At 44.9% G+C, this 553898-nt stretch overlaps 2 protein-coding genes and 1 pseudogene across 4 annotated transcripts; all 3 read right to left on the reverse strand.

Moving 5' to 3' along the window:
• Positions 1-12742: 12742 nt before the first annotated feature.
• Positions 12743-264247, reverse strand: LOC142296642 (putative cation-transporting ATPase 13A5). 3 transcript variants are annotated; one of them, XM_075340493.1, is made up of 30 exons: positions 264107-264247; positions 233665-233838; positions 230995-231123; positions 205173-205243; positions 204496-204576; positions 200470-200539; positions 191909-192043; positions 190132-190204; positions 180833-180964; positions 178620-178790; positions 178092-178249; positions 171308-171496; positions 164151-164212; positions 149198-149348; positions 146406-146495; positions 138196-138352; positions 114394-114511; positions 107042-107166; positions 106657-106814; positions 84042-84155; positions 82551-82630; positions 80910-80952; positions 78510-78619; positions 73310-73406; positions 70759-70831; positions 63107-63278; positions 45235-45416; positions 28596-28684; positions 25316-25396; positions 12743-13483 (listed from the first exon to the last, which is right to left on the reverse strand). In XM_075340493.1, the coding sequence occupies exons 1-30, from the start codon at positions 264167-264169 to the stop codon at positions 13262-13264; spliced, it is 3570 nt and encodes a 1189-aa protein (XP_075196608.1). In that variant the 5' UTR covers positions 264170-264247; the 3' UTR covers positions 12743-13261. The 3 variants fall into 3 exon arrangements, with proteins under 3 accessions (XP_075196608.1, XP_075196609.1, XP_075196610.1); XM_075340494.1 differs by lacking the exon at positions 84042-84155; XM_075340495.1 differs by lacking the exons at positions 12743-13483; positions 25316-25396; positions 28596-28684; positions 45235-45416 and adding an exon at positions 47146-47478.
• A 94546-nt stretch (positions 264248-358793) lies between these two features.
• LOC142297275 (putative cation-transporting ATPase 13A4) lies at positions 358794-459194 on the reverse strand (annotated as a pseudogene).
• A 9071-nt stretch (positions 459195-468265) lies between these two features.
• Positions 468266-469691, reverse strand: LOC142295417 (testin-like). The gene has a single exon (XM_075338519.1). It carries the CDS (start codon positions 469630-469632, stop codon positions 468355-468357), a length of 1278 nt encoding a protein of 425 aa, XP_075194634.1. The 5' UTR covers positions 469633-469691; the 3' UTR covers positions 468266-468354.
• Positions 469692-553898: the final 84207 nt, after the last annotated feature.

Below are 553898 nucleotides of genomic sequence, written 5' to 3' on the forward strand. Positions count from 1 at the left end.
GTCTGTCTCTTTGCCTGTCTGTGTCTTTCCAGGTCTGTCTCTAGGCCCAGTCTGTCTCTAGGCCCGGTCTGTCTCTTTGCCTGGTCTGTCTCTTTACCCGGCTGTCTCTTTGCCCGGCTGCCTTTTTGCCCTGCTGCCTCTTTGCCCGGTTGTCTCCTTGCCCGGTTGTCTCTTTCCAGGGCTGTCTCTTTGCCCGTCTGTCTCTTTGCCCGGCTGCCTTTTTGCCCAGCTGCCTCTTTGCCCGGTTGTCTCCTTGCCCGGTTGTCTCTTTCCAGGGCTGTCTCTTTGCCCGTCTGTCTCTTTGCCCATCTGTCTCTTTGCCCGGTCTGTCTCTTTCCAGATCTGTCTGTTTCCAGGTCTGCCTGTTTCCAGGTCTGTCTCTTTGCCCATCTGTCTCTTTCCAGGGCTGTCTCTTTCCAGGGCTGTCTGTGTCTCTGTCTCTGTCTCTCTCTATCCGTCTCACCACTGACATCATATTACTTCACACATAAGCTTCTTATACTAACAGTTTATTTTGTTCCTATAGCAACCACTGACAGTTGCTATTAATGACCTTTAGCTCCCACCTCCATTCAGTTAAATGGAGACATGTTTTTTTGAGTGTAACTGTAAAGCACGGGGTTAAATTTTCCTGTCAAAACATAGTCTATGACGTTCCCTGGGTCACATGGAGTGTCTGTGCAAAATTTCGTGATTTTAAATGCGACGGTGCGAATTCCTTTAGGGGACATACACATACACACATACACACATACACTTAGCTTTATATATTAGATATATATATATATATATATATATATATATATATATATAAACAGTTATATGAAAAAGTTTGGGCACCCCTATTAATGTTAACCTTTTTTCTTTATAACAATTTGGGTTTTTGCAACAGCTATTTCAGTTTCATATATCTAATAAATGATGGACTGAGTAATATTTCTGGATTGAAATGAGGTTTATTGTACTAACAGAAAATGTGCAATCCGCATTTAAACAAAATTTGACCGGTGCAAAAGTGTGGGCACCCATATCAATTTCTTCATTTGAACACTCCTAACTACTTTTTACTGACTTACTAAAGCACTAAATTGGTTTTGTAACCTCATTGAGCTTTGAACTTCATATTCAGGTGTATCCAATCATGAGAAAAGGTATTTAATGTGGCCACTTGCAAGGTGTTCTCCTATTTGAATCTCCTATGAAGAGTGGCATCATGGGTTCCTCAAAACAACTCTCAAATGATCTGAAAACAAAGATTATTCAACATAGTTGTTCAGGGGAAGGATACAAAAAGTTGTCTCAGAGATTTAAACTGTCAGTTTCCACTGTGAGGAACATAGTAAGGAAATGGAAGAACACAGGTACAGTTCTTGTTAAGCCCAGAAGTGGCAGGCCAAGAAAAATATCAGAAAGGCAGAGAAGAAGAATGGTGAGCACAGTCAAGGACAATCCACAGACCACCTCCAAAGACCTGCAGCCTCATCTTGCTGCAGATGGTGTCAATGTGCATCGGTCAACAATACAGCGCACGTTGCACAAGGAGAAGCTGTATGGAAGAGTGATGCGAAAGAAGCCATTTCTGCAAGCACGCCACAAACAGAGTTGCCTGAGGTATGCAAAAGCACATTTGGACAAGCCAGTTACATTTTGGAAGACGATCCTGTGGACTGATGAAACAAAGATTGAGTTGTTTGGTCATACAAAAAGGCGTTATGCATGGAGGCAAAAAAAACACGGCATTCCAAAAAAAGCACTTGCTACCCACAGTAAAATTTGGTGGAGGTTCCATCATGCTTTGGGGCTGTGTGGCCAATGCCGTCACCGGGAATCTTGTTGAAGTTGAGGGTCGCATGGATTCAACGCAGTATCAGCAGATTCTTGACAATAATGTGCAAGAATCAGTGACATAAGTTGAAGTTACGCAGGGGATGGATATTTCAGCAAGACAATGATCCAAAACACCGCTCCAAATCTACTCAGGCATTCATGCAGAGGAACAATTACAATGTTCTGGAATGGCCATCCCAGTCCCCAGACCTGAATATCATTGAACATCTGTGGGATGATTTGAAGCGTGCTGTCCATGCTGGGCGACCATCAAACTTAACTGAACTGGAATTGTTTTGTAAACAGAAATGGTCAAATATACCTTCATCCAGGATCCAGGAACTCATTATAAGCTACAGGAAGCGACTAGAGGCTGTTATTTTTGCAAAAGAAGGATCCACAAAATATTAATGTCACTTTTATGTTGAGGTGCCCATACTTTTGCACCGATCAAATTTTGTTTAAATGCGGATTGCACAATTTCTGTTAGTACAATAAACCTCATTTCAATCCAGAAAAATTACTCAGTGCATCAGTTATAAGATATATGAAACTGAAATAGCTGTTGCAAAAACCCAAATTGTTATAAAGAAAAAAGGTTAACATTAACAGGGGTGCCGAAACGTTTATTTTTTTTTCATATAACTGTATATATACTAGCTGTACTACCCGGCTTCGCCCGGGTTAATAACTGTTGTTAACAAAATAGAATGTATTAACAAAAATTTATTCTGCACACATAAACCATAAAACAAATAGATAGAAATGTAATTATTAAAAGGTAAAAACTAAGCTAATAGAAACATTTCACAACATATATTTCAACACCATAGATATTCCACACAGATATAACTAAATTGGCCAAGTAATGTGCTCCATCTGTCTCTTTCAGGTCTGTCTCTTTCCAGGTCTGTCTCTTTCCCTGTCTGCCTCTTTCCCCATCTGCCTGTCTCTGTCTGTCTATTCTTTTGTCTGTCTCTATCTCTTTGTTTCTTTCCCTATCTGTCTCTTTCTAGGTTTGTCTCTTTCCCAGGTCTGTCCCTTTCACCGTCTGTCTCCCCGTCTTTGTCTGTGTCTCTTTCCAGGTCTGTCTCTTTCCCTGTCTGTCTCTTTCCCTGTATGCCTGTCTCTGTCTGTCTCTTTCCTTGTCTGTCTCTATTTCTCTGTCTCTTTCCCAGTCTGTCTCTATCAAGGTCTGTGTTTTTCCTCATCTATCTTTGTCTGTCTCTCTGGCTGTCTCCTCCTTTCCTGTCTGCCTGTCTCTGTCCCTGTCTGCATGTCTGTCTGTCTCTTTCCCCATCTGTCTCTTTCCCCATCTGTCTCTTTCTCCATCTGTCTCTTTCTCCATCTGTCTCTTTCCAGGTCTGTTTCTTACCAGGTCTGTCTCTGTCTGTTTCTTTCAAGGTCTGTCTCTGTCTGTCTCTTTACCTGTCTGTCTCTGTCTGTCTCTTTCACCGTCTGTCTCTGTCTGTCTCTTTCCCCGTCTGTCTCTACCTCTCTGTGTCATTCCCTGTCTGTCTCTCTGTCTGTCTCTGTCTGTCTCTCTATCCATCTCCCCACCGACATCTTATTACCTCACATATAAGCTTCTTATACTATGAATGTCTTTTGCTCCTATAGCAACCAATCACAGCTCCTACTAATACACTATACTACTACAGCTCCTTTAATAACCTGTAGTTCCAGGCTCCATTTACTTTAATGGAGGCATGTTTTTTGGAGAGTAACTGTAATGTGCAGGGTTAAATTTTCCTGTCAAAACATAGTCTACGACGTTCCCTGGGCCACATGAGGTGTCTATGCAAAATTTCGTGATTGTAAATGCGACGGTGCGGATACACTTTTCATTTCACTTTTCCCCATTATGTGGATAGGGGCAAAATTGATTGTTAATTTGGAACGCGCGGGGTTAAAATTTTGCCTCACAACATAGTCTATGACGGTCTCGGGGTCCAGACGTGTGAGTGTGCAAAATTTTGTGGCTGTAGTTGCGAAGGTGCAGATGCCAATCCCGGACATACATACATACTGTGAGGTAGCAGCGTTGCTTGGGCAAAAACGTGAGGCAGCAGCGTGTTCACACCAACAGTCTATTTATTGTTGCAGCATAAATAGATCCAATTTCCCACTGTCAAAGTCTCTTCCGGATCACAGCCGGTGCATATAGACAAATTCTTTGCATCAAAAAGTCTTGTTACCTTAGGACCCCGTTAACCGCAGGGATCTGTGTAAGGTTCTCCTAGGCTCACACTCTTGGCCTGTGTTCACTCCACACAGAGCCAGCCCAGCTCACACGGCATGTGTTAGCTTCACCAAGCCTGGCTCTCAACTGAGACACACCCTGCTGTGCTCTGCATGATTTTAAACAAAAATGCCGGACATGAGGATTGCTACAAAACCTGGACTGGGAGGAGGGATCTGTCTCCCTGTTACCCTTTGTGCTATACTCCCAGTAATAGCTATAGCAAACTCAGAGGGTTTCCAGACACATTCTGGGGGACACATAGCGGTCTTCAAATATTACCCCTGTCACTGCCTCACAATACATACACACCTTCAGCTTTATATATTTTATATATATATTGTGATAACACGCTCCGGGATCGCTTTTGCTGGGTTCAAAGGGCACGTATTCACCTCAGGCAGACAGCCGAATTCAAGGTGTAACTGACGCTTGGTCAGGTTTATTGCAGTGAAGCATAAACAAAAAGAAAAAAAAACACCAACAAAATAAATCCTTGCCTGTCCGGCACTAACTATACACAGTGTTATCCTAACTACCAACTGGAGGGCTTCTCCCTTCCAGCTAAACCATACAAACATCAGGCACTGCTCCTCACAAGTGTCTCCTACACAGCCAGGCTTACTGTGTTCCCAGATGGAGACCCTCCCCCAACTTCCCAGATTCCTTTTACCTCCGTCCTTCACCTCCCATTAATCCATTAGTAGCCAGGTGATCCTGGCCAGGCTAAGTCACATAGGACCGATACCGGGGTGAGATATACCTGCCCTCATCCACTAATCCCACATGAGTCTCACATATCCCCCCCCTCTGCTCAGACCACCTCGGCTGAGCAACGGCACCCACAAAACAGTGCACACGAGACAGGGCATCAGCATTCCCCATCCGCACCCCCGGGCGGTGCTCCACTGTAAAACGGTAGGCCTGAAGTGCAAGGAACCACCGGGTCACTCGGCCATTCCGTTCCCTATTCAAGTGCATCCACTTGAGAGGGGCATGGTCAGTGATCAGCCGGAACTTCCTTCCAATCAAGTAATATTTAAGGGACTCTAGAGCCCACTTAATGGCTAAGCATTCTTTTTCCACTATGGCATAGTTGCGTTCATGCTTATTAAGTTTCCGACTAAGATAAAGGACCGGATGTTCCTCTCCGTCCTTCAGTTGTGACAATACAGCCCCGATACCGGCATCAGAAGCGTCCGTTTGGACCACGAACTCGCTGCGGAAGTCCGGAGTCATTAGCACAGGTTGAGAGCAAAGAGCTAGTTTTAAGTTATGGAAGGCTTCTTCGGCTGCCGTGGTCCATTTGATCATGACAGAGTCTTTCCCTTTGGTAAGGTCCGTCAGGGGAACAGCGGTAGCCGCAAAATTGGGAATGAACCGTCGGTAGTAGCCGGCTATTCCCAAAAACGCTCTCACCTGCTTCTTGTTGACTGGTTGCGGCCATTTCTGAATGGCTTGTATCTTGTCAATCTGGGGTTTAACAATTCCCCTCCCAATTACGTATCCCAAATACCGGGCTTCTTCCAGCCCGATATGACATTTCTTGGGGTTTGCTGTTAGACCCGCCTCCCGCAGGTCCTCAATCACAGCCTCTAGTTTCTGGAGGTGCGTCTCCCAGTCCAGGCTGTATATGACTATGTCATCCAAATACGCAGAAGCATAGTGCCTATGGGGCCTCAGGACTCGGTCCATCAACCTTTGAAAGGTTGCCGGTGCCCCGTGTAGTCCAAACGGCATATACACATACTGGTATAAACCTTCCGGTGTAGAAAACGCGGTTTTCTCTTTAGCGGCCTCTGTTAGCGGGATCTGCCAATAGCCCTTCGTTAAGTCTAGGGTCGTGATATACCGGGCTTTTCCAAGCCGATCTATTAATTCGTCGACCCGTGGCATAGGGTATGCATCAAATTTGGAGACCGCATTTAATCTCCTGAAGTCATTGCAGAATCTAATGGAGCCGTCTGGTTTCGGTATTAACACAATCGGACTCGACCAGGCGCTATGCGATTCCTCGATTACACCTAACTCTAACATGGTCTTCACTTCTCGGGAGACAGCTTCCCGCCGAGCCTCCGGTATTCGGTAGGGCTTTACCTGAACTGTTACCCCAGGCTCTGTTATGATGTCATGTTTAATGAGAGTGGTCTGCCCGGGCTTTTCCGAGAAAAACTCGTGATTGTTGATTACAAACTGCTTGACGTCGGTCTTTTGCCGCTCCGACAGAGTCTCCGCCGTCCCGACATCCGGTATGGTCTGCTTGCAGACCGGAAGGGCCAGACCTGCTGACAGAGCTGGACGGTCCTTCCAGGGTTTTATCAGATTCACGTGATAAATCTGTTCAGGCTTCCTTTTACCAGCCTGGTACACTTTGTAGTTTACCTCACCCACCCGTTCCTTAATTTCAAAGGGGCCTTGCCACTTTGCCAGAAATTTGCTTTCTGCCGTGGGGACCAGGATCAACACCCTATCTCCGGGTGCAAAAGTACGGATCTTGGCCCCCCTATCATAAATCCTTTTCTGTGCTCCTTGAGCCTGTATCATATGCTCTTTAACGATGGGCATCACCGCCGCAATACGGTCCTGCATTTGGGTTACATGGTCTATTACGCTTTTGAACGGGGTGACCTGTCCCTCCCAGGTTTCTTTAGCGACATCTAACAGTCCACGGGGACGTCGGGCGTACAGAAGCTCGAAAGGAGAGAACTCGGTGGAAGACTGGGGCACCTCCCGGATGGCAAAAAGCAAATACGGGAGTAAGTAGTCCAAGTTCTTCCCGTCCTTGTCTATCGCCTTACGGAGCATCTGTTTCAAAGTTTTGTTAAACCGTTCGACCAGTCCGTCCGTTTGAGGGTGATACACGGAGGTGCGTAACTGTGCTATTTGTAACAGCCTGCAGAGTTCTTTCATTACTTTAGACATAAAGGGGGTTCCTTGGTCTGTGAGTATTTGTTTTGGGACACCAACCCGACTAAACACATGGACCAGCTCCTTGGCAATGGTCTTGGTGGCCGTGTTACGCAAAGGGATGGCCTCGGGGTAACGAGTGGCATAATCCAAGATGACAAGGATGTGCTGGTGTCCTCGTGCAGACTTGGGGAGGGGTCCAACTAAATCCATCCCAATTCTCTCAAATGGGATCTCGATGATAGGCAGAGGTACTAAGGGGCTACAGAAACGGGGCCTAGGCGCAGACATTTGGCAGTCGGGACAAGACTCGCAATAGGTGCGAATATCGTGATGCATGCCGGGCCAAACAAAACAGTGTAATATCCTTTCGGTAGTTTTCTGGACCCCCAGGTGTCCCCCCATCATGTGTCCGTGTGCCAGGTCCAGCACTCTCCGCCTGTAGGCTCTCGGCACAACCAATCGTTGTACTGTGTCATCCCCCTTCTTCTCTATCTGATAGAGAAAGTCATTCTCCAGGGCCATGTAGGGGTAAGCCAGCCTAGTACCTGCATCCACCTGCACCCCGTTTATCATTTTAACATTTTTTATAGCCTGAGTAAGGGTAGGATCTCTCATTTGCTCACTTTGGAAGTCATCTTTCTGGACTTCCAAATTCAGCCAAGAGGAAGGGGGACAGCCACCCGTGTCCGCCTCTGCCCCGGGTTCATCGGAATCACCCGCCAGAACTGAAAAGGGGAACTGGGGGTTGTTTTCAGCGGATTCCTCCTCTGAACCCTCTTGTGGGGCATCCTCTAGTGGCTCCGGGCCCACACAAGGTGTGGGAGAAGGATCATCCGTGCGGCTACCCTGGGGTACTAATTGGTTCTCCCACAACTGCCAGAAGTGGGGAAAATCCCTGCCCAAAATGATATCATGCAATAGTGCTGGTACTAGTCCCACCTTATGATGCACAGACCCATAGGGCGTAGTAATGCAGGAGACCGTTGTGAGGTACGAGCAGGTGTCTCCATGCACACATGTCACAGAAAATTTATCTGACGGTCCCATCGGGACTGTTACCAGACTGGCCTTTACCAGAGTCACCACACTCCCGAAGTCCAACAGCGCAACAACAGTATTGCCATCAATGGACACTTCACACAGGTGTTTTTTCATATCGCCTTGACATGCAGCAACACACACTACCCGTGCAACCATAGCCCTGCGTTTTTCAAAGTCCGTGACATCACACTGCATCGGTTCTGCAGTTACTGGACAGTTTGCAGCAATGTGGCCCAACTCCTGGCAGCGGAAACACCTCACGGGCCCCTTGCTGAGACCATAGTTTGGCACCTTAGCCCTCACAGGGCCAGCAGTCCTGTTTTCCTCCTCCACTGCCTTAGAATATTTTCCTCCTCCCCATGACCCTGGAACAGTCTTACCAGATCCTCGTCGAGAAGGGGAAGAGCGAGGATGTGTAGCATCGTCCATAAGTCCTTCTGCCAAGGAATAACGCTCCACTAGATCCACTAGCTGATCCGCTGTCGTGGGGTTTCCATGGCTTACCCACCTCTTCAGAGATGGCGGTAGAGCTCTTAGGTATTTATCAAGAACGATTCTTTGTACCATCTCTGGCGCCGTCAGAACCTCGGGCTGTAGCCATTTCTTGGTCAAGTGAATGAGGTCAAACATCTGTGACCGCGGTGGTTTATCGGGCTGATAAGTCCATTGATGAACTCTCTGTGCTCGCACGGCCGTCGTCACTCCCAGCCGGGCAAGGATCTCGGCTTTTAGTTTATCAAAGTCATGCGCTGCTTCAGGCTCAAGATCAAAGTAGGCTTTTTGGGCCTCACCTGCCAGAAACGGTGCAAGCAAGTCGGCCCATCGCTCCTTTGGCCACTTTTCCCGCTCCGCCGTCCGTTCAAACGTGGTCAGGTAAGCTTCCACATCGTCCTCTGTGGTTAATTTCTGCCAGCACCGACTCACATGAATCACCCTCTGGTCAGCCTCCGCATTATTCTCCGGTACGGTCGCCAGACGCTGCGCCACCTGCTGCAAAAGTTGGCGGTCTTTAACCGTCGATTCCACCAGTTCCTTCAACTGTGCCGACATCAAGCGATTAGCCTCCTGCTGCACAGCTGCGGATTGTACCAGCGCTTTCACCACGTCATCCATTATGATGCGCTGTAACGTGCTGCCCGCGTTCTCCACCACAATGTGATAACACGCTCCGGGATCGCCTTTGCTGGGTTCAAAGGGCACGTATTCACCTCAGGCAGACAGCCGAATTCAAGGTGTAACTGACGCTTGGTCAGGTTTATTGCAGTGAAGCATAAACAAAAAGAAAAAAAAACACCAACAAAATAAATCCTTGCCTGTCCGGCACTAACTATACACAGTGTTATCCTAACTACCAACTGGAGGGCTTCTCCCTTCCAGCTAAACCATACAAACATCAGGCACTGCTCCTCACAAGTGTCTCCTACACAGCCAGGCTTACTGTGTTCCCAGATGGAGACCCTCCCCCAACTTCCCAGATTCCTTTTACCTCCGTCCTTCACCTCCCATTAATCCATTAGTAGCCAGGTGATCCTGGCCAGGCTAAGTCACATAGGACCGATACCGGGGTGAGATATACCTGCCCTCATCCACTAATCCCACATGAGTCTCACAATATATATATATATATAATATACATACAAATATACACATAGATATAGCACTCACAGTACAGTGCACTACACTTGTACAGTACAGTGTACTCACATATTCAGGAGTTTTTCCAAGAGTGGGCGTTCGGATTGTGGAATGTTTGAGTGGTGGAGGTGGAGCTATGGTGTAGCCTGGCGGTGTCTCAATTGGGTCCGAAAACTTTGCCAGTTGGGGGCCCTGAAATTCCTAGTGGCAGCTGGGAAATCAATATTGCACATAAAGATTCCCATACATACAAGAGAAAGCTTTTCTGGTGCACTAGAATATAAGCTATGATATTGCTCTTCTCTCCCTCTTTATTTCCTTAGAAAGATAAGTCACATACAACATTTCAGCACATTTCAAACCAATGCTTTTCTACGCTTTGTAGCACTGCTATTGCTCTAGATAACTAAACCATGGGTACAGAAATGTTTTTGATTCTAATGCGGGCGTCATACGAGACTATCTATCGTGCAATGTGTCGTTGGGGTCACGGTTTTCGTGACGCACATCCAGCATCGTTTACGTCGTCGTCCCGTGTGACACCTACAAGCGACGCAGAACGTTCGCAAATCGTGTATCGTTGACACATTGCTCATTTTTAAAAAATTGTTTATTTTTCTTTGCACCGGTTGTTCATCGTACCCGGGGCAGCACACATCGCTCTGTGTGACACCCCGGGAACGATGAACACAGCTTACCTGCGTCCCGCGGCTCCCTCTGGCTATTCTTTTAAACTACATGGCTAAATGGGGGAAAACTTTAAACAAGGATTTTACAGAAGAAAACTGGCAATTTAGCCTAAAAGCGACTTTTTCCTTTAACATTTCAGCTATTCTACACGAGTCCTTCTATAAGGTCATAACAAATTGGTATTTCACTCCATCTAAGCTACATAACATAGACCCCAAAAATACTCCACTTTGTTGGAGAAATTGTAACGAAAAAGGAACGTTGGTCCACATCTTATGGAATTGCCCAAAGATAAGACATCTCTGGAGGGAAGTGTCAAATCTAATTAATCGAGTTACCAATTCCAACATCAAATTATCGCCCCAAATGGCGCTTCTTTCTATGGATATGGAAAAACTAGACCAAATGCAGATCCCGATTGTGATTCACATTTTTTTGATCACCAAACAACTTTTATTGGCCAAATGGAAAAGTGATACTGTTCCAAATATTTCTGAAGTAATCAAGATGTTATCCATGCACCACGAATTTGAAAATAAACACGCGATATACAATAACCTGTTCCAACCCTATCAAAAGAGATGGGGTACCTGGCTATCCTACATCGAGCAATCCAAACCATAAGCTTATATAGTAGTAATTTTGAAGCTAAAAACACAAATAGTCCTCTGACAAATCCCAATCAATTTTCTCCTTTCTTTCTCCCTTCCTCTTTCTCTTCTTTCCTTTTCCTCTTTTTTTCTTTCTTGTACATATTTCTTAAAAGTAATGATTCTCAATATTTGCAAAGAAGATATAACTAAACTAATATATGTTGTACAGAAGTCTTTGCAAATGATTATTATGCATGATAGTTCTCCTTCTAACCATTTTCCGAATGCCATTTCACCTTTCTTTTCCCGGTTTCCCCAATAAAGATCTCTCCTTCAACCTTCCCTCCCCGGCTTACCTCCCCTCAAACAAAAAACGCAAATGTTTGAACTGTTTACAAAGAAATTGTCCAATGTTTCTACTTTGTTCCACTAAACTAATGTAATATATAAATGTTCTAATATGTAATAATAAAAATATTGTAACCAGGAAGGAGGTGGGCAGGATATTTACATCCCACTCATCTCCGCCCCTCCGCTTCTATTGGCCGGCCGCTGTGTGACGTCACTTTGACGCCGAATGTCTCACCCCCTTCAGGAAGTGGATGTTCGCCGCCCACAGCAACGTCGCTCAGCAGGTAAGTACGTGTGACGGCGGTTTAACGACTTTGTGCACCACGGGCAACTAATTGCCCGTGACGCACCAACGACGGGGTCGAGTACGATCGCTCGTGCGATCGCACGATATATCGTATCGTGTGACGCCCGCATTTTTCATAAGTTCTAATAAAAAATGGATACTTATAGAGGACCTGTCACAATTGCTGACATGTAACTCCCATGTAAGAACAATACAAAAATATCTATTCCTAGAAGTTCCAGTATTCTCTCATTGTAGATCTTCCCTTAAATGAAAGAACAAATGTATATTTGTCATTATTATTCCCGTTGTCAATAGGGTATGTGTTCATACATATTCTGAGTGTGTTCATACATATTCTGTCTGACACTGTTAGGCTGGCGTCCCACAGTACGATTTATCGTGCGATCGCACGAGCGATCGTACCCGCCCCCGTTGTTTGTGCGTCACGGGCAATTAGTTGCCCATGGCGCACAAAGTCGTTAACCCCCCGTCACACGTACTTACCTTCCAGATGAAGTCATTGTGGGTGGCAAACATCCTCTTCCTGAAGGGGGAGGAACGTTCGGCGTCACAGCGACATCACACAGAGGCCGGCCAATAGAAGCAGAGGGGCGGAGATGAGCGGGACGTAACATTCCGCCCACCTCCTTCCTTCTGCATTGCCGGCGAGACGCAGGTAAGCTGTGTTTGTCGTTCCTGGGGTGTCACACGGAGCGATGTGTGCTGCCTCGGGAACGATGAACAACCGGAGCACAGAAGGAGGACCGACATTTTGAAAATGAACGACGTGTCAACGAGCAACGATAAGGTGAGTATTTTTGCTCGTTCACAGTCGTTCGGAGGTGTCACACGTAACGATATGTCAAACAACGCCGGATGTGTGTTACTAACGACGTGACCCCGACGACATATTGATCGATATATTGTACCGTGTGACGCCGGCCTAAGAATTTGCTCTACTGACAAAGAAAATGGTAATAGTCAGTGGCTGCAACTGTAATGTGTTGCAGCAACAGGGGATCAACATTCTTTTTTCCCTTTAAACCACAGTGGACATGTTTGTTTCTTTGTTCTCAAAAAAACTTTCACAAGATACTTATATATTTGGTTGGTCAACTTTAATGAAAATATATATTAGTTTGTATTTTCATACAGAAGACATCATATTCTGGTAGATCATGAGCTAGTATCTTATATAAATATATAAGTTATTGTCTTTGTTAACAATGAACGTAGCAAAAAAATTCAACCAAAAGACTTGTGCGTGAAGTGACAGTCGAGGCTTTTAATCTGTGCTTTTTGCTATTCTCTAAACCTGCGTAGCCAACTTGGTTTTTTTTTCTGGGCAGCTTATCCAAAAATCAAGGACAGACAATATTTCTTACGGACACATTGGAAAAACAATAAGAAATCATATTTATAAGTGATCCGTGTCTACAGTCCAGAATAGTCATATGTAGACATCAGCTGTATTCACTGTAAAATATAAAATAATTAATCAAAATAATCTGTATAGGTTTCTTCAGCTTAAAAAAGTCGCAGATGTCTTAAAAAATTTTTTTACGAACAGGTCAAAAAAGAGCCTTATTTTATGGACTGTTCTGGAATTTATGGACAGTTGGCAACCCGGCTCTAAATACATACAAATGTCTAATTATTTTACAATTATTTATGCTTTGTTCATTATCCACATGTTCCGTTTTCATCAGATTTGTAACATGGGTTACTATAGGAAGCTCCCCTACGTTCTTCATCCTGTACATTAGCATATAGTGTCGTAGTGACTGGAGGCCAGCTGGGGTCATTCTGTAGCGCTCTGTATAACTCTCTATACTTGCTGGACGACTTATATTTGAAGAGTCTTTTTAGAAACAGCCAAAGTCGTCTATTTTCAATAACAGATTCCTTAAAGAAAAAAAGCAATGTTAAATATAGCAGTTGTTATACGACAAGATTATACAGTATATTACAAAAGTAAGTATACCCCTCACATTTTCATAAATATTTTACTACTAGCTGTACTACCCGGCTGTCAGAGTTCCGGGATTTCCAGTTTTCTTTTGAAGGATCTTGCCCTTTGTTAACATGGCGTTTTCTGTTCTGTTGCCCTACTTCCTGTCCATCTGTTTAAAAGCCGCCCCTAAGCTTAGTCTAGTTGCCTGAGTATACTGCTTCCTGTGTACTCCTGCCCTGCTGCTCTCATCTCCTGATTGCTGTTTGGATCCAGTTGAAATACCTGACACCAGCTCTGGACTTCACCTCTCATCCAACTGTGCTCGGACTCTGTCTGCCGTCTCTGGTCGGCACTTCTGCCCGGTCCCTTCCGTTCATATCCACCCTAGGACTCACATCACGTACGGACATTTTTTGGACTATATCTGTTGCCCTTTTTGTGTCCCGGCTGCTGCGCATTTAGGCCTTCTGGGGTGATTGCCGGACAGCCCCTGTGTAGGGGTTCGCTCCTGGTGGTCTCCCTGGGAGAGTCCGGTGTGCGGCCCCGGGAATTCCTCTTTGCTCTGAACCCAGCAGGTATTTACTGTGTTTATGTTCCACTGTGTATATACTGTTCTGTGTGCATATTGCGGTTACATATTACTGTGTATATTTTGTTCTGTTTACATATTGCGGTTACTTATTATTGTGTATATTCTGTTCTGTGCACATATTGCGGTTACATATTATAAAACGTCTTTTGCACCAAGAACTCGTCTCTGGTTGTCATTGCCCTAACGCAATCGAAATCCTCAGTACATACAATAGTATTACACCGGCTTCGCCCGGGTTAATAACTGTTCTTAACAAAATAGAATGTATTAACAAAAATGTATTCTGCACACAAAAACCACAAAACAAATAGCTAGAAATCTAATTATTAAAAGGCAAAAACTAAGCTAATAGAAGCATTTCACAACATATATTTCAACACCACAGATATTCCACACAGATTTAACTAAATTGGCCAAGTAATGTGCTCCGTCTGTCTCTTTCCAGGTCTGTCTCTTTCCCTATCTGCCTCTTTCCCCGTCTGCATGTCTCTGTCTGTCTCTTCTTTTGTCTGTCTCTATCTCTTTGTTTCTTTCCCCATCTGTCTCTTTTCCAGGTCTGTCCCTTTCCTCGTCTGTTTCCCCGTCTCTTTGTCTGTCTTTTCCTGTCTGTCTCTTTCCCTGTCTGCCTGTCTCTGTCTGTCTCTTTCCTTGTCTGTCTCTATTTCTCTGTCTCTTTCCTCATCTGTCTCTATCAAGGTCTGTGTCTTTCCCCATCTATCTTTGTCTGTCTCTCTGGCTGTCTCCTCCTTCCCTGTATGCCTGTCTCTGTCCCTGTCTGCATGTCTGTCTGTTTCTTTCCCCATCTGTCTCTTTTCCAGGTCTGTCCCTTTCCTCGTCTGTTTCCCCGTCTCTTTGTCTGTCTTTTCCTGTCTGTCTCTTTCCCTGTCTGCCTGTCTCTGTCTGTCTCTTTCTTTGTCTGTCTCTATTTCTCTGTCTCTTTCCTCATCTGTCTCTATCAAGGTCTGTGTCTTTCCCCATCTATCTTTGTCTGTCTCTCTGGCTGTCTCCTCCTTCCCTGTATGCCTGTCTCTGTCCCTGTCTGCATGTCTGTCTGTCTCTTTCCCCATCTGTCTCTTTCCAGGTCTTTTTCTTCACAGGTCTGTCTCTGTCTGTCTCTTTCAAGGTCTGTCTCTTTCCAGGTCTGTCTCTGTCTGTCTCTTTCCCCATCTGTCTCAGTCTGTCTCTTTCACCGTTTGTCTCTGTCTGTCTCTTTCCCTGTCTGTCTCTCTGTCTGTCTCTGTCTGTCTCTCTCTATCCGTCTCCCCACCGACATCTTACTACCTCACATATAAGCTTCTTATACTATGAATGTCTTTTGTTCCTATAGCAACCAATCACAGCTTCTATTAATAACCTGTAGTTCCAGGCTCCATTTACTTTAATGGAGGCATGTTTTTTGGAGAGTAACTGTAAAGTGCGGGGTTACATTTTCCTGTCAAAGCATAGTCTACGACGTTCCCCGGGTCACATGAGGTGTCTGTGCAAAATTTCGTGATTGTAAATGCGACGGTGTGGATACACTTTTCGTTTTTTCTTTTTCCCCATTATATAGATAGGGGCAAAATTGAATGGTAAATTGGAACGCGCGGGGTTAAAATTTCGCCTCACAACATAGCCTATGATGCTCTCGGGTCCAGACATGTGAGTGTGCAAAATTTTGTGGCTGTAGCTGCGACGGTGCAGATGCCAATCCCGGACATACATAGAAACACACATTCAGCTTTATATATTAGATATCTTTTCATGGGACAACACTGAAGATATGACACTTTGATACAATGTAAAGTATTCAGTGTACAGCTTGTATAGCAGAGTAAATTTGGTGCCCTCTAAGTAAACACACAGAAATTAATGTCTAAACCACTGGCAACAAAAGTGAGTACATCTCTAAGTTAAAATGGCCAAATTGTGCCTCATTAGTCATTTTCCCTTCAGGTGTCATGTAATTCATTAGTGTTACAAGTAGAGATGAGTGGTGTTCAAATCGAACCGTTCGCCAATTTCAATTTCGAGTTGTTTTGGGCGATGTTCGAGTCGCTCAACTAACTTGAACGATTTGCTTCATGTTCGACAGTTCGAGATAACGTTCGATAACGATTCGATCACCAAAAGCGTGGATTTTCACAGTAAGGCTATGTGCGCACGTTGCGTATTTACATGCGTCCTGCGTCACCAGCACAATCCCTCTCTCTTTCCTACTCACCGATCAGCTGTATGGCTGTCACAAAGCTCTGGCGGCTTTTCCTCTTTTGAAAATGGCTGCCGCTCATTATTCAATCTTGTATTCCCTGCTTTCCTCGCCCACGGGCGCCCATGATTGGTTGCAGTCAGACATGCCCCCACGCTGAGTGAAAAACGGTCGCACTGCAACCAATCACAGCCATTGGTGGGCGGATCTATATCGTGCAGTAAAATAAATAAATAATTAAAAAAAAAACTGCGGTCCCCCCAATTTTGATACCAGCCAAGATAAAGCCACATGGCTGGAGGCTGGTATTGTCAGGATGGGGAGAGCCATGTTATGGGGACCCCACCACCCTAACAATATCAGCCAGCAGCCGCCTGGAATTGCCGCATCCATTAGATGCGACAGTCCCGGGACTCTACCCGACTCATCCCTAATTGCCCTGGTGCGGTGGCAATCAAGGTTATAAGGAGTTAAATGGCATCTTATAGCTGCCACTAAGTCCTAGGTTAATCATGGCAGGCGTCTCCCCGAGATATCTTCCATGATTAATCTGTAAGTGAAAGTAAATAAACACACACAACGAAAAATCCTTTATTTGGAATAAAACACAAAAAAAACCCTCATTTACCACTTTATTAATCCCCAAACACCCATCCAGGTCCGAAGTAATCCACACAACGCTTTCACCTCTGCTACATGAAGCTGACAGGGAGCGCCGCAGAACACGACCACTCTGTGTCAGCTCCACGCAGCAACTGAAGTGAGCCGCACTGTCACCGGAGACTTCACTCAGGTAGTGTCGGTGTGTGCGGGGATGATGGAGGCCGCTGTGTGCGGGGATGATAGAGGCCGGTATGTGGGGGGATGATGGAGGCTGGTGTTTGCAGGGATGATGGAGGCCGGTGTGTGGGGGGATGATGGGGGCCAGTGTGTGCGGAGATGATGGGGGCTGGTGTGTGCTAGGAAGATGGAGGCCGGTGTGTGCGGGGATGACATGGGCCAGTGTGTGCGGAGATGACAGGGGCCGGTGTGTGCAGGGATGACGGGGCATTGTGTGCGGGTTTTTTCGGGCCGGTGTGTGCGGGGATGATGGGGCGTTGTGTGCGGGGATAATGGAGGCCGGTGTGTGCGGGGATGATGGAGGCCGGTCTGTCCGGTGATGATGGGTGCGGTAGTGCCAAGGTGTGTGCAGTGATGATAATGGGGCGGTAGTGCTTGCCTGTGTGCGGTGATGATGGGTGCAGTAGTGCCGGGGTGTGTGCGGGGATGATGATGGGGGTGGTACTGCCGGGGTGTGTGCGGTGATGATGATGGGTGCGGTAGTGCCTGCGTGTGTGCTGTAATGATGATGGGGGCGGTAGTGCCTGTGTGTGTGCGGTGATGATGATGGGAGCGGTAGTGCTTGCGTGTGTGTGTGGTGATGATGAGTGCAGTAGTGCCGGGGTGTGTGCGGTGATGATGAGTGCGGTAGTGCCGGGGTGTGTGCAGTGATGATGATGGGGGCGGTAGTGCTTGTGTGTGTGTGGTGATTATGAGTGCGGTAGTGCCGAGCTGTGTGCGGTGATGATGAGTGCGGTAGTGCCGGGGTATGTGCAGTGATGATGATGGGTGCAGTAGTGCCGATGTGTGCGGTGATGATGGGGGCGGTAGTGTCGGTGTGTGCGGTGATGACGATGGGGGCGGTAGTGTCTGGGTGTGTGCGGTGATGATGTGTGCGATAGTGCCGGTTGTGCGGTGATGATGGGGGCTCACTCTCTCTCTCAGCTTAACGCAATGCGTTATTTCACAGGAATCCGTTGCCTTTATATCACACTATTTACAACGCATCCGTCACATGCGTCACACAACGCATTGTGACGGATGTCGTTCAACGCAAGTAAGAAGTACCTTTTGCTGTCAGTGGGCATGGAGCCGAGCTGAATGGCAGAGCAAGCATCCAGCGCGCATACATTCTGCATCAATTCTTCAGTCACAATACATTCACATGTGCTGCAGAATTATATGCATGGACACTACGCAATGTGCGCAATGTTAGTAATATCAAAATTCAGTGTATAGTTTGCGGGGGGAGGCTGGAGTTCCTGAAATAATTGCAATCTCCATTTTTTTTTTCCTAACCGCGCGTACAGTGGGGCGGGCCAGGCTGTCAGCCAATCACACACACACAGCAAAGTGCATTTTTTGCACACAAGCAAGGGCATGTGTCATTGGCTGTGTATGTCACATATCCTTGCCCTATAAGGCCGTCTGAGTAGTTTCACTTTTGGACACCGTAGAAGGAGTTTACTCTGTGTATATCTACCGCCCCGTGCTCGGCAGCCGAGCCGCTCGGATCCGGAACTTCAGTGGGTGGCTCGAGGGTCTCCGGACTCGGGGGCCCTGCGGTCGCGTCAATCAAAAAGGGGTTGGTGGTTAAGGGACGTAGGTGTACGGCCAGAGCCGTGTTAAGTTTGTGACACCACCCACGGGATGTGGTGAAGGTGGACACCACCGCTGCAGTTACGGGACACCCGGGGGAGATGTTGCACAGCAAGTTGTTAACCCCTCCGTGGGCAGGGATGGTGGCCCCGGGACCCGTTGGGGATGTTTTGCGGTGTAGGGAGATGGGCGGCCGGAGGTCACTGATGTACTCACTATTAGTAAACACACAAGTCTCTGGTAAACCAAGGTGATGGTGGTCGGTGCCCCCAGCCGGCTGCAGTCCGGTCCCCCACCTGGTTGGTGGTCTCCGTCTTTCTCCTGCACCTGTTTGTGATGGTGGACTACCTGGGCCTGTAACGTCATGAGTCCGCTCCCGGCTTGTGGTTGCCTGAGAAGCCCTTTGCCCGCAGACGCTGGCCCGTGGGATCTCTGAGCTGTGGCGGTGGCATTTTATCCCCCTCGTTGGGCTTTTGTCTTTAGTCGGGACTTTGGGTTGGACAGGACCTCTAGTCCTGGCCACAATCAGTTAATTAGCTAGCCCCCAGAAGCTTCTGGACCTAGCTTCAGGGTCTGAGTACCCCCCTTTGTGCTCCAGTTTCCGAGTCGGTTCCCCGGGTCGGTACCGGCGGGCCACTACCCTGTCCTGGTCCACCACGGTTCCACCGAGCCATCTTCCCAACTCCTGCAGACATGGACTGCCGTCTGCCTCCTAGCCAGCAGTACCAGGGCTCCTACCCTGGCACCGGTTCAGTTTGGGTCTTTCCTCTGCTGGAGCTGCACACAGCTCCAGCCCACACCTCTCCACTCGACCTCTAGACTTGAACTCCAGGACCGAACAACTAAACTTTCCTGCCCCAGGCTGTCTGAGACTCCTTGGTGGGCGTCTTCCAACCACCTGGTTCCGCCCCCTGTGTGTCCATCAAGCATTGAGGGGGGTGACTAGGGTTTTATATGTTTGGCTGTTGTCACCCTTTAGGGAACGGTGTAATGCAGGGTCCTATCTGTGACTACCTGTCCCTGCCAGGGCGTCACATATACGTACTTCATACCAGAACTGGCTCATCTGGATCGATCTGTTCACCTCCAGATTTGTCCTGTGGCTTCTACGCTGGTAAGCTGAACCTTTTTTTTAGTGTTTTCAATGTGTTTGTGTTTGCCTACCATTGTTTTCAATGGGGTTCGAAGGTGTTCGTCTAACATTCGTCGAACGTTCGACGAACACACCCGCCGTTCGACAAACCGAACTGAACTCGAACACTAGGGGGGTGGCTCTTCTCTAGTTACAAAGTCTCAAGTCTGAATGGGGAGCAGGTGGTGATACATTTGGTGTTATCGCTCACACACGCTCTCAAACTGGTCACTGGAAGTTCAACATGACACCTCATGGCAAAGAATTCTCTACCTGTTGTTCTACAGAAAAATGGTCTAGACTATAAGAAGGTGGCCAGCACCCTGAAATTGTGCTGCAGCATAGTGGCCAAAACCATACAGTGGTTTAATAAGACAGGTTCCACTCAAAACAGGCACGCCATGGTCAACCAAAGAACTGAGTGCACATGCTCAGTGTCATATCCAGATGTTGTCTTTTGAAAATAGACGTATGAGTGTTGCCAGCATTGCTGCAGAGGTTAAAGGGGTGAGAGGTCAGCCTGTCATTGCTCAGACCACATGTAGCACACTGCATCAAATTAGTTTCCATGGTTGTTGTCCCAGAATGAAGCCTCCTCTAAAGATGATGCACAAGAAAACAAATAGTTTGCTGAAGCAGCGCCGGAGACACGTAATTGTAAAAATTATTTTTTTTTAAGTGACATGTGTTTTTTCTGGTACGTGTCACACTGATGTCACATGGATCACATCATTGCATGGTCCGTGTGACAACTGAGTGGCCAGAAGAAAACCGATTTGTCGCCGTGTGGAGCTCATGGACACGCAAGTGCTCCACATGGATACATGGTCCATGGGAAAACACGGATATGTATCAATGAATTCAATGGGTCTACATGTGTCTGTGTCTCTGGTATGTGCAGAAATGGACATCACATGTACCGGAAACACGGACGTGTGAAGGGGGCCTTAGGGTTTGTTTTTAATTTTTAACAACACTAATTATTAAACCATATAATGTACTGAAATATTTAATAAACATATTGTATTTCGGGAGGAATGGTTAAAAAAAACAACATCATCTTGTAAAGAGCATACTTCCCCATGGATGCATAATTTGATGTACAAGAAGAGTGATGGTGCAGGTCTGCTATGACCCTGGTCTGGTGTGATCTCATAAGTGGGATCTATTAAGTGGAGTGTCAGAAATATACCAGAAATGTCCCAGAAGTGACCAGAAGGTAAAATTTTACTCTTTCTAACTGAGTTTTCCACTTTTACAATTTATTTGTTAAATCCCATACTTGACACCTTACTCCCACCATGTTCACCTATGCCCTCACAGTCTTTGCCCCTCTCATCCTTATGCCTGCTTTACATGAGTCGATCTATCGTGCGATAGCACGAGCGATCGTACCCGCCCCCGTCATTTTTGCGTCACAGGCAAATCGCTGCCCGTGGCGCAAAAACTCGTTTAACCCCCGTCACATGTACTTACCTTCCGGATGACCTCGCTGTGGGTGACGAACGTCCACTTCCTGAAGTGGGAGGGACGTTCAGCGTCACAGCAACGTCAATAGAAGCGGAGGGGCGGAGATGAGCGGGACGTAGACATCCCGCCCACCTCATTCCTTCCGCATAGCCGACGGGTGCCGCGGGATGCAGGTACGCTGAGTTCATCATTCCCAGGGGGTCACACGGAGCGATGTATGCTGCCCCGGGTACGATGAACAGCCGGCGCCATTTTAAATAAACAATATTTTGAAACTGAGCGACGAGCACACAACTCACGATTTGTGAGCGATACTGCGTCGCTCAGAGGTGTTACACGAGACGACGTCGTGAACGATGCCGGATGTGCGTCACGAAAACCGTGACCCCGACGATGTATCATACAATAGTTCGTCTCGTGTAAAGCACCCTTTACTGTCCTTTGCTATCCCCACACCCCAGCACTCTCCATACAAATATTCATCTCCCCTTCCCTCCTGCCTTCTCATCTGTCCTCATCTGCTGACCTGCTCCTAAACCTCAGATCGCTCCTTATATCACGCAGACCATGCTTTCTACTCTCCTTTTACCACCTGCTCTCCCTTTCTCTACTTCTTCTCACTGCTGGTGACATATCCCCCCAACCCTGGCCCCCCCACAGATGGTACACCCCTCTTTATCACCCATTAATCACTCCCCACATACTAGTAACTACCGCAATCTCTCCAATATAAAATCCATTCCCCTCTCACCTACTCCTACGCTCCCTCTCTCTGGAGCACTCATAAATGCCCATTCTGTCTGTAATAAACTGCACATCATTCACAATCTCTTTTCCTCCAGCAATCTATCCTTTTTGGGCCTCACCGAAACATGGCTGACACCCTCCAACACTGCCTCCCCTGCTGCACTGTGCTACGGTGGTCTTCACTTCTCCCACACTCCTCGCCCTGGCAATGGATAGGGTGGAGGAGTAGGTCTCCTTCTTTCTAACAACTGCAGCTTTAACCCAATCCCACCCCTACCCTCTCTTGTCCTGCCTTCCTTTGAAGTGCACTCTGTCCGAATCTATTCTCCCTCTAACCTCCAAGTGGCTGTCATATACAGACCCCTGGGCGCTACCACTGCCTTCCTCGACCACTTCTCTACCTGGATTCTACACTTTATCTCTGCTGACATTCCCACCATCATCATGGGTGACTTCAACATCTCCACTGACAACTGCCAGTCGGCAGCCTCCAAACTCCTGTCCCTCGCTTTGTCTTTTGGTCTAACTCAGTGGTCCCCCTCTGCCACCCATAAAGATGGACACACAGTAGACCTTATCTTCACCCGCCTCTGTTCCCTTTCTGACCTCACAACTTCCCCCCTCCCCCTATTTGACCACCATCTACTGACCTTTTCAGCCCTGTCCTCCTCACCTGACCCCCCTGTCCAGCGCCTAGCACATCCGCGCAGAAACCTTGCACACCTCAACATGCACACCCTCTCTGACTCTATCCTTCTGCTGTCCTCCATATTGTCACTCCACAACACAAACCGTGCCACCAGTTTCTACAACACCACTCTCACATCAGCTATTGATTCAGTCGCTCCCCTTGTGCATGGCAGAGTGAGACGAATCAATACACAGCCCTGTCACAACAGCCTCACTAAAATCTACGGCAAGTGTCTAGGGCTGCAGAGTGGCGCTGGAAGAAAACGCACTCCCAGGAAGACTTCACCACATTCAAAAATGCAATTCACACATTTCGTTCAGCCCTCACCTACGCTAAACAGGATTACTTCAGAAACCTCATATCCTCTTTAACACACAACCCCAAACAGTTATTCAATACTTTCAACTCCCTCCTTCGCCCACCACTGCCCCCTCCAACCTCCCTCATTTCTGCAGAACACTTTGCCACTTATTTCAAAGAAAAACATCGACCAAATAAGGCAAGTCTTCTCTGCTCAGTCACCACAACCCCTTTACATAACAGACCACTGCCCCTCCCCCATAAACTTCCTCCCTACCATCACCGAAGAGGAGCTTGCTTGTCTTCTCTCAAAAGCGCACCTCACCACCTGTGCACTTGACCCCATCCCATTCCACCTCCTCCCCAACCTCGCCACTATCCTTATTCCAGCCTTAACCCATCTTTTCAACCTATCTTTAACGACTGGTACTTTCCCTTCTGCCTTTAAACATGTAACAGTCACACCTATCCTAATGAAACCTTCCCTCGACCCAACCTCTACTAACAGCTACCGCCCCATATCCCTACTCCCGTTCACTCCTGGAACAGCACGTCCACGCTGAACTTTCCTCCCACCTCTCATCTAACTCTCTCTTTGACAACCTACAGTCCGGCTTCCGTCCTCATCATTCTACCGAAACTGCCCTGACTAAAATCCCGAATGACTTACTTACTGCCAAAGCTAACAAGCACTTCTCCATACTCCTACTTCTAGACCTGCCCTTAGCCTTCAATAATGTCGACTACTCCCTCCTATTACAGATCCTCTCTTCCCTTGGTGTCAGAGATCTCGCCCTCTCTTGGATCTCTTCATACCTTTCCAACCGCACTTTTAGTGTCTCCCACTCCCACACAACCTCTTCATCCCGCCATCTCTCTGTTGGCATCCCTCAAGGCTCTGTCCTTGGACCCTTACTTTTTTCTATCTACACATTTGGCCTGGGACAACTCATAAAGTCCCATGGCTTCCAGTACCACCTATTTGCCGATGATACTCAGATCTACCTCTCTGGCCCAGATGTCACATCTCTGCTGTCCCGAATTCCAAAGTGTCTATCTGCTATATCCTCCTTTTTCTCTTCTCGCTTCCTAAAGCTCAATGTGGCCAAAACTGAACTAATCATCTTTCCTCCATCTCACCTACACTCTCCACCTGATCTATCTATTACAATAAATAACACCAGGCTCTCGCCAGTACCCAAAGTTCGCTGCCTCGGAGTGACCTTTGACTCTGCCTTGTCCTTCATAAGACACATCCAATCCCTCACCACCTCCTGCTGTCTTCAACTCAAAACTATTTCCAGAATCCGTCCTTTCCTCAACTCGCAATCTACAAAAATGCTAATGCATGCCCTCATAATCTCCCGCCTCGATTACTGTAACATCCTCCTCTGTGGCCTCCCTGCTAACACGCTCGCCCCTCTCCAGTCCATCCTTAATTCTGCTGCCCGACTGATCCACCTCACTTCTCCTCTCTGCAAGTCCCTCCACTGGCTCCCAATTTTCCACCGTATCCAATTCAAACTACTAACACTGACGTACAAAGCTGTGCATAATCTGTCTCCTCCGTATATCTCTAAACTAATCTCCCACTACACTCCAACACGTCACCTCCGGTCCTCCCAAGATCTCCTTCTCTCCTCCTCTCTCATTCGCTTCTCACGCAATCGACTCCAAGACTTCTCCCGAGCATCCCCAGTCTTCTGGAACTCGCTGCCTCAACACGTCAGACTATCTGCTACCCTTGCAAGCTTCAAACGGAACCTGAAAATCCATCTGTTCAGAAATGCCTATAATCTACAATGACCTCACTGCTTCACTACCGTGCGGAGCTGCCGCCCGACCACGGTGCGGAGCTGCCACCCGACCACCATGCGGAGCTGCCGCCCAACCACCGTGCGGAGCTGCCGCCCAATCTACACCCCACCTACTGTCTCCTCCCCAAAATCCTATTGAATGTAAGCCCGCAAGGGTAGGGCCCTCTTCCCTCTGTTTTAGTCTGTCTAATGTAACTTGTGTATGTATTCTGTATGTAACCCCTTCTCATGTACAGCACCATGGAATCAATGGTGCTCTATAAATAAAAAATAATAATAATAATAATAATAATAATAGTGTACAGTTTTCTTTTTTTATCAGCTTTTCTCGCCATTATTCGTAGTTTTTCATTTGGAGCCTATAAACATTGTATAGAAATTAAGCGTTGTTTGAAATAATATGCTTTTATAATAATAGGTCATCTTACCTCAACAGTGAAAGTTACAAGAAAGAAAATGATCAACAATATTAGAATTGCTACCCTCCAGAGAGTAGGAGTACAGACAAGCTGTAAGATAAAAAGACACAAAATATTATAAAGAGTTTCATTCATTAAAGTGTACTCTACTAATGTGAATATCTATTAAACCATGTAATCTTCTTCAACTAATTGCTCTGAACTGCCTTTTACCTTGGCAAATGCTAAGTACAACTACCAGAAAATAGTCCCATTGAAGTTGGAACACCAAGAAAGAAAAGTCATGGCATTATGGAACTCTTAGGGGTACTTTACACGTTGCGACATCGCTAGCGTTGGCTAGCGATGTCAAGGGCGATAGTACCCGCCCCCGTCGCACATGCGATATCTGGTGATCGCTGCCGTAGCGAACATTATCGCTACGGCAGCTTCGCACGCACATACCTTGTTGGTGACGTTGCGGTAACCGCCAAACAATCCCTCCTTTAAGGGGGAGGTGCATTCTGCGTCACCACGACGTCACTAAGCGGCCGGCCAATAGAAGCGGAGGGGCAGAGATGAGGGGGACATAATATCCCACCCACCTTCTTCCTTCCGCATTGCCGATGGACGCAGGTAAGGAGATGTTTGTCATTCCTGCGGGTTTACACACAGCGATGTGTGGTGCTGCAGGAACGACAAACAACATCGTACCTGTGGCTCAACCGACATTATGGAAATGAACTACGTTACGCAGATCAGCGATATTGTACGCTTCTGCGCTCGTTCATTGTCGCACCTAGGATTTACACGTTGCAATGTCGCTACCGACGCCGGATGTGCATCACTAACGACGTGACCCCGACGATATATCGGTAGCAATGTCGCAACGTGTAAAGCCCGCCTTAGGCTTTATAGACATAAATGATATTCAAATCATGAAAAAATGGAAACAAAAATGTCAAAACTTCTCAATTTGTTCAACATCGGGTATGAGGGCCACACACAGAAATACACACACATGCCTTGGCATGTTATCAATATATTTATTAATGGCTATGCGAAGAATGAATGTTATGTCATGTGAAATGCACTTTGGCACACAAATCATTAAGATCCACTGCTGGCATCTCATTTTGCAATTGCCGACCTAAAGTCCGAGATGTGTTTCAAGGGACAAATGAGGAGACAATGCAGATCATGTAGCACATTTATTCCATGCAAGCTGCTCACAGTAGAACAAACAACATAAAATCTAGCATTGTTGTGTTGAAAAACAGCTCTAGGGATACTGAAGAAACGGACGTACCACTGATTCCACAAGTAATTGATTCTGTACTGCAAGTGAAATTGGTCATCATATACCAAGCTTAATGTGTCAACAGTGTCCTGATAATCCATCAGAAGGTGTTTGCATGACATTGGGCTACATACAGATGTCCAGCTACAGGTGTTCCATTGCCCTCCTGCCACCACTCCCAAAGGCAATCATGGTGCAGAGCAAGATGGCAAAGGAGACTGGAATAGAGCATTTGTCTTAGACACAAGATTAATTTGGAGACCACGTGGGCAACGCCATGAAAAGAGACCTTGAGAAGAGAACATCATATTGGTCTTTCTCTTGGGCTTAAGCTGTGGAAAGGCATAATACATGTCAGCTGAAGCCTTCTAGCTTTAATTCCAGGTATACTAAAGGCCCAGTCACACTAAACAACTTACCAGCGAACCTAACAACGATACAACCTGATAGGGATCGCTGGTAAGTTGCTAGGAGGTCGCTGGTGAGATGTTACACTAAGCAACGCTCCAGCGATCCCACCAGCAACCTGACCTGGCAGGGATCGCTGGAGCGTCGCTACACGGGTTTCTGGTGAGCTTTCACACAGGCAGATCTCACCAGCAACCAGTGACCAGCCCCCAGCCAGCAGTGCCGCATGGAAGCGATGCTGCGCTTAGTAACTAAGGTAAATATCGGGTAACCAACCCGATATTTACCTTGGTTACCAGCGCATACCGCTTAGCGCTGGCTCCCTGCACACCTAGCAACAGTACACATCGGGTTAATTACCCGATGTGTACTCTGCTACGTGTGCAGGCAGCAGGGAGCCGGCTTCTGTGGACGCTGGTAACCACAGTAAACATCGGGTAACCAAGAAGCTCTTCGCTTGGTTACCCGATATTTACCTTCGTTACCAGAGTCCGCCCCTCTCAGCTGTCAGTGCCGGCTCCTGTTCTCTGCACTCCTAGCCACAGTACACATCAGGTTAATTACCCGATGTGTACTGTGGCTACGTGTGCAGAGAACAGGAGCCGGCACTGACTGCTGAGAGCGGCGGACGCTGGTAACGAAGGTAAATATCGGGTAACCAAGGTAAGGGCTTCTTGGTTACCCGATGTTTACCGTGGTTACCAGCCTCCGCAGAAGCCGGCTCCCTGCTCACTGCACATTCAGTTGTTGCTCTGTCGCTGTCACACACAGCGATGTGTGCTTCACAGCGGGAGAGCAACAACTAAAAAATGGCCCAGGACATTCAGCAACAACCAACGACCTCACAGCAGGGGCCAGGTTGTTGCTGGATGTCACACACAGCAACATCGCTAGCAATGTCACAAAAGTTGTTCCTTAGCAGCGATGTTGCTAGCGATGTTGCTTAGTGTGACGTGGCCTTAAAACAGTTCAGTGACATTGATATGGTCATGTAATCACATTTCCACAGAGTCCCAGGGGCCATTGTTCAAAGCGACAATGCTAGGCCATAGCTTGCTCCTGCTACTGTGAGTCGCCTGAGCGGCCTAAACATGATACCATGGCCTGTAGTGTCTCCAGATTTGCTTCAAATTGCACACATTTTGGGATGTCATAGATGGTGACCACAAAGGGAGCTATTAGCTGCAGATTTTGATAATTTGCATGCTCAAATGAATTTAGTATGGTAGAACATTCCTGAGACAACTATGAATATCCTCACTGACAACAGCCAAGGAGTGTATATATGTGATGCTAATCCTGGATGTATTTAAATGTTTTTTAAAATTTCCATTTATTGATCATTGCATATTGATAACATGTCTAACGATTCTATAATTTCAATAACTTCACAACTTTTCATTATTATAATGCCATTTCAGTTTTGTATAACCTGCTTGCATACTGAATTGTTCTTATACTGCCCTTCAACAATAATGACAATAAATGCAACATATAAATACAGTACATTCCATTAGTTTCAGTTTAGTGACCATTCCTTGTCTACAGTAAATAAATATAAAAGATATTATTTGCATTATTTTTAATAATTACAATACTCACTTGTAAGCCTCTATATATGCGTTCAATGTCAGCAAATAGAATAAAAATACAAACTCCTAATTGTATTGGTTGAAGAATGAAAAAAATATCTGTCAATTAAAAAGACAAGAGGTGTTCTGTTAATACGTATGATTTTATTTGTGTTCTTAATCTCAATAAGAATGCACTCTAAAGTTGCATATTTAGCAAATGATCTACCATTAAAAGGGTACTCCAGGGAGATAAGACAGTTTTGACCTGTCTGTGCCTTCATACACTATACGGCCCCCTTCACACGTACGTGAAAAAAACGAACCGTTTTTTCACGGACGTATTAAGGTGGTGGTTTGCTCCCCGTGTGGCGTGTTTTTGGCACATGCTTGTTCTCCGTGTGTTATATGTAATAACACATGGAGAATGGAAAGTCCCGACTTACCTGATTCTTCCAGAGCTGTCTATGATGCTGAATGACAGTGTCCGGCACAGGCCACGCCCCGCTGACGCTGCTTCCGGCCCCCAGTGAAGAAGATGCGTTGTTCAAATTCACTGGGGGACGGATGCAGGTGACAGCCGCGGCAGAGACTGCAGGGCTGGTGGAGGTGAGTATGTGTTTTTTTTATTTTTTACAATGACACGTTTGTTTCTCCGGCGCATGTCACGTGGGACCGCATCCACATTACATCCATGTGGTACTGGTGTGAGCCGCGTGACACCCGTGCTGCCGGAGAAAAACAGACATGCCTCCGTATAGAGCACACGGGCACACATCTGCGCCACACGGAGGCACGGGCCAATGGCTGAACACGTGCGTGCATATATACCCATTGATTTTAATGGGTATACCTGTGCCCGTGTCTCCGGTACATGCGGGAACGGACTTAGCACGTACCGGAGGCACGTGCGTGTGAAGGGGGCCTGAGGTTGAGCGAGTCACTGCAGTTCTAGATCACTTGCAAGTCAATAAATAGTAGCTGTTCCTCACTCCTTACTCTTCCCTTATGGGACGTTACGGCACAGACCAGCGGAAGCTCCGTTTTGCAGCAGGAAATGTGTAAGAAAAAAAATGTTGCTTGTTTCACCATTTTTCAAGACCTTAAATAGGACTTTTTTTTTACGAGCAGACATTTTTACAGGTACCATTGTGGGATAGGTACGATGTTTTGATCGCCTTTTATGGCTTTTTTGTTGCAATGTAGCGGCAACCAAAAACACATAACTCTGGCATTGTTTTATTCTCCTTATGCTGTTTACCGATCAGAATAATTTATTTTAGATTTTGATAGATAAGACTTTTATGAATGTAGCAATACCAAATATGCTCCTGGCTGGCTGTCACAGGAGTATCATAATGACAGGCAGGGGAGTCTTCAGCAGACCCCCGGTATTCATGGCAACCCATCAGCGATTTTTGATCACGTACTGGGTGTGCCTATTAGAGCGGTCAGTGGCGTGCCACCCTGCCAGCGTGTGTTAAATGCCCCTGTCAGAGATTGAAAGTGGCATTTAACAGGTTAACAGCCCCGGACAAAGCTCTGACCCACCTGTCGCTGATTGAGGCACATGAAGGCTGAATAAATTAGCTGTGATGTGTGGGGAAAGATTTGTGGTGTTTGAGCACCCATCAAAGGAAAGGACAAGTACAACCTTTGACATACATGTATGTAAAAGGTCATGAAGTGGATATTCATGATTATCCCTTACGTATGGAATTATATTTATTAGTGATGGGACCCTTTTATGGGATGTACAACTAAATTATAGATCCTCCAGATTCTCTGTTATTATGTTTGTCTATTTTAATCTGATCTGAGGGCTTGTATGTTATGCATATGATTAAAAAAGTCCGTGGAGCCTCTGTTAGGAGTCTCAACACAGAAACTAGCCAGATATCCCTCCGGGAAGGACCTAGCCAAGGAGTGGCTCTTTTTAGTGTTACGCCCTGACAAAACCAGGTAGTCACAAATAGGCCCCTGCATAACACCTTCCCTCATTAGGCAACACACAGCCGACCTAGAAACCCTTGTCACCCCCCTTAGGGACAGATAGACACACCAGTGGGCATGACCAGGCGGTTGGACACACCCACCCAGGGGTCTAGGCGGCCCGGGGCGGGAAAACAAGAAGATGAGTTTATAGTTCAGTTTGGAGAGGAGTGTGGGCTTGAGCTAAGTGTAGCTCCAGCAGAGGAGTTCAAGTTGAACGTTACCAGGGTAGGAGCACTGGTGCCTTGGCTAGGAGGCAGACTGTGGTCTCCGTCAGCAGGAGATGGGAAGATGGCTCGGCAGAACTGAGGTGAACCAGGACAGGGTTGTAGCCTGCCAGTACTGACACGGGGAACCGACCCGGAAACCGTAGCACAAAGGGGGGTACTCGGACCCTGAAGCCAGAACCGGAAACAAGAGGACTGGTTAATTCACCGATTGAGGCCAGGGCTAGAGGTCCTGTCCCACCCAAAGTCCCTAATAGAAGACAACAGCCCATCGATAGGGATATGAGGTCATCGCCAGGGCCCATAGATCCCACGGGCCAGCATCTGCGGGCACGGCTCCTTAGGCCACATCCAGCCAGGAGCGGACTCCTAAGTTCTAGACTAGGAAGTCCACCTTACACAAAACAGTGCAGAGGAAAAGGATAGAGACCACCAGCCGGGTGGGGGACCTGAATGCAGCCGGCCATGGCACCGACCACCATCACCTTGGTTTACCAGAGACTTGTGGGAATTATTGACTGTGAGTAAACATGCATTCCCCTGCCGTCGCTATACCCTGCACTAGAGCCACTAGGTCTCGGGGCCACCATCCCTACCCACGGAAGGGTTAACATCTTGCTGCCGCTACATCTCCCCCGGGTGCCCCATAACAGCAGCGGTGGTGTTCCAACTCACCACACACCGTGGGTGGCGTCACGAACTTAATACGGCCTAGCCCGTACATCTACGTCCCCCCATTTATTCGGCATGTCCGCGAGACCCCCAGGACCGGAGACCCTCGAGCGACCACTCCTGAAGCCCCGGATCCGTGCAGCGCCGGCTGCTGGCACGGGGGCGGCACATTAGGAAACCACCATAATTAATATGATGCATATGATTAAGATATATGTGTGTGTCTATTTTACAAAATCATATGGAACAATTACACTTTTCTACAGCCAAAATGGTTCAGAGATGAAAACAGTTGATCTTTACAAATTTTGTGCTGCTGAAAACTAATTTAATGCTTACATTTGCTGATTGGCTCTATTGTTCAAGATCCAAGGGAGGTTGTAATTAGTTATGACAACTTTCATACAGGCTTATAGAAAAATTGTGGTTTTATTATTTCATCATCACTATTGCATTGTTAGTCAATTATATCATCTACTTAGTGTATTGTACTTAGTGTACTTTAGTATTCCATCATTTTAGGGTGACCAATCAAAAAACATCAACTCAGCTACGATGACATAATCCTAATTACAGCTTCATCACCTACTTTTAGAAATGATCTATGTGTAAGGTATACAGTCTTGGTTTCTTAGCATGTTTGCATTATTTTGTATGTTTTTTTTTCAGATATGCCTTGTTTGTGTCACAAAGATGATACTTGACTACCATGATAAATGTAAAGCGATGGACACACTACCCACATTCTCCCATGAAGAGAAAAGAATTGTTATTATGTGTAATGTGACAAGTGTTATTAGTGATAGATTGTCTTTTTTTGAGACTAGGCCAGAATGGAAGGGGCTAAAGTGAAAAGACAGAGACAGTTACCTATAAGGAGGTTAGATGGGGCCCAGCATGCAGTAAAAGAGAACCTAAGGTCTATCTAATGAGCAGAGCTGCACAACATGGGTGTCCCTGATTTGGGTTGAGACTGAGACAGAGGATAGCATGATCCTGAGAAAAAGAGAAAGGAAAATAAATGGAATGACAGAGTGACCAAACTAAAGAGTGTTCTGAAACAGGAAACCTAGCACTATGACCCCAAGTTTATACTGTAATACTTAACTGGGTTGTGTGGTGAAGGCAGATGAAATGTTTAAACAGGATGCAAGCAAATTCAGGGAAGGAAATGAGACTGTGTGTGGAAATGATTCGTATTGTGAAGGAACATTCTTTAAGTTATGTACCCGCTATCCCATATACGTAATCCTTACCAAGTTATTGTTTAGCAAAATGTTTCTTTTTAAGAGGTGGTCTTTCTAATTAAACTGTTTAATATATGGTCTTGCCGCTGGCTCGATACTCGGGCTGCCCACTCTGCTACTTCCCTCTGGGACATGATCATGCTTGAGCAACTTATGGAGAAAATGGCTTCAGAAATATGAGAGCGGATAGCCATCCAGAAGCCCGACACTCCAGAGCAAGCAGTCCGATTGACCAATGAGTTTACAGCCAATCAACCCCGCTGGAGACCCGGTATGCCCACCAATCACAACAGACCCCTCAACCAGTGACTCGAGCGGCTACCAGCCAAGCAAGCAGGACTATCCCTCTATGCAAAACAAACCTCACTGGAACAGAGGTTTACAAACAGAGCCTGTGATTTGACCAACCCACGGTGCTGTTAAACTTGAGGGTGCCTTAGACACATGCAAAGATTGTCTCCAGGGCCAGGGCCCCATGCCTGGAGCCTGTCTGCCATCCTAGCTGGTTGATGTCTACTGAAATGGGCTAATGAGGACTGAGTGACACTACCTGTAGGATACACCAGCAGCAGAAAAAGTATACACCCTGTCGACACCCTGCGGCAGGTTGGCCAATTGACACCAGCCAACCTTCACGCTACATCCAGCCCATCAACATCGGTGACATCCAGGCTGAGGGACTTTAGGACACTGAGTATTCCATCATGCTGATCAACCCAGATATTGTTCATCCAGAACACCATTTACCAAGTGATCATCTGCTTGGCTGGGGGGTCAACACTTGAACATCTCTCTGGCATGTGTGCAATTAGACTGGAGGACCGATCAGGGATTGGTCAAAATGGGGCTCATGGACAGTCTCCTTATACCTGTTATTTTTGGAAACGACCTAAGACAAGCGCTATCCAGCTGGTTTGTCACAGTCATCACCCGCAATCAAGCCGAGCACACTCTGATGCAGATCCCTCTGCCACCCCTTCCAAAGATAACCCACATTCCAAGCCTCATTCAGTGTCCTCTGAGCTGACAACAGTGAGTACACATGACCAGACTGAAGCCATTGACTAGAGGGAGATAAATCGTAAGTAGCTTAGGGAAGCCCAACTGGCGGACGCACCCTAGAGCTTGTCCTCAATACGGCTGCCAACCGGGGGAAAGATAGGAGAATGTGCTCTTATATCACAGAGTCTGCATCCTACACAGAGAAACCCTGGACCTGTATCCATCATCTCGTGGTACCCCAACAGTATCGACCACTTCTCCTGTGCCTGGCCTATGTCGTCCTTGTAGCTGGGCATATCGGGGTCAAAAATACTTAGGCCTGCCTACTTGCATAGATTTTTTTTGGCTGAGGGTCACTCAAAGTGCAGAAATACAGAGCCTCTTGTCTGCAGTGTCAACAGATGGGGAAATGACTCCATCACCCAACACTGAGCAGACAAATTAGTTTGCAGAACCAAGGTTGGAACAATTTGGTCACCTGGTACATTCCTCACTGGCCTCAGTTGGTTTCCTAAGCTTGCCACTTGGTGTCCACAAAAAGCAGAGTGCTGCTGACTAGGGTAGTAGCCCTGGATGCCGTACAAGGTTTTAATCCCTGGTGAGCTAGTAGAAGGGTGAGACTTAGTCACTTGCATCCTCTTTTGTCCTTGCTGGGAATGTACTATTTGTTGTTTTTTGTTGGTAACCCAATAAAGTCATGACGGAGTGTGGTACCTGAACTCTGTGTTGCCTGAATAGTGTTCTGCTCACAGAAAAAGGAGTACAGGACTTCAGTTTGATAATCACCAACCTGTGTGCTCTTTTTAAAGACAGCCAGGTCAGTGAATGAGAGCACCCCTTTACCCTGGTGTCTCCCCACTCCTCATTAGGAAAGCAGTTTCAAGAAAGAAGTGGATTTTACAGTCGACGACATTCCATCTGCAATTTGCCTTGTAACAAAAGCACCAGAAACATTTTCAGTCAAGTTAAGTGAGAAAGAAGTGAGCTCTTGGTGTCATGAAGCATCTACCTCTCTTGACCATGAGTTTTTTTCAGCAACCTCAACTGAACCTTACTTTATAACACAAAGTGAACTGAATGATCTTGTTAGAGATTTAGATCTGTCAAAAAGTAAGGCTGAGTTCCTAAGTAGAGATGAGCGAACCGGTCGCGGTTCGGCTCGAGGTCGGTTCGCCGAACGGAGCTCCCGTTCAAGTTCGGTTCGTCGAACGTTCGACGAACCGAACTCGAACCAATAGGCTATAATGGGAGGCAATCACAAACACATAAAAATGCATTATAAAAATACACATACAGTTAATAAACATTGCCATAACACTTACCGGTCCCCGCGATCCCTCCTGCACTCTGTCTCCTGCCGCTATTCCATCCGATGATCGCTGAATCCTCCCAGTGACCGGCACTGCCAGCAGAGATGCAGGACCTATCGTGACGTCAAAATAGCCATGTGACCAGTCACGTGGCTATTATCTCATTGGCTACAGACTGGTCACATGACTATGACGCGTCATGTAGGACCTGCGAGTGCATCTCTCCGGTACATGGTGCACATTTGTGTATCGCCGTGTACCGGCGACATGCTCTAGCACACGGTCGACTCCTCGTTCCGTTAGGAACCGGCTGACACAGCCGGTCATTAACGGAGATCACCGTTGCCATAGCAACGCAGTTAGCGGTGACGTCACCACTAACCACGGCTCCGGGAGCACCGTTGCTATGGTAACGCGTCTGTCAGCGTTACCGCTGTTACCGCTAGCAGCACTGATCACTCACGGAGTGAAGGCTGCACGCTGCTTCTCGTGCTACACGGGAAGCAGCGTCTTCCCCCATGCAGCAGTGATGGAGCAGAGCTGCATTTGTTGAACGAGAAAGACAGAAGACCATGGATCGTGGAGGGCTGACAGGGGGTAATAAAGATGGAGTCTCTAATGTGTCTGTGTATTTATTTCTATTAAAGTATTTTTTCTCTGTGTGGTGTCTTTTTTTTAACCCTTTATTGGAGATTCTTAATGGCCGGGTCAAACGTGCCTGAATCTCTGGCTTAATACTGGCTAGTAAAACAAAGCCAGTATTAACTCATTATTACCCAACAAGCCACCCGGCTCCAGGGCTGTTGGAAGAGTTGGATACAGCGCCAGATGATGGCGCTTCTATGAGAGCGCCATTTTCTGGGACTGAAATTCGCAGCAGAGGCGCCCAGAAACCTCGGGCTAACCTGTGCTGCGGATTCCAATCCCCAGCTGCCTAGTTGTACCTGGCTGGACACAAAAATGGGGCGAAGCCCACGTCATTTGTTTTTTAATTATTTCATGAAATAAGTGAAATAATTAAAATAAACGGGCTTCCCTATATTTTTGGTTCCCAGCCGGGTACAAATAGGCAACTGGGGGTTGGAGGCAGCCCGTGGCTGCCTGCTGTACCTGGCTAGCATATAAAAATATGGCGAAGCCCACGTCATTTTTTTGGTGGGCAAAAAACTTCTGCATACAGTCCTGGATGGAGTATGCTGAGCCTTGTAGTTCTGCAGCTGCTGTCTGCTCTTCTCCATACAGACAGACAGCAGCTGCAGAACTACAAGGCTCAGCATACTCCATCCACAACTGTATGCAGAAGTTTTTTGCCCCCTGAAAAAATTATGTGGGCTTCGCCATATTTTTGTATGCTAGCCAGGTACAGCAGGCAGGTACGGCTGCCCTCAACCCCCAGTTGCCTATTTGTACCCGGCTGGGAAGCAAAAATAAAGGGAAGCCCTTTTTTTATTATTTCATGAATTTCATGAAATAATTAGAAAACAAATGACGTAGGCTTCGCCCCATTTTTGTGTCCAGCCAGGTACAACTAGGCAGCTGGGGATTGGAATCCGCAGCACAGGTTGGCCTGAGCTTTCTGGGCCCCACTGCTGCGAATTACAGACGGCTGCCGCCTCAGTAAAATGGCATTTTCATAGAAGCGCCATCTTCTGGCGCTGTATCCAACTCTTCCAGCACCTGCCTGCTATACCTGGCTAGCATGCAAAAATATGGCGAAGCTCACGTCCTTTTTTTGTAGTTTTTTGGCAAAAAAAATAAAAAATGCTTCCCTGGATTTTCCATTGCCAGTGAAGGTAACACCAAGCAGTGGGGGTTAGCAGCCAGTAGCTGCTTGGATTACCCTTAGCTAGCAATACAAAAAATGCAGCGGGAGCCCATATATATTTTTTTTAACTATTTATTTAAATAACTAAAAACAAAATGGGCTCCCCTGTATTTTTGATTCTCAGCGCAGATAAAGCAGACAGCTATGGGTTGCCACCCCCATCTGCCTGCCGTTACCTTGGTTGGCAATCAAAATACAGGGAAGCCCATTAATTTTTTCTATTTAAAAAATAGTTAAAAAAAAAATGACGTTGGGTCCCCCCATTTTTGATAGCCAGCTAGGGTAAAGCAGACAGCTGTAGCCTGAAAACCACAGCTGGCAGCTTTACCGTGGTTGGGGATCCAATGTGGAGGTCCCCTTAGGCTCTTTTTTATAATTCTTTTATAAATATTAATAATTACACAATAAAAGTAGGGTCCCCCCCAAATTGGATCACCAGCCAAGGTAAAGCGGACAGCTGTGGTCTGGTATTCTCAGGGTGGGAAGGTCCATAGTTATTGGGCCTTCACAGCCTAAAAATAGCAGGCCGCAGGCACCCCAGACGTGGCGCATCCACTAGATGCGCCAATCCTGGCGCTTCACCCCAGCTCATCCCGTGCCCTGGTGCAGTGCCAAACGGGGTAATAAATCGGATTGATACTAGCTGTAAAGTCACCTGAGATCAAGCCCAGCAGTTTGTGATGTCATGGCGTCTATTAGATACCCAACATCATAAACTGTCAGTACTAACAAAAAAAAAATCGACAAAAGAAATTTATTTGAAAAAACAGTCCCCAAAACATTTCCTCTTTCACCAATTTATTGTAAGAAAAAAAAATAAAGGGGTCCCACGACGACTCTGGACTGTCTAGAATATGGGGGGGAGACACTCAGGGAACGTATCCCCCATTTTCTAGGAGTGCGGACCCTTCATGTGAGGAGTGTGGGTGCAATGAATCTGCACTCACTCTCCCCGGGTCCACAGCAGCAGAGTCCATGTCGTAATGGTTGCTACCAAAGCTGCAATGCCCTGCTCATGAGGTAAGGGCATGCCTAATCAGGAGAACTACTGTAGAGGAAGCTCTGCTCACTGGTATATAGGTGCTCAGAGGTAATAATAGATAAAATTAGTGAGTAACCTCGGCACTCTAAATCTCCCAGACTAAGTCAGTAAGTCACAACGGATAGTAATGCAAAATCACTCTTTATTGGTCCGTATTAAAAATAAAAAATTTTTCATAAGCATATATGTTTTTGTCCAAAACAAGTTACAAATGACGTTTCGGCCTGAGCCTTCGTCAGATTGGACTTATCTGCATGTAATTATGAAAAATGACAATAATCAGTATCACATAAGAGTGAGAGAACAATAACATAAACTCGAACAATGTAGAGGTACAATTGGGATGCAGCAAAAAAATTGCAACACAGCAAGAAATGAAACACATGATACAAATGTCATAATACAGTACAAGGACAAAATAGTAATGGCAAATATGGGGTCAGAGTAGGCTTAGACAGCTCTGGTACGAAAGAGATGTCAATCATAAAGTAACGTGCAGTAGGTGTAGAGCTACACTATGCATGGCAGAGCTAATGGGTAGACCGACCATAGAAAAAGAACGGAGAAAAAGTGGAGAAAAAGTGGAGAAAAAGTGGAGAAAAGGTGGAGAAAAAGTGGAGAAGAAGTGGAGAAAAAGTGGAGAAAAAGTGGAGAAAAAGTGGAGAAAAAGTGGAGAAAAAGTGGAGAAAAAGTGGAGAAAAAGTGGAGAAAAATTGGAGAAAAAGTGGAGAAAAAATGTAGAAAAAGTGGAGAAAAAGTGGAGAAAAAGTGGAGAAAAAATGGAGAAAAAGTGGAGAAAAAGTGGAGAAAAAGTGGAGAAAGAGTGGAGAAAAAATGGAGAAAAAGAGGAGAAAAAGTGGAGAAAAAATGGAGAAAAAGTGGAGAAAAAGTGGAGGAAAAGTGGAGAAAAAATGTAGAAAAAGTGGAGAAAAAGTGGAGAAAAAGTAGAGAAAAAATGTAGAAAAAGTGGAGAAAAAGTGGAGAAAAAGTGGAGAAAAAATGGAGAAAAAGTGGAGAAAAAGTGGAGAAAAAATGGAGAAAAAGTGGAGAAAAAGTGAAGAAAAAGTGGAGAAAAAATGGAGAAAAAAATGGAGAATAAGTGGAGAAGAAGTGAACTGGAGAAGAAGTGTTTGTTCATGCCAGATGGGAGATAAATAATTTTTTACCGGCGCTGTCATTTACTGTAACGTGATCATCGGTGTACAGTGTATACCTGTGATCACGTGAGCGGGGACCGGAAAAATCGTCCTGAATCATGATCTCCAGGGTCTCAGCCATGGATTACTCCTACATTCACATCTGATAACTGCAATTCTCCAGCCTCCTGAAGATCCTTATATCATGGAAAGGGGAAACGCGTAGAGGCGATACAGAGCATGCTGCTAAAAGGGAAGTAACCATTCTTTTCTTCCCTGTGGGGTTATCTATACCCCTTTTTTCTGCTCTATTAGAATCATCTGCATGATTGCCCTCAGGCATTGCATTACATGTATCAGCATCGGTTTATGCAGTGCAGATCTGTGCAATTATGATTGTGTAAAAGTTTATCCATGTGTGATTGCCATACCATACTATATCACACTGGGACATGGGAGGAAAAACTGACAGATGGAACTGAATTTTCCATTATGTTAATGTGCTCCTCCATTATGTTAATGTAGATTGTGTATTATGTACTATGTACTAATTTGTACTGGATCATGTACTATGGACTAATTTTTCTGCAGAAGCCTGCCTATACTGGGGCTTAATATTTGTGTTTTTTTTTTTTTTGTTTTTTTTTTTGTCCTGGTTTTCCTGATAGGAAGCTGTTATCTATCACAGTGTGATTATATGAGCACTTTGTTGTACCATGTACTAATTTGTACTGGATCATGTACTATGGACTAATTTTTCTGCAGAAGCCTACCTATATTGGGGCTTAATTTTTGATTTTTTGTCCTGGTTTTCCTGATAGGAAGCTGTTATCTATCAGACAGTGTGATTACATGAGCACTTTGTACTTAATACATTCTAGTACTATTGTATGGCCATCCGTAGTGTAATTATTATTTTAATTCACTAACTATCTAGGGCAACTAGAGGGTGAGCCGACGTGGAACGGGGGCGCCCAAAACAGTTACGGCGTCATACCCTCCGTTGGTAGGTAGGAGCAAGGTCCCATAGGGTGCTATAGGGACCCCATATATTTAGCTCCTCCCCTTCATCATCTACGCCCTTTGTGTGTTCACTATTAATGGGTGTCTAAATTTTAAAATATATCAATAAAAGTTTAATATTAATTGAAATTGAGGTTTTTTGTTTTTCGTCCAGGGTCTCAGCTAGCCCTGAAACCCCGGAGATTTTCTGACGCCGGGGGGCGCTATTCACTTATCTCTGCCTGCTGTTTATAAACGGCAGATCAGAATAAGGCTACATTAACACGACCGATCCATTTTTGCGGTCTGCAAAAAACAGTCCGTTTTTTTTCACGGGTGCATCCGTGTGGCATCCGTTTCCGTTCCGTAGATGGTCCGTATGTCATCTGTTTGTCATCCATGTGCCTTCCGTTTTTTTTGTGTACTGCAAAAAAACTGAAGGAGGGTAAATGCATAAATTTACCCAGGATCCATAGCTTCATCCTACATGAGGCGGTCACATGTTCACTCCAGTGCCATTTTCTACTGCTTTTCACAGCGTAGAGCGCTCTGGTGATTTTCTTGTGCTTGTGCCCTTCATATCAGTCTTTTCTGTCATTATAATGGCAGAAAGACACATAATGTCCCACTTTCCTGCATTTTGTAATTTTGCACCCTTTGGTGCCTTTCATGTGGCACTAAGGGGTGCTTAGCTTTGTATTTAGCCAAAAAAAATGAAAAAAAAAATGACGTAGGGTTCCCCCTAGTTTTGTATCCAGCTAGGGTAAAGCAGACGGCTGCAGCCTGCAGACCACAGCTGGCAACCTCACCTTGGCTGGTAATCCAAAACTGAGGGCACCCCACGCTGTTATTTTAAATTAAATAAATAATTAAAAAAAAAAAACACGTAGGGGTCCCCCCAAAATTGGATCACCAGCCAAGGTAAAGCAGACAGCCGCGGTCTGATATTCTCAGACTAGGGAGGTCCATGGTTATTGGACTCTCCCCAGCCTAAAAAATAGCAAAATAGCATCCATTAGATGCGCCAATCCTGGTGCTTCGCCTTAGCTCATCCCGCGCCCTGGTGCGGTGGCAAACGGGGTAATATATGGGGTTAATATCAGATGTGTAATGTCACCTGGCATCAAGCCCTGGGGTTGGTGAGGTCAGGCGTCTATCAGATACCCGACATCACCAACCCAGTCAGTAATAAAAAAAAATAGACGACAAACACATTTTTATTTGAAAAAACACTCCCCAAAACATTCCCTCTTGAACCAATTTATTAGAAAGAAAAACAAATCCAGGTCTGGTGTAATCCAAGGGGTTGCCATGACGATCCACACTGTCCCAGTCAATGAAGAGCAGGATGTTCCCCATTGGCTGGGAGAGCAATGCAGTGACCTGAGCTAACATCAATAGGTCAGCCCAGGTCACTGCAGGGGGATGACAAGTGCTGCTGTCAGCGAGGTACATTACCTGCGCGCACTGCTGACAGCCCCTGTCACTGAGTTCAATGACCGCCGCCTTCACAGCCAAGTATCATGAGAGGCCCGTGACGTCACCGCTAGTCAGTCTCGGGTCGGAAGCGAGAGAAGGTGATGTGACAAGCGGCGGCCATGGAGGACAGGGACAGCGCTGAGGTCGGGATGGCGGGACTTTATCACCGCAGGTAAGCCGAGCGGGACCATGTGTGCAGAGTGTGTGTGCAGAGTGTGTGTGTGTGTGTGTGTGTGTGTGTGTACGTGTGTACATGCCGCGGGCAGGAGGGGGCGGAGCGAGCTGAGCGGGGAAGTGTGGGATTCCTGCACGTAACTAGGATAAACATCGGGTTACTAACCAAAGCGCTTTGGTTGGATACCCGATGTTTATCTTGGTTACCAGCTTCTGGCAGGCTGCCAGCGATGGCTCCTGCACACTGTAGCTGTAAAAAGCCCTGCTTTTTGCTGCTAGAACCGTTCTCGAACGTATCTAGAACTATCGAGCTTTTAGCAAAAAGCTCGAGTTCTAGTTCGATCTAGAACAGCCCCCAAAATCACTCAAACCGCGAACTGGAGAACCGCGAACCGCGAACCGCGCTCAACTCTATTCCTAAGTTCCAGGCCTTAACAGTGAAATCAGCTAGCAGGCAATCTTCGGATTTTTTTTTTTCTGCAACCGTGATACAGATCTTGTCCAATACTTCTTCATGGATAGCGATCTTTTGGCATGCAACAACATCAACAGCTGAATGGAAGTGCTGAAGATAAGTCATAATTCATAGGAATGGAGGATTTTCATCGATTTGTCCAAAACAAGCCTAAAAACCGTCTTGCTGCATAATGGTAAAGTGCTATATTCAATTCCAGTTGGTTATGCAGTCCACTTGAAAGATACTTACGGCAACATGAAACAGCTGTTAAGGTGCCTGAACTATGACCAATGTTTGTGGCCCCTCTGTGGTGACTTCAAGGTGGTTGCCATTTAATTGGTCTCCAAGGTGGATACACAAAGTACTGCTGCTTTCTGTGTGAGTGGGAAAGTCAAGAGAATATCACTAAAATAAAAGAAACTGGCCTTTCCAACATTCACTTCAGCCGGGGAGCAAAAAATGTCCTGCGTCCAGCACTTGTTGACCCACATAAGATTTGTAACCTCCATTGCATATCAAGTTGGGCCTAATGAAAAACTTAGTAAAGGCAATGGATAAAAATGAAAATGCATTCAAGTGTCTCATTGATAAATTTTCAAACTTCAGTGAAGCAAAGATAAAAGAAGGAGTCTATATTAGACCTCAAATTTGTAAGCTTCTTCAAGATGAGGAGTGTTTCCCTTTGTTGCAGGGCAAGGAAAAGGCTATATGGATAGAATTTGCACTAGTGTAACTAATTTTCTAGGAAATTCAAGAGCAGATAACCATTAAGACTTGGTGTAATATCTCCCCAAAACCTATAAGGATCTTGACTGTAACAAGTTCTTAACCCCTTCACACTGGGGCCATTTTCCATTTTTGCACTTTCGCTTTTTCCGCCCCTTCTACCAAGACCCATAACATTTTTGTGTTGCTGACAATATAGTCATGTGCAAGCTTGTTTTTGGAGGGACAAGTTGTACTTTTGATTGACACTCTTCATTCTGCCACATATTGTACTGGAAAGCAGGAAAACAATTCCAAGTGTAGTGAAACTGCAAAAAAAAATTGAATTCTGTGTGTAATTTCTCTTTACAGCACAAATGATGACTTCTTATGAATGCTGAATGATTATAAGGTTGTATGGCACTCCCTTGCTAAAGAGTCTAGGGTGCTGAAGGAAGGATAAACTGGAAATAATAATAGTAAGAACTTGGCACTCCAATAGAGGAAAATTTAATGTATTTTGATGAAATATATTAAATTTTCTTCTATTGGAGTGCCAAGTTCTTATTATTATTCCTATGAACGCCAGCATGCAGCTAACATCCTCATAAAAGTGACATGGGTCATCAGCTGACCCCTGGCTGTCATGATAAGCCATCAACACCACGCGATCAAGTCATGGGGCTGCCAATAGGAGCCGGGAATGACATGCTGCCTGTCAGAGCACGTTAAATCATGCTGTCTGAGATTAGCAGCGGGATTTAACTGGTTAACAGATCTCCGATCCACCTGCAGCTGTTAGAGGCACATGTCGTCTGATCAGGGAGCAGACATAGGACATACCAGTATTTCCATTCTCAGTAAGGGATTAAAGATTCCTTTTTTACCCTCACATCTAGACTTTTTGCCTCCAAACTGCAGAGCAATGAACGACGAGCATGGGAAGAGATTTCACTAAAGGGGGCTTTACACGCTACGACATCGCTAATGCGAACTCATTGGGGTCACGGAATTGGTGACACCGATGAGCGATTTTGCATCGTTGCAAAAACGTGCAAAATCGCTCATCGGTGACATGGGGGTCCATTCTCAAAAATCGTTACTGCAGCAGTAACGAGGTTGTTCCTCGTTCCTGCGGCAGCACACATCGCTCCGTGTGACACCGCATTAACGAGGAACCTCACCTTACCTGCCTCCCTGCCGCTATGCGGAAGGAAGGAGGTGGGCGGGATGTTACGTCCCGCTCAGCTCCGCCCCTCCACTGCTATTGGGCGGCCGCTCAGTGACGTCGCTGTGACGCCGCACGGACCGCCCCCTTAGAAAGGAGGCGGTTTGCCGGTCACAGCGACGTCGCCGGGCAGGTAAGTATGTGTGACGGGTCTGGGCGATGTTGTGCGGCACGGGCAGCGATTTGCCCGTGTCGTGCAACAGATGGGGGCGGGTACCCACACTAGCGATATCGGGACCGATATCGCAGTGTGTAAAGCCCACTTAAGATATTGCAACTATTGAGAAAAGATATCAAGGAAAATGGAAACCATCAATACTTATATGAGATGGTCCTGTGCAGGAAACAAGCAAAAAAGAATGAGGACTGAATTTTATAGTGCAATTTCTGTAACTATTTATAATTCGCAATAGTGTTTAGACATGTTTTAGTTATTTATTTTGTTGCTAAGTTTCCTCTATATAAATATCAAAACATTGGCATGACGAAATATTGTGCAACTTTATATTTCCCAAAATAATAATGTTTCAAAGTACTGAAACTTTAGTGGAATAATATATGTAGCATTAAAAGGCAATTGCTCCAACAATGTGCTGGAGTCTGATGCTGCTGATTCATTAAGAGGCGCAGAAGTATCTGAAGAATGGCATGTGCTTTGTCACAAATCTTAAGGCCCTGTCACACATAGAGATAAATCTTTGGCAGATCTGTGGTTGCAGTGAAATCATGGACATATTGTTCCATTTGTACACAGCCACAAACGTGGCACTGATTGTCCACAATTTCACTGCAACCACAGATCTGCCGCAGATTTATCTCTGTGTGTGACAGGGCCTTTACTTTAGTCAATGACTGGAAAAAGATTTCTGGAAAAAGGAATGCCACAAGCTTGTAATGAATTCAACAAGCTGTGGCGTCACATCCCATCACACCCTTGCTTTGCCCATTTTGGCGGAGCTGGCAAAACTGGCATGAAAACATTCAAAGTTGCAAACTTTTTGCACAGCTCTGCATTGTACAAATATTTGGAGATTTTTCAAAGCAATTCCCAGCAGAATTTTGTTGAAATCTCCTTGATGAGTAGTGATCATTATAAATCATATTTGTTGTTTTATTTGTTCCAAATTTGTCATAACATATTAAATTCTTTGGGTTTATAATGGTATACTTACAATTAGTATATATAGGTTTTCGGAATGGTTTGCCCTTGGAGAACACAAAGGCAACAATCACACAGCTAATAGTTGTTACCGACCACAATGTTGTGGCTTCATAATTTTCATACTCAGAATATTCTGGAAAATCTGTAGTGTTCCCATTTGTAAAGTTGAAATTACTAGTTGCTGCACAGGCACTAGAATAGAATAAGTAAATAATTCCATAAATATAATAATAATACAGATCAGACAATTATTCTACTTTATTTATGACAATAGAGTCTCAAAACAAAAGTTCTCAATAATACAAATATGTGATAAAATCACTTTGCTCCCAAAACATTAGACTCGTGTACACCGGTTTCATGAGATACACTTAAAATTTTGTAATCATGTGTATTGATTTGCATACTATGCAAAGCCACATTTTCAATTTTGCTGATTACTAATGGACACAGCCAACAAGAATGTCCACAGCCACATCCCTAGTGACTAAGCTGATCATCACTACGGTGGGACATTTAGTTTTTCTTACATCAGCTTATAGTGGAAATGATACACTTCTCAAAATGGAAATCTCTAGAAAACTATGGACGTATTAAAGGGGTTGTCCACTACTTGGACAACCCCTTCATATTCCCCAATTTTGGCTCCATTAAAATATAAAAGCTTAAACTCACATCCCGTATCTGCACTGTTTAAGCAGTGCTGGCGCTCGCATTCCCAGGCCTCACATGAGGTTGTGACATCAAGCGGGCTCCATATCCAATTACCGTCAGCATCTATCTCCCCACCTTCAGACATATAATCAAAAGAAAGTGAGAGCTAACACTGGTCATTCACTTCCTATTAAATTCAAGGAGAGAGACGCCGGTGGTTATTGGGCTTGGGGCTCGCGTGACATTAGATATTAGACAATGGTGGGAGATTTCAGGTCTAAATTCTGCAGAATTCTGAATGTAGCTGATGAATATAACAAAATCTTCAATTTAGGATCAGTACAAGAACATCAAATGATGATTTTTATGCACATTTTATCTAGATGTAAATTATACATGTGAACATTTGCTTTACCTAGTTTCCACCAAAATTACTATGTAAGGCTTTGATTTGTGAGTTATTGCCGAATATAATGTTGCTATTGGATTTGTTTACAATATAATAAGAATAGATTCTAAAGCTCTACCCCTCTATTTACAGTAAGCTAATGTTGGCCTCATCCATCGATATCGACAGGCATGGCTGACACTTTATTGTGTCTGGAGGCACCAGCCAGCTGATTTTCAGGGGATATGTTGATCATACATGTCTGATTTCGGGCTGCCAATCACCTTGTCCTACTGAAGATAAGTCAGTGTGAGAGATGCCTATTAGACAACTTTCTCATGGAGGAGACAGGAACACTCGGTTGAACAAGAGCTTCCGTGTAGCATATGTAGCTTTCAGGCAAACGATCAGCCGAAGCATCATTAGCCAACAGTTATCTAATGTGTATTGGGAGAATTAACAGTAGACTACAATAGGTAAATCAAATGTCCAGCTGTTTCAGAGTATTACAAATATAAGTTACAGTAGGCAGTGTTTTGTTAATAACATTCTCACCATAGCATACCTCCCAACATTTGAAGATTAAAAATAGGGACAAATCATGCGGTGCGCGCAACATTCAGCGGCAAATTTTGACCTCACCCCTAACCATGCCCCAAATCACACCCATTCGGAAGTGAGGGATGTTCAGCAGATGCCCCGGACTGTTCATTCATTCACAGTTGTATCAACCAGAACTTTCTCATATATACAGTATTCAGACTTCTTTAAATTTTTCACTTTTTGTTTAATTGCAGCCATATTGGTAAGTACAAAAAAGTTCATTTTTTTCTCATTAATGTACACTCTGCACCCCATCTTGACAAAACAAAAACAGAAATGTAGAAATTTTTGCAAATTTATTAAACAAGAAAAACTGAAATATCACATGGTTATAAGTATTCAGACCCTTTGCTCAGTTTTAAGTACAAGCACCCTTTTGAGCTAGTACAGCCATGAGTCTTCTTGGGAATGATGCAACACGTTTTTCACAACTGGATTTGGGGATTCTCTGTTATTCTTCCTCGCAAATCCTCTCCAGTTCCGTCAGGTTGGATGGTGAACGTTGGTGGACAGCCATTTTCAGGTCTCCCCAGAGATGCTTAATTGGGTTTAGGTCAGGGCTCTGGCTGGGTGTTTTGCTATATTTTCAGCACTAAGGTTCAGACACGGCTTTAAAGAAGGCAATTAAGTAATTTTATTATAAAGGTTAATATGAAATACAAACTTAAAGGAAAAATATGATATTGCGTACACTTTTGTATATTCAACATACAAAGGTTAAAGAAGTTGTCCAGTTACCAAAACTGATTTTTTTTTTTCTGATAAATCTTGCTAATATGTGCCCCTCAACACATCTATTATGTTTTTTCAGCAAAATTACCTTTTATTGTGCACCAGTGTGGCGCCCCTGACCTGGTCAGGCACCACTGAGTACTACACCCATGCTGGGGACAGTACAATACAGGTAATCCAGAAGGCTGACCGAGGTGTGACTACACAGGCGCATAGTGATCAGGTCTGACACATGTACCTTTGAGAGGACCCCTGGGGATCCCAGGAGGGGGAAAAGCCTTCACCTCCACTGGAATAGTGGAGGGGGCCAAAAGCCTCCATCTCCTCTCAAGGGGTGTGGTAAGAGAGTCTGGTTGCTAGGTGGCGTAGGCAGGCACAAAAGGGAAAAGAGAAGGAGGAGTAAACAGTCTGCAGCAGAGTGTGGAGGAGTGAGGAGCAGGAAAGTGAAGCTCTGACAGGAGCAGCAGTGAAGGTCCCAGATGTGAGCCGGTTCAGAGCAGAGTCCAGGGAGCTCCGAGGAGAGCTGACCCCTTCCCCTGGGCTGCTGTAGTCTGACAGCGTCCGCGCAGTGGCTACCGACGGGGGAGAACGGTCACCTAGGAGTGCTACCCGAAACCCATCTTCAGCTAGAGAGAGAGCACAGAGTGGGAAGTAAGGAGACTGCTAGGGAGAACCAGGCCCAAACGGGCGGCAGATCCCGGAGTGGGGATAGATCCACCTTTCCCTGCTAAACCTGCCGGTGTGGGGCCCTCAAAGCCCACACCACAACACCTATAAGCCGCAGCCACGTAGCCACAGTTAGGGCCCACAGTTCACAGGAGGCAAGCAGCTGGAGTGATCTGGCCCAGGCAACAAGCAAACGGCGAACGAAGGGGAGAGAGGCTTCAGCAACTTCCCTGGGTGACCCCCATAGGGACTAAAAGTCGGGGTTACCCCAAACCACCAAGGGCTAAGGAAGGCGAGTTGGTAGTCACCATCAGAAGTCAGCCTGAAGGATACCTGGTTCCAGCCTGGTTCATCCCAGCTACGCCCGGGTTACTCACCCTGCCATCTGAAGTGAGTAAAACCCCTGAAAGACATCTGGCTTGTGTGGAGTTATTCTGCGCCTTGTGGTACTACGCACCTACACAGGGCCCTGGGGCTTGCCTCACTCTCAGGAGGCTATTCCAACTAACTGCACTCACCATCAGCCCCAGGCGTCCCTCAACCTGCAGTGGCGGTCCCCACTGACCGCAATACTGAGAGTGGCGTCACGACAAGAAGAAGATCTCCTACCTGTGACAAGATCCAGCCGAGTGGAGTCCCTGAAGGTAATACACCGGCACAACACCTGTGGGGCTTCACACCAGCAGCACATGCTCATTGCTGGCTCCAGCTCTGATGGGGTTAATCTCTCCTCTGACTTCCTGTGTTCAGTTCCTACAAGTCCCAGAATTCTTTGTGGCTCTAGGGCGGTGTCTAGCTTATCTAACACACCCATTGTGTCTAATACACCCACTCTGCTCTCCGACCAAACCCTCCTCCCTGCCTCTTCCCAGTGGATGTGCACTCAGAGCAATCACACAGAGACAGCAGCAGCTCTACACAGCCAGGGGAAGAAAGTGTGTGTGCGCGTATATACAGAGTGCGTGCGTATATACAGAGTGCGTGCGTATATACAGTGTGTGTGTGTATATACAGTGTATGTGTATATACAGTGTGTGTGTGTATACAGTGTGTGTGTATATACAGTGTATGTGTATGTGTGCGCGTATATACAGTGTGTGCGCGTATATACAGTGTGTGCGCGTATATACAGTGTGTGAGTGTGTGTGTATGTCATACTCACCTGTCTGCAGGGTCCCGGTGCCATGCCTGCTTCCAGCCCCTGTCTCGGTCCCGCCGCTTCGGCTGTGTGCAGTCTCCCGGGGCACGTACGAAGCTTGCAGGACCTGGCGGTGGATCACCTGATGCAGTCACCTGACGCATCAGCTGATCGATTCTCGCGGTGCCGGAGGCCGGCTATCAGCTGATCCTGCCGTCAGGGGACTTCATCAGCTGATTACCGGCAGCTCCTGCAGTGATGGGCCAGGATCAGACTCCGCTGCAGGAGCTGCCGGTAATCAGCACATAAGTGAGTATTATTTATTTATTTATTTTTCTACTGATGCTTCAGCTGATTGTATAATCGGCTTTTATACAATCAGCTGATGTGTGATGGGATTCAGGCACTTGATTCTGACACATCATCTGATCGCTCTGCCTTCCAGCAAACCGATCAGATGATATTGGATCCGGATTGGATGGCGCGGGACCCTAACCCAGGATTACTGCGGAGGGGGGTTTATTTCAATAAAGATGGAGTCACTAATTGTGTTGTGTTTTATTTCTAATAAAAATATTTTTCTGTGTGTTGTGTTTTTTTTATCATTACTAGAAATTCATGGTGGCCATGTCTAATATTGGCGTGACACCATGAATTTCGGGCTTAGGGCTAGCTGATAATATACAGCTAGCCCTAACTCCATTATTACCCAGCTGTCACCCGTCACCAGGGCAGCTGGAAGAGTTGGATACAGCGCCAGAAGATGGCGCTTCTATGAAAGCGCCATTTTCTGGGGTGGCTGCGAATTGCAATTCGCAGTGGGGGTGCCCAGAAAGCTTGGGCACCCTTCACTGTGGATTCCAATCCCCAGCTGCCTAGTTGTACCCGGCTGGACACCAAAATTAGGCGAAGCTTACGTCATTTTTTTTTTAAAATTATTTCATGAAATTCATGAAATAATTAAAAAAAAAAAGGGCTTCTCTATATTTTTGGTTCCCAGCCGGGTACAAATAGGCAGCTGGGGGTTGGGGGCAGCCCGTACCTGCCTGCTGTACCCGGCTAGCATACAAAAATATGGCGAAGCCCATGTCATTTTTTTTTTCTTTTTGGGTAAAAAACTGCATACAGTCCTGGATGGAGGATGCTGAGCCTTTTAGTTCTGCAGCTGCTGTCTGCTCTCCTGCATACACTAGTGAATGGAGGATGCTGAGCTTTGTAGTTCTGCAGCTGCTGTCTGCTCTCCTGCATACACTAGTGAATGGAGGATGCTGAGCCTTGTAGTTCTGAAGCTGCTGTCTGCTCTCCTGCATACAATAAACATTTTGAATAAGGAAATGACATCACCTTTTTTTTTTCATCAACAATCTTTAATGGCATTGTGCACTGATTAAAAATGCAGTGAGCAAAAACGCAGCAAAAAACGCACCAAATCACGGCAAAAACGTGACATGCAGCACCGCAGATGACAGAGCAGAGCAAGTTGGTGACATGCTCTGCTCTGACACATAGTGTGCTGCATATCACTGTATCCACTCTGGGACTTGTTGTGCAGGTGACCGGATGATACATGTCACTAACTTGCTCCACTGTGACTTCTGCTGCATTGTTCCAACTGTATACACTCTCACATGAACAAGTCTCAGAGTGGGGCAGTTAGTGACATGTATCATCCGGTCACCTGCACAACAAGTCCCAGAGTGGAGACAGTTAGTGAAATGCAGCATCCGGTCACCTGCACAACAAGTCCCAGAGTGGAGACTGTTAGTGAAATGCAGCATCCGGTCACCTGCACAACAAGTCCCAGAGTGGATACAGATAGTGACATGCAGCATCCGGTCACCTGCACAAGTCCCAGAGTGGAGACAGTTAGTGAAATGCAGCATCCGGTCACCTGCACAACAAGTACCAGAGTGGTGAAAGATAGTGACATGCAGCACACTATGTGTCAGAGCAGAGCATGTCACTGTCTCCACTCTGGGACTTGTTGTGCAGGTGACCGGATGATACATGTCACTAACTGCCCCACTCTGTGATTTCTGCTGCATAGTACCAACTGTATACACTCTCACCTGCACAACAAGTCCCATAGTGGAGACAGTTACATGTAGCATCCGGTCACCTGCACAACAAGTACCAGAGTGGAGAAAGATAGTGACATGCAGCACACTATGTGTCAGAGCAGAGCATGTCACTGTCTCCACTCCGCTGACCTCACAGCCCGTACACGCTGCGATGGATGCAGGGGGACACAGAACAAGTAATCGGCCGACACTGGAGTCATCTGATTACTTGGGATGAATGAGAAGTAAAATGCTCTGGTGCTCGATGGGCGAAGCCCATGCCGATTTTTTTTAAAAAAAAATTCATTAAAAATAAAAAAACAAAAAAATCTCATTGTTTGTGGGCTCCCGCTGCATTTTCTATTGCTAAGGGTAACCAAAGCAGCTACTGGCTGCTAGCCCCCGCTGCTTGGTGTTACTTTCACTGGCAATAGAAATGCAGGGAAGCATTTTTTTTTTATAAAGGTTTTTCCCTGAAAACTTTTTTAAGAAAATAACGTGGGCTTCGCCATATTTTTGTATGCTAGCCAGGTACAGCAGGCAGCTACGGGCTGCCCCCAACCCCCAGCTGCCTAGTTGTACCCGGCTGGGTACCAAAAATATAGAGAAGCCCTTTTTTTTCATGAATTTCATGAAATAATTAAAAAAAAAAAAATGATGTGGGCTTCGCCAAATTTTTGAGTCCAGCCAGGTACAACTAGGCAGCTGGGGATTGGAATCCACAGTGCAGGGTGCCCAAACTTTCTGGGCCCCCCACTGCGAATTGCAGTCCACAGCTGCCCCAGAAAATGGCGCTTTCATAGAAGCGCCATCTTCAGGCGCTGTATCCAACTCTTCCAGTGGCCCTGGTGGCAGGTGGCACGCTGGGTAATAAGGGGTTAATACCAGCTATGTTTTACCAGCTGGTATAAAGCCCGAGATTCTTAATGTCAGGCCAAGTTTAACCTGGCCATTAAGAATCTCCAACAAAGGGTTTAAAAAAAAAAAAAAAGACATCACACAGAGAAAAATACTTTATTAGAAATAAATACACAGACACAGTAGGGACTCCATGTTTATTACTCCCTCTCACCCCTCCACGATGGAGAGATTTCTGTACTGACCATGCCAGGAGAGAGCGAGGAAAAAGAGCGAGCGGGGGGGAGGAAAAGAAAGCGAGCTGGGGGAGGAAAAGAGAGCGAGCGGGGGGGAGGAAAAGAGAGCGAGCGGGGGGAGGAAAAGAGAGCGAGCAGGGGGGAGAAGAGAGCGTGGGGGGGAGAAGAGAGAGGGGGCGAAGAGAGAGAGGGGGGAGAAGAGAGAGGGGGAGAAGAGAGAGAGGGGGGGAGAAGAGAGAGGGGGGGAGAAGAGAGAGAGGGGGGGAGAAGAGAGGGGGGGAGAAGAGAGAGGGGGGGAGAAGAGAGAGGGGGGAAGAGAGGGGGGGGAAGAGAGAGGGGGGGAGAAGAGAGAGAGGGTGGGAGAAGAGAGAGGGGGGGGAGAAGAGAGAGGGGGGGGAGAAGAGAGAGAGGGAGGGAGGAGAGAGAGGGGGGGAGAGAGGGGGGGAGAAAGAGGGGGGAGAGAGGGGGGGAGAAGAGAGGGGGGGTAAGAGAGAGGGGGATAAGAGAGAGGGGGGGGAGAAGAGAGAGAGGGGGGGAGAAGAGAGAGAGGGGGGGAGAAGAGTGGGGGGAGAGAAGAGAGTGGGGAAAGAATGGGGGGGGAAGAGGTGCTCTGTCACCAACTGTCTCCACTCTGTGACTTGTGGTGCAGGTGACAGAGTGCAGACAGTTGGTCCCATGCAGCAGGACAGATGGCAGAGCACAGCGGTGACATGCCTGTCAGTGTCTTGCTGCTGGGAGGAGCAGATTATCACACTGCCCGACACCGGCCGCTCTCCTGACATCGCAGCAGAGCGGGCGGGTGGACAGTGTGATCACATACTTACGTGCAGGGGGGATTCAGCTGAAGAACCCCCCCTGTACTGCACACTGGCGCCCCGTGCCTCACCATCTGCAGGACGCTAGCCGGCTCCACACTGACGTCCTCCGGATTCTCCCCTCGATGCTGGGCTGTGATGTGCGGTAGTCACCGCCCACAGCCCTGTCACTCAATCTGAGTGGTGCCAGCCTCCTCTGACGTACCCGTCTTGTTTGAGAGCCCAGAAATGCCGGGACGTCAGAGGATGCTGGCGGCCACAGCTCCAGGGGGTCATGTGACAGGCACTGAGCGTGCAGCATAGCGCCGCTCAGTGCCAGAACTGGAAACACAAGCCAATGGAGAAAATACCTAGAATTGTAAGTAGAACTTCTACAGAAAATAAAAAAAATGGGTGAACCACCCCTTTAAGTACAGTAAAATACTTACATCACCAAGGAGCTTTGAACATCATCTGTCTGAACTACAGTCAGAGAAGCATGACATAGACAGAGCACTACTGGACATCACTGCCCGGACCTCTCATGAATCTTAAATAGAGGTTTGCACAAAAATTACAAACCTTAGAGTTAATGTGTTGTAGTCTTAGGGTACCTTCACACTTAGCGATGCAGCAGCGATCCGACCAGCGATCTGACCTGGTCAGGATCGCTGCTGCATCGCTACATGGTCGCTGGTGAGCTGTCAAACAGGCAGATCTCACCAGCGACCAGTGAACAGCCCCCAGCCAGCAGCGACGTGCAAGCGACGCTGCGCTTGCACGGAGCCGCTGTCTGGAAGCTGCGGAGACTGGTAACTAAGGTAAACATCGGGTATGGTTACCCGATGTTTACATTAGTTACCAGTGTGAGCAGGGAGCAGGGAGCCGCCCACACTGAGCGCTGGCTCCTTGCTCTCCTAGCTACAGTACACATCGGGTTAATTAACCCGATGTGTAATGCAGCTACATGTGCAGAGAGCAGGGAGCCGCGCACACTGCTTAGCGCTGGCTCCTTGCTCTCCTAGCTGCTGTACACATCGGGTTAATTAACCCGATGTGTACAGCAGCTACATGTGCATAGAGCCGGAGCTGGCAGCACAGGCAGCGTGAGAGCTGCAGAGGCTGGTAACTAAGGTAAATATCGGGTAACCACCTTGGTTACCCGATGTTTATCTTGGATACAGCTTACCTCAGCTGTCAGACGCCGGCTCCTGCTCCCTGCTCGCTTCATTTGTCGCTCTCTTGCTGTCACACACAGCGATCTGTGTGTCACAGCAGGAGAGCGGCTTTGAAGAAAACGAACCAGGGCTGTGTGTAACGAGCAGCGATCTCGCAGCAGGGGCCAGATCGCTGCTCAGTGTCACACACAGCGAGATCGCTAATGAGGTCACTGCTGCGTCACAAAAAGCGTGACTCAGCAGCGATCTCGGCAGTGAGCTTGCTATGTGTGAAGCACCCCTTATTGATCCATGCCCTTTGATTGCCAAGCTTTCGGCATAGATGAATCAGAGATACACCACACATCAGACAATGGGGTAATAAACCCAAAGATATTCAAATCTCCCAAGGATATACAGTGCCTACAAGTAGTATTCAACCCCCTGCAGATTTAGCAGGTTTGATAAGATGCAAATATGTTAGAGCCTGCAAACTTCAAACAAGAGCAGGATTTATTAACAGATGCATAAATCTTACAATCCAACAAGTTATGTTGCTCAGTTAAATTTTAATAAATTTTCAACATAAAAGTGTGGTCAATTATTATTCAACCCCTAGGTTTAATATTTTGTGGAATAACCCTTGTTTGCAATTACAGCTAATAATCGTCTTTTATAAGACCTGATCAGGCCGGCACAGGTCTCTGGAGTTATCTTGGCCCACTCCTCCATGCAGATCTTCTCCAAGTTATCTAGGTTCTTTGGGTGTCTCATGTGGACTTTAATCTGGAGCTCCTTCCACAAGTTTTCAATTGGGTTAAGGTCTGGAGACTGACTAGGCCACTGCAACACCTTGATTTTTTCCCTCTTGAACCAGGCCTTGGTTTTCTTGGCTGTGTGCTTTGGGTCGTTGTCTTGTTGGAAGATGAAATGACGACCCATCTTAAGATCCTTGATGGAGGAGTGGAGGTTCTTGGCCAAAATCTCCAGGTAGGCCGTGCTATCCATCTTCCCATGGATGCGGACCAGATGGCCAGGCCCCTTGGCTGAGAAACAGCCCCACAGCATGATGCTGCCACCACCATGCTTGACTGTAGGGATGGTATTCTTGTGGTCGTATGCAGTGCCATCCAGTCTCCAAACGTCACGTGTGTGATTGGCACCAAAGATCTCGATCTTGGTCTCATCAGACCAGAGAACCTTCAACCAGTCTGTCTCAGAGTCCTCCAAGTGATCATGAGCAAACTGTAGACGAGCCTTGACATGATGCTTTGAAAGTAAAGGTACCTTACGGGCTCGTCTGTAACGGAGACCATTGCGGTGCAGTACGTTACTTATGGTATTGACTGAAACCAATGTCCCCACTGCCATGAGATCTTCCCGGAGCTCCTTCCTTGTTGTCCTTGGGTTAGCCTTGACTCTTCGGAAAAGCCTGGCCTCGGCACGGGTGGAAACTTTCAAAGGCTATCCAGGCCGTGGAAGGCTAACAGTAGTTCCATAAGCCTTCCACTTCCGGATGATGCTCCCAACAGTGGAGACAGGTAGGCCCAACTCCTTGTAAAGGGTTTTGTACCCCTTGCCAGCCTTGTGACCCTCCACGATCTTGTCTCTGATGGCCTTGGAATGCTCCTTTGTCTTTCCCATGTTGACCAAGTATGAGTGCTGTTCACAAGTTTGTGGAGGGTCTTAATTAGTCAGAAAAGCCTGGAAAAAGAGATAATTAATCCAAACATGTGAAGCTCATTGTTCTTTGTGCCTGAAATACTTCTTAATACTTTAGGGGAACCAAACAGAATTCTTGTGGTTTGAGGGGTTGAATAATAAATGACCCTCTGAATAAACTTTTCACAATTTAAAAAAAAAAAAAAAAAAAAAGAAATAACATTCTTTTTTGCTGCAGTGCAATTCACACTTCCAGGCTGATCTACAGTCCAAATGTCAGAATGCCAAGTTAATTCCGAATGTGTAAACCTGCTAAATCTGCAGGGGGTTGAATACTACTTGTAGGCACTGTACATCAGGTATTTGAGCTAGGTAAATGGATTTATTGTCTGTCTGTGTATATAGCAAACACATAAAACGTCAGATTGTTGAACTAAATAAATCAGAGTTTCTGTTTCAATGGATAGGAAACACACAAAACATCAGATATTTGAGGTAAGTAAATCATAAGGATTCTGATACAATGGTATATTATCTGTCTGTATATTCAAGACAAACACACAGAAACCCTTAAGGGTACCGTCACACTTTAGCGACGCTCCAGTGATCCCACCAGCGATCTCACCTGGTCAGGATCGCTGGTGCGTCGCTACATAGTCGCTGGTGAGCTGTCAATCAGGCAGATCTCACCAGTAACCAGTGACCAGCCTCCAGCCACCAGCGACGCGTGGAAGCGATGCTGCGCTTGGTAACTATGGTAAATATCGGGTAACCAAGCGCTTGGTTACCCAATATTTACCTTGGTTACCAGTGCACACCGCTTAGCGCTGGCTCCCTGCACTCCTAGCCAGAGTACACATCAGGTTAATAAGCAAACCGCTTTGCTTATTTACCGGATGTGTACTCTGGCTACGTGTGCAGGGAGCAGGGAGCCGGCACTGGCAGCCTGAGAGCGGCGGATGCTGGTAACCAAGGTAAATATCGCGTAACCAAGCAAACCCCTTTGCTTGGTTACCCGATATTTACCTTGGTTACACCTTACCGCAGGCTGCCAGAAGCCGGCTCCCTGCACATTCAGATCGTTGCCCTCTCGCTGTCAAACACAGCGATGTGTGCTTCACAGCGGGAGAAGAGCGTCCAAAAAATGAACCAGGACTGTGTGTAATGATCAGCGATTTCACAGCAGGGGCCAGGTCGCTGCTCAGTGTCACACACAGCGAGATCGCTAATGAGGTCACTGGTGCGTCACAAAATCCGTGACTCAGCAGCGATCTCGCTATCGATCTCGCTATGTGAGAAGTACCCCTAAGTATACTCAGGATTTTGTAACCATGTACACTTTGTCTTTTTAAATCAACAGTATGTATGTTATAGTATAACATAATGTACAGTACAGACCAAAAATTTGGACACACCTTCTCATTTAAAGAGTTTTCTTTATTTTCAGGACTCTGAAAATTGTAGATTCACATTGAAGGCATCAAAACTATGAATTAAAACATGTGGAATGAAATACTTAAAAAAGTGTGAAACAACTGAAAATATGTCTTATATTCTAGGTTCTTCAAAATAGCCACCTTTTGCTTTCATTACTACTTTGCACACTCTTGGCATTCTTTTGATGAGCTTCAAGAGGTAGTCACCGGAATAGGTTTTCCAACAGTCTTGAAGGAGTTCCCAGAGATGCTTAGCACTTGTTGGCCCTTTTGCCTTCTCTCTGCGGTCCAGCTCAGCCCAAATCATCTTGATTGGGTTCAGGTCTGGTGACTGTGGAGAACAGGTCATCTGGCGTAGCACCCCATCAGTCTCCTTCTTAGTCAAATAGCCCTTACACAGCCTAGAGGTGTGTTTGGGGTCATTGTCCTGTTGAAAAATAAATGATGGTCCAACTAAACGCAAACCTGATGGAATAGCACGCCGCTGCAAGATGCTGTGGTAGTCATGCTTGTTCTCTATGCCTTCAATTTTGAATAAATCCCCAACAGTGTCACCAGCAAAGCACCCCCACACCATCACACCTCCTCCACCATGTTTCACGGTGTGAACCAGCCATGTAGAGTCCATCCGTTCACCTTTTCTACAAAGACACGGTGGTTGGATCCAAAGATCTCAAATTTGGACTCATCAGACCAAAGCACAGATTTCCACTGGTCTAATGTCCATTCCTTGTGTTTTTTAGCCCAATCAAGTCTCTTCTGCTTGTTGCCTGTCCTTAGCAGTGGTTTCCTGGCAGCTATTTAACCATGAAGGCCTGCTGCACAAAGTCTCCTCTTAACAGTTGTTCTAGAGATGAGAAGGTGTGTCCAAACGTTTGGTCTGTACTGTATATGCTCAAAAATAGCTGTTTTTATATTTGCAATACACTGGGCCAGTCAAGAATGGTCACAAAGTTGTTCTGAAGCCACTCCTTTGTTATTTTAGCTGTGTGCTTAGGGTCATTGTCTTGTTGGAAGGTGAACCTTCGGCCAAGTCTGAGGTCAAGAGCACTCTGGAAGAGGTTTTCTTCTTCTTCTAGGATATCTCTGTACTTGGCCACATTCATCTTTACTTCAATTGCAACGAGTTGTCCTGTCCCTGCAGCTGAAAAATACCCCCATAACATGATGCTGCCACAACCATGTTTCACTGTTGGGATTGTATTGGGCAGGTGATGAGCAGTGCCTGGTTTTCTCCACACATATTGCTTAGAATTATCATCAAAAAGTTCTATCTTCATCTCATCAGAGCAGAGAATCTTATTTCTCATAGTCTGAGAGTACTTAATGTGCTTTTTGCAAACTCTATGCTGGCTGTCATATGTCTTGCACTGATTAGAGGCTTCCGTTGGGCCACTCTGACATAAAGACCCAACTGGTGGAGGGCTGCAGTGATAGTTTACTTTGTGAAACTTTCTCCCATCTCCATACTGCATCTCTGGAGCTCAGCCACAGTGATTTTGAGGTTTTTCTTTACATCTCTCACCAAAGCTCATCTCCCACGATTGCTCAGTTTGGCTGGATGACCAGGTCTAGAAAAAGTTCTAATAGTCCCAAACTTTTTCCATTTAAGGATTATGGAGGCCACTGTGCTCTTAGGAACCTTGAGTACTGCAGAAATTATTTTGTAACCTTGGCCAGATCTGTGCCTTGCCACAATTCTGTCTCTGAGCTGTTTGGGCAGTTCCTTTGACCTCATAATTCTCATTAGGCCTGACATGCACTGTGAGCTGTGAAGTCTTATATAGACAGGTGTGTGCCTTTCCAAATCTAGCCCTATCAGTTTATTTAAACACAGCTACACTCCAATGAAGGAGTAGAACCATCTTAAGGAGAATCACAGGAAATGGACAGCATGTAAGCGTGACTATATGACATGTTGCTTTTTTGTGTCTGTGAGGCCGTGTTCACATGTTTCAGAAATCCGGTGTTTTTTTGTTTTTTCCAGGTGTTTGCACCTAATTATAGAATAATAATCTTCTCTGATTATTCATTTTTTCCTGCATTTTTTTCTGCCTGTTCTCCATTATTTCTTGTGTTCTTGGTGCAGATGTGAAGCCGCGTTTTTAAGTGTTTTTATAGTACAGAAAAACTTTTATTCTGCACTTAAAAAAGTAACTGCAATTTATTACATGCATTTTTAAGTTCCACATAGAAGCTTCTAGAGAAAAAAAAATCCATAGTTCAGCGGCGCCTTTCCATGAAATCACATCCACTTTGCTTGTAAATTTAAACACAGCAGAATTTATGTGCAAAAAAAGTAGCAAAAAAACAGGCATTTTTCCTACATGTGAACATGGACTAAATGTCCAAGCAAAGTGGTTGTGACATCATGAAATCATCGCCCTCAGGACATCTAAAGACACCGCTGAACTGTGCAGTTTTGGTGTTTTTTTTTCTCTATAGGATTCTTTATGGAGCCTGAAAAAAATGCAAGAGAATAAAAATGCTGTTTCATTTTTAAATGTAGAATCAAAATTTTTCTGTAGTATTAAAATGCATTAACACCTGGATTCACATCTGCACCAAACATGTAGCAAATGTCAAGAAAAATGCATAAAAAAATGCAGCAAACATGCAGTAGTCAGGGAAGATTGTTATTGCATTATGTGGTGCCGACATCTGCAGAAAAGATGCAGCATTTCCGTTACGTGTGAACACGGCCTCAGTGTTACATTTTTATTCCTTTTTTTATGGGTTTTAAATAGAGAAAAATAATTATTTGCTCCATTTTTTCCGTCATTTACCAATCCCTATAAATAATCTGATTTCTGTGTTGTTCAGGTCATTACGATTACAGGGAAACCAAATATAGCCATGTTATTTGCAGATTTGTAATAGTTATTATTTAAAAAAAAAAAAATTGCAATAAAAATTACATTATACTATTTTTTTAAATTATTTTTAGTAATTGTATTAGAAGAAATTGTATTTTACTCTCCCTCTAGAACACAGGACACATAGATGCTGCTCTGTACAATGCACAATGGAGCTCTGTGTGTAATCAGAGACTGCATTGCAGATTCATCTATGTAAAATCCTCTCTCTGACATCATCAAAGCTGGTGGCACAACAGCTGGGGCTCTCCGAATGTGTTTGAAAGTTACTGGTTTGATTTCAAGTGAGTGGCGAAAAAACAAATTTGTATGTTTGTCATTTTTTGTTATCATTTCTTATAATAGCATTATAGTAATAAAAGTATCTGACTTTTTTCTTCACCTACATAGAAACGCAGTATATATCTATCAACGGTACATCTCTACTGTATATGGCTGAATATTCTGCTTCTGGTTTCACTGCCTGTAAGGCCCGTTTCACACGTCAGTGAAAAACACAGACGTACTTCACTGATGTGTAAAACACACCTATGTTCCTCTGTGTGCCGTGATTCACAGCACACGTGGGTTGTCTAAGTGCAATCCGTGCTCCGTTCTCCATGATCCGTGATTGCACATAGAGATTAACTCACTTGTGCCCGCTCCCGCTCTCCATGGTGCTGAACGCTCCCGCGGTGCAGCATCCGGCCGGCGCTGATCCCCCGCAGCAGCTGCTTCTGGGTCGGCTGTGTCGTGCATTCATGAATATGCACAACAGTAATGAGCCGGCTCAGAAGCAGCAGACAGAACAGGCTGCAGAGAGCGTCGCTGAAGCCGGGTGAGTAAAAATGATTTTTATTTTATATGCACATTTTTTTCTGGCACGTGATTCACGGATCACACCACTGCATGGTCCGTGGGACATCAGTGATGCCAGAAAAAAATGGACATGTTTCCGTGCGGCAATCACGGACACACGGGTACGCCGCACGGAGACTAGGTCAGTGAAAAATCACAGATGTGTGAGCAGACCCATTGATTATAATGGGTCTGCGTATGTCAGTGATTCTGGTACGTAGAAAAAAAGCACAAATGTACCAGAATCACTGACGTGTGAAACAGGCCTAATACAGGTCAAGATTACCAAATACTCCTAAGCCTTCCAATACAGACAGTGGCTCAATGGCTGGACAAAGATCTCATCACAAGTTTATGAGTTCTAGCCCTGTCCTGGGAAACCAGAAGAGATGAGAATTTAATTTATGCTCTGCTCTTCTTCAGTTCATTTATTCACTGCCCTGAGGAGAGGAGCCAGGACAAGAGCCCTCAAATCGGGACAGCCCCACTGAATCTGGGACGGTTGGGAGGTGTGCCATAGACATTCACAGAATACAATCAACCATCTTTGCTCTGTAGACTAGGTGTACTAAACAGCCAGGTATGAATATATAATTTTCATAACACGCACAGTGGCACAGGACCCTTAGCTGGATCAAAATTCAGTTCTTTCTTACTGACTTTATAAAATAGGTCTATATCACACTGTATATCAGATAAAAAAATTGTTTAAAAGAACAGAGAGTCCTCAGTGGTTGATACCTTTTAATGGCTAACTGAAAAGCTGGTAATAGTTGCAAGCTTTCGAGACTACTGAGGTCTCTTCATCAGGCATGGTATAACACAAAATCTGAAGAGTCACATATTTATACACAACAAGACTTAGAATAGTGCAGTAAAAAAAAAAAAAAATAAGTTATATGAAACAGAACTATCTCTATGGCAGGGGGGCAAACTGTTGTGGCCATAAATGAACTGCAGCAGTATTTATGGCCACAACAGTTTGCCCCCTGCCATAGTGATAGTTCTGTTTCATATAACTTGTTTGTTTTTTTTGTTTTTTTTTTACTGCACTATTCTAAGTCCTGTTGTGTATAAATATGTGACTCTTCAGATTTTGTGTTATACCATGCCTGATGAAAAGACCTGAGTAGTCTCGAAAGCTTGCAATTATTACCATCTTTTCAGTTAGCCATTAAAAGGTATCAACCACTGAGGACTCTCTGTTCTTTTAAACAATTTTTTTTATCTCTACTGGCTAACACGGTACAAAGATATATTTTACCTGTATATCAGATCTCACATTTGTCTAACAAATAAAAGATAGGCCCCATGTGCATGCTGCATTTTTTGCCCAGTTTTTGCCGCGTTTTTTGGGTGCAGTTTGTGGCACAACACTGCATGCATTTCCTTCCCCAGCAAAGTCTATGATATTTCAGTTTTGCTGCTTGCAAGTTGCTTTTTTTCTGGCTGCAGTTTTGTGGTGACCACAAAACTGCAGCATGTCAATTCTTTTTCATTTTTACCTGCATCTTTCACCCATTGAATTAAAACAAAACGCATTATCAAAAGTGCATGGAAAACGGATCAATTTTTGGGCCACAGGTTGCGTTTTTGTGGTTCACACAAAACTTCAGTGTGCGGACATACCCATAAAGTGGCTCCAAAATTGCATTTAGGCTATGCAATCAGCTAGGCTTTCTATCACTTAGGAAAAAAGATACCAAAGTACTGCCTTCACCTTGTATCTAAATACCGCCCCCCAGGCCAAGCCTCCATCTATGCCCCTGTTCAATGGGAATATACCTGTAGTTAGATGTGCTGTACCATGGCTGCTTCTGTACCAGTACGAAGGCACAAATCTGAATGGCCATGTTGAAGAGAATATTAAACATCACAGATAACAGGAGAGGAGGTGATATCAGCTGTGCTGGAGGTCTGTATGGAGCCAGCTTTGGATAAGCTTGTGTTAAACTCACTGTTATGAGATGGATAGAGAAAAAAGTGAAAATGTAATTAATGTGCAATATTTAACATACAAGCATGTTATTTACCTGTTGTAAACCCTCCAAAGTAAGATTATGTCACATCATAAATTCATACAAGGCTATAAAGTATTCATTTGTTTTTGTTTTTTAATAAATTCCTGGTATAATGCTCTGACGGAACATCATCCTGACTTTATATTATATGACTGTACTATTATAATGTGCGATACCTTGTAAATGACCCATTGTATTATCATCACTGATGGCCTTATAGACCATTCCATAAGATTTTATCAAATCAAACCCATGACATAACCGTTATTGCCAAATTCTACTTCTGAATATAGTTAGAATGTAACAATCAAATCTTGGCCACTGTTACAATTCTCTGCAATATGTTTGTCCAGTATGATCTAATGGGTGCAGCCTGACTCGCCTGCTGGGGGTATTCTTTACTAAAGAACTACAGTACTAAAATAAATACTAAAACCTAAGCTTATTTGTTCTGCTAAGGTTTTAGCATTCTAATATTACCACTCAGTCTTCTAATTTGTGAACATTAGGGGTATGTGTGCATTGGTTGAATTGGAATGTAACTTTGTAAACACTTAAACAAAGACACTGATGCCAACCAGACAATGGCAGATTTCCACCTCCTCGTCTTGTCACTGTTACCATTCTACAGTATATGATTGTGTGGATGGGGATGACATGGGGAGGTTGGTGTGGCAATAACACTGATTAAACAGAAACCTTTTGTTATTTCATCGAAACAGCCGAGCCTATTAAAGTTTCCAGGCAATCTTCTGATAATGCTGGAAGGCGTATCCAGTGTTATCACACCTACTCACCGGCTCACATTTTTTTTATCTAAGAAGTGCTCCCATTACATTTTTTATTATCAAAACCTTTGTAATTGTGTGTGTGTGTACTGTAATCAAGTGTCAGTGTATTATTATACAGTAAAACCTTGACTAGTTTATTTTGTTCTGTGACCGAGCTCTTAACTCAATTTGCTCTTATGTCAAATTATTTTTTTCTATTCAAATTAATTGAAATGCTAATAATCTGTTCCAGCCATTATTTATAGCCCCCAACCTGGCACAAGGCCTCTATTCTGGTATATATGATCCCCATCCTGGTACATGTCCCCCATCCTGGTACATGTCCCCCATCCTGGTATATAAGATCCCTCATCCTGGTACATGACCCCCCCATCCTGATACATGGCCTACCATCCTGGTAAATATGATCTACCATCCTGGTACAGATGATCCCCCATCCTGGTATTTGGCCCCTCATCCTGGTACATAGGATCCCCCATGCCGGTACATGGCCACCCATCCTGGTACATGGCCCCAATCATGCCACACATTATACTTACCCTCCGTCCAGTCCCCTGAAGCACGGAATCCTCATCTTATGCATTCAGCTGATCAGCATGTGAGGGCATCGCGCTGTGGGGGACTGGAGGAAGGATGAGTATAAGCTCCTCGCACCTTACATTTCTGCTCGTATCATGAAGCAAAAAGATACAGAGCAACAGCTCATATCTTGAAAAATGTGTACGTTGGTGCACTCTTAAGTCAAGGTATTACTTTACTCAAAGATTCCCATCTTGTCCAGTGTCCAGCGCCACTTGGACCTCATCTGGGTCAAGTGATGGTTTTTCTAACTTACTACATCCCCCTGGGGTCTATGTGTGATTACAATGTAATCTAATGGAGCCTCATTCTGATGTCAAATAGACTTATATTGTAATAGCGACTTCCGACTCAGTGTAAGCCCGCAAATTGAAATGGTTATCAGGCGATGCAGGCTCTGGGAACCATGGAAGACAGCAATGGATGAGTATAACAATGCACTTACACTACAATAAGCAAACATTTAAACAGATTAAGCTAATAAAAATAATAATGGAAATGCTTCTTAAAGTGGGGAATGGCCCAACTAATTAATAAGGCCACAGGTTGACTTCACACAGCAAGTTCTTTTCTGGAATCATCACTTGATATGTCGAGTTCACCAATGTAGTGAACCTTTTTTCTCCCTTAATTAAGTAATATTTCTGCCCTCATACATTTGTGTGTACTACTTGCAATGCACTTTTTCTCCTTTCATAAACTGTACCTTTAATCTTTAATCTTAAAGGGAATCTGTCACCACATTTTAGCTATATAAACTATTAATATGGGCATATAGGTTATAGAATGCTGAAAATTGTCATATCTGTGTGACTCATATCAGAAGCCTTGTTGTGGATAAATCATATTTTTATCACTTTATATAAATGAGGTCTTCCAGGCTATGGGGTGGATGATGCTTGAAAGACAACTCCACTTTCAGAGATTATTTTAAATAAAAGTTACCAGTGTGATGTGTGATGGCCGCTTTCTAATCTCATGGCAGAGCTGTATTTGATTATAAACTGACAGATTTGCAGATTCCGCTCAGCTTCAGCCTCCATCCCACAGGCAGACAGGGTCGCAATATTGTTGCAATGAAGCTGAGCTCAGAGAGCTGCAAAAAAAAGACAAATTTAATTTCTCCTTTTCTGTGTCAGTTACTTGTTTCACACTAGTAACAAGCCTTCTATTTAAGGCTACTTTCACACTTGCATTGAACGGTATCCGTTGCATTGCGTTGTGTGACAGATGCAACGGATGTGTTGCATATAGTGGCACAATGGATGCTACGGATCGTACAAAACAACAGAATCAGCCTTTTTTTTTTTTTTTTACACAATTTCATTAGCGGCAGACTATTGTGAACGATCAGCTGATCGCTCCCAGCAGCCGGTCGCCGGGTGATCAGCTGATCGCTCCCAGCAGCCGGTCGCCAGGTGATCAGCTGATCGCTCCCAGCAGCCGGTCGCCGGGTGATCAGCTGATCGCTCCCAGCACGAGGGGGGGTGGGGTAAACTGATCACTGACAGTGCCGGGTGATCAGCTGATTGCTCCCAGCTCCAGGTGATCAGCTGATCGCTCCCAGCGCCGAGTGATCAGCTGATCGCTCCCAGTGCCGGGTGATAAGCTGATCGCTTGGCCGCCAAGAATGTGTGCGGGGGGAGGAGTGCGGAGTGGGTGGAGCCGAGCGGGGCCATGGCGCTGAGGACAAGTGAGTGTGAGTGTGTGTGTGTGTGTGTATGTGTATGTGTGTGTGTATATATATATACACATGCGGAGTGAAGTGCGGGAGGGGGCGGAGCCAAGCGGGGAAGTGTCGGGCTCCCTGCACACGTGGCCAGGGTAAATATCGGGTAAAGCACTTTGCTTGGTTACCCAATATTTACCTTAGTTGCTGGTGCAGGGAGCCAGAGAGAGCATGCGCAGTGAAATCCTAAGGATTCCGCTGCTCAAAAAAACGTTACATGCTGCATTCCTCCCGCTGGGCGGAAGCAATGCAGCGTCGCCCAGCGGAAGCAACGCAGGTCCTTTTGGCACAATCCGTCATCCATACAAGTCTATGGGAAACAGCGGAATCCGTTAACGGATTCCGCTGTTTTCCAAAAGGGTGGATTGAGACGGAAGGAAAACAACGCAAGTGTGAAAGTACCCTAAAATAATTTCCGGAGGCAGAGTTATCTTCCAGGCAGTATCCGCCCCATAGCCTGGAAGAGCTCATTTATATAAGTGATAAAAGATGATTTACACACAACAAGTCATCTGACATGAGACTGACAGGTATGGCATTTTTCAGCATTCTATAGAATTTATGCCTACATTAAAAGGTTAGATAAGTCAAATGTGGTAACAGATTCCCTTTAAGGAGAATAACTAAAGGATCAATGTACAATAAGACAAGACACATGAGGGTTGTTTTAAGGGTTATTTGTATTTTGATAAATGTTTATCATGAAATAGTGCATGTAAATACAAGCAGTTTTGTTATTTACAAAATATTCAGCCGTTCTTGAGGTATTAGAATTTTTCTTTGGTTTGCAGTCCAGTGCCTTGGAAACTGACCATCACTGCTAAACAGCAGAACATGCACAGTGCTTGCAAGATATTTTGTTTTGAACTCTTAAGGTCGGTTTTAAAGCTGTCCAGAACCACTGGAATATGCTGTTACCCTATAATTGTGGGCCAGTTTCAGTGCAGTGGTGACATGCTAAACAGAAGGTCGTCTGGTCTCCTAGTTATCGAGCTGTAAGCAAAACAAGCGGCTACAAATTTTAATAAGCAAAACTGATTGATTTTACAAGCAATATCTGAAAATATCCATAAAAGAGAATCTGTCACCAGGTTTTTGCAACTTCATCTGAAAGCAGCGTAATGTAGGGGCAGAGATCCTGAAACTGACCATGTTTACTTTAGATCATTGTATGCAGCCATTCTGACTTTATCTCAGAATTGAGTATAGCAGAGCTGAGTGAGCTTTCCCCCAACACCAGGCTCTCTATAGAGATTGTGCATTGATAGTGAAGTGTCAGTCACAGCAGGGGGCATGGGGGACTGGTCTGTAAGAGGCACTGAGTCCCAGCAATGTTAATAACCCTTTTGTCTGAGTAAAAGCTACTTTACACGCTGTGATATCGGTCCCGATATCGCTAGCGTGGGTACCCGCCCCCATCTGTTGTGCGACACGGGCAAATCGCTGCCCGTGCCGCACAACATCGCGCAGACCCGTCACACATACTTACCTGCCCGGCGACGTCGCTGTGACCGGCGAACCGCCTCCTTTCTAAGGGGGCGGTCCGTGCGGCATCACAGTGACGTCACTGAGCGGCCGCCCAATAGAAGCGGAGGGGCGGAGATGAGTGGCCGGAACATCCCGCCCACCTCCTTCCTTCCTCATAGCGGCCGGGAGGCAGGTAAGGAGAGCTTCCTCGTTCCTGCGGCGTCACACATAGCGATGTGTGCTACCGCAGGAGCGACGAACTACATCGTTACTGCTGCAGTAACAATAATCGAGAATGGACCCTCATGTCACCGATGAGCGATTTTGCACGTTTTTGCAACGATGCAAAATCGCTCATCGGTGTCACACGCAGCAACATCGCTAATGCGGCCGGATGTGCGTCACAAATTCCGTGACCCCAACGACTCCGCATTAGCGATGTCGTAGCGTGTAAAGCCCCCTTAAGGCTATATGCGCACGTGTGCGCTCTGCACCGCACCTATAAGGTGCGCTTCAGAGCACAGCTGAAAAGCTCCGTTCTGAAGCGAATGGTGCCGGCAGAGAACGTGTGCTCTGCATGCTGCCTCTCCCTATAGACAGCATGCAAACCACACGGAAGAAGTGACATGTCACTTCTTAGAACGCAGCGATTCGGGCAGCAGCCGAATCACTGCGTTGCAATATGCCATGTGCGCACGGCTCCTGCACAATCTTCATAGATTGTACAGGGGACACAGGACGCATGCAGTTACGCTGCGCTGCAGATCGCAGTGTAACTGCATGTAATACGCACACGTGCGCACATAGCCTAAGGCCCCTTTCAGACGTCCTTGTTTAACTAGGTGCAAGCCACACGTACTGGTATGGTCATCTGTGTGACATTCGTGTGTCATCCGTGTAACGTCCGTGTCATGAGCCTGCTGCATACATGTGACATCAGTGTGACTGGTACCGGTAAAAAATGCATGATACTGAAATCAATGGTTTTTAATGTGAAAAAAAGTTGGCCAAGCCTGAAAAATTATAGATAAAAAAATAGATAAAATAGATAGATAATAGATAGAAGAGATTAGCTAGATATAAAGATAGATAGATAGATACAGTAGATAGATAGATAGATGGAACAGATAAGATAGATAGATAGATAGATAGATAGAACATATAAGATAGAGAGATATATAGAAAGAAAACAAGAAAGAACATCATAAGGTGAGCCCAGGTGCACCCTCAGCAGTATGTGTGCGGGCCCGGAAGTGGGAAGTGATGTCACAGGTTAATCGTAGTTTACAATGAACTCAGATGACATCCTGATGACAGCCCTGTGACATCCACGCTACAACGAGTGTCGCAGCAGTAATGTCACGGGTTCATCGGATTTCACAATGAACTCAGATGACATCCTGATGACACCCCCGTGACATCCGAGCTACAGCTGGTGTCACGGCAGTAATGCAGGGGTTCATCAGAGTTCACAATGAACTCTGATGAACCCAGAAAGTCACTGTCGCTACACCCGCAGAAGCGTGGATGTCACAGGGCTGTCGTCAGGATGTCATCTGAGTTCCTTGAATACTCTGCCGACCTCCTGACCTCACTGCACAGACACACTGCTGGATACTCACCTATACCCAGCAATGCTCTCCCCGGCACTGATGTCTCCGGTGCTGCTGCTTCCAGCTCATCAGTGCAGTGTATATTCAATGAGTATGGGTTGGAAGCAAGGGACAGCAGTGCCAAAGACCAAAGCACTTGAGACAGGTGAGTATAGAAATTTATTTTACTTCAGAGACACGTGTTTTCTCCGGTACATGTCCCACTGATGTCCCACAGACCGTATTAGTGTGTGGTACATGTGATACCCATACTGCCAGAGAAAAACTGACATGTGTGTGTGTGCATGCAGGGAAATGCGGGGCCACACGGTCACAGTCCATGTGAAATCACAGATGTGTGAGGACCACCATAGACTGACATGAGTATATGTGGCATCCATGTTAAAAATGGAAGTCACACATACCTAAAACGCGGACATCTGAAACTGGCCTAAACAATTGTTCGAACACAGATAAGAGCAACACAGATATTTTTAACTCTTGCAGCATCCTGTCCTCAGCTTACACTGTAAAATCCTGGTGACAGAGTCCCTTTAATGAAGTTGATACAATCCTGTAAGGTCCTCATCAAAAGAATCACAAATGACAGACAGAACGGATGGTTCACTAGGTAAATCTGATTCAGGCCAGAGTCACATGAGCACAAATTTTCATGTCAGAAAATTGGCTTTGATTATGGCAGTAATAACACTCGGATCAAACTCTGATCAGTGTCAGCTTAGTGTGATCAGATTCTCTCGTATGAGAGAATTGGACCACAATATCAGGAGAAGATGAAGAACAAAATTTCTCCATCTTCTCCATTTTATGATTTCCTCTCAGTAATAGACTTGAAAGGGTGAGCGCCATCTGATTTGTCCTGCAAATCGCAGCATGCAGCTTTTTTCTTTACATTTTTGCACTGGTCCAAGTTCATTCAATTAAAACATTTGACAGAACTCGTCTGATTTATACAGTGATGTGAGCGAGCCCTCAAAGTAACACTGTGCTGATTTCTTGATTGTTTTGGACCATTTTGCATGTAGTATTATTGGCATTTATGTGGTGTCCAAAATTGATTGGGACACATGAAGCCAGATAGTTTTTAATGAACAAATAGAAGTGACATTATATTATTCAGTTTCATTATGTCAAAGGAGCTTATTCTTGCAGGAAGGGAATAGGAATAATTGGTTATTACTATTAGAATAACAAATTCTGACAGGTAAATTATTACATTTGCAAGTGACTAACATACTTGTCAAACAGACCAACACGGTCACTCCAACATCCTGAATAAGGTATTGGTACAGACCCACTGATTTTAGTTGCTGAAAGAGAAGAAAAGTCTTATTTACTACATTATATTTTCCTAATTGATAAGGTCATATGAATGAGATTTCATAAGATCTAATAAGAGATCTACAGTTATGCGCGTTTCAAACAACATATTGCACATCATGGCAATTAAAATTTACATAGCAAACACACAGCTCAACTTCGTCGCAATGGTTACCCGATACATGTAGTTCACCGCTACAGGATGTGTATTGGGTAACCATCGCGAAGAGGGAGGAACTTCCTATGTCAGACGCTACTCAAAGGCAGCACGCTGGCCAATCAGAGGCAAGCGTCTCCTGCCTTTGACGTCAGTGCTCTGTCAGCAGAAGTTGCGGCATTGGTCGCGATGGTTACCCGATACACATCTTGTACCGGCGAACTGCAGTCACATCTGGAGTCCTTCACTTGTGACTGCAAATCAGGCTGCAACACAGAGACAGAGCCACGTGATGAGAACGAACTCGGGTGAATCTCTGATGTCACACCTGCAGGCCCCGCACTGCTGTCTGTGGCACGGCTCTGACGTCAGAGGTTCACTTGAGTTGATTCTCATTGCACGGCTCTGTCTCTGTCTGCTGTCAGCGGCCAGTTATGCACTATGGTGCTGCTGTGAGAGACCGGGGATGTATCAGAGCTGAATCACCGTGGGACCTCATGTGAATTACTTTGGACCTTTCGGGGTTTTTAGGGGTTAATTAAGTGGTGAAAGAGGGTGTTTTTTGTGTTTTATTGAAAAATAAAGGATTTTGGGGCTGAATGTGTTTATTTACTTTCACTTACAGATTAATGATGGGGCGATGTCTCATAGCTGACTGCCATCACTAATCTAGGACTTAGTGACTGCTGTGGGCTGCCATGAACTCTTTATTACCCCAATTGCTACCACACCAGGGCAACAGGAAGAGTCGGGTCCAGCACCAGAATTGGCACATTTTATGGATGCGCCACTTCTGGGGCAGCTGTGGCCTGCTATTGTTAGGCTGGAAAAGGCCAAATACTGATGGCCCTTCCCACCCTAATAATATCAGCCCTCAGTTATCTGCTGTATCTTGGCTGGTTTTAGAAAAAAGGGGGGGACTCCATGTCTTTTAAAAAAAAAATCAAATAATTAAAAAAAAAGTGTGGGATCCCATCTATTTTTCATAACCAGCCAAGGCACAGCAGAAAGATGAGGGTTGCAGCCTGTAGCTGCTGCTGTTCCTGTACTGGATATGAAAAATGGGGGGTACCCTATGTCATTTTTTTACTCTAAAAAATTAAGGAAACAGCTGTCCAAGCTAGTTGTCGCTTTATCGAGCTATTCTGTTATTTCTTTCTCTCTATTCTATATATTCTTTCTTATTATCTATTCAATATGTTGTTTCTATCTATTCTATACTGTATGTTCTTTCTATCTATCTATTCTAGCTATCTATCAATTATCCTATCATACTTTATTTCTCCTTTAAAAAACAGGCAAAAACGTATTCAAAATGCATCCAAAATGCATCCAAAACGCATGCATTTTGGATGTGTGTTTTGTCAAATGCAGGGTTTACAGATGTCTAGTCTGCCAGAGGGTGCATATTTTTTTATCAAATCAAGAACGCAGCATGCGCACATACCCTAAAGGCTGCTTTACACCAGACAATCTATCGTGCGATAGATCGTCGGGGTCACGGTTTTTGTGATGCACATCCGGCATCGCTGGCGATGCCGGCCTGTGTGACACCTCCTAGCGACGCAGTATTGCTCACAAATCGTGAGTAGTGTACTGCTCACTAGGTTCCATAATATCGTTTAATTTAGTTGTTCATCGTTTCAGGGGTAGCACACGCCGCTCCGTGTGACACCCCGGGAATGATGAAAAGCAGCTCACCTGCGTCACGCGGCCGCCGCCGGCTATGTGAAGGAAGGAGGTGGGCGGGATGTTTACGTCCCGCTCATCTCCGCCCCTCCGCTTCCATTGGCCGGCGGCCGTGTGACGTCGCTGTGACGGCAAACGTCCCTCCCACTCCAGGAAGTGGATGTTCGCCGCCCACAGCGTGGTCGCACGAGAGGTAAGTACGTGTGACGGGGGTTACCGACTTTGTGCGCCACGGGCAGCGATTTGCCCGTGACGCAAAAAGGACGGGGGCGGGTACGATCGATTGTGAAATTGCACAATCGGTCGTACCGTGTAAAGCAGCCTTTATACTCACGTATTCGTTCTGAATAGCATGTGCAATGCATGTCAATGGGGAAAAACTCACAATGTAATGAGTAACCTGAATTCCGCACTATTCGCTACTTGCACGAAAAGTACGGTTGCTTATTACATTGCAAGTTTTTCCCCATTGACTTGCATTGTACATGCTATTTGGAATGAATACGTGAGAATTAGACAGTACTCGTTATGAGTGTAGTGAGTATAAGTATGATTTATCGACACAGTATAACAATAGCATAAATTACTAAATGAACATGAAAACAAATATGGAGTGGCTTACCCAATAGAGCAGCAGAAGACAAATAAATTGTATCATTGCGTACAGAGTTACATATTTGAAGACAGCGAAAGAACTGACCAATGCAGCCCGACCTTCCCTATACAATTACAGAAGAAGAGAAGTTCATTATGTTATCACAGCCCCAACCATGAAAGTGATTTATTATATCATCCAGCACTGAAGTTAAAGGGGTTGTCCACTTTGCACATTCCCAACTTTTTCAAAAGTACCCCAGCGACCACCTCTATCTGACAGCAAATTCTCATAAGGAAGATACAGCATCATCAGCAAATAACCTGTTGTTTAAAGTGTATCAGTCGTTTTCATTTTTATTTCACAAATGAATAGTGCACATGAACATAAGCAACTTTCTAATAATATTATCAAATAAATCTGCTTCTTTCTCTCCCAGAATGGATCAGCCATTATCAAAATTCTCAATTCTGAAGTAAAATCTGTATTCAGTGAAGACTTTGCCATTACTGAGATAAGAGATGAGAGCTATTACTGATGAGATTCTATATAGATAGAAGAGGGCAGAGCTAGACACCGAGGGAGGAGCTACAGACAGACCTTTACTGCGATCTTTCAGAGGAAGAACAAATCAACAGCAGGTCAAGAATTGTTTTTATTTTTTAACACGTTCACTGTGCGGTATAAGTGATTAAACAGCTTTATTCCCTGGTGCAATTTTGGCAATACCATATTTATATTGGTTTTTTTTATCTTTGGCTACTATCTTACACTAAAAAGACTTTTTATTTTTGCAAAAATAAAGTCTTTCCATTGCCATATTTTGAGAGCTACAGTATTTCTCTGCATTTCTGCCAACAGAATCAAATGAGGGCTTGTTATTTGCGTGATCAGTTGATGTGTTTATTGGTACCATTTTCAGGCACATAATGTTTTTTGATCGCTTTCTATCCAGACGTTTGGGAGGCAGAATGAACATAAAACAGAAATTCAGGTTTACTCTTCAGGTCAGTACAATTACAGCGATACCACATTTATGCAGTTTTTTATGTTTTGCCGCTTTTACACAATAAAAACAATTTTACAGCAAAATAATTGATTTTTGCATCACTATTTTCTGAGCGCTATAGCTTTTTTATTTTTCCACAGATGGAGCTGATTGGGGGTTGATTTTCTGGGGGACAAGATGATGTATTTAGCTATACCATTTTTATTTACATGCAATGTTTTGATCGCATATTATTCCACTTTTTTTTTCAGGCGGTCTGATGTAAAAGCTTAGTTTTTGGCCCATTTTTCAGGGGTTAACTTGTATGACAATTTTGTAGAGCAGTTTGTTCTGAATACAGTAATACCAAATGTGTACTTTTTTGTTTATTTTTCTTTATATATGAATATAAGTATTTATTTTGTTCATTTTTTCCTCTTTATTTTGTGATCTATTTTTTATATTTATTCATTTTTTTTCTTTACTTATTCCTTAAATGAGACATCAACCTTCCCTGCCCTGATTGCTGATCTAATGATTTGCAATCCTTCTTAGTTGCAGAGCATTACATCAGTGACTGGCACACAGTCAGGAGGTGGGTCAGGTCCTGCTCAAGGCAACCATTATTTAGCCCAGGGTAATCATGGAGACAGTTGACAATACGTGATTGTAATTGGTGACAATCGGTGCAGGGAGGGAACCCCATCCCTTGTAACAAGGCTTTCATTATGAATCACAGAAGTGGTGTAAACCTGGATGTCTGTTTTGGTACTTGCAGTGCAACGAGTCTTGCTAAGGTGTATTAGGGCCAGGTTGTATGGATAGCCGGAGAGATGGGTTGGTCTGGCTATTCACACACCCTCCGGCAATGGGTGTGTCTCATGTGTTAAGATGGAGCCTGTTTGTTTGGCACATTGTTCAGTCTGTCAGAAGAATCCTCTGAGTGAGGTGCTGTGCACTGACAAGAGTCTGTTAGAAAAATTAACTCTCAGTGATTTGAAGTCATCGGAATCGGCTTTATTCAAGCTTCGAAGGAGACAATATGAAATTATCAGACATATAATGCACACCAGAGAATTTATAGGCAGTTGTTATCTGATGACATTTACATATGCGTTACTTTGGAAATACGCTCTAAGTCACACAGATGTGAAATGACCTTGGCATTTTCCAAGACAAAGTACACTTGTAGTTATCAACCTAAATTGCATAGTCAGTAAAAAAATACTTTATGCAGATTATAAAACTCATGACTATATAAATTGAATCACTCTCAGATTAAAAGAATTGAATGATTAAATACATGATTATTAAGCCTTTAAAGAAAATTATTCTGACAGAGTCAGCACTAGAGGGGTTAAATGCCCACAATTGGTGCACCGATTGTGGACGTTACTGCAGCTATGACACATAGATGACACCTGCTGATGATTTTGCCGATGCTGCTTGTGAACCGGCACCATTATAAGTGCCGTACACATGCGGTGGTTTGGGTGAACACACTTCCCGTAGTGCCGTATATGTACAGAGGATGTTCTGAAGGGGTTAAAAAATAAATTGACTTTTTTTCAAAAATACATGTATCACAAAAATCTGATTTAAAAAATAGGTCATTTTATGATGATAGCTTCCCTTTAATTTCCCTTCAGTAACAATACAAGGACACTTAGGAGTCAAACAGTGCCTATTCAAATAATTAGGATGTTTGTGTAATTTAGGACAAATCATCTAGGGCAAAGAACTCTCCATCAGGGACAGACAATGAGGATTCTGAACAGTGGGTACGATTCCAAATTTTTTTCAGCATAAGGCCACCATACACATAAGATGGCCATTGGTCAAGTGATAGTTTGATCAATCACTCATAGAGCAGCTATATCGACTGTCTGTCCCAAACACAGGAGCTCTCTTTTAGCGGAGCACTCCTATGTTCTCTATGAGAGAGCCAGATTTGTCTCAGACCAAAATCGCATGCTGGATCTGTTTCTCCCACAATAAATTGCCTTTGGCCCTAATACACATTAGAGTATCTGCGAACTCATCGAAATTAGCTGGTTTGGCCGACATTAGTCGATTGTGTATTGGGGGTTTTAGAGTTCACCTACAGAGTTTAAAAACCTTATTATCTAGGCTAGGTTATCTAAACTAGAAATTCACTTAAATACCTACAGTAACTGACAGAAGTTCTGTCGCTTATCCATGTTATGTAAATAAAAGCTTATAACCTGACTTTAAATTCATCCATTGTTTTTTTAAATTACTCTTTTGAAAGCTGAAACCCTCCCAAATTTGGTTTAGGTTATGAAAATAAAGTTGCTGCAAAGCTGAAATATTGATCACTCAATGAACACAGAAAGGTCAGATTTTGGCAAGACAAAATTTTTGTTGTTGCCTCGTCATATAATGCACCCCATCCTAGTTTACATCCTCACCTGTGTTCACTAAATGATTGGTTAATTAGTGTCTGTGCATAAAAAGAAACCCAGCACCGCAGACCTTCAGTTGAACTGAAACTTGACCTCTGAGATCATGTCAAAAATTCACCCTGTGACCAAAGCCTTGATTATCAAGAGGCTGAAGAACAGATCTACTGCAGAGCTGGCTGGCACCTTTATTGTGTCTCAGCGTCAAGCACAAAGAATTAAAAAAAGAAGATTTAAAGAGACTGGAGATGTTTTTGACAAGCCCAGGTCTGTCAGACCTCACAATACAACTGCTCAGGAGGAACGTTTGTTTGTTAGAAAATCCAAAGCCAGCCCCTCTTCCACTGCAGCAGAGCTCCAAAAGGCCTGGTCACCTCAAGTCCCTGTGTCAACTAGAACAGTTTGTAGGATTCTGTCTCGAAATGGCCTCCATGGTCAAATCAGTGCCCAGATGCCAGCACTAAACAAAAGGCAATTAAAAAACCTTGTGGCATTTTCCAAGTCTCACAGCCTGCTAAACGGACGCTGGAAAAGTGGCAGAAGGTGTATTTCTCTGATGAATCTTCAGTTGAATTACACCACAGCCGCCGCAAATACTGCAGGAGACCTACTGGATCCAGAAAACAGTTAAGTATGATTGGTGGAAAGATCATGGTCTGGGGTTACATTCAGTATGGGGGTGTGCACAACATTTACAAGGTGGAAGGCAATATCAATAGCCTAAAATATCAAGAAGTATTAGCTACCACCTACATTCCCAATCATAAAAGGGGTCATATTCTTCAGCAGGATGGTGCACCATCTCATACATCCATCTCTACAACAAAGTTCCTCCTGGCAAAGAAGATCAAGGTGCTTATGGACTGACCAACCCAGTCACCAGACATGAACATCATTGAGTATGTTTGGGGTATGATAAAGAGGAAGCTTGGAATACAAAACCAAAGAATCTAGATGAACTCTGGGAAGCATGTAAGACTGCATTCTTTGCTATTCTTGATGACTTCATCAATAAATTGTATGAATCATTGTTGAACTGCATGGATGCAGTCCTTCAAGCTCATGGAAGTCACACAAAATATTAAATATGGCTCTAATAGCATCACAACTTCATCCACTAAGGTTGTGCAACATATCTTTGTATTAGAAGTTAATTATTTGTTTGAAATTCACATTACTTTCTGTGGGCGATAAAACTTTTGTCTTGCCAAAATCTGACTGTTCATTAAAAGATCAATATTTCAGCTTTGCAGCAACTTTATTTTCATAACTTAAACCAAATTTGGGAGGGTTTCTACTTTCAAAAGAGTAATTTATGAAACCAATGGATGAATTTAAAGTCAGGTTATAAGCTTTTATTTACATAACATTGATAAGCGACAGAACTTCTGTCAGGGACTGTACAATGGTAAAGTTGCCAGATGTTCCTAGGTTCTATCATTAAATTATTCAACGTTTCAAGCTATCTGTGAAGTTTAAAAAAATATTCTTTGGAGCTGGGTGAGAGAAACTAATGAACCATTTCCTTCACAGATCATTTTCCTAATCAACTCTTGAAGTTGTTGTTTCATCACTCATGATTTGTTTTATTTCAAACCTTTAGATAACATTTTAAAACTATTTAGTGATCTCATTATAATGGGTTGGGCAAGGTTGTAGCATCTCATCTTTTTGCCAGAAGCTTCATGGTTGATAATATTAATGCATGTAAACTGTAGTTGTGGATTTCATACACATTTGCAGAATATAAAGCAGAGGAAATCAAGAGTAATTAAAGAAAACAATATGAATGATACGTGACCAATGAAAAACTTACTTAATCAGCTCAGGAACACATTGAATATTTGTTGTTTGAGATGTGAATGGTGATGCCACAGATGCCTCTTGCTCAGACAGAGATATCCCAGCATGTGCCACTTTTAAAGCCTACAACAGACAATGCATTTATAAAATATACATTGTAGACGTTTGGCAAATTCTGGATTATATATTGTATATATACTGTAAAACTAGTTACTTTCTTAAAAAAAAGTGTAGCCAAGCTTGGAATCACAGTTTTGCCTCCGAGAGTTAGTGGCTCTGTCAGGGCTTATGCCTGATCCCCCACAAGATGGGATTTGGGCACCTATGCCAAATAAGCACACATTGGAATTCAAAATTGACAAATGCTCAGTAGAGCAGGGACTAGCCCGGTTCATTTCTGGGTGGGCTCAAAGCCTGAGGCAGTAACCACAGCCTATTCACCTTGTTGACATCTTTTTGAGTATCCCTGCATGCATTGGGGGTTCTCAAGCAAAATGTCACCAAGCAGGAGGTAGTTAAAAAAAATACAGCAGTTAGATAGTAAAGTGATGGAATGATAGGGCTTTTTTAATTCAAGTATATTAGAAAATTAAATTATTTAATTGAACAGACAGACATTTAGAATTAAAATAAATGTGAGTTTCGGACTACTCCTTTAAACCAAATGATCAGTAATCAATAGGGAAACACCTTTAGATACCTCATTAATTATAATAAAAAATGGCCAATATTTTTTATTCCATGTCATGTCATGGTAACTGCCAGCTGTGAACGCAGGTGAACTCACTGCTGTCATTGCTCTTGCAGCTGCAGCTCGGAAAGTGTGTAACTGATGCCACAGTGCTGGGTCGTATTTTCTAATGTCACCACGCACTGCGACCTCAGGATGTAGAAGAGCCAGGATCATTGTGAGACATTGTGGTATGGATTATGTAGGGCCTGCAGGAGTGTTTTGGGGTTAATAAATTGGTAAAAAAAAGGGTGTTTTTTAAATATAGGATTTTTCTCTGTGTTTTGTGTTTATTGCTTTTTACTTACACAATTAGTAATGGGGGGTCTCAAAGACGCCTACCTATTCCTAAGCTTTGTTTGACAAATCACATCTTTCAATAACCTCATATATTACCCCACTGATTTGCCAATTCTGGGGCAGCTGTGGGCTGTTATTTATAGGCTCGGGAGGGCCCAATAACCATAACTGGGTATCAAAACTGGGGTGACAGAACGCTGTTTTTTTTAAATTATGTATTTAAATTTAAAAAAGCCGCATTGGGGTCCCTTGTATTTTGATACGCAGCCAAGATAACACACACAGCTGGAGCCTGCAGACTTCAGCTGTCTGCTTTATTTGTGTTGGCTGTAAAATACAGGGGACCCTACACAATTTTCATAAATTATTTATTTTTATACTCTACTATGGGGACCAAGACAGCAAATGTGAGGGCAACCAATCACAGACGTTAGCAGTCTGACTGTAACCAATCATAGATGCTGTCATAGAGGGTGGGTGGAGTAAACAGTAAATATTCATGAGATTTAATGTTAATGAGCGGACCAGGAAACAGTGTGACAGCTGCGCAGAAACTCGTTAAGTATAACTGTTCTGCTTTATACCCTTTTTGATTCATTTTGCATCACCCAAGCCTTTACTACCACCAATTTATAGCACTTAAGTTCAAGTCCAATTCTGAACCTGACTTTTTTTTTTTAAATCCAATTGGACCCCTCCAAACGCAAACATCTGAGGGTTCACGCATCTCTATTTGTGAAGTGTACAGGAAATGTTGCATGGTTTTCTAAGTATTTTAAAAGAATAAATCTGAAAATAGGGGCATGTATTTGTATTCGACCCCTGTAGTCTGACACACCTAAATTAAATCCTGAGTGACAAATTGCCTCCAGAAGTCACTTAATGCCCGAATGGGCAGGTTCACCCTCCAGCAAGGTAACAATCCTAAGCATAATGCCAATGTTACAATGGAATGGTTTAGATCAAAGCATATTCATGTGTTTGAATAGCCTAGTTAAAGTCCAGACCTAATTCTCATTAAGAATCTGGGGCAAGACTTTAAAATTGCTGTCCACAGACATTCTCCATGCAATCTCACAGGGCTAGAGATGTTTTGCAAAGAAGAATGGATGGGCAAAAATTTCCTCAACTTTCAAATAGAGACATACCCCAAAAGACTTGCAGCAGTAATTGCAGTTAAAGGTCATCCTACTAAGTATTGAATTGGAGGCTGAGTACAAACGTCACAGTTTTCAGATTTACGTTTTTAAAATACTTTAAAAAACATGTATCATTTCCTTTAAACATATCTGTAGGTCTTTTCTATAATAACTGTTTTCTAATAAATACAATATATTGTAGCATAGAATAAAATTAGAAAATATTAGTCTTATGTTTACTCACCCCACAGTCATTGGCTCCATCTCCACACATTGCCACATAGTAACTGTAAAATGACATAAAGTCGAAAATTATAACGTATGCTGTTTTTTATGTATACTGATGAGCAAAAGGTTTTTGAACTTTTGACTTTTAGGCTCCATATCTCACCATCCAATACAGTTTCAAATGTGAGACTTCCTTTATTTTATAGATAATCATTTAGGCTATCTCCTACATAAATTTGGCTTGCAACTATTTAGCATATGATTAGTTATGCAGATTATTGACATATCACTGCATTATCATTGTTTTGCTCCTAATAATGTAAATTTTAATTTTTATTATTTTGTAAATCCACCTTTGGCTTTCAACACTGCTTGAACTCTTCTGGACATGCTCTCTATCAGATTTAAGCTTGTCTTGTCTTCTTCCAGACACATTTTCATCCATTAGAGCCTAGTCTATTGACATTCATCTCATTCCTTCAAATCACCTGTTTCCCATCTTTTACTATTAACTCTTCGTACTTTTTTGAAAACTCAAGCCAATGCCTTATATTGGAAATATAGGCTTCTTCATCTTTTTTCAGGCCACCATTCCAGTCTTGTGTACCGTGCATTGCACAGTGCTTGCATGAAAATCTATGATCTCACTATTACGAAGCATGCAAGCCACCTCCATTGCCATGTTTGTCATGCCAGAACTGATTGATCTTGTAATGAGTTGACTTGTTGACTTTGATATTTTGCCTGGACATCCACCTCTTGGCTTTTGACTAGACTGACAGACATCATTTCATATTCTTTCAAGTGTTGTTAGCCAGTTGTTTGGTAATTCCAATGACAACTCTGATATGGTCCTTGACGGAGAGCACTGTATAAGTGTGTACCTAGACTAAGCTGTATATCAGATCTAGTATACAATATACACCTATTTTTCTTGATGAACCAAAAGACCTGCATTAAGAACTTAAAAGGGTTGTCCACTTCTCAGACAAAAACCCCTTTGCAATCTGTATGGTTCCACCATTTAAAATAATAAAATTACGTTCACATCTGGTACCGACGTTGTTTCATCAGTGTCTGCACTGTCTCTTCCAAGACCACATACCAATGTGACAGTCATGTGATCCTAGTGGCTAATCAGCCTCCCCTTTCATCTGTGTCTTTGGACAAATCACATACATTCAGAGAAAGACAGAGCAGTAACGTTCACTTCCTCTAGATGTAAGCAATTTATCCCAAGACGGAGAGAGTAAAGTGGCCACTGATTGACAGTCAAAATCGTATAACATCACATCACACAGTAAAGTAATTCTGAGAGAGTTCATTATTGAGGACGTGAAACAAGTCTCTTTGTTTTCTCCCAGCTTCATTCTTGAGTTTTTGTACAATATTTTTATATAATCTGGCAAATATTGGCATTAAACATCAGTATTTGGTCAGTGTTTCATGAATCTTTGAAGAGACTGAATACTTTTGTCTTCCTACTGTACTTGTGTAACTGACTCCAGCTGACAATTCAGTCAGGCAACTGATTCATGCATCCCATGGCTAGTTTACGGCTATTTTTTTGTTTTATCGATTTTTTTAGGGATATGTATGTAGTTAAACAAACTAAACAATATGAAACTCCTAAAATCCATTAATGTTAGAAACATACTCCATTTTTTGAAACTCTTCTATAAGATCAGATTTCTGGTTTGGAGACATTCTTGCAAAAATGGCACCATTCAGCAATACCTGTTGGAAAACAAGAAGGAAATAGATCATGATTTTAATGGGAAATATATGTTGAAAAAAATGAAAACAGCTTTGTAACTGAGAAAAGTCAGTACAAAATAAAACCCCTGAAGCTTCAAAATGCTTTCTGACATAAAGGAAGGCTCCCCGTCCATGAATACCTAAGACACAGAGCACAGCACAGTACAGTGTTTATGTGGTGCCCCTGGGCTTCAGGTGCCACAGGGTATTACACCACTTTTATGGGGTAATATCCATCCTGGGTTAGGAGGGGGTTAACTGCTGGTGCCTTCATAAAACACACACATATAACAGTAAGGTGCCTTCCCACAGGGGGTTGGACTAGGGCAGACCTGGTAGCTGGCCATCACGAAGCATGGGACTTTACCAGTCGCTAGGACAACCACTGGGGAGGCGGGCACCACATGGGGTAGAAGTAGGCGCAACCATCACACTACAGCAGAATTTTATGCGCACAGCTTGGGATAACATCTAGCACTGACAACAGGAGTTAGTGTTTCTCTCTCTTCGTGAGCCCGTTGCTTGAAGCAGGAGGCTTGACCCGGGTTCTGGTAGCAACCGAGGGACACTTCACTAAAAGACTTTCATGGGCATTGGCGACTATCCGGGATCGGCTGGAGCCCATCGTGGTAGAGATCGGTACTCTGGGGCAGCGCCTGAACTACTTGTGAGTAAAAGACCTGGAACCGCAGCTCCTGCCTCTGGCTAGCCATTTACCGGCACCTTTGCCCAGCACTTTGGTGCCAACGGGGCTACCACCACCCCGTCCTTACTCCCTTACTCCGTAATCCTCCCCGAGTAATCCCGCCCCTCCTGTGGGGAGCGACACCATTCCGGCTGCGATCACCATCAGCACCATCACCACCACCATCACCACCATCAGCCCCAGAGAGCAGCACCCGCAGCGGCGGTCCCCATCCCTCGCAACGTATCACAGGTGGTATCACGATCTTAAAAAGACTTTCCTCACCGTCACCCCCGTCCTCCACTTCCAACTATCACCTCCATCCTTCCTACCACTCTCCACCCTCCTTTCCATATGCCTTCGGGCAATGGAACCGGGCCAGGCCACCTCATGACGACACAGAGGATCTGCGTCCCCAGCCCGGCAACAAAGTAGGTTAAAACACCTGCCCCATGAGGCGCTACATTTACATGTCAGCGATAAAGCATGTACAATACATAAGTATTATGTAGAGATCACTGCCTCAAGTCTTACTTAACTATAATCTAACTCTGCCCCTGAGGAGCAAGTACGTTAGCAAACAGGAACATTAGGCATAATATAGGCATGGGACTATTATGTCTATCAAAATACCCCGTCCCGAAAATAATGTACATTGGATCAACCATTCCAAGTATTTGATTATCAGAAAATATTGAACAGTACCTTCGGCAATAAGCTATAGAAGTGTTCCACTATAACCTGGTAGGCGTTTCCAGTCATGGCAAAACAGTATTTGGTATTTTCTTGGGATTTATCACATTTATCAATTTCAATAACCTGATGGTAAATTAAAGTGTGGTGAGGCAACAAGAAAACATTTTTGCTAACACATCACAATTATTCCGAAATCATATTCAGTGTACATACGGTATATGTATATATACACAGACAGTATATGTATATATACACAGACACACACACACACACACAAACACACACACACACACACACACACACGTGCATCTCAATAAATTAGAATATCATCAAAAAGTTAATTTATATCAGCAATTCAGTAAAAAAAGGGAAAGGCATATATTATATAGAGTCGTTACAAACAGGGTGATCTATTTCAAGTGTTTATTTGTTTTAATGTGGATGATTATGACTTACAGCCGATGAAACCTCAAAAGTCTTTATCTCAGATAATTAGAATATTATATAAGACCAACTGAAAGAAAATGATTTTAAACTCAGAAATGTTGGCCTACTGTACAGTATGTACAGTAAATGCCCTCAATACTTGGTCGGGGCTCACTCCTTTTGCATGAATTTCTGCACCAATGCGGCATAGCATGGAGGCGATCTGCCTGTGGCACTACTGAGGTGTTCTGGAAGCCCAGGTTGCTTTGATAGCAGCCATCAGCTCGTCTGCTTTGTTGGGTTTGGTGTCTCTCATCTTCCTCTTGACAATACCCCATAAATTCTCTATGGGGTTTAGGTCAGGCGAGTTTGCTGGCTAATCAAGCACAGTGATACTGTGGTTATTAAACTAGGTATTGGTACTTTTGGCAGTGTGAACAGGTGCCAAGTCCTGCTGGAAAATGAAATTTCCATCTCGGCAGAGGGAAGCATGAGGTGCTCTAAAATTTCCTGCTGCGCTGACTTTGGTCTTGATAAAACACAGTAGACCTACACCAGCAGATGACATGGCTCCTCAAACCATCACTGATTGTGGAAACTTCACACTAGACCTCAAGAAGCTTGGCTTGTGTGCCTCTCTACTCTTCCTCCAGACTCTAGTACCTTGATTTCCAAATGGAATGCAAAATTTACTTTCATCTGAAAACAACACCTTGGACCACTGAGCAACAGTCCAGTTCTTTTTATGCTTGGCCCAGGTAAGACACTTGTGGTGTTGTCTATTGGTCATGAGTAGCTTAACACAAGCAATTAAACAGTTGTAGCCCATGTCCTGGATACATACAGTATGTTTGTGGTGGCTCTTGAAGAACTAACTTCAGCAGCAGTTCACTCCTTGTGAATCTCCTCCAAATTTTTTAATGGCCTTTACTCAACAATCCTATCAAGGCTGCAGTTTCCCGGTTGCTTATGCAGCTTTTTCTACCACACTTTTTCCTTCCACTCTACGTTCCATTTATATGCTTGGATATGGCACTCTGTGAACAGCCAGCTTCTTTAGCAATGACATTTTGTGGCTTAACTTCCTTGTGGAGTGTGTCAACGACTGCCTCCTGGACATCTGTTAAGTCAATAGTCTTCCCAATGATTGTGTAGCCTACTGAAATAGACTAAGGGACCATTTTAAATGCTTAGGAAGTAGAGCTGCTCGAACTCCCCAAAAACCAGGATCACTGCCAGATTTTAAAAAGAGTCCGATCCGCTCAGGAATCTGGTGCCCATATAAGTCAATTTGGACTGGAATCCAGAGATTAAAAATGTTTGTGGAGGGGATAGGGGATAGGGGAGTAGGAGCGAGCGCGGCATACTCACGGAGGAGGTGTCATGGTGGCACACTCCTTCCGGGTCACGCTTGTCCCTTCTGGAGCCGACAATTCAATATTCACTACTTTGTCCACCCACCGACACATGTAATTGGTTGCAGTTAGACGCGCCCCCCACCCTGAGTGGCAGCATGTCAGTTGAATGCAACCAATCAAAGGTGGCAGGACGGCCGGTGGGCGGAGAAAGCAGTGTATCCCTCGCAAGCGTGACTCCGGCTTTTTTTTTTATTTAAATAAATAACTTAAAAAAAATGTTCGGTTCACCCCGATTTTCATCCCCAGCCATGATAACGAAGCTGGGGGTTGGTATTCTCAGCCGGCAGCCACCCGGTATTGCCGCATCTATTAGATGAGAAAATCCCGGTGCGATACAGGCACTTCCCATTGGCCTGGAGCGGTGCCAATCAGGGTAATAAGGGGTAAATAGCAGTGCACAGCTGCTATTAAGCCCTAGGTTTGTGATGGCAGAATCGTCTATGAGATACCTACATCACAAACCTGTAAGTGAATGTAAAAACACACAGAGAAAAATCCTTTATTTGGAATAAAGTACAACATGCACCATCCTTCACCTTTTTATTAACCCCCAACACAGCCCTCCAGCTCCGGCGTAATCCACATGAGGTCCCACGATGACACATCAAGCTCTGCTACATCTCACAGCTAGCAGCCATAGAGAAGACTGCCAGCTCTGAGTGTAGCGTATGACTGAGCCGCGATGAGTGATGACTACAGCAGAGACTGTCACAGGCTGGGGGCGCGTCAGCCTAAAACCAATCACAGATGAGAGGACGGCCGGTGGATGGCGAAAGCAGTGCAAGTGTCTGTGCTCCTGTCAGTAGAGTGCTGCTGTACCAGTGATGTCAGACTCATGCGGGTTTCACATGACATCACCAGGCATGGCCTGCTGCAGTCTGAACATGAGCGTGCATGTACCTAGAAACACATGCACGCACCTGTCAGAAGTGTGCGGCTGTGCTGCGATGTCAGACTCGCGGGAGTCCCTCGCAAGTGTGACTGTGGCTTAAGAAAAAATGCATGTGGCTTTTTTTTTTTATTTAAATAAATAATGAAAAAATAACCAACGTGCGGTTCTCCCCTATTTTCATCCCCAGCCATGATAACGCCAGTTGGGGGCTGGTATTCTCAGCCCGCAGTTGCATGGTATGCTGCATATATTAGATGTGACAAGCCCGGTACATTACCGGCCCTTCCCATTGCCCTGGAACAGTGGCAATTGGGGTAATAAGGGGTTAATAGCAGTGCACAGCTGCTACTAAGCCCTAGGTTTGTGATGGTACAGGCGTCTATCAGATACCTGCATCACACAAACCTGTAAGTGAATGTAAATAAGCACACACACACAGAAAAATCCTTTATTTGGAATAAAGTACAAAACACACTCTCCTTCACCTCTTTATTAAGCCCCAACACCCTACAGCTCCAGCATAATCCACACGAGGTCCAACACAACAACAACACATCCAGCTCTGCTACATCTCAGAGTGAGCAGCCATAGAGAAGACTGCCAGATCTGAGTGCAGCCTATGATTGAGCCGCGATGAGCAATGACTGCACGGCAGATATTGTCACAGGCTGAGGGGCCCATCAGCCTGGAACCAATCACAGATGAGAGGACGGTCGGTGGGCAGGGAAAACACGGAAAGCTGTGTGTATGCGATGCACAGTACAGGAGGTGAATGCGCGACCCTGAAGCAGTGTCCCGCATGACACCGAGTCTCGGTAAGTATGAAACTCTCACTTATTTCTTCTTTTCTTTATTTTTACTTTAATTGCCAAATCCGGATCATGCACCCGGAATTCTATGCCTGGGTCCGACACCTAAATATCGTTGAAACTGCGCGGATCCGGACTTTTACAGACTTTTTCCACTCAGCCCTATTAGGAAGCCTTTGCAAGTGTTTTTGGTAATTATTCTAATTTTGTGAGATAATGACTTTTGGGTTTTCATTGGCTATAAGCCATAATCATCAACATTAACAGAAATAAACACTTGAAATAGATCACTCTGTTTGTAATGACTCTATATAATATGTTTCCCTTTTTGTATTGAATTATTGAAATAAATTAATTTTTTGATGATATTCTAATTTATTGAGATGCACTTGTATGTTTTCTGCAATGAGCCATCAGCTGTAACTTCTACAGTATATTATATCCAGTGCTGGTGAGATTAGGCATCATTGCTGTGCCTCCTCTTGAGACCCATAGAATTGGCGGCACATCACCACTGCCTAATATCGCTAGGGTACACACACTGCACATGCATTCCAGCCTGCCTATTCTTCAGCTCTAAACTGTACATTCAAAACACTGCACTCACTGCAGTGTTTTGAATGTACAGTTTAGAGTCCGGACCTTGGTCCTCTCACTAGCACCTCAATACCACCTCTAATAGTGCAGTGTTCACACCATACATATTTTGACTATTCTTCAGCTCTAGACTCCTTCAGTTAAGATACCTTTGGTGACATAATAGTCACATGGCAGTGATGTCACCAAAGGTCCTTAATCAGTCTTATCCCTTAGAAACCCTTGGGGCCCCTAGGAGAATGGGGCCCTGTGAAATTACCCAGTTTACTCTCCCTTCCCCCTAATGCCAGTACATATGCTGCACAAACATACACACGTGTGTGTGTGTGTGTGTGTGTGTGTGTGTGTATATATAAATGTACATACATACACATACACTTCACATACATACCAGGATATTTCTTAGATTCCTATATTTAAGAGACCCTTTCTAACATCATGGTCACATGAATATGAAGTTACCAAAGGTCGTTAGGCAGTCTTAACCTCAGAAGAGAAACTTAGTGGTCCCTAAGAGAGTGGGAGCCCTGAGAAACTTCCATGTTTGACTTCCCTTAATACTGGCCCTCACTGTTACAAGGGTTTATTTTTGGAGAAAGACTTATATTTCAAGTATGCTTAAAAAATCCTGTAAAATAATGCTAGGACTAGAGTTGAGCGCGGTTCGTGGTTCGTGGTTCTCCAGTTCGCGGCTCGAGTGATTTTGGGGCATGTTCTAGATCGAACTAGAACTCGAGCTTTTTGCAAAAGCTCGATAGTTCTAGAAACGTTCGAGAACGGTTCTAGCAGCCAAAAAACAGCTAAATCCTAGCTTGGTTTCTGCTGTAATAGTGTAAGTCACTCTGTGAATCAAACTATTATCACATTTCAGTGTATAATGTGCGTGAACAGCGCCTTCAGATCACTGCTGTTTCTATAATGGCGATCGCCATTTTTTTTTTTTTTTTTCTTGTCTTCCTTCCCTAAGCGCGCGCGTCTTGTGGGGCGGGCCAGCATGTCAGCCAATCACAGACACACACACACCTAAGTGGACTTTGAGCCAGAGAAGCAACGGCATGTGTGATAGGATCTGCATGTCACATGTCCCTGCATTATAAAACCGGACATTTTCTTCACGAACGCCATTATCTGCCTTCTGCGTCTTTGGTGTCAGACATCAGTGTCGCAGCTCCGTCCTCCTGAGTCCTATAGCCGATACAGCTGTATGCGCTGCATACACAGCGTTAGACAGCTTAGGGAGAGCACATTCTAGCAGTCCTTTTAAGGGCTCAAAGCGGCAGGGTCAGAGCCATAGGTGACAGGTCCTGAAAACAGAGACAGCGTCTGTGTAGCCCAGGTCAGGGATTTCCTACCTGCATTTCACCATTAGGAGGGAATAGAAAGGCAGGCTTCCATTCCTCTACCCAGAGCACCACAATCCTGCCACTGTACCCTCTTGTCCTCTGCACACTCCAACTCATTATAACTAAGCCATTATACTAGCAAACACTCAGTGTACCTAGTGGCATCCTAAACGTGGCTATTGGACTTTGCTATAGTCCCACTAGTGCAAAGACATTAGCAGAGCACGTCTGCCTGCATTGCACACTACAACTTTTTTAAACTAAGCAATTTTACTAGCAAACACTCAGTGTACCTAGTGGCATCCTATACGTGGCTATTGGACTTTGCTATAGTCCCACTAGTGCAAAGACATTTGCAGAGCACGTCTGCCTGCATTGCACACTACAACTTTTTTAAACTAAGCAATTTTACTAGCAAACACTCAGTGTACCTAGTGGCATCCTATACGTGGCTATTGCACTTTGCTATAGTCCCACTAGTGCCAAGACATTTGCAGAGCGCATCTGCCTGCGTTGCACACTCCAACTAATTATAACGAAGCCATTATACTAGCAAACACTCAGTGTACCTAGTGGCATCCTATACGTGGCTATTGGACTTTGCTATAGTCCCACTAGTGCAAAGACATTTGCAGAGCACGTCTGCCTGCATTGCACACTACAACTTTTTTAAACTCAGCCATTATACTAGCAAACACTCACTGTACCTAGTTGTATCCTAAACGTGGCTATTGTACTTTTGTCAATTCACAGTATTGGAACGTTATTTGCAGGACATCTGCCTGCCTTGCACACTCAAACTTTTTTAAACTCAGCCATTATACTAGCAAACACTCACTGTACCTAGTTGTATCCTAAACGTGGCTATTGTACTTTTGTCAATTCACAGTATTGGAACGTTATTTGCAGGACATCTGCCTGCCTTGCACACTCAAACTTTTTTAAACTCAGCCATTATACTAGCAAACACTCACTGTACCTAGTTGTATCCTAAACGTGGCTATTGTACTTTTGTCAATTCACAGTATTGGAACGTTATTTGCAGGACATCTGCCTGCCTTGCACACTCAAACTTTTTTAAACTCAGCCATTATACTAGCAAACACTCACTGTACCTAGTTGTATCCTAAACGTGGCTATTGTACTTTTGTCAATTCACAGTATTGGAACGTTATTTGCAGGACGTCTGCCTGCATTGCACACTCAAACTTTTTTAAACTCAGCCATTATACTAGCAAACACTCACTGTACCTAGTTGTATCCTAAACGTGGCTATTGTACTTTTGTCAATTCACAGTATTGGAACGTTATTTGCAGGACATCTGCCTGCCTTGCACACTCAAACTTTTTTAAACTCAGCCATTATACTAGCAAACACTCACTGTACCTAGTTGTATCCTAAACGTGGCTATTGTACTTTTGTCAATTCACAGTATTGGAACGTTATTTGCAGGACGTCTGCCTGCATTGCACACTCAAACTTTTTTAAACTCAGCCATTATACTAGCAAACACTCACTGTACCTAGTTGTATCCTAAACGTGGCTATTGTACTTTTGTCAATTCACAGTATTGGAACGTTATTTGCAGCACGTCTGCCTGCATTGCACACTCAAACTTTTTTAAACTCAGCCATTATACTAGCAAACACTCACTGTACCTAGTTGTATCCTAAACGTGGCTATTGTACTTTTGTCAATTCACAGTATTGGAACGTTATTTGCAGGACGTCTGCCTGCATTGCACACTCAAACTTTTTTAAACTCAGCCATTATACTAGCAAACACTCACTGTACCTAGTTGTATCCTAAACGTGGCTATTGTACTTTTGTCAATTCACAGTATTGGAACGTTATTTGCAGCACGTCTGCCTGCATTGCACACTCAAACTTTTTTAAACTCAGCCATTATACTAGCAAACACTCACTGTACCTAGTTGTATCCTAAACGTGGCTATTGTACTTTTGTCAATTCACAGTATTGGAACGTTATTTGCAGGACGTCTGCCTGCATTGCACACTCAAACTTTTTTAAACTCAGCCATTATACTAGCAAACACTCACTGTACCTAGTTGTATCCTAAACGTGGCTATTGTACTTTTGTCAATTCACAGTATTGGAACGTTATTTGCAGGACGTCTGCCTGCATTGCACACTCAAACTTTTTTAAACTCAGCCATTATACTAGCAAACACTCACTGTACCTAGTTGTATCCTAAACGTGGCTATTGTACTTTTGTCAATTCACAGTATTGGAACGTTATTTGCAGCACGTCTGCCTGCATTGCACACTCAAACGTTTTTAAACTCAGCCATTATACTAGCAAACACTCACTGTACCTAGTTGTATCCTAAACGTGGCTATTGTACTTTTGTCAATTCACAGTATTGGAACGTTATTTGCAGGACGTCTGCCTGCATTGCACACTCAAACTTTTTTAAACTCAGCCATTATACTAGCAAACACTCACTGTACCTAGTTGTATCCTAAACGTGGCTATTGTACTTTTGTCAATTCACAGTATTGGAACGTTATTTGCAGCACGTCTGCCTGCATTGCACACTCAAACTTTTTTAAACTCAGCCATTATACTAGCAAACACTCACTGTACCTAGTTGTATCCTAAACGTGTCTATTGTACTTTTGTCAATTCACAGTATTGGAACGTTATTTGCAGGACATCTGCCTGCATTGCACACTCAAACTTTTTTAAACTCAGCCATTATACTAGCAAACACTCACTGTACCTAGTTGTATCCTAAACGTGGCTATTGTATTTTTGTCAATTCACAGTATTGGAACGTTATTTGCAGCACGTCTGCCTGCATTGCACACTCAAACTTTTTTAAACTCAGCCATTATACTAGCAAACACTCACTGTACCTAGTTGTATCCTAAACGTGGCTATTGTACTTTTGTCAATTCACAGTATTGGAACGTTATTTGCAGCACGTCTGCCTGCATTGCACACTCAAACTTTTTTAAACTCAGCCATTATACTAGCAAACACTCACTGTACCTAGTTGTATCCTAAACGTGGCTATTGTACTTTTGTCAATTCACAGTATTGGAACGTTATTTGCAGGACATCTGCCTGCATTGCACACTCAAACTTTTTTAAACTCAGCCATTATACTAGCAAACACTCACTGTACCTAGTTGTATCCTAAACGTGGCTATTGTACTTTTGTCAATTCACAGTATTGGAACGTTATTTGCAGGACGTCTGCCTGCATTGCACACTCAAACTTTTTTAAACTCAGCCATTATACTAGCAAACACTCACTGTACCTAGTTGTATCCTAAACGTGGCTATTGTACTTTTGTCAATTCACAGTATTGGAACGTTATTTGCAGCACGTCTGCCTGCATTGCACACTCAAACTTTTTTAAACTCAGCCATTATACTAGCAAACACTCACTGTACCTAGTTGTATCCTAAACGTGGCTATTGTACTTTTGTCAATTCACAGTATTGGAACGTTATTTGCAGGACGTCTGCCTGCATTGCACACTCAAACTTTTTTAAACTCAGCCATTATACTAGCAAACACTCACTGTACCTAGTTGTATCCTAAACGTGGCTATTGTACTTTTGTCAATTCACAGTATTGGAACGTTCTTTGCAGCACGTCTGCCTGCATTGCACACTCAAACTTTTTTAAACTCAGCCATTATACTAGCAAACACTCACTGTACCTAGTTGTATCCTAAACGTGGCTATTGTACTTTTGTCAATTCACAGTATTGGAACGTTATTTGCAGCACGTCTGCCTGCATTGCACACTCAAACTTTTTTAAACTCAGCCATTATACTAGCAAACACTCACTGTACCTAGTTGTATCCTAAACGTGGCTATTGTACTTTTGTCAATTCACAGTATTGGAAAGTTATTTGCAGAGCGCATCTGCCTGCCTTGCACACTCAAACTTTTTTAAACTCAGCCATTATACTAGCAAACACTCACTGTACCTAGTTGTATCCTAAACGTGGCTATTGTACTTTTGTCAATTCACAGTATTGGAACGTTATTTGCAGGACGTCTGCCTGCATTGCACACTCAAACTTTTTTAAACTCAGCCATTATACTAGCAAACACTCACTGTACCTAGTTGTATCCTAAACGTGGCTATTGTACTTTTGTCAATTCACAGTATTGGAACGTTATTTGCAGCACGTCTGCCTGCATTGCACACTCAAACTTTTTTAAACTCAGCCATTATACTAGCAAACACTCACTGTACCTAGTTGTATCCTAAACGTGGCTATTGTACTTTTGTCAATTCACAGTATTGGAACGTTATTTGCAGGACATCTGCCTGCCTTGCACACTCAAACTTTTTTAAACTCAGCCATTATACTAGCAAACACTCACTGTACCTAGTTGTATCCTAAACGTGGCTATTGTACTTTTGTCAATTCACACTACTGCAAATCTATGTGCAGCACCTCTGCATGACAACCTCGTGCTCTGTTTTTAATAAGTTATAATGATAGCACAAAATACTGCCATTTTGTGGCATCATAGAACTGGCTGTTGTATTCCATTAGTGCCCCACTGGTGACAAGCTATTTCTAGCACCTCTACATCACACCCTCATGCACATTTTGCTACGCTAATGTTATAGCAAACTCATGGAATTCATTGCTGCATTTCATAATTCGGAGGGATAGAAAGTCAGGCTTCCTTTAGCTTTTCCTTCTGTTCATAGACAGCATCTCCAAGACAAATTTCCCCTCCACGTCTAAGTGTGGAGAGGCAGCTAGTGCGCATGCGTGTGCCGATGTACCCCAGCTGCAGCATAATTACAGTGTTTCGCCTAGTGAGTATGCTCAGCCTGACTGTGCCATTCCTGACGCTAAGTTTTCATTTCGGGATACAGCGCATGCTCCCACACTAAGTGTGAAAAGCCTCTTTGCACAGGTGCTTGCATTCCGTGCCGGGTATAAGTCCTGTTTTGGGCATAGACACCATGCTAAAGCTGATAGTCTTTTTTCAGAGACTGTATTTCATGCTACTGAGCATGCTCAGGCACTTCCTGCATCAGAGACTAGGTCCGGTAATGAACTCTTTGGCCCTGGCCCTGATGTGGGGGTCCCATATAGACCACAGGGCATCAGGTGTCCTCCCAAATGGCTTGCAGAGGCCCACACCTATGACTTGTCACCGCATTATTGATGCTCAGACGATGACTGGTGAGGTGTTTGGGTCATGGCAGCCATGAGGTCATCATTGAAGTTGCGTTTCCAAATAGGACGCTAGTTATGCCACTCATGACGTGTCACTCTACTTTTGTCTCCAGGAGGTGCATTGTGGTTCACCCTGGTTTGGGGCGGACCCAGGTTATAAAAGGGGCTGGAGCCAACAAGGAGGTGCGCAGTCTTCTATTATGCTCCGAAAGAGCACACCTCCATGTGTTGAACCCATTGCGGCTTTAGGCCAGAGGTAGGCAGGGATCGGGTGGTGGATGCAGGCCACCACCACAGTTGGTAACGCAGAACGGTTAAGACCAGCTCCTGTCCTAACAGTCCTGCTTGTGCAGCCCAGTGGCATTAACAGGCCTGCTGCTGCTGATGCGCCTGCTGTCCACAGGTGTGGCCCCTACGCACACGGTCAGCGTACTCAATGGCCCCTGTGTTGTTAACAGGGAGTTCCTGGGCTGGGTGGGCATGTGGACCCTGTGACGCTAACAGGGCTCACAGTCTCCAGATCCGAATGGCGTCTAACTCGGTTCAGGCTACTATTAGTTTCATAGCCACACAGCTCTGTATCCTGCACCAAACCTTCAAGTTGCCAACCTCTCCTTTTCCAACTGGGAGCACGGTGGACACTGACTGCTGATGGGGATATATACCTTTCTCTTTCTTTTCTTATTAATTTTCGTTATATAGCGGTCACAGATTATATACCACTTTATCCAAATCTGCCAGTCCCACTGTAACAGATGTTGTTTCTTCAGCAAATGTTACAGTTGCTTAACCACCAAATCCACGGACCAAAACTTTTTTCCCCTTTCCAACACACCTGTTCCCCTTTCCAACAGCATCTGTCCTTTTTCAACTCATTTTGGGATATGACCAAAAGTGCAACTGTGCAGGGACACCGTACTCAACGCCATCTCAGCACAGCAGCCATCCCTCGGTCCCTCCGATGTGGACAAGTAAAAGACCATTTCCTCCTATCCATGACAAAGCGTTGAGATTCACTCTGTGCAGCACTGGTGTTTAGTGGACAAGTAGATCTAAGATTGCGTACCACATTCTGCAGATACTCCTGTATACGTGCGTCTATTTCTATGGCAGGAATTAGTTCGCCAAATTTTGTCTTGTACCGGGGATCTAACAGTGTGGCAACCCAGTATTCAGGATTAGTTCAAATTCATACAATCCGAGGGTCATGTAGGTAGTGCAGCAAGAAGGCGCTCATGTGTCTTGTGCATCCAGGAGGACCAAGTCCTTGGTGTGTTGGTGGCAGAGAGGTGAGAATCGTGCATCCTTCCTCTGCCCTCTCCCCCCAACCTCGCACAACCGAAATGTGAGCAAGCTCTCACTCATCTGCTGAGTCTTCCATGCCCATCGCCAGTTCGTCCTCCATTTCTTCATGGGCTCCTGCACTTTCATCAACACTTTTTGCTGATACTATGCGCCCTTGTTAATCCCTCTCCCTCACCATGACTGCCGCATAGGTGCCGCTGACCATCTGGACCTCGTAGATCTTGTTATCCCTTCAGCATATGACTCCTCCTGTACTTCCTCCCCTTCCTCTTGTCCCAACACCTGACTCCGAATAATAATTACAGTGTGCTCCATCATGTAGATGACCAGAATTGTCACGCTGAGAATGACATTGCCAGTGCTAAACATCTTCGTCGACATTTCAAAACTGTGTAGCAGGGTGCATAGGTCCTTGATCTGACACCACTCCAGCAGCGTGATCTGCACCACCTCTGGATCAAGTTATCCCAGGCTATATGTCTTACCGTATTTCAGCAGGGCTCTGCGGTGCTGCCACACACGCTGCAACATGTGCAGATTCCAATTCCTGCGTGTCGAAACATCGCATTTACGGCGTTTAACTGCCAGACCCTAAGACTTCCGGAGTGATGAAAGTTGTTGAGCTGCTGTGTGCGCACGATGGAAGTGAGCACATAGCGAGCGTGCCCACTGCACAAGGCCATGTAGGCCGTGATGGTGTTTTAAAAATTGCTGGCGAATTCGGTTCAACACGTGAGCCCTAAAAGGCACGTGTGTCACATTGCCCTGAGGATGGCCCGCAGCCAGGTTTGCATCATTGCCGCACACGGCTGTTAAGTCACCAACGGAGTCCGCTCCGTCAATTTGTACTCCGGTCGCCAGGTGACAACGTGTTCCTTTCATGAATAGTGCTGATGATGGGAGAGTAGTCGATGCCAGCGACGCAGGTGGACGCAGGTTATGCTCACCCACTGGGCTGCATTACCTTGACAGATGCAGAATCTCTGGCTGAATGTAGCTGGTGGGTATCTCACAGATGAAATACCATCATTCAGCTACAACCAATGGGAAGACACCACACCCTTTTTTATGCCCATCCTGTCTGCAGACCACTGCCAGACATAGCTATGAACCTCTGGTTAATTTTACCCCCAGTTCAGTTTTATGATTTTGTGTGCTTGTTACCTGACTACTTTTCCTGCTTGCTGTTTATGTACCTTGTTGGCCGATACGCATTTCACCTCTGCTTGTTTTCTGATTCTTTCCTGGCCGTCCCATTCTGTTCCTGTTCCTCAATTAATGTTTTGACCCTGCCTGACTACTATTCTCTGTAATAGCGGTGTGACTCACATTTCCCATACATTTCAAAGTAAAACTTTGACCGCCTGATGGCATTGAGCTCTGCTGCCAGCATAGTAAGGAGGTGTGTGGTAGTCCTTGTGCGCAGTTGCAAGGAAGGGTGGCCTGACCACACAGGGTTTGCGCCAAGGTAGAGGACCCACACGAGGTTGAAGAGGCAGAAGCAGTGTATTAACTTCTACATACAGAACAAGGATTGAAACAACTCGTGGGGACGGCAAGACTTGTACAGCAGACCCTTCTCCATCTCTCACCATAGTTTGCCAGTGCCCAGTCAGTGACATGTAATGACCCTGTCTATGCTTACTGGTCCAAGTATCTGTGTTGAAATGCACCCTGTCGCACACACGGATTTTCTCAAGGAAGTGGTGATGTTGTGTGCGACATGCTGGTGTAGCGCGGGCATGCTTTTCTTGGAGAAGCAGTGGTGATTGGGCATCTGGTACTGGGGCACAGCGACAGACATAAGGTCTGTAAAATCCTGTGTGTCCACTACGCGTAAAGGCAGCATTTCGGTAGCCAACAGCTTACAGAGGGATAGAGTCAACCACTTAGCTTTGTCATGGGTCGCAGTAAGTGGCCTTTTATTTGACCACATCTGAGGGACAGAGATCTGGCTGCTGTCTGTAGACGGTGTTGAGTAGGGTGTCCCTGGAAAAATGCAGGTTTGTGAGAAAAGTGCAGGCGGAGACATGATGTTGCCTTCATCTTGCCTTCAGATCTGTTCATCTTGTATCATTTTTAAAAAACACAGCAAGCAAGGGTTACTCCAAGCGGAGTCTACCTTTTTTCCCCAAATTGGGCACACAGACACCCCATCAGTGGCAGGACTTGTGCCCTAGTTGCAAACAGGATGTTTTGATTTGCATCAAGCACATTCCAAATCCACAAGCATTTACTCTCCCCAGGATGACACAGGGGTAGTAAATTCCTTCTGGATCCATGACTTGTTCATTTTGATGAACGTCAGTCTGTCCACATTGTCACTGGACAGACGCGTGCGCTTATCTGTCAGCACACACCCAGCAGCACTGAAGACACGTTCAGAGACAACGCTGGCAGCTGGACACGACAAAATCTTCAAGGCGTAACTGGAGAGCTCTTGACATTTTTCTAGATTTGAAGCACAAAAGGAGCAAGGCTCCATTTGCAAAGTCATTGCATCGATGTTCATTTGGAGATACTCCTGTATCATCCTCTCCATCCGTTGACTATGTGACACACTTGATGTCTCTGGTGGCCTTGCAAAGGAGGGTCTAAAAAAATTATGAAAAGATTCCATAAAATTGCTGTTACCAGCACCAGATACGGTCCTACTGGTACGGGTAGACTGTTGAAGATGACGAGGCCGTCCCATGTTTGTCAAGTTACAACTGGGAGAATCACTCCCTTCACCTGCACGGTTGTTTGGTGGAAAAGCCGAGCTAAGATCGAGTAACAGCTTCTGCTGATACTCCTGCATACGTGCGTCCCTTTCTATGGGTGGAATTATGTCACAAAATTTGGACTTGTCCCGGGGATCTAATAGTGTGGCAAGCCAGTAGTCATCATCACTTCTAATTTTGACAATACGAGGGTCATGTTGGAGGTAGTGCAACAAGAAGGCACTCATGTGTCTTGCGCAGCCATGCGGACCAAGTCCACGCTGTGTTTGTGGCATAGAGGTGCTAACCGTTCTTTCTTCCTCTGTCATCTCCCCCCAACCTCTTTCAACTTAAATTTGACCAAGGTCCCCCTCATCAGCTGAGTCTTCCATGTCCATGGACAGTTCGTCCTCCATACCTTCATGTCCTCCTGCACCTTCCTCAACATCTCGCCTGCTACCATGCGCCCTTGTTGATCCCTGTCCCCCATGGTCCCATGCCTGCCGCGTTGGTGATGATGAACGTCTGGACCTTGGTGATGTTGTTGTGTCTTGCGCATATGAATCCTCCTGTAGTTCCTCCCCTTCCTGTTGTCCCACCCCCTGACTCCGAATAGTGTTTAGCGTGTGCTCCAGCATGTAAATGACTGTAATCGTCATGCTGATAATGGCATTGTCAGCGCTAAACATATTCGTCGCCATGTCGAAACTGTGCAGAAGGGTGCATAGGTCCGTGATCTGAGATCACTCCATCAGGGTGATCTGCCCCACCTCTGCATCTCGTTGGCCCAGGCTATACGTCATGACGTATTGCACCAGGGCTCTGCGGTGCTGCCACAGTCGCTGTAACATGTGGAGAGTTGAATTCCAGCGTGTCGCCACATCGCATTTCAGGCGATGAACCGGCAGGCCGAAAGACTTCTGGAGCGATGCAAGTCGCTCAGCTGCGGCGCTTGAACGGCGGAAGTGAGCACTGCAGACAGTTTCCGTGCCCTGGTCAGAAGGCCATCTAGGCCGGGATAGTGTGTTAAAAATTGCTGGACAACAAGGTTCAACACGTGAGCCATACAAGGCACGTGTGTCACCTTGCCCAGGCGAAGGGCCGCACCCAGGTTTGCAGCATTGTCGCACACGGCCTTACCAGGCTGCAGGTTGAGTGGAGACAACCATTTATTAAACTCGGACCGCAGAGCTGACCACAACTCCTCAGCTGTGTGACTCTTATTCCCAAGACATGTCAAGCTAAAGACCGCCTGATGCCGTTGCGCTCTGCTGCCAGCATAGTAATGAGGGGTGCGTGATTCCTTCTGCGCAGTGAGAACGCTGGTGGCCTGACCAGGCAGGCTTGGGGCGGAGGTGGAGGACCCAGATGAGGTGGAGGATGCAGAAGCAGTGGCGGAACTTGGACAGACAGAGGATTGACACACAAGTCGTGGGGACGGCAAGACTTGTGCAGCAGACCCTTCACCATCTATCACCATAGTTACCCAGTGCCCAGTCAGCGACATGTAACGTCCCTGTCCATGCTTACTGGTCCAAGTATCGGTGCTGAAATTCACCCGTTCACACACAGAGTTTCTCAAGGAAGCGGTGATATTGTGTGCGACATGCTGGTGTAGCGCGGGCACACCTTTCTTAGAGAAGTAGTGGCGACTAGGCATCTGGTACTGGGGCACAGCGACAGATATAAGGTCTCTAAAATCCTGTGTGTCCACTAGGCGGAAAGGCAGCATTTCTGTAGCCAACAGCTTACAGAGGGATAGAGTCAACCTCTTCGCTTTGTCATGGGTCGAAGGAAGTGGCCTTTTATTTGACCACATCTGAGGGACAGAGATCTGGCTGCTGTGTGTAGACGGTGTTGAGTAGGGTGTCCCTGGAAAAATGCAGCTTTGGGAGGAAAGTGCAGGCGGAGACATGATGTTGCCTTCATCCAAAGTTGGTGCTATCGATGTCTGAGAGAGCTGTACACACTCACTTGTTTCCCCTTCCAAACCAACTGACGACCTACCAAGCAAACTGCCTGTTGCGGTTACAGTGGTGGAAGTTGTGGGTGGAAAAACAGGTGTGACAGCTGTCCCCACAGTCCTAGAAGATGACGAGCGCGCGGATGCCCTGGAAGGGGCAGGCGGTGGATGGTTGGCTCCACTAGGCCGCATTGCAGCACGGTGAGCTTCCCACCAGGCCATATGATATTTATTCATGTGACGATTCATGGAAGAAGTTGTCAAACTGCTGAGGTTTTGACCTCTACTAAGATAACCATGGCAAATGTTACAGATCACATAATTTGGCCGATCTTTTTTTATGTCAAAAAAGGACCAGGCTAGGCAAGGCTTAGAGGCCATGCGACCTGTTGATCCACCCCGAATAATGCTCAGAGGCAGAGTGGTGGCTGAGGATGAAGTTGTAGACGTGCTACCAGTGCTCCGACTGTGTCCAGGAAGGCGCCAGGTTACTTCGACGTCGGTTGCATCCTCCTCCACCGCCTCTATTGACCTCCTCGAGTGTCTGACTGTGGGTTGACAGTAGGTGGGATCTAGAACTTCATCATCAATTGTTGTGTTTGCACTCCCCTCCCCCTCAGACCGAGTTTCTTCTTGCCCTGACCGAATATTTAAGTTGTCATCCCAATCGGGTATCTGCGTCTCATCTTCATCAGTATGTTCCTCATTGCCTATAACCACAGTTGTTGGAAAGGCAGCATTTTGGTTGCCAACAGTTTGCATTTTATGAAAGTCAACCTCCAAGCCATGTCATGCCCTTCTAAAAGCATGTATAACACAGCGAGGGGACTCCAACCACAGTCTCCCTCGTTGCCACTCACTGGGCCACACACACCCCACTTGACTGGCATCGGTTGAGCCCCCTTTTGAAAAAGAAAAAGATGCTTTGCATGAAGCACTCTCAAAAATACGCGTGCCTTTCCCGTCCCCTGGCTGACCCCGGGGAAGAAAAGTCCTCTGAGAGCCATGACTTGTTCATCTTGGTTCTTTTAGAAACACAGCGAGGGGACTCCAACCACAGTCTCCCTCGTTGCCACTCACTGGGCCACACACACCCCACTTGACTGGCATCGGTTGAGCCCCCTTTTGAAAAAGAAAAAGATGCTTTGCATGAAGCACTCTCAAAAATACGCGTGCCTTTCCCGTCCCCTGGCTGACCCCGGGGAAGAAAAGTCCTCTGAGAGCCATGACTTGTTCATCTTGGTTCTTTTAGAAACACAGCGAGGGGACTCCAACCACAGTCTCCCTCGTTGCCACTCACTGGGCCACACACACCCCACTTGACTGGCATCGGTTGAGCCCCCTTTTGAAAAAGAAAAAGATGCTTTGCATGAAGCACTCTCAAAAATACGCGTGCCTTTCCCGTCCCCTGGCTGACCCCGGGGAAGAAAAGTCCTCTGAGAGCCATGACTTGTTCATCTTGGTTCTTTTAGAAACACAGCGAGGGGACTCCAACCACAGTCTCCCTCGTTGCCACTCACTGGGCCACACACACCCCACTTGACTGGCATCGGTTGAGCCCCCTTTTGAAAAAGAAAAAGATGCTTTGCATGAAGCACTCTCAAAAATACGCGTGCCTTTCCCGTCCCCTGGCTGACCCCGGGGAAGAAAAGTCCTCTGAGAGCCATGACTTGTTCATCTTGGTTCTTTTAGAAACACAGCGAGGGGACTCCAACCACAGTCTCCCTCGTTGCCACTCACTGGGCCACACACACCCCACTTGACTGGCATCGGTTGAGCCCCCTTTTGAAAAAGAAAAAGATGCTTTGCATGAAGCACTCTCAAAAATACGCGTGCCTTTCCCGTCCCCTGGCTGACCCCGGGGAAGAAAAGTCCTCTGAGAGCCATGACTTGTTCATCTTGGTTCTTTTAGAAACACAGCGAGGGGACTCCAACCACAGTCTCCCTCGTTGCCACTCACTGGGCCACACACACCCCACTTGACTGGCATCGGTTGAGCCCCCTTTTGAAAAAGAAAAAGATGCTTTGCATGAAGCACTCTCAAAAATACGCGTGCCTTTCCCGTCCCCTGGCTGACCCCGGGGAAGAAAAGTCCTCTGAGAGCCATGACTTGTTCATCTTGGTTCTTTTAGAAACACAGCGAGGGGACTCCAACCACAGTCTCCCTCGTTGCCACTCACTGGGCCACACACACCCCACTTGACTGGCATCGGTTGAGCCCCCTTTTGAAAAAGAAAAAGATGCTTTGCATGAAGCACTCTCAAAAATACGCGTGCCTTTCCCGTCCCCTGGCTGACCCCGGGGAAGAAAAGTCCTCTGAGAGCCATGACTTGTTCATCTTGGTTCTTTTAGAAACACAGCGAGGGGACTCCAACCACAGTCTCCCTCGTTGCCACTCACTGGGCCACACACACCCCACTTGACTTGCATCGGTTGAGCCCCCTTTTGAAAAAGAAAAAGATGCTTTGCATGAAGCACTCTCAAAAATACGCGTGCCTTTCCCGTCCCCTGGCTGACCCCGGGGAAGAAAAGTCCTCTGAGAGCCATGACTTGTTCATCTTGGTTCTTTTAGAAACACAGCGAGGGGACTCCAACCACAGTCTCCCTCGTTGCCACTCACTGGGCCACACACACCCCACTTGACTGGCATCGGTTGAGCCCCCTTTTGAAAAAGAAAAAGATGCTTTGCATGAAGCACTCTCAAAAATACGCGTGCCTTTCCCGTCCCCTGGCTGACCCCGGGGAAGAAAAGTCCTCTGAGAGCCATGACTTGTTCATCTTGGTTCTTTTAGAAACACAGCGAGGGGACTCCAACCACAGTCTCCCTCGTTGCCACTCACTGGGCCACACACACCCCACTTGACTGGCATCGGTTGAGCCCCCTTTTGAAAAAGAAAAAGATGCTTTGCATGAAGCACTCTCAAAAATACGCGTGCCTTTCCCGTCCCCTGGCTGACCCCGGGGAAGAAAAGTCCTCTGAGAGCCATGTCCACATTGTCAGTGGACAGACACGTGTGCTTATCTGCCAGCAGACCCACAGCAGCACTGAAGACAGGTTCCGAGAGAACGCTGGCTGCAGGACACGACAAGATCCCCAAGACGTACGTGGCGAGCTCAGGCAATTTATCAAGATTGGAAGCCAAGAATGAGCAGGGCTCAAGTTGCACAATAATGGCATGTTTCCTTGCATATACTCATATATCTGTGTGTCCTCCTCTTTTTCCTTGTCCAGCTCTTTTGTTTTCGCATGAGTATATGTCCTTGTCACTTTCCCATGTGTTGTGAGTTGTTTGTGACCTTTTGGACACCTTTGAGGGTGTTTTCTAGGTGTTTTTCTGTGTTTGTGATTGCCTGCCATTGTTTCCTATGCAGTTCGAGTTCGGTTCGTCGAACGTTCGACGAACCGAACTCGAACGGGAGGTCCGTTCGGCGAACCAACCTCGAGCCGAACCGCGACCGGTTCGCTCATCTCTAGCTAGGACTTATTTTCAGGGAAACACAGTAATCACAGAAATTATAATAACTTCTGCGTGTCACTTCAAATTATTTTCACACTTATATTGATAGACTTGTCTCAAAACAATTTAAACTTAAGAGAATCTGTAAACAGGATTTTACACCCAAACTACTTCTAGGTAAATGTAGTTCTTTCAAAGATAAGTTTTCAGAAATACCTTTCCAATGCCAGTTTGTTCCTCAGTTAATGAAGAGGTGACACTGGGCAGGGAAAAGAGCTGGAGTGACAGAGGCTTTAGATATACAAATAGTTCTTCAGCCTAATTTACATATCAATTCAAAGGCTTATTTCTCAGTAATGAGGGATCTGACTGGTCATGTAAAGCTATTGCTGGCGTTATATTTGAAAGATCTACATTTAAATATAGTTTGGGGGCAAAACTTTGTTAACAGATTCCCTTTAAAGGGAATATTTTAGAAAGTTAATTACTGTTTAAATACATTTTCAGTATTTTGGTAATTTTATTTAACCCCTTCATGATGAGGCTAATTTTCATTTTTCCTCCCCTTCTTCCTGAAGTCGTAGCTTTTTTATTGTTCCGTCTGCATAGACATATGTGGGCTTTTTTGTTGTTGTTGGACAAGTTGTACTTTAGAATAGCGCCATTCAATTACCACATGGTGTACTAGAAATCAGGAAAAAAATTCCAAGTGCAGTAAAATTGTGAAACCCCCCCACAATTCTGACATTGTTTTTAAATTACTTTTACAGCATACATTATGTGGTAAAAATGACCTGGCATTATCATCAGTATGATTATGGTGATAAAAAAAAGTCAATTTTTTAAATTATTTTAATTGTGAAAAAGAATCAAATGTTTGCAAAAACATTTTGGGGAGTTTGTCATTTTGTCCTCATTTTCCAGGACCTGTAATGTTTTCATGTTTTGGTCAATGGAGCTGTTTGATGGCTTATTTTTTGAAAAGTGAGATTTATTTTTATTGATACCATTTGGGGATAGATATAGTGTTTTGATCGCATGTTACAGAATTTTTTGTGGTCTTGCAGCAACCAAAAAAAACCTTGGCATTCTTTAATTTTTCTTGTTTATGGTGTTTACTGATTGGATTAATTATTTTTATACGGTGAAACTGTAAATGTCTTTAAAAAAAAAGCCAAAAAAATCTTTATCTTTAATGGGGAAGAGGGAGGTGATTTGAACTTTAATATTTTTTTATTTTATTTTTTCATATTTTTAAAAACTTTTTTTATTTTTCACTATACTCGTTAGCCCCTTAAGGGAACTATAATCTGCGTTCGTCTGATTGCTTGTGTAATACAAAGCAATATAGCGACATTGCTATATATACTTAAAATCACATTTCCATGGAAGCACGGACACAGGAAGGGTTTCAAGGGAGCTCCCTAATAACAAGAACGGAGATTTACAACAGACTCCCAGATATCATAGAAACCTCTCGGTGCCCGCGATCTTTGTCATGGACGCACAGAATGGTGCAGTCCCATAACATCAAGCATTAAATGCAGCTGTCAGAGTTGATGGTGGCATTTAACAGGTTAACAATTGCAGACGGCGTTTTGCACCACCCGAAACTGTTAGAAGCAGGTCCATGCGGTAACACACAGCCATGACCTGCCAAATAAAGAGAGAGCTCACCCTGTGAACCTGCTCCATACATCTGTTTCTTATTTGTGCCGTACATGTGTGTCACATGTCATCAAGGGATTAATGTCACAAAGGCTGGAGTCCCACTAGTGTCTGAATCAGATGCAATAACCTAATCACCCTCGGCTCAGGCTCTGCTGCAAGCATGAGCCGAGTGTCATGCAACTGGGATCCGATCTTGCAATCGGATCAATGGTGCGGAGAAAAGGAGACATTAATCTCTCTATCTTCTCCTTTCTTTGCCTCTGTGTATATCGCACTGCACTTGGATGTCATGCAATTGCAGTCCGATGTTTCACAAGCACCCATAGACTTGTATAGGTGTGTGTGTGTCGAGACTCATGCTGTGATTTTTTTTCCTCAGTCAGAGTAAGGCTGAGGAAAAAAATTACATATCTGGGCTGCATTATTTACTACCATTGGGCCAAGTGCAATGCCAGATTTTCTCGCATTGCAGTCATGCAAGTAATATGCTAGTTTGACTCTACCCTAAAACTATTAGTTGGCTAATATTTTCTGTTGTCTTCAGATCACATTCCAGCAGTCAAATTACTATCATCAAAGACAGGACTACAATGGAAGGTAACACCTATATAAGGTTTCATAAGGTTTTTGTGTCGATAACTTGACACAAAAAGTTATATTACTTAATAAGATTAAGATAACTTAACGTTGCACAAGTTATTGACCAATGTCAAGTTAGGTATTAAATTACACTTTTTTGTGTCACTATGTTCCAGTTTGTGTTATCTTGATCATGGTAAACTTTTCCACATCGAAAGTACAGTATATACAGTATAATACTAAAACGTAGAAACCTCCACAATGTCTTACGTTAATTTCTTTATTGTCTGCATTTTCCACATGTCGCCATGTAATGGATGCCGGACAGCTCACAGTTGGTTCACATGCTTCAATTAAAATCACTTTGGTAAATTTTTGGACAATGCCTGAATTTCTTGCAACAGTTATGGCTGTCTGAAGATTGTCACCTTTAGTGGAAAAATAGAGCAAGGTTGGTAAAAATGTGGTTTTCCTATTGTGATTCTTTTCTATGGTCCAGAGTCCTCCCGATGTAATCATATTAATAAGCTACTGTACTTTAGCTCTATATTTTGGCCACAATAACTGAGTACCTACAAACCTCTTTCTGATCTGAACTTATGTCACCATTGTTTTCTTCTGATTACCTTTAATAATATATTTTGTGGGAATATACCTGTAATCATAGCAGTCCGAATTAATGCATTGGTTATGTCCTTTAAAACTGGAATAGTTTCAGGTTTCAATCGATTTTCTAGTATCAGAAGACCAAGAAATAAAAGGTCTGATTCCACCTCCTCCCTTAGAATAAATAAAACAGAGAACACTGATGTGACAAGTGAATAGCATGTATTAATTTGATGTACAGTTTATGCTACATGAAAGACAAGAAATGTATAAATTGAAGAAAAATATAAATGCAACACTTTTGGTTTTATTTCCATTTTTCATGAGCTAAACTCAATGATCTAAGATTTTCTATGTAAAAAAAACCCCTTTTTCTCTCAAATATTGTTCACAAATTTGTCTAAGGCGGGCTTTGCACGTTGCGACATCGGTAACAATGTGTTACCGATGCTGCAGCGATAGTCCCGCCCCCGTCGCACGTGCGATATCTAGTGAAAGCTGCCGTAGCGATTATTATCGCTACGGCAGCTTTACACGCACATACCTGCCGTGCGACATCCCTCTGGCCGACGACCCGCCTCCTTCCTTAGGGGGCGGGTCGTGCGGCGTCACAGTGACGTCACACGGCAGGCGGCCAATTGAAGCGGAGGGGCGGAGATGAGCAGGATGTAAACATTCCGCCCACCTCCGTCCTTCTCATTGCAGCCGGCGGCAGGTAAGGAGATGTTCCTCGCTCCTGCGGCTTCACACACAGCGATGTGTGCTGCCGCAGGAACGAGGAACAACATCGTACGTGTCGCACCATCGGCATTATGGAAATGTCGGAGGCTGCAGCGATGATACGATAACGACGCTTTTGCGCTCGTTCATCGTATCAAAAAGGTTTTACACGTTGCGATATCGACTGCAACGCCGGATGTGCGTCACTTTCGATTTGACCCCATCGACATCGCACGTGCAATGTCGCAACGTGCAAAGCCGCCCTCAGACTATGTGCGCACTAGAAAAGTGATTTTTCTCAAGAAAATTTCTTGAGAAACGTCTGGGAGTTGAAGATTACCGCACCTGCGGTAAAAAACCGCACCAAATCCGCGGGAAAAACGCATGCGTTTTTGCCGCGGTTTTGCCGCTGTTTTTCCGAAGGTTGGTCCCTGCGTTTTTTTTATGCTGAACAGAAATAAATAATATAGATAATAGATAGATAATCAATAGATAGACAGATAATGGATAGAGGGAAAGATGGATAGATGAATAGATAGATAGATAGATAGATAGATGAGAAAGACCTATATAATGTCCCACCCCCCTGCATATTCTAAGCTGGCACCCTTTAGTGACTTTCATGTGGCACTAAATGGTGCCTAGTCTTGTATTTAGCCAAAAAATAAATAAATAATTAAAAAAAATATGATGTGGGGTTCCCCCTATTTTTGTAGCCAGCTAGGGTAAAGCAGACGGCTGCAGCCTGCAAACCACAGCTGGCAGCTTCACCTTGGCTGGTAATCCAAAACAGAGGGCACCCCACGCTGTTATTTTACATTAAATAAATAATTTAAAACAAAAAACGTGGGGTCCCCCCCAAATTGGATCACCAGCCAAGGTAAAGCGGACAGCTGGGGTCTGATATTCTCAGACTAGGGAGGTCCACTGTTATTGGACATTCCCCAGCCTTAAAATAGCAGGCTGCAGCCGCCCCAGAAGTGGCGCATCCATTAGACGTGCCAATACTGGCGCTTTGCCCCAACTCATCCCGTTGCCCTGGTGCGGTGGCAAACGAGGTAATATATGGGGTTGATGCCAGATGTGTAATGTCACCTGGCATCAAGCCCTGGGGTTAATGATGTCACGCGTCTATCAGATACCTGACATCACCAACCCAGTCAGTAAGAAATATAAAATAGACAACAAAAAAAGTTTTATTTGAAAAAAAAACACTCCCCACATTCCCTCTTTCACCAATTTATTGATAAGAACAATCAATTCCACGTCCAGCGTAATCCAATTAAGGGGGGGCGTCCCACGGCGATCCATACCATAGTCACTGTCCCAGTCCATGAAGAACAGAATGTTCCCCATTGGCTGGGAGAGCAATGCAGTGACCTGAGCTAACATCAATAGTCCAGGTCACTGCAGGGGATGACGAGCGCTGCTGTCAGGAGGATAGATGAGATCATTACCTGCTGTGATGATCTCCTGCACTCCTGCCATCAGCGCTGTCACTGACTTCTATGCCCGCCGCGTTGTCAGCAGTATCGCGAGAGCCCATGACGTCACCGCTAGTGACAGTCTCGGGCCGCTCGCGAGACGGGCATAGACAGCAGTGACCGCGGTGATGTCAGGAGGCAGGAGATCATCACAGCAGGTAATGATCTCATCTCACCTGACAGCAGCGCTCGGCATCCCCGCGGCTGCACGTGCTGCTGTGTGTTAGTGTCTGCCTGCACCGCAGCGTGACAAGCTGCTGACACTGCGGGCAGACAGTGACACTGCTGTGTTGGCAGCGGCGGGGCTGCAGCAGGACACAGATTGCACGGGCACCCGCCGGACGTCACACGGAAGCGCTTCTTTGCGGCGTCCAGGGAGTGTGACGTGTGTGTTTACTCTGCTCCGCCTCCTCTTCCTGGTATAATGACATCACTCCCTGCAAAACCGCAGGCAGTGATGAGCATTACCGCGGCTATACCGGGGGTATACCGCACATCATTTGCTACCTGCGGTATACCCCCGGAATTTCGCGATTACATTACAGTGAATGGAGTGAAATTCCGGGGGTATACCGCAGGTACCTGCAGAAAATAATAGACATGCTCATTTTCTCAAGAAATTTTCTTGAGAAAAATCCACAGCGTGCGCTCAGCTATTTTTTGCTCCCATAGGTTTTGCTGGGAAATGTCTGCAGAAAGATTTCAAACCTTTCTCAAGAAATTTCTGCAGCAAATCCGCGGGTAAATCCACGGGTAAAATGGCCTAGTGTGCACATAGCCTAAATCTGTGTTAGTGAGCACTTCTCCTTTGCTGAGATATTCCATCCAACTCACATATCAAGATGCTGATTTGACAGGAGGATTATTGCACAGGTGTGCCTTAGGCTGGCCACAATAAAAGGCCACTCTAAAATGTGCAGTATTATCACACTGCACAATGCCACAGATGGTGCAAGTTTTGAGGGAGCGTGCAATTGGCATGCTGACTGCAGGAATATCTACCAGAACTGTTGTCCATTAATTGAATGTTCATTTCTCTACCATAAGCCATCTCCAATGGCGTTTCAGAGAATTAGGCAGTACATCCAACCTGCCTCACAACCGCACACCACGTGTAACCACATCAGCCCAGTACCCCAAAATCCAGCATCTTCCCCTCCAAGATTATCTGAGACCAGCCATCCAGACGGCTGCTTTAACAATTAGTTTGCATAACCAAAGCATTTATGCACAAAGTTTCAGAAAATATCACAGGGAAGCTGATCTGCTGCTCGTCAACCTCATTAGTGTCTCCACCTGATTGCAGTTCGTCGTTGTAACCAACTTGAGTGACAAATGCTCCCATTCAATGGCATCTGACACATTGGAGAGATGTTCTCTTCACGGGTGAATCTCAGTTTTCACTGTAGAGAGCAGATGGCAGACTGCAAGTATGGCATCGTGTGTGTGAGCGGTTTGCTGACTAGTGATGGGTGAGGATGCTTGACATGCTCAGTACTCGATCAAGCATCAGGGTTCTCAGAATGCTGGGTGCTAGATCAAGTACCAAAGGTGCTTGAGCTGAATGCTTGACTTTCTATTCTGTTACCTGCCCTGGCACTGCCCAGTGTTTGTGGGTGCTGGATTTGTGTACCCTACCCCTAAAGACCTAAGTAGATGTAGAGAATAATATACATATTATTGATATGTTTATTCTAATGTTGCACATGTGGCCGGTTTCAGATACTGCTCCTTGCAAGATATTAAAGGTTGCCTAGCAATAGGAGTAGCCAGATAGAGAATAGTTAAGAACATTGGGAGGGGTTAGGGAGAATAAATATAGCTACAGAGACAAGGTTTGGTTAGGTACGGAATAGTATAAAGAAAAGTTTGGAGAGAATTCATAGAGTGCAAGCCAGCAATTGCTTAGGTTTGAGAACAGGTGTATGCGACAAGGCCCAAAATCAGAAAACAGAAACTGTAATGTAGGATGGAACATTACAGGGCTCCATCCCACTGAACTGAGTACCACACCATCATCTCGAGCATCCTGGGTCGCAACAGTGTCCAGCGGTACTAGTCCTAGAGCGGAGAACTAATATAGACTTGGATGAACACATCGTCACTGAAAAGCTAAGTGAAGAAACTTGGTCCTTTGCCAGTACAGGTCAGCAAGAACCGTCAACAGGAATGTGGCCTTCAAGGCTGGGCTTGATCATGGATGAACAAGAATTTATGACTTTACTGGATAAAACTGTTGTGTCAGCAAGTGAAGGAAAGGACAGTGTAAAAGCAGCAGTAGTACCAAAAGCCAAGGAGCAGACTATGGGAGAAGTGTATTTTGAAGTAAAGTGTTTCATGCATACAATGTTCAAGTGTTGTGCCCACAGTAATGATGTGACTAAAGAACTGCGCATGACTTTTAGTAAAACACTATTGAATAAGGAAACTGAATCTGTATCAATCAATCCTTTGCTGGGGTCTCCTGGATTGTTTGAGCTCTTGCATGAAGGTATGGCTTGCACAAATAAAGTCCATCCACTCAACCAGGAAGCCCCCAAACCATCCCTATCCCCTTGCTCTGTGGAGAGGACCAGGGAATAGGCCAAAGTGAGAGACAAGCCACATCACAGCAACAGGACCAAGTCCTGTCCGTGGCTCCAGCTACCCCTCACCACCCTGACCATCAAAGTCCCCTTCATCTACAGGCAGCAGACACTGCAACCTCTATTTCATCTTCCTGGTCACTGCAGTCCCTATCATTTGGGTGCAGCTAGCATTGCTCAGCAACTTCCATTCCACGTGCACGGTTCAAATGTCCCCACTGGCCAAACTAACTGTGTGGTTAGTTCCACTCAAGTCTCCATTCAAAAATAAATCTCTCTCTTCTCCAGAATGGGAACTTAAGAGTAACTAACCACACAGTCACTTTGGCAGGGGGTAATATCTAGACAGCACACACAGAACGGAAGTTGACAGGCGATGCCAATTGGAGCTGATTGATAGGGACTGTGGTGGCTGGGGTGGCTGGGAAGATGGATTGGAGGTTTCAAGGCGAGGTCTGCTGCCTGTGGATGAGGGGACTGTGGTGGTAGGCAGCTGTGTCAGGGCAGGTAACAGAACGATGACCCAGGAAAAATATGCTTGAGTCACCTATTGACTTCTTTTGTGCTCAGTACTTGAGTCAAGCATTTCTGAGTGTCCTATATGCTCGATTTGAGTACCCGAGCATTTTTGTGCTCGCTCATCACTATGGCAGATGTCAATGTTGTGAATCAAGTGGCCAATGGTGGCGGTGGGACTATGATATGGGCAATGAACATTTATTGATGCCATTTTGAATGCATAGAGATATCATCATGAAATCCTGAGGCCCATTTTTGTGCCATTCATCCATGTCCATCAACTCATGCAGCATCTTAATGCACAGTTCCATGCTGCAAGGATCTGTACACAATTTCTAGAAGCTGAAAACATCCCAGTTCTTGCATGGCCAGCATATTCACCGGACATGCCACCCAGTGTCGGACTGGCTACCGGTGGAACTGCAGTAATACCAGTCCTGGCCGCGGTTAGCTGCACTGAATTCCAGAGCTCTAACCTAAGCTCCAGAGTGCAGCCTGGACTGAGCCAGGTTTCCAGGACTGGACTGATTCCCCAGCTATCACAGTTCAGTTAATGACAGCTGCGGACAGTTCGAGCTGAACTCCGCTCACCTCAGGTGACAGCTGCGGAGTTCAATACAGGTAACCGCGGCCAGGACTGGTATTACCGGTGGTTTCCGGTAATACCAGTCCTGGCTACTGTTACCTGCATTCAACTGCGGACAGTCCAGGCTGCACTCCGGAGCTGAGCTGAGCGCTCCGGAGTTCAGTGCAGGTAAACGCAGCCAGGACTGGTATTACTGCAATTCCTCCGGTAGCCAGTCCAACGCTGATGCCACCTATTGAGCATGTTTGGGATGCTCTTTATTGGCCCATATGTGACAGTATGTTCAGGTTCCTGCCAAAATCCAGCAACTTAGCACAGTCATTAAAGAGGAGAGGACGAACATTCCACAGGCCACCATCAACAACTCTATTTGAAGGAGATGTGTTACACTGCATGAAGCAAATGATGGTCACACCAGATACTGACTGGTTTTCTGATCCCCCATCGGATCCTCCCAATACTATAAAATTGCATATTTTAGAGGGACCTTTTGTTGTGTCCAGCATAAGGCACACCTGTGCCATAATTATGTTGTATAATCAGCATCTTGATATGCCATACCAGTGAGGTGGAAGGATTCTCTCAACAAAGGAGAAGTGCTCAATAACACAGATTTAGACAAATTATGAACAATATTTGAGAGAAAAAGACCTTTTGTCTACATAGAAATAGTCTTCGATCTTAAGGGTACTTTACACGCTGCGATATCGGTACCGATATCGCTAGCGAGCGAACCCGCCCCCGTTGGTTGTTCGTCACGGGCAAATCGCTGCCCGTGGCGCACAACATCGCTAACACCCGTCACACGGACTTACCTTCCCTGCGACGTAGCTCTGGCCGGCGATCCGTCTCCTTTCTAAGGGGGCGGTTCGTGCGGCATCACAGCAACGTTACACGGCAGTCATCCAACAGCAGTGGAGGGGCGGAGATGAGCGGCCGGAACATGCCGCCCACCTCCTTCCTTCCTCATTTCCGGTGGATGCAGGTAAGGAGATGTTCGTCGTTCCTGCGGTGTCACACATAGCAATATGTGCTGCCACAGGAACGACGAACAACATCATACCTGCAGCAGCAACAATATTTGGAAAAGGAGTGACGTGTCAACGAGCAACGTTTTTTCACGTTTTTGCGCTCGTTGATCTTCGCTCTTTGGTGTCACACGCTGCGATGTCACTAACGGCGATGGATGTGCGTCACTAACGACGTGATCTCGACGATATATCATTAGCGATGTCGCAGCATGTAAAGCACCCTTTAGAGTTCAACTCATGAAAAATTGGAGCAAAAACAAAAGTGTTAGGTTTACATTTTTTTCTCAGTGTACTTTTGTTACATCAGGATGCGTAAACTAAATTATGCAGTTATCGATATTTGGCTTTTGTAATTGATAGACTTCCATTTGTCAGTATAAAACAAACAGCTGATACCTGGCACATAGTTTAAAATTTATTTAAAATTTATAGTTTAAAATTTAAAATTTATAAGAAATTCAACTATTAATATTTACCTTGTGTAACTTTCTGTATCCATATCCTTTGTACATTGCATTATTTTATATGCCATTCCTATGACTCTGAAGCCCTTGGTTGTATGTGACTGGAGCTCACTACAAAAATTTTCAGGGACTGAGAAAAGAAACTAATGTTACAAACAATCCATTTTTTTGCTCAGCTACTTATTACTGTTAGCTTTAAACTTTGAACTGATTTTTAGCAGAAATTATTTTTAGATACATTCATATATTACCATAGAACCTTTTAAATACTATTTTGACTTGTCAATTGCTAAGGGGCTTTACCGTTTTCCAGGTTGGAGTACATTAACTGATCCAGTTGTCATGCCTGGCTGTCTTTATTAAGCTGCATAGTTTACTCTAATCAGGTCTTCAGATTTATAAGTTTACTGTAAGTGTCTTATTTTTTGCCCTGTCCAGTTGAGTACACAATGAACTTGACAACACAGAAGATGGTAGATGCTTAAAAAAACAACTCTATACCAGCAGTCCAACAGTCCGGCAGTCAGGTCATCTGAGGTCCCACTGTGGGCTCCCAGACTGCTACTGAAAGTTGAAGTCATTGCCGGACTGTCAGATTGCAGGTCATGGTCGTGTTTCATAGTCCAACAATCCAGCAGCAATTTCACTGAGGGCAATCGGGGAGCCCCCAGTGAGACCTCTGGGAGTGCCCACAGCCTGAAAGCTTGCTGATTGGCTGCTCTGCACCTTTCAATAAGCTTTATTTGGGTGACAAACCCGAACAAAAATTGAAGTACAGTAAAAAGTCTTGTCTTACAGGTTGGCTCATCCCTAATCGCAGGTTATATTGGATTTTTTTTCTCACAAAATGATGTACAGTAAAATGCAAAAGTTTGGGCACCCCTGGTCAAAATTACTGTTATTCTGAACACTGTTAGACTTGACATATTTCCTTTGTATTTTAGGCAAACAGAATATATCTACAGTGAAGGATAATAATTATTTGATCATTTGCTGATTTTGTAAGTTTGGCCACTGACAAAGACATGAACAGTCTTACAATTTTAAGGGTAGGTTATTTTTAACAGGTAGAGATAGAATATCAAAAATAAAATCCCAAAAATCACATTTTATATATTCTATAAATGTATTTGCATTTTGCAGAGAGAAATAATTATTAGATCCCTCTGGCAAACAAGACTTAATACTTGGTGGGAAAAGACCTTGTTGGCAAGGAAAGCAGCCAGAGCTGTTTTGTAGTTAATGATGAGGTTTGCGCATATGTCAGGAGGAATTGTTCACGCCTCTTTGCACATCATCTCTAAATCATTAAGATTTTGAGGCTGATGCTTGGCAACTCGGAGCTTCAGCTCCCTCCAAAAGTTTTCTATGGGATTCAAGTCTGGATACTAGCTAGGCAACTCCATGACCGTAATGTGCCTCTTTTTGAGCCCCTCCTTGTTGACTTTGCTGTATGTTCTGGGTCATTGTCCTGCAGCAAAACCCAGCCATGACCTATTTTTGATGTTCTGGTGGAGGGAAGCGGGTTGTCACTCAGAATTTTACTGTAAAAGGCTCCATTCAATGTCCCATTAATGCAGTGAAGTAGTTCTGCACCCTTAGCAGAGAAACACCCCTAAAACATAATGTTTCCACCTCCATGATTGACAGTGGGGATGGTGTTCTTTCGGTCATAGGCAGCATTTTTCTTCCTCCAAACACGTCGAGTTTAGTTAATGCCAAAAAGCTCAATTTGTGTCTCATCTGACCACAGCACTCCCTCTCCCAATCACTCTTAGAATCATCCAGGTGTTCATTGGCAAACTTCAGATGGCCCTGCACATGTGCCTTATTGAGCAGTGGGACTTTGCTAGCACTGCAGGAATTTAATCCATTATGGCGTAATGTGTTGCCAATAGTTTTCTTGGTTATAGGGCTCCCAGTTGCCTTGAGATCATTAACAAGTCCCCCCATGTAGTTTTAGGCTGATCTCTGACCTTCCTCATGATCCTGGATACCCCATGAGGTGAGATTTTCCATGGAGCTCCAGATCAGTGTTGATTGCCACTCATTTTGTATTTCTTCCATTTTCTTAGTATTGCACCAACAGTTGTCTCCTTCTCACCCGGCATCTTACTTATGGTTTTGTAACCAATTCCAGCCTTGTGCAGGTCTATGATCTTGTCCCTCACATCATTAGAAAGCTCTTTGCCTTGCCCATGTTATAGAGGTTAGAGTCTGACTGTTTAATTGAGTGTGTGCACAGGAATCTTTTAGAGAGGTGACAATTTAAGACATCTATCTTTAATGCAGGTAACGTGTTGATTAGGAGCATCTAACTGGTCTGTAGGAGCAAGAACCCTTAATGGCTGGTATGAGATCAAATACTTATTTCTCTCTGCAAAATGCAAATAAATGTATATAATTTATACAATGTGATTTTCTGGCTTTCATTTTTGATATTCTATTTCTCACTATTATAATTAACCTACCCTTAAAATTATATAGACTGTTCATGTCTTTGTCAGTGGGCAAACTTACAAAATCAGCAAGGGATCAAATAATTATTTCCTTCACTGTACATTTTCATCTTTTACATTATAAAAATTATAATAAATATAAATGGTCCAATGCAAAGGTTTGGGCACCCTTGGAGATTTCTGTGCCCAAATAACTTTGACCAAGGTTTCAGACCTTAATTAGCCTGTTATGGTTATAGCTTGTCCACTATTATCGTCAGGAAAGCCCAGGTGATGCAAATTTCACAGAATTTATAAAAACCCAGTGTCCTCTAATTTTGTGCCAAAAACAGCAGCCATGGGTTCCTCTAAGCAGCTATCTAGCACTGTGAAAATTAAAATAGTGGAGGCCCACAAAGCACAAGAAAATAGCAAAGTATTTTAAAGTTGCTCTTTCCTTAGTTTGAAATGTAATTTAAAAAATGGCAGCTAACAGGAACAGTGGAGGTCAAGATAAGGTCTGGAAGACGAAGCAAAATTTCTTTTAGAGCTGTACGTAGGATTGCCAGAGAGGCAAATCCAAACCCCCACATGACTGCAAAAAGACCTTCAGGAAGATTTAGCAGACTCTGGAGTTGTGGTACATTGGTCTACTCTACACAGACATCTGCAAAATATGGCCCTAGAAGAGTCATCAGAAAAAAACCTCTCCTGCGTCCTCACTATAAAATTAAGCATCAGAAGTATGCAAAAGAACATCTAAACAAGCTGATGCACTTTGGAAACAAGTCCTGTGGACTGTTGAGGTTAAAATGGAACCCTTTGGTCACAATGATGAAAGGTATTTGTGGACAAAAAATGGCACAGAATTTCAGGAAAAGAACATATCACCAAGCATGGTGGTGGATCAATAATGCTTTGGAGTTGTGTTGCAGCCAATGGCACAGGGAACATTTAACGGGTAGAGGGAAGAATGGATTCAACAAATGTTTTATGGAAACATAACACCATCTGTAAAAATTCTAAAGTTAAAAAGAGCATGGCTACTACAAATGGATAATGAATGATCCTAAACACACGTCAAAATGAACAATAAACTACCTCAAAGGCTCAAGCTGAAGGTTTTACAATGGCCCTCACAGTCCCCTGATCTGATCTTCATTGAAAATCTGTGGCTAGACCTCAAAAGAGCAGTGCATGCAAGAGGACCCAGGAATCTTAAGGTGGCTTTACACACTGCAACATCGCAAATGACATTGCTGTAACGTCACCGGTTTTGTGACGTAATAGCGACCTCCCCAGTGACATTGCAGTGTGTGAAACACATCAGCAACCTGGCCCCTGCTCTGAAGTTGCTGATCGCTACAAATCGTTCAGGACCATTCTTTGGTCCTTTGTTTCCCGCTGTGAAGCATGATCGCTAGAAAGTCTCAGTGTGTAAAGGGGACTTAAATGTGTGCAGGTGTGGCGCCCTGGACAAGCCAGGGGCCACAGAGAACAACACCCACACACCCCACACTCCCGGTCAGGCACACCGAAGTCAGACAAAAACCCTTGTTGCCTTCCTCCAGGGGCTGATGTTCACACCAGGGGGGTGGGCCAGGCGATTGGCCCCGCCCACTGAGGAGTTCACAGACCTGGAGGCGAGAAAAGCAGGCAGTTGAGTGAGGGAAGTGAAAGTGAGAGGAAGGAAAGTGGTAGTGGAGCAGACTGAAGTTGGTCTGGGTGTGTGGCCCGGACGGATCAGCAAGGTTGGCAGACGGTGGTGACCGTCTGCAGGAGTGGCCTATCGGAGTCTACCGTAAAGACCGTGGATGGGTGGCGGCCCGGCAGTACCGGACCGGTACACAAAGAGAAGCCAGCACCATCTGGCAGGGGCTTGTGGACCCCGGCAAGGCTAGGAGTCGCCGTGAATTTGCCAAATTCGTTAGCGAAGGGAACCTCCTGGGTTTCCCAGCAGCCAAGTCCCGACAGAAGGCAACCGTCCAACCGAGAGAGGGAAACACAGTCACCGCCAAGGCTAAAGTTCCCAGGATCAGAGCCTGCGGGCAAAAGGGGCTCCTCCAGCCCATATCCAAGCTGGGGAGCGGGTTACCGGTGGGAACCCATTGGAACCGTTTACAGTACACAGATGCAGGGAAAGGCAGTCACCATCAACCTGCCGGGAGCAACAACACCGCAGCCATCTGTGGGACCCGTCCATCCGTGTGTTTTACCGAGAACTGTGTCCTCATCACTGGCTGAGTGAGTACCACCGTGCCGTGCGGCACAGCGCTGCCCCCGCAACCCTGCACCTCACCAGGCCCCGTAACCCGCCTGCCATCCACCCCTACCCCATCACCGGGTCCCGGGACAACCAACCCCCTACCCATGGAGGGGAGGACTAACATTAAAGCTGCTCCCTGTCACCGCTCCCGGGATCCCCGTCCAGAGCAGCGGTGGTGTCACCAATATCACCACAACCGTGGGTGGCGTCACGGACAATCACCAAATCCCCACAATCAAATCCCCCCTTTTCACTCACGGGCGAGGAATGCCGCTCGAGTCCCCGGGATCCGGCCCACCGCTCGAGCCACCACCGAGCAGCAGCAGCCACAGCAGCAGCGGCCGGACCCGAGCAGTGGGAGAGCGCAGCATCCCCTCCTCCGCCCGCGACACAGGCAGCAGGAGCCGGCTTCTGCGGACACTGGTAACCACGGTAAACATCGGGTAACCAAAAAGCCCTGTTCTTGGTTACCCGATATTTACCTTCGTTAGCAGCCTCCGCCGCTCTCACTGTCAGTGCCGGCTCCTGCTCCTTGCACGTGTAGCAGAGTACACATCGGGTAATTAACCCCATGTGTGCTGTAACTAGGAGAGCAGGGAGCCAGCGCTAAGCAGTGTGCGCTGCTCCCTGCTCTCTGCACGTGTAGCTACAGCACACATCGGGTAATTAACCCGATGTGTGCTGTAACTAGGAGAGCAGGAAGCCAGCGCTAAGCAGTGTGCGCTGCTCCCTGCTCTCTGCACGTGTAGCTACAGCACACATCGGGTAATTAACCCGATGTGTACTGTAGCTAGGAGAGCAGGGAGCCAGTGCTAAGCAGTGTGCGCTGCTCCCTGCTCTCTGCACGTGTAGCTGCATGCGCTGGTAACCAAGGTAAATATGGGGTTGGTTACCCGATATTTACCTTAGTTACCAAGCGCAGCATCGCTTCAGTGCGTCGATGCTGGCTGGGGGCTGGTCACTGGTTGCTGGTGACAGCTCACCAGCAACCCGTGTAGCGATGCTCCAGGGATCCCTGCCAGGTCAGGTTGCTGGTGGGATCGCTGGAGCGTCTGACTGTGTGACCTCTCACCAGCAACCTCCTAGAAACTTACCAGCGACCCCTATCAGGTTGTATCGTTGTTGGGATCGCTGGTAAGTTGTTTAGTGTGATGGTACCTTTACAGAACTGGAAGACTTTTCTAGGGAACAATGGATAAAAATTCCTCAAACAAGAAGCAATTACAAGCTGTGCTACTTTCTAAAGGGGTGCTACTAGGTAGAAAATGTCACCTTTCATATTCAACTTGCTTAATTGTTCAGAAAAACAGTAATTTTGACCAGGGGTGCAAAAACGTTTGCAAGCTACTGTATTAATGTACTCTTTTCCATTTTAAAGATAGTTGTTTGAAGATTTCTTTCATAGGAATATTTTGGTCTTATTATGCCTATGGTTTCTTATATTTATATTTAGACATGAGTGAACCCGAGCTGTAAAGACTGGGATTCTCACCAAATACAAACTTTACAAAAAACAGTGCTCAAGTTCGGAGTTTAGGTACTTTATGTATGCTAATCACTCAATCGAGCGTCAGTGTGCTCAACCAAGTGCGAGCCACTTGCACTGTCTAAATGGTCCATACTGGGGGGGGAAATTATGTGTGTGAAAAAAAAAAAACCCTTCCTCCCCCGGAAATGTTCTGTTTATGGCTGGCTGTATATGGGTGGAGAGCCGAACTGCTAAATCAGTGATTTCAGTGTCCCTAACTGAACTTTATCTAAAGTCTGGATAAACCTGACAAACCCGAACTTCAACGGGTTTGCTCATCTCCATTTATGGTTTTGAAATACTGGTATAGGTTCAGTATCTCTCTCTCTCATGCTCTATATCTCTCTCTCTCTGTCTCTGTCTCTGTCTCATATATATATATATATATATATATATATATTTATTTATATATATATGTGCCACACGCACGCCAGCAGCCAGTGCTGCTCGGATCCGGATCTATGGTACGGCTCGAGGGGTTTTCCGGACTGGACACTCCGAATAAAGGGGGACGTATTAATATGGGATTGGTTGTAAAAAGTCTGTGACACCACCCACCGTATGTGGTGAGATGCAGCACCACTGCTGCCGTTGCGGGGCTCCCGGGGACATTGGGCTGGCAGCTGGATGTTAACCCCTCCGTGGGTAGGGATGGATGTCCCGGGGCCCAGTGTCTCTATGCTGAGGATGGTGATTGCAGGGGCTTGCGCACCCGGCCAGGCCGGAGATGTTACTCACGGTCGAATAAAGCACACAAATCTTGTGGTAAACCAAGGTGATGGTGGCCGGCTGCCGCAGACGGGTGTATCTGATCCCACACCCGGGTTGGTAGTCAAAGTCTCTCTCCTCTACACTCAGTGTGTTGTAGGTAGGACTTCCCGGTTTGAAACACGGGAGTCCGCGCCCGTTCCTTTGGTTGGGAACCGTGCCCGTCTGACACTGACCCTTGGGATCTATGGGCCCTATCCATCTCGGTGGGTGGTTGTCTACTTTTCGGGACTTAGGTTGGGACAGGACCTAAAATCCTGCCCTCAATTGGTTAATTAGATAGGCCGTTGGTGCCGGTCCTTCAGGGTCCAAGTACCCCCTCTGTGCACACGGTTTCCGGGTCGGTTCTTCGGTGTCGGTATCACGGGCTCCAACCCTGTCCCGGTCCACCTCGGATTCCCGGCAGCCGTCTTCCTGTCTCCTGCTCCAACCCTGGCACCTGTCAGCTTGGCACCTTTACTCCCAACTTCAACTTGCACTTGATCTCAATCTGACTGTTTTCCTGCCCTGTGAACTCCAGACCCCTAGGTGGGCGTTTCCTAACTGCCTGGTCCCGCCACCGGTGTGTCTGTCCTTCCCTGGGGGGGTGTGACTAGGGTTTCAGGTTGGCTGATTTATCCCTTTGTGGGATAGGTGTTATGCGGGTCCTATGTGTACATCTACCTGGTTTTCCAGAGCGTTACACATATACAGTGCCTACAAGTAGTATTCAACCCCCTGCAGATTTAGCAGGTTTACACATTCGGAATTAACTTGGCATTGTGACATTTGGACTGTAGATCAGCCTGGAAGTGTGAAATGCACTGCAGCAAAAAAGAATGTTATTTCTTTTTATTTTTATTTTTAAATTGTGAAAAGTTTATTCAGAGGGTCATTTATTATTCAACCCCTCAAACCACCAGAATTCTGTTTGGTTCCCCTAAAGTATTAAGAAGTACTTCAGGCACAAAGAACAATGAGCTTCACATGTTTGGATTAATTATCTCTTTTTCCAGCCTTTTCTGACTAATTAAGACCCTCCCCAAACTTGTGAACAGCACTCATACTTGGTCAACATGGGAAAGACAAAGGAGCATTCCAAGGCCATCAGAGACAAGATCGTGGAGGGTCACAAGGCTGGCAAGGGGTACAAAACCCTTTCCAAGGAGTTGGGCCTACCTGTCTCCACTGTTGGGAGCATCATCCGGAAGTGGAAGGCTTATGGAACTACTGTTAGCCTTCCACGGCCTGGAGAGCCTTTGAAAGTTTCCACCCGTGCCGAGGCCAGGCTTGTCCGAAGAGTCAAGGCTAACCCAAGGACAACAAGGAAGGAGCTCCGGGAAGATCTCATGGCAGTGGAGACATTGGTTTCAGTCAATACCATAAGTAACGTACTCCACCGCAATGGTCTCCGTTCCAGACGAGCCCGTAAGGTACCTTTACTTTCAAAGCGTCATGTCAAGGATCGTCTACAGACAGACTGGTTCAAGGTTCTCTGGTCTGATGAGACCAAGATCGAGATCTTTGGTGCCAACCACACACGTGACGTTTGGAGACTGGATGGCACTGCATACGACCCCAAGAATACCATACCTACAGTCAAGCATGGTGGTGGCAGCATTATGCTGTGGGGCTGTTTCTCAGCCAAGCGGCCTGGCCATCTGGTCCGCATCCATGGGAAGATGGATAGCACGGCCTACCTGGAGATTTTGGCCAAGAACCTCCGCTCCTCCATCAAGGATCTTAAGATGGGTCGTCATTTCATCTTCCAACAAGACAACGACCCAAAGCACACAGCCAAGAAAACCAAGGCCTGGTTCAAGAGGGAAAAAATCAAGGTGTTGCAGTGGCCTAGTCAGTCTCCTGACCTTAACCCAATTGAAAACTTGTGGAAGGAGCTCAAGATTAAAGTCCACATGAGACACCCAAATAACCTAGATAACTTGGAGAAGATCTGCATGGAGGAGTGGGCCAAGATAACTCCAGAGACCTGTGCCAGCCTGATCAGGTCTTATAAAAGACGATTATTAGCTGTAATTGCAAACAAGGGTTATTCCACAAAATATTAAACCTAGGGGTTGAATAATAATTGACCCACACTTTTATGTTGAAAATTTATTAAAATTTAACTGAGCAACATAACTTGTTGGTTTGTAAGATTTATGCATCTGTTAATAAATCCTGCTCTTGTTTGAAGTTTGCAGGCTCTAACTTATTTGCATCTTATCAAACCTGCTAAATCTGCAGGGGGTTGAATACTACTTGTAGGCACTGTATATATATATATATATATATATATATATATATATATATAAAAGAAAACAAGAGCAGCACATAAAATTAAATGTGGGCGAAAAGCCTACCAAGCAACCATTTAATGGCTTCATACATAGTAAAAATAATAAGGGAGGCAGCACTCCAGTTATGGCAGGAAACAATGACCTTTATTGGCCCATAGTGTAGCTGGCAACATTTCAGTTTCCTAGAATCTTGAGAAAGGTTCTAGGGAACTGAAACATTTTATATATATATATATATATATATATATATATATATACACACACATATATATATATATACACACAGTATATACACAGTATACACACACACACACACACACACACATAATGTGTTGGAGTTATTCACTTTGCTTTCCTTTTTAGAGGTAACGACAGCACAACTTTCTCTTAAAAAAAAGTCCTGCAGACTTATTTAACATCACATAAACTGCTTTCCATCAATACAAGAAACAACACAAAGTCTCTTCCAGCTTAAAGGAACAAACACAATGTTTTCAAGTCCATTTTACTTGCGGTACACCCGCTCAGATTCACATACCCTTCTCAAGTATCCCCATGGAACTATGTCCACCTTCACTCACTGACCCAAACAAGTATACACACCCCTCTATAGAGGTACCTTCAAGAAGGTTTCACAAACCTCCATAAACTGACTCCAGTCAGATGAAGCCAACCTTCTCTTCTCTGATAGGATCACTTCAAGAGGCTTCACAACGTCTATTCACGGTCCCGGGACCCTAGACATTGGGTTGCGAGCTTGTATATTTTGGCTAAAGTATGACCCAATACGTCATGTATTTTTTTACATCCTTAATAGTGATGAGCGAGCACTACCATGCTCGGGTGCGCAATACTCCTAACAAGCAATTGAATGCTTAGATTGGAGTGACTCAAGTAAATTGAGTATAATTGAAGTCAATAGGGAACCTAAACATTTTTCCATTAAATCTTCTTTAAAAATGCTCAAGCTCCCAGGTGACATCCATTATACTTGGGTACTCGAGGCGTGTCCATCCAAACATCCAACTGCTTGTTACCAAGTACCGAGCACCTGAGCATGGTAGTGCTTGCTGATCACTAATGATTAAAGGGAATCTGTCAGCGGGTTTTTCATATCTCGTCTGAGAGCAGCATGATGGAGGCAAAGTGATCCTGAATCCAACAATGTATCACTGAGATTACTGGTTGGAGCCGTTCTGATACAATTGAAGATTTTAGTTTTCGCAAAGAAGCAGAGATTAAAAGCCTCTACAACACACACCAGGCTTTCAATGCATATATCTGTAGACAGAAGCTGCTAATCACAGAGGGAACAGCGTCAGACTTGAGCCCATGCGCTCCTCAGCCCAAATAATGACAAAGCTACTGAAGCTTAAACTAATATAACAGGTAAACAAAAACACACTTTGTGATAAGAGACATATGGCTGAAATATCTGTGTTAACCCTTACAGCATGTTGTCTTTAGTTTAAATAGCAAAAACCTGCTGACAGATTCGCTTTATCTTTTAATTGCACATTTTTCCATTTTTTAGCAGGATGCAGCCAGGCTCTTTAGTGTTGGTTGGGTGAAGTTGGGTGTCTGTCCTGTGTGGCGAACTTTTATATAGTGCTGCGCATCCTGTCTGTTCTAATAGTATGGGTGTCAACAATCGGCTGCAAGCTGGACACCATAGAGCACCTTACGCGTTTCGGATGTGGGTGTTTCTCTGTTTTCTTCAGAGGCCTTTCTTAAGATATTTAACATGTCATTTTCATGCATACTCACCTATGATTAAGGACTGACTTATTTTACGTCCGAAACGTGTAAGGTGCTCTTATGCATGTCCTCTTACTTTATGGATCCTTTGAAGATTTTAAAATGTCCAATAAAGCTTTTTGAATCATTTTCAGCCTAGTACCAGTTTAGCCTGTTTGGAAGACCACCAGCACTTTTTCAAGTCCTGGAGCACAGTTGCCTCAGGTAAGCTGAAGCCTTTTCATTTTTATAAGCTGGACACTATGCATCACACGTACCTGTGTGACTGCCGCCCTAAGCAAGCCTTATCTTTGTGAATGTATAAGGCTATGTGCACACAGTGCGTTTTTTGAGGCGTTTTTGCGCGTTTTTCAGGTGCGTTTTTGGCCTCAAAACTTCATGACTTTGCTTCCCCAGCAAAGTCTATGAGTTTTCATTTTTGCTGTCCGCACACAACTTTTTTTTTAAGCTGCGTTTTTTAGCTTAAAAAAGAAAATGGACATGTCAATTCTTTCCTGCGTTTTTCTGCGTTTTCCCCCATGCAATGCATTGGAAAAACGCAGAAAAACGCAGAGATCAAAAAGGCAGCAAAACATGGCCAAAAACGCACCAAATCGTGGTAAAAACGCATGCTTTTTTTACTGCGCATGCGTTTTTTGTGCGTTTTTGGCTGCTAAAAACGCATAAAAACTCAGCGTGTGCACATAGCCTAATACTAGCAGCCAGCTCCTCCAAGAACTGATAGTTTGTGGTTATTTTATCAGTATCTTGCAATTGCACTGCCTGCACCTTTGTCACGGGGGCTGCTGCATCCTGCTCGTGCATTGGTAATCTGACCATATACTAGTAAAGGCTGTTTCTTTTTCTGTGCTTTTTTTTTTAAATTTGTGTCCTTTTTTGTGAGCCTTTTTTAAAATTTAGTGTAGTCAGTAACAATTATGGTGACCCTTGACTTTGGTTTTCGAGCTTCTGTATTTTTACCAAAATATGGACGAATACCTCATGTATTTTTTACATCATTACATATCTTTTTATTGCACATTTCCTCCATTTTTATGCAGGATGCAGCCTGGTTCTTTAGTATTGGTTGCGTGAATTGGGGGTGTCTTTCTGGTGGGGTACACTACTGGGCAGCCTGCCTGATCTAGTATTATGGGCATCATCAATAGGCTGTAAGCCAAACACTGTGTAACACATATCTGTGTGACTGGTGCCCTATGCAAGCCAATCTGTGTGCATGTCTAATACTAGCAACCACCTCCTAAATGAAATGATAGGTTGTGAGTAGTGATGAGAGACGCTCGGGTGCTCTGTACTTGTAACGAGCAGGATGGAATCTTTGATGGGCTTGATTTGAATACTGGGTAAAATGGAAGTCAGATGGGAAACTGAAGAATTTTTCTAGAAGATCTTCTGGACAAATGCTCTAGTTTCCCATTGACTTCCATGATACTCAGTACTCGAGTCGAGCCCATTGCAGGTTCCGACGTGCTCATTTCAAGTACTGAGCACCTGTTCATGGTAGAGCTTGCTCATTACTACATTACTAGTTGTGAGTAGTGATGACTGAACACTAAGATGATCGAGTCCTCGGTACTTGAATCGAGCAGGTCAGACTCTTGGATGGGATCAATTCAAATAACAAGTATAGAGCAAGTGAATGGGAAACGCAAGAATTTTTTTCAGAAGACCCCCAGGAGGGCTGGGATAACATTCTTTCCTGTATAATGACTTGCATATAAACAAAATAAAAAAAAAAAAAATTAGAGTTATGAAATCACCTAGCTTTTACTGGTATTGTAAAAATCAGTTTTTAATTTGCATAAAACTTCTGCAAAAAACTTCTGCAAAAAAAGCTGCAAAAAATGTAATGTTTGAACATAGACTTTATAGCCATCTCTCAACCATATTTCACCATTGTCTATGGCTACAGTAGATGACATAGAAGAGGGAGAAATAAAACTACACCTGTTCGAACTCACCAGTGAATGCAATGTTTATATTTTACTACTGCTAATGAGTGAGCACTACCATGCTTGCTTGCTCAGTATTTGAAATGAGCAGGTTGAACATTGTGACAGGCTTGACTCAGGTACAGAATATAATGGAAGTAAATGGGAAACTAAAGCATTTTTCTGGAAGATCTTCCTGAAAAATACTAGAGTTTCCCATTGACTTCTATTATACTCAGTTCTCAAATCGAGCTTGTTGCAGCATCTGACCTGCTCATTTCGAGTACCAAGCACCTGAGCATGGTAGTGCTTGTTCATCACTATTTATTACCTTATCTGGGCATGTGGTGTGTGTGACGCCCTGGCCTATCAGGTCGTCACAGGGTATTGTGCAATCTGCCCTTCTGCACGGTATCCACCTCCTCCTTGGTTACGGGTCCCTACCTTTGGTGTTGCTAAGAACAAGCTAATCAAAATCCTAGAAACACTCTGCACCACACACACCAGACACACCAGTGGCTAATCTGAAGGGAATAGGGTCGCCCACTTGGGGGGTTGGTTAAGGGGAGGTCAGGAGTGTTAGGAGCAGAACAGTGTAGTGTTGGAGGTGAAAGTGAGAGGAGGTCAGGAGCTGGGCTCCTTGGTTACTAGGTGGCAGACGTTGGTCTTGGCCAGGTAGGAGCTGGACCCCGGTTGCAGGGGATCGTGACAAGGGGCACGGACTGTCAAGAAGGACAGCCAACGGCCTTGTGCTATCACGGGGCAGGGGCCAGGGCACGACGGGGTACGTGGACCTTAGGTCGAGATGGAGCTTCAAGCGTCTTGACAATTTACCCGACGAGGACTGAGTCTTCAAGATCCGTTCTCCAACCGCTCCAAAATCGGGGTACTAGCGCAATGAGGAGGATAGGACTTTCCCACTACATAGTCCAGAAAATCCCAAGCGTGAACCCCGAGAGGGAATGAGTTGCCCACCACAGCGCTGCAGCGGGACACTGCGGGGACTTCTCTGTAGGGACCCTTTTGGCAACAGGTATGTCAGGTTAACTTTAATAGGAATCGTGACGCCACTCTTGGTTGTTGCGGTCAGGATAAGGGGTGACCGCCACTGCAGTTTAACGAGCATCTGGGGCTGATGGTAATTGCAGTCTGGTGTTATGGCCTCCCGAGAGTGAGGCTGGCCCCAGGGGCTCAGGTGCAAGTGCGTAGTACCACAGGTTGCAGAAGAACTCACACACAGTCCAGAAATGTCTTTCAGGGTTTTTACTCACTTTCTGGTGATAGAGTGAGGCAACCTGGGCGATGCTATGATGAACCAGGTGGAACCAGGTATCCTTCAGGCTGATGTCGAGGTGTCTGCTGACTCGCCTTCTTAGCACTTCTTGTTTCAGACAACCCCTGTCTTAAAGTACTGTGGGATTCATCCAGGGAAGTCGCGGCTGCCTTCCTCCCCTTTCTGACCCATTTGCTGGCAGCGTGGACCAAGGTTAAGATGGCTCCAGGCTCGATTCTCCTTATGGGCCCCCTCATTGCTGCTGATGCTCGGGCTCTGTGATGGTTGGTGTGGGACTTATTGTCCACCTCACCGGCAGGTTTAGTAGGTAGTTAAATTTGAGCCTACTTCGAGAACCTGTTTCCCCTGCGTGCCTAGTCCTCCAGAAGTCTCCGTACACGACCAGCTGGTTCCCTCAGTGTCCTCCAGACTAGCTGATTTCTCCAGCGTTTTTCTGTCCAACTTCTGGTGATTGAACTTCCCCGCCAGCAGCCACTACACAGGTGCAGGGTCTGACTAGTGTCCGCTCACTTTGCATCTGCACCTCAGACTCGGCTGCTCCACTCCTACTCTTTGACTGCCACTGCACACTCCCTAGCTTCCAGTCCCACTACCCACCACTAGCAGAGACGCGAGGGCTACGCCCCCCTCCTGGGTCTGCCCAGGGGTCCCCTCTAAGCTGTGTGTGTGTCTAAGTTGCTATGTGTCTGTTTGTCCACACCCTAATCAGCCTTTGGGATTACCTGTTTGTACTGACCCAACATGGGTGCAGTAATCAGTGGTGCCTGACCAGGTTAGGGGCACCACACAAGCTCACCCAGTTAGCAATACTAGTGAGCGGGACCCGATAGTTCCATGCTAGAGGGACCAATTAGAAGTGAGGTGCCACGGAAAAGGCCACAGGCTAACAAGCAACACCAATGGTCACAGGATCTAGGCGTGCTCCCTCCCTGTTGGAGCGGTGCCAAGAACTTTGGTTTACCACGGTTGTCATTGTCAGCGTTATTGGTCTGAGTGAGTACTAAAGTGATCCGTGACTGTCTCAAAGGCACCTCGATGTCACTTACACCGAGTCCTGGGGCATTCCCCCTACCCATGGAGGAGTTAAACATCTGGCTGCCCACACCATCGCCACCGGGTACTCCCCATTGCAGTGATGGTAAGTACACCTTACCACGCACCACGGGTGGCATTACGAACTGTCCTTACAATCCCCTGTAAATAACCCCCCTTTTATTCCAAGTGGCCGTGCGACCCCGACCCCCAGGTCCAGAGACCCCTCGAGCTACCGTGGATCCGGATCTGAGCAGCGGCAGCAGGCTGCTGACGCGGGGGCTGTACATGTGCGTTACATGGTAATACACATCCTGTTTAGTGTTCAGTGAGCACAAACATGCTCAGTTGCTCCATACTCCAAGCAATTGAACACTTGGATGGGCTTGTCTCGGTACTACCGAGTATAAAGGAAGTAAAAAGGCAACTCAAGCATTTTTCTGAAACATCTTCCAGAAAATTCTCGAGCTCCCTATCGACTTCCATTATACTTGGTACATGAGTTGAGCATGACCAAGAGTCCAACTGCTCATTACAAGTACCCAGCACCAGAGCATGGTAGTGCTCGCTCATCACTAATCCTGTTTCATATGTAACGCCCCAGCAGCGGTCGAACCGCTTGGATCTGGACATCGCTACTCGTGGCTTGAGGGTCTCCGGACCCGGGGACTAAAGGTTCACACTCGAATGAAGAAGGGGGTATTTACAGGGGAGATATAGTGTTTGTGAAGCCACCCGTGGTGTGCGGTAATGGGGAGTACCGTCGCTGCTGTTGGGAGTACCCGGGGTGATGGAGTGGGGCAGCTAGATGAAGTTACCCTCCACGGGTAGGGATAGGCCCCGGAACTCTGGATGGTTGGGGACAGTGCTGGGGAAGCGCAGGGCTGGTAGGGAGCAGGGGGTTAATCAGATACTCACTCAGCAAGAAAGCAGACGCTGACAACGTAGTAAACCAAGTCTCTAGGTGCCGCTGCCCTCTTGGGGGAGCTCGTCCAGGTCCCGTCCCCTGCTGTACTGCCTGGTGGTCCATGGCCTGCCTCCTGGCACTGTATTTTAGAGTGTTCAGTTGGCCCGTCAGCTTGGAGCTTTTCGGGCCCCGCTCCCTGCTAGGAGTAGCAGAGGAGCTTGCTCTCAGGAGCTCACGCTTGGGATTTCAGTGGGCTGCTTTGCTTAGAAAGCCCTATCCCCCTCATTGCACTAGTGCCCCCTATCTCTGAGCTTCGTGGGAACAGTCCATATAGGCCCTGTCCTCCGCAGGTTAATTGCCGGGTTGCTTGAAACTCCTCCCCGACCTAGGGTCCATGTACCCAGATGTGCCTTCAGTCCCAGCCCGGCTATTGAACTGTGGCTGCTGGCTATCCTCCAAGACTAGCCAAGCACCCAGTTCCACTCTCCTGCGACCGGGTCACCGACTCCTCCTGGTCCAGACCACCATCTGCGACCTAGTCTGCTTTTCCCCTGGGAGCTCCAATTCCCAGCTTCCTCGAGCTCCTCACTGCTTGAGGGCTACCAAAGAACTTCCTCTCACTTTGCTCCCCTGGAGCCGGCTGCTCTCTTTGCTCCCCTGGAGCTAACGGACTTGTCACCTCCCACTCCCCTGCCTGACCCCTAGGTGGGCCGCCATATTCCAGCTTAAGCAGCCCATTGGTGTGCCTGACAGGTGTGGTGCGAGGTGTAACTATGACTTGTGGATGCTAGTGGAGGCAGTACTGCAAGATAGGGACCCAGAACCATGGGGAGTTAAGCCCTGCACGGGGAGAGAAAGATTGTGCAGAACCCTGTGAGGACCTGACTAATTCAGGGCGTCACACATATATGAAGTGGGGATTCAAAACCTCACAAAGTCTATGCTGCCAATGCAAGAACTGCCAAAAATTAGAAGAAAGAGGCACTCGTCATACCCTGTATTAGACATGAAGGAGAGCCTCATACACATTATGTTAAAATTATTAGGATTTTATGATATCGCACCATTTTACTATCCATCTCTGTCACAGGAAGGAGTTATGAAAACGTCTCCTTGTTGCATGGGTCAAGAAGCATGAACAACGAGTAATCAGTGTTGGCCTAAATGCATATACTGCCAGGGTCATGAGAAAGGCAGCCGAACGTTAAGTTAGCCATGTGTGCCAGACTCCCAAGAGGGAAAACTTCCCTCTTACCACCAGGAGGATGACTCTCCATTTCTTCCTCCCCAGTCTCCTCTACTTGCTCTTCCTCTTCAGGCCATCCATGCTGAACAGATGGGAAGATAGTTTGGGTAGTACTCTCTGTTGCACAGGCAACACCTCCTGTTCTTCCTCCTCCACTTCCTTCTCCTCATTATCATCCAATCGGTGCTGTAAAGATGAGATTAGGCTCGGCTAGGTAGTATTACCCAGTGTACTTTCTTCCTCCATCTCCAACTGGTCCACATGTAAAGCTTACTCTTTAATTGTGAGCAGCGAGCATTTGACTAGACACAAAAGTGGGATGGTTATGTTAATTATTTAATCATCATCACCACTCACCATCTTGGTTAATTCCTCAAAGTTTTGTAGAACCTCACAGATGTCAGACATTAATTCTAACTCATTGGTTCTTATGTGTGGAGCCTGACTGATATTCAACTACTGCCCTCTGCTGCTCACAAAGCCTTGCCAACATGTGTAATATGGAGTTCAAGTATGTGAAAATGTTACACACAAGTCGGGGAGCTGGTACTTGAAAGCGCTGCTGTAGCACTGCCAGACCGGTGGCAACTATAGCTGACTTTCAGAAATGGGTCTACACAGGGCCTACATTCACAAGTAGCTCAGGCAAATCTGGTTAGGTTTTCAAAAACCGCTGAACCACTAAGTTGAGCACATAGGCCAGGCATGGTATGTGTGCGAGCTTGCCAAGCTTTAGATCTGCAACAAGGTTACGGCCATTATCATACATGACCATGTCTGATTGTGGGCTCAGCGGCGAGAGTCACAGATCTATCTGGTCTGTAAGATCTTTCAACAACTCTATGGTGGTGTGCTGTTTGTCACCTAAAGAAATTAGTTTCAGCAGAGCCTGTTGCTGCTTAACTGAGGCAGTGCTGCAGTCCATCCACCTTGCCACTAATATGGGCGGCAATTTGGAGATGGAGGACAATGAGGAGGAGGGGTGCAAGAACTAATGTAAGAGGTGGAGGAAACCATGGAACTAGGATCGGCAGTCCTAAGCATCTATAGCATGTGAGCCATTCCTGTATTTGACTTGGTACTGGTCTCCACAGGGTTCACCCTGTGTGCCATCAGGGAAATGTAGCATCCCTGGACACAAGCACTTGTCCATGTTTTGGTGGTTAACTGGACTTTCCCAGTAACTGAGTTGGTCAGGGAATGGGTGATGTTATGATACTCATGTTTGTGTAAAGTGGGGACAGCACACCAGGAGAAATAGTAGTGGCTAAGAAACAAGTACTGAAAAATGTCCGCTACTATGATTTTGTCTGTGTCTGTGTGCGTGCCTCTGGATAAGTGCCTCATAAGTGTCAGAAATATACCAGAAATGACCCAGAAGTGACCAGAAGGTGAATTCTTCTTCTTTAACTGTGTGTCTTTCACTTGCATTTTGTTCCTTCCCCTTATTCCCACTTGAAAACCTAATTCCCACCATGTTCACTTATGCCCTCACACTCTTTGCTCCACTCCTCCTCACTCTCCTTCGCTATCCCCAAACCCCAGCACTCTCCAAACAAATATTCATCTCCCCTTCCCTCTTACCTCCCTACCTGTCCTCATCTGCTGACCTGCTCCTAAACCTCAGATCGCTTCTAGTATCCCGCAGACCAGGCCGTCCACTCTCCTCCTCCCGCCTGCTCTCCCTTTCTCTACTTCTCCTCACTGCTGGCGACATATCTCCCAATCCTGGACCCCCACAGATGGGACACTCCTCTTTATCACCCCCCTATCGCTCCCCATCTAGTAGTAACTACCGCAACCTCTCCAACATAAAATCCATTCCCCTCTCTGCCACTCCGCAGCCCCCTCTCTCTGGAGCGCTCTGGAATGCCCGTTCCGTCTGTAATAAACTGCACTTCATTCACGACCTCTTTACCTCTAGCAATCTATCCTTTCTGGCCCTCACCGAAACATGGCTGACACCCACCAACACTGCCTCCCCTGCTGCGCTGTGCTACGGCGGCCTCCACTTCACCCACACTCCTCGCCCTGGCAATAGACAGGGTGGAGGAGTGGGCCTCCTCCTTTCTAACAACTGCAGTTTCACCCCAATGCCACCTCTACCCTCCCTTGTCCTGCCTTCCTTTGAAGTGCACTCTGTCCGCATCTATTCTCCCTCCAACCTCCAAGTGGCCGTCGTATACAGACCCCCGGGCCCAACCACTGCCTTTATCGATCAGTTCTCTGCCTGGCTTCTACACTTTCTCTCTGCTGACATCCCCACTATCATCATGGGTGACTTCAACATCCCCACTGACACCCGCCAGTCAGCGGCCTCCAAACTCCTCTCCCTCGCCTCATCTTTTGGTCTAACTCAGTTGTCCGCCTCTGCCACCCACAAAGATGGCCACACACTAGACCTTATCTTCACCCGTCTCTGCTCTCTATCTAACCTCACTACCTCCCCTCTCCCCTTATCTGACCACCATCTGCTGACCTTTTCAGCCCTGTCCTCCTCACCTGCCCCCCCTGTCCAGCACCTAACACACCCCCGCAGAAACCTTGCACACATCAACTTACACACCCTTTCTGACTCTATCCTACCGCTGTCCTCCATATCTTCACTCCACGACACAGACAGTGCCACCATTTTCTACAACGCCACTCTCACATCAGCTATTGATTCAGTCGCTCCTCTTGTGAACGGCAGAGCAAGACGAATCAATAGACAACCCTGGCACAACAGCCTCACTAAAAAACTACGGCAAGTGTCTAGAGCTGCAGAGCGGCGCTGGAAGAAAACGCACTCCCAGGAAGACTTCACCACATTCAAAAATACAATTCACACATTTCGCTTGGCCCTTACCTCTGCTAAACAGAATTACTTCAGAAACCTCATATCCTCTTTAACACACAACCCCAAACAGCTATTTAATACTTTTACCTCCCTCCTTCGCCCACCACTGCCCCCTCCAACCTCCCACATTTCCGCAGAAGAATTTGCCACATATTTCAAAGAAAAGATCGACCAAACCAGACGAGTCTTTTCTGCTGAACCACCACAACCCCTTCATATAACAGACCACTGCTCCTCCCCCATAAACTTCCTCCCCACCATCACCGAAGGAGAGCTTGCACATCTTCTCTCAAAAGCACACCTCACCACATGCGCACTTGACCCCATCCCATCCCACCTCCTCCCCAACCTCACCACCATCCTTATTCCAGCCTTAACCCATCTCTTCAACCTATCTTTAACAACTGGTACCTTCCCTTCTGCCTTTAAGCATGCAACAGTCACACCTATCCTAAAGAAACCTTCCCTCGACCCAACCTCTACTACCAGCTATCGACCCATATCACTACTCCCACTTGCCTCAAAACTCCTGGAACAGCACGTCCATGCTGAACTTTCCTCCCACCTCTCCTCTAACTCTCACTTTGACAACCTACAGTCCGGCTTCCGTCCACATCATTCCACTGAAACTGCCCTGACTAAAATCACAAATGACTTACTTACTGCCAAAGCTAACAACCACTTCTCTGTACTCCTACTTCTAGACCTATCCTCAGCCTTTGACACTGTTGACCACTCCCTGCTACTACAGATCCTCTCTTCTCTTGGTGTCAGAGACCTCGCCCTCTCTTGGATCTCTTCATACCTCTCCAACCGCACTTTTAGTGTCTCCCATTCCCACACAACCTCTTCATCCCGTCCTCTCTCTGTTGGTGTCCCTCAAGGCTCTGTCCTGGGACCCTTACTTTTTTCTATCTATACATTTGGCCTGGGACAACTCATAAAGTCCCATGGCTTTCAGTACCACCTATATGCCGATGACACTCAGATCTACCTCTCTGGTCCAGATGTCACATCTCTGCTGTCCAGAATCCCAGAGTGCCTATCGGCTATATCTTCCTTCTTCTCCTCTCGCTTCCTAAAGCTCAATGTGGCCAAAACTGAACTAATCATCTTTCCTCCATCTCCCCTGCACTCTCCATCTGATCTATCCATTACAATTAATAACATCACGCTCTCCCCAGCACCCAAAGTTCGGTGCCTCGGAGTGACCTTTGACTCTGCCCTGTCCTTCATACCACACATCCAATCCCTCACCACCTCCTGCCGTTTTCAACTCAAAAATATTTCCAGAATCCGCCCTTTCCTCAATCCCCAATCTACAAAAATGCTAGTGCATGCCCTCATAATCTCCCGCATCGACTACTGCAACATCCTCCTCTGTGGTCTCCCTGCTAACACACTCGCCCCTCTCCAGTCCATCCTTAATTCTGCTGCCCGAATGATCCACCTCTCTCCTCAATACCACCCCGCTTCTCCTCTCTGCAAGTCCCTCCATTGGCTCCCAATCTTCTATCGTATCCAATTCAAACTACTAACCCTGACCTACAAAGCTATCCATAATCTGTCTCCTCCGTATATCTCTGAACTAATCTCTCGCTACACTCCAAAACGTAACCTCCGGTCCTCCCAAGATCTCCTTCTCTCCTCCTCTCTCATTCGCTCCTCTTGCAACCGACTCCAAGACTTCTCCCGGTCATCCCCAGTCTCCTGGAACTCACTGCCTCAACACGTCAGACTATCTACTACACTTGCAAACTTCAAACGGACCCTGAAAACTCATCTGTTCAGAAATGCCTATAATATACAATGACCTCACTGCCCCACCACCGTGCGGAGCTGCCGCCCCACCACCGTGCGGAGCTGCCGCCCCACCACCGTGCAGAGCTGCCGCCCCACCACCGTGCGGAGCTGCCGCCCCACCACCGTGCGGAGCTGCCGCCCCACCACCGTGCGGAGCTGCCGCCCCACCACCGTGCGGAGCTGCCGCCCCACCACCGTGCGGAGCTGCCGCCCCACCACCGTGCGGAGCTGCCGCCCAACCTACACCCCACCTACTGTCTCCTCCCCAAAATCCTTTAGGATGTAAGCCCGCAAGGGCAGGGCCCTCTTCCCTCTGTGATAGTCTGTCTATTGTAACGTGTATATGTATTCTGTATGTAACCCCCTCATGTACAGCACCATGGAATCAATGGTGCTCTATAAATAAACAATAATAATAATAATAATAATAATTTTGCAAAAAGTGTCAGTATACGCAAGCCTAACTGGTAACATTTCCAGTAATTTGTCCATTTAGTGTTTGGGCCTGCGGGTGGGTGGCTGTGTTTTTCCGCTTGTATTCCAAGGCCTGGGCTAGGCACAGCTGATCACGGTACTTGGTCAAGGAAGTGGACATGGTTTGTGATAAAGGTTGTGAATGTGCAATGACAGGTGTAGGGTGGGACGCATCTGTGCCTACATTCTGGACAGGGGGTTTGCAAGGACGTTGCGCAGAAGAAGAAGCAGTGGTGTCACTCACAGACTTTGATTGTGGACCCAGGTGCTTGGACCACCTAGTTGGGTGCCTTGATGACATGTGCCTTAGCCTGCTGGTGGTGGTCAGACTGGTAATGGTCCATTTTTTTATTGTCCGCACCATTTTAAAAAAGCACCAGACTGTAGAACACCTAACTCTTAACATGAGAATTTGCCATGTGTGTGTGTTATGGGGAACAGTGTAATGCCTTCTTCCTCTTGCTACCCACTTCCTCTTCTTGCCTGTTGTGGTGCTTTGAATCCCTCCCTCTCTGCACTGCTGTCCTCGCTCTGCATGCCACCTTCCCACATTAGGTTAGTGATTCCATTGCCCACCACCTTGTCTTCCACTTGACTTAACAACACAATTTGTTGGCAACTGTGTCTCATCATCATTTTCCATCTCTCGAGTCAGTAATTGCCATTCCCCACCATCATCTTCTTCTGACACTGACTGCTCATAAACTTAGGGATCATTACATTTGATTTCCTCATGTCCCTCTTCAAACGTGCAGGAAGAGAGGCCAAAAAAACAATACATGTAAATGTAAAGAGTTCCTCAAAGTGTCCAAGTGTGGGATCAATTGTCTTTGTGGACTCGCCATGGCGGCAAGGAGGATCAGGGTGAGGATTAATTAGTCCAGACTCTTGGCTAGCCCTGAAAAGGACATTTAGTTTTACGTTGCAGCAGCAATTACTGCAAGGCAATAGTCCCTGCCTAGATGCCTCTAACACACTATCTCTTCTCCAGAAGCTAGCCGTACACTATATGCAGCTAACAGAAATAAGAGAAGAGAAATAAATAAGATTTAACCCTGAAAAGGACTTTTGGTTTTGCGTTGCAGCATCAAGGATTGTTTTTAGGCACAACGTAAAAAACAAAAATTTTGAACAACCCATTTAAGTAACAGCATGTGCAGAACAATGGTGTGTTCATGAATAGGTTTATTGCAACCTCTATCTATCTATCTATCTATCTATCTATCTATCATATCAAGTATATGCCATTACCTGATTCAGGAGTGCAAAAGTTTTTTACCATTTCTGGTGCTCCCTTCATGAAAACAAAATGTTCTTCACTTCCTATAACTTGAGATATAACAGCCATACGCTGGAGGCTTGAGGAAAATGGAAATTGTTGTAGTATGATAATTCCATCCACTGTACTCTAGCAACAGATATTATAAACCATTAATAGGTAATAGAAAAGAGATTCAATGTAAGTACTTAGACATTATATCAAAGGCAAAAATAGCATGTCTACAGCAGTAGTATCTATCTATCTATCTATCTATCTATCTGTCTGTCTGTCTGTCTGTCTGTCTATCTATCTATCTATCTATCTATCTATCTATCTATTATCTATAATGTATGTATCATGTATTTATCTATCTATCTATCTATCTATCTATCTACCCTTCTGTCTACCCATCTATCTCCCCACTCCCATTCTATGGGGGCAATTGTACAAATTGCAGTACTTTAAAAGAAACAACAATGTGAAATAACTGCAAAAAAGCAACATTCAGAGCAGTACGTTTTATTTTCTTCTTTATTGTTATTAACCATTTAGGCTCTTTATTAAATATGCTATACAGCTCCAATATATGTGAAATCTCTGACTTTGATGCTTACTCGGATCTTTCCCAATAGATAAAAGCTGAATTATTCAGCTATCTTCTGCCTCTTATGCCTGCTTTACACAAGTTTACCGATCGTGCGATTTCACAATCGATCATACCCGCCCCCGTCGTTTGTGCGTCACGGGCAAATCGCTGCCCGTGTCGCACAAAGTCGTGAAACCCCCGTCACACGTACTTACCTGCTGAGCGACCTCGCTGTGGGTGGTGAACATCATCTTCCTAAAGGGGGAGGGGCGTTCGGCGTCACAGCAACGTCAAACAGCCGCCGGCCAATAGAAGCAGAGGGGCGGAGATGAGCGGGACGTAAACATCCCGCCCACCTCCTTCCTTCCGCATAGCCGCAGGAAGCCGCGGGATGCAGGTAAGCTGTGTTCATCGTTCCCGGGGTGTCACACGGAGCGATGTGTGCTACCCCGGGTACGATGAACAACCGGCGCCATTTTAATTAAACAATTTTTTGAAACTGAGCGATGAGTACCCGACTCACGATTTGTGAGCGATACTGCGTCGCTCGGAGGTGTCACACGAGACAACGTCGTGAACGATGCCGGATTTGCATCACAAAAACCGTGACCTCGACGATGCATCGCACGATAGCTCATCTCATGTAAAGCACCCTTAACAGCTGCTGGTGGAGTGGAGCTCCACCCGCAGCTATTAACTTGTTATATGCGGCTGTCAATCCCTGACAACGGCTTTTAATTCGTGCTGTGGGTACACCTCATTCCACGGACCATCAAAACACTAGTGACGTGATCGCAGTGTGCCGATGGGCTACAATAACACCCAGGGGTATGCTGAAAATACTTGTGATTTTTACTATGATACTCCTGTGAAAGCTATCCCATGGCTGGCGGTCAAAGCAGACTGGGATTTTCACTACACATAGCAGTGCATCATGTATATTACAAGCGATCGTATGATAGCTGGTTCAGGTTCCATAAGGGGACTAAAAAATAAAGTAAAAAGTAAAAAAAAAATTAAAAATATGAAAAATATATAAAAATGTAATTTCCTCATTAAAAAGAAAGCAATAAAAACACATATTTGGTACAGCTGCCTTTGTAAAAGCCTAATTTATCAAAATATTAAAATAATCCAATCAAAGGCTAGAATTGCGTTGCAATAAAATACAGTAAAAAGTGATCAAAACATAATATCTACCCCAATAATGGCATGAGTAAAAATGTCAGTTCAGGGTGAAAAAACCCAGCCTGCACACAGCCCCAAGCCCAAAAAGTGAAAACTTATGGGTGTAAGAGTGGGACCGGTTGTGTACCCACTGATGACATCAATTACTTTAAGGCTATATACGCACGTTGCGTAGTGTCCATGCTGTAAATTATGCAGCGATTTGGCAGTGCATGTGCACTTCAAATCGCTGCAGAAACACTGCTTAATGGATTCAGTGTGTCTGCAGGATGGATGCTGATTTCATGCTCTCTGGATGCTGCCTCTCCCATAGGGCTCCGCCACACATCTGTGAAAACCACGTCCGTGTAAAACGGGCTGTTTTTCGGGTCCGTTTTCCGTTTTTTATGTCCGTTTTTATGGTATGTGTGGCCTGCGTGTGTATCCCGTATGCTAGCCGTATGTGCGTGTGGAATGTCCGTGTGTGCGTGAGTGAAATAACTGACATGTGTATGTGTTGTCCGTGTGAAATGTACGTGTGTGATGCAAAATGTCGTTACTACATGTCGGAAGACAGAGTAGCGGGATGAGAATGAACTCGGGTGAACTTCACCCGACTTCATTGTCATGCTGCGGCTCTGTCTTTGTGCCGTGTACTGATTAGCGGTCACCTGTGAAGGATTCACCGGTGACCACTAATCCCCCGAGTGACTGAAGTGTCCCCCCCTCTCTCATACTCACCGTTCCCCGATCCCCGGCGCTGCACGGCGTTCACACTGCTCCGGCGGCTTTTTCTAATTTGAAAAAGCCGGCCGCCCATTAATCAATCTCGTATTCCCTGCTTTACCCGCCCACCGGTGGCTGTGATTGGTTGCAGTGAGACACGCCCACCACGCTGAGTGACAGGTGTCACACTGCACCCAATCACAGCAGCCGGTGGGCGTGTCTATACTGTGCAGTAAAATAAATAAATAAATAATTAAAAAAAACGGCGTGCGGTCCCCCCCCATTTTAATACCAGCCAGATAAAGCCATACGGCTGAAGGCTGGTATTCTCAGGATGGGGAGCTCCACGTTATGGGGGGCCCCCCACCCTAACAATATCAGTCAGCAGCCGCCCAGAATTGCCGCATACATTATATGTGATAGTTCTGGGACTGTACCCGGCTCTTCCCGATTTGCCCTGGTGCGTTGGCAAATCGGGGTAATAAGGAGTTATTGGCAGCCCATAGCTGCCAATAACTCCTAGATTAATCATGTCAGGCGTCTATGAGACACCCTCCATGATTAATCTGTAAGTTACAGTAAAAAAACACACACACCCGAAAAATCCTTTATTAGAAATAAAAAACACAAACAAATTCCCTCATTACCAATTTATTAACCCCGACAAACCCTCCATGTCCGGCGTACTCCACGGACCTCCAGCGTCGCGTCCAGCTCTGCTGCATGCAGGTGACAGGAGCTGCAGCAGACACCGCCGCTCCGGTCACCTCCACGCAGCTAATGAGATGAGTAGCGCGATCAGCTGCTGTCAGTCAGGTAACTCGCGGCCACCGCTGGATCCAGCGGTGGCTGCGGGTAACCTCAGTGACAGCAGCTGATCGCGCTACTCACCTCATTAGCTGCGTGGAGGTGACCGGAGCGGCGGTGTCTGCTGCAGCTCTCACGCAGAATGGGAGTCTGTGTTTGGCTGTTGGAGTAACCTGGACTCTGTCCATATATTTTAGATGCTAGAATATATAGGCAGGTTTCAGGTTACTCCAGCATCCAATCACAGTTGATGGTATGATTCCACTTGCGACTCTCGCATTGGTATCACCCGATATGGTGCACACTCTCCTGACAGGAGAGCCTCAGCTGCATGGAAATACATGCAGCTGTCCCGCGCCTGTCAGGAGAGTGTGTGCCGTGTCGGGTGATACTGATGCAAGACTCACACAGTGACAGTCAAAGTTCAATTGAGTCCATAGCGAATGGACTCGGGTGAACCCTGACGTCACCGTGAACATGGCCGAAAAAAGATGAAAACCGCTGAGTGACGAGCAGTGCAGTGAATACCGTTGAAAGTTAATGATCGGATCCGGAAACAGAAGCGGCCGTGAGGCAGCAGCTTAGTGGGTCTGCATTACACGTTGTGGGACTGGTAAGTATAATCATAATGTTTTTCACTAATGTGCTTTTTTTTACAGCCCCTGAACCCGAACTGGATCCGAACTGTAACACGAGTTTCCCAGGAAAACTCGTGTTCGGGACCGTGTGCATGAACACTGTGTTCGGTACGGACCCTGAACTTTACAGTTCGGGTTCGCCCATCACTAGTGATAAGGCCACAAGCTGAAGTACACTAGGAAGAGGGCATCAGCTTCATGAAGAGTCCTGAGAAGTAGCAATCCAGTGCTATAGGTGAGCAGTGATAGCGTTACACCTGGATCCGAATGACTAATAATTAGCATGCAGTACCCCCAAATATCCCTTGATTCTGTGGTGGCTTCTGTGATTGAGAATAAGAAAATGCGCAATACCCATTGTCTGCAGTGTGCTGGGGCGAGAAGAGTGAAGCCCTCATCCATGAGTACTGCCCTGGGCACATTACATGGGTCTCGAAAAATGGAGACGCAAGACACATTTTTTTTTTCCCAGAAATGTCCTAATGTTTTTTCACCACAATATAATGAAAAAAAACTTGACATGTTTGGTATAGCCATATACGTACTGATGAGAAGAATCATATTATCCAGGGGTTTTTTTTTACCAAAAAAATGTACGCTGTAAAAACAAATCAATTAAAGCATGTCAGAATTGTGCTTTTTTCACAATTTTGCCACATCAGGAATTTCTTTCCCATTTTCCAGAACACTGGGTGATAAAATTAGTGGCATCATTCACAAGTACCACTCGTTCCAATAAAAACCATTCTATATGGACAGAAAAATAAAAAAGCTAAGGATCTGGGAAGAAGGGGAGGGAAAAATAAAAATGCAAAAATTGCAATTGGCCCTGTCGTGAAGAGGTTAGTGAGAACATCAGAATGTATAGGCTCCTGGTAGGTATATATGTGTCTGTATGTGCTTTTTGCATGTGTCTGTATGAAGGTGCTCTGTGTGTACATATATATGTGTCTGTGTGTGTGTGTATGTGCTCAGTTTATACAAATGTGGGTGTGTTATGGGTGTGTACATACAGTATATGTGTATGTAATATGCATTTTGTGTCACATACTGTGTGCATGTAGTATCCATTTTTATCCTAGATGCACAGAGTTCATAGGTAGAGTTGATCGAACCTGCGGATCACTGCCGGATTGAAAAAAAAAATCCGGATCTGCTCCGGATTCCGGTGCCCATATAAGTCTATGGGGACCAGAATCCGGAGATTAAAAACATTTGTGGAGGGGATACTGGGGTAGGAGCATGCACGGTGTACTCACCCGAGGCTGTGTCATGGCAGCAAAATCCTTTTGGGTCCCGCTTTTATTCATTGTTTTGGCCACCCACTGGCGCGTGTAATTGGTTGCAGTTAGACGTGCCCCCACCCTGACTGGCAGCATGTCAGCTGACTGCAACCAATCACAGGCGGCAGGACGGTCAATGGGGGGGGGAAGCAGTGCAAATGTCTGCGGGTCAGTATGGTGAACATGCTTGTGTTTCAGAAACACATGCACGTTCATGTTAGACGTGTGTGCGGTTGTGCCGGTGATGCAGATTTATTTTATTAAAGTACAACACACACACCCTCCTTCACCTCTTTATTAACCCCCAACACCCTGCGGGTCCGACATAATCCACACGAGGTTCCACGCTGCTTCAGCTCTGCTACATAACACATCCAGCGGCCACAGCTCACAAGCGCAGGCTGTGCAGACAATGACTGAGCCGCGATGACTGCACAGCAGGCCGATACTGTCACAGGCTGGGGGCGCGTCTGCTTGCAACCAATCACAGACGAGAGAATGGCCGGTGGGCGGGGAAAGCACGGAAAGCTGTGTGTATACGATGCACAGTACAGGAAGGGAATGCGCGACCCGGAAGCAGTGTGCCACCATGACACGAAGTCTCAGTAAGTATGAAACGCTGTTTTATTTCTGTTTTTCTTTATTTTTCAATTATTTTCCCCAGTGCCGGATCCGAATCGTGCATTCGAGATTCCGGATCTGGGTCCGGCACCCGGGCATCTTTGAAACCGCACGGATCCGGACTTTTGCAGTACGGATCCGCTCAGCCCTATTCATAGGTGTAAACATGTCGGTAATGCCCCAACAAAATAATACTCATTCATCAGGCGATTGAATTATTTTTGGTGGATGACAAATCATTGTTCTATTGTCTCCCGGACAAACTTACTTCACTCATGGACAGATATTGTCTCATGCAAACTGCTGAAGTGATGCTGATAACATGTTAAGTATGAGGACAGATTGATCTACTAGTGATCATTCTGTACCCATCATTCTTCCTCATCCTGTGTAAAGAGGACAGGAAACAAGCGATGAATGGCTTGAATATTGTTGATCACACTTGTTTAACACTAGAACTACTGGACTCGTGACACCTACCGTATTTTTCGGACTATAAGACGCACCTGACCATAAGACGCACCCTGGTTTTAGAGGAGGAAAATAGGAAAATAAAATTTTAACCAAAAAATATGGTCATGACACACTGTTATGGGGTGAGGATCTGCTGCTGACACTGTTATGGGGGTAATGTCCCCAAATTCTCTACTAAGGTACCCCATTCTGATAAGGATCCTCCTGCCTTGTATATGATCCTGCTCATATACCCCCCATCCTGCTAATAATATACCCCCCATCCATCCTGCTCATGATATACCCCCATCCATCCTGCTCATGATATGCCCCCATCCATCCTGCTCATGATATGCCCCCATCCATCCTGCTCATGATATGCCCCCATCCATCCTGCTCATGATATGCCCCCATCCATCCTGCTCATGATATGCCCCCATCCATCCTGCTCATGATATGCCCCCATCCATCCTGCTCATGAAATGCCCCCATCCATCCTGCTCATGATATGCCCCCATCCATCCTGCTCATGAAATGCCCCCATCCATCCTGCTCATGAAATGCCCCCATCCATCCTGCTCATGAAATGCCCCCATCCATCCTGCTCATGAAATGCCCCCATCCATCCTGCTCATGAAATGCCCCCATCCATCCTGCTCAAGATATGCCCCCATCCATCCTGCTCATGAAATGCCCCCATCCATCCTGCTCATGAAATGCCCCCATCCATCCTGCTCATGAAATGCCCCCATCCATCCTGCTCATGAAATGCCCCCATCCATCCTGCTCATGAAATGCCCCCATCCATCCTGCTCATGAAATGCCCCCATCCTGGTAAATGGCGTGTATCCTGTGGCACAGGAAAAAAAAAAATAAACGTTTATACTTACCCTTCCTCACTCCCTGAAGCACCGATCTCTGTCTCAGCTGCAGCGCCGCTGTGTGGAGCCATCACCGGTGTCTGCAGCATCACGTCTTCCTGTCTGTGCCGGCGGTAAGCTGATCGATTCTGGTGGATACTAGCGGCACGCACCGCGATGACGTCATCGCGGTGCGCGCCGCTAGTGTCCAGATCAGCTGACCGCCGGCACAGACAGGAAGACGCGATGCTGCAGGGGGGCGGCTCCACACACGGTGACGGGTGAGTACACTGATTCACTGCACCCCGCGCTGATAATGATGCACGGGGGGCAGTGAATACAGCCGCACATGATCACTCCAGGCTGTAGTTGCCAGGGGTGATCACGGCCGGCTGCTAATTATGCACGCACCCCCCCCCCTGCCCATCACCCCGCCCATCACCCCGCCCACCTGTCAGCGCCGGTTTCGCTGAGAGATGATGGGCGGGAGGATGGGCGTGCATATGTAATGAGCGGGCTCACGTGGTCACGGCAGGCTGTTACAGCCTGCTCGTGCCGCCGATGACCCGCTGCACCGCAGCACCCTCATTCCCCGCAGCCTTATAGTCAGACCATAAGACGCACCCCCCACTTTCCCCCAACATTTGGGGGGAAAAAAGTGCGTCTTATGGTCCGAAAAATACGGTATATAGAAATACATGGTGCAAAGTAGTCAAAATGACTACCTCAGTAGTTCTAGTGTTAATGGCCTGAACTCAGCGCATGTACATGCAACCTAATGCTGGTTTAATATGTTAGCACATAGGGCCCCATTTCAATATTTTGCCCCTTGTCTAAAGCCAGTCCTGTTTGGGGGCCACTGTATTACAGGTTTTTCTCCTTTGTACTAAGTACTGCCTACTTGCTATCACAGCTTTCCTCACTGACTGCAAACTTTCTTGTTCTTGAAATGTACTAAACCAACGAATAAGTGTCCAACCCTTTTAACCTCCTGCCTGGGCACAATGTAATATTTGTAACTTTATCCACCCCTCCTCATTTTGGGATAGTTTTACTTACTGTGTCAGAGTACATTCCCGGCTTTACAATGAGATGATGTTTTCTTGACAAATTTTCATTACCATCTATTTGACAGGATTGGTCAATGTCCTATAAAAAAATTCAAGAAAATTTTAGTTATTTAATGGATGGAAATGTTTGCAACAAGAAGAGAAATATAAAAAAAAGCAAATTTACAAGAATATACAACATTAGTGATAGACAGTTGAGAACCTCTATATAATGTAAGGATTAGCTTTGCCAAATGTTCGTCCTTTAAGTGGTGCAACCACCACTTGTTACAAAAGAAGAGGAGAAGCAGGGGTTATGTGGACTTGGCAGTCATGAATGTATGGGGGGTGGTAATGTGGGAGGACAGGGGGCTACATGGAGAGACCTGGGGAGGACTTTTCTCTCTCATCTGACATGTCAGATGGGAGTAGATCAGAGGAGGAAGATGATTGTGGCTTGTACACAACTCATGCACCTCGTATTTTAGAAGATCAAAAGGAGGAGGGGGATTGAGGGGGACTTTGGCACACCGGTGGACCGTTGGAGGATATTTATCTCCTTTCTGACATGTTTGATTGTGACGCCCCTTGGACTATCAGGTCGTCACAGGGTATTGCACAATCTGCCCTCCCGTGCAGTATCCACCTCCTTCTTGGTTATGGGTCCCCAACTATATGGTGTTACTACATCAGTTAATCAAAGCCTAGGTACACGCTGCACCACACCCACCAAACACACCAGAGGGGAGGTCAGGAGAGTCAGGAGAAGGGAGTTGTGAGTTGGAAGTGAAGGAAAAAGGAGGTCAGGTTCAGGGCTCCTAGGAAACTATCTAGGTAGCAGACGGTGGTCTGGGCCTAGAGGGGCTGGACCCCCGGACGCAGGGGATCGTGGCAAGGGGCACGGATCTGTCGAGGAGGACAGCCGGCGGCCTTGCACCATCACCGGGCTGGGACCAATGCACGACGGGGTATGTGGATGGGAGTAGCGTCAGGCAACCTGACAATTTACCCGACGAGAACGGCGCATTCAAGATCCGCTCTCCACCCACTCCAAAATCGGGGTACTAGCGCAACAAGGGGGATAGGACTTTCCACTCAAACGGTGCAGGAAATCCCAAGTGTGAACCCTGCTCCCACACTTAGCCATAGTGGGCAGCGGGACCCAGCAAGTTCCATACTACCGGGACCAACAGAGAAGTAAACTTAGTGCCAGGAGGCAGGTCACGGATCACCAGGTAGCATCATTGGGGACGGGACCCGAACTAAGCTCCCCTCAGCGGCAGCGGTATAAAGAACTTTGGTTTACCTGGTTGTCAGTGTCAGCTTAATGGACAGAGTGAGTGAACAAGTGACCCCTTGGCATCCAACGGCACTCCCACCTCACCATCACCGAGCCCCGGGATATTCCCCCCTACCCGTGGAGGGTCACAACACCAGGCTGCCCCATTCTATCATCCCCAGGTACTCCCAACTGCAGCGGTGGTACTCCTAATTGCCACATACTACGGGTGGCGTCACAAACTCTAATACAATCCCCTGTAAATAACCCCCTTCATTTGAGCGGCCGCATGAACGCTGGGTCCGGAGACTCCTCGAGCCACCACTAATCCGGATCCGAGCAGCTCGGCTGCTGGCACGGGAGTGGCACATGATCATGTCAGATGGGGAAGAAATCATTTTTTTTTTACCAGCGATGCATTCCCGTTTACATGATCGCCGTTATATGGTGTATAACGGCAATCATGTGATTGAGAACTGGAAAAAACGGCCTGGATTGTGATTTCTAGAGTCTTAGCTAACCCCGAAAGCTGAAACCCGGGTGATCTTCTGACACTATACTTATTCCTGTGTGCGGTTGAAAGTTCCAAAGGGAGATTGGCAGTCTGCACTGACTAGAGCCATGCCATATAACACCATTAGTGCCATGTATATCTAGTGAAATATTCAAAACCACTATGCTAGGATGTACAATAACTGTGTTGATTTGGAGTTAATCTTACCCAGGTGGAACATTAATGTGTTTTTTTATTCAAGATGGGCACATGATCTGATTGTTTGTTTTACCTTATCCAATTCAATCACACGGTTTTTATCTACCATGCACATGTTTAATCAATAATAAATATTATAATTGACTCACAAAGGACATATTGAGACAGGTTTGTCTAATTGCAAAGAAAACTTGGGGGCACTTTAAGCACATGCAAAATGCTATACGAATAAAATGCATGTTTTTTTTCTGGAAGCAAAACAATAATTTTTATCCATCTGTCTTTTCTCACCTCACTACTTAAATTGTGATTCAAAGTTAAAAATTACCAAATGTTATTATTTATTTGGTCCATGTAAAAAAAAATGTTTTTTTTTAATTACATTCTTCACAAAAGTGCACGTGTTTTAAGAATTTGGCATACAATCAAAAAATGCTCTCTCTTTTCATCTTTAACCACTTTTTTGCATCCAAAGGCGCAAATCCTTTTTTAAATAGTTACAAAAAAATGCACCAGATTGAAAATTCCTCCTGAAATCTCACTCCGGGGGGGGGGGGGGGGGGGAGTAACGGCGTGAGATGCACAAATAACTTATTACATTTGGTAAGGAAAAATAAAAACAAATTTAAAAAGAAAGACAACTTACAAAGTGGAATAAAATGTGTATAGAGAATAAGGAGCAAAGAGCAAATTAGTCAAGAAAACTGGAAAAACAGTAATGATGAATTGGGCCATAATTTTTTCCAATGCATTCATGATAACACTATATAACATTGTATATTGTATTTTTTCCATTAGATGGCAGCATTACCCAGTTTGTGCCTTCAAACATTTTAAGGTCCATTGGATCTCCTTGAATCTTCCCATCTAAAATCATCAATGAGTGGCAGCATGTCATTGCCGCTAGAAGTGGACACCAGGGTAAGTTATTTCCCTTTGTAAACATATGAACTTGCTGAAATCTAAAGCAAAGGAAATTTGTATTAGTAGATATTATTGGCAATAATTAGGGAATTTAAAAGTATGAGCCCACTTAGTTTTTTGAGGATTCTTTTAAGGATTCTTTTAGAAGCGAGTTAACTCTGAAAACCACCAGAAAAATTGTTCTGAATCACTTAAAAAAAATCATATATCGAGGGGGCGTGGCCGGCTGCAGAGTGATGAGGAAGTGAAAATCCTCTGCTCTGTGTTTCACTCAGCAAAGCTACAAAATACAGCAACTTGGATGGACCTTAGCCTTTATCGAATGAAGGAGAGCACAAGAGGACTCCCTCTGGATCATTTCAGTACCAAAATTACCTAAATCGGGCTCTCCTAGCCTGAGATATCACAGATTATAGCAGGCACTATCACAGGACAGAGGGACCGAGGAACAGTGGACACAACAAGCACTGGTGAGTGCATATAAACCTGGGCCAGGGGTGCACAGTTTATCACACAAGGCCTGATTCAGGGGATATAACTGAAATAATAATGACAAAGGGACGTGTTACATAACCAAAAATATAACCCTTTAAAAGTCAGCCTTTATTTAATTTAAGTTAAAAAATCACCCAATGTAAATCACATCAATATATACAAAAATAGAAGAAAAAGGGAGGAGGGTATAGTGTTCACCCTAAAAATTTCCCCTCCTTCCTGTCCTCTACCTACCGCGGAGGTCGGCACCCTAGGCCTGATGCGAGTATGGCGCCCCCACTCAGCGGCGGCTGTCCCTAAGGAAGCCTTATAAGGCCCTTACGACAGTTATGAAGTTAAAGGACAGATAGGTAGGGTATGCTTAATGTAGTGGACAGAATGAAAAAAGACACTCAAATACCCCTCTACTTATGCAGATATTAATTGTTGGATAGGAACGAGTCCACAGTAAACCACAATTGGGACCTTATAACATTCTCCAAACCAACAAGGGGTCAGACCATATAGATAAAGTGTCTGATACCCCAACAAGACTACCTCTGGTTGCTACCCCCTATCCTTAATATTGATAAATATAGACAAGAGAGCTACCACAATATTGGCAATAAATGGAAAAAAGTGCAAAGTGCATATGATTCAGGAACCAAAGTGCTACTATAGTTTAATGCACATAATCCCATTCACATTGCACACGATTAGGTACAGCTGTCCTCTAAGGTGTAAATGCCCAACACATAAAGTGCTAATGCATAAAGTGCAGCGAAGTTAATAGCAGCCTAGTTGTTAACCTCTATCCTCTGTGTTGATAAGCACAAGCAAAAATTAGCAATCAATGGATAGAAGTGCAAAGTGCATATGATTAAAGAGCCAACGTGCTACTACAATCTAATGCACATAGTCCCATTCACAATTCATATACTGAGGTACAGCTGTCCTCTAAAGTGCAAATGCTTATTAAATAATGTGCCAATACATAAGATACAGTGGAGTTTATAGCAGCCAAAAAACCTTTATAGATATATTTATCTATAACTTTATCTATATGGTCTGACCCCTTGTTGGTTTGGAGAACGTTATAAGGTCCCAATTGTGGTTTACTGTGGACTCGTTCCTATCCAACAATTAATATCTGCATAAGTAGAGGGGTATTTGAGTGTCTTTTTTCATTCTGTCCACTACATTAAGCATACCCTACCTATCTGTCCTTTAACTTCATAACTGTCGTAAGGGCCTTATAGGGCTTCCTTAGGGACAGCCGCCGCTGAGTGAGGGCGCCATACTCGCATCAGGCCTAGGGTGCCGACCTCCGCGGTAGGTAGAGGACAGGAGGGAGGTGAATTCATTAGGGTGAACCCTATACCCTCCTCCCTTTTTCTTCTATTTTTGTATATATTGATGTGATTTACATTGGGTGATTTTTTAACTTAAATTAAATAAAGGCTGACTTTTAAAGGGTTATATTTTTGGTTAGGGGATATAACTGTTAACACAGTGGGAGACATAACTGGGCTGAGCAGGAGCCTTTTCCCCACAGCTCCATCCCTCCCCTCCACTTCTCTCAGACTGCAAGGGACAGTCTCTGCAGCATTGCATATGCTAATTAACCCCTGTGGTGAAGTTGCTAATTCTTGCTGGAGCTGAACTTTAACAACAAATAAATCAACAAGCCACTAAGTGGTGAAGGCAGGGCTGCCCTGACTTTATATCACCCTGTAAATAGGAGATTCTCCTATATAATAAACTATACAGCTGCTTTTAAAACTTATTCTACTGCAAAGCAACCCTGTGCAGCATTCAGCCTGCAACTCACTGTATAATACCTTACTGTGACAAAGGTCTTGCTGACAACTATTTGTGAGATCAGCAAACCACCATAAACAAGGATTAATAACAGATTCAAGTTAAAAATAACTACCCAAGGAGAGCTGCAAGACCCCTAAACAGCTTGTCTATAGCCTATTCAACAACAAAGCCCTGACAAGTGCATATTCCTTATAAGATTAACAAATAACAGACATTTCTGCATATTCCCATAAGGTTGTAGTTAATCAGAGGTCTCGGCTACTGAACCATCAAGACTAAAATAAACATTGCTAACAATAGTCAAATACTATAACTGTAATTATTTACACCAGCACAAAATGTCAAAACCTACTCCAACTACAAATACCAAAATGGAAAGAAGTACTCAAGAAACCAGACAGAACACTACTAAATACTCACAGAACCCATCTTCACAATCAAGCAGCAAATCTGCACCACAAAAGGAGAAAAATATGGTATCACTAGTCACTCAACTCCATGACACTGCAAGAAGCATTAGCTCTCCCAATGTGTCTCAACATATCAAGACAGACTCAGTTTCTGGCTATACAGACAGTGATTTTCCTGCTCTAAAAAGAGATTTAGAAGATAGCACAATGGACATCACATACCAAACTCAAAAAAGAAAGGAACCCGATTCGGACAGATCAAGGATAGCTAACCCCCATTCGGATGGCGAATATAAATCAGATTCAGAGTCATCCCCAATACAGAGCCCAGCAAAAAACAAGAGCAGAATGGAACATTCAGACGACAATAACGGCAATTCAATAAATCATGTCATCAACTTTGAAGATATTGCTTCGTCTGATAAAAACGCCTCTGAAAATTTTGTGAAAAGCGCAATGGCAACAATGTTCGAAAAATTTAATATTCTGTTTCAGAATCAAACCAAGATTTTGCAAGCCAGTATTGACTCTAACAACAACAGGTTCTCAGAGCATGAAGATAGAATAAAAAAATTAGAGGATAACAGCCATTCAGCAGACTTGGAGCAAGCAACAATCAAGAATGAAATCCGCCAATTAAGAGCCAAGGTTGCGGATATGGAAGATCGAAATCGTAGAAACAATGTCAAGATAAGAGGCATCCCAGAATCCGTCCCCCCGAAAGGACTTTCCGAATTCTTGAAAAACATCATACGTGCTGTATTACCTTCTGTTGCAGAATCAGAACTTATTATCGACAGAATACACAGACTCCCGAGACCCAGACATATTTCCGAGGAAACTCCAAGGGATACCATAGCAAGAATCCCTTTTTTCCATATAAAGGAGGAGTTTATGCAAAAATTAAGAAAAATAAAAAATCTCCCTAAGCCCTTTGAGCTAATAAAAGTATTCACTGACCTCTCCAAAGAGACCATGGCAATGCGCAAATCTTTCAATTTAACCACAAGCTTCTGCCGGGATAATGGAATCCAGTACAGATGGGGCTTTCCCACTAAATTATTGATCTCATTCAGAGGAAAAATAGTACCCATTACAACTCCTGAAGATGGCCACCGCTTTGTCAGGTCCCTTGAGGAACGAAAAGCCCCTCACCCAGATCCACGACGTAGACCAACATAGACTTGGAGAAAAAACAAAAAGCCAGCACCAAATGTGCACTTCAGCACTAAACATTCCAAACTGTACTTATTATAAAAATTTTGAGATTTTTGGCAAAAAATTGCAATTTCTTGAGCTGCCTCGCCACGTCACGGCAAATCTCATTAGAGGCAGTCCTACACTAAAATATTTTTATAAAATGTGCCATACGGCCTCACATATGAATAGTAGAACTGCTCTCAGCAGCACTCACCTGGTCTATTTCAATCCCGTACCCATGACTGAGTCATGGCTGTGGGCGGGACAGGTCCAAGCAAATGCTGCATGAAGTAAATAGCCTGTGGACAAAGCCTGATGACTCAATGTGAACAGTCACCAACCGCCAAAATCTAGACAGATGGAATACATCCCAAATTGGGGTGCATAGCAAGGTGGAGGTCAACCACCGACCAATTCAATGAAGAAAAAACAAAAAGCCAGCACCAAATGTGCACTTCAGCACTAAACATTCCAAACTGTACTTATTATAAAAATTTTGAGATTTTTGGCAAAAAATTGCAATTTCTTGAGCTGCCTCGCCACGTCACGGCAAATCTCATTAGAGGCAGACCAGGTGAGTGCTGCTGAGAGCAGTTCTACTATTCATATGTGAGGCCGTATGGCACATTTTATAAAAATATTTTAGTGTAGGACTGCCTCTAATGAGATTTGCCGTGACGTGGCGAGGCAGCTCAAGAAATTGCAATTTTTTGCCAAAAATCTCAAAAATTTTTTATAATAAGTACAGTTTGGAATGTTTAGTGCTGAAGTGCACATTTCGTGCTGGCTTTTTGTTTTTTCTTCATTGAATTGGTCGGTGGTTGACCTCCACCTTGCTATGCACCCCAATTTGGGATGTATTCCATCTGTCTAGATTTTGGCGGTTGGTGACTGTTCACATTGAGTCATCAGGCTTTGTCCACAGGCTTTTTACTTCATGCAGCATTTGCTTGGACCTGTCCCGCTCACAGCCATGACTCAGTCATGGGTACGGGATTGAAATAGACCAGGTGAGTGCTGCTGAGAGCAGTTCTACTATTCATATGTGAGGCCGTATGGCACATTTTATAAAAATATTTTAGTGTAGGACTGCCTCTAATGAGATTTGCCGTGACGTGGCGAGGCAGCTCAAGAAATTGCAATTTTTTGCCAAAAATCTCAAAATTTTTTTATAATAAGTACAGTTTGGAATGTTTAGTGCTGAAGTGCACATTTGGTGCTGGGTTTTTGTTTTTTCTTCATTGAATTGGTCGGTGGTTGACCTCCACCTTGCTATGCACCCCAATTTGGGATGTATTCCATCTGTCTAGATTTTGGCGGTTGGTGACTGTTCACATTGAGTCATCAGGCTTTGTCCACAGGCTTTTTACTTCATGCAGCATTTGCTTGGACCTGTCCCGCCCACAGCCATGACTCAGTCATGGGTACGGGATTGAAATAGACCAGGTGAGTGCTGCTGAGAGCAGTTCTACTATTCATATGTGAGGCCGTATGGCACATTTTATAAAAATATTTTAGTGTAGGACTGCCTCTAATGAGATTTGCCGTGACGTGGCGAGGCAGCTCAAGAAATTGCAATTTTTTGCCAAAAATCTCAAAAATTTTTTATAATAAGTACAGTTTGGAATGTTTAGTGCTGAAGTGCACATTTGGTGCTGGCTTTTTGTTTTTTCTTCATTGAATTGGTCGGTGGTTGACCTCCACCTTGCTATGCACCCCAATTTGGGATGTATTCCATCTGTCTAGATTTTGGCGGTTGGTGACTGTTCACATTGAGTCATCAGGCTTTGTCCACAGGCTTTTTACTTCATGCAGCATTTGCTTTGGACCTGTCCCGCCCACAGCCATGACTCAGTCATGGGTACGGGATTGAAATAGACCAGGTGAGTGCTGCTGAGAGCAGTTCTACTATTCATATGTGAGGCCGTATGGCACATTTTATAAAAATATTTTAGTGTAGGACTGCCTCTAATGAGATTTGCCGTGACGTGGCGAGGCAGCTCAAGAAATTGCAATTTTTTGCCAAAAATCTCAAAAATTTTTTATAATAAGTACAGTTTGGAATGTTTAGTGCTGAAGTGCACATTTGGTGCTGGCTTTTTGTTTTTTCTTCATTGAATTGGTCGGTGGTTGACCTCCACCTTGCTATGCACCCCAATTTGGGATGTATTTTATCTGTCTAGATTTTGGCGGTTGGTGACTGTTCACATTGAGTCATCAGGCTTTGTCCACAGGCTTTTTACTTCATGCAGCATTTGCTTGGACCTATCCCGCCCACAGCCATGACTCAGTCATGGGTACGGGATTGAAATAGACCAGGTGAGTGCTGCTGAGAGCAGTTCTACTATTCATATGTGAGGCCGTATGGCACATTTTATAAAAATATTTTAGTGTAGGACTGCCTCTAATGAGATTTGCCGTGACGTGGCGAGGCAGCTCAAGAAATTGCAATTTTTTGCCAAAAATCTCAAATTTTTTTTATAATAAGTACAGTTTGGAATGTTTAGTGCTGAAGTGCACATTTGGTGCTGGCTTTTTGTTTTTTCAACATAGACTTGGCCCTGAAAAATCCTTTGATTTATTTTGATGGGCCTGTTATTTTCTTCTCAAGAGATCTTGTGCTTTAAAAAGATAATACAAGATTATCTATTCATGTTATGGTTATAATGGAAAAGTTATACATGTCTTTCCCAATTTTCACATGTTGAGTGACTCACGGTAACATAATTTGTTGTTTCATTTTATATATAACCTTTTATTTTTCACAAAACTACAATTAGTACTTGGAGATAAAGTACTATATTAACCCCTTAACGACCGCGGGCCGTAAAATTACGTCCTAAATGACATAATCTTACTGCCCGCGGTCCTCCGGCGGCAGCATGCCGCGATCGGCACACATCTCAGCTGATTTTCACAGCTGAGATGTGTGCCTGCTAGGCACGAGCAGAATCGTTATCTGCTCGTGCCGATTAACCCCTTATATGGCGCTGTCAATACATGACAGCGCCATTATAAGCGCGATCGCGGTAAAGTTTTTGCTTACCGCCGAAACCGGAAGTCACGTGACGCGATCACGTGACTCCCGATAGTTGTCATGGTAGCACAGGGTCATGTGATGACTCCTGTACTACACCTGACTTAGTTTCACTTTCGCTGTGCCCGGGGCACAGCAAAAGAGAAAGAGAGCGTATCTGCTGTTTACAGCCTTGCAGCTGTGATCAGCAGATACTGCAGAGCGATCGGAATGCTGATCGCAATAGCCCCCTAGGGGGACTAGTAAAATAAAAAAAAAAGTTAAAAAATAAGTTTTAAAAAATTAAAAAAAAACAAAAAAACCTAAAAGTTCAAATCACCCCCCATTCGCCCCATTGAAAATTAAAGGGTTAAAAAAATAAAAAATATACACACATTTGGTATCGCCGCGTTCAGAAACGCCCAATCTATCAAAATATAAAATCAATTAATCTGATCAGTAAACGGCGTAGCGGCAAAAAAATTCCAAACGCCAAAACGACGTTTTTTTGTCGCGACAACTTTTGCGCAAAATGCAATAAGAGGCGATCAAAACGTAGCATCTGCGCAAAAATGGTACCGTTAAAAACGTCAGCTCGAGACGCAAAAAATAAGCCATCATTGAGCCTAAGATCCCGAAAAATGAGAACGCTACGGGTCACGGAATATGGCGTAAAACGTGCGCCACTTTTTTCGGACAAACTTCCGATTTTTTTTTTAACCCCTTATATAAAAGTAAACCTATACATGTTTGGTGTCTACGAACTCGCACTGACCTGAGGCATCACACCCACACATCAGTTTTACCATATAGTGAACACAGTGAATAAAATATCTCAAAGACCATAGTGCTATCGCACTTTTTTTGCAATTTTTCAGCATTTGGAATTTTTTTGCCATTTTCTAGTACACTATATGGGAAAACTGATGGTTTCATTTAAAAGTACAGCTCGTTCCGCAAAAAATGAGCCCTCACATGACCATATTGACTGAAAAATAAAAAAGTTACGTCTCTCAGAAAAAGAATGGCGAAAAAAAAAAACGGAAAGCGAAAAATCGGCCGGTCGTGAAGGGGTTAAAGTCTTTACAGCAATAGACTAGTGCCTCAAGAGGGAAGTGTCTGACAAAAAGGCATTCCCCGGAGATTTATTTGTTGGAACAATATTTTTTTTTTTGTTTTTCTGTTATTTGAGTATCTTATAGGTAAAGACACTGAACGACAAGAACCAGAATTAAGAACCCTTAAATTTTGAATAAAGTATCTGAAGTAAGATACTTTAGAAAATTACTGTTTGTTTACAGATATTTACAAATTGTAGCAGTTTTTGATAAGCGTTCGCATTGTACTAGTACTGGTATACAATACAGAAATGTATCTTTTATATTAGGTCAGGTAAAAACCTTGGTAACCCATTTCAACACTTAATGGATAACAGGTAAATATAATTAAACCCCAAAACAACTGTAACCCAAAATGGACATAAACATTCTATCCCTAAATGTTAAAGGTATGAACAGCCCTAATAGAAGATTCATGATTTGGAAGGAAATCAAAAATTTTAAAGCAAATATAATCTGTCTTCAAGAAACAAGATTGGCCAGAAACAATCACCCTAAATTTGAAAATAAGAATTATACTAATATTTTCAAAGCCCTTAATGAAAAAAAGAAAGCAGGAGTTATTACGATAATCAGTAACTCAACTAGGTTCCCCTTGATATCTGAAATACGAGACCCTGAAGGACGGTACCTTATCCTTATTGGTAAAATTAATGACCACCTATGCACTATCGTAAATGTATATGCCCCAAACAGTGGCCATATTACTTTCCTTAATAATCTAATGGAAAAAATTCAGAAGCACAAACAAGGAGATCTCTTTTTAATAGGAGATTTTAACTTGATACCTGATATTAAGATGGACTCGACAGCAAATCCCAGACAACATCACCCATCATTATACAAATGGCTTCAAACTCATGAACTGTTGGACACCTTCAGATGTCTTAACACCACATCTAAGGAATATACCTTTTACTCATCAGCCCACAAAACCTTTTCTAGAATAGATTTACTTTTAACTGAATCCCTCTCAATCTCCAGAGTAACTAAAATAGAAATTAAGGACAAAACTTTCTCAGACCACTCTCCCTTATTCTGCACAATTAAAGTAGGCCCTCCAGACAGATTAAATTTCACCTGGAAAAATAACCCGGCAATTTTCCAACACCCAAACTTTCAACAAGAAATTGAAAAATCTTTAAAAAATTATTTCTCCGAAAATGCCTCTGAAACTATGAATCCTTTTTCAGTTTGGAATGCCAACAAGGCGGTGCAAAGAGGCATATTGATTCAAATTTCTTCAAGACTGAAAAAACAAAGGAATTCAGATCTGTCTAAAATACAAGAAAAAATAAAAGAAAAAGAAAGAGAACAGCAAAGACTACCCCAGCCCAGCCAACAAATACATGTCGATATTATAAAATTGCGTATACAGCTGAGAGGCTTACTTCTGGCTGACTATGATAAATATGTGAGAATATTAAATACAAACCATTATACATCAGTTAACAAACCAACTAAATATATGGCACGTAGAATTAAACAAAAAAGAATTAGGAATAGGATACACAAGATAAAACACCCAGATGGCCATTATTATACCCATCCAAAAGATATCGTAGAAGCATTTGCGAGTAAGTTCAAAAAACTATATAACCTCAATTCCACTCCTTCTGACCAGAATGATAACCTCAACAAAATGAATAACTTCTTGGACAAAATCCATCTTCCTAAACTAAATGAGCATCAGCTAAATATTTTAAATCGTCCATTTACTGACTCTGAAATTTTACAAACAATTAAAAACCTAAAAATAAACAAGTCCCCAGGCCCACATGGGTTTTCCAATGAATTTTACAAGACTTTTTCCCAATTACTTGTACCTCACCTCTGTAAAATTTTAATCACGCAGCTTCCACCAGAGAATTCCCTGCAGAAATGCTCCAGGCAAATATAACCCTCATCCCTAAACCAAATAGTGACCCTGAATTAGTGACTAGTTATAGACCCATCTCTCTAATTAATACAGATGTAAAAATTTATTCAAAAATATTATCCGAAAGATTAAAAGAAATTCTCCCATCATTGATCCATCAAGACCAACTAGGATTTGTTAAAAATAGACAAGCATCAGACGGTACTAGAAGATTACTAAACATTCTTGAATGCGCTAAAAAATCTAGAACACCCACCCTACTTTTATCGCTTGACGCTGAGAAAGCATTTGATAGAGTGGGGTGGGAATTCTTGGAAAACACCCTGAAAAAATGTGGCTTTGACAACACATCCATTAACGCCATCATGGCGCTATATTCCTGCCCCTCAGTCACAATTAAATCAAACAACCACTTTTCAAAAACTTTTATGATAACCAATGGAACTCGTCAGGGATGTCCTTTATCACCGCTACTTTTTGCCCTGATTATGGAACCTTTGGCAGAATGTGTCAGGTCAAATGAAAAAATTAAAGGTATTTCCATAGGGAAAGAAAACTTTAAAATAAGTCTTTTTGCGGACGATGTAATTATGACTCTTAGCGACCCATTAAACTCCATCAATGAAATAAACAACAATTTGAAAGAATTCCCCATTGTTTCAAACTTTAAAATTAATGAGAAAAAGTCAAAAATGCTAGCTCTTAACCTCATCCCAACAGCACAAGAAAATCTTAGAAATAATGTTAATTATGAATGGGTTACAGACGCTATTGAATACTTAGGTATTACTTTCACAAAAGATATTAAAAGCACCTTAATCCTCAACATGAATAAACTCTTATCTCAGATTGAAAAAGACTTTGCAACATACAACAAAACCGAAACGACTTGGCTTGGTAGAATATTGGTAGCTAAGATGTTTATTCTACCCAAAATTTTATATACAATTAGATGTCTACCTATCATCATCCCAGACGAATTCCTAGTCAAATTGCAAAAATTGATCAACAAATATGTCTGGAAGAATAGTAAAGCAAGGGTGGCCAAAAATACATTATTCAAAAATAAAATTAATGGAGGATACGGCCTTCCTAATATACAAGCATATTATTACTCAAATTTATTAAAACAAACCAACAATTGGTTATTAAAAAATGAAAATACTCCAACTTGGGTTAACTTGGAACTAATATTATCAGGAAATAATTCTTTCCGCTCTCCTTTACTGGAACAGTTACTAAGCTTTGGAGGACGAAAATCAAATACCTATGATAGCAGCACTATTAATGCTGCATTTATTTCCTGGGAAAATATTTCAAGAATCTCCAAAGACAAAATGACTTTTGAAGTCTTTAAAAATACTGAGATAAAAAATATAGATTTGTCAAACAATACCGAGACAGTAGATAGATGGATCCAGTCAGGGATAAAATACATAAAAAATATATACGATGGTACAAACTTCACCTCATTCTTACAACTTAAACTACAAAACAATATACCAGATAAAGATCTTTACTTCTTCCTAGAAATAAGGAAAACCATCCGGAAACTTGTAGAACCCAAATGTAAAATAAACAAATTCATACTTAAATTGATAAACAACCCAAATAACAAACTAATATGGAGTCATAAGAACATCTATCATGCCTACAATTCTGAACCCCCCACAAGAAAAATGATACACATATCCAGTTGGGAAAAGGACTTGAAAGTAGAATTCACCCAAGACCAATGGGATAAAGCTCTTAAAAACACATACCTTTCCAATATCTGCGCTACATTACATGAAGCTTATTATAAGATTTATACCAGATGGTATTTCACTCCGGACAAAGTAGCTAAAATATTCCCAAGCCAAAAACCAACATGCTGGAGAGGTTGTGATACAAAAGGTGACATTGTTCATATTTTTTGGAGCTGTTCTCAAATCAGAAGCTTATGGCAGAAAGTGTCTAAAATAATAAATCTGATAATGCACTCAAAAATAAGTCTAACCCCACAATTATCTCTCTTATCGATAGATTCGGATACAATAAACATAAAATACAGGGCCATCGTAATTCATATCCTTCTAGTTACCAAAATCGAATTGGCGGCACGTTGGAAATCCAATAAAATTCCAAATATTTACGATCTAATAGAAAAAATATCCCTCCATAAGTTCTATGAAGAGAAGCATGCTCTAATTAATAACTCTTATAACAGATTTCATAAAAAATGGGACCCATGGACTGACTTTATTAACAACAATACATAAAATTTTAAATCTAATCTAGTTATAATTCTTGTATAAACGTAATACACTATACTTATTTAATTAGTTTAATAAGAAAATTGTTTGTTTACATCTATCTCCTGACATATTATTTGAATATCATACTTTGTAAATACTTAATCCGACTGTATGTCATAGTTTTTACCAATGTTATTTGTTTGTTTCTCCTTTTGTATATGTCTACTGTATATTATTTGTTTGATATAGCATGAAGTAATGCTATACAGCACTTTGTTTTATTGTTTTTGTTAGAACTGTTTTATGTATAAACTTTGAAAACCTAATAAAAAAATTATTGAATCAAAAAAATCATATATCATTTTATGTTTTTAGTGTTTTGAGTGCCCTTTTCCACTTTTTTTTTCGCCAAGTGGAAAAATAAAGTGCATATAATGTCTACGAATCAGCTCCTGATGGAGTCTGCTACAAAATAAGCACTTTCATATCAGAAGGCTGCAGAAATACTTCAAGAAATAAATCTTTCCAAAACACTTCAAAAACTCTTTAAAACCAAGTAAAGAAACAAAAATCTCTTCCAATATCTCTCCAAAGAAGGAACTTTTCCTCCAGTGGTTTACACTTGAAAATTCATCGTTTTTTACGGTTTCCAAAAAAATGTGTATGTGCACATACCCTTAAATCAGAAGAATAAAAAATTTACTGTCAGCAAAATAATATAGTCTTTACTTATATGAAGGTTCAAGGCAAGTTTTAAAATCAGTTACTAACAATGATTGAATTGATTTGATATAAATCAACTTGAAGTCTCATTTTATGAAATTTGAAGGGCATGGTGAATTCTAACAATTTGCAGTTGAATTCATACGAATTGACAAAATATTGTCTGCCACAATAAGATGTCAGTCTTCAGACACTAATGCAATGACCTCAGATACAATGCATAGGCTTCTCCATAATGCCTTGCTGCTATCACATCACATGGTATAGTGTAAGCAGTAAAAAAGTCCAAAAGCCACAGCTTATATAGAACAAGGGGTACACAAATAAATATATACCAGAGGAAAAAAAACATATTAAATATAACCTTTAATAATATATTTAAAAGGTAAAAATAACACCAAAAACCTCTTATAGTGAAGCAGGGGGATTCTATGTAAAATTTGGAATAGGGCTCTTCTCCACTTGTGTTTAAAAAATCACAGCGATATTCAGCTACAAATGTGAGTCAAGTGCCCTGCGTGTTGCCTGCGTACGTTTTCTTTTTTCTCACATAGCATCCGTATCACATGCAAGCGTCATGCGAGTGCTATGTGAGTGTTTATTGAAGCAGCGTAGGACTGGCTACCGGAGGAATCTCCAGTAATACCAGGCCTGGACGCAGTTACCTGCACTGAACTCCGGAGGAGTCACCTGAGATCAAGAGTTCAGCCCAGTCTGTTTGCAGCTGTCATGAACTGAACAGCTATCGCCGGGGAATCAATCACTCGGCGCTCGCTGTTCAGTCCAGGCTGCACTCCGGATCTCAGGTGACAGATCTGGAGTTCAGTGCATGTAACCATGGCCAGGCCTGGTATTACTGGAGATTCCTCCAGTAGCCAGTCTGACGTGGTATGCAAGTGTCAAGGATCTGTGTGACATGCATATGCCATCTGTATGACATGTGTATGCCACCCGTATTCTGATTTTTATCTCGCTTCCATAGGCTTGCATGGGGGTGCAAGAGCTTAGACTCGGTGCAAATCGCAGCATGCTGCGATTTCACCGAGAGCACGAGTCGTATCATATAAAATTAAGCTAGTGGACAATGCTTCATAGCTTAATATTGGTGCGAGTGCGATCCGATTTTTTATCGGTTCGCACTCGCACATGGAAATCGCAAGTGGAGAAAAGCCCATAAAGGAAAACTAGAAAAAAGTAGGGATACAACTGACCATGAGGGGCCCTAGGTCTGTCCCTACCTAGCAATGGAGGGTATGATGTCCTAGGGTTGTGGTGCTCGCATTCACCAACGGGAAACCCTAACAATCCCTAACTCACCATACACTAAACAAAGAGGTGCACCACCAAAACTAAAGTGAGAAACAAAATAAGTTGTTAAAACACCAAACTGAGATAACTCAGCAGTCAGCACTAATATGCCATAAATGACAAAGTTATCACTCATCTGGTTAGGAGGTCCAACAGTCAAGATCCTCAGAAAAAACGTTGTCCCAACTAGCCAAGAGAAACTATCATACCCAGTATAAAACCCTAAGCAGTGAATGCATCAGCTGTTTTAGGGCAATTTTAAAATAGAGAGTACATCAGAGCTCACAACTCAGCGATGGACATAGGAAGAGAAGGCCCTAAAACAGTGGATAAATACTCCAGACAGTAATGTGGGGATGAACTGCAGCAGTGAAGGAGATGAAAGTAGTAATCTGTGAATAATACAGAGTTTCAATTATTAGGGGTAGAAAGAAATAGGACAGGTGCCAGTAACAGTGACAGTGTGATGAATCAATGATAGAGTGTAGCTGGCATCTGTCCGTTAAATAGGTTTGGCCTTAAACCATCCTTAAGCTATTCTTTATTAGAGTGGCATCAGAAAAAAACCCTGAATAAATGTTGTCATAGCTTCCTTAACTGTTAGGCTTTATTTATAAGTACTTCATAAAGAGCTGAAAATACAATAATCACCTGCCATTGTTTGATGGTACTACCCCCCACAAATCAAGACCATCTTCAGTTAAAGTACCTGTCTGGATAAAACAGAAGCACAAGATTAATGTATCAACATGCATGTATGTACGATGAAGAAGAAATGCGGTATATGTTGTTGCAGAAAACTGTGACTGGACATTGCACACATCAAAGTATGTCAAAGTACTGTACTGCAGTGTAAATGCAACTGTCATAGATTGACAGCAATATTTAACAGGTTACCAGCTGTGGGCAGTGGGCCACTCCACCATAGGCTGTATGACACAAGACATAGTGCCTTGTGAAAGTATTCGGCCCTTTTTAATTTTTCAACCTTATCCCACATTTCAGGCTTCAAACATAAAGCTAAAAATGTTAATGTTATGGTGAAGAATCAACAAGTGGGACACAATTGAGAAGTTGAATGAAATGTATTGCTTATTTTAAACTTTTGTAAAAACGAATAAACTGAAAAGTGAAGCGTGCAATATTATTCGTCCCCTTTACTTTCAGTGCAGCAAACTCACTCCAGAAGTTCATTGAGGATCTCTGAATGATCCAATGTTGTCCTAAATGACTGCTGATGATAGATATAAGCCACCTGTGTGTAATCAGGTCTCCATATAAATGCACCTGCTCTGTGATAGTGTCAGTGTTCTGTTTCAAGCACAGAGAACATCATGAATACCAAGGAACACAAGAGGAAGGTCCGTGATACTGTTGTGGAGAAGTTTAAAGCTGAATTTGGTTACAAAAAGATTTCCACAGCTTTAAATATCCCAAGAAGCACTGTGCAAGTGATCATATTGAAATGGAAAGAGTATCATTCCACTGCAAATCTAAGAAGACTCGGCCGTCCATCCAAACTTTCATCTCAAACAAGGAGTAGACTGATCAGAGATGCAGCCAAGAGGCCCATGATCATTCTGGATGAACTGCAGAGATCTACAGCTGAGGTGGGAGAGTCTGTCCATAGCACAACAATCAGTCATACACTGCACAAATCTGGCCTTTATGGATGGAAGAGTGGCAAGAAAAAGCCATTTCTCAAAGATAGCCATAAAAAGTGTTGCTTACAGTTTGCCACAAGCCACCTGGGAGACACACCAAACATGTGGAAGAAGCTACTCTGGTCAGATGAAACCAAAATTGAACTATTTGGGCACAAATGCCAAACGATATATTTGGTATAAAAGCAACACAGCTCATAACCCTGAACATACCATCCCCACTGTCAAACATGGCAAACATGATGGTGGCAGTATCATGGTATGGGCCTGCTTTTCTTCAGCAGGGACAAAGAAGATGGTTAAAATTGATGGAAAGATGGATGGAGCCAAATACAGGACCATTCTTGAAGAAAACCTGTTGGAGTCTGCAAAAGACCTGAGACTGGGACGGAGATTTTTCTTTCAACAAGACAATGATCCAAAACATAAAGCAAAATCTACAATGGAACGGTTCACAAATAAACATATCCAGGTGTTAGAATGTCCAAGTCAAAGTCCAGACCTTAATCCAATTGAGAATCTGTGGAAAGAAGCTGAAAACTGCTGTTCACAAACGCTTTCCATCAAACCTCACTCAGCTCCAGCTATTTGCAAAGGAAGAATGGGCAAGAAATTCAGTCTCTTGATGTGCAAAACTGATAGAGACATACCCCAAGCGGCTTGCAGCTGTAATTGTATCAAAAAGTGATGCTACAAAGTATTAACTTAAAGGGGCCGAATAATATTGCTCGCCCAGTTTTTTTGTTTATTTTTTAAAAAAAGTTTAAAATAAGCAAAAAATTTCATTCAACTTCACAATTGTGTCCCACGTGTTGTTGATTCTTCACCACAACATTAATTTTTTTATCTTTATGTTTGAAGCCTGAAATGTGGGAAAAGGTTGAAAAATTACTGAATTTTTGAATAAATACTTTCGCAAGGCACTGTATATGGATGGAACAGGGGCTCCTAGGCTGACCCTAAGACTGGGGCCCCTGTACTGTGCCTTTTCTCAAAAGGTAGACTTAATAGTAGCTAGGTTCGAGCCTCCAACGTGGCCCTGTCTCCTGTCCAAATCCTAATACTACTCCCCCCCACTGAGGGTGCAGGCTGGAAACCCAGTTACCAAAGCCCCACAAGTAATCACAGACAAGGGTAAATGAAAACTCATGCACACTGCACTCAAACACAGAGGGACAATATGTGTACTGGGGAGTAACGCAAAGGTGTTGGAAGCAAATACACCACTGGAGGACTCACACCATGCTGAACCGCAAACCCATATGACTGGATAACAACAGGAACCAGGAAGCAAAAGAGCTGTATCCAGTACTCAGCCCCTGATCCAGAACTTTAGAAAGGCTGGAAATGGTGATCAGCAGCCTGAGATAGCCTGAGACAGCAGCCTGAGCAGCTGATAACAGGCCAGAAGAAATTAACTCCCGTTGTACTGGAAAGCAGTAAAGCCAGAACCAGCTGACGCCCATGACAGGTTGTGCAACTAAAGAATACCAGGCAGTTTATCGGACTCTGAAGTGTGAACCGAGTCTGACACTGCCATGACACCCAGCGAGTGCAACGCAGAACACCGCATGACACTGTTAAACGTGCCAGCGCCATTTAACGTGCGCTGGCAGGGGGGACGTACTTTTTTGAACCTTCTTCAGCATGCTCACGATGCTTAAGTGGGATGCCGATGAGTTGTATGACATCCAGGAGTCATCTGATGACACCTGTGTCAGTCATCACAGTAGTCCTGTGCAAAGCAGCCTGTGGTGAGCATTCATCGGAGTCTGTGAGTTCTTGAATATACAGAAGTGCTGTGGCATTGAATATAGAACAACTGATCAGACTATTGCAGGTTCACAAAGGGGAACACAGTACAAAGTAGAAAACATTGTTTTAAAAAATGGGAAAAAAGTTCAAATCACCACCTTGTAAGCACATGAAAAATTAATAAATAAAAAATAAATGAAAAATACACATATTTGGTATTGCTGCATTCGTAAAAGAGCAATCTATCAAAATATAAAATAATTTAATCTGATCAGTAAACAGCGTAAGGAGAAAAAAAAATCTAAATTGTCAGAATCGCAGTTTTTTGACCACTGTAACAAGAGAAAAATATGGAATAACAGGTGATCGAAACATAATATCAATAAAAACATCAGCTCAGGGCACAAAAAACAAGCCCTCACACAACCCCAGATGGCTCTCAGAAAGTCAGGACACAAGTAAAATTTTGTTTTTCAAAATTTCCGAATTTGTTTCATCACTTAGATAAAACATAAACTACACGTTTGGTATCTATGTAATTGTACTGACTAGGAGAATCATATTGCCAGGTCAGTTTTATTGTAAAATGAACTCTGTAAATAAAAAAACAAAGAAAAAATATCAGAATTTCACTTTTTTTGCTATTTTGCCACACTTGGAATTTTTTTCCTGCTTTCCATTACATCATATGACAAACTGAATGGTGTCGGTCAAAAGTACATCTGGCAAAGAACAAGCCCTCACACGGCAATATCGACAGAAGAAGAATAAAGTTATGCCTCTTGGAATAGGGGAAGGAAAAATCTAAAATCAAACAGTTGCCCATCTCTAAGGGGTTAATCTAAAATAGAGAGTGTCTTGCTTATGTCTTGTGATTTTGATAAATATAATGGGAACAATAGCATGTTGCAATTGACTCTTGATAATATTGAATTTGGTAATACTGTATATAACATTTGAGGCCTCAATTCATCAAAACACTTGAAAATTGTAATTTTGATAAAACCTCACTTTTTGTCAGTAGCAAATTATTAGAGGATTAGTCAACCTGCAGCTAGGTATTCATGAGCTATGTATAACCCACCCCCACAACTGATTGACAGATTTATGTGTACACTTTACATAGGTGTGACGCCCCTGAACTAGTCATGGTGTCACAGAGTACTGCACTTCCTTTTCTTGTCTGGTGCAGGACTCAACCCCTCATGGTTCTGGGATCCTAATTTTTAGTATTGGTCCATCAGCATGCAAATCCTAGTCACACCTCACACCACACCCTGTCAGACACACCAGTGGGTGGTCCAGCTGGAACAGGGCCACCTGCCTAGGGATTAGACAGACTGGTAGGAGGCAACGGCAGAAAAAGAGGGATGGGACTAAGCACCAATTCTGTATAATAAAACTTGGAATCTTTATTTTCAAAAGTTAAAACGATCACAGGTCATCCAGAGAAAACGCCATGCTTATGATTAAGGACTGGTTTTAACTCCCCCTCTCCAACCGAAATGCGTCAAGCCGCATGGCGTTTTCTCTGGATGACCTGTGATCAATTTAGCTTTTGAAAATAAAGATTCTAAGTTGTATTATACAGAATTGGTGCTGAGTCCCATCCCTCTTTTTCTGCCATTGCCTTGGATTATGGACCTGCCTGTCCGGAGGACTAGGGGCATCCACCCCAGCCTGAAGGACATCACACGGGTGAGCTGAAACCTATATTTTCCTCTTATCTTTAAGACTGGTGGAAGGGGCAGAGTCAGAGCAGTGGTAGCTCTCAAAGAGTGAGGAGCTGGGACTTGGAGCTTCCTGGGAGACGTTGGTTAGGTCGCAGACAGTGATCTGAGACCAAAGGAGTCAGAGACCCGGTCGCAGGGTATTGGAGAAAGGCGCCAGGCTAAAGCTGGGGTCACACTAAACGAAAGCGACAACGACGTCGCTGTTACGTCACCATTTTCTGTGACGTAGCAGCGACCTTGTAAGTCGCTGTTATGATCGCTGCTTAGCTGTCAAACAGCAGCCGAAGCAGCGATCATAACGACAGTGCTGCAACATGTGCAGAGAGCAGGGAGCCGCGCACACTGTAGCAGCACACGCCGCGCACACAGACGTAGCAGCGATGTCATTGTCGTTGTCGCTGTGTGTGACACCACCTTTAGTTTTGGGGGAACGGTCGGCACCGAAGTACCTAATAACTGAATCAGTACAGAACATGGCGGGGTACTGGACATTAGATAAGGGAGTAACTTAACGCAACCTGATAATTAATCTGTGGAGGATAGTATCTTTATGAACTTTCAACAAGAGCTCAGAGATTGAAGGCATCAACACAACGAGGGGGATAGGACTTTCCAGCTTATGCGGCCCACTGAAATCCCAAGTGTCAGCCATCGAGCACACAGCTTCCCTACTTAACAGTGGGGAGCGGGACCCAGACAGCTTCAAGCATAGAGGTCATTCAGAAGTTACAGTGCATGTAGGCAAGGTACAGACCATCAGCAATACCAAAGGGAGCGGACTCCCGGACGAGCTCCCCTGAAGTGGCAGCAGCACCCAGGGACTTGGTTTATGTGCCGCCATCCGCAGTGTGGCTCAAGGGATTCTACCAGACCCGGGGGTCGCGCAGACACTTCAAATAAAAAAGGGACGGATTTGTACGGGTTTTGCCGTAAACTGTCTGTGACGCCACCCTCGGTGTGTGGTGAAATGTGCCACCACCGCTGCTGTTGTGGGGCACCTGGGGTAAGATGGGATGGCAGCTGGATATTAACCCCTCCGTGGGTAGGGATTTATGCCCCAGGGCCCAGTGTCTCTTATGCTGAGGATGGTGACTGCAGGGGCCGGTGCGCCCCGTCAGACTGGGGGATGTTAGTTTACTCACGATTAAATGAATCACACAAGTCCAATGGTAAACCAAGGTGCTGGTGGCCGGCCACCGCGGTCAGGTGTATCTGGTCCCATACCCTGGCTGGTGGTCTGTGCCACTTTCCTCTGCACTCTGTATTTGGTGTGGTAGACTTCCCGGTGTTAAACACGGGAGTCTGCTCCCGGTCCTTTTGTTGGGAGCCTTGCCTGCTGACGCTGACCCTTGGGATCTACCGGGCCCTGGAGGATGCCCTATCCCTTGTGGTGGGTGGTTGTCTGCTTTTGGGACTTTGGTTGGGACAGGATCTATAATCCTGCCCTCAATTGGTTAATTATCTAGGCCATTGGTTCCGGTCCTGGCTTCAGGGTCCAAGTACCCACTCTGTGCTTGGTTTCCGGGTCGGTTCTCCGGTGTCAGTAGCGCCAGGCTCCAACCCTGTGCCGGTCCACCTCGGATCTCCGGCAGCCGTCTTCCCGTCTCCTGACAGACACGGATCACCGTCTGCCACCTAGGCAGCACCCGGGGCTCCAACCCCGACGCCTTTTCTTTCTGTCTCAGCCTTCACTTTCTCCTCCTCAACTACACCACTCCACTCCACTTGAACTACAACTTTCAACTCCCATCTCTTAACTGACTCTTTTCCCACCCCGGGTTCTTCAGACCCCTAGGTGGGCGTTCTCCATCCACCTGGTCCCACCCACTGGTGTGGCTTTCCTACCCTGGGGGGGTGACTAGGGTTTCTGGTCGGCTGTGTGTAACCCTGTGTGAGATGGTGTTACGTGGGGGCCTCTTCAGTGTGACTACTTGGTTTTGCCAGAGCGTCACATTTACATTTGTGTCAGAGTCTGCTTTGTGGTTGCATCACTACCAACACTGCCTGAGTGAGTACGCTGTCCTTCCCTGCTTCCAATCTGCACCACGCTCCCCTACACCTCCACCTGCCAGAGTCCCGGGGCCTCCCCTACCCGTGGAGGGAACGTCATATGGCTGCACCACTTCATTTTTCCCTGGATACTCCCATCGGCAGTGGTGCTACTCCCCTTACCGCGAACAACGGGTGACGTCACAAACTTTTATCCCCTATAAATACCCCCCTTTGCATTTGAAGTGGCCGCGAGCCCCCCGGGTCCGGAGTTCCTCGAGCCACAGCAGACCCCGTATCCAAGCGGTTCGACCGCTTCAGGGGCGGCACATACTCAAAATCTGCCAATCAGTGTGGTGTGGGCGGGGTTATACATAGCTGCTAAACTGCAGCAGATGTACAGGGATTTTACCTAAATGACAGCATACAGCCTAGTAAGTGACACATCACTAGAATCAGAGTCTCTATTTCTACATTATGCTGCTCTCAGATTGATTATCAAAAATCTGGTGGCAGATGCCCTTTAAGAGTTTTGCGGATCTTAAGTAATCAGGAGTGTCTGACTCCAAAACGCCCCATCATCAAAACTGCTGTGAACATTGCCAGCCTTGATGAATTGAGGCCTAATTGTCTGGATTTATTAAACACTGTAAAGAACACCTCTTACCTTATCAAAGCATACCAGGTTTATTCTCCCACACACATTGATCCTCTGAGGACTAAGGCAAAATATTTTTTTCTTTTTAAGCCGTTTCTGAGCATACATGATGGCTGTTGCAACTGCAGCGGGAAGTACTGGGGGTATTGCGACAGTTACTGCAATTAAGGACTTGACAATAACATCTCGAGCTGTTCCCTGAAATATAAACCATGTGACATGAGTCATTGTTACATGGTATACATGCAACTGAGATAGAAATAAAGACATAAAGACAGATTGAAATGAAAAAGGACTAGTAATACCAGCAATCACACGTTTTGTTGAAGGCGCAATATTAAGACACTGATGACCCATCCTCAGGATAGTCATTATCAGATTGGCGATACATGGTCATACATGCAGCACCCCCTCCAATAAGCTGTTATGGGCACCAGTAGTGGCCAAATAGAAACATAGAACAGAGGTGCACTATACAGCCTCATTCAATACGTAGTGACCGGCTGAATTCTGCAGATCAGCTCTAATATGGCAGCAGAGGAAGATGCTAGCTCCTGATTTTGGCAATGGAGTGATAAGGTACCGTCATACTAAGCAACATCGCTAGCAACATCGCTGCTGATGCACAACTTGCTAGCGATGTTGCTTAGTGTGACATCCAGCAACAACCTGGCCCCTGCTGTGAGGTCGCTGGTTGTTGCTGAATGTCCTGGGCCATTTTTTAGTTGTTGCTCTCCCGCTGTGAAGCGCACATCGCTGTGTGTGACAGCGACAGAGCAACAACTAAATGTGCAGGCAGCAGGAGCCGGCTTCTGGTAACCATGGTAAATATCGGGTAACCAAGAAGCCCTTACCTTGGTTACCCGATATTTACCTTTGTTACCAGCCTCCGCCGCTCTCAGCTGTCAGTGCCGGCTCCTGCTCTGTGCACATGTAGCTGCAGTACACATCGGGTAATTAACCCCATGTGTACTGTGGCTAGGTGTGCGCTGGTAACCAAGGTAAATATCGGGTTGGTTACCCGATATTTACCTTAGTTACCAAGCACAGCATTCTTCCACGTGTAGCGACGCTCCAGCGATCCCTGCCAGGTCAGGTTGCTGGTGGGATCGCTGGAGCGTCGCTTAGTGTGACATCTCACCAGCGACCTCCTAGCAACTTACCATAGATCCCTATCAGGTTGTATCGTTGTTGGGATCGCTGGTAAGTTGTTTAGTGTGACTGAGACTTTAGACACCCATCGATCTGATATTGATGACCTTTCTTAAAGGGACTCTGTCAGCAGATTTCTGCAATGTAATCTGAAAACAGCATACTGCAAGATTAAAACAGAGCCTTCAGCCCTGTGTCTGTTATCTCACAGTCTTTTTTTGCTTACCTACAATGTTAGTTTAAGCTTTTTATCTTTATCATTACTGGGTCTCAGCAGCTAGTGAGCTCTAGTCCATCTTCACCCCTTTCTGTGATTAGCAGCTTCTGTCTATGGAAATGTACACTGAAAGACTGGTGTGGGCGGAGGGCAGCTCCCAGAGCTCTACTACATAAAAAATCTAAAATCTTTCACTGTGTCTGAAAGGTTACGCACAGTAATCCAAGTGATACCTTGTTGAACTCAGGGCCTCTTTGCCTACATCATGCTGCTCTTAGTTGAGGTCGCAAAAATCTGCTGACAGATTCCCTTTAATGATTGGTCATCACTATCATAAATCTAGAAAATCCATTTAAACCAGTGTAAATGTCCATATCAAATACTAATTAGTAAAGACCACTTATATATAGTTAGGGCTCATGAATATGGTCAAAATATGGCACCATATTTTTAACAGCTCAGCTCATATAGAGCTGCATGAGATTGTGTTAAGTCCAGGAGGTGGATCCACTGGACCGTGCACCCCACCGGAGGCCTGGATGCACGGTAGCCGGAGCACTAACGGGGCAGGGACAGCGTCCCACAGGGAAAGGGTAGGACAAAGTTACTGGGGCCTCAGAGTTCCTGGAAACGGAGACAGTACAGGATTCCGGTACACGTGTCGGGTAGGAACGTCAGGCAATGGTATTGGTAACGGGACACGGCACAAGGAGACCTGAGCACCTAGCTCACAAGACTAAGCTTCAAGACACGTTGATCAGGCCCTGCCCATAAGGAAAGGCCAGTCTTATATACCCAGCACAGCCCTATGTCATATCCTGCTTCAGGTGTGCTGGGCCAATAAGACCAGGAGAGTGGGCGCGGCCCGGTCCTATACAGAGGCATGGGTCTAAGACTCAGAGTCAGCCTCATGAGACCAGGAGCAGGACGCAGGAGAGCACGAGCGGGAGCGGCAACCATGACCAGAGAACACGTGGGCTGGATCAGTGGTTAAGGAGCGGTGCAGCGACAGTGAGACTGGAACAGTGGGTACGGAGCCGTGCCGGGATGGTGTGACCGGATCAGTGGGTAAGGAGCGCTGCTGGGACACCGGAAGCGTGACAGATTGCTGTTTACTTCTTTTGTCTCCAAATTAATTTTATCAGAAACAAAGTTGCATTTTCCAATGGACTCCTTATGTAGGACTCATTTTGTATGGAGGTATATAACTTAGACACAACCATTTCAAGGGAGCAGTTAAACCTTGTGCTCTGTGATTTACAACCAGAATTTTTCACTAATTCTGAACTTGTATTCCAAAATACTTCATAATAGACTTAGTAATACAAAACTATCCAAGTGATCTTAATAAAACAATTTATTCACAGTGTGTCTCAGTATATATACCTCCAATAGTAACCAGTGCGGCACCTCATCCTATAACATGCCATATGCGTTGCTACTCCCAAAGAATTATGAAAGGTGTAGCAGTGACCCATTGTCCTCATCCTAACATTGATACAAGCAGCTGCCATAAATGCCCAAGATGTTGAGAGGTTGTAGAAGGTGCAGGAGTTGCCTCATGTGACATGATTACAGTAGATTTGATATGAATGTTCTCAGATGAGCACATTAAATCATAGATTTACGGCACTCCAGGCGGTTATGATTGGTGCTCAGATAAGATCCAACCCTGTCTTCATATAGTAAAAGAATTTTGCACTCAAATGAAGTGAAAACAAAAAATCGCTATGGTGCTTGGCGTACGCGATTTTGCTATACTTCACGCTGACTGTCTCCACCTGACCTGATCCCTCAGCTGCCGCACTCAGCAGCATTTCTCAGCTGATTGTAGATTGTAGAATACCTACCTAACACTTGTGACAGTGTGTATATGAGGAAGGTCATTGATTGACCGAAACGTCAGAAACTATACACTGCTACGTGATTTACCCAATTAAAGGGATTTTTTGCTTTCACTTCATTTGACTGCCAGATTCTTTTTCTATATGTTCTCAGATGAGGTTCTGTCCTGATGACCTATAGCATTGCTGTACTTTGCTTACTATAGTGTAGATATACAATATTTTTACTTGATGTGATCATCTTATAACTAGAGTTAGGGTTAGCGAGTTAAGTACTAAGCCAATCTGGTGAAATTCTTGTCAGACAAGGGTGCCAAGCACTTTCTTTTATATATACTTTTATGTGAATCATGTAAATATTATAATTACTATGTGTCCCAAAAGCCTTAGAATTGCGGGACTTAGGTATTGCCTGTGTTTCTGTGTCTGCCATTCTTCTAAACAGCAGACAGAAGAAGTAAACTGGCCAAGGCTATGTGAGACTTGTATATTGTAATTGTGAAATCTTCCAGTTGGAGTACTGTACCTTAAGTGGTAAAATGAATGGTGTCATTCAAAGCTACAACTTACCCCTCATTCGGCTAGAATGATACAGTCATATGAAAAAGTTTGGGCACCCCTATTAATGTTAACCTTTTTTCTTTCTAACAATTTGGGTTTTTGCAACAGCTATTTCAGTTTCATATATCTAATAACTGGTGGACTCAGTAATATTTCTGGATTAAAATGAGGTTTATTGTACTAACAGAAAATGTGCAATCCACATATAAACAAAATTTGACCGGTGCAAAAGTATGGGCACCTCAAAATAAAAGTGACATTAATATTTTGTAGATCCTCCTTTTGTAAAAATAACAGCCTCTAGTTGCTTCCTGTAGCTTTTAATGCGTTTCTGGATCCTGGATTAAGGTATATTTGACCATTCCTGATTACAAAACAATTCCAGTTCAGTTAAGTTTGATGGTCGCCGAGCATGGACAGCCCGCTTCAAATCATCCCACAGATTTTGAATGATATTCAGGTCTGGGGACTGGGATGGCCATTCCAGAACATTGTAATTGTTCCTCTGCATGAATGCCTGAGTAGATTTGGAGCGGTGTTTTGGATCATTGTCTTGCTGAAATATCCATCCCCTGCGTAACTTCAACTTCGTCACTGATTCTTGCACATTATTGTCAAGAATCTACTGATACTGAGTTGAATCAATGCAACCCTCAACTTTAACAAGATTCCCGGTGCCGGCATTGGCCACACAGCCCCAAAGCATGAAAATGTGCAATCCGCATTTAAAGTAAATTTGACCGGTGCAAAAGTATGGACACCCTTATCAATTTCTTGATTTGAACACTCCTAACTACTTTTTACTGACTTACTAAAGCACTAAATTGGTTGTGTAACCTCATTGAGCTTTGAACTTCATAGGCAGGTGTATCCAATCATGAGAAAAGGTATTTAAGGTGGCCACTTGCAAGTAGTTCTCCTATTTGAATCTCCTATGAAGAGTGGAATCATGGGCTCCTCAAAACAACTCTCAAATGATCTGAAAACAAAGATTATTCAACATAGTTGTTCAGGGGAAGGAAACAAAAAGTTGTCTCAGAGATTTAAATTGTCAGTTTCCACTGTGAGGAACATAGTAAGGAAATGGAACAACACAGGTACAGTTCTTGTTAAGCCCAGAAGTGGCAGGCCAAGAAAAATATCAGAAAGGCAGAGAAGAAGAATGGTGAGAACAGTCAAGGACAATCCACAGACCACCTCCAAAGACCTGCAGCTTCATCTTGCTGCAGATGGTGTCAATGTGCATTGGTCAACAATACAGCGCACGTTGCACAAGGAGAAGCTGTATGGGAGAGTAATGCGAAAGAAGCCGTTCTGCAAGCACGCCACAAACAGAGTCGCCTGAGGTATGCAAAAGCACATTTGGACAAGCCAGTTACATTTTGGAAGAAGATCCTGTGGACTGATGAAACAAAGATTGAGTTGTTTGGTCATAAGAAAAGGCGTTATGCATGGAGGCAAAAAACACGGCATTCCAAGAAAAGCACTTGCTACCCACAGTAAAATTTGGTGGAGGTTCCATCATGCTTTGGGGCTGTGTGGCCAATGCCATCACCGGGTATCTTGTTAAAGTTGAGGGTCACATGGATTCAACTCAGTATCAGTAGATTCTTGACAATAATGTGCAAGAATCAGTGACGAAGTTGAAGTTACGCAGGGGATGGATATTTCAGCAAGACAATGATTCAAAACACCGCTCCAAATCTACTCAGGCATTCATGCAGAAGAACAATTACAATGTTCTGGAATGGCCATCCCAGTCCCCAGACCTGAATATCATTGAAAATCTGTGGGATGATTTGAAGCGTGCTGTCCATGCTTGGTGACCATCAAACTTAACTGAACTGGAATTGTTTTGTAATCAGGAATGGTCAAATATACCTTCATCCAGGATCCAGGAACTCATTAAAACCTACAGGAAGCGACTAGAGGTTGTTATTTTTGCAAAAGGAGGATCTACAAAATATTAATGTCACTTTTATGTTGAGGTGCCCATACTTTTGCATCGGTCAAATTTTGTTTAAATGCGGATTGCACATTTTCTGTTAGTACAATAAACCTCATTTCAATCCAGAAATATCACTCAGTCCATCAGTTATTAGATATATGAAACTGAAATAGCTGTTGCAAAAACCCAAATTGTTATAAAGAAAAAACATAAACATTAATAGGGGTGCCCGACCTTTTTCATATGACTGTAAATCTTTGCAAGAGAGCAGTTAAAAAAAAACTGCGAAAGAGCAGAAGCAAAAAAATCGGTCGGGAGGGGATGACATACATGTATTATCGGGGACCGTAAAAGAGTGGGCGTGGCCACTCAGAGCTAGGGGGCGGGAGATGAGATAGTGGACGTGACCGCCCAAGTTTAGTCAACAATAATTCTTAAGTCCATGTAGGCTTGTTTATAATAGAACCAGGGGTGTTGGGATAAGAGCCCCAGAAAGGGGGAGTGTAGGGGGGAGCTTAATAAAAGTGGCATATTTGGTAGGCATGGTAGTGCCCCCCCCCCCACCCTGTCTGGGGGTCTTACTCCCAGACCCCAGCTTCTATTAAACAACCCCATGCCTACATGGACTTAAGAATTAATGTTGATTAAGCTCGGGGCGGTCACACTCACTATCTCATCTCCTGCCCACTTACTCCAGCCGGCTATGGCTACTCACTTCTAGTCCCCGATAATACACATATATCGAGGGGATGACAATGATTTTACAAGATAGCTTGTTTGGCTTACTACCATAAAGGCTTCCTAGCATTCTGATACAGAACTGCTGGTGAATTTAAGGGCTATGCCCGGTTTACAGCTACCCTGTAGGAAAGGATTATGGCCATTTGTTATATCTTTTATTGCATGGGACTTGAAACTTTGCTGTTTTCAACATCACTGTATCTAAATTATATTACATAATTATATATAATTACTATTTATTTTAATAGTGTAAGAAAAGCATATAGTATAAATATACATTAATACAAAGTATTGGAAATTTACAATATGGCATATTTGCTTAAAGCTTACCCCTTTAACTGCAAATAGCACTACAGAATATATAAATCCAATTACAGCTATTGCAATCAGACACATTAAAAATCGAGATGCATCTTGATACAGCTTGAAATTCATGGGTTTGGGGTACAGAATTGATCGCACCATATCTCCTTTTGCTGTGTTGAAACCTGTAGAGAAAAACCCATGTTACTAAGCACCATTATAATTTCCAGAAAAAAATAAAAGCTGATTGTCATAGTTTAGAGGAAATCTATCATTAGTGGTGGTCCGCATTTATCAGAGATTTATCTCAATATACAATAAATGGAGAATCCCTTTAAAGGGAATTTGTCACCAAATTTTTGCTATGTGATCTGAGAGCACCATAATGTAGGAGCAGAGACCTGGATTACAGGGATATGTCATAGTTGTACAACTTATTATTGTTCACAGATCTATTGATTAAAAAAAAGTGTTCGTCCGACAACCTCTTTCAGGCCTTTACTATTTTATCATGGATCTCTTCTATATTTACACAGTGGGAAATAATATACCTACCTGTTTGCATCACAACTGCAGTTACATGCATAGAGCCAGATGCAGTAGTCTGGATCACTTCAGTTCCACAGAATAGCACATGCCCTTTGTAATCCTCCCCACTATGTATTTTCCAGGGGGTGCAGTTTTTAACTTGGTCAAGCGGTGTCTTTGTTACTGGGATACTTTCGCCTATAAGAAGACAAATAATATTTACCGGTATATTGCTGTAGGAAGACTAATATTTCGGGCAGAGATGTATTTTTAAAATTGTTCTTTCTCTAATGTGACACTATCAAGTGAATATTTCACTATTTTGTTCTGTTCAATTGTTGGAGCCCATATTGATGGTGGATAATCAGAGAAAAAGTGTTCATAGGAATGTTCATACTTAAATATCGTACAGTTTAAACAGAAATGTTTGTGCACTGGGTGCGAGGAATTTTAGGCCAGCTTAACAATGATCTATATCAGCAGCACATCATCTATATAAATTTATCAAGGACATTTATTTTCTACAATATCTATCATCAGATCACTTATTTAGAGAGGTTGTCCACTACTTAAATATTGATGACCTATTGTTAGGATAGGTCATCAATGTCTGATCAGCCAGGGTCAGACACCCAACACCCCCACTGATCAGCTGTTTTTGGTGGCAGCAGGCAGCCTGGAATGCCGAGTTCCAGAGCTGCATCGTCTTCTGATAGTGGTCACGGCCAGGTACAGCACATCCGCCTCTATTGATTTGAATAGTAGGTAGATGTGCAGTACCTCACAAACAATATCATATTTTCCACAGTGCCAACAATACAGTATGATGCGCCAAGTGCCCCCAATAAAGTTTGCTGCCTCCACAGTGCCCACAATACAGTATTATGCTGGCAATGTGCCACCAACACAATGTGATAAACCTGCTTGCTAATTGTACCCACTTATATACCATATGAACATCTTCCTTACACTGAAATTTCCACGGACACCATTAGGTGGTGTTGCAGTATTCAAACCTTTGCTTTAATATCCTGGATTAATAATAACTAGATTTTGAAATATGCATGTACCGCTCCCGTAGCCGCAGCCGAGCCGCTCGGATCCGGAGCCGCAGTGGCTCGAGGGGGTCTCCGGACCCGGGGGTTCCACGCGGACACTCGAATCAAAAAGGAGTGCGGGAGTATATACACGGGATTAGGAAAGTTCGTGACGCCACCCATGGTGCGTGGTAAGTTAGGGTACCACCTCTGCTGTTGGGGGATGCCCGATGGCGATGGTATGGCAGCAAAGTGTTTTTAACCCCTCCGTGGGTAGGGTTTTTTTTGCCCTGGGAGCCCGGTGACGGTGATGAAGGGGTGCCGTTGGGGAGTAGGAGAAGGGTTTTCAGTGTACTCACTCAGTACAGAAATAACCACACCGACAGCTTGTAAACCAGATTTCTGAGCACCACTGCAGCTGGGAGGGAACACGCTTGGGTCCGTGCCCTTGGTGTTGCGGTTAGTCTGTGACACTTTCCTTGGCACCTGTGTTTTCTTCTTTGGACCCTCAAGTCTGAAACTTTTCGGGTCCCACTCATCCGTATGGCTAACGGAGTGAGCTTGCCCTCAGGGTTCACGCGTAGGATTTCTTTGGACTGTATTGGGAAAGTCCTATCCCATCGGTGCGCTAGTACCCTGATTTTGGAGTGGGTTGGGGATGGCACTTGAAGTCGTCACCCCTGTCGGGTAAATTACCAGGACGCGTGAAGCTACTTCCTGGCCTAGGGTTCTTGTACCCTGTCGTGCCTTTGCCCCTGCCCGGTGATAGCTCAAGGCCACTAGTCGCCCTCCTCGGCAGTCTGTGCCCCCTGACACTATCCCCTGCGACCGGGGTTCCAGCTCCTACCAGGCCCAGACCAACGTCTGCCACCCAGTACTCGGGAGCCCTGCTTCTCCTGTGACCTCTCCTCTCGAGAGTCACTTCACCTCTTCCTCCTGCACAATTCCCTGTGACGACCTGATAGGCCAGGGTGTCACATGCACCCATATTATGGGATGGAAATGTTTAGCACCACCTGTAATCCCCCCTGGGGAAACTCCTAGCCTACCCTTTTTTTGGTTGGTGTTGCTTTTCAGCCATGTACAGCCCAAATGTAATGGCAATTTGTGACAAGCAAGTATGTGGACCACATACAGCATTAAACATATCTGAACAAACCTGCATAATTCAGTATTCAGATAAAGGATAGTAAAACAGCTCACCTGTCAGCATGCCTTCATTCACTATGCAGGATCCCCTCAGTAAAATGCAATCACAAGGAAGAAAAAATCTTTTTCCTGAGAGCACTAATAGATCTCCGGGGACCAAGTGTCTGGATTCCATTTCCTCATTACCTATAAAAAATTAATTGGAATGAAATAATGTTACAAAAGTGAAAAGGTCAATGTGAACGGTCAGGTTTCCATCAGACCTATATAGTTTAATGATTGAGGCTGATTTCCGTCATCTATCATAAGGGAATTAATGAAGAAGCTTGTGACAACTTATATATTACACTCACTGACAGGTACAATAAGGGTAGATTTGCATGAACATATAGGAGCCATATTTGTATTATTTGTATTCTATATCTACACTGTGTATATAATTATTATTATTACCACAGAACGAGAAACAGAAGGTGAAAAGTCAAGACAGGGCAAAGAAATATCTGAACACAGATTTGTCAAAGGTTTTATGGGCTGATGAGATGACAGTGAATCCTGATAGACCAGATGGATGGGTCCATGGCTATATCCGTGACGGGCACAGATCTCAACTTCATTTCAGATATCAGCGAGATGGAGGTGGGTACTACTGTGGGCTGGTATTATTAAAAATTAGGTACTTGGAGATTTTTCGGGCTTAAGATGGACTGAAATAAACTGCCTAACCTACTGCCTGTGTGGCGCCCTGGACAAGCCAGGTCGTCACAGGTACTGCAACAACACACCCCACACCCCGAGATAGGTACATCAGTCACACACAAATCCTTGTTGCCTCCCTCCAGGGGCTAATGTCCACACCAGGTGGGGTGGAGCCAGGCGGTTGGCCCCACCCACTGAGGAGTTCACAGTCCTGGAGGCGGGAAAGGAAGTCAGTTAAGCTCGGGCAGAGCTGGAGTTCAGTTAAGGAGAGTGAAAGTGAAGGAGCAAGAAGTGGTAGTTGAGGAGAAAGAGCAGACTGACCGGGTCGGGGTACGTGGCCCGGGCACCAAGAGCAAGGTTGGCAGACGGTGGTGGTCGTCTGCAGGAGAGGCCGATCGACGTGGAACCGTAGGACCGGGGACGGGCGGTGGCCCGACGGTACTGAACCGGGGAGCGAAGAGAAGCCAGCACAAACCGGCAGGGCCTACGGACCCCGACCAGGCTTGGAGTCGCCGTTAAACCGGTCAAATCCGTAAGCGACTGGAACCACCAGGGTTTCCTAGCAGCAAAGACGCGATAGAAGGCAACCGTCCAAACTGAGAAGGGGAAATACAGCTACCGCCACAGCTAGAATTCCCAGGGCCAGAGCCTGTGGGCAAAAGGGGCTCCTCCGGCACACATCCAAGCTGGGGAGCGGGTTACCGGTGGGAAGCCATCGGGACCGAAGACACACAACAGGTGCAGGGAAAGGCAGCCACCACCACCCGTCCGGGAGTAACCACCGCAGCCGGCTGCGGGACCCGTCCATCCAGCCGTTTGTTTTACCGGAGACTCTGTATTCTTCCTTGGCTGAGTGAGTACCACCGTGCCGTCAGGCACCGCGCTGCCCTCGCGACCCTGCACCTCGCCAACCCTGCCTCCCCCGACACCTCACCGGGCCCCGGGACCACCAACCTCCCTACCCACGGAGGGGAGAGAAACATCTCAGCTGCTCCCTGTCATTGCTCTCGGGATCCCCGTCTAGAGCAGCGGTGGTGTCCCAATCTCACCACAAACCGTGGGTGGCATCACGGACCATACTCTCCAACCCAAAACCACCCCTTTCACTCACGGGCGAGGAGCGCCGCTCGAGTCCCCGGATCCGGCCCACCACTCGAGCCACCGAGCAGCGGCGAGCAAGCAGCAGCCCAGAGCCGGACCCGAGCGCGGAGAGCGCAGCGGCCCCCCCTCCCCGCCCACGACAACTTGGCGTCACGAACAGGATCTTACCATTCTACTGGCTGGTAGAAGTGCGCCTTGTGTCCCGCCGGAGGTGTCCGGCCGAAAAATTTCAGAAGCGCTGGCTGCAGGAGCGGCAGTGCTTAGCGGCTGCATGTAATTAGCGCCGCAGAAGTGCAGGGACGCCAGGACTCTGCCGGAACACGTTCCTGGACCCAGCAGCAAGACGTGCCAGGAGCTCCAGGCCACAGTCCACTCCATGATGGCGGAGTGGACGTCGGAGAAGAAGGGCCTGGCTGCAACCGTGTTGGGCATGCGAAGTGGAGGTGGTTTCCGAGGAGCCGGTAAGCGACCCACGCCTCTATGTCCCTGAGGGAATGGCCGCTGCGTCTGAGGGGCCCGGCCTGCTGCCATCCACTATGCCACCTCCCTTACTGCCCATGCCCGCGGCCAACGCCCCGACCGACCCGTTACCACTGTCACAGGTAGCGGAGCCCGTAGCGTCTGTGGGAGAGGGCGCAGACCTGCGGCCCCCGAGCCTTACCTTTACCACCGCCCAGCTAGAATTCCCAGGGCCAGAGCCTGCGGGCAAAAGGGGCTCCTCCGGCACACATCCATGCTGGGGAGCGGGTTACCGGTGGGAAGCCATCGGGACCGAAGACACACAACAGGTGCAGGGAAAGGCAGCCACCACCACCCGTCCGGGAGTAACCACCGCAGCCGGCTGTGGGACCCGTCCATCCAGCCGTTTGTTTTACCGGAGACTCTGTATTCATCATTGGCCGAGTGAGTACCACCGTGCCGTCAGGCACCGCGCTGCCCCCGCGACCCTGCACCTCGCCAACCCTGCCTCCCCCGACACCTCACCGGGCCCCAGGACCACCAACCCCCCTACCCACGAGGGGAGAGAAACATCTCAGCTGCTCCCCGTCATCGCTCCCAGGATCCCAGTCCAGAGCAGCGGTGGTTTCCCAATCTAACCACAAACCGTGGGTGGCGTCACGGACCATACCCTCCAACCTCAAACCATCCCTTTCACTCACTCACGAGGAGTGCCACTCGAGTCCCCGGATCCGGCCCACCGCTCGAGCCACCGAGCAGCGGCTAGCAAGCAGCAGCCCAGAGCCGGACCCGAGCGCGGTGAGTGCGCGGCCACCCTCCCCGCCCGCGACACCTGTTTTTAGAAAGCAATTTTTTCAAGCAGTATTATAGAAAAAGTCTGCATGTTTCAAGAAAACCATGATTTTAGGCTTATTAACATTTTGCATTGATTATTGTCACAGAATTAAAAGGCAAGATGCATGGTGCATAAAACCTGTCATGAGAGAATATTGCTGTAACTTTACATAGCCACCTATAAGGGCGGAGTTTAAAGGGAATCTGTCACCACATTTACTGTCACACCACTTTTATAAACTATTAGTATGGACATATAGGTTATGGAATGCTGAAAATAGTTCTACCAGTCTGCCTCATATCAGATGCCTTGTTGTGGATAAATCATCTTTTATCACTTTATGTAAAAGAGCTCTTACAGGCTATGGAGCAGACACTGTCCGTAAGATAACTCTACCTCCAGAACTTGTGTTAAATAGAAGGAAGTATTACCAGTTTGATGTGTGTTGGCCACGCTCTACTCTCCTGATCTCACTACAGAGCTGTGAGAGACTATAACTGACACGACTGCAGGTTCCTGTCAGCTTCAGCCTCCATCTCTCAGACAGACAAGGTTGTAAAACTGTTGCAATATTGTAGAGATCAGAGAGTTGCAAAGAATGTATTTGCAAGAAGACAAATGTCATTTTCCCTGTTAGTTACTAGTGATGGGCAAGTGTGTTTGTCACTTGATCGAGTTTCTGTGTATCAGGCATGCTTGGTGCTCAATTGAGTACTGCAGGTGCTCTAGCTAAAAGCTTGACCCAGTTATCTTACCTGCTCTGGACTCAGAGCAGCAGACATCAGTCTCCATCATGCGGGTGCATTCGGCATCATCTAGCAACTTCTGTTCTGGGTGACCCATCCATTTGTTCCCACCTGGCTATAGTAACTATGCAGTTAGTTTCGCTCGAGTCCCTGTTCCAGAAAAAAATGGAATGGGGACTCGAGCGGAACTAATCACACAGTTACTTAGGTAACATTTGGATGCGGCACACGGAATGAAAGTTGCTGGCGATATCGGCATCATGCTGGATAATGGAGACTGAGGGGCGATGTCTACTGCTGCAGGGATAGTGGTGGCTGGGGTCTGGGTCCGGAGCAGGTAAAAAAAACAGGGACATCAAGCAAAAAAATATGCTTGCATCCCCCATTGACTCCTATTGTGCTGGGTACTCGAGTCAAGCACTCAAACATTTTGATTTTTTCAATTTGAGTACCGAACACTTTTATGCTCACCCATCACTATTAGTTACTTGTCTCACACTGGTAACTCCTCCTTCTATTTAAAATAAGCTCTGGAGGCGGAGTTATCTTACAGGCAACATCTGCCCATACCCTGGAAGAGCTCATTTACATAAAGTAATTAAAGGTAACCTATCAGGTCCAATATGCACACATAACCACGAGCAGTTCTGGGTGTATATTGCTAATCCCTGCCTGACTGTCCCTGTATACACTAGCATAGGTAAAGAGATCTTTAGAAAAAGTATTTCTAAAGATCTTTTATCGTATGTTAATGAGTGCAGGGGTTGCTTCCCTTGCCAGTCGGCCCTATTAGCATGTTAGTACGCCCCTGTGTCTTTATGTCTCTCTCAGGGACATAGAAACACACTGCTATGTACAATGAATACAATCAAAATTCTCCCACCAACACAGCCTGTGGCTCTAAGCATTAGCTCTGGCTGCAATGTTGAAGGTTGTTGGTTTGAGTCTCATGGAAGAAATAAACAAAAGAATAACATTTTTGTTATTGTTTCTCCTTATTTATAGCTTTTTTTATAGGAATAAAAAAAATCTGACTTTGTTTTTCCCTCTAAAATACAGGTACATAGAAATACACTCCTATGTACAGATGTATCTACCGTATATATACCTGTATAATCTGCTTCTGGATTCACTGCCTACAATACAGCTCAAGATTACCAAATTCTTCAATCTTCCCCATTGTGGGCTGTGGCTTATTGTTAGAGCTGCTGCCTTTGGACATGAAGGTCGCAAGTTTGTCTTGGGGAGATCGGAGTAGAGGAAAATTGTTTATTTAATTTATGCACATCCAGTGAGATGCTGGCCCCACCCCCGAAGAGCTACAGAGCTGATGAAGAGAGGTGAGAAGAAGTCAGAACAAATGCTTGACTGCCGGACTGAGCCCTAAATTCATGACAGTCCAGATGAATCCAAGATGTTTGGGATCTATACACTTATTGCTGCACAAAGAGTCACACCAGATACTCAAAGCAAAGGTTCACATACTTTTACCTCTCCCAGATGATACTGGATAATTTTCCTCAGGGCCGCCATCAGGGCATTACTAATGTGCCTGGTGTAGGGGGCCCGGTGAAGAGAGGGGGCCCGGCCAGGCCCGGGGTAAATACTTATCTTTATTAAGCTCCCGGCTGGATGAGCCCCTCCTCTTCACCAGGCCCCAGTCATAGCAGCAGCAGAGGGGCCCCGCAGTGTCGCTTCCCTTCCTTACATGACTAATTTGCATGCAACAGGGCGGATCATGCAAATTAGTCATGTGGCGGAGTGGAGGCAGGGTCATTAGAGCAGAGCAGGGCACCGGCGCGTCATCGCTGTGCCTTGCAGCAGGGTGGTGAGGTCATCACTCTGCAACCTAATTACACTCCTGCAAGTAACAGTGGCAGAGGTGGCGAGGACGCAGCAGCCAGTAAGACAGGTAAGCGCTGTGAGCTGAAGACAATCACCATGGGGGAGTTCGCTGAGGGGGGGCCCGCTGATCTCAGCTTGGGTGGGCGGGCGCCGCTGATCTTATCTTAGACCGGGGGGGCGGGCGCTGCTGATCTCAGACCGGGGGGGCGCCGCTGATCTCAGACCGAGGGGGGTGCACCGCTAATCTCAGACTGGGGGGGCGCCGCCGTTCTCAGACCGGGGGGGCGCTAATTTGAGACTGGTGGGAGGGCGCTGATCTCAGACCAAGGGGCCTAACGACCCCAGCCCCTGCCTTGCCTCAGCTAGATGCGCGGGTGGGCACTGAAATGCATCACGGGCAGGTGAGTATAATGTGAATCATGTGTTATGTGCTGCCTGATGTGTTTTGTGCTGTCTGTATGTGTTATGTTCTGTCTGTATGTGTTATGCGCTGCCGGTATGTGTTATGTGCTGCCTGTATGTGTTATGTGCTGTCTGTATGTGTTATGTGCTGCCTGTATGTGTTATGTGCTGTCTGTATGTGTTATGTGCTGTCTGTATGTGTTATGTGCTGTCTGTATGTGTTATGTGCTCTCTGTATGTGTTATGCGCTGCCTGTATGTGTTATGCGCTGCCTGTATGTGTTATGTGCTCTCTTTATGTGTTATGCACTGCCTGTATGTGTTATGCGCTGCCTGTATGTGTTATGCGCTGCCTGTATATGTTATGTGCTCTCTGTATGTGTTATGTGCTCTCTGTATGTGTTATGTGCTGCCTGTATGTGTTATGTACTCTCTGTATGTGTTATGTGCTCTCTGTATGTGTTATGTGCTGTCTGTATGTGTTATGTGCTGCCTGTATGTGTTATGTGCTCTCTGTATGTGTTATGCGCTGCCTGTATGTGTTATGCGCTGCCTGTATGTGTTATGTGCTCTCTGTATGTGTTATGTGCTGCCTGTATGTGTTATGCGCTGCCTGTATGTGTTATGTGCTCTCTGTATGTGTTATGTGCTCTCTGTATGTGTTATGTGCTGCCTGTATGTGTTATGTACTCTCTGTATGTGTTATGTGCACTCTGTATGTGTTATGTGCTCTCTGTATGTGTTATGTGCTGTCTGTATGTGTTATGTGCTGCCTGTATGTGTTATGTGCTGTCTGTATGTGTTATCTGCTGCCTGTATGTGTTATGTGCTGTCTGTATGTGTTATGTGCTGTCTGTATGTGTTATGCGCTGCCTGTATGTGTTATGTGCTATGTGCTCTCTGTATGTGTTATGTGCTGTCTGTATGTGTTATGTGCTGCCTGTATGTGTTATGTGCTGTCTGTATGTGTTATCTGCTGCCTGTATGTGTTATGTGCTGTCTGTATGTGTTATGTGCTGTCTGTATGTGTTATGCGCTGCCTGTATGTGTTATGTTCTCTCTGTATGTGTTATGTGCTCTCTGTATGTGTTATGTGCTGTCTGTATGTGTTATGTGCTGCCTGTATGTGTTATGCGCTGCCTGTATGTGTTATGTGCTCTCTGTATGTGTTATGTGCTGTCTGTATGTGTTATCTGCTGCCTGTATGTGTTATGTGCTGCCTGTATGTGTTATGTGCTGTCTGTATGTGTTATGTGCTGCCTGTATGTGTTATGTGCTGTCTGTATGTGTTATGTGCTGTCTGTCTGTGTTATGTGCTGCCTGTATGTGTTATGTGCTGTCTGTATGTGTTATGTGCTGCCTGTATGTGTTATGCGCTGCCTGTATGTGTTATGTGCTCTCTGTATGTGTTATGCACTGCCTGTATGTGTTATCTGCTGCCTGTATGTGTTATGTGCTGCCTGTATGTGTTATGTGCTGTCTGTATGTGTTATGTGCTGCCTGTATGTGTTATGTGCTGCCTGTATGTGTTATGTGCTGTCTGTATGTGTTATGTGCTGCCTGTATGTGTTATGTGCTGTCTGTATGTGTTATGTGCTGTCTGTATGTGTTATGTGCTGTCTGTATGTGTTATGTGCTGCCTGTATGTGTTATGTGCTGTCTGTATGTGTTATGTGCTGCCTGTATGTGTTATGTGCTGTCTGTATGTGTTATGTGCTGCCTGTATGTGTTATGTGCTGCCTGTATGTGTTATGTACTCTCTGTATGTGTTATGTGCTGCCTGTATGTGTTATCTGCTGCCTGTATGTGTTATGTGCTGTCTGTATGTGTTATGTGCTGTCTGTATGTGTTATGTGCTGCCTGTATGTGTTATGTGCTGCCTGTATGTGTTATGTACTCTCTGTATGTGTTATGTGCTGCCTGTATGTGTTATCTGCTGCCTGTATGTGTTATGTGCTGTCTGTATGTGTTATGTGCTGTCTGTATGTGTTATGTGCTGTCTGTATGTGTTATGTGCTGTCTGTCTGTGTTATGTGCTGCCTGTATGTGTTATGTGCTGTCTGTATGTGTTATGTGCTGCCTGTATGTGTTATGTGCTGCCTGTATGTGTTATGTGCTGCCTGTATGTGTTATGTGCTGCCTGTATGTGTTATGTGCTGCCTGTATGTGTTATGTGCTGTCTGTATGTGTTATGTGCTGCCTGTATGTGTTATGTGATGTCTGTATGTGTTATGTGCTGCCTGTATGTGTTATGTGCTGTCTGTATGTGTTATGTGCTGCCTGTATGTGTTATGTGCTGTCTGTATGTGTTATGTGCTGTCTGTATGTGTTATGTGCTGTCTGTATGTGTTATGTGCTGTCTGTATGTGTTATGTGATGTCTGTATGTGTTATGTGCTGCCTGTATGTGTTATGTGCTGTCTGTATGTGTTATGTACTCTCTGTATGTGTTATGTGCTGCCTGTATGTGTTATGTGCTGTCTGTATGTGTTATGTGCTGCCTGTATGTGTTATGTGCTGCCTGTATGTGTTATGTGATGTCTGTATGTGTTATGTGCTGCCTGTATGTGTTATGTGCTGCCTGTATGTGTTATGTGCTGCCTGTATGTGTTATGTGCTGTCTGTATGTGTTATGTGCTGCCTGTATGTGTTATGTGCGCTCTGTATGTGTTATGTGCTGCCTGTATGTGTTATGTGCTGTCTGTATGTGTTATGTGCTGTCTGTATGTGTTATGTGCGCTCTGTATGTGTTATGTGCTGCCTGTATGTGTTATGTGCTGTCTGTATGTGTTATGTGCTGTCTGTATGTATTATGTGCTGCCTATATGTGTTATGTACTCTCTGTATGTGTTATGTGCGCTCTGTATGTATTATGTGCTGCCTGTATGTGTTATGTTAAGGAGACATATATACCAAAATATGCCCAGGAGGGGGATGTATATATTACTTACATTCATGTTTTTGCAAGAGTGGAAGTGAGACTGTAGGAAGTTTGAGGGGTGGAGGCGGAGCTGGGGTGGAGCCTGGGCGGAGTCCCAAGGGGGCCCGAACATTTTGCCAGTATGGGGCCCTGAAATTCCTAGTGCGGCCCTGATTTTTCTCATTAAAAAATTGACTCATTTTTCTTATTTGATTTTCTTCATCTACTTTTAGGATGTAAAAATCTAATGTAGATTTAGGTCAAATTTATACAGAAACATGGAAAATTCTGAAGGGTTCATACATTTTCAGCTACCAATGTTAAACCAAAAGGCCCTTCATTACTTACCATCATCACTAGTGTGCACAGTGACCATAGCGCTATTATTGGATTCCACCAGTCGGTTCAGTTTTACAGATTGCTGTACAAATTAAGCAGATAGTGACTGTAAGTAACATGTCTTGAGAACTATGGAAGACTCGTATCTGATTAGCTGGCAAGCAGAAGAGTAACAGATGGATTACTAGTGCAGGTAATCTAGTGTCAGAAAGAGCAAAAGCAAAGCATTACTGGAATATTGCTGAAGTGAACCCTCATCAAACACCATCTGCCATGGGAAATTGTATTTATTTACTTTAAAATTGTGACTGTTTGATTGTTGCCTCCTCACTATTTCCACCATTACTTTTATGTCTATTTGCCATTTGCTGTTATGAGTTGGTGGGCCGCTGTACTCAGTGGTGGTACAGTGTAATTAAAGGACATAGGCTGCATGAAGGCTATCAGCGTCTACTCTTACAAGTCTATCTCATTGTGTGGACTGTGGGCAAAAGAGAAACAGGGACATGGAGGGAGTGTATTGAAAAAGAAGCTCACTTCTAGTCAGTGTCAGACTGAGTTGCCGAGGGCCCACTAGTAACACTATCTCTGGGGACCAACTGCTTAGCTGCCTCATTGACACATTTCTCTGTATTTCTTTTTCTTTATATGGTGAATAATCTATTGGGGCCAAATACTAATTGGTGGGGGGAAGTGGCTCACTCTAGCCCATGGGTCCACCGGGGATTCCCCTGTTCCCCTATGGGCCAGTCCGAGCCTAAGTTGGACCGAGGTGACAAGGACCCACTAGTGACTTTGAGTTTTGGGCCTTCTGTTCAGCTACATACATATATTACATTATCCCCATTCACAGATTTACCATATAATATAATGGGCATTTTGATAAATAAATGATGAGCTGCTGCCATTGCCGGCACACAGTTAGGGTGGCTTTACATGCTACGATATCGCTAAAGCGATCTCCTTGGGGTCACGGAATTTGTGACGCACATCCGGCCGCTTTAGCGATGTTGTTGTGCGTGACACCTATGAGCGATTTTGAATCGTCGCAAAAACGTTCAAAATCGCTCATCGGTGACATCACCCCCTATTCCTAATTATCGTTGCTGCTGCAGTAACGATGTTGTACGTCGTTCCTGCGGCAGCACACATCGCTACGTGTGACACCGCAGGAACGAGGAATCTCTCCTTACCTGCATCCCGCCAGCAATGAGGAAGAAAGGAGGTTGGCGGGATGTTATGTCCCGCTCATCTCCGCCCCTCTGCTTCTATTGGGCGCCCGATTAGTGACGTCACTGTGCCGCCGCACGAACTGGCCCCTTAGAAAGGAAACGGTTCGCTGGTCACAGCGACGTCGCTAGGCAGGAAAGTATTGTGACTGTTCCTAGCGATGGTGTGCGCCACGGGCAGTGATTTGCCCGTGTCACACAACCGATGGGGGCGGGTACGCACGCTAGCGATATCGGTAACGATATTGCAGCGTGTAAAGCGGGCCTTAATCAAGTGTATTGTGCCAACTACTACTCATATAAGGTGGTGAATGACCAACTCCTGCACAAGAGCCCACTGGGGGTTTTACCTATTCCTTTATGGGCCTGGACCTTAGATGTTATTAATTGGAAAAAAAGTCCCTTCTTATTGAAATTAAGTATTTATATATCTTATTAGCTAAAAGAAGATTGACATAAATATAGCTAAAGCACTCATGATCTAGTTACTATAAGTCCTATTATAATGCTTGTCTGCAATATAAAAACATGAAATAATAATTAGACATGCACAATACCTGTCGGAGGTCATAGACAGTCAGAATGATGGACAGCACAGTAATTACAATAATCACGATTGAGTATTCAATGTATCCTTCTGACAACCATAAACTAAGGCTGGCGGCTTGAAAGAGATAATAAGGATTAAATACCTAGCAAAAAGAGAAATATACAAAGTAAGTACAGTTTATTGTATCCTGTTAAATATCCCATGTCTCATAATGGATCAACTTTCAGGACGGCTTCCGACAAGCATATGCAAAGCATCAGGGTTTTTTACTTCCAATCATGTACAAATTCATCTCTCTTTTGTGTTCATGCCATTCGTATGTCCGTTTTGTACATGCAAATTGCATGCCATTTTTATATGGACAGGTTAATTAATAAGGGCAAAGTGAAGTTTCCTATCTTAATAATTGTATTGGACCTGTGGAAGGTATTGTGATTTTATTTGCTCCCCTATTGACTTATTATGGACAAGTCTAATTTACAATACGAATCAAAGTAGTGCATGCTTCAATTATCTAATATATAAAGCTGAATGTGTGTGTGTGTGTGTGTGTGTATGTCCGGGATTGGCATCTGCACCGTCGCAGCTACAGCCACAAAATTTAGCACACTCACACTTCTGGACCCCGAGAGCGTCATAGGCTATGTTTCGAGGGGAAATTTTAACCCCGCTCTTTACAGTTATTCACCAAAAAACCTGCCTCCATTAAAGCGAATGGAGCTGGGAGCCACAGTGCAGCCAGAACTTCAGAAGAATGCGCAGCCACACCCTTATATGGAATTTTGGCATGTCACAATGCAGCCAGGGAAAGAGACAGACACAGACAGGGAAAGAGGCAGACACAGGGTAAGAAACAGACATAGACAGGGTAAGAGACAGACACAAAGAGACAGACAGACAGGGAAAGAGACAGACAGGGAAAGAGACAGGGAAAGAGACATACAGGAAAAGAGAGGAAAAAAGACAGATAGGGAAAGAGAGGGAAAGAGACAGACAGGGAAAGTGACAGAGATAGACAAACAGGGAAAGAGATTGAGACAGACGGAGAAAGAGACAGACAGACAGGGAAAGAGACAGACAAACAAAGAGATAGAGAGAGAGAGACAGAGGGGGAGACAGACAGAGAATTGGAGAGAAACAGAGAGACAGTTACTATCCCGGGCAGCGTCGGGTGCTATGTTGTGGGGCAAAATTTTAACCCCGCGCATTCCAATATACTAATCAATTTTGCCCCTATCTACATAATGGGGAAAAAGTGAAACGAAATGTGTTGGAGGCAAATTGACAGCTGCCAGATGTGAACAAGAGGGACTTAAAGAATGAGAGTGATGGCGCCAAAGAGTATATACCGTACAGTTGCTAAGGTGGGGCCCCGACATGGGATACTCACCGGACTCGGGGATATGAACACACACACAAAATGCGCCACACACTACCACGTACTTGAACACATATACCACCCTCAGCACACATCTCACCACACATACACCAACCTCGCCACCTAATCGCCTTAAAAACACACACAAGTCTGGTATTATCCTTCAAAAATAAAAATCTGATTAATAAGCAGCCAAACTACAAGAACAACAAATGTACCACATAGGAAATACGGCAGCTGTCAGTCACATGACCTGTCTATTATGTGTATGTGTGAGCTAATATATACTGTCAGGGGGAGGGCTTTCTGCTGCCTGGAGATTTATCAGGCTGCCAATAGCAACCAATCACAGCTTAGCTTCTATTTTGCTACAGTTAATTAATCTGAGCTCTGATTGGTTAATATAGGCAACAATTTAATAATTACATTTATATCTATTTGTTTTGTGGTTTTGTGTGCAGAATACATTTTTGTTAATACATTCTATTTTGTTGACAGCAGTTATTAACCTGGGCGAAGCCGGGTAGTACAGCTAGTTTTTTTTATACATAAACAAATAGTGCATGGCTACCATATTGACTAGCAGTGGTCGTTCTCCTGTCCATATGCTCCCTGTTGGGCATATGTGCAGCACATGGACATTTTATATTCTAATATAATTGAGCCCTTACGCTATCACATGGTAGTGTATAACTTAAATATACAGTTAGGTTCAGAAATATTTGGAGAGTGACTGAATCTTCGTGATTTGGCCTCTGCATGACACTATTTTTTATTTAAAATGAAACAACTGAGATGTAATTGAAGTGGAGACTTTCAGGCTTAATTAAAAGGTTGAACTAAAATGTCCTGTGAAACGTTTAGGAATCGTAACCATTTTTCTACAAAGCCTCCTCATTTAAGGGGCTCAAAAGTAATTAGACATATTTACTTTACCATAAATAAAATAATTCTTAGTAGCAAATACATTGCAGGCAAAGACTGACTGAAGTCTAGAAGCCATGGACGTCACCAAACCCGAGTTTCCTCCTTTGTGGTGTTTTGGCAAGCCTTTACTGCAGCTGACTTCAGTTGTTGCCTTTTTGTGGATCTTTCTGCCTTAAAGTAAATCTGTCAGCAGCTTTTTCCTAGCTCATCTGAGATTAGCATGATGTAGTTAAAGAGATTTTGAATTGAACAATGTATCACTTAGATTACTGGCTGCAGCCCTTCTGACACAATCTAAATTTTCAGCTTTCGTCATGTAGCTGAGCCCAGGGAGCTGTCCCCGCTCACACCAGGCTCTCTAGAGAGATTGTACAATGAGATGTCAATCAAAGCAGGTTGGTTGGCAGACAACATGGCACGAGCCAGACCTAGCAATGATAATCACCAAGTGATAAAGCCTTTAATTTAAGTAACCAACAGCACAGCGTCTGATAAGAGAAACATAGTTGATTTTTGTTTTTTTTTAACCCCTACAGCATGCTGGCTTCAGCTTACATAGCAAAAACCTGCTGGCTGACTCCCATTAAGATTTGTCTTAAGCATGTGAAATACATGATTGAAAGGGTTGACATCTAGTGATTGACTTAGCCATTAAAGAATATTACACTTTTTTGCCTTAAAAATCTCTTTGGTTGCTTTTGCAGTATGTTTTGGGTCATTGTCCATCTGTACTGTACTGTGAAGTGCCACTCCAATCAACATTCTGGCATTTGGTGGAATCTCAACCAAAAGTATAACCCTGTACACTTCAGAATTTATCCAGCTGTTCCATCTTCAGTCACATCATCAAATGATCCAGGGCCACTGGAAGCCTTGCATGCCTATACCATCACACTGCCTCCACCATATTTTTGTAAAGCAGTGGCTACCTGGGGTGCACTAGGAATAAGGGGACACCCAGCAAGCTTTGCAACAAACAGGGTACACCGGGAAGATGATGCAATGGTGGGCCCTTGTACTAGGTAGAGGAGAGTGGAGTCACCTCCTCCACTCACATGGGGCTGATCCCTGCTCTTTCTAATGTCCTTATACAGGTTCTTTCATTCTGTCACTGATCTCGTGTCTTGACCCTCATTTACCCTGAACTCCTAGCTAGTGAGAAGGCCTGTGAGAACACTACTCTCACCGCTGCAATAATCCAACACAAAGATAGGAAGACAGACAGGGGGAAATAGATACAAATAGGTTAACACTCCAAGCAACTCCAATGAAGCTAACACTACAGCTGCAATGGTCACAAAACTTCAGCTTCTTCCAGAGACTGGCTCCTTTCAAAGTGGACAGCTTAGATATGAGAATCTATAACTGACATCAGATGTTAAGACACAAAACTATTTATAACAAAGGGGAGTGGTCACAAAGAGCTGCACTTGAGATTAAAGCTCCAAAGGATAACCAGAGAGGAAAGAGTCTTTTATCCCTTACAGCACCAAAAGAAAGCAAATACATTTAAACATAAGCTGCAGACCTGCGAACATTACAGTGAGGGAAACAGTATTTAGTCAGCCACCAATTGTGAATGTTCTCCCACTTAAAAAGATGAGAGAGGCCTTAATTGACATCAAAGATAGACCAAAACTATGAGAGACAAAAGGAGAAAAATAATCCAGAACATCACCTTGCCTGATTTGGCAACATGTTTTTGCAAATTATGGTGGAAAATAAGTATTTGGTCAATAACAAAAGTTAATCTCAATATTTTGTTATATATCCTTTGTTGGCAATGATAGAGGTCAAACATTTTCTGGAAGTCTTTAGAAGGTTAGTACACACTGTTGGTGGTATGTTGGCCTATTCTTCTATGCAGATCTCCTCTAGAGCAGTGATGTTTTGGGTCTGTCGCTGGGCAACACGGACTTTCAACTCCCTCCAAAATTTTTCAATGGGGTTGAGATCTGGAGACTGGCTAGGCCTCTCCAGGACTTTCATATGCTTCTTATGAAGCCACTCTGGAGGTGTGCTTGGGATCATTATCATGCTGAAAGACCCTGCCACATTTCATCTTCAATGCCCTTGCTCGTGGAAGGAGGTTTGCACTCAAAACCTCATGATACATGGCCCCATTCATTCTTTCCTGTATACGGATCAGTCGTCCTGGTCCCTTTGCAGAGAAACATCCCCAAAGCATGATGTTGCCACTCCCATGCTTCACAGTAGGTATGGTGTTCTTTGGATGCAACTCAGCATTCTGTCTCCTCCAAACACGACGAGTTTTGTTTCTACCTAACAGTTCTACCTTGGTTTCATCAGACCATATTACATTCTCTCAATACTCTTCTGGATAATCTAAATGCTCTCTAGCAAAATTCAGACGGGCACAGACACGTACTGGCTTAAGCAGGGGAACACGTTTGGCACTGTAGGATCTGAGTCCCTGGCGGCATAGTGTGTTACTGATAGTAGCCTTTGCTATGGTGATCCCAGCTCTATGTAGGTCATTTACTAGTTAAGGTATCATCCTAATTTCCAGATCTTGGCACACAGCTGTCTTTTTCTGGAGTTTCTGGATTTGGGACTCCTGGGTATTAATTGTCTCTTTTGCCCTGATGAACCCTGGTGTACTGGAAACTAGGGAGAAACGCGTCGGGACGTTTTTTGGATATGAAAATTCAGATAAGTAATCTTACCTTTTGGTGATAGGTGTGTCAGTGTGGATAGGGTCACTGTAGGGTTGTCTTAGGGCTTCCCGACGGTGAATGGGGGCGCCCAAAACAGTATGGTGTCATACCCTCCATTGCTAGGTAGGGATTTCTAGGGCTCATTAGGGTCATTTTCCTTGTGAATACCCTTGATTGAAAGTGGTTACTCCCTGTTTTCCCTTCCTAGCACGTCAGTATTAGGCACTGTATCTTTGATATTTTATGTGACTGTCACTGCCCCCTGACCTATTATGGTACCTCATTCAATTTTAAACTAAATGTGTGTCCTCTTTGGGCCTTTTAACTTATCTATTAAAAGAAATTTTTAACAGGGTTTTTCTTTTGAGGTTTTTCTGCCATTTACTAGTTCCCCCAGTGTAATTCTGGGATTTTTGCTCATTGTTCTTGAGCTAATTTTGACCCCCAAGTTGTGAGATCTTGCGTGGAGCCCCAGATCTAGGGAGATTATCAGTGGTCTTGTATGTCTTCCATTTTATTATTGCTCCCACAGTTGATTTCATCACATCAAACTGCTTGCCTATTGCAGATTCAGTCTTCCCAGGCTGGTTCAGGGCTACACTTTTGTTTCTGGTGTCCTACGTCAGTTCTTTGGTCTTCACCATAGTGGAGTTTGGAGTGTGACTGAGGTTGTGGACATGTGTCTTTTATACTGATAACAAGTTAAAACAGGTGCCATTACTACAGGTAATGAGTGGAGGACAGAGGAGCCTCCTAAAGAAGAAGTTACAGGTCTGTCCATTACTGTTGTCTTCTGTGGAGATCTAGGCCTTTTTGATTTCCCAAACTTATCAGTGGGCTTTTAATTTTTGCAGAATGTACCGAACTGTTGATTTTTGCCACTCCTATCATTTCCGCAATCTGATGGATTTCGTGGATTTCTTTTTTTTTTTCATGATGGTCTGTTTCTTTGCCATGGAGAGCTCCTTTGACTGCATGTTGTGGATTCACAGCAATAGTTTCCAAATGCACATTCCATAGCTGGAATCAGCTCCAGACCTTTTCCCTGCCTAATTGATCATAGATTAAAAAGGGATAAGCCCACACAGCCCATTAAACAGCTTTTGAGATAATTGTCCAATTACTTTGACCCCTTGAAAAACAGTTAGTTAATAAAGAGCTGTCATTCCTAAACTGTATTTTGAATATATTTTGCTAAGCAGCTAAGATGCCAAAACATGTGCCACTGTCTAAATATTTCTTGACCTAACTATAGATATCATTAGTAGGGATGATAACAAATTCTATTTACAATAATTATTACATGTTTAATATTATGAATTATATTTATATCCTGAAATACATAGCATGTCCTACACATGAATAGATAATGAATAACTGAGAAATTATGAAAATGCTGCACATGCTGTAATAAATTTGGAGCAACCTGACATACTTGCGAGATATATTTGTATTTCGTATGCCAACTAATGATTGCTGTATTATTTAGGAAATATTTTAAACAAGCAAATTGCAAACCTTGTTAAAAGAAAATTTCCATTTTTTTTTATTCATATCAATCGCAGGATTTTGCTTACTAAATCTCGATCTCTTGCTTTGCACTGACGAGGGGCAAACACTCTGAAACACATATCTGCAAATAGAATGCCTGATTTGGCTTCTCTCCTAAGTGATGTGTTGGACTTACTTTGAACATTTTGGAGGATGATTTCAAATACCTAACCAAAGCTCCTGTAATGTCTGCCTTCAAAACATAGAACAATTTCAGAAACATAGTGCTGATAGAGAAGGTTTATATTTAAAATTGAAAAGATGTGGTTTTTTGCCTGAGGAAGATTTTCAAGTTTGGAATTGAAATGCATTGAAGTTGTATTCTAAGTAACCGAGCATCACGTTCTACCTACTCACCTCTCTCTTATGATGGTTTAATCTTCTGGACTAACATCTCACTTGGACGCCTATTGTAGTTGGTGATGGTTGCACATGCAGATGTGCTCTTTTCCTTAACCTCCAAATGTTACACAGGGATTTGAGTTTACAAGGAGATCTATATTTGAGACACGTTTACAACGGTGTTGTGTCATAGTGCCACTCCACCAGATGAGAGGACATGCTCTGTATTTATTTTGTTATTATTATCACAATAATATACTGGGGAGCACCCTTGCTCATCTTTTTACCATTTTTTTGTTTTGTGCCAAGAATGAGATATTAACCCCTTCACCCTGAGGCGATTTTCCATTTTTTCGTTCTTGTTTTTTTGCTCCCCTTCTACCGAGAGTTGTAACTCTTTTATTTTTCTGTAAATCTTGCCATATGAGGGCTTGTTTTTTATGGGATGAGATGTACTTTTAAGTTAAACTATTGGTTTTACCATATACTGTGCTAGAAAATGGCAAAAAAAATCCAAGTGCAGAAAAATTGCAAAAAAGTGTCATTGCACAATAGTTTTGGTGGCATTTTATACACTTAATGTGTTCACTATATGGTAAAATTGATTTGTTGGTGTGATGCCTCAGGTTGGTACTGGTTCGTAGATACCAAACATATATAGGTTTCCTTTTCTCTAAGAGGTTAAAAAAAATCTGAACTTTGTCCAAAACAAGTGGCGCACTTTTTGTGCCATTTTCCGCGACCCGTAGCGCTCATATTTTTTGGGATATGTGGCTAAATGAAGGCTTATTTTTTGCGTCTTAAGGTGCTGTTTTTAATTGTACAATTTTTGCACACATGCTATAATTTGATCGCCTGTTATGGCATTTTGCGCAAAAATTGTGACAACCAAAAAATGTAATTTTGGTGTTTGTATTTTTTTTCTGCTACGCCGTTTGCCAATCAGGTTAATTGATTTTATATTTTCATAGATTGGGCATTTCTGAATGTGGCGATATCAAATATGTGTATTTTTTATTATATTAAAACCATTTGATTTTAAATGGGGTGAATGGGGGTAATTTGAACACGTGTTTTTTTTTTTAAAAAAAATGTAAAACTTTTTTACTTTTTTTATTTTACTAGTCCTCTTAGGGAACTATAGTGATCAGCAGTCTGATTGCTTGCTCATTTCTGTCAATCAGAGCTACACAGCTCTGATCAGCAGAAATGCTGCTCTACTGTTAAAGCCGGCTCTCTGCCAGCTTTAACTGGAATGACATCATGATAGCAGCATGAGTCATCACATGACCCTGTGCTAACATAGCAACCATCGGCTCCCCATCACCGGACATTCAATGGTAGTGGGGAAAGGCAATTTCCCTGCTGCGGCCATTTACATCAATATATGGCAGCTCTATCTAAGGGTTAACAGGCGCAGGTGGATCGCGAATCCACCCGCGTCCGATAGCAGCATATGTCTGCTATTAAAATCAGCAGGTATTTGCGTAGCTCACCGCCAGCTCATTCCAGCAGCCAGCGGTGATTACACTGACATGACCTAGGACATACCCAGTAAGTCCAATGTCGGTAAGAGGTTAATAGCCAGTAATGTTTGTGGATACTCATCTACTACCTGGCTTGTAAAAATAAAGGGCCAGACTTTTTGGAGAAATGTAAAATAGAAGGTCATATGATAGTATGTAACTTAACCTCTTTAAAGAGCAGTTTCCAGACTGGGGTTATCTCAACTTCAATGGCATTGGGTCCACAAATAGCTCTCCTAGGATAAAAGTGAGATACTTGAAGTTAAAATAAAATTATTTAAATTTTTTTCACTGTGAATTGACTTTATTCAGTGGTCAATATCTCAAAGTGGCTGCTAAACAGAATGAACTTTAACAAATTCACATATTAATTAAGCCTTTTTGAATTAGTTAAAGCAACATACTGTATTTACAGTCTTTATCGTCTGCTGCTTGGAACAAAGAGCAAAGGCAAGGCAATACGTCCACTGTGAGAAAGAGACCAGAAATCCATCTTCCTTATCAAAATGATCCAGTATATTTCATAACTTAATTATATCAAACCAGAAATGAGCAGGCCTCTGATGCGTTTCAGAGATTACACCTCTTTATTCATAGCTGGGATAAATAAGGTGATAAAATCTCTGAAACGCATGAGTTGTGTGCACATTCGTGTCAATATGTAGTCTTATATCAATCATTCTGTAAATAAACTTGATCAATTTTATAAGGAAGATGGATTTACGGTCTTTATCACGGTTAACATATCTATAAACACAAACAACAAATGCTTTACTCACAATAAATGTGGGTTATAAATAATCTAATGATAGAGAATGTACAACTTATGTAGAAAGGCTGATTTTGGTGGACCTAAGTATTTTTCAACCTATATAAGTACTGTATATAACTATGGAACTTTAAAGATATTGTTCACTACTTAGGTCATAAATGTCCCATTGGTCTGAGTCCTACACCTGACACACCATGGATCAATTGTTAGTGCCATCGGTGGCAGCCTGTGCCTGGAACTGCTCACCTCTGGAGTTGCCCCATCTTCTGATAGCGGCAGCGGCTGGGAACTGTACATCCCATTCAAATCAATAGGAGCTGGATGTGCAGTACCCAGCTGTGGCAGATGGGGCAGCTCCGAAACTGAACATTTCAGGCCGTCTGCCACCAAGAACAGATGATTGGCGGGTGTGCCAATCCCCAGCTGATCAGACATTGATGACTTAACTTAAAGATCGGCTATGAGTTTAAAAGTAGCGTACAGACTCTTTAAGTCAAATAGCTCATATAAACCATTCTCACTAGCCAGTAGTTCAGAAACCACATATTGTTTTATCTTCTCTGCTTGTGACTTGTTACTTATGGCAGGTTATGATAATGGCAGGTTATGATACTCTTATATAGAAGTAAGGGTTAGACACATGTGCAGGAGGTGAAGCTGTAAATTGGCCTTCATTGCTAGGAGGGCTTTCTTTATTACAGCAAGTCTAGTAACCTGAAGCTAACTTGGTATAGGAGTTTTAACAAATGCTAATTTAACTGTGTCTCACTAGAGCTTGATGGTGAAATGGACAGGCCACTGTAATGCCAGTAGTCACTGTGCTTTATGTGTGGGGTATGTGTGCAGTGCATGTGTGGCTTATTGTCTAGCGTGTGACAGACATGCTATTGATGCTTGCACGACATTCATAATAAGTTTAGCACATGTGTCCTCCTGGGTCTAAGGTGAGGGTAATGCATGCATTTGCAGAATTGGAACATGATGCCAGTGGTTCATTCTGCTGGTTGTGTTCATTCTGCTGGTTGTGTTCAGTGTATGGGTGGCAGACGTGGCACATCCCTCCCAGTGTCACTGAGACTTCTTGTGATTATGTCATAGATTTGAAACATAGATTTAAAAAACAGGAGAGAACTAGACATTGAGGTTATTTACTTGATGTCAGTCATAAGCTGATGATAGGATGTGAACATAAGGAAACATTAGTTCCATAAATTCCAAACATGAGTTGGTACATAAACACTGGTTTCAATTATGTGCATTAAAAATCATGACCACTGAGGAAGGATTTTCCGGTCGTGATGGTTACTATACCCCTTAAAACTTAACCTAAAAATAATACACCGACTGCATGCGACTTGGTTAAACAAATTGGCCACAGCAGCCTTTATTACCTATTATTAACATACTACCACAAAGGGGGCGCCGTCCAACGGGCGACCCCAAACACAGAATAATAGGTAACACCTAATAATAAACTGTACATGAAACCCTATGTAGGCCCGGTCCAGAAACCCTTTCCTACACCAATATCCCTGGCCGCAACACTCCGACCCAGAGATGAGGTATTAATCACCCCACGGATTAATACCCCCCAAACTTTGCAGAACCCCGTGCCTGCAATTTCCCGGAACCCAGAGACACCATACCAAGACAGTGCCTCTCGGTCCAGCTACAAATCCCTTCCAACCGCTTCTGGACCAGACCCACCCCCGCTGCTGCGACAAAACATACATCCCCCTTTATAATAATTCCTTGTTGTCTTCTTGTTTTTTTTTTTTTTTTTGAACATAGTTAAACAACTCACAAACACAAAAAGGGAGGGTGGGCGGGAATCTGTCGCCGTCCGGAGTCCAAAAGGGGAGGTAAGACCCTCCCTCATCGCTTTTATACTCCCCCCCCCTCCTCTACAGGGATCCTTTCTCCACCAATCCCCTATACCTTCCCATAATGCCCCTCATTATAACTTTATTAACCCCTCACTCCCTCCCTTCCCTCTGGTCATGTCGCCCCTCCCCCCTATGGGGTCCATGGCTTTCTCAACCCATTGTAAGATGTGTAAGTCACCCTTTCCATTGACCAAAACTGTAGCTACCTCATCCCATAGAATTCCCTATGTTTTATTATCCTAACTAAAGACAATAACCCCATGTCATCAAAGTGTTTACACTAAAGTCTGAAATCTTTTGTGAGAAAAGAGTTAGCTCAAAAATGTTGTGCATTTTGATGTTCTTATGCTACTTTTGGCAAAATAGGCATAACTGGGGTAAAACAGGAGCAGGGCGAGACATGGTGATGGCCTGTATTTCATGACGAGTTGTGATGTATCTTGTGCCGCAGTCTTAAGGGTGCTTTACACGCAATGATATCGCTAACGATATATCGTCGGGGCCACAGTGTTCGTGACGCACATCCGACGCCGTTAGCGATATTGTTGTGTGTGATTAAAAGGAGTGACAATCAACGATCACAAAAACGGCAAAAATCGTTGATCGTTGACACGTCGCTCCTTTTCATAATATCGTTGGTGGTGCATGCCGCTGGTTGTTCGTCGTTCCTGCGGCACCACACATCGCTGTGTGGGACACTGCAGGAACGACGAACATCATCCTACCTGCGTCCACCGGAAAGGAGGAAGGAAGGAGGTGGGTGGCATGTTCCGGCCGCTCATCTCCTCCCCTCCTCTTCTATTGGGCGGCTTTTTTGTGACGCCGCTGTGACGTCGCTGTGACGCCGAACGCACCTCCCCCTTGAAGGAGGGATTGTTCGGCAGCAACAGCGACGTCGCTGAACAGGTATGTGCGTGTGACACTGCCATAGCGATATTGTTCGCTACGGCTGCGATCACCACATATCGCACGAACGACGTGGGCGGGTGCTATCGCTCGCGACATCGCTAGCAATCGCTAGCGATGACGCAGCGTGTAAAGCACCCTTTACTCCAGGCTCTGGAAGTACATGCCACATATAATACGCACCTATTCATTAAAAGGCATGATTCCAACACACCCACTTCTAGCCTTTGAGTGTTGTTCTACATGAGTACTACTATGTCCATGCGCCTCACTGAGGCTAATCCACCATAGTTATCTATCACATGGGAGTGATTTTCTGCTTGCGTGTCTTGAGTGACTTTTTAAAGTATAACTGGAGTTTACAAATTGTCTCATCTAATTCCCTCATGATTGTCCAGACCCAGTGTGGTCTTTCTGTGCCTAATAAGTGGCCAGTATACACAAGTCACAGCTTTAGTACACTGTGTGCTTCCTCAGCTACATATAACCATTGCACCTAATGGGTGCATTACACTATCAATGTTGCACTATGCCATACATTGAACGTCACTTGAAAAAGTTGATCATGTAGTACATATATAGTATATCTGTTTCAGAGAATAAATGCAAAAATAATCAAACATCATACCTTAGGTTTTGTTCCTCTTTACTTAAACCTGATCCAAATCTTAAGTGTATCTGTGAACAAGAGTAAATATCGTCCAATGTCCTAAAAAAAATTATAATAATGTAAACCTCAAAGAAGGTAGATCTTCTAAACAATATGAAAAGACAATAATGAGCAATCATGAACAATTTTTCTATTCTTCACATTTTTCTTGACCAGCTTAGAAAGCATCTAATGGGGCTAAGGTGACTGTAAACTGGTGCGCAAAGAAGACAGATTGTAAACCTATGTAGGTCTAGATCCGGTTTTATTTTCTAGTATATCAGTATGGCTTTGGGTGCTGTATCTCTATCACAACGTTTTGTGCTTACAGATAAAGGTGGCCGCACACTTTCTGCTTCCCTCCATTATAGTCCATAGGAGATATGAAAACAGTATCAAGTATGCTGCTTGTACAAGAGATCCCACAAATTGCTGTTATAAAGCATCTGTCTGAGAAATCACCCAAGGATTCCCAGCTGTCTATCTCTCATCCAGGTAGATAAAAATAATCTAACACATCATTATTTTTACCTTCTAGTTAAATATAACAAGGAATAACTAGAAAAAAGCTTGAACACATTTTTGTAGTTTGCAATATATGAAATCTGATCATAGAAAATTAAGTTGATACTGACAAAATTATTGTTTCCACATACCCAGCTTTTTGGAAGCGTTTCTCTTGATGTAGCCAGACATACTTTATTTTCTGCACCCAAATGCATCTAATCTGTTACAAAAAAGGTGAATAACATTACAATATAGCCAATAGACAAATTTCTAATATACTCATCTTTTATCATATGGTTTGCACCAAAAGGGTTTTCCTCAAATCAAAAGTTTCCTCCTATCGATATGATTTGAAAAAATGTACTGATTGCTGGGGATTAAACCAATTGGACACTCAGTGATCTCAAGGACAGGGCTATTGTCATGAGTGTGCCACTTTCTGATGTCACCTATTGGTGACCAAGGGTCAGGAGGTCTTAACATTAATTGCAGGCCTTTTGTAGAACTCATTTGAGTGTTGTCCTGCTTATGTACTTATCTTTCTATGCTAAAGACGTTAAAGCACAACAATCACCAGGGTTTTCCTATATAACCTAAAGCCAGTGCTATACTGGCAGTATCAGGCTGATTCTATAAATACCTTTAATTGTCAGCTAGGATGTATAGTTTTGGAAACACAAGCAAGTAAAGTTTGTAAAATGACCAGCTTTTGAGTGGCATCAGCTGCCCCGATCCTTCTGGTAACATGGGTATGACATCAGCACAGGTCCTTCTAGTCACAAAGTAAAATTATTCTATAATAGAATTAGCATGAACAACAGGTGGGGGGATAACTATGAATACCCATCCCAGCTATCAGCTGATCGGCAGCTGCTGCCATTCAAGAAGCTGCTTATTTTACAAACTTTGCTTGCTTGTGTTTCAAAACCTATACATCCGAACTAACCGCTAAAGGTATGTATAGAATCAGCATGATAGTGCCAGTATAGCACTGGCTTTAGGTTATATAGGAAAATCCTGGTGATTAGTGCGCTTTAAGGACCCTTTCCTTGCTGGCTGAGAATTCTGTTAGCCTTTAGTTCAGCTGCAGCTTGTGGTTATCTCTCCTTTCCATTATATATACCCACCCCTGGCTTCACTCCATGCCACACATAGAATTAGTATCTCTAGTCTGACCAGTGTAGAGCAGTTCGTTTCTGTGAGCTGAAGTGTTTGTTCATTTTGCAGCTTCCAACTGGATAAAATCTTGGAGCTCTGTGGTACCTGCTTTTTTACCTGAATTGCTTGTGTGTTTCCTTGCTCTCCTGCCTTTCTATACCTTTGGGGGAGGGGGAGACATTTAAGTAAGTCGTATCCAGGATTATAGCTATTGCAAGGTTTGAGACTCCGACATCTCCGCCTTCAAGGGTAATCCTGAAGACAGAAATTAACCTAGGGACCCCTAGCTTGAGGGCAGCTCAGGTTCACACTGTCCCTGCTATCTAACCATCACTGGTGTGACAGCTATGGACTTTTAGAACAGGGCTTTCAATGGAGAAGAGGCACACATGCTCGGCCTTTGCTCCATTCATTGTCTATTTAGAGGTGTTCCCACCTTTCTTTGGGAGTTCCTTAGGCAATAAATGGAGAATTACTCATGCCCATTCTCTAAAAGAGAGGGCTGTAGAGAGCTACGGTTTATGGATCCAGAGCCTAATTCTTGAGATCTCAGGGGAACCGGCAGTTTAAAGCCCGCTTTACACGCTACAACACATCTAACGATGTGTCGGTAGCATCACGTTGTAAGTAACGCACATCCGGCATCGTTAGTGGTGTTGTAGCGTGTGACAGCTACGTGCGACTGCGATTGAACGTAAAACCGTTCATCGCATACACGTCATTCATTTCCTAAAAGTTGCATGTCGGGTTGTTCAATGTTCCCAAGGCAGCACACATCGTAGTGTCTGACACCCCGGGAACGATGAACATATCTTACCTGCGTCCCGCCGGCAATGCGGAAGGAAGGAGGAGGGAAGGGATGTTTACGTCCCGCTCATCTCCGCCCCTCCGCTTCTATTGGCCGGCTGCCGTGTGACGTCGCTGTGACACCGAACATCCCTCCCACTCCAGGAAGTGGATGTTTGCCGCCCACAGCGAGGTCATATGGAAGGTAAGTACATGTGACAGCTTTTAATCGATTGTGCGACACGGTCAACAAATTGAACATGCCGCACATATGATGGGGGCGTGTCACATCGCATACAATATCGTATGCTTAATTGAAAGGTGTAAAGCAGGCTTAACTCTCAGCGATCAATAAGTAGGATATGGAGTAACTTTCAATTTTGGGATTATCCTTTAAATACAAATTTTGGCTAGTTATCACAAAATAAATTATTTCTTCCATGTGATTTAAAGGTTTTCAGCCAAATTGTCTACATATACCGTAAGTGCTTTCCAATAAATTAGGATATCATCAAAAAGTTAATTTATTTCAGTTATTCAATAAAAAAAAGTGAAACACATACTGTATATTATATAGTCATTACAAACAGCCACTGACTGGCAGCTTTCTGAAAACACTGTGCATAGGCAGAAAGTTACCCATCAGTGGTGGGGTGTGTTCTACAGAGCTCATGAATATAAAGAATTACATAGCAGAAGGTTTACTAGTCCTCTAGTGATAATCTCTTGCTGATCAAAACTACAATCTGCCCAGTAAGTGACACATCGCTGGAATCAGGGTCTCTTTCTACATTATGCCACTCTCAGATTAGGTGTCAAAAACCTGCTGACAGATTCTCTTTAAACCCTTTTATTAACCTTTTGAACGTGTCAGTGTTTCATAAATGATTCTAAATTTTGTAGGGTATTTACAATTTAGTTTGATTTCAAATCATTACAGAAAGACCTTGATAAGCTGGACACATATGCAAGAACACGGCAGATGAAATTTAATATTGATAAATCTAAAGTAATACAACCAGGTCGTAGTAATCACTTTTATATTCACTAAATGAAATAAATCTGGTGAGAACGCAACAAAAGAAGACCTTGGATATTCCTTCAGGATCAGGTTTCCTTTTCTACAAATATCATTTGCAGGTGTTTTTCACTGCCTTCAAGCTGGCTTCACTGCTGGGGTAAGATGGTATGGCCATGGCCAATTAGCAGACATTTTGCAACTCCAATGACTACTCTGGTCTTATTTTTTCTGTAATCTGTTCATATTTGCTGTTTGAATGATAAAGTAATCCTCATTTGTTTCTTTTTGCTGGAATAATTTTGAAAGCTGCTCTTTGTAGTTTCTTAATTGGCCCTTTAATTTGTCCTTATATTTATTTAAAGTAATTCATTGGTGGTTATGGTGCGATCAATGGCATACCACTAATAGTGGCAGACCACACAGCAATGGGGCACATAAGTGGGGACCCGGTGCCAGCCCACTCCCCCTCACCAGCAGAGGGGGCTGTCTGCTCCCTCCTCCATCACTTTCCCTACGTTTGACCTCTGACATCTCAGCTCAGAGCGGGTGGGATGTTGTGACATCACGGCCCCCGCTCTGCTGAGCAGTGCACAGCTGCAGACTACGTGCTACGGACACCGGAGCTTGTGGGAAACAAGGGGAGGCGATTTATATTTTTATTTTGTTTCTAAAATGGGGCCCATTATACAGTTTGCAGAGCTATGTGTGGGTCATTATGCAGTTTTCAGGGCTATCTTGGGGCTTACTATACTACCTGCATGTCTATGTGGGACCATTATATATTGTGCAGGGCTGTGTGGAGGCCACGCTACAGTTTGCAGGGCTATGTGGGGACTCATATAGTTTGTAGGGTCTTGTGGGGGCCATTATACGATTTTCATGGTTATGTCTGAGCCATTATATAGTTTGAAAGGCTATGTGGTGGCCATCATACATTTTGCAGGGCTATGTGGGGATTCATTATTCAGTTTTCAGGCCTATGTTTGAGCCATTAAACAGTTTGCAGGGCTATGTCGGGACTCATTATACTATTTGCAGGGCTATGTAGGGGCCATAAAACAGATTGCAGGGCTTTGTAAAGGCCATTATACAGTTTGCAGGGCTATATGAGGGCCATTATACAGTTTTCAAGGCAATGTGGGGGCCACTATACAGTTTGCCAGACTATCTATGAGGAGCCCATTATACTATTTGGAGTGCTTTCTAGTGGTCATAATACAGTGTGGGAAACTATGTGGGGGCCATTATATTGTCAGGAGGATTAGTGATGGCCATTATACTGTGAGTGGGCATTATACAATCTCAACAGGAAACCAGTGTGGAGGGGTGTAAGGGTCATTATTAGAGTTGAGCGCGGTTCTAGGTTCGTGGTTCTCCAGTTCGCGGCTCGAGTGATTTTGGGGCTGTTCTAGATCGAACTAGAACTCGAGCTTTTTTGCAAAAGTTCGATAGTTCTAGATACGTTCGAGAACGGTTCTAGCAGCAAAAAACCCAGCTAATTCCTAGCTGGCTTTCCGCTGTAATAGTGTAAGTCACTCTGTTACTCACACTATTATGAAATTTCAGTGTATAGTGTGCGGGAACAGCGCATTCAGATCACTGCTGTATGGATAATGGCAATCGCCATTTTTTTTTTTTTCCTTGTCTTCCTTCCCTAAGCGCGCGCGTGTAGTGGGGAGGGCCAGCATGTCAGCCAATCCCAGACACACACACAGCTAAGTGTACTTTTAGCCAGAGAAGCAACGGCATGTGTGATAGGATGTCCATGTCACATGTCCCTGCATTATAAAAACGAGTATCTGCCCGTCCGGACGCCATTATCTCTTCTACGTCCTTGGTGTCAGACATCACTGGCGCAGCTCCGTCCTGAGTCCTATCGCCGATACTGCTGTATGCGCTCCATACACAGCGCTGCACAGCTTAGGGAGAGCACTTTCTATCAGTACTTTTAAGGGCTCGTACCGGCAGGGTCAGAGCCATAGGTGACAGGTCCTGAAAACAGATTTTAACAGCTACACAAGATGACAGCGTCTGTGTAGCTAAGGTCAGGGATTTCCTCGCTGCATTTCCCCATCAGGAGGGATAGAAAGGCAGGCTTCCTTTCCTGTACCCAGAGACCCACAAACCTGCCACTGTACCCTCCTGCCCTCTGCACACTCCAACTCATTGTTACTAAGCCATTATACTAGCAAACACTGAGTGAACTTAGTGGCATCCTAAACGTGGCTATTGGACTTCTGTATAGTCCCAGTAGTGCACAGATATTTGCAGCACGTCTGCCTGCATTGCACACTCAAACTCATTGTTACTAAGCCATTATACTAGCAAACACTCAGCGTACCTAGTGGCATCCTAAACGTGGCTATTGGACTTTTGTATAGTCCCAGTAGTGCACAGATATTTGCAGCACCTCTGCCTGCATTGCACACTCAAACTCATTATAACTAAGCCATTATACTAGCAAACACTGAGCGTACCTAGTGGCATCCTAAACGTGGCTATTGGACTTTTGTATAGTCCCAGTAGTGCACAGATATTTGCAGCACCTCTGCCTGCATTGCACACTCCAACTCATTATAACTAAGCCATTATACTAGCAAACACTGAGTGAACTTAGTGTCATCCTAAACGTGGCTATTGGACTTCTGTATAGTCCCACTAGTGCAAAGATATTTGCGGCACGTCTGCCTGCATTGCACACTCCAACTCATTATAACTAAGCCATTATACTAGCAAACACTGAGTGAACATAGTGTCATCCTAAACGTGGCTATTGGACTTCTGTATAGTCCCAGTAGTGCACAGATATTTGCAGCACCTCTGCCTGCATTGCACACTCCAACTCATTATAACTAAGCCATCATACTAGCAAACACTGAGTGAACTTAGTGTCATCCTAAACGTGGCTATTGGACTTCTGTATAGTCCCACTAGTGCAAAGATATTTGCAGCACGTCTGCCTGCATTGCACACTCAAACTCATTATAACTAAGCCATTATACTAGCAATTTATGCTGCCAGTTTAAGGGCCGCAGTTGCATTGTCAGGGATATTTATTCTTTATTATTCTGCTGTTAATAAAGCTAGACCACCGCTGCAATCTACACCACCTCTCAATTTTTACTACCACATTTTCAGTGCACAATCTTGTCGCAATCAACATGAGTGGCAAAATGACAGATGCTGGTGGAAAGGGGAAGAGGCGTGCTGGAAAAGGAAAAAAAGGGTTTGTCTGTGGGGAAGGTGGCAAAGCTCCATTATCATCTGCTGAAGATAGACCATCTACCAGCAAAAGAAAGATGTCTACTACTTACCGTGGACAATCCGATGTGCTCCCTTTTTTACGGACACAAACAGGAACAAAGGTAGATGATGGCCAAAAAAGGAAAATGCTTGAATGGATCTCAAGTGGTCCAACAAGTGCCCTCTCAGCCACTTCAAGTACCGCATCCAAAAAACACCAGTCCTCTGAGTTGTCATCCCAATCAAACTTGCTTTCTCCCAGCTCTGAAGTCTCCATCAGCCCTGCACAGTATGGTGGAACTGAGATGGCTGAGTCTGCAGAGCTGTTCAGTCACACTATAGCCTGGGAATCAGAGGTCTGCTCCCAAGCTACAGTGAGTACAGACCAGGAAATATTCTGCAGTGATGCCCAGAACCTTTGTGACTCTGATTCAGGCCGTGAGGACCAAGTTTCTGAGCATAATGTTGACCCTTTGTCACAAACTGTAACACCTGTGGTTATAGATAATGAGGAAAATACTGATGACGATGAGACGCAGATACCAGATTTTGATGACAACTTAAATATTCGGTCAGGGCAAGAAGAGGCTCGGTCTGAGGGGGAGGGGAGTGCAAACACAACAATTGATGATGAAGTTCTAGATCCCACCTACTGTCAACCCCCAGTCAGGCACTCGAGGAGGTCAACAGAGGCAGTGGAGGAGGATGCAACCAACGACGAAGTTACCTTGCGCCTTCCTGGACAGAGTCGGAGCACTGGTAGCACGTCTACAACTGCATCATCAGCCACCACTCTGCCTCTGAGCACTAGTCGGGGGGGGCTCAGCAGGTCGCATGCCCTCTAAGCCTTGCCTAGCCTGGTCCTTTTTTGACATAGAAAAAGATCGCCCAAATTATGTGATGTGTAAAATTTGTCGTGATTCTGTTAGTAGAGGTCAAAACCTCAGCAGTTTGACAACTTCTTCCATGAATCGTCACATGAATAAATATCATAGGTCCCGGTGGGAAGCTCACCGTGCTGCAATGCGGCCTAGCGGAGCGAACCATCCACGGCCTGCCCCTTCCAGTGCATCTGCGCGCTCTTCATCTTCTAGGACTGTGGGGACAGCTGTCACACCTGGTTTTCCACGCACAACTTCCACCACTGTAACCGCAACAGGCAGTTTGCTTGGTAGGTCGTCAGTTGGTTTGGAAGGGGAAACAAGTGAGTGTGTACAGCTCTCTCAGACATCGATAGCACCAACGTTGGATGAAGGCAACATCATGTCTCCGCCTGCACTTTCCTCACAAACCTGCATTTTTACAGGGACACCCTACTCAACACTGTCTACACACAGCAGCCAGATCTCTGTCCCTCAGATGTGGTCAAATAAAAGGCCATTTCCTGCGACCCATGACAAAGCTAAGAGGTTGACTCTATCCCTCTGTAAGCTCTTGGCTACCAAAATGCTGCCTTTCCGCCTAGTGGACACACAGGATTTTAGAGACCTTATGTCTGTCGCTGTGCCCCAGTACCAGATGCCTAGTCGCCACTACTTCTCTAAGAAAGGTGTGCCCGCGCTACACCAGCATGTCGCACACAACATCACCGCTTCCTTGAGAAACTCTGTGTGAATGGGTGCATTTCACCACCGATACTTGGACCAGTAAGCATGGACAGGGACGTTACATGTCGCTGACTGGGCACTGGGTAACTATGGTGATAGATGGTGAAGGGTCTGCTGCACAAGTCTTGCCGTCCCCACGACTTGTGTGTCAATCCTCTGTCTGTCCAAGTTCCTCCACTGCTTCTGCCTCCTCCACCTCATCTGCGTCTTCCACCTCCGCCCCAAACCTGCCTGGTCAGGCCACCAGCGTTCTCACTGCGCAGAAGGAATCACGCACCCCTCATTACTATGCTGGCAGCAGAGCGCAACGGCATCAGGCGGTCTTTAGCTTGACATGTCTTGGGAATAGGAGTCACACAGCTGAGGAGTTGTGGTCAGCTCTGCGGTCAGAGTTTAATAAATGGTTGTCTCCACTCAACCTGCAGCCTGGTAAGGCCATGTGCGACAATGCTGCAATCCTGGGTGCGGCCCTTCGCCTGGGCAAGGTGACACACGTGCCTTGTATGGCTCACGTGTTGAACCTTGTTGTCCAGCAATTCTTAACACACTATCCCGGCCTAGATGGCCTTCTGACCAGGGCACGAAAACTGTCTGCTCACTTCCGCCGTTCAACCGCCGCAGCTGAGCGACTTGCATCTCTCCAGAAGTCTTTCGGCCTGCCGGTTCATCGCCTGAAATGCGATGTGGCGACACGCTGGAATTCGACTCTCCACATGTTACAGCGACTGTGGCAGCACCGCCGAGCCCTGGTGCAATACGTCATGACGTATAGCCTGGGCCAACAAGATGCAGAGGTGGGGCAGATCACCCTGATGGAGTGGTCTCAGATCAAGGACCTATGAACCCTTCTGCACAGTTTCGACATGGCGACGAATATGTTTAGCGCTGACAATGCCATTATCAGCATGACAATTCCAGTCATTTACATGCTGGAGCACACGCTAAACACTATTCGGAGTCAGGGGGTGGGACAACAGGAAGGGGAGGAACTACAGGAGGATTCATATGCGCAAGAGACAACAACATCACCAAGGTTCAGACGTTCATCATCACCAACGCAGCAGGCATGGGAGCATGGGGGACAGGGATCAACAAGGGCGCATAGTAGCAGGCGAAATGTTGAGGAAGGTGCAGGAGAACATGAAGAAATGGAGGATGAACTGTCCATGGACATGCAAGACTCAGCAGATGAGGGAGACCTTGGTCAAATTTCTGTTGAAAGAGGTTGGGGGGAGATGTCAAAGGAAGAAAGAACGGTTAGCACCTCTATGCCACAAACACAGCGTGGACTTGGTCCGCATGGCTGCGCAAGACACATGAGTGCCTTCTTGTTGCACTACCTCCAACATGACCCTCGTATTGTCAAAATTAGAAGTGATGATGACTACTGGATTGCCACACTATTAGATCCCCGGTACAAGTACAAATTTTGTGACATAATTCCAGCCATAGAAAGGGACGCACGTATGCAGGAGTATCAGCAGAAGCTGTTACTCGATCTTAGCTCGTCTTTTCCACCAAACAACCGTGCAGGTGCAGGGAGTGATTCTCCCAGTTGTAACTTGACAAACATGGGACGGTCTCGTCATCATCAACAGTCTACACGTACCAGTAGAACTGTATCTGGTGCTGGTAACAGCAATTTTATGGAATCTTTTCATAATTTTTTTAGACCCTCCTTTGCAAGGCCACCAGAGACAACAAGTCTGACACATAGTCAACGGCTGGAGAGGATGATACAGGAGTATCTCCAAATTAACATCGATGCCATGACTTTGCAAATGGAGCCTTGCTCCATTTGGGCTTTAAATCTAGAAAAATGGCCAGAGCTCTCCAGTTACGCCTTGGAGATTTTGTCGTGTCCAGCTGCCAGCGTTGTCTCTGAACGTGTCTTCAGTGCTGCTGGGTGTGTGCTGACCTATAAGTGCACGCGTCTGTCCAGTGACAATGTGGACAGACTAACGTTCATCAAAATGAACAAGTCATGGATCCACCAGGAATTTACTACCCCTGTGTTATCCTGGGGAGAGTAAATGCTTGTGGATTTGGAATGTGCTTGATGCAAATCAAAACATCCTGTTTGCAACTAGGGCACAAGTGCTGCCACTGATAAGGTGTCTGTGTGGCCCAATTTTTTTAAAAAAGGGAGACTCCGCTTGGAGTAACCCTTGATTGCTGTGTTTTTTTAAAATGATCCAAGATGAACAGAGCTGGGATCAGGAAAGACTTTGCTACCTACCCCGGTGTCATCCTGGGGACGGTTAAGAATAGCGTATTTTTGAATGTGCTTGATGCAAATCAAAACATCCTGTTTGCAACTAGGGCACAAGTGCTGCCACTGATAAGGTGTCTGTGTGGCCCAATTTTTTGAAAAAAGGGAGACTCCGCTTGGAGTAACCCTTGCTTGCTGTGTTTTTTAAAAATGATCCAAGATGAACAGAGCTGGGATAAGGAAATACTTTGCTACCTACCCCGGTGTCATCCTGGGGACGGTTAAGTATGGCGTATTTTTGAATGTGCTTGATGCAAATCTAGCTGTGAAGTGTACAACTAGGGCACAAGTGCTGCCACTGATGGGGTGTCGGTATGGCCCAATTTTTGGAAAAAAGGGAGACTCCGCTTGGAGTCACCTTGCGGTGTTTTACATGATTTTAGAAGGGCATGCCATGCCTATATCTGTGTCTCGTCCTCTTTTTCCTCGTAACGCTGTTTTGTTTTCACATGAGAATTTGTCCTTGTCACTTTCCCATGTGTTTGTGTTGTGAGTTGTTTGTCACCTTTTGGACACCTTTGAGGGTGTTTTCTAGGTGTTTTTATGTGTTTGTGATTGCCTGCCATTGTTTCCTATGCAGTTCGAGTTCGGTTCGTCGAACATTCGACGAACCGAACTCGAACGGGAGCTCCGTTCGGCGAACCGACCTCGAGCCGAACCGCGACCGGTTCGCTCATCTCTAGTCATTATACTGTATGAAGAGTTGTGTAAGAGCCATCAAGCTGTGCTGATGTCACTGTGGGGTTGTCATACTTTGATGGGTTTAGCAGAATATAGATTCATTATATTGTGTGTGGTGTGGAAGAACTGTGTAGCAATTCACTGAAGGGGTATCATACTATATTTGGGGCACTTTTGTTGGTATCATACTTTATTGGAGCCATGAAAACGGTATCTCAATGTGTGGAAACACTAAGGGTCTTCAATAGGAGGAACATTACTTTGTTAGGGCTGCAGAGTAGTTAGATAAGCTCTTCTGTGATCCCACTGAATAATTTTCTTTTTTTTCTTATGGGGGGAGCAATTAGGACTTTTGCTATGGGCCCCTATGATTTCTATGAAGGCCCCAGGTGTAATGGCAGCTTTAAACTGTAGTAACTCAGAAAACAAGGGCATGTTGAAGCAATTAAGGATATATGTATATAGATATATATATATATACACATGTCGCGGGCGGCGGGGCACTGCACTCGCTAACGCTCGGGTCCGGCGCTGCTGCTGCTGCTGCTCGGTGGCTCGAGCGGTGGGCTGGATCCGGGGACTCGAGCGTGAGTGAAAAGGGGGTTGGGTTGTTTTTGGGATTTAGTCCGTGACGCCACCCACGGGTTGTGGTGAAGATGGGCACCACCGCTGCTGATGACGGGGATCCCGGGAGCGATGGTAGGGAGCAGCTGGGATGTTATTTTCCCCCTCCGTGGGTAGGGGTTGGTGGTCCCGGGGCCCGGTGGTGTGACGGGGAGGCAGGGTAGGTGTGGTGCAGGGTTGCAGGGACAGCGCGGTGCGGTGCCGGATGGCACGGCTGTACTCACTCAGCAAGAGATGCACAAAGTCCTCAGTAAAACAAACGGCTGGATGGACGGGTCCCGCAGCCGACTGCAGTGTCTCTCACCGGACAGGTGATGGTGGCTGTCTTTCCCTGCACCTTTGTGTACTGTCTTAACTACGATGGGTCCCCAACGGTAGTCCGCTCCCCAGTGTATGGATGCCGGAGGAACCTGTTTGCCCGCAGGCACTGGCCCTTGGGTCTCCAGCCTTTGGCGGTAGCTGTATACCCTCACGGTGTGGACGGTTGCCTTCTAACGGGTCTTTGGTTGTTAGGAAACCCTTGGGGTTCCTGTCAAACTCGGATTTAACTGTTGACGGTGACTCCAAGCCTAGTCGGGGTCCGATAGCCCTGCCTGTGTGTGCTGGCTTCACCTCGCTCCCCGGTCGGTACCGGCGGGCCACCGCCCGACTCCGGTCCTACGGTTCCGCGTCGATCCACCACTCCTGCAGACGGCCACCACCGTCTGCCAACCTTGTTGTCAGTGCCTGGGCCACAACCCCAGACACTCTCCACTTTACTCCTCTCACTTCAACCTCCTCAACTAAGCTGTTCCTTTTCCCGCCTCCAGGCCTGTGAACTCCTCGGTGGGCGGGGCCAACTGCTTGGCTCCGCCCCACCTGGCGTGGACATCAGACCCTGGAGGATGGCAACAAGGGTTTTGTGTTTGGCTAATGTTACTGTCTAGTGGGGGTGGGGGTGTGTGGGTGTTACCTGTGATGACCTGGCTAGTCCAGGGCGCCACATACATACACACACACACAGTGTATATACACATCCCCGATCCACTTGCACCTGTTAAGCCTGCTTTACACGCTGCAATGTATCTTACAATGTGTCGGCGGGGTCACGTCGTAAGTGACGCACAACCGGCATCGTAAGTTACATTGCAGGGTGTGACAGGTACGTGCGATTGCGATTGAACGTTAAAACATTCATCGCATACACATCATACCTTTCTCTAGAATTGCACGTCAGATTGTTCATCGTACCCGGGTTAGCACACATTGCAGTGTGTGACACCCCGAGAACGATGAACAGATCTTACCTGCGTCCTGCGGCTCCCGGCCCACAATGCGGAAGGAAGGAGGTGGGCGGGATGTTTACGTGCTGCTCAGCTCCGCCCCTCCTCTTCTATTGGCCGGCTGCCGCGTGACGTCGATGTGACGCCGAACGTCCCTCCCACTTCAGGAAGTGGACGTTCGCCGCCCACATCGAGGTCGTATGGAAGGTAAGTACATGTGATGGGGGTTAATCGTTTGTGCGGCACGTTCAACAAATTGAACGTGCCACACATTCGATGGGGGTGTTGCAAATCGCATACGATATCGCATGCGAAATTGCAACGTGTAAAGCAAGCTTTAGTTACTTAGATTGCATCAAAATGTGACCATGTGATTTAGAAGGAACATGCTGTTCCCCGCCGCCATCGGCAGCCACTTAACTTGACCACGGGGAGACGATGGTTGCCATGGTAGCGACGGATCATGTGATGACTACTGTCTCTATCATGATGTATTTCCTGTGCAAGTTGACAGAGCGCCGGCACTAACAGGAATGCTGCATTTCTGCTGATCTGAGCTGTGCAGGTCTGATCAAGAGAAATAAACAAGAAATCAGACTGCTGATTAATAGAGTCCCATAGGGGGACTAGTAAAATAAAAAAAAAATGTAAAAAAAAGAAAAAAAAAAGTTTATTAAAAAAATAAAAAAAGCAAAAGTTCAAATCCCCCCCATTCACCCCATTGAAAATAAAATTGTTAAAAAATATACACATATTTGGCATTGCTGCTTTCAAAAATGCCTGATCTATCAAAATATAAAATCAATTAATCTGATTGGTACACAGCGTGGCGAGAAAAACATTTCCAAATGCCAAAATTAAAGTTTTTTGGTCGCCGCAAAGATTTTTTAAAATGCAATAACAGGTGATCAAAATTTAACATCTGCACAAAAATGGTAAAATTAAAAACACCAGCTCAAGCCACAGATCCTGAAAAATGAGAGCGCTATGAGTCGTGGAAAATGGCACCAGAAGCGCAATTCTTTCTTTGAACCAACTTCAGAATTTTTTTAACCCCTCTAGTTAAAAGCAAAAGTATACATGTTTGGTATCTATGAACTCATACTGATCTGAGGCATCACACTGAAATGTTAGTTTTACCATATCGTGAAAAAAGTGAATAACATATCCCAAAAACAATCATGCAATTGCACTTTTTTTTTGCAATTTCACCTTAATTGGAATTTGTTTTCCCATTTTCCAGTACACTTTATGGTAAAACTAATGGTTTCTTACAAAAGTACAATTTATCCCACAAAAAAACAAGCCCTCATATGTCAAGATTGATGGAAAAATAAAAACGTTACATCTCTCGAAAGAAGGGGAAGAAAAAAAGAAAATGTAAAAAGGAAAATCGGGGAAGAGGTTAAAAACAACTTACTGTGCATATATTCAGCACTGCTTTGCATAGCACAAATAATCACGATCTCCTATGAATGTTGGCTTGCAGCCGCTGTTCACAGGAAGAACGTCATGACAGACACAGAGGTCATGATAACCCATCGGTGCCCTGTGATGACAGTACGAGGGTGCCACTGTGAGCGAGGAATTATGATCTCCCTGCTGGTGAATGTTAAATCCCGCTGTCACAGATTAACACTGGGATTTAGCTGGTTAAAAGGAACCTGTCACCAGATTTTTCCCTAAGAAACTAAAACTACCACCTTCTGCAGCTCCTCGGCTGCATTCTATGAAGGTGTGCCTTGTATCTGGCCCCCTTTTCAGACCGCAAAAACATCTTTATAAATATTACCTTTTCGTATGTAAATTTTTTAGTAGTGCCTAAAGGGCGGGTTCTCTTTCTCCTTCATTACCACCTCCTGCTGCTGTACGCCGTCCCCTGTGTTGATTTGAATTGATGACGACGGTCCCGTCAATCTCCAAGCTGTGACGAAGTCTCGCGCATGTGCCGTTATCATAGGCCACTATCGCGGGCCTGTGCACAAACTATCCCTCGCGTGCGCCCAGGATATATTCGCTCAGGCACGAGATTATGGGCGGGTACTATCATGACGTTGATGAGGTCATGCACAGTGCCGCCCATAATCTCGTGCCTGAGCAAATACATCCCGGGTGCACGTGAGGGATAGTTTGTGCACAGGCCCGCGTAGGACGTGTAGGACATGTCATCCACATGGAGCTGGGAAGGAGGACGGCGATGGAAGTGTGACGCCCTGGCAAAACCAGGTATTCACGGAAGTGGTCCACCCTCCTTGATACCACCAAAAACCCACACCCAGGTACAACACACAGCTATTAAAGCCTAGTCACCCCCTCATGACAATAGGGACACACCAGTGGGCGGGACCAGGTGGATGGGAGCGCCCACCTAGGGGTCCTGAGGTGTCATGGGCGGGAACACAGAAGAGCAGACAAGAGAACAGTTCTGACAGTTGACAGTGGAGGAGTGTGGAGTGGCAGCGGAGTCAGGGGTAGGGGCCCCTGGACTACTTGGCTAGGTGGCAGACAGTAAATAGGGCCACAGGCGACGGAGATCCAGTCGCTGGAGACCTTAAGTGGACCGGGGCAGGATTGTAGCCCGCCGGTGCCGACAGCGGGAATCCGGTCCGGAGGCCGTGCATAGACGGGGTGCCTGAACCCTAGGACGAGGAAGGTTGCATGCCCCTTGTTAATTAACCAGCAGAGGACGAGGTTTCAGGACTTGTTCTCCAGAAGCCCAGAGAGCAAAACAGAAGCCCAACGCGGGGCATAGGGTGTCTGTCAAAACCCACAGAGATCCCAAGGGTCTGATTTCGCGGGCCACAGCTCCCAAACATACACAGTACTGGGAGTGGACTTCCCCGTTCCATGCGGAGTCATCCCACAGAAGACGCAAACACAGAGTGCAGGAGGAAGGGACCCCTGTTTGTTACACCCGGGTGTGGGACCCGAATACACCCACCAAAGGTGACCGGTCACTGGCAACTTGGTTTACCACTGGACTTGTATGTGATTATTGAACTGTGAGTACACCATTGATCCCCGGTCCAACCCGGAACGCCACCTCCAGTAGCCATTACTCCCGTGTACCATAGGGCCCCGGGACTACACTTCCCCTACCCGTGGAGCACATCCCATCTTGCTGCCCCGCTCCATCAGCCCCAGGCGTCCCATCACCAGGCAGCGGCAGTGTCACCATCCCTCACCGCAACCCACGGGTGGCGTCACCGACACATCAATCCTCTGTAAATATTCCTTTCCGACGGTTGTGAGGACGGACAGCCGTGCGAGCCCGGGTTCGGTCACCACTCAAGCCACAGCAGCGATCCCGGATCCGAACGGCCCCAGAAGCGGCAGTGGCCCCTGCCCGCAACAGAAGGAAGAGAGGAAGCTCCGGACCAAGACCAGTGACATCCATCGGACCAAAATGACCCACAGGTGAGTATAATAAAAGATACTTTTTATGTTATTCAGATTGGCCTGGGAACTTACATACAGTTTTCTAGAATACTATATATAATAGCTTACTTGTGGTGCCCAGAGCATGTAGGGGTTAAATCTGTTAACAAGTTCCCTTTAAGTAATTCAACCCATACTTCAAGGTAACCAATAAAATGTAAAAAATATATCACAGAATTTAATAAAAGGAATTACCTGTCTGTGATTTTATGAGTATTGTATATCTAGAATGTTCTGTATATACAGATTTTACATTTTATTGGTTACCTTGATGTATGTGAGAGGGACTATTAAAGCGGAAGCAGTCTGACTTCATGTTGTATTGGGACACGTTTAAGCGTCTCCATACAAGAAAAGGCCATTATCCTGCACACACCCTGCCTCCACTCTTGATGTTTTAAACTTTGAAAAATAAATTGAGTTCCTGGATGGTGTTTTTCCCTTTTTCCTGACATATTTGTACTATACTTTTCCTTTGATTGCGCCACTCCTGGTTTTGACTTACAAATACTAAGGTAGAATACTGACCAAATATTCAACATGTGAACAGGCCTAAAGTTTAGTATTTCATCAGTATTTTACATCTGTATTTGTAAACCATAGCCAGGAGTGGGACAATCATAGGTAAAGTATAATAGAAACATGGGCACCACATCCGTATTTTTCACCCACTCCGGGTTTTGGCTTCAAATACTGATGTAATACTGACCCAATACTGAATGTGTGAATGTAGCCTTAAACTGCAACACTCCTGGGATTGGAGTAACTCTATTTCCCCTGCAATTCATACTGTGTACTGATGACTTATGCGGGAATCACAAGAGACGATCTATCATGCGATATGTTGTCGGGGTCACGGTTTTCGTGATGCACATCTGGCATCGTTTACGACGTCATTCTCGTGTGACACCTACGAGCGACGCAGAATGTTCGCAAATCATGTATCGTTGACACGTCGCTCATTTTTAAAAAATCGTTTATTTTTCTTTGCGCCGGTTGTTCATCGGACCCGGGGCAGCACACATCGCTCCGTATAACACCCCGGGAATGATGAACACAGCTTACCTGCGTCCCGCGGCTCCCACCGGCTGTGCGGAAGGAAGTAGGTGGGCGGGATGTTTACGTCCCGCTCATCTCCGCCCTCCGCTTCTTTTGCCCGGCCGCTGTGTGACGTCGTTGGGACGCCAAAAGTTCCAACCCCCTTCAGGAAGTAGATGTTCGCCGCCCACAGTGACGTCACTCAGAAGGTAAGTACGTGTGACGGCAGTTTAACAACTTTGTGCGCCACTGGCAACTAATTGCCCGTGACGCACAAACGACGGGGGCGGGTACGATCACTCGTGGATCGCACCACAGATCGCATCGTGTGACGCCCGCATAAGGTCATTTCAGGATAAATTGAACAACATGTGACTGTCATAATGTTAGAAACTTGGAGAGAAAGGGTGTCTGGCTGGAGCTAAGGATTCTTGGCCAGTCGTTGAATGTGATAGTGTATAGCAGCCAAAACACAGAAACAATTTTCATTTTATAATTTAGAATATACAAAAATCTAAAAAACTAAATATTATTTGGTTTCTGGTCTTTTCTGAGAATCTAACAACTGAGGTATTATCTAGGGACACAATGACTACTGTCTGCCAAGTTAGAAATATGCCCAACATTGTAGATCAATGGAGCATTCAAGTTAATTCAAACTTGTGTCTGCCAAGTTTGCAAAGGCACTTACACTAGTAAATGTCTCACGTGGCGAGTGGTTACGCCAATATAGATAAATGTAGAAGGGATTAGTACACACCTTTTATAGCTACTGCTGTGGCAATGGAAAGCTACCTGATGAGTCAGGCACCAGCAGTAATTTACTTAATTTTATTAAATTACTGTTAATATGTTTTCTTTTTCCAATTCCACCCTTATGAGCAGGAAACATAAAGCTATGATGACTGGGATATAACAGCCACTGAGGATGTGTTCTCTGCATTAGGATTTTCTAAATTAAATTTCATAAAACTGGATTGTTTCATAGGGTCTCCATTTGGCACTGAGATTTTTACTTTTTTATTGGCTTCCAAAGAGACTGAACTCCACATCAATCTCACAATAGTGTAGTGAGCTAATATAACACAATTGTTTGTCTCAGTGTAATACAAGGTTTTATATTACAGAATTTTGCAGATTTTGTTCTTTGTAATTCAAATAGTGCAATCTATGATAAATCCAACTCATAAATGTGTAGTGTCAAACTATCTGTACGATTGCATTAGCATCTTCAGAAAATTGTCACAACATATGAATGCAGTCTTAGGAGAGTAGAATCTATTGAGTTTGTGACCTAAATAGGGTGTTGTGTGGATAATGTGCAGAAATGTGGGTAAAGTGTTTTGTTGTCATATAGGCCCAATTCAACAAATCAATTTTGCCAGAATTCTGGCCTAAATTGGTTTGAAAAGTCACAAAAAAATGTTTGCACTCAAACAATTTTTTTTGCATTTTTTTGTCCTTTCAAGCCAATCTTACCCAGTTATACCAAAATGTCAGAGCTGGGTTGCAGCAGGGTGTGATGCCACAGTTCATTTCATTCAGGAAAAGCTGTAGTGTTAATGTTAGATCAAAAATGTCACACACAAACACCAAAGATTGGTTAAAGATTTTTGACGTGGTGTACAGACACACGCCGCTCATCAGACACTCCTGATTCATGAATAAGGAGCCTGTTACGGGGGGCTGTCTGATAATAACTGAAAGGAGTATCAGACAGTCAGGGTCCACCGTGCAAAGACTTTGCTGCAGACTATGGCAGAGTGCAATACCTCTGTTAACTCACAGAAGGATATAATAAGTAAGTAAAGCAATTCCTCCCTTACTTGGAGGGTGTGTGGAATGATCTCTGTTAATAATCACAGAGACAAAGGCAATGTGTGCGAAATGGCACCTACCTAGGTCCGCTCTTCTAGTGGTGCAAAAGAGACGAACAGCAGCGTAAGCCGCACAAAGCTCCTACCTGCGTTCGCTCCACTAGTGTGCGAGGACACGAACCACTAGATATGGCACCTGCCTAGGTCCGCTCTTCTAGTGGTGCAAAAGAGACGAACAGCAGCATAAGCCGCACAAAGCTCCTACCTCTGTTCGCTCCCCTAGTGTGCGAGGATACGAACAACTGCCAGACGCAGTATAAGGAACGTTACCCTAGCGGCAACGTCCACCTACGAGTAGAATCACAAGGCCCAGCCAGACCATGTGCCTCAGGCACCTGCCTATGTCCGCTCCCCTAAGAGGTAAGGATACGGACAGCAGCCGAAGCTGTAAGGTATAAGAACGCTACCCTGCCGGTAGCGCTCACCTAGCATAGACAGAGGAATGCCTAGAGGAACGCGCACAGAGCGTCTACTCATATGCATGAACCAAGAGGACTGAGCACCATGCGGCGTGTGTCAGGGTCTTATATAGACTCTGTGCCTCATCCAAGATGGAGGACACCAGAGCCAATCCGCTGCCAGAACGACAGGAGTGACGTCATGCTGGCCTATCACCGAGCAAGACGTCACAAGCACATGACCAGCGACCAATCGGCATAGAAGGTGTCAGAGACATGTGACCTCGTGTCAGCGATGATGTCACCCGCACATGTGCAATGGCTCCAAGATTGGACTTAGTCTCCAGCGCTCGCACATGTGCAGTAGCAAGAAATCTGGACTTAGTCTCCAGCGCTCGCACATGTGCAGTAGCAAGAAATCTGGACTTAGTCTCCAGCGCTCGCACATGTGCAGTAGCAAGAAATCTGGACTTAGTCTCCAGTGCTCGCAGCAACCGTAACAGTACCTCCCCCTCAAGGGCCCCCCTCCCGGCGACGCAGGTAATCGGCAACTAAGTCGGGAGCATGGACAGCCTCCTCAGGCTCCCAAGAGCGATGTTCCGGACCATAGCCCTCCCAATCTATCAAGAAGAACCTGCGCCCTCTAACCATCTTAGAACCAACTATGGCTCGTACCTCATAGCTAGAGCGAGAGGAATCAGAGGCAGGAGAGTGCACTTCACGAGCGTGAGGTAAAATAGCTGGCTTTAGCAGTGAGACATGGAATTTGTCATGAATCCTAAGATGGACAGGTAACTTCAATTGATAGACTACAGGATTTACCTGTCGAAGAACCTCATAAGGACCCAGGAAGCGAGGAGCAAATTTGACAGAGCTCACTCTAAGTCTCACGTGTTTTGCAGAGAGCCACACAAAGTCCCCTGGAGAAAAGACAGGAGCCGGGCGACGAAACCGATCGGACACCGTCTTCATACGGTCCTTAGCTGCTTGGATCGACTCTTGAGTCCGATCCCAAACCTCTCTGGCATTAGTTGCCCAGTCGGCCACAAGAGGAGGAGGTGCAGCAGCGGGAAACGGTACTGGTACCCTAGGGTGTTGCCCATTATTGAGTACGAACGGTGTCTGCCCAGTGGCCTCAGCCAGCGAATTGTTAAGGGCAAATTCTGCCCAGGGTAGGAGGGAGGACCAGTTATCGTGGTTCTCAGCAACAAAGTGTCGAAGGTATATAATCATAGATTGATTGGTACGTTCAACCAAACCATTAGTCTCCGGATGGTATGCCGAAGAGAGATTCAACTCAATTTGCAGAAGGCTACAAAGATCTCGCCAGAAACGGGAAGTAAATTGCGGGCCTCTATCACAAATGATACGATCTGGCATCCCGTGAAGCCTAAAGACATGCTTGAGGAATAGTTTGGCTAGTACCCTGGAAGATGGGATTCTCGATAACGGTACGAGATGAACCATCCGGGAGAAATGGTCCGTAATGACCCACACAAATCTATGTCCCTGTGAACATGGAAGATCACCCACAAAGTCCATGCCTACCACCTCCCATGGTCTATCTGGCACTGGTAAAGGATGCAAGAGCCCAGCCGGTCTCTGCCGTAATGGACGGTTGCGAGCACACGAGTAGCAGGAACTGACATATCTCTTGACGTGGCTGGCTAAGTGTGGCCACCAATACCACCTCTCCAGTAACTCTCGTGTCCGCCTAATACCAAAATGCCCACCCACCTTTGAGGTGTGGGCCCATGACAGTATATCATTCTGTCGATCAGGCGGAACAAAGGTCTTGCCCGGTGGGATTTGGTCTAACGTCACAGGGGAGAGCGTATGAAAAACCCTGGAGGGAAGGATAAGACGAGGTTCGTCAATCTCTTCCTGGGTAGAAAGCATAGAGCGAGACAGGGCGTCTGCCTTGTTATTCTTACTCCCAGACAGATAGTTGATGGAGAAGTGAAAGCGGGAGAAAAACAAGGACCAGCGGGCTTGGCGAGGATTCAGACGCTGAGCGGTTTGTAAGTACGTCAGATTCTTATGGTCTGTATAGACCTGGAAAGGATGTTTCGCTCCTTCCAGCAAGTGACGCCACTCCTCCAAGGCTAATCTCAAGGCGAGCAGTTCCCTATCCCCAATGGTATAGTTTCTCTCTGCCGGTGAAAAGGTTTTAGCAAAGAAGAAACACGGCCTTTTTCTACCTGCACCGTTCTTTTGATACAAGACCGCACCAGCACCCACTGAAGAGGCATCAACCTCTAAGAGGAAGGGCTTACTCTCATCGGGTCTTTGAAGAACGGGAGCAGTTGAAAAGTGTCTTTTTACTGCCTCAAAAGCCTGAGATGTCTCAGTAGACCAGGCTTTGGGATTAGCACCTTTCTTAGTCAAGGCCACCAAAGGGGCCACCAAAGTAGAAAAATGGGGTATGAACTGCCTGTAATAATTTATGAATCCTAAGAAGCGTTGCACCGCCTTCAAGGAATGAGGTTCGGACCATTGCAGGACAGCAGAGAGCTTCGCAGGATCCATAGCCAGACCCTCTTGTGAGATAATGTAACCCAAAAAAGGCAATGAGGACTGCTCGAATACACATTTCTCGAGTTTAGCAAACAATGAGTGCTCCCTTAAACGGGAAAGGACACGAACGACATCCTGACGATGAGTCTCCAGATCAGGAGAAAAAATCAGGATGTCGTCCAGATACACCACTACTGAGGATAACAGTAAATCCCTGAACACATCGTTTACGAAGTCCTGAAATACTGCGGGTGCATTACATAACCCAAAAGGCATGACGAGGTATTCATAGTGACCGTCTCGGGTGTTAAAAGCGGTCTTCCATTCGTCACCCTTTCGAATTCGTACCAAGTTATACGCACCCCGCAGATCCAACTTCGTAAAAACTTGAGCTCCTCTCAGTCTGTCAAAGAGCTCCGAAATTAAAGGTAATGGGTATTTGTTCTTTATTGTGATTGCGTTGAGACCCCTGTAATCTATGCAGGGACGCAAATCACCCTCTTTCTTCCGAACAAAGAAAAACCCAGCTCCCGCGGGAGAGACAGACTTACGAATGAACCCCTTCTCTAAGCTCTCTCTTATATAGGTCGACATGGCCTCCGACTCAGGTATCGACAGGGGGTAAACCCTGCCTTTAGGTGGAACCGAACCTGGGATAAGGTCTATGGCACAGTCATACGGCCTATGGGGTGGAAGAACCTCAGCACCCTGTTTGGAGAACACGTCAGCGAAATCCAAATAGGGTGTAGGTATGGGAGAGAGATCAGTTGATGCAACCGCAACGACCTTAGGTGGTAAGGGAAGACATCGGGACTGACATTTCGAACCCCAACTAATAATGCTGTCAGACTCCCAGTCAATGTGAGGAGCATGAGTCCGAAGCCATGGAAGACCCAGAAGGACATCGTCTATACCCTCAGGCAAAACAAGAAAAGAAATCTCCTCTATGTGACCCTGAGACAGGGAAAGGCGCAAGGGAACTGTCCTCAATGTAATGGAGTCAGACAACATAGTTCCATTAACAACACGGACAGGAATAGGCGCCTCTAACATGATAGAGGGAATATTGTGTCCCTTTACAAATCCTGAGGACACAAAAATCCCGTCAGCTCCGGAATCCACAAAAGCCATAATAGGCCATGTATTCTCAGATAACGAGAGCTGACCTGGGATACAACACTTAGAGGGTGCAGAAGACGTCTCTAGTAACCCCCCTCTAATGGTTACTAGGCCAGGGAGTTTCCCTGACGACTAGGACACTTGTTGGCATAGTGCCCAGTTTGACGACATACGTAACATATAGGAGGACCAGACTTGCGTAGTCTGGAGGACGTATGACCTAACTCCATAGGAGTGGGAGATGTTTCAGATGCTGAGGAAGATGGTAGTGGACCCTCAACAACTGGAATAGCCCGATGCTTAGGGCGTGAGGAAGAGACCTCGAGTCTACGTTCCTTATGGCGTACATCGATCCTCGTTGCTACTGTGATCAAGTCCTCCAGAGAAGCAGGGACCTCACGAGTAGCAAGGGCATCCTTGACATAGCCTGCCAACCCTCTCCAGAAGATAGGAATCAACACCTTCTCTGGCCAATCTAGTTCTGCCACCAGAGTTCTAAAAGCAATGGCATAAGAACTAGTGGATAACGAACCCTGAGATAGATCTAACAGTCTCAGGGCCGCATCATGGGTAACCTGCGGACCCATGAATACCGCCTTAAGAGCATCAAGAAAGTCTTGATGTCTCAGAGTAACCACATCAGAGCGCTCCCATAGGGGAGTCGCCCATTCTAAGGCTTTGTCCTGAAGTAAGGAGATGATAAAGCCTACTCTGGACCTCTCCGTAGAGAAGCGAGAAGAGTTGACCTCTAGGTGTATCTGACACTGACTAATGAAACCACGACATGATCTGGCATCGCCAGAATATCTGTTTGGCAGAGCAAGTCGAGGATCATGTGCAGATGTCACCATGGTCTGAGGTTTATCCTCTATACTCTTGAGCCGTGACTCAAGTACTTGTATGTAACGGTGTAACTGCTGATATTCTGCCATAACTGCCAGACCCTTGGCTCAGTCCTAATGTTACGGGGGGCTGTCTGATAATAACTGAAAGGAGTATCAGACAGTCAGGGTCCACCGTGCAAAGACTTTGCTGCAGACTATGGCAGAGTGCAATACCTCTGTTAACTCACAGAAGGATATAATAAGTAAGTAAAGCAATTCCTCCCTTACTTGGAGGGTGTGTGGAATGATCTCTGTTAATAATCACAGAGACAAAGGCAATGTGTGCGAAATGGCACCTACCTAGGTCCGCTCTTCTAGTGGTGCAAAAGAGACGAACAGCAGCGTAAGCCGCACAAAGCTCCTACCTGCGTTCGCTCCACTAGTGTGCGAGGACACGAACCACTAGATATGGCACCTGCCTAGGTCCGCTCTTCTAGTGGTGCAAAAGAGACGAACAGCAGCATAAGCCGCACAAAGCTCCTACCTCTGTTCGCTCCCCTAGTGTGCGAGGATACGAACAACTGCCAGACGCAGTATAAGGAACGTTACCCTAGCGGCAACGTCCACCTACGAGTAGAATCACAAGGCCCAGCCAGACCATGTGCCTCAGGCACCTGCCTATGTCCGCTCCCCTAAGAGGTAAGGATACGGACAGCAGCCGAAGCTGTAAGGTATAAGAACGCTACCCTGCCGGTAGCGCTCACCTAGCATAGACAGAGGAATGCCTAGAGGAACGCGCACAGAGCGTCTACTCATATGCATGAACCAAGAGGACTGAGCACCATGCGGCGTGTGTCAGGGTCTTATATAGACTCTGTGCCTCATCCAAGATGGAGGACACCAGAGCCAATCCGCTGCCAGAACGACAGGAGTGACGTCATGCTGGCCTATCACCGAGCAAGACGTCACAAGCACATGACCAGCGACCAATCGGCATAGAAGGTGTCAGAGACATGTGACCTCGTGTCAGCGATGATGTCACCCGCACATGTGCAATGGCTCCAAGATTGGACTTAGTCTCCAGCGCTCGCACATGTGCAGTAGCAAGAAATCTGGACTTAGTCTCCAGCGCTCGCACATGTGCAGTAGCAAGAAATCTGGACTTAGTCTCCAGCGCTCGCACATGTGCAGTAGCAAGAAATCTGGACTTAGTCTCCAGTGCTCGCAGCAACCGTAACAGAGCCCCTGACTCCACCCCACTCTCTTGTCAAAACTGGGGAGAAAATCGCTGGTCTTGATGAATCAGAGTGATATTGTTTTGTCATAAAAGTATCCAAAAGAAATGTATCTTTTTTTTTCCCAAATCCGGCTCACCGTACAATAAGGAGGAACTGTAATGAAGTTTAAGGGGATAACTGGGGTTCTGATAGTGAAGAGGTCCAGACCACCAATCTAGCCCTCCTCCTGGGCAGCCCTGCTCTAATACTTACTCTCCATCATCCCAGGGGAGGGCCAAGACAGGAGTGGCTAAATCCACACAAATAGACAAACGAGGAAACCAAAACACTTACTGACAGCAATCACACACAGCAGTATTAGACAATACGTGATCTAGGGGAAATAAAGAGCAGGGAGGGAATAAACAGACAACAAGAGCATTCCCACAACACACCAAACAGCACTCAGTAGTTTATCAGCAGCTAGATCAAAACAGCACATGGACTGGTATCCCTTAAAGCTATAATCAGCACAGGAAGTCAGTTTCCACCATCTTAAAAAGGCGGGGAGAAGCAGTGATAGGTTTCTCATAGCATTATCCTAGAAATAGCTAGCAGGCTACCAGATTATTACCCCTTGCCAGCCTGATCACTAATAAGCACACAGCTTGTTGATGCCCAAGCCTGCCTGTACGACTCAGAAGCCCCAGAGAAACCACAGTGGAGTGCCAGAGTCTGTGGTGTGAACAACACCAGATACCACTATGACACACGGCGAGTTTAGAGCCAAATACCATGTAGCAGGAAGTAAATTTGTATTAAAATAAAGTGGTTAAAGGGTTCAACATACCATGAAGAAAATAAGCAGTTAGTTTTTGTGTGTACTAACCTTCATTTCTGGTTTCATGAGTGATTTGTTAATAATACAGTTGTCATCCACTTGTAAGAATTCACTCGATGTTGGCTCGGAGACATTGGTCCACTGAACCTTTTTTCTGCAGTATCGTTTGAACTCATCCTGACAGGAAAAAATGAATAGCATGACTAATATTTAAGACAATATAATTTTATATTTTGGGACAGACAATAGATGCATCAATAATAGTATGCATAAAGTGTTATTCAGGGTGAAGTTTTGTACATAAAATATGCAATAAACATTAAAGAGTAACTGAACTTTTACATTTCTAAGCATTTTAATTTCAGTTCTGTAAACAAAAACTTTACATCTAAGCAGTCTCTAAACCACTGCATCCTCATTAGTTTACTTGTTGGCTTTTCTGTACTCAGTAATTATGCACTGGGAGTACAAACACTGGCAGTAGAAGAAGAGACATCAAAACGGGTGCAATCACTCCCCTATAAATTACTCAGGGTAGGTACCCTGCTCTCAGTACTCAGAAGGACTGCGCTGTTGATCCTGTGTAAGCACTACTACAGTGTGTATCTCATGCACTGTGCCATCAGCCGTAACTCCTCCGGCATGGCTTAACCCTAGAGAGTTAAGGCAGTGCTGCTGTGCCGACAGCTCTGTGGGTCTCAAGAGGCAGCAGAGCAGCACTGCCTAATCTCAGTAGCACTGGGTATACCATTCTACAGGAGATACAGCTGTTGGCTCATTGCAGAAGCCACATACAATATAGTAGTACTTGGAGGACACACAGCTCGATCCTGCTGAATGCTGAAAGCCGGACACTTGCACTAAATACTTAACAGGGAAGGCGAGCACACTTCTAAGATGCTTCCCACTCCAGAATTCATTTTTCTAGTGCACAGTGATGGACTTACGCCAAGTCGATTAATAAAGTGATTTGGAAAAGTAAACACCTGTGCGTGCTAAATCTAATTAGCATAAAAAGAATGTTTACTTACTCTTTATTCATACACAAATGCTTTATAGAATACTGCAACATACACCTATTAGTCCTGACATTAACTGTTACATAATGTTATGTACGCCCACCTTATGCCAATCTAAAGAATACAGCAGCTTTCTGTAGGTGTTAAGGTATATGCATATTTTGAATATGTGACATTTAAAGGGGTTGTCCATAACTTGGACAACCCCTTTTTAATCCCCACGTTTGTCCACATAACAATAAAAAGGGTGTACTGACTTCTGGTGCCGGCGCAGTTTCAGCAGTGTCGAAAATTGCATTCCTGTGGCCCATGTGATATTGTTATGACACGCAAGCCCCACTACCAATCAGCACCGACTTCATTCTCCCCACCTTCATGTGGTTAAGTGATTAACAGGAGGTGAGTGGCAGCCACAGCGCTCACTTCCTGTTAAATATTTAACCATGCAAAGATGGGAAGAGAAAAGCCGGCGGTGATTGGTCTTGGTGCTCCCTTATCATAACAATGTCATGTGGACCCGAGGAACTTGAGTTCCAACAATGCTGTAAGCGCGATGGCACCAGATGTGAGTATAGGCTTTGTTATTTTTATTGGGGCAAACAAGTGGAATGAAAAGTGGTTGTTCAAGTAGTGAAAATGAAAGTACTGAAAGTACGTAGCGTACAGTAATGAAGATACATAGTGTACAATTTGGCCAAGTTGTGTGCTCATCCGACACAGTAAGGCAACTTTTCTTTGATGAGACCCTAACCTAACAATTATCAGACATACCTCTATGGGTCCAAAAAAAGCTTATACATTTAAAGGTGTTCTCCTAGAAATGTGATGAAATAAATAAACTGCACTTGCACTTAAATGAAAAACATTTTTCTAAATACCTTTATTTACCCAAAAGGTATGCCTTTGTTTTTTACTACTGATTTTATCAATGGCAATTACCATCTAGCAGAATGCATCAGTCTTAGGATAGGCTGCGTGACGAGTGAGACAAACACACTGAAACTGTCAGGCTCACTGAGATGAATTTTTCGTTCTCAGTCAACAAAAGTCAGTCTCAATAATGTTAAAAATATATGCTCTATCAAACATTTTACATGTATCACTAAGTTATGAGATTGGACAGAGGAGATATCCATTGTTGGATCAAAGATGTCATTAAATGAACAAAAACAATTAGGAACCAAAAATCCGCATTTGTTCTCAGAGAATGTAAAAGTATTTGCTGAAATACTATTAGGCTATGTGCCCACGTTGCGTTGTGTCCCTGCAGAAATTTCTGCAGTGATTTGAACAGCACATGTGCGCTTCAAATCGCTGCAGAAATACTGCGTAATGAATGCAGTGAAAAAGCTGATTTCATGCGCTTTGGATGCAGCCTCTCCCATAGACAGAGCGGGGGCTGCATCCAAAGCGCACCAAATAAGTGACATGTTGCTTTTTAGAACGCAGCGATTTGGCAGCATGCATATTGCTGCGTTCTAAAAAGCAACGTGAGCATGGATTATGCACAATCTTCATAGATTGTGCTGGGGAACGCAGGATGCATGCAGTTACTCAGCGTAACTGCACGCAAATACGCAACGTGGGCACAGAGCCTTACTGCGATACCTATAACTGTTTTATTTGCTATTTTAAATAATAAGCCACTTGCAGACAATTTGTGCACCATTAGATATATAAGTACATATGTGTTATTTACCGTTTCTCTGAGCAATACAACATCTGCTTCCTGGAGTGTACATGGGGTGCAGCAAGCCCAGACTTCCCATTCAGGTTTCCAGTAAAATATAAGCCAAAGCAATCCAAAGGAAAATATATAACCTGCAATGCAAAGGGCTCTCTGCCATCGGACTGTTCTGTATCCAAATATTTCCTGCAAAATAAAGGTGTAAAAAAATGAATCCAAACCTTGTTTAATGTCTTTCTGTATGTGGATTTAATTATTCTAGAACTACTGGTAGGATTAGTTCTAAAAAAAAAATATCATGACCATTCCGATTATGTAAAGAAGTCATATTATTTCAGTATTAAATTTGATTGACTGGATTATTAAAGGGAAGTTTCTAAGCACATTATCAGTAATTTCTCATTTTGCCAACAAAATTTGCAAAACCATTTTTTTAGGGCTCACATCATATTTCAAGTGATTTTGAGGGGTGTATGTGACAGAAAACACCTAAAAAGACACCATTTTAAAAACTGCAGACCTCAAAGTGCTCAAAACCACATTCAAGTTTATTAACTCTTTTGGGGCTTCACAGGAACTAAAGGAAGGAGAAAAATTCAAATGTTACTTTTTTTCCACAAAAATACTGCTTTAGCTCTAAATTTTCATTTTCACGAGGCTAGCAGGAGAAAATGGATCTGACAATTTATTGTACAATATCTCCTGAGTACACCAATATCCCATATGCGATGGAAAATTACTCTTTGAATGTACAGCAGGGCTTGGAAAGGAAGGAGCACCATTTGACTTTTGTAACGCAAAATGGGTTGGAATAGATAGAGGTGTCACGCTCGCTTGTAGAGGTACTGAGACAGATTGGAGAATGCTCTCCAATGTGAAATTAGCAAATAACCCACAAGAGGGCAATAGAGTAGTCAGCAAGCTGGCTCAGTAACAGGATGTCTCGTCAATACCTTATGAAGAAGCAAATCGTGGTCAAGTAGAAACCAGGAGGTCTCGTAAATGACAGAAGGGAGAAACGAAGCCGAAGTCACGAACAGTAATATAGGTCAAAAGCCAGGAGGTCAATATGACATGCAGCCAGGTGAAAGTCACAGGACGGGACCGGGGTCAGATAGACTGGGCAGAGGATACACTAGACAGAACCGGGAAGTCAGAGAAACAGGATGGACAAGTGGTACAGGGAGAGCACCGGTCAGGACAAGGTAACTGGGAAGCAGGACAGATCAGAGTAAACTCACAAAAGCCAGACACGCACGCTGCAGAGCAGAAACTATTACTAGCATTCTTCCGGAGCTGCAGCGTCAGGATATAGCGGCATGTAATCCGTAATGAGGCAGAATGGAATTAACCCCTTCCATGACCTGAAACCCTGAGATTCAATACCAGCAATGTATCATGACAGGCATGGATCATGACAGCGGATGCTATGTTGAGTTTGCAGAGCCCCGGATGTGCTTAAACAATTGAAACCCCCCACAATTTACCCCATTTTGGAAAGTACATCCCTCAAGGAACTTATATCGAGGTGTGGGTAGCACCTTGAATTCACAGGTGCTCCATAGTATTTTATAACGTAGAGCCATAGATATAAAAAAAAATCATAACACACCAATATTTCATTTTTACAAGAGTAACAGGAGAACAAGGACCTTAAAATTTGCTGTTCAGTTTCTTCTGAGTACGCTAACACTCTATAAGTGATGAAAAACTACTCTTGATGCACTGTTCAAAGCTCACAAGGGAAAGAGCACCATATTGGAATTCAGATTTTGCTGGAATAGTTTGGTGAGCCATGTCACATTGGCAAAGCCAAGAACATGCCCAGAAAGGCAGAACCCACCATAAGTGACCCTACATTTTAAATTACATCTCTCAATGGATTCATCTAGGGCTGCAATAAGTTTAGCCCCAGATTTTAAATTTCACATGGGGAAAAATGGCACTAAAATGTGTCACACAATTTCTCCTGAATGTGGCTATACCCTACATGTTGCTTAAAAGTACCGATTGGCCACATGTGACACTTGCAAGTAAAGTAATGCTATTTAACTCTGGAGCATAGATTTTCCTAGAATAGTTTGCAGACACCATATAGAAAGTATACCCTTCTTGGAATTTATCTATAGCTGTAGTGACTATTTTGACTCCATGGGTGTTCTACAGAAACAAGCAGCAATTATTGTTGCTGAGTGAAAATTACAAATCTGCCATTGTAGTGCCCATTCATTGTGCCTATCTTGTTTCTTTTGGAGACATGCACCCTGTAAAGCAGGGGTGGTGAACCTTTTTTCTGCCGGGGCCATTTGGAAATTTCTACCACAATTCGGGGGCCGCACAAAGCTATCAACTTGAAAATGACCTTAATATATTTGCCCAAACAATTTACTCACTGTGGTGGCTGGAGCTTCTACTCTTTGGGGCAGCTGTGATATTGATCTTGTTGCTTCTCACAACTGCTCTTCCAGTCTTGAGTTGTCTGGGACTGCTGTAAATACATCACAGGTGGGGATATATAGCTCACTGGGGAGGCTGGGGGGCATAGACATCGCTGGGGGTACATACATCATTGATGGGGAGCACAGACATAGCTGGGGGGGCATAAACATTGCTGTGGAGGGCTGGGAGGAATACACATCACTAGAGAAGCAGCAGGGCATAGACATCACTGGGGTACATACATCACTGGGTGGCACAGACATCACTGGGAGTATATACATCACTAGGGTGCACAGACATAGCTGGGGGGCATAAACAATGCTTGTGGTATATACATAGCTGGGGGTACAGACAGCTAGGGGGATTATGGGGGGCATAGACAGCCATGGGGGCGCTGGAGTGGCACAGACAGCCATGGGGACACTGAAGTTGCACAAACAGCCAGTGGGACAACGAAGAGGCACAGACAGCCCTGGGGGGATGCCGGAGGGGCACAGACAGCCCTCAGGGGTACTGGGGGCACAGACAATGCTGGGGGAGGCTGGGGGCATAGACAGACCTGGGGGCACAGAGAGCACTGGGGAAAGCTGGGAGCACAGAGAGCACTGGGAGACGCTGAGGGGAACAGAGATCACTGGGGGAGGCTTGGAGCACAGAGAGCACTGGGGACGATTGGGAACATAGATGGCACTGGGGGCGGCTGGGATCACAGACAAACCTGGGGGAGGCTGGGGTCACAGACAGACCTGGGGGAGGCTGGGGTCACAGACAGACCTGGGGAGGCTGGGTGCAAAAACAGAACTGGGGGAGGCTTGGGTCACAGACAGAACTGGGGGGGGCTGGGTCACAGACAGAACTAGGGGGGGCTGGGGGGAACAGACAGACCTGGGGACGCTAGGGTTATATACAGACCTGGGGGAGGCTGGGGTTACAGACAGACCTGGGGGAGGATGCAGGCACATAGAGCACTGAGGGCAAAGAGAGCACTCTCAGAGGCTGAGGGGTACAGAGATCACTTATGGAGGCTCGGGGCACAGCGAACACTGGGGAGGATGGGGAACATAGATAGCACTGGGGAGGCTGGGGTCACAAACAAACCTGGGGGAGGCTGGGGTCACAGACAGAATTGGGGGAGGCTGGGGTCACAGACAGACCTGGGGAAGAGTGGATTCACAGACAGACCTGGGGAGGCTGTAGGCACAGAGATCACTGAAAGAGTCTGAGGCACAAACAGACTTAGGGGAGGCTGGGGGCATGGACAGACCTAGAAGAGGCTGGGATCACAGACAGACCTGGGGGAGGCTGGGGTCACAGACAGACCTGGGGGAGGCTGGGGTCACAGACAGACCTGGGGAGGCTGGGTGCAAAAACAGAACTGGGGGAGGCTTGGGTCACAGACAGAACTGGGGGGGCTGGGTCACAGACAGAACTAGGGGGGGCTGGGGGGAACAGACAGACCTGGGGACGCTAGGGTTATATACAGACCTGGGGGAGGCTGGGGTTACAGACAGACCTGGGGGAGGATGCAGGCACATAGAGCACTGAGGGCAAAGAGAGCACTCTCAGAGGCTGAGGGGTACAGAGATCACTTATGGAGGCTCGGGGCACAGCGAACACTGGGGAGGATGGGGAACATAGATAGCACTGGGGAGGCTGGGGTCACAAACAAACCTGGGGGAGGCTGGGGTCACAGACAGAATTGGGGGAGGCTGGGGTCACAGACAGACCTGGGGAAGAGTGGATTCACAGACAGACCTGGGGAGGCTGCAGGCACAGAGATCACTGAAAGAGTCTGAGGCACAAACAGACTTAGGGGAGGCTGGGGGCATGGACAGACCTAGAAGAGGCTGGGATCACAGACAGACCTGGGGGAGGCTGGGGTCACAGACAGACCTGAGGGAGGCTGGGGGCACAGACAGACCTAGGGGAGGCTGTGGTCACATACATACCTTGGGGAGGCTGGGGTCACAGACAGACCTGGGGGAGGGTGGAGTCACAGACAGACCTGTGGGAGGCTGCAGGCACAGAGAGCACTGAAAGAGGCTGGGGGCACAAACAGACTTAGGGGAGGCTGGGGGCATGGACATACCTAGAAGAGGCTGGGATCACAGACAGACCTGGGAGAGGCTGGGGTCACAGACAGACCTGGGGGAGGCTGGGGTCACAGACAGACCTGGGTGAGGCTGCAGGCACAGAGAGCGCTGAGGGAGGCTAGGGGCACAGACAGACCTAGGGGAGGCTGTGGTCACAGACAGACCTGGGGGAGGCTGGGATCACAGACAGACCTGGAGGAGGCTGAGGGAACAGACAGACCTGGTGGGCTGGAGGCACAGACAGACCTGATGGAGGCTACAGGCACAGAGAGCACTGAGGGATGCTGGGGGCACAGACAGACCTGATGGAGGCTCAGGGCAGATACAGACCTGGGGGAGGCTGGGGTCACAAACAGACCTGGGGAAAGCGGGGTTCACACACAGACATGGAGGAGGCAGAGGTTTAAGATAGACCTGGGGGAGGCTCGGGGCACAGACAGATCTGGGGGAGGCTGAGGTTACAGACAGACCTGGGGAGGCTGTGGTCACAGACAGACCTGGGGAAGTCTGCAGGCACAGAGAGCGCTGAGGGAGGCTGGTGGCACAGACAGACCTGGAGGAGGCTGCGGGAACAAAGAGCACTGCTAGGGAGAGAGAGCGCTGGAGGCACAGAGAACGTTGCAACAATGCTGTGGGCACAGTGAAACCTGCGGTGACAGAGGATGCTGCGGAGACAGAGAACGCTGCGGAGACAGAGAACACTGCGGGGACAATGCTGCGGGGACAATGCTGCGGGGACAATGCTGCGGGGACAACGCTGCGGCGACATCGCTTCGGGCACAGTGAGCCCTGGGGGATGATAGTGCAGTCACTCCTCTTCTGTTGGACAGGAGTGCACCTCGTGCCTACCCCGCCTACAAAGTAAGTCCTCACGCTAGCCAGTGTCAGTGTGGGGACGTAGTCCTTTGGTATAGGAATCGCAGAGTTCAGAATTGAATGCATTATATGGGGTTTTAAAGGGCCTGCAGCCAGCAAGATACGGCTGCTACCCCAGCACTGCGATCCATGGGAATCTGCCCGCGGGCCGCAGAATAAGTCATTACGGACTGCATATGGCCTGCAGGCTGGAGGTTCTCCACTCCTGCTGTAAAGTAACCTCTTCGCCTTCAAGCCTGTTTCACCTTCCTATCCAGTGCCATTTTTTTCAATCCTGACCAGTTTCATTTTATGAGGTAATAATTCTGAAAGACTTTAACAGATTCCAGTGAGTCTAAAAGCAATATGGAAGGAAAAAAATGAAAATTTTACTTTTTTCAACAAAAATGTTATTTTAGCACCACATTTTGCATTTTCACAGTGTAAAAGTAAAAAAATGCACCATAAAATTTTTGTGCAATTTCTGCCGAGAAAACAGATATCCCATATGTGGGGGAAAATTACTGTTTGTATACTTTAATACATTTTAAGGGGTTTACAATAACAGGGGAGGGGGTAATTGAAGATTTTAAAATGCGTGTGGCAGGGCTTGAATGGGAAGGAGCATGATTTAACTTTTGAAGCACAAAATTAGCTGAAATTGTTAGCAGACACCATGTTGCATTTGCAGAGCCCCTGATGTGCCTTAATAGTGAAACCCCCCACAAGTGTCTTCATTTTATAAACTAGACTCCTCAAGAAACATATCTATATGTGTGGTGAGCACCTTGAACCCCAGGTGCTTCACAAAATTTTATAATGTTTAGCCATTAAAATAAAAAAATCAGATTTTTTTTCCTACAAAAATATAGTTTTAGGCACAAATGTAGTATTTTTACAAGGGTGACAGGAGAAATTGCACATAAAATTTGTTGTGCAACATCTCCTGGTACAACAATGCTCCATCTGTGAAGGAAAACTATTGTTTGGGTGTACACCAGGGCTTGGAAGGGAAGATGTGCCATTTTAGCTGGCATAGATTGTGGATGCAATGTCTCATTTGAAGGTAACCCTTACATGTCAAAACAGCAGAAACATTCCATAAGTGAACTAATTCTGGAAACTACATCTCTCAAGGAATTCATCTTGGGGTGTAGTGAGCAATTTTAACTCTCATGTGATTCATGGAATTGTATATAATTGGGCTGTGAAAACAAAAAAACTATATTTTTTCCACTAAAATTGTTTCTTTGACCCCAAAGTTTTAATTTTCCAAAAGGATAATAGGAAAAATTGTTTGTTACACAATTTCTCCTGAGTTCAGGAATACCACATATGTGGTCAAAAACTACTTTTGAGGTACAGTGTACAGTTCAAAAGGGAAGGAGGGCCATATTGGAATTCAGATTTAGTTAGAATAGGTTGGAGGTGCTGTGTCATACTGTTAGATCCCCTGACATGCAGGAAAAGCAGACACCACAAAAGTGACCCCATTTTACAAAGTACACTCTTAATCAATTCATTCTGGGGTGCACTGAGAATATTGACACCACAGCTGTCACAAAATTGTATACTATTGGAATGGACACCGCCGGAACTTAAACCAAAGAGAGTCCAACATGATTCCCTCTGCCTTAATATAGGGAATGCTATGTGTGGGGTTCTGTCTGAATCAAATATTTCAGAGATTTACACATAAACTCTCGTGCAATTATCGCATATCCATGTGGGGTGCGATAATTACCACTCTGCCATGGCTATGACAAATAAAAATAAAAAAGTAAAAGTTTGTGACACCAAAGTGTACTCAATTCACCTCTGTTTCTTGGAAGTGTACTGTGGTGCACTCTGAATAGTCTAGTAAACAGAAAGGGCAGTGGGGCAGTAGAAAGACAATCTATATATATAATTGCCTTATTCTGTCTGTCTGTCTTGCTCCAAAATTGTGTCACCGTGACAGTGCCACCGTGACAGTGTCATAAAAATGACAACTGTCGGATTGGCCGCTGGGCTCGGCCTGGCCCCGCCCCTCCCCACGGATTGGCCGCTCGCCTCGGCCTGGCCCCGCCACTGCATAGATTAGCCATTCAGGGCTCGGCCTGGCTCAACCCCCCCACGGATTAGCCGCTCGCCTCGGCCTGGCCCCGCCCCCCGCATCGATTGGCCGCTCGCCCCGACCCTCCGTACACTTCGACCGCTCGGCCACGCCCCTTCCCTCGAATTCAAACGAAGCCCCGACTCCCCCAGCCCAGACCTAACCTTGCGATGCTGGGATCATGACGGAGCCGGTGTACACTGGTAACCATGATACACATTGCGTAACTATAGGAAGCGCTTCCCTTAGTTACCCGATGTGTATCATGGTTACCAGCGAACACCGGCTCCCGGTACACATGTGCAGGGAGCCGGCATACGCTGCGGTCAATAATGAAGTGTCATGCAGCGGTGAAAGAGTTAAAGACACTGCAAGACACTTCATTATAGGCAGCGGTTACCCCCAGAAGTGAGAAGACAGAAGAAAGAAGACCCCGCAGTCATACTCACTAGACGCCGACCAGGAGCAGGTGAGCGCATCAAGGTCCTGCAGCGGCAGAACACACACACACGCACACACATAAGAACAGACACACACACATCAGATCACACTCCCTCTCACACACACCTCATACACACATCACGATCGCATCCACACACTCACAACATCCAGTGATATCGCTTACTTCTCGGCGGCGATCACATGGCCGGAAGCATGTGGTATCTCTGGATGTTGTTAGTGTGTGAGCGCGTATGTGTGATATCGTCAGTGTGTGTGTGCGTGTATGCGATCGGATGTGTGCGTGTATGCGATCGGATGTGTGAGTGTCGGCAGAAGGCAGAGGAGCACGGCGTGCAGCACAGCTGCTGGGACTGTCCACCGGAGGGCACAGGGAGAAGTGGGGTGTGAGTGTATGCGATCAGGTGTGTGTGTGCATACTGTCTGATGTGTGACTGTGGAGCACGATGGGTAGTGCGCAGCATGGGGGATGGAGCACGATGGGGGGTGCGCAGCATGGGGTATGGAGCACGATGGGGGGTGCGCAGCATGGGGGATGGAGCACAATGGGGGGTGCGCAGCATGGGGGATGGAGCACGATGAGGAGTGCGCAGCATGGGGGATGGAGCACGATGGGGAGTGCGCAGCATGGGGGATGGAGCACGATGGGGAGTGCGCAGCATGGGGGATGGAGCACGATGGGGAGTACACAGCATTGGGGATGGAGCACAATGGGGGGTGCGCAGCATGGGGGATGGAGCACAATGGGGGTGCGCAGCATGGGGGGTGCGCAGCATGGGGGATGGAGCACGATGGGGGATGCGCAGCATGGGGGATGGAGCTCGATGGGGGGTGCGCAGCATGGGGGATGGAGCACGATGGGGGTGCACAGCATGGGGGATGGCGCACGATGGGGGATGCGCAGCATGGGGGATGGAGCACGATGGGGGGTGCGCAGCATGGGGGATGGAGCTTGACGGGGTGCGCAGCATGGGGGATGGAGCACGATGGGGGTGCACACCTCCCCCCAAAACACACACACACCGCCACACGTGCACCGCACAACACACCAGACACACACTGGGAACCACAAACACCGCCCTACACAGACACCCACACCCAGACAACGCCGCACACACACAACACCCAACACACAAACACCGCGGCATACATAAATATACGCACATACCATGCAACACACACACTGCACAAAACATACCTCCCCCAAAACACACACACACGCATTCCACACCCACACAAACCGCGCAACACACACAGCACCACACACACAGAACGCTGCAGACACACAGCGCTCCACAAACAATGCAACACACAGAACACAACACACAAACAACACTGCTCTCACACCCCCTCACCCAGACAACACCCAAAACATTTACAGTGCCCTACACAAACACTGGCAACTACACACAACAACATCGATATATACGTAAATTCTAGAATACCCGATGCGTTAGAATCGGGCCACCTTCTAGTAACTTATAAGTTTACATAGGTACATTCAGATTAAAGGGGTGATTGCAGGTGAAACTAAATTTAATTTCAAATCCTAATCTATTTAGTGCTGTAAATTAAGCTATTTTCCAATATACTATTAAAAATTCCCTCGCTACACTATCTAACTGCTATTCTATTTTTTTTCCGTGTAATGAAGCTTTGTTTGAGAATCCTAGCACATGTTTGGATACTGAATTGAAGCACCATGAGAGCGGGGGGCAGAGGCTATGATCACTGCCACAGCCCTTGCCCCCTCCCTGAAGCAAAGTGTCATCAGTAGGGATGGTCAAATACACTATTATTTGCTTCGCTGCTATTCGAGTATTCGCGAATATTCGACCCCCAATGTAAGTCTATGGGAAACCATAATTTCATATTAGACCTGTCGATGACCTGTGGCAACTGAGGAAAAGGCTGAGATGGATGAGAAAAAGGCTGAAACAGTATGGGCACAGCCTGTAGAAGGTGCCTCACTGCATTTCTTCCCCCTCCTGATTCATCCAAGATGTCACGGCGCACACCAAAGCGCCGTCTCCATTCATCCTTTTCCTCTGATTTCTGTCGCATCTGCTGTCATGGGAGGAATTTGACTCAGGATGTATTCTCCGGTGCATCTGGATATATGAGAGCAGCTGTAACCACTTCTCCCCCCACAGAGGGCAGGAAAAAAAATAATCCCCTCCCCTTGGGCAAAAGTCTTATCAGTAATGTTCACACAGAAAAAATGTGCAAGGAACAAAAATGTGATTTACAAGATGCTGTAAGAAATTAAGGAGTGGAGAACTCCCTGTTCAGCTTCAATGCCAAAGTAGCTTTTCTGTATAATTGGATGTCTTCCAATACATGAGTTCAGTTGGTGATGTTGGCTCAAGGAGAACATGTCTTATGTATTCATTGTTTGATACATTGATATATCGACACTGGTATACAGCTAATACGGCACCGTCTCTGGATATCCCAAACGAAGACTCCATTAGCAGTCTTCACCCATATTCCTCCCTTGACAGTTGGCGCACCAGCGTGGGGCCCCACGGACGCATTGCCGACCTGGAAATACCGATGCTTTGGATGTCGCGGACTGAGATCTCTTTCCACCCCAATTAGACTGATCATCTCCAACTCGAACTCGGTAAGTGTTACATACTGTGTATTCACTGCCATTGTGGTTGGTTTGGAGAGGAGGGAGTGACTGGCTGTGTGTCCTTATCGGTGTTAAAAAGGTACCTGATTGTGACTCAGGGGTAGTGCCCGCTGGGGCTCAGAGCGTGATCCCAGGCCTGAGGTGTGGATCGAGTGTCACACGGGATCCAGAGGACGGTTGTTAGGTCAGGAAAGACGGTGGTGGCCAGATATAGCTAGCTAGACTAACCCGGTCTGTAATTAAAGATGCGGGGGGTTCCCGTGACTGAAGATAGGGATTAGGACATTAAATTTGATATAGTTGACCAAGTCCGGAGGTCGGGACATTCTTGTATATGCATGTACATTTTTGTACGTCCTCCTCCTTTCATGAGACAGATCCTCAGTGAAAGAAGATAGGGATTAGGACAATAAAAAATATTGGTGCAGCTGATCAAGTCCGGAGGGAATACATTTTGTACCCCTCCTCCAAGCGCGGGATACCCTTATTACTATATAGCTGAGGAAGCAGCTAGTATAGAGGTGTAGCCTTGAGTTCTGGCCAGACTCTAACGCACGCCGCATAGTCATAAATTAGTGTAATCCAGACACCAACCAGATAGCAAAAATGTTTGGACAGAAAGCTGAGAGGCCTGAAGGTAACAAGAGATTGTTGATTGATGCTGAATTGTTTAACAGAATAACACAGATATTGCTATCAGACGGATATATTGAGGTCAAAGAAGAGGATGAGCGAGGAGATGTTGTGTTTTCCTATATGTCACCCAAGTCTGAGGATGGTTTTAGGGGCACTTAGGAAGGTTGTTTTGCTGCTACTTTGAAGCCTAATTCTGGACAAGCTCCGGAGTTATTCACAAATGCTGCAGTCACTAGACAGCATCCCTTAACCCTTGCCACACCCATACCCCTGGTCCCATACCTGCAATGCCGTCTCTCCCCTCACCGGCCAGTCTGGCGTCACGCTCCTCAGTTACCAATCCCCTCCCCTTGGATCCCCCTATTTCCCCTAGGACACATAGTGAGCCTTACCCCGAACCTGACGAGGAACAGCACTCATTTAAATATGTCCCTTTCAACCCCATCCAGTCAGCGGCATTAATCCCCTGCCTGCCAGATCCCGACATTAACCCTATGCGATTTTATAGGAAGATGCTACAGGTCCACCAGTTATATTCAGCTGCTCGGAAGGACCTAGTTAATCTCACCAAGATAAAAGCAGGAGACAGTTTTTGCCCCTTAATGGAGCCCCATCTCACAATGCCCCCAGGCACTGATGACACCACTTTCCAAAGTAGAGAACAGTATTGTGCCCCTTTAAAAAGATGGGCTCAAGATCAATTGGTGTATACAAATGCGCCGGTGCAGCCCCCGCTACAGCCCATGCCCCAACAGGGTCCAAACCCCATATACGTAGCTCCCAATCAAAAAAAACAGCAGAGCAAGCAACAGAATTCTTGGTGTTGTGGTCAGCCCGGTCACTATCAAAGAAAGTGTCACACCCCCAAATCTCTGTGTTTGGCCAGGTACCCTCGAAACCGTAACCAAAACTTGCAGCACACAAATCCACAATAAAGGTGTTCCTTGTAGATTCAGTAAAGATCTACCTGAAGCCAGGTGTGCCTTTTCCCAGAGTTAGTTAAAAGAAAAAGGTTTTGGTACCGTGTTAGCCAGTTGAAAAATGATTGATTGCTCTCAGTGAGAGAAACAAAATTCAAATTTAATAAAAAAAATAAATAAAAGGTATCAGAACTACAAGATTTTAATTTTGTTTCTCTCACTGAGAGCAATCAATCATTTTTCCCAGAGTATCACAGTATCCCTTTAAATCAGTCCCAGGAGGTTTTCCAAGATACTGCCCACAATCCGGGCTGCACCCACGAGTCTGCCCCAACCTTCCCTAATGACACGGAGGGGAGCCACGGACTGCTTGCTTTTTTGTTGCAGTGATTTCCAGTCCCAAGCCACCCATTTTAATGATGCTCTCCATTCCACTCCATCAATCTTAAGGCTTCTGTAATATATGTTTCTGTAGTAGTTTTGTCTCTGCTGGCTGACACGGTACAAAAATATATTTTATATATTTCTGTAATGAAAGTTCTGCCTATGGTTTTTCTTTATCTGTTTTTCCCACCAGCCATTCTAACATCGCGCACCCTGAAGGACAAGTGGGGGCCATAAGCCCACAGGGATGTGTGGGAGGGTGTACTTATCACAAGTTGTAAAGAGGAAAAAAAAAACCAAACTGACAAAGTAGAGAAATAAAAAAAAAGAATGGCTTCTGCAGAGATTTGCGGGACTACATGTGTTTTATAAACTAACAAGTGCTTTTTCCAGCTGGTGGAAGAGATTTTGTTTAATCCTTAGGCGGGCTTTGCACGTTGCGACATCGCAAGACAATGCTGCGATGTCACACGCGATAGTCCCCGACCCCGTCGCAGGTACGATATCTTGTGATAGCTGGCGTAGCGAACATTATCGCTACGCCAGCTTCACATGCACTCACCTGACCTGCGACAGTCGCTCTGGCCGGCGAACCGCCTCCTTCCTAAGGGGGCGAGTCGTGCGGCATCATAGCGACGTCACACGGCAGGCGGCCAACAGGAGTGGAGGGGCGGAGATGAGCAGGATGTAAACATCCCGCCCACCTCCTTCCTTCCTCATTGCAGCCGGGAGGCAGGTAAGGTGATGTTCCTTGCTCCTGCGGCTTCACGCACAGCGATGTGTGCTGCCGCAGGAACGAGGAACAACATCGTACCTGTCGCGGCAGCGTAATTATGAAAAAGTCGGAGCCTGCACCCATGATACGATAACGACGCTTTTGCGGTCGTTAATCATATCATCTAGGCTTTACACACTACGATGTCGAAAGTGACGCCGGATGTGCGTCACTTTCGATTTGACCCCACCGACATCGCACGTGCGATGTTGCAACGTGCAAAGCTGCCCTTAGATTTAAAAGTTTCACAGGAGATTATCACTAGTATACTACTAATACCTAAATAATTAAATTAATTTTGCAGGGGAAAGTATATTTCTTAAAATATACAAATTAGGTTTTTATGTTTTTATGGTTATGTTTTTGTTTTGTATTATTTTTGCATACAAACTGCCAATATTAATTAGTTTCCTTTCTTTTGTAGATACAGAATATCTATGAACCGTGTTGTAAGGTTTCGAAATTCCCCAGTAAAGTATAGGTTATATTTATCGGTTGTTTAATTATATTGTCTGCTCTTATAAACCTATAAATTTTGCCAAAGTAGTATATAAAAACAAAACATAAAAAGGGGGGAAAAGTAGATATCTATTATATTTTTCCAGCAGTAACAGGCACAGCAGACATATTGGATAGGTTTTAAAGCTGGCCTTTCTTTTGCAACAGTTATGTCATGTTTATTGGACTGCTATGAAACATGTCTGTTATAAAAAATGGTCTAAAAATGATCAAATGCATATTTCTTTTAGTTTTTGTTTTTATAGATGAAACCAGATAGTGGTCGATTCTGCACTGGATATGCTACAGTTTACACAGCATGAGGTAGTCTAAATTTGGGCCACTCCCTCCCCTCCTATCGGTACAGGAGGAAGTGACGTAAATGCCTCTCTAGATGGGTGGAGCAGAGGTAGGTAAGATAGTCAAAATGTATGTAGGATATAGATCTTTCCTGTTGTCAAATAAGCTAGGTACGCTGAAAAGAAAGTCTAGATCTGAGCTGATGGAATCGGATGGAGATCCCCACACAGGTGCAGCTGACCAAGAAGCAGTGACCGGGCCTAGAGTAGAGGAGTCCTTTACCATGAATAAAGACCATACCTCGGTGACATCTGTCACGTCAGTGACTTCTGTCACTCCTTGTGTTCTTAAATCCCTACAGGAACAAGTGAATCAACAGGGAGTGGAGTTCTAGATGCAGGGAGCCAGCTGACTGAGGAAGGTCTGTGAATGAAGGGTGGTAAGCTTTCTCTGCCATGAGATCTCTTCTTAATGATGTCCAAAGTAACATGGACTAACATCTGTGAAAGTTGGACATCAGTGTGCGCTTTGGTGACGCCAGGGTTCAGTACCCAGGTAGGCAAACTCACCCGGTCTTGTGAAACACATTCTTAAAACAATGAGGAAAAACTGTAAAGAGTCCGTAGAAACACCCTGCACCTGCTCTACCCATTCTTAGAGACTGCAAACTGATTATAGATGTATATCATGAGCACGTTGTATGCAAGTCTGTGCGTGTTGTGTAGATTTCTTTCCAGGTCTGGTCAGAGGCTTTCCAGTGCAGAAAATGACGTCATTGCTGAAAATCCATATAATGCAAGTGGTATGTAAAGAAAAAAAAACAAAAAACTAATAAGTTGTAAACCAATGTGTGTTGTGTTTCTCTTTAGTAATAAACAGGTTTCAATGTAAAATGTTTTTTTGGTCTAGCTCAAAGCACGCAAAATTTTCATATGATTGACTAATTAGAGAAATAAACAAGTGTATTTTCTAATTTCAGATCCTAAATCAGAGTTAGTAGTATATGGTTTTTGGTCAGGAGACTGATTAATCCTAAAAAGACACACAGAAATTTCGATAAAGCTCAACGGCAGGACAACATGGATTCACTCCCCGCATTGCAGAAGGGTCGATCCACCGGAGCTGCACTGAGCGTCCTGCTCATATTTATCCTTTACAAAAAGATCTGTATAGTCCCAAACCATCATTACCGAAACAGTTAGAAAAGAGGACTTAGAGAGCCTTGAGACATGGGGAAAGTCCAACTACAAAGGGTGAGGACTCGCCTAGGTCTCAAACCGGTGAAGAAATCCCATTCCCCTCTCCACCCATGTCTCAACGTTCCGTCAGGCAGCATTTCCCAACAGATCTTTCTTCCTCTTTTCCTAAGGGAACACAGTCCCCCTAGTATTTGGAAATGGCAGAAAGTGAGTTAAGGGGGGACTGTTGAGGGTACGAAGTGAGTAATCAAAAATACTTAAATACTTAATTCAGCCATTTCATAGACCCAAAAATGTGGGTGTCTCTCTGGCCTAGTCTGCTGAGCACTGGCAGTGACACGTGAGTTAGCGTCCCATCTCAGAAACCAACGGACCTGAAACAACTGAAGCAGAAAGCAGCTGCTATTCTACCCATTATCCCAGAAGGTTTTTCCAAGTCTGCGCCACAAACTGCTCACATGAAGCCTCATCATGTTTTGTTGGTTTTTTTTTATCAAGAGCAGATCATCCAGGTTCACGAAGTGGCCCTAAGTGGACTAGCACTGACCAAGCAGCTTCCTTTTTGTTTCATATCCGGGAAGAAGAACCATAGACAATTTGTAGTAAATGTTCTTTTGTTTTTTGGTTTTCTGATTATGTGCTAATTTTTAAATAAGGTCTAGATTTAATCTTTCTTAATCAGGATAATGTGCCCTAATAAGAGTAATAACGCCAATTCTAATAGCCCATATAAATCAAATTGTTATGTTTAATAAATAAAATAAGTACTTAAGGGGGTCTGTAGTGTTAAATTAAACAACAATCTCATAAAAAGCCCACTTATATAGATATAGATATAATTAAAGTCCCAAGGGCAGTAGGTCACAAATAAGTCCCAAATAATAAAATATATCTAAATGGAAAAAATGTTAAAATTTAAGGTTAATAATAGTCACAGAAATTTTATTAAGGGGGGACTGTGAAGGTGGTCTGAGCTGTAGTATGTTTGTTTAAATGTAATAAGAATATCTGTATGTAAATAATCAAAATGTCGATGTAGTTGTATAATAATCTGTCTGTCTATGTAGCAATTGCACAGACAGATTATTATACAACTACATCTACATTTTGATTATTTACAGACACAGATATTCTTATAACGTTTAAACAAACATACTACAGCTCAGACCACCTTCACAGTGCCATGACACATGCGACAGAAAACTCCTCCCCGGGTCCAGCTAAGTCACCCCCCCATACCCTTCCGATGTTTCCCGGTGTTCCCTCGGTATCTTTATCTTTTTGCAGTGTTGACCCTCGCGCTCCCTCCTCTTTCACAATAAACGCTGGGTGCATGCGCTGAGAGCGGCTGTCAGCTGAGCTCAGCTTCCTGTCTTCAGTGAGAGCTGTGCTGGCTGCACGGATACTGCTGATGTGGACTTGGGGAGAGTAGGTGCAGATTCTTTGCACTGACACCCCTCACATGGAGGGTCTGCACTCCTAGAAAATGGGGGATACGTTCCCTGAGCGTGCCTCCCATATTCTACAAGGTCCAGAGTCGTCAAGGGACTTCCAAAATGGATTACAGGGGATTTTTTTTCTTTACAATAAATTGCTGAAAGAGGGAATGTGTTGGGGAGTGTTTTTTCAAATAATTTTTTTTTGTTTTCTATTTTTTTTTCCTATTTATATTACTGACAGTTTGTGATGTCGGGTATCTGATAGACACCATGACATCACCAACTGCTGTGCTTGATGTCAGGTGACATTACACATCTGGTACCAACCCCATTTATTACCCCGTTTGCCACCGCACCAGGGCATCAGGATGAGCTGGGGCGAAGCGCCAGGATTGGCACATCCAATGGATGCGCCACTTCTGGGGCGGCTACGGCCTGCTATTTTTAGGCTGGGAAGGGCTAATAACTATGGAACTTCCCACCCTGAGAATACCAGACCACAGCTGTCTGCTTTACCTTGGCTGGTGAACCAACTGGGGGAACCCCACTTTTTTTTAATTATTTATATATAAATAATTATAAAAAAGAGCCTGGGGGCCCTCCAAATTGGATCCCTAACCAAGGTAAAGCTGCTAGCTGTGGTCTACAGGCTGCAGCCATCTGCTTTACCCTAGCTGGCTATCAAAAATGGGGTGACCCCACGTCGCTTTTTTTCTAATTAATTATTTTTTTAGCTAAATACAAGGATAGGCACCCTTTAGTGCCACATGAAAGTCACTAAAGGGTGCCAGCTTAGAATATGTAGGGAGGTGGGACATTATATATGTCTTTGACATCGGTCTGCCTGTCTATCTATCTATCCATCTATCTTTTTTTATCTATCCCTCTCTACATCCATCCATCCCTCTCTCCATCCATCGCTCTCTCCATCCATCCATGCATCCATCCCTCTCTCCATCCATCCATCCATCCATCCATCCATCCATCCCTCTCTCCATCCATCCATCCATCCCTCTCTCCATCCATCCATCCATCCATCCATCCCTCTCTCCAACCATCCATCCCTCTCTCCATCCATCCCTCTCTCCATCCATCCATCCCTCTCTCCATCCATCCATCCATCTCTCTCCATCCATCCATCCATCCCTCTCTCCATCCATCCATCCATCCATCCATCCCTCTCTCCATACATCCATCCATCCCTCTCTCCATACATCCATCCCTCTCTCCATACATTCATCCCTCCCTCTCTCAATCCCTCTCTCCATCCATCTCTCCATCAATCCATCCTCTCTCCATCCCTCTCTCCATCCATCTATCCATCCATCCATGCATTCATCCCTCTCTCCATCCATCCATCCCTCTCTCCATTCATCCATCCATCCCTCTCTCCATCCATCCATCCATCCCTCTGTCCATCCATCCATGCCTCTCTCCATCCATCCATCCCTCTCTCCATCCATCCATCCCTCTTTCTGTCCATCCATCCATCCATCCCTCTCTCCATCCATCCATCCCTCTCTCCATCCATCCATCGCTTTCTCCATCCTTCCATCCCTCTCTCCATCCCTCTCTCCATCCATCCATCCATCCATCCATCCCTCTCTCCATCCATCCATGCATCCATCCCTCTCTCCATCCATCCATCCATCATCCATCCATCCATCCCTCCCTCCATCCATCCATCCCTCTCTCCATCCATCCATCCATCCATCCATCCATCCCTCTCTCCATCCATCTCTCCATCCATCTCTCTCTCCATTCATCCATCTCTCCATCCGTCCATCGCTCTCTCCATCCATCCATCCATCCATCCCTCTCTCCATCCATCCCTCTCTTCATTCATCCATCCATCCATCCCTCTCTCCATCCATCCATCCATCCATCCCTCTCTCCATCCATCCATCCCTCTCTCCATCCATCCATCCATCCCTCTCTCCATCCATCCATCCCTTCCTCTCTCCATGCATCCATCCATCGATCCCTCCATCGATCCATCTCTCTCTCCATCCAATAGATAGATAGATAGATGGATAGATGGATGGATAAATAGATGGATGGATGGATAGATAGATGGATAGATAGATAGATAGATAGATGATATTACAACTTTTATTTGTGATGTATGTGTTTCCCCCCCAAACAGTATGCGTGATGCAGCAGTGACCCTGCGGGAGCTTGGATCCGAGATCTCTCAGGGTCACTGCCGGTCAGTGACGTCACTCTGAGTTGTGCTACTCACAGCAAGTTGGGCTGTAGTGTGTACATCGCCCAGGCCAAAAGCTAATGCTCTACCAGGATACAGCTAAACCCCCACTAATGTGGAAGCGTCACAGGTGCAGGAGAAGCAGATCCCACACACACCTCCATGGAATGGAGGGGAGGCGAATGCTAGATGATAAAACTGCACACAAGTGGCTTGCATAGAGCGCTGTTCACATGCAGATGGCACAATCACGACATTCTTAGGGCAGCAGCGGGCTGATCTTCTCGGCTGCGAGGGGAGGGGCCGTATCCATGGCATTCGCCTTCCCCATGCCTGAGAATACCGGCCCGCTGCTGTGTGCTTACCTCAGCTGGGTATCATTTGGGGGGCACTGCACGTCATTGTTTTAAATTATTTATTTATTTATTTTACTACATGATATTGACCCGCCCACTGACAGCTGAGATTGGTTGCAGTGAGACAGCTGTCACTCAGCGTGGGGGGCGTGTCTGACTGCAACCAATCATTGGCGCCGATGGGCGGGGGAAGCAGGGAAAGTGAGATGGAATAATGAGCGGCCGGCATTTTCAAAAGCTGGAGAACCCACCACAGTGTGACAGCAGTGCAGCGACGCGCCCGTGATCGGTGAGTAAGAAAGAGAGAGAGAGAGAGAGAGAGAGACAGACTGACCAAAATGGCGGCAGCCTTATATAGCTCCTATGACACTGTGCGGCCAAGCCTATCACAGTAACACCACAACAAAGATGGCTGCGGCGTTACTGTGAGGGCAAGCAACATCAGATGTGTTCATTGGCTGAAAAAAGGCGCCAGGAAGGCAGAAATTAAAATGTAAGTATCAGAGTGAATACCATATTAGCCGTCAGATAGTGAATACCTCGAATACCCCATTATCCATCGGATACCGAATAGTGGCGAATACATTCGCTCATCCCTAGTCTTCAGCGACGATAATTTCAGGGTCTGTGCTCGTCTCTACTGTGTCCATCCTTGTAAGCTATTCACTGCGTTGTCGGCTCAGATCAGTGATAATCAGCCAGCATCAGAGTGGTGTCAGAATACTCAGCATGCTGGAGACCAGTGATGTCACTAGCAAGGGCGGAAGTATTAATTACAGCCTTTAGGGGGTTAAATATACGGGGCGGAGCAGGCACTTATGCAAAGTTCACAATGGTGATTGTGCGGGCACAGCGTATATTGTGAGTGTTATCACTAATATCTGTTCCCTGCTCTTTGTAATATAATTTCAAGCTTCCATCTTCCATTCTTCCCTATGTCGCTTTGCCATCTTGTGATTGCAGCTTCTAATTGATCATAAGTCAGAGCTAACGGTCACAAGCTCTCAATGTAAGTCTACAGGTTCATGCACATGAGCGTATGACTCGGACGAGTGCAATGCAAGAAAATCTAGCATTGCACTCGGACCAATGATTTTCAGTGAGGGAGAGCAGATGGTCAGCTTTTTTCTCATTCAGATTCTGGATAAGCAAAAAGGTGCAACATGTTGTGATTGTCAGCAAGAGACGTGTCACTCATACCCATACAAGTCTACGGGTGCGAGTGAAACATCGGACTGCACTCGGATGAAATCACATCAGCTGACAATGGAGGAGATGGGGAAATTAATCCCACCCTCTCTTCCGCAGCTGTGATCTGATCACAGTATCTGATCACAGTTACATGACACTCGGCTCACACTGGCAGCACAGTGGGAGCTGAGAGTCATAAACATATCACATCCAATGCACTCGCATCGAATGCCATATGAATGTGTGAATCCAGCCTATGAGAGAGTTTTTCTGGCTCTCTTAAACTTACATTGAGAAGCAACTTCCAGTTCACCCAACAAACAAAGGAGTGATCCAGCTAGACAAAACTAGTAGAAGACGAGATGATCGGCTCTAATAACAGCCTAATACAGCCACTTAGCGGCTGCTAAGTGTAATACTAGGGGCTGAGAACATGCATTAGTGATACCACTCCTGCATTAAAATTTTAAAAATAAATGGCGGTGAGGTGCTGTAAAGAAACTTCTTTATGGTTTTCTGAACAGGGCCAGCAAACCAGGCCAAGTATGAGGTGAGGAACTCTTAAATAACTGGCACTTGATTCTAATGAAGCTAGCCGTAATTGCAACAGTTTAACCCCTTAGATACACCTGTCAATCCTGACAGCGGCATTTAATAATTTCAAAATGGGGGAAGATGTCTTTTAAGATGCCCATTGAACCCCCAAAACATTGTGGAGTGCCAATGGCACTGTCAGGGTTTCATATGAGAGGTCACTTTACATAATACTGCTATATTACTGTATTGTAGTGTATTGTACAAGTAATCAAGTGATCTCAGATTCAAGTCAATTAGGTGGATGGGAAAAAAGTGTAAAAGCTTAAGGGTTAATATCATTACCTTTTCCTAGAACATATCTAAAATTTAAAAGTGCCAATACATCAGCTCTGGCACACCCTCAAAAAATTTATCTGACAATTTATTTATTTCATATGATTATTAATTAGAGACCAAATAAACAATGTATTGGCAAAATGTATCTGCTTACATCAATCATTAACAGAAGATCTCTTCATTGGACTATACATTGCTCCTATGGAACCAATTATTGGCCTTTATGTATTGATCTTCTGCTTTGTGGCAGATGGCTTCTCCAAAATTCTCTATGAGAATGTGCCACTAACAAGACACTATCTAATTGGCAACTAAAAATGTCATTATTTGCCAATGGGCATATAAACCACATTTCCCGATATAGATGGATAAATGAGATGACAACTAACACAGAGTATTTTTTACGTGGCCAAACATGGTATAAACTTTTATATCTCTTTCTTCCCACAACCTTATCTTAATCAATTTTTATGGAAAAAAAAAAAGAGTAATAGCATTCCAGTACAGCGGCGTTTGCAGAGTGTAAAAATCAGCATGAGGCAAAACCGTGATATAATAACTTATTATGTTCCTATCAAACTCATTTATCAGGTATCTACAGTTTACGCACAGGTGAATAAAACACAAAGGGCCATTGTTGTCTCAAAGCTGCAGATGGTTGAAATTAAGAAAGATTAAGAACAAATTAGTTCTGGCTACAGATTTAGAAGAAAAATAAAACAAGGGCTTAAAGAGAACCTGTCACTTCCTAAAACACAATTTACTTGCAGATATATGGAGTAGAGGTAAAGAATGTTTAAATCATTTTAAGCTGGTTTACTGGAAGAGCAGATACAGGGAGAACATAAAGATATTATGACTAGGGATGATCGAATATCACAAATATTCGTCAATATTCGGCTTCGCGAGTATCTGACGAATAGTTTGCCGCTATGCAAATTTTCGATGCACAATGTAAGTCTATGGGAAGCCCGAATAGTTGCTATTCCACAACTATTCAGGTTTCCCATAGACTTACATTGCGCATCGAATATTCGCAAATCATCGAATAGTGGCAACCTATTCGGCGAATATGGACATTGCGGAATATTTACATTATTCTATCATTCCTAATTGTGACGTCTATCTAGGACCACAGACACAGGTGACTGTCACATTAGACTAGAGGCAAGCTGCCCACTAAGTGGGATCCCGAGAAAACCAAAATCATTTAATCCCTGTACAGGGATCTGGAGTTAAACAAGGTCCAGGAGATCGCTTCCTATGGAAGGCTACAATACAGAGAAGAATGATAGTCAGGCAGGGTCAAAACGAGGAGGTACAGAATAGGCAAAATCAGCAGGCAAAAAGGGGGTCAGCAAATCAGGCTAAGGTCAAACCAGAGATGGCAGCAAGGTACGAAAACAGCAAGCAGGTAAAAAGTCAGAAATCAGGCAAAGGTCAAAACTGAGGTAGCAATAGTACAAGAGCAAAGAACCAGAGACACTGCAGTGAATATACAAAGGCGACCAGCCGACTGGAGGAGGAATAAGAAAGATGTGGTGCCTTTCCATTGGCTGTAGCTGAAAGGTGATAACTTCAGCTAGAAGACACACACCACCACAGTCAGCCAATGGTACTGCAGGTCACAGTCAAACCCAGTTTAGTCGATGGGTGGCACCTGTGCCCACCAGAGCCACTGGTACTGATACTGCCATATCACCAGCACTGGCCACAGCAGTAATACCGCAGCGCCTGGTGACCAAAGCAGAAGTCACAGCAGTGGACTCTGGTGGAGACATGAAAGATATTCTTCCTGAAGACTCTTGCTTCCAGTCATCAGGGTTGTTGGACGATTTGCACATGTGTAAATCTGCTGACAATCACAAATAAGCAAAACACTCTTGGATCAGTCATGCAGGAACACATCGTCCTGTGTACACGATATTAATGATCATTCTGCGTGCAAAGAATTTTTGTCCGCCTGTCTAAAACAGACCATTAGGGGATGTGCGCACGTGTGCGTATTGCATGCAGTTACTCTGCGTTCTGCGTCCCCTTCACAATCTATGGAGATTGTGCAGGAGCCGTGCGCACGTGGCATATTAGAAAGCAGCGATTCGGCTGCTGCCCGAATCGCTGCATTCTAAGACGTGACATGTCACTTCTTTCGTGCGGTTTGCATGCTGTCTATAGGGAGAGGCAGCATACAGAGCGCACAAATCTGCCAGCACCATGTGCTTCAGAACGCAGCTGTTGAGCTGCGCTCTGAAGCGCACCTTTTCTGTGCGGTGCAGAGCGCACACGTGCGCACATAGCCTTACACCTCACCCAATTGGCTTGTATGTGGTCAAGTGTAAATGGGACTTTATACATAGACCAATTGGAGATCTTCCAGGCATTTTAATTAGGCATGGTGCCAAACAACTCCATTTTATCCACTTTGACATTCCTATCAGCCTTTGGTTTAGTTTCCCAGCAGCTTAAAAAGTAATGGTCATTTAAATGTTTTTCTATAAATGATTAGTACATATCAAATAAGAAATGTTATAATATAACTTATTAAGGAAACCCATTTTTTTCTCCTCTCAGATTCATCATTCATTCTCAAAATTGTCAATTAACAGGTAAAATCTGTCTTCAGTGAATACAGATTTTCTTATTAGATGGCAGATGGCAGCTGGTGCCCATAAAGGTCTATGGAGAACTGTGACTGTTGTTTCAGGAGAGCATACAGCATAATGTCTGTGTCACCATCTAGCCCCTCCCTCTCCTCTTCATAGAATATTATGAGCACCAACGGTCATCTGCTACCTCAGTAATGGGAAAATCTGCGTTCACTGAACACAGATTTTACAGATTTTCCTCATAAATTTAGAGTGAAAGATCAGTTCAGGAGGAGAAAAAGCAATTTTCTCTAATAAGATATATTACAAAGTTGCTTATTTTTATGTGAATGTAATTTATGAAATAAAAATTAAAATGGTCGATTACTCTTTAATCCTCATTAAGGGCTAATGCTAATGCTGGCCAAGATTACACACCATACTATGACAACAGGATCTGCATAAAAAATAACTTCACAATGTATTACAGTATGTACACTAATATATAGATAGTTAATAACAATACAATGCAGAAAACAGTGCCCTTAAGAAAAAAATAATCTGTTAAAGGAAACATACAAGTCACAATTGAAAATTTGCAAGGGTTTTAACTCACTTTTCTTTTCTTGCCTGAGGCATCTGCTTATTGCAGATACTTCATCAAAATGGGGGACGAGGTTCATAAAGAAAATAAAAAAAGGTCTTTATCCTGTCATTAATCATCTTTGAGACTTCTTTTTAGCAAAATAGTTGAATCCTTTTCAAAATGTGACAAAATATATGACATTTGTTAAACGTGGTTTATCTGCCCCAAGGTTTGTGACTTTTTAAGATTTTCACCCCTAAGCCTGGATTTCATGTTCATGATCGGGCCATTTTTTTCAATTCCGACCAGTGTCAATTTGACAGGTTATAACCCTGGAACTCTTAAATGAATCCCAGTGATTGAACTGTTGATCACCGTACTTTTGTACACATGTAATCTCTAGAGTAAGCATTCAGTTTAGAGTGCAGAATAAATGTGAGCCACACCATACTGCGACGTTTGGGAAGCAGAATAAACAAATCAACAGCAGTTGAAGAATTGGCTTTATTTATGTTTAACACCATTCCTCTTGCAGTATGTGTTTAAACGGATTTATTCCTCAGGTCAGTCTGAATTCAACAATACAAGGTTAAAATAGTTTTTTTTAGGTTTCGTTATTATCACACAAAAAAACCCCACTTTTTTTAAAAAATAATAATTTTTGAAGGCTATAGTTTTTGGTTTTTTTTCTGCTGATAGTCATGTGAGGGTTTGTTTTTTATGGCATGAGTTGGAATTTTTATTGATACCATTTTGGGCCACATAGTATTTTTTGATCACTTTCTATTCCACTTTTTGTAAGGCAGAATCAGGAATCAGGAATTAGGTTTTATTTACACTGTTTACATGTCATAAAAGTGATGAAACAGCTTTATTCTTCAGGTTAGTACAATTGTTTTTTGAGACAAGATGACGATTTTAGCAGTACCATTTTTTATTTACATTTTTTTAGCACGCTTTATTCTACTGTGTGATCAGAAGACAGTTTTTACTTTATTTTTTACTGTGTTCACTGAAGGGGTTAACTAGTGTGACAGTTTTATACATTGGGTTGTTACGGACGTTGCAAAAGTGACACCCAAATAATACCACAAGGTGTTTAGCACTAGAAACGACAGGATAGAGTGCTAAAGAGATAAATACGGACGTTGAGTGTTACTGGTTATTACCTGGGGTAATGTGTGGTGTGTGAAAATTTCCCCTCCCCCCATCAAAAGGAAGGTAACACCAGTTTAATAGTTATGTGGTGGGATAGTTAGGAAGCATAGATCCCACCGCTACCAATGAATGTATTTATCAATTATCTCTTTAGCACTTTATCCTGTCCAACCACTTCCCTGCTTCACCCTTTTTATGCAAAAATGTAATGAATAAATTCTTTTTATAGTCATTTGTTTACATTCTGAATGCACATCGACACCTAAAAAGAGTGATACTCTTTGGGCATGAGTGCATTTATGAAGGAGGGATTACCTGTTTATTGCACAACGTCACTTTAATATTGCTTTTTGGCACTATAGAGTGCATATGATAATAGTCTAAGGGGCCTAGTGAGAAGGAATAGGCTCTGACTGGTGGACAATTTGGATTTGTTTATTGTGCTAAACACCTTGTGGTATTATTTCGGTATCACTTTTGTTACATTTTAATAAAAATATTAAAAGTTATATTTTATATTACCAGTGCTATATTGTGTCAACATATTGGTAAATAAGAACTTACATTATGTTACAGATGTTACAATATAAAATATGTGTACTTTTTTTATCTAAATATACATATTTATTTGAATTATTTTTTGTTCTTTATTTTTTAAAAATATTTTTACCTTTTCATCTAGTCCCTATGTTGGACATTACTTTTTAGTGCACTAATCACATCCATACTGTATTGCAATGCACGATCATTATTTCTAAAAATCTTTTATGATATGCTGAGTACAGGGACTAGTCGCAAGGGCATTAGCTCCTGCGCTGATTCCGCTCTCTTAGTACTGTACCACACCCACACGGGCATGCTAAAATGCTAGTGAATGCAGCATCACCAGCGGTGAGGCATGTACCTGCGTCCACTGTGACCACTTATCTGAATACTTGGCACTTGGTTATGTGCAGTTTGAAGCCGGGTGTACGCATCCCAGCTTCAGAGTGGTCCAGTGTGCATGACCGGATGTGCCAGGAATTCTGATCAGCAGTCACAGCGGACACAGATATGCTTGTCACCAATGAAGATGCTGGGCAGCGAGCATTGACTAGCATGTTAGCACGCCCAATGTGAGTGTGCTACCATGCTAAGAGGGCGGAATGAGAGTAGGAACCTATGCCCTTACAACTAGTCCCTGTGTGACGCCCTGGCAAAACCAGGTAGTCACGCAGCTTAGCACCCCACACAACACCGCTCCCACACAGGGTTAAAGCAGCCGACCTGAAACCCTAGTCACCCCCTCAGGGAAGGACAGGCACACCAGTGGGCGGGACCAGCAGAAAGGAAACGCCCACCTAGAGGTCTGGCGAGCCCAAGGCGGGAAAACAGTCAGTTTAAGTCTAGTTCAAGTTTAGAGTGGAGGTGCTAAGCTGACAGGTGTCACGGTCGGAGCCCTGACACATTGGCTAGGTTGCAGATGGTAGTCACCGCCAGGAGGAGACGGAAAGACGGCTCGGCAGATCAGAGGTGGACCAGGGCAGGGTTGTAGCCCGCCGGTACCGACACCGGAGAACCGACCCGGAGACCGTGCACACAAGTGGGTACTCGGACCCTGAAGCCAGGACCAGCACCGACGGCCTAGCTAATTAAATGATTGAGGGCAGGATTCCAGGTCCTGTCCCAACCTAAGTCCCGAAAAGTAGACAACCACCCACAGAGAGGGATAGGGCATCCGCCAGTGCCCGGTAGATTCCCCGGGTCAGCGTCTGATGGGCACGGCTCCCAACCAGAGGACCGGGAGTGGACTCCTGTGTTACACACTGGGAAGTCTACATAAGAAAACACAAAGTGCAGACGAAAGGGGCAGTGCCCATCAGCCCGGGTGTGGGACCAGATACACCCATCTGCGGCAATCGGCCACCATCACCTTGGTTTATCAAAAGACTTGTGTGATTGATTCAACAGTGAGTAACTTTCCCGGCCTGATCGGGTGTGCCGGCCCCTGCCGTTATCATCCCCTGCACAGAGACACTGGGCCCCGGGGCATCCATCCTTGCCCACGGAGGGGTTAACATCCAGCTGCAAGCCCATCACCCCCAGGAACCACACAACAACAACGGTGGTGCTCCATCTCACTACACACCGTGGGTGACGTCACAGACAGTTCTTAACAACTCCCGTACAAATACGTCCCCCTTTATATTCGAAGTCTCCGCGTAAGTAGAGTCCCTCGAGCCATACCGCAGATCCGGATCCGAGCAGCACGGCTGCTGGCACGGGGGCGGCACACATGCGCTCATTAGTATATGATATTCTAAAGCTCTCATTATGAGTTCTACTAGGTACAGGGACGGTGTGGCAGGGATTAGCAATATACATCAAGAATTGCTTCTAGTTCTGGGTGCATATTGCACCTGACAGGTTCCCTTTAACTGGAGCTATAGTCTTTTAAGTTAAAAGGGATTGCCTCAAGTTTGAAAGGTATCGTCTTTCTGTTGGATAGCGGAAAATGTCCTGATCGCCTGGGCTTTGACTACCTCAACTCCTGTCGATCCCTAGAACCAGATCTCTTAAGAGCCCCTTGTGAATGAAGTGGTTCGATTATGGACATTACCGCTCCATTCATGTTTAATAGGACTGCAGGAGAGAGCTGAATGCTGTGCTTGTCTGGTCTTCAGCACCAAAATTAAAATAAATGGAGTGGATTTGAACATGATCAACCATCACTTCATTCATACGGGACTCTTCGGAGTATTGATTCTTGGGATTAATGGAGTTCTCAGTGGTCAGACTCCAGCAATCATAAAGTTATCCTACCTATAGGGGGATAACATAAACTTTAATTGGATAACATTATGTTTTCCTCTTACTGCTGACGAAGATAAATGGTATTACTTTGTGTTACTCTGTAATGTCTTTATAGTCTGTCCCCTCGGAATTGTAAAGTGCTGTGGAATATGTTGGCACTATAGAAATAAAGGTTATTTTTATTACTATTATTTACTGCAGCACGTGTTTCTGTATGAATAGTGTATGAAGAGAAAGTTAATAACTTAAGCATTACATTTAAATGTACTCTTTTGTTGCATTTATCAAAAGGAATAATCCTCTTAATTTCAAAAAACTCTTAAGGGGGCTTTACACGCTACGATATTGTTAATGTTTTATCGTCGGGGTCACGTCGTTAGTGACGCACATCCGGCGTCATTAACGATATCGCAGCATGTAACACTTACCAGCGACCTTAAACGTCCTCCAAAGTGGTGAAAATCATTCACCATGGAGAGGTCGTCCTAAAACCAAAAATTGTTAATGGTTGTTTATAGATGTTGTTCCTCGTTCCTACAGCAGCACACATCGCTGTGTGTGACACCGCAGGAGTGAGGAACCTCACCTTACCTGTGTCTCGCCCGCAATGAGGAAGGAAGGAGGTGGGCGGGATGTTCATCCCGCTCATCTCCGCCCCTCCGCTTTGATTGGCTGGCCACTTAGTGACGTCGCGGTGACGTCGCCGTGACACCGAACACACCTCCCCCTAGAGGGAGGGATTGTTCGGCAGTCACAGCGCCGCCGCCGACCAGGTAAGTGCGTGTGACGCTGCCGTAGCGATAATGTTCGCTGCGGCAGCGATCACACGATATCGCATGCACGACGGGGGCGGGTGCTTTTGCGTACGATATCGCTAGCAATTGCTAGAAATATCGTAGCGTGTAAAGCCTGCTTTAGTCATTAAAATGCTGTAGTCAAACTGAATATTCACTACTGGCTTGTCAGTAGAGACTAGGGCAACTTATGCGGGCATCACACGATATGATCTATCGTGCGATCGCACGAGCGATCGTACCCGCCCCCGTCGTTTGTGTGTCACGGGCAATTAGTTGCTTATGGCGTACAAAGTTGTTAAACCATTGTCACATGTATTTACCTGCTGAGTGACATCGCTGTGTGCGGCGAGCATCCACTTCCTGAAGAGGGAGGGACGTTCGGCATCACAGCGACGTCACACAGCCGCAGGACAATAGAAGCGGAGGGGCGGAGATGAGCAGGACGTAAACATCCCTCCCAACTCCTTCCTTCCGCATAGCCGGTGGGAGCCGCGGGACGCAGGTAAGCTGTGTTCCTCGTTCCCGGGGTGTCACACACTGCGATGTGTGCTGCCCCCGGGTACGATGAACAACCGGCGCAAAGAAAAATAAACAATTTTTAAAAAATGAGCGACGTGTCAACGATACACGAGTTGCGAACCTTCTGCGTCGCTCGTAGGTGTCATACGGGACGACGTTGTAAACGATGCTGGATGTGCGTCACGAAAGCCGTGAACCCGACGACATATCGCACGATAGATCATCTCGTGTGACGCCCGCATATGTGTTGTGATGGGACTTGTGCAAGATTTTGGCACAAAATATACAGTATATGTACTTACCCTTAGAAAAAAACAACTTTAATCTCACTACCTTTTGCTACAAGCGTTTTAACACATGCACATTGCTACTACAGCTGCCTCAATGGGACCCATGAATCTATAAAATCTCTACAGTAAATGATAGAATGAGCTGCTGGTCACTTCAACAATTAATGCATTTCTTTCCTCATTTACAAGATAAATATCTATTGCCAGTGAAGCATCTGCCTGAAATTTTGTAATTAGCGACTTTATACACCAGGTATAATTCGAAATGCAGTTTTCATATAGAAATGTAACGTCATAATGCAAGGTTACAAGCTAGAACATTTATAAATGTAGTATCGAATACATGTGAAAGTATTGGAAGAGGCTTTACCATCTCATTGTCCTGTCCTTTATTGAGCAGTGTGCTGGAGTCATCCTGGCTGAGTACCCCCATATTCCTGTGACCAGTCTCACCAGGCTCTTCAGTGTGTTGTCCTTTTTGTGATCACAGTGCAGGCACATAGATTGTCTGATCACACTCCCGTTCAAGGAATGAATCAGAAGGCTCGGGTGTTTCTGGAAGTCACACTTGCATAATCTTCATTTGAATAAGAATTATCGTACATCATTTACGGCATTTGTATTGCAAAGCTACATTATTTGTCTTTTAAGGAGTTGTCCAACTATGAGGACAATATATTTTTATACTTAAATGAATGTACTTGTGCGTAAAAAATATTTTTTGAAATTGTGTTTACTTAAACATTTTGTACAGTAGGCATTCGCAATCTCTTTGTTCCCTGGACATTCAATTCTAGGGTGGTAAGTAATAAAAAATGAGCTGAGAGTGGCTCAGAAAAAAAACAGATAAAAAGAGTTCTCCGGGTTTGGCAGGATTTTAGCTAAAAGTTTGGTTTGGGACCTGGACTTGACCCCAAACCCCATGTAAGTCAATGGAAACCCGAACTTTGGTGCTGTAAAATGGTCATAGTAAGGGCTATGGGGCTACAAAAGGAAGCAAAATGGTCGGTAAAAGCAGGACAATTGTCCTGAAAATAAATGTGGATAGGGAACAAATAAAAAAAAAATGACATGGGGTTATCAGTCTATGAAGACTTATGTAAGCTTTGTACCAAGGGAGGGAAGGAGGGGTTCTTTAGGGTACTTTGAAGTCATGAAAAAGAAAACCGACTCCAACACCAATGCACTCACCAAATATACTTTACTTAAAGGGGGGGTTCACCCATTTTTTTATTTTTTCTATGAGTGTAACTTACTATTTAATGTCTCTTCTTAATTGGCCTCTATTTCCAGTTCTGGCACTGAGCAGCGCTATCCTGCATGCTCAGTGCCGGTCACATGACCCCTGGTGCTGTGGCAGCTGGTATCCTCTGACGTCACGTCAAGTGTCGGGCTCTCAGACTTGACGGTTACATCAGGGGTTGCCAGCGCCACTCACACTAATTGACTGAGCTGTGGGCGGTGACTACCACACGTCACAGCCCAGCATCGAGGGGAGGATCCATAGGATGGCACAGTGTGGGAGGTGAAGAGGGCTTATCATCCGTCAGATTTGTGAGGTACAGGAGCCAGTGTGGAGTACAGGGAGGGTTTCTTCAGCTGAAACCCCCCCTGCCACGCAACTATCTGCACAGTCGATCCAGCACAGCCTCCCGCTCTCCTCAGTTGTCAGGAGAGCGTACAGTGCCGGGCAGTGTGATCCCACTATACTACCACGAGCACTACAGGTGACCGGACGCAGCAAGAGACTGACAAGTTGGAGACATGCAGCACAGCATGTGTCAGAGCAGAGCATGTCACCATCTTGCTCTGCTCTGTCACCTGTCGTACTGCATGCCACCAAGTTACTGCACACTGTGACTTGTTCTGTTGCATGGGGCCAACTTTCTCCACTCTGTCACCTGCACAAGTCACAGAGTGGAGCAAGTTGATGACATGCAGCACGGCATGTGACAGAGCACCTCTCTTCCCTCTCTCTTCTCTCTCTTTTTTCCCTCTCTCTCCTCTCTCTCTCTTCCATTTCTCTCTCTTCACTCTCTCTTCCCTCTCTCTCTACCCTCTCTCTCTCTCTTCCCCCTCTCTCTCTTCCCTCTCTCTCTCTCCCTCTCTCTCTTTCTTTCCTCTCTGTCTCTCTTCCCTCTCGTTCTCTCTTCCCTCTCGCTCTCTCTTCCCTCTCGCTCACTCTTCCCTCTCGCTCTCTCTTCCCTCTCGCTCTCTGTTCCCTCTCTCTCTTCCCTCTCACTCTCTTCCCTCTCACTCTCTTTCCTCTCACTCTCTCTCTTCCCTCTCTCTCTCTCTCACTTCCTTCCCTCTCTCTCCTCTCTCTCTCTTCCCTCTCTCAAATTCAAATTCAGATATGCTTTATTGGCAGGACCAAAATACAATTAGTGTTGCCAAAGCAAGAGAAATACAGTAAGTGTGGTGGGAGGGGATCAGGGTTATGGGGAGTTGGGAGCACAATTTGGGCTCTGAAAGTCATTTTAGGGGCCTTATGATCCTCTCAGCTTATAACAAGTGGTGACATATTGGGCGGCGATCTCCACCATTGATTCCTCTTCCCCCAGTAGGATGCAGAGTTTCATCTCCTCGTCCATGGATGAAAAGTTTGGGTTATGAGTGGTAAGTTTCTGGAAGTGGGAAGCCCTCACTGCTGAGTATTTGTTACAGTGCAGCAGGAAATGTGCCTCATCCTCCAGAGCTCCTGCTGGCAGTGCTGTCACAGTCTGTTCTCCCGCGGCTTGTATGTTTGTCGGTGCTGCCCTGTTTCCACCTCTAGGCTGTGGGCACTCAGTATGTATAGACTCAGGGTCTGCCTGTCTTTGGGTTGGTGTAACCTTTCCAGATATGGGGCCAGAGTGTAGTCCCTCCGCAGTGACTGGTAGATGGTGAGTTTCTGGGAGTTCTCTAATTCATTTCAATTCACTTCCCTCTCTCTCTTCCCTCTCTCTCTCTCTTTTTCTTCCCTACCTCTCTCTTCTCTCTCTCTCAAGACCATGATCATGGAGGGGTGAGAGGGAGTAATAAAGATGCAGTCCCTAATTGTGTCTGTGTATTTATTTCTAATAAAGTATTTTTTCTCTGTGTGATGTTTTTTTTTTAACCTTTTATTGGAGATTCTTAATGGCCGGGTCAAACTTGGCCTTACATTAAGAATCTCAGGTTTTATACCAGCTGGTAAACAAAGCTGGTATTAACTCCTTATTACTCAGCATGCCACTTGGCACCAGGGCTACTGGAGGAGCTAGCTATAGCGCCAGAAGATGGCGCTTAGATGAAAGCGCCATTTTCTGGAGCGGTTGTGGACTTCAACTCGCAGCAGGGGGAGCAGAAAGCTTGGGCCACCTTGCACTGTGGATTCCAATCCCCAGCTGCCTAGTTGTACCTGGCTGGACACAAAAAATGGGCAAAGTCCACATAGTTTTTTGGTTTTTTTAATTATTTCATGAAATTTATGAAATAATTAAAAAAGGGCTTTCCTATACTTTGGGTTCCCAGGCAGGTACAAAAAGGCAGCTGGGAGTTGCGGGCAGCCTGTACCTGCCTGCTGTACCTGGCTAGCATACAAAAAATATGGCGAAGCCCACATCATTTATTCTTTTGTTTTTCAGTTTTTGTGAAAAAAACCTTTAAAGAAAAAAAGGGCTTCCCTGGATTTTCCATTGCCAGTGAAGGGTAACACCAAGCAGTGGGGGTTAGTAGCCAGTAGCTGCTTGGGTTACCCTTAGCAATAGAAAATGCAGCGGGAGCCCACACATTATTTATTTTTACCCATAACCCTAGGGTTAGGGTTATGTGTTTGGGGTTTTTGTTTTTTTTATTTTTTAATGATTTTTTGAAAAAAAAAATCACATGGGCTTTGACCATCGAGCACCCGAGCATTTTACTGCTCACTTATCCCTACTCCTGTAATCAGATCAGCTGACACCGGTGCCGGCCGATTACTTGTTCTGTGTCCCCCTGCATCCATCACAGCGTGTGCTGGCTGTGAGGTCAGCTGAGTTTGGCTGGCACTGGAGTCAGCTGATCTGAACTCAGCTGACCTCACAGCCCGCACACTCTGCAATGGATGCAGCGGGATACAGAACAAGTAATTGGCCGACACTGGAGACAGCTGATCTGAACTCAGCTGAACTCCTGACCACATGGTCACATGTGATCAGCAGCAGGCAGTGACTACTGTTAACCTGCATCCATCACAGCGTGTGCGGGCTGTGAGATCAGGAGTTCAGCTGACTCTCGATCAGCTGACTCCAGTGCCGACTGATAAATTCTGTGTCTTCCTGCAGCCATCGCAGCAGCCATAAAAAGTAGAAGTAGAAGGATCTGGTAAAATAACAATTGCGGTTGCATGCGTTGCACATTCAATCCACAGGATCCGGTTATATGCGGTTTGCGTTTTTTTGCCTACAGGCAAAAAACCGCTGATGTGAAAATAGCCTGCAAAATGCATGCCACACGGATGATACAGACGATACACAGAGACTAGGCTAGAGGGGAAAAAGCAATCACATGACCCCATCATTTTTTTTCTCCAATTATTTATTTTTTTCACATGTTGCGCAAGCTAATCATAATTTCTGTACACACACACACACACACACACACACACACTATGAACTATATCAGAACAAGCGGAAGATAGACGCTTTCTTCCCCTGGTTGTGCAGAGCTTGGAGCTGCTGCTGTCACTGTTGTGATTTCTCTCAGTGCTTCCATAACTTGCAGACACAGTGAAGAGAGCAGGGAGGAATTGGGTAGAGAGCTGAGTGGGTGTGTTAGATACAGCCCATGCAAAGGATCATGGAAGTTGTAGGAACTGAACCCAGGAAGTCAGGAGAGAGATTAACCCCATCAGAGCTGGAGCCAGCAGTGAGGATGTGCTGCTAGAGCACGATAAAAGGTAATATTGCTGAAATAACATAATAGATGTGTGGAGAGGCACATAACTCTCAAAATATTTTACAGACACATAGCCTGGAGACCAAGACCCTTGTGCTGCCCAGCTGAGCACCCTAGCAATATGTACCAGCTATAAATACTATCATTTTACCTACTGGCGCAACTGTCTAAACCAGCTGCCGATTACCTATTAATGTGTGCGACATGCAGGATCAGCCATGGTGAAGTACAATGGTTCATAAACTTATATTCAATTATTTCTACAGTATACCCCAATCAAATGCATTCCCACCCAGGGGTAACTTTTAGAGAAAACAGACATAATTCTTTCTCAGTTACACAGAGAATACCTAAATGATTAATCAAATTCAGCCACTAAGGAGAAAAATGAAGTTTAAAACCTTAACCCCTTCACTACTGGGTGATTTTCTGTTTGTTTTTTTTTTGTTTTTGTTTTTTCCTCCCCTTGTCAGCGGTGTCTAGTATGGCACCTCAGGGTCCGGGAGCCACAGTAGTGTTGCCCTCTTCACTGGGGGTGATGCTATGCCTGGAGGCAAGGAGGGGGTTTCTCATGTTAGGTATCTCAACATTCAACACTTCCTAACTCCTAATCTTTTTATTAATGACCTTGTGGATGGGATAGATAGTAAAGTGTCAGTCTTTGCTGATGACACCAAACTATGTAGGATATTAAAAACTGACCTTGATAGTACAATATTACAAAAAGATCTGGATAAGTTGTCAGAATGGGCAGATACTTGGCAAATGAGATTTAATGTTGATAAATGTAAAGTAATGCACCTAGGATGGACTAATATTATAACTGCGTATATATTAAATGGAAGTAAACTCGGGACTACAGAACAGGAGGACTTGGGTATTCTGATTACAAATAGGTTGGACAGCAGTACTCAATGTCAAGCAGCAGCTGCTAAAGCAAACAAGTTCTTAGGGTGTATAAAAAGAGAAATTAGATCCCATGATCACAACGTGTGGCGCTGTGATAGAGTTTGTCTCCTTTACTGGAGAGACAATTTGAATATTACTTAGAGGGGCATGGCAGCTATAAGTCCCCTTACTTGGCAGCCATACTGGCTTGCAAAGTCTCCTTAAGGAGAATAGTGTTCCCCCGTGGTCCCCACATAGCTTTCTCATGAGCCAGATCAGACACCCCCATACTTTGCACTGACGAGGGGCAAGCACCCCGAAACACCGTGTCTGCAAATTGGGATTCTGATCTGGCTTATATATCCTGAGTCATATTGCAAAGGATTGTTAAAAATCCACTTGTGACTTTTAGGATCGCTACTTCCAATAGGTGGCGCTGTGCTAGAGTTTGTCTCCTTTACTGGAGAGACAATTTGAATACCCCTCTATAAATCACTTGTAACGCCACATCTAGAACATGGGAGTCAGTTTTGGGCTCCACATTTTAAAAAGGACATTTAGAAGTAAAGGCCGCTTTACACGCTGTGATCTCGCTAGCGAGATCGCTAGCGTGTGTACCCGCCCCCATCGGTTGTGTATCACAGGCAAATCGCTGCCCGTGGCGCACAACATCGCTCGGACCCGTCACACTACTTACCTGCCTGACGACGTCGCTGTGACCGGCGAACCGCCACCTTTCTAAGAGGGCGGTTCGTTTGGCGGAAGGGCAGAGATGAGCGGGACGTAACATCCCGCCCACCTCCTTACTTCATCATTGCGGGAGGCCGCAGGTAAGGTGAGGTTCCTCGTTCCTGCGGTGTCACACATAGGGATGTGGGCTGCCGCAGGAACGACGAACAACATCGTACCTTTAGCAGCAGCAATATTTGGGAATGGAGGAGCGTGTCAACGAGCAATGATAAGGTGAGTATTTTCGCCCATTAGCGGTTGCTCATACGTTTCACACGCAACGACGTCGATAACAAGGCCGGATGTGCGTCACGAATTCAGTGACCCCAACGACATTGCGTTAGCGATGTCGTTGCGTGAAAAGCGGTCTTTAGAGTCAGTTCAAAGGTGGGCAACTGGACTACTACAAGGAACGGAAGGCCTCCCATATGATGAGAGGTTGAAAAGTTAGATATGTTTAGCCTACAAAAAAGACGTCTCAGAGGAGATCTCATTTATATGTATAAATACATGTTTGGTCGATATAAAGGGCTGGCATATTACTTATTCCTTCCAAAGACAATATTAAGGACCAGGGGGCATACACTGCGAGTGGAAGAAAAGCGAATCCGGCAGCTAAATAGGAAAAGGGTCTTTACAGTTAGAGCAGTCAGACTGTGGAATACCCTACCTCTTGAGTAGAGTTGAGCGCGGTTCGTGGTTCTCCAGTTCTAGGCTCGAGTGATTTTGGGGCATGTTCTAGATCGAACTAGAACTCGAGCTTTTTGCAAAAGCTCGATAGTTCTAGAAACGTTCGAGAACGGTTCTAGCAGCCAAAAAACAGCTAAATCATAGCTTGGTTTCTGCTGTAATAGTGTAAGTCACTCTGTGAATCAAACTATTATCACATTTCAGTGTATAGTGTGCGTGAACAGCGCCTTCAGATCACTGCTGTTTCTATAATGGCGATCGCCATTTTTTTTTTTTTTTTCTTGTCTTCCTTCCCTAAGCGCGCGCGTCTTGTGGGGCGGGCCAGCATGTCAGCCAATCACAGACACACACACAGCTAAGTGGACTTTGAGCCAGAGAAGCAACGGCATGTGTGATAGGATCTGCATGTCACATGTCCCTGCATTATAAAACCGGACATTTTCTTCACGGACGCCATTATCTGCCTTCTGCGTCTTTGGTGTCAGACATCACTGTCGCAGCTCCGTCTTGAGTCCTATCGCTGATACAGCTGTATGCGCTGCATACACAGCGTTAGACAGCATAGGGAGAGCACTTTATAGCAGTCCTTTTAAGGGCTCAAACCGGCAGGGTCAGAGTTAAGGTGACAGGTCCTGAAAACAGCGCCAGCGTCTGTGCAGCCAAGGTCAGGGATTTCCTCCCTGCATTTCACCATTAGGAGGGAATAGAAAGGCAGGCTTCCATTCCTCTACCCAGAGCACCACAATCCTGCCACTGTACCCTCTTGTCCTCTGCACACTCCAACTCATAACTAAGCCATTATACTAGCAAACACTCAGTGTACCTAGTGGCATCCTATCTGTGGCTATTGGACTTTGCTATAGTCCCACTAGTGCAAAGACATTTGCAGAGCACGTCTGCCTGCATTGCACACTACAACTAATTATAACTAAGCCATTATACTAGCAAACACTCAGTGTACCTAGTGGCATCCTATACGTGGCTATTGGACTTTGCTATAGTCCCACTAGTGCCAAGACATTTGCAGAGCGCATCTGCCTGCGTTGCACACTCCAACTAATTATAACTAAGCCATTATACTAGCAAACACTTAGTGTACCTAGTGGCATCCTATACGTGGCTATTGGACTTTGCTATAGTCACACTAGTGCCAAGACATTTGCAGAGCGCATCTGCCTGCGTTGCACACTCCAACTAATTATAACTAAGCCATTATACTAGCAAACACTTAGTGTACCTAGTGGCATCCTATACGTGGCTATTGGACTTTGCTTTAGTCCCACTAGTGGCAAGACATTTGCAGCACGTCTGCCTGCGTTGCACACTCCAACTAATTATAACTAAGTTACATTGTCAGGGATATTTGTTCTTTATTATTCTGCTGTTAATAAAGCTAGACCACCACTGCAATCTTCACCACCTCTCAATTTTTACTACCACATTTTCAGTCCACAATCTTGTCGCAATCAACATGAGTGGCAAAATGACAGATGCTGGTGGAAAGGGGAAGAGGCGTGGTGGAAAAGGCAAAAAAGGTTTTGTCAGTGGGGAAGGTGGCAAAGCTCCATTATCATCTGCTGCAGATAGACCATCTACTAGCAAAAGTAAGATGTCTACTACTTATTGTGGACAATCCGATGTGCTCCCTTTTTTACGGACACGAACAAGAGGAACAAAGGTAGATGATGGGCAAAAAAGGAAAATGCTTGAATGGATCTCAAGTGGTCCAACAAGTGCCCTCTCAGCCACTTCAAGTACCGCATCCAAAAAACACCAGTCCTCCTCTGAGTTGTCATCCCAATCACACTTGATTTCTCCCAGCTCTGAAGTCTCCATCAGCCCTGCACAGTATGGTGGAACTGAGATGGCTGAGTCTGCAGAGCTGTTCAGTCACACTATAGCCTGGGAATCAGAGGTCTGCTCCCAAGCTACAGTGAGTACAGAACAGAAAATGGTCTGCAGTGATGCCCAGAACCTTTGTGACTCTGATTCAGGCCGTGAGGACCAAGTTTCTGAGCATAATGTTGACCCTTTGTCACAAACTGTAACACCTGTGGTTATAGACAATGAGGAACATACTGATGAAGATGAGACGCAGATACCCGATTGGGATGACAACTTAAATATTCGGTCAGGGCAAGAAGAGGCTCGGTCTGAGGGGGAGGGGAGTGCAAACACAACAATTGATGATGACGTTCTAGATCCCACCTACTGTCAACCCCCAGTCAGGCACTCGAGGAGGTCAACAGAGGCGGTGGAGGAGGATGCAACCGACGACGAAGTTACCTTGCGCCTTCCTGGACAGAGTCGGAGCACTGGTAGCACGTCTACAACTGCATCCTCAGCCACCACTCTGCCTATGAGCATTATTCGGGGTGGATCAACAGGTCGCATGGCCTCTAAGCCTTGCCTAGCCTGGTCCTTTTTTCACATCGAAAAAGATCGCCCAACTCATGTGATATGTAACATTTGTCATGATTCTGTTAGTAGAGGTCAAAACCTCAGCAGTTTGACAACTTCTTCCATGAATCGTCACATGACTAAATATCATAAGTCCCGGTGGGAAGCTCACCGTGCTGCAATGCGGCCTAGCGGAGCGAACCATCCACCGCCCGCCCCTTCCAGTGCATCCGCGCGCTCTTCATCTTCTAGGACTGTGGGGACAGCTGTCACACCTGTTTTTCCACGCAAAACTTCCACCACTGTAACCGCAACAGGCAGTTTGCTTGTAAGGTCGTCAGTTGGTTTGGAAGGGGAAACAAGTGAGTGTGTACAGCTCTCTCAGACATCGATAGCACCAACGTTGGATGAAGGCAACATCATGTCTCCGCCTGCACTTTCCTCACAAACCTGCATTTTTCCAGGGACACCCTACTCAACACCGTCTACACACAGCAGCCAGATCTCTGTCCCTCAGATGTGGTCAAATAAAAGGCCACTTCCTCCGACCCATGACAAAGCTAAGAGGTTGACTCTATCCCTCTGTAAGCTGTTGGCTACCGAAATGCTGCCTTTCCGCCTAGTGGACACACAGGATTTTAGAGACCTTATGTCTGTCGCTGTGCCCCAGTACCAGATGCCTAGTCGCCACTACTTCTCTAAGAAAGGTGTGCCCGCGCTACACCAGCATGTCGCACACAACATCACCGCTTCCTTGAGAAACTCTGTGTGTGAACGGGTGCATTTCACCACCGATACTTGGACCAGTAAGCATGGACAGGGACGTTACATGTCGCTGACTGGGCACTGGGTAACTATGGTGATAGATGGTGAAGGGTCTGCTGCACAAGTCTTGCCGTCCCCACGACTTGTGTGTCAATCCTCTGTCTGTCCAAGTTCCGCCACTGCTTCTGCATCCTCCACCTCATCTGGGTCCTCCACCTCCGCCCCAAGCCTGCCTGGTCAGGCCACCAGCGTTCTCACTGCGCAGAAGGAATCACGCACCCCTCATTACTATGCTGGCAGCAGAGCGCAACGGCATCAGGCGGTCTTTAGCTTGACATGTCTTGGTAATAAGAGTCACACAGCTGAGGAGTTGTGGTCAGCTCTGCGGTCCGAGTTTAATAAATGGTTGTCTCCACTCAACCTGCAGCCTGGTAAGGCCGTGTGCGACAATGCTGCAAACCTGGGTGCGGCCCTTCGCCTGGGCAAGGTGACACACGTACCTTGTATGGCTCACGTGTTGAACCTTGTCGTGCAGCAATTTTTAACACACTATCCCGGCCTAGATGGCCTTCTGAACAGGGCACGAAAACTGTCTGCTCACTTCCGCCGTTCAAGCGCCGCAGCTGAGCGACTTGCATCGCTCCAGAAGTCTTTCGGCCTGCCGGTTCATCGCCTGAAATGCGATGTGGCGACACGCTGGAATTCAACTCTCCACATGTTACAGCGACTGTGGCAGCACCGCAGAGCCCTGGTGCAATACGTCATGACGTATAGCCTGGGCCAACGAGATGCAGAGGTGGGGCAGATCACCCTGATGGAGTGGTCTCAGATCAAGGACCTATGCACCCTTCTGCACAGTTTCGACATGGCGACGAATATGTTTAGCGCTGACAATGCCATTATCAGCATGACGATTCCAGTCATTTACATGCTGGAGCACACGCTAAACACTATTCGGAGTCAGGGGGTGGGACAACATGAAGGGGAGGAACTACAGGAGGATTCATATGCGCAAGGGACAACAACATCACCAAGGTCCAGACGTTCATCATCACCAACGCAGCAGGCATGGGACCAAGGGGGACAGGGATCGACAAGGGCGCATAGTAGCAGGCGAAATGTTGAGCAAGGTGCAGGAGAACATGAAGAAATGGAGGACGAACTGTCCATGGACATGGAAGACTCAGCGGATGAGGGAGACCTCGGTCAAATTTCAGTTGAAAGAGGTTGGGGTCAGATGTCAGAGGAAGAAAGAACGGGTAGCACCTCTATGCCACAAACACAGCGTGGACTTGGTCCGCATGGCTGCGCAAGACACATGAGTGCCTTTTTGTTGCACTACCTCCAACATGACAGTCGTATTGTCAAAATTAGAAGTGATGATGACTACTGGATTGCCACACTATTAGATCCCCGGTACAAGTCCAAATTTTGTGACATAATTCCAGCCATAGAAAGGGACGCACGTATGCAGGAGTATCAGCAGAAGCTGTTACTAGATCTTAGCTCGGCTTTTCCACCAAACAACCGTGCAGGTGCAGGGAGTGAATCTCCCAGTTGTAACTTGACAAACATGGGACGGTCTCGTCATCTTCAACAGTCTACCCGTACCAGTAGGACCGTATCTGGTGCCGGTAACAGCAATTTTATGGAATCTTTTCATAATTTTTTTAGACCCTCTTTTGCAAGGCCACCAGAGACAACAAGTCTGACACATAGTCAACGGCTGGAGAGGATGATACAGGAGTATCTCCAAATGAACATCGATGCCATGACTGTGCAACTGGAGCCTTGCTCCTTTTGGGCTTCAAACCTAGAAAAATGGCCAGAGCTCGCAACTTACGCCTTGGAGATTTTGTCGTGTCCAGCTGCCAGCGTTGTCTCTGAACGTGTATTCAGTGCTGCTGGGTGTGTGCTGACAGATAAGCGCACGCGTCTGTCCAGTGACAATGTGGACAGACTGACGTTCATCAAAATGAACAAGTCATGGATCCAGAAGGAATTTACTACCCCTGTGTCATCCTGGGGAGAGTAAATGCTTGTTGATTTGGAATGTGCTTGATGCAAATCAAAACATCCTGTTTGCAACTAGGGCACAAGTGCTGCCACTGAATGGGTGGGTGTGTGGGGCCCAATTTTTGGAAAAAAAGGGAGACTCCGCTTGGAGTAACCCTTGCTTACATTGTATTTAAAAGAAGCCAAGATGAACAGAGCTGGGATCAGGAAAGACTTTGCTACCTACCCTGGTGTCATCCTGGGGACGGTTAATTATGGCGTATTTTTGAATGTGCTTGATGCAAATCTAGCTGTGAAGTGTACAACTGGGGCACAACTGCTGCCACTGAATGGGTGGGTGTGTGGGGCCCAATTTTTGGAAAAAAAGGGAGACTCCGCTTGGAGTAACCCTTGCTTGCTGTGTTTTTAAAAGAAGCCAAGATGAACAGAGCTGGGATCAGGAAAGACTTTGCTACCTACCCCGGTGTCATCCTGGGGACGGATAAGAATGACGTATTTTTGAATGTGCTTGATGCAAATCTAGCTGTGAAGTGTACAACTGGGGCACAACTGCTGCCACTGAATGGGTGGGTGTGTGGGGCCCAATTTTTGGAAAAAAAGGGAGACTCCGCTTGGAGTAACCCTTGCTTACATTGTTTTTAAAAGAAGCCAAGATGAACAGAGCTGGGATCAGGAAAGACTTTGCTACCTACCCCGGTGTCATCCTGGGGACGGATAAGAATGGCGTATTTTTGAATGTGCTTGATGCAAATGTAGCTGTGAAGTGTACAACTAGGGCACAACTGCTGCCACTGAAGGGGTGGGTGTGTGTGGGGCCCAATTTTTGGAAAAAAGGGAGACTCCGCTTGGAGTAACCCTTGATTGCTGTGTTTTTTATAAATGATCCAAGCTGCACAGAGCTGGGATCAGGAAAGACTTAGCTACCTACCCTGGTGTCATCCTGGGGACGGTTAATTATGGCGTATTTTTGAATGTGCTTGATGCAAATCTAGCTGTGAAGTGTGCAACTGGGGCACAAGTGCTACCACTGAAGGGGTGGGTGTGTGTGTGGCCCAATTTTTGGAAAAAAGGGAGACTCCGCTTGGAGTCACCTTGCGGTGTTTTACATGATTTTAGAAGGGCGTGCCATGCCTATATCTGTGTGTCCTCCTCTTTTTCCTTGTCCAGCTGTTTTGTTTTCGCATGAGTATATGTCCTTGTCACTTTCCAATGTGTTTGAGTTGTTTGTCACCTTTAGGACACCTTTGAGGGTGTTTTCTAGGTGTTTTTCTGTGTTTGTGATTGCCTGCCATTGTTTCCTATGCAGTTCGAGTTCGGTTCGTCGAACGTTCGACGAACCGAACTCGAACGGGAGGTCCGTTCGGCGAACCAACCTCGAGCCGAACCGCGACCGGTTCGCTCATCTCTACTCTTGAGGTAGTAATGGTAGATACTATACCGGCTTTTAAAAAAGGGCTGGATGATTTCCTCAGTACACATAATATTGTTGGTTATAAATGACTTAGGGACAAAATATAGAACTGGTGGAGGAAGGTTGAACTAGATGGACCTAGGTCTTTTTTCAACCTAAGTAACTATGTAACTCCTGGCCAGTAGGAGGAGCTCAGAACCTGTTTGGAAGGGAGCTTCCCTGTGGATACTGGTCTGGAGGAAGGGTTAGTCACACACACACACACAGGAACAGGAAGAGAAACACTTCAGTTAAGCAGAGGCAAGGAACAAGCACGGTCGCTGAAAGAGAGCTGTCTCCAAAACTTTCCCAGGACCAGGTGCAGTAGCAGGACACCAGGGTCCTCGACTATTGGGTGCTAAAGCCCCATCAGTTAAGCCCGGAGGGCAGGAGATTTCAAGTCCCCTGGCCCAAAGCACAAAGGTAAAGCATCACAATAGAGCCCGGGGCCACAGCTACACAGGCGGTGCCCAGGACTGGCTTGTGCTTAATGTGATAAGGGTAAGGACAAACAACAACTGGGAAGAGGTCACTGTGCAGCTCCAAGCCACAGAGACTCACACACATAGCGCAACAAGGAAGGCCTCCAACCCACCTGGCAAGGTGAATCCCCTCATTGCTTCCAGGCTGACCGGAACCCCATCATCTTCTGGAACAGACTCCCGGGCCTGTATTAACAACTGCCAAGTAAAGTTAAAGGAAACCACAGCCCTCTGTGTTGTCCAGTTATTACCGGCGTCCTCAGTCCAGCACCCCATCATTAAATCACAGAGACTACCACTCCCATCCTCCATGGGGCCTAGCTCTAACTGTGGAGAGCTGCAACACCCAAGTTGCATCACCATCTGCCCCAGAAGAGAGAATTCCCACAGCAGTGGCTAATAATTGGCCGCACATTACAGGTGGTGTCACAAATAACTAACCCCATCATCCCCATCCCCATCTTTATTGATACCGCCGTGGTCACGAAACCGGGCATAGCCGCTGTGATATCCCAAACCGACACTGACCTGGTGACGAGTAGCCCCAGAAACCCTGTGGGCTCATCATCTAGCTCAAAACTCACTGAGCTTTTCACACCGCAGAGTAGGATACTCCACATAATGCTTCTTTTGAGTTGTGTAGACAGGTCCAGGTGTCAACCAGCTGTGCTCTTGTTAGTAATCAGGCTTTCAGGAGTTCATTTCTGCTAGCCAGTGAATTGCTGCTCAAGTCACATGTTGCAGAAGACCTATCACAGTTGCCTCTGCCCTTTTTATGATGGTGGAGCCTGTTCTCCCATGCCAATGGTAGCTTTATGTGATCCCAATCATTGTGCTTTGTTTTCCAGTTGCTGGTGTGTTGTAGAAATACTCTTGTTGTCCGATTATTTCCTCCCTACCTTTGGCTTCCTCCTGATCATGTATTATCCATACCACTGGGAGTGATTGCTGTGAGATTGAGTTTTGGTTCCCCCCGTCTGTTTACTTGTGTGGGATTAAAAATTCTTGTCCCAGACCCTCTCCCTGGTGGAGGGAGGGGGGCCACTAGACTAGGGCTGTTCAGGAGCTAGGGTATAGAAGGCGACCCAAATATCATCGCCTTTACACATATCTTTGTGATTAGGGTCAGCTAGGGTAGTCAGCTGTACGAGTAGTATTTTTGAATGACATCATTAATTTTGCCATATAATGTGCAGAAACGCAGAAAAAAATCCAAGTGCAATGAAATACATAAAAAGTGCAATTCCACAAATGTTTTTTTTTTCTTCATTTACCATGTTCGTGATCTGGTAAAATTGACTTGGCAGTACTATTCCCCAGGTCAGTATGAGTTCCTAGATACAAAACATGTGTTATGGGGGGACTGGCGGATTAGGATAAGGTGGTGTATATCCCAATCGCCAGTTGGGATCCACCATGCTCCCAGATGGTAAAGGAGCTGCTGGCAACCCAAAGGTTAGGTGGAGAAAACAGAACTGGGTGGCTCAGAAATAATATGAGCCTAATCAAAGCTAAATACCACTTGCATCTAGAGACTGTGAACCCTGTTGACGCCACAGGGTCCACTCACCTAGACCAGGAACACCCCTGTTAATGCCACAGAGGTCCTGGGGTACGCTGTCCGTGCACATAAAGGGCACACCAATGGACAGGTGGCACAGTAACTGCAGCCCAGTTAACCCCACTGGGCTGCCTGTGCAGGCCTGGACGGCAGGAGGGGGAAGCCCAGCACCTGACCCTAATGTGGTGAGCCATGGATCTTGGCGTGACAGGCACCAGACGCCTAACCCTGCCTACCACTTCCTGACCTAAGGCTATGGCTGCAATGAGGCTCTATGCATGGGGGTGTGCTATGTCAGAGCATACATGAAGACTGAGCACCTCCATGCAGTCTCCACCCCCTTTCATCACATAGGATCCACCCCAAACCCAGGGTGAGCCACAATGGTGCCTCTAGGGACCAATAGCAGAGTGCCACATCATCAGTGACGTCACCAGCGGCCTATTCAGAACCACCACGTCACTGATGATACAATGGCAGCACCACCCCAAACACCCTACCAGTCATCATCTGATGAGCAATTGTGGGGTGCCAGGTCAGGGGTGGGCCTCTGTTGGCCTCCGCGAGCCAGTCCTTAGTGGCCACATCATCAGGACACCTGACGCTGTCAAGCCTATCAAGGCCTGCCACCTCACGGAGATGCCCAGTGAAGTCCTTTCCGGACTTAGTCTCCGATGCATTAAGTGCCTGAGCATGCTCAGTAGCCTGAACAACCGACTTAGTCTCGGAAATCAGACTGTCTCTGATGCATTAAGTGCCTGAGCATGCTCAGTAGCCTGAACAACCGACTTAGCCTTGGAAATCATGCTCAGTAGGCACAACACAGGACTTGGACACAGAACGAAGTCCAAGTATCTGTGCGAAGAGTCTTTTGGCACTAAGTGTGGGAGTATGCTCCGTAGCCTGAACTGAGGACTTAAAGCCACTTTACACACAGCGACATCACTAGCGATGTCGCTGGTGAAAGCACCCGCCCCCGCCGGTTGTGCGTCATGGGCAAATCGCTGCCCGTGGCACACAAAATCGCTAGGACCCGTCACACTATACTTACCTGCCTAGCGACGTCACTGTGGCCAACGAACTGCCTCCTTTCTAAGGGGGAGGTTCGTTTGGCGTCACAGTAGCGTCACTAAGCGGTTGCCCAATAGAAGCGGAGAGGCGGAGATGAGCAGCCGGAACATCCCGCTCACCTCCTTCCTTCCTCATTGCCGGCAGCCGCAGGTACAATGTTGTTCCTGTGGTGTCACACATCGCAATGTGTGCTGCCGCAGTAACGACGAACAACCTGCGTCCTGCAACAGCAACGATATTTGAGATTAGAGTGACGTGTCAACGATCAACAATATGGTGAGTAATTTTGATCGTTAGCGGTCGTTCGTGCATTTCACACGCAACGACGTCGCTAACGAGGCCGGATGTGCGTCACAAATTCCGTGACCCCAACGACATCTCGATAGCGATGACGTTGCGTGTAAAGCCCCCTTTAGCCTCAGAAATGGCACAATCAGGCTGAGCATGCTCCTCAGGCGAAACACTGGACTTAAGGCCCCGTCACACACAGAGATAAATCTTTGGTAGATCTGTGGTTGCAGTGAAATCATGGACATATTGTTCCATTTGTACACAGCCACAAACCTGGCACTGATTGTCCACAATTTCACTGCAACCACAGATCTGTTGCAGATTTATCACTGTGTGTGACAGGGCCTTTAGGCTCTGGCTGGGGAAAATCGGCCCACTCATGTGCCCTAGCCGCCTCTCTACACTTAGCCGTGGAGGAGTAAGTAGCCAGCTGGATGACCCAAGGCAAGGCCAAAAATGGCAGCCGGTGCCTGGGCATAGCAGGAACCGCAGCAGGGTGCTTGCGGCTTCAGCGGCGCCGATTTATAACAACATGTATAGTTTTTTTTCATTACTTAAGTGGTGAAAAAAAAATTAGAAAAAAAAAATTGTTGCTATTTTCCGAGACCTGTAACGTTGTCCTTTTTGGGATCTGGGGCTAAGTAAGGGCTTATTTTTATCTTATGACTAGAGCTGCTTGGACTCACAAAAAAACGGGACTGGTGGATCACTGCTCAATAAAAAAAAAAAATGATCCGCTTCGGAATCCGATTCCCTTATAAAGTAATGGGGACCAGAATCCGGAGATTAAAAACGTTGGTGAAAGGGATAAGGGGGTAGGAGTGCATGTGGTATACTCACCTAGGCTGTGTCATGGCGGCAAACTTCTTCCGGGTCACGCTTTTACCTTCCGGTGCCGACAATTCAATATTCACTGTTTTGCCCGCCCACCGGCGTGTGAAATTGGTTGCAGTTAGACGCGTCCCCACCCTGAGTTGAAGCGTGTCAGCTGACTGCAACCAATCACAGGCATCAGGATGGCTGGCATGACATCACCCGGCACGGCATGCCGTTCTCTGAACATGAGCGTGCATGTACCTAGAAACACATGCACTATCCTGTCAGAAGAGTGCGCAGCTGTGCCGATGATGAAATATCAGACTCGTGTGAGTCTAGCATGACATCACCCGGCATGACCTGCTGCTCTCTGAACATGAGCGTGCATGTACATAGAAACACATGGACGCTCCTGTCAGAATTGTGCACGGCTGTTCCGGTGATGCAATGTCAGACTCGTGCGAGTCCCTCGCAAGTGTGACTCCAGTCTAAGAGAAACCGCATGCAGCTTTTTTTTTATTTAAAGAATTAATTAACAAAACCGACATGCAGTCACCCCGTAATTTTGATCTTCAGCCAAGATAAAGCCAGCTGGGGGCTGGTATTCTCATTGAGCATCTGCCCGGTATCGCTGCATCCATTAGATGTGACAATCTAGGAGCTTTACCAGCTCTTCTCCATTGCCCTGGTGCATTGGCAATTGGGGTAATAGCAGGGGCTAATAACAGCGGACAGCTGTTACTAAGCCCTAGGTTAGTGATGGCACAGGCGTCTATGATATACCTCCATCATTAACCTGTACATGACAGTAAATAAGCACAAACACAGAGAAAAATCCTTTATTTGGAATAAAATATTTGGAATAAAATACAAAAACACCCTCCTTCACTACTTTATTAACCCCCAACACTCTGTAGATCTCACAGCTAGCTGCCATAGAGAACGACCACTGGCTGTGAGTATAGCCTATGACTGAGCCGTGATAACTGCAGGCAGACAATGTCACAAGCTGTGGACATGTCTGACTGCAACCAATCACAGACGACAGGACGGCCAGTGGGTGGGGAAAGCACGGAAAGCACAGAAAGCTGTACTGCACAGTACAGGAAGTGAATGCGCGATCCGGAGCAGTTTGCCGCTATGACACCAAGTTTTGTAAGTATGAAACTCTCAATTCTTATTTTCTTTATTTTTCAATTAATTTCCCCAGTGCCGGATCTGGACCATGCACCCGGAATCTTGGATCCGTAACCCGGAAATCTTTGAAAACACACAGATCCGGACTTTTGCAGTCCGGATTCGCTCTGCCCTACTTATGATGCCATTTTTGGAGAACCGTAACGTTTTCAATTTTCAGGATATATACCTATGGGAGGGCTCGAGCCAATGTTTTTATTGATATCAATTTAGGGTAGATACAATGTTTTGATTGCCTCTTAATACAGCTTTTGTGTTGTTGTAGTAGCTGAAAAATCGCATTTCTGGCGTTTTGATTTTTTTTCTCATTAGTTATTTATAGCAGATTAATTTATTTTATATTTTTATAGATTGGAATTTTATTAAAGCAACATTATTAAATACGTGTATTTTTTATTTCTACATTTTTAAAGGGGAAAAGGGGAGTGATTTAAATTTTTAAATATGTTTTTTATTTTTCACTCTTCACTGTATGTTAGTTTCCATACGGGACTTAAACCTGAGATCATCCAAATGCTTGTGCAATATACAATATTGCCATAGTATTGCTGTATATACCAAAATGTAGTCTCCTATGGATGCCACATCGTCAGCAGACCTCTAAATGTCATGATAATCCATCGGTGTCCCGCAGTTGCACAAAAGTGCTGGTAACCAGTTAGAGCATTTTGTTTTTGCTCCACATAAAAGCCTCAGAGGAAAAAAAAAAGCACCAAAACCGCAGAGTTCAGCGGTATCTTAAGATGTACAGTGGGTAAATTTTTCATGAAATCACATTCACTTTGCTTCACCAATTAAACACAGCAGAATTTCTGTGCAAAAAAGCAACAGAAAAAAGTGCAGCATTTACACTATATGTGAACATGGCCTAAATGTCCCAGGAAAGTGGATGTGATTTTATTAGTGATGGGTAGACTTGCAGATAACCAGGACCAGCGGACCTGACCAGATTACAAAAAGAATCCGGTATTGGCCTGGACTTGATCTCAGTTATCTGGCCGGACACTGACCCCCATATAAGTCTATGGGGACCAGAATCCGGTGATTAAAAATTGTGGTAGAAGGGATAGGGGGAAAGGAGCAAGAGCGCTATACCTACCGAGGCTCTGTACGGTTGTACACTGCTCCCACAGCTACTCATTCGGCCCATGCATATTCACTCCTTCCCTCATCCACCGGTGTCTCTGATTAGTTGCAATCAGATCCGCTACCACTCTGAGTGACAGCATGTTTGACACTTCCAATCACAGACATTATGCGCGTCCATCGAGGAATATAAAAATAAATTAAAAATTTGCCATAGAGTCCACCCATATTATGATACTAAGCACAGATAAAGAATACAGCTACAGGCTGCAGCTCCCAGCCATGCGCTTATCTTGGGTGTGTATCAAAGTAAAAGGAACTGCATGCTGCTTTTTTTTTTTAATTATTTAAAAAAATAATTTTTAAAATGATGTGTGGTTCCCCCCAATTTTATACCTAGGTATGATAAAGCCAGACATCTGGGGGCTGGTTTTCTCAGGCTGGGGAGACCCATAGTTATTGGGAGTAGAGATGAGCGAACCGGTCCCGGTTCGGCTCGAGGTCGGTTCGCCGAACGGAGCTCCCGTTCGAGTTCGGCTCGTCGAACGTTCGACGAACCGAACTCGAACTGCATAGGAAACAATGGCAGGCAATCACAAACACAGAAAAACACCTAGAAAACACCCTCAAAGGTGTCCAAAAGGTGACAAACAACTCACAACACAACACAAACACATGGGAAAGTGACAAGGACATATACTCATGCGAAAACAAAACAGCTGGACAAGGAAAAAGAGGAGGAGACACCGATATATGAGTATATGCAAGGAAACATCGATTCCATTATTGTGCAACTTGAGCCCTGCTCATTTTAGGCTTCCAATCTTGATAAATTGCCTGAGCTCGCCACGTACGCCTTGGGGATCTTGTCGTGTCCTGCAGCCAGCGTTCTCTCGGAACCTGTCTTCAGTGCTGCTGGGGGTCTGCTGGCAGATAAGCACACGTGTCTGTCCACTGACAATGTGGACATGGCTCTCAGAGGACTTTTCTTCCCCTGGGTCAGCCAGGGGACGGGAAAGGCACGCGTATTTTTGAGAGTGCTTCATGCAAAGCATCTTTTTCTTTTTCAAAAGGGGGCTCAACCAATGCCAGTCAAGTGGGGTGTGTGTGGCCCAGTTAGTGCCAACGAGGGAGACTGTGGTTGGAGTCCCCTCGCTGTGTCTCTAAAAGAACCAAGATGAACAAGTCATGGCTCTCAGAGGACTTTTCTTCCCCTGGGTCAGCCAGGGGACGGGAAAGGCACGCGTATTTTTGAGAGTGCTTCATGCAAAGCATCTTTTTCATTTTCAAAAGGGGCATCAACTGATGTCAGTCAAGTGGGGTGTGTGTGGCCCAATTAGTGGCAACGAGGGAGACTGTGGTTGGAGTCCCCTCGCTGTGTTTCTAAAAGAACCAAGATGAACAAGTCATGGCTCTCAGAGGACTTTTCTTCCCCTGGGTCAGCCAGGGGACGGGAAAGTCATGCATATTTTTGAGAGTGCTTCATGCAAAGCATCTTTTTCTTTTTCAAAAGGGGGCTCAACCGATGCCAGTCAAGTGGGGTGTGTGTGGCCCAGTTAGTGGCAACGAGGCAGACTGTGGTTGGAGTCCCCTCGCTGTGTTTCTAAAAGAACCAAGATGAACAAGTCATGGCTCTCAGAGGACTTTTCTTCCCCTGGGTCAGCCAGGGGACGGGAAAGGCAGCGTATTTTTGAGAGTGCTTCATGCAAAGCATCTTTTTCATTTTGAAAAGGGGCATCAACTGATGTCAGTCAAGAGGGGTGTGTGTGGCCCAATTAGTGCCAACGAGGGAGACTGTGGTTGGAGTCCCCTCGCTGTGTTTCTAAAAGAACCAAGATGAACAAGTCATGGCTCTTAGAGGACTTTTCTTCCCCTGGGTCAGCCAGGGGACGGGAAAGGCACGCGTATTTTTGAGAGTGCTTCATGCAAAGCATCTTTTTCTTTTTCAAAAGGGGGCTCAACCGATGCCAGTCAAGTGGGGTGTGTGTGGCCCAGTTAGTGGAAACGAGGGAGACTGTGGTTGGAGTCCCCTCGCTGTGTTTTACATGCTTTTAGAAGGGCATGACATGGCTTGGAGGTTGACTTTCAGCATCTGCAAACTGTTGGCTACCAAAATGCTGCCTCGCTGTGTTTCTAAAAGAACCAAGATGAACAAGTCATGGCTCTTAGAGGACTTTTCTTCCCCTGGGTCAGCCAGGGGACGGGAAAGGCACGCGTATTTTTGAGAGTGCTTCATGCAAAGCATCTTTTTCTTTTTCAAAAGGGGGCTCAACCGATGCCAGTCAAGTGGGGTGTGTGTGGCCCAATTAGTGGCAACGAGGGAGACTGTGGTTGGAGTCCCCTCGCTGTGTTTCTAAAAGAACCAAGATGAACAAGTCATGGCTCTCAGAGGACTTTTCTTCCCCTGGGTCAGCCAGGGGACGGGAAAGTCATGCATATTTTTGAGAGTGCTTCATGCAAAGCATCTTTTTCTTTTTCAAAAGGGGGCTCAACCGATGCCAGTCAAGTGGGGTGTGTGTGGCCCAGTTAGTGGCAACGAGGCAGACTGTGGTTGGAGTCCCCTCGCTGTGTTTCTAAAAGAACCAAGATGAACAAGTCATGGCTCTCAGAGGACTTTTCTTCCCCTGGGTCAGCCAGGGGACGGGAAAGGCAGCGTATTTTTGAGAGTGCTTCATGCAAAGCATCTTTTTCATTTTGAAAAGGGGCATCAACTGATGTCAGTCAAGAGGGGTGTGTGTGGCCCAATTAGTGCCAACGAGGGAGACTGTGGTTGGAGTCCCCTCGCTGTGTTTCTAAAAGAACCAAGATGAACAAGTCATGGCTCTTAGAGGACTTTTCTTCCCCTGGGTCAGCCAGGGGACGGGAAAGGCACGCGTATTTTTGAGAGTGCTTCATGCAAAGCATCTTTTTCTTTTTCAAAAGGGGGCTCAACCGATGCCAGTCAAGTGGGGTGTGTGTGGCCCAGTTAGTGGAAACGAGGGAGACTGTGGTTGGAGTCCCCTCGCTGTGTTTTACATGCTTTTAGAAGGGCATGACATGGCTTGGAGGTTGACTTTCAGCATCTGCAAACTGTTGGCTACCAAAATGCTGCCTTTCCAACACCTGTGGTTATAGACAATGAGGAACATACTGATGAAGATGAGACGCAGATACCCGATTGGGATGACAACTTAAATATTCGGTCAGGGCAAGAAGAGGCTCTGTCTGAGGGGGAGGGGAGTGCAAACACAACAATTGATGATGAGGTTCTAGATCCCACCTACTGTCAACCCACAGTCAGACACTCGAGGAGGTCAACAGAGGCGGTGGAGGAGGATGCAACCGACGACGAAGTTACCTTGCGCCTTCCTGGACACAGTCGGAGCACTGGTAGCACGTCTACAACTGCATCCTCAGCCACCACTCTGCCTCTGAGCATTATTCGGGGTGGATCAACAGGTCGCATGGCCTCTAAGCCTTGCCTAGCCTGGTCCTTTTTTGACATAGAAAAAGATCGCCCAAATTATGTGATCTGTAAAATTTGTCATGGTTCTCTTAGTAGAGGTCAAAACCTCAGCAGTTTGACAACTTCTTCCATGAATCGTCACATGAATAAATATCATATGGCCTGGTGGGAAGCTCACCGTGCTGCAATGCGGCCTAGCGGAGCGAACCATCCACCGCCTGCCCCTTCCAGTGCATCCGCGCGCTCGTCATCTTCTAGGACTGTGGGGACAGCTGTCACACCTGTTTTTCCACCCACAACTTCCACCACTGTAACCGCAACAGGCAGTTTGCTTGGTAGGTCGGCAGTTGGTTTGGAAGGGGAAACAAGTGAGTGTGTACAGCTCTCTCAGACATCGATAGCACCAACGTTGGATGAAGGCAACATCATGTCTCCGCCTGCACTTTCCTCACAAACCTGCATTTTTCCAGGGACACACTACTCAACACCGTCTACACACAGCAGCCAGATCTCTGTCCCTCAGATGTGGTCAAATAAAAGGCCACTTCCTGCGACCCATGACAAAGCTAAGAGGTTGACTCTATCCCTCTGTAAGCTGTTGGCTACCGAAATGCTGCCTTTCCGCCTAGTGGGACACACAGGATTTTAGAGACCTTATGTCTGTCGCTGTGCCCCAGTACCAGATGCCCAATCACCACTGCTTCTCCAAGAAAAGCATGCCCGCGCTACACCAGCATGTCGCACACAACATCACCACTTCCTTGAGAAACTCTGTGTGCGACAGGGTGCATTTCAACACAGATACTTGGACCAGTAAGCATAGACAGGGTCATTACATGTCACTGACTGGGCACTGGCAAACTATGGTGAGAGATGGAGAAGGGTCTGCTGTACAAGTCTTGCCGTCCCCACGAGTTGTTTCAATCCTTCTTCTGTATGTAGAAGTTAATACACTGCTTCTGCCTCTTCAACCTCGTGTGGGTCCTCCACCTTGGCGCAAACCCTGTGTGGTCAGGCCACCCTTCCTTGTAACTGCGCACAAGGACTACCACACACCTCCTTACTATGCTGGCAGCAGAGCTCAATGCCATCAGGCGGTCAAAGTTTTACTTTGAAATGTATGGGAAATGTGAGTCACACCGCTGAGAAGTTGTGGACGGTTAGCTCTGGATACCAAGTTTCATCAATGGTTGTCTCCACTCAACCAGCAGCCAGGGAAGGCCGGGTGCGACAATGATGCAAACATGGGTGCGGCCCTTCGCTGTGACAATGTGACACACATGCCTTGTGTAGTTCACGTGTTGAACCTGGTTGTCCAGCAATTTTTAAAGCACTATCCTGGCCCACATGGCTTTCTGCAGAGAGCACGGTGTAACGCCTTCCTTGATCCACACACTCAGATGGACTGTTAATGATAGGCTAGAGGGAAGCCACTCAACAAGCAGGACCCCTAGAACCCTGAAACCCTTTAACCCCTATACAGGGATTAGGAATTGCACAGGGCCCAAGGTGATTAATACCTGTGGAAGGCTGCAGTTCCAGAGAATAGTAGTCAGGCAGGGTCAAAACATTAATTGAGGAACAGGAACAGAATGGGACGGCCAGGACTTAATCAGAAAACAAGCAGAGGTGAAATGCGGATCGGCCAACAAGGTACATAAACAGCAAGCAGGAAAAGTAGTCAGGTAACAAGCACACAAAATCATAAAACTGAACTGGGGGTAAAAGTAACCAGAGGTCATAGCTATGTCTGGCAGTGGTCTGCAGACAGGATGGGCATAAAAAGGGTGTGGTGTCTTCCCATTGGTTGTAGCTGAATGATGGTATTTCATCTGTGAGATACCAACCAGCTACATTCAGCCAGAGATTCTGCATCTGTCAAGGTAATGCAGCCCAGTGGGTGAGCATAACCTGCGTCCACCTGCGCCGCTGGCATCGACTCCTCTCCCATCATCAGCACTATTCATGAAAGGAACACGTTGTCACCTGGCGACCGGAGTACAAATTGACGGAGCGGACTCCGTTGGTGACTTAATAGCCGTGTGCGGCAATGATGCAAACCTGGCTGCGGGCCATCGTCAGGGCAATGTGACACACGTACCTTGTATGGCTCACGTGTTGAACCTAATTCTCCAGCAATTTTTAAAACACCATCACGGCCTACATGGCCTTGTGCAGCGTGCACGCTCGCTATGTGCTCACTTCCATCGTGCGCACACAGCAGCTCAACAACTTTTGTCGTTACAGAAGTCTTTAGGTCTGGTGGTTAAACGCCTGAAATGCGATGTGCCCACACGCAGGAATTTGAATCTGCACATGTTGCAGCGTGTGTGGCAGCACCGCCGAACCCTGCTGCAATACGTTATGACATATAGCCTGGGATAACTTGATCCAGAGGTGGTGCAGATCACGCTGCTGGAGTGGTGTCAGATCAAGGACCTATGCACCCTGCTACACAGTTTAGAAATGTCGACGAAGATGTTTAGCACTGGCAATGTCATTCTCAGCGTGACAATTCTGGTCATCTACATGATGGAGCACACTGTAATTATTATTCGGAGTCAGGTGTTGGGACAAGAGGAAGGGGAGGAAGTACAGGAGGAGTCATATGCGGAAGGGATAACAAGATCTACGAGGTCCAGATGGTCAGCGGCACCTATGCGGCAGTCATGGTGAGGGAGAGGGATTAACAAGGGCGCATAGTATCAGCAAAAAGTGTTGAGGAAGGTGCAGGAGCCCATGAAGAAATGGAGGACGAACTGGCGATGGGCATGGAAGACTCAGCAGATGAGTGAGAGCTTGCTCACATTTCGGTTGTGCGAGGTTGTGGGGAGAGGGCAGAGGAAGGAGGCACGATTCTCACCTCTCTGCCACCAACACACTAAGGACTTGGTCCTCCTGGATGCACAAGACACATGAGCGCCTTCTTGCTGCACTACCTACAACATGACCCTCGGATTGTACGAATTCAAAGTAATCCTGAATACTGGGTTGCCACACTGTTAGATCCCCGGTACAAGACAAAATTTGGCGAAATAATTCCTGCCATAGAAATGGACGCACGTATACAGGAGTATCTGCAGAATGTGGTACGCAATCTTAGATCTGCTTTTCCACTAAACACCAGTGCTGCACAGAGGGAATCTCAACGCTTTGTCATGGATAGGAGGAAATGGTCTTTTACTTGTCCACATCTGAGGGACCGAGGGCTGGCTGCTGTGCTGAGATGGCGTTGAGTACGGTGTCCCTGCACAGTTGCACTTTTGGTCATATACCAAAATGAGTTGAAAAAGGACAGATGCTGGTGGAAAGGGGAACAGGTGTGTTGGAAAGGGGAAAAAAGTTTTGGTCCGTGGATTTGGTGGGTAAGCAACAGTAACATTTGCTGAAGAAACACCATCTGTTACAGTGGGACTGGCAGATTTGGATAAAGTGGTATATACTATGTTACCGCTATATAACGAAAATTAATAAAAAAAGAAAGAGAAAGGTATATATCCCCATCAGCAGTCAGTGTCCACCGTGCTCCCAGTTGGAAAAGGAGAGGTTGGCAACTGGAAGGTTTGGTGGAGGATACAGAGCTGTGTGGCTATGAAACTAATAGTAGCCTGAACCGAGTTAGACGCCATTCGGATCTGGAGACTGTGAGCCCTGTTAGCGTCACAGGGTCCACATGCCCACCCAGCCCAGGAACTCCCTGTTAACAACACAGGGGCCATTGAGTACGCTGACCGTGTGCGTAGGGGCACACCTGTGGACAGCAGGCGCATCAGCAGCAGCAGGCCTGTTAATGCCACTGGGCTGCACAAGCAGGACTGGTAGGACAGGAGCTGGTCTTAACCGTTCTGCGTTACCAACTGTGGTGGTGGCCTGCATCGACACCCTATCCTTGCCTACCTCTGGCCTAAAGCCGCAATGGGTTCAACACATGGAGGTGTGCTCTTTCGAAGCATAATAGAAGACTGCGCACCTCCTTGTTGGCTCCAGCCCCTTTTATAACCTGGGTCCGCCCCAAAACCAGGGTGAACCACAATGCACCTCCTGGAGACAAAAGTAGAGTGACACGTCATGAGTGGCATAACTAGCGTCCTATTTGGAACCGCAACTTCAATGATGACCTCATGGCTGCCATGACCCAAACACCTCACCAGTCATCGTCTGACCATCAATAATGCGGTGACAAGTCATAGGGGTGGCCCTCTGCAAGCCATTTGGGAGGACACCTGATGCCCTGTGGTCTATATGTGCCCCCCCACATCAGAGCAGGGCCAAAGAGTTCATTACCGGACCTAGTCTCTGATGCAGTAAGTGCCTGAGCATGCTCAGTAGCATGAAATACAGTCTCTGAAAAAAGAATATCAGCTTTTACATGGTGTCTAGGCACAAAACAGGACTTAGACCCGGCACGTAATGCAAGCACCTGTGCAAAGAGGCTTTTCACACTTAAGGCTCCGTCACACACAGAGATAAATCTTTGGCAGATCTGTGGTTGCAGTGAAATCATGAACATATTGTTCCATTTGTACACAGCCACAAACCTGGCACTGATTGTCCACAATTTCACTGCAACCACAGATCTGCCGCAGATTTATCTCTGTGTGTGACAGGGCCTTTAGTGTGGGAGCATGCGCTGTATCCCGAAATGAAGACTTAGCGTCAGGAATAGCACAGTCAGGCTGAGCATACTCACTAGGCGAAACACTGTAATTAGGCTGCATCTGGGGTAAATCGGCACACGCATGCGCACTAGCTGTCTCTCCACACTTAGACGTGGAGGGGAAATTGCTCTTGGAGATGCTGTCTATGAACAGAAGGAAAAGCTAAAGGAAGCCTGACTTTCTATCCCTCCGAATTATCAAATGCAGCAATGAATTCCATGAGTTTGCTATAACATTAGCGTAGCAAAATGTGCATGAGGGTGTCATGTAGAGGTGCTATAAATAGCTTGGCACCAGTGGGGCACTAATGGAATACAACAGCCAGTTCTATGATGCCACTAAATGGCAGTATTTTTTGCTATCATTATAGCTTATTAAAAACAGAGCAGGAGGGTGTCATGCAGAGGTGCTATAAATAGCTTGGCACCAGTGGGACACTAATGGAATACAACAGCCAGTTCTATGATGCCACTAAATGGCAGTATTTTTTGCTATCATTATAGCTTATTAAAAACAGAGCAGGAGGGTGTCATGCAGAGGTGCTGCACATAGATTTGCAGTAGTGTGACTAGACAAAAGTCCAATAGCCACGTTTAGGATGCCACTAGGTACACTGACTGTTTGCTAGTATAATGGCTTAGTTAAAAAGAGTTGGAGTGTGCAATGCAGGCAGACGTGCTGCAAATATCTTTACAATAGTGTGAATAGACAAAAGTACAATAGGCACGTTTAGGATGCCACTAGGTACACTGACTGTTTGCTAGCATAATGGCTTAGTTAAAAAGAGTTGGAGTGTGCAATGCAGGCAGACGTGATGCAAATATCTTTGCAATAGTGTGACTAGACAAAAGTACTATAGCCACGTTTAGGATGCCACTAGGTACACTGACTGTTTGCTAGTATAATGGCTTAGTTAAAAAGAGTTGGAGTGTGCAATGCAGGCAGACGTGCTGCAAATATCTTTACAATAGTGTGAATAGACAAAAGTACAATAGCCACGTTTAGGATGCCACTAGGTACACTGACTGTTTGCTAGTATAATGGCTTAGTTAAAAAGAGTTGGAGTGTGTAATGCAGGCAGACGTGCTGCAAATATCTTTACAATAGTGTGAATAGACAAAAGTACAATAGGCACGTTTAGGATGCCACTAGGTACACTGACTGTTTGCTAGTATAATGGCTTAGTTAAAAAGAGTTGGAGTGTGCAATGCAGGCAGACGTGCTGCAAATATCTTTACAATAGTGTGAATAGACAAAAGTACAATAGCCACGTTTAGGATGCCACTAGGTACACTGACTGTTTGCTAGCATAATGGCTTAGTTAAAAAGAGTTGGAGTGTGCAATGCAGGCAGACGTGATGCAAATATCTTTGCAATAGTGTGACTAGACAAAAGTACTATAGCCACGTTTAGGATGCCACTAGGTACACTGACTGTTTGCTAGTATAATGGCTTAGTTAAAAAGAGTTGGAGTGTGCAATGCAGGCAGACGTGCTGCAAATATCTTTGCACTACTGTGACTACACAAAAGTCCAATAGCCACGTTTAGGATGCCACTAGGTACACTGACTGTTTGCTAGCATAATGGCTTAGTTAAAAAGAGTTTGAGTGTGCAATGCAGGCAGACGTGCTGCAAATATCTTTACAATAGTGTGAATAGACAAAAGTACAATATCCACGTTTAAGATGCCACTAGGTACACTGACTGTTTGCTAGTATAATGGCTTAGTTAAAAAGAGTTGGAGTGTGCAATGCAGGCAGACGTGCTGCAAATATCTTTGCAATAGTGTGACTAGACAAAAGTACAATAGCCACGTTTAGGATGCCACTAGGTACACTGACTGTTTGCTAGCATAATGGCTTAGTTAAAAAGAGTTGGAGTGTGCAATGCCGGCAGACGTGATGCAAATATCTTTGCACTACTGTGACTACACAAAAGTCCAATAGCCACGTTTAGGATGCCACTAGGTACACTGACTGTTTGCTAGCATAATGGCTTAGTTAAAAAGAGTTTGAGTGTGCAATGCAGGCAGACGTGCTGCAAATATCTTTACAATAGTGTGAATAGACAAAAGTACAATAGGCACGTTTAGGATGCCACTAGGTACACTGACTGTTTGCTAGTATAATGGCTTAGTTAAAAAGAGTTGGAGTGTGCAATGCAGGCCGACGTGCTGCAAATATCTTTGCACTACTGTGTCTACACAAAAGTCCAATAGCCACGTTTAGGATGCCACTAGGTACACTGACTGTTTGCTAGCATAATGGCTTAGTTAAAAAGAGTTGGAGTGTGCAATGCAGGCAGACGTGATGCAAATATCTTTGCACTACTGTGACTACACAAAAGTCCAATAGCCACGTTTAGGATGCCACTAGGTACACTGACTGTTTGCTAGCATAATGGCTTAGTTAAAAAGAGTTTGAGTGTGCAATGCAGGCAGACGTGCTGCAAATATCTTTACAATAGTGTGAATAGACAAAAGTACAATATCCACGTTTAGGATGCCACTAGGTACACTGACTGTTTGCTAGTATAATGGCTTAGTTAAAAAGAGTTGGAGTGTGCAATGCAGGCAGACGTGCTGCAAATATCTTTACAATAGTGTGAATAGACAAAAGTACAATAGGCACGTTTAGGATGCCACTAGGTACACTGACTGTTTGCTAGTATAATGGCTTAGTTAAAAAGAGTTGGAGTGTGCAATGCAGGAAGACGTGCTGCAAATATCTTTACAATAGTGTGAATAGACAAAAGTACAATAGCCACGTTTAGGATGCCACTAGGTACACTGACTGTTTGCTAGTATAATGGCTTAGTTAAAAAGAGTTGGAGTGTGCAATGCAGGCAGACGTGCTGCAAATATCTTTACAATAGTGTGAATAGACAAAAGTACAATAGCCACGTTTAGGATGCCACTAGGTACACTGACTGTTTGCTAGCATAATGGCTTAGTTAAAAAGAGTTGGAGTGTGCAATGCATGCAGACGTGATGCAAATATCTTTGCAATAGTGTGACTAGACAAAAGTACAATAGCCACGTTTAGAATGCCACTAGGTACACTGACTGTTTGCTAGTATAATGGCTTAGTTAAAAAAAGTTTGAGTGTGCAATGCAGGCAGACGTGCTGCAAATATCTTTACAATAGTGTGAATAGACAAAAGTACAATATCCACGTTTAGGATGCCACTAGGTACACTGACTGTTTGCTAGTATAATGGCTTAGTTAAAAAGAGTTGGAGTGTGCAATGCAGGCAGACGTGCTGCAAATATCTTTACAATAGTGTGAATAGACAAAAGTACAATAGGCACGTTTAGGATGCCACTAGGTACACTGACTGTTTGCTAGCATAATGGCTTAGTTAAAAAGAGTTTGAGTGTGCAATGCAGGCAGACGTGCTGCAAATATCTTTACAATAGTGTGAATAGACAAAAGGACAATAGCCACGTTTATGATGCCACTAGGTACACTGACTGTTTGCTAGCATAATGGCTTAGTTAAAAAGAGTTGGAGTGTGCAATGCAGGCAGACGTGATGCAAATATCTTTGCAATAGTGTGACTAGACAAAAGTACAATAGACACGTTTAGGATGCCACTAGGTACACTGACTGTTTGCTAGTATAATGGCTTAGTTAAAAAGAGTTGGAGTGTGCAATGCAGGCAGACGTGCTGCAAATATCTTTACAATAGTGTGAATAGACAAAAGTACAATAGCCACGTTTAGGATGCCACTAGGTACACTGACTGTTTGCTAGTATAATGGCTTAGTTAAAAAGAGTTGGAGTGTGCAATGCAGGCAGAGGTGCTGCAAATATCTTTACAATAGTGTGAATAGACAAAAGTATAATAGGCACGTTTAGGATGCCACTAGGTACACTGACTGTTTGCTAGTATAATGGCTTAGTTAAAAAGAGTTGGAGTGTGCAATGCAGGCAGACGTGCTGCAAATATCTTTACAATAGTGTGAATAGACAAAAGTACAATAGGCACGTTTAGGGTTCCACTAGGTACACTGACTGTTTGCTAGCATAATGGCTTAGTTAAAAAGAGTTTGAGTGTGCAATGCAGGCAGACGTGCTGCAAATATCTTTACAATAGTGTGAATAGACAAAAGTACAATATCCACGTTTAGGATGCCACTAGGTACACTGACTGTTTGCTAGTATAATGGCTTATTTAAAAAGAGTTGGAGTGTGCAATGCAGGCAGACGTGCTGCAAATATCTTTACAATAGTGTGAATAGACAAAAGTACAATAGCCACGTCGTTTAGGATGCCACTAGGTACACTGACTGTTTGCTAGCATAATGGCTTAGTTAAAAAGAGTTGGAGTGTGCAATGCAGGCAGACGTGCTGCAAATATCTCTACAATAGTGTGAATAGACAAAAGTACAATAGCCACGTTTAGGATGCCACTAGGTACACTGACTGTTTGCTAGTATAATGGCTTAGTTAAAAAGAGTTGGAGTGTGCAATGCAGGCAGACGTGCTGCAAATATCTTTACAATAGTGTGAATAGACAAAAGTATAATAGGCACGTTTAGGATGCCACTAGGTACACTGACTGTTTGCTAGTATAATGGCTTAGTTAAAAAGAGTTGGAGTGTGCAATGCAGGCAGACGTGCTGCAAATATCTTTACAATAGTGTGAATAGACAAAAGTACAATAGGCACGTTTAGGATGCAACTAGGTACACTGACTGTTTGCTAGTATAATGGCTTAGTTAAAAAGAGTTGGAGTGTGCAATGCAGGCAGACGTGCTGCAAATATCTTTGCACTACTGTGACTACACAAAAGTCCAATAGCCACGTTTAGGATGCCACTAGGTACACTGACTGTTTGCTAGCATAATGGCTTAGTTAAAAAGAGTTGGCGTGTGCAATGCAGGCAGACGTGATGCAAATATCTTTGCAATAGTGTGACTAGACAAAAGTACAATAGCCACGTTTAGGATGCCACTAGGTACACTGACTGTTTGCTAGTATAATGGATTAGTTAAAAAGAGTTGGAGTGTGCAATGCAGGCAGACGTGCTGCAAATATCTTTGCACTACTGTGACTACACAAAAGTCCAATAGCCACGTTTAGGATGCCACTAGGTACACTGACTGTTTGCTGGCATAATGGCTTAGTTAAAAAGAGTTGGAGTGTGCAATGCAGGCAGACGTGCTGCAAATATCTTTACAATAGTGTGAATAGAGAAAAGTACAATAGCCACGTTTAGGATGCCACTAGGTACACTGACTGTTTGCTAGTATAATGGCTTAGTTAAAAAGAGTTGGAGTGTGCAATGCAGGCAGACGTGCTGCAAATATCTTTACAATAGTGTGAATAGACAAAAGTATAATAGGCACGTTTAGGATGCCACTAGGTACACTGACTGTTTGCTAGTATAATGGCTTAGTTAAAAAGAGTTGGAGTGTGCAATGCAGGCAGACGTGCTGCAAATATCTTTGCACTACTGTGACTACACAAAAGTCCAATAGCCACGTTTAGGATGCCACTAGGTACACTGACTGTTTGCTAGCATAATGGCTTAGTTAAAAAGAGTTGGCGTGTGCAATGCAGGCAGACGTGATACAAATATCTTTGCAATAGTGTGACTAGACAAAAGTACAATAGCCACGTTTAGGATGCCACTAGGTACACTGACTGTTTGCTAGTATAATGGCTTAGTTAAAAAGAGTTGGAGTGTGCAATGCAGGCAGACGTGCTGCAAATATCTTTGCACTACTGTGACTACACAAAAGTCCAATAGCCACGTTTAAGATGCCACTAGGTACACTGACTGTTTGCTGGCATAATGGCTTAGTTAAAAAGAGTTGGAGTGTGCAATGCAGGCAGACGTGATGCAAATATCTTTGCAATAGTGTGACTAGACAAAAGTACAATAGACACGTTTAGGATGCCACTAGGTACACTGACTGTTTGCTAGTATAATGGCTTAGTTAAAAAGAGTTGGAGTGTGCAACGCAGGCAGACGTGCTGCAAATATCTTTGCACTACTGTGACTACACAAAAGTCCAAAAGCCACGTTTAGGATGCCACTTGGTACACTGACTGTTTGCTAGTATAATGGCTTAGTTATAATGAGTTGGAGTGTGCAATGCAGGCAGACGTGCTGCAAATATCTTTCCACTAGTGTGACTAGACAAAAGTACAATAGCCACGTTTAGGATGCCACTAGGTACACTGACTGTTTGCTAGTATAATGGCTTAGTTAAAAAGAATTGGAGTGTGCAATGCAGGCAGACGTGCTGCAAATATCTTTACAATAGTGTGAATAGACAAAAGTACAATAGCCACGTTTAGGATGCCACTAGGTACACTGACTGTTTGCTATCATAATGGCTTAGTTAAAAAGAGTTGGAGTGTGCAATGCAGGCAGACGTGATGCAAATATCTTTGCAATAGTGTGACTAGACAAAAGTACAATAGCCACGTTTAGGATGCCACTAGGTACACTGACTGTTTGCTAGTATAATGGCTTAGTTAAAAAGAGTTGGAGTGTGCAATGCAGGCAGACGTGCTGCAAATATCTTTGCACTACTGTGAATACACAAAAGTCCAATAGCCACGTTTAGGATGCCACTAGGTACACTGACTGTTTGCTAGCATAATGGCTTAGTTAAAAAGAGTTGGCGTGTGCAATGCAGGCAGACGTGCTGCAAATATCTTTACAATAGTGTGAATAGACAAAAGTACAATATCCACGTTTAGGATGCCACTAGGTACACTGACTGTTTGCTAGTATAATGGCTTAGTTAAAAAGAGTTGGAGTGTGCAATGCAGGCAGACGTGCTGCAAATATCTTTACAATAGTGTGAATAGACAAAAGTATAATAGGCACGTTTAGGATGCCACTAGGTACACTGACTGTTTGCTAGTATAATGGCTTAGTTAAAAAGAGTTGGAGTGTGCAATGCAGGCAGACGTGCTGCAAATATCTTTACAATAGTGTGAATAGACAAAAGTACAATAGGCACGTTTAGGATGCCACTAGGTACACTGACTGTTTGCTAGTATAATGGCTTAGTTAAAAAGAGTTGGAGTGTGCAATGCAGGCCGACGTGCTGCAAATATCTTTGCACTACTGTGACTACACAAAAGTCCAATAGCCACGTTTAGGATGCCACTAGGTACACTGACTGTTTGCTAGCATAATGGCTTAGTTAAAAAGAGTTGGCGTGTGCAATGCAGGCAGACGTGATGCAAATATCTTTGCAATAGTGTGACTAGACAAAAGTACAATAGCCACGTTTAGGATGCCACTAGGTACACTGACTGTTTGCTAGTATAATGGCTTAGTTAAAAAGAGTTGGAGTGTGCAATGCAGGCAGACGTGCTGCAAATATCTTTGCACTACTGTGACTACACAAAAGTCCAATAGCCACGTTTAGGATGCCACTAGGTACACTGACTGTTTGCTGGCATAATGGCTTAGTTAAAAAGAGTTGGAGTGTGCAATGCAGGCAGACGTGATGCAAATATCTTTGCAATAGTGTGACTAGACAAAAGTACAATAGACACGTTTAGGATGCCACTAGGTACACTGACTGTTTGCTAGTATAATGGCTTAGTTAAAAAGAGTTGGAGTGTATAATGCAGGCAGACGTGCTGCAAATATCTTTACAATAGTGTGAATAGACAAAAGTACAATAGCCACGTTTAGGATGCCACTAGGTACACTGACTGTTTGCTGGCATAATGGCTTAGTTAAAAAGAGTTGGAGTGTGCAATGCAGGCAGACGTGCAGCAAATATCTTTACAATAGTGTGAATAGAGAAAAGTACAATAGCCACGTTTAGGATGCCACTAGGTACACTGACTGTTTGCTAGTATAATGGCTTAGTTAAAAAGAGTTGGAGTGTGCAATGCAGGCAGACGTGCTGCAAATATCTTTACAATAGTGTGAATAGACAAAAGTATAATAGGCACGTTTAGGATGCCACTAGGTACACTGACTGTTTGCTAGTATAATGGCTTAGTTAAAAAGAGTTGGAGTGTGCAATGCAGGCAGACGTGCTGCAAATATCTTTGCACTACTGTGACTACACAAAAGTCCAATAGCCACGTTTAGGATGCCACTAGGTACACTGACTGTTTGCTAGCATAATGGCTTAGTTAAAAAGAGTTGGCGTGTGCAATGCAGGCAGACGTGATACAAATATCTTTGCAATAGTGTGACTAGACAAAAGTACAATAGCCACGTTTAGGATGCCACTAGGTACACTGACTGTTTGCTAGTATAATGGCTTAGTTAAAAAGAGTTGGAGTGTGCAATGCAGGCAGACGTGCTGCAAATATCTTTGCACTACTGTGACTACACAAAAGTCCAATAGCCACGTTTAGGATGCCACTAGGTACACTGACTGTTTGCTGGCATAATGGCTTAGTTAAAAAGAGTTGGAGTGTGCAATGCAGGCAGACGTGATGCAAATATCTTTGCAATAGTGTGACTAGACAAAAGTACAATAGACACGTTTAGGATGCCACTAGGTACACTGACTGTTTGCTAGTATAATGGCTTAGTTAAAAAGAGTTGGAGTGTGCAACGCAGGCAGACGTGCTGCAAATATCTTTGCACTACTGTGACTACACAAAAGTCCAATAGCCACGTTTAGGATGCCACTTGGTACACTGACTGTTTGCTAGTATAATGGCTTAGTTATAATGAGTTGGAGTGTGCAATGCAGGCAGACGTGATGCAAATATCTTTCCACTAGTGTGACTACACAAAAGTACAATAGCCACGTTTAGGATGCCACTAGGTACACTGACTGTTTGCTAGCATAATGGCTTAGTTAAAAAGAGTTTGAGTGTGCAATGCAGGCAGACGTGCTGCAAATATCTTTACAATAGTGTGAATAGACAAAAGTACAATAGCCACGTTTAGGATGCCACTAGGTACACTGACTGTTTGCTAGTATAATGGCTTAGTTAAAAAGAATTGGAGTGTGCAATGCAGGCAGACGTGCTGCAAATATCTTTACAATAGTGTGAATAGACAAAAGTACAATAGCCACGTTTAGGATGCCACTAGGTACACTGACTGTTTGCTAGTATAATGGCTTAGTTAAAAAGAGTTGGAGTGTGCAATGCAGGCAGACGTGCTGCAAATATCTTTGCACTACTGTGAATACACAAAAGTCCAATAGCCACGTTTAGGATGCCACTAGGTACACTGACTGTTTGCTAGCATAATGGCTTAGTTAAAAAGAGTTGGAGTGTGCAATGCAGGCAGACGTGATGCAAATATCTTTGCAATAGTGTGACTAGACAAAAGTACAATAGCCACGTTTAGGATGCCACTAGGTACACTGACTGTTTGCTAGTATAATGGCTTAGTTAAAAAGAGTTGGAGTGTGCAGAGGACAGGAGGGTACAGTGCCAGGATTGTGGGCCTCTGGGTAGAGGAATGGAAGCCTGCCTTTCTATTCCCTCCTAATGGGGAAATGCAGCAACGAAATCCCTGACCTTGGCTACACAGCGGAAACCAAGCTAGGAATTAGCTGTTTTTTTGCTGCTAGAACCGTTCTCGAACGTTTCTAGAACTATCGAGCTTTTGCAAAAAGCTCGAGTTCTAGTTCGATCTAGAACAGGCCCCAAAATCACTCGAGCCTAGAACTGGAGAACCTCGAACCACGAACCGCGCTCAACTCTAATTGGGAGCCCCCTAGCCTAAAAATAGCAGCCTACAACTGCCCAGAATTGTTACATCCATTAGATGTGACATTCCCAGCACATTACCCGGCTCTGTCCAATTGCTCTGGTGTGGTGGCAATTGGGGTAATAAGTAGAGTTGAGCGCGGTTCGTGGTTCGTGGTTCTCCAGTTCTAGGCTCGAGTGATTTTGGGGCCTGTTCTAGATCGAACTAGAACTCGAGCTTTTTGCAAAAGCTCGATAGTTCTAGAAACGTTCGAGAACGGTTCTAGCAGCAAAAAAACAGCTAAATCATAGCTTGGTTTCTGCTGTAATAGTGTAAGTCACTCTGTGAATCACACTATTATGACATTTCAGTGTATAGTGTGCGTGAACAGCGCCTTCAGATCACTGCTGTTTCTATAATGGCGATCGCCATTTTTTTTTTTTTTTTCTTGTCTTCCTTCCCTAAGCGCGCGCGTCTTGTGGGGCGGGCCAGCATGTCAGCCAATCCCAGACACACACACAGCTAAGTGGACTTTTAGCCAGAGAAGCAACGGCATGTGTGATAGGATGTCCATGTCACATGTCCCTGCATTATAAAACCGGACATTTTCTTCCAGGACGCCATTATCTGCCTTCTGCGTCTTTGGTGTCAGACATCACTGTCGCAGCTCCGTCCTCCTCCTGAGTCCTATCGCCGATACAGCTGTATGCGCTGCATACACAGCGTTAGACAGCTTAGGGAGAGCACTTTATAGCAGTCCTTTTAGGGGGTCAAACCGGCAGGGTCAGAGAGCCATAGGTGACAGGTCCTGAAAACAGCCACAGCGTCTGTGTAGCCAAGGTCAGGGATTTCCTCCCTGCATTTCACCATTAGGAGGGAATAGAAAGGCAGGCTTCCATTCCTCTACCCAGAGCCCCACAATCCTGCCACTGTACCCTCTTGTCCTCTGCACACTCCAACTCATTATAACTAAGCCATTATACTAGCAAACACTCAGTGTACCTAGTGGCATCCTAAACGTGGCTATTGGACTTTGCTATAGTCCCACTAGTGCAAAGACATTTGCAGAGCACGTCTGCCTGCATTGCACACTCCAACTTTTTTAAACTAAGCAATTTTACTAGCAAACACTCAGTGTACCTAGTGGCATCCTATACGTGGCTATTGGACTTTGCTATAGTCCCACTAGTGCAAAGACATTTGCAGAGCACGTCTGCCTGCATTGCACACTCCAACTTTTTTAAACTAAGCAATTTTACTAGCAAACACTCAGTGTACCTAGTGGCATCCTAAACGTGGCTATTGGACTTTGCTATAGTCCCACTAGTGCAAAGACATTTGCAGAGCACGTCTGCCTGCATTGCACACTCCAACTTTTTTAAACTAAGCAATTTTACTAGCAAACACTCAGTGTACCTAGTGGCATCCTATACGTGGCTATTGGACTTTGCTATAGTCCCACTAGTGCAAAGACATTTGCAGAGCACGTCTGCCTGCATTGCACACTCCAACTCTTTTTAACTAAGCCATTATACTAGCAAACAGTCAGTGTACCTAGTGGCATCCTAAACGTGGCTATTGGACTTTGCTATAGTCCCACTAGTGCAAACACATTTGCAGAGCACGTCTGCCTGCATTGCACACTCCAACGTTTTTAAACTAAGCCATTATACTAGCAAACACTCATTGTACCTATTGGCATCCTAAACGTGGCTATTGTACTTTTGTCTATTCACACTATTGGAACGATATTTGCAGCACGTCTGCCTGCATTGCACACTCAAACTTTTTTAAACTCAGCCATTATACTAGCAAACACTCAGTGTACCTAGTGGCATCCTAAACGTGGCTATTGTACTTTTGTCTATTCACACTATTGTAAACATATTTGCAGCACGTCTGCCTGCATTGCACACTCAAACTTTTTTAAACTAAGCCATTATACTAGCAAACACTCATTGTACCTATTGGCATCCTAAACGTGGCTATTGTACTTTTGTCTATTCACACTATTGGAACGATATTTGCAGCACGTCTGCCTGCATTGCACACTCAAACTTTTTTAAACTCAGCCATTATACTAGCAAACACTCAGTGTACCTAGTGGCATCCTAAACGTGGCTATTGTACTTTTGTCTATTCACACTATTGTAAACATATTTGCAGCACGTATGCCTGCATTGCACACTCAAACTTTTATAAACTAAGCCATTATACTAGCAAACACTCATTGTACCTATTGGCATCCTAAACGTGGCTATTGTACTTTTGTCTATTCACACTATTGGAACGATATTTGCAGCACGTCTGCCTGCATTGCACACTCAAACTTTTTTAAACTCAGCCATTATACTAGCAAACACTCAGTGTACCTAGTGGCATCCTAAACGTGGCTATTGTACTTTTGTCTATTCACACTATTGTAAACATATTTGCAGCACGTCTGCCTGCATTGCATACTCAAACTTTTTTAAACTAAGCCATTATGCTAGCAAACACTCATTGTACCTATTGGCATCCTAAACGTGGCTATTGTACTTTTGTCTATTCACACTATTGGAACGATATTTGCAGCACGTCTGCCTGCATTGCACACTCAAACTTTTTTAAACTCAGCCATTATACTAGCAAACACTCAGTGTACCTAGTGGCATCCTAAACGTGGCTATTGTACTTTTGTCTATTCACACTATTGTAAACATATTTGCAGCACGTATGCCTGCATTGCACACTCAAACTTTTTTAAACTAAGCCATTATACTAGCAAACACTCATTGTACGTATTGGCATCCTAAACGTGGCTATTGTACTTTTGTCTATTCACACTATTGGAACGATATTTGCAGCACGTCTGCCTGCATTGCACACTCAAACTTTTTTAAACTCAGCCAATTATACTAGCAAACACTCAGTGTACCTAGTGGCATCCTAAACGTGGCTATTGTACTTTTGTCTATTCACACTATTGTAAACATATTTGCAGCACGTATGCCTGCATTGCACACTCAAACTTTTATAAACTAAGCCATTATACTAGCAAACACTCATTGTACCTATTGGCATCCTAAACGTGGCTATTGTACTTTTGTCTATTCACACTATTGGAATGATATTTGCAGCACGTCTGCCTGCATTGCACACTCAAACTTTTTTAAACTCAGCCATTATACTAGCAAACAGTCAGTGTACCTAGTGGCATCCTAAACGTGGCTATTGTACTTTTGTCTATTCACACTATTGTAAACATATTTGCAGCACGTCTGCCTGCATTGCACACTCAAACTTTTTTAAACTCAGCCATTATACTAGCAAACACTCAGTGTACCTAGTGGCATCCTAAACGTGGCTATTGTACTTTTGTCTATTCACACTATTGTAAACATATTTGCAGCACGTCTGCCTGCATTGCACACTCAAACTTTTTTAAACTAAGCCATTATACTAGCAAACACTCAGTGTACCTAGTGGCATCCTAAACGTGGCTATTGTACTTTTGTCTATTCACACTATTGGAACGATATTTGCAGCACGTCTGCCTGCATTGCACACTCAAACTTTTTTAAACTAAGCCATTATACTAGCAAACACTCATTGTACCTATTGGCATCCTAAACGTGGCTATTGTACTTTTGTCTATTCACACTATTGGAACGATATTTGCAGCACGTCTGCCTGCATTGCACACTCAAACTTTTTTAAACTAAGCCATTATACTAGCAAACACTCATTGTACCTATTGGCATCCTAAACGTGGCTATTGTACTTTTGTCTATTCACACTACTGCAAATCTATGTGCAGCACCTCTGCATGACAACCTCCTGCTCTGTTTTTAATAAGCTATAATGATAGCACAAAATACTGCCATTTAGTGGCATCATAGAACTGGCTGTTGTATTCCATTAGTGCCCCACTGGTGACAAGCTATTTCTAGCACCTCTACATCACACCCTCATGCACATTTTGCTACGCTAATGTTATAGCAAACTCATGGAATTCATTGCTGCATTTCATAATTCGGAGGGATAGAAAGTCAGGCTTCCTTTAGCTTTTCCTTCTGTTCATAGACAGCATCTCCAAGAGCAATTTCCCCTCCACGTCTAAGTGTGGAGAGGCAGCTAGTGCGCATGCGTGTGCCGATGTACCGCAGCTGCAGCATAATTACAGTGTTTCGCGTAGTGAGTATGCTCAGCCTGACTGTGTTATTCCTGACGCTAAGTCTTCTTTTCGGGATATAGCGCATGCTCCCACACTAAGTGTGAAAAGCCTCTTTGCACAGGTGCTTGCATTCCGTGCCGGGTCTAAGTCCTGTTTTGTGCCTAGACACCATGCTAAAGCTGATAGTCTTTTTTCAGAGACTGTATTTCATGCTACTGAGCATGCTCAGGCACTTCCTGCATCTGAGACTAGGTCCGGTAATGAACTCTTTGGCCCTGGCCCTGATGTGGGGGTCCCATATAGACCACAGGGCATCAGGTGTCCTCCCAAATGGCTTGCAGAGGCCCACACCTATGACTTGTCACCGCATTATTGATGGTCAGACGATGACTGGTGAGGTGTTTGGGTCATGGCAGCCATGAGGTCATCATTGAAGTTGCGGTTCCAAATAGGATGCTAGTTATGCCACTCATGACGTGTCACTCTACTTTTGTCTCCAGGAGGTGCATTGTGGTTCACCCTGGTTTGGGGCGGACCCAGGTTATAAAAGGGGCTGGAGCCAACAAGGAGGTGCGCAGTCTTCTATTATGCTCCGAAAGAGCACACCTCCATGTGTTGAACCCATTGCGGCTTTAGGCCAGAGGTAGGCAAGGATAGGGTGTCGATGCAGGCCACCACCACAGTTGGTAACGCAGAACGGTTAAGACCAGCTCCTGTCCTACCAGTCCTGCTTGTGCAGCCCAGTGGCATTAACAGGCCTGCTGCTGCTGATGCGCCTGCTGTCCACAGGTGTGGCCCCTACGCACACGGTCAGCGTACTCAATGGCCCCTGTGTTGTTAACAGTGAGTTCCTGGGCTGGGTGGGCATGTGGACCCTGTGACGCTAACAGGGCTCACAGTCTCCAGATCCGAATGGCGTCTAACTCGGTTCAGGCTACTATTAGTTTCATAGCCACACAGCTCTGTATCCTCCACCAAACCTTCCAGTTGCCAACCTCTCCTTTTCCAACTGTAAATAAAAAAAGCAACAATAAGAGGATAATGTCCTCCAAAAATCAAGTATTACTCACAGCAAGTTGGGCTGCAGTGTGTACATCGCCCTGGCCAAAAACTGATGCTCTGACAGGATACAGCTAAACCCCCACTAAGTGGAGGCACCACAGGTGCAGGAGAAGCAGATCACACACACACCTTCATGGAATGGAGGGGAGGTGACTGCTAGATGATAAAACTGCACACAAGTGGCTTGCATAGAGCGCTGTTCACATGCAGATGACACAGTCACAAACCCGCAGCCTATTAGGTAACGCCCTTCTATTAGATCAGGCGGGCTGCCAAGCCGTACTCCACTGTATATCATGCACGGACAGACACTCTACAATGCAAGGCCCAACAGAAAGGGGCCTGGCTGTATCCTGTACAAACAAAAAAATATGAGGTTTTTGTTGGTATTTATGGCCATAAAACGTAAGCCTACACCCTCGTCAAGGGACCTCATGTCTGTAGGTCCCTACACTAAATATAAAAAAAGCAACAATAAGAGGATAATGTCCTCCAAAAATCAAGTATTACTCACAGCAAGTTGGGCTGCAGTGTGTACATCGCCCTGGCCAAAAACTGATGCTCTAGCAGGATACAGCTAAACCCCCACTAAGTGGAGGCACCACAGGTGCAGGAGAAGCAGATCACACACACACCTTCATGGAATGGAGGGGAGGTGACTGCTAGATGATAAAACTGCACACAAGTGGCTTGCATAGAGCGCTGTTCACATGCAGATGACACAGTCACAAACCCGCAGCCTATTAGGTAACGCCCTTCTATTAGATCAGGCGGGCTGCCAAGCCGTACTCCACTGTATATCATGCACGGACAGACACTCTACAATGCAAGGCCCAACAGAAAGGGGCCTGGCTGTATCCTGTACAAACAAAAAAATATGAGGTTTTTGTTGGTATTTATGGCCATAAAACGTAAGCCTACACCCTCGTCAAGGGACCTCATGTCTGTAGGTCCCTACACTAAATATAAAAAAAGCAACAATAAGAGGATAATGTCCTCCAAAAATCAAGTATTACTCACAGCAAGTTGGGCTGCAGTGTGTACATCGCCCTGGCCAAAAACTGATGCTCTAGCAGGATACAGCTAAACCCCCACTAAGTGGAGGCACCACAGGTGCAGGAGAAGCAGATCACACACACACCTTCATGGAATGGAGGGGAGGTGACTGCTAGATGATAAAACTGCACACAAGTGGCTTGCATAGAGCGCTGTTCACATGCAGATGACACAGTCACAAACCCGCAGCCTATTAGGTAACGCCCTTCTATTAGATCAGGCAGGCTGCCAAGCCGTACTCCACTGTATATCATGCACGGACAGACACTCTACAATGCAAGGCCCAACAGAAAGGGGCCTGGCTGTATCCTGTACAAACAAAAAAATATGAGGTTTTTGTTGGTATTTATGGCCATAAAACGTAAGCCTACACCCTCGTCAAGGGACCTCATGTCTGTAGGTCCCTACACTAAATATAAAAAAAGCAACAATAAGAGGATAATGTCCTCCAAAAATCAAGTATTACTCACAGCAAGTTGGGCTGCAGTGTGTACATCGCCCTGGCCAAAAACTGATGCTCTAGCAGGATACAGCTAAACCCCCACTAAGTGGAGGCACCACAGGTGCAGGAGAAGCAGATCACACACACACCTTCATGGAATGGAGGGGAGGTGACTGCTAGATGATAAAACTGCACACAAGTGGCTTGCATAGAGCGCTGTTCACATGCAGATGACACAGTCACAAACCCGCAGCCTATTAGGTAACGCCCTTCTATTAGATCAGGCGGGCTGCCAAGCCGTACTCCACTGTATATCATGCACGGACAGACACTCTACAATGCAAGGCCCAACAGAAAGGGGCCTGGCTGTATCCTGTACAAACAAAAAAATAAATAAATAAATATGAGGTTTTTGTTGGTATTTATGGCCATAAAACGTAAGCCTACACCCTCGTCAAGGGACCTCATGTCTGTAGGTCCCTACACTAAATATAAAAAAAGCAACAATAAGAGGATAATGTCCTCCAAAAATCAAGTATTACTCACAGCAAGTTGGGCTGCAGTGTGTACATCGCCCTGGCCAAAAACTGATGCTCTAGCAGGATACAGCTAAACCCCCACTAAGTGGAGGCACCACAGGTGCAGGAGAAGCAGATCACACACACACCTTCATGGAATGGAGGGGAGGTGACTGCTAGATGATAAAACTGCACACAAGTGGCTTGCATAGAGCGCTGTTCACATGCAGATGACACAGTCACAAACCCGCAGCCTATTAGGTAACGCCCTTCTATTAGATCAGGCGGGCTGCCAAGCCGTACTCCACTGTATATCATGCACGGACAGACACTCTACAATGCAAGGCCCAACAGAAAGGGGCCTGGCTGTATCCTGTACAAACAAAAAAATAAATAAATAAATATGAGGTTTTTGTTGGTATTTATGGCCATAAAACGTAAGCCTACACCCTCGTCAAGGGACCTCATGTCTGTAGGTCCCTACACTAAATATAAAAAAAGCAACAATAAGAGGATAATGTCCTCCAAAAATCAAGTATTACTCACAGCAAGTTGGGCTGCAGTGTGTACATCGCCCTGGCCAAAAACTGATGCTCTAGCAGGATACAGCTAAACCCCCACTAAGTGGAGGCACCACAGGTGCAGGAGAAGCAGATCACACACACACCTTCATGGAATGGAGGGGAGGTGACTGCTAGATGATAAAACTGCACACAAGTGGCTTGCATAGAGCGCTGTTCACATGCAGATGACACAGTCACAAACCCGCAGCCTATTAGGTAACGCCCTTCTATTAGATCAGGCGGGCTGCCAAGCCGTACTCCACTGTATATCATGCACGGACAGACACTCTACAATGCAAGGCCCAACAGAAAGGGGCCTGGCTGTATCCTGTACAAACAAAAAAATATGAGGTTTTTGTTGGTATTTATGGCCATAAAACGTAAGCCTACACCCTCGTCAAGGGACCTCATGTCTGTAGGTCCCTACACTAAATATAAAAAAAGCAACAATAAGAGGATAATGTCCTCCAAAAATCAAGTATTACTCACAGCAAGTTGGGCTGCAGTGTGTACATCGCCCTGGCCAAAAACTGATGCTCTAGCAGGATACAGCTTTCTGTTGGGCCTTGCATTGTAGAGTGTCTGTCCGTGCATGATATACAGTGGAGTACGGCTTGGCAGCCCGCCTGATCTAATAGAAGGGCGTTACCTAATAGGCTGCGGGTTTGTGACTGTGTCATCTGCATGTGAACAGCGCTCTATGCAAGCCACTTGTGTGCAGTTTTATCATCTAGCAGTCACCTCCCCTCCATTCCATGAAGGTGTGTGTGTGATCTGCTTCTCCTGCACCTGTGGTGCCTCCACTTAGTGGGGGTTTAGCTGTATCCTGCTAGAGCATCAGTTTTTGGCCAGGGCGATGTACACACTGCAGCCCAACTTGCTGTGAGTAATACTTGATTTTTGGAGGACATTATCCTCTTATTGTTGCTTTTTTTATATTTAGTGTAGGGACCTACAGACATGAGGTCCCTTGACGAGGGTGTAGGCTTACGTTTTATGGCCATAAATACCAACAAAAACCTCATATTTTTTTGTTTGTACAGGATACAGCCAGGCCCCTTTCTGTTGGGCCTTGCATTGTAGAGTGTCTGTCCGTGCATGATATACAGTGGAGTATGGCTTGGCAGCCCGCCTGATCTAATAGAAGGGCGTTACCTAATAGGCTGCGGGTTTGTGACTGTGTCATCTGCATGTGAACAGCGCTCTATGCAAGCCACTTGTGTGCAGTTTTATCATCTAGCAGTCACCTCCCCTCCATTCCATGAAGGTGTGTGTGTGATCTGCTTCTCCTGCACCTGTGGTGCCTCCACTTAGTGGGGGTTTAGCTGTATCCTGCTAGAGCATCAGTTTTTGGCCAGGGCGATGTACACACTGCAGCCCAACTTGCTGTGAGTAATACTTGATTTTTGGAGGACATTATCCTCTTATTGTTGCTTTTTTTATATTTAGTGTAGGGACCTACAGACATGAGGTCCCTTGACGAGGGTGTAGGCTTACGTTTTATGGCCATAAATACCAACAAAAACCTCATATTTTTTTGTTTGTACAGGATACAGCCAGGCCCCTTTCTGTTGGGCCTTGCATTGTAGAGTGTCTGTCCGTGCATGATATACAGTGGAGTACGGCTTGGCAGCCCGCCTGATCTAATAGAAGGGCGTTACCTAATAGGCTGCGGGTTTGTGACTGTGTCATCTGCATGTGAACAGCGCTCTATGCAAGCCACTTGTGTGCAGTTTTATCATCTAGCAGTCACCTCCCCTCCATTCCATGAAGGTGTATGTGTGATCTGCTTCTCCTGCACCTGTGGTGCCTCCACTTAGTGGGGGTTTAGCTGTATCCTGCTAGAGCATCAGTTTTTGGCCAGGGCGATGTACACACTGCAGCCCAACTTGCTGTGAGTAATCCTTTTCCAACTGGGAGCACGGTGGACACTGACTGCTGATGGGGATATATACCTTTCTCTTTCTTTTCTTATTAATTTTCGTTATATAGCGGTCACAGATTATATACCACTTTATCCAAATCTGCCAGTCCCACTGTAACAGATGCTGTTTCTTCAGCAAATGTTACAGTTGCTTAACCACCAAATCCACGGACCAAAACCTTTTTCCCCTTTCCAACACACCTGTTCCCCTTTCCAACAGCATCTGTCCTTTTTCAACTCATTTTGGGATATGACCAAAAGTGCAACTGTGCAGGGACACCGTACTCAACGCCATCTCAGCACAGCAGCCATCCCTCGGTCCCTCCGATGTGGACAAGTAAAAGACCATTTCCTCCTATCCATGACAAAGCGTTGTGATTCAATCTGTGCAGCACTGGTGTTTAGTGGAAAAGTAGATCTAAGATTGCGTACCACATTCTGCAGATACTCCTGTATACGTGCGTCCATTTCTATGGCAGGAATTAGTTCGCCAAATTTTGTCTTGTACCGGGGATCTAACAGTGTGGCAACCCAGTATTCAGGATTACTTCAAATTCATACAATCCGAGGGTCATGTAGGTAGTGCAGCAAGAAGGCGCTCATGTGTCTTGTGCATCCAGGAGGACCAAGTCCTTGGTGTGTTGGTGGCAGAGAGGTGAGAATCGTGCCTCCTTCCTCTGCCCTCTCCCCACAACCTCGCACAACCGAAATGTGAGCAAGCTCTCACTCATCTGCTGAGTCTTCCATGCCCATCGCCAGTTCGTCCTCCATTTCTTCATGGGCTCCTGCACCTTCCTCAACACTTTTTGCTGATACTATGCGCCCTTGTTAATCCCTCTCCCTCACCATGACTGCCGCATAGGTGCCGCTGACCATCTGGACCTCGTAGATCTTGTTATCCCTTCCGCATATGACTCCTCCTGTACTTCCTCCCCTTCCTCTTGTCCCAACACCTGACTCCGAATAATAATTACAGTGTGCTCCATCATGTAGATGACCAGAATTGTCACGCTGAGAATGACATTGCCAGTGCTAAACATCTTCGTCGACATTTCTAAACTGTGTAGCAGGGTGCATAGGTCCTTGATCTGACACCACTCCAGCAGCGTGATCTGCACCACCTCTGGATCAAGTTATCCCAGGCTATATGTCATAACGTATTGCAGCAGGGTTCGGCGGTGCTGCCACACACGCTGCAACATGTGCAGATTCAAATTCCTGCGTGTGGGCACATCGCATTTCAGGCGTTTAACCACCAGACCTAAAGACTTCTGTAGCGACGAAAGTTGTTGAGCTGCTGTGTGCGCAAGATGGAAGTGAGCACATAGCGAGCGTGCACGCTGCACAAGGCCATGTAGGCCGTGATGGTGTTTTAAAAATTGCTGGAGAATTCGGTTCAACACGTGAGCCATACAAGGCACGTGTGTCACATTGCCCTGAGGATGGCCCGCAGCCAGGTTTGCATCATTGCCGCACACGGCTGTTAAGTCACCAACGGAGTCCGCTCCGTCAATTTGTACTCGGGTCGCCAGGTGACAACGTGTTCCTTTCATGAATAGTGCTGATGATGGGAGAGTAGTCGATGCCAGCGGCGCAGGTGGACGCAGGTTATGCTCACCCACTGGGCTGCATTACCTTGACAGATGCAGAATCTCTGGCTGAATGTAGCTGGTGGGTATCTCACAGATGAAATACCATCATTCAGCTACAACCAATGGGAAGACACCACACCCTTTTTTATGCCCATCCTGTCTGCAGACCACTGCCAGACATAGCTATGAACCTCTGGTTAATTTTACCCCCAGTTCAGTTTTATGATTTTGTGTGCTTGTTACCTGACTACTTTTCCTGCTTGCTGTTTATGTACCTTGTTGGCCGATCCGCATTTCACCTCTGCTTGTTTTCTGATTAAGTCCTGGCCGTCCCATTGTGTTCCTGTTCCTCAATTAATGTTTTGACCCTGCCTGACTACTATTCTCTGGAATAGCGGTGTGACTCACTTTTCCCATACATTTCAAAGTAAAACTTTGACCGCCTGATGGCATTGAGCTCTGCTGCCAGCATAGTAAGGAGGTGTGTGGTAGTCCTTGTGCGCAGTTGCAAGGAAGGGTGGCCTGACCACACAGGGTTTGCGCCAAGGTGGAGGACCCACACGAGGTTGAAGAGGCAGAAGCAGTGTATTAACTTCTACATACAGAAGAAGGATTGAAACAACTCGTGGGGACGGCAAGACTTGTACAGCAGACCCTTCTCCATCTCTCACCATAGTTTGCCAGTGCCCAGTCAGTGACATGTAATGACCCTGTCTATGCTTACTGGTCCAAGTATCTGTGTTGAAATGCACCCTGTCGCACACAGAGTTTCTCAAGGAAGTGGTGATGTTGTGTGCGACATGCTGGTGTAGCGCGGGCATGCTTTTCTTGGAGAAGCAGTGGTGATTGGGCATCTGGTACTGGGGCACAGCGACAGACATAAGGTCTGTAAAATCCTGTGTGTCCACTAGGCGTAAAGGCAGCATTTCGGTAGCCAACAGCTTACAGAGGGATAGAGTCAACCACTTAGCTTTGTCATGGGTCGCAGTAAGTGGCCTTTTATTTGACCACATCTGAGGGACAGAGATCTGGCTGCTGTCTGTAGACGGTGTTGAGTAGGGTGTCCCTGGAAAAATGCAGGTTTGTGAGGAAAGTGCAGGCGGAGACATGATGTTGCCTTCATCTTGCCTTCAGATCTGTTCATCTTGTATCATTTTTAAAAAACACAGCAAGCAAGGGTCACTCAAAGCGGAGCCTCCCTTTTTTCCAAAAATTGTGCCCCACACACACCCACCCATTCAGTGGCAGCAGTTGTGCCATAGTTGTACACTTCACAGCTAGATTTGCATCAAGCACATTCCAAATCCACAAGCATTTACTCTCCCCAGGATGACACAGGGGTTGTAAATTCCTTCTGGATCCATGACTTGTTAATTTTGATGAACGTCAGTCTGTCCACATTGTCACTGGACAGACGCGTGCGCTTATCTGTCAGCACACACCCAGCAGCACTGAAGACACGTTCAGAGACAACGCTGGCAGCTGTACACGACAAAATCTCCAAGGCGTAACTGGATAGCTCTGGCCATTTTTCTAGATTTGAAGCCCAAAATGAGCAAGGCTCTATTTGCAAAGTCATGGCATCGATGTTCATTTGTAGATACTCCTGTATCATCCTCTCCAGCCGTTGACTATGTGTCAGACTTGTTGTCTCTGGTGGCCTTGCAAAGGAGGGTCTAAAAAAATTATGAAAAGATTCCATGAAATTGCTGTTACCAGCACCAGATACGGTCCTACTGGTACGTGTAGACTGTTGAAGATGACGAGACCGTCCCATGTTTGTCAAGTTACAACTGGGAGATTCCCTCCCTGCACCTGCACGGTTGTTTGGTGGAAAAGCGGATCTAAGATCGAGTAACAGCTTCTGCTGATACTCCTGCATAAGTGCGTCCCTTTCTATGGCTGGAATTATGTCACAAAATTTGGACTTGTACCGGGGATCTAATAGTGTGGCAAGCCAGTAGTCATCATCACTTCTAATTTTGACAATATGAGGGTCATGTTGGAGGTAGTGCAACAAGAAGGCACTCGTGTCTTGCGCAGCCATGCGGACCAAGTCCACGCTGTGTTTGTGGCATAGAGGTGCTAACCGTTCTTTCTTCCTCTGACATCTCCCCCCAACCTCTTTCAACTGAAATTTGACCAAGGTCCCCCTCATCTTCTGAGTCTTCCATGTCCATGGACAGTTCGTCCTCCATATCTTCATGTCCTCCTGCACCTTCCTCAACATCTCGCCTGCTACCATGCGCCCTTGTTGATCCCTGTTCCCCATGGTCCCATGCCTGCCGCGTTGGTGATGATGAACGTCTGGACCTTGGTGATGTTGCTGTGTCTTGCGCATATGAATCCTCCTGTAGTTCCTCCCCTTCCTGTTGTCCCACCCCCTGACTCCAAATAGTGTTTAGCGTGTGCTCCAGCATGTAAATGACTGGAATCGTCATGCTGATAATGGCATTGTCAGCGCTAAACATATTCGTCGCCATGTCGAAACTGTGCAGAAGGGTGCATAGGTCCTTGATCTGAGACCACTCCATCAGGGTGATCTGCCCCACCTCTGCATCTCGTTGGCCCAGGCTATACGTCATGACGTATTGCACCAGGGCTCTGCGGTGCTGCCACAGTCGCTGTAACATGTGGAGAGTTGAATTCCAGCGTGTCGCCACAACGCATTTCAGGCGATGAACCGGCAGGCCGAAAGACTTCTGGAGCGATGCAAGTCGCTCAGCTGCGGCGCTTGAACGGCGGAAGTGAGCAGACAGTTTTCGTGCCCTGTCCAGAAGGCCATCTAGGCCGGGATAGTGTGTTAAAAATTGCTGGACGACAAGGTTCAACACGTGAGCCATACAAGGTACGTGTGTCACCTTGCCCAGGTGAAGGGCCGCACCCAGGTTTGCAGCATTGTCGCACACGGCCTTACCAGGCTGCAGGTTGAGTGGAGACAACCATTTATTAAACTCGGACCGCAGAGCTGACCACAACTCCTCAGCTGTGTGACTCTTATTCCCAAGACATGTCAAGCTAAAGACCGCCTGATGCCGTTGCGCTCTGCTGCCAGCATAGTAATGAGGGGTGCGTGATTCCTTCTGCGCAGTGAGAACGCTGGTGGCCTGACCAGGCAGGCTTGGGGCGGAGGTGGAGGACCCAGATGAGGTGGAGGATGCAGAAGCAGTGGCGGAACTTGGACAGACAGAGGATTGACACACAAGTCGTGGGGACGGCAAGACTTGTACAGCAGACCCTTCACCATCTATCACCATAGTTACCCAGTGGCCAGTCAGCGACATGTAACGTCCCTGTCCATGCTTACTGGTCCAAGTATCGGTGGTGAAATGCACCCGTTCACACACAGAGTTTCTCAAGGAAGCGGTGATGTTGTGTGTGACATGCTGGTGTAGCGCGGGCACACCTTTCTTAGAGAAGTAGTGGCGACTAGGCATCTGGTACTGGGGCACAGCGACAGACATAAGGTCTCTAAAATCCTGTGTGTCCACTAGGCGGAAAGGCAGCATTTCGGTAGCCAACAGCTTACAGAGGGATAGAGTCAACCTCTTAGCTTTGTCATGGGTCGCAGGAAGTGGCCTTTTATTTGACCACATCTGAGGGACAGAGATCTGGCTGCTGTGTGTAGACGGTGTTGAGTAGGGTGTCCCTGGAAAAATGCAGGTTTGTGAGGAAAGTGCAGGCGGAGACATGATGTTGCCTTCATCCAACGTTGGTGCTATCGATGTTTGAGAGAGCTGTACACAATCACTTGTTTCCCCTTCCAAACCAACTGATGACCTACCAAGCAAACTGCCTGTTGCGGTTACAGTGGTGGAAGTTGTGGGTGGAAAAACAGGTGTGACAGCTGTCCCCACAGTCCTAGAAGATGACGAGCGCGCGGATGCACTGGAAGGGGCAGGCGGTGGATGGTTGGCTCCGCTAGGCCGCATTGCAGCACGGTGAGCTTCCCACCAGGCCATATGATATTTATTCATGTGACGATTCATGGAAGAAGTTGTCAAACTGCTGAGGTTTTGACCTCTACTAAGATAACCATGCCAAATGTTACAGATCACATAATTTGGGCGATCTTTTTTATGTCAAAAAAGGACCAGGCTAGGCAAGGCTTAGAGGCCATGCGACCTGTTGATCCACCCCGAATAATGCTCAGAGGCAGAGTGGTGGCTGAGGATGCAGTTGTAGACGTGCTACCAGTGCTCCGACTGTGTCCAGGAAGGCGCAAGGTTACTTCGTCGTCGGTTGCATCCTCCTCCACCGCCTCTGTTGACCTCCTCGAGTGTCTGACTGTGGGTTGACAGTAGGTGGGATCTAGAACTTAATCATCAATTGTTGTGTTTGCACTCCCCTCCCCCTCAGACCGAGCCTCTTCTTGCCCTGACCGAATATTTAAGTTGTCATCCCAATCGGGTATCTGTGTCTCATCTTCATCAGTATGTTCCTCATTGTCTATAACCACAGTTGTTGGAAAGGCAGCATTTTGGTAGCCAACAGTTTGCAGATGATGAAAGTCAACCTCCAAGCCATGTCATGCCCTTCTAAAAGCATGTAAAACACAGCGAGGGGACTCCAACCACAGTCTCCCTCGTTTCCACTAACTGGGCCACACACACCCCACTTGACTGGCATCGGTTGAGCCCCCTTTTGAAAAAGAAAAAGATGCTTTGCATGAAGCACTCTCAAAAATACGCGTGCCTTTCCCGTCCCCTGGCTGACCCAGGGGAAGAAAAGTCCTCTGAGAGCCATGACTTGTTCATCTTGGTTCTTTTAGAGACACAGCGAGGGGACTCCAACCACAGTCTCCCTCGTTTCCACTAACTGGGCCACACACACCCCACTTGACTGGCATCGGTTGAGCCCCCTTTTGAAAAAGAAAAAGATGCTTTGCATGAAGCACTCTCAAAAATACGCGTGCCTTTCCCGTCCCCTGGCTGACCCAGGGGAAGAAAAGTCCTCTGAGAGCCATGACTTGTTCATCTTGGTTCTTTTAGAGACACAGCGAGGGGACTCCAACCACAGTCTCCCTCGTTTCCACTAACTGGGCCACACACACCCCTCTTGACTGACATCAGTTGATGCCCCTTTTCAAAATGAAAAAGATGCTTTGCATGAAGCACTCTCAAAAATACGCGTGCCTTTCCCGTCCCCTGGCTGACCCAGGGGAAGAAAAGTCCTCTGAGAGCCATGACTTGTTCATCTTGGTTCTTTTAGAGACACAGCGATGGGACTCCAACCACAGTCTCCCTCGTTTCCACTAACTGGGCCAGACACACCCCTCTTGACTGACATCAGTTGATGCCCCTTTTCAAAATGAAAAAGATGCTTTGCATGAAGCACTCTCAAAAATACGCGTGCCTTTCCCGTCCCCTGGCTGACCCAGGGGAAGAAAAGTCCTCTGAGAGCCATGACTTGTTCATCTTGGTTCTTTTAGAGACACAGCGAGGGGACTCCAACCACAGTCTCCCTCGTTTCCACTAACTGGGCCACACACACCCCACTTGACTGGCATCGGTTGAGCCCCCTTTTGAAAAAGAAAAAGATGCTTTGCATGAAGCACTCTCAAAAATACGCGTGCCTTTCCCGTCCCCTGGCTGACCCAGGGGAAGAAAAGTCCTCTGAGAGCCATGACTTGTTCATCTTGGTTCTTTTAGAGACACAGCGAGGGGACTCCAACCACAGTCTCCCTCGTTTCCACTAACTGGGCCACACACACCCCTCTTGACTGACATCAGTTGATGCCCCTTTTCAAAATGAAAAAGATGCTTTGCATGAAGCACTCTCAAAAATACGCGTGCCTTTCCCGTCCCCTGGCTGACCCAGGGGAAGAAAAGTCCTCTGAGAGCCATGACTTGTTCATCTTGGTTCTTTTAGAGACACAGCGATGGGACTCCAACCACAGTCTCCCTCGTTTCCACTAACTGGGCCAGACACACCCCTCTTGACTGACATCAGTTGATGCCCCTTTTCAAAATGAAAAAGATGCTTTGCATGAAGCACTCTCAAAAATACGCGTGCCTTTCCCGTCCCCTGGCTGACCCAGGGGAAGAAAAGTCCTCTGAGAGCCATGACTTGTTCATCTTGGTTCTTTTAGAGACACAGCGAGGGGACTCCAACCACAGTCTCCCTCGTTTCCACTAACTGGGCCACACACACCCCACTTGACTGGCATCGGTTGAGCCCCCTTTTGAAAAAGAAAAAGATGCTTTGCATGAAGCACTCTCAAAAATACGCGTGCCTTTCCCGTCCCCTGGCTGACCCAGGGGAAGAAAAGTCCTCTGAGAGCCATGACTTGTTCATCTTGGTTCTTTTAGAGACACAGCGAGGGGACTCCAACCACAGTCTCCCTCGTTTCCACTAACTGGGCCACACACACCCCTCTTGACTGACATCAGTTGATGCCCCTTTTCAAAATGAAAAAGATGCTTTGCATGAAGCACTCTCAAAAATACGCGTGCCTTTCCCGTCCCCTGGCTGACCCAGGGGAAGAAAAGTCCTCTGAGAGCCATGACTTGTTCATCTTGGTTCTTTTAGAGACACAGCGAGGGGACTCCAACCACAGTCTCCCTCGTTTCCACTAACTGGGCCACACACACCCCTCTTGACTGACATCAGTTGATGCCCCTTTTCAAAATGAAAAAGATGCTTTGCATGAAGCACTCTCAAAAATACGCGTGCCTTTCCCGTCCCCTGGCTGACCCATGGGAAGAAAAGTCCTCTGAGAGCCATGACTTGTTCATCTTGGTTCTTTTAGAGACACAGCGAGGGGACTCCAACCACAGTCTCCCTCGTTTCCACTAACTGGGCCACACACACCCCACTTGACTGGCATCGGTTGAGCCCCCTTTTGAAAAAGAAAAAGATGCTTTGCATGAAGCACTCTCAAAAATACGCGTGCCTTTCCCGTCCCCTGGCTGACCCAGGGGAAGAAAAGTCCTCTGAGAGCCATGACTTGTTCATCTTGGTTCTTTTAGAGACACAGCGAGGGGACTCCAACCACAGTCTCCCTCGTTTCCACTAACTGGGCCACACACACCCCACTTGACTGGCATCGGTTGAGCCCCCTTTTGAAAAAGAAAAAGATGCTTTGCATGAAGCACTCTCAAAAATACGCGTGCCTTTCCCGTCCCCTGGCTGACCCAGGGGAAGAAAAGTCCTCTGAGAGCCATGACTTGTTCATCTTGGTTCTTTTAGAGACACAGCGAGGGGACTCCAACCACAGTCTCCCTCGTTTCCACTAACTGGGCCACACACACCCCTCTTGACTGACATCAGTTGATGCCCCTTTTCAAAATGAAAAAGATGCTTTGCATGAAGCACTCTCAAAAATACGTGTGCCTTTCCCGTCCCCTGGCTGACCCAGGGGAAGAAAAGTCCTCTGAGAGCCATGACTTGTTCATCTTGGTTCTTTTAGAGACACAGCGAGGGGACTCCAACCACAGTCTCCCTCGTTTCCACTAACTGGGCCACACACACCCCACTTGACTGGCATCGGTTGAGCCCCCTTTTGAAAAAGAAAAAGATGCTTTGCATGAAGCACTCTCAAAAATACGCGTGCCTTTCCCGTCCCCTGGCTGACCCAGGGGAAGAAAAGTCCTCTGAGAGCCATGACTTGTTCATCTTGGTTCTTTTAGAGACACAGCGAGGGGACTCCAACCACAGTCTCCCTCGTTTCCACTAACTGGGCCACACACACCCCACTTGACTGGCATCGGTTGAGCCCCCTTTTGAAAAAGAAAACGATGCTTTGCATAAAGCACTCTCAAAAATACGCGTGCCTTTCCCGTCCCCTGGCTGACCCAGGGGAAGAAAAGTCCTCTGAGAGCCATGTCCACATTGTCAGTGGACAGACACGTGTGCTTATCTGCCAGCAGACCCCCAGCAGCACTGAAGACAGGTTCCGAGAGAACGCTGGCTGCAGGACACGACAAGATCCCCAAGGCGTACGTGGCGAGCTCAGGCAATTTATCCAGATTGGAAGCCTAAAATGAGCAGGGCTCAAGTTGCACATTAATGGAATCGATGTTTCCTTGCATATACTCATATATCTGTGTGTCCTCCTCTTTTTCCTTGTCCAGCTCTTTTGTTTTCGCATGAGTATATGTCCTTGTCACTTTCCCATGTGTTGTGAGTTGTTTGTCACCTTTTGGACACCTTTGAGGGTGTTTTCTAGGTGTTTTTCTGTGTTTGTGATTGCCTGCCATTGTTTCCTATTGGCTCGAGTTCGGTTCGTCGAATGTTCGACTAGCCGAACTCGAACGGGACCTCCGTTCGGCGAGCCGACCTCGAGCCGAACCGGGACCGGTTCGCTCATCTCTAGTAATAAGGGGTTAAGGGCAGCCCCTCCACTGCCACTAAGCCCTAGATTAGTAATGAGATGCGTCTATGAGACCCCCTTACTAATGTGTAAGTGAAAGTAAAGAAACACAAACACCGAAAATACCCTTTATTTGGAATAAAAGACAAAAAAACTCCCCTTTCACCACTTTAATAACCCCCAAAACACCCCTGTAGGACTGATGTAATCCACACGAGGTTCCATGATGGTTCAGCTCTGCTACATCTGAAACTACAGTGCTCCATCAAGGAACATGTCCGCACACTGTAACTGCAGGCAGAGAATGAGCCACGATCAGCGGTGAAGTCACTCAGGTAAGTTGCAATCACAGCTTGAAATTCCCACAGTCCTCCACCTGTCACTGCAGGTAACCTGACCTCAGGGTACTTCATTAAACTCAGTGAGACCACCTGAGGTCAGGTTAGCTGCAGTCACAGATGGAGGACTATGGGAACCTCCAGCTGTAACCGCAAGTTACCTGAGTGATGTCACCACTGATCTCGGCTCAGTCTCTGCCTGCAGTTACAGTGTGTGAACATGTTCCATGACTGTGCGCTGTAATTTCAGATGTAGCTGTGCTGAATCGTCGTGGAACCTTGTGTGGATTACTTCAGACCTGCAGGAGTGTTTTGGGGGTTAATAAAGTGGTAAAAGAGGAGGGTGTCTTTTTGTCTTTTTATCCAAATAAAGGATTTTTTCGGCGTTTGTTTTTATTTACTTTCACTTACAAATTAGTAATGGTGGGCTCTTTAGACCCATCCCATTACTAATCTAGGGCTTTGTGGCAACTGTGGGCTGCCATTAACCCCTTACACCCCGATTGCCACCACACCAGTGCAATCAGGAGAGCTGGGTAAAGTGCTGGGATTGTCGCTTCTAGTGGATGAAACAATTCTGAGTGGATGCAGGCTGCTATTTTTAGGCTGGGGGCTCCCAATAACCATGGGCCTCTCCAGCCTGAGAATAGCAGCCCCCAGCTGTAAGGCTTTATCATGGCTAGGTATCAAAAAAAAAATTATTTAAATAATTAAAAAAAGCCGCATGCGACACCTCTCAGTTTCATACACAGCCAAGATAAACGCCTGTAGCTGTATGCTTTATATGTGCTGGGGGTCATAATATGGTGGGACCCTATGCCAATTTTTTATTTATTTATTCATTTTTACTGTATGATAGGTCCGCAGACAGGGTCTGTGATTGGAAGCATCAGACAACCTGTCACTCAGGGTGGGAGTGGGTCTGACTACAACCATTCACAGAAGCCGGTGGGTGGTGAAGCAGTGCATGTGCAAGAGCCTAACAAAGTCCCCAGAAGTGAATGAGTGGCTGCGGGAGCAGCTACAGCCATGCCGGAGGCTCGGTAAGTATAGCGGCGCTTGTATTATTATTTTTCTTCTTTATTTTTTTGTATTACCCAAGTGCCAGATCCAGATCATTAGCCGGAATTCCTTGAGAATTCCGGCCCTGGGCCCGAACCTAGCACTCAGGTACATTTGATACTACGCGGTCCATCTATCTAGATTTGAACAAATTTCTGACTTCAATGTGTCTAAAGACGCTACTGAACTGTGTGGTTTTGGTACTTTTTTTCTTTATAAGCTTATGTGGAGCCTGAATAAAACACAGGTGAAAGAAATGCCCATGTTAAGAGCAGAATCAAAGCCTTTCTGTAGTATTAAAAATGCGTTAAAAACTTAGATTCACATCTGCACCAATCACACATCAAATAAGGGTGAAAACGAATAAAAAAAACACAGCACACACTAATAATCTGAGAAGATTGTTATTGCGTAGTGTGCTGCAGACGCTTGCAGAAAACATATAGAAAAAAAGCAGTAGAAAAAATGCATTTACACTTTGTGTGAACATGGCATCAGTGTTACTTTTTATTACTTTTTTGTGGCTGTAGTAGAGAAATAAAATCAATGAGGCTTTTTTTTACACCATTTACCAATCAGCATAAATACTGTAATCTGATCGATGTGTTGTGTGGGTCATTATAATTAAAGAAATACCAAAAATGTGTTATTTGCTGATTTTTGATGTTTATTATTTATTTAAAAGTGCATTAATCATCTCATTTTTTATTTGTTTTTATTAACTTTATAGAAAATAACCTCTCTTCTGTTCTTCCTCTAGAATACAATGACATTGAAATATACTGCTATGTACAACCAAAAACTCGAAAATGGATCAGAACGTCCATAAAATTCCATAAGCTTTATTTTTGGAGATTAAAACATTCAAAATATATTATAAACACATGTTCTCTGATGCATTTCTGGCATAAGCAGCCCTTAGTCATAGAGTATACAACACAAAACACAAACTCCCTTATAGAGGTAACACCCTGCAAACACGTGATTATATCATTAGCATATTAGATGATAGACAATATAATATAACATAATAAGCTTGTTATGTATCATGATATTCTATATGCTTAACACAGCAATAATTTATTTAATATATGTACGTCATATCACTTTTAAAATTCATACCCTTTGGTTGCTTTGACTCTAAACGGATTATCCAAAGTGTTTCTTCTTTTGCCAGTCACCTCCTCAAACATGTAGGTGCACCTTTTCTATACCATAGAAACCAAAGCTCTCAGTTAATCCTTTGTGGATTTCAACAAATCCTGAATAACTGGTATTCTTATCAATAATATTCTGTAGATGTTCCGATAGTCTTCCTTTAAGTTTGCGGCTTGTGCAGCTGACATTTTTCATGTTACACTTAGAACTGAAAATAACATAAATGACATGATCACTGTTACACTTGATAAATTTTTTTATATCCGAAAAGCTGTCAATTTTTTTTTTTTGGTGGAAAATGTGTACGTTAGGCTGCTTTCACACTTGCGTTGTTTTGCATCAGTCACAATCCGTCGCTTTCAGAAATTAGGGTATCCAGCAACATATTGTGCAGGAATCCGTTTTTTTCCCCATAGACTTCTATTAGCAACGGATTGTGACTGATGGCTTAGGCTAGTTTCACACTTGCGTTGGACGGCTTCCGTAGCATTGCGTTGTGTTACGGATGCAACGGATGCGTTGCATATAGTGGCACAACGGATGCTACGGATCGTACAAAACAACGGAAAGCTTTTTTTTTTTTCTTTTCTTTTTTTTCTTCTTTACAGTTTTACTGGCAGCAGACTATTGTGAACGATCAGCTGATCGCTTTCAATAGCCGGCGGCCGGTGGCTCAGCTGAGCGCTGTCACTTGCCGGCGGCCGGGCATACCGGCGGGCGAGCGCTCAGCTGAGTGCTGTCACTTGCCGGCGGCCAAGCATGTCGGCGGGCGAGCGCTCAGCTGAGCGCTCTCACTTGCCGGCGGCCGGTCGCTCAGCTGAGCGCTCTCACTTGCCGGTGGCCGAGCATGCCGGCGGGCGAGCGCTCAGCTGAGCGCTGTCACTTGCCGACGGCCGGGCATGCCGGCGGGTGAGCGCTCAGCTGAGCGCTTGCCCGCCGGCATGCTCGGCCACCGGCAAGTGAGAGCGCTCAGCTGAGCGACCGGCCTCCGGCAAGTGAGAGCGCTCAGCTGAGCGCTCGCCCGCCGACATGCTCGGCCGCCGGCAAGTGACAGCACTCAGCTGAGCGCTTGCCCGCCGGCATGCCCGGCCGCCGGCAAGTGACAGCGCTCAGCTGAGCGCTCGCCCGCCGGCATGCTCGGCCGCCGGCAAGTGAGAGCGCTCAGCTGAGCGCTCGCCCGCCGGCATGCTCGGCCATCGGCAAGTGACAGCTGAGCGCTCAGCTGAACGTTCGGCCACTGCGAGACAAAATAAAGTTTGTGATTTAAAAAAAAAAAAAGAGCATGCATAGTGAAATCCTGAGGATTCCGCTGCTCAAATCAACATTACATGCTGCGTTCCTCCCACTGGGCGGAAGCAACGGAGCGTCGTCCAGCAGAAGCATCGCAGGTACTTTTGGCGCAATCCGTCACCCATACAAGTATATGGGAAACAGCGGAATCCGTTAACGGATTCTGCTGTTTTCCAAAAAGGCGGATTGTAGCGGAAGGAAAACAACGCAAGTGTGAAAGTACCCTTAGTCGTTTACTGACTGACCGTCAGGCAATAGGAATGCACACTGAAATGTTTTTTATGTGCGGCGGATCGTTTTTTTACTGTGAGCATGCGCACAGTAAAAAACCATGATCACTGTAAATTTAGTTACAGCGGCCAGAACGATCAGCTGATTGCCCAGCGACTGCCTTTTGCAAACGTTCAGCTGATCGTTCACAAACGATGCCCGCCGGGCGATCACCTGTTTGTTCACAAAAGCTGGCCGCCGGTAAAGCAGTAAAAAAAAAAACGGATTGTTTTTTTGCAGCATCAGTCACATCAGTTGTGCCACTATCTGCAATGCATCCGTTGCATCAGTCACACAACTCATTGTGACGGATGCAACTAGAGATGAGCGAACCGGTCGCGGTTCGGCTCGAGGTTGGTTCGCCGAACGGACCTCCCGTTCGAGTTCGGTTCGTCGAACGTTCGACGAACCGAACTCGAACTGCATAGGAAACAATGGCAGGCAATCACAAACACAGAAAAACACCTAGAAAACACCCTCAAAGGTGTCCTAAAGGTGACAAACAACTCAAACACATTGGAAAGTGACAAGGACATATACTCATGCGAAAACAAAACAGCTGGACAAGGAAAAAGAGGAGGACACACAGATATAGGCATGGCACGCCCTTCTAAAATCATGTAAAACACCGCAAGGTGACTCCAAGCGGAGTCTCCATTTTTTCCAAAAATTGGGCCACACACACACCCACCCCTTCAGTGGCAGCAGTTGTGCCCCAGTTGTACACTTCACAGCTACATTTGCATCAAGCACATTCAAAAATACGCCATTCTTATCCATCCCCAGGATGACACCGGGGTAGGTAGCAAAGTCTTTGCTGACCCATGACTTGTTCATCTTGGCTTCTTTTAAAAACAATGTAAGCAAGGGTTACTCCAAGCGGAGTCTCCCTTTTTTCCAAAAATTGGGCCACACAGACACCCACCCCATCAGTGGCAGCACTTGGGCCCTAGTTGCAAACAGGATGTTTTGATTTGCATCAAGCACATTCAAAAATACGCCATTCTTATCCGTCCCCAGGATGACACCGGGGTAGGTAGCAAAGTCTTTGCTGATCCCAGCTCTGTTCATCTTGGCTTCTTTTAAAAACACATCAAGCAAGGGTTACTCCAAGCGGAGTCTCCCTTTTTTTCCAAAAATTGGGCCACACAGACACCCACCCCATCAGTGGCAGCACTTGGGCCCTAGTTGCAAACAGGATGTTTTGATTTGCATCAAGCACATTCAAAAATACGCCATTCTTATCCGTCCCCAGGATGACACCGGGGTAGGTAGCAAAGTCTTTGCTGATCCCAGCTCTGTTCATCTTGGCTTCTTTTAAAAACACATCAAGCAAGGGTTACTCCAAGCGGAGTCTCCCTTTTTTTCCAAAAATTGGGCCACACAGACACCCACCCCATCAGTGGCAGCACTTGGGCCCTAGTTGCAAACAGGATGTTTTGATTTGCATCAAGCACATTCAAAAATACGCCATTCTTATCCGTCCCCAGGATGACACCGGGGTAGGTAGCAAAGTCTTTGCTGATCCCAGCTCTGTTCATCTTGGCTTCTTTTAAAAACACATCAAGCAAGGGTTACTCCAAGCGGAGTCTCCCTTTTTTTCCAAAAATTGGGCCACACAGACACCCACCCCATCAGTGGCAGCACTTGGGCCCTAGTTGCAAACAGGATGTTTTGATTTGCATCAAGCACATTCAAAAATACGCCATTCTTATCCGTCCCCAGGATGACACCGGGGTAGGTAGCAAAGTATTTCCTGATCCCAGCTCTGTTCATCTTGGCTTCTTTTAAAAACACATCAAGCAAGGGTTACTCCAAGCGGAGTCTCCCTTTTTTCCAAAAATTGGGCCACACAGACACCCACCCCATCAGTGGCAGCACTTGGGCCCTAGTTGCAAACAGGATGTTTTGATTTGCATCAAGCACATTCAAAAATACGCCATTCTTATCCGTCCCCAGGATGACACCGGGGTAGGTAGCAAAGTCTTTGCTGATCCCAGCTCTGTTCATCTTGGCTTCTTTTAAAAACACATCAAGCAAGGGTTACTCCAAGCGGAGTCTCCCTTTTTTTCCAAAAATTGGGCCACACAGACACCCACCCCATCAGTGGCAGCACTTGGGCCCTAGTTGCAAACAGGATGTTTTGATTTGCATCAAGCACATTCAAAAATACGCCATTCTTATCCGTCCCCAGGATGACACCGGGGTAGGTAGCAAAGTATTTCCTGATCCCAGCTCTGTTCATCTTGGCTTCTTTTAAAAACACATCAAGCAAGGGTTACTCCAAGCGGAGTCTCCCTTTTTTCCAAAAATTGGGCCACACAGACACCCACCCCATCAGTGGCAGCACTTGGGCCCTAGTTGCAAACAGGATGTTTTGACTTGCATCAAGCACATTCAAAAATACGCCATTCTTATCCGTCCCCAGGATGACACCGGGGTAGGTAGCAAAGTCTTTGCTGATCCCAGCTCTGTTCATCTTGGCTTCTTTTAAAAACACATCAAGCAAGGGTTACTCCAAGCGGAGTCTCCCTTTTTTTCCAAAAATTGGGCCACACAGACACCCACCCCATCAGTGGCAGCACTTGGGCCCTAGTTGCAAACAGGATGTTTTGATTTGCATCAAGCACATTCAAAAATACGCCATTCTTATCCGTCCCCAGGATGACACCGGGGTAGGTAGCAAAGTCTTTGCTGATCCCAGCTCTGTTCATCTTGGCTTCTTTTAAAAACACATCAAGCAAGGATTACTCCAAGCGGAGTCTCCCTTTTTTTCCAAAAATTGGGCCACACAGACACCCACCCCATCAGTGGCAGCACTTGGGCCCTAGTTGCAAACAGGATGTTTTGATTTGCATCAAGCACATTCAAAAATACGCCATTCTTATCCGTCCCCAGGATGACACCGGGGTAGGTAGCAAAGTCTTTGCTGATCCCAGCTCTGTTCATCTTGGCTTCTTTTAAAAACACATCAAGCAAGGGTTACTCCAAGCGGAGTCTCCCTTTTTTTCCAAAAATTGGGCCACACAGACACCCACCCCATCAGTGGCAGCACTTGGGCCCTAGTTGCAAACAGGATGTTTTGATTTGCATCAAGCACATTCAAAAATACGCCATTCTTATCCGTCCCCAGGATGACACCGGGGTAGGTAGCAAAGTATTTCCTGATGCCAGCTCTGTTCATCTTGGCTTCTTTTAAAAACACATCAAGCAAGGGTTACTCCAAGCGGAGTCTCCCTTTTTTCCAAAAATTGGGCCACACAGACACCCACCCCATCAGTGGCAGCACTTGGGCCCTAGTTGCAAACAGGATGTTTGATTTGCATCAAGCACATTCAAAAATACGCCATTCTTATCCGTCCCCAGGATGACACCGGGGTAGGTAGCAACGTCTTTGCTGATCCCAGCTCTGTTCATCTTGGCTTCTTTTAAAAACACATCAAGCAAGGGTTACTCCAAGCGGAGTCTCCCTTTTTATCCAAAAATTGGGCCACACAGACACCCACCCCATCAGTGGCAGCACTTGGGCCCTAGTTGCAAACAGGATGTTTTGATTTGCATCAAGCACATTCAAAAATACGCCATTCTTATCCGTCCCCAGGATGACACCGGGGTAGGTAGCAAAGTCTTTGCTGATCCCAGCTCTGTTCATCTTGGCTTCTTTTAAAAACACATCAAGCAAGGGTTACTCCAAGCGGAGTCTCCCTTTTTTTCCAAAAATTGGGCCACACAGACACCCACCCCATCAGTGGCAGCACTTGGGCCCTAGTTGCAAACAGGATGTTTTGATTTGCATCAAGCACATTCAAAAATACGCCATTCTTATCCGTCCCCAGGATGACACCGGGGTAGGTAGCAAAGTCTTTCCTGATCCCAGCTTTGTTCATCTTGGCTTCTTTTAAAAACACATCAAGCAAGGGTTACTCCAAGCGGAGTCTCCCTTTTTTCCAAAAATTGGGCCACACAGACACCCACCCCATCAGTGGCAGCACTTGGGCCCTAGTTGCAAACAGGATGTTTTGATTTGCATCAAGCACATTCAAAAATACGCCATTCTTATCCGTCCCCAGGATGACACCGGGGTAGGTAGCAAAGTCTTTGCTGATCCCAGCTCTGTTCATCTTGGCTTCTTTTAAAAACACATCAAGCAAGGGTTACTCCAAGCGGAGTCTCCCTTTTTTTCCAAAAATTGGGCCACACAGACACCCACCCCATCAGTGGCAGCACTTGGGCCCTAGTTGCAAACAGGATGTTTTGATTTGCATCAAGCACATTCAAAAATACGCCATTCTTATCCGTCCCCAGGATGACACCGGGGTAGGTAGCAAAGTATTTCCTGATCCCAGCTCTGTTCATCTTGGCTTCTTTTAAAAACACATCAAGCAAGGGTTACTCCAAGCGGAGTCTCCCTTTTTTCCAAAAATTGGGCCACACAGACACCCACCCCATCAGTGGCAGCACTTGGGCCCTAGTTGCAAACAGGATGTTTTGATTTGCATCAAGCACATTCAAAAATACGCCATTCTTATCCGTCCCCAGGATGACACCGGGGTAGGTAGCAAAGTCTTTGCTGATCCCAGCTCTGTTCATCTTGGCTTCTTTTAAAAACACATCAAGCAAGGGTTACTCCAAGCGGAGTCTCCCTTTTTTTCCAAAAATTGGGCCACACAGACACCCACCCCATCAGTGGCAGCACTTGGGCCCTAGTTGCAAACAGGATGTTTTGATTTGCATCAAGCACATTCAAAAATACGCCATTCTTATCCGTCCCCAGGATGACACCGGGGTAGGTAGCAAAGTCTTTGCTGATCCCAGCTCTGTTCATCTTGGCTTCTTTTAAAAACACATCAAGCAAGGGTTACTCCAAGCGGAGTCTCCCTTTTTTTCCAAAAATTGGGCCACACAGACACCCACCCCATCAGTGGCAGCACTTGGGCCCTAGTTGCAAACAGGATGTTTTGATTTGCATCAAGCACATTCAAAAATACGCCATTCTTATCCGTCCCCAGGATGACACCGGGGTAGGTAGCAAAGTCTTTGCTGATCCCAGCTCTGTTCATCTTGGCTTCTTTTAAAAACACATCAAGCAAGGGTTACTCCAAGCGGAGTCTCCCTTTTTTTCCAAAAATTGGGCCACACAGACACCCACCCCATCAGTGGCAGCACTTGGGCCCTAGTTGCAAACAGGATGTTTTGATTTGCATCAAGCACATTCAAAAATACGCCATTCTTATCCGTCCCCAGGATGACACCGGGGTAGGTAGCAAAGTATTTCCTGATCCCAGCTCTGTTCATCTTGGCTTCTTTTAAAAACACATCAAGCAAGGGTTACTCCAAGCGGAGTCTCCCTTTTTTCCAAAAATTGGGCCACACAGACACCCACCCCATCAGTGGCAGCACTTGGGCCCTAGTTGCAAACAGGATGTTTTGATTTGCATCAAGCACATTCAAAAATACGCCATTCTTATCCGTCCCCAGGATGACACCGGGGTAGGTAGCAAAGTCTTTGCTGATCCCAGCTCTGTTCATCTTGGCTTCTTTTAAAAACACATCAAGCAAGGGTTACTCCAAGCGGAGTCTCCCTTTTTATCCAAAAATTGGGCCACACAGACACCCACCCCATCAGTGGCAGCACTTGGGCCCTAGTTGCAAACAGGATGTTTTGATTTGCATCAAGCACATTCAAAAATACGCCATTCTTATCCGTCCCCAGGATGACACCGGGGTAGGTAGCAAAGTCTTTGCTGATCCCAGCTCTGTTCATCTTGGCTTCTTTTAAAAACACATCAAGCAAGGGTTACTCCAAGCGGAGTCTCCCTTTTTATCCAAAAATTGGGCCACACAGACACCCACCCCATCAGTGGCAGCACTTGGGCCCTAGTTGCAAACAGGATGTTTTGATTTGCATCAAGCACATTCAAAAATACGCCATTCTTATCCGTCCCCAGGATGACACCGGGGTAGGTAGCAAAGTCTTTGCTGATCCCAGCTCTGTTCATCTTGGCTTCTTTTAAAAACACATCAAGCAAGGGTTACTCCAAGCGGAGTCTCCCTTTTTTTCCAAAAATTGGGCCACACAGACACCCACCCCATCAGTGGCAGCACTTGGGCCCTAGTTGCAAACAGGATGTTTTGATTTGCATCAAGCACATTCAAAAATACGCCATTCTTATCCGTCCCCAGGATGACACCGGGGTAGGTAGCAAAGTCTTTCCTGATCCCAGCTTTGTTCATCTTGGCTTCTTTTAAAAACACATCAAGCAAGGGTTACTCCAAGCGGAGTCTCCCTTTTTTCCAAAAATTGGGCCACACAGACACCCACCCCATCAGTGGCAGCACTTGGGCCCTAGTTGCAAACAGGATGTTTTGATTTGCATCAAGCACATTCAAAAATACGCCATTCTTATCCGTCCCCAGGATGACACCGGGGTAGGTAGCAAAGTCTTTGCTGATCCCAGCTCTGTTCATCTTGGCTTCTTTTAAAAACACATCAAGCAAGGGTTACTCCAAGCGGAGTCTCCCTTTTTTTCCAAAAATTGGGCCACACAGACACCCACCCCATCAGTGGCAGCACTTGGGCCCTAGTTGCAAACAGGATGTTTTGATTTGCATCAAGCACATTCAAAAATACGCCATTCTTATCCGTCCCCAGGATGACACCGGGGTAGGTAGCAAAGTATTTCCTGATCCCAGCTCTGTTCATCTTGGCTTCTTTTAAAAACACATCAAGCAAGGGTTACTCCAAGCGGAGTCTCCCTTTTTTCCAAAAATTGGGCCACACAGACACCCACCCCATCAGTGGCAGCACTTGGGCCCTAGTTGCAAACAGGATGTTTTGATTTGCATCAAGCACATTCAAAAATACGCCATTCTTATCCGTCCCCAGGATGACACCGGGGTAGGTAGCAAAGTCTTTGCTGATCCCAGCTCTGTTCATCTTGGCTTCTTTTAAAAACACATCAAGCAAGGGTTACTCCAAGCGGAGTCTCCCTTTTTTTCCAAAAATTGGGCCACACAGACACCCACCCCATCAGTGGCAGCACTTGGGCCCTAGTTGCAAACAGGATGTTTTGATTTGCATCAAGCACATTCAAAAATACGCCATTCTTATCCGTCCCCAGGATGACACCGGGGTAGGTAGCAAAGTCTTTGCTGATCCCAGCTCTGTTCATCTTGGCTTCTTTTAAAAACACATCAAGCAAGGGTTACTCCAAGCGGAGTCTCCCTTTTTTTCCAAAAATTGGGCCACACAGACACCCACCCCATCAGTGGCAGCACTTGGGCCCTAGTTGCAAACAGGATGTTTTGATTTGCATCAAGCACATTCAAAAATACGCCATTCTTATCCGTCCCCAGGATGACACCGGGGTAGGTAGCAAAGTCTTTGCTGATCCCAGCTCTGTTCATCTTGGCTTCTTTTAAAAACACATCAAGCAAGGGTTACTCCAAGCGGAGTCTCCCTTTTTTTCCAAAAATTGGGCCACACAGACACCCACCCCATCAGTGGCAGCACTTGGGCCCTAGTTGCAAACAGGATGTTTTGATTTGCATCAAGCACATTCAAAAATACGCCATTCTTATCCGTCCCCAGGATGACACCGGGGTAGGTAGCAAAGTATTTCCTGATCCCAGCTCTGTTCATCTTGGCTTCTTTTAAAAACACATCAAGCAAGGGTTACTCCAAGCGGAGTCTCCCTTTTTTCCAAAAATTGGGCCACACAGACACCCACCCCATCAGTGGCAGCACTTGGGCCCTAGTTGCAAACAGGATGTTTTGATTTGCATCAAGCACATTCAAAAATACGCCATTCTTATCCGTCCCCAGGATGACACCGGGGTAGGTAGCAAAGTCTTTGCTGATCCCAGCTCTGTTCATCTTGGCTTCTTTTAAAAACACATCAAGCAAGGGTTACTCCAAGCGGAGTCTCCCTTTTTATCCAAAAATTGGGCCACACAGACACCCACCCCATCAGTGGCAGCACTTGGGCCCTAGTTGCAAACAGGATGTTTTGATTTGCATCAAGCACATTCAAAAATACGCCATTCTTATCCGTCCCCAGGATGACACCGGGGTAGGTAGCAAAGTCTTTGCTGATCCCAGCTCTGTTCATCTTGGCTTCTTTTAAAAACACATCAAGCAAGGGTTACTCCAAGCGGAGTCTCCCTTTTTTTCCAAAAATTGGGCCACACAGACACCCACCCCATCAGTGGCAGCACTTGGGCCCTAGTTGTACACTCCACAGCTACATTTGCATCAATCACATTCAAAAATACCCCATAATTAACCATCCCCAGGATGACACCGGGGTAGGTAGCAAAGTCTTTGCTGACCCATGACTTGTTCATCTTGGCTTCTTTTAAAAACAATGTAAGCAAGGGTTACTCCAAGCGGAGTCTCCCTTTTTTCCAAAAATTGGGCCACACAGACACCCACCCCATCAGTGGCAGCACTTGGGCCCTAGTTGCAAACAGGATGTTTTGATTTGCATCAAGCACATTCCAAATCCACAAGCATTTACTCTCCCCAGGATGACACAGGGGTAGTAAATTCCTTCTGGATCCATGACTTGTTCATTTTGATGAACGTCAGTCTGTCCACATTGTCACTGGACAGACGCGTGCGCTTATCTGTCAGCACACACCCAGCAGCACTGAATACACGTTCAGAGACAACGCTGGCAGCTGGACACGACAAAATCTCCAAGGCGTAACTGGAGAGCTCTGGCCATTTTTCTATGTTTGAAGCCCAAAAGGAGCAAGGCTCCAGTTGCACAGTCATGGCATCGATGTTCATTTGGAGATACTCCTGTATCATCCTCTCCAGCCGTTGAGTATGTGTCAGACTTGTTGTCTCTGGTGGCCTTGCAAAAGAGGGTCTAAAAAAATTATGAAAAGATTCCATAAAATTGCTGTTACCAGCACCAGATACGGTCCTACTGGTACGGGTAGACTGGTGAAGATGACGAGACCGTCCCATGTTTGTCAAGTTACAACTGGGAGATTCCCTCCCTGCACCTGCACGGTTGTTTGGTGGAAAAGCCGAGCTAAGATCGAGTAACAGCTTCTACTGATACTCCTGCATACGTGCGTCCCTTTCTATGGCTGGAATTATGTCACAAAATTTGGACTTGTACCGGGGATCTAATAGTGTGGCAATCCAGTAGTCATCGTCACTTCTAATTTTGACAATACTACTGTCATGTTGGAGGTAGTGCAACAAAAAGGCACTCATGTGTCTTGCGCAGCCATGCGGACCAAGTCCACGCTGTGTTTGTGGCATAGAGGTGCTACCCGTTCTTTCTTCCTCTGACATCTCCCCCCAACCTCTTTCAACTGAAATTTGACCAAGGTCTCCCTCATCCGCTGAGTCTTCCATGTCCATGGACAGTTTGTCCTCCATTTCTTCATGTTCTCCTGCACCTTGCTCAACATTTCGCCTGCTACTATGCGCCCTTGTCGATCCCTGTTCCCCATGGTCCCATGCCTGCTGCGTTGGTGATGATGAACGTCTGGACCTTGGTGATGTTGTTGTCCCTTGCACATATGAATCCTCCTGTAGTTCCTCCCCTTCATGTTGTCCCACCCCCTGACTCCGAATAGTGTTTAGCGTGTGCTCCAGCATGTAAATGACTGGAATCGTCATGCTGATAATGGCATTGTCAGAGCTAAACATATTCGTCGCCATGTCGAAACTGTGCAGAAGGGTGCATAGGTCCTTGATCTGAGACCACTCCATCAGGGTGATCTGCCCCACCTCTGCATCTCGTTGGCCCAGGCTATACGTCATGACGTATTGCACCAGGGCTCGGCGGTGCTGCCACAGTCGCTGTAACATGTGGAGAGTTGAATTCCAGCGTGTCGCCACATCGCATTTCAGGCGATGAACCGGCAGGCCGAAAGACTTCTGTAGCGATGCAAGTCGCTCAGCTGCGGCGCTTGAACGCCGAAAGTGAGCAGACAGTTTTCGTGCCCTGTTCAGAAGGCCATCTAGGCCGGGATAGTGTGTTAAAAATTGCTGCACGACAAGGTTCAACACGTGAGCCATACAAGGTACGTGTGTCACCTTGCCCAGGCGAAGGGCCGCACCCAGGTTTGCAGCATTGTCGCACACGGCCTTACCAGGCTGCAGGTTGAGTGGAGACAACCATTTATTAAACTCGGACCGCAGAGCTGACCACAACTCCTCAGCTGTGTGACTCTTATTACCAAGACATGTCAAGCTAAAGACCGCCTGATGCCGTTGCGCTCGGCTGCCAGCATAGTAATGAGGCGTGCGTGATTCCTTCTGCGCAGTGAGAACGCTGGTGGCCTGACCAGGCAGGCTTGGGGCGGAGGTGGAGGACCCAGATGAGGTGGAGGATGCAGAAGCTGTGGCGGAACTTGGACAGACAGAGGATTGACACACAAGTCGTGGGGACGGCAAGACTTGTGCAGCAGACCCTTCACCATCTATCACCATAGTTACCCAGTGCCCAGTCAGCGACATGTAACGTCCCTGTCCATGCTTACTGGTCCAAGTATCGGTGGTGAAATGCACCCGTTCACACACAGAGTTTCTCAAGGAAGCGGTGATGTTGTGTGCGACATGCTGGTGTAGCGCGGGCACACCTTTCTTAGAGAAGTAGTGGCGACTAGGCATCTGGTACTGGGGCACAGCGACAGACATAAGGTCTCTAAAATCCTGTGTGTCCACTAGGCGGAAAGGCAGCATTTCGGTAGCCAACAGCTTACAGAGGGATAGAGTCAACCTCTTAGCTTTGTCATGGGTCGGAGGAAGTGGCCTTTTATTTGACCACATCTGAGGGACAGAGATCTGGCTGCTGTGTGTAGACGGTGTTGAGTAGGGTGTCCCTGGAAAAATGCAGGTTTGTGAGGAAAGTGCAGGCGGAGACATGATGTTGCCTTCATCCAACGTTGGTGCTATCGATGTCTGAGAGAGCTGTACACACTCACTTGTTTCCCCTTCCAAACCAACTGACGACCTTACAAGCAAACTGCCTGTTGCGGTTACAGTGGTGGAAGTTTTGCGTGGAAAAACAGGTGTGACAGCTGTCCCCACAGTCCTAGAAGATGAAGAGCGCGCGGATGCACTGGAAGGAGCGGGCGGTGGATGGTTCGCTCCACTAGCCGGCATTGCAGCACGGTGAGCTTCCCACCGGGACTTATGATATTTATTCATGTGACGATTCATGGAAGAAGTTGTCAAACTGCTGAGGTTTTGACCTCTACTAACAGAATCATGACAAATGTTACATATCACATGAGTTGGGCGATCTTTTTCGATGTGAAAAAAGGCCCAGGCTAGGCAAGGCTTAGAGGCCATGCGACCTGTTGATCCACCCCGAATAATGCTCATAGGCAGAGTGGTGGCTGAGGATGCAGTTGTAGACGTGCTACCAGTGCTCCGACTCTGTCCAGGAAGGCGCAAGGTAACTTCGTCGTCGGTTGCATCCTCCTCCACCGCCTCTGTTGACCTCCTCGAGTGCCTGACTGGGGGTTGACAGTAGGTGGGATCTAGAACGTCATCATCAATTGTTGTGTTCGCACTCCCCTCCCCCTCAGACCGAGCCTCTTCTTGCCCTGACCGAATATTTAAGTTGTCATCCCAATCGGGTATCTGCGTCTCATCTTCATCAGTATGTTCCTCATTGTCTATAACCACAGGTGTTACAGTTTGTGACAAAGGGTCAACATTATGCTCAGAAACTTGGTCCTCACGGCCTGAATCTGAGTCACAAAGGTTCTGGGCATCACTGCAGACCATTTCCTGTTCTGTACTCACTGTAGCTTGGGAGCAGACCTCTGATTCCCAGGCTATAGTGTGACTGAACAGCTCTGCAGACTCAGCCATCTCAGTTCCACCATACTGTGCAGGGCTGATGGAGACTTCAGAGCTGGGAGAAATCAAGTGTGATTGGGATGACAACTCAGAGGAATGGTGTTTTTTGGATGCGGTACTTGAAGTGGCTGAGAGGGCACTTGTTGGACCACTTGAGATCCATTCAAGCATTTTCCTTTTTTGCCCATCATCTACCTTTGTTCCTCTTGTTCGTGTCCGTAAAAAAGGGAGCACATCGGATTGTCCACAATAAGTAGTAGACATCTTACTTTTGCTAGTAGATGGTCTATCTTCAGCAGATGATAATGGAGCTTTGGCACCTTCCCCACTGACAAAACCTTTTTTGCCTTTTCCACCACGCCTCTTCCCCTTTCCACCAGCATCTGTCATTTTGCCACTCATGTTGATTGCGACAAGATTGTGGACTGAAAATGTGGTAGTAAAAATTGAGAGGTGGTGAAGATTGCAGTGGTGGTCTAGCTTTATTAACAGCAGAATAATAAAGAATAAATATCCCTGACAATGTAACTTGGTTATAATTCGTTGGAGTGTGCAACGCAGGCAGACGTGCTGCAAATGTCTTGGCACTAGTGGGACTATAGCAAAGTCCAATAGCCACGTATAGGATGCCACTAGGTTCACTGAGTGTGTGCTAGTATAATGGCTTAGTTATAATTAGTTGGAGTGTGCAACGCAGGCAGATGCGCTCTGCAAATGTCTTGGCACTAGTAGGACTATAGCAAAGTCCAATAGCCACGTATAGGATGCCACTAGGTACACTGAGTGTGTGCTAGTATAATGGCTTAGTTATAATTAGTTGGAGTGTGCAACGCAGGCAGATGCGCTCTGCAAATGTCTTGGCACTAGTAGGACTATAGCAAAGTCCAATAGCCACGTATAGGATGCCACTAAAAAACACTTAGTGTGTGCAAGTATAATGGCTTAGTTATAATTAGTTGGAGTGTGCAACGCAGGCAGATGCGCTCTGCAAATGTCTTGGCACTAGTGGGACTATAGCAAAGTCCAATAGCCACGTATAGGATGCCACTAGGTACACTGAGTGTTTGCTAGTAAAATTGCTTAGTTTAAAAAAGTTGTAGTGTGCAATGCAGGCAGACGTGCTCTGCAAATGTCTCTGCACTAGTGGGACTATAGCAAAGTCCAATAGCCACGTATAGGATGCCACTAGGTACACTGAGTGTGTGCTAGTATAATGGCTTAGTTATAATTAGTTGGAGTGTGCAACGCAGGCAGACGTGCTGCAAATGTCTTGGCACTAGTGGGACTATAGCAAAGTCCAATAGCCACGTATAGGATGCCACTAGGTACACTGAGTGTGTGCTAGTATAATGGCTTAGTTATAATTAGTTGGAGTGTGCAACGCAGGCAGACGTGCTGCAAATGTCTTGGCACTAGTGGGACTAAAGCAAAGTCCAATAGCCACGTATAGGATGCCACTAGGTACACTGAGTGTGTGCTAGTATAATGGCTTAGTTATAATTAGTTGGAGTGTGCAACGCAGGCAGACGTGCTGCAAATGTCTTGGCACTAGTGGGACTATAGCAAAGTCCAATAGCCACGTATAGGATGCCACTAGGTACACTGAGTGTGTGCTAGTATAATGGCTTAGTTATAATTAGTTGGAGTGTGCAACGCAGGCAGACGTGCTGCAAATGTCTTGGCACTAGTGGGACTATAGCAAAGTCCAATAGCCACGTATAGGATGCCACTAGGTACACTGAGTGTGTGCTAGTATAATGGCTTAGTTATAATTAGTTGGAGTGTGCAACGCAGGCAGACGTGCTGCAAATGTCTTGGCACTAGTGGGACTATAGCAAAGTCCAATAGCCACGTATAGGATGCCACTAGGTACACTGAGTGTGTGCTAGTATAATGGCTTAGTTATAATTAGTTGGAGTGTGCAACGCAGGCAGACGTGCTGCAAATGTCTTGGCACTAGTGGGACTATAGCAAAGTCCAATAGCCACGTATAGGATGCCACTAGGTACACTGAGTGTGTGCTAGTATAATGGCTTAGTTATAATTAGTTGGAGTGTGCAACGCAGGCAGACGTGCTGCAAATGTCTTGGCACTAGTGGGACTATAGCAAAGTCCAATATCCACGTATAGGATGCCACTAGGTTCACTGAGTGTGTGCTAGTATAATGGCTTAGTTATAATTCGTTGGAGTGTGCAACGCAGGCAGATGCGCTCTGCAAATGTCTTGGCACTAGTGGGACTATAGCAAAGTCCAATAGCCACGTATAGGATGCCACTAGGTACACTGAGTGTTTGCTAGTAAAATTGCTTAGTTTAAAAAAGTTGTAGTGTGCAATGCAGGCAGACGTGCTCTGCAAATGTCTTTGCACTAGTGGGACTATAGCAAAGTCCAATAGCCACGTATAGGATGCCACTAGGTACACTGAGTGTGTGCTAGTATAATGGCTTAGTTATAATTAGTTGGAGTGTGCAACGCAGGCAGACGTGCTGCAAATGTCTTGGCACTAGTGGGACTATAGCAAAGTCCAATAGCCACGTATAGGATGCCACTAGGTACACTGAGTGTGTGCTAGTATAATGGCTTAGTTATAATTAGTTGGAGTGTGCAACGCAGGCAGACGTGCTGCAAATGTCTTGGCACTAGTGGGACTATAGCAAAGTCCAATAGCCACGTATAGGATGCCACTAGGTACACTGAGTGTGTGCTAGTATAATGGCTTAGTTATAATTAGTTGGAGTGTGCAACGCAGGCAGACGTGCTGCAAATGTCTTGGCACTAGTGGGACTATAGCAAAGTCCAATATCCACGTATAGGATGCCACTAGGTTCACTGAGTGTGTGCTAGTATAATGGCTTAGTTATAATTCGTTGGAGTGTGCAACGCAGGCAGATGCGCTCTGCAAATGTCTTGGCACTAGTGGGACTATAGCAAAGTCCAATAGCCACGTATAGGATGCCACTAGGTACACTGAGTGTTTGCTAGTAAAATTGCTTAGTTTAAAAAAGTTGTAGTGTGCAATGCAGGCAGACGTGCTCTGCAAATGTCTTTGCACTAGTGGGACTATAGCAAAGTCCAATAGCCACGTATAGGATGCCACTAGGTACACTGAGTGTGTGCTAGTATAATGGCTTAGTTATAATTAGTTGGAGTGTGCAACGCAGGCAGACGTGCTGCAAATGTCTTGGCACTAGTGGGACTATAGCAAAGTCCAATAGCCACGTATAGGATGCCACTAGGTACACTGAGTGTGTGCTAGTATAATGGCTTAGTTATAATTAGTTGGAGTGTGCAACGCAGGCAGACGTGCTGCAAATGTCTTGGCACTAGTGGGACTATAGCAAAGTCCAATAGCCACGTATAGGATGCCACTAGGTACACTGAGTGTGTGCTAGTATAATGGCTTAGTTATAATTAGTTGGAGTGTGCAACGCAGGCAGACGTGCTGCAAATGTCTTGGCACTAGTGGGACTATAGCAAAGTCCAATATCCACGTATAGGATGCCACTAGGTTCACTGAGTGTGTGCTAGTATAATGGCTTAGTTATAATTAGTTGGAGTGTGCAACGCAGGCAGATGCGCTCTGCAAATGTCTTGGCACTAGTAGGACTATAGCAAAGTCCAATAGCCACGTATAGGATGCCACTAAAAAACACTTAGTGTGTGCAAGTATAATGGCTTAGTTATAATTAGTTGGAGTGTGCAACGCAGGCAGATGCGCTCTGCAAATGTCTTGGCACTAGTGGGACTATAGCAAAGTCCAATAGCCACGTATAGGATGCCACTAGGTACACTGAATGTTTGCTAGTATAATGGCTTACTTAGAATGAGTTGGAGTGTGCAGAGGACAAGAGGGTACAGTGGCAGGATTGTGGTGCTCTGGGTAGAGGAATGGAAGCCTGCCTTTCTATTCCCTCCTAATGGTGAAATGCAGGGAGGAAATCCCTGACCTGGGCTACACAGACGCTGTTGCTGTTTGCAGGACCTGTCACTTATGGCTCTCTGACCCTGCCGCTTTGAGCCCTTAAAAGGACTGCTAGAATGTGCTCTCCCTAAGCTGTCTAACGCTGTGTATGCAGCGCATACAGCTGTATCGGCTATAGGACTCAGGAGGACGGAGCTGCGACACTGATGTCTGACACCAAAGACGCAGAAGGCAGATAATGGCGTTCGTGAAGAAAATGTCCGGTTTTATAATGCAGGGACATGTGACATGCAGATCCTATCACACATGCCGTTGCTTCTCTGGCTCAAAGTCCACTTAGGTGTGTGTGTGTCTGTGATTGGCTGACATGCTGGCCCGCCCCACAAGACGCGCGCGCTTAGGGAAGGAAGACAAGAAAAAAAAAAAAAAATGGCGATCGCCATTATAGAAACAGCAGTGATCTGAAGGCGCTGTTCACGCACACTATACACTGAAATGTGATAATAGTTTGATTCACAGAGTGACTTACACTATTACAGCAGAAACCAAGCTAGGATTTAGCTGTTTTTTGGCTGCTAGAACCGTTCTCGAACGTTTCTAGAACTATCGAGCTTTTGCAAAAAGCTCGAGTTCTAGTTCGATCTAGAACATGCCCCAAAATCACTCGAGCCGCGAACTGGAGAACCACGAACCACGAACCGCGCTCAACTCTAGATGCAACACAACACAAGTGTGAAAGCAGCCTTAGGCCCCCTTCACAAGCACGTGTCTCCGGTACGTGTTTGGTCCGTTTCCGTATGTTCCGGAGACACGGACACACATACTCCAATGTTATTCAATGTTTGGAGTTACAGGTGTGTTTTTCCATACGGTCCGTGTGTGTGATACGTATGTGTATCCGTATTACACGGATGCATGTCCGTTTTCTGCACGGAACACGCACACATTCACCCAATTAAAGTCTATGGGTCCGTGAGCACACATACGTGACACGGATGCATCTTCGTATGGTCCGTGTACATTTTGTGCTTTTTTTTAAACGATGTCGGTCAATCTTTTCTTTCTGTGTATGTCAGTCAATCTCCCTCAGTCCATCAGTCGGTCTCTCTATCTTGTCTGTCCCTCTCTCAGTCTGTCGGTCAGTCTCCCCCCCTCTCTCATTCTCACCGATCCCCGATCACCGGCGCGGCGCTGCACAACTGTTAAAAAAGCTCTGGCGGCTTTTACTATTTTGAAAATGCCGGCCGCTTATTATTCAATCTCGTATTCCCTGCTTTCCTCGCCCACCGGCGCCTATGATTGGTTGCAGTGAGAAACGCCCCCACGCTGACTGACAGCTGTGTCACTGTAACCAATCACAGCCGCCGGTGGGCGTGTCAATATCGAGCAGTAAAAAAATAAATAAATAATTAATAAAAACAGTCCCCCCCCCAATTTTGATACCAGCCAGGGTAAAGCTAAATGGCTGAAGGCTGGTATTCTCAGGATGGGGAGCTCCATGTTATGGGGAGCCCCCAGCCTAACAATATCAGCCAGCAGCCGCCCGGAATTGCCGCATCCATTAGATGTAACAGTCCCGGGACTGTACCCGGCTCATCCCGAATTGCCCTGGTGCGGTGGCATTCGGTGTAATAAGGAGTTAATGGCAGCAACCCATAGCTGCCACTAAGTCCAAGATTAATCATGGCAGGCGTCTCCCTGAGATACCTTCCATGATTAACCTGTAAGTTAAAGAAAATAAAGACAAACACCCAAAAATCCTTTATTAGAAATAATAAACAAAAAAATCACCCTCATTCACCACTTTATTAAGCCCCAAAAACCCCTACAGGTCCGGCGTAATCCACGGAGGTCCCGTGATGCTTTCAGCTCTGCTACATGAAGCTGACAAGAGCGGCAGTAGAACACTGCCGCTCCTGTCAGCTCCAGACAGCAACTGAAGGGAGTAACACAAGGAGAGGAAGGGCACTACCCGTGGGATCTCCAGGTATACAGAAAACTACGCCGGTTAAGGAAGAGGGAAAGAGGTATACCAAACACGGGATCACCACATTGTCAATTAAATACAAGGAGTTAATTTTATTGTACAAAAAAACCACATGTCCGCACTGAAAGTGTGGCACACACACAAGGTAATAAAAACACTTAAAAAGCCTGTGGCATGTTGAACCTATCCCGTTGGGAAACAATATACATTAAGAAATTTGTATATCAAAATTATATACGTAACCTCTCCTTAGTACGCCATACATATATTACAAACAGTATCTACACATTGTATTGCTATCAAATTTATCAAAGAAAATTGGTCAGTTGTATCCACCACAGATGATGACCGGATATAGAGTACAAACACAATTTAATGAAGGCCTAGACCTCCAATAATACCCAGAAGATGTAAAATAAGGGATACTACATCAGCATCAAACTGCAGTATTAGAGCCTAATATAACCAGCTAAAGGGATCTGACTGTGCTGAGACAGTATAAGCACAATCCAGTATAACCCAGAATGAATCAGAGCGGATGACCTATACCAAGCCTTCAGGGTCCCTTCAGTCTATACTCACAGTCAGTGACAGCAAATTACACAGAGATACATGCAAATGAAAGTAGCGTAAAGAGAGGGTTTCCCATGGGATTACCCCACGCGTATCGCCACCTCAAGGGGTGGCTTCCTCAGGGGAAAGGAGAAAGCTGTATGCAGCCATTTGCATGTATCTCTGTGTAATTTGCTGTCACTGACTGTGAGTATAGACTGAAGGGACCCTGAAGGCTTGGTATAGGTCATCCGCTCTGATTCATTCTGGGTTATACTGGATTGTGCTTATACTGTCTCAGCACAGTCAGATCCCTTTAGCTGGTTATATTAGGCTCTAATACTGCAGTTTGATGCTGATGTAGTATCCCTTATTTTACATCTTCTGGGTATTATTGGAGGTCTAGGCCTTCATTAAATTGTGTTTGTACTCTATATCCGGTCATCATCTGTGGTGGATACAACTGACCAATTTTCTTTGATAAATTTGATAGCAATACAATGTGTAGATACTGTTTGTAATATATGTATGGCGTACTAAGGAGAGGTTACGTATATAATTTTGATATACAAATTTCTTAATGTATATTGTTTCCCAACGGGATAGGTTCAACATGCCACAGGCTTTTTAAGTGTTTTTATTACCTTGTGTGTGTGCCACACTTTCAGTGCGGACATGTGGTTTTTTTGTACAATAAAATTAACTCCTTGTATTTAATTGACAATGTGGTGATCCCGTGTTTGGTATACCTCTTTCCCTCTTCCTTAACCAACTGAAGTGAGTAGCGCGATCAGCGATGACGTCACTCACTCGCGGCCACCGCTGGATCCTCCAACTGTGACAGCAAGTTGCCCGAGTGACTGAAGTAAGCTGCGCGATCAGCGATGAAGTCACAGGTGAGTTGTGGTCTCGGGTGGAGGACTCCAGCTAGCCGCGGGTAACCTGAGTGACGGCAGCGGTAATCGCGCTGCTCTCTTCAGTCACTCAGGGGATTAGCGGTCACCGGTGAGTTCTTCACAGGTGACCGCTAATCAGGATGCGACACACAGACAGAGCCGCGGTATGACAACGAAGTCGTGTGAAGTTCATCCAAGTTCATTCTGATCACGCAACTGTCTGATGTCAGCCGGCATGTAGCAACGTCATTGTGCATCACACACAGAAAATTTGACACGGGCAACACACGGATATGTCACTTACATATCTCCCGCACACATGGACATTCCACACGCACATACGGCTAGCATACGCAATCACATGGATGTCACACGTACTGGAGAAACGGACATAAAATACGGAACACGGACCCGAAAAACGGAACGTAAGACACGCACGTGTTTTTCACGTGCGTGTGAAGGGGGCTTTAAGCGGGCTTCACACTCTACAACAAATCTACCGATGTGTTGGCGGGGTCACGTCATAAGTGACGCACATCCGGCATCGTTAGTGTTGTTGTAGCGTGTTACAGCTACGTGCGATTGTGATTGAACGTAAAACCGTTCATCGCATACACGTCGTTCATTTCCTTAAAATTGTACGTCGGGTTGTTCAATGTTCCCGAGGTACCACACATCGCAGTGTGTGACACCCCGGGTATGATGAACAGATCTTACCTGCATCCCGCGCCTCCCGCCGGCAATGCGGAAGGAAGGAGGTGGGCGGGATGTTTATGTCCCGCTCATCTCCGCCCCTCCGCTTCTATTGGCCGGCTGCCACGTGACATCACTGTGACGCCGAACGTCCCTCCCACTCCAGAAAGTGGATGTTCGCCACCCATATCGAGGTCGTATGGAAGGGGAAGTACATGTGACGGCAAATAATCGTTGTGCGACATGGTCAACAAATTGAACCTGCTGCACATACGATGGGGGTAGGTACGATTGCATACGATATCGTATGTGATATCGTAAGGTGTAAATCAGGCTTTACACATACTACCTGATACCTGCACATTTGAAAAAAAAAAGCTTAATTGTAAACCATGGATTAGCTTAATTCTCATAATTATATATATATATATATATATATATATATATATATATATACAGTTAGGTCCAGAAATATTTGGACAGTGACACAATTTTCGCGAGTTGGGCTCTGCATGCCACCACATTGGATTTGAAATGAAATCTCTACAACAGAATTCAAGTGCAGATTGTAACGTTTAATTTGAAGGTTTGAACAAAAATATCTGATAGAAATTGTAGGAATTGTACACATTTCTTTACAAACACTCCACATTTTAGGAGGTCAAAAGTAATTGGACAAATAAACCAAACCCAAACAAAATATTTTTATTTTCAATATTTTGTTGCGAATCCTTTGGAGGCAATCACTGCCTTAAGTCTGGAACCCATGGACATCACCAAACGCTGGGTTTCCTCCTTTTTAATGCTTTGCCAGGCCTTTACAGCCGCAGCCTTCAGGTCTTGCTTGTTTGTGGGTCTTTCCGTCTTAAGTCTGGATTTGAGCAAGTGAAATGCATGCTCAATTGGGTTAAGATCTGGTGATTGACTTGGCCATTGCAGAATGTTCCACTTTTTTGCACTCATGAACTCCTGGGTAGCTTTGGCTGTATGCTTGGGGTCATTGTCCATCTGTACTATGAAGCGCCGTCCGATCAACTTTGCGGCATTTGGCTGAATCTGGGCTGAAAGTATATCCCGGTACACTTCAGAATTCATCCGGCTACTCTTGTCTGCAGTTATGTCATCAATAAACACAAGTGACCCAGTGCCATTGAAAGCCATGCATGCCCATGCCATCACGTTGCCTCCACCATGTTTTACAGAGGATGTGGTGTGCCTTGGATCATGTGCCGTTCCCTTTCTTCTCGAAACTTTTTTCTTCCCATCATTCTGGTACAGGTTGATCTTTGTCTCATCTGTCCATAGAATACTTTTCCAGAACTGAGCTGGCTTCATGAGGTGTTTTTCAGCAAATTTAACTCTGGCCTGTCTATTTTTGAAATTGATGAATGATTTGCATCTAGATGTGAACCCTTTGTATTTACTTTCATGGAGTCTTCTCTTTACTGTTGACTTAGAGACAGATACACCTACTTCACTGAGAGTGTTCTGGACTTCAGTTGATGTTGTGAACGGGTTCTTCTTCACCAAAGAAAGTATGCGGCGATCATCCACCACTGTTGTCATCCGTGGACGCCCAGGCCTTTTTGAGTTCCCAAGCTCACCAGTCAATTCCTTTTTTCTCAGAATGTACCCGACTGTTGATTTTGCTACTCCAAGCATGTCTGCTATCTCTCTGATGGATTTTTTCTTTTTTTTTCAGCCTCAGGATGTTCTGCTTCACCTCAATTGAGAGTTCCTTAGACCGCATGTTGTCTGGTCACAGCAACAGCTTCCAAATGCAAAACCACACACCTGTAATCAACCCCAGACCTTTTAACTACTTCATTGATTACAGGTTAACGAGGGAGATGCCTTCAGAGTTAATTGCAGCCCTTAGAGTCCCTTGTCCAATTACTTTTGGTCCCTTGAAAAAGAGGAGGCTATGCATTACAGAGCTATGATTCCTAAACCCTTTCTCCGATTTGAATGTGAAAACTCTGATATTGCAGCTGGGAGTGTGCACTTTCAGCCCATATTATATATATAATTGTATTTCTGAACATGTTTTTGTAAACAGCTAAAATAACAAAACTTGTGTCACTGTCCAAATATTTCTGGACCTAACTGTATATATATATACTGGTGGTTATCATATTGCTCAAATATCGATCCCTTTGGGCCACACGTCTGTATCCTTTTTTCAGCATCTGATTAAAGATCTCATCTTGATAAAGTACTGGGATGCATTTTAAATATGTTTGATATCATTGTATTGTAGGCTATTGTGACGCCCTGGGCAAGCCAGGGGTCACAGGTCACAACACCACACACACCCCACATCCCTGCAGGAACACCAAGGTCAGAACACAAATCCTTGTTGCCTTCCTCCAGGGGCTGATGATCACACCAGGGGGTGGAGCCAGGCGGTTGGTCTCCACCCACCAAGGAGTTTACAGTCCTGGAGGCGGGAAAACCAGGCAGATGAGTTTGAGAGTTGAAAGTGTGAGGAGTAAAGCTAAGGAAGTAGAAGGAGGGAAAGTAGTGAAAGGAGAAAAGTGACAGTCTGAAAGCCTGAAGTTGGTCCGGGTGTGTGCCCCGGACTGAGACAGCAAGGTTGACAGACGGCGGTGACCGTCTGCAGGAGAGGCTGATCGGAGGTTGCCGAAAGGACCGTGGACGGGTGGTGGCCCGGCGGTACCGGAGCGGTATACAAAGAACAGTCAGCACCAGTGGCAGGGGCCTTTCGGATCCCGGCAAGGCTAGGAGTCACCGAATTTGCCAAATTCGTCAGTGAAGGGGACCTCCGGGTCTCCTAGCAGCAAAGTCCCGAGTAAAGGCAACCGTCCAACCGTGAAGGGGAGACACCACCACCGCCAAGGCACCAGTTTCCCAGGGCCAGCGCCTGCGGGCAAGAGTGGGGCTCCTCCGGCCCATATCCAAGTCGGGGAGCGGGTTACCGGTGGGAATCCATCGCTACCAAAGACTATACTTAGGTGCAGGGAAGAGACCGTCACCGTTAACTGCAGGGAACATCCACACCGCAGCCGTCCGAGGGACCCGTCCAACCAGCCGTTTGTTTACCTTGAACTGTGTGATCATCCTTGGGCTGAGTGAGCACCTCCGTGCCATGCGGCACAGCGCTGCCCCTGCATCCCTGCACCTCCACAGGCCCCATAACCCGCCTGTCCACCACCCTAACCCCGTCATCGGGCCCCGGGACCACCAAACCCCCTACCCACGGATGGGCAAACCAACATCTAGCTGCTCCATACCACCACTCCCGGGATCCCCAGACAGAGCAGCGGTAGTGTCCAAACAATCACCACAACCGTGGGTGGCATCACGGACATTAATCAAATCCCCCACCAACAATCCCCCCTTTCACTCACGGGCAAGGAGCGCCGCTCGAGACCCCCGGGATCCGGCCCACCGCTCGAGCCACCACAGAGCAGCAGCAGCCGGACCTGAGCAGTGGGGTGAGCGCAGTGTTGACACCCTCCTCCCCGCCCGCGACAACTATAATCTGTACTGAAAGTAAGCATGGCATTATTAATTCTTTTGTTAATATTATGGGCATGACCGAAACTCCTGGGTCATGCGCACTGAGCCGAAATGCAGTGTTGGGCGGCGATGGCAGCCGGAGAGGTGAATGAGTTCATCCTCAGGCACTGCACATTCATTAGCATGTTAGCACATCACAGGGCAAACTAACATGCTAATGGAGCTGACTAGCAAGGGAAACTAACGCCCAGGGAACTAGTCACCTTGCTCATTAGCATACTATAACAGATCTTTAGAAATACTTTTCTAAAGATCTCTTTATCTATGCTAGTGTATACAGGGACAGTTAGGCAGAGATTAGTAATATGCACCCAGAACTGCTCGTGGTTCTGGGTGCATATTTCACCTGCCAGGTTCCCTTTAACTGTTTCTTATTCCTCTGCACTCTAGCACTGCTCAATACTCCTTCTGGCTGTCTCAGTTCTTCTGGCTGCACTCAGTTACTAGCCGTCTAACCCTGTCCAACACTTGTGGTCCTAGCCACACTCTTTTCCTAGTGCCTGGTTGGTTGTGCAAATCCCCTATATCACCCAGCAGGCCACAGAGAAACAGGCCTGCTCGTAGGGGGACCAGTCCACCAACGGCACCACGTACCCAGCCTGTCACTTAGGCAGCCATCTCTCCACTCCTCAACATTATTCTGTCCCGAGGATCTAGTTCCCAACGCTCCTCCCAGGGGTAAACCTATACATAACCTCTGGTATACTTGTTGTGACAATGTGGCCGAGGTACCCGGCCTTACTGCATTTCACCAGCACTGCTATATAACAACCTCCCTAACTTGATTTTTACCTTGATTTCTGTAAACCCGCATACCATCCATGGGGGCCTTCTTCCTTGACAAAACTGACCTGATCCCCCCAGGTCAGCACAAAGCCCTTGCACACTGGGCTCTCATTTACATTGACTTTGTCTCCCATCCAGGCCTCCTGGATGATGCCGTAGCCATTCTGCATGTCCAGGTGGCGGATGGTTCCATACGTTATCCAGCCACCTGCTGTTCCCGTTCATAGCAGTTATAGCTGGGCCCACGCCCACTTCTCCCGCCCCGTCTTCTGAGCCACCACCCAGGATACCCACTTGACCTCCTCTGTGTGATGGAGCGGGGACTTAGGCTCCACATACATCCGGATCAGGGGGACTAGTATCAGTCCTCTCTTTACCTGGTCCTCCAGGGCTTCCACAGACTCGGTTTCCGTCATGAAGGCCGACTTTGCCTGCACAAGGTTGGGTCTTTGCTCCAACTTCAGCAGCTGGGCCTTGAGGATCTCCCCTCAGCTGCAAAGCTTAGGGACAGCCATCTCCCTCAACAGCATATTGGCGACACCGGCTCCATCCTTCAGTCAGGCTGGGGCCCCACTCCAGGTATTGGACCTCGAGCAGCCGCAATCTCTCCTCGTGGCTGCAGGGCTTGAGGGTAGCCGTGTCTGCAACTGGCAGCTTCTGTAGCACCGCCAAGGTCTTGGGAACAGGAGGCTTCCAAGAACGCAGGCCTATAGGTCTCAGGTCCTCCTGCTGCGCGGCTACTCGCCATTCTTGCCACTGGCGCCGACTCACTCCATGGCGCAGGTGCAGTTCTGTCTGTATCTCTGTAGTGCAACTGCTCTCTCTCCTCCTGGCTCTGCTAACACCTCCGCTCCTCTCTTCTCCCACAATGGCATCGCGAAATGTTCAGTCAGGTGGGGCTGTCTTCCTGGCCGCACCCTCCAAGGTGTGGCCACTTCCGGCTTTCCTGCCCATTTCCTCCTGGCTGCCTCCCATTCTCCAGCAGTACACAGGGCTGGGAGCGGCCGCTCTCTGTGCTCCGCCCACCGGGGACGGTCTCCACTCACCACAGGACATCTTCCTGGTTCAGGGTAAGTCTTTATCCCCGCACATTTTGACGCTCTTTGTAGATGGTGACGCCCACAACGGGTGGGGCTTCTTTATTCCACTACGCCATTCTCTGCCATCTTAAACTTCATCGCTGCCATCTCGGTCTTCATTGCAGTCTCATTTTGCGATGCAGTTTCCCTACATACTGACACCATCTTCCCCTTGGCCTTGATCCTGCTGACTACGCCAAATGTAAACAGGATGGACAGGGAGCACTGTAGTCATGGTCTGGGTGTCATGCAACTCCCTGGCCCCTGTTACGGCAGATAATTGAGCCTATGAATGTTTTGGCTTTGTTAGCTTACTTGCCATTCAGAGTGACTTTGTTTCTTCTTGCTTCTAGTGCAGGGATAAATAAGGAGACCACATGGACAGTTTCTCTTTTCACATACCTAACTTTTTTACTGTACATTTTGTAGCAAGGGTTCCATACAACATGAAGTTTCTTAAAACAGTCTCTTTGTTCTTATCTGTTACTCTTAACTGTTCCTTATTTATGTGCATTCTAGCACTGCTCAATACTCCTTGCTGTCTCAGTTCTTCTGGCTGCACTTCGTTACTAGCCGTCTAACCCCATCCAACACCTGGGGTCCTAGCCACATTCTCCTCCTGGTACCCGGTGGGTCTCGTAAATCCCCTACGTGGCCCAGCAGGCCGCCAACAATATACTTGCTTGTAGGGGGACCGATCCACTGACAGCACCACACACCCTAGCCCTTAGGCAGTCATCTCTCCACTCCCGAACATTCTTCCCTCCCAGGATCTAATTCCCAATGCTCCTCCCAGGGGTAAAACCAATACTTATCCCCTGGTGTACTTCCTGTGACAATGCAGCCAAGGTACCTTGCCTTACTGCATTTCACCAGCACTACTATCTAACAACTTCTCTATCTCTGCTACATCTTGTTTTCTGTAAACCCTTTCCTATAAGAATCATCATTTTACAGTTCACGGTGAATACAGCTGATGTCTAAATATCAGAATTTTGACTGTAGACATGTATCACTTATAATCATAATGATTTATTATGGTTTTTCAATCTGTCCATAAAAAAATGTGTTTGTCTGTGATTTTTTGATAAGTTGCCCAGAAAAAATAAAAAGGCAATTTGATAACCCTAGCCATATTTTACACGGAGGTTTGCACAAACGTTTCCTACTCTCTTGGTGGCTCTGCTCAGTTTGTAATTTCTAACACTCTGCCCGATGGTTCTGGTGTCTGTGATCAACATACAGTCATATGAAAAAGTTTGGGCACCACTATTAATGTTGACCTTTTTTCTTTATAACAATTTGGGTTTTTGCAACAGCTATTTCAGTTTCATATATCTAATAACTGATGGACTGAGTAATATTTCTGGATTGAAATGAGGTTTATTGTACTAATAGAAAATGTGCAATCCGCATTTAAACAAAATTTGACCGGTGCAAAAGTATGGGCACCCTTATCAATTTCTTGATTTGAACACTCCTAACTACTTTTTACTGACTTACTAAAGCACTAAATTGGTTTTGTAACCTCATTGAGCTTTGAACTTCATAGACAGGTGTATCCAATCATGAGAAAAGGTATTTAAGGTGGCCACTTGCAAGTTGTTCTCCTATTTAAATCTCCTATGAAGAGTGGCATCATGGGCTCCTCAAAACAACTCTCAAATGATCTGAAAACAAAGATTATTCAACATAGTTGTTCAGGGGAAGGATACAAAAAATTGTCTCAGAGATTTAAACTGTCAGTTTCCACTGTGAGGAACATAGTAAGGAAATGGAAGAACACAGGTACAGTTCTTGTTAAGCCCAGAAGTGACAGGCCAAGAAAAATATCAGAAAGGCAGAGAAGAAGAATGGTGAGAACAGTCAAGAACAATCCACAGACCACCTCCAAAGACCTGCAGCTTCATCTTGCTGCAGATGGTGTCACTGTGCATCGGTCAACAATATAGCGCACGTTGCACAAGAAGAAGCTGTATGGGAGAGTGATGCGAAAGAAGCCGTTTCTGCAAGCACACCACAAGCAGAGTCGCCTGAGGTATGCAAAAGCACATTTGGACAAGCCAGTTACATTTTGGAAGAAGATCCTGTGGACTGATGAAACAAAGATTGAGTTGTTTGGTCATACAAAAAGGCGTTATGCATGGAGGCAAAAAAACATGGCATTCCAAGAAAAGCACTTGCTACCCACAGTAAAATTTGGTGGAGGTTCCATCATGCTTTGGGGCTGTGTGGCCAATGCCGGCACAGGGAATCTTGTTAAAGTTGAGGGTCGCATGGATTCAACTCAGTATCAGCAGATTCTTGACAATAATGTGCAAGAATCAGTGACGAAGTTGAAGTTACGCAGAGGATGGATATTTCAGCAAGACAATGATCCAAACCACCGCTCCAAATCTACTCAGGCATTCATGCAGAGGAACAATTACAATGTTCTGGAATGTCCATTCCAGTCCCCAGACCTGAATATCATTGAAAATCTGTGGGATGATTTGAAGCGTGCTGTCCATGCTCGGCGACCATCAAACTTAACTGAACTGGAATTGTTTTGTAAACAGGAATGGTCAAATATACCTTCATCCAGGATCCAGGAACTCATTAAAAGCTACAGGAAGCGACTAGAGGCTGTTATTTTTGCAAAAGGAGGATCTACAAAATATTAATCTCACTTTTATGTTGAAGTGCCCATACTTTTGCACCGGTCTAATTTTGTTTAAATGCGGATTGCTCATTTTCTGTTAGTACAATAAACCTCATTTCAATCCAGTAATATTACTCAGTCCATCAGTTATTAGATATATGAAACTGAAATAGCTGTTGCAAAAACCAAAATTGTTATAAAGAAAAAAGGTTAACATTAATAGGGGTGCCCAAACTTTTTCATATGACTGTAAGCATCAACCTACTGTGTGCTAATTCATAGGCAGGCTTGCAAGATTTAAGTTTTCCTATTCTGCTTGCTCCTTTAATTACATGTTGTGGGGGGACCTATCACATCTGTTCCTCTCCTTTTTATGCTGGAGGAATCCTTCTACCCATGCCAGCTATAGTTTCTTCTATGTTGGTCTGTGAGGTGTGGCGTTCCAGACTCTCTGGTGAAAGTTGTGCTACATATTTAAATAGGTTGAAAAAATACGTAGGTCCATCTAGTTCAACCTTCCTCCATCAATTATATATTTTGGCACGAAATCATTTATAACCGACAATGTTGTGCATACTGTACTTAAGTTGTGCTAATTGCTTGGTGCAGTTGTAGAGTTTACCCTGGTAGTTTTATACTTCCTTCCTGCACTTGTGTTTCTTCCTGAATCTCTTATGATCTTAACCTTTGTCTGTGCCTGCATCGTGACAAAGTTTTGATTTTCCCTTGTCTGTATTTTTCTGTGGGTTTCTACATACTCCTATCCCATCCCTCCCTGGGGGAGAGGGAGGGGGAATCAGATCATGACTTGTCAGGAGCAGGACCAGAAAGAAGACTCGGGCATCTCCACCATTAGGAGTATCCTTGATATTAGGAATAGCATAGGGTCCCCTTGCTTGAAGATCAGCTTAGGAGCCCCAGTTTCCCAACATCCCAAAGTCATTGTGACACCATAACTCTTCAGCTACCCTAGGTTTCTTTGAACTAAAAGTTTGATGTCCTTCCCAACTTAGCCACCTTGATAAATCCAGCCTCTTCCCACAGCACTCTTTATTTTGGTATCATGATTTCCTGCCCTCCCTAAAATGGTTAAGCTGGGAACTTATTTGAATGGTTGGTTACATTTTGTTATGAGTCCTGTATTTTTTAAGCTGGGAATTTGTTTAATTAGTTGGTTACATTTTGTTATGAATCTTGTGTTTGTTCTGATACTGCTTGGTTTAGTTATGGCAATGGATTTTACTTTACAAATCACTACAGTGGTTAAAATAATGGAGAGTCGTTAGTCATTGACTACATATGGCTTTGGGCCTTCTCTTGTGAATTGCTGTTATATGCCTTATCTGTTGGCTAATAATAAAGCTGTAACTGATGTCAACCAACTAAATAGAATGGTGGGAGTGTTTATTTCCCTAGTATGTGGAAATGGGATTATTTTGGTTTGCTGGGTCTTGGCATTTGTGAGAAATGAAGTAAAGGAGAAAATTATAAGAGTTATCAGTCCTATGAAGAACTACCCTTCATTCCATAACAGTATCTCATATACCCAGAGGCATCAGAATACGAGGAGCCAAAAATCAGTAATGAGCGGGTAGCAGCCCGGAACTTTCAACTTCATTAGTGGCACAGCTATAGTGAACTGGACTGTGAAACAAGGGACACACACTAATCCAGTGATGGATTGTACCAACAGATGACCTGCAAGAGGGCAAAGACCAATTGAATCTACAGTATGATCATTTATTGAACCACAGTTCTGATGACTGAGCACCATGGACTCAAGTAGAACAAAGAAAGGATTCAGTGGTAGTAAAAAAATCCTGATTTATTACAGTAAATATTGATACACTAGAAGGTGGCCCGATTCTACGCATCGGGTATTCTAGAATTTACGTATTGTGTAGTTCATGTATGATTTTTGTTATATATATATATATATATATATATATATATATATATATAGATGTTGTTGTGTGTAGTTACCAAGTGTTTGTGTAGGCGCTGTACATGATCTGGGTGTTGTCTGGGTGTGACGGGGGGTGAGAGCGGTGTTGTATGTGTGTTGCGTGTGTTGCGTTGTTTGTGGAGCGCTGTGTGTCTGTAGCGTTGTGTGTGTGTTGCGCGGTTTGTGTGTGTGTGGTGTGTTTTGGGGGGAGGTATGTTTTGTGCAATGTGTGTGTTGTGCGGTATGTGCGTATATTTGTGTGTGCCGCGGTGTTTGTGTGTTGGGTGCTGTGTGTGCGCAGCATTGTCTGTGTGTGTGGGTGTCTGTGTAGGGCAGTTGTTTGTGGTTCCCAGTGTGTGTGTGTGTGATGTGTGGTGTGTGGTGTGTTGTGCAGTGCGCGCGCGTGTGTGTGTGTGTGTGTGTGTGTTTTGGGGGGAGGTGCGCACTCCCAAACGTGCTCCATCCCCCATGCAGCGCACTCCCCATCGTGCTCCATCCCCCATGCAGCGCACTCCCCATCGTGCTCCATCCCCTATGCTGCGCACCCCCCATCGTGCTCCATCTCCCATGCTGCGCACTCCCAAACGTGCTCCATCCGCCATGCTGCGCACTCCCAAACGTGCTCCATCTGCCATGCTGCGCACTCCCAAACGTGCTCCATCCGCCATACTCCGCACTCCCCATCGTGCTCCATCCCCCATGCAGCGCACTCCCCATTGTGCTCCATCCCCTATGCTGCGCACCCCCTATCGTGCTCCATCTCCCATGCTGCGCACTCCCAAACGTGCTCCACCCGCCATGCTGCGCACTCCCAAACGTGCTCCATCCCCCATGCTGTGAACTCCCCATCGTGCTCCATCCCCGATGCTGCGCACCCCCCCATCATGCTCCATCCCCGATGCTGCGCACCCCCCATCGTGCTCCATCCCCCATGCTGCACCAACATCAGCCTCTCTGCCCCCAGCATCAGCCTCTCTCCTCCCAGCATCAGCCTCTCTCCTCCCAGCATCAGCCTCTCTCATCCTAGCATGAGCCTCTCTCCTCCCAGCATCAGCCTCTCCTCTCTGTCCCCAGCATCAGCCTCTCTCCTCCCAGCCTTCCCCAGCATCAGCCTCTCTCCTCCCAGCCTCCTTCCTCCCACCCTCCCCCAGCATCAGCCTCCCTCTCCCAGCCTCCCCCAGCATCAGCCTCCCCCAGCATCAGCTTCTCTTCTCTCAGCCTACCTCTCCCAGCCTCCCTCCTCCCAGCCTCCCTCAGCATCAGCCTCCCTCTCCCAGCCTCCCCAAGCATCAGCCTCCACCAGCATCAGCCTCTTTCCTTCCAGCCTCCTCCAGCATCAGCCTCCCTCTCCCAGCCTTCCCCAGGATCAGCCTCTCTCCTCCCAGCCTCCGTCCTCCCAGCCTTCCCCAGCATCAGCTTTCCCCTCCCAGCCTCCCTCAGCATCAGCCTTCCCCAGCATCAGCCTCTTTCCTCCCAGCCTCAGCCTCTCTCCTTCCAGCCTCCCCCAGCATCAGCCTCTCTCCTTCCAGCTTCCCTCAGCATCAGCCTCCCCTTCCCAGCCTTCCCGAGGATCAGCCTCTCTCCTCCCAGCCTCCTTCCTCCCAGCCTCCCTCAGCATCAGCCTTCCGCTCCCAGTCTCCCCCAGCATCAGCCTCCCCAAGCATCAGCCTCCACCAGCATCAGCCTCTCTCCTTCCAGCCTCCCCCAGCATCAGCCTCCCCTTCCCAGCCTTCCCCAGGTTCAGCCTCTCTCCTCCCAGCCTCCTTCCTCCCAGCCTCCCCCTCCCAGCCTCCCTCAGCATCAGCCTTCCGCTCCCAGTCTCCCCCAGCATCAGCCTCCCCAAGCATCAGCCTCCACCAGCATCAGCCTCTTTCCTTCCAGCCTCCCCCAGCATCAGCCTCACTCCTTCCAGCCTCCATCAGCATCAGCCTCCCGTTCCCAGCCTTCCCCAGGATCAGCCTCTCTCCTCCCAGCCTCCTTCCTCCCAGCCTCCCTCAGCATCAGCCTTCCCCTCCCAGTCTCCCCCAGCATCAGCCTCCCCAAGTATCAGCCTCCACCAGCATTAGCCTCTCTCCTTCCAGCCTCCCCCAGCATTAGCCTCCCCAAGCATCAGCCTCCACCAGCATCAGCCTCCCTCGTCCCAGCCTCCCCCAGCATCAGCCTCCCCCTCCCAGCCTCCCCCATCATCAGCCTCTCTCCTCCCAGCCTTCCCCATGATCAGCCTCTCTGCTCCCAGGCTCCTCCAGCACGCCATGCTCCTCTGCCGACACTCACACACCCGATCGCATCCACTCACACACACCCGATCGCATCCACTCACACACAGATCCGATCGCATCCACTCACACACACCCGATCGCATCCACTCACACACACCCGATCGCATCCACTCACACACACAGACACTGACGATATCGCACATACGCGCTGATGCTCACAACATCCGGACATACCACATGCCTCTGGCCATGTGATCCTCCGTCAGGTCCTGGAAGATCACAACAGCACAGTATCGAGGCCGAGAAGCAAGCGATATCGCCGGATGCTGTGAGTATGTGTGTGTGAGGTGTGTGTGAGGTGTGTGTGAGGTGTGTGTGAGGTGTGAGTGAGGTGTGTGTGAGGTGTGTGTGAGGTGTGTGTGAGGTGTGTGTGAGATTGAGTGCGATCTGATGTGTGTGTGTATGCGTGTGTGTGTGCTGTTATGTTTGTGCGTGTGGAAGTCCCGCCGCTGCAGGACCTTGATTTACTGGTAACTATGCAAGCATGGTTACCAGCGCAACACGTCCCCCGCTCGCACGGGAGCCAACACCAGCATACGGCGGCGGCGTACGCTGATGTGGGCTCCCGTTGGGGAGGGGGGAAAGGGGGGGGGAGTACAGTACTCACCTGGGATTCGTGGCTCCGTGACCGTGTCAGTTCGGGCAATGCGGGGGGGGGGGCGAGAGCTAACGTCTATTGCGTGAGGGGGGCGGGGCGTGGCGTGGGCGAGTTGCCAATGCCTGCAGGGTGCCGGGGCGAGAGGCCAATCTGTGGGGGGGGGCAGAGCCTGGGCGAGCGGCTGGCCAATCCGTGTGGGGGCGCAGCCGGGGCGAGAGGCCAATCCGTGTGGGGGGGCGGGGCCATGGCGAACCCAGCGGCCAATCAGCTTTGTGTCACCGTAAGGACATGTCACGGTGACACAATTTTGGAGCAAGACAGACAGACAGAATAAGGCAATTATATATATAGATAGTTATGTTCACTTGTGCCAACATTTAATTGTACCAATAGTATATTCTAAATTTTCAATTTTGGTTAAAGAAAATGAACAAGTACAAAAAGTTCACATTAACAACATTGACTAAAAAGTATATTTACAAGAGTTGTCCATAGGGGAATATTGAAAATAATAGAACACAATATGTAACATTTGTAATGCCTTTACAAGGACCTACGGTAGATGACTCTACTTTACACATTCCTCGCATACATTCAAACATGCGTCTTACAAGTTCTGTACAACAGCCATCATGACAATAGACAAAAGGTAGGGCATGATCAGTGAGATATTTGTTCATAACATGATGACACATCTCATAGTTCTCATAAAGTTACTTAAGCATTTCATTGTGTTCATAGGCTGGATTGCTGTAGACTTCACTTTTTTGATTCGTATGTCTGATTACAGGTTTTGTACAGTATGTTCTGTTGATAGGTGGCCAGCTTTGATCCTTCTCAATGGCTCTTATAATTTTCCTGTATTTACTTCTTGATTTATAGTTCATACATTTCTTCATGAGAAGCCAAAGCTTTCTGTTCTCAATGATTAACTCCTAAAACACAAATATTAAATAATTAAATTAAATTGGATTATTTGTATTGTTTGTACAGTCAAACTATACAGACATTTTTATATGACTATTTTCTCTAATATTCCTAAATGCAAAAGTGAAAACATTTTGTATTTTAATTTGTAGGTAAAATATCCATTACTAAGACAACCCCTTCTGATTCCACTTGTTTCCCCCAGTTGAAATAATAAAGCCTGAACTCATGACCAGCTGAGGGAGGATTCTCCGGTCGTGATGTCTGTATTACCAAACCCCTTAACACATGTAAATAAACACACGGACTGCATGCAACTTGGTTCAAATGGCCACAGCAGCCTTTTATTGCCTATTGTTTACATACTAACACCTTGGGGACGCCGTCCAACGGGCGACCCCAAACAACAACATAAAGGTAACAATAGACAATACCATTTCACATGACCCCCCGGGGCAGGCCCAGTCCATGAACTACTACTCCCCCTATCCCTGGCCGCAACACACCGACCCAGGGATGAGGTGCCAATCACCTACGGATTGACACCCTCACACTTTAGCAGAACCCCGTGCCTGCAACATCCCGGAACCGAGAGCCACCATACCAAGACGATGACTCCCGGTCCAGTTAACAAACATTTCCAAACCTCTGGACCAGACCTACCTCCGCTGCTGTGACAAATAGCACCCCACATCCAAACAACGTCCCCCCAGACAACAACACAAAGGGAGGGTGGCCGGGGATCCTTCAGCGTCCGGAAGAGGAGAGGAGGTAACCACTTAAAGTTCCCAGACTAACCCTTTCCCTACTCCTCCTCTTCCTCACCAGCTAAACCACCCACTAATGCCATATTTGGCATCCCTGCACACACTGTCCCTATTAACCCCATCACTCCCTCACCTCCCCCTTGGTCATGTGGCCCCTACACCCCAGGGGTTCCATGGATTTCTCAACCTATTCTGGCACCCTTGGAGTGCTGTCAGTAACCTTGGTTTGGAGCTTATGACACAACGCGAGCCCTGCATCCAATCACCGCCAACTTCTCTATCCATGTCTTCAGGCCAAATGAGTAATCAACAAAAAGTGAGTGGCAGCCTTAGCATCATTTCCTTTTGATTAACTCATTTGATCTGAAGGCAGGGAAAGAGAAGTTGGTGGTGATTGAACGCAGGGCTCACGTGACGTCACAATGTCACAGGAACCCAAAACCGCACTTACCGACAGTGCTGGATCAATGTCAGAATAGAAGATGGGTACAGTATTTTTTATTTTAACTCGGGAAAACAAGTGGAATCAGAAGTTCTACTAGTGGACAACCCCTTTAATATACTTTGTAATTTTTCAGTATTCTAATTTACCATGTTGTCAGAAAATCCAATTCACATGCTAAAATACTAGAAATCTAATACATTTGTAATACCAAAGAAAAATACTTATACATCATTAACAGAGTTGAGCAAAAATATTCTTATTTTGATGGATTCATATGGGGCAGTAGCAGGTTACAAATAAATAAAATGTAATGCTGTCATAGTTTGTCGCTGATCCTCCACTGGGTTCTTGGTAACGTGTCTCTTTTTCACTCTTCAGCCATAGATGTTCTGACATGAAGCAATGCATGACATGACATCATGAATGATGTCAGAAGACAATGTGATACCAGCAACCGGAAGCACCACTGAAGAGTACAGAGGAGACCTAGAAGGTAGTCAAGAACCAGTATGGAACTAGAACATCAGGGATAGGTGAAAGGTTATGTAAGTATGATTTATTTTACTTCCAGGCCTATCCATTTATTCCAGGCCCATCCATTTACTTTGCTTTCTAGGGGTTGTCCAGTCTAAATCCACAAGTCTGCTGTCACTCTATGTGACATGTCACGTGACTGCAAGTATGTGATATGCATACTCCCAACCAGCATCCGACTAGCTGTCTCCGGCCTCGTGCAATACACATATTGAACTTGCCGGAAACAGTCTAAACGAATTGAAGCCAGGGGTATGCATACCCCATACTTGCAGTCACATGACCACTATTCCCTGTGCGGAAACTGGAGAATCCTCACAACGTGCAGAGTGCACGATGAGGTCTGCATTTAAATAGAGTGACTGCAGACTTGTGAATTTAGATCGGACAACCTTTTAGGGGTTGGGAAATCTCAGAGCATAATAATCTGTTGGGTTTTTTTTGTTTTTTTTTTTTAAAGTAATCATTTCATTTAATCAAATTTACTGGGTCATTATGAGTGAATTTAATTTTGTTAGATTCACTCGTATCTAGTAATTGCGCGACAGACGTCATCATGGTGTTATGATGTAGGATCGACATAGTCACTGAAGTAATGTCTTGCAAATTATTTTTGCTTAATATTAGGCCATGTGCATACGTTGTATTTTTTCTTGCGTTTTGGTTGCGTTTTAAGCTGCACTGTTTCATTGAAAAAATGTATGCATTTTTCTTCCCCAGCAAAGTCTATGATAAATCAGAAATTCCATGCGCACGTTGCTTTTGTTTCGGCAGCGTTTTGTTTGACAAATATTTGTCAAAATCGTTGCCTAACAAAAGCAGCATGTCACGTCTTCATTGCGTTTTGTGAATATTTTCGACCCATTCAAATGAATGAGGTGTGTCAAAACGCACCAAAATGTTTAGCTGTGCGTTTGCACGGCCTTTTGCTTGTGTTTTGGATGATTTTTGTCAACAAAAATGCAGGTCACCAACTTTTCTCCATTCTCTCTTGCTCACTCTCTGTCTCTCTCTGCTTCATACTCACCAATCACCAGGGCCGCACGGCTGTCACACTGCTACCGCGGCCTCTCCTGCTTCTGAAAGTTCCGGATGCTCATTAGGCTCATCTCATATTCACTTCACCCACTCATTAGGCTCATCTCATATTCACTGCTTCCACCACCCACTGGCGCCTATGATTGGTTGTATTCAGACATTCCCCCATGCTGCGTGACAGCTGTCAGACTGCAACCAATCACAGCCGTGGGTGGACAGATCTATATCGTACAGTACCATAAATAAATAATTAAAAAAACAGCATGCAGCCCCCCCTCCAATTTCCATACTCAGCCAAGATAAAGCCACGTTATTGGGAGCCACCCAGCCTAAAAATATCAGCCAGCAGCCGCCATTGGATGCGACAGTCCCGGGACTTTACCTGACTCATCCCCATTGCCCTCATGCAGTGGAAATCGTGGTAATAAGAATTTAATGTCAGCCCACAACAGCCACTAAGTCATAGCCTAGTGATGGCAGATGTCTATGAGACACCCCCTCATCACAATCTGTTAGTGAAAGTAAATAAACATGAACACTGAAAAATCCTTTATTTGAAATAAAAGACAAAAAAACACCCTCTTTTGCCACTTTATTAACCCCCAAACACCCGTCCAGATCTGACATAATTTACATGAGGTCCTACGATGCTTCCAGCACTGCTACATCTAACACTCACAGAGAGCACCATAGAACAAGACTGCTTACCGTGATCTAAATGCAGCAACTGAAGTGAGTCGCGCTATCAGTGGTGACATCATTCAGGGTAGCTGCTTGAGTTCTCCACCTGTGACAGCAAATCACATAAGAGACTGAAGTGAGCAGCACGATCAGTGGTGCCGTCACTCAGGTGATTTCCGGTCACAGCTGGAGTCCTTCACCCTTAACCGCAAATCAGGCCACAACACAGACAGAGCCACACTATGGCAATGAACTCAGGTGAACCTCTGACATCACAGCTGCGGGCCCCGCACTACTACTTGTGTCCAAGCACTGACACCAGCGGTTCACCTGAGTTCCTTCTCATCGCGCAGCTCTGTCTCTGTCTGCTATCAGTAGCCAGTTATGCTCTACGGTGCTGCTGTGACATGACAAGAATGTAGCAGAGATGAATCGCCATGGGACCTTGTGTGGATTATTTCAGACCTGCAGGGGTGTTTAGGGGTTAATAAAGTCGTGAAAGAGGATGTTTTTTTATTTTATTCCAAATAAAGGATTTTGGGGGTGTATGTGTTTTTTTACTTTCACTTACAGGCTAGTGATGAGGGCGGGGTCTCATAGACGACTGTCATAACTAATCTAGGACTTAGTGGCTGCTGTAGGCTGCAATTAACTCCTTATTACCCCGATTGCCACTGCACCAGGGCAACGGGAAGAGCTGGGTCTAGTGCCAGAATTGGCACATTTTATGGATGTGCCACTTCTGGGGCGGCTGTGGGTGATATTGTTAGGCTGGAAAGGACCAAATAACGATGGGACTTCCAACCCTAATAATTTTAGCCACCAGCTGTCTGCTGCACCTTGGCTGGTTTTCGAAAAATGTGGGGACCCCACATCATTTAAAAAAAAAAAAAATAAAGTATGGGATCCCCTCTATTTTTCATAGCCAGACAAGGTATAGCAGACAGCTGAGGGTTGCAGCCTGCAGCTGCTGTTATTGTGCTGGATATAAAAAATATCCCCCACCCCATGTCATTCTTTTTACCAACAAGCCATTCTATTATTTCTTTCTATCTATTCTATATGTTCTTTCTTATTATCAGTTATATATGTTCTTTCTATCTACCGTATTTTTTGGACCATAAGACGCACCTGACCATAAGACGCACCCTGGTTTTAGAGGAGGAAAATAGGAAAAAAAATTTTAAGCAAAAAATGTGGTCATGACACACTTATGGGGCGAGGATCTGCTGCTGACACTGTTATGGGGTAATGTCCTGCTCATATACTCCCCAGCCTGCTCATATACTCCCCAGCGTGCTCATATACTCTCCAGCCTGCTATATACCCTCATCCTGCTCATATACTCCCTAGCCTGCTCATATACTCCCCAGCCTGCTCATATACTCCCCAGCCTGCTATATACCCTCATCCTGCTCATATACTCCCCATCCTGCTCATATCCTCCCCAGCCTGCTATATACCCTCATCCTGCTCATATACTCCCCAGCCTGCTCATATTCTTCCCAGCCTGCTCATATACTCCCCAGCCTGCTATATACCCTCATCCTCCTCATATACTCCCCATCCTGCTCATATACTCCCCAGCCTGCTCATATACTCCCCAGCCTGCTATATACCCTCATCCTGCTCATATACTCCCCATCCTGCTCATATACTCCCCAGCCTGCTATATACTCCCCATGCTGCTCATAATATACCCCTATCCTGCTATATGCCCTCATCCTGCTCATATACTCCCCATGCTGCTCATATACTCCCCAGCCTGCTATATACCCTCATCCTGCTCATATACTCCCCAGCCTGCTATATACCCTCATCCTGCTCATATATTCCCCAGCCTGCTATATACCCTCATCCTGCTCATATACTCCCCAGCCTGATATATACCCTCATCCTGCTCATATACTCCCCAGCCTGCTATATACCCTCATCCTGCTCATATACTCCCCAGCCTGCTATATACCCTCATCTTGCTCATATACTCCCCAGCCTGCTATATACCCTCATCCTGCTCAAAAACTCCCCATGCTGCTCATAATATACCCCTATCCTGCTATATGCCCTCATCCTGGTGTATGGCTGCATCCTGTGGCACATAAAAAAAATAAACTTTCATACTCACCTCACCTCACTCCCTGCAGCACCGCTCCTCTTACCGTCTATGTCAGTGGCAGCGCCGCTGAATGCAGCCGTCCCCCTGCAGCATCGCGATGTCCTCCGGTGGTCTGTGCCGGCGGCTGCGTGTGGACACGTGCGCACAGCGATGACGTTATCACTGTGCGCGCCGCTAGTCTCCACCAAGCCGCCGGCACAGACACAGGAGATGATCGCGATGCAGCAGGGTAACGGGGACGGCTCCACTCAGCGGCGCTGCCGCTAATACAGACGGGAGGACGAGTGATGCTGCAGGGGAACGGTGAGTACTGTACACTGATTCACTGCTCCCCACGCTGATGATGATGATGCGCGGGGAGCAGTGAATACAGCCACACATGATCATTCCAGGCCGTAGTTGCCAGGGGTGATCATGCGGGCCGGCTGTTTATCCCCGCCAATCCTCCCGCCCACCTGTCAGTGCCTGCTTCAGCGCTGAGAGATGGGCGGGAGGATGGGCGTGCATATTAAATGAGTGGATCCACGTGGTCACGGCAGGCTGCTACAGTCTGCTCGTGCCTCCGATGACCCGCTCCACCGCAGCCCCCTCATTCCCGGCAGCCACAGTCAGACTATAAGACGCACCCCCAACTTTCCCCCAACATTTGGGGGGGAAAAAGTGCATCTTATGGTCCGAAAAATACGGTAATCTATATGTTCTTTCTATCTATTCTTTCTATCTATTTCTTCTATCTATCTATCTATCTATTCTAGCTATCAATTACCCTATCTTATCCTATTTTATTTCTCCTTTATAAAACGCACTGACAAAAATGCACCGATAACGCATGTGTTTTTATCACGTTTTTTTTTTCAAACGCAGGGTTTACAGTTGTCAAGTCTTCCAGAGGGTGCATTTTTTTGTCAAGAATGCAGCGTGCGGACATACCCTTATTTATGTATGATTATTTTCTTTGGTACTACAAATTCATTGGATTGGTCAGTTTTATAACAATTGATCATGATTTTCTGATTGGACGACATGAAAATGAGCATATGTAATAAAGCACAAGTACATTAAAACTAAGTATGATTTTTGTATTTCCTTACATAAAGGTAAAGTTTTGTCCAAGAGATCATTTTCATTCCTTAACCCTAGAACGCGCAAGCAATTCAATCTATCATAGAAAACAAATGACCTAGCAGGCCTGCGAGGCCCCAGGTATGCGTTCTAGGGTTAAAGGATATTTACATTGTAAGAAACCTTTACATGGTATGGTCGATCAGTTTAGTTAAGTTTTCAACCTACACACTTTCCATCTATCCCCACACCTTCTTCATTGATTAATAACAACTCTACATTTACAGGAGCCAGGGCAGGATGGATAATAATGGAAAATTAGTAGGTGGGAAGATGCACTAAACTCTTCAGTGCATTGTTTCAGGAATCATTTTATGCTGGTTTGGGAAAATAAAGTTCAATACACTTTTTGACATTTTTTCTTGTATTTGATAAATATAAATAATGAAATAAGAACTTACTTCAGCTAAGACTGAGATAACAACTGTAATAACCAGGGTGATGAATATGGCAACTCTCCAAGATGTTGGTGTGCATACAATCTAAGGTTGAAAACACAGATATTAGCACATATTAGTGATTTGATTGGGCTACACATTTTATTATGTCACCAGATTTTAAGGCACCAACTCCAAATTATACATTTTGAATCAAGACTGGGCCAAGAAATATCTGTAGAAAGATTTTTCAAAGTTTTTATGAACTGACTAGATGAGGGTGACTTTTGATGGAGCAGATGTAGGGGCCCATGGTTGAAATAATAACAGGCATACACCTCAACCTTAACTCCAATTATGTGCTGGTATTATTAAAGATGAGCTATCTGGATCATTTGAAGATGGATTCAACATCAGCTCTCAAATCTACTGACAGTTTTAAGAAGACATTTTCTTCAAATAGTGGTACAGGAAAAGTCTGCATCTTTCAAGATTTTTATGCCGGATGATTTTTATGCTCCATCACATGCATCAACATATTCCACTGCTTGGCTAGTCAGTAAAGGCTTAAAGATGATAGAATGACCCAGTCCCTTCCACACTTGACCTAAACATTTTTGAGAACCTGTGGGCCCGTCTTAAACTAGAGATATACTGTGAAAGAGAACAGTACACCTCTCTGAACTTTTTCTGTGAGACTGTGGTTTGCACTGCCCAAAAATATGATTGTCAACAGATTAAGAAACTCACAGTCCATGGATGTAAGGCTTATGGCTGTTATTGAAAAGTTGAAAAGTAAAGTGGCTATATTGATCTCTGAAAATTTTGGGGGAAAAATCACCCTAGTCTTCCCTGACACTGATGACTTTCTGACTGCGGAGCTTGGCATCCTATAAAATAAACAAGGATAGCATCTCCCCTGCAACGTCATCTCTCCCTACATGGATACCTTAGCTGTACTTTATATGAATAGCTTGGAAACACATCAAAATATCCCATATATACGGTGTATATGTGTATATATATATATATATATATGACAAGTAGCCAATATTAGAAGGTACAGTCACACTAACAAACAATGCAAAAGTCAAGCTCTATGGTGTGCAGAATTTTTTTAACCTCTTCACAACCAATAACATACCTAGTCATCATTAGTTGTGGTGTGTACAGTCACACTAACAAGCAATGCAAAATTCAAGCTCTGTGGAGTGCAGATTTTTTTTAACCCCTTCATAACCAATAACATACCTAGTCATCATTAGTTGTGGTGAGCCCGCATTATTCCCCACTCATGTCTACTGATCTGATCAGCCGACATATGCAGCTAACAGGCCTGGGTGGATCGGAGATCAACTCGCACCTGATAAGTTAGATTGCGCTGTCAAACTCTTAAAGGGAACCTTTCAGGTGGAAAAATGCTATTAACCTGCAGATATAGGGTTGACTTTGCAGGTTAATAGCATTCTGAATCTGCCTGGCACCTGCTGCCAAAAGGAAATTAACTTTATTCCTCCTGGCAGCATTCAGGTTTCAGTCATGGGCACGGCAAAGGCACAGACTCCGTTACCGCTCTGTCTATGGAGAGCGGCGGCTGTAACCACACCCCCCTTGCACTCACTGACAGCCTCTCTGCATTACAGGAAACTTTCAGTCAGTGTGGGGGGCCTGGTTACACCTGCTGCTCTCCATACCCAGAGCAGTGTCTGAAAAAATAGGCGGCAGTGGATACCGCGCTTCCATGCCATCCCACACAGGCATCTCCCTTTGCTAATGTGCAGCTGAAGAAGATCCAGTGGGACTGAAAACGTTTTTATATGCACATTTGAATAAACACACGTTGCAGTCAATCTGGGAGTGCCTTCTTTCTATTTGAAGTTCTGTGGCCTTGGAACCTAAAAGTGCACCCTGATCTCTACAGTCATTTAAAAGGAAGTGCCATTGATTACTTTCTATGAAAAAATAGTTGTCTTAAGTCAAACAAAGCACAATATTTTTAGAAACAAATTTTCATCACAAATTTATTGCCCTGATTTTTATTTTATATATTTTTTACATTTGAATACTTTTCCTTAATTTATTTTGAATTAGTGTTTTAGAAGATGAATACTCTTGCTCATTTTATTTATTTATTTTTTTTTCTCGTGATATTGTTCTTCACTCTACAAATTAGGAGACAGAAATTGGACAGAAATGCTTTGGAGTTTTCCATCCAAAAAAAAGATGCTGTTTTCTTGTATTTCATTGCATTTTAAATCATCAGCATGTTAATTTATGTTGTAAATCAATTTTCTGATGTTTTGTGGATTTCCCCAAAACCTAGCTAAAATTATAACACTTTTTTTCAATGTTTTAAATAAATCAATCAATATACTTTCCTCCATTGATGCATTTGTAGCTCCCTTACTTGGTCCTCTGCCATTCTCTGATTCCCTGTACAACTTGTTCTCCTGTGTTGAAATGTCATCATATGTGTCAACTGCAGCCAGTCACTGGCCGCAGTGATGACTTACTAAGCTAGTGACTGGCTGCAGCGTTCATTCACAGAAGTCTGAATTTGTTATGTATTTTATAATCTAAGACGGAGGTTTCATAAACAATTTTATTGACTGTTTGGCTTTGAAATTTTAATTTGCTGCCCTTTAATTGCTATTACCATCTAGTTGAGGCAATACTTATTCATATATCTCAACAGTATCTCTAGGATTTGTATATAAAAATACAGACTGCTACTAATGTACTCAGGAATTTTGCAATAACAAGGTTGTACACACTTAGTACAAATGAAGGCTTGGTGTCCCATTCTGTTTGCCCTGTCTGTGACCCTGGGGCCTATTTCATAACCCAGTTGCTTGTTAAAAAAGTAGTTCACACCTTTTGTGTGACACTGTATATTGCACATTTCATAACACCTGCAGGGTGGTATTAGATTACAGTCACCTAAAAAGAAAGTGTTTCACTTAAAGGGAATCTGTCAGGAGGTTTTTGCTACGTCATCTCAGAGCAGCATGATGTAGGCAAAGATTCTCTCAATACAATGATGTATCACTTAGGTCCTTATGTCAGTGTTCCTCATCTCCAGTCCTCAGGGAACTTCAGGCACAAGTATAGCGGAACCTTGGATTATGAGCATATTTTTTTCTTGGAATGTGCTGGTAATCCAAATCACTTGTATAACTAAACCCTTATCTGGAGGTATATACTGTATATATATATAAGTGTGAAATTAACAACAATAATATCAAATTGTTTCTCTTGATTTGTTCAACATTTCCATGCCCTTTAGTTTCGTCATCATGTGTTGCCTAAGCCAGATGTAAATTTTATGTATATTTTATTTTGAAAAACCTATTTTCTGAGAATGCCTTTATTCTGGGGCAGATGTGAACATTGCCCTGTTGTGCAACCATTAAAACATATGATGGCTATAGATATTAAATGTGTATATCATAGGTGAAAGCTGCCCAGCCATCTCCTGTGTATGAGGGCCTTCCAATTCAACATTTGCTGTCAGGGGGTTATCGTGCCATCTTCACAGTATTATGTGCCCCTGGGCAAACTAGTGTGCTTTGGCCCCTACGCCAAAGTAAATGGTTGATAATATTGACCATATATTTATTTTACTAACACTTTAATAAAACCGGTGTTACAACATTAAAAGCATGTTGTACAGCTTGTGAAACGGAGGACGGTTGAGGCTATAATCTTATCTGAGAACTAACAGAGTTAAATAGATGGGTAGAGTGCTCGCTTACAGCCATGGATTGTTATTGAACAGGACCTGCTGCCGTCTCCCCTTAGCCTCCTGATGAACCTCTGAAGGGAGAGGAGAAACGCGTTGAGGCCTGGCAGGCCTGGATTCCTGCTTCTCAGGGAAGTAATTCATCTTTTCTCCCTGTTATACTATATTATATAGAATATGATTGGAGCAACCTTTTCTATTTTGCAGTAATTTCCAGGGGTGTCTGTATCCCATTTTTCTTTCAGCTCCTGGGGTATAATGGGGAGACTATCTGAGCCCCTTGTGATATGATTCTAGGTGACTGTAATATACTTTTGGGGTATACCACCCTGTAACATATGTGGTTGTAAATAACTCTTATGGATCACTACCTTGCATTAAGATAATTTATTAGGAATAGAAGTCTATACATCTTGTACAGTGCTAGTATCATGAATAGGAATTCCTGGTTATAGATCAGTAAATTGATACCTTCTTGATCTAAGGAAAACAATACAGGGAGGAGTATCACCATTTGGGAACTCATATATATTGTACTGTGCAAGCACCACTATAGGGATTTCCATCCCATCCCTATATCAGGGTCAGGTAGAGGGAGAGCCGACGTGGAACGGGGGCGCCCGGTAACTTATGGTGTCATACCCTCCGTTGTTAGGTAGGGATACACTACCCTTATAAGGCTATATTAGTTTCCCTTTCCTAAAGTGAATGTGTATATAAAACTCCTTGGTTATTTACAAGGGTAACGTGATCCATTCTCATTTATATGTTTGTGTGTCTGTTTGTGGGTACATTTTAATGAATATTAATAAAAATTGCACATTTTAAGATAGGGTTGAGATTACATGTTAGTCCCTATAATCTTATCTGACCTATATCTTCTTTTTCTGGCTATATTTTGCTAGTTGGTGAAGGGTGAAGGAGGCAGCACGCTACTAAGTCACCAGCATTAAAACTACTCACTTACACGCAGCCATTCTTTTAGTGTAAAGTAGTCCAAAAGTTTAGTTACGTTTTAAGATACACAGATTAGCAGGGGCGCCTATAATCATGGAACCACTGGGCAAGTGCCCTTCGAGCCTGTGTGTTAAGATGTCCCTGTGGGAGATAAGGATTGAGTACTTGGATATCAGGTATTCAATCCTCTGCCTCTCAAGGAATGAAGCTGCTGCCCGAGGAGTCTACTAGATGATTACTTTTCTCTTCCTACTGAGAGCAATTGCACCCTTGCCAGATGGGGAGGTTGGCTATCATCTGACCAATAACTATTTAATGTGCATCATAGAATTAAAGGAATAAGGAAAATAGATAAACACTATCAATGATAGAGTGCTTTTATTATTTAGTCTGTTATGGGCAGTAAACATCTAACAGATATCTGTAAAATGTTTGGAAACAATGATTGAACTCAAAAATCAGTTCCATTAAGTCTACTTTAATAGATAATTTAGAACAAATATGAAAGAGGAAAAATGGTTACTTGTATTGCTACACGTTTGTGTATTCTACATCCTTTGTGACACTGAATGTCTCCTGGTGTTGGACAGAAAACTGATTGTCCATTAATCTTTCTCAGAAAGATTGAAATTATGAAGTAAGCCTCGCTTGAATCTCACATTCAATTCCCTTGAGGCCCTGGCTTGGCACAAAAAGAGGTGAGTCACAAGGGTCGAGGATCCCAAAATTGAGGCATACTTTGTTGTGGAGGCTTGACAAAGAATGCAGACTGCGTTTGAAATGTGTTGCCATTTCCCTGGCTTTCATGGCTTCAATCATCATTCTGATATATGTCTTCAATGTTTCTGGATTTTAATTGAATAAAAAAGTAAATTTTAAAGAAACTTCTCAGAATATCCTTTCCTCCTTTACCTGCAAGTACCTGTGACTCAGAGCGCTTGATCTTGGCATGCCGGTTGTTTCCCTCTGCTGAGCTGGATTAATCCTACGATATGTTGTATACTTTTTTTGTGTTTGGATATCTTTTTCATTTCAGTTCTTGTATTCAATATTCGCAATGTGCCAAGTGATTTCTATTGACCAATTATCCAAATATGGCACAGTAATTACCATTCACCGCTCCAAGAGAGAATAGCAATGACTTACTCTGCTCTCCCTAATGAGACACACAAATGCTCAGTGGAGCCACATGCACAACAATGTGTATGAGGTAGGAGGGAGTGATAGCTGATTGGTTGACAGATGAGAGACTCCATAATAGGCTTTTAAATGCATCATGATTAGAGATGAGCTAATAAATTCCCTGGGACTGCAACAGTTGACCAGAGGGTTAGATGCCGAGGTCCAAGGTACACGAGGGTGAAGACAATCACGTTGTCAGGCAATCTGACAACAAGTCAAGCAGCACAAATTTGATACACGTAGCCAAGGTCAGGATCAGAGAAGTCAAACAGAATGGATAGACAAACCGGGTCAATAACGCAAGAAAGAATATAGAGGAATGCACAAACAAGGTGCTAGCAAACTAGGAACCAACGTTTGGGAAAGGAATGGACAGTGAGTCGCCTTATAGATCACCTGCCAGCAGGTGATAGCCTGAGTAAGAAAATCTCTGCAGGACAGGGTAAATACAAATTCTGGAAGTTTGCACTCCACAACGATGGTCAGATACTGGGTGGTGCAGAACAAAACACATGGTGAGTAGAGCGAGTGGCTGGCATAAAAGTGGCAAAATTTAGATATGTTACAGTGGTAGCAGAGGAGTGAGCAATAAGGTGAGTATTAGGATTTTTTTATATCTTAGATTTATTACGGACAGACTCCATAGCATAATAAAGGACATAAAATTTGGGGAAAATAACCTCTCCGCAAATTATACTGGGAATAAACTCGCGAACAGGCGAATTCAAATTTTGCTTCAGCAGCTCATCTCCTATCATGCTTTTTTACTCTTTTACTGATGGTGTATCTTGAAGCTCATGACTCCAATGCAAAGTTCCAATGAGGCCCCCAATTATTGTAAACCTTTAATAATGTGGTCTCATTATATAGGCCAAAGGGACTTTTTTCGCCCCCTAGGTTCCCTGGCATGGATTCGATTGCACCCGTCTTCTATTGTAGGAATAGAAATATCCAGCAGCTGGGAACTTCCAAAAAGATCCAACTTTTCTTTGTAGAAAAATGTAAATATCTTTGCACTGCAAATTCCCCTCACCAGCACCATAACATGTTCCGGACGCGAGTCCTTAATCATTACATACATACTGTAGATATGGACTACAGGCTCCTTACATCACACAGTCTTCTAGAAATGGACTAAAGGCGTCTTACATCACACTGCCTTCTTTTGTAGTTACGCCTCTGTATGTAATTTATATTGGCTAATCCAAAAAAGTAACCAGGAGGTTGCATAATGTAAATGCATGGAATATTTACTGGTAATTACTGAATGGATTATGAAGAATAATTATAAATCAAGTACACAGTGTTATTATTGGATTAAAATACTTTGCTTTCATAATATTTAATTGTCATAATATTTCCTAGCCTTTAACCCTTTCCAGTATGTAGATTGTTTAAATGACTGCTCACTTACCTCCAATACATTGTATATGCTCTGTATGTCAGCAAATAACAGGAAAATGCAGATTCCCACCTGAATCAACAATACAGCAGAAAACGCATCTAAAAAAAAATACATAATTGGAACAATATTGTGTTTTATTCAATTTCTATTCAATTTTATAAATCTAACAACCTAACATGGAGAATAGTACTTACAGTTGGTGTATATCGGCTTTCGGAAAGGCTTGCCTTTGGAGAATACAAAAGCCACAATTATGCAGTGGATAGTAGTCAGAGGCCACAGGGTTGTCGTCTCATAGCTTTTGTGGCTCATATTCAGCTGAGAACTTGATTGTATATTTGCAGTGGTGTTATGACTCGATGCACTGATGTTTACCTGGTTTATGTTCCCATAGATGCAAGTGCTGGAAATATATTAAACAAAACAATATAAAGATGAGGTTATTGCTTCCCTATTATTGTAATAAAGCGCTCTTGTTTACTTTTGGATAATATTAGATAAATATTTTACATCTCTACACATAAGATATTAATCCCTAGATTAAATACTAATTCTATTTTATTTTTCTGAACATTAATTTCTCTAATTTATTCATGAAGACCTCAATTCTTCCAATTTACTTAAGTCAAGATCATGACATTTCAGCTCCATTTCATCATTGCCTTTGCGCCTGTTTTATGCCATTTGCTCCTTTTTTTTTTGTTTGCACACAATTCATTAATCTATTTTGGCTATTTTGAAGTCTTTGCTATATGTGCTCACTTGTTCTTTTTTCATTTTCCAATTTATAAGCAGAGTTTAGCAATTCCAGATATATTAGTCTGATTCATCAATCGTTACTTTTAAAAGGTCACACTATTTGGCGCATCTCCACTTCAGTCCCTCCCTATTTGCGTGCACCAGTATTTTGGCACAATTTTTTCACCATTTTTCAAAATGTGCCTCTTTTTGCACTTAACAAAATCTTTAATATAGTTCATGACACAATACTAGACTATTTTGGCTATGCAATATATTAACAAAATGGCTAATAATTAGGGATGATCGAATACCTCAAATATTTGGCAACGCCCATATTCGCCGAATAGGTAGAAGCTATTCGACTATTTTGCAAATATTCGATGCGCAATGTAAGTCTATGGGAAACCCGAATAGTTGCCGAATAGCAACTATTCGGGCTTCCCATAGACTTACATTGCGCATCGAATATTCGCATAGCGGCGACCTATTCTTCGGATATTCGCGAAGCCGAATATTGCCGAATATTTGTGATATTCCATCATCCCTACTAATCATACAAGACAAAAAAGGAAAGTAACTTAAAAATCCATTATACTAATTTCCCGTTAGGGAGTTTTTTCCATTTTTATTCAGTAAATTTAAATGTTTTAATTATTTATATTGGAATTTTAAATCACGACATTTAATTTTAAAAGTACTATGATACTGTATTGAGTTTTCCTACATAATGCTTATTGATACTTACGTGTCAGGATTTGCAGTGTACCAAGGTTGTTGCTGGACAACAATGAACCCATATACTTGTATTGCTATAGTAAAAAGTACATGCAATACAACTGATAACAAGAGAGGGGGCGACATGAGCTGGGCCGGAGGTCTGTATGGAGCAAGTTTGGGATATGCATGATTTAAACTCACTGGAATAAAGAAGAATACAAATATGATTTTATTAGCATTTCATTTGTTTTTCCTTTACATCATCAACATGCAGAATATACTGTATGTGACTGTATAGCAATGAGTATTTTTTATAAATGAACACACAAACAAAAATGAAAAAATTAAAACATACTGTACATCTCCATGATTTATATATGTATATATATATGTATATGTATATATATATATATATATATATATATATATATATATATATATATATATATATATATATATATATGTCTATTTATTTATATATATATATATATATACATATATATATATGTGTATATGTGTGTATATATATATATATATATATATATATAAAAAAACACTGTATAAAGCAAGTAGCAAAAGTTCCCTTTCCATAATTCAAATTTACTACTCCTAAAAGGGGTACACAATAATTAAAAATATTGCTGGTTTAATCATAAAAACAACGCCACACTTGTCCATATAATGTGTCTGTTTGCGGAAGCTAACAGAAGCACTCCTGTCAAAATTTTTATCTTCTTCATATATTGAAGTCATCAAATTATATAGCACTCTGCACTTAAAATGGCTCCTTTTGCCACTTTATACAGTTAATTCTTCTCTTTTCCATTAGTTCTATGATATCACATGATTAAAAAACAAAGTAGCTGAATCCGTCTAAGCACTATGTAGTAACAGAAAGTATCTTTTCCCTGCATGAGTCATCACTGCAAAAGTCAATGGAAAGGGGAGGAGCGGAGATGGGTCAGAAGTTGAAGAGGGGATGACTCATGCAGGGAAAAGTGATTTCCTGTTTTTGCATAGAGCAGTGAAAAGAGAAGAATTAACTAGCTATACAGGCAAAATGGGCAATTTCAGGTTTCAAGTACACAGTGCTATGTAATATAATGACTGCAATATATATATATATATATATACAGGTGCAAAGTGGTATGATATCTTAGCGATATACAGATGGCTAATTATTGCACAAGTAACTAGAGATGAGCAAACCTGTGGAAGTTTGGTCTGGCGGGTTCAGATGGACTTTAGATAAAGTTTGGTTTGGGACCCGGATTTGACCTGAACCCCGATGGAAGTCACTTATTGGGCAGTTCAGGTCTCCACCCACATGCAGCCATTCATAAACAGAAGACTTTTGAGGGATGGTGGCCAAGATTTTTCAGTTATTTGTTTTTGATGGACACTACAGTCATGGACAAAACTTTTCAGAATGACACCAAAATTATATTTTCACATGATCTGTTGCCCTCTGGTTTTTAATTGTGTTTGTCTTATGTTTACATCACATACAGAAATATAATTGCAATCATATTATGAGTACCAAAAGGTTATATTGACAGTTAGAATGAGTTAATGCAGCAAGTCAATATTTTCAGTGTTGACCCTTCTTCTTCAGGACCTCTGCAATTCTCCCTGGCATGCTCTCAATCAACTTCTGGACCAAATCCTGACTGATAGCTGTCCATTCTTGCATAAGCAATGCTTGCATTTTGCCAGAATTTGTTGGTTTTTGTTTGTCCACCCGTCTCTTGATTGCCCACAAGTTCTCAATGGGATTAAGATCTGGGGAGTTTCCAGGCCATGGACCCAAAATCTCCATGTTTTGTTCCATGAGCCATTTAGTGATCACCTTTGCTTTATGGCAAGGTGCTCCATCATGCTGGAAAAGGCATTGTTGGGCGCCAAACTGCTCTTGGACAGTTGGGAGAAGTTGCTCTTGGAGGACATTCTGGTACCATTCTTTATTCATGGCTGTGTTTTTAGGCAAGACTGTGAGTGAGCCGATTCCCTTGGCTGAGAAGCAACCCCACACATGAATCGTTTCAGGATGCTTAACAGTTGGCATGAGACAAGACTGGTGGTAGCGCTCACCTCTTCTTCTCCTAATAAGCTGTTTTCCAGATGTCCCAAACAATCGAAAAGGGGATTCATCTGAGAAAATGACTTTACCCCAGTCCTCAGCAGTCCACTTCCTGTACCTTTTGCAGAATATCAGTCGATCCCTGATGTTTTTTCTGGAGAGAAGTGGCTTCTTTGCTGCCCTCCTTGAAACCAGGCCTTGCTCAAAGAGTCTCCGCCTCACAGTGCGTGCAAAAGCACTCACCAGCCTGCTGACATTGCTGAGCTAGCTCAGCACTGCTGGTAGTCCGATCCCGCAGCTGAAACAGTTTTAAGATACGGTCCTGGCGTTTGCTGGTCCTTCTTGGGCGTCCAACAATGGAAGCTCTCTCCTTGAAGTTCTTGATGATGCGATAGATTGTTGACTGAGGTGCAATCTTTGTAGCTGCGATACTCTTCCCTGTTAGGCCCTTTTTGTGCAGAGCAATGATGGCTGCACGTGTTTTTTTAGAGATAACCATGGTTAACTGAAGAGAAACAATGATACCAAGCACCAGCCTCCTTTTAAAGTGTCCAGTGGTGTCATTCTTTCTTAATCATGACTGATTGATCACCAGCCCTGTCCTCATCAACACCCACACCTGTGTTAATGGAACAATCACTAAAACAATGTTAGCTGCTCCTTTTAAGGCAGGAATGCAATGATGTTGAAATGTGTTTTGGGGGTTAAAGTTCATTTTCTTAGCCAATATTGACTTTGCAAGTAATTGCTGTTAAGCTAATCACTCTTTATGGCATTCTGGAGTATATGCAAATTGCCATAAGAAAAACTTAAGCAGTAGACTTTGTAAAAATTAATATTTGTAGCATTCTCAAAACTTTTGGCCATGACTGTTCATCCGATCATGTTGTTGTTACCCCCAGTGCGTGCCGATCAAACACTGCAATCGCCTTGCACTGGGCTGAGAACCGAGCATAGTGATGCTCGCCCAAGTGGTTTGCATACGTAAATTACCTGAACTCCGAACCCAAACTCTATTTTTTTTTGTAAAGTCTGTGTTCAATACGAACATCGAACATCAAACCTAGGTTTCACTCATTTCTACAAGTAACCCTTTAAAGAGGACCTGTCAACAGGTCAAAAGTTGTCATTTTTTTGCTCTTATTTCATTTGTGCTGCTCCTCTGAGTATTCATTTTCTGTTTTGTAAATCCACTATAAAGTTAAAGATATATGGGTCTTAGTGCTAATTTTATGGTCTTTACCATGTGGGTGTGCAAAGAAAGGACTCTCAAAGGGCATGTCTTCAGGTTGCTTATTAGCCTTGTAAGCAACTCCAACATGGTAAAGACCATAAAAAGTAACACTAAATAACAAGGCCCATATCTCGGATTGGAAAATAAAAAAGCAAAAAGCAGAGGGAAGCAGACATAATAAAATATGAGCAGAACCAAAAATGGCTACACATGTCCTGGTCCTCTTTAAGCCTCTTCTGTATAATACAATTAAAATGAGCATAGAGCCATAAGAAGATTTTGCATTAAATGATGTTTGTTTCTTACTTGTTAAGCAGACAACTATAGTCACAGCCACATCTTGAACGAGGAGCTGATAGTTGGAAAGAATATTTATTTGCTATAAAAAAATGAAAATGAGAGAAATAAAATTGTATTGTATGTATAAAAGGATGATAAGTAAAATACCGTATTTTTCGGATTATAAGACACACTTTTCCTTCCAAAAATGTGTTGCTGTGCTGGCTGCGGTGGGGGCTGTGCTGGCTGCGGTGGGGGCTGTGCTGGCTGTGGTGGGGGCTCTGCTGGCTTCAGTGGGGGCTATGCTGGCTGTGGTAAGGGCTGTGCTGGCTGCGGTGGGGGCTGTGTTGGCTGTGGTGGGGGCTGTGCTGGCTGCAGTGAGGGCTGTGCTGGCTGTGGTGGGGGTTGTGTGGAGCAGGGCGGTGTGGCGGGTGAGATGCTCTATCGGCAGTGCGGGCTCCAAATAATGGTGCCTGGAGTCAGCGCGTGTGCAGATGGAGCTCTCGGCTCAAGTTCGCATCTGCGCACACACCGCCTCCAGCCCATTGATCTTCCAGTGGACTTAAGGAAAATGGTGTCCGGAGGTGGTGCGTGCACAGATGAGATCTCGGCTTGTCATTGAGCCAAGAGCTCAATCTGCACCTTCGGGCGCCATTTCTTTGAAGCCTGCACCGCCAACAGAGAATTTGTGAAACCCACCACACCGCTTTGTTCCACACAGCCAGCATGGCGCCCGCAGACAACACAACTCCCAGCACAGCCCAAACCACTGCCAGCGCAGCACCTGCAGAATCGCCCTCTTTTAGAACCGCCCCTGCTTCTTGTGACCCCCGCTTCACCACTGCTGCCCCTCCGGTATAACACCACCACCACCTTTTTTTATCTTTAAATTTGAGGTGCATTTTATAATCCGGTGCATCTTATAAAATGAAAAATAAGGTACTTTTCTTGAACAAGTACTGTACACTGTGTAAATCTTTAAGTCGATCAAGTTCAACCTATAGCCTATGCAGTAATCTCTATTTGCTAATTTACATATTTTTTTCTAAAATGAGAAAAGTCAAATGTTTAATACATATACAGAATAATAATAATAATAATAATATAACATGATTATTGATAAGCAAGTTTACCCAATATAGTAGAAGTAGACAAACAAATTGGATCATGGCATAAAGAGTCATGTACTTGAAAACACAGAAGGATGTGACCAAGGCCGCCCTTCCTTCCCTAAACAGAAAAATATGTGTTAGACTCAGAAAATCATCACAATCATTGACCAATCAATAATCAATCTTCACATACACACACGCTAAAAGATCATACAATGACATTTCTATCCTAACGAGGAATGGTGCGCAGGTGAACTTTTTTTTTTCATAGCTAAAATAGGCCAAATATTCTGTACTGAACTATACTTTATAGAGCTTAGACCTTCATTTTGCTGCTAAAGAGCTAATTTTCAAACAGAAAATTGGAGCAAATGTTGCTGCTCGTAGTGAGCAATCACAGCACAGCTTTGCTTCATATTCTGCTCATTAGAGATGAAAGCTGCACTAATTTTGATTATTATAAGCTCAAGGACGTATTTCTTGACCTCTACCTGTGAGTCCTGTATATGAATTAGCAGAACGCTCCCATCACCAGCCTCTGTCCTACTCTGCACTCACTATACAAGAATACATAGAAGCCTGTCACTCACAGCTCCTTATGACTTCATTCAATTCAATACCTAGCCATATGCATAAAGCTCCTTAGTGCCCTCTAGTGGTAGCTATAGTTAATTATTTCATATTATGGCTACATAAGTAATTCGGAGCTGTGTGTCAGAAAGAACAGCTCTATTCTAAGAATAATAAGCAAATAATTATGATTCTAACCATGAAATGATGTTCAAAGGTAAAGTTGCATGTCAAAATGTGGCTTCTAAAAGAAAACACTGGATATATTCTTATATGTTTTCAACAGGTGATGCTGTATTTATTTGCACAAGACACATCCTTGGTTAAGAATTATAGGGAATCTGTCACCCCAAAAATGAAAATTAAATTACTTAAAGATCAGCCAGTTTCTGATAAATGTTGCCTATTGTTTGGACATCATAAATCTGCTATCAGGTTCCCTATACCGTATATTTTTCAGAGTATAGTATATTTGCGCAAAAGTTAAATTGTTTTACATGCTGTACATCAAGCACCATAGTAAAGAGAGTGAAGAACTAATAAAGCAACACTCCAGCAGGGGGGTTTCAGTGCTGGAGTGGTGCTTTTAACTTAAGGTTCCTGCCCCTAGTAACATATTCACCCTCCGGCATTTACACCTTTTTTCGGCGTCGTTCTGGTCCTGTGGTGCTATCTTGTGATTGCAATTTCTAAATGGCTGCAAGTCAGAACTTACATCACAACCTCTCAATGTAAGTCTATGAGAGCCAGAACAAGACTCTCATACACTTAAATTGAGTTGTGACCTCCAGTGCGCTGCATGAAACAATGAAGCATTCGGAAGGTCAGAAATCACAGGAGACCATCCAGAGTGGCTTTGATAACAGAGAAAGACACCAGGGGGTGAGTATAAGACTGGTGGTAAGGGTCTTAGATTTAAAGCACCACTCCAGTGGTGAAAAAAAATGCTGTAGTGGTGCTTTAATGCTGTGTCATATAGTTTTGCTGTGATATTATTTGAAACATAATAATAATATTAAGCACAGACTATTTCACCTACTTTATCAACTGTGGGATGCATCCTATGTTAGGAGTGTGGGATGTGAATGGAGAGGCAACGGATGCTTCTTGCTCAGAGAGAGATATTCCAGCATGTGCTACCTTCAATGCCTAAAAGAAAGTATCATAGAATTTAGTGTAAGGTTCTTCTGAAATGTTATGGTTTTGTAGTCAAAGGGTTATTCTGAATTTGTCTCTTGAGCAGCTCATGACTCTGCAGTCTCATTACTTCCTGGATTATGGCAGGGCGGGCTCTCCTATAGTATTTGAGGGACATTTTTGGTGAGACACATTTGCGATTGCCTTGCGTGTATCATTAATATAGAGTGTGAGTCCATGCCGGTGTTACGTTGCCACCGTAGTCCGCTTCAGAGACTTCTACTCCAATCGCCAGGCGACGCCATGTTCCTGCCGTGGATGGTGCTGGTGATGGGAGAGTTGTCGATGCCAGTGGCACCGGTGGGCGCAGGCTCCGATCATCCATTAGGCTGGGTTATCTTGGGATCTGCAGTACCACTGGCTGACTGTAGGCGGCGTGTGTTTTCCAGCTGAAGTTGCCATCATTCTGCTACAGCCAATGGGAAGACACCACACCTTTCTTAATTCCCCTCCTGTCTGCTGACCTCTGCCAGAGATAGTTCTGATTTCCTGGCTCCTGGTCCGCCCTGTTCTGTTTTGTGATTCTGGTGTTCTGACTTCTGCATGTTTTCTGACTACCCTCCTGCCTGCTGTTTTTGTACCTCGCTGCCCGATCCGGATTTGACCTCTGCTACGTTTTCTGATTTCGTCCTTGCCTGCCGATTCTGTCCCTGTTCTGCTATTCCTGGTTTGACCCTGCCTGATGACTACTCTCATCGGACTGCAGCCTTCCACAGGTAGTGATCTCCAGGACCCTGTGTAATTCCAAATCCCTGTATAGGGGTTAAAGGGTTTCAGGATTCTGGGGGTCCTGCTTGGTGAGTGGCTTCCCTCTAGCCTATCCATTACATCCCATCTGAGTCTGTGGATCCAGGCAGGTGTAACAGCCAGGTGATGCACCGCAAAACTCGCACGAGATACACGCGAGGCAATCGCAAGTTACATTGTTGCATAGTTACTTAGGTTGAAAAAAGACCATGGTCCATCTAGTTTAACCTTCCTCCACCAATTATACATTTGGTCACTAAGTCATTTATAACCAACAATGTTTTGTGTACTGAGGAAAACATCCATCTCTTTTTTTTAAAAGCTGTTATAGTGTCTGCCATTACTACCTCTTGTGGTAGGGAATTCCACAGTGTGACTGCTTTAACTGTAAAGAACCCTTTCCTATTTAGCTGCCAGAATCGCTTCTCTTCCACTCGCAGTGAATTCCCCCTGGTCCTTAGTATTGTCTTTGGAAGAAATAAGTCATGTGCCAGTCCTTTATATTGACCACACATTTATAAAAATAAAGTGTGACACCGGCCTAACTCTAAAAATTTCAAAATCATAATAGCTCTCATTGGGATATTTTTCTGTCATTTGGTAACCTAGATTCCCCCTCTTGTGGTAATCTACAGCAAAAATACTCACTTTGTGATTTGCAACATACTATTGAACAATAACAAGGAGGAACAATATATATTGTACTTACTCCACAATCATTGGCTCCATCACCACACATGCAGACATAGTAACTATTGAAGACAAAAACAAAATTAGTGAGTACCATGATGTGCATCACTTACAAGTAAATTAAAGGGGATGTCCAGTACTGGGACATCCCCTTCTCAATCTCCAATTTTCCTCCATGTTAATTGATAACAGCTATACTCACCTCCAGTTCATGTGCCATTCCAGTGACGTCAGCACCTGCTCTGCTTTGGCTTGTGTAATAATGTTATGTCACACTAGCCCTACAGACAATTGGCGGCCACTTCATTTTTACTTCGTATGGATAAAACTGACACCCAGAAAAAGTGAGAGCATGTGGCTGATCTTAGACTTGCTCTGGATGTCAATTATGAACTAATAAGCTGACAGTGATTGACTGCAGGACTCACATGACATAACATTGTTACACAAGCCCAAGCAGAGCAGGTGCCGATACCGCTGTAATGGCGCCCGCACTGGAGGTGAGTATAGCTGTTATTATTTTACCAGGGAGAACTATGGGGATTGAGAAGGGGTTGTCCGTGTAGTGATCAACCTCTTCATAAAAGCACATGTAGGAATAAAAAAAAATCAAAGCCAAGTGTTCAATTGAGGGCTTCAAAATTCAATGTTTGTTTTTCACAGGTACAGGTAGAGAGGAGCAAACTTTGTGCACTAGGCGCTGAGTGCCAGGGGGTGTGATCAAGCCATTTTGCCTTGGCTGGAGTATTTAGATACCGGTCTAGGTAGAGTAAAGTAAACCTATGCCAAAGGTAAAAAGAGCTAAGTGGAGGCTGTGGCATCATGTCAGTCTATTTCAATGGTACAACTATTTATTTATTTTAGGCTTCGATACTTGGCTGCTCTGTAGCTCCGATCCATCAGAAAACATGTATAATCAGTGCTTAGACTTTGACTGTATTGTTGAAGTCTACATTACAGTATCTTGAAATCTGTTAGCTTCTTTGTCCCTAATTTACTCTATAGTGCATATTATGCAGATATATGACAAAGAACCAGATAATAATTCTCGACTGTATCAAATTTGACCAACCACACAGGTTATTAATGAACAATTATAGTCCTGACACAAGGTGGCCATCAAGCAGTCAGAAGCAAATGTGTTGAAAGTTTATTTGGCAGAGACATTCAGATTTGGCTATAAAATTTGATTCCTATCTAATTTATTTGATGCAAATCAAATTACCCTATTATGTTCTCAGATCTCTCAAGACCCCAAAGAACAATAAACTATTGAAAAAAAACAATTTTCATCTAGCCCTCGCCTCAATTGGTTGCCATTTCAGTCTTCAGTCATTTTGCCCACTGAATCCAGGCATCTACTGTCCGAAGATACAAAGATGTGGTGGGAGAGGAGCAACAGAGCAGAGCAAAGACCAGAAATGGGCTGTGCGGCGGCATAGGTGAGCAGCACTAGCCAAAGGTGAGTATATTTTGTTTTACTTTTTAACCCCCTCCTGGCCATTTGGTATACAGGAAAATTGCACCACTCAACTTTTTTTCTAGATTTACGAAAAGCTAAACAGTTAGAATTCAAATTTACCCAAATCTATGAATTTCAAGGAAAATTCAAGACAAATTTGATTTTGAATTTTTTCTCTCATCTCTACCACCACGTAATTCAATACTATAGATTATTTCACTTGTAAAGCATTGATCACTAACTTAAAAACAACTGCCTAAAATAATTTTCTAATTTGTTTGTTTAATGTGGTTATTAACATATAAAATGGTATATATATATATTCTGAATAAAGAAATAAACGCAACACTTTTGCTTTTGCTCCCATTTTTCATGAGCTAAGCTCAAACACCTAAGACTTTTTCAATGTAGACAAAAGGCCTTTTTCTCTCAAATATTTGTCACAAATTTGTCTAAATCTGTGTTAGTGAGAACTTCTCCTTTTAAGAGATAATCCATCCACCTCACAGGTGTGGCATATCAAGACCCTGAGTAGACAGCATGATTATTGCACAGGTGTGCCTTAGGCTGGCCGCAATAAAAGGCCAGTCTAAAATGTGCAGTTTTACTGTACTGGGGATTTCGGAGGGGTCAGAAAACCAGTTAGTATCTGGGGTGACCACCATTTGCCTCGCTCAGTGCAACACATGTCCCTTGCATAGAGTTGAACATGTTGTTGATTGTGGCCTGTTGAATATTGGTCCACTCCTCATTTGCCCACTCAAGTCAGTTACGACAATGAACTGCAGTCAGGTGGAAACCTTGATGAGGACCACGAGCAGCAGATGAGCTTCGAAGAGACAGTTTCTGACAGTTTGGCAGAATATCTTTGGTTATGCAAACTGATTGTTACATCAGCTGTCTGAGTTGCTCGTCTTAGACAATCTTGGAGGTGAAGGTGCTGGATGTTGAGGTCCTTGGTCTGGTGTGGTTATATGTGGTTTGTGGCTTTGAGGCGGGTTGGATCTACAGCCAAATTCTCTGAAACACCTTTGAAAATGGCTTATGGTAGAGAAATTAACATTCATTTCATGGGCAACAGCTCTGGTGGACATTCCTACAGTCAACATGCCAACTGCACGCTCCCTCAAAACTTGTGACATCTGTCCCATTGCGCTGTGTGATAAAGCTGCACATTTTAGTGTGGCCTTTTATTGTGGCCAGCCTAAAGCATACTGTAATAATCATGCTGTCTAATCAGCATCTTGATATACCACATGTATGTGCTCACTTAAGACTAAGGGGTACTTCTCACATAGCGAGATCGCTAGCGAGATTGCTGCTGAGTCACAGGTTTTGTGACGTATCAGTGACCTCATCAGCGATCTCGCTGTGTGTAACACTAAGCAGCGTCGTGGCTCCTGCTGTGAAATCGCTGATCATTACACACTGTTCTGGTTCATTTTTTGCTCGTTGGTCTCTCGCTGTGCAGCACACATCGGCGTGTTTGATGGCGGGAGACAAATGAGCACCGACTCTGTGTAAGCAGCGCGCGCTGGTAACCAGGGTAAATATCGGGTAACTAAGCAAAGCGCTTTGCTTAGTAACCTGATGTGTACCCAAGCTATGTATATAGGAAGCCAGCGCTGGCAGCCTGTAAGCGGTGTACGCTGGTAACTAGGGTAAATATCGAGTAACTAAGCAAAGCTCTTTGCTTAGTTTCCTGATATTTATCCTGGTTACCAAGCTCAGCATCGTTACACGAGTCGCTGGTGGCTGGTCGCTGGTCGTTGGGAAGATCTGACTGTTTGAAAAATCTATTTTTTAAAAATCAGACAAGAAAGTTGTGTTTACACAACTTTTTTACCAACGGATTGCTGCTGGATCCATCCTAATGGATGATTACTGGACATGTGAACTTAGCTTAACACAGATTTAGACAAATTTGTGAATAATATTTAAGAGAAAAAAGCCTTTTGTTTACATTGAAAAAATGTAAGATCCTTGAGTTCAGTTCTTGAAAAATGTAAGCAAAAACAAAAGTGCTGAGTTTATATTTTTGTTCAGTATATCTTCTATCTATCGATCTATCTATCTATCTATCTATCTATAGTATTATAATATACAGCACATAATACACCTTTATTAAAAACTATAGGATGCATACTCTAGCTTTTGGAATTCTTCAATCAGGCTGGACTTCTGTCCTGGTGACATTCTCGCAAAGATGGCTCCATTAACCAGAAGCTGCAATAAAACAATAAAAGTTCCTTGTATGAAAACATTATTTGTTAGAAAATGACTTTTTGTTTAAATTTCACTTGTAATTTAAATGTAGTAACAAAAAAATATATATATATATATATATATATATATATATATATATTAGCTTTAGTGCCCAGGCATTGGCCGGGATAGCAACTGTCTTTCTGTGTCTGTCTGTCTATGTGTGACTGTCTCTTTCTGTCTGTGTGTCTGTCTCTGTCTGTCTGTCTCTGTGTGTCTCTGTCTGTCTGTCTCTGTGTGTCTGTCTCTGTCTCTGTGTGTCTGTCTGTCCCTTTGCCTGTCTGTCTCTGTCTGTGTGTCTGTCTCTATCCATGTGTGTCTCTGTATCTATCCATGTCTGTCTGTATCTGTATCTGTATCTCTATCCATGTCTGTATCAGTGTCTTTGTCTCTATCTCTTTGTCTGTCTATCTCTTTCCCTGTCTGTCTCTCTCTAGCTCTGTGTTTGTCTGCCAGTCTCTTTCCAGGTCTGTCTCTTTCCAGGTCTGTCTCTTTCCAGGTCTGCCTCTTTGCCCGTCTGTCTCTTTCCTGTCTGTCTCTTTCCCCATCTGCCTCTTTCCCCATCTGTCTCTTTCCCCATCTGTCTCTTTCCCCATCTGTCTCTGTCCCTTTCCCTGTCTCTCTCCCAGTCTCTTTTCTTGTCTTTTTCCTTGTCTCTTTCCCTGTTTTTGTCTCTTTCCCTGTTTTTGTCTCTTTCCCTATCTCTTTCCCTGTCTCTGTCTCTTTCCCTGCCTTTTCCTTGTCTCTGTCTCTTTCCCTGTTTTGACTCTTTCCCTGTTTATGTCTCTTTCCCTGTCTCTGTATCTGTCTTTTTCCCTGTCTGTCTCTGTCTGTCTGTCTGTTTGTCTCTTTTCCTGTCTGCCGGTCTCTTTGTCTGTCTGTGCCTGTCTCTTTCCCCATCTGTCTATGTCTGTCTGCCTCTGTCTGTCTCTTTACCTGTCGGTCTTTTTCCCTGTCTCCCTCTCTCTCTGTCTGTCTGTGTCTCTTTCTTTTTCTATCTATCCGTCTCCCTACCGACATCTTATTACTTCAAGCATAAGCTTCTTATACTAACAATTTATTTTGTTACTATAGCAACCAATCGCAGCTCCTATTAATAACTTGTAGCTTGCAGCTCCATTGACTTTAATGGAGGCAGGTTTTTTGGAGCTCAAGTGTAAAGCGTGGGGTTAAATTTTCCGGTCAAAACATAGTCTATGACGTTCCCTGAGTCACATGAGGCATCTGTGCAAAATTTCGTGATTGTAAATCCGACAGTGCGGACTTCTTTAGTGGACATACACACATATACACATACATACAGCTTTATATATTAGATTTATATATATATATATATATATAGAAGAAGGATGAGACAACTCTCAGAATACCATCCCAACCGTGAAGCATTGGGGTTTTGGAAACATCATACTCTGGGGCTGCTTTTCTGCAAAGGGGACAGGACGGCTGCAGAACAGTCCCAGTGCAGAACATTCAGAATTGATTTTTTTCCCTTCAGGTTCTCTGTTACTCTAATCTGAACTTAATAACTCATTAAAGAAAATCTATCACACACATAAAAATGTGAAAAAATATTTTGAGCTTTCAAGTTATTGATGGTTGAAATAATAGATATCTTCAAAATAGAGCTTCAAAACAAGAACTGGCTCCAAAATACATATCAGGTGGAAAGCCTTCCATTACACTGTAATTTTTCTCACTATAAGTACTGTTCCTAATTATGGTTTACAAATTCTTGCAAAGCACTGAGCAACACTGGTATATGAATAAGCTTTCCTGATGTGTTTTTTTACATGATTTTTGAAAAATTTAGTTAAAAGGAGACAAAAACCACAACAAAGTGAACACGGTCTAAAGGGCACTTTACACGCTGCAATATTGCAAGTGATATCGCTAGCGAGCGTAGCCGCCACGGGCAAATCGCTGCCCGTGGCGCACAACATCGCTAACACCCGTCACACAAACTTACCTGCCTGCGACGTCGCTGTGGCCGGCGAACCGCCTCCTTTCTAAGGGGGCGGTTCATTCGGCGTCACAGCGACGTCACTAAGCGGCCGCCCAATAGAAGCAGAGGGGAGGAGATGAGCGGGACGAACATCCCGCCCACTTCCTTCCTTCTTCATTGCAGGCAGCCGCAGGTATGAGGTTGTTCCTCGTTCCTGCGGTGTCACACATAGCGATGTGTGCTGCCGTAGGAACGACGAACAACCTTCGTCTTGCAACAGCAACGATAATCGGGAATGGAACAACGCATCAACGATAAGCGTTAAGGTAAGTAACTTTGATCGTTAACGGTTGTTCGTGCGTTTCACACGCAACAACGTCGCTAACGAGGCCGGATGCGCGTCACGAATTCCGTGACCCCAACGACATCTCGTTAGTGATGTTGTTGCGTGTAAAGTGGCCTTAACAGTATCAGTGTTTTATTCCATTAATTTAAATGGTCATCATGGGTAATAATGATATATTTTATGTTAATTAAACAAGTTTTTTATACAAATCTGCTAAACTTCTTACTTTTGGCAGTAAACTCTGGAAATGATGCAGAACAACTTGGTAAGTTTTTCCACTCATGGCAAAGTGATAGTTCCCCTGGGCCTCCTCTAGAACAGCTCTTCCTTCAATATCAATGTTTATTGACATCTGTAAAATATGGATATAATATAATGAAAGATTCATATTTTAATATATAAATCACCCCACAAGAGTAAGCAAAGGATATAATGCATAAAGGAAACATCTTACTGTGAGATCTTCTGAATGGTGGTCTAGTCCTTCAGCTGGATGCCAGGAAATCTTTGCTGAATGGAGTCCAGTTGGCTCTTCAGCTTCTACAAGTATGACGTTACTGTTCATTGGAACTAAGCCAGATGTTCTTGCCACTGTTATGGCTGTTTGTAGATTATCCCCTGTGGATGTAAAACTAAATTGTGACCCAACACAAGACAATACAGAAGATGTAATACACTGCAGGAGATGTTAATCAAGAGCAGAGGGAATTGGAAAGGGATTTTTTTCTACATTAATGCAATACACTTTACACATAAAGAAAGATCAAGAAGGTAGCAAATAATAATAAATAGATAGACCCCAATTCATCAAAACCTATGTGAACAACAACAAAGTTAATGAGGAGGCATATTGGAGTCAGAAGGTCCTGATTAATTAAGAGGCATATGCTTCTTAGTGAGTCAAGAGTGTCTGATAAGTGGCGTGCATGATAGATAGATAGATAGATAGATAGATAGATAGAGGGATAGATAGATAGATAGATAGATAGATAAGAGATAGATAGATAGAGGGATAGATAGATAGATAGATAGAGGGATAGATAGATAGATAGATAGATAGATAACTTTTACACCTATTAAACAAATAAATAATAAAAAAAAAATAACTATGTGGGATCCTTCACATTTTTAGTAACTAGTTAAGGTAAAGTAGACAGCTACAAGATATTGCCAGGCTTTCACGGTCCATGGTAATTGGGTCCTCCGCAGCCTTAAAATACCAGCCCGCAGTCCCCCAATAGTTGCCCATCACATTAGATGTGCAAATTCTGACACTTCACTTGTCTCTAGCTGAATGCCCTGGTGCGATGGCAAGTAGGGAAATGGTTTTAGGGGTTGATGTCAGCTGTGTAGTGTCATCTGGCGTCAAGCACTGGAGTTAGCAATGGAGAGGTTTCTATCAGACACCCCCATTAGTAACTCACTAAGTAAGAAGAAAAAAAATACACAAAGATAGCTTATTTGAAAAGACACTTAAAATTTTTCTCTGGTTAACAATTTATTAAAAAATTAAAAGAATAAAAAAATACATGCAGGTCCGACATAGTCCAGGGATTCTGACATAGTCCAGGAATTTCAACGTAGTCCATTGGAACTGGTGGACTATGTTGGATCTGGAAACTTTGCTTTCTAATAAATTGGTGAAGAAGGGTCAGTGTCTTGTTTTTATTTCTCTCTTTTTATATGTCTTTCTGATTTCCATTTGAGGACTATGTTGGATTCCCTAGAATACGTCCAAATCTCTGGACTATACGGTAATGCTGGAGAGGAGAAACAGGGTTGATGCTGCTCTGCTGCAAAAGTAGTAGATTGTTGATTTAATCAATTCTTCCTTATTTTACAGGTCTACCCATTTCAGAGGTCAGAGCCTCCTTCATCTGGAGAAAGGAAAAATCAACAACCAATTGATGATTTTGATTTTTCCAATGATTGTTGATGTTACCTTGATTAAGATCAACAGTCTATTACTTCGGCAGCAGCGTGGCATTAACCCTGTTTCTCCTCTCCAGCATTAAAGTCTAACCCATATGGGGCAGCGGCAGCCGCCATTATCTCAGGCATGCATAGGGGTTGTGACTTGCACAACCTCTTAAGGTGAGGGTCTCTTTATGTACAGTACTATAATATCTGGTAGGACCCTATTGGTGGTCTTTTATCTTCAATATCTGGACTATGGCAGAGCTGCCTGGATTTTTTTTAATACATTGGTGTACCAGGAAAAGAGTTGAAGAGTGTTTTTTTTAAATAAACTACTTTTATGTTTGTATATGTTTCCTTTAACTTACTAGGTTAGTAATGAGGGTGTCTGATAGCACATCTCCATTACTAACATTAGTACTTGATGCCTGCTTACACTACACAGCTGACATTAACCTCAACTACTATTACCCTGATTGTCAATGCATCAGGGCAATCAGTAAGTGCTGAGGTGAAGCGCCAGAATTGGCACATCTAATGTGATGTACCAATTCTTGTACCTGCGGGCTTTTTACCTTTTTGGTTGTGGAGTAAGGTACACCACAGCTCATAGTAAATTAGCCAAGCTATTGATTCCCACTCCATTCTACCCCTGTCCTGCCCTAGTTTCATGCTTTTTTGCATAGCTGAAAGAACCTGGTGTAAAAATGGCAAACATTTCCAAATTATTGCTCAACTTAATGCATTCTGGCATACTTGCTTTGATGAATCAGGGCCCAAATTTGCTTTGTTTTTAATAGAAAACATAGGCATGTTTGAACCTGTTTCCCCAGCATTTATTTAGAGGTATTAAAGGTATAAGGGGACTGCTTTAATTTTATACATAAAATATACAGTGCCTTTAACAAAGTTTCCAAGCCTGTGATCTTTTTCCCAATTTTTTGCATTACATGCTCAAATTAAAATGGATTTTATTATGATCTTATATGATATACCAAAGCTAAGTAGCAAGTATTCATGAAGTGTAAAGGAAATGATACGTGGTTTTCTTAATTTTTAAAATATAAATCTGAAAATTGTGACTTGCATTTGTATTTAACCCCCCTTATTCAATACTTTGTATGACTACTTTTCACTGCTATTACTGCTACAGGTTTTTTGGGGTATGTCTCTATCAGCTTTGCTCATCTAGAGACTGACATTATTTTACCATTCTTCTTTGCAAAATAGCTTTCGCTCAGTAAGACTGGATGGAGGCGTCTGTGAACCGCAACTTTCAAGTTTTGCCACAGATTCTCAATCGGATTTAGGTCTGACAGATTCTCAATCGGATTTAGGTCTGGACTGTGACTGGGCCATTTCAACACATGAATATGCTTTGATCTAAACCATTTCACTGTAGCTCTGACAGTATGTTTAGGGCCGTTGTCCTACTGGAAGGTGAACCTACGCTCCAGTCTCAAGTCTTCAGCAGCCTATAACAAGTTGTCTTTCAAGATTGTCCTGTAATTAGATTCATCCATCTTGCCATCAACTCTGACCAGATTCTCTTTCCCTGCTGAAGAAAAGCATCCTCACATCATGATGCTGCCACCACCATGTTTTACGGTGGGGATGGTGCTTTTAGGGTGAAGTTCAGTGTTATTTTTCTGCCACACAAACAGTCTTGCCCACTACATAGGGGTTTTGCAAACTGCAAATGGGACTTCTTATAACTTACTTCAAAAATGGCTTTCTTCATTCCACTGTTCCATAAAGGCCAGAATTGTGGAGTATGCGACTAATAGTTGTCGTGTGGACAGATTCTCAAACCTAAGTTGTTAATTTCTGCAGGTCCTCTAGAGTGATTATGGGCCTCTTGGCTGCTTCTCTAATTAGTGCTCTCTTTGCTTGGGATGTCAGCTTAAGTGAAGGGCTATATATTAGTAGGTTTGCAGTTTGCCATTCTCCTTCCATTTTTGAATGATGGATTGAAGAGTGCTCTGTGAGATGTTCAGAGCTTCAAAAATGTTTTATTTATAACCTAACTCTGCTTTACTCTTCTCCACAACTGTATCCCTGACCTGTCTGGTGTGATCCTTTGTTTTCATGATACTGATCTGTCATTCATGTTCTCAAACAAACCTCTGATACTCTAACAGAACAGCTGTAGTTATATTGAGAATAATTTACACACATTTGAACTCAATTTACTTTATTTAATTAAATGTTTATTTATTTTATTTAATTTATTTAATTAGGTTACTTCTAGAGGCAATTGGTGACTCAGGATCTTATTTAGGGGTATCACACTACAGGAGACTGAATACTAAAGCATGGCAACATTTGCAGATTGATATTTTCAAAATTTTTAGAAAACCATGTATCATTTCTTTTACACTTCACATATACTTGCTACTTTGTTTTGGTATATAAAGTATACAGTAATTCACAGTTTGTCTGACTTTAAGAACTGAATAGATTCCTATGCTTTATAAATAAGATTGTCTGTGTTTGCACTTTGTATTACAGAACACAGTTTAAATAAATTTAATGAACAAGTAATATTTGCAAAGAACATTCCTGTGAATTACCTGTAATCATGACCGTCCTGATGTTGGCAGCGCTCAGCTCTTGTAAAGCAGGTTTTGTTTCTGGTTTCAGTCGGTTTTCTAGTATAAGCAAGCCAAGAAATTCCATATCCGATTCAATATCCTCCCTATAAATTGTAATTCACTGATTATCCTTAAATAACTCTATTTTATTCCAGATTAAGATACTTCAAACTTCCTGCACAAATGAAGTGATTCCCATTAAAGGGAATCTGTCACCAGGTTTTTGCCACTTAATCTGAAAGCAGATTTTAGGGGCAGAGATCCTTATTCAAGTGGTGTGTCATTTACTCGGCTGGTCAGTGTAGTTTTGATAATATCATTGTTTATTCAGCAGTAAATTATCATTAGAGGACTACTTGACGTGCTGCCAGGTAGTCCAGGATATTAATCAGCTCTGTATAACTGCTAGATCGGCAGGAGAAAAAACATTGACTTTATCAAAATGACAGCAAACAGCTCAGTAAGTGACACATTGCTGGAATCAGGATCTCTACCCCTACATTATGCTGCTCTCAGATGGGGGAGAAAAAAACCTGGTGACAGGTTCCCTTTAATATAGTGTTAATTATAACTATATATCTTATGGCTTTGTTGTTATATTTGGTACAAACAGGCATGCAAAGTTTTTGTATTAAAGGGAGTTGATCTCCCCCAAAAACAAAATCTGATTTGTATGGGGTCTAAGACCTTTGTATAAATGTCTAAATAATTCAAACTGGTAATGTAGATTTTAGTAAATTTGTTGCATGGATAAACAGTTTTATTGCATATGTAAAGGGACTTTGGTGCACCCATGGCATGGTTAAGTGTTTGGTGCACTGTTCTGCCCCTCAATCACCATTCTACCCACCTCGCCTCTAGGTAAGTGACAGTGCATGCTTTGGAGCGCTGCCTGATCTAAATCCCCAGCCTTGCACATACTGACACTGCAGAGGCTGAACACATGCCCACATAGTGTCAGTGCATGCAGTGTCTGAGTTCTCATCCCCACCAGCAATGGCTACCCGCTGCTTTGTGGTCCTGTGTGCAGCCAGCTCCGGCTAAATGCAGAACCACAAAGGAATGGCATTTGTGACGGGATAAGGAAATAAGAATGTGCACAATGTCAGCATGCTATAATCCCCTCTTCTCTGCGCAGTGGTCACCCACTTACATGTGATCGTGTTTGCCTCAGTGACATAGTTCATGTTCACATCTCATCATGTCAGTTTTGGCTGGACATAGTGACTTGCAGAGGATTAACGCCTGCACACAGTGTCAGTGTGTGAATATCACCCAACTTTTGAAAAATAAAAAGGACAAATTATGCGGCACCGCAAATGTTGCTCATGCCACTGACCACACCACAAGCCACGCCCAGTTGGCACTCAGGGACATTCAGGACTGTTCATTCATAGTACTTTCTCACCTTTATGTAACTTCACTATATTACATGTTGTTTTTTAATTTTGTACTTAAAAAAGTAACTGAAGTTTTTTACGTGTTTTTTAAGCTCTACATAGAAGTTTCTAGAGATTAAAAAGAAACAAAACCACAGAGTTCAGCGGTGTGTTTAGACACACAGTGGGCGCAGTTTTCTGAAATCACATCCTCTCTGCTTGGGCAGTTAAACATAGCAGAATGTATGTGCAAAAAAACTGCAGGAAAAACGCAAAATGTACTCTACATGTGAATACGGACTAAATGTCCAAGCAAAGTGGATGTGATTAAGGGCTCATGCACACGTTGCGTCCTGGCCAGTGCAGAAATAAATGCACCCTCTGGCAGACTTGACACTGCGTGTTGACAAAAAGAATGCATCCAAAACACATGTATTTTGGATGCATTTGGCATTTTACATGCGTTTTGGATGCATTTTTTTCAGTGCGGTCCCCCAGCTCTGCTACATGCCCGCTGACAGCAGGCACAGACAGAGCCGGGCGATGAGAATGAATTTGGATGAACTGCACCCGACTTCATTGTTATTCCGCTGCTCTGTCTGTGTGCTGTCATGAACTCAGGTGAAACTCCGAGGTCAGTGCCAGGACACAGGAGTCCGCAGCAGTGACGTCTGTGCTTCACCCTATTTAACTGACACCGCACGGCTCTCTCCCTTTGTGTTGCAGCCTGATTTGCAGTCACACATGATTCACTCGCTTGTGACCGCAAATCCCCTGAATGACTGAAGTGAGCAGCGCAATCAGTAACCTGAGTGACGTCATCGTTGATCACGCGGCTCACTTCAGTTGCTGCGTGGAGTTGACAGACAGCGGTCGTGGTCTGTGGCCACTTGCTGTCAGCTTCATGTAGCAGAGCTGGATGACTCACGGGACCTCGTGTGGATTACGTTGGACCTGGAGGGGTATTTGGGGATTAATAAAGTGGTGAAAGAAGGTGTATTTTTTGTCTTTTATTCCAAATAAAGGATTTTTTGGATGTGTGTGTTTATTTTCTTTAACTTACAGGGTAATCATGGAAGGTATCTCGGGGAGTCGCCTGCCATGATTAACCTAGTACTTATGGTGGTGTCACACATAGCGACGCAGCAGCGATCACGACCAGCGATCTGACCTTATCAGGATCGCTGCTGCGTCGTTACATGGTCGCTGGTGAGCTGTCAAACAGGCAGATCTCACCAGCAACCACTGACCAGCCCCCAGCGACGCGTGGAAGCGTAACTAAGGTAAATATCGGGTAATCAAGGAAAGCACTTCTCTTGGTTACCCGATATTTACCTTAGTTACTAGCGTCCGCCGCTGTCACGCTGCCAGTGCCGGCTCCCTGTTCCCTGCACTCCTAGCCAGAGTACACATCGGGTTAATTACCTGATGTGTACTCCAGCTACATGTGCAGGGAGCAGGGAGCCGACACTGGCAGCGTGAGAGCACACCGCTTAGCGCTGGCTCCCTGCACTCCTAGCCAGAGTACACATCGGGTTAATTACCCGATGTGTACTCCAGCTACGTATGCCGGGAGCAGGGAGCCAGCACTGGCAACATGAGAGCGGCGTAGTAACTAAGCTAAATATCGGGTAACCAAGGAAAGGGCTTCTTGGTTACCCGATGTTTACCGTGGTTACAGCTTACCGCAGGCTGCCAGACGCCGGCTCCCTGCTCACTTCAGTTCATCGCTCTCTCCAAAAAATGAAGCAGGACATTCAGCAACGACTGGCGACCTCACAACAGGGGCCAGGTCGTTGCTGGATGTCACACACAGCGACAGCGACGGGACGTTGCTGCTATGTCACAGAAAATGGTGAATTAGCAGCGACGTCGTTGTCGTCGCTAAGTGTGACACCACCTTTAGTGGCAGCTATGGGCTGCTGCTATTAATTCATTACCCCGTTTGCCACCGCACCAGGGCAATTCGGGATGAGCAGGGTAGAGTCCCGGGACTGTCGCATCTAATGGATGCGGCAAATCGGGCGGCTGCTGGCTGATATTGTTAGAATGGGGGGCTCCCCATAACGTGGGGTTCCCCATCCTGAGATTACCAGGCTTCAGCCGTGTGGCTTTACCCTGGCTGGTATCAAAATTGGGGGGGAACCACAAGTTGTTTTTTTTAATTATTTATTTGTTTTATTGCACGATATAGACACTCCCACCGGCGGCTGTGATTGGTTGCAGTGAGACAGCTGTTACTCAGCATGGGGGCGTGTCTGACTGCAACCAATCATAGGCACCGGAGGGCGGGGGAAGCAGGGAATATGAGATGGAATAATGAGCGGCCAGCATTTTCAAAAGAGGTGAAGCTGCCACAGTGTGAACGCCGTGCAGCGCCGCGCCGGTGATCGTGGATCAGTGAGTATGAGAGAGGGACGTGGGAGGGAGATACCGACATCGACACAGAGAGAGAGACCGAAAGACCTGCGTTTGTTATGTCAAAAAAATGCGGATCGCAACAATAATGCAGTTCAAACGCACTGCTTAAAGGGAACCTGTCATCAGAAATTTACCTGTAAACCTAAAAGTTTCCCCCTCTGCAGCTCATGGGCTGCATTCTAGCAAGCTTCCTATAGTTTTTGTGGCCCCTATTATACCAAAATAAATACTTTATAAACTTGTACCTTTTCGTATGCAAATTTTGTAAATCGTCGGGGGCGGGCTCTCTGGGATCCGTTGCTGTTCCTCCAGCAGATTTACGCCGCCCCCGAACGCTGAATTTCAAACCTCAGGATGCCGTCCCTGGGCGCCCGTGGTCCCGCACATGCGCTGTGCGACTGTAGCGGGGCCGAGCACTGTGTGCACATGTGACCGCTGGTGACTCTTTGCGCGGGCATGAGGTTATGGGCGGCACTGTGAGTGTCATCAGCAAGTGCCGCCCATAACCTCGTGACCACACTTTCCCCTTTGCCTCCTGCGTTCTGCGCAAGCGTCTCCTCGTAACCTGTGTTGGCCTGATCCGCTCCTCCCATCTATTTCCTGCTGCAGGGCAAGATGGGAAAGGTGACGTCGGATCATTTGGCCAGCGCTTGCGCAGAACGCAGGAGGCAAAGGGGAGAGCGCGGCCATGGTATTATGGGCGGGCACTTGCAAAGCAATCACAGCGCCGCCCATAATATCGTGCCTGCGACCACGTCACCAGCAGTCCTCGCGTGCACGGGACCTCGGGCGCTGAGGGCGGCGTCCTGATCTATGAAATGAAGCAATGGGGGACAGCGTAAACCAGAAGGAGGGAGAATTGCAGGCAAAAAGGTACAACTTTATAAAGTGTTTTATTTGGTTTAAAAGGGGGCACAAAAAGTACAGGAAGCTTGCTAGAATGCAGCCCAGGAGCTGCAGAGGGGGAAACTTTTAGATTTAAAGCTCAATTTCTGATGACAGGTTCCCTTTAACATTTTGGTAGCGTTTTTCTACAACTCATTGATTTCAATAAGTGTAGAACGCTGCAAAAACGGACAAAAGAAGTGACATGCTGCTTTTTTAAACGCAGAGATTTTGTCAAATTTTTGACAATCAAAACGCTGCGTTTAAAAAAGCATTGTGCGCACGGAATTTGCAGGATTCTCATAGACTTTGCTGGGGAAGCAGAACGCGTGCATTTTGACAATGTGACGCTGCAGCTTAAAACTATGCAGAAATGCAAAAAAAAAAAACGCAGCGTGTGCATGAACCCTTAAACGTTCCTGGACTGTGCAGTTTTGGTACTTTTTTTTCTCTAAATATTTCTATGTGTACCTGAAAAACGCAAACAAAAAAAAAATGCTGTTGCATTTCTAATCGCAGAATCAAAGCTTTTCTGTAGTATTAAAATACATTGGAAGCCCCGATTCACATCTGCAACAAACATATATTAAATATCGGAGTAAACACATAAAAATGACGCAAACACACAATAATAAGAGTCTCTTTAAATGGGACACTGACGGATTGGTATACTGTACCTAACAAAATTGCCATCTGCTGCAATCTTCTGATCTAGAGTCTTGTAGGCAAAGCCAATCACACGGAAACCTTTCATTGTATAAAACTGAAGTTCTTGGGAAAAGCCTTTTGGAACTAAATTAAAAAGGAGAAACTCATTTTAGTTTTAAAAATTACATTTTCAAAATGTTTATTATATATATTTTTTGTAAAATTCTTGTTCACAAAAGGTGCACAAAGCTATAGTATTAGTAGTCTGTACAAGTCATGAGTAGTATTAAGTTGTAATACAAATTCCCAAAATATACCGTCGACCTCGAGTTTACTCAGCAATATGGATAAGACAGAGGTTTATCTCATAGGCCCCTGCACACACATCCACTGTTGTATTTTTGTCTCTGGACTGTAACTAAAAGGCCGAATAGAAACTTGTAGAGAAATTTTACAAAATTGTATTCAATGAGAATGTGCCTACGTCCTACCTGTCTAATAAAGAGGATAATCATGACTGCATTATAAGCTGTTGCTGGATTTAATATGTATTATGATTACTTGTGAAGCGCTTTAGCACATTTTTTGCTATGTTGCAATATCATGTGCTTTGAAAATTTAACTAACTTTTGATCTGTTTATTACACCAGCTAGCTTGGTTAGAATCTTGGTCCATTTTATATAGGGAATCACATGGTGTCTTTTTTGTATGTTTTTAAATGTTTTTAAAATTTGTCTATGGTTGTTGTGATACCTTTTGGTGTTGTGTGACACAAATGTGTTTTGATGTTCTCTGATATATAATAACTTTTTGATTAATTATATATATATATGGTGATCTCTCAATTTTTTGGCACTTCTTTCCTCTTTATTAAACATGACCTTTCAGTGCCAGGGGTGATCCCAGGATTTGGTGCCCTCCTACTTCTTGAGTACGTCCTACCTGTCTGACGCATTAGCTAATGCGCTAGACATGTGCAAGCAATTCCGGTACACTGATCACAATGGAACAGTACCTGGGAATAAAATAATGACAAATCCTGATACTTTTTGTGCATTAGTTTTGCCATCAGTTGGTTGAGAATCCATGGATGCTCAAATTGGATGTATGTGAACACTAAAGGGTACTTTGCACGTTGCGACATCGCTACTGCGATGTTGTCGGGGTCAAATCGAAAGTGACGCACATCCGGCGCCAGTAACGACGTCGCAACGTGTAAAGACTAGATGCACTGATAAACGATCGCAAAAGCATCGTAAATCGGTGATCTGTGTAGTGTCGATCATTTCCATAATTTCACTGCAGCGACAGGTACGATGTTGTTCCTTGTTCCTGCGGCAGCATACATCACTGTGTATGAAGCCGCAGGAGCGAAGAACATCTCCTTACCTGCGGCCCGCCTGCATTACGGAAGGAAGGAGGTGGGCGGGATGTATATGTCCTGCTCATCTCCACCCCTCCGCTTCTATTGGCCGCCTACCGTGTGACATCGCTGTGACACCGCATGACCTGCCCCCTTAAGAAGGAGACGGGTCGCCGGCCAGAGCGAGGTCGCAGGGCAGGTAAGTGCGTGTGAAGCTGCCGTAGCGATAATGTTCGCTACGGCAGCTATAATAATATATCGCATCTGCGACGGGGGCGGGGACTATCGTGCTCGGCATCGCTACAATCGGCTAGCGATGTCGCAGCGTGCAAAGTACCCCTTAGAATACTATAAATAAGTATGTACGATTAACTGAAGACATATTTTCCCAATACTGAGATGGGAGATGACAGTTGGTGCTTTAAAATTCTATTGAAGAAAGAAAGATCTACAGGTAGACAGACATTCTGCTGCATAACAGTGACAGTTCTCCATAGAACTTAAAGGGAACCTGTCACCGGATGTTTATAATACTCACCTAATGGTCGGTGTGGTGCAGACTGGTCGTCTCCGTTCTCCGTGTCCGCGCCTCCTCTTTCAGCCATCTCTGTCCTCCTTCTGAAGCTAGTGTGGATGACTAGTTCTATGTCATACACACTCGCCGACATTGAGGTCCTACACAGGCGCACTTTGATCTGCCCTAAGTATGACAGGTCAAAGTATTGTAGTGCTCCTGCAAGGGACCTCAATGTCAGATAGTGTAGATGACATAAAACGCGTCATCCACACTAGCTTCAGAAGGAGGACAAAGATGGCTGAAAGAGGAGGCGCTGACACGGAGAACAGAGACGACCAGTCTGCTCTGCACCAATCGTTAGGTGAGTATTATAAACATCCGGTGACAGGTTCCCTTTAATAAGCACCAACTGTCATCTCTTATCTTAGTAGTAATAAAGTCTGTATCCACTGAGACACATTTCACCTGTGAATTGAGAATTAGTGAATTAGTGATCAGTCCAGGAGGAGAAAAAAGTGGATTTCTCTTATAAGATATAGTAGTTTTTATTTTAATGTGTACTAATAATTTATGGGGGAAAAATAAAATACCTTATTCCTAAGTAAAAAAACAAAAACCTTTTAATATGCTGACCTGAGAAGACCCTATACGACAACGCATGCAACACCCATGTCTCCATTGTACAGAGCTGCGTGTTAGAGCTTCTGTGCATATTGCTCTGCTCAGAGACAGAGAAGTAACAGAAATGTACTACATTACCGCTCTCCTCTCTGCAAAACTTTATCACCATCTCGGGAGCTCCTTTCATAAACGCAACACGCTTCTCCTGACCGACTTCTTGAGTAATTACAGACATTCTCTGCAAGCTCGAAGAAAATGGAAACTGGTGGACAATGGAAATTCCTTCAGCTGGTCCCTAAAGAGATGAAAGTTTGATGAATAAGGTAATAATTATGGAATCCTCGAATATTTCCCAGTGATTCTCAGATTGATTTTTCATAACACCTTGTACTTCATGTTAGTGATAAACTTTAGTCAATATAATTTGTGTTTATTTATGAAAAATTGACAAAAAAAGTGAAAATTGTGCAATTTTCCATTTCATTTTTACGCCCGGAAACCAGATATCATTAATAAATAACATTTCCCACATGTCTACTTTACATCAGCACAATTTTTAAAACATTTTTTTTTGTTAGGAAGTTAAAAGGGTTAAAAGTGTATCAGCCATTTATCATTGTTCCAACAAAATTTACAGAACCATTTTTTTAGGGACCACATCACATTTGAAGTGACTTTGAGAGGCCTAGATGACAGAAAATACCCAAACGTGTCACCATTCTAACAGCTGCACCCCTCAAAATACTCAAAATTACATCCAAGAAGTTTATTAGCCCTTTGGGTGCTTCACAGGAACTAAAACAGTGTGGAAGGAAAAATGAAAAAAAAAATATTTCTGCCACAAAAATATTGCTTTTGCCCAAATTTTGTATTTTCACAAGGGTAACTGAAGAAATTGGTTGATGCAAATTGTTGTGCAATTTCTACTGAGTATATCAGTACCCCATTTCCTAATGAGGAGGCAGAGTTAGGGCTCATGCGCACATAACTGCTGAATATTCTGCAGCGATTTGACAGCACATGTGCGCGTCAAATCGCTGCAGAAACACTGCATAATGCATGCAGTTTCTTTGTACAAAAAAAGCCGATTTCATGCGCTGTGGCTGCTGCCCCCACCATAGACAGAGTGAGAGCTGCATCCAAAGCGCACGGAATAATTGACATGCTCATTTTATGAACGCACGGATTTGGGTCAAAATTTTAGCACCTAAATCGCAGCGTTCATAAAAGCATCGTGCAATCGTGTCATGCACAATCTTCATAGATTGTGCAGGGGACGCAGGACACATGCATTTACGCAGCAGTGCAATACGCAGCATAAATGCATGCAATTACGAAACGTGCGCATGAGCCCTTACTCCGGAATCCACTTGGCCTCTGTTCAGCAGTGTCCTTCTTCCCAAAGGTGCACAAAACTGTTGTTTTTTTTACACCATTCACCATGTTATAAAAGTGATAAGACAGCTATTCTTTGGCTCAGTATGAGTACAGGCATACCACAGATATATTGTTTCTTTAAGTGTTATCGCTTTATCACAATAAAAACCATTGTATAGAAAAAAAAAAGTTTTTTGCCGTATTCTGAAGGCTGTAGCTTTTTTTTTTTTTTTTCTTTTTTGCTAAAGGAGCTGTATGGTAGCTTTTTTTGTGGGACAAAACATTTTCAGCGATACTATGTTTGTTTACAGTTGACAATTTTTAACTACATTTTATTCCACTTTTTAGCTGTATGATGAAAAAAAAGTTTTTGCTTCTTTTTTTATGGTGTTTGCTGAAGGGCTTAACTAATGTGATGATTTTATACACTGAGTTGTTTTGGACGTGATGATATCAAATAAGTGTATTTTTTGTTTTTACATAAATATACTACACCTATTTATTGGTATAATATTTTTTCACATTTTGGGGGTTCTTTTCTGGGGAGTTTTTGGCACTGCACTTTTTTTCATTTTTTTATTAGTATCTATATGGGAGATTAACTTTTATTACTTCAATAACTGGGATAATGTATTGCAATGCACAAACATTGTAATACACTATACCTGTCAGTGACACAATGATAGAGCACCTGTTAGACCATGCTCCTGGCATGGTCTAATAGGCCACTGTAGCTGCAAAACACAAAGGTTGTCATTTGCATTGTCAACAATCTGGCTCCTGTGATCACGTCACAGAGGTCCCGATTGGGTGGGAGAGTAAACACACTCGCTAATCCCAGCCTCCTAACTGCTGCAATCACTATTGATTATGGATTTAGGGGGTTAAATGGCCTGGGGAAGTGTGGGCACCAGCACTGGCTGTGACAGGCAGAGCTCGGCTATCACTTAAGCCGAGCTCCCGGCAGCAATCATACTGCTACAACTCCTGTGCCCGCATGATCACCATGACGTAAGTTTTTGTCACTTATGATGTAAACTTGCGTCAAATGTTGTGAAGGGGTTAAATGACATTTCATAGTTGTTTTTAATTTCAATATTCCTATCACATACCTTTGTTAAAGGGAAACTTTTAAGCAGTATAAAACATTAACAATGACCTTTTTTGAAAAGAATTAGAGGATTTATCTTATCAAGACCACTTGTCTTTATGCCTTATTAGGGCTTGTAGACTTCGGAATTCTTAGAAGATGCTATAGTCCTTGCTCTGTTTCCGTCTCCGTAAGAGAAAATGGAAAGCAGATCTGTAAGATGCCATATGCTGCAATAACAGATCACTGTTGAGGGTTATAGGTGCTAGTCCAGTAATAATCAACTGATCACTTTAAATAAAGGTGGTCTTCCCCACACAACCCCTTTTAGTGATAGCTCATTTATTGAGTCTAATGTCTACAAAGCCCAGTCTCAGACATCAAAAACATTATAACATGAATGTGATTTGACACTGCTAAATGTCTACTTCGTATCTCTCTCTGCATTGTGTCTCAGTTGCTATGTCATTTGAAATACCACTAAATATTATATGTAAAGACTAAGCATTGAGTCTCACCATACAGCCTTCTTTTCCTGGCTTAACAATGAGGATGGATGATGAAATCTCATTATTCTCTGTATCAGACTGGGCCATTTCCTAAAAAGAGATCAATAGTATAAGGCAGAGGATGTAATATGAAATAAGAAAAAGAAATCAGCATAATGACAAGTTCAAATATGTCATCATTAATAAAATTGCTTTGCGTTTATACATGTTTACACACTACGGGTTTGTCATTGTTTTCTTGCGGTCTTGACCGAATTTGGGGAAAATCATCATGAAACCAAAATGTGTGTCCTTATTGTGTTATCATGAAGTACTCAATGATGACCCATGTATATATTGGAAAATATCTCATACGTTTTATTGTGTTGCTTACAATACATTAATATATTGCATTCATTATAGTCTGAAAAAAAGAAATTCATGGAGTTTTGGTTTTTAGGTCTGCTCTGAGTTATTTAGACTGCTGAGTCAGAAAATTGCTGTCAGGATTTTATAGTCTTTCTGTGGATTGATCACTACTGGATTCACTTTGCTAAATTATGCTGCATTTCCACTCTTTAAGGCTATGTGCACACAGTGCGTTTTTGCACATTTTTCAAGTGCGTTTTTGGCCTCAAAACTGCATGACTTTGCTTCCCCAGCAAAGTCTATGAGTTTTCATTTTTGCTGTCCGCACACAACTTTTTTTTTAAGCTGCGTTTTTGAGCTTAAAAAAAAGTGGACATGTCAATTCTTTCCTGCGTTTTTCTGCATTTTCCCCCCATGCAATGCATTGGAAAAAAGCAGAAAAACACAGAGATCAAAAATGCAGCAAAATGCAGCCAAAGACACACCAAATCGTGGTAAAAACGCATGCGTTTTTTGCCGCGTTTTTGTGCGTTTTTAGCGGCCAAAAATGTACAAAAACGCAGCGTCAAAAAACGCAGCGTGTGCACATAGCCTAAGGGCTTTTTCGCACGTTAATGCTAAAAATTCTGCAATGATTTGACAGCACATGTGCATTTCAAATCGCTGCAGAAACACTGCGTAATGGATGCAGTGATTTAGCAGAATAAATGCTGATTTCATGTGCTATGGATACTGGCTCTCTCATAGATAGAGTGGGAGCATCATCCAAAGCGCACAAAATAAGTGACATGTTGCATTTTTGAGTGCACGGATTTGGGTCAACATTTTAGCATCCAAATTGCTGCGTTCAAAAAAGCAACGTGCGCACATATCATGCACAATCTACATAGATTGTGCTGGGGATGCAGGACGCATGCATTTATGCTGCAGTGCTATACGCAGTGTAAATGCATTCTATTACGCAACATGCGCATGAGCCCTAACACTGGAACTGCTATTATATTTCTGAAATTGCACTTTACTAAGATGGACAATAATCAACCTGTGGAATCTATCTTGTTCTCTGTTTGGACAAGTCCTTAAAACCACAATGAAAACACACTTATTGCTTCTGTATTCTACATAGGTAGAAAAAAGACCTAGGTCCATCTAGTTCAGCCTTCTTCCACCAATTATACATTTTTGTCACTAAATCATTTATAACCAACAATGTTGTGTGTAATAAGCAGTCTCCAGCTTCTGAGAACTGTATTAACCAGACATTGTCTACACTTCTCTGAATTGTTGCTATATTTCCTATTGCTACTGCCAAGAACTCTAATTACCTCTTGCTGTTCCCGGCTCATGTTCCTCCAGGAATTGGATTCCAGCCGTGCGCTACCAGTACCGTATTGCATTGGATAGACTGTACCAGCTCTAGTTTCTTGGCTATGGTTGACTATGTCAAATTTTAAATTTAGTCTTTTAAAGATCTCTTCTGCAGAATTGAGATCTCTTACCAAGCTTTCTTATTTGAACAGGAAATTTAGGTATTGAAATTACCAACGTTTCTTTGTATATAACTTATGTTTCACAACTATTCGTCTACTTTTTTCATGTAATGCACACTGGCATAAAATTGTGAAGTGCAAATGACAAAATTGTTTTTGTTCTGTCTTATTAGATAATTAAACAAAAAATATTTTTATGGTGAATTATGTTTTTTGTAAATTACAGACATTTGCATTTCTTAACCTGATCTGTTTAGTTTCAGCTGCACATAGATTTACATTCTAAAGAATTTTTCAACTTGTTCTTCTGTAATTAGGTTTGTGTTCCGTATTCAAATTAGTAGATATAATGAGTGTTTAGAAATGTCAATAATGATGGCAGACTACTGTCGGAATTCTATGCAGAATCTTGTGGGATTGTCCCAGCAGATCCCCTTCTCAGAAATCCTTCAAAAGGAGCTTCTTGCGTGTCAAACAGCTGCAACATTTGTATCATAAATATATACTTTTGGTATGAAATAACAACCTGGAGTTGCTCTGCGGTGCTTACAGATCTGACAGTGTCTCCATTCCTTGTGCAGAGCATCTTGCCTTTGGAGAGGCTCTGTGGCACTTACAGATCTGGCAGTGTGCCTATTCCTTTGCGCAGAGCATCTTGCCCTTGGAGATGCTCTGCAATGCCAATCCTTGATAATGAACTACCAGCTTGGTCACTATACTGGAGTCCAGGTTGGTTCTGGGAGGTGCTGGTTACTCAGCTGTTCCATCTTCTGGGTAATTGCTCAGGCTTCTTTACTGAGCATGCTCCCCCAGACCTCTGCCAGTTGTTTTATTCTCTGGCTCTGCTATGTGGTCATAGTTTGTGTGTCTGTTAGTATTCTGATGTTGGTATTCTGACCCCGGACTGTTATTGGACTTCCCTCTACCAGCTCCCTATTCCTGTTGTGCATTCCTGTCTTGGACCCCTGGCTGTTTTCTTACTATGTCTTTGCTTGCTCTCTTTTACTACTACATGCTCTTCTGGTATTGTTACCCTTGGATTGTGCCCTGACTACATCTCTGTTTACCCCATATGATTATACGTGACCTCCTGTTACCAGACCCCGGCTTTCCTGACTACCCTTTCATTCATGCATTCATGCAACCCTCTAAGGTAGTGAGTGACAAACGTTACAGTACACTTTTCTTTTAATACCTCATTATTTGTTTCTTCATGTTTAAAAGATATTCATTTAAACACTATTACATTAAAATTTAAGAGTGGCATATGGCATATGTTCTGTGTGACTACATGGACTTTCATGGGTTAAAGTTTCTTAAAATTCAGCCAGACAGGATTATAGATTGTTTATAGATGGGGGAGAAGTCCCTCATTGTTTCTACAAGACTCATGTAATTGTGTTGGCCTCTGAAAGCCAGACGTATTGTTCTCCAGACTCTTTTCCAGTAACCATTGTATTGTAGTTGTGTGTTGATAATGTAATTACCTTAGTAGCCATTGTCTAGTCGGTGACTTGCCGACTCCATGTAGATATACTGAGTCTTTCTATGCACATCATTTAAATGAACATTATCCATGCAGCATTCATCCAATGGGAGAAGCAATCTTGTCCAACCAATCGATGAGGATGCAGTGTATCCTAAGGGAAAGTTATGGCTATAAAAGGGACTTCTTTAAGCCACCAGGGTGGATGAAGGTTGATGGATGCTGATGGATCCAGTCTAAGCTCTTTGGAGCTGACTAGAGGATCAGGATATCTTATGGCTTCAATCTAGGGACTCCGGTTCCGGTTGGAGACCATATCCACAGCCTAGGGATTTCGACTCCGGCTGCCAGGATTGTAACGTCATATCAGGACTACCTAAGGAGGACACTCAGGTTGGGACAGTTCAGGTACCTGTTACAGACTTTGCAGACCTCACACAGCTTCCTGAATCTGGCATTATTCCTTTCTCGGTGGGTGCCCGCCAAAAGCGGGGTGCTGCTGGACTGGAGTAAGCGGCCCTGGAAGCTCTGAGGCATGGACATTCTAAATCCCTGGTGAGCCAGCGGAAGGGTGAGACTCTGTTGCCTGTTACATTTGTGTGTTTTGCTGGTTATGTGTTATGTGCCGTTAATTGTTTGGGGATCCAATAAAGTCTAATTATTGTGGTTCCCTCACCCTGTGTTGTCTGAGTAGTGTTACGCCCACGGTTAAGGAGGCCGGCGTTCAGTTGGGACGAGCCCTGAGCCACGCTGTCTTTCTAAAGGCGGCGGGGTATAGTGGACGAGAGCACCCACTGAGCCCCGTGTCTCCACATTATGTATCTAAAAAACTAGAGCTGATAGGGAAAACTGGTGCCATGCTTGGAATCAGCAAGTCAAACCCCAAAACAGGTCTAACATTTAAGGCACCAAAATGTGTGTTGATCAGTGTTACTATAAGACATCTGTGCACTCCCTCTGAAGGCTTATGACTATTTTGCTTACACTGGTTACTATTGACAGTCAAGAGAATATTATTCTTCATCTCACCCATTGTGTAGCTTCAAACATCTTCAAATCCAGTGGATCTCCTTGGATTGTTCCATCAATCGCAACTAATGAATGGCAACTTGTCAAAGCTGCAAGTAATGGTCCCCAGGGCAATGTGTTATCAGACATGAAGCTGTGCACCTCCTGGAAACTGTAACATATGATGGTGTTATTTGTCTTGTTAAATATAAAGGATGAGTTGAACATAAACCACAAAATATACAATTGTGTGTTATAAATTATATCCCAAGTTATGTGTGGTTTATTTCATTAAAAAAAAACAACATTTACCCAAATATAGCAGGCGGTTGAGCCCTAGTAATGTAAATAATGGCATTGTCTTGTATTTTATGTTTGTGTGGTGAAACAATTTGAATGTATGTATAAATTATATGTAATAGGTTTTACATGGCGAAAAGTTCGTAATGTATTTTATGATAAGAAATGTTTCCATCTAGTTTCGATTTTAGGTAATTCAAACACAGGACACAACATAATAAGGTTGTAGCTATGATTTTTAGATAATATAGGGTTAATGAGAGTGAAAGGAGAGGAAAAAGTATTAAAAGTGGCCATTTTAGGGTTGAGAGGCAGAGTGGGTTTGAACAGGAACAGGAGAGGACATGAGCATAGGTGCAATGGCCAGTCCCGAAACCCGAGGCCACCTCTGGAGGTCAGGAGCCTATGGCTTACCCCGCCAGGCTTGGTAAGCCTTCTGGGGGGAACAGGGGAAAAGAAGACACTCCCAGAGTACCAAGGACTATGATAGGCTGTGAAGGAAGCTGACAGAGAATATGAGGCGGTGGCCACTATACTCATATTGGGAAGCTTAGGTGAAACAAGAAATAGAGTATTCCTCCAGCTAGGGTGAAAGGATGTCGGTTACCATGTATTGCATGAAGGTGTTAAGCGCAAGTAAAATGAGTACAGTTAAGAAATCCCTGGTGTGGCAAGGTTCCTTTACAGCAGTCTCAGCATATGAGCAAAGGAAGGCAATGGTGCAGGGAGTCCCAGGAACTAAATGAGTGCCAAGCATCCCACACATATATGTACCTACATACCGGGCTGTGGAGCACAGCGACCAAGCGGCCCGATGCTGCATTCCTACACTTACATGTCTGTTTGCTTGGTTTTGGTACCGGTGAGGTTTGTGTGGCTTTATGGACTTTATGCAGCTAGAGTATTTCTAAGTGCTTACTCTGAATGTAGCATTATTAGAAATGTATTATTGTTTTTGTTTAGCTTCTATCAGTGATAACACTTAAAGAGACCTTTAGAAATACTACTTTTATAAAAAATCATGCATGTCAAAACTATACAACAGTTTAAAATTATACAGGTTTAAGAATTTTGAGTGAGGAGCTTTCTTTTTCTCAATGTTAAAATTAAACATAGTTCAATATGTTAAAGCATACAACAGCTGCAGGCTTATGCTTTAGAGGGTCTGTATTGAGCACAATATGTTTTATTATTAAAGCTTGATAACACTTTACTATATGTTTTGTTTATTTTTTTTCAGTTCTTAATTGGGATCTTCTATGTTGTGGTGATAAAGATAACAGTTTCTATATGTTAGTAAGAAAATAGTTAATTCTCCCACAAATGTCTAAGTATTCATGACTTAACTGAAAGCTGAAATCTCCAACAAAATAGTCAGATTTTACACAAAAAAACCCTTTCTGTGCCATTACACATAGACATCACACTAACGTATATTCTCTCTAATGAGATAGGACTGGTTGGATTATACAAACGACTCTCGACTCAAACATCGGTGTCATTTACTGTGAATTGATTCTCTCGCATGTGAAAATCGGAGCACAGGTGAGAAGATGGAGAGATTCATTTCTCCATTGTCTGTCTCTGCTAGAGTTGAGCGCGGTTCGCGGTTCGAGGTTCTCCAGTTCTAGGCTCGAGTGATTTTGGGGCCTGTTCTAGATTGAACTAGAACTCGAGCTTTTTGCAAAAGCTCGATAGTTCTAGAAACGTTCGAGAACGGTTCTAGCAGCAAAAAAACAGCTAATTCCTAGCTGGCTTTCCGCTGTAATAGTGTAAGTCACTCTGTGACTCACACTATTATGACATTTCAGTGTATAGTGTGCGTGAACAGCGCCTTCAGATCACTGCTGTTTGTATAATGGCGATCGCCATTTTTTTTTTTTTTCCTTGTCTTCCTTCCCTAAGCGCGCGCGTCTTGTGGGGCGGGCCAGCATGTCAGCCAATCCCAGACACACACACAGCTAAGTGGACTTTTAGCCAGAGAAGCAACGGCATGTGTGATAGGATGTCCATGTCACATGTCCCTGCATTATAAAAACGAGTATCTGCCCGTCCGGACGCCATTATCTCTTCTGCATCCTTGGTGTCAGACATCACTGGCGCAGCTCCGTCCTTTGTCCTATCGCCGATACTGCTGTATGCGCTCCATACACAGCGCTAGATAGCTTAGGGAGAGCACTTTCTATCAGTCCTTTTAAGGGCTCGTACCGGCAGGGTCAGGGCCATAGGTGACAGGTCCTGAAAACAGAGACAGCGTCTGTGTAGCCAAGGTCAGGGATTTCGTCGCTGCATTTCCCCATTAGGAGGGAATAGAAAGGAAGGCTTCCATTCCTCTACCCAGAGCCCCACAATCCTGGCACTGTACCCTCCTGTCCTCTGCACACTCCAACTCATTATAACTAAGCCATTATACTAGCAAACACTCAGTGTACCTAGTGGCATCCTAAACGTGGCTATTGGACTTTTGTGTAGTCACACTAGTGGAAAGATATTTGCAGCACGTCTGCCTGCATTGCACACTCAAACTCTTTTTAACTAAGCCATTATACTAGCAAACAGTCAGTGTACCTAGTGGCATCCTAAACGTGGCTATTGTACTTTTGTGTAGTCACACTAGTGGAAAGATATTTGCAGCACGTCTGCCTGCATTGCACACTCAAACTCTTTTTAACTAAGCCATTATACTAGCAAACAGTCAGTGTACCTAGTGGCATCCTAAACGTGGCTATTGTACTTTTGTCTAGTCACACTAGTGGAAAGATATTTGCAGCACGTCTGCCTGCATTGCACACTCAAACTCTTTTTAACTAAGCCATTATACTAGCAAACAGTCAGTGTACCTAGTGGCATCCTAAACGTGGCTATTGTACTTTTGTCTAGTCACACTAGTGGAAAGATATTTGCAGCACGTCTGCCTGCATTGCACACTCAAACTCTTTTTAACTAAGCCATTATACTAGCAAACAGTCAGTGTACCTAGTGGCATCCTAAACGTGGCTATTGGACTTTTGTCTAGTCACACTAGTGGAAAGATATTTGCAGCACGTCTGCCTGCATAGCACACTCAAACTCTTTTTAACTAAGCCATTATACTAGCAAACAGTCAGTGTACCTAGTGGCATCCTAAACATGGCTATTGGACTTTTGTCTAGTCACACTAGTGGAAAGATATTTGCAGCACGTCTGCCTGCATTGCACACTCAAACTCTTTTTAACTAAGCCATTATACTAGCAAACAGTCAGTGTACCTAGTGGCATCCTAAACGTGGCTATTGGACTTTTGTCTAGTCACACTAGTGGAAAGATATTTGCAGCACGTCTGCCTGCATTGCACACTCAAACTCTTTTTAACTAAGCCATTATACTAGCAAACAGTCAGTGTACCTAGTGGCATCCTAAACGTGGCTATTGGACTTTTGTCTAGTCACACTAGTGGAAAGATATTTGCAGCACGTCTGCCTGCATTGCACACTCAAACTCTTTTTAACTAAGCCATTATACTAGCAAACAGTCAGTGTACCTAGTGGCATCCTAAACGTGGCTATTGGACTTTTGTCTAGTCACACTAGTGGAAAGATATTTGCAGCACGTCTGCCTGCATTGCACACTCAAACTCTTTTTAACTAAGCCATTATACTAGCAAACAGTCAGTGTACCTAGTGGCATCCTAAACGTGGCTATTGGACTTTTGTCTAGTCACACTAGTGGAAAGATATTTGCAGCACGTCTGCCTGCATTGCACACTCAAACTCTTTTTAACTAAGCCATTATACTAGCAAACAGTCAGTGTACCTAGTGGCATCCTAAACGTGGCTATTGGACTTTTGTCTAGTCACACTAGTGGAAAGATATTTGCAGCACGTCTGCCTGCATTGCACACTCAAACTCTTTTTAACTAAGCCATTATACTAGCAAACAGTCAGTGTACCTAGTGGCATCCTAAACGTGGCTATTGGACTTTTGTCTAGTCACACTAGTGGAAAGATATTTCAGCACGTCTGCCTGCATTGCACACTCAAACTCTTTTTAACTAAGCCATTATACTAGCAAACAGTCAGTGTACCTAGTGGCATCCTAAACGTGGCTATTGGACTTTTGTCTAGTCACACTAGTGGAAAGATATTTGCAGCACGTCTGCCTGCATTGCACACTCAAACTCTTTTTAACTAAGCCATTATACTAGCAAACAGTCAGTGTACCTAGTGGCATCCTAAACGTGGCTATTGGACTTTTGTCTAGTCACACTAGTGGAAAGATATTTGCAGCACGTCTGCCTGCATTGCACACTCAAACTCTTTTTAACTAAGCCATTATACTAGCAAACAGTCAGTGTACCTAGTGGCATACAAGAAGTGGCTGTTGTACTCCATTAGTGCCCCACTGGTGCAAATCTATGTGCAGCACCTGTGCATGACACCCTCCTGCTCTGTTTTTAATAAGCTATAATGATAGCAAAAAATACTGCCATTTAGTGGCATCATAGAACTGGCTGTTGTATTTCTTTAGTGCCCCACTGGTGCCAAGCTATTTCTAGCACCTGTGCATGACACCCTCCTGCTCTGTTTTTAATAAGCTATAATGATAGCAAAAAATACTGCCATTTAGTGGCATCATAGAACTGGCTGTTGTATTCCATTAGTGCCACACTGGTGCCAAGCTATTTCTAGCACCTGTGCATGACACCCTCCTGCTCTGTTTTTAATAAGCTATAATGATAGCAAAAAATACTGCCATTTAGTGGCATCATAGAATTGGCTGTTATATTCCATTAGTGCCCCACTGGTGCCAAGCTATTTCTAGCACCTGTGCATGACACCCTCCTGCTCTGTTTTTAATAAGCTATAATGATAGCAAAAAATACTGCCATTTAGTGGCATCATAGAACTGGCTGTTGTATTCCATTAGTGCCCCACTGGTGCCAAGCTATTTCTAGCACCTGTGCATGACACCCTCCTGCTCTGTTTTTAATAAGCTATAATGATAGCAAAAAATACTGCCATTTAGTGGCATCATAGAACTGGCTGTTGTATTCCATTAGTGCCCCACTGGTGCCAATCTATTTCTAGCACCTGTGCATGACACCCTCCTGCTCTGTTTTTAATAAGCTATAATGATAGCAAAAAATACTGCCATTTAGTGGCATCATAGAACTGGCTGTTGTATTCCATTAGTGCCCCACTGGTGCCAAGCTATTTCTAGCACCTGTGCATGACACCCTCCTGCTCTGTTTTTAATAAGCTATAATGATAGCAAAAAATACTGCCATTTAGTGGCATCATAGAACTGGCTGTTGTATTCCATTAGTGCCCCACTGGTGCCAAGCTATTTCTAGCACCTGTGCATGACACCCTCCTGCTCTGTTTTTAATAAGCTATAATGATAGCAAAAAATACTGCCATTTAGTGGCATCATAGAACTGGCTGTTGTATTCCATTAGTGCCCCACTGGTGCCAAGCTATTTCTAGCACCTGTGCATGACACCCTCCTGCTCTGTTTTTAATAAGCTATAATGATAGCAAAAAATACTTCCATTTAGTGGCATCATAGAACTGGCTGTTGTATTCCATTAGTGCCCCACTGGTGCCAAGCTATTTCTAGCACCTCTACATGACACCCTCATGCACATTTTGCTACGCTAATGTTATAGCAAACTCAGAGAATTCATTGCTGCATTTGATAATTCGGAGGGATAGAAAGTGAGGCTTCCTTTAGCTTTTCCTTCTGTTCATAGACAGCATCTCCAAGTTCACACCCGAAGAGCAATTTCTCCTCCACGTCTAAGTGTGGAGAGGCAGCTAGTGCGCATGCGTGTGCCAATTTACCCCAGCTGCAGCCTAACTACAGTGTTTCGCCTAGTTAGTTTGCTCAGCCTGACTGTGCCATTCCTGACGCTAAGTCTTCATTTCGGGATACAGCGCATGCTCCCACACTAAGTGTGAAAAGCCTCTTTGCACAGGTACTTGCATTCCGTGCCGGGTCTAAGTCCTGTTTTGTGCCTAGACACCATGCTAAAGCTGATATTCTTTTTTCAGAGACTGTATTTCATGCTACTGAGCATGCTCAGGCACTTCCTGCATCAGAGACTAGGTCCGGTAATGAACTCTTTGGCCCTGGCCCTGATGTGGGGGTCCCATATAGACCACAGGGCATCAGGTGTCCTCCCAAATGGCTTGCAGAGGCCCACACCTATGACTTGTCACCGCATTATTGATGGTCAGACGATGACTGGTGAGGTGTTTGGGTCATGGCAGCCATGAGGTCATCATTGAAGTTGCGGTTCCAAATAGGACGCTAGTTATGCCACTCATGACGTGTCACTCTACTTTTGTCTCCAGGAGGTGCATTGTGGTTCACCCTGGTTTGGGGCGGACCCAGGTTATAAAAGGGGCTGGAGCCAATAAGGAGGTGCGCAGTCTTCTATTATGCTCCGAAAGAGCACACCTCCATGTGTTGAACCCATTGCGGCTTTAGGCCAGAGGTAGGCAGGGATAGGGTGTCGATGCAGGCCACCACCACAGTTGGTAACGCAGAACGGTTAAGACCAGCTCCTGTCCTACCAGTCCTGCTTGTGCAGCCCAGTGGCATTAACAGGCCTGCTGCTGCTGATGCGCCTGCTGTCCACAGGTGTGGCCCCTACGCACACGGTCAGCGTACTCAATGGCCCCTGTGTTGTTAACAGGCAGTTCCTGGGCTGGTTGGGCATGTGGACCCTGTGACGCTAACAGGGCTCCCAGTCTCCAGATCCGAATGGCGTCTAACTCGGTTCAGGCTACTATTAGTTTCATAGCCACACAGCTCTGTATCCTCCACCAAACCTTCCAGTTGCCAACCTCTCCTTTTCCAACTGGGAGCACGGTGGACACTGACTGCTGATGGGGATATATACCTTTCTCTTTCTTTTCTTATTAATTTTCGTTATATAGCGGTAACATAGTATATACCACCTTATCCAAATCTGCCAGTCCCACTGTAACAGATGGTGTTTCTTCAGCAAATGTTACTGTTGCTTAACCACTAAATCCACGGACCAAAACTTTTTTCCCCTTTCCAACACACCTGTTCCCCTTTCCACCAGCATCTGTCCTTTTTCAACTCATTTTGGTATATGACCAAAAGTGCAACTCTGGAGGGACACCGTACTCAACGCCATCTCAGCACAGCAGCCAGCCCTCGGTCCCTCAGATTTGGACAAGTAAAAGACCATTTCCTCCTATCCATGACAAAGCGTTGAGATTCACTCTGTGCAGCACTGGTGTTTAGTGGAAAAGCAGATCTAAGATTGCGTACCACATTCTGCAGATACTCCTGTATACGTGCGTCCATTTCTATGGCAGGAATTATTTCGCCAAATTTTGTCTTGTACCGGGGATCTAACAGTGTGGCAACCCAGTATTCAGGATTACTTTGAATTCGTACAATCCGAGGGTCATGTTGTAGGTAGTGCAGCAAGAAGGCGCTCATGTGTCTTGTGCATCCAGGAGGACCAAGTCCTTGGTGTGTTGGTGGCAGAGAGGTGAGAATCGGGCCTCCTTCCTCTGCCCTCTCCCCACAACCTCGCACAACCGAAATGTGAGCAAGCTCTCGAGGGTCATATTGGAGGTAGTGCAGCAAGAAGGCACTCAAGTGTCTTGCGCAGCCATGCGGACCAAGTCCACGCTGTGTTTGTGGCATAGAGGTGCTAACCGTTCTTTCTTCCTCTGACATCTCCCCCCAACCTCCTTCAACTGAAATTTGACTAAGGTCTCCCTCATCTGCTGAGTCTTCCATGCCCATCGCCAGTTCATCCTCCATTTCTTCATGGGCTCCTGCACCTTCCTCAACACTTTTTGCTGATACTATGCACCCTTGTTAATCCCTCTCCCTCACCATGACTGCCGCATAGGTGCCGCTGACCATCTGGACCTCGTAGATCTTGTTATCCCTTCCGCATATGACTCCTCTTGTACTTCCTCCCCTTCCTCTTGTCCCAACACCTGACTCCGAATAATAATTACAGTGTGCTCCATCATGTAGATGACCAGAATTGTCACGCTGAGAATGACATTGCCAGTGCTAAACATCTTCGTCGACATTTGTAAACTGTGTAGCAGGGTGCATAGGTCCTTGATCTGACACCACTCCAGCAGCATGATCTGCACCACCTCTGGATCAAGTTATCCCAGGCTATATGTCATAACGTATTGCAGCAGGGTTCGGCGGTGCTGCCACAAACGCTGCAACATGTGCAGATTCAAATTCCTGCGTGTCGGCACATCGCATTTCAGGCGTTTAACCACCAGACCTAAAGACTTCTGTAGCGACGAAAGTTGTTGAGCTGCTGTGTGCGCACGATGGAAGTGAGCACATAGCGAGCGTGCCCGCTGCACAAGGCCATGTAGGCCGGGATGGTGTTTTAAAAATTGCTGGAGAATTAGGTTCAACACGTGAGCCATACAAGGCACGTGTGTCACATTGCCCTGACGATGGCCCGCAGCCAGGTTTGCATCATTGCCGCACACGGCTGTTAAGTCACCAACGGAGTACGCTCCGTCAATTTGTACTCCGGTCGCCAGGTGACAACGTGTTCCTTTCATGCATAGTGCTGATGATGGGAGAGGAGTCGATGCCAGCGGCGCAGGTGGACGCAGGTTATGCTCACCCACTGGGCTGCATTACCTTGACAGATGCAGAATCTCTGGCTGAATGTAGCTGGTGGGTATCTCACAGATGAAATACCATCATTCAGCTACAACCAATGGGAAGACACCACACCCTTTTTTATGCCCATCCTGCAGACCACTGCCAGACATAGCTATGAACCTCTGGTTAATTTTACCCCCAGTTCAGTTTTATGATTTTGTGTGCTTGTTACCTGACTACTTTTCCTGCTTGCTGTTTATGTACCTTGTTGGCCGATCCGCATTTCACCTCTGCTTGTTTTCTGATTAAGTCCTGGCCGTCCCATTCTGTTCCTGTTCCTCAATTAATGTTTTGACCCTGCCCGACTACTATTCTCTGGAACTGCAGCCTTCCACAGGTATTAATCACCTTGGGCCCCGTGTAATTCCTAATCCCTGTATAGGGGTTAAAGGGTTTCAGGGTTCTAGGGGTCCTGCTTGGTGAGTGGCTTCCCTCTAGCCTATCATTTACAGCCCATCTGAGTGTGTGGATCAAGGAAGGCGTTACACTGTGCTCTCTGCAGAAGGCCATGTGGGCCAGGATAGTGCTTTAAAAATTGCTGGACAACCAGGTTCAACACGTGAACCACACAAGGCACGTGTGTCACATTGTCACAGCGAAGGGCCGCACCCATGTTTGCATCATTGTCGCACCCGGCCTTCCCTGGCTGCTGGTTGAGTGGAGACAACCATTGATGAAACTCGGTCTCCAGAGCTAACCGTCCACAACTTCTCAGCGGTGTGACTCACATTTCCCATACATTTCAAAGTAAACCTTTGACCGCCTGATGGCATTGAGCTCTGCTGCCAGCATAGTAAGGAGGTGTGTGGTATTCCTTGTGCGCAGTTACAAGGAAGGGTGGCCTGACCACACAGGGTTTGCGCCAAGGTGGAGGACCCACACGAGGTTGAAGAGGCAGAAGCAGTGTATTAACTTCTACATACAGAAGAAGGATTGAAACAACTCGTGGGGACGGCAAGACTTGTACAGCAGACCCTTCTCCATCTCTCCCCACAGTAACCCATTGCCCAGTCAGCGACATGTAACGCCCCTGTCAATGCTTACTGGGCCAATTATCTGTGGTGAAATGCTCCCTGTCCCACAGAGTTTCTCAAGGAATCAGTGATGTTTAGTGCGACATGCTGGTGTAGCGCGTGCACGCCTTTGTTGGAGAAGGAGTGGCGCCTGGGCATCGGCTCTTGGGGCACTGCGATGGGCATAAGGTCTCAAAAATCCTCGGTTAAAAAGGTTGGAAAGGCAGCATTTTGGTAGCCAACAGTTTCCAGATGCTGAAAGTCAACCTCTAAGCCATGTCATGCCCTTCTAAAAGCATGTAAAACACAGCGAGGGGACTCCAACCACAGTCTCCCTCGTTTCCACTAACTGGCCCACACACACCCCACTTGACTGGCATCGGTTGAGCCCCCTTTTGAAAAAGAAAAAGATGCTTTGCATGAAGCACTCTCAAAAATACGCGTGCCTTTCCCGTCCCCTGGCTGACCCAGGGGAAGAAAAGTCCTCTGAGAGCCATGACTTGTTCATCTTGGTTCTTTTAGAAACACAGCGAGGGGACTCCAACCACAGTCTCCCTCGTTGCCACTAACTGGGCCACACACACCCCACTTGACTGGCATCGGTTGAGCCCCCTTTTGAAAAAGAAAAAGATGCTTTGCATGAAGCACTCTCAAAAATACGCGTGTCTTTCCCGTCCCCTGGATGACCCAGGGGAAGAAAAGTCCTCTGAGAGCCATGACTTGTTCATCTTGGTTCTTTTAGAAACACAGCGAGGGGACTCCAACCACAGTCTCCCTCGTTGCCACTAATTGGGCCACACACACCCCACTTGACTGGCATCAGTTGACCCAATTTTCAAGATGAAAAAGATGCTTTGCATGAAGCACTCTCAAAAATACGCGTGCCTTTCCCATCCCCTGGCTGACCCAGGGAAAGAAAAGTCCTCTGAGAGCCATGATTTGTTCATTTTGGTTCTTTTAGAAACACAGCGAGGGGACTCCAACCACAGTCTCCCTCGTTTCCACTAACTGGGCCACACACACCCCACTTGACTGGCATCGGTTGAGCCCCCTTTTGAAAAAGAAAAAGATGCTTTGCATGAAGCACTCTCAAAAATACGCGTGCCTTTCCCGTCCCCTGGCTGACCCAGGGGAAGAAAAGTCCTCTGAGAGCCATGACTTGTTCATCTTGGTTCTTTTAGAAACACAGCGAGGGGACTCCAACCACAGTCTCCCTCGTTGCCACTAACTGGGCCACACACACCCCACTTGACTGGCATCGGTTGAGCCCCCTTTTGAAAAAGAAAAAGATGCTTTGCATGAAGCACTCTCAAAAATACGCGTGTCTTTCCCGTCCCCTGGCTGACCCAGGGGAAGAAAAGTCCTCTGAGAACCATGACTTGTTCATCTTGGTTCTTTTAGAAACACAGCGAGGGGACTCCAACCACAGTCTCCCTCGTTGCCACTAATTGGGCCACACACACCCCACTCGACTGGCATCAGTTGACCCAATTTACAAGATGAAAAAGATGCTTTGCATGAAGCACTCTCAAAAATACTCGTGCCTTTCCCATCCCCTGGCTGACCAAGAGGAAGAAAAGTCCTCTGAGAGCCATGATTTGTTCATTTTGGTTCTTTTAGAAACACAGCGAGGGGACTCCAACCACAGTCTCCCTCGTTTCCACTAACTGGGCCACACACACCCCACTTGACTGGCATCGGTTGAGCCCCCTTTTGAAAAAGATGCTTTGCATGAAGCACTCTCAAAAATACGCGTGCCTTTCCCGTCCCCTGGCTGACCCAGGGGAAGAAAAGTCCTCTGAGAGCCATGACTTGTTCATCTTGGTTCTTTTAGAAACACAGCGAGGGGACTCCAACCACAGTCTCCCTCGTTTCCACTAACTGGGCCACACACACCCCACTTGACTGGCATCGGTTGAGCCCCCTTTTGAAAAAGAAAAAGATGCTTTGCATGAAGCACTCTCAAAAATACGCGTGCCTTTCCCATCCCCTGGCTCAACCAGGGGAAGAAAAGTCCTCTGAGAGCCATGATTTATTCATTTTGGTTCTTTTATAAACACAGCGAGGGGACTCCAACCACAGTCTCCCTCGTTGCCACTAATTGGGCCACACACACCCCACTTGACTGACATCAGTTGATGCCCCTTTTCAAAATGAAAAAGATGCTTTGCATGAAGCACTCTCAAAAATACGCGTGTCTTTCCCGTCCCCTGGCTGACCCAGGGGAAGAAAAGTCCTCTGAGAACCATGACTTGTTCATCTTGGTTCTTTTAGAAACACAGCGAGGGGACTCCAACCACAGTCTCCCTCGTTGCCACTAATTGGGCCACACACACCCCACTCGACTGGCATCAGTTGACCCAATTTACAAGATGAAAAAGATGCTTTGCATGAAGCACTCTCAAAAATACTCGTGCCTTTCCCATCCCCTGGCTGACCCAGGGGAAGAAAAGTCCTCTGAGAGCCATGTCCACATTGTCAGTGGACAGACACGTGTGCTTATCTGCCAGCAGACCCCCAGCAGCACTGAAGACAGGTTCCGAGAGAACGCTGGCTGCAGGACACGACAAGATCCCCAAGGCGTACGTGGCGAGCTCAGGCAATTTATCAAGATTGGAAGCCTAAAATGAGCAGGGCTCAAGTTGCACAATAATGGAATCGATGTTTCCTTGCATATACTCATATATCTGTGTGTCCTCCTCTTTTTCCTTGTCCAGCTCTTTTGTTTTCGCATGAGTATATGTCCTTGTCACTTTCCCATGTGTTTGTGTTGTGTTGTGAATTGTTTATCACCTTTTGGACACCTTTGAGGGTGTTTTCTAGGTGTTTTTATGTGTTTGTGATTGCCTGCCATTGTTTCCTATGCAGTTCGAGTTCGGTTCGTCGAACGTTCGACGAGCCGAACTCGAACGGAACCTCCGTTCGGCGAACCGACCTCGAGCCGAACCGGGACCGGTTCGCTCATCTCTAGTCTCTGCATATATTGGATTGCATTCTGATGACATCAGTGTAGTCTGATGTTTTGAACGCATACACATAGTTGAATGGGTACGCACCATCAGATTTATACTACTAATTGTGAAATGAGCATGAGAAACAAAACACTATTCTGCACTTCCCCATAGAAGTGTGAGCGAGCCCTAATTGATACCAATTGTATGACTATATGACAGTGTGTGCCACAACCTATATCACACAGAAAGTCACTATATCCCAGGCATACAATTATACAAAATTGAGCATGGTGAAAGAAATGAATATTCAACTGATGAAGCGTACCAATTTCCATTCGAAGGAAGAACACCCCATAAATCTAATCCATCTTCAGTCAAGGTTCCAGTCTACATTAAAAAAAATACAAAATCTTACTTAAAATCCTGTACATTTCTCTAATAAAGCCCCAATCATTTAAATGTTTATTTTGTACGAGAACAGATGATTATGTGAATGCAATGTCTTCTTATGAATACTATATCAGAATTAGTATATTTATTGTAATAAGTTCTAAATGGAAATGTCCTCACCTTATCGAAGCACACAATGTTTAACCTTCCACACACATTTATTCTTTGAGGGCTGATGCAGAAAATGCCCCTTTTTTTAAGTCTGCGCTGTGCGTACATGATCCCTGTAGATAGCGCTGCTGACAATGCTGGAGGAACAGCCGTAGTGATAATAATCAAGGCTTTTATCAACACTTCAGTAGGAGATTCCTATAGTTTAACAAGTATAATAAATTATAAATATGCCTTATAATGTTCTTAACTTCTTATGTCAGCGAACAGGAATGTTAGTGTTTATATCGGGACATTAAAAACTGACATGGACATGAAACTTCTCAACATTGATCTATTTTTTATAGAATCCAATGTTATAAAAAAGGATCCTGAAAAAAAATCATTTTTTTTCAAAACAGACATAGTTACATAGTTTCATAGGTTGATAAAAGACCTAGGTCCATCTAGTTCAACCTTCCTCCACCAATTATACATTTTGTCACTAAATCATTTATAACCAACAATGTTATGTGTACTGAGGAAATCATCCAGCCCTTTTTTGAAAGCTGTTATAGTGTCTACCATTACTACCTCTTGTGGTAGGGCATTCCACAGTCTGACTGCTCTAACTGTAAAGAACCCTTTCCTATTTAGCTGCCGGAATCGCTCTTCTTCCACTCGCAGTGAGTGCCACCTGGTCCTTAGTATTGTCTTTGGAAGGAAGAAGTCATGTGCCAGTCCTTTAAACAAATAAATGAGATCTCCTCTGAGACGTCTTTTTTCTAAGCTAAACAAATCTAACTTTTCCAACCTGTCGTCATATGGGAGGCCTTCCATTCCTTGTAGTAGTCTAGTTGCCGCCTTTGAACTGACTCTAACTTCTGAATGTCCTTTTTAAAATGTGAAGTCCAAAACTAGATCCCATATTCCAGATGTGGCCTTACAAGTGATTTATAGAGGAGTAGCATGTAAGTTGTGTTTGCGCAACGTTTTTGCGAATAGATTACTGCTGGATCCAGTATATCGGATGGCTACTGGACATGTGAACTTAGTCTAACAAACCTCCAGATTGGGAGAGAAAATAAGAAAAGTTCACCATCAACTTCACTAAGTGTTAGGGCTGGATTAGATTCCAGCCCTTGGATATGAGCAAGGATTGATCTATTTGCTGACAACAAGCAGAGATTTAATAACTGATGTATAAATATTTTTTAGACCATTGTAAAACAATTACCAGCACTCTAAATACCATAATATAAAAGGAAGGATAACATACTTCGCTGGAAAATACCTAGGATCCTATCCAAATAAATACCTAATATGAAGTCACATTCATACTAATGGTACTGTAGAAGAAAAATGTAGAATAAAAAATATAAATTTGTTATACTAATTCGACAGCACTAATTTCTAATGATGACAGTATTCTGTAGCATACAGGAGAATTTGCCTTTAGTGTATTGGTGAATTAAATGTATTTTTTCTGCACATTCCTTCTCGCCTTTTTGCAATCAACATAAGAAATGTGTCTAAAAAGCAATGTTTCTAATCTTCATAAATTCAAAATATTGGAGCAATTATTCTTACCCCTTGTAGGACAAAAACAACCACTGTGTAGATTGTTCCAATTATGGCCACTGTTGCTAGAACCATAAGGAATCTGAAGGCATCCCTGTACAATTTAAAGTTCATGGGTTTTGGATACAAGATGGATCTAACCAGATCACCTTTAGCAGTATTAAATCCTGTAGACAAGAAAACATAGAAGAATTATGGTTCTTAGAAAAGGGGGGCTTAAAGAAGTAAAACAACTGTATTCTTAAGCAATATGCTTTATTTTTACATTATACATATGTGTATGGATATATGTGTGTGAGCAATATCTATCTATCTATCTATCTATATATGTATATATATATAAATATAAATATATATATATATATATATATATATATATATATATATATATATATATATATATATATATATATATGTCCCTGCTAGGTTCTGTGTAATGAATGTGTCTGACTGTAACAGAGACATGGTCTGATCATACCACATCTCCTGGGCCAGTAAGGATGCAAAAGAATATAAAGACAGGACAGCACAAGATGACAACTGATTCTTTTTGTAACATAAAAATATTTCCGTGCCATTTTAAATGTTTTACTTTAAAGAAATATTTTTTTATAATCCTGTGCTATATTGATAATAATCTTTACTTTTATATAGCGGCAACATATTCCACAGCGTCTTACATACATCAGCAACACTGTCCCTGTTGGGGCTCACAATCTAAATTCACTCTCAATATGTCTTTGGAGTGTATGAGGAAACTTATGCAAACACAGGGAGAACATTCAAACTTCTTGCAGATGTTAGTTATCCTTGGTGGGATTCAAACCCAGGACCCCAGCGCTGAAGGACTGCAATGCTAACCACTGAACCAGCGAACCACTCATGCTGTACTGTTTGTATACTTTTCTAATTCCTCCTCCGCGCAGGAGCTGTAGTATGATCAGACCACGTCCTTGTATGGTCAGACACAGACATTACACAGTACATAGCAGGGGGACATTTATAAGATTATCTCAGCACAGGAACATTTTTTTAAACACATCCAAATGTGGAAAATATTAGTATTCGAAGATCTACTGATTATAATTAACTTTGTTCATGGTAGAACCCCCTTAAAAAAGGATGCATTTACTGTTACAGTCATTGTCCTGGGACAGGTAATCTGCTGGTACATTACACTTTCTGACTGTTTGTGTAGAGTGAAATAATAGCAAAGTGTGATATTGTGATTTCACCTTTTAAATGCTATAAAGAACTTTACAGCCATCAATTGAACTCTTGGATGGAAACAGTCATTATAACCTAAGAAAAATTATTATGTACAGTATCCATAGTAGGTCTGAATTCTTAGTTACCAGTTCTTAGGACAACCGCCTTTACTTGTTCCTGGCCTGTGGCCTTGGTCTGAATCACTTCTGTGCCACAAAAAAGTACATGTCTTTTGAAATCTCCGCTGTGCACCTTCCATGACATAGTGTGGTCAGTGTGAGGCAGGGGGGTCTTAGACACAGGGACACTTTCACCTGCAAAAAAAATCCATGAAAACCAAGTCAACACCAAATTTGTACTTTAGAACTTCAATTTCTTTTGTTTCTCTGGTTCTCTTTGAAGCTTGTTCTCAATTATTTTAAATTAATGTATGCTATAAAATAGTCTAAAAGAGCAATTATACAGTATATAAATAGTTATCTATAACATCATCATCATTGTTTTAGGAAAATACATTTTCATTGTATCGATCTTATCTACATGATGCCTCATGTATGTGATACCTGTAAGCATGCTTTCATTCACAATACATCCTCCACTGATGAGTATGGCATCACACGGAAGGAAAAGCTTCTTTCCCGTAAGGACAATTACGTCACCCGGCACCAAGCAGCGGGATTCTACTTCCATACACTCTGCAAAATAAGTTACATACAAATACATTAACAATAATAATGTTTATATTATTTTAGTATAGAACTAAATAAATGCTACACTTTTATTAAAATTCCCACGATGGAAATATATTACCTGAATTAGATAACATTTTGTATTTCCAAAGAAAAACCCTGTATTTCTTGTGTATAAAACTGACACCAAAGGATGCAGAATAGACCAATGAAAGGATATGTTACATTTTACTAATGTGCACAGCACTGATCTATATTAAGGCTATGTACATATTTTGGGTTGGCCTTAGTGTTAATTGTGCAAAAATAAAAACTTTTCATGCTCATAAATTTAAACATATGTAAAAAAAATTATGAAAAAATAGTCTTTATATCATAATCATCTTATTTACTACTACTTTTTAACTCTATATAGAGAACCTTTCACCATTTTTAACATACTAAACTGGCCACATAATGAAAAAGTGGCTGAAGATCTGAAGAAGATTCATTTTTATGTTTCATTTATCTCTAATATCTGTTGAGGAGATACTAGCTTGTAAACTTCATATGCTAATTTTACCTTCATTCAGAGGGGTATTAGCAGAAATTCTTTTCTGGGAACATTTTCTTTTTTCCTGCATGTCATTGTTTAATCATAAGCAGACAGCATCATACAGAAGAAAAAAAAAGAAAATGCCCCCAGACAAGCTTAGAACTCACTTTCTCTGTGTGATCTGGTAAGACTGATGTGTCTAATTCGGTCAAACAGATCTCACTGCCAGTGATTACAAGCACAGGGAAGAGGAAGAGCAGAGCTGTGTGTCATTACAAACACCACTCTGCATCCATCCCAGGTATTGGGGTGTAAAGCCCGATACCTGGGACACATGCAGAGAGCTAAATGTGACACACACACTATCACACTACAGCTCTCATCTCACAGTACTGTCATGAGAGCTGCAGTGCGAGAGCAGTATGACATATATAGCACTCTACTTCTATTTCTGGCTTTGGGGAGTAATAATGAAAGAAAAAGGAAGGGAAGCCAGATACCAAAAAAATCTTCTAATGAAAACATATTTTATTGATATGCTCTAAAAATAGAAACATTCAGCCTATGCGTTTCGAGCATAAAAAGCTCTTAATCATAGCATTTGGTGAATAATGCAAACTAGTGTACGAAATGACAGCTTGATCTGTCCTCCTCCCTTTATACTTATAATCACAGAAATTGCCAGAAGTTAAATCTGTATGACCTGGTTAGACACATCAGTCTTAGCATATCTTACAGTGAAAATAAGTTCTACGCTTCTCAGAAGAAGCTGTCTTTTTTTTCCTGCATGATGCTGCCTATTTATGATTGGGCAGCGTCATGCTCAGAAAAGTTAATGTCCCCTGGATTGAAGGGGATATTAGCAAATGAATTTTACAAGCTAATAGATCCATAATGGAGATAAGAAATAAAAGTAGAAAAAATATATTTTATTTGAATAATCAGAGTCTTTTTCACAATATGTCCAGCTTTTAAAAAATGGTGAAAAGTCTTCTTTACATAACGGAGAAACAATGTAGTACAGTTCATTTGTGGTCTTAAAGCAACATACCTCCATTTTTTTGCCGAATGGTCACTTTCATGCTGTTGTTAGACTCCACCAGGTTGTGAAGCTTTACAGATTCCTTTAGATAAAATTGGTAGATGGATTGATAGATTTCAATTTTGGAAAGACAAAATTGCATGTTCTATATTTACAAAAGTATATGACATTTCAGAATTCCACATAATTAGAACATAGTCCTTTCTTCTGAAACAAAGAAACCTTATTTTTTTTTCTTTGTTTGTGGAGTTTGCATTACATACAAAGCAAAGAAAATAGTATAAGTGACATTCTGATCATTTTCCTTTAAGTTTATTTTTTCTTTAAAGGGGTATTCTTAATTTATTATACTGCTATAGTTAGAGAGTATGCAGATAAGCAAGTTTACAATTACTTGCTTTTCTGCCTGCTGTCATTCTCCCTCAAAGACAGATTTTACCTTTCATAGTGTACAGATGGTTTCCATGAAGCTCGAACATTAGTGTCAGCCCTAACCCTGGCAAAGTGTGTGCAATAGTTAGATTCCAGGAGACACATTAACTCCTAATATCTGTCAGCTCTGACCAGCCCATTGATTCCTATGCAGCAGTTATCTGATCACCACCACACTCTCTCAGCTCAGGGCTCTTATCAATCCTGCATAATCACAATCTCAGCACTGCACCAAGCAGTGCAGTTTCTATAGCAGTTTTCTTAATCAGGGCTCTCATTTTCCTGAACTGTGTGCTTGTTCAGTGTCTCTGTTATCTCTATATGCAAATATAGTGACTCAGAACAAGCACTGATAGAGCATAGTAGCTGAATGATGCTATCATTGCTCAAAGAAGAGTACCTGCCCCCCAAGCAACCAGGAAAAAGGAGAAACTGAAGAGCTCTAGGCTGCTCTAGAGACAACTTGAGAATACATCTTTAATGAAACCATATAAAATGTAAATTTACACTACTTCTGCATCCAAAACACGAGTTCTGAAAAGAACAATAAAAATAACCTAAACACTTGATGTTAACTTGACATAGTTTTAAAAATGATTCAAGTATATTGCTTGCATTTAAAAATCAAGTTTTAAAGGGGCAGTACAGGATTACAAAAAAAGCTCATGCAATTTTACTCTAGAAACAGCTCCCTAGGAACAGGGTATCATGCCACGCTATTCACCATATAGACGAAGGGATGTAAATTTATTCCATGTCTTTAATGAATATTGCCAATTACAGGTCAACGCATTTTGAAGGACTTAGCCCCCTTCCTCAGGACAGAAGCATTGACAAGGATTAAAGACATGGAATAAATTTACATCCCTTCGTCTATATGGTGAATAGCGTGGCATGATACCCAGTTCCTTCTCCAACTAATTTCTACTTGATTTCTTTAGGGCTGTGGCTGTTCCATTTCTGGTAACATGCTATTTCAGGACTTGTGACTAAACGGGGCTTTACATGTTACGACATCGCTAATGCGAACTCGTTGGGGTCACGGAATTGGTGACGCACATCCGGCCGCATTAGCGATGCCGTTGCGTGTGACACCTATGAGCGATTTTGCATCGTCGCAAAAACGTGCAAAATCGCTCATCGGTGACATGGGGGTCCATTCTCAAAAATCATTACTGCAGCAGTAACGAAGTTGTTCCTCGTTCCTGCGGCAGCACACATCGCTCCGTGTGACACCGCAGGAACGAGGAACCTCTCCTTACCTGCCTCCTGGCCACTAAGCGGAAGAAAGGAGGTGGGCGGGATGTTACGTCCCGCTCATCTCCGCCCCTCCGCTTCTATTGGGTGGTGGTTCAGTGACGTAGCTGTGACGTCGCTGTGACGCTAAACGAACCGCCCCCTTAGAAAGGAGGCGGTTCGCCGCTCACAGCGACATCGCCGGACAGGTAAGTAGTGTGACGGGTCTGGGCAATGTTGCGCGGCACGGGCAGCGATTTGCCCATGTCGCACAACAGATGGGGGCGGGTATGCATGCTAGCGATATCGGTACCGATATTGCAGCGTGTAAAGCGGCCTGTACACAACCCCTTTAGGTGAGTGCACCTACTTCTAAGAATTTTGTGTTTATCGGTTAAGACCCTATTGCGCTGGTTTCTCCACAGCTCCTTTTTCAGGAAGAATGTGAGCCTGTCCAACTCTTTGCAATGTCAATAATGAAGCATCTTCCCATGAGTAAAATTCCCCAGATTAAAGAATTATTGTTCTTAGAAGATGATACATCATATAGTAATAAATGGTATTACCCACCTTTCTAAGATCATGAACTGTAAAAATAATAGAGATGAGAGTCATAATAATAACAGCAATGGAATATGCTATGAAGCCTACAGCCAGCCAAAGGGCCAAACTACACATTTCAAAGGCATAGAAAGGATTTAAAACCTACAAAAAATTAGAGAAGAAATTGTTAATACTCATACCCCAACCCTTGAATGTGTTACACAGAATACAAATTATATAAAAGGGTCAAGTAAAATGATATCCTGACTTTTAATTTGCTAATTAACCCTAGCATATATCAGTGAGTGTTATACATCCTTTTTTAATTTAGAAAACATAAATAACTCCGCCTACACATAGGTTATAATTGACGATAAAGAAGTTTAAAGGAAATTTGTCAGTAGGCTCAACCCTCCTAAGGCGTCTATATGGGCATACAGGTCATCAGAGTTAGAATATAATACCTTGATTTCTGGAATCCGGATCCGGATTATTCCAGAGAAATTAATATGTAAATAATCTGTTAAGATCTTTGGTCCAGACACAGATCTCCCTGAGAATCGGCCTCCAGATCTTATTTTAAATGAAAGGGAGTGCTACCAGTGTGAGACATGTAATGACTGACAATTCACTCTCCAGATCTACTTGTCTCACACTGGTCTGTTCCATAGATCTTAGCAGCTCATTTACATATTAAAAAAACATAGATTTCTCTGACACAAGACATTAGATTGCACATATCAAGGTATCATTTTATTCATCTTCCTATGACACACATGGCCATGTAGATGACTTCTTATTCTACTGACTGATTTAACTGAATTGCCCAACAGATAATTATTGCTGTAAAGGGAACCAGAATAAAAGCAATAAAAATGAAAGAAACAATACCCTCATTGATTCTCCATACCTCAGCCAGTATTCGGGTGAGCAGGTATTTCCAGGCCATTTCTGATGTGTCATGATAGAACAAGGCTATCAGGCACATTCCTGCTAATCAGGAGCTGTTGTCTCATATAGCTAGTCAATTATCTACTTCAAATTAGTTTGGCTGTCATCGGCATGACAGAATTGGAGCCAATATGACTTCAACACCAAATCAGTTCATCAACTGCCCATCTTTAACATTTGCTGCTCGTGATACTGCAGTAGTTACTGGCAATTTGGTTATAGGCCACAGATTTGGTTTAGCCAATTAGGCTATATTCGTATGTGCCTAAAGGCCACGTCACACTAAGCAACATCGCTAGCAACATCGCTGCTAAGGAACAACTTTTGTGACGTAGCAGCGATGTTGCTAGTGATGTTGCTGTGTGTGACATCCAGCAACAACCTGGCCCCTGCTGTGAGGTCGCCGGTTGTTGCTGAATGTCCTGGACCATTTTTTAGTTGTTGCGCTCCCGCTGTGAAGCACACATCGCTGTGTGTGACAGCGACAGAGCAACAACTAAATGTGCAGGCAGCAGGAGCCGGCTTCTGCAGACGCTGGTAACCACGGTAAACAGCGGGTAATCAAGAAGCCCTTACCTTGGTTACCCGATATTTACCTTCGTTACCAGCGTCCGCCACTCTCAGCTGTCAGTGCCGGCTCCCTGCTCTCTGCACACGTAGCCACAGTACACATCGGGTAATTAACCCGATGTGTACTGTGGCTAGGAGTGCAGGGAACAGGGAGCCGGCACTGGCAGTGTGAGAGCGGCGGACGATGGTAACGAAGGTAAATATCGGATAACCAAGGTAAGGGCTTCTTGGTTACCCGATGTTTACTGTGGTTGCCAGAGTCCGCAGAAGCCGGCTCCTGCTGCCTGCACACGTAGCAGAGTACACATTGGGTAATTAACCCGATGTGTACTGTGGCTAGGTGTGCAGGGAGCCAGCGCTAAGCGGTGTGCGCTGGTAACCAAGGTAAATATCGGGTTGGTTACCCGATATTTACCTTAGTTACCAAGTGCAGCATCGCTTCCATGCGGCACTGCTGGCTGGGGGCTGGTCACTGGTTGCTGGTGAAATCTGCTTGTGTGACAGCTCACCAGCAACCTGTGTAGCGATGCTCCAGCGATCCCTGCCAGGTCAGGTTGCTGGTGGGATCGCTGGAGCGTCGCTTAGTGTGACATCTCACCAGCGACCTCCTAGCAACTTACCAGCGATCCCTATCAGGTTGTATCGTTGTTGGGATCGCTGGTAAGTTGTTTAGTGTGACTGGGCCTTAAGGCACACCTGTGCAATAATATTGTTGTCTAATCAGCATCCTGATATGCCACATCTGTGAGGTGGATGGATTCTATACAAAGGAGAAGTGCTGCTCAGTAACACAGGTTTAGACAAATTCGAGTAAAAAAGGTCTTTTATCTCAATAGAAAAAGTCTTAGATCCTTGAGTTCAGCTCATGAAAAATGGGAGCATAAACAAAAAGTTTGTGTTTATATTCTTGCTCATTGTATGCTCTGTATATTGCTAGCACGCAGAGTAGAAGACCCCTGTCCAAGGTGCTGAGAAAGATAACTTAAGCTAAAATAGCACGATTACAGTGGTTTTACTTTAGTTTTGAAGTTTACAGTAATAAAATACAAAAAAATCTGTAACATTTATCAAACAGCTTTCTATCCTTTCAAAATGTGATCAGTCATCCAACAATTTAGTTAACAAATTACTCTTCAGAAATGTCTTTGAAACGAGTTCCTCCATCAACAACTGCTATTGTTCACCTGAATTAGCCTTTCATTTTCTAAAAGGATTAATTGTAATAATTTTTAAGGCACATTGCCTAAGATATAACAGAATGCTCCAGGCAAAGCTAAAATAATTATAGAGGCACTTTTCTAAAACTGTTGACTTTTTCAACAAGTATATATATATATATATACTAGATAGTGGCCTGGCCCAATTATAACGCATCGGGTATTCTAGAATTTATTGTGTAGTTAATGTATGATTTTTGTTATATATATAGATGTTGTTGTGTGTAGTTGCCAAGTGTTTGTGTAGGGCGCTGTAAATGTTCTGGGTGTTGTCTGGGTGTGGGTGTGTGTGAGAGCAGTGTTGTTTGTGTTGTATTGTGTGTGTTGCGTTGTTTGTGGAGCGCTGTGTGTCTGCAGCGTTGTGTGTGTGGTGCTGTGTGTGTTGTGCGGTTTGTGTGTGTTTGTTTTGGGGTGAGGTATGTTTTGTGCAGTGTGTGTGCTGTGCGGTGTGTGTGTATATTTGTCTGTGTGTGCCGCCGTGTTTGTGTGTGCGTGGTGTTTTATGTGTTGGGTGTTGTGTGTGTGACATTTGTCTGTGTGTGTGGGTGTCTGTGTAGGGCAGTGTTTGTGGTTCCCAGTGTGTGTGTGGTGTGTTGTGCGGTACGTGTGTGGCGGTGTGTGTGTGTGTCTGTTTTGGGGGGAGGTGTACACCCCCATCGTGCTCCATCCCCCATGATGTGCACCCCCCATCGTGCTCCATCCCCCATGCTGTGCACCCCCATCGTGCTCCATCCCCCATGCTGCACATGCCCCATCGTGCTCCATCCCCCATGCTGTGCACCCCCATCATGCTCCATCCCCCATACTGCACACCCCTATCGTGCTTCATCCCCCCATGCTGCGCACCCTCCATCGTGCTTTATCCCCCCATGCTGCGCACTCCCCATCGTGCTCCATCCCCCATGCTGCGCACCCCTCAGAGAGTGGTATAATAGGAGGACTATAAAAGCAGGAGTATAATACAAGGAATAGTCCTGGGGAGAGAGGAGTATAATAGGAGGAGTAGTCCTGGGGGGACAGAAGTATAATAGGCAATGTGTGCGGGGGGCAGAGCCAAGCGGGCCATGTGTGCGGGGGGTGGGGCCAAACGGCTCATGCGTGTGGGGGGTGGGGCCGAGAGGGCAATGTGTGCGGGTGGGGCCAAGCGGGCAATGTGTGTGGGGAGCGGGGCCGAGCGGGCAATGTGTGCAGGGGCGGGGCCAAGCCGAGCAGCCGATGTGTGCGGGGGCGGGACCAAGCTGAGCCAAGCGGCCAATGTGTGCGGGGGGGGCGGGGCCGAGCGGCCAATGTGTGCGGGGCCGAGCGGCCAATGCAACAGTTGTCACTGTAATGACGTCATTTTGGAGCAAGACAGACAGACAGACAGAATAAGACAATTATATATATATATAGATATATTCCTATATAAAAGGACCTCTCATGTGGTTTAACTTTAAAGGGTTGGTAGGTTACTTTAATGTTGATAGTCTATCCTAGGCTTAGGTTTAGGTCATCCATACGACATCGCCACTGATCAGTTGACCCCAAAGTCGGTAGCGACTGTGTGTGATCAGTGGAGCGCTACAGGTGGATCTGAAGTATGCAAGTAAGCAAAGGAACCAAAGATTGGTGTTCCTTCCAGGACAAGGGCTCACAATTTGTTAGGGAATAGCACCAGTGAGATAATATTAAAATTTAACCTTTATTTTATTCCTTAAAACACACAAAAAGCAATATTAAAAACCGAAGATTTGACCATGCAGGTCACAAATCACACACTGCCCAGAGCTGTATATAAAGCTCAAAAGGGCCACAAATACGTCCCTTAGGCAAGATAGACAATGGGACAACTAAATCATGTGTTGAGAGCTGGTTAATACTATCAGTGGATAGCACATAGTCATAACGACAATAGTTCCATTATGCTCAGGTCAGAGTCATAAAATAACACAGGCAAAAGGATATATATTTTTCCTTCACTGAAGGTACGAAAAATACATATAAACACCTATTGGCTGTAATCAACACACAAATTAGGCAAAAAAACAGGGAAGATCTCACCCATTCAGATGATCTTCTGTTGCTTATCACAATTAAGATAAGCACTGTGTAAGATATATATGAGGTTTGGTGAGTGTTGCAGAAGTTGTGTATTTTAATATGCTTCAAGTCAAAGAAAAAATGGAAGGTAAAGAGTTACTCTTCCACCATGCTAGTAGCAAAGTGGGTCATAAAATGACCTCATTGTGTCCATTGATATTTTAGCAGGCTGGAAAGTCAGTGGTCGAACGAAACGCGTCGGGAGGCATGTGGGGCTGTTTTGAACAAGGACAACAATAGGTTCAGTTGTGGACCGTCCTTGTTAGGACGGGAGTCAATGGGGTTTAGGGTGAGTTACATCAACCTGGAATCCAAGCCCCATTTTGGCCCTGTCAGCAAGAGATGCTGTGATAAGCAACAGAAGATCATCTGAATGGGTGAGATCTTCCCTGTTTTTTTGCCTAATTTGTGTGTTGATTACAGCCAATAGGTGTTTATATGTATTTTTCGTACCTTCAGTGAAGGAAAAATATATATCCTTTTGCCTGTGTTATTTTATGACTCTGACCTGAGCATAATGGAACTATTGTCGTTATGACTATGTGCTATCCACTGATAGTATTAACCAGCTCTCAACACATGATTTAGTTGTCCCATTGTCTATCTTGCCTAAGGGACGTATTTGTGGCCCTTTTGAGCTTTATATACAGCTCTGGGCAGTGTGTGATTTGTGACCTGCATGGTCAAATCTTCGGTTTTTAATATTGCTTTTTGTGTGTTTTAAGGAATAAAATAAAGGTTAAATTTTAATATTATCTCACTGGTGCTATTCCCTAACAAATTGTGAGCCCTTGTCCTGGAAGGAACACCAATCTTTGGTTCCTTTGCTTACTTGCTTAAATTAAACGTGATATGGCAGGATTTCTGTCTGATGGTCTGAGGACTGACAGTTGGCTGGAGGAAGCAAGGGAGGTTTTTTCCGACAGTGTTACCATAACAAAAAAATACACTCCCACTTATAATCTGATATTTAAAGATCTAACCAGATTATATAAAGATCAAGTTATTTCCTGGTGGGAAGTCCAGACCCTGGAAAACTATCTCAAAGAAAACATAGTACCGAGAGGCCTTAGAATAACCTTGAATCCAGGCAATAGATCGAAAAGCCCAGAATTCATTAAAAAATGGGAGAGAGAGGCCACTGAGAGTGCTCACAGATTTATGAGACTCCTCTTAGAGGAGGAAAAAAATACCCTGTTGCACCTTAATGATAGCCTTAAAGAACTGATAGACTCAGCCAAAAAGTTCTCTGGTGAACCAGATTTTTCTAAAAAAGAATTGACACTACAAAATGACATAGAGAGATTCCAACATAACGTAAAAGAAAGAAAACATAAACAATTTGTTCGCGATCTACAGGATTTTAGGGAGAACAGAGCATATATTTTCCTTAATAACAAAACACTGCATACCGAGATCCCCATAGACCCCTCATCCTCTGACACCGAGGCCTCTGAGAGTGATACCAGGGGTGGGAGAGGGGGTCAGGGGCGAAAAGGGAAAGGCTCTTTCTCTAACAGAGGCAGAGGAAACCAATTTACACAGGGGCCTCGTTTTTTAGATCGCGAGTACTCACTGAGGAGCCGAACAGAGGGGAGGGGCCAATTTCCGAAATAGGCCTGCAGGTTCTTAACCTGTCCTCCCGTCCTCTCAGTGATTTGGAAAAGTCTATGCTTGAACGGGGTCTCTCCTTTGTCCCCACATCTGATTTCAATTTATTTATGTGTGTCAAAGACTTGAACCTCTTCGCACGAAAACTCAAGTGGAGGAAGCATTTTTGTAGACAAGATGGTAAGACCTGTGAAGAATTAGGTATTCCACCCGACATGCTGTCGGATGTTAGGCTACTCGAATCATTAGCCATAGAAAATCCCAACACTAGGGGTGAGGGGCCCTTTACCATCTTAAAAAATAAAAGCACAAAAATGCCGCCTCCACAAAGTGAGATGTCCACAGTGGATGTCTTCGTCAATCTGGTGACAGAGGATTTGAAAAAATTGAGTCAGCAAAATCCTTTCTCCACTTATAACTGTACGGGAGAGGAAATCAGGGCCCTGCGGGGGCTTGAACAGGATCGCCACATTGTGATAAAACCCTCAGATAAGGGGGGCAATGTGGTGATCCTGGACTCTGAAAAATACCGCAGAATGTGCCTGGATCTCTTGGATGATAGAGAAGGGTATGACGTTTTGAGGGAAAATCCAACAAAGATGTTTTTGTCTGAATTAAAAATCTTGCTGGACGAGGCCTTGGCCTCTAAGGTTATTGACAAGAAAGAATATGAATTCCTGCTGCCCCAGAATCCAACTATTGCTACCTTCTATGGGCTGCCGAAGGTGCACAAGGGACTAGACCCACTCAAAGGCAGACCCATAGTATCGGGAATCAATAGCATTTGCCAAAATCTGGGCAAATATTTGGACATTGTCTTGCGACCCTTTGTCACATCTTTGCAATCCTATACCAGAGATTCCACCGATTTTCTGAGGAAGATCGATGGTATATGTGTTGATGATGGGTGCATTTTGGCAAGTATTGATGTGGAGGCACTGTACTCCTCAATACCGCATGACAAGGGATTGCAGGCTGCTGAGTACTTCTTGTCCACCAGGGGTTGTCAATTCTTACAACATAATGCTTTTGTACTGAGGGCACTCAATTTTTGTCTAACTAGGAACTACTTTGTTTTCGACGGTAAATTCTTCCACCAGCGCAGGGGCACCGCGATGGGGAGCCCTTGTGCCCCCTCGTATGCAAATTTGCTCCTGGGCTGGTGGGAGGAGACAATGGTCTTTGCCGGCGAGGACGAAGTGGAGGACACCCACAGAGTGGAACTCTGGGCACGCTATATTGATGACGTATTCGTCATCTGGCGTGGCCCGGAGAGTACCCTTGAAAGCTTTGTTAACAAACTAAATGACAACCCTATTGGTTTACACTTTACCTACGAGACCAATCGCACTACCCTACCTTTCTTGGATATCTTGGTCACTAAGACAGAGGGAGGTGCCCTTAAAACGCGCACCTACAGAAAACCAACCTCTACAAACTCCCTTCTAAGATGGGAGAGCAATCACCCAGCACCCCTCAAAAGGGGAATACCTAAGGGCCAGTATCTGAGGATGCGGAGGAACTGTTCCGATGAGAGATCATTTAAACATCAAGCAGATGATCTCAGGGATAGGTTCTTGGAGAGAGGTTATCCTGAAAGAGTTTTGAAAAAGGCCTATAATGAAACTAAAACAATAAAGAGAACAGACCTCCTAGTTTCAGCCCCCGAGAAAGGTGGTGATGGACCAATCAGGTTCATCACGACCTATTCAAACGGGTCACAACAAGTAAGAAATATCTTGGAAAGATACTGGGGTATCCTCCGAATGGATAAAGACCTTGAACATAAGGTCGGTGAATATCCCCACGTCACCTACAAAAAAGGGAGGTCGATTGAGGATAGACTTGTCCACAGCCACTTCCAGGCACCCCAACAACATACTTGGCTAAAATCTAACATGAAAGGGTGCTATAGATGTGGGAAATGTGTGGCATGTCCATTCATCAACTCCTCAAAAAACTTTAACTCAAATGTCACTCAGGAGCTATTTGATATACGCCACTTCATAAACTGCCGGTCCCGGGGTATTATCTACAAGGCCACATGTGAATGTGGCCTTGAATATGTGGGAAAAACCATCAGGGAGTTTAGACGGCGTATTGGGGACCACTTGGGGGACATAGAACATAAGAGAGAGACCCCCTTAGCCCGACACGTAAATAATGTCCACGGAGGAAAGAAAAACGTCATATCATTTACTGGTATTGATAAGATTGAACAACCCCTGAGAGGTGGTGACTGGGACCGCCTGGTACTACAACGAGAGACCAGGTGGATTTTCAGGTTGGATACAGTGGCCCCCAAAGGCCTGAATGAGCAGTTAAACTATGGCTGTTACATCTGACTTCTCTCGGATTTTCGCTCGGTTTGAGCATAATGACACTGTAACTTTCTGTTTTATCCCTTCTCTGCTAGAAATAATGATCCTTAGACCACTGACTTTCCAGCCTGCTAAAATATCAATGGACACAATGAGGTCATTTTATGACCCACTTTGCTACTAGCATGGTGGAAGAGTAACTCTTTACCTTCCATTTTTTCTTTGACTTGAAGCATATTAAAATACACAACTTCTGCAACACTCACCAAACCTCATATATATCTTACACAGTGCTTATCTTAATTACCTAATGGAGTCACTAAAATAATGATATACATATTGATGGTTATGACGAGCCTAACTTTGTCTCCAGCACAGACTAATGGGGACAAGGGTAAGTTTGAAATAGGCTCATGAAACATGTGATACACTTGCCCAGTGGTTTTGGATATACACAACACTGTGCGGCTGATTCTGGGCTGGATGTGCCTGCACATATGTGACAGGCTGCTTGGATTTTTTCCCTGTAAGCAGCCTGGACGGCCGGGGGCGTGTCCCACTGGTGTGGGCAGATCCTACACTGCTGTAATACTCAGAATGAAGCGATGACACGGTGGATCACATGGTGAACCATGTGTGTATCACGTGATGTGTTCCAAGCCTCGTTTCTGTGAACACAACCAGGAAGTCCTGTGCACATGCTGGATAATGGAGACCGAACGATATGGAAACACTGTGACACGTGGAATCCTGGCGTCCTTACTCCTTCAGCTGGTGGTGAGTGTTGATCGTGTGAGGTGATTAATGTTGCACCTGATCGGAAGTTTTGTGGATTGGCTTTGTGGGCCCCGACCATACATTTATAGGTCAGAATGAGTGGGGCTAACTGTTTGCAGCATTTGGTGTGTGTGGACCTTGCAGGCATTACACCATCACTGGCCCTGATACTTTTAACCCATGTTTGGTCCCCTGAGGAGTCACTAAAACGTGACGAAACGCGTCGGAGGGCATGTGGGGCTGTTTTGAACAAGGACAACAATAGGTTCAGTTGTGGACCGTCCTTGTTAGGACGGGAGTCAATGGGGTTTAGGGTGAGTTACATCAACCTGGAATCCAAGCCCCATTTTGGCCCTGTCAGCAAGAGATGCTGTGATAAGCAACAGAAGATCATCTGAATGGGTGAGATCTTCCCTGTTTTTTTGCCTAATTTGTGTGTTGATTACAGCCAATAGGTGTTTATATGTATTTTTCGTACCTTCAGTGAAGGAAAAATATATATCCTTTTGCCTGTGTTATTTTATGACTCTGACCTGAGCATAATGGAACTATTGTCGTTATGACTATGTGCTATCCACTGATAGTATTAACCAGCTCTCAACACATGATTTAGTTGTCCCATTGTCTATCTTGCCTAAGGGACGTATTTGTGGCCCTTTTGAGCTTTATATACAGCTCTGGGCAGTGTGTGATTTGTGACCTGCATGGTCAAATCTTCGGTTTTTAATATTGCTTTTTGTGTGTTTTAAGGAATAAAATAAAGGTTAAATTTTAATATTATCTCACTGGTGCTATTCCCTGGATCTGAAGTATCCAGCTGTAGGCACTATACATTCCATGTAGCTGTGCTGTTTGCTGCACAACTGATCAAATTGGGTTACCGTGGTTAGTATAAGCCACATAAAAGTACTGGACAACCCTGATAAAACTATTACCTAATTCAGAGATAAAAAATAATTTGCAAGTCAGTACCTAGAGAGGATAAATGTTAAGAAAGCACTGTTAGTGTAAGCCTAGCAGCTGTTAATAGAGCTTTCATGGAAAGGATTAGTGCAGGCACTCCATTTACCAAATCCCAGGAGTTACCCTGCCTTCATCTTTTAACCCTGTAAAGCGATCTGGAATTACACAGGGAGGACTGATCAGCTAACACCTGGGGGAGCACTTTGGTGGCAAGAAAGGTAGTCACATGGGGTCGATACGAAGAGTTCATTTCAGGGACAAAATCAAAAAGCAAGCAGGAGGTCTAAACACAAACTGAGGTCAGAGCAGAGAATGGGACATGTCATGACAACACAACAGGAGCAATGGACAGATCTATTCAGAGCTTCAGGGGATTAAATAGTTAACAGCCCTACCCAGTACTCTCAGGAAGAAGTGATCAAAACTAAACCAAAAATTAACTGCATTGCTCCCTGATTGGTATTGTCAAAAGTTCGAGGGAAAAAAGAGAACCGTCACTGTCATATGTCACCAGCAACAAGAGCGCAATGCTGCCCAGTGGACAAAGCGGCAATAGAGGAGACAAGCCAGCTTACCAGGAAGTCAGTGCACAAAGGGTTGATTTCTATTCCAGTAAAGGTAGAATGATTACAACATAAAGACTACAAAACTACTAGTGAGAATAGGGGAATTATTAGGTATTTGCCACTCATATAATGACATGACTGAACCTTAGCGGTGTAGGGGGGGGGGTCTGAAAGTCTCTTCAACTATTCATGATTCTATTCTTTTATGAATATAAAAAAGCAAAATTAGAACAGCTCAATATTATGACAGTCTGAATGGTGTCATAAACTCACAGTCAACTGGCTGTTATATTATGCCCAAGCAGGTCTTCTACTCGGGGAACATCCATTGGAATAGATGTTGCATTACGGCAGTTATTCTACTCTATTAAACATGGCTATAAATCAGAGTAGCCAAAACATAATGTAAAATCATTAACATATTTTTAATTCTAAAATGTAATTAGCATGCTCAGAAAAGAGCATAGGATAGTCAACACATCAATATAAGCATATGGTTTTGTTCTTTAAATCTGGATTATTTTGATCTATTATATACACTTTTGTGAGTATAATAATTCAAATTTGGTAATGGCTTTACAGTATGTTTTCGCTACTGTGATTTATAGAGAATCATGCTGTTTATTTGTAGAGGAACATCTTAGGTCTTGAAAACACTTGCCAAGTGTAAAGCCATAACCCAACTTATATCATAATGGATACTGCCTTATTGAAAACAACAGCCTAGACAAAGCTCCAATGCAAAAGTTAGTGGTCTGTGAGTTTTTCATGACGCTGTTCAGACTGTAAAAGTATTTCGAATCTCTAATTTTGCTTTTTTATTTTATCTACTACACAGGTCTTTGTGGATCTTCTTCTCCTACATAATACTAGACTGTATATGTGCATTCTTTTAGACTTTTATTGGCACTTTTCATTCCATTTTTGTAACATATTTAGCAGATATTTTATATTGTGCTTTGGTTATTTTATGATCAAATTGTTTCTGAAGATATTTGCTAAAACCATGTTATTTGAAGAAAAATTACCTCTTTGAACAGTAATTTCCAGATTGGCTCAACATCAACTTCAATGACATTGGGACCGCAAATAGACCGTCTAAAGCAAAAAGGGAAGTATTAGAAAACAATGGTAAACGTAAAACACCAACATATCATTTGGAATTAATTCAAAGTACAGATTATAATTTTAAAGTCATCATTAACTCCTTCACATGAAAGGACATAACTGTAGATACAGATTGCAAGTAGTAGTAATTGAGCATACAGTTACATCCTAGGAACGGCAGAGGAGTCACGCCATCCACAGCAGGACCTGGCTGTATACACATGTATAGTGGCATATGAGAAGTGTGACAGAGAGAGGTCACTCCCTCTGACAGCCCATCGACACACTAGCAGCAATACTACGGGGTGCTTTTGGGTTGCTATGGCACCTGACCAGCCTAACAATGGCCCCCATGTTGGCCATATACTTCTATCAGACCACTTAGGAGGCAGGGTTGGCAAAGCTACATGTTGGGGTACATTCCCATGCTCAGTGTTACTTGCAATATGTACACAGCATATTTTCGCTGTGTCCAAAATGCTGCATTTGAAAGTAAAAGTAAATAGAAGGGATTAATAGAAATCTCATCCACTGTGCTTCTTTTTTACACTGTTTAAACTCACCTGAGGTGCGTTTTTCCAAGTGGCAGCATGTCCATTTCTTTTGCGGGAATGCTCACTTTTCTGTGTGAATTTTCCCCATAGATTTGCATTAGATGTGGAAAATCCACAGGTGAAAGAGAAACACACATTTTTGGCATATTTACATAGCGAAAACGCACCAAAATCACATGTAACCTTATTATGTCAATGTTAAGAAATTTCAAAAACAAAATATCTTAATTTAAAGTATAACACACCAAACAGAGAGAAAGAGTGCAGTTTCAAAAACTAGCTAAAACGCACATAAAAATGCAACTAAAGTAAGGTGCTGGAATGGTGCAGAAATTTTGCATCGTCAAAACATCAGCTGATCCTGATCGTAGGAACGTAGCCTTAGGCCTTGGTTCCACTTGCGAACAGCTTCTGATGTGAGAGCATACGAAGAGATATGACCCTCTGCTGCGAGTGTGAGCTGAAGGTCAGGCTACTGTGATGCGATCTTGATCTGATCACAGCTACGGAGGAGAGGGAGGGAGCAATTTTCCCTCTCTGCGGCCTGTCTCACCTCAAATCGCACTGCACTCACATGACATCCGAGTGAAGTGTGATGTTTCACATACCAATAGACTTGAATGGGTGCATGTGAGCTTAGACTCGCTGCCTAAGGCAGCATGCTGCGATTCATTTCTCATGCCAATATGGCATGAGGAATCAATCTGAGATGGACACTGCCCCATAGTTTTGCACTGGTGAGAGGTCAATCTGATGTTTTATCTAAGTGCACTCATCTGTGCAAAACGCAAGTATAACAGAGGCCTTAGTCAAATACTGCCTGTCTAGATAATGCACTATTCAAAGGATTACATGTTCAGATCCCTTTTTATTACTTGTAGGACAAACAAAATATAGTAAAAAAAAGGTCATTTAAAAAATAAAAATATGAAAATGCAGTTTTAATAAAAATTGGTTAATTTGTGAAAGAAAAACACAAAATTGACAAGTTGGTATTGCAATATTTGAATTGATGTGTATGATAACACTATATGACTATTTATCCCAAACATAGAATGCTGTCACAAAATAGGAAAAACTATGTAATAATTGCTGATTTTATTCAGCTTGACTCTTAAAAAAATAAATAAATAATATATATCCCAAAAGGTTTCATATCCTAAAATGGTACCAATAAAAACTGCCACTGCAATAAAAATGAGCCCTTATATAAACCTCTATAAACATAAAAATAAAAAAAGTTAGAGCTTTCAGAATCAGATTTTTTTTAATCAACTTCTTTTATGTAAAACCCATAAAAATATATATAAAACAATATAAATTGCGTTTCACTGTAAATGTATTGATCTGCAAAATAAAGTTCACATATCAGTTATACTGTAGGGGGAAACCTGAAAAAGCTAAAATTGCTTTTAGTTCATGCCTACTACAAAAAAAAGGAATCAAAAACTTGTATGTAAGGATGGGGGGGAGGGTTGGGAGTTTGGGGATTTAATACCGGAAACCTAGTATTATAACACAGTTATACTGTATTGAGAGTATATACAGTACAGTTATTAAAATCAATAAAGAGAATTTGATGAAAAATATTTATGTACCCAAAAATGGTACAAGGAAAAACTAAAAAGAAAAGAAACGTGTGGATATCAGACTACAGTGACCAAAAAAACAAAACGATTTTTTGAAACGTTTTGTTTTCTAGATAATTAGCAAAATATTCTACATAAATTTGGTAAAAATTAAAATTACAGCTTGTGACTAGAGTTAAGCGCGGTTCGCGGTTCGAGGTTCTCCAGTTCGCGGCTCGAGTGATTTTGGGAGCTGTTCTAGATCGAACTAGAACTCGAGCTTTTTGCTAAAGCTCGATAGTTCTAGATACGTTCGAGAACGGTTCTAGCAGCAAAAAGACAAGCTAATTACTAGCTGGCTTTCCGCTGTAATAGTATAAGTCACTCTGTGACTCACACTATTATGAAATTTCAGCGTATAGTGTGCGGGAACAGCGCATTCAGATCACTGCTGTTTGGATAATGGCGATCGCCATTTTTTTTTTTTTCCTTGTCTTCCTTCCCTAAGCGCACGCGTGTAGTGGGGCGGGCCAGCATGTCAGCCAATCCCAGACACACACACAGCTAAGTGGTCTTTTAGCCAGAGAAGCCACGGCATGTGTTATAGGATGTCCATGTCACATATCCATGCATTATAAAAACGGACATTTTCCTCCAGCACGCCATTATCTGCCTTCTGCGTCTTGGTGTCAGTCACCGCTGGCGTAGCTCCTGTCTCCGATACTGCTGTGTACGCTCTATACACAGCACTATACAGAATAGGGATAGAAGTTTCTATTAGTCCTTTTAAGGACTAATACCGGCAGGGTCAGAGCCATAGGTGACAGTCAGGTCCGTGAAAACAGATTTTAACAGCTACACAAGATGACAGTGTCTGTGTAGCCAAGGTCAGGGATTTCCTCGCTGCATTTCCCCATTAGGAGGGATAGAAAGGGAGGCTTCCTTTCCTCTACCCAGACCCACAAACCTGCCACTGTACCCTCCTGCCCTTTGCACACTCAAACTCATTGTTACTAAGCCATTATACTACCAAACACTGAGTAAACTTAGTGGCATCCTAAAAGTGGCTGTTGGACTTCCATAAGTGTCCCACTAGTGCAAATCTATGTGCAGCACCTCTGCATTGCACACTCAAACTCATTGTTACTAAGCCATTATACTAGCAAACACTGAGTAAACTTAGTGGCATCCTAAAAGTGGCTGTTGGACTTCCATTAGTGTCCCACTGGTGCAAATCTATGTGCAGCACCTCTGCATTGCACACTCAAACTCATTGTTACTAAGCCATTATACTAGAAAACACTGAGTAAACTTAGTGGCATCCTAAAAGTGGCTGTTGGACTTCCATTAGTGTCCCACTGGTGCAAATCTATGTGCAGCACCTCTGCATTGCACACTCAAACTCATTGTTACTAAGACATTATACTAGCAAACACTGAGTAAACTTAGTGGCATCCTAAAAGTGGCTGTTGGACTTCCATTAGTGTCCCATTGGTGCAAAGCTATTTGCAGCACCACTGCATTGCACACTCAAACTCATTGTTACTAAGCTATTATACTAGCAAACACTGAGTAAACTTAGTGGCATCCTAAAAGTGTCTGTTGGACTTCATTAGTGCCCCACTAGTGCAAAGATATTTGCAGCACCTCTGTATTGCACACTCAAGCTCATTGTTACAAAGCCATTATAATACCAAACACTGAGGAAACTTAGTGGCATCCTAAAAGTGGCTGTTGGACTTCATTAGTGTCCCACTAGTGCAAAGATATTTGCAGCACCTCTGCATTGAACACTCAAGCTCATTGTTACAAATCAATTATAATACCAAACACTGAGTAAACTTAGTGGCATCCTAAAAGTGGCTGTTGGACTTCATTAGTGTCCCACTAGTGCAAAGATATTTGCAGCACCTCTGCATTGCACACTCAAGCTCATTGTTACAAAGCCATTATAATACCAAACACTGAGGAAACTTAGTGGCATCCTAAAAGTGGCTGTTGGACTTCCAATAGTGTCCCACTGGTGCAAATCTATGTGCAGCACCTCTGCATTGCAACCTCAAACTCATTGTTACTAAGCCATTATACTAGCAAACTATGCTGCCAGTTTAAGGGCCGTAGTTGCATTGTCAGGGATAGTTATTGTTGTTTATTCTGCTGTTAATAAAGATAGACCACCGCTGCAATCTACACCACCTCTCAATTTTTACCACCACATTTTAAGTGCACAATCTTGTCGCAATCAAAATGAGTGGCAGAATAACAGATGCTGGTGGAAAGGAGAAGATGCGTGTTGGAAAAGGAAAAAAAGGGTTTGTCCGTGGGGAAGGTGGCAAAGCTCCATTAACATCTGCTGAAGATAGACCATCTTCCAGCAAAAGTAAGATGTCTACTACTTACCGTGGACAATCCGATGTGTTCCCTTTTTTACGGACACGAACAACTGGAACAAAGGTAGATGATGGCCAAAAAAAGAAAATGCTTGAATGGATCTCAAGTGGTCCAACAAGTGCCCTCTCCTCCACCTCAACTACCGCATCCAAAAAACACCAGTCCTCTGAGTTGTCATCCCAATCACACTTGCTTTCTCCCAGCTCTGAAGTCTCCATCCGCCCTGCACAGTATGGTGGAACTGAGATGGCTGAGTCTGCAGAGCTGTTCAGTCACACTATAGCCTGGTAATAAGAGGTCTGCTCCCAAGCTACAGTGAGTACAAACCAGGAAATGATCTGCAGTGATGCCCAGAACCTTTGTGACTCAGATTCAGGCCGTGATGACCAAGTTTCTGAGCATAATGTTGACCCTTATTCACAATATGAAACACCTGTTGTAATAGACAATGAGGAACATACTGATGACGATGAGACGCAGATACCAGATTGGGATGACAACTTAAATATTCGGTCAGGGCAAGAAGAGGCTCGGTCTGAGGGTGAGGGGAGTGCAAACACAAGAATTGATGAGGAAGTTCTAGATCCCACCTACTGTCAACCCACAGTCAGGCCCTTGAGGAGGTCAACAGAGATGGCAGAGGAGGATGCAGCTGACGACGAAGTTACCATGCGCCTTCCTGGACAGAGTTGGAGTACTGGTAGAACATCTAAAACTGCATCCTCAGCCACCACTGTGCCTCTGAGCACTAGTCGGGGTGGATCAGCAGGTCGCATGCCCTCTAAGCCTTGCCTAGCCTGGTCCTTTTTTGACATAGCAAAAGATCATCCAAATTATGTGATCTGTAAAATTTGTCATGATTCTGTTAGTAGAGGGCAAAACCTCAGCAGTTTGACAACTTCTTCCATGAATCGTCACATGAATAAATATCATATGTCCCAGTGGGAAGCTCACCGTGCTGCAATGCGGCCTCGCGGAGCAAACCATCCACCGCCTGCCCCTTCCAGTGCATCCGCGCGCTCTTCATCTTCTAGGACTGTGGGGACAGCTGTCACACCTGGTTTTCCATGCACAACTTCCACCACTGTAACCACAACAGGCAGTTTGCTTGGTAGGTCGTCAGTTGGTTTGGAAGGGGAAAAAAGTGCGTGTGTACAGCTCTTTCAGACATCGATAGCACCAACGTTGGATGAAGGCAACATCATGTCTACGCCTGCACTTTCCTCACAAACCTGCATTTTTCCAGGGACACCCTAATCAACACCGTCTACACACAGCAGCCAGATCTCTGTCCCTCAGATGTGGACAAATAAAAGGCCATTTCCTGCGACCCATGACAAAGCTAAGAGGTTGACTTTATCCCTCTGTAAGCTCTTGGCTACCGAAATGCTGCCTTTCTGCCTGGTGGACACACAGGATTTTAGAGACCTTATGTCTGTCGCTGTGCCCCAGTACCAGATGCCCAGTCGCCACTACTTCTCTAAGAAAGGTGTGCCCGCGCTACACCAGTATGTCGCACACAACATCACCGCTACCTTGAGAAACTGTGAGTGTGAACGGGTGCATTTCACCACCAATACTTGGACCAGTAAGCATGGACAGGGACGTTACATGTCGCTGACTGGGCACTGAGTAACTATGGTGATAGATGGTGAAAGATCTGCTGCACTGTCCAAGTTCTGCCACTGCTTCTGCCTCCACCTCATCTGGGTCCTCCACCTCCGCCCAAAGCCTGCCTGGTCAGGCCACCAGCGTTCTCACTGCGCCGAAGGAATCACGCACCCCTCATTACTATGCTGGCAGCAGAGCGCAACGGCATCAGGCGGTCTTTAGCTTGAAATGTCTTGGAAATAAGAGTCACACAGCGGCTGAGTTGTGGGCAGCTCTGGAGACTGAGTTTAATAAATGGTTGTCTCCACTAAACCTGCAGCCTGGTAAGGCCATGTGCGACAATGCTGCAAACCTGGGTGCGGCCCTTCGCCTGGGCAAGGTGACTTTCGACTTGCATCGCTCCAGAAGTCTTTCGACCTGCCGGTTCATCGCCTGAAATGCGATGTGGCGGCACGCTGGAATTCCACTCTCCACATGTTACAGCGACTGTGGCAGCACTGCCGAGCCCTGGTGCAATACGTTATGACGTATAGCCTAGGCCAACGAGATGCAGAGGTGGGGCAGATCACCCTGATGGAGTGGTCTCAGATCAAGGACCTATGCACCCTTCTGCACAGTTTCGACATGGCGACGAATATGTTTAGCGCTGACAATGCCATTATCAGCATGACAATTCCAGTCATTTACATGCTGGAGCACACGCTAAACACTATTCGGAGTCAGGGGGTGGAACAACAGGAAGGGGAGGAACTACAGGAGGATTCATATGCGCAAGACACAACAACATCACCAAGGTCCAGACGTTCATCATCACCAAGGCGGCAGGCATGGGACCATGGGGGACAGGGATCAACAAGGGCGCATGGTAGCAGGTGAAATGTTGAGGAAGGTGCAGGAGAACATGAAGAAATGGAGGACGAACTGTCCATGGACATGGAAGACTCAGCGGATGAGGGAGACCTTAGTCAAATTTCAGTTGAAAGAGGTTGGGGGGAGATGTCAGAGGAAGAAAGAACGGTTAGCACCTCTATGCCACAAACACAGCGTGGACTTGGTCCGCATGGCTGCGCAAGACACTTGAGTGCCTTCTTGCTGCACTACCTCCAACATGACCCTCGTATTGTCAAAATTAGAAGTGATGATGACTACTGGCTTGCCACATTATTAGATCCCCGGTACAAGTCCAAATTTTGTGACATAATTCCAGCTATAGAAAGGGACGCACATATGCAGGAATATCAGCAGAAGCTGTTACTTGATCTTAGCTCGGCTTTTCCACCAAACAACCGTGCAGGTGCAGGGAGTGAATCTCCCAGTTGTAACTTGACAAACATGGGACGGTCTCGTCATCTTCAACAGTCTACCCGTACCAGTAGCACCGTATCTGGTGCTGGTAACACAGCAATTTTATTGAATCTTTTCATAATTTTTTTAGACCCTCCTTTGCAAGGCCACCAGAGACAACAAGTCTGACACATAGTCAACGGCTGGAGAGGATGATACAGGAGTATCTCCAAATGAACATCGATGCCATTACTTTGCAAATGGAGCCTTGCTCATTTTGGGCTTCAAATCTTGAAAAATGGCCAGAGCTCTCCACTTACGCCTTGGAGATTTTGTCATGTCCAGCTGCCAGCATTGTCTCTGAACGTGTCTTCAGTGCTGCTGGGTGTGCTGACAGATAAGCGCACGCGTCTGTCCAGTGACAATGTGGACAGACTAACGTTCATCAAAATGAACAAGTCATGGATCCACAAGGAATTTACTACCCCTGTGTCATCCTGGGAAGAGTAAATGCTTGTGTATTTTGAATGTGCTTGATGCAAATCTAGCTGTGAAGTGTACAACTAGGGCACAAGTGCTGCCACTGATGGGGTGTCTGTGTGGCCCAATTTTTGGAAAAAAGGGAGACTCTTCTTGGAGTAACCCTTGCTTACATTGTTTTTAAAAATGATCCAAGATGAACAGAGCTGGGATCAGGAAAGACTTTGCTACCTATCCAGGTGTCATCCTGGGGACGGTTAAGTATGGCGTATTTTTGAATGTGCTTGATGCAAATCTAGCTGTGAAGTGTACAACTGGGGCACAAGTGCTGCCACTGAAGGGGTGGGTGTGTGTGGGGCCCAATTTTTGGAAAAAAGGGAGACTCCGCTTGGAGTAACCCTTGCTTACATTGTTTTTAAAAATGATCCAAGATGAACAAAGCTGGGATCAGGAAAGACTTTGCTACCTACCCCGGTGTCATCCTGGGGACGGTTAAGTATGGCGTATTTTTGAATGTGCTTGAAGCAAATCTAGCTGTGAAGTGTACAACTGGGGCACAAGTGCTGCCACTGAAGGGTTGGGTGTGTGTGGGGCCCAATTTTTGGAAAAAAGGGAGACTCCACTTGGAGTAACCCTTGCTTGCTGTGTTTTTTAAAAGGAGCCAAGATGAACAAGTAATGGTTCAGCAAAGACTTTGCTACCTACCCCGGTGTCATCCTGGGGACGGTTAAGTATGGCGTATTTTTGAATGTGCTTGATGCAAATCTAGCTGTGAAGTGTACAACTGGGGCACAAGTGCTGCCACTGAATGGGTCGGTGTGTGTGGGGCCCAATTTTTGGAAAAAAGGGAGACTCCGCTTGGAGTAACCCTTGCTTACATTGTTTTTAAAAATGATCCAAGATGAATTGAGCTGGGATCAGGAAAGACTTTGCTACCTATCCCGGTGTCATCCTGGGGACGGTTAAGTATGGAGTATTTTTGAATGTGCTTGATGCAAATCTAGCTGTGAAGTGTACAACTGGGGCACAAGTGCTGCCACTGAAATGATGGGTGTGTGTGGCCCAATTTTTGGAAAAAAGGGAGACTCCGCTTAGAGTAACCCTTGCTTACATTGTTTTTAAAAATGATCCAAGATGCACAGAGCTGGGATCAGGAAAGACTTTGCTACCTACCCCAGTGTCATCCTGGGGATGGTTAAGTATGGCGTATTTTTGAATGTGCTTGATGCAAATCTAGCTGTGAAGTGTACAATTGGGGCACAAGTGCTGCCACTGAAGGGGTGGGTGTGTGTGTGTGGCCCAATTTTTGGAAAAAAGGGAGACTCCGCTTGGAGTCACCTTGCGGTGTTTTACATGATTTTAGAAGGGCGTGCCATGCCTATATCTGTGTCTCCTCCTCTTTTTCCTTGTCCAGCTCTTTTGTTTTCGCATGAGTATATGTCATTGTCACTTTCCCATGTGTTTGTGTTGTGTTGTGAGTTGTTTGTCACCTTTTGGACACCTTTGAGGGTGTTTTCTAGGTGTTTTTATGTGTTTGTAATTGCCTCCCATTGTTTCCTATGCGGTTCGAGTGGTTCGCTGAAGCGGTTCGCCGAACCGAACTCGAACGAGACCTCCATTCGGCGAACCGAACTCGAGCCGAATCGCGACCGGTTCGCTCATCTCTACTCGTGACACCAAAAATAAGCCCTTGTGCAGCTCTGCTGTCAGGAAATTGTAAAACTTATGGCGCTTAAAATATGTTGACACAAAAATAAATACTTTTTTAAAGTATATTAATTGTAGAAAAATAATAAAACATATTGGAACCTCTAACACTTTAGAAATGAAATATCCCCATTATTATGCTGACCCATAGAATTAAATACTATATCTGTGAAACATCGGTAACTTAAAACACACAAATGTGGCAGTATTGCTATTTACTTTATATTCCTTCAAATAAAGAGTTAATAAAAGTGTTTAATAACTTTTATGTACTTCAAAATTATGCCAGTGACAAATGCAACTCAGTCCAAAAAGAATAAGCTCTAACATGACTATATCTTTGAAAAAAGTTATGGCGTCAATCAAAAAAGTTAAAAAAAATTGTTTTTTATGCTGGCCAATACTGGTTGAGACACCAATAAATAAAATGTACAGAAACTTTATTTTTAGTTTATTTTTAACATGAGTTTTAGGAAGTTAAAAATTTTCAAACTAAACTCATTTGGTTTGGAATCTGCCATATGCATTTGTTCTTCATTTCCCAATAGTTAACAATAATTTATTATGTTATTCCACTTATAAGAATATGTATTTTACCTATAAAATGCTTAAAACACCTATAAGCCCAAATTGGGAACATTTCTGCTGCTTAACTAATAACTTGCAAACTTTCATATATACAGCCATGTTAATGTAAAAGATTTCTCATGTTAAAGTGAAGAAATAATATAAATGCTTAGAGAGCCCAGTAAATTCAACATTTTTGTTCTGCGAGTCGCCCCATATATGTTCCTCTCCTCCTTAGAATCAGTATATTCCTGCTCTCATGAAAAACAACTGTGAAATGAAAATTCAGAGGAAGGACACTCTTTTCTATGATGTTTGTGCCTCATAATTGCTTCCCTGAGTTCCCATGCTGCAGTGCTGCTCAGTGAGACACAATGCTTTCTTTAGATGTGCGGAGCAGGCGCACTACAGAGGACATAGCTGTACTCATGGGCTGATTGAGTAAGGATAGTATACTTTATCAAAAAAACAGTTCAGTTGAATTGAGTTTTAAAGACAATAATATAAAGAACCTCAATTACCAGAATAAAATGTAACTTTTATTAATATCTAGATTTGGTTAAAATACACCCAGTGACTGTGAGCACACATAGGGGCATACAAGCAAAAAAGGGCATTACCAAATGGGATCCCTCTAAATAAGGAAGAAAGGGACTGCCCTTAGCTGTGGGGAATTATATGCTGGCGTGTGTGTAGCATACACCCCCTTTTTTTTTTTATAGAAAACTAATTATTTCTTGATGCCCCCCAGATATCAAAAAGCATTCATTACACCATAGGTGCACAAAAGGGTAGAAGGGGTGGACAGTCTCTATGGAGTCCCTATCTCACCCTATACATGCTAGCTCCTACCTACCGACGGGGGGTTTGACGCCGTAGCTTTTTGGGCGCCCCCGTTCCACGTCGGCTTACCCTTATGCACCCTACCTCAAGGTGAATGATTACTAAACAATTTTTAGAAATTCAAAAATTTCAAACATTCATGGATCAGATCAAATACAATTATTGTACAATCTGTACGAAAAATATGCAAAGGGACCTAAATGACTAATCCTCAATGCATTTTGATCATCACATAATAATTGAAACCAAGAGGGCGGAGTAAAGTGGAAGGGGAGACAATCTCTATGGGGTCCCTATCTCACCCTATACACACTAACTCCTACCTACCAACGGAGGGTTTGACGCCGTAACTGTTTTGGGCGCCCCCGTTCCACGTCGGCTTTCCCTTGATACACCCTGCCTCAAAGGTGAACACTCTCTAAACAGTATTTCAAAATCAATCAATATATCAATCATGTGTGATTTTTGAAATACTGTTTAGAGAGTGTTCACCTTTGAGGCAGGGTGTATCAAGGGAAAGCCGACGTGGAACGGGGGCGCCCAAAACAGTTACGGCGTCAAACCCTCCGTTGGTAGGTAGGAGTTAGTGTGTATAGGGTGAGATAGGGACCCCATAGAGATTGTCTCCTCTTCCACTTTACTCCGCCCTCTTGGTTTCAATTATTATGTGATGATCAAAATGCATTGAGGATTAGTCATTTAGGTCCCTTTGCATATTTTTCGTACAGATTGTACAATAATTGTATTTGATCTGATCCATGAATGTTTGAAATTTTTGAATTTCTAAAAATTGTTTAGTAATCATTCACCTTGAGGTAGGGTGCATAAGGGTAAGCCGACGTGGAACGGGGGCGCCCAAAAAGCTACGGCGTCAAACCCCCCGTCGGTAGGTAGGAGCAAGCATGTATAGGGTGAGATAGGGACTCCATAGAGACTGTCCACCCCTTCTACCCTTTTGTGCACCTATGGTGTAATGAATGCTTTTTGATATCTGGGGGGCATCAAGAAATAATTAGTTTTCTATAAAAAAAAAAAAAGGGGGTGTATGCTACACACACGCCAGCATATAATTCCCCACAGCTAAGGGCAGTCCCTTTCTTCCTTATTTAGAGGGATCCCATTTGGTAATGCCCTTTTTTGCTTGTATGCCCCTATGTGTGCTCACAGTCACTGGGTGTATTTTAACCAAATCTAGATATTAATAAAAGTTACATTTTATTCTGGTAATTGAGGTTCTTTATATTATTGTTAAGGATAGTATACAGCTACACACAACTACTGGAGACAGGGCAGGTATTAGGGACCAGCATAAGGCATGAAATAGTCAGAGACTGGTAATGCTAAAGATGAGCAGATCTGACAAAACTCGAATTTGAAAAATCACACAGATTTTACCAGGAAATTAGAATCACATCAAAGTTATTACCGCAAACCGAATTGCTTGTTATGCTCTGAGGTCTTTGCAGACCCCAAATTATAATAAATGTATGATGTAAAAAACAAAAAAAATCCCAATACCTCATGACTCCATGACTCACCTGTGCCACCACTCTCAAGCCTCAATATCTGCCATCCAGTCCTGCGCCATTATGTGCTGCATCTCCTGTGTCTTCATTCTAGACATAGACGTCTGGCCACGACCAGGTCACAGAAGACCATATGCGCCAAGCTAATGCGGTGCACGTCATGACATCACAATGTTGTAACGTACGTTGCAACTTTGCAATGTGCAGTGATCTCTGATGCCTGGCCACAGCAAGAAGGACTAGAGGCACAGAGGATCAGATGACAGGTAATGAGTAATAGGGGCAGTTATACACATAACTAGTGAGGTGGGAATTAGACCTTTTTTTGTTTTTCAACCATTCCCAACTATCTCAGATGGCCACCATTCACAATCTTGTAACGTACATTGCACCTTTACGATATGCAGTGAGCTCAGATACCTGGTTAAAGCAAGAAGGATCAGAGGCACAGAGGACCAGACAACAGGTAATTAGCAGGGAGGACAACCCTACACATAACTAGTGAGGTGGGAATTAGACTTTTTTTTTGTTTTTCAATCATTCCCATTTATCTCAGGTGGCCACCATCCTATTGGTTTCACATTGAGTTAATTACAAAAAATCCATATTCTGGAAAATTTGGATTTTTGTAAAATTTGGGTAGAATTCAATTGCACTCTAATAAATTCTCCCATCATAAGAACCTCTGTTTTATTTGATTAATATCCAAATGACAGTTACTTGTAAAAGAGAAATGATGAGAAGAATAATTCAAATCAATGAGATTAAATATTTCAGTTTGTGCGTATGAATGTAACATAAAAAGAGTCATCTCATTGAGTTACCTGATGCTCTGCTCTCCACTTGTCAACCCAGAAGCAAATTTTGAATGAATGTCGTAACAGGTAAGGTTGTCCTCAAGAACCCTACAGCATAATTACACGGTTAATAAACATGGGGTACATTGAGTAGATATATAAACTGGTGAATAATTTCATTGTATGAGAAACCTTTCTATACTTACCCTGCTCTGCGAAACTGTTGTTCGTCTTGATCCCAAACATAACATATTTTTTGTACTTTGATCAGCTTAACCTGAAAAAGTCAATAAAGATTTTAATCAATGTTTGTCATTTTTAACAAGATTCCACACACAAATCTACTCAAGCTGATGGACATCATTTATTAATTTCTTTGCCAAAACATTACCGGTACAACACAACCTATAATTATGAGGAAAAAATGGAGGCAAGGCTTGCACTTTTACACTTATTTAGTAAAGGGTTTTTTTGTTCATTGACAAACATGCAGAGAAAAGTGGGTGTTGATCGGAAATAGTTTTCGATTCATTCATTTTGTGTGAGTTCAAGAGCACAAAATACATATGTGAGAATCTCTACAACAGAATACAAACTGATTGCAGGTCTACATCTAACATAATACATAAGTAATCAGTGAGACTAGATAGCGAATACTTTGAAAAGACCTGGGGTGTCATGTTCTTCTGTAATAGTGTCATTTGTAATTGATATCATATATGCAACATAAGTACTACAATGTTGCATACATTTCCAATTTTATAAACTTCCTTATTTTGAAATGGGAGTGAGATGGCATAATATACAGTCCCTGACAGAGGTTCTGTCGCTTATTCATGTTATGTAAATAAAAGATTATAACCTGACTTTAGATTCATCCATTGGTTTCATAAATTACTCTTTTGAAAGCTGAAACCCTCCCAAATTTGGTTTAGGTTATGAAAATAAAGTTGCTACAAAGCTGAAATATTGATCATTTAATGAACACAGAAAGGTCAGATTTTGGCAAGACAAAAGGAGGAGCGACCCAAGTACCACAGAGCACCCACAGTAGACAGCAAAACCCCACATCCTCCATAAAATATTATCCATGTACTATCACAAATATCTAAAATCATTCATATAATACTGTATACATTACCTTCAGATCTGTCTTTCGAATGGCCTTATTAATGATGGACTTGCCATCAGCAATCAGTGGCTGTGCAGATGTTGTGTTCAGTGATATATTTAGGTTCTGAAGTTCAATCCATGTCACTTTCTTCCACAAATATTGCTCAAATTCATCCTGTGAGATAAAAAAAAAATGTATACAATGTCAATATATATTTAAAGAATATTTGTTATAGATTATTGTAAATGCTCTTTTTCATCTTCTAGAATATATGAAGCAAAATAGACAACAAGAATGGATGGACATTCATGATTTGCTCTCATTCAAAGAACCATAGTGCTTTATTACTTACTGTTGTTTTCAGTAATATAGCATCAGCATCTTGTAAGCAGCATGGAATACAATGTGCCCACACATGCCATTCAGGCTTCCAATAGAAAATCAGCCAAAGAAAGCCACAGGTAAGTATATATCCCAGAACACAAAGGAATTTCCTGCCCGGTTGTTCTTTATAGCCAAATGTTTCCTGAAACAATCAAAATGTTTCACATCATGAAATTTCTGTTTCAGACTTTCTAGTTATCCTTATAAAATCAGTACAGATTATCGAACAAGTAACATTTTAACATTATTTCCATGAATTATTCAAAATGGGGTCTAGGGCACATGTACTATTTTAATTAAAACACATATTTAACCTTCATTCGAAATGAAAATCAAGTGGTCTTTTCTACTCTAGTTCCTGTGTGAATCATGACACCCACTACCATGAAGCAGCCAGAAGTCATTCCTCTGATCAAAAGGAACTGTCAATTTTTATCTTTTTCTGAAATATCACTTTACCTATTTTATATTAATTAATTTCTCTGCAGAAGACCAATGAAGTGTAAATGTATAGTTCCACTGGTGGCAGTGGCGGACACAGACAGAAAAGGGTCCCTGTGCAAGAACAGTATTTGGGCCCTTTAGAGTCCAATAGCTCAGAATAATGCAAAATTCTACCATTTTGGAGGTGTAAGTGGGCCCCCTTACCTCTTGAGCCCCTATGCGGCTGCACAGGTTGCACCAATGATATGTCTGCCCCTGACTGGTGGACAGAGATTGAAGAAGCCAATTAAGGGAAAAGGTATAATTGCACTGGTGGCACTATCGAATACAGACAGAAAAGGGTCCCTGTGTAAGAACAATACATGGGCCCATTGCAGTTCAGTAACATCATAGTGCACAGTTCTACCTGATTTGGAGGTGGAAATGGTCCCCTTGCCTCTTGGGTCCATCTGTGTACAGGTTGCTCCAATGATATGCCTGCTCCTCTATAGTTGACTATATTTTCTTTTGGCAATCAACTAAAATTGCTCCCGGTATTCTTCATAAGACAGTCTTAAAGTTGAATAAAAAACTGTTTTACTGCTATACTGGTTTACATTTTTTCTCTTTTATGGAATTATGCTGCATATTTTTTAGCAAAAGTGCCAAAGTGTGAAATTTGCCATTGTATGGCTATTTTATGGCATAAATCAGAGGCATTAGTGGTGAAAAGAAGAAAGTCTTACCAGGATCAACACAGAGAGTATATTGAAAAGCAAACTTTATTCCCAATCCCTAAAAAAGAAAAACACTTTAAAACAGCAGTGTAGACAGAGGTCTATGTGTTTCAAGCCGAAAACTGCTGTTAATCATGATTAAGAGCAGTTTTCTGCTCAAAGCGCGTAGACCTCTCTATGAGGATTCTAGTAAGACTTTCTTCATTTCATCATGATTCCTGGTGGTCGGCCCAGATCTTCCTCACCCACATCAAGCTTAGCACCTAGTGAACTGATCTTTTTTCGTTGTTTTTATTTGCTAGTGGTATACTGTATGTGAAGAAATCCTCCCTATGCAAACCTCCAATTTACACTGTAATTGTGGGGTAGATTCACTTTTGTTCACATGTATTGTTTTCAATTCACTTTTTGGAAAGTACTCAGTGTTATACAGTTGCAACAAATTGAATGATATTTCTAAAAGTTCATGCACACATTGTGTTATTTATTTCTGTTACATTTTTGCTACAGTTTTCACCATTGAGGCTCAGCAGCAAGAAAAAAAAAATATTAAGGAAATGCATTAAAAACTGCATCAAAACCATGGTAATAATCTTACAGAGAAGCCATATGGAGAAATAAGTATATAGTAATTTATTATTGTCATATATCAGTCCATCCTCATATATTATCAGAACATAATGTATTATTTACACATTTAGTAGCGTTGTACTGTGATTCATTTAATACTTTTTGTCAATAGGATATTGTCATATTTCAAATATTAAAAAATACAATCTGTGTGTTAATCAGTAATAAATATTTATACACTATTAGCTTTATTTACGATTTTCACTATATTCACAATACATATCAAAGCTCTCATAACTCAATGGGGGAGGTATTATGAGGCTCTTTAGAAAGACACTTTTTCTTATCATTTCATTGCTCCAAATTTATCACAGTCACACACTGATATATTTGGCTCATTTTAACACTTACACTTTTGTCTAGAATTGTTAGTCTACTTATTGAGCCAGCAAACACCTAATATTCATAACTAATAGGGATGATCGAATACCTCAAATATTCGGCTTCGCGAATATATGACGAATAGGTCGTCACTATGCGAATATTCGATGCGCAATGTAAGTCTATGGAAAGCCCGAATAGTTCCGAATAGTTGTAATTCGGGTTTCCCATAGACTTACATTGTGCATCAAATATTCGCGAATAGCAGCGACCTATTCGTCAAATATTCGCAAAGCTAAATATTTAAGGTATTTGATCATCCCTAATAACTAACCATGTACAATTTTAAAAAGCGGAGATATAGGCGCCAAAATGACAAAAAGTTAACATTATGAAAAATGGCACAAGAGCCCCATATATGACATTATTATGGGATGTAAATTCTCTGTATTTTATTGAGCATTCTAGTATTTTGTTCCAATGCACAAAGCAGATTTAAGAATAATTCACAGTGAATACTCACCAAAACACCTGAATGGACCTTGAAGAAACTAATATTTACTATTGAAATTACTTTGTACAGATGTTAATAAGTTAATAAAGAAGTCTCACCATTTCATTTTCTTCTCCTTCATTAAGAATGGACTGATGCTTTTTATTTTCATTGCTCTCCATGAAAATGTTATTTTCTGAGGATTTCTTCCCTGTGAAATGCTTCCTGAAAAATGACTGCAAGTAACTGTTCTTCAATGATAATAAATTTCCAGCTTGCCCTATATCTACTATTCATTGACAATGTGCCTTATGTATCCACTGTCCCGAGAACACACCCCTGTGTTCTCAGGACTTCCAAATTGCCACATAGTTTTGAAATCAGTGGATTGATATATTGCTATTGCACATTTCCAAGACATTTCCTCATTTGCCTAAAGCGACTTGATTTCACCTGGATATGGAAGCTCCAACTCTTCAATATATTTTAACCATAATAATCATAGTTATAGAGTTTGAAAAAAGATCTAGGTCCTTCAAGTTCAACCTTCCTCCATCAATTGTACATTTCAACACTAGATCATATATAACTGACAATGCTGCGTATACTGAGGAAATCATCCAGCCCTTTTATGAAAGTTGATATAGTGTCAGCCATTTACTACCTCTTGTGGTAGGGCATTCCACAGTCTGACTGCTCTAACTGTAAAGAATCCTTTCCTCTTCAGCTGCTGGAATCGTCTTTATTCCACCCCCTGGTCCCAAGTATTGTGTTTTCAAGGAGTAAGCTATGTGCTAGTCTTTTGTATTGACCATATATATATATATATATATATATATATACATATATATATACATATATATATTTATATATATATATATATATATATATATATATATATATAAAATTGAGATCTTCTCTGAGATGTCTTTTTTCTAAGCTAAACAAGCACAAACTTTTTCAACCTCTCATCATATGGGAGGCCTGCCATTCCTTGCAATGATCTATGTAAAAAATCCAATATAGAATGTATTGTATTTGACAAAATTAAAAAAGTGCATATCAGAACATCACTTCTATATGTACAGGACATGAACAATTTTACAACATGGGAATTTATCTGGAAACAGTCCTCACCACTGCTGCATCTACTGATTTAGAAGAACGTATCTAGGCAAATATGTAAGGATAAAAATGTCAGCTCACCGTGTCTGCAAGAACGTCCTTTGCGAGTATACAATGTATACACTGAACTAATATTCAGATAGAGAAAATGCCAGCACACCGCGTCCTGATGAGGAAAATAATCTTGTTCTTTATTTTGTTCTACCAGGTTATATAAACATCCCATTTGCCAATATTTCTGATCATACAGCTCTTTTTCTAAGTCTAACATCGGGGATTAGTGTGCCTCTTAAATACATCCTGTCTACTCTATTACTTCATAAAAAAAACCTCAATACACTTCTATGAAACATATTTAGAAAAATAACTATAAAATGTTACTTTGAAACAAATATGTTCTCTACATGAGATTTTTCTTCATAAATATAGTTATGTTTGTAAGGAAATCAACAATGGCAAGTGAGATCATACATTACCTTTAATCTCGCCAGTGATCAGGTTTCAGGGCATAACAAAAATCCAATATGCTTCACATTTCATCAGAATCCGTCTTCTATCTCAACATCTACATGTGGTGTTAATGTTAACCTTTTCAATGCCAACTACTGGGCATGGGGCTGGGTCACCTTTATGATGTCTACTCAAATGTTTGGATCCAGCAGAAACATTACAGGTATCATGGTCCACACTGAAATATGTTTTCTGATATGCACTTTCAATGGAAATGTTTTACATCCTACATATTGGATGCAACATATTTGTCACTTATGCAGAGTTATATATGTGAGATCGTATGTTGTATGACATCTTGGTAGTCATGTGTTTCTGAACATGTCTGCACATTTTATATATTCCATGCCAGCATCTGAAACAATGTCGATAATAACCATGTGTTTTTTAGTTAATTCTGGCATATCAGATAGTCTGGAAAAACTTTCAGACCGACAATGTAGGCTATCTTAGAAACCCCTTTCTGCAATTCACTCTCCAATTGTTTGGCTTGTCCAAGAATGGATTTCTATTTCTTAATAATATTCTTAATCCAATTAAACTCCCCACTGTGGTCAGATGAAAAATAATCTCAGCTATATTTGACTTTTAGCTTAGTATTACTTTAGCACAACATGTTATCTTCCTTGTCTTTATTTTCAACTTGCTGTATTGCTCTTTCTATATTCTGTCTCAAGCATCTCATTCCACAAGCCTGTTATCATGCTCCAGTTCCCATGGCAGTGAGTCCAAGCAATTTCTCCACTATTTTTTCCAAACTTGCCTAAAACTTTTGTACAGTGCTATATGGTAAGTGTTCTTAATATATTCTCATACATACCTTAAAGAAGTTATGCACTACTTTTACATTGATGGCCTATCCGGAGCTGCCCCGTCTTCTGATAGTGGCCCCCGCCAATTAATGCACATCTACCTCCTACTGATTTGCAGAACCCAGCCGCTACCACTATCAGAAGATGGGTGCTTTAGAAATGAGCATTTCCGGTTGGCTGCTGCTGCTGCCGCCAACATCGAAGGCAGCTGATCAGCAAGGGTGCAGGATGTCAGACCCCAGCCGATCAGAAATGTAAAACTAATGAACAACCTCTTTAAGTATGTTTGTAACAAGTTATGACCCATGAGCTCAAGTTTACATTGTACAAACTAGCGATGAGCAGATCTTTTGAATTTGTTGACTTCAACAAATTTTTCAAAGAGATTTGAAAACATGTGTGCACATCTCAATACTGGAAATCTTATAATTACTTGAAAAATACACGTGTGGGAAAGAGTAGAGAGAAAGAAGACATCGCTGAAACAGCTTAATCTCAATTAGAGAAAAAAAGAGAGGACCCTGATGATCATAAGAACTCACATTCTACAGGAGAGAGAGAAGACTTCTGATCATAACAGCTTACAAAGTGCATGAGAGAGAGCTTACACTCTATAGGAGAGATAGATGACCCCATTGACCATAATAGCATACACTTTGGAGGAGAGAGAAACTTAGCCATTGACTCAGGAATTATAAAATTACTCTGCTGTACAAACTGTGCTTTACTGAAAACCACTGATCTGTGATGGTCCAATTACTGCCCATCACTGGGTATGATAATCTGTAAGATTTCATAGCTGCAAGGTAATATGAGGAAGTCCACATGGCAATGCAGAAATACTGCACATTAGCCTGCTTTCTGAGGCTTCAGGAGTTTGGAAAATGATGGCGGGTAACAGTTTTTTGCAAATTGGTAAATAGGTCTTAGAGCGTTCAAATTTCCATGAATCTGTGAATTTTTGAAAACTCAACTTGATCTGCTCATTTCTAGTATGAACCATGTCTGGCCACTATGGGCCTCATGTGGTTGTAATAATATTTTATAGAATTTTGCTAAGAAATATTGATATTATTGTTTGTTTCAGTACTATGTGTTGTATTTGATTTTCAGTTAGTACTCTCTGTCTCATAATTCCAGTAGGATATTTAAAATGATTTTATACTCCGGCGTCAGATTATTTTTTTAATCTGCATTGTATGCTTGGTCAGATAACAATTTTATTAATAAGCGCATTGTAAAGAAATATTAATCCTTTCTGTCTACTTGGAACTCCAGTTCTTGAAATTTTTTGCAAACAAGATTGCTAACAAGTTTTTTTAGAGTAAAAAGTTTTTAGAGAAAAAATTTGGTTTATTTTCTCAGAAACACACTTGTCCATGGGTTATGTCTGGTATTGCAGCTCAGCTCTAGGAAATGGGTTTAATAGCACTAAACTACAGAGGTCTATACACAACCTGTCTGCAGGTCTGGCGCCATATCTGTAAAAAAATCCTTTATTTTCTAATCCTCTAGAATGAATCTTGTGTATAAGAATATAAGATTTACATGTGCCACATGATTCTGCACAAGAAGAAAAACTATTCTCAGAATTTAGCGTTCTACACCCTTATTATTTAGTTGTTTTTTCTCTTAATGGGATTGTCTGGTCTAAAGCTGCTCAATACCTGTAGGCCATAGGCTATGTGCGCAGGTTGCATTTTTTCCCGCGTTAATGTTGCATTTTGAACTGCAGTGTTTCAGTGCCAAATTACATGCATTCAGCTTCCCCAGCAAAGTCTATGAAAAGTCTGAAAATTCAATGCGCATGCTGCATTTTTAAATGCAGCATTTTGGATGCCAAAAATCGCTGCGAAAAAAAAAGCAGCATGTCATTTCTTTTGTGCTTTGTAACTGCATTCTCCACCCACTGAAATCAATGATGTGGGTCAAAACGCAAGCAAAACGCAGGTCTTTTTAGTCTCTCTCTGTCCATGTCGGTCAATCTCTGTCTGTTGATGTCGGTCAATCTCCCTCTGTCTGTCGGTCGGTCTCTTTCTCTGTCAGTTAGTCACTCTGTCTGTCTGTCTCTCTCTCTGTCCGTCAGTCTCTCTCTCTGTCTGTCCCTCTCTCTGTCCGTCGGTCGGTCTCTCCCCCTCTCTCATATTCACCGATCCCCGATCACCAGCGAAGCATGGCGCTGCACGGCTGTCACAAAGCTCCGGCGGCTTCTCCTCTTTTGAAAATGCTGGTCGCTCATTATTCCATCTCGTATTCCCTGCTTTCCCCACCCACCGGCTCCTATGATTGGTTGCAGTCAGACACGTCCCCACGCTGAGTGACAGCTGTCTCACTGCAACCAATCACAGCCACTGGTGGGTGGCTCTATATCGTGCAGTAAAATAAATAAATAATTAAAAAAAAAACGACGTGCGGTCCCCCCCAATTTTGATACCAGCCAAGATAAAGCCACACAGCTGAAGGCTGGTATTCTCAGGATGGGGAGCTCCACGTTATGGGGATCCCCCTGTCATGTCCCCATCGGAGTCCGCTCCTGCGACTTCTGCTCCGATCGCCAGACAACACCATGTACCCACCATGGATAGTGCTGGTGATGGGAGAGGAGTCGCTGCCCATGGTTCTGCGGAGCACAGTGTCACATCCCCACCGGAGTCCGCTCCTGCGACTTCTGCTCCGATCGCCAGATGACGCCATGTTCCCACCATGGATAGTGGTGGTGATGGGAGAGGACTCGGTGCCCGTGGCTCTGCGGAGCACAGGCTCCACTCATCCACTAGGCTGGGTTTCCCTGGAACTTGCAGTACCACTGGCTGACTGTAGGTGGCGTATGTCACTCGGCTGAAGTGGCCAACATTCACCTGCAGCCTATGGGAAGACACCACACCCTTCTTATTCCCTCTCCTGTCACATGATCACTGCCAGTGATAGTTCTGTTCTTCTGGCTCATGTGCTGTTTGTATTGTGATTCCTGTGCGCTGACCTTGCTTGTGTTTGACTACCCTCCTGCCTGTCGTTTTTGTACCTTGCTGCCCGTTCCGGATTTGACCCCTGCTTAGTCTCCTCACTACACCCTTGCCTGCCGATTCTGTTCCTGTTTTGCATCTCCTGGATTTTGACCCTGCCTGATGACTACGGACTACAGTCTACCACAGGTAGTGATCTCTGAGGCTCTGTGTAAATCCAAACCCCTGTACAGGGGTTAAAGGGTTGCAGAGTTCTTGGGGTCCTGCTTTGTGAGTGGCTTTTCACTAGATTCCCCTTACAGCCAGTCTGAGTCTGTGGCCCCTATCAGACATTACACCCCCCAGCCTAACAATATCAGCAAACAGCCGTGAAGGAATTGCCGCATCCATTAGATGCAACAGTCCCGGGACTCTACCTGGTTCATCCTGAATTGCCCTGGTGCGGTTGCAATTGGGGTAATAAGGAGTTAATGGCAGCCCATAGCTGCCACTAAGACCTAGGTTAATCATGGCAGGCGTCTTCCCGAGATACCTTCCATGATTAACCTGTAAGTTAAAGAAAATAAACACATACATCCGAAAAAATCCTTTATTTGGAATAAAAGACAAAAAAACCCACCCTCTTTCACCACTTTATTAATCCCCAAACATCCATCCAGGTCCGGCGTAATCCGCACGACATCCCACGATGCTCTCAGCTCTGCTACATGAAGCTGACAAGAGCGGCCACAAACCAGACCGTTCTCTGTCAGCTCCACACAGCAACTGAAGTGAGCCGCACAATCAGCGATGATGTCACTCAGGTTACCCGCGGCCACCGCTGGATCCTCCAACTGTGACAGCAAGTCGCCCAAGAGACTGAAGTGATCAGAGGTGCTGTCACTCAGGTCACCCATGGCTACCGCTCTCAGGTGGAGGATTCCAGCTGTGGCCATGGGTAACTTGAGTGACGGCATCGCTGAACGCGCTGCTCACTTCAGTCACTCAGGGGATTTGAGGTCACCGGGGAGTCCTTCACAGGTGACCGCTGATCAGGACACGACACACAGACAGAGCCGCGGTATGACAATGAAGTCGGGTGAAGTTCATCCAACTTCATTCTCATCGCGCGACTCTGTCTGTGTCTGCTGTCAGCGGGCATGTAGCAGAGCTCAATTGCAGTCCCACTGCAAAAAATGCATCCAAAACACATGCAAAGGGCATGCAAAATGCATCCAACATGCATGCATTTTGGATGCATTTTTTTGACAAACGCAGTGTTTACAGTTTTAGAGGGTGCGTTCTTTTCCGCACTGCACAGAACACAACGTGTACACATACCTTTAGTCTGTAAAAAATAACAAAATAAACTAATTGAATCTTCTGTCACCCTCCTGGATCCAGCACAGGCTGCTCTCTGGTCTGCAAGAAAACTACAAACACTGACTGCGCCTTTAAACCAGCCAAGGACCTCTGCAGTTGGTGATAAGCTTCAGTGCTCAGAAATTTAATTTAATGGATGTTTTTTCAATGATGCTTTTGCTAATTATTTGCAAATAGAAATTGCTCATGCATGGGTATGCACATTTTTTTTAAATCATGTTGCTGAAAAGTGTTCATATACACAGTGTTTTATTCCCTAATTAGAGTTACTGACTAGTCTTTAGGCCTGTATGTTTCTAAACTCAGCTAGTATCCTTATAACCCCCTATCTTGTAAATACAGTCTAAATGCAATGTACTGGATTGCACTAATATAGTTCAATCTAGACTATTCTACTCTCATTGCCCTACTTTAGCTCCCTGAATTTGTTAATTAGATTACCGCATCCATTATCCTATTTGAAGGAAGTTAAAGAAGCACTACCACTAATATTTTTATTGTTTAAAGGTGTGTATGTGCATGTAATGTAGTGTGAGTGTAATAACATACTCACCTAACGCTTCTCTCTGCAGTATCCAGTGCCATTCTGCTCCTCTTCTCAGTGATGTCACAGCTCTTCAGACTCTGCGGCTCACTCAATGCTCTATGTGTGAGCTAGAAGTTTTATTTACAATGAAATCCAGTGGTGTTGCATTCTGATGCTTCATAGACTAACATTGTAAAAGTCACTTCTGGGTCACAATGTTCTCTGCGTAACCTGGAGGAGTCTGCAGACAGGTAACTAGAGATGAGCGAGCCTCTGAAGGCTCGAGTTTGGTTCGGTTCGTCGAACGGAGTCCCTGTTCGAGTTCGGTTCGATGGACCGTTAAACGAACCTCTCGAACCCCATTGAAAACAGTGGGAGGCTAACACACTCACATAAAAACACATTATAAATGTACACATACAGTTAATAAACATTGCCATTACACTTACAGGTCCCCGCGACGTGTCCTGCACTCTGTCTCCCGCCGCTTTTCCTTCTGATAATCGCTGCGTACTCCCGGTAACCAGCACTGATGATAGGACCTTCCGTGACATAAAAAAAAGCATGTGACCAGTCACGTGTCTATTATCTCATCGGCTACAGACTGGTCACATGGCTATGATGTCATGCTAGGTCCTGTCATTCCATCTCTCCGGTACGCGGTGGTCGTTCCAGCATCTCCGTATACCAATGAAATGCTCTGGCACATGGTCGTCTTCCCCGTTCCATTATTCACCGGCTGCCACAGCCGCTCAATAACGCAGATCCCTGTTGCTATAGAAACCCGCCTGTCAGCGGTGATGTCACCGCTTACAGCCTGCAGCCTCTGCTCGCTCACTCACTGAGTGAATAGACTGCATGGGGTGCAGCAGCGTCTTCCTCCCATGCAGCGCTGTCTGATGTAGCAGAGCTGCATGGGTTGAACGAGAAGGAAGACAAAAGACCATGGATCATGGAGGGCTGACAGGGAGTAATAAACATGGAGTCTCTAAGTGTGTCTGTTTATATATTTCTATTAAAGTATTTTTTCTCTGTGTGTTTTTTTTTAACCCTTTATTGGAGATTCTTAATGGCTGGGTCAAACTTACCTGACATTAAGAATCTCTGGCTTAATACTAGCTAGTAAAACAAACCTAGTATTAACTCATGATTACCCAGCAAGCCACACGGCCTCAGGGGTGCTTGAAGAGTTGGATACAGCGCCAGATGATGGCGCTTCTATGAAAGTGCCATTTTCTGGGGCGGCTGCGGACTGCAATTCGCAGCAGAGGCGCCCAGAAAGCTCGGGCCAACCTGTGCTGCAGATTCCAATCCCCAGCTGCCTAGTTGTACCTGGCTGGACACAAAAATGTGGCAAAGCTCATGTCGATTTTTTTTTTTAATTATTTCATGAAATTTATGAAATAATTAAAAAAAGAAAAAAAAAAAGCTTTATGGCTAAGAAACCATGGTTAATTCTAATTTTCAAAAATTATGTTTATATAGACCATTAGACATAACTCAATGATTCTGTGGTACATTAAACACAATGGCTAAAGGGCCCGTTACACGCTACAATTTATCTGATGATCGCATATGCGACGTGACACGCCCAGATCGTATTTACAATTTGCCAATATCGCTTATAGGTCCTTTATTTGCTGTCACACATAACGATCTATGGATTTACTAATCACCCAGAATAGTGTAGTCAATAACCTGACATTAAATAACTCGGTGGCTACCATTTACTGGTGATCAGTTACATCTACTATACATTCATTATAAAGTGCTGCAATCAAATGCCGGGGAATGAAGGAGATATGATATGAGGAAATCGTACTCAGGCAGTGAAAGTGGGGTGGATTTTTTTTTTTTTTACATTTAAGCAAAGCAGCATTTTAAGTTTTCATAAACTTGCAGAAAACACTAACTTATTTTTCCCTAAAGCGCATTTTTGCTTCCAACACAACCCCATGTAGATTTATTCCATAACTGCTGGACAATTCATCTTGGAAAAGTTCAACCTGATTCTGAAATGTAAGCTACTGCATTATGGTGTTCTCTAGGAAGCCATTTTCTTCTTGCACTCCACAGAGCAGAACACCATCCCTTCTATTGACATGAACTTCTGGCCAATCAGACACTTGCTGCAGCATGAGCACAAGAAGCAGTCGGACGAGGCATGCCAATGGAATCCACTGTAGCTCACACGCTGAACTTCTGGATCAATGGCGTTGTGGCAACCTTGGCATGTCACGGCATGATTCTTCACGTAGCAAGGCTTGCAGACTGGCTTGTCATTCACCATCACATAAATTTCTCCAGCCAGCACACAATCACAGTCAAAACAACAGAAGTGCTTCAGATGCCAGTTTTGACCTTCTGCTTGGGTATATTCATTGCTGAAAATCAACTCATCACACCCTGCGCACCGCGGCTTCTCACTGGCGCAGTAATGTCTGCCACAATAGAGTTTTCCCTTTTTCCAGAAGTAGATCATGTCTACTAGAAGCTCATTGCAGGTGAAACAGACAAAGCATGATGGATGCCACAGCTTGTCGTAGCCGGCCCGTTCGGCATACACCGCAGGGTCACCTTCCTTCATGTTCTCCTTGCACCGGAAGCAATAATAAGAAGATCCCGATGGTGCAGCTGGGGCTGCTGCCTTGTTTTCTACATTCTTTACAGTAGCAAGTGTGCTTCGATTTCCACTGTCTGGCTTAGCAGCTTCTCCAGCCTGTGTCCCCACTTCTTTTGGCAGCTTGATATCTCCTACACCAAGGACTTCACTTTTGTATGTCTTCACAAACTGCTCCATCTGCTTCACCTCGTTAGGGGACAGCTCATGACACTTAGAAGGATCCTGATCGTGAGCGGGCAGATGCTTAGCCAACTGTTTCTTCCTATACTGGGCTCCCTCCGAACCAGCTACAGGCTGCTTGTCTTTGGGAATAAGTTCCATGTAACGCCTGGCCAGAGTTTGGTTCTGCACTGGTGGTGCCCATTCATAGGTCACAGTATTAATAGACACATCTTTCTTTGCTGCCACTGGACTAGTCAGGATCATTACATTCCTCTTGTAAGTGGGAATGCCATCTGTCTTCAGCTTTGCAATCATAGCTGTGTATTTTGTGTCCTCGAAAAGCCTGCCAACTTTACGATCATCATCATTGCTTGAAGGAACATCATGTTCTTCTTGCCCACATTTGCAATTTCTACAGATCTTCCTCCAAAAATGAAGTTCGAATCCCTCACATTTGTCTTTACACTTGAAGCAAGGTGCTCCAGAGCCCTCTTCATGGCCTAATGTCATCTTCTTCACTTCCTTCTCCAGCTCCATCTTGCGCTCCGGCACTCTGCTGTCAGCCCCTGCTCTCTTCTCCGTCCGCTCACACTCGCTGCAGCATTATTATTAGCAATTATAGCAGGAGACATGTGACCGCTCTGAGTTGGGGGAGAGGGGCTGACAGCAGGGCAGGTAGGTAGTTACTATCTACTTACATGCCCCAATGTAGCCCGATAGTGTAATGACAAAAAAAAGGCAAAATAAGCCGGATAACCCCTTTAAGTGTATGTATTTGGCTATAGTTATGTCAAATGTTTTTGTGTAGCCTCTGTAGGGGGAGCATGGTGTACAGAAACTAAGGCAGTTTGGAACAGACAGCGTATCTCTCTAATAGATATTATACCATTCTTAGCTGTATTGCCTTGGCAACCTGGGAGAAGGGGGCAGCAGAAGAGGACAGGACTGATTGGCTGAGCAAACTAAAGAAGGGAGGAGCTAATTGCATGGAAGATCGTGGTAGGTCATTAATGTAGAAGTAGAGTGATGATCCAGGACTGGAGCACAGGTTGCACGCTCACATTTCTGCAGGTCTGTGTGAGAGGACAGTGAGCCCCGGAGTTGTACCACAATCCCAGACCAGTCAGATTACCAGAAGCTGCCCACCACTACCTGGCTTCTTACCAAGAGGACAAATACTGCCTGCTATTCCCAGCATTGCTCAGCACTTAAACCCAGAGGTTCCAGGTTGGACTCTGTATGACTACAGACCTGCTACATCAGGAAGTGAGTGGCTTCAGCTGGCACTTGTGGTTCCATTCTGCAGGAAGTATATAGATGCTAATTATGAGACAGTACTACTGGGACTTCTGATTTCACTAATGAGGAGTTTATTATCAGGCCAGCCATGGAGGGGATGTTATTTTTATTACATTACACAGTTACTGCAACCTCACCAACATCTGCAGCAACTGGGGTTCCAGCTTGGGATTGTATTATTTGCATAACTGCAGTCATTTGTAGGTTAATGCTGATTAGTTAGGAGTGTGCTTGTAATTTAAAGTGGAAGCATCATCCTTAACACTCAGGTTTATTGCAAAACCCATCTTGTACTTTTATAGAATGTTGCATTACATTATTTGTTTGCTGTTCCTTGGTATTTCTCCTGTAATTGGCATCTTTCATCTCCCTTTAAATAAACATGTTAGGTGTTTTAACTAGTGATAAGTGAGCACTAAAATGCAAGAGTGCTAGCTACTCAAATCGAGTTGGTCAGATGCTCAGACGGGCTCTATTCAAGTAATGAGTGGAATGGAAGTCATTGGAAAATGCTAGCATTTTTCTGGCAGACCCTCCCAGGAGATGGGGGGGGGGCAGTAAAATAAATGGAAACAGCACTCAAATGGAATGGGAACATCATTGGGAAGATACCTGGACATTTCTCTTACTCCCTGATCGCCACTGGTAACAATGTTGTCAAAGTAATACACCACGTTTACAGAGTGACAATAAGGCCTAAGACACATAGCATGAAAATCGGAGCGAGTAGAATGCGATAAAACATCGCATTCCACTCGGACCAATATTACCCTATGTGCCAGCACCTATGAGCGATTATTTTAACGTCACCAATCGGACCGAGAAAACAATCGCAGCATGCTGCGGGTGCAATGTGATCCTTGTTTCTCTCGCACCTATTCAAGTCTATTGGGCGAGAGAAAAATCGCACTGCATTCGGAGTACACCGGTGTACTGCGACTGCAGGGCGAGAACGGCAATAGCCGACAATGGAGGACAGAGGGAGATAAATCCTCAGTGCCGGCCCGCCCCCCCACAATCGGACCTCAGTCGTAGTGACACTTGCATGACACTCGGCTCCTGCTGTGCTGCCAGCATGAGCCGAATGTCATACGAGGATCGCAGTAGTCCCCGTGTGGCCCCGGCCTAAAGCATACAAAACCGAAGATAAAATTGATTTTACAAAAAATATGTTAGGAAATATTCCCTCCTGTATAAAGACTTGTTTATAAGGGAAATTTACAAAAAAGGAAAAACAAACCCTTCTCTTCCACCCTTTCTGCTATGTTAACACTTGTTACTTGTCTGTATATGTTTATGTATATGATATGTATATGTTCCTCCTGAATTGTAAAGCGCTGCGGAATATGTTGGCGCTATAGAAATAAAGATTATTATTATTATATTATTATTAAGGGTGCTTTACACGCTGCGACATCGCTAGCGATTGCTAGCAATATCGCGAGTGATAGCAACCGCCCCCATCGTTCTAGTGATATGTGGTGATCGCTGCCGTAGCGAACATTATCGCTACGGCAGCGTCACACGCACATACCTGTTCTGCGATGTTGCTGTGGCCACCGAACAATCCCTCCTTCAAGGGGGAGGTGCGTTCGGCGTCACAGCGACGTTACAAAACAACCGTCCAATAGAAGAGGAGGGGCTGAGATGAGCGGCCGAAATACGCTGCCCACCTCCTTCCTTCCGCATTGCCGGAGGACGCAGGTAAGGAGATGTTTGTCGTTCCTGCGGTGTCACACACAGCGATGTGTGATGCCGCAGGGATGACAAACAACCAGCGGTATGCACCATCACCGATATTTGGTAAAGGAGCGACGTGTCAACGATCCACGAATTTTCCATTTTTGCGATCATTGCACATCGTTCCTTGGTGTCACATGCTGTGATGTCGGTAACGGCGCTGGATGTGCGTCACTAACGACGTGACCCCGACGATATATCGTTACCGATGTCGCATCATGTAAAGCACCCTTTAGTGTTTTTGCTCCATTTTTGCACTTGCTCATTTATATCAATGGTAAAAAAAACATTCACCCGTAAATGTAATTTTAGCATTTTACTACCTTATCTGGGCATGTGGTCTTAGTCACATGGTCTGACTCATCCTGTTTAATTTATGAAGGAGGGAAACCCACAAAGCCTTATCGAACAATGCAAGAACTGACAAAGATTAGAAGGAAGAGGCACTCCGATACACCCTGTATTAGACATAAAGGAGGGCCTCATACACATTCTGTTAAAATTGTTAATTAGTACGACTCCAAAACTCATAAAGCATGTGCACTAAATGCAAGTGCTGCCAAAAATGAGGAGGGACTGGAATACGTCCTAGAAAACACGAAGACGATGGCCTTAGAATACATTTTTTGATCATTTAAAAGCAATTGAACTCCCACAGCAGTAAAGCCTATGCACTGTGCAAATCCTAGTAAAATATAAATGAGGGATTGCAACATATCCTGGAAAACACATAGATGAGGGCCTCATAAAAAAAATTTGGGACAGTTTTAAAAACACTGAGACTCCTACAGTGGTAAAGCCTATGCACTAAGTGAAATGCCTATTAAAATTTAAAGAAGGGATGGCAATACACCCTGGCAGACTTGTAGAGGTAGGCCTCAGAATAAAATTTGGGACAATTTGAAAACACTTTGACACCTACACTAGTAAAGCCTATCCTCAATATGTAAGGGCTGCCAAAAATTAGAAGCATGTTGACCAATACATGCTAGTAGACACATAGAGGAAGACCTAGACCTCAGAAAATGTTTATTCCCATTAAAAAAGTAGGGCTCCTACACTAGAAAAGCTTATATACTTATAGAAGGGCTGCCAAACAATAGAAGGAGATACTCTAATACACCCTATTAGACTATTAGACACACAGGAAGTGAAGTAGAAGGTTCAGTGCAGCAAAAAAATAATCCTAAAGCCTCTTTATTTAAATTTCCATTAACCAACTGTTAAAAAAACCCCTTGAATTTGCAGCTTCAAAACTTAAAAATATACACAGACATGTCTCAACTGTGATGCATAATAATGAAAGATTAAATCTTTGCGTATATTCACACATAGCGGTGTTTTAGTTTTAAGTATATAAATCCACTCAGTCTCTCTGTTAATTAGATTTTTTTAAATTTTCTTATTAAACACAGCAAGAAAATTGACATTTACAAAAATAAGACATATAAAGTACAAGCGCACAAGGCTACAAAAGTACAAGGGCACATGGTCTAAAAGGTTAGAATCCCTTCCTACATGCCTCTAGTACACTATCTGTTCTCCAGCAGCTTGCCCTACACTAAATGCAGCTAAAAGCAGAATTATTGAAGAATGAAATAGATTTTTTTTTTTACATAGCAGCAGAAAGGTCTATAAGGCTAGTTTCCCTGCCTACATGTCTTTAATACACTATACCTTCTCCAGCAGCTTTCCTTACACTAAATGCAGCTATGAACGGTATTATTAGAGAATAGAATAGATTTTTTAGCTAGCAGCAACAAGGTCTGTAAGGCTAAAATCCCTGCCTACAGGCATCTAATATACTATCCCTTGTCTATCAGTTTGTTGTAAACTAAATGCAGCTAAGAGAGGTCTTATCAGAGAATAGTTTTTTAGGTAACAGCAGAAAGATCTGTAAGGCTAGATTCACTGGCTACAAGCCTGAAGTACACTGTATCTTCTCCATCAGCTTGCCCTATACTAAATGCAACTAAGAGCAGTTTTATTTCAAAATAATAGATTTTTTAGATAGCAGCAGCAAGGTCTGTAAGGCGAGAATCTCTGTCTACAGGCTTCTATTATATTATACCTTTTCCATCATCTTGCCCTACACTAAATGCAGCTAAAAGTGGTATTATTACACAATAGATTGTTTAGGCAGCAGTAAGGTTTGTAAGGCTAGAATCACTGCATATAGGCCTCTAATACACATGTCCTACACTAAATGCAGCTAACAGCAGTATTATAGAATAAAATAGATTTTTTTTAGGTAGCAGCAGCAAGGTCTGTAAGGCTAGAATCCCTTCTCCATCAGCTTGCTGTACTCTAAATGCAGCTACTGTAAGAGCATTATTATTAGAAGAGGTGTTTTAGGTAACAACAGTAAGGTCTTTAAGGCTAGAATCCCTGCTGACATGCATCTAATACACTATCCGTTTTCCATGAGCTTGAGTATCGAGCATCTTGAGCACCCCGATGCTCAATAAAGTACCGAGCAGTGCCAAGCACACTCGCCCATCGCTATTTGCTAGTTGTTTGCGTAACTCATACAGGGAGAAGATGCACATACCCCAGTGAAAACTTTTGGATAACAACAACTTGGACTAATAATAATAATAATAATAATAATAAAATAATGTGTATTTCTTTAGTGCCAACATATTCTACATCACTTTACAATTCAGAGAAGAAATGTACAGACAATATCAGACCTTAGAGTATAACACAATTCAACAGATTACCAATGGGTGTGAGGCCCCTCCTTGCAAGCTTATAATCTATGAAGAAATAGGTTCAAAGAAAAGGTTCAAAGAAAAACGATGCCAGATGTGCATCATGAAAACCGTGACCCCAACGACATATCGCACGATAGATTGTCTTGTGTGATGCCTGCATTAGTCTCTTATTTTTTTATCCCTGTGAATTTGCAGTGTGTCTGAGTTTTGTTTTTTACATGTCCATCTTTATCTCTGTTACGATCACATTCCTGTTCCTTCCCTTCCTGGGAGGGGAACAGTTTAGTTGAGGTTAAGAGAATAGTAAGGCACGTAACTCAGGCATCTCCACCATCAGGAGTAATCTGGAGTTTAGGGATAGCCTAAGGTCCCCTAGCGTAAGGGACAGTATAGCAGCCCCCTGTCCCTTGCTATCCTACAGTCACATCATAAAAGTAACATGAGTGATCAGATGTTGAGGGTAAAGGAAAGATCTGAGTTACATATGACCCTAAGATGCAGCTGTGCTTCTGGGGAGTAATGGTAGAACCCCACACTGAAAAGGCAATATTGGGTTAGGAAGGTTAGTAGAGGGAGGAAACAGACACACTTCAGATTTTGACACATTCAGTTTTAGATAGAGGGAGGACATGATGTTAGAGACAACAGATAGTCAATCACATGTATTTTTTAGTAATGGAGGAGTGATGTCAGTGAACACTGTGTATAATGTGGTGTAAACAGCTTAGAGAAGGTACTAAAACCAAATCTACTGATGGTTTGCACAATAGGAACAGTGTATAGGGAATGGAGAACGGATCCTAGGACTGAACCTTGAGAAACCTCGTCAGTAAGGGAAAGAGGAGAGGAAGAGATGGTGGGAAAAGATATAGTGTAGGAATAGTCAGAGATGTAGGAGGAGACTCAAGATAGAGCAGTATCCTTGAGCCCAAAACAGTGGTACATAGTGATAAGGAGCTGGGATCCACAGTGTCAAATGCTGCACAGAGATCGAGTGAAAACAACAAGGAGTAGTAAAAGCTACATTACAGTATAAGGAGCGGAAACTGGATTGTAAAGGGTCAAGAAGAGAATTTCCTGATAGCAGATTAGACAGGAGTGGAGCAAATATCCCAGAAGGTTATAAAAATGGGAAGTGTGCCGCCCCCACGCCTGTAGCAGCTGGGCTGCTCGGATCCGGACCCGCTGTGTGGCTCAAGGAATCCTCCGGACCCGGGGGTCACGCGGACATGCCAAATGAAAAAGGGGGGAACGTAGTTGTACGGGCTTGGCCATAATCAGGTCATGACGTCACCCACGGTGTGTGGTGAATTGGGACACCACCGCTGCTGTTGTGGGACACCCGGGGGAGATGTAATGGCAGCTGGATGTTAACCCCTCCGTGGGTAGGGATGGTTGCCCCAGGACCCAGTGGCTCTGTGCAGGGTATGGCGAGGGTAAGGGCCTGTGCGCCCGGACGTACCAGGGGATGTTTGATTACTCACAATTGAATAAATCACACGAGTCTTTTGGTAAACCAAGGTGCTGGTGGCCAGCCGCCGTGGCCGGTTGTACTCTGGTCCCCTACCCAGGCTGGTGGTCGCCGTCTTTTCCCTCGGCCCTATTTCTGCTTGTTAGACTTCCTGGTATGGAACACGGGAGTCCGCTTCCGGCTTCTTATGTACCTGAGGAGCAATGCCCTCTGACGCTGACACGTGGGACCTACCGGGACCTGGCGGTTGCCCTATCCCTCTCTGTGAGTGGTTGTCTGCTTTTGGGACTTTGGTTGGGACAGGACCTAAAATCCTGCCCTCAATTGGTTAATTAGCTAGGCCGTTGGTTCTAGTCCTGGCTTCAGGGTCCAAGTACCCCCTCTGTGGTCGGTTTCCGGGTCGGTTCTCCGGTGTCTATACCAGCGAGCTACAACCCTGTCCAGGTCCACCTCGGATCTCCGGCTGCTGTCTTCCTGTCGCCTGCTGACGGGGATCACCGTCTGCCACCTAGCCAAGGCACCAGGGCTCCAACCCTGGCACCAGTCAACTTGAGCTTCACCTCCGCTGGAGCTACACCTAGCCCCAGCCTCCACTCCTCTCAACTTGAACTCCAAACTTCATCTCATGTTTTTCCCGCCCCGGGCTGTCTGGACCCCTAGGTGGGCGTTTCCTAACCACCAGGTCCCGCCCACTGGTGTGTCTATCTTGCCCTAAGGTGGGTGACTAGGGTTTCAGGTCGGCTGTTTGTAACCCTGTGAGGGATGGTGTAATGCGGGGGCCTAATGTGTGACTACCTGGTTTTGCCAGGGCGTCACATTCACCCTTGGTTTAATACAGACCGTCCGCGGGCTATCCAACCACCAGCATTTATTTAACTGTAACTGGAAAGATAGAAAAGGAACATTTTACAAGCATACTAACAAGAATACATGGTTTTTCTTCCCTTACGGGAGGCACATTTCCTAAACGTTACACATTTAAACCGGGACGGACCGGACTACTTCTCACCGCACTCCCATCCAAAACAACCTAATCCTTTGTGCCACCACTAAGAATAGGTGGCACCCATCTGCCTAAGTTCAGGATCAGGTCAGGTTGTCGCCCTTATGGGCTGGGTAAAAAGTTCCTTATCCGGCAGTCTTTTATCACGGGCCCCAAGTCCGGGGACCCCTGGCTTGGCGGGTAGTCACAAGTCTCAATGGTGACTGGGTCTCGGCCTACTCTACCACAGGCCCTTCCTCCAATCAGCCTCTCCAGAGACTGCGGCGGGGTGAGAAGGGTGATCAGGGACTATTTACAAGGCCCAAGAGTTCTGGGGTTGGCCTGCCAGTTGACGGCCGTGGCCAATTTTTAAAACTTTCTTTAAAATATTAGGGAACTCTTTGAACGGTAGAACGGTCCCAACGGGGACTCACACACTGGGTGAGCCGGGGTTCCGCTACTTATTCATCTTCTTCCGTGCTTGAGAGTGGCGAAGAGGGGCAGAGGTAGAATTTTTCTCCATCACTCACCCATCTTTTAACATCAAGGGCGAACCACCCCCTCTCTCCGCAATCCCAGGTGTACGAGACCAACTCGCCGGGTTCCAGGTCTCGATCCGGGTGGCCAACAGGCAGATGAGGGGCCACATCCCTCCAGGATACAAAGATCTCAGCCTCCAGGCCTGGCTCATATATGAAGCCTCAACCTTTTTGGGCATTGAAGTGCCGGGCCTGCCTTTGATATGTTGGGCCCCTCACCCGGAAGGTGGTGCTCCGGAGATGGTCTTTCTCGTTGTATGTTCGGTATAACACTTCCACTTTCCTCTTCTCCCGGGCCGCAATCTCCTTTTCAGCTGGTGCCGCTGCTGCTCCCAATACGGGGTACCGGTTCCGTACTCCGTCTCCTCCTGCCATCCACGGTGTGTGGTGAAGTGGGACACCACCGCTGCTGTTGTGGGACATCCGGGGGAGATGTAATGGCAGCTGGATGTTAACCCCTCCGTGGGTAGGGATGGTTGCCCCAGGACCCAGTGGCTCTGTGCAGGGTATGGTGAGGGTAAGGGCCTGTGCGCCCAGACGTACCAGGGGATGTTTGGTTACTCACAATTGAATAAGTCACACGAGTCTTTTGGTAAACCAAGGTGCTGGTGGCCGGCCGCCGCGGCCGGTTATACTCTGGTCCCCCACACGGACTGGTGGTCGCCGTCTTTTCTCTCTGAACTGTTTCTGCCTGTTAGACTTCCCGGTATGGAACACGGGAGTCCACTCCCGGCTTCTTGTGTACCTGAGGAGCCGTGCCCTCTATTGCTGACCCGTGGGATCTACCGGGCCCTGGCGGTTTCCCTATCCCTCTCTCTGGGTGGTTGGCTGCTTTTGGGATTTTGATTGGGACAGGAGCTAGGCCGTTAGTTCTGGTCCTGGCGTCAGGGTCCAAGTACCCTCTCTGTGCTCGGTTTCCAGGTCGGTTCTCCGGTGTCTGTACCAGCGAGCTACAATCCTGTCCCGGTCCACCTCGGATCTCCGGATGCTGTCTTCCTGTCGCCTGCTGACGGGGACCACCGTCTGCCACCTAGCCAAGACACCAAGGCTCCAACCCTGGCAATGGTCAACTTGAGCTTCACCTCCGCTGGAGCTACACCTAGCCCCAGCCTCCACTCCTCTCAACTTGAACTCCAAACTTCATCTCATGTTTTCCCGCCAGGGCTGTCTGGACCCCTAAGTGGGCGTTTCCTAACTGCTTGGTCCCGCCCACTGATGTGTCTATCTTGCCCTAAGGGGGGTGACTAGGGTTTCAGGTCGGCTGTTTGTAACCCTGTGAGGGATGGTGTAATGCGGGGGCCTCTTGTGTGACTACCTGGTTTTGCCAGGGCGTCACAGAAGATTAGAGATATGTCTGTAGTTAGCAGCGCAGTCCTGATCAAGGGATGGTTTCTTAAGTAATAGGAATATGCTGGCATGCCTGAAGGAAAAGAGAAAGATACCAGATAAGAGAGAGAGGTTAAATATCTTAGTAAAGTGGTGATAGCCAGGGAGAGAGATTTTAAGAGATGTGAAAGACTAGGGCCACTGGTGCAGTTAGTAGGGTAAAAAGCTGCATGGTAACTTCTGTGACTGGTTCAAAAACAGAAAATCAGAAAATAAAGCCCCCGTCACACTAAGCAACATCGCTAGCAACATCGCTGCTAACGAACAACTTTTGTGACGTTGCTAGCGATATTGCTGTGTGTGACATCCAGCAACAACCTGGCCCCTGCTGTGAGGTCGTTGGTTGTTGCTGAATGTTCTTGGCCATTTTTTAGTTGTTGCTGTCCCGCTGTGAAGCACAGATCGCTGTGTGTGACAGCGAGACAGCAACAACTAAATGTGCAGGCAGCAGGAGCCGGCTTCTGCGGAGGCTGGTAACCACAGTAAACATCGGGTAACCAAGAAGCCCTGTCCTTGGTTACCCGATATTTACCTTTGTTACCAGCCTCCGCCACTCTCACTGTCAGTGCCGGCTCCTGCTCTGTGCACATGTAGCTGCAGGACACATCGGGTTAATTAACCCGATGTGTGCTGTAGCTAGGAGAGCAGGGAGCCAGCGCAAAGCATTGTGCGCTGCTTCCTGCTCTGTGCACATTTAGCTGCAGCACACATCGGGTAATTAACCCGATGTGTGCTGTAACTAGGAGAGCAAGGAGCCAGCGCTCAGTGTGCACTGCTCCCTGTTCTCTGCACGTGTAGCTCCGTGCGCTGGTAAACAAGGTAAATATCGGGTTGGTTACCCGATATTTACCTTAGTTACCAAGCGCAGCATCTTCCACGCGGCGCTGGGGGCTGGTCACTGGTTGCTGGTGAGCTCACCAGCAACTCGTGTAGCCACGCTCCAGCGATCCCTGCCAGGTCAGGTTGCTGGTGGGATCGCTGGAGCGTTGCAGTGTGACATCTCACCAGCAACCTCCTAGCAACTTACCAGCGATCCCTATCGTTGTTGGGATCGCTGGTAAGTTGCTTAGTGTGACTGGACCTTAAGGGAAGAGAATGCTTGACCAAGGACGGAATGAAAAGTAACAAAGAGTCATTTAGGATTATAAGATAGTGAGGTAATGAGGGTATTGAAGTAAGCTTGTTTGGAGAGGGGAAGGGAAGAGTTGCATGTTTTAAGTATAAATGTCATACTTAGTTTGAGTATTCGATCTGGTGACCTGTTGCAGCATGAGTAGTTCCTCTTTCTGCTGAGCAATTGCCTCTTCTTACCTGTCCAAATGCTGATAGCTCCAATTGTTTTTATTCTCCCTTCTTGGTTTGCTCCTTTCTTTGTGTTTCTCATTTTCCCATTTTGGACCAAAGTTCACATTTCAATGCACTTCCTTGCTGGCTATACCTTTAGGTGAATTTGTGTTTAGGAATTCCAACCCTTCAGCTATCAGGGTTTACCTTTTTGTCTAAACTCCAGTTTAATTCCTGCATCAAATGGATTTGTTTTCCTTTCCAGCACCTTTTCTTTTCACCTCTTAAGTTTCTGGGAGGTTCTACTCGATATGATTACTTGTGATTCTCTTTATCTTTACTTCTCTATTTTATGTGAAAATGTTTTATTTTTCTCAGCCTGTATTTTTGTATCTTCCTGCACACCTTCCTACCTACATTCTGGTGGGTAGATTTGTGGTAATTTACCTGCATGACATTGATTTACTCATGCACTCAGGAGGAGCATTGTGTGCATGTCAGACAGGTTCTCCAGGTTCTACATGTCAACCATTTATTTGCTAAACAAAAAAATGTACAGCAGGTCCAGTTCTTAGTACATTTGGTTATGGCATCGGGATTTAAGATGAATCCCATTAAGGTGCAAGCAGTCTTTGAATGGGTTCAACCAAGTAACCTGAAAGCCTTGCAGAGATTTCATGGCCTTGCAAATTTTTATCAAAAGTTTATTAATACTTTTTCAGTCATAGCAAGGCCTTTAATTGACATGACTAAAGGCCCCATTACACGCAACGAGATCGCTAACGAGATGTCGTTGGGGTCACGGAATTCGTGATGCACATCCGGCCTCATTAGCGACGTTGTTGCCTGTGACACGTACGAGCGACCGCTAACGATTTAAAATACTTACCAAATTGTTGATTGTTGACACATCGTCCATTTCGCAATTGTCGTTACTTCTTTTGGACGCAGGTTGTTCGTCGTTCCTGAGGCAGCACACATCGTTATGTATGACACCCCAGGAACGATCTGCGTCCTCCGGCAACGAGATGGGCGTGTCTTTCATGCGGCTGCTCTCCGCCCCTCAGCTTCTTTTGGACGCCTGCCGTATGACGTCGCTGTGACGCCGCACGAATCGCCCCCCTTAGAAAAAAGGTTGTTCACCGGCCACAGTGACGTCTCTTGGAAGGTAAGTACGTATGATGGGTATTAGCGATATTGTGCGCTACGGGCAGCGATTTGCCCGTGACGCACAAACAACGGGGGTGGGTGCTTTCACGAGCGACATCGCTTGCGATGTTGCTGCATGTAAAGCACCCTTAAGAAGTGACTGAGTGCTGTCGGTCTTTTTGTCTATATTATGGTGTCATGGCTTCTGACTGTGCACCCCTCCATTTAGCCACAGGTGGTTTTATTCTCTGTTTGTTAGTTCCTATTCACCCACAGACGTGGAGGTTTTTAAACCCAGAGAGAGGCTTTTGTTCAGTGTAGGTACCCAGTAAATGAGATATTCCATGACCAGGCTCCTGGGCAGATATAGAAATGGTCATTTTTGTATGCTAAATATCTCAATTTTTTCTTATATTTCCTTAAGTAGTAATGCATGTCTTTATTCTTACATTCATGGTTTGCCTGCTTTAGCATTTCAGCTACAACTGTCTTTTTTTGTCATGTTATGTCATGTTTAGTTATGCATCAGTTCAAACTGCATAAGGAAGTATTGTCAGTCTTTTTGTCATGACCAGGGCCGTATTTGCCACGAGGCACCCGTTGTGCCGTGCCTAGGGCGGCACGTTGCGGGGGCGGCACTTTCTGGCAGCAAAAAAAAAAAAAAATATATATATAATTTTTTTTTTTTTTTTACATCCCTGCCCCCCATCCCTCCCTCCGTTACACTCGGCTGTGTTCGTGGGGGGGGGGGGGGTTGAGAGGGAGGAGAGGCGCACCTCTGTCTATTTAAATACATGGTGGGTGCCAGGCATAGTGGGCTGATTAACCCCGGAAGTTCCATCGCCTGCACTTCTGGGGTCAGAGGCGCGCGGGCGCGACAATCAGCTCACTGCCCCGTGCTGCAGCGTCCAATGCTGCAGACGACACACACTGCGGAGGAGGACACGTCTGAAGCTGGAGCCAGCCAGAAGAGGAGCCAGCCAGAGCAGGGCGGCGGGCACCGGAGCAGGTAAGGCAGAGCCTAGAATGTATGGGCACCTTACAGGTTAGTTGATGATCGTTGCGATGCCTCTTTTTGTCCACTATAATCATGCAAGGGGAGGCTGAGGGGAGAGAGGCTGAGGCTGGGGGAGGCTGGGAAGAGAGAGAGGCTGGGAAGAGAGAGAGGCTTAGGCTGGGGGGGAGGCTGGGAAGAGAGAGAGGCTGAGGCTGGGGGGAGGCTGGGAAGAGAGGCTGAGGCTGGGGGGAGAGAGGCTGAGGCTGGGGGAGAGGGAGGCTGGGGGGAAAGAGACCCTGAGGCTGGGGGGAGAAAGAGGCTGAGGCTGGGGGAGAGAGGCCGAGGCTGGGGGGGAGGCTGGGGGGAGAGAGGCTGAGGCTGGGGGGGGAGGCTGGGGGGAGAGAGAGGCTAAGGCTGGGGGGGAGGCTGGGAGGAGAGAGAGGCTGAGGCTGGGGGGAGAGAGAGGTTGAAGCTGGGGGGGAGGCTGGGGGAGAGAGAGGCTGAGGTTGGGGGGGAGGCTGGGGGGAGAGAGAGGCTGAGAGGAGAGAGGCTGATGCTGGGGGAGGCAGGGGGGAGAGGGAGGCTGGGGGGGGAGGCTGGGGGGAGAGAGAGGCTGAGGCTGGGGGGAGGCTGGGGGGAGAGAGCGAGGCTGAGAGGCTGAGGCTGGGAGGAGAGAGGCAGATGCTGGGGGAGGCTGGGAGGAGAGAGGCTGATTCTGGGGGAGGCTGATGCTGAGGGAGGCTGATGCTGGGGGAGGCTGGGAGGGGGAGGGGGAGGCTTGGAGGAGGGAAGCTGATGCTGAGGGAGACTTGGAGGAGGGAGGCTGAGGGAGGCTGATGCTGGGGGAGGCTGGGAGGAGGGAGGCTGATGCTGGGGGAGGCTGGGAGGAGGGAGGCTGATGCTGGGGGAGGTTGGGAGGAGGGAGGCTGATGCTGAGGGAGGTTGGGAGGAGGGAGGCTGATGCTGGGGGAGGCTGATGCTGGGAGGAGAGAGGCTGATTCTGGGGGAGGCTGGGAGGGGGAAGGTGAGGCTTAGAAGAGGGAGGCTGATGCTGAGGGAGGCTGGGAGGAGGGAGGCTGATGCTGAGGGAGGCTGGGAGGAGGGAGGCTGATGCTGGGGGAAGCTGGGAGGGTGAGGCTTGGAGGAGGGAGGCTGATGCTGAGGGAGGCTGATGCTGGGGGAGGCTGGGAAGGAGGAGGCTGATGTTGGGGGAGGCTGGGAGGAGGGAGGCTGATGCTAGGGGAGGCTTGGAGGAGGGAGGCTGAGGCTGGGGGAGGCTGATGCTGGGAGGAGAGAGGCTGATGCTGGGGGAGGATGGGAGGGGGAAGGTGAGGCTTGGAGGAGGGAGGCTGATGCTGAGGGAGGCTGGGAGGAGGGAGGCTGATGCTGATGGAGGCTGGGAGGAGGGAGACTGATGCTGGGGGAAGCTGGGAGGGTGAGGCTTGGAGGAGGGAGGCTGATGCTGAGGGAGGCTGATGCTGGGGGAGGCTGGAAGGAGGGAGGCTGATGCTGGGGGAGGCTGGGAAGGGGAGGCTGATGCTGAGGGAGGCTGATGCTGGCTGAGGCTGGGAGGGGGAGGGTGAGGCTTGGAGGAGGGAAGCTGAAGCTGAGGGAGACTTGGAGGAGGGAGGCTGAGGGAGGAGGGAGGCTGATGCTGGGGGAGGCTGGGAGGAGGGAGGCTGATGCTGTGGGAGGCTAGGAGGAGGGAGGCTGATGCTGGGGGAGGTTGGGAGGAGGGAGGCTGATGCTGGGGTAGGTTGGGAGGAGGGAGGCTGATGCTGGGGGAGGCTGGGAGGAGGGAGGCTGAGGCTGGGGGAGGCTGGGAGGAGAGAGGCTGATGCTGGGGGAGGCTCGGAGGGGGAAGGTGAGGCTTGGAGGAGGGAGGCTGATGCTGAGGGAGGCTGGGAGGAGGGAGGCTGATGCTGGGGGAGGCTGGGAGGGGGAGGGGGAGGCTTGGAGGAGGGAGGCTGATGAGGAGGGAGGCTGATGCTGAGGGAGGCTGATGCTGGGGGAGGCTGGGAGAAGGGAGGCTGATGCTGGGGGAGGCTGGGAGGAGGGAGGCTGATGCTGGGGGAAGCTGGGAGGAGGGAGGCTGATGCTGTGGGAGGCTGGGAGGAGAGAGGCTGATGCTGGGGGAGGCTTGGAGGAGAGAGGCTGATGCTGGGGGAGGTGGGAGGCTGATGCTGGAAGAGGCTGGGAGGCGGGAGGCTGATGCTGGGGGAGGCTGGGAGGAGGGTGGTTGATGCTGGGGGAGGCTGGGAGGAGGGTAGCTTATGCTGGGGGAGGCTGGGAAGAGGGTGGCTGATGCTGGGGGAGGCTGGGAAGAGGGAGGCTGATGCTGGGGGAGGCTGGGAAGAGGGAGGCTGATGCTGGGGGAGGCTGGGAAGAGGGAGGCTGATGCTGGGGGAGGCTGGGAGGAGGGAGGCTGATGCTGGGGGAGGCTGGGAGGAGGGAAACTGATGCTGGGGGAGGCTGGGAGGAGGGAGGCTGATGCTGGGGGAGGCTAGGAGGAGGGAGGCTGATGCTGGGGGAGGCTGGGAGGAGGGAGGCTGATGCTGGGGGAAGCTGGGAGCAGGGAGGCTGATGCTGGGGGAGGCTCATGCTGGGGGAGGCTGGGAGGAGAGAGGCTGATGCTGGAGGAGGCTAATGCTGGGGGAGGCTGGGAGGAGAGAGGCTGATGCTGGGGTAAGCTGGGAGCAGGGAGGCTGATGATGAGGGAGGCTGGGGGGAGAGAGGCTGATGCTGGGGGAGGCTGGGGGGAGAGAGGCTGATGCTGGGGGAGAGGCTGCTGCTGGAGGCGGGGGGAGAGAGGCTGCTGCTGGGGGAATGGGAGAGAGGGGGGAATGCTAGAGACAGAGGATGAGGGATAGAGCAATGACAATATCGATGGGGGGGGAGTGTAAGGACTCAGAATAAGAGGGGGGCAGCATTGGGAGCTCATTATGGAGAAGGGGCAGCATGTGTGGGCTCAGTATGGAGTGGAACAATGTAGGGGAGTCAATATCAAGAGTGGGGTAGTGTGTGTGTGTGTGTGTGTGTGTGTGTCTCAGCATAAGCGCTAGTGTAGTGGTCTTAGTATGATGAGTGGGGCCGCATGGAGGTGTTATTATGGAAAAGAGGAAGGCAGCATTAGGAGCTCATGGAGAGGGGCAGCATGCACGGGACACTGTGAGGAGGGGGCAGCATGCATGGGACATTGTGAGGAGGGGGCAGCATGCATGGGACACTGTCAGGAGGGGGCAGCATGCATGGGACACTGTCAGGAGGGGGCAGCCTGCATGGGACACTGTCAGGAGGGGGCAGCATGCATGGGACATTGTGAGGAGGGGGCAGCATGCATGGGACATTGTGAGGAGGGGCAGCATGCATGGGACATTGTGAGGAGGGGGCAGCATGCATGGGGCACTGAGGAGGGGGCAGCATGCATGGGACATTGTGAGGAGGGGGCAGCATGCATGGGACATTGTGAGGAGGGGGCAGCATGCATGGGACATTGTGAGGAGGGGGAAGCATGCATGGGACACTGTGAGGAGGGGGCAGCATGCATGGGACACTGAGGAGGGGGAAGCATGCATGGCACATTGTGAGGAGGGGGCAGCATGCATGGGACACTGTGACGAGGGGGCAGCATACATGGGACACTGTGAGGAGGGGGCAGCATGCATGGGACATTGTGAGGAGGGGGCAGCATGCATGGGACACTGTGAGGAGGGGGCAGCATGCATGGGACACTGAGGAGGGGGCAGCATGCATGGGACACTGTGACGAGGGGGCAGCATGCATGGGACACTGTGAGGAGGGGGCAGCATGCATGGGACACTGTGAGGAGGGGGCAGCATGCATGGGACACTGTGAGGAGGGGGCAGCATGCATGGGACACTGAGGAGGGAGCAGCATGCATGGGACATTGTGAGGAGGGGGCAGCATGCATGGGACACTGTGACGAGGGGGCAGCATGCATGGGACACTGAGGAGGGGGCAGCATGCATGGGACATTGTGAGGAGGAGGCAGCATGCATGGGACACTGTGACGAGGGGGCAGCATGCATGGGACACTGTGAGGAGGAGGCAGCATGCATGGGACATTGTGAGGAGGGGGCAGCATGCATGGGACACTGTGAGGAGGGGGCAGCATGCATGGGACACTGTGAGGAGGGGGCAGCATGCATGGGACACTGTGAGGAGGGGGCAGCATGCATGGGACACTGTGAGGAGGGGGCAGCATGCATGGGACACTGTGAGGAGGGGGCAGCATGCATGGGACACTGTGAGGAGGGGGCAGCATGCATGGGACACTGTGAGGAGAGGGCAGCATGCATGGAACACTGTGAGGAGGGGGCAGCATGCATGGGACACTGTGAGGAGGGGGCAGCATGATGTGAGGACAATGTGCAGATCATATTTCATAATTGAGGAAGGTGTGGTGGGTATAATTTATAAGGGAGGGCGGTGTGTAGTTTATTAGGGGCAGTGTGACAGTCACAGTATATAAGTGGGGACGGTGGGAATATTTTATACTCATGCTATGTTTTGATGTGCCTGTGGTGATCCCCATTGGGGGGGGTTAGTGCCCTTCGTTTCTCATTGATACTTTTTCAAGTGTTTTACAGAGTAGATCTGTCTTAAACAGATGTCGTGTGCAAAAACTCAGTGTTACGTTGTCACTAAGGGGCGCGACCACTTAAAGTGCCTAGGGCAGCATGAAGGCAAAATACAGCCCTGGTCATGACGAAGAAGTGGACAGATTTTTCTTTTTAGTCAGCCAAGCCATTAAATGCATTATCAGCTCTTAACACAGCTTTCTCTAAAGCTTCTGTACTCAACCTGAGGTCGCTTTGCCTTTATTTGTCGAGGTAGATGGTTTCTCTATTGGGATCGGAGCTGATCTTTCAGAGAAAAAAAGTGGGTGCTTACATCCTTGTGCTTTTTACTCTCAGAGGTTCACTCAAGCGGAATCTTATCTTATCATATAAGTGACCGGGAGCTTCTGGTGGTTGAAAGAGCTTTTGAGGACTGGAGACATTGGTTGGAGAGGGCATGACGTAGAGTAAGAAGAAGCTGCTCCGAGAACTGGACATCAGGCAGCAATCAATGTGTGGCACCCTGGACAAGTCAGGACGTCATAGGTACTGCAACAACACAGCCTACACCCCGGTTAGGAACACCGAAGTCAGACAGAAATCCTTGTTGCCTTCCTCCAGGGGCTGATGTCCACACCAGGTGGGGCGGAGCCAGGTGGTTGGCTCCTCCCACCGAGGAGTTCACAGTCCTGGAGGTGGGAAAAGGAAAGAGAACAGTTTAGAGAGTTGAGGAGTGAGGAGGTAGTAGTGGAGGAACTGACTGACCGTGTCCGGGTACGTGGCCTGGGCACCTGACAGCAAGGTTGTCAGACGGTGGTGACCGTCTGCAGGAGAGGCCGATTGACGCACAACCGTGAGGACCGGGGACGGGCGGTGCCCCGCCGGTACCGAACCGGGGAGCGAAGAGAAGCCAGCACCATCCGGCAGGGCCTACGGACCCCGAACAGGCCAGGAGTCACCGTAAAACCGGTCAAATCCATCAGCGACGGGAACCTCCGGGGTTTCCCAGCAGTAAAGACCCGACTGAAGGCAACCGTCCAAACCGTGAGGGAGATAAAGCTACCGCCAGAGCTAGAGCTCCCAGGGCCAGAGCCTGCGGGCAAAGGAAGGGCTCCCTTAGCCAACATACCGCTGGGGAGCGGGCTATCAGTGGGAAGCCATTGGGGCCGAGTACAGAACACTGGTGCAGGAGAGACAGTTACCGCCAACCTACCGGGAGTGACTGCCGCAGCCATCTGTGGAACTCGTCCATCCAGCCGTTTGTTTTACCAGAGACTCCGTGTGCGTTAGTGGCTGAGTAAGTACCACCGTGTCGTCTAAGACTGCGCTGCCCCGCGACCCTGCACCCGGCCAGGCCCTGCAATCCACCTCCCGACCTCCACCACCGGGCCCCGGGACCACCAAAAACCCCCCTACCCACGGAGGGAAGAAAACATCTCAGCTGCTCCCTGTCAACGCACCCGGGATCCCTGTGCAGAGCAACGGTGGTGTCCCAACCTCACCACAAACCGTGGGTGGTGTCACGGACAATATCCCTACACCAAAACCACCCCTTTGACTCACGGGCGAGGAGCGCCACTCGAGTCCCCGGGATCCGGCCCACCGCTTGAGCCACCGACCGAGCGAGCAGCAGCAGCAGCCGGACCCGAGCAGTGGGTGAGCGCAGCGTCCCCTCCCCGCCCGTGACAAATGCAAGAGTCAAACATGAAAGCCATGAGGTGAGTACAAGGTTTTTGTTTTTTTTTTAGTTTTCTACATCTTACATTTATCAAGACCCCGAGTCTGGAGTGACCCCAGAACATGATATGAAAATTAAATTAATGGAAAATAACTTTTTGTGCAAATCAGAAAAAAACCTTATGCTCATGTCACCGCTCATCTGTCCTTTCTCTTTACTGCTCACTCCCCACTATCCATCCTCAGAGGCTCCTTATTTTACCACAGTTGCAAGCTGCATCTCCCAGCTTGATTACTCTAGGCATCGCAGATTGTGATGTCACAGATGTGCGACACACAGTGACCCCTCACCCCTGGTCACACCTGGAGGTCCCAGGATAGAGTGAAAAGGTTGAAGATGCAACAGTGGAAAGAAAAAGACCAAACACCATTCCGGTTCTCCTTGTCTGCCATTGTAGCTCTAGTCTGTTCACTCCCTGCTGTGACCAGACTTCAGAGATGATTGACCATCATAGTGAAGTCAAATTATGCCACACATTGTGACCTTAATGGCCTGGTCATGGCTGAAATTCACAGTCTATAGTGGAAAGACCCAAAAATATGGCTTCCAAAGGAGGTAAAAGTGGCTTCTTTGAGCAAGATAGGTCAGCAGTGATGTGAGTACAAGTTTCTTCATTTCCATCTTTTATTTATCATGCTATGGTAAAATTAATTTGCCCAATTACTTTTGAACCTCAGAATTGTGGAGGCTTTGTAGAAAAATGTTTGCAATTCTTAAACTTTTCACACGATATGTTGCTCAAACCCTCTAATTAAACCTGAAAGTCTACAATTTATTTGCATCTCAGTTGTTTAGTTCTAAATAAAGAAAATAGTGGCATGCAGAATCCAAATCACGAAGATTCGGTCACTATCCAAATACTTCAGGACCTAACTGTATACTGTTTTTGTGACGCCCTGGCCAGCCAGGTAGTCACAGAAAGAGTTAAACCTCCTTGGTCCTATCTGATCCCACACTGGTACAGTGAAGCAGCCGTCCCCTCCCCCCAGTGTAACAAAATGAGCAGGAGGGGAGGAGTTGAGTCAGTCAGTGGAAGGAGAGAGGAAGGAGAGCAGACAAGGGCTGCAGCTCTTGTGCTGCTGGGGAAGTGGAACAAGGAAAAGGCAGAGTCTTGGAGCTGAAGTGGAGAGTAGGCTCAGGGGTACCCGTAGTGGACCGAGGCAGGGTAGTGGCCTGCCGGTAGTGTGCCAGGGACCCCGGACTTGTGCAGAGGGAGGACTTCCCCCATCCGAAACGGAGAAGGTGACTCATAGCTGGAGTGCAGGAGAAAGAGAGAGGGCCCTGCTTCTTGTACTGGGTGTGGGATCCGAACACCCCCGTACCAAAGGCCTACGGACACCGGCAATTTCTGGTTAAGTACTGGACTCTGTGTTTCCTGACCCTACACATGAAAGCAGCCTCATCCAACACCAGGACAACCGAACTGTGAGTTTCCTGCTCCCTGCAATCCCTGCCACCACCACAACTCCCAATTGGGCCCCAGAACTATAACATAACTCCCCTACCCGTGGAGGGGATCCCACCTTGCTGCCCCACACCATCAGTCCCGGGCACGGTCCCCAGAGGCAGCTTCGGTGCCTCCATTTCATCACCGCAAACCACGGGTGGCGTCACAGACAATCTCCCTTTACATATCCCCCTTTTGTTGTGGAGCCTGGGAGCACAGACCGAGTCACGCCACCGTAATATGTCTAGAAGCGACCCCATTTGCCCAGTTCTGAGTACCCCCTATCCCTGGGCGACACATTTTTAATATGCAAAATGTCTAATATGAAAAATTCAGTTTTATGTTTTATACACCCCTTGAACCCTGAAATTGCAAAACCAAAAAAAAAAAGTCATGGTATTATGGAAACCACACTATCGATAGGCATGTTAATGATATTCAAATTTTAAAGTTTAAAATTATGGAAACAACATTTTCAAAACATCTTAATTTATTCAGTATTGATTATAAATACAGTAAAGAAATACACACACTAACACACACTTAAATGCATTGGCATGTTATAAATGAGGTAATTAATGGATATTTGAGGAATATTCTGCCACACTAAATGTGCATAGGCAAATCAACAAGATCTGGTGATGGCAGCTCCTTTTCTACTGACTACCATTGCTGCCACTGAATCTCATTTAACAATGTAATAAAATTATTTGTAAACACAATTACCACTTTTTCCTTATTTTTTTTCCTTATTTTCTTTTAATTTTGCTTTATGTATGCATGTTATTAATTTATGCAAAATGGAATTCAATAAGTGTTTTCTGAGTGAGTCTCTATTCCGATGTCCAGAAGTAACAGCATCACAGGCACATGTTCAAGTCAGAAGAGCCACTATTGGACCAGGAATTGTGGCCCAACTTCAAATCATGTAATATGAAAGTGTGAATTTGGCTTTAAAGAAAGAGTTTATAAGGACAGAAGGAGTTCACTTTCCAAGACCGCATCTCTTGGCCAGAGTAGAGAATGGTAATAAAGTATATCTCTTAGGCCTCATTCACACATCCGTATTATTGATCAGTTTTTATATTTCAAAACCAGGAGTGTCTCCAAAACCTAGAATAGATGTCAATCTTTTAATAAGAGCTACCTGAGGAAGGGGGAGGTTGTACCCCCGAAATGCGTAGTGGCATGTAATAATTAATAAATCTACTTCCCAACAACCTCATCACTACCTTTCTGAGCAGCGCAGCAAAACCGTGCATTTTTCCCCTTTTTTATTCCCTGCATCATTATCTCCCTATGGGAGCTCACGGGGCTGCTGCAGCCAGAACCAGGATCGTACTATCCATTTGAATCTAACACCAGGGGCTGGGGAATCACCGCATCTGTGATCACGGGACCGTCCGACCCGGAGGAGGAGCTGCTATCAGACGCCGGTCCGGCGGCTGCACACTGCACGTGGAAACCCCGATCGTGTGAGCAGAGTCCTGCGGAGTCAGGAGGACGGGATCCCTGCTGACAAGGAGCGGTGAACTTGCGATCCCCCTTCAATACCACTAACAGTGTTGTACCTGACGTACAACACCATCAGGTAAGTGTGCACCTCACATTGTACATACCTCGGTACATTAAGATCCCACACAGGAGCGCCCTCTCTCTCTTTAATCTTTTAATAAGAGTTTTTTGCTTTACGTTCTACTGCTAATGGAGTTCCAAACACTAATACAAAAACATGTTTGAATAACTTGTCCTGTTGAACTGCATTATGAAAGCAATGCATTGATTTGAGAGAAAACCAGATATCATTCAATACCTTAATGATTAAGCCAATTTTGACATCAATGACCAGGCCAAATTATAGAAATCTTACACTGTCACTTTATGATGTATTAACTGTGGAACTCTTCATCAGATCCAAGTGATTCTGAGAATGTTTTTTTCATGAGATATTGGATGACATTTTTTGTATTTATTTGTGAAAAAAATTAGAATTTGGCCAACATTTTGAAAATTTCACCATTTTCAAAAATTGAATTTTTAGTCCCTTAAACCAGAGAGTTCTGTCACACAAAATAGTTAATAAATAACATTTCCCACATGTCTACTTCACATCAGCACAATTTTTGAACCATAATTTTTTTTATTGGGATGTTTGAAGGGTCCAAAGTTTATCAGCAATTTTTAATTTTTCCAACAAAATTAACAAAACCTTTTTTTTAGACACAACATCACATTTGAAGTGACTGAGAGGCATAGGTGACAGAAAATATCCAAAAGTGACACCTTTCTAAAAAGTGCACCCCTCAAAGTACTCAAAACCCCATCCAAGAAGTTTATTAATGCTTCAGGTGCTTCATAAGAATGAAAGCAAAGTGGAATTAAAAAAAAAATAATAATTACATTTTACATCAAAATGAAATAGCAGATGAAAAGAAATAGTAAAATAAAGTGGACCCCAAAATGTATTACATTTTTTTTCTGAGAATGCTACTACCCCACATGTGGTCAGAAACCTCTGATTGGACAAATGGGGGGGCTCGGAACAGAAGGAGCACCAATTGATTTTGGAACACAAAATTGGCTAAAGTAGACTCTCGGCACCATGTTGTATTTGCAGGGCCCCTAAGGTGCGTAAGCAGCAGAAACCCCTCACAGTGAACCATTTTTGGAGACCCCTTAAGGATTTTATCTAATAGTATAGCGAGCATTTTGAACCCACAGGTTTTTCACAGAATTTAAAAACATTAGGTCGCCTTATTAAAAATTTTCATTTTTCATTTTGTTTTTTAACAAATATGTAACTTTATCACTGAATATTGCACTTTTAAAAGAGGTAATACCAAAAAGAGGGCCTACAGGATATTACCCATTTTCTTATGAGTGTGGCAATACCACACACGTAGTCAAAAAGTTCTGTTTGGACAAATGGGAGCGATCGTAATGGAAGGAACAATATTTGAATTTTGACAAGCAAATTTGGCTGAAATAGATTGCAAACACCATGTCGCATTTGCAGGGCCCCTGAGGTACCAAAACATCATAAACCCCCACAAGTGACCCCATTTTGGAAACTAGACCCATCTTATGTAGTGTGTGTTGAGTATTTTGAGCCCATAGGTGCTTCACAAAATCTTTTAAAATGTGCATATGAAAATTATGGTTATGGTTTTTTTCAAGTAAAATGATATTTTAGCCCAAGATTTGTAATTTTGACAATGGATAATAGAATAAAATTGACACTATAATTTGTTACACAATTTTTCCTGAACACAGTGATACCCCATTCATGGTGAAAAACTAGAGTTTGAACACATGACTGGGCTTGGAAAGCAAACAGGGCTTTTTAATTTTTCGAACGCAAATTTGCAGATGCCAAAAATGCAGAAAGACAAACATATGACCTCATTTGGCAAACTAAACCCTATAATGAATTCATCTATTGGTGTGGTATTTTTAACCCCCAAATTCCACAGAATTTTATTAAATTGGGCCATGAAAATGAAAATTGTAGGTTTTTCCCTCTAAAATTTTTCCTTAGGCTTAAAATTTAAATTCACACAAAGGGTAATAAATGAAAATGGACAGGACAATTTGTTAAGAAGTTTTTACTGAACATGGCAGTATCCTATATGTGGCTGTACACTACTATTTGAGTACATGGGGAGGATCAGCTGGGAAGGAGCATTACTTGGTATATAGAATTCAGATTCCATTTGAATAGATTGTGGCCTCCATTAGCCGAGCCCCTGAGGTGCCAGATCAGCAGAAACCCCAAGAAGTAACTCCATATTGAAAACATCACTGAGTAAGGAAATTCATCTAGAGGAGTAGTGAGTATTTTGAACCCACAGGTTCAAGAATTTTATACCATTGGGAAGTGGAAATATAATATTTTAGTGGTAAAAAAACGGATTTTTGTGTACTCACCATAACATCGTTTTCTCTTAGCCATCATTGGGGGACACAGGACCATGGGTGTTATGCTGCTTATCCATAGGAGGACACTAAGTAGATGCAAAGATGTTAGCTCCTCCCCTGCAGTATACACCCCCTGGCTCAGCCAGGCTACTTCAGTTTTAGTACACAAGCAGTAGGAGAACAAGTAACAACAAACGTGAGTGAATACTCCTAACAAAAAAGTATTGAGAAACAAAAAAATAAGGCCCAGTAGGGCAACAGGGTGGGTGCTGTGTAGAGATGAGCGAACCGGTCGCGGTTCGGCTCGAGGTCGGTTCGCCGAACGGAGGTCCCGTTCGAGTTCGGTTCGTCGAACGTTCGATGAACCGAACTCGAACCGCATAGGAAACAATGGCAGGCAATCACAAACACATAAAAACACCTAGAAAACACCCTCAAAGGTGTCCCAAAGGTGATAAACAACTCACAACACAACACAAACACATGGGAAAGTGACAAGGACATATACTCATGCGAAAACAAAAGAGCTTGAAAAGAAAAAAGAGGAGGAGACACAGATATATGAGTATATGCAAGGAAACATCGATGCCATTACTGTGCAACTTGAGCCCTGCTCATTTTAGGCTTCCAATCTGGATAAATTGCCTGAGCTTGCCATGTACGCCTTGGGGATCTTGTCGTGTCCTGCAGCCAGCCTTCTCTCGGAACCTGTCTTCAGTGCTGCTGGGGGTCTGCTGGCAGATAAGCACACGTGTCTGTCCACTGACAATGTAGACATGGCTCTCAGAGAACTTTTCTTCCCCTGGGTCAGCCAGGGGACGGGAAAGGCACGCGTATTTTTAAGAGTGCTTCATGCAAAGCATCTGTTTCATTTTGAAAAGGGGGATCAAGTGATGCCAGTCAAGTGGGGTGTGTGTGGCCCAATTAGTGGAAACGAGAGAGACTGTGGTTGGAGTCCCCTCGCTTTTGAAAAAAGAACAAAGATGAACAAGTCATGGCTCTCAGAGGACTTTTCTTACCCTGGGTCATCCAGGGGACGGGAAAGGCACACGTATTTTTGACACTGCTTCATGCAAAGCATCTGTTTCATTTTGAAAAGGGGGATCAAGTGATGCCAGTCAAGTGGGGTGTGTGTGGCCCAATTAGTGGAAACGAGGGAGACTGTGGTTGGAGTCCCCTCGCTTTTGAAAAAAGAACCAAGATGAACAAGTCATGGGTCTCAGAGGACTTTTCTTACCCTGGGTCATCCAGGGGACGGGAAAGGCACACGTATTTTTGACACTGCTTCATGCAAAGCATCTGTTTCATTTTGAAAAGGGGGATCAAGTGATGCCAGTCAAGTGGGGTGTGTGTGGCCCAATTAGTGGAAACGAGGAAGACTGTGGTTGGAGTCCCCTCGCTTTTGAAAAAAGAACCAAGATGAACAAGTCATGGCTCTCAGAGGACTTTTCTTACCCTGGGTCATCCAGGGGACGGGAAAGGCACACGTATTTTTGACACTGCTTCATGCAAAGCATCTGTTTCATTTTGAAAAGGGGGATCAAGTGATGCCAGTCAAGTGGGGTGTGTGTGGCCCAATTAGTGGAAACGAGGGAGACTGTGGTTGGAGTCCCCTCGCTTTTGAAAAAAGAACCAAGATGAACAAGTCATGGCTCTCAGAGGACTTTTCTTACCCTGGGTCATCCAGGGGACGGGAAAGGCACACGTATTTTTGACACTGCTTCATGCAAAGCATCTGTTTCATTTTGAAAAGGGGGATCAAGTGATGCCAGTCAAGTGGGGTGTGTGTGGCCCAATTAGTGGAAACGAGGGAGACTGTGGTTGGAGTCCCCTCGCTGTGTTTTACATGATTTTCGAAGGGCATGACATGCCTAAGAGGTTGAGTTTCATCATCTGCAACTTGTTGGCAACAGAAAGGCTGCCTTTACACCCTTTTGAGACCAAGGATTTTCGAGACCGTATGCCCATTGCAGTGCCCCAAGAGCCGATTGCCAGTCGTCACTCCTTCTCCAAGAAAGGTGTGCCCGCGCTACCACAGCAGGTCGCATACAACCTCACCGATTCCTTGAGAAACTCTGTGTGTGACAGGGTGCATTTCACCACAGATACTTGGACCAGTAAGCATGGACAGGAGAGTTACATGTTGCTGACTGGGCACTGGGTAACTATGGTGAGAGATGGAGAAGGGTTTGCTGTACAAGTCTTGCCGTCCCCACGACTTGTGTTTCAATTCTTCCTCTGTATGTACAAATTCCTCCACTGCTTCTGCCTCCTTAACCTTGTGTGGGTCCTCCACCTCGGCCCAAACCCTGTGTGGTCAGGCCACCCTTTCTTGTAACTGCGCCCAAGGAATCCCAGACACCTCCTTACTATGCTGGCAGCAGAGCTCAAGGCCATCAGGCGGTCAAATGTTTACTTTGAAATGTAGGGGAAATGTGAGACACCGCTGAGGAATTGTGGACGGTTAGCTCTGTAGAGTGAGACAGAGTTTCAGCAATGGTTGTCTCCACTCAACCAGCAGCCAGGGAAGGTCGGGTGCGACAATGATGCAAACCAGTCTGCGACCCTTCTTCAGGGCAATGTGGCACACGTGCCTTGTATGGCTCACGTGTTGAACCTGGTTATCCAGCAATTTTTAAAACACTATCCCGGCCTACATGGCCTTCTGCAGAGGGCAGGGTGTAACGCCTGCCTGGATCGGCACACACAGATGGGCTGTAAAGGATAGGCTAGAGGCAAGCCACTCACCAAGCTGGACACCCAGAACCCTGAAACCCTTTAACCCCTATACAGTGATTTGGAATTACACAGGGCCCAAGTTGATCAATACCTGTGGAAGGCTGCAGTTCCAGAGAATAGTAGTCATGCAGGGTCAAAAACATTAATTGAGGAAGAGGAACAGAATGGGATGGCCAGGACTTAATCAGAACACAAGCAGAGGTGAAATGCGGATCAGCCAACGAGGTACATAAACAGCAAGCAGGAAAAGTAGTCAGGTAACAAGCACACAAACTCATAAAACTGAACTGGGGGTAACAGTAACAAGAGGTTCATAGCTTTGTCTGGCAGTGGTCTGCAGACAGGAGGGGCCTAAAAAAGGGTGTGGTGTCTTCCCATTGGTTGTAGCTGAATGATGGTACTTCATCTGTGAGATACCCACCACCTACATTCAGCCTGTGGTTCTGTATCTGTCAAGGTAACGCAACCCAGTGGGTGACCATAACCTGCGTCCACCTGCGCCGCAGGCATCGACTCCTTTCCCATCATCAGCACTATGCACGAAAGGAACACGTTGTCACCTGGCGACCGGAGTACAAATTGATTGAGTGGACTACGTTGGTGACTTAACAGCCGTGTGCGGCAATGATGCAAACCTGTCTGCGGCCCTTCGTCAGGGCAATGTGACACACGTGCCTTGTATGGCTCACGTGTTGAATCTGATTCTCCAGCAATTTTTAAAATACCATCCCGGACTACATGGCCTTGTGCAGCGGGCATGCTGCTATGTGCTCACTTTCATCCTTCGCACCCAGCAGCTCAACAACTTTCATCGCTCCTGAAGTCTTAGGGTCTGGCGGTTAAACGCCTGAAATGCGATGTTTCGACACGCAGGAATTTGAATCTGCACATGTTTCAGCGTCTGTGGCAGCACCGCAGAGCCCTGCTGAAATACGGTATGACGTATACCCTGGGCTAACTTGATCCAGAGGTGGTGCAGATCACGCTGCTGGAGTGGTGTCAGATCAAGGACCTATGCACCCTTCTACACAGTTTACAAATATCGACGAAGATCTTTAACACTGGCGATGCCATTCTCAGCGTGACAATTCTGGTCATCTACAAGATGGAGCACACTGTATGCATTATTCGGAGTCAGGTGTTGGTCCAAGAGGAAGGGGAGGAAGTACAGGAGGAGTCATATGCGGAAGTGATAACAAGATCTACAAGGTCCAGACGGTGAGCGGCACCTAGGCGGCAGTAAAGGGACGGTGGGGGAGAGGGATTAACAAGGGCGCATAGTATCAGCAAAAATTGTTGAGGAAGGTGCAGGAGCCCATGAAGAAATGGAGGACGAACTGGCGATGGGCATGGAAAACTCAGCAGATGAGTGAGAGCTTGCTCACATTTCGGTTGTGCGAGGTTGGGGGGAGAGGGCAGAGGAAGGAGGCACGATTCTCACCTCTCTGCCACCAACACACTAAGGACTTGGTCCTCCTGGATGCACAAGACACATGAGCGCCTTCTTGCTGCACTACCTACAACATGACCCTCGGATTGTACGAATTCGAAGTAATGCTAACTACTGGGTTGCCACACTGTTAGATCCCCGGTACAAGACAAAATTTGGCGAAATAATTCCAGCCACAGAAAGGGACGCACGTATACAGGAGTATCTGCAGAAGGTAGTACGGATTCTTAGATCTGCTTTTCCAGTAAACACCAGTGCTGCACAGAGTGAATCTCAACGCTTTGTCATGGATAGGAGGAAATGGGCTTTTATTTGTCCACATCTGAGGGACCGAGGGCTGGCTGCTGTGCTGAGATGGCATTGAGTACGGTGTCCTTGCAGAGTTGCACTTTTGGTCATATACCAAATGAGTTGAAAAAGGACAAATGCTGGTGGAAAGGGGAACAGGTGTGTTGGAAAGGGGAAAAAAGTTTTTGTCCGTGGGTTTGGTGGGTAAGCAAAAGTAACATTTGATGAAGAAACACCATCTGTTACGGTGGGACTGGCAGATTTGGATAAGGTGGTATATACTATGTTACCGCTATATAACGAAAATTAATAAGAAAAGAAAGAGAAAGGTATATATCCCCATCAGCAGTCAATGTCCACCGTGCTCCCAGATGGAAAAGGAGAGGTTGGCAACTGGAAGGTTTGGTGGAGGATACAGATCTGTGTGGCTATGAAACTAATAGTTGCCTGAACCGAGTTAGACGCCACTCGGATCTTGAGACTGGGATCCCTGTTAGCGTCACAGGGTCCACACGCCCACCCAGCCCAGGAACTCCCTGTTAGCATCACAGGGGCCATTCAGTACGCTGACCGTGTGCATTGGGGCCACACCTGGGGACAGCAGGCGCATCAGCAGCAGCAGGCCTGTTAATGCCACTGGGCTGCACAAGCAGGACTTGTAGGACAGGAGCTGGTCTTAACCGTTCTGCGTTACCAACTGTGGTGGCGGCCTGCATCGACGCCCTATCCCTGCCTACCTCTGGCCTAAAGCCGCAATGGGTTCAACACATGGAGGTGTGCTCTTTCGGAGCATAATAGAAGACTGCGCACCTCCTTGTTGGCTCCAGCCCCTTTTATAACCTGGGTCCGCCCCAAACCAGGGTGGACCACAATGCACCTCCTAGAGTCAAAAGCAGAGTGACACGTCATGAGTGGCATAACTAGCGTCCTATTTGGAACCGCAACTTCAATAATGACCTCATGGCTGCCACGACACAAACACCTCACCAGTCATCGTCTGACCATCAATAATGAGGTGACAAGTCATAGGGGCGGGCCTCTGCAAGCCATTTGGGAGTGGCCTGGACACATCGTCAGGATACCTGATGCCCTGTGGTCTATATGGGCCCCCTCACATCAGGGGCAGGGCCAAAGAGTTCATTACCGGACCTAGTTTCTGATGCTGTAAGTGCCTGAGCATGGTCAGTTGCATGAAATAGAGTCTCTGAAAAAAGACTATCAGCTTTAGCATGGTGTCTCGGCACAAAACAGGACTTAGACCCGGCACAGAATGCAAGTACCTGTGCAAAGAGGCTTTTCACACTAAGTGTGGGAGCATGCGCTGTATCCCGAAATGAAGACTTAGCGTCAGGAATGGCACAGTCAGGCTGAGCATACTCACTAGGCGAAACACTGTAGTTAGGCTGCAGCTGGGGTAAATCGGCACACGCATGCGCACTAGCTGCCTTTCCACTTACACGTGGAGGAGAAATTGCTCTTCGGGTGTGGACTTGGAGATGCTGTCTATGAACAGAAGGAAAAGCTAAAGGAAGCCTCACTTTCTATCCCTCCGAATTATCAAATGCAGCAATGAATTCCCTGAGTTTGCTATAACATTAGCGTAGCAAAATGTGCATGAGGGTGTCCTGCACAGGTGCTAGAAATAGCTTGGCACCAGTGGGACAATAATGAAATACAACATCCAGTTCTATGATGCCACTAAATGGCAGTATTTTTTGCTATCATTATAGCTTATTAAAAACAGAGCAGGAGGGTGTCCTGCACAGGTGCTGCACATAGATTTGCACCAGTGGGGCACTAATGGAGTACAACAGCCACTTCTTGTATGCCACTAAGTTTACTCAATTTTTGGTATTATAATGTCTTAGTAAGTAACAATGAGTTTGAGTGTGCAATGCAGGCAGAGGTGCTGCAAATATCTTTGCACTAGTGGTACGATACAGAAGTCCAATAGCCACGTTTAGGATGCCACTTAGTTCACTCAGTGTTTGCTAGTATAATGGCTTAGTTATAATGAGTTTGAGTGTGCAATGCAGGCAGACGTGCTGCAAATATCTTTGCACTAGTGGGACGATACAGAAGTCCAATAGCCACGTTTAGGATGCCACTAAGTTCACTCAGTGTTTGCTAGTATAATGGCTTAGCTACAATGAGTTTGAGTGTGCAATGCAGGCAGATGTGCTGCAAATATCTTTGCACTAGTGGGACGATACAGAAGTCCAATAGCCACGTTTAGGATGCCACTAAGTTCACTCAGTGTTTGCTAGTATAATGGCTTAGTTATAATGAGTTTGAGTGTGCAATGCAGGCAGACGTGCTGCAAATATCTTTGCACTACTGGGGCAATACAGCAGTCCAACAGCCACGTTTAGGATGCCACTAAGTTCACTCAGGGTTTGCTAGTATAATGGCTTAGTAACAATGAGTTGGATTGTGCAAAGGGCAGGAGGGTACAGTGGCAGGGTTGTGGGTCTCTGGGTAGAGGAAAGGAAGCCTGCCTTTCTATCCCTCCTAATGGGGAAATGCAGCGAGGAAATCCCTGACCTTAGCTACACAGATGCTGTCATCTTGTGTAGCTGTTATACTCTGTTTTCACTGACCTGTCACCTATGGCTCTGACCCTGCCGGTATGAGCCCTTAAAAGGACTGATAGAAAGTGCTATCCCTAAGCTGTCCAGCGCTGTGTATGGAGCGTATACAGCAGTATCGGCGATAGGAGCTGCGCCAGTGATGTCTGACACCAAGGACGCAGAAGGCAGATAATGACGTACTGGAGGAAAATGTCCGGTTTTATAATGCAGGGACATGTGACATGGACATCCTATCACACATGCCGTTGCTTCTCTGGCTAAAAGTCCACTTAGCTGTGTGTGTGTCTGGGATTGGCTGACATGCTGGCCCGCCCCACAAGACGCGCAGGCTTAGGGAAGGAAGACAAGGAAAAAAAAAAAAAATGGCGATCGCCATTATACATTCAGCAGTGATCTGAATGCGCTGTTCCCGCACACTATACACTGAAATGTCATAATAGTGTGAGTCACAGAGTGACTTACACTATTACAGCGGAAAGCCAGCTAGGAATTAGCTGGTTTTTTTGCTGCTAGAACCGTTCTCTAACGTATCTAGAACTATCGAGCTTTAGCAACAAGCTCGAGTTCTAGTTCGATCTAGAACAGCCCCCAAAATCACTCGAGCCGCGAACTGGAGAACCTCGAACCACGAACTGCGCTCAACTCTAGTGCTGTGTCCCCCAATGATGGCTACGAGAAAACGATTTTACGGTGAGTACACAAAAATCCGTTTTTCTCTGACGCCTCATTGGGGGACACAGGACCATGGGATGTCCTAAAGCAGTCCCTGGGTGGGTAAACAATAAACAACGCAACCCAAGGACTAGGAACCAGTCCCGGATAGCCAGAAGTGCCTACTGAGATAGGTGCTCTATTGTCGCTTTCCGAATTTTCCTACCTAGGTTCGCCTCAGCCGAAGCCTGGGTATGGACTTGGTAATGCTCTTGAAACAGTATGTAGGCAAGACCAAGTCGCAGCCTTACACCTCTGTTCCACTGAAGCCTGATGCCTAATGGCCCAAGAGGCGCCAACTGCTCGCGTGGAATGAGTCCGCAGCCCACTAGGAATGGGCTTGAGTTGCAAGCGGTAGACCTCCTGGATCGCAGAGCGAATCCAGCGAGCCAGCGTTGCCTATGAAGCTGCCTGTCCTTTCTTTGGCCTTTCAAGAATGACGAACAAGAAGTCCATGTTTCTAAAGAGGCTGTCCTGAATACGTAATATCTGAAAACCCTCACAAGGTCTAGCAAACGTAGAGACTTATCCAACCTATGGACTGGGTGTGGACAAAAGGAAGGCAGAACTATGTCCTCGTTCAAATGAAACGGGGAAGTATCCTTCAGAAGAAAATCTGGAAGAGGGCATAGAACCACCTTATCCTGGTGAAAGATCAGAAAGGGTTCGCGGCAAGAGTGCTGCCAGTTCCAAAACTTGTCTGATGGACGTAATCGCCACTAAGAATGTTATCTTCCAGGAGAGAAGAGCAAGAGAAGATTCCATAAGAGGTTCAAAGGGGGACCTCTGGAGACCGTCCGAAACGAGATTGAGGTCCCATGGCTCCAGCGACCGTTTGTACGGGGGAACTAGATGGGAAACGCCTTGGAGGAAGGTCTTGACTTGCGGATTGAAAGCTAGATGGCATTGATAGAATATTGAGAGAGATGAAACCTGCCCCTTAAGGGAGCTGAGGGCCAACCCCTTTTGCAACTTGACTGCAAAAAAAAAAAAAAATCAAAAAGGGAACGTTTTCCATGTACGGTGGTAAATACAGGATGAAGGCCGGCTTTCGGTCACTGATCATGGTGGAGATGACCACGGGAGAGAATCTCACTCTTGTTAAATTCTAGGTCTCAATGGCCAGGCCGTCAGCTTCAGGGCTCTGAAGTTCTAATGGGAAATGGGCTCTTGGGTCACCAGGTCTGGGATGCTTAAGAAGCGCCATGAGCAATTGTACTAATTCGACATCCCAGGCGCGCCTTGGCCAGTCCGCTGTTATTAGTATCACCGGAACTTCTTCTGCCGTGATCTTCCTGATTACTCATGACAGCAGGGGCAGAGCTGGAAATATGTAAAGTAGACGGAAGCGACTTCAGGAGGAGACTAGAGCATCCGCGCCAATGGACTGTGGATCACGTGACCTGGCTAAGATCGCGGGTACCTTTGTGTTCATCCTTGAGGCCATTAGATCCACGTCTGGTGTGCCCCAGCGAGTGCAGATGTGTGGGAACACTTCTGGGTGGAGAAACCACTCTCCGGCGGCCAGGCCTTGGCGACGTAGAAGGTCCGCCGCCCAGTTCTCTACTCTCGGTATGTGTACCACTGAAATCACAGACCCCGTCAATTCGGCCCAGGTGAGGATCCTGGGGAGCTCGAGATAAGCTGTCTTTCTGCTGGTACCTCCCTGCCGATTGACAAAGGCCACAGCTGTTGCATTGTCCACTTGGTCCCGAATCAAATGACCTGCTAGCAGATGGGGGGGAACGACCTGAGCGCAAGAAAGGTCGCGCTGATTTTCAGGATGAATTCTGGGAAGGGAAGACTCCTGGGGCGTCCAACATCCCGAAACAGTGTGGAGCCAGTACGCTGCTCCCTAGCCTAAGAGGCTGGCATCCCTGGTCATGAGTAGCCAGTCCACTTGGGAGAGAAAATCTCCCTCTCGATATGGAAGAGGGCTGAAGCCACCAGAAAAGCTCATACCTCACTGAAGGTGTCAGGTGAAAAATTCGTCCAAGAAAAAAAGGGGCTCTTGTTCCAGGGCAGCTAGAATCGCCAGCTGCAGTGGGCAGTGGTGTGGCTAAGTGAGCGGCACTGCCTCTATAGCCACCGCTATCCTACCTAGCACTCTCACACTGAATCGTATGGAGCGAGAGGAGTACGTAGAAGGCAGTATACCGCTTGTTGTAGAGCAGTCGCCTTGTCTTGAGGGTGAAATATCAAGCCCCAAAGGGTGTCCAGGGACATGCCCAGGGAGGTGACGGATTTTGACGGGACCGGGGATGATTTGACTGGAGTCAGAAGCCGCCCTAAGCGGGATAGGATGCCCACAGAGATCTGCACGCTGGTTGAGCCCTTGATGAGGAGGTCATCAAAGCAAGGCAGAACAGCCACTCTCCTGGCGTGAAGGGCACTCATGGCGGCCGCCATGACCTTGGTGAAGACCCTTGGTGCTGTGGCAGGGCCGAGGGTAGGGGTAGAAATGAAAAAAGAAGTCCTGAACCGCAAAGCGGAGGAACTTTTGGTGAGCTGGAGCGATGGGTATGTCCAGGTACGCGTCCCTGATAGCTAGGGAAGCAAGGAATTCTCCTTCGACCATAAAGGTAATAATGGACCATAGCAACTTCATTCTGAATCTCCTTAAGTGCACATGTTTGCTCAGGTGTTAGAGGTTCAGGATGGGTTGAACTGACTCGTCCTTTTTTGGGGACCACAAGAGGTTGGAAAATAAGCCCTTGAACCTCTCACTGTCCGGAACAGGTACCATCACCCCCGCCGTTTGGAGAGAGTGGATTGCTGAGAAGAAGGCCTCGCGGTGTTTTGGAGCCTTTTGGGGGGGTTTGAGAGAAAAAAACGACCCGGGAATCGGGTCTGGAATTCAATGTAGTAACCGGAAGGCACAGGGTGTCGCACCCATTTGTGGTCTGAGGCGGCAGCCCAGATGGAGGAGGATGAGACTCCTCGGTCTTTGTCTCGACTGCCAGGACTCAGTAGACTCGGGAAGGGCTGAGAAGGTCGGGCCCTACGTGTCTAGTAAAAAACGTCCTGGGCTAGAGTTGAGGGAGGGAGGTACTCTTTTCCTCCCGTGGCGTCAGGAAAAAGAGCCTGTCCAGACGATCGCCAAACCATTGGTCTGGAAAGGAGTACTGTGAGAGGCTTGTTAGGGACAGAGTCCGCTCTCCATTATCGGAACCAGAGAGCCTTAAGGATGGCTATGGTATTTGAGGCGGAAAAAACTGCGCAGGTAGCAGCGTCGAGGGAGGCCTGCATGAGGTACTCCGCCGCCGCAGCAATGTGAACTGTTACATCTGTGAGGGTCTGAGGAAAACTGGTATTCCTGGTGCCTGTGCGACCCACACGGAAGGAGAGAGGGACCCGCGGCCTCAAGGCGGAGCGATCGAGCTGCTCTACTTGTCTGTCTGTCGGGTCCTTGAAGGAGGATCCATCAAGTAAAAGACAGGAGGGTTCATCAGGAAGGCGGGAAGCTGGGTGAGGGTCCACTGAAGCTGGATCGGCCCAGCACTTAGAGACAGCTAAGCCAAAGGGGTACCGGGACTCCATGAGTTTACGGATACTGAAGCGGCGTCAAATTTTTTTTTGAGGTTTCTTCACCCTTTTAAAGGAGACCGCAGGGTCAGTAGTAGTGGATGGGAGATCCTCCACATGCAGAGTTTGTTTGATTGCTGCAATGAGGGAGCCCATCGCAGCTTGATCGCTCGGGGAGGTTGAAAACCAAGGAATCATCCTGGTACAAACATCATTCCCCTTCCTCCAGCTCCTCAGAGACCGCGGAACATGTGGGAGATCCCCAACTGTGTACCCCCAAGGAAGAACCCTGGGGGGTCATGCCCATTTTCTGATCTGCAACCGGTGAAGCAGAGGGCTGCGTTCTGTCCAAGGGCCCCGAGGGGTGTGAGGACTATGTTGCATAGCCAGCACCGGGTTCTTGGAACTGTGCCCATTTCGGGGGACTGGGAGCAATAGGCTCTGGGCTGGCAGCAGTTGCTGCAGTGGTGGCGGGGGGTTGGGAGCTACAGTGGCACCGGACTCACGGAAGGAAGAGGTGCTATCAAACCCTAGTAGTTCAGTGTGGCAGGTAGTGCAGGCTGAACATTAGAAGTCTTATAGCTGTTACTGTAGTTGTGCAGGGCATAAAACATGTGACTGCAGTCGTAGCTTATTGCGTGTCAGAGGGGGCGGGGGTTAGCTCCGACAAGAACGTCGACATGAGGCAACATAATAAAATGGTGGGAAGGGACTCCCCTTCCCCTGTCCAGCCCTGCACAACAACGGTGGACAGAAAAAAACTCCATAAGTGTACCGCAGCTGCGGGTGCACCGAGTCCTGGGATCTCTCCCCCTCTCCCCGCCACAGGTGGAATGCTATGCAGGAGTCTGCAAACAGCCCATGTGAATCTAGACAGTGACCTCTGCTCCAATTCATGTCAGGAAGGATTCCTCAGTTAAAAATCATGTCAGGGAGGAGTCCTCAGGTAAAATTCCTGTCAGGGAGGATTCCTCAGGTAAAATTCCTGTCAGGAAGGATTCCCAGGTAAAATTCCTGTCAGGAAGGATTCCCCAGGTAAAATTCCAAAATTCCTGTCAGGGAGAATTTCTCAGGTAAAATTCCTGTCGGGGAGGATTCCCCAGGTAAAATTCCTGTCAGGGAAAATTTCCCAAGTAAAATTCCTGTCAGGGAGGATTCCCCAGGTAAAACTCCTGTCAGGGAGGATTCCTCAGGTAAAATTCCTGTCAGGGAGGATTCCTCAGGTAAAATTCCTGTCAGGGAGGATTCCTCAGGTAAATTTCCTGTCAGGTAAGATTTCTCAGGTAAAATTCCTGTCAAGGAAGATTTCTCAGGTAAAATTCCTGTCAGGGAGGATTCCTCAGTTAAAAATCCTGTCAGAGAGGATTCCTTAGCTACAATTCCTGTCAGGGAGGATTCCTGAGCTACAATTCCTGTCAAGGAGGATCTCACCTCAGCTCCAGTGTGGAGATTCTGACGCCTGCTTTGTCTGGTCACACTTGGTGCAGAGCGTGTATCAACTCAGAGCCTGCCAGAGGGACTGAGGAAGTTTTTTATCGGCTCTGGGCTCTGGAAAATCGGTGCCATCAGACCCGTCGTCCAGTGAGTAACAGCCCAGGATCCAGTATCGCAGGAGGGTGTACGGGGAGGCAACACTCCGCATTCCCACCTGTTGATGGTTTTGGGAAATCGGTCTCCGAAGGAAACCGTCGCCCTCTAAAAACAAAAAATTCTTGCTGCAGTAGTCTGCAGAGATGTGCCTCCTATAGACACTAAGCTAAAACTGAAGTAGCCTGGCTGAGCCAGGGGGTGTATACTGCAGGGAGGAGCTAACATCTTTGCATCTACTTAGTGTCCTCCTATGGATAAGCAGCATAACACCCATGGTCCTGTGTCCCCCAATGAGGCGTCAGAGAAATGCAACTTTTTTAATTGGATGCAAATTTGTCAGTTACACAAGGATTGAAAGGTGAAAATGGACCTCACAATTTATTGTGCATTTTCTCCTGAACACGGGGATGTTCTATATGTCATCCGAAACTACTGTTTGGCCACATGGCAGGGCTGAGAAGGAAGGAGCACTATTCGGCTCTTGGAGCACAGATTTTGGTAATATAGTTTGCAGTCGACTTGTGCAGAACCCCTAAGGTGGCAGAACAGCAGAAAATCCCCAAAAGTGACACCATTGTAGAAATTGCAACTCTCAAATAATTTATCTATGGCTGCAGTGACTATTTTGTAGCATACACACCATGCTCTCTTTCTGGAGAGTTACAAATATGCCAATTTAGTGCCCATACATTATGCCCCCATATACTGTAGCACCACCATACATTTTGCCAAGCTTCTGCTGCCACATATGAGGCTGTTTATGGCGGATTAGACACAGGGGGCTCAGAAGGAGGGGGCATTTAAAATTTGGTAGCGCAGAGGTCACTGGATTGAATTTGGGGGATGTAAGCCATATCACTTTTCCAAAGTCTTTGTTCTAGCTGTAACATGGTGCCCCTTCTGATATTTCCAGTGACAGATAACGGACCGGAGTGGGGGCTGAATTTGTGCTAGATAAGTTAGAGGTTTTATAGGTAACACTTTGGGGTACAGATCATTTTTTGATTCCTTTCAGTATAAGGCTGGGTTCACATTTTTGTGTTTTGCACTGAGCATTTACATCAGGGTTTCCATGTAAATCGCCCTAAAACTTGATTCAGACAAAACCCCTGATGGAAACACTCACTCTGCTGAAGCATTAGGAAACACTTTGGACTCTATTAGGCATCTGTTTTGCTGATATCCATCTTCTTAGATGTGAACAGAGATTGTGGTTGTTCACATGTGGTTGTTCAAGATGCCTAAAATGATGAGACATTGCAAGGCTGGAACAGAGACCAGACATACTCCAAAGTGTTTCCATTGTTAGGGTGAGTGACTTTGTCTTTGGCCTGTGCCACACATCCGTGCCTCCGGTACGTTTTTGGCATTTTTTGCACGTACCGGAGACACGTGCTGATGTTGACATACTATTTTTAATCTAAAAAGCCTCACGTCAGTGTTTGCGCACGGAGCGTGTGTCCGTTCCGTGCGTACGTTTGTGCGTGTCGAAAAAGCGCTGACATGTCCGTTTTCCACCGGCATCACGTCCTCACGGATCCATTAAATCCTATGGGTCCGTGTTTACACGTACGTGATACGGATGGCCTCCGTATGCTATCCGTGTGGTCCGTGTCCGTGTTTTAATTAGAAAGTTTGTTACACTCTGAAATACTTTCAGGTGGCGTAGCTAACATATTTTTTTGCACAAAACTAACTGTGCATTTGCAGAAGGAGTGAGCAAGCAAGAAGTTGTAGTTCTGTGTATTGCAAGATCTATTTTGAGCAAACTTTCGTCTTCGAAATATAATAATGGCACCACGGGTGGACACGGAGAAACTTATAACAGCTGTCGAGACTCACCCACCATTATGGGATACACGTGTAGATGGTTACCATGACCGACTGACAGTTGATCGCCATTGGAATCAAGTAGCTGAGGAAGTGTACCCCAATAATGCATGGTCTAGATGTTCTCCTGCAAAGCGTGCTAAATATGGTAAGTTGTTGTATTTTTTTATAGTTATTTATTTAATATCTATATTTGGATTTCTTCATACTTTCAAACTGTGATTGTTTTGGCATAGTTATGTTGTCTTTTAGTGTAAAATCCTATGAGAAGATTTGGTGTATGTACTACTCAATATATTGAGTTCCTGTACACTTTTTTCATAGTATCACCAAACTTTCATCAGTGTCAAAAATCGAAGTATACTTAAATTTGTAATCTGACTTGGAATTCTTCATGAATTTACTTAATTAACTGATTAAACTGTCATGTGTTTTAAAATTCCCTGTTGTATTAGTCTAAATTTAGTATCACACTTGAAAATGTTGGTTTTTTTTTTTTTAAAAATAAAATTGTTTAAAATGACATGTCAATATCATTACCTACATGTATCAAATAATATTTCGAGTAATTTGTAGCCAAATGTCATTGCAAAAACACCGAATTATAATTTAAATATAGATGACAATTACTTAAAATATAATTATTCAGAAATATTATTTGGTTATGTGTGAATGTCTAAACATGTATTTGAATGAAGAATATCTAAATAAATTATATTTCATCCTAAGTATTTGACCAACATAATTGTGTTAAATTGTATATTAAATTTCGCAAACATTATTTAAATTAATGTGTGCAGATTTATGGAGAATGTTGCAAGTGACATATTTGTTAATTTTCCACAGTTGACTTGGTAAAAAGGCGTTGGCGTTCAGCCCGTGATCAGTACCGAAGGGAGTACAACCCTATGCCATCCTCATCCAGCCAAGGCCGCAAACGCAGATATGTCTACTATGAACAAATAAGCTTCCTAGCACCCATCTTAGAAGTTACACAGTAAGTTTTTTTTTTTTTTAAAAAAAAAAAAACCCCCTGAAGAAAATTGGACAAAGATAAATGTTAAGATTGTAATATGTTTTTTCATTTCTTATAGAACGGAGGATAATCTTGACGAATCAGATGATGAACCAACAGCAGGTCCCTCTGCTACAGCCACCTCAGCATCAGAACAAGAACCTGCCAGAGAAGACATTGAAATTCCTGAGACTCAACAAGATGCAGCAACTGAATCACATGAGGGTGGGACAGAGAGTGCACAAACCAACACCCAAGGCTCATCAACGCAACAAACAACCACACCAGCTACACAAGCAACACAAACAAATGTACTTCCACGTTTTGCACCACAACCTCTACGTGCAAGAAGAATCCGCAGACCTGAGGAAATGAGATCCTTACCGGAAATAATTGACACACGCATTATTCACATAATGAACACTTTAATTCCAGAAACAGATGCCGAGCGTTTTTGTCGCTCTTTATCAACTAGCTTAACCAAAATTCCTTCAGATAGGCAGGAACGTGTAAGAGCTGCTATGCTGACCCTACTGTCAGCTAGTCAGGCAGAACAGGAACCAGTGAGAGTGTATGAGGCCATAGAAAATTGGCGTACCATTATGCAACAACATACAGTCCCAAACACAACAGACAATCAAAATACAATTTCAACACAAACAACAATGGCAACTGTAATAGTCAATAATCCACTATTACAACAATCTGGACAACCTTCAATTGCTTCAAGTACGTTATTCCCAACACCAATTAGACAAGGGTATGTTGCAACCAATACTGGTGCCTTAAGCACAGTACAAAGTGCTACCTCTCAGCAACCCTTGAACTATATGAATTTACAACCAACTCAAACTACTAGTTACTTTACTCAACCCACAAATATTGGTGGTTTACCTAATTTGTTTCCAGGTTCAACATACCCACAATCATTCATGATGCCTCATTATCCAATCTCAACTATGTTACCTACACCACACTTACAAACATCAGTCAACTATCCTCAAGGTCAACAACATACACACACACAATACCCAATTACCCATGTAGATCCACAGGTGTACTCAACCACAGGCAATGTGTTGGGACAAACCAGCATGCAACAGACTGTTCCACACACTACTGTAGCTAGTAATAGGAATGTTGTTCAGCAAACAACTGTTTCCATTCCTGAAAATACCATTTCTGAGGCCACACAAAACAACATACTCAGCAACACTCAGGTTACTTCACTAGAAGATCTTGTTGACTTGTGATGCACATTTTTGTTAATCTTAACAATCAAACAACAAATCTGATGAATGTGTCAAAATGTTAAAAAAGAGGGATTTCCAAAAATGTGCAAACTCAGAGTTGAAAAGATTTTAAAAACATGTGTGAATATACTTAGTGACGGATCACATATATGTTTTATGGCCTTTATGTTTGGAAATGTATTAACACATTTTTACCCAACCAATTTGATGGTTAGATTAGTTCTAATATTCTGAAAACACAGCTTACAATTTTTTGGTCTATGTCAATGTCCAACATGATAGCAACTTAATTGGCCGACATTTTTCAACATTGTAAGCAATGCACACATTTTCTTTACAATGACTCTTGTATGTAAAGTATATTTTGTATGTTATGAAGATTAGCATTAAAATTTACATTTAGAAAAATTTAACACAAAATGAACAATATGTACATTTTTAATGTGGATGTGAAAAAATAACATCCTTAATTTATGGATTAATATGCTTATTCTTAATAAAAGATTATGTTTTTGAAGAAAAGAAACATGTTTATTTTTGATATTTATTAATAATATTGCATTTTTTCAATAGACGATTAACATTATTAATGTTGTAAGTTAGAAATAAGTTTCCTAAAACATGATAGTAACACAGAAATGTACATACACATACATACAACATTCAGAAAACCATGTTGCTAACAGAAATGTCAGTTTATGATTAACGCATTTGCCCTTTAATACTTGTTTGATTTAAGCTCTGAGATGTTGAGAAAAATTAACCAAGTTCCTATAATAAAAATTTTTTATATTTTTATCAACAAAAAACCATCACAATCTTAACAATCATCACTATTATTAGTATCATCAAAACAATTAAAGTAATCAGTAAATAAATTTCTAATTTGTAAACCAGATGTCACGGAATTATGAGACATAGGTTCACCTGTGGGATTAACAACATGGTTTATCTGAAATTCATCATCCACATAAGTTCCTCCTTCATGTATCCGACAGTAATTGTGAAGCACAATGGTAGCCTTGAGTACAGATGTGACAAAGGTTGGCTGCAACTGAATCGTTGTCTGATAAATGCGCCATTTGTTAGCTAAAATACCAAATGCACACTCCACATAACGTCTTGCTTTAGTTAGCCGATTATTAAAGTACTGTTTCCTGTCATCAATGGATCTCCTTGGATATGGTCGCATAACATGTTTGGATAATGCAAATCCTGCATCTGCTACCATCACATATGGTGCCAACGGTCCAGATGTACCAGGTAGGGCAACTGGAGGGGGGATCAATAATGAATTTTCTTGCAGGCGTTGGGCTAATCTTGATGAACGGAAAATACGGGCATCTGAGGCACTACCATAGGCCCCAATGTCTGCATAAATAAATCGGTATTCTGTGTCAACCAATGCCAAAATAACAACGGAAAAAAACTTATGAAAATTGAAATAACGTGACCCAGAGTTTGGTGGCTTTTTAACTCTGAAATGCTTGCCATCCAAAGCTCCTATGCAGTTAGGAAAGTCAACAGAGTCCTTGAAGCCCTTAGAGATTTTCAACCAATCTTCTCTGTTTGGCTGAGGCATCATTTGTTCTTTTAAATGTTGCCATATCATGTCGCATGTGTGACGTACTATAACGGCAATGGTTGATCGACCCAACAAAAAATCAAAATGTAAAGCACTAAAAGATTGACCAGTCGCCAAGAATCTATGAAAACAAGACAAAGAATGATTTACAATTAACACTATTTTGTTTTAAATTAAAACAATCATAAGAAAACACAAACATTGAATCAAAAATGAGATTACATCAATAATGATCAATTACACATTTCACTGTGAAAAATAACACATTTACACAAATTACAAAAATAACAAATATATTACCTCAGAGTCACCATAAATCTCTCCTCTGGGGAAATGGAAAGCCGCATCCAAGTGTCCTGATGTTGCAAATGAGGTCGTAAAATATTTATTAAGTAATCAAAACTCTCAACTGACAACCGGCAGTATGAAAAAAACTTATCTGGGAAATTCCGTAACTCAAAAAATAAAGTATGGAAATGACCATGCATAGGCCGCATCATCATTAGTGGATGCACCCACAATCTGGTTCTTCTTACATTATCATAATGCAACATGTGCCGTCTAACGCCAAAACGACGAGATATAATCCAACATAAAAACACTAAGGCCTCCGTGGATAATGGCATTGCCACAATTTTGTCTCAACACATAGGTGCTCCAAGGCATAATACAAGCAGGAAAGAGTTTATAGTTAACTTATATTTATGTCCTAATCACATACACCTATGTGTCATTTAATTCCAAGTAATCACCATTATCTCAATGTGTGAAACATGTGAAACACGCACAAAAAACGGACTGCACACGGAACACACACTGACGTATTTCACGCACAGGAAAACGCACACACGTACACACGTATGACACACGATATGCATACGGACACCACACGGAGGGGAAAAACGGACTGCAAATACGGAACACGGACACAAAAAACGGACTACACCAAACGTACGTTTTTTACACGTGAGTGTGGCAGAGGCCTTTGTCTGTTTTTTTGGATTTACATGGAAAGCTTAACATAAGGCTCAGCGGAGAGCGAAGGATAAATGTTGGCCGAGCCTTATTTCGATTTTTGGGAGGCAGAATGAAGAACTAGACAGCAGGACAAGAAGTGTTATTTTTTTATTTTTGTGCTTTTTACCATGTAGTGCTAGTGATAGGACGGATTTTTTTCTATGCGTGGGAGCGATTACAGAGATACCAGATTCTTATATTTTTTTCTACTTCTATCAACAGTAAAAATGTTTTTTTGTTTTTTTTATAAATCAACAGTTTTTCTGTCTCAATATTCTGAAATCTGTAACTTTTTTATTTTTTGTCAACGAAGGCTGTATAGGGGCCTATATTTTGTATAACGAGTTGAAGATTTTTGGGGGATTTTTTTGGCAAATATAACATTTTTTGATCGCTTTTTATTCACACTTTTCAGATGAAGAATAAACAAAAACCAGCAATTCACTTATTAGTTTTTTTTATATTTTTGTTTGCACAGTTCACTGTGCGGTAAAAGTGTTAAGACCGATTTTTCATGATTTCCGTCCACTTTTTTTTTTGTTTTTTTTTTTACACATTTTATTTAATTTTTTTTATTTTCTTTTGATTTATACATCACAACATCCCTAACCTGTGTTGTGCTGAGATCGAGGGATATGATATACATGACTATTTTTAATGACACTTTGTATGAGTATTTTACCTTACTTATTAAGAGTTGATTTAGTTATTACTCTGATACTGATGCTTTATCTGTAATACTGCCTATTTTGTACTTTTGATTGGTATCATTGTCTTCATAAATAAGATTTTAATGGTGACCTCTATATCCATATGACTGCTACAAATGAGTAGAAATCTAAAAATTAGCCTATTGATTGTGTGAAAGTTGCCAGACTTTTAAGTAAGAAAATCATTGTTATAATCACCAGCAGTAAAGTCATCCTTTTAGTTAAAATCAACATAATTCCGACCTAGTTCCAATCAAATGTAAATTATTAAGTGTAACATATTGCAACTGTAAAGCAAATTGTAACAATTGGAACTATTTCATATCATTACAAGAAATAGAACCAGGTAAGGTCTGCCAAAACAAAGGAGCATTCACAATGAATTGGCAACTTGAGCAAATTTGAAAGGAAGTTGAATATATATAGACGCTATTGTTTAAAAATTAGCTGCAATCATAATTAGGCAAATAATCAAATCAACTAAATCAAACCTGTGTTTTTATTGAAGAAAAAAAAAACAGGGGGACTTAAGGTGAACTTATTCAATTTCAAGGTCACAAGAAATTAAAATTTTCATTTACCACTAATTATTGTACAGTATTTTATTTTTATAAATCTATATATATAATTGCCTTATTCTGTCTGTCTGTCTGTCTGTCTGTCTATCTGTCTGTCTGTCTGTCTGTCTGTCTGTCATGCTCCGAAATTGTGTCCTTACGGTGACACAAAGCTGATTGGCCGCTGGGCTCGCCATGGCCCCGCCCCCCCACACGGATTGGCCTCTCGCCCCGGCTCTCTGCAGGCCCCGCCCCCCTCACGCAATGCACGCTCGCTCTGGCCCAACTGACACGGAGCTCCGATTCCCAGGTGAGTACACACACACATCAGATCACACTCACTCTCACACACACCTCACACATCACAACATGCTGGGATATCGCTTGCTTCTACACCGGCTCCGTCAGGATCCCGGCAGCGCCAGACATAACCTTGCGATGCTGGGATCTTGACGGAGGCCGTGAAAGCTGGTAAGTTAACCATTATACACATCGGGTAACTAAGGTCCCTTAGTTACCCGATGTGTATCATAGTTACCAGTGTACACCGGCTCACACTCACTCTCACACACACCTCACACATACATCACATCGCATCCACACATCAAGGTCCTGCAGCTGCGGAACATACACACACATAACAGCACACACACACACACACACACAAATCAGATCACACTCACACACACCTCACACATCACATTGCATCCACATACTCACAACATCCTGGGATATCGCTTGCTTCTCGGCGGCGATACTGTGCTGTTGTGAGCTTCCAGGACCTGCCGGGGGATCACATGGCCAGAAGCATGTGATATCCCCGGATGTTGTGAGTATCAGCGCGTATGTGCAATATCGTCAGTGTGTGTGTCTTTGTGTGTGAGTGTATGCGATCGGGTGTGTGTGAGTGTATGCGATCGGGTGTGTGTGAGTGTATGCGATCGGGTGTGTGTGAGTGTATGCGATCGGGTGTGTGTGAGTGTATGCGATCGGGTGGGTGTGAGTGTATGCGATCGGGTGGGGGTGTGTGGGTGTGTGTGAGTGTATGCGATCGGGTGTGTGTGAGTGTATGCGATCGGGTGTGTGTGAGTGTATGCGATCGGGTGTGTGTGAGTGTATGCGATCGGGTGTGTGTGAGTGTATGCGATCGGGTGTGTGTGGGTGTGTGTGAGTGTATGCGATCGGATCTGTGAATGTCGGCAGAGGAGCACGGCGTGCTGGAGGAGGCTGAGAGGAGAGAGGCTGAACCTGGGGAAGGCTGGGATGGGGAGGCTGATGCTGGAGACGGAAAGGCTGATGCTGGCGCAGCATGGCGGATGGAGCACGTTTGGGAGTGCGCAGCATGGCAGATGGAGCACCTTTGGGAGTGCGCAGCATGGCGGATGGAGCACGTTTGGGAGTGCGCAGCATGGCGGATGGAGCACGTTTGGGAGTGCGCAGCATGGCGGATGGAGCACGTTTGGAAGTGCGCAGCATGGCGGATGGAGCACCTTTGGGAGTGCGCAGCATGGCGGATGGAGCACGTTTGGGAGTGCGCAGCATGGCGGATGGAGCACGTTTGGGAGTGCGCAGCATGGCGGATGGAGCACGTTTGGGAGTGCGCAGCATGGCGGATGGAGCACGTTTGGGAGTGCGCAGCATGGCGGATGGAGCACGTTTGGAAATGCGCAGCATGGCGGATGGAGCACGTTTGGGAGTGCGCAGCATGGGGGATGCAGCACGATGGGGAGTGCGGAGTATGGCGGATGGAGCACTTTGGGAGTGCGCAGCATGGCGGATGCAGCACGATGGGGAGTGCGGAGTATGGCGGATGGAGCACGTTTGGGAGTGCGCAGCATGGCGGATGGACCACGTTTGGGAGTGCGCAGCATGGCGGATGGAGCACGTTTGGGAGTGCGCAGCATGGGAGATGGAGCACGATGGAGAGTGCGCAGCATGGCGGATGGAGCACGTTTGGGAGTGCGCAGCATGGGGGATGGAGCACGATGGGGAGTGCGCAGCATGGCGGATGGAGCACGTTTGGGAGTGCGCAGCATGGCGGATGGAGCACGTTTGGGAGTGCGCAGCATGGCGAATGGAGCACGTTTGGGAGTGCGCAGGATGGGAGATGGAGCACGATGGGGGGTGCGCAGCATAGGGGATGGAGCACGTTTGGGAGTGCGCAGCATGGCGGATGGAGCACGTTTGGGAGTGCGCAGCATGGGAGATGGAGCACGATGGGGAGTGCGCAGCATGGCGGATGGAGCACGTTTGGGAGTGCACAGCATGGGGGATGGAGCACGATGGGGAGTGCGCAGCATGGCGGATGGAGCACGTTTGGGAGTGCGCAGCATGGCGGATGGAGCACGTTTGGGAGTGCGCAGGATGGGAGATGGAGCACGATGGGGGGTGCGCAGCATACGGGATGGAGCACGATGGGGAGTGCGCTGCATGGGGGATGGAGCACAATGGGAAGTGCACACCTCTCCCCAACACACACACATACGCGCGCGCGCGCACTGCACAACACACCACACCACACACACACACTGGGAACCACAAACAACTGCCCTACACAGACACCCACACACACAGACAATGCTGCACACACAAATATACGCACATACCGCACAACACGCACATTGCACAAAACATACCTCCCCCCAAAACACACCACACACACACAAACTGCGCAACACACACACAACGCTACAGACACACAGCGCTCCACAAACAACGCAACACACAAACAACACCGCTCTCACCCCCCATCACACCCAGACAACATCCAGAACATGTACAGCGCCCTACACAAACACTTGGTAACTACACACAACAACATCTATATATATATATATAGATATATATATATCTATATCTATATATATATATATATATATATATAACAAAAATCATACATGAACTACACAATACGTAAATTCTAGAATACCCGATGCGTAGAATCGGGCCACCTTCTAGTATTAGTATAATAATACAGTTAGAGTACTCTTGAGATAGCACTTTTCTTCTCTATTCTGCTCTCGGCTAGATGACTATTGTCTAGCAGTGGTGGCTGAACATGAACAGAGCTTACATGCGCTGAAGACGGGGACAATATAGGAGGAAAGGTCTCAGGATGGAAAATATCATACCAGGATGGGGGACATTATACCATTAAATGGCTTAGGAGGGGGATATTATACCAGGAAGGTGTCCCAGATGGAGACCATTATTACAGAAAGGGGCCAGGATGGATGACATTATACAAGCATGATAGCTTTATACCAGGATGGGAGACATTATACCACCATGGGGAACATTATTACAGGACAGGGTACATTACACTGTGTGCAGAATTATTAGGCAAATGAGTATTTTGATCACATGATACTTTTTATACATGTTGTCCTACTCCATGCTGTATAGGCTTGAGAGCCAACTACTAATTAAGTAAATCAGGTTATTTGCATCTCTGTAATGAGGAGGGGTGTGGTGTATGACATCAACAGCCTATATAAGGTGTGCCTAATTACTAGGCAACTTCCTTTCCTTTGGCAAAATGGGTCAGAAGAGAGATTTGACGGGCTCTGAAAAGTCCAAAATTGTGAGATGTCTTGGAGAGGGATGCAGCAGTCTTGAAATTGCCAAACCTTTGAAGTGTGATCACCGAACAATTAAGCGTTTAATGGCAAATAGCCAACAGGGTCGCAAGAAGCGTGTTGGGCAAAAAAGGCACAAAATAACTGCCCATGAATTGAGGAAAATCAAGCGTGAAGCTGCCAAGATGCCATTTGCCATCAGTTTGGCCATATTTCAGAGCTGCAACGTTACTGGAGTATCAAAAAGCACAAGGTGTGCCATACTCACGGACATATAACAGAGAGTAGTAAAAAACGGGTTTTTAACACCGTGCCAATGACCAGATCGGATTAAGGATAAGATTAATGTTTCTTTATTTTCATGCACAGGTCAACGCGTTTCAGGAGTCTCAGCTCACTTCATCAGGACAATCCGATCTGGTCATTGGCACGGTGTTGAAAACCCATTTTCTACTACTCTCTGTTATCTGCTATACCTGTAACTGCAGCCTTTGACCTGGAATGTACATGCTTATATAGGAGCTGTGACTGGCAAAACTTCTATAGGTGAGTTTGATTTTAATTTTTAACCCCTTCCCTATTGGGGTATGACCCTATTGCGCTTTCTTTCCACAGTTTTCTATAATACTCACGGACACGGCCAAGGTAAGGAAGGCTGATAAACGACCACCTTTGAACAAGAAACATAAGATAAAACGTCAAGTTTCGGCCAAGAAATACCTTAAGACTGATTTTTCAAAGGTTTTATGGACTGATGAAATGAGAGTGCCTCTTGATGGTCCAGATGGAAGGGCCAGAGGCTGGATCAGTAAAGGGCAGAGAGCTCCACTCCAATTCAGATGCCAGCAAGGTGGAGGTGGGGTACTGGTATGGGCTGGTATCATCAAAGATGAATTTATGGGACCTACCTTTTTGGGTTGAGGATGGAGTGAAGCTCAACTCCCAGACCTACTGCCAGTTTCTGGAAGACAACTTCTTCAAGCAGTAGTAGAGGAAAACTTCAGTATCGTTCAAGAAAAACATGATTTTCATGCAGGACAATGCTCCATCACATGTATCCAACTACTCCACATCATGGCTGGCCAGTTAACATCTAAAAGATGAAAAAATAATGACATGGCCCCCTTGTTAACCTGATGTGAACCCCATAGAGAACCTGTGGTCCCTCATAAAATGTCAGATCTACACTAAGGGAAAACAGTACACCTCTTGGAACAGTGTCTGGGAGGCTCTGGTGGCTGCTTCTGCACCCAATGTTGATCTTAAAAAGATCAAGCAACTGACAGAATAAATAGATGGTAGGCTGTTGAGTGTCATCATAAAGAAAGATGGCTATATTGGTCACTAATTTTTTGGGTTTTTGTTTTTGCATGTCAGAAATGATTATTTCTAAATTTTGTGCAGTTATATTGGTTTACCTTGTGAAAACAAACAAGTGAGATGGGAATATATTTGGTTTTTATTAAGTTGCCTAATAATTCTGCACAGTAATAGTTACCTGCACAAACAGATATCCTCCTAAGATAGCTAAATCTAAAGTTTAAAAAAAAAAACACTCCAACTTCCAAAAATATTAAGCTTTGATATTTATGAGTCTTTTGGGTTGATTGAGAACATAGTTGTTAATCAATAATAAAAAAAATCCTCTAAAATACAACTTGCTCAATATTTCTGCACACGATGTATTATAGAATGAGGACCCAGGTCAAGAGACATTATTACAGGATGTGGGACATTATTATGTGACAGGGGACAGTACTACAGAATGGGAGCCCAGTACAGGAGATATTATTACAGAATGGTGGCAGAAGACAGGGGACATTATTACTGGATAGAGGGCATTGTTGGAGAGAGGATGGAAGGTATTATTACAGGATGGGGACCAGGACAGAGGACATTATTATAGTATAAATACCAGGATGGAGGATATTATTACAGTATAGGACAAGGAAGAGGGACATTTTAAAAGAAAGGTGCCAGGGACATTATTACGACATGGGGCACAATTATAGTATAGGAGCCAAGATGGAGGACATTATTATTGTGCCATTGTCCATCTGGCCAACATGTTAGTGGAAGCCTAGGTCCAGAATTTGTATTATGGCCCATAGGACAGCAGTTACGCCACTAGGCATACATCTCCAATTTCATTCTGGAAAATGTGTCTTTAAATGTATCTGCGGGAAAAAGAATTTGCTCACTGCCAGGAGAGTGTGTGGCAATTGAAACGTTCTTATATGGCAAAGCAGGGTTGGACATATCGCCATTGCAACCAGTGCAGTTGCTTCATGGCCTAGAAGTAGAGAGGGACCCTTGCAGTGGTGTCTAATAATGAGTGCAATTATCATTAGCAGTAGCAGGCACGTAATGATTAGAGTTGAGCGCGGTTCGCGGTTCTCCAGTTCGCGGTTCGAGTGATTTTGGGGCAGTTCTAGATCGAACTAGAACTCGAGCTTTTTTGCTAAAATTCGATAGTTCTAGATACGTTCGAGAACGGGCAGGGCTTTTTACAGCTACAGTGTGCAGGAGCCATCGCTGGCAGCCTGCCACAAGCTGGTAACCAAGATAAACATCGGGTATCCAACCAAAGCGCTTTGGTTAGTAACCCGATGTTTATCCTAGTTACGTGCAGGAAGCCCACACTTCCCCGCTCAGCTCGCTCCGCCCCCTCCTGCCCGCGGCATGTACACACGTACACACACATACACACACACACAAACACACACTCTGCACACACACTCTGCACACATGGTCCCGCTCGGCTTACCTGCGGTGATGAAGTCCCGCCATCCCGACCTCAGCGCTGTCACTGTCCTCCATGGCCGCCGCTTGTCACATCACCTTCTCTCGCTTCCGACCCGAGACTGACGAGCGGTGACGTCACGGGCCTCTCGCGATACTTGGCTGTGAAGGCAGCGGTCATTGAACTCAGTGACAGGTGCTGTCAGTGTGCTGGAGATCAGCGCAGGTAATGTACCTCGCTGACAGCAGCACTTGTCATGCCCTGCAGTGACCTGGGCTGACCCATTGATGTTAGCTCAGGCCTGCTATTTTTAGGCTGGGGAGAGTCCAATAACCATGGACCTCCCTAGTCTGAGAATATCAGACCCCAGCTGTCTGCTTTACCTTGGCTGGTGATCCAATTTTGGGGGGACCCCTACGTGTTTTTTTTTTTTAATTATTTATTTAATTTAAAATAACAGCGTGGGGTGCCCTCAGTTTTGGATTACCAGCCAAGGTGAGGTTGCCAACTGTGGTCTGCAGGCTGCAGCCGTCTGCTTTACCCTAGCTGGCTACAAAACTAGGGGGAACCCTACGTCATTTTTTTTTTTTTCATTTTTTTGGCTAAATACAAAGCTAAGCACCCCTTAGTGCCACATGAAAGGCACCAAAGGGTGCAAAATTACAAAATGCAGGAGAGTGGGACATTATGTGTCTTTCTGCCATTATAATGACAGAAAAGACTGATATGAAGTGCACAAGCACAGGAAAATCACCAGAGCGCTCTACGCTGTGAAAAGCAGTAGAAAATGGCACTGGAGTGAACATGTGACCGCCTCATGTAGGATGAAGCTATGGATCCTGGGTAAATTTATGCATTTACCCTCCTTCAGTTTTTTTGCAGTACACAAAAAAAACAAAAGGCACACGGATGACAAACAGATGACATACGGACCGTCTACGGAACGGAAACGGATGCCACACGGATGCACCCGTGAAAAAAAACAGACTGTTTTTGCAGACCGCAAAAATGGATCGGTCGTGTTAATGTAGCCTTATTCTGATCTGCCGTTTATAAACAGCAGGCAGAAATAAGTGAATAACGCCCCCCGGCGTCAGAAAATCTCCGGGATTTCAGGGCTAGCTGAGACCCTGGAGATCATGATTCAGGACGGTTTTTCCGGTCCCCGCTCACGTGATCACAGGTATACACCGTACACCGATGATCACGTTACAGTAAATGACAGCGCCGGTAAAAAATTATTTATCTCCCATCTGGCATGAACAAACACTTCTTCTCCACTTCTTCTCCACTTCTTCTCCACTTCTCCACTTCTCCACTTTTTCTCCACTTTTTCTCCACTTCTTCTCTATTTTTTCTCTACTTCTCCACTTCTTCTCCACTTTTTCTCCACGTTTTGTCCACTTTTTCTCCATTTTTTCTCCACTTTTTCTCCATTTTTTCTCCACTTTTTCTCCACTTTTTCTACATTTTTTCTCCACTTTTTCTCCACTGTTTCTCCACTTTTTCTCCACTTTTTCTCCACTTTTTCTCCACTTTTTCTCCACTTCTTCTCCACTTTTTCTCCACTTTTTCTCCACTTTTTCTCCGTTCTTTTTCTATGGTCGGACTACCCATTAGCTCTGCCATGCATAGTGTAGCTCTACACCTACTGCACATGTTACTTTATGATTGACATCTCTTTCGTACCAGAGCTGTCTAAGCCTACTGTGACCCCATATTTGTCATTACTATAATGTCCTTGTACTGTATTATGACATTTGTATCATGTGTTTCATTTCTTGCATTGTTCGAGTTTATGTTATTGTTCTCTCACTCTTATGTGATACTGATTATTGTGATTTTTCATGATTACATGCAGATAAGTCCAATCTGACGAAGGCTCAGGCCGAAACGTCATTTGTAACTTGTTTTGGACAAAAACATATATGCTTTTGAAAAAAAAAAATTTTCTTAATACGGACCAATAAAGAGTGATTTTGCATTACTATCCGTTGTGACTTACTGACTTAGTCTGGGAGATTTAGAGTGCCGAGGTTACTCACTAATTTTATCTATTATTACCTCTGAGCACCTATATACCAGTGAGCAGAGCTTCCTCTACAGTAGTTCTCCTGATTAGGCATGCCCTTACCTCATGAGCAGGGCATTGCAGCTTTGGTAGCAACCATTACGACATGGACTCTGCTGCTGTGGACCCGGGGAGAGTGAGTGCAGATTCATTGCACCCACACTCCTCACATGAACGGTCCGCACTCCTAGAAAATGGGGGATACGTTCCCTGAGTGTCTCCCTCCCATATTCTAGACGGTCCAGAGTCGTCGTGGGACCCCTTTATTTTTTTTCTTACAATAAATTGGTGAAAGAAGAAATGTTTTGGGGACTGTTTTTTCAAATAAATTTCTTTTGTCGATTTTTTTTTTTTTTGTTAGTACTGACAGTTTATGATGTTGGGTATCTAATAGACGCCATGACATCACAAACTGCTGGGCTTGATCTCAGGTGACTTTACAGCTAGTATCAACCCGATTTATTACCCCGTTTGCCACTGCACCAGGGCACGGGATGAGCTGGGGTGAAGCGCCAGGATTGGCGCATCTAGTGGATGCGCCCCATCTGGGGTGCCTGCGGCCTGCTATTTTTAGGCTGTGAAGGCCCAATAACTATGGACATTCCCACCCTGAGAATACCAGACCACAGCTGTCCGCTTTACCTTGGCTGGTGATCCAATTTGGGGGGGACCCTACTTTTATTGTGTAATTATTAATATTTATAAAATAATTATAAAAAAGAGCCTGAGGGGACCTCCACATTGGATCCCCAACCACGGTAAAGCTGCCAGCTGTGGTTTTCAGGCTACAGCCGTCTGCTTTACCCTAGCTGGCTATCAAAAATGGGGGGACCCAACGTCATTTTTTTTTTAACTATTTTTTAAATAGAAAAAATTAATGGGCTTCCCTGTATTTTGATTGTCAACCAAGGTAACAGCAGGCAGATGGGGGTGGCAACCCATAGCTTTCTGCTTTATCTGCACTGAGAATCAAAAATACCGCGGAGCGCTACGTCATTTTTTTAAAGATTTATTTTTACAGCACTGTGATGTCCAGCAATCAAAATACAGGGAAGCCCATTTTATTTTTAGTTATTTAAATAAATAATTAAAAAAATATATATGGGCTCCCGCTGCATTTTTTGTATTGCTAGCTAAGGGTAATCCAAGCACCTACTGGCTGCTAACCCCCACTGCTTGGTGTTACCTTCACTGGCAATGGAAAATCCAGGGAAGCATTTTTTATTTTTTTTGCCAAAAAACTACAAAGAAAGGACGTGAGCTTCGCCATATTTTTGTATGCTAGCCAGGTATAGCAGGCAGGTGCTGGAAGAGTTGGATACAGCGCCAGAAGATGGCGCTTCTATGAAAATGCCATTTTCTGAGGCGGCTGCAGACTTCAATTCGCAGCAGTGGGGCCCAGAAAGCTCAGGCCAACCTGTGCTGCGGATTCCAATCCCCAGCTGCCTAGTTGTACCTGGCTGGACACAAAAATGGGGAGAAGCCTACGTCATTTGTTTTCTAATTATTTCATGAAATTCATGAAATAATAAAAAAAGGGCTTCCCTTTATTTTTGGTTCCCAGCCGGGTACAAATAGGCAACTGGGGGTTGGGGGCAGCCGTACCTGCCTGCTTTACCAGGCTAGCATACAAAAATATGGCGAAGCCCACATAATTTTTTCAGGGGGCAAAAAACTTCTGCATACAGTCCTGGATGGAGTATGCTGAACCTTGTAGTTCTGCAGCTGCTGTCTGTCTGTATGGAGAAGAGCAGACAACAGCTGCAGAACTAAAAGGCTCAGCATACTCCATCCAGGACTGTATGCAGAAGTTTTTTGCCCACCAAAAAAATGACGTGGGCTTTGCCATATTTTTGTATGCTAGCCAGGTACAGCAGGCAGCCGCGGGCTGCCTCCAACCCCCAGTTGCCTATTTGTACCCGGCTGGGAACCAAAAATATAGGGAAGCCCTTTTTTTTTTAATTATTTCACTTATTTCATGAAATAATTAAAAAACAAATGACGTGGGCTTCGCCCCATTTTTGTGTCCAGCCAGGTACAACTAGGCAGCTGGGGATTGGAATCCGCAGCACAGGTTAGCCCGAGGTTTCTGGGTGCCTCTGCTGCGAATTTCAGTCCGCAGCCGTCCCAGAAAATGGCGCTCTCATAGAAGCGCCATCATCTGGCGCTGTATCCAACTCTTCCAACAGCCCTGGAGCCGGGTGGCTTGTTGGGTAATCATGAGTTAATACTGGCTTTGTTTTACTAGCCAGTATTAAGCCAGAGATTCTTAATGTCAGGCACGTTTGACCCAGCCATTAAGAATCTCCAATAAAGGGTTAAAAAAAGACACCACACAGAGAAAAAATACTTTAATAGAAATAAATACACAGACACATTAGAGACTCCATCTTTATTACCCCCTGTCAGCCCTCCACGATCCATGGTCTTCTGTCTTTCTCATTCAACAAATGCAGCTCTGCTACATCACTGCTGCATGGGGGAAGACGCTGCTTCCCGTGGAGCATTCACTCCGTGAAAGCTGCACGTGAAGCAGCGTGCAGCCTTCACTCCGTGAGTGATCAGTGCTGCTAGCGGTAACAGCGGTAACGCTGGCAGACGCGTTACCATAGCAATGGTGCTCCCGGAGCCGCGGTTAGCGGTGTCATCACCGCTAACTGCGTTGCTATGGCAACGGTGATCTCCGTTAATGACCGGCTGTGTCAGCCGGTCCCTAACGGAACGGGGAGTCGACCGTGTTCTAGAGCATGTCGCCGGTACACGGCGATACACAAATGTGCACCGTGTACCGGAGAGATACACTCGCAGGTCCTACATGACGCGTCATAGTCATGTGACCAGTCTGTAGCCAATGAGATAATAGCCACGTGACTGGTCACATGGCTATTTTGACGTCACGATAGGTCCTGCATCTCTGCTGGCAGTGTCGGTCACCGGGAGGATTCAGCGATCATCGGATGGAATAGTTGCAGGAGACAGAGTGCAGGAGGGATCACGGGGACCGGTAAGTGTTATAGCAATGTTTATTAACTGTATGTGTACATTTATAATGCATTTTTATGTGTTTGTGATTGCCTCCCATTATAGCCTATTGGTTCGAGTTCGGTTCGTCGAACGTTCGACAAACCGAACTCGAACGGGAGCTCCGTTCGGCGAACCGACCTCGAGCCGAACCGCGACCGGTTCGCTCATCTCTAGTAATGATCACAAGCACCTATTTCAGTCAGATGTGCATCAATGGAGGCACATTCAGCTGAAATGTAATGTGGTGCAGAGATCCACTGGTTCCCTGTAATGCACTACATGCTACTGGCCAATCAGTTGCCGACAGCTGATGTCGACCTGCTTGTCATGGACAGCACAAGGTAGTGGCATCATGTGCCACGGCAGCCAAACTGAAGTCAACTCAGGCTTCTGTGCCAGCTATAGAAAAGAGTAGTAGGAAATGGTCGAAGATAGAGAACCTTTTACCAGAAAGGGAGTCAGGCAAGGACATATTCTAATAGGAAAGAGCCCAAGATGGGGGCATACCAGGAAGAGCCTCAAAACGTGAACATTATACCAAGAAGGGGCCAAGAAGGAGGAAGAACAAAAGCAATCAAACATTATGGTGCATTTAAACAAATGTTTATTGAGCAAATAGAGGTGGAAAACAGTCATAGGGTACATTAAAACATATACAAAGACATGAAAAAGCAATGCCCACACCTGCACCCACAAGGTACTTGAATTTACATGTAAAGAATCCTGTGACACATCCGCATGGAGTGTATGGGGTGGAAAGCTGTAATATCTTAATGTGCTGCACATACAAAAGCCAATAACACCAAAAGGTATGCTGTAGAGTACAAAGCCAAACGCAATGTGTACAATAAATGCCAATGCTATTGCCCGACATGCATTTCGGCTCACACCTTCATCCGGGGGCAGGGCAATAGCGGGATACAGGCTTTGATAATTGGAAAGCACAGGAAGAGGGTCAAGGATGGGGGACATTATACTAGGAAGAAGCACAGAATGGTGGACTGTCACGAACACCTTGAGGTGATCCCACATATATTCCACTGCTGTTACAAATAGCACTCGGCTGCCACCAATCATTAGGACAAATACACAATTGACTGACCATTAATAAATGAAGCTGTTGCTGTTTCCACTACTAGGCTGATTATTGGGGAGCTTACAGTAAGGGTATAGTATATATATGACCAAATCCAACCCATAAACTATATACAGTGCCTACAAGTAGTATTCAATCCCCTGCAGATTTAGCAGGTTTGATAAGATGCAAATAAGTTAGAGCCTGCAAACTTCAAACAAGAGCAGGATTTATTAACAGATGCATAAATCTTACAAACCAACAAGTTATGTTGCTCAGTTAAATTTTAATAAATTTTCAAAATAAGAGTGTGGGTCAATTATTATTCAACCCCTAGGTTTAATATTTTGTGGAATAACCCTTGTTTGCAATTACAGCTAATAATCGTCTTTTATAAGACCTGAACAGGCCGGCACAGGTCTCTGGAGTTATCTTGGCCCACTCATCCATGCAGATTTTCTCCAAGTTATCTAGGTTCTTTGGGTGTCTCATGTGGACTTTAATCTTGAGCTCCTTCCACAAGTTTTCAATTGGGTTAAGGTCAGGAAACTGACTAGGCCACTGCAACACCTTGATTTTTTCCCTTTTGAACCAGGCCTTGGTTTTCTTGGCTGTGTGCTTTGGGTTGTTGTCTTGTTGGAAGATGAAATGACGACCCATCTTAAGATCCTTGATGGAGGAGCGGAGGTTCTTGGCCAAAATCTCCAGGTAGGCCGTGCTATCCATCTTCCCATGGATGCGGACCAGATGGCCAGGCCCCTTGGCTGAGAAACAGCCCCACAGCATGATGCTGCCACCACCATGCTTGACTGTAGGGATGGTATCCTTGGGGTCGTATGCAGTGCCATCCAGTCTCCAAACGTCACGTGTGTGGTTGGCACCAAAGATCTCGATCTTGGTCTCATCAGACCAGAGAACCTTGAACCAGTCTGTCTCAGAGTCCTCCAAGTGATCATGAGCAAACTGTAGACGAGCCTTGACATGACGCTTTGAAAGTAAAGGCACCTCACGGGCTCGTCTGGAACGGAGACCATTGCGGTGGAGTACATTACTTATGGTATTGACTGAAACCAATGTCCCCACTGCCATGAGATCTTCCCGGAGCTCCTTCCTTGTTGTCCTTGGGTTAGCCTTGACTCTTCGGACAAGCCTGGCCTCGGCACGGGTGGAAACTTTCAAAGGCTGTCCAGGCCGTGGAAGGCTAACAGTAGTTCTATAAGCCTTCCACTTCTGGATGATGCTCCCAACAGTGGAGACAGGTAGGCCCAACTCCTTGGAAAGGGTTTTGTACCCCTTGCCAGCCTTGTGACCCTCCACGATCTTGTCTCTGATGGCCTTGGAATGCTCCTTTGTCTTTCCCATGTTGACCAAGTATGAGTGCTGTTCACAAGTTTGGGGAGGGTCTTAATTAGTCAGAAAAGGCTGGAAAAAGAGATAATTAATCCAAACATGTGAAGCTCATTGTTCTTTGTGCCTGAAATACTTCTTAATACTTTAGGGGAACCAAACAGAATTCTTGTGGTTTGAGGGGTTGAATAATAAATGACCCTCTGAATAAACTTTTCACAATTTAAAAAAAAAAAATAAAAAAAGAAATAACATTCTTTTTTGCTGCAGTGCATTTCACATTTCCAGGCTGATCTACAGTCCAAATGTCACAATGCCAAGTTAATTCCGAATGTGTAAACCTGCTAAATCTGCAGGGGGTTGAATACTACTTGTAGGCACTGTATATACCTTGGTACTGTCACTGCAAAGCCCCACAATAACATTGAAATATAACTAGCTGCCACCACCAATTATTTAAACAGACCGATTGGACACCTTTGGCGATGCGACTTATAGCGAAAGAGGAACAAGGCTATTCAATCTTATATATTTAACCCGAAAGTAGGCAGTGATTATAAAATTATACAAAACTTGTTACAAAGGTGATCAAGACAATACAACATATGCAATTGCATAAAATAAAATGGATAAACGAAAGAAAATTACTTAACCTGATGTCATTGCAATGGCTTCAGAGCTTAGAAGTGGGGGGTTTGCCTTAGAAAAAAATAGACAGAACCCATAACAACCTGTACCTTTCAAGGACTGACAAAGGTCCAAACCTAATTTCTGCTTTTTATTAGATAAAAGTTACTCTGACATACCATCCCTTGATGAGCTTACGTGAGACTGTTTGTGTGATATTCTCAGTCCTTCAGATATTCAGGAAATTCCCAACTTACAGAATAGCTTCTCCCCTGGAGGTCAGAGGTGGAGGATATTGTGGTCATGTTTCTTATTACAAATTTACCTTTCTATAGAGATGAGACATGATACGACTATACTATCCCCGAAAATCCTTCACATGCGCTCCTTTCTCCAATTCATTTAGGCACGTGACAAACTTCTGTTTGTGGTAAAAATCTCTCTGGAAGCTGCAGTGGACTTTTTTTGGGGCGGTAACATGAATTACAACACAGGCATTAGACTCTAATTAATCATCATTAGGACTTTTCGTGGACAATCGGTATTTGTTTAACCCCGTGCGCGAATACAAATATAATTGTAATTGTTACTTATTTTTATAATTTTTTTATTGTTTTAATTTATTTCATTAGGAACAGGACCACAGAATTATCAATCATTTATATATATATATATATATATATATATATATATATATATATATATATACTGAAATGTCTACTTGGCAGGACCACAGATTTAGCTATCAGAATTTAGATGCTGAAATTTCAAATGCTGGTAGGACTACAGAATTAAAAATCAGTATTTAGATGCTGAAATGTCTATTTGTGCTAGGAGTAGAGATGAGTGAACGTGTTCAATAAAGGTTAGTCGGTTTCAAAGTCGGTACGAGCCTTGGTGCAATCAGCTCGAGCTTGGATTTCTGAGCACTTTTGTCAAAAGTCGGTAATGTTCGTTTTTGTTCAGTAACTGTTTGGAGCTTTTCTATTACCTTGCTATTACTTTAGCTACAATAGTGATGATATATGATGAGCAGGGGGGGGCCTGTTTGATTAGGGGAGGGGTGAAGAGAGGTCAGAGGAGCGTCAGCCTTTTTTTTATTAACTTTATGTGTGTATGTTCCATCAGCGAATCAGGGCGCATAAACCATCCACAACAATCAGTCACAAAGGCTTGTGTCATTAGCTGCCTAAGTAACATATCCCTCGGCATATAAAATGTGGACATGCAGTGTCAGCGCCATTTTGTGATTGGTAAACCTTAGGGACGGTGCTAACGCCGCTGCTGCTAAACAGTTAGCTTAGCTAAGGGGTTTAATCATAGATAGTTGAGATAGTTAGGATGGATGGTGATTCTGTAGAACAGGGGAGTGCAGGGAAATGCAGGGTAGGCAATGTTGTATGCCGCGTTTCATCATCTAGTGATTGCAAATTGTGTGGTTCAACTCAAACTTCCTATAGCCTCATCTACATAGTGGTAAATTTTTGCTCCAACTAAAAATTGCTATTTAGCATACTTAAAGAGAACCTGACAACTAATACAGAGCTCACAGCCATTGGGTCTCACAGCAGCTTTCAACAAGGTAACTTTAAGGTAGCCTTTAATAAAGCATTTAATAGAGCTGTTAACATTCCTTGAGTTCCCATTTGCTGGGACATCTGGAGGCTGTAAATGTTTACCAGAGGTCACAGCCTCCAGGTATCTCAACAGCTGGGAATTCAAGAAACTTAAAGGCTCTGTTAAAGACTCATTTAAGGTTTCCGGCCCTCACATCTGCTGTGATTTAGTTTTGATGCTTTTTTTTCCAGGAGATACAGATTTGGTGCTGAAATGTATACCCCACATTCCTGCAGCAAATCGACATCTCCTGCCAAAATATAGCATCAAAACCCTTTCATAATGCCTGTGGGTTTGATGCGATTTGACGCTAGCAGATGCAAATTTTCGGCAGGAATTTGATGTATAAATTTCAGTATCTCAGGGCAAAAAAATATTTTTTTTTTCTGTCAGGAGATGCAGATCTGATTGAACTTAGTTCACCTGAGGTGATTTCACTGAATTCATTCAGTTCACCTGAGGTGAGTTTTCCAGCTATCACAGGTCAGGAACCTGGAAACCTCCAGCTGTGAATACACAAACTCAGTGATGTCACCACTCACAGCTGCAGCTTAGTTAGTCTCTGCATGTAGCAGCAGCTGGCGTTCAAGTTCTGCGCCCTCTTGCTGCGACTACAGGATGTAGCAGACCTGGGATCAACCTGGAATCTCATATGGATTACATCGGACCTGGGTATTTTGGGGGTTCATATGAGGTGAAAGAGGGTGGGTTTGTTTTGTATTTTATTTCAAGTAAATATTTTTTTCTGTATTTGTACTTATTTCTTTTCACTTACGGATTAGTAATGGGGGTCTCATAGATGCCTGCCATTACTAATCTACAGCTGGGAGCTGTCCCATTACTAATTTACACCTGGGAACTGTCATTAACCTCTTATACTGCCCTAATTGCCACCGCATCGGGGCAATTGGGATGAAATGGATAAAGTGCATGAATTGTTGCATCTAATGGATGCAACAATTCTGGGTGGCTGTAGGCTGCTATTTTTAGGTCGGAGACCCAATAACCATAGACCTCCCCAGCCTGAGAAAACCATCCCCCAGCTGTTGACTGTATCTTGGATGGGTATCAAAATTTGAGGGACCACATGCCGTTTTTTAAAATTATTTATTTAAATAATTAAAAAAAGCTGCATAGGATCCATTGTATTTTGATACATAGTCAAGGTAAGGATACGACAGGGGGATGCAGCCTGTAGCTGTCTACTTTATCTGCGCTGGGTATCAATATATGGGGAACCCTACTCCATCTTTATTTTTTTGTTTATTTATTTGTACACTCCATTAGGAGACCCAGACAGTGAGTGTGACTTGAACCAATCACAGATGCTATCACACAGATTGAGGGCACAGTCTGACTGCAACGAATCAGATATGCTGGTACTGCCGGTAGGAGGGGGAAGTAGTGAATATGTATGGGGGTTGATGACCCGGAAGCAACGTGACAGCCATGCGAGAGACTCTGTAAGTATAACTATCAGGCCTTAATCTATATTTTCATTCTTTTGCAGCCCCTCTAGCCCTTACTAACACCAGCCCCGATAGCCCTTACTAACACTAACTTTCCTAGCCCTTACTAAAACATAACTTTTTCCTCCCATTGAATTCAATGGTGTAATGATATGTTTGTTGAGCTGATATGAATATGAACCGAACATGAACCGAAATAATTTCAGAAGGAGACTGTGATCTCCGAAAAGCGTTGACCTGTGCATAAAGAATACATACATGGAATAATTAAGCTACATCTTGCTGTGGTGATAGAGCAGTAATACACCCAGTTCCTTCCTCTGCATCATCTACTTCACTCTACTCGGGACTGCAGTTGTCGCATACAAAATACACTTTTATAGGAGTTGTAACAGTCACGACTTCTCTAGGTGAGTTCTTCACATATTATTAACCCGTATGTTATCTGGTAAGACCCTATAGTGCTTCTTCTCCACAGCTCTATCCTCTATAAGGTTCTCCTGAAGAAGTGTTATAGATGTTTTAGAGTAATGTATTGTAAGTGCATTTTCCCTATGTAATTTGGTCGGCTGCCACTAGGTTTCAAAAGGTCCCTGCAGACCTGCAGGGTCAGATGTAGCAGAGTGGAGTTGGGTGGTGTGGAGGATTCCACTGAAGAGGCATCCAGTGGAAGATGAAGGTCCAGCCCAGAAGAGGAGGTGTCCGCAAGAAGCGGACATGACAGCTGAAGAACGCATGCGGGTGGATGATCTGGCCTGCAAATGGATGCGTGGGCCTAGGCCCACTGAGTTTTATGAACAGTACATGAGAGAGAAGATGTCTCTCTGGAGGGTGAGAAATAGCTTGTGCATCAGATAGACATTGACAGGGATGCCGCAATTGCAGTCCAGCTGGAGATGCAGCTGTTGTGCTGGAGACAGTCCAGGAGGCACTTTCGGTTGCTTGGGTGACTGATGTGATCCAGGTGGCATAGAGGACTGCGGATGTTGTCCATTGGATGAACATATCGTCATCGCCAGAGTCTGGATGACCTGTGGACCAGCCAAAAGAAGGGACCACCAGCAAAGGAAGAAAAGGAGAAAGTGTGAAGTGCAGTGCCATCTGTTCCTCTTGTTGGTCAACGACCATGTTGCAAGAGGCTAGTTCTGGAGAGCTCCTCTGGAAGGTAAGCCGGGGCCTGTTGGGTCCCCAAAAGAAACTGTTAGAGGCAGAAGACCGTCAGTTGACCAGAAGAGACCTATGTGATAATGTAGGGATGATCGATGCCCCTCATGGCCAAGAAGGCCAGGACTGTTGTTTTGTTGGTATGGGATGAGTGATGCCCCATGTGGCTGGATCAGCCAGAACTCTGCTGCTGGATTTGAGGATGGCCATGAGCCCCTGGGCTGGAGGACTGTACCCTTGATCCAGGACTGGCCCTACAGCTCTCAGGGACTCTGCATTTTGTTGCATCAAGGACTCTGTCCTGCTCATGGACTCTGTCCCATCCTATTTATGATAAGAAAAAAAGGTGTGCACACTAGAGATGAGCGAACCGGTCGCGGTTCGGCTCGAGGTCAGTTCGCCGAACGGAGCTCCCGTTCGAGTTCGGTTCGTCGAACGTTCGACGAACCGAACTCGAACTGCATAGGAAACAATGGCAGGCAATCACAAACACATAAAAACACCTAGAAAACACCCTCAAAGGTGTCCAAAAGGTGACAAACAACTCACAACACAACACAAACACATGGGAAAGTGACAAGGACAAATTCTCATGCGAAAACAAAACATCGTTACGAGGAAAAAGAGGACGAGACACAGATATAGGCATGGCATGCCCTTCTAAAATCATGTAAAACACTGTAAGGTGACTCCAAGCGGAGTCTCCCTTTTTTCCAAAAATTGGGCCACACAGACACCCACCCCTTCAGTGGCAGCACTTGTGCCCCAGTTGTACACTTCACAGCTAGATTTGCATCAAGCACATTCAAAAATACGCCATCCTTAACCGTCCCCAGGATGACACCGGGGTAGGTAGCAAAGTCTTTGCTGAACCATGACTTGTTCATCTTAGCTTCTTTTAAAAAAACACAGCAATCAAGGGTTATTCCAAGCGGAGTCTCCCTTTTTTCCAAAAATTGGGCCCCACACACACCCACCCCTTCAGTGGCAGCAGTTGTGCCCCAGTTGTACACTTCACAGCTAAATTTGCTTCAAGCACATTCAAAAATACGCCATAATTAACCGTCCCCAGGATGACACCGGGGTAGGTAGCAAAGTCTTTGCTGAACCATGACTTGTTCATCTTGGCTCCTTTTAAAAAAACACAGCAATCAAGGGTTACTCCAAGCGGAGTCTCCCTTTTTTTTCCAAAAATTGGGCCCCACACACACCCACCCCTTCAGTGGCAGCAGTTGTGCCCCAGTTGTACACTTCACAGCTAAATTTGCATCAAGCACATTCAAAAATACACCATAATTAACCGTCCCCAGCATGACACCGGGGTATGTAGATGAAGTCTTTGCTGAACCATGACTTGATCATCTTGGATCATTTTTAAAAGCAATGAAAGCAAGGGTTACTCCAAGTGGAGTCTCCCTTTTTTCCAAAAATTGGGCCCCACACACACCCACCCCTTCAGTGGCAGCAGTTGTGCCCCAGTTGTACACTTCACAGCTAGATTTGCATCAAACACATTCAAAAATACGCCATACTTAACCGTTTACAGGATGACACCGGGGTAGGTAGCAAAGTCTTTCCTGATCCCAGCTCTGTTCATCTTGAATCATTTTTAAAAAACACAGCAAGCAAGGGTTACTCCAAGCTGAGTCTCCCTTTTTTTCCAAAAATTGTGCCCCACACACACCCACCCATTCAGTGGCAGCACTTGTGCCCTAGTTGTACACTTCACAGCTAGATTTGCATCAAGCACATTCCAAATCCACAAGCATTTACTCTCCGCAGGATGACACAGGGGTAGTAAATTCCTGGTTGATCCATGACTTGTTCATTTTGATGAACGTTAGTCTGTCCACATTGTCACTGGACAGACGCGTGCGCTTATCTGTCAGCACACACCCAGCAGCACTGAAGACACGTTCAGAGACAACGCTGGCAGCTGGACACGAAAAAATCTCCAAGGCGTAACTGGAGAGCTCTGGCCATTTTCCTAGATTTGGAGCCCAAAATGAGCAAGGCTCCATTTGCAAAGTCATGGCATCGATGTTCATTTGGAGATACTCCTCTATCATCCTCTCCAGCCGTTGACTATGTGTAAGACTTGTTGTCTCTGGTGGCCTTGGAAAGGAGGGTCTAAAAAAATTATGAAAAGATTCCATAAAATTGCTGTTACCAGCACCAGATACAGTCCTACTGGTACGGGTAGACTGTTGAAGATGACGAGACCGTCCCATGTTTGTCAAGTTACAACTGGGAGATTCACTCCCTGCACCTGCACGGTTGTTTGGTGGAAAAGCCGAGCTAAGATCGAGTAACAGCTTCTGCTGATACTCCTGCATACGTGCGTCCCTTTCTATGGTTGGAATTATGTCACAAAATTTGGACATGTACCGGGGATCTAATAGTGTGGCAAGCCAGTAGTCATCATCACTTCTAATTTTGACAATACGAGGGTCATGTTGGAGGTAGTGCAACAAGAAGGCACTCATGTGTCTTGCGCAGCCATGCGGACCAAGTCCACGCTGTGTTTGTGGCATAGAGGTGCTACCCGTTCTTTCTTCCTCTGACATCTCCCCCCAACCTCTTTCAACTGAAATTTGACCAAGGTCTCCCTCATCCGCTGAGTCTTCCATGTCCATGGACAGTTTGTCCTCCATTTCTTCATGCTCTCCTGCACCTTCCTCAACATTTCGCCTGCTACTATGCGCCCTTGTTGATATCTGTCCCACATGGTCCCATGCCTGCCGCGTTGGTGATGATGAACGTCTGGACCTTGGTGATGTTGTTGTCCCTTGCGCATGAGAATCCTCCTGTAGTTCCTCCCCTTCCTGTTGTTCCACCCCCTGACTCCGAATAGTGTTTAGCGTGTGCTCCAGCATGTAAATGACTGGAATTGTCATGCTGATAATGGCATTGTCAGCGCTAAACATATTCGTCGCCATGTCGAAACTGTGCAGAAGGGTGCATAGGTCCTTGATCTGAGACCACTCCATCAGGGTGATCTTATCCACCTCTGCATCTCGTTGGCCCAGGCTATACGTCATGATGTATTGCACCAGGGCTCGGCGGTGCTGCCACAGTCGCTGTAACATGTGAAGAGTCGAATTCCAGCATGTCGGCACATCGCATTGCAGGCGATGAACCGGCAGGCCGAAAGACTTCTGGAGCGATGCAAGTCGCTCAGCTGCGGCGGTTGAACGGCGGAAGTGAGCAGACAGTTTTCGTGCCCTGGTCAGAAGGCCATCTAGGCCGGGATAGTGTGTTAAAAATTGCTGGACAACAAGGTTCAACACGTAAGCCATACAAGGCACGTGTGTCACCTTGCCCAGGCGAAGGGCCGCACCCAGGTTTGCAGCATTGTCGCACACGGCCTTACCAGGCTGCAGGTTGAGTGGAGACAACCATTTATTAAACTCGGACCGCAGAGCTGACCACAACTCCTCAGCTGTGTGACTCCTATTACCAAGACATGTCAAGCTAAAGACCGCCTGATGCAGTTGCACTCTGCTGCCAGCATAGTAATGAGGGGTGCGTGATTCCTTCTGCGCAGTGAGAACGCTGGTGGCCTGACCAGGCAGGCTTGGGGCGGAGGTGGAGGACACAGATGAGGTGGAGGAGGCAGAAGCAGTGGCGGAACTTGGACAGACAGAGGATTGACACACAAGTCGTGGGGATGGCAACACTTGTGCAGCAGACCCTTCACCATCTATCACCATAGTTACCCAGTGCCCAGTCAGCGACATGTAACGTCCCTGTCCATGCTTACTGGTCCAAGTATCGGTGGTGAAATGCACCCGTTCACACACAGAATTTCTCAAGGAAGCGGTGATGTTGTGTGCGACATTCTGGTGTAGCGCGGGCACACCTTTCTTAGAGAAGTAGTGGTGACTAGGCATCTGGTACTGGGGCACAGCGACAGACATAAGGTCTCTAAAATCCTGTGTGTCCACTAGGCGGAAAGGCAGCATTTCGGTAGCCAAGATCTTACAGAGGGATAGAGTCAACCTCTTAGCTTTGTCATGGGTCGCAGGAAATGGCCTTTTATTTGACCACATCTGAGGGACAGAGATCTGGCTGCTGTGTGTAGACGGTGTTGAGTAGGGTGTCCCTGGAAAAATGCAGGTTTGTGAGGAAAGTGCAGGCGGAGACATGATGTTGCCTTCATCCAACGTGGGTGCTATCGATGTCTGAGAGAGCTGTACAATCACTTGTTTCTCCTTCCAAACCAACTGACGACCTACCAAGCAAACTGCCTGTTGCGGTTACAGTGGTGGAAGTTGTGCGTGGAAAACCAGGTGTGACAGCTGTCCCCACAGTCCTAAAAGATGAAGAGCGCGCGGATGCACTGGAAGGGGCAGGCCATGGATGGTTCGCTCCGCTAGGCCGCATTGCAGCACTGTGAACTTCCCACTGGGACCTATGATATTTATTCATGTGACGATTCATGGAAGAAGTTGTCAAACTGCTGAGGTTTTGACCTCTACTAACAGAATCACGACAAATTTTACACATCACATAATTTGGGCGATCTTTTTCTATGTCAAAAAAGGACCAGGCTAGGCAAGGCTTAGAGGGCATGCGACCTGCTGAGCCCCCCCGACTAGTGCTCAGAGGCAGAGTGGTGGCAGATGATGCAGTTGTAGACGTGCTACCAGTGCTCCGACTCTGTCCAGGAAGGCGCAAGGTAACTTCGTCGTCGGTTGCATCCTCCTCCACCGCCTCTGTTGACCTCCTCGAGTGCCTGACTGGGGGTTGACAGTAGGTGGGATCTAGAACTTCATCATCAATTGTTGTGTTTGCACTCCCCTCCCCCTCAGACCGAGCCTCTTCTTGCCCTGACCGAATATTTAAGTTGTCATCCCAATCTGGTATCTGCGTCTCATCGTCATCAGTATGTTCCTCATTGTCTATAACCACAGGTGTTACAGTTTGTGACAAAGGGTCAACATTATGCTCAGAAACTTGGTCCTCATGGCCTGAATCAGAGTCACAAAGGTTCTGGGCATCACTGCAGACCATTTCCTGGTCTGTACTCACTGTATGCTTGGGAGCAGACCTCTGATTCCCAGGCTATAGTGTGACTGAAAAGCTCTGCAGACTCAGCCATCTCAGTTCCACCATACTGTGCAGGGCTGATGGAGACTTCAGAGCTGGGAGAAAGCAAGTTTGATTGGGATGACAACTCAGAGGACTGGTGTTTTTTGGATGCGGTACTTGAGGTGGCTGAGAGGGCACTTGTTGGACCACTTGAGATCCATTTAAGCATTTTCCTTTTTTGGCCATCATCTACCTTTGTTCCTGTTGTTTGTGTCCGTAAAAAAGGGAGCACATCGGATTGTCCACGGTAAGTAGTAGACATCTTACTTTTGCTGGTAGATGGTCTATCTTCAGCAGTTGATAATGGAGCTTTGCCACCTTCCCCACGGACAAACCCTTTTTTTCCTTTTCCACCACGCCTCTTCCCCTTTCCACCAGCATCTGTCCTTTTGCCACTCATGTTGATTGCGACAAGATTGTGCACTGAAAATGTGGTAGTAAAAATTGAGAGGTGGTGTAGATTGCAGCGGTGGTCTAGCTTTATTAACAGCAGAATAATAAAGAATAAATATCCCTGACAATGCAACTACGGCCCTTAAACTGGCAGCATAAATTGCTAGTATAATGTCTTAGTTATAATGAGTTTGAGTGTGCAATGCAGGCAGACGTGCTGCAAATATCTTTGCACTACTGGGACTATACAGAAGTCCAATAGCCACGTTTAGGATGCCACTAAGTTCACTGAGTGTTTGCTAGTATAATGGCTTAGTTATAATGAGTTTGAGTGTGCAATGCAGGCAGACGTGCTGCAAATATCTTTGCACTACTGGGACTATACAGAAGTCCAATAGCCACGTTTAGGATGCCACTAAGTTCACTGAGTGTTTGCTAGTATAATGGCTTAGTTATAATGAGTTTGAGTGTGCAATGCAGCCAGACGTGCTGCAAATATCTTTGCACTACTGGGACTATACAGAAGTCCAATAGCCACGTTTAGGATGCCACTAAGTTCACTCAGTGTTTGCTAGTATAATGGCTTAGTTATAATGAGTTTGAGTGTGCAATGCAGGCAGACGTGCTGCAAATATCTTTGCACTACTGGGACTATCCAGAAGTCCAATAGCCACGTTTAGGATGCCACTAAGTTCACTCAGTGTTTGCTAGTATAATGGCTTAGTAATAATGAGTTTGAGTGTGCAATGCAGCCAGACGTGCTGCAAATATCTTTGCACTACTGGGACTATACAGAAGTCCAATAGCCACGTTTAGGATGCCACTAAGTTCACTCAGTGTTTGCTAGTATAATGGCTTAGTAACAATGAGTTGGATTGTGCAAAGGGCAGGAGGGTACAGTGGCAGGGTTGTGGGTCTCTGGGTAGAGGAAAGGAAGCCTGCCTTTCTATCCCTCCTAATGGGGAAATGCAGCGAGGAAATCCCTGACCTTAGCTACACAGATGCTGTCATCTTGTGTAGCTGTTAAACTCTGTTTTAAGGACCTGTCACCTATGGCTCTGACCCTGCCGGTATGTGCCCTTAAAAGGACTGATAGAAAGTGCTATCCCTATGCTGTCCAGCGCTGTGTATGGAGCGTATACAGCTGTATCGGCGATAGGAGCTGCGCCAGTGATGTCTGACACCAAGGACGCAGAAGAGATAATGGCGTCCGGACGGGCAGATACTCGTTTTTATAATGCAGGGACATGTGACATGGACATCCTATCACACATGCCATTGCTTCTCTGGCTAAAAGTCTACTAAGCTGTGTGTGTGTCTGGGATTGGCTGACATGCTGGCCCTCCCCACTACACGCGCGCTCTTAGGGAAGGAAGACAAGGAAAAAAAAAAAAAATGGCGATCACCATTATCCAAACAGCAGTGATCTGAATGCGCTGTTCCCGCACACTATACACTGAAATGTCATAATAGTGTGAGTCACAGAGTGACTTACACTATTACAGCGGAAAGCCAGCTAGGAATTAGCTGGTTTTTTTGCTACTAGAACCGTTCTCGAACGTATCTAGAACTATCGAGCTTTTGCAAAAAAGCTCGAGTTCTAGTTCGATCTAGAACAGCCCCCAAAATCACTCGAGCCGCGAACTGGAGAACCACGAACCGCGAACCGCGCTCAACTCTAGTGCACACTGAAGAGGATGAGGTTCTAGTGGTTGGGTAAAACCCACCGATATGTATAAAAGTTACACTACACACTCAAGGTAACGTAAATAAAGTTGATTTATTTCAAAAAAGCCAAGCAGAGGAAGTGAACTTATTATGACAGATTTAAATTCTCTGACATTTCGACCCACGACCTTGTTCACAGAGTTTACTAAAAAAGATAAAGTACAAAAAGTACAAAACATAATACAGATTGTTACAAAGTTTGTTTTCCCAAAATTTTCTCACAATGAAAAGTAACAAAAATGGTGAACAAAGAAGTAGGGAATGGGAAAAAAAACTGGAAACGGTTCAAACAGTGGATACATCATTATTAATATAAGTCACCAAAATGTAGCAAGTTTAAGTACAAACTTTGTAACAATCTGTATAATGTTTTGTACTTTAGCTTTTTTAGTAAACTCTGTGAATAAGGCCGTGGGCTGAAACGTCAGAGAATTTAAATCCATCCTATTTATGGACATTGTCCTTTCCCACTTTGCCCTTGGATTTTTCCCTGTCCTCTTGATGGACTTTCCCCCGACTACCCTGAGAAACTGTCTTAAACAGAAACAAAAGTGAAATGGGACATTGTTTTTTTTTTAGAAAAGTGTTATGCCCCAAGGACTATTTGAAAGACCCCCTCTGTGTTTTCAAGGACTGCACCCCTACCATTCGGCCAAAGCCACCCTGTGGTCTTCACTATGACAGCTAGTGATGGTATTGTGCCCTCAGATTTGAGGGGCATTAGTGTTGGGCCTCAGGCCAGTATTTAAAGGTTTTTGGACTATAGTGTGTACTAGAGATGAGCGAACCAGCCGCGGTTCGGCTCGAGTTCGGTTTGATGAACCGAGGTCTGGTTCGAGTTCGCTTCGGCGAATCGGTTCGCCGAACCACTCGAACCCCATAGGAAACAATGGGAGGCAATCACAAACACATAAAAACACATTATAAATGTACACATACAGTTAATAAACATTGCCATAACACTTACCTGTCCCCGTGATCCGTCCTGCACTCTGTCTCCTGCCGCTATTACATCCGATGATCGCTGAATCTTCACGGTAACCAGCACTGCCAGCAGTGATGCAGGACCTATTGTGACGTCAAAATAGCCATGTGACCAGTCACGTGTCTGTTATCTCATTGGCTACAGACTGGTCACATGACTATGACGCCTCATGCTAGGACCTGTCATTGCATCTCTCTGTTACACGGTGAACGTTTGTGTATCGCCGTGTACCGGTGACATGCTCTAGCACATGGTCGACTCCCCGCTCTGCTTCCCAGTTCCCTTAAGGTACCGTCACACTAAGCGACGCTCCAGTGATCCCACCAGCAACCTGACCTGGCAGGGATCGCTGGATCGCTGGAGCGTCGCTACACGGGATGATGGTGAGCTGTCAGGCAGATCTCACCAGCAACCAGTGACCAGCCCCCAGCCAGCAGCGACGCGTGGAAGCGATGCTGCGCATGGTAACTAAGGTAAATATCGGGTAACCAACCCGATATTTACCTTGGTTACCAGCGCACACCGCTTAGCGCTGGCTCCCTGCACTCCTAGCCAGAGTACACATCGAGTTAATTTAACCCGATGTGTAGTCTGGCTATGTGTGCACGGAGCAGGGAGTCGACACTGACAGCGTGACAGCGGCGGACGCTAGTAACGAAGGTAAACATCGGGTAATCAAGGAAAGGGCTTCTTGGTTACCCGATGTTTACCGTAGTTACCAGCGTCCGCAGAAGCCGGCTCCTGACCGGTGACACAGCCAGTCAATAACGGAGATCACCATTGCCAAAGCAACACGCTTGGTAGCGGTGATGGGGACATCTCGCTACCAGCACGCAGCGGCACCGGAATCACGTGATCGGAGCACCATTGCTATGGCAACCCGTGCCACCGCTTAGAGCCGGGAGCCTGTGGTCACTCTCACAGAGTGATTTCTGCATGGAGCACAGCGTCCTTTCTCCCATGCAGCTGTGCTGTCTGATGGAGCAGACAGAGCTGCATGTGTTGAAGGAGAAAGAAGACAGAAGACCATGGATCGTGGAGGGGTGACAGGGGCTAATAAAGATGGAGTCTCTAAGTGTGTCTGTGTATTTATTTCTATTAAAGTATTTTTTCTCTGTGTGGTGGTTTTTTTTAACCCTTTATTGGAGATTCTTAATGGCTGGGTCAAACGTGCCTGACATTAAGAATCTCTGGCTTAATACTAGCTAGTAAAACATAGCTAGTATTAACTCATTATTACCCAGCAAGCCACCCGGCTTCAGGACTGCTGAAAGAGTTGGTTACAGCGCCAGAAGATGGCGATTCTATGAGAGCGCCATTTTCTGGGGCGGCTGTGGACTGCAATTCGCAGCAGAGGGGCCCAGAAACCTCGGGCTAACCTGTGCTGCGGATCCAATCCCCAGCTGCCTAGCTGTACCCGGCTGGACACAAAAATGAAATTCATGAAATAATTAAAAAAAGGGCTTCCCTATATTTTTAGTTCCCAGCCGGGTACAAATAGGCAGCTGGGGGTTGGGGGCAGCCCGTACTTGCCTGCTGTACCTGGCTAGCATACAAAAATATGGCGAAGCCCACATCATTTTTTTTTAGTTTTTTGGCAAAAAAAATGCTTCCCTGGATTTTCCATTGCCAGTGAAGGTAACACCAAGCAGTGGGGGTTAGCAGCCAGTAGCTGCTTGGATTACCCTCAGCTAGCAATACAAAAAATGCAGCGGGAGCCCATATATATATTTTTTAATTATTTATTTAAATAACTAAAAAAAAAAAGGGCTTGCCTGTATTTTGATTGCCTGTTGCCTGACATGACAGTGCTGTAAAAATAAATAATTAAAAAAATGACATAGCACTCCGCGATGCTTTGGATTCTCAGTACAGATAAAGCAGACAGCTATGGGTTGCCACTCCCATCTGCCTGGCGTTACCTTGGCTGGCAATCAAAATACAGGGAAGCCCATTAATTTCTTTATTTAGAAAAACAGTTTAAAAAAAAAATGACGTGGGGTCTCCCCATTTTTGATAGCCAGCTAGGGTAAAGCAGAAGGCTGTAGGCTGAAATCCACAGCTGGCAGCTTTACTGTGGTTGGGGATCCAATGTGGAGGTCACCCCAGGCTCTTTTTTATAATTATTTTTATAAGTAATAATAATTAATAATTACAAAAAAAAAGTAGGGTCCCCCCCAAATTAGATCACCAGCCAAGGTAAAGTGGACAGCTGTGGTCTGGTATTCTCAGGGTGGGAAGGTCCATAGTTATTGGCCCTTCACAGCCTAAAAATAGCAGGCCGCAGGCACCCCAGAATTGGCGCATCCCACGATGACTCTGGACCATCTAGAATATGGGGGGACATGCTCAAGGAACGTATCCCCCATTTTCTAGGAGTGCAGACCCTCCATGTGAGGAGTGTTGGTGCAACGAATCTGCACCCACTCTCCCCGGGTCCACAGCAGCAGAGTCCATGTCGTAACTGTTGCTACCAAGGCTGCAATGCCCTGCTCATGAGGTAAGGGCATGCCTAATCAGGAGAACTATTCTACATTTCCAAATATTGGTATTTGCTGATATTATTGCTATTCCACCTACTATATATTGGGGATAGGTCCTTGGAGATGGAATACCCCTTTAAGTCCAGTTATCCAGCTGAATGAATACTAAACAACAGAGCTCACTATTTAGACATGTTTTCTTGTGGCGTATAACGGACTCTCATGTTTGGTAGTCGTTCAGCAGGGCAACTATAAAAGCAAATCCCTCCATTTGGAAATGTAGTATAGCTCTCCTGATCAACTATGTTCCTTACCTCATGAGCAGGGCATTGCAGTAGCTTACAGAGGCATGGTTACCACCACTCACTGTGTCTGAACACAGGAACTTGAGCTGACAGTCGCTCTGTGCATGCGGCAGAGTCTATTGTGAAGGAAGGGGCCGCGGGGGATCAACGCTGCACAGGTACTGTGGGACACCGGGGAACACCGGTGGGGTTATAGGGGGTGACCTGGCAGGGCCTGGGGAGGAGTTCTCTGTCGCATGTGTCATGGCACATGCGACAGAAATCAGAGGAGTAGGGTGAATGCGGCCGGCGTGCTGCTGTGCGTGCGGCCATCTTGGATTTTCCGGGAGGGGGTCAGGGGGGGCACTTTGGCGACACCGGGGGACCGGGGAGGAGATTTATCTCCCATCTGACAAGTTTGTTCATGCCAGATGGGAGATAAATAATTTTTTACCGACGCTGTATTTACTATAACGTGATCACCAGTATATGGTGTATACCGGTGATCACGTGAGCAGGGACCGGACAAACCGGCCTGAATCATGATCTCCAGGGTCTCAGCTACCCCTGAAACACCAGAGATTTTCTGACACTGGGGGGCGCTATTCACTTATTTCTGCCTGCTGTTTATAAACGGCAGATTAGATTAAGGCTACATTCACACGACCGATCCGTTTTTGCGGTTTGCAAAAAACGGTCCATTTCTTTCACGGGTGCATCTGTGTGGCATCCATTTCCGTTCCGTATTGTTGGGTCCGGGTGGTGGATCCACTGGGCCGTGCACCCCACCGGAGTCCTAGGTGCACGGTAGTCGGAGCACTACCATGGCAGGGACTGCGTCCCACAGGGGACGGGTAGAACAGTCACTGGGGCTTCAGAGTTCCTGGAGACAGTGCAGGAATCTGGCACAGGTGCCGGGTAGGAATGTCAGGCAATAGTATGATCACAGGACACGGCACAAGGGGGACCTGAGCATCTAGCTTTCAAGACAAGGCTTACAAGACACGTTGATCAGGCCCCGCCCACATGGCAAGGCCAGTCTTATGTACCCAGCACAGCCTCATGTCATATTCTGCTGCAGCAGTGCTGGGCCCATAAGACCAGGTGAGTGGGCGCGGCCCGACCCTATACAGAAGTATGAGTCAGACACATGAGACTGGGGACAGGACACAGGAAAGCACGAGCGGGAGCGGCAGCCGTGACCGGTGGACACGTGGACCAGATCAGTGGGTAAGGAGCGGTGCCGTGCAGGTGCGACCGGATCAGTGGGTAAGAAGCGGTGCCGAGGCATCGGGAGCATGACACGTATACGGTCCGTATGTCATCTGTTTGTCATCCGTGTGCCTTCTGTTTTTTTGGCGTACTGCCAAAAAACTGAAGAAGGGAAAATACATAAATTTACCCAGGATCCATAGCTTCAACCTACATGAGGCGGTCACATGTTCACTCCAGTGCCATTTTCTACTGCTTTTCACAACGTAGAGCGCTCTGGTGATTTTCCTGTGCTTGTACACTTCATATCAGTCTTTTCTGTCATTATAATGACAGAAAGACACATAATGTCCCACTCTCCTGCATTTTGTAATTTTGCACCCTTTGGTGCCTTTCATGTGGCACTAAGGGGTGCTTAGCCTTGTATTTACCAAAATAAATAAATAAATAATAATAAAAAATGACGTGGGGTTCCCCTTATTTTTGTAGCCAGCTAGGGTAAAGCAGATGGCTGCAGCCTGCAGACCACAGCTGGCAGCTTCACCTTGGCTGGTAATCCAAAACTGAGGGCACCCCACGCTGTTATTTTAAATTAAATAAATAATTAAAAAAAAAAACACGTAGGGGTCCCTCCAAAATTGGACCACTAGCCAAGGTAAAGTAGACAGCTGGGATCTGATATTCTCAGACTAGGGCGGTCCACTGTTATTGGACACTCCCCAGCCTAAAAATAGCAGGCCGCAGCCGCCCCAGAAGTGGCGCATCCATTAGATGCGCCAATCCTGGTGCTTTGCCCCAGCTCATCCCGTGCCCGGGTGCGGTGGCAAACGGGGTAATATATGGGGTTAATACCAGATGTGTAATGTCACCTGGCATCAAGCCCTGGGGTTAGTGATGTTAGGCGTCTATCAGATACCCGACATCACTGCCCAGTTAGTAATAAAAAAAAAAATAGACGACAAACACATTTTTATTTGAAAAAACACTGCCCAACACATTCCCTCTTTAATCAATTTATTAGAAAGAAAAACAAATCCAGGTCTGGTGTAATCCAAGGGGTTGCCATGACGATCCACACTGTCCCAGTCAATGAAGAACAGAATGTTCCCCATTGGCTGGGAGAGCAATGCAGTGACCTGAGCTAACATCAGAAGGTCAGCCCAGGTCACTGCAGAGGATGACAAGTGCTGCTGTCAGCGAGGTACATTACCTGTGCTGATCTCCTGCACTGCTGATACTGCACACTGACTTCAATCACCTTCACAGCCAAGTATCGCGAGCGGCCCGTGAAGTCACCGCTAGTGACAGTCTCGGGCCGCAGTGACAGATGTGAAGCGGCAGCCATGGAGGACAGTGTCAGCGCTGAGGTCGGGAGGGCAGGACTTCATCACCGCAGGTAAGCCGAGCGGGGCCATGTGTTCAGTGCGAGGTGGGTGGAGCCTAGCGGGGCTATGTGTGCGGGTGTGAGGTGGGCGGAGCCTAGTGGGGTAATGTGTGCAGGTGCGAGGTGGGCGGAGCCTTTCGGAGTAATGTGTGCAGGTGCAAGGTGGGCGGAGACAAGCGGGGCCATGTGTGCGGTGCAACGTGGGCGGAGCCTAGCAAGGTAATGAGTGTGGGTGCGAGGTGGGTGGAGCCTAGCAAGCTAACGTGTGCGGGTGCGAGGTGGGCGGAGCCTAGAGGGGCCATGTGTGCGGGCGGCGGAGTGCGAAGTGGGTGGAGCCTAGTGGGGCCATGTGGCGCTGAGGACGTCAGTGCCGGGGACTGCATGGCTGGGGACAGGTGAGTGTGAGTGTGTGTGTGTGTGTGTGTACATGCTGAGTGCAGGAGGGGGCGGAGCCTAGCGGGGAAGTGTTGGCTCCCTGCACGCGTAACCAGGGTAAATATTGGGTTACTAACCAAAGCGCTTTGCTTTGATACCCGATGTATATCTTGGTTACCAGCTTACCGCAGGCTGCCAGTGATGGCTCCCTGCACACTGTAGCTGTAAAAAGCCCTGCTTTTGCTTATAGAACCGTTCTCGAACGTAACTCGAACTGTAGAGCTTTTAGCAAAAAGCTCGAGTTCTAGTTCGATCTAGAACACCCCACAAAATCACTCGAACCGCGAACTGGAGAACGACGAACCTCGAACCGTGCTCAACTCTAGTGTGTACCTCCGGGAGGCTGAAAAGAGGAAATTGCAGCTGCTAGAGAGGACAAGATTATTTAAGAGTGCTGTGGTGTTCTTTGAATGTATGTTTTATGTTGTTTTGCAGATCTCATATGGTTGGGCACAACCATAGACTAAGTGGGGGAAATGTAAGAGGGTGTCCAGTGCCCTGCCTCCTCTGAAAAAGTCTATAGATGTTTTAGAGTAATGTATTGTAAGTGCATTTTCTCTGTGTAATTTGGCCGGCCGCCACTAGGTGTCACCGGATCCCTGGTCCCTTGGTGTAGGGAATGTAGAGGGAGTGACAGGACGGCATGGGTTAATAGGGAGAAGAAAGTTCCCAGCACAGGAGGATATTGGAAAGAACAGCTTCCTGTTTAAGGCAGGTAAGGACTTGCAGGGTCAGATGTAGCAGAATGGAGTAAGGTGGTGTGGAGGATTCCGCCATAGAAAGAAGACAGAAGGAGCAAGGAGTAAAGGAGACTCAAGTGGAGTGTGAGCCGCCTCAGCCAATGAGCATAATTCCAGTACAGAGAGAGAAAATGAGAACTTCCTTCTCTTAGGCTGGCAGCTGTAAGTGTTACAGACCAGACAGGTGGCCTGCGGGGTCACTAGCATAGTGGGAGCCCAGTCAGAAGGAGTCATCCATTGTTAAAGAGCCAAGCCATTAGACCAGCCATCATGCTTAATTATTGGGTCAGGAACAAAAGGATAAATCGCTCATTGGTGGCAGTAGCTGAAGAAGGAAATGTCTGTGGAAAGTCTGGGTATAAAAACTGCCTTTAAGAAGTGGAAGCTGTATGTTGAAAGATGTTGCAGTAAAGTTTTTACAGTTTTAACTGGTGGTGGACTCGTTACTGATAGTGCTATGTGTGATGCAGAGCAAAGTGAACGGGATCCTGAGAAGCCGGTTGAGACTCCAAATAGGAAAAAATCCAGCTCATCCCTCTTCACTCCATAGAAAGCCGGCGGCACACGGATAAACGCCCGGACCTGGGCGGGAACAAACGATGCAGGAACAAAAGCAAATCCAGCAAATTCCTACATGTTTCAACCAGTAGAGGTCTTAGTCATTCCATGACTAAGGGGTACTTTGCACGCTGCGACATCGCAAGCCGGTGCTGCGATGTCGAGCGCGATAGTCCCCACCCCCGTCGCAGCAGCGATATCTCGTGATTGCTGCCGTTGCGAACATTATCGTTACGCCGGCTTCACATGCACTCACCTGCCGTGCGACGTCGCTCTGGCCGGCGATCTGCCTCCTTCCTAAGGGGGCGGGTCGTGCGGCGTCACAGCGACGTCACATGGCAGGCGGCCAAAAGCAGCGGAGGGGCGTAGATGAGCAGGATGTAAACATCCCGCCCACCTTCTTCCTTCCGCATTGCAGCCGGGACGCAGGTAGGAGATGTTCTTCGCTCCTGCGGCTTCACACACAGCAATGTGTGCTGCCGCAGAAATGAGGAACTACATTGTACCTGTCGCTGCACCAGCATTATGGAAATGTTGGACCCTACACCGATGATATGATAATGACGCTTTTGCGCTCGTTAATCGTATCAAAAAGGATTTGCACACTATATCGACTGCGACGCCGGATGTGCATCACTTTCGATTTGACCCCACCGACATCGCACCTGCGATGTCATAATGTGCAAAGCCTGCCTAAGACCTCTACTGGTCGAAACATGTAGGAATTGTCCCCCCACAAAGTGGTTTGTATTTTTAATCTGGATTTAATAAAGTTTGGAGTTTTACTACTCGAGTCTCCCTGCTAAGGCACTGGATTTGCTTTTGTTCCTGCATTGTTGAAACTCCAAACGTGCAGCTGCAGGCAGGTACGACCTCCACACCCACTCCATACACCACTCTGGTGGGTTGAGGACTACAACCCTCACCCACGACTCTGCCTCTCCCAGGCACTTTGCAAGAATAAACCAAAGAAAAGGGCAGAGATCGTATATGTGCACAGAATGCAGAAATTTTATGCACCAAAAACGCATCTTGTTGCCGAAAAAGTGAATTCAATGACTGGAAGGGCTAAAAAATACAGGAAAAAAATGACCAATAATTGACATGCTGCTTCTTTTTTCTGCACCGAAAACTAGAGAAAAAAGAAGCAACGTGTGCACAGCATTTCTGATTTCTTATTGACTTTACTGGTATAAGGATAAACATGCAGATTTGGGCAACAAACTGCATCAAAAACTGCACTGTGCATACAGGGCCTGAAATCACCTCTGCCCTCTCTATGGAGAATTCTGTTGTATCTGATAGCTGGTGGCTTATTTCTTCTGCTGCATCTTTTCATTGTGTAGCTGCTTTGCAATGACTTTCTAACATGTTTCTGCAGCGCAATATGCAAAGCACATTGACATTTAAAGTCATGGGATGTTCCAGCAGGAATTAAAAACTCCAAAACCTCATTGAAAATGAATGAGAATTTCTGAAAACTGAGTTGCCGAGGACTATTGTTCCCTTGAATATGGTGTAATACAGTGGTGCAATCAGGTCATAAAGGGATTTGTCAAGACTTACTGCACTAAAAGTTTGTGGTTGGGATTTATAGCTTGTGAAATAAACATGAATAATACTTTACTGTTATTTTGACCTTAGGAAGGAAGTTTCTTAGTGTAATAATTCCCCCCAATCACTGCCCAGTGTAAATTAAACAGGTATTCACTGCTCCAAGCATAATAAATATAAAAACAGTTTATTGTCTGGTTTACCTCAATAAACCTAAATAATGGGTACTTCCACTTATAAAGATGAAAAAGTAGCAAATATACGGCACTCCCAATCTATGGGTGCACGAGAAGGATTCCAATCCTACAAATGTAGTATAAAGCTACTCGGCACTCCCAACAGGGTTAAGAGGTCCAAATGGTTTTATTACAATTACAATCCATAAATTAAAGTAAACTGCAGACCTTCTTCAGGCAACTATAAAATAGAAATAATAAGGAATAGAGTGAGCAAAAAAAATTATAACCATTTAAATAAAAATGTAATTGCACAAAGCAAGAGTTAAGAGAAGAAAATGAGAAGAAGAATGGAGAATATCAGATTATGCTCATTGCATTGTGTAGTGTTGATGGGTATACTAAAGGAATTTGTTTAGATTTTGGACAGTCAGTTATATTAAAACCTATAGATAGGTGTTGGGGATTGTCCCATATAGGTCAATGGTAGAGAAGTTTAACATGCACCGTTTTCACAAAATAGGAGAAGATTCAGTGGAGCCATTTTGTGATTAGGTTGATAATGAAGACTACTGTAATTGTAGGTTCACACAGCCACATAAAAAAGCAGAGTTCAATCCATAAGGGTATGTGCACACGTTGCTTTTTTTTCCGCGCGGAAAAAAATGCACCCTCTGGCAGAGGGGAGAATTGTAAACAATGCTTTTTGAGAAACAACGCATCGAAAACGCATGCGTTTTTCATGCGTTTTTCATGCGTTTTTCATGCGTTTTTTTAGGTGCGTTTTTTAGACTAGTCAGTGTTAATAAAGTTGGTTGAACACAGACCTTTGGGAAAAAAAACCTGTGATGTCATTTCCTTCTTCTCCACATTCTCTACATTCTCCATTGTGGAAAGAGAGTGATCTTGGCTGTTATAAAAAATGCCACAAACCACAGGACAGATACGTCTACGCAGGGCCCAACGAAGTCGGCTGCTTATTCTACTGTTATTACTTTGTCGTCGTAGACGCCAGGTAATTTTTTGCCCAAAATTGTATAACGTTTCTGTTTTCTTTATTGTTCTCTATTAACCAATACGATATGTTGCAGGCAATGACCAAAAGGATGTGGGTGCATCCTCTCGTTATGGCACGTGAGGAGAAAGGCCATTTCACCTTACTTTACAGCGATTTAAGGCGGTGAGCAAAACCTAGTCTTTTTATTTTGCTACATATGTATATCTTTATGTAATACCATATTTCTATATGGGTCTCTATAGGTTATTTTCCTTTTTTTGTTGACATATACAATCTGGATCTAAGGCCCTGTGCGCACTTAACGGTTTTTGCCGCGGATTTCCTGCGGTTTTGCTGCATGTTTCGCTGCATGTTATGTTCATAACATCTCTGCAGTGAATCACCAGCAAAACCTATGTGAAAAAAAAAATGCTGTGCGCCCTATGCAGAATTTGATAGCTGCATGTTTTGCAACGGGATTCCCGCTACTAAAACAATTGCATGTCACTTCTTTTACGCACGTCGCTGTGTGATTTCACTCCATTGACTGCAATGTAATCGTGAAATCCCGCAGGGAATAATGCAGGCAGCAAATTCTGTTCAGTTCATTGCATTTTCATGCGTAATTCACTACGGTATTTCGCGGTTTACCTGCGGTAATGTACATTGCTGCCCTGCGATTTGCAGGGAAGTGATGTTATTATGACAGGAAGAGGAAGCGGAGCAGGGAGTAAACACACAGATCACAGACCCAGGCATAGAACACACAGATCACAGACCCAGGCATAGAACACACACACACCACTCACAAACAGACATATAGAATACACATACAAATCAAACGGACAAATTTAATAAAAAAAAAAAAACGTGTGCTCCGCCTTTTTTTACCGTACAGCCAGGTAAACACACAGCGGTGGCCCGGTATTCTCAGGCTGTGGAGGGCGGGGGGCAAGGTTAATGCCCCCCCTCCTCCTGCAGCCAAGAATATCAGCCGCAGCTGCCCCGGGACTGTCGCATCCATTATGCAGCAGTACCGGAGTGTCCCCGGCTCTTCCTGTTGCCGTGATGCAGTGGCAATCAGGGTAATATAAGTAGTTAATGGCTGCGCATCGCCGCAACCAAGTCCAGGCTTGAACATGGCAGCGTCTATGTGACAGCTGACATGATCAACCCGAAAGTAAAGTGAATAAACACACACACCGAAAAATACTTTATTTTAAATAACACACAAAAAAGTGTTTGTTTGAGCTCTGTAATCTCTGCTTCTGGTTGTTACTGCCCAGGTTTTTTTTCTAATTATTATTATTTTATTTTTTTTAAAAAAGCTATCCAGACAAATTCATTTCTTTTTGTCGGCTACCCATCCACGCTTTTGATCGGCTACTATCAATGGTCAAAACTGAGCTAACATATAAGGACAGTGTGATGCGACAATCTATCTCTGCTGAGGAAAGGCTGCTCATCACCTTGCGGTAAGTTGTAATGTACTATATACAAAACACTGTTTTTTGTTGATTGTGTGTCTGCTACAGGAATCTGCACCCTTGCATGTTTATTCTCGACATTTTGCCCACACTCATGTGACACAGGGAATGACGTAGACTATGCTTTGATTGTAAAAATGTTAACGTCGCACTTAAATTAATTTCACAAAAAACCTGGCTCCATTAAAGTCAATATAGCTGTTACACAATGCAGCCTGCACTTGAGGAGAATGCGCAGCCACCACCTTTGGTATGTAATGTTTTCTTGTCACAACACAGCCAGCAATAAAAGACACAAAGAAATACACACAGAGATAGAAAGAGAGAGGGAGACATCGAAATAGTGGGAGTGAAAACAAAAGAAATGTCACGTTCAACACAGTGTAGTGAACCTACTTGACATGTCTAAACAAAATGGGTGAATTCAATTGCAAAGTATGTAATTTTTGAAAAATGTGAAAAACTGGTTT

The sequence above is a fragment of the Anomaloglossus baeobatrachus genome, chromosome 3, assembly GCF_048569485.1.
Source record: "Anomaloglossus baeobatrachus isolate aAnoBae1 chromosome 3, aAnoBae1.hap1, whole genome shotgun sequence".
Lineage (NCBI taxonomy): Eukaryota > Metazoa > Chordata > Amphibia > Anura > Aromobatidae > Anomaloglossus > Anomaloglossus baeobatrachus.

Coding starts and splice junctions, on each gene's coding strand:
- LOC142296642 (XM_075340493.1), bottom strand. CDS start 264,169: ATGGGGGTACTCAGCCAGGATGACTCCAGCACACTGCTCAATAAAGGA. Junction 82,631..84,041: donor TCTATAGCTTATTGCCGAAG/GTACTGTTCAAT, acceptor GTTTTCCAACAG/GTATTGCTGAATGGTGCCAT. Junction 70,832..73,309: donor GTCTTCTGCTGCTCTATTGG/GTAAGCCACTCC, acceptor CTTCTCTTTCAG/CAACTAAAATCAGTGGGTCT.
- LOC142295417 (XM_075338519.1), bottom strand. CDS start 469,632: ATGGAGCTGGAGAAGGAAGTGAAGAAGATGACATTAGGCCATGAAGAG.